General features: G+C 45.0%; 11 protein-coding genes across 27 annotated transcripts; 4 read left to right on the forward strand and 7 right to left on the reverse strand.

Moving 5' to 3' along the window:
- The first annotated feature begins 56787 nt into the window (after nucleotides 1-56787).
- Nucleotides 56788-77638, forward strand: FGF16 (fibroblast growth factor 16). The gene is made up of 3 exons (XM_084814213.1): nucleotides 56788-57160; nucleotides 68933-69036; nucleotides 76426-77638. The coding sequence occupies exons 1-3, from the start codon at nucleotides 56881-56883 to the stop codon at nucleotides 76669-76671; spliced, it is 630 nt and encodes a 209-aa protein (XP_084670339.1). The 5' UTR covers nucleotides 56788-56880; the 3' UTR covers nucleotides 76672-77638.
- Nucleotides 77639-88211: 10573 nt separating this feature from the next.
- Nucleotides 88212-225359, reverse strand: ATRX (ATRX chromatin remodeler). 8 transcript variants are annotated; one of them, XM_084814218.1, is made up of 37 exons: nucleotides 213674-213709; nucleotides 210488-210694; nucleotides 210202-210290; nucleotides 206316-206428; nucleotides 203807-203862; nucleotides 197859-197911; nucleotides 197192-197316; nucleotides 192586-192705; nucleotides 190114-190223; nucleotides 189014-189081; nucleotides 183992-186696; nucleotides 172852-172927; nucleotides 165775-165905; nucleotides 165162-165353; nucleotides 162713-162806; nucleotides 160967-161069; nucleotides 159707-159886; nucleotides 158108-158246; nucleotides 157813-157922; nucleotides 155875-156021; nucleotides 152102-152279; nucleotides 146629-146766; nucleotides 145553-145728; nucleotides 144299-144416; nucleotides 138073-138203; nucleotides 137693-137781; nucleotides 137386-137558; nucleotides 125758-125911; nucleotides 125389-125489; nucleotides 113818-113926; nucleotides 110464-110641; nucleotides 106880-107074; nucleotides 97025-97174; nucleotides 95130-95255; nucleotides 94479-94574; nucleotides 92800-92928; nucleotides 88212-91242 (listed from the first exon to the last, which is right to left on the reverse strand). In XM_084814218.1, the coding sequence occupies exons 4-37, from the start codon at nucleotides 206329-206331 to the stop codon at nucleotides 90940-90942; spliced, it is 6969 nt and encodes a 2322-aa protein (XP_084670344.1). In that variant the 5' UTR covers nucleotides 206332-206428; nucleotides 210202-210290; nucleotides 210488-210694; nucleotides 213674-213709; the 3' UTR covers nucleotides 88212-90939. The 8 variants fall into 8 exon arrangements, 7 of the variants coding, with proteins under 7 accessions (XP_084670344.1, XP_084670343.1, XP_084670345.1 ...); XM_084814217.1 differs by lacking the exons at nucleotides 210202-210290; nucleotides 210488-210694; nucleotides 213674-213709 and adding exons at nucleotides 219665-219749; nucleotides 225175-225359; XM_084814219.1 differs by lacking the exon at nucleotides 210488-210694 and having other exon boundaries at nucleotides 213674-213714.
- A 12174-nt stretch (nucleotides 225360-237533) lies between these two features.
- Nucleotides 237534-258723, reverse strand: MAGT1 (magnesium transporter 1). 2 transcript variants are annotated; one of them, XM_084814227.1, is made up of 11 exons: nucleotides 258568-258723; nucleotides 258099-258265; nucleotides 256293-256462; nucleotides 254839-254956; nucleotides 254192-254332; nucleotides 252610-252750; nucleotides 251913-252002; nucleotides 245751-245814; nucleotides 243084-243158; nucleotides 242611-242701; nucleotides 237534-240020 (listed from the first exon to the last, which is right to left on the reverse strand). In XM_084814227.1, exons 3-11 carry the CDS (start codon nucleotides 256460-256462, stop codon nucleotides 240005-240007), a joined length of 906 nt encoding a protein of 301 aa, XP_084670353.1. In that variant the 5' UTR covers nucleotides 258099-258265; nucleotides 258568-258723; the 3' UTR covers nucleotides 237534-240004. The 2 variants fall into 2 exon arrangements, with proteins under 2 accessions (XP_084670353.1, XP_084670352.1); XM_084814226.1 differs by lacking the exon at nucleotides 258099-258265.
- Nucleotides 258724-274870: 16147 nt separating this feature from the next.
- Nucleotides 274871-279768, forward strand: COX7B (cytochrome c oxidase subunit 7B). Its single transcript, XM_084814229.1, has 3 exons — nucleotides 274871-274945; nucleotides 278161-278285; nucleotides 279564-279768. Exons 1-3 carry the CDS (start codon nucleotides 274909-274911, stop codon nucleotides 279639-279641), a joined length of 240 nt encoding a protein of 79 aa, XP_084670355.1. The 5' UTR covers nucleotides 274871-274908; the 3' UTR covers nucleotides 279642-279768.
- A 1781-nt stretch (nucleotides 279769-281549) lies between these two features.
- On the reverse strand, nucleotides 281550-287518 carry LOC146338655 (uncharacterized). Its single transcript, XM_084814228.1, has 2 exons — nucleotides 287088-287518; nucleotides 281550-286387 (listed from the first exon to the last, which is right to left on the reverse strand). Exons 1-2 carry the CDS (start codon nucleotides 287147-287149, stop codon nucleotides 286000-286002), a joined length of 450 nt encoding a protein of 149 aa, XP_084670354.1. The 5' UTR covers nucleotides 287150-287518; the 3' UTR covers nucleotides 281550-285999.
- On the forward strand, nucleotides 286786-357796 carry ATP7A (ATPase copper transporting alpha). 2 transcript variants are annotated; one of them, XM_084814222.1, is made up of 23 exons: nucleotides 286786-286951; nucleotides 311719-311859; nucleotides 315102-315588; nucleotides 317534-318274; nucleotides 319594-319818; nucleotides 321463-321626; nucleotides 326499-326660; nucleotides 327816-327892; nucleotides 328330-328555; nucleotides 329262-329495; nucleotides 329935-330026; nucleotides 330446-330573; nucleotides 330729-330883; nucleotides 331680-331814; nucleotides 336052-336246; nucleotides 336408-336590; nucleotides 342034-342247; nucleotides 349276-349422; nucleotides 349789-349931; nucleotides 350244-350447; nucleotides 350898-351015; nucleotides 351511-351613; nucleotides 353976-357796. In XM_084814222.1, exons 2-23 carry the CDS (start codon nucleotides 311740-311742, stop codon nucleotides 354250-354252), a joined length of 4530 nt encoding a protein of 1509 aa, XP_084670348.1. In that variant the 5' UTR covers nucleotides 286786-286951; nucleotides 311719-311739; the 3' UTR covers nucleotides 354253-357796. The 2 variants fall into 2 exon arrangements, with proteins under 2 accessions (XP_084670348.1, XP_084670349.1); XM_084814223.1 differs by having other exon boundaries at nucleotides 286868-286951; nucleotides 315102-315210.
- Nucleotides 346573-348810, forward strand: LOC146338657 (uncharacterized). The gene is given in 1 exon segment (XM_084814225.1): nucleotides 346573-348810. A coding segment is annotated over 1 exon segment (2091 nt). The 5' UTR covers nucleotides 346573-346648; the 3' UTR covers nucleotides 348740-348810.
- A 12028-nt stretch (nucleotides 357797-369824) lies between the features above and the next one.
- Nucleotides 369825-443771, reverse strand: AMOT (angiomotin). 8 transcript variants are annotated; one of them, XM_084814234.1, is made up of 14 exons: nucleotides 443661-443771; nucleotides 439830-439993; nucleotides 415999-416137; nucleotides 413998-414891; nucleotides 405595-406051; nucleotides 403934-404078; nucleotides 401107-401199; nucleotides 398016-398161; nucleotides 382270-382419; nucleotides 381517-381707; nucleotides 380978-381100; nucleotides 379412-379644; nucleotides 375368-375592; nucleotides 369825-373503 (listed from the first exon to the last, which is right to left on the reverse strand). In XM_084814234.1, the coding sequence occupies exons 4-14, from the start codon at nucleotides 414831-414833 to the stop codon at nucleotides 373403-373405; spliced, it is 2700 nt and encodes an 899-aa protein (XP_084670360.1). In that variant the 5' UTR covers nucleotides 414834-414891; nucleotides 415999-416137; nucleotides 439830-439993; nucleotides 443661-443771; the 3' UTR covers nucleotides 369825-373402. The 8 variants fall into 8 exon arrangements, 7 of the variants coding, with proteins under 7 accessions (XP_084670360.1, XP_084670357.1, XP_084670358.1 ...); XM_084814231.1 differs by lacking the exon at nucleotides 439830-439993; XM_084814232.1 differs by lacking the exons at nucleotides 439830-439993; nucleotides 443661-443771 and adding an exon at nucleotides 435035-435371.
- Nucleotides 443772-446478: 2707 nt separating this feature from the next.
- Nucleotides 446479-476898, reverse strand: PGK1 (phosphoglycerate kinase 1). The gene is made up of 11 exons (XM_084814238.1): nucleotides 476721-476898; nucleotides 471808-471858; nucleotides 469970-470125; nucleotides 469717-469861; nucleotides 462131-462234; nucleotides 461056-461175; nucleotides 451440-451554; nucleotides 450668-450847; nucleotides 450365-450542; nucleotides 449903-450001; nucleotides 446479-446985 (listed from the first exon to the last, which is right to left on the reverse strand). Exons 1-11 carry the CDS (start codon nucleotides 476783-476785, stop codon nucleotides 446945-446947), a joined length of 1254 nt encoding a protein of 417 aa, XP_084670364.1. The 5' UTR covers nucleotides 476786-476898; the 3' UTR covers nucleotides 446479-446944.
- A 35949-nt stretch (nucleotides 476899-512847) lies between these two features.
- Nucleotides 512848-542796, reverse strand: LOC146338660 (G-protein coupled receptor 83-like). Its single transcript, XM_084813283.1, has 7 exons — nucleotides 542748-542796; nucleotides 541252-541463; nucleotides 538297-538422; nucleotides 536115-536248; nucleotides 532962-533543; nucleotides 529178-529221; nucleotides 512848-513140 (listed from the first exon to the last, which is right to left on the reverse strand). The coding sequence occupies exons 1-7, from the start codon at nucleotides 542794-542796 to the stop codon at nucleotides 512848-512850; spliced, it is 1440 nt and encodes a 479-aa protein (XP_084669409.1).
- A 16051-nt stretch (nucleotides 542797-558847) lies between these two features.
- On the reverse strand, nucleotides 558848-559867 carry LOC146338661 (uncharacterized). Its single transcript, XM_084813284.1, has 2 exons — nucleotides 559460-559867; nucleotides 558848-559042 (listed from the first exon to the last, which is right to left on the reverse strand). Exons 1-2 carry the CDS (start codon nucleotides 559865-559867, stop codon nucleotides 558848-558850), a joined length of 603 nt encoding a protein of 200 aa, XP_084669410.1.
- Nucleotides 559868-576716: the final 16849 nt, after the last annotated feature.

Raw genomic sequence — 576716 nt, forward strand, 5'->3', positions numbered from 1 at the left:
AAACAACATAAAAGTCTTCTGGACTTACAGCTTCTGGATCAGCAAATTCTGCCTGAAACAGGGAGGCTGAGTCATGATACCTCCAGAGCCAATGAGCTGGTTCATACGATCGCTGTAGCCCACCATGGCTTATTTAAGCCACAATGGGTTGCACCATGCACCAGCGACCATTGTGAATATTCAAGCCATGGTGTGCAGATGCCGCAGCTTGTCATGACATCCAAACCCGGCACAGGGTAGGTTGTTGCTGTGGTAAACAAACCACCCACAACCCATGGGCTGTTTTTGGGTTGTGGGTAGCTTGTTAACCACAGCAACAACCCAACCCGTGTAGGGTTCGGGCAACACAGTAAGCCATGGCGGTTGCCCGTCATGGCTTAAACATTCACAATTGCCACTGGCACGCACCGCAACCCACTGTGGCTTAAATAAGCCAGAGTGGGCTGTGGCAATTGTGTGAACCAGGCCACTGTCTGTACTTCACTTGAACTAAGCTGAACTGTGGAACTCTCTGCTACAATGAAATCGCTGTGGCAAAGAATTCAGCCATTCCCAAAGTGGTATTATGTATCAATATGAAGTTATATAAATATTTGCCAGCTGATTAACTCCACCTCCATCTGTCACTATTTTGTGAATTGCTCCGCTCCCACGCTACCATTACTGGTGACTGGTGTGACTGGTGGTGGGTCTCAGTCATTTTCAACTCCCTCAAGAGGGCCCTGGGGGTAGAAAGTTTGAGAACCCCTGCTGTAAACAATTTATAAATCAGTAGTGTGCCTATGTAACCAGGATTGGAGGCAAGTGCTGAAAGCGCCTTAATGTGAGCAACCTCTGGACTAACCCTGTTGGGTTCCAGCAATCACACTGACATGTAGCCTACAAATTACAGGTGAACAAATGGGGCAGTGAATAGGGAAGGTTGGAGCCACCTTGGGGGATAGCACAAAGGAACTGGATTCAAATACAGACTTTTTAACCACAGGCCCGCACACCCTTAGCAGTATTTTGGGCCTTCCTTTTCCTGGGTCCATATGTCACCCGTTCAAATACTGAAAGCGTTCTAAGGTCCTCAATCTATTGCATTATAGGAGGTGAGTGTTTCGCCTTCCAGTGCTGTAATACCAGTCTTCTGGCTGTCAAAAGAGAATCCATTTACACTGACCATTTGTTAATTTCCATAAAGCAGGTAAACAATGTAAAATGTACATCAGTGAATATTAAAGACTATTCCAGTACAAAATTTATTTGTGTAATAACCTTCCCCCAAAAGGAGCAACTACTGGACATTGCCAAAACATATGTTTAAAAGAAACATTAGCTGTATTGCACCGCCAGCAATTAGCCAAATTAGAATAGACACAAAACAGACGTTTTTGCTGAATAAGGTCTAAGATCCATAGACAAGAGAGGTAGATGCCAAAGCAGCGATCCACTTATTAGGCATTTTGTGGTGGTGCCCTCAACAAGTTCTCAAATTCCCAAATGTGTCCACGGGCCCCCAAAAGTTAAGGACCACTGACTTAGGGCTTCTTTTTCATTTGACTTGTAGTTTCACGCTGAGGTTAATGAAACTGTCAAGTTAATTTCTGGAACAATGAGGATAAAGTAGTATTTTCAATGAAAAGGTAACTTGTGAGTGGCAGTTAGACAGCAATGCAGGCCTTCCTGAAGTCACATAGCAAAACAGACAAGATCTTTCACAGAAACCACAATGGAGAGAGAGAGAGAAAAGTAAATTTTTTCATCCAGTAATATTTTCAATCAAGAACCTTCTGGCAGGTTTGATTTTAATTTAAAGCTACAAAATACATCATTTGACACGGTTTCAAATCCTGACCCAACCTTTACTGGAAATTTCAGTAGCAAAACAATGTAGATTCTCCAGAGACACCCCTGCTTGTCTACATTACAGCAAACACTGTTAATCATCTGGCAGCTTATAAGCATTCATTTCACTTAAAAGGAAATGTTCCAAATGATTGTAGTATTTGATGGGAAAGCATTTGTGGAACAGAATAATATTCAGGAATCTGGCAGAAATAGTCATTGTTAAATTTATGAGGCCCAAAACATATTTTCCCCTTAAATTATGGTTTAATGGTTTTGTTCCCTTGGGGTTTCAACCTATGCTATTTCTCCATAGAAATGGTATTTCAGAAAAACTGGGCAGAAATATATTGAAATCCAGTCAACGCAACACAGAAGTCCACAATAAACACAACAGCCATATGTGAGTATAATAAGCCATAGTTTCTTTTAACCATGGTTTGTTGAAAAAGCCAGGATTCCACACACAGATTATCAAACAAACCATACTTTGGTTCACCTAATGCTGGTTTGTTGTCCCCACAACCTTTTTCTGCAAATACCCAGCTGCTATCCTGAAGGCTGGCAAGGTGTCACTCCATTACCAATTTCTCTTTTCATTAGCCAGCTGCCGAAACGGGGTGGGGAAATCTCGCCTCACCAGAGACCACAGATTTTGGCAGAGGCATTGTTGTCATTGTGCATGTGGTGAAGTATTTTAGAAGTTTACCTCTAAACATAGAGGAATTTCATTATTTGAAATGAATATTTATCTAGGACTAGGGGTGGGAAAAAGAAATGGCCACAGCCACATATTTGCATGCAGACATTAGTATTTTAGTAAATGCTAGAAGGAAATCTCCTTCTCCTGTTGCGCCACTTGAAAACTGGTCATTTGGCAACCCAACTACCCAAACAGACAACAACTAGATTGGCTGATCTGTCAATTTAGAACAAAGCATGGAATGAGCTGCCGATCTGTTTTCTTCACTGTGCAAGTTAAATGTACCTGTTATCTGTACCACACTTAGGGCACAATCCTATGCATTTTTAGACTGACAAAAGTCCTACAACTCCCAGCATGCCCCAGCCAGCCATGCTGGGTGGGGAATGCTGGAAGTTAAAGGACTTTTATCTGTCTAAACGTGCATAGGATTGTGTAAAGACAGGACATGAGCAAAGCACAGAGATGGAGGCAAAATAGACTGAAGTAGGCCCAAGTGGGGACATTTTCCTCAACATGGTCTATCCAGTGGATTCATGGCCTGAAATTTCAGGCAATATCTTAGAAATGTGACCTACAACTCCACATTTATTTATTGGGTTCTGCAGCTGGAAGATAGTTCTCAATAGAATTAATAGCAGCAGAGGAGCAAAAGTCCTTAATTAGGCCTCACATATATATTTATTTTTTAGGGGCCGCAGTGGCTTAGTGGTTAAGACGCTGAACTGCAGACTGGAAGGTTGGCAGGTCAGCAGTTCGAGACCCGAGTGCTGCGCGATGGAGTGAGCTCCCGTCTTCAGTCCCAGCTTCTGCCAACCTAGCAGTTCGAAAGCAAGAAATTGCAAGTAGATAAATAGGTACCGCCTCGGTGGGAAAGGTAACAGCATTCTGTGCACCTCAGTGTTCAGTCATGCTGGCCACATGACCACGGAAGCGTCTTCGGATAGCACTGGCTCTTCGGCTTAGAAACGGGGATGAGCACCGCACCCTAGAGTCGGACACGACTGGTTGGGGACACCTTTACCTTTACCTTTTATATATTTATTTATGTCATAGAATCATAGAATCATAGAATAGTAGGGTTGGAAGGGGCCTACAAGGCCATCGAGTCCAACCCCCTGCTCAATGCAGGAATCCAAGTCAGAGCATCCCTGACAAATGGCTGTCCAGCCTCGTCTTGAAGGCCTCCAGCGTGGGAGAGCCCACCACCTCCCCAGGTCATTGGTTCCATTGTTGTATTGCTCTTACAGTCAGGAAGTTTTTCCTGATGTTTTTCCTGATGTTCAGCTGGAAAATGTCTTTATTGTTTTATTTATTACGATTATTTATATCCTGCCTTTCAGAATAAAAATCCTTCCAATGTGGCTTAAAAGTAAGACAACAGGGCATTAATAATGTTAAATATTAAAAAGTAACAACTCATTAGGATTCGTCCCACAGGGCAGTTGATAGTAGGGGGAAGGAGGGACAGTCCAGTTGGATCAGGCGCCTGAGATGATTTTCGCCTGCCTGCTTCTCTCCGCTAGGCCTCGTCTGTGTTTGAGCCAGACTGCAGGACTTACATGCAGTTATCTTCACAGCTTTCCCCGTACCATCTAGAAGAAACCACACGGTCAATTATATCTTTAAATCCCACAAATTTGTTAAAACAGGTTCAGTTGGTGGCCTTGTGTGTCAAGAAGCACAATCACTCCCATTAATGACAGAGTCCTTCATAAAAGAACTCTAGAAATTCATTAATACTGAACAACAGAAACAAGGTATGGATACTTGCCCCTCCAGCCTGCTGATCTCTCATCCCCTCAGGTAGAAAGCAGAAATCATGCAATGTAACATTTTTAATGACCTCAAGAGAAGAGAGGACCCCACATTCTTCTGGTAGAATGACTTATTCTGCTCACACATGGCCGGTACTACCTGGCTCAAATCAGATTTCCTTTGGATTCTCAGTCTTCACACATCATATATCTACAACCTCTCAGGGGACACTGCCTTCCACTCATCCCCTCATTACTCATGCAAATACAGTTAGTTTGCATAATTTGTTTTTGCAAGGCCTTTTGCTGAACTTTCCTGTCTTCCACAAAATTTGCCCTATTATTTTTGTTAGGTTGCAATCTGATACCCACGTACTTGGGGGTCATTCCATTGAACTCGGTGGGACTTACTTCTGAGTACACATTTATAAAATTGCACTGTCACTTAAGCAATCTAACAAGAAACTTTTATTCAGAGCCATCCAGAAACTAAAACTGACATGAAAACATTTCAGTTTTTTGTTTCCAAAATCTAAACGCTTTTGATTGTATTTATCCCACATGATAGGTGGGCACCCAAGGTCACTTAATTGTCAAACTACATGTTACTCTAAAGACTTAGCTAATAGCTTTCTTTCTTTTCTTTTCTTTTCTTTTACAATTGGGGGTCTGATTTGCATTTAATCCATCCCTCTCCAGCCACAGTTTTACAGATAATCAGGGCTTCCGCAACTAATGGGAATTAGAAAATACATTTTATTTATTGATTTTATGGCCTTCTCTACTGAGCCCTCTTCTTTGAGAGGTAAGCTCGACTTAAAGTGTCTGCCAGGATGAGTTCTTTGCCTAGGTGTTACTGGATGTGCCCATCATGGTTCTGTAGTCACATCAACATGCGCTGAAGCTTCCAAGGAATGGTTTCTACATAATGGTTTCCAGTGGCTTATGATCCAACTGGACATACACTGTCTGGCCAAACATGAGTTGATGGAAGCGTTCCATTCCAAACAGTACAGCCGACAGGTCTTTTTCAATCTATGCATATCCACTTTCAGTTTCTGATAGTGTTTCAGTTTCATGTTGTTTCCCACAATATAGGCACCATAGCCTGGGTGCCCCTTCACTGGGCTGCATGTCCTGCTCATAGCAACGCCCTGACTGTTGGACAGCACGCACCTGCACCTCTGGTGTGCCTGCTAATATTCTCATCTTCTCTTTAGAAAGTTCTGCTGCTCTGCCAATTTCCAGGCAGTGGTTCAATGTTAAATCTGCTTCTGTCTCTGAAAAGAGGGATTTTTACCAGCCCAAAATTGCAGGTTGCTGCTGAAGTCCGTAATACAGCAAGATAAGCATCCAGCCCCTCTTCAGCACCCTGCTGCCTCATAAAAAACCAATAGTGTTCCACTGTTTCATTGTATTTGGGTATACAGTATTCATCTAGCTCCTTGAATAACTCCTCCAGGGTATAGCCAGCGCCCTGGACAAGAGACTTGCATACTTCTCGCCCCTTTTCTCCTATGAAGTATTATAATAGCTTTACCTTTCACTTTTCTTCCCCTCCTTCCAAAGGAAGATCTAGATACGGTACAAATCGTTCTCCCCAGTGTTTCTATGTCTGGGTTAGATTAGTTGCAGTGAAATCTAACGGTGCAGGGGGCTTCAGGCCTTGCTCCATGATGTAAAAAGTTCTTGCTGCTATTTTTTATTCTGTTTAGCTGCTTTAGCTAAACAGCTGTCACCACGTTTCAAGTGTGTTTGTAAGCACTTAAGATCAGACAAGAGTTATGCAAAATAAAGTTATGGATCTAACCAACATGCTTCTGAATTCTCACTCTCTGTGTCCCTCCCGCTCTGCTTCTGTACTGTTAATGCTGCATTGCTTCCTGGTAGCCGTCCTCTCAAGCCTTCCTTCTGTGTCACTGAGTGATTCTTCTTGTCTGCTACCCCAACTCTCCTACCTAGTTCCACATACATTGATATAACAGCCACATAGGAGGGGCAGTTATCAGTAAAAATTGTGACTGGGCAGGGAGGGATTAAACCTACTCTCTGACTGGGCTCGAACTATCACAGCAGCCCACCGTGTCTTATTTAAACCACTGTGGGTTGTAGTGTGTGGCAGGCGACTTATGAATAGTCAAGCTGCAACCACAGCTTGTTATGTTGTCTGAACCCATGGGCTGTTTTAGGGTTGTGGATAGTTTGTTAACCATGGCAACAACCCACCCTTGCTGAGTTCGGATGACATGACAAGCTCTGGGCACGGCTTGAATATTCAAAATGGCCACATACAGCCCACAGTGGCTTAGATAAGCCACGGTGGGCTGCTTGATCATGTGGACCGGCCCAGTCTGTTCAGAGTCCCAATAAAACTTGAAACCCCCAACTGTGAAAAGAAAAAAATGACATAGCTGCTAGCTACATCTTTAAAGTTAAAACTAGTTTAACCCTAAGATTATAATTTCCCATCATTTAAACACCTAGTAGGCACAGAGAATACTGAAAGGGTTTGGTTTATCCCATCCTTTCAGTGCTTACTTATGGCTGAAGTGGGGATGCTAATAGTTCGTAGTGATTATGAGTATAAACTGGAATACGATAGTTATTCCAGATTAATGAACATGGAGCATAAGGGTGTGATTTTGAGGGGAGGGATTTTTCCTGTGGGCTTTCCTTCTAAATTAGAGGATCACCAACCTCTCTAAAAGCACATTACCTTTTTATTCTTTTATTTGTTATATTTTTTTAATCCGACCTTGCTTCCAGGGAATCGATTCAGTGGGGTTCCCAGTGGGGTTTCCAGGTAGCCTCTTATCCGGGTACCATTGACTACAGCCAGCACTGCATTGCTTCTGCAAGCTTGTTGCATTATGTCTCTTCAAAACATGCTCTGGGCCCTACACATGTCAGTTTTACTGTGAACACAAGAAACGTTTTCCACACATTTACTATCGTGTGTATCATACAGGTCAGGTACATTATCTAAAGTGTTTGTTTATTTATTTATTTATTTATTTATTTATTTATTGCATTTATATCCTGCCTTTCCTCCAAGGAACCCAAGGCAGCATATGTTATTCTCTTCCTTTCTGTTTCATCCTCACAACAACCCTGCAAAATACGTTAGGATAAGAGTCAGTGAAGTTTCATGGCTGAGTGGAGACTAGGGCCCACTTCTCCTGGATCCCAGTCCAACACTCTAACTTCTAACTGCAATTGGCCATAGAACTGCACCGCAAGGATAAGCACAGAGTAGTAAGCACAGTGTAGTAAACACACTTGCTGCCATACCATGTGTAAAATAGCCTAAAGTCAAGAAAACAACTGGATCTATGCCGTCTACCATGCAAACCTGCTTTGCCTGAAATGTTACCATGTGATTGTGGCTAGAAATTGCATCCATGTGGCAGCTGCTCCACATGGATCATATATAGGCTGTAATTGCCATGTGCATCAACAGCTGCTACACAGTTTGTCTACAGAGTCACAGTATAGTTTTTAATTACATGGGGAAAACTGCATGGCAATAGCTGATCCACTAGGCAAAGGGCTATGTGGGAATGGTCATCCATGTGAAACTGTGGCCACATGGATGCCACTTCAAGCTCCAGGAAGGCTAGGATGCAAATATTATGAATGGATTAACTATATATCCCATATCTGCAACCTTAGAGACATACCAAAGCCCAGTCTTTACAAAAGCATCAGTACTTTTAGAAATCTGTGCTGACACTCTTTGGTGGGGCTTTTTAGCGCATGATTTAAAATACGCAAGTTTACAAAAACAACAAAGAGTCCTATAGCACCTTTCTATCCAAATGCAATCATCTATTTTATACATACATTTTAAAGGATCATTAAATGTCCTGAGCCTTTAGAATGAGATGGAGTTACAAATTTGACTAAGTAAATGAATATACATTGCAAGATGCAAGTTTAAACTTCAAAAGTGCTAATTCTCTGTTTTCATTTTGGAAAGGGATTGGTCTGTAGGGGAGGTGATGTTTAAGAAGCAGGAAAACTAGGGAGATCTTTACATACAGGCTCAGCTATATTCTTGAGGCAGCAAATGCATGTGTGTGCGCGCGCACACACACACACACACACACACACACTATAAGTGTGTACATTCTGTACCACCCAGTGCCTGCCCGCCTCTCAGCTTGATTAGCACAATAAATCAGAAAACCTGTTTGGCTCTGGCGGCTCTTCCATTACTGCACATGCTCTGGTTAACATCTTCAGAATCATCCCATTCATCAGAGTTGCATGCATTCAATTTTTAATCCTTTGATTTTCTCTGTTACTTTGTTGTGAATTTTTCACTTCATTTCTTCGCTGGCAGAGGAACTGGATAAAGATAAATAATTCAAAAAGTCATTGTTACAAAGCTTCCCCTCTCTCACCCCTGCCCCCCAGCTCCCTTCTCTCCTTTTTATTTCTGTGGGGGGAAATGAGTATGAGGAGGAGGCAAGGCAAGTTCTCCATTTCACACAGTTCTTAGTTCAAACGCTGACACGAAAGCCTGAAATTCAAAGAGCTCTGTGGAGGTATATCGAGCTCTGTTGTGCTATCCAGAGCCATTAGAAAGATAAGCATCTTTTAAAATAATATTTGTTAACTAGACAAATAGCCTAGCTGTTATTGCAAGGCCTTCTGTCATTGCTATGCCTGTCAGTGCTAATTTCTCTACAAAAAATCCCACCATGACTGGGAATTGGATTTCATGTAATTGTTACCCAGATGTGGCATGGTTGAGATTACGAGGAGAAAAGGGAACTTTTCGGAATTAGCCAAAGGAGAGAGGTCTTCCTATCTGACGCACAATAATTCCCTGATCTACATGTAACTTTTGAATTTCTGTTTTGTTATTACATTTCTATACCACCCAATAGCCGAAGGTCTCTGGGCAGTTCGCAACAATTAAAACCATAAAATACAGCACGATCAAATACAATATAAAAGTATAAAACTACAGTATAAAATAAAAAATAAAAACCAAAATTAAACCTAGCAGCAGTGCAAAGATTTGAAATACAGTAACAGATTTGAAACAACAGAAACAGAAAGACTAAAATGCCTGGGAAAATAACAAGGGCTTCACCTGGAGCCAAAAAGAGCACAACGTATGTACCAGGCAAGCCTCTCTGGGAAACTCATTCCACAACCAGAGTCCCACAACAGAAAAAGCCTTCTTAGTAGCCACCCACCCCACTTCCTTTGGTGGGGGCTCCTGGAGAAGGACCATATTTCTAAGTTCTCATTGAAATTGTATGAGAACTACTAGCCAATAGAACCAATTTTGGCTTATGCTCTACATCAGAAATGTATTTACCCTTGGGCAAAGTAGGCATGTGCTTACTACCTCTGATTTTTACAGGCCTTAAAATCCTTCAGTTAAAAAATGCCCCTGTGTTAAAACTCAGCTAAGGCAACCCACCTTAGTAAATAAAATAGATGGTGGGTGGGTGGATGGATAATATTGGTGGGTTCTACTGGCATGCTACAGAAAATGTGGATAATGTAGAGGTTCATCACATGAGGCTGAAATCCCCCATCCTTACCAGGGCTTTCTGCTTCCAGTTTCTTTGAGGGATTACGTTGGGCCCCTTCACACAGGGGACACATGGTTTGAATTGAAAACGCCCTTTCTGGGCAATGTTCTATATGTTTCATTATACAGAGCCATCTAGGAGCTGTATTATAGTGCAACATGGTCAGTACACACTGCCAATATCTCGCATTAATGTTTGTTATCAGCCTATCTCTGATCTTTTAAATAGTGGGATAATGCTCAAAAAATGCAGGAGACACTCTGGAGGCTGACAACGTCATGTAAAGGACTCGCAAACTTCCATGGGTGACCAATCACAAGCATGCAATAAAAGCCTTGTGTAGAAATGCTTATAATGTCACTGCATTTGATTTGTGGTGAAATTGGTAATTTACGTTCCCATTACTTTCTAGGCAATAAAACCCCCACAGACATGCTGTGAAGGATTCTGATTGAAAGTTGCATACCTGGAATGGCATTTAGACTTGCCGCTTCGCTCGCTGATGGCAGCAGAAGTCAAGTACCTGCTCTGAACAATGAGCTTCATTTTCTGTGAGAGGAAAGTCCAGATTGAATAAGTATGCTACCAACACTCTGCTTTCTCATTGCTCCCAACTTTACTGGGAGGATGGGTTTTTTTACTGTTTTTAAGTGCCTCTTTTAGCTGACTGGCCAAATGTCACCCGTAAACATTCAAATTTTGAATGTATGCATGATTTTAATCTGGTTCACCAGGCTGCAACCTGGGGTGTAGGCAAGGTGGAGTGACTTGAGGCCTTGTAGAACAAATGGAGCCTCCATAAACCTAAATCCCTGTCTACTCCCCCATTACATTCTACTTGCTTCTTACCCTCTCCTTTTCCAGTTTTGTGTGCATCAAATTCACATATTGCCCGGGGCGGGGGGATTCCCCTAGTTACTCCTTCAGCAGACCTCTCACTAAGCCCACCTTTTAAGTACTCCCAAGTTTTAAAATGTAGCTTTTAGTCGGTTGTTTTATTATTTTTTTTATTTAAATAGTTTGGAAAAAAATAAACTTTCAAAAAAATTAAACAATCCTTGGCTTCTCTGTGTGTGTTTTACAATACAAAATTGAGCAATAAAATCACAATAAAAATAAATATACCAATCAGTAGCATAAAACATCTCCCAAGACAAGAATAAAAACCATAGGTTCTCCAAAGTACAAATTCCACCAGCTTCAAATAAAAGGTCTCTGAAATAAAATTGCCTTGATCTGCTTTTTGAAAGCCTGCAAGGGAGAACCTCCCTAGCCATGAAGTTTCACACCTGGGGTGCCACCACTGAGGTGGCCCTGGGACTTTGAACCAATTACTGTATCACATACTGTGACACCACTCATAGGAAAGCTTCCTTGGATAATCTCAAAGCCCAGCAAGGAATAGTAAGCTAAGGATCTGCATTATTGTTTGCACGAGACATCCCCTAGCTGTAGACTCTTTGGTGTAGTTAGTCTATTGTTACACTTACTTCAATTTCCCCGAGTGGTGAATATTTCCAGGGACAGTGTACTTACCCAGGTTTGGGTTCCTTTGGAAGGAGCTCACTGGAGGATGATGGTATTTTGTAATATTTGAGTTTATTTGCAAATATGCAGACTGAACATAGGCAGAGCTTTAACACTCTGGCACAGACTGCCAGATCCACTGCCACACATCAGATCTCTGGAGAGAGGCATGAATCGGCACCTCTACGTCTCTTGATGCTGTTAGCTTGCACACATATTTGAGGGCCCAAGCTACACAGTTGATTTAGTGTGGAGTGAGAGCGCTTCAGGGTCATTGCAACAGATGACGCCATCGTCAATCTGCAGCTTCCCTCTGGAAAAGGTGCATTTTTGGAAAGTCCTTTTAGTGCGGTTTCTTTTCCTTAAACAAGGCTCCCATGTGGTTCTGCGGAAGTGCGCCCTGTCCCCCCACATTCAGTCCTGGCAGACCTCTGTAACCTGGCAGTGACATGGCCAAGGGGTGGGGGCACCCCTCTTTTCCCCCATTCTCAGTAGGGCGCTTTTGGACAGTCTTTCTTTCCCACTTAGCCCTACTTTGCACTGTTTCATCCTTTCACTATATTGCAGTAGTGCTGTTTTCCCATTCACAATATGTTGCCTAGCACAGTAGCCACTTTACCCATTCACAGTATGCAGCCTGTTTTTCCTTTCATAATAGCGCAGTAGCGCTGTTTCATTCAGAAAAGGGCAGTACCTGCTTTACCCATTCACAGTATGTCGCCTGTTTTTCCCATTCATAACAGCACAGTATCTTTAATCTTTCACAATATCCCAGTGGTGGATGAGATGGGAGAAGTGAGAGGTAAACTACAGGGGCTTAATTTAGTGCTTCCAGTAAACTTCCCTGAGCAGGGAAGTGTGGACAGGGGTGGGGAACAAGCCTCCCCCATTAGCTGAGCAGCACCTACGGGGCTGATGATGTTCAGTTCTACTCGGTCCACCCAGCCCTGAAGTATGGGGGTTTCAAGTGCTATGTGACCCATGAAAGCAAGTTTTTCGGTAGTGTATACTCTGCTTTTCTTGCTTTGTGTGCCCCTGACAAACCAAAGTGATTTCATGAAAATCTGTATTTAACAAAAAAAATCCAGATATAACTAAAATACAGATATATCTCATTCTGCTTCCATGTAAATTGGGCCCTAGACTACATTATCCTTAATAAGGGAAAGCCTGTCTTTGCCTCATTCAGAAGACTTAAATAAGGGAGATCCAGGTAAAGGGAGAAAATTGTACCCAGTAACTTTGCCACTGACTATTAATTGAGGTTCAGCAACCTTATAGCACTTGTTAACCCTCTCCTGTACAAACTCCCAAGCTTACAACAATATTCCTAGTTCCAGGCTTTGCATCCATCTTCTGTCCATTACACTCCAATAAAACAGTGGTTTGCAAACTGTGGTTGTGAGAATCCTGGGATTTCTCAGGGGTGTACCAGAGTTCCTCAGTGAAAAAAAAGGCAAGTAAGGGGGGACATGATAGAGGTGTATAAAAATATGCATGTTGTGGAAAAAGTGAATAGGGTGGGTTTTCTCCGTCTCTCATAATTTTAGGACCTAGGGTCATCAAAGGAAGCTGAATGGTGGAAGATTTAGGGCAGACAAAAGGAACTATGTCTTCCCACTGCACATATTTAAAGTATGGAATTCACTACCGCTACATGGAGTGATGGCCACCAACCTGGATGGCTTTAAAGGGGGATTAGCCAAATTAATGGAGAATAAGGCTTAGACTATCAGTGGTTACTAGTCATAATGGCTATTGATTACCTCCAGTATCAGAGGCAGCATGCTTCTTTTATGCTGGTTGCTGGAGCATATGAGTAAGAGGATGCTACTGCATTTATGTCCTACTTGGAGGCTTCCCATAGGCATCTGGTTGGCCACCTTAAGAACAGGATGCTGGATGAGATAGGCCTTTGGGCTGATCCAGCACAGCTCTTTTAATGCTCTTACAATCTGTAATGGCAGAGAAGCTTCAATGGGAGATAACATGCCCACCAATTCCCTTATAATATACAGCCAAATAATAGTGCTGGGCAGCTTCTAGGGCTTCAGTATTGTCCTGCATAATGGAAAGAGGGCTAGTCAGTGGCCTAGAACATGAACTGACTGTGCCCCCTAGAATGTACCCCAAATCCAAATGTTTGAAAACCACTGAAATAAAATAAAGCATTTGCTATCAAAAAAGCAGCTTTGAAGTAGAGTTGTGCTTCAGAGATAGATTCTTAAACTGACGCAACAAATTGTGTACATGTTGCTCACTGACCTCATTCTTTCCTTGGAAGTAGTGCAACTGAAATCAGTAGAGTTATTTCTAAGTAAGTGATTTTGAGCAAGTCCAGCCTTAGGTCTTCATAATTTGTCACCATTGTAAATAAGAATTCCTTTGCCACTCAACCAGCCACCTGCTCTGGGCACTTTAAAAATATTTTGTTCCCCTTGATAATGGTAAGACCTTCTGGCTTTCTAATAAATGGTTTATTGACCTGTGTAATGAATTCTAGAGCTGAATATGAGGTTACTAAATGAAAAAGTGCCTGTCTAGCCATATTATGTCAGAGGGAGTAACAGAAAAAGTTTGAATTATTTTGTTTCTATAAATACAACTTAGCATTTTCTTTCAGGTTAACTTCCCAATGACTAGCAAGGTTAGACAAATCCAACAAGACAACTCTATGGTAACAACAAAAATACCATGCCTTTTAAAAGATGACTCTTAAAAAAATACTGTTTGGTATTTGCCACAGAGACATTTAACAGGTTGTTTTTGATTGGCAGTATCTGACATACTGCTAAGACATATAAAATACTTGGTACTGAGAGCGTTGAGATTTGCCCCATTTTGGCATTTTTACACAGTATACTAACTGTGCTTTTAATGAAAAATGTAAAAATAACTCGAACACACAGAAAGGACATCGCAGAATCAAATAATTAAATTTATTTCAGATAAGGAGAAGAGAGATACAAACTTTTTAGAACTGTGCAGGTGGTCTGGAAATATGCTTGCCACGTTCAATACAAATATACTCTTCTCTCTCCCAGGACAGACTCTAAAAAACAGACTCGGCAGTATGGGCAGTTTGAACAAACCAGGAAAAAGCCCTCTGTAGAGGGCACCTATTGAATAGTGTCCATAACATCACCAAAACACCTCATCCCCCAATCTCCGAGGACATTTGCTGCAGTTTTTAAATGTCTGTGGTTGAGGGTGAAGGTTTGATGAAATAAATGAATAGCAGCACTATCCTATACATCAGAAGTAAGCCCCACTGAGTTAAATGGGGCCTGGTCCCAGGTAAATAGGCATAGGATTGGAGTCTAAGGGTTCAGACATATGGGTTGCACCCTTGTTAGACGGAAGTCTCCAATCTCAGAGGCTTCCGGGTATCCAGTGCTCTGCCAGGCTGCTGCCAGCAGGGCAGGAGGAGAGAGAGAGGTGATTTTCACCTCTCTGACCTCCTTTTTTTGATTGTCCTCTAGACATGTCTCTGAACCCATCCAGAGTAGTTGTGGGCAGGGCTGGGGCTGGAGAGGCTATAGATAACATTGTATCCTGGTTTCTCCTCTCCCCTCCCCTCCTGCCAGAACACCCCCTTTCAGACTTCTCTGAGGCCTCTTTTGCGACCTTGGAAAGCAGCCGGCATGGTTCTTTCCACAATGGCTGCAGGAGAGTGGAGGAGGAATCAGATTCCAGAGTCCCCCTTCCGAGGCCATAACAGTGTCTACGGCCCTGGAGGGGGGACTCCAAAGAATCCTATGGTCCCTGGGACCAATAGGATTGCTCTTCCCGGGTGCTTGTTCTATTTAAAGAAAATGAATGTAGACTGTAATGCAAGTTGAGAAGGATTGCTCACACCATGGGAGAAGGGAGGTAGAAGCCATGCTTTACATACAGAAGGTTCTAGTTTTACTCTGCAGCATCTTCAGTTAAACAGATCAAGTAGCTAGTGATGAAAAAGTGATGAAGCTGCTGCCAGTCAGGGTAAACAAGACAACACGGGGTTAGACAGGCAAATAGCCTGATCTTATATAGAGCAGCTTCCAGTGTTCCTTATAGAGGAACCCACTGTTTACTGCTCTAAAATGTTCCATCTGTCTTTACCCATTATTCCATAATGGATAATGACATCTTCAATCCAGTAGCTGGGCCAGTCAAGAGAAATACAGGACCATTTTGTTTACCTGAATGGGCCTGGTTATATCCCAAATCTTCAAATTATCAACTCGGATAGACACAAATGCAGCAGGACTAGGGCTGGCATGTAGGAACAAAGTTGTGATTCAAGCAACAAGCCAAAGCTATAACACAGCAAGCAATTGAAAATGGAGTAAATAATGGAAATTGGATCTGGCATGTCAGCAGCTTCAGACCTGATTGGATATAACATATGGTCAAGTGCTGAGGAACTGGACATTATGGAACCAGAAATCAGGACTGTGAAACGGAGGGTGCAAAGGGTGCAAAGACCTGGAAGCATGGAAGGGCAGAAAATGGGTACCTTCAGAAAGGTGGCAGCAAAACAGTAATCAGGGAGGATGCCGGAACAGCGACAATGGCTAGTGGCTTAAAGCATGACAGGTAAAGGACCATGGACCCGGTAGGAAAGCATTTATAGAAACAGAACCTATTTTCTCATAAGAATTAACAGTTGTTGGTCTCTCTTCAATCTAATTTGGGACCATTTGATTCAAATCTATATATTTTGATAGTAGAATACCATCCTTCTTGGTTTGTTAACAGTACTAACAAATTTGATTTCATACTCTGAATTTTGAAATTCTGAAAAGAATTAGTGTTTGTTGGGATGTAGCATTGAGCAGTACACAAGGCCAACAAACAAGCTGAACAGCTAGCTGAGTTTTGAACCCAGTTTTTCCATGTCTAAACTCAAAATTCTACCCATTATACCCACACTGACCTTTAGGGGTGCTGAAAGTTAGAACTGTGAAAGGTTAAAATAATGAAGGTCTGGCAAATTAAAATGACATTGCTTTGAGGACAGTTGCCAAAAGGTGATGCTGAATGAAATCCAAATAAATTAAAATTGCTAGAACATCTACTGCATTTGATGGCAGTTTGGATATACTCTGCCAGCTGTTATAATTGCCAATAAAACAACAATAACATTCACACATATCTATGAACTTTCTATTATTATTTTTTAAAGTTCAGTGGGATAAACGTCACTGTTATTCCCAGCTAAATAGGAAAGATTTTTACTTTCAAGTCTAAATATAGACTCCAGTGGAAAGCTACATTGTAACGTGAAGAAAATGGCCAAAAATTCAATATAATGCGAATAGCAAAATCCTTATCCAGGTCTGGTCTGGAAACATGTTATATTTTAACAAGTATTTTGCAGTGGAAAAGTTCTCAGTCACCACAGATTTTTAGTACCTTTGGAACAGATGTTTCGAAAGGACATCAAAACGTTTTACCTTGGCGCTCTCCAAAGCATCCAAGAATAGCAGGAACAAAGTGCATTACATCCCCACTGCCTGTCATTCTGCCTCAGTGCTTCCAAACCAACAGGACCCCTTTTAATTCTTAGTCCTCCAGGAATGTTGTAAACTTATTTGTATCCTCAAGAGGCTCAGGGTCCTCAGTACGTTATTTTGTATACTTGGCAGCATCTTTTCTACCAAGAAACCACAGGACCAAGCCAGCTCAAAGATTAAATTTCCTTTCTCTTCTCCAGAGAACGGTCTTTCCAACACAGGGTCATCTTTGCTGGCAATGCCTGGGGAAATGGAGGGCTGCAGTTGGAATAGTTTCAACTGCATGTGGCTTATGAAGAAAGGACTTTCATTTGTGGGGCTTTTAACTTTTTCTAAACAGTCTCACTCCAAGCTGTAACTGCCTTCCTTCAGGCTCTTCCTTCCAAAATACCGTCAAATGCAATAGTTGCATTTTAAGCCTTAAAACAGCTTGGGTCTTGATTACCTGAAGGACAGTCTTCTCCCATATTACGTTATTATTTTATTTTATTTATTTATTTATTTATTTATTTATTTAAAATGCTTATATATGAGCCTTTCATAGGAGTCTCTCAAACATTTAAGGTCTTCTGAGGGGGTCCATGTTTCATGTTACGTGGTGACTAGGGGGTGTCACCACCAGTACTCCGAGCTGGCTGCGTTTGGAGGTCGTTAGGGACAGATGACATTGTGGCCATCCAGCAGCCACCCCAGAGCTTGCCACAGAAAAAAAGGATGAACAGAGACTGCTAAAAGTCCAATTCTTTTCCTCAAATTGGGTTCTCCCTGGTATAGTTGCTGTGTGCCCCAACCCCTGCATTGGCCTCGGGGATGCTGGCCCTGCCCAGGGGTGTGCCTTTCACCTGTACCCCGGTCAAGAGGTATTTCCCATCCCTGTGTTTCTCAGCACAAACCAATTAGTGTCTACTCAGAAGTAACTCCCACTGTGGTCAATGAGGTTTTTTCCCTGAATGCGCACACCAGCATTTACAGAGATCCTCCCCAATTGAAATAGCAGATTTTAAAGCACTAATTCCCTAAAGGCTATAAAGCGCTTTCCCAAAGGTGTGATTCTCTGTTGTTTGGTTTATTGCCATTCCAAAGTAACTACTTCAACCTTCAATCACCCGATCCTGCGCAGCATCGGGTTAGAAAGGGGGCTGGTTTCCCATCCCTTCATTTCCCCTCCCTGTCTTTCCCAGCACAAACATATGTGTGCCTACTCAGAAGTGACTCCCATTGTGGTCAGTGAGGCTTGTCCCTGAAATTCGCACTCCTGAAATTACTAGATTCCCATGAATTGAAATAACGCATTTAGGAATCTTAATGTCGAAACTCTGAAGCTTCAATTGATCGCAGCACCAGCAGATCAGGTCAGAAAGAACATTGTGTTTTTTAGTGATTGTTCTTTAAGGGAGTAAATAATGCTGGGGGTTGGGGGAGAAGGAGACTGTTCTCAGCATTGTCAGTTTCAGGGGAAGGAGAACACTGTGTTCCTTTAGTGACTGTTCTTTAACGGAGTACATAATGCGGTGGTGGGGAGACAGAGAGAGAGAGATTTTTGTAGAGGCAAAGGCAGAAACCTCCTTGGATTTTATCAAAGGTGAAAGTGGGGGGGCAGCCTGGATGGGGGGGAACCTTCTCTTATTGATTGAGCATCCCCTGCCAGTCAGATGACATTCACTCAAATCCACCCCCCCCTCCACCTACCCTGAAGTATGTTCTATGAAGTGGCTTATACTGCTCTGGTGCACCCGTTCGTGGAGCCCTGCCTGGACCAAAGCTGATTCCAAGAAAAATCTTGGTAAGCCACCATGCCCTTCCCCTTCTGTGGTCGTAGAGACAGGGTCTAGGTTAGCCTCTATAAGGAGCAAGGCCTTCTCTGTGGGAGACCCAATCTCCCAAGAAAGGTTAATTTAGCCTTCTCTCTGCTTTCCTTTCAGAGACAGCTGAGGTTCATCCTTTTTAAGAGGCCCTTGATTTGTAATGTTTGCACCTTTTGCTGTGCTGATTTTACTCCTGTTTTACTAGGACCATTGTTTTTATTATTGATTTATTTAAAACATTTATATCCCACCTTTCCTTTAAAAAAGGCTCAATGTGGCTATGAAAAATAAGTCAAAACAGATGTATAATTAAACTAAGGTACTAAAAGCAGCAGAACTAAAAACAAACGAAGAGGAAGCAGCATCTTTCTAATACTAATATACTTTGTTTTATTGTATGTTGTTTTATTGTTTGGTGCCATAAACTTTGAAATTACATGAAGACTGGTTTAGAAATTGTTTAAATAAATATATATGTAAAATAAAGGAATCACACAGATGCAGTGGGCAGCCTTCTCTGTGATGGGGTACATACTTTGGGCTCAGATGAGGCTTTCATTAATCTATGAATCCGTGCACGTGTGAAATACTGTGCCCTAGCATCAGTAATGATGTAGATAACAAAAATTAACATCTACTGACCACTTCAAAAATATATTTTGAAAAAGCTTACATGGACACCTATGAAACTGAAATCTTCTGGATCAGAGACAGGATTCCATTGCTGAAAAGCAAGATGTTAAGACCTAGTGATTGATTATGTCCTGAATTAGCTTGTCAACAGCTCTGAGATCAAATCTCATTTTTATGGAACAGTTCCCAGGCCAGATAGACAGTTCAGAACATTCGAAGTCTCATGCTTATACAGAAAGATCTGACACACCAAAGAGCCTGTTCACTAAATAGTATACTCACATGGATTAGTCAAGACTGTGAAAAATGTTTTCGTGGTCTTCTTCATCATCATCATCATCATCATCTGATTTGAATGGTAGAAATATAGTGCTACAAAGTTCTGTATTTAATCACCATTTGGATGGCTTCACGACTGGATATGAATTCTACATTGTTGTTGTTCAGTCGTGTCCGACTCTTCATGACCCCATGGACCACAGCACGCCAGGCCCTCCTGTCCTGCGCTCTCTCCCGGAGCGTGCTCAAGTTCATATTCATTGCATCCGTGATGCTATCCAGCCATCTCATCCTCTGCCGTCCCCTTCTCCTTTTGCCTTCAGTCTTTCCCAGCATCAGGGTCTTTTCCAGAGAGTTTTCTCTTCGCATTAGGTGGCCAAAATATTGGAGCTCCAGCTTCAGTCTCTGTCCTTCCAATGAGCAGTCAGGGTTGATTTCCTTTAGGATGGACTGATTTGACCTCCTTGCAGTCCAAGGGACTCGTAAGAGTCTTCTCCAGCACCACAGTTCGAAAGCATCCATTCTTCGGTGCTCAGCCTTCCTTATAGTCCAGCTCTCACAGCCATACGTTGCTACTGGGAAAACCATAGCTTTGATTAGACGGACCTTTGTCGGCAAGGTGATGTCTCAGCTTCTTACTATGCTGTCTAGGTTGGCCATAGCTTTCCTCCCAAGGAGCAAGCGTCTTTTAATTTCATGGCTACAGTCACCGTCTGCAGTGATCTTGGAGCCCAAGAAAATAAAATCTGTCACTGCTTCCATTTCTTCCCCTTCTATATGCCAGGAAGTGATAGGGCCAGATGCCATGATCTTAGTTTTTTTAATGTTGAGTTTCAAACCAGCTTTTGCACTCTCCTCTCTCACCCTCAACAAGAGGCTCTTTAGATCCTCTTCGCTTTCTGCCATTAGGGTGGTATCATCCGCGTATCTGAGGTTGTTGATAATTCTCCCGGCAATCTTAATTCCAACCTGTGATTCATCCAACCCGGTGTTTCTCATGATGTACTCTGCATATAAGTTAAATAAGCAGGAAGACGATATGCAGCCTTGTCGTACTCCTTTCCCAAATTTGAACCACTCGGTTGTTCCATGTCTGGTTCTTACTGTTGCTTCTTGACCCTCGTACAGGTTTCTCAGGAGACAGGTAAGGTGGTCTGGTACTCCCATCACTTTAAGAATTTGACACAGTTTGTTGTGATCCACACAATCAAAGGCTTCAGCATAGTCAATGAAGCAGAAATAGACGTTTTTCTGGAATTCTCTTGCTTTCTCCATGATCCAGCGAAAGTTGGCGATTTGATCTCTAGTTCCTCTGCCTCTTCGAAACCCAGCTTGTACTTCCAGTAGTTCTCGATTCGCATACTGCTGAAGCCTAGCTTGTAGGATTTTGAGCATAACCTTGCTGGCATGTAAAATGAGCGCAATTGTGCGGTAGTTTGAACACTCTTTGGCGTTGCCCTTCTTTGGAATTGGAATGTAAACTGACCTTTTCCAGTCTTGCGGCCACTGTTGAGTGTTCCAAATTTGTTGGCATATTGAATGCGGCACTTTAACAGCATCATCTTTTAGGATTTTAAATAGCTCAGCTGGAATACTGTCATCTCTGCTAGCTTTGTTGTTAGGAATGCTTCCTAAGGCCCACTTGACTTCACTCTCGAGGATGTCCGGCTCATGTTCAGTGACCGCACTATCATGGCTATCAGGGACATTCAGATCTTTCCTGTATAGTTCTTCTGTGTATTCTTGCCACCTCTTCTTAATCTCATCTGCTTCTGTTAGGTCCCTGCCTTCTTTGTCCTTTATCATGCCCATCTTTGCATAAAACATTCCCTTGAGATCTCCGATTTTCTTGAAGAGATCTCTAGTCTTTCCCATTCTGTTGTTTTCCTCGATTTCTTTGCATTGTTCATTTAAGAAGGCCTTCTTGTCTCTCCTTGCTATTCTCTGGAACTCTGCATTCAATTGGATATATCTTCCCCTTTCTCCCTTGCTTTTCGCTTCCCTTCTTTCCTCAGCTACTTGTAAAGCCTCATCAGACAGCCACTTTGCTTTCTTGCATTTCTTTTTCTTTGGGATGGATTTCGTTGCTGCCTCCTGAACAATGTTACGGACCTCCGTCCATAGTTCCTCAGGCACTCTGTCTATCAGGTCTAATCCCTTAAATCTGTTCCTCACCTCCACTCTATATTCATAAGGGATATGATTTAGGTCATACCTGAACGGTTTAGTGGTTTTCCCTACGTTCTTCAATTTCAGCCGAAATTTTGCAACAAGAAGCTCATAATCTGAGCCACAGTCAGCTCCAGGTCTTGTTTTTACTGACTGTATAGAGCTTCTCCATCTTTGGCTGCAAAGGACATAATCAATCTGATTTCGATATTGACCATCTGGTGATGTCCATGTGTAGAGTCGCCTCTTGTGCTGTTGGAAAAGAGTGTTTGCTATGATCAGCGTGTTCTCTTGGCAAAACTCTATTAGCTTTTGTCCTGCTTCATTTTGTACACCAAGGCCATGCCTGCCTGTTATCCCGGTGATTTCTTGACTTCCTACTTTAGCATTCCAATCCCCTATGATGAAGAGGACATATTTTTTTGGTGTTAGTTCTAGAAGGTGTTGTAGGTCTTCATAGAACCGATCAACCTCAGCTTCTTCGGCCTCAGTGGTTGGGGCATAGACTTGAATTACTGTGATGTTGAATGGTTTGCCTTGGATTCGTACTGAGATCATTCTATCGTTTTTAAGATTGTACCCCAGTACTGCTTTTCCCACCCTTTTGTTGACTATGAGTGCTACTCCATTTCTTCTAAGGGATTCTTGCCCACAGTAGTAGATATGATGGTCACCTGAATTAAATTCGCCCATGCCTGTCCATTTTAGTTCGCTGATTCCCAAGATGTCGATGTTCAATCTTGCCATCTCATGTTTGACCACCTCCAGCTTACCTTGATTCATTGATCTTACATTCCAGGTTCCTAAACAATATTGTTCTTTACAGCATCGGATTTTCTTTTCACCACCAGACACATCCACAGCTGAGTGTCCTTTCGGCTTTGGCCCAGCCGCTTCACTCTTTCTGGCGCTACTTGGAAATACCCTCTGCTCTTCCCCAGTAGTATATTGGACACCTTCTGACCTGAGGGTCTCATCTTCCGGTGTCATATCTTTTAGCCTTGTGATACGTTCCATGGGGTTTTCTTGGCAAGAATACTGGAGTGGGTTGCCATTTCCTTCTCCAGTGGACCACATTTTGTCAGAACTCTCTGCCATGACCTGTCCGTCTTGGGTGGCCCTGCACGGCATAGCTTATGGCTTCACTGAGTTACGCAAGCCCCTTCGCCACAACAAGGCAGTGATCCATGAAGGGGTAAAAATCACAAGAAGCAAATCACAAATCACAAGAAACAGCAGAATCTAAGCTCACTTTGTTACTTTTCTTTATGTAAGTTCTTCATTCATTTGAGTGCAAACTCTTGCATAGCATACACTGCTGATCTTAATTTGCAAGGGAGCTGAGCTCTTGCATGAAATCTCTAGTATGACCTAGATGCTCAACTGTTTCAAAGTTTATCTCCCACCTAGACAAAAGAAATGTTTGAGGAAACCTTAGTAAGGAAAAAGAAAACATGAAAGTGATTGCTAGAAAAAACAAAGGAACAGGAGGCATCAACGTGCTTGGGAGGAGATTAGCCCTAATAATGTCTGGTAAGAATGTTGTTCAGTCTTTAACATTCATATATTATTTTCCTGTTAGCAGCCCTCAAAAGACAGAATGCTTAATGTTAAAAGTTGCCAAACATATTTATATAAAATGATGACCGCATTTAGAAAGAATGTTCGGTCCAAAGGCAGAGTATGACATTGTCCGCTAACTGTGACTGTTGGATTGTGAAAACATTAGCTTTCATAAATTAACAATGTCTTTAACCCCACCCCCCACTAAGAAGGAATCTATATGTTATAAGAAACACAAGACTGCTGCTGAAAACATCAGCTCTGTGTCTCGTTCCCCCTACATACTCTAATGTGTCTCATTATGAGAGTCATTTCAACCTTTCTGAATGGGAGAAAACTATGCAAAAGCCAAGAAAACACCAAAATGTCGGTTGTTGGGGAAAGGGGCTGGGGCTGGGGCCAGGGGAAGGGGAGTGGCCTTCTGGGGACCCCCAGAGGGCCGGATTGGGACCTTGGGGCTGAGGTTCTGCACCCATGCTCTATGTTATGGAGAGGAAGAACTTGACATGGGCCTGCCATTTTCAGTGGCAGTTCCATGTAACATGTAAGCCCTATTCAGGTGTTCCATTTCTGGTCTTACTCAACACATGAGAAGGAGCGCTCCAGTGCTATCCCTCTCCTTCATTGCATTTGTTGCCCTCAATTTGTGGAGGGGGGCTATCTGAAGAAGAGAGCCCCTTATGTCCACAGAGGCTCTCCACATGAGCCAGAATGCTGATTTTCCAGCATTCCAGCTCGTGTGGAGATACAGGCAGCTGTCCTCTCAGATAGTAGCCCTCTATGAGTTGAGGATGATGGCAACGTTGGGGGTGGAGGTGGGGGGCAGGGTTAGAGTGCTCCTTCTCCTCGCACGTTGCGCAAAACCAGAAACAGAACGCCTGAATAGTTTTGCCCTAGTATGTGGATTTGAGGAGCGCTTTTCTCCATTTATTTCAAAACAAAATTATTGTTACTGCAACTCTTTTGTAAAAAAAAAAATAAAATGACTGATGCCAAAAAGAGAATTTCAGCAGCTATCAGGACAAAAAAAACAGAACAGATCAGGTCACAGCTGGGGCCAAAGTGTTGTTCTTATTCTTTTTTTATTCATAATAATGATTAATATTATGGCAACACCCTGCATTGAGGGTAAAAAAACACAATCCTTTCCCAAAAACATGACTCAGTCTCTTCACTCCCAACTATCTGTGAGATTCCTTGGAAAGAATTTCAGGTCCTTCATGCACAGTACCGTATCTTCCCAAAAAACTGTCAAATCTTTCAGTGCTTCATGGGAGGAAGCGATCCAACACAATCCCACACCTGTCGTTGTGTCTCATCATAACTGCTGCAGTTCTGTGGCCGAGTTTGCTCCTCGTAGTTTCCAGCGCAGCTTCCAGTATTCTCAATCACTGTTACCAAGAATGTGATAGACACAATGTTCAGAGCAATCTAAAAAATAAAATAAAAAAGTTAACCAAGGGAACTTGATCCAAAGACTGTTGAAATAAACAGAAAGAGCCCCATGTTCAGAGTTGCTGAGGCTAAACCTAGGTAGAGAGCCATCATAGTTGCAGATTGAAGCATTTTCCATTATTATTATTACTATTCTTATTCTTATTCTGAGTCTTCTACTAAAAGTACCCAGAATGGTGTGCAACATTATCGTAAAACCATAAAATATAATCAGTAAAAATGCAAGTACAATAAACAATTTCTAAAAGCAATAACAAAATAAAAGCAACACTTAAAACAAAGCAAAACACAAAGTAGCAGCAGAAAGAGTAAAAGATGTTATATATGAAAACTAGCAACAATGAAAGTAGGTATTGCACATTAAAAGTCTGTTGAAATAAGAGTATATTCAATTCCTGGCAAAGGGTGAAACTGACAAATTTCAGTTGGTAGGGCATTCCAGAATTGCAGTGTTATCTGAGACCAAGCACTCCCTAAGGTAAACCTGGTCTTACACCATTTGGGGTGTTTAAGGCTTTGAATTGAACCTGGAAGCAAATAGGAAGCCAATGGAATTAATATAAGATTGGAGTTAGATGTCCTGACCTGCAAACACCAGGCAAAAGTCTGGCTGCCACATTTGAGACCAACTGAAGTTTCCAAGCTGTGCACTACAGCTGTCTTCAGTGCACTACAATGGTCTAGTCTGGAGGTAACTGAACCATGGATGATGGAAGCTAAGCCCACCTTTTTCTCCTAATAACCGCCACCTTTGCATCCAGGGAAATTCCTAGATGGAGGGGTACCCCCAAGCTTCTTCAAGCAAAGTACAGCCCTAGCCAGAACAGGTGGAACCACCTCACCTAGATTACCAGTGTTCACGACTAATAGTACCTCCATCTTTTCTGGATTAAGTTTCAGCTTGTTAAGCCTATCTGTTCCTGAACTCACTCTGGACACCAGTTTATCGCTTCCACTGCCTCCCTGGGATTGGACACTAAGAACAAAGGCTAGAGTTGTGTGCCATCTACATACTGGTGACTTCTCAGCCCAAACGTCTGGATGACCTCTCCCCAGTGGAGCAGCTAGGCCTGGACCTCAGGGCTGAAGTCCAGGGCCCTGCAGCACAGAGCCCCTCCAAATGACCACGCAGAGAGTGGCAGATGACAGGGGTAGCGGCAGACATGACCAGTGCCAACACCTGGGCAAACATGGGCATGCCCAGCGGGGCCCACTGCAGCTGCCGCTGGTCATTGCACCATCATTTCTTTCTCATTATTTTAAAAAACATTTCATATCATTATTTATTACATTTCTATACCACCCCATAGCCAAAGCTATCTGGGTGGTTTACAAAGGTTAAAAACATTAAAAATACAAAATTAAAAACATAAAAAACACACAGGCAGCATACACAGAGACAACATATATCTAAAAACAACTCCGAGCAATCAGCCAAACCATAAAACAAATCCAGGATCAATTAAAACTCATCACATACTGCCAAATGTCTGGGAAAAGATAAAGTCTTGACCTGGCACTGAAAGGATAACAATGCTGGTGCCAGGCAAGCCTCATCAGGGAGATTATTCCATAATTGGGGGGCTCCCACCAAGAAGGCCCTCTCGCTTGTTGCTGTCTTCCAAGCCTCCCTCAGAGTAGGCACCAGGAGGAGGACCTTCAATGTTGAGCATAGTCCTGAGCCATGTAAGGCTTTATAAGTTAAAACCAGCACCTTGAATTGGGCTCAAAAACATATAGGCAGCCTATTCGAATGGGCCAGAGTTGGTCTTATATGTTCAGACCTTTTGGTCCCCAGTTATCAGTCTGGCCACCACATTTTGCACAAGGTGCAGCTTCTGAACCATCTTCAGAGGCAACCCAACGTAGAGTGTATTGCAGTATTCTAACTTGGGGGTTATCCGAGCATAGACAACTGAAGCCAGGTTATCCCTGTCCAGATAGGGGCGTAGCTGGGCCACCAACCAAAGTTGGTAGAAGGCACTCCGTGCCACTGAGGCCACCTCAAGTGACAGAGATGGTTCTGGGAGAACCCCCAAGCTACGAGCGTGGCTGACCACACATGTACATGTTTACAGATGCTCATTGTATTATTTTTACTTTAAATATACATATAAGCACCATTTTCTAGAATAAAATGGTGCTTATTTGCAAGTAAATGTATTTAGCATCAGGGCAGGAGAAGCAAACTTTAATTTATTCCCATAGCCATGATAGTGCTGTGACGAAATGAGTTTAAAATGCAAAACTGCACATGCTCAGAGTATTTCGTTTTTTAAGCAGGGTTGGCAAACTTTTTTTGTTTTGTTTTGGTGGGGTGGGTTAACATTGTAAAGAATGGAATGGTGGGGGGGGAGAAGGTAAATGTTAGTTGCGCACTTCACAACCAAGTCAATATACTTGGCTGTGTAAAGCCCCACCCCCCACCCCAATTACCTAGCTGTATCACTGCCTCCCCCAGTGGCTTCATGAATCTATTTTAAAACACTGGAGATTAGCTGGAACCTTGTGGTACCCCACAGGCCAAAGGCCGTGGGGTAGAACAGAAGTCAGCTTCTGGGTCCAGCATTCCAGATAGGAATGGAACCAATTAACAGTGATATGTACCTCTCTCAGGGCCAGACAGCCCAGAAAAGTACCATGATACTGAAAGCCACTAAGAGATCCAGGAGCGTCATCCAGGTAGCACCCTCCCTGTCTGTCTCCAAGCATAGGTCATCCATCAGGACAACCAGGGCAGTTTCTATTCCAAAACCAGGCCTAGAATCAGACTGGAATCAATCCAAAGAATCAGTTTGATTAGAAAACCCTGACGCAGAGATGCAACCATCCACTTGAAGACCTTAAGGACTGGATACAGAGCAATAGTTATTAATATTGCCAAGGTCAAGGGTAGATTTCTTTAATAAGGGTCTCAACACAGCCTCCTTAAGAACTGTAGGAACACTCCCGCTCTAAGGGAGGTATTAACTATCTCTGAGATTCAGTTAGACAAGCCAAGTCATGAGACTTTAAGCAACCAAGAAGGGCAAGGATCAAGCATACATAGGGTGGGGGGGGGGTTCCACTTCTCCAAGGCGTCATGTCCTCAGGGTCAAAAACCTGAAAGGTGTCCATGAAAGCTTGACTAGATGGCACCACAGTATCCTCCATCTCTGATCTTGTTTCAGAAGTGACATCCAAGTTGAAATGGATGTGAGAGGTTTTATGTGAAAAATGCAGTGCAAATGGTCACAGGGAGCCACTGATGGTTCTATCGCTTCCCCATCTTGGCAAGATTGTCAAAGGCCTTTTACCACCCCAAAGAGCTCTGCTCGGGCAGACGCAATGGTGGCAGACAAGATTTCTTCACCATCACCACAGAGTAGGCCCTACTATTGACTCTGTTTTTATGTATGTATGTATTTATTTCTATACCGCCCAACAGCCGAAGCTCTCTGGGCAGTTCACAAAAATTAAAACCACAGAGTGCAGCATTTGTTGTTGTTCAGTTGTTCAGTCGTGTCCAACTCTTTGTGACCCCATGGACCATAGCACGCCAAGTCTTCCTATCCTGCGCTCTCTCCTGGAGTGTCCTCAAGCCCATATTCATTGCATCAGTGGTGCTATCTAGCCATTTCATCCTTAAAACCACAATATAACAGTACAACCAGAATAAAAGCTAGCAGCAATGCAGAGATTTAAAATACAGATTTAAAACAGCAGAGCTAAAAGACTAGGAAGCTAACATGTTAAAGTGCTGGGAAAATAAAAAGGTCTTCACATGGCATCAAAAGGAGTACAACGTAGGTGCCAGGCGAACCTCTCTAGGGAGCTCATTCCACAGCTGGGGTGCTACAGCAGAGAAGGCCCTCTTCCTGGCAGCCACCAGCCTCACTTCCTTTGGTAAGGGCTCATGGAGAAGGACCCCTGAAGATGATCTTAGGGTCTGGACAGGCATATATGGGAAAAGGCGATTCTTCAGATAGCCTGGCCCCAAGCCGTTTAGGGCTTTGAATGTTAATACCAGCACTTTTAATTGGGCCTGGGCCTGGACTGGCAGCCAGTGCAGCTGGAGAAGTACTGGTGTAACGTGATCTCACTGGCCAGTCCCTGTTAACAATCTCACTGCCCTGTTTTAGGCCTGCTGAAGTTTCTGGACCGTTTTCAAAGGCAGCCCCACATATAACGCATTGCAGTAATCCAGATGAGAGGTTATCAGAGCATGGATAGCTGTAGCTAGGCTGTCTCTGTCCAGATAAGGGCATAGTTGGTATATCAGCCTAAGCTGATAAAAAGGTGCTCTGTGCCACCGAGTCCATGTGTGGTTCTAGTGACAGTTCTGGGTCCCTGCCAAACTATGAATGTGATCCTTTTAGGGGGAGTTTGGTCTAGCCTGTGTTTGGTCAGATTTATGCCGAGTCTTCTGCCATTTGCACTCTAGTCATCTTCCCTTTTGTTTCGTTGTTCTCTAGAAACCCCAAGGAGAGAGCTGAACTGTATGAATAGGGCAAAGATGTGTGGCAGCTCAGGCACTGCCACGATTGCTGGAACCCTCTCAACCCTTGATCCTGTGTCAGCAGAAGGGATCATACTTAACTGCAGATCTGCATCCCTCTCACTGGACATATTTCACCATTCCTGTAGCCTTCACTGAACAGCTTCAGAGTGTTCAGCAGAAAAACAATGTCTGGAGGCCTGAGAATTATATGATTGTGCCTATCATCTTTTATCTTCCACAAGTAGCTTATATCATTATATGTTTTCTTGGAGCTCCCTTCCTCTGTTCTTCACAAGGCAAATAAGAATAAATGGAGGACTGAAGAGCAGGCACTTGCAAAGCTTCAGTTACAACAAGTTATCGTAAAACATTTGTTAATTTATTTAAACAGATGTAGAGGTCACTCAGTAGCACTGAGGTGCAAATCTCCTTACCAGAGCACTTTAAGTTGCTTTTAACTCTCATCAGCATGGTGGGTTTGAACTATTGTCAGGCTTACACCATAAGAGCTTGGTTGGGCTCTGCCTTTTGTTGGACCAACATCTGTGAAGCTTCAGAGCTGTCCCAGGTCCTGCAGGCCTTATGGTCTGTTATCCTTTTTCCCTGCTACCTCTAGTTCTATCATTAAGCATTATGAACCACCCATTGCCTGCTACCAGGCAGCTATCAGGTGTCTTTCTGCTTCCTGCCTAGCACAACCTTACCACCCAGCATAGCTGCTGCTATGAGTTACACTGTCCTGGTAAGCTCTAGTATGGTCTACTCATTGGTAGGGAAGCAAATCAATGGGCAATCAGTGCAGCAAATCACCCCAGCATTTTTCGACCATCAGGCAGATTTATTTATTTAAAACATCTGTATCCCGCCCTATATCATTAAGATCTCAGGGCAGCGTACAGATAAAATCAATTTAAACCGCATAAAACAATAAATAATTTAAACAGCTAAAACATATTAAACCATTAAACAAGCTAATACCAATTAAAAACTAAAACAATAAAACAGTTAAAACATTGTGCTACTTTAGGGAATCCATTTAGCCCTCAAAGGCTTTGGTAAAAAGCCATGTTTTTACTTGGCACAGAAATGAAACCAATGTATGCACCAATCGGGCCTCCAAGGGGAAGGTATTCTACAACTGGGGTGCCACAGCAGAGAAGGTCCTCTCCCATGTTCTGCCATAGTTGTCAAGTTTCCCGATCCCCTCATCACACATGCTCAGGCAATCTGACACTGGACACCCAAATCAGTGATATTTCTTTATTGCAGGGAGCCCCACGGCAAAAGCTGAATGGTTACACTCTTCAGAAATCGTATAGCTAATGGTCGGTAACTATAGGCTGTATGTCATTCCAGAACAGTCCAAAGCTAAACACTACTACGTGACTGAGATCCTCAACATGGTTTCTCCATTGCCATCTCCACGGTTCTGGACACAAGGGAAGGGACTCTGGATTCCTGGGTACCCAACCCAGACAATCCTTTCACAGGGCTCCAGCCCCAGACATGGAAAGGGAATGATTCCTGGAATTAATCCATCAGGCAATCAGGAGATAACTTATTAAAAGGCCTAAACAACCCACACACATTAGAGTGCTGGACTGGGAGCCGGGAGATCCGGGTTCTAGTCCCCACTCGGCCATGGAAGCTCACTGGGTGACTTTGGGCCAGGCACAGACTCTCAGCCCAACCCACCTCACAGGGTTGTTGTTGTGAGGATAAAATGGAGGAGGAGGAGGATTGTGTACGCCACCTTGAGTTCCTTGGAGGAAAAAAGGCGGGATATAAATGTAATAAATAAATAAATAAATAAATAAATAAACTCTGAATCTTTTGTTGATAACTCTAGGCTACATGGTCAAGGCCCATCAAGATCAAGAGAAGGGCATACCCACACACGTAAGGAGTTCCAGGTCACCACTTTCACATTGGCAACTCCACGCTGCAGGAGTCCTGGCAGAGGGAAGTCCAAAAGTCGTAGATCAAACCCAGCCTGCCATACACTGAGCTGACTGCAAACACAGACACACAATCCACAGCAACGAGAGTTCAAGTCTATGAAAAGCCTCACAGTACTTGTCATGGCAAGTCCTTAACAATCCAAAGTTCCAGTCCATGTGCAGAGTGCCTCCAAAAACCCAGACGATGATGAGTCCAAACAGAGAAGGCTTCAGGCAATGAAGACGTGATGTTCCTAGCAAAGGCTCTTCGCCTTTGCATCAGCTTAAAAGGGAAGGCGTGACTGTAGGACACCCCTTCCAGATCCCTTGACAGACAAGGGATTTAGCCTTTCAGCAATATTGTTTCATTTAAAACGAAAGCAGAAAGCCCCATTTTAAATGCAGGACTTTAGGCTGGTGTAGAGATGCCCACAGAGTTTCATGTAAGCAACAGTCAGATAAATAAAGAAGGTCTAGTTGCAAGTTCTAGAGGTGGATTTTAAACCTCCCAAACTTACAGTGTTGCTGTTTAAAATATTCCACAGTGGGGCCCTGCCATGAGGCAAGGCGAGGTAGAATCACACGTGCCTCTGAAGATGGCGGCATGGGGAATGACTGTGCAGGTAAAACTCCTGGTCGTTTCAAGGACAGGGCCAGGGTCAAGGGCTGGCATGGCTGGGCCACACTGCAGCAGGGACCCACTGACAGGAGCTCGAATTGCTGCTCCTCTTCACCATTGCAACCTGCTTGCTCACCTGCCTCTTGCTCTGGCCTGGACAACGGTGGTGGGTGAAGGAGGAGCAGCGGATGCCACGACCTAATTGCACACTGGCTCTGTGCCGGCCAAGCAAGCAAGCAAGCAGCAGAAATTATGAAGAACGGGATTAGGAGCAAGAGCAGCTGGTGATGGGGATGGTGAGCAGGTATGTTCGCTGAGGGAGGGGGCCCATTGAGGGTGTCTTGCCCACAGGCCCTCCAAAACCTGGAGCTGACACTGTTCGAGGGGACAAGCAAGAGAATCTCCTTATGGCAGTTAGTGTGAGCAGCGGGATGTTGGCAGCCAGGAGTGCAGCTGGAGATAAAAGCTCAAGGGGAGATGTTGGGCAGATTTAGCAGTGGAGCTAGACTGGAGAAAGCAAAGCGTGAGAGAGAAAGTGTACACCAGTTGCTGGGGAACATGGGTGGGAGGGTGCTGTTGCACTGTTGTTGTCCTGCTTGTGGGTTTGCCGTGGGCGGCTGGTTGGCCACCGTGTGAACAGAATGCTGGACTAGACGGACCCTTGGTCTGATCCAGCAGGGCTCTTCTTATGTTCTTAGAGAGAAACTGAGAAATAGGAAGGGAAGTCTCGAAGTGCAGATGGAAAGCAAGCAGAGATCCATACAGTCAAGGCCAGAATCAACCAAAGGCCCAGGCATTTATAGGGGGGTCAGGCCAGGGGGGCAATAGGCTGCCTAGCTGGGTCAAGCGATGCTGGAACTCGTGAGGATAAGACAAGTGATTCAAACTCTTCCCTACAGAAGGCTGGAGCAAGGAGCACCAGAACTCAAATCAAGAGCCTCCGATTGAGCCCACTTTTACTCTTGAGCGTAAGTGTGTGTAGGGGGGAGGTGCCACTGGGATTTTCCACCTCAGGCACCAAAACATCTTAGACTGACCCTGGTTTTCCTTTTAACTTTTGTATGCTTCAAAGAGAAAACATCAGGGATCGCCCCACCTTTACCCGTATTTTTTGTAGACAGGCAGAAAGGCCTCATTATTCCAAACAACTTTATGGCAATCTTTTCAAATTACTGAGCCCCATGTAAGCTGTGAGATTTCAAAACAGAATTCAGAGAGAAGTTGTTTTAAGGCCAGCCAAGTCATGATACTGTATTTAATCTTTCCCAGTGGTGAGCTCATCTCCCGTTACCAAACAAATACTCTAATGAAGAAAAGTCCTTCTCCTAGGGAGGTCGAGGCTGACGTGCTTTCTTTTTTTCCTCCCTTAAAGGCCTTCTCCTGTGTACAGTAAAATCAGTGCAGAAATCGCATTAACCTCTGAGATACAGAATCTGGCCCCAAATTACCTTAGACAGAAAGAGCACGGGAGATAAAGGCTCAGGCTTTTATAGCTTTATTCAGGGATGGATAAGAGGAAACTGGGGCAGGCTTATTGAATAAATAATTCCACATGCTTCCAAGATTTATCTTCTCTTGAAAACCAAACTGGTATCAAATCTAATTGATCATGGCTACATTTTTTAGGAAAGCAATCAACTTCAGAAAATAATTCCACAGACTTGTATACATAGGTTACTATCCTATGGACTAATTCTGATTCTCTCCTTGCCCACCGCCCTCCCAGGTGGGTTTTGTGCCATTTAAAAGGTTTAGAGATTTGCATGGTTCACAACTGAAGAGACAATTCTAAATATGGCACGTAAGGAACCCGCCATGGGTCCTCACTGCATAGTGATTTTGAAGGTGACAATTCCTGGTGCTACGGAGATGTGCGTGCCTTCCCCAGGGAATGAGGAGCCTTGTTTGGGCAGGCTACTTTCTCCCCTGTCTTGGTAGGCCATTTGGTTAGCTTGTTGGTGCTTAATGTGATTTGGGGTACATCTCTCAATCGGAGATGGGAATACAAAATGAAAGTCAATGGAGCATGAAGTTTCTGCATGCAACTGAGTGCTTAGTTTGGCCTTGGAGGAGAACCGAGGGGTAATTTAAGTAGGCTGATCTTTGCTGTAACCTGAGAGGTATGGTGGACTTTTGACTGGGAATCCAAACCAGCCTCAGCCCCACCTCTGGCCTGTGATAGTAACAGCGGACTACATTGCAGGACTGCCATAAGCTACTGTTACTGCTGGGTAACACTGCAGCATTTCTGTAAGGCACTCAGAGCCTGACCTGCAGTATTCCGTGTGAACTACACTGTGAAAGGCTGTCATAAGCTTCTCTTTCCCAGCCACCACCCCTTCCAACCTGCAACATGGGGGACAATGAACTGCATTTGCTTTGGAATTTGCGTCAGCAAGATTAGGGTGAAACATTAAAAAAGATAAATAAGAATTGAGTTTTTAAAGAGGAGGAACTCTCCTCTGCTGCAGCTGCTGCTGCTGCTACCTTTTGGGGAGTATGGACACACTGTGCTCAATCCCAGCTATATTAAAATCTCCATTGATTTCTGTGGTTGGGTCTCACTTCCATCTCTGGAAACATTTAAAAATAGCTTCTCAGTGAACCAGGAAATTACTTATCCAGAGAATGAGCTGGGTCATTCTATACTTTCTAAAAAGCTGTGTGTCTCCTCCTCCCTCCACCCTTTCCAGACACTATTCCATTCCCCTCCCACCCAGTTGTCAGTTTGTTTGTTTTTCCCTTAGTCATCATTCTGTTCCGTTGAGTCCTTATGAGGCTACTTCCCCACCACATACACACTGTTTTCCCCCCCTATAGTTCTTTGTACTTTCGCAAACCTCAGTGTTCCTCCAGGTCTGCTGATACTTCCCTCTTGTGCATGGGGGCTGCTGTTTTGGCTACATAAGGGAGGACACTCTTCCCACCTGGAATTTTGGGAGTAGAATACAAGATTATTTTCTCTGCCCACTTTTGTGACAGGATTTCAAGTTGCTATATAAGAATTTCAAACTGCCATTTTATGTGATGGCATGAATCTGCTTTTATGACGGAAGCTTCCATCTAGGGTTCCTTCACACTGAGCTTTTATCCTGTGATTGAGAATGTTCCTTCACGGAAGTTTGTGGGCTCTTTACATGATGCCGTGACCTGCCAGGGCATCTCCTGAACTAAATGCCCTTTGTTCCATTTTTTAATAGATCGCGGATAATGAGCTGTCAAATTACCCCGCTGTGTTCCGCTTGAGTTCCCTCCATGAAAAGAGGAAAAGCAGCAAGAAGAGGAGACAGATCCATGAAAGATAATGGACGACTCAGATACGGGGAGAAGGAGGGGGAAGGGGGTGGGGGGGAAGGAAGCACATGAAAAAGGAGTCGTTATGATCCTCCATTTAAAACGGAAGCAGAAAGCCCCATTTTTAATGCAGGATTTTAGGCTGGTGTAGACATGTCTTCAGTAAGCATCAATCCAATAGGATTGTGCCCTAAATCGCACACTGACTGCACTGGAGATCTCCACGAAACAACAACAACAAAACAAAACCAAGATCTAGGACAAAATTTGCCCCCACACAAAGAGAAGGACAAAAATTCTCATTTTGGCTTCAGTTTACTGAAGTCCAGCTGAAGACCAAAAAACTCCCCAACCTGAAATTAAGCAATTATTCCCCAACGGAATAGCTGGAGCAGGAAGAGCAACCTCGAAGTGCCTGGCCCTGTGTGACAGGTGTCTGGACAGTGTGGAAGCTGGATTTTGGCAAGTGGGAGCCAAGAGGGCCACAGTTACTGCATGCCTGACCCGAGCCCTCTCCACCTCAGGACCTTCCGAAGGGGATGAGGCATCCTGTGCTTCCACTGATAGATGGGACCCACCAGACTACCCAAAGCCTGTTCAGCCCATTTGCACAGCGTCGGGGGGTTAAAAACAGAGGCTGTCTTAGGAAACTTTGCAAGCTGCCCAGCTGTATACTTACTGGGTGTTGTACGGGTTCCCATTAGAGCTTCCACTGCATTCACACACAAACATGCACACCAAGAATGATTGTACCATTCAAGGCAGGCTTTGGCAGCTCAAACAGGGGCCACAGTGAGCAGACTTGTCCCCTTCTACTCAATCACACACACACACTTTTGCCATTTTTCTCAGGTTTTAACCTATTTCCCATGTTCCAGGAATGTAGAAACTTAGGCCCAGGAACCAATTCCAGCCCTCCAGGGTTCCCAATCTGGCCCTCCAGGGTTCCCCAGAAGGCCAAAGCCCATCCCCTGGACCTTCCCCCTTTTCCTCAACCACTGCTCGTTTGGAAGTTTCCCAGCTTTGGTGAAGTTTCCCCCCATTCTAAAAGGTTGAAATGCCTCTTCTAAGGCTTTACTCCTGGCAGTCAGAGCTATAAGCTGAAATACGTTGGTATTTGGGGGTGTTTTTCTGAGCTTGCCCCTTCTGCCTTCATCCCCACCCACCATTGGAATGTGGGCCCTGAGAGCTTCTTTGGAATGGAATCCAGCCCTTGGGCTGAAAGCAGTTCTACACCCTGCCCTATTCAGAAGATAAAAGTCTAGCAAGCATCCCATAAGGAATCACCACCACAGGCCTCTCCTTCAGGTCCAGAAAAGGAGCGAAATATTTTGATTTTCCCAACCGCACTAGCTAATCTTTGAGCACGCAAACATATTGGCAATTAGTAGGGATATCACTGGGCTGCTAAAGGAATTATCTGACTCCAATTTAGGTACCCCAAAATTAAACTTCCTTCATAGCAGGCCTCTGTTCAATCTAAGTGGTCACGTTGCTCTGCTATAATTTACGGGAGTCTTTCATTAGCGTCAAGCTTAGTGCAAGGATTAATTTACAGCCCACTTCCCTACTCCATAGATTCCTTTTAACTACAGCGTTTTTAGGGCTAAGTCATTCCTCTTCTCCTACATATGTTTTTGTTAAACATCTGTACTGTATCATTCACCTAAGGGGACACAGACTGGCACGATGGATAGTCAGTTCCAAACTTTATGTCTTGGAAAATGCATAAATATATAGATAATAAGGAAAGTAACAGAACTGTCAGTCTGAACACTGTTGCTTTTTTCAAAAAGGAATAATATAACAGATGTATTTTAGCTTCTTTTTCATCATGATGCTTAGCATTATATAGCACTTCTTAGAGGGCATCATATACATTACTTTAGCAATTCTCCCTTAAATTTCTGCTTTGCTATTTATTTATTAAATTATGCCACCAACGAGCATACATGAATCTTCGCTGCCCACCTATCTCCCATTTTATCTTCACAACATCCCTATGAGGTACCTTAAGCTGAGATATGGTGACTGGCCCAAGGTTACCCAGTAAGCTTCATAGCTAAGTGGGGATTTGAACTCACATATCCCCAAGCCTAGCTCAGGGGTTGGCAAACTTCAGACTTATAGGATTTACTTTGGGGTTTGTTTGTTTTTGCTAGAACCTGGAGATCCACAAACCAGACCCAAATGAAAAATAGTGGCTGTGGGGCCATATATACACTTACAATTAAGGATCAGAGTACCTCTGAACAAATATTCAGCCCAGGAATTTGTTCAGCATCAGAATTGAGCTCACAGTACTTTCACCCACAAATCCACTCCTGGTTTTCCCCCAAGCCTTCTTCGTTTCAGGGAGCTAATTTGGGGTGCAGAAGTCTTTTACACGTGTTGATATTAGGAGTCAGAAACCCTGGCAAATCTACTGCAATTCAACCAGAGATCTACCAGCAGATCCTAACCTACCTTCTGTCCACCTGTTGACTAGCATATAGCAATCACAGTTAATTAAGTGGTGGTAAATGTAAGTAATAATTGCAATAAATGTAAATAGCCTCAGAAGCTCTCTGGAATAAAAATTTGCCTAGCACTGAAAAAGTAACAAGGATGAAGCAAAGCAAGACTCTTTGGGTAGGGAGTTGCATAGTCTCAGTGCCACAGACTACTGAGAAAGTTCTGCTCCTTGTAACCACTGACTATCCTTCAGATGGTGGGGGAGGGGGTATGACGTGGGGCCTCTGAGAAAGACCTTAATATATAGTTAGGTAGGGACATGAGAAAATGATGGATCCTTGATGGAACTAACCTGGCTTTAAAAGTCAAAATCAATTTTTGTGTTGGCCCAGAAACCAACTGGAATCCAGTGAAGATGTTGTAAAAGGATTAAGTAGTTCCCTAGCAGATGCATTCTAGACCAGCTATAGTTTCCCAGCACTTTTCAAAGGCTGCCCCACATAGAACACATCACAGTAGTCTAATCTAGATGAATTACAACGGCCAGGCCATTTTATGCAAGAATTCTTATTTCTTGTGTAAGCTTGAGGAGCCATTTTGGGGCTAAAGGCAGAGTATACAATTTTAAATATATAAAATGATTATCTGAAATATTTTAAGAAATGCATCCAATCTTTATGATGCTCCTAGGCTTAGAGCAATTCATGGCTTGCTTTTTTGACCCACTGGTTTCAAAATTAAGATGATTTACATGCAACTGTTTCCAAAGCATTTTGGAAATCTCCTGATGATAATACAGTACATAGAATACCCAAAGGATTAAGTATTCATGTATTATCTGGAGTTGACCATTGCCTGTATATTCAGCAACTATGAAATGGGGGGGGCAGTTTGGGGTTTCTTTTTGTGTGGGAGGAAAAGAAAAACCTATTGATGAAAATGGTTGTGTGTGTTTTCTACTTTTAAATATAACAACCAGAGAATATATCCATGGGGCAACAGGAAGGACGATGGAGTACATACCTACAGGAGTGTTAAACTTTGCTACTGTAGTAAAACTGTCAGCCCTGATTATTTAGAAGGGGGCTGCCTTGCAGGCTCCCCTTTCATTCTCTCGTGCAATTAGTGTTCCACGGCATTCTACGCGTATTGCACTTGGCTCCTGCTCACAATCTATCAGCCACACAGAGACAAATGTTTGGCTTTCCCTTTCTGAACAACAGTGATTTACTACCTGAAGGCCTCCCACTGCAGTCAAATAAAATACATGGAGACATTCCTCATCAAAGCAGCGATAACTCCGTAAACATCAATCAGAGATGCTCTCAATCCAAAGGGTCTCTGTCGCAATAAAAGATGTACATCCAACAAATCCCATTCAACTGAGCGTGCCACACTGTATGGGTTTCGCATTGCATCCAGATCCTCCCCATTCTTTACCACTTACTACACCCCCCTTCAGCAGTTCCCACATTATGTCAGAGAGAATAGGTGCCCACAACTACACTTCAGTGGTGCTGTCAACCAACAAGCAAGTGTTTTGTTAGCAAATGAACTCTTCAGCCTTTTTTGCCTACAAATGGATTAACTTAATAATTAATTAAAATACAGATTGTAGCACCTCAGTACCAGGGGTTGTTTCATGAGGAACATTTAATGGAAGATACATTTTTGCTCAGATTTTTAAAAAAAGCAAATCAAGACAGAAAAGCATAAGAAGTGCCCTGCTGAATCAGGACAAGATTCTAACGATATTGTTAGACTGTTATCTAACAATAGTATTATCTGCATTGCTGGTGTCACCAGCTTCTTGAGCTCTCTGGTCTTGCTGAATCTCCTCCTTTGTCACCTGACCTCTCTGAGCAAGCAAGTAGTGACAGGAGCAAGGAGAAGTGGCATTCTCCAATTTCCTTGCCCTCTCCCTCTTTTTGGCCACATGGATTGGGTCCAGAGGAAAAGGGCAGTAGCAACAGTGGAGAGGAGAAGGGAAACCTGTTCTTCAAGGGGGTTCTTGCCCAGTGGCCCTCCAAAAACCTGGAGTCAGCACCAGGGCTGGCAGCGTGAGGTAGTTGCCACAGGCGGCAGATGTTGGGAGGCAGCAGCAAGGCGTTCAAAGAGAGAAATGTGAGCCTTGCAGCCTATTCTGCACCCCCTAAGTTAGCCTGCTGCCTTCAAGTTCAGTGGAGAACATCATCCTATCATTAGTGTGGAAGGCACACCTTGTCCTCTGCCTCAGGCAGCAAAATGTCTTGGGCCAGCACTAATTATCAGCACTGAATAACTTCACAACTTGGCTGCTAAACTGAACTGATGAGCTTTTACTGCTTGATCTAATTATCCTTTTCAGGACTACTTTCCACACTTTTCACCATGTTAGGCGAGCTCTGATACATTCCCTGATGAGAAACAATATAGGACTGTTTTCCCCAGGTACAGAACCAGGCGGAGAAAGATTTGGAAGAACCAGGCTGTACACTGCAGCCATTTCTGCTGCGGGTAGATGCTGTCCACAGCAGAAAGATGGCTGTCTTCCCATCATGGGTGTAGTCTTATTCTTATCAAGCTAGTTAGTTTAGAAGATGTGTTTAAAAGATGGGACAAATTCAGGAAGGCAGGATTATCAAGAGTTATTATTCGCCATGATACCTAAATTGAACCCTCATGTTCAGAGGCAGTTTAACTCTGGATATCAAATGCTGGGGAGACATAACAGGGGAAAGGCCATCTCCATCACGTACTGCTGGTGGACACCAGAGGCATTACACTGGCCATTGTTGGAAACAGTATGCTGGACCAGATGGCCCATGCTCTTGCTAGGTGTCATGCCCCGACTGGAGTCTTCCTCAGAGGAGGAGGAGCTAGAGGCCCCAGAAGCCCAGGGTGCCCCAGACCAAGGACTGCCACCAGACCCACAGGAGCCTAAACCTTCGGGGGAAGTGGCTGCAGGGCCATTCCTGGCAGGAGAAGGGGACTCTGCCTCTGAGGCAGAGGATGAGCCACCCCCTGACCCCCAGGATGGTTGTCGCCTCAAGCGACAGGCTAGCAGGGCGCCTGTGCAAAGGAGTGCACCTCCAGAAAAGGTCTCCTTAGGAGAAGGGGACTCCTCAGGAGTAGGGTCAGGAAAGGGAGCTCTGACTGCAGCAGCTGAGCTCTGGCTGGCTTTGGGCTTAAAAGCCTTCACTGGAAACCCAGCCAGCATGGTCCATCCAGCCTCTGCTGTGTACCTTGCCTCCTGAATCGTGCCCTGTCTGATGCTCGGTTTCCGGACCTTCTAAACTGCGCAACGACCCTGCTTCTGGACTGCGTAATGTACTTGACTGATTTGCTGTGTCTGTCTTGTTATCCTGACTACTCCTGCTGCTGCCTGATACTTGTTGCCTGCCTGCGTTCTGCCTGGATTTTGACCACTCCCGCCTTAGCTTAAACCTCCTTGGACTGAAACCTGTGTACCTTTGCTTGCCAACTTGACTACTCTATTGCCTCGCTCCCTGTCGAGCTTGCAAACAGCCAAGACTTGCTGTAGAGCAGGATGCTAGGGTGGCCATGTGGTCCAGTTTAAAGATAAAAAGTATCATAAGAAGTGAGAGCAGGCACCTTGAACTTGCCCATCAACAGGCAGCATTTGGGCAGCAGAATGAGCAGGCTGGCACACGGGTCAGCTGGTCACTGTCTTCCCCCTTACGGGAACATGTAATTAATTTCTACTGAAGTTATAGTAATTGTTCATCTATACATATAAATTAGCACACGCACATTTTTGTACAAATCTGTGCCGCTGCTATCCTCTTTGGAGGGCTGCATTTTCTCTTTTTCAGCAACGTGCTCTTGCCTGCACACAAGCTGAATGCAACTCACCAGCCCAGCCAGATCACCATGAGCTGCCAGCCGGGGATTTAACACCTCCCTTGCTTTCATTATCATAAGGAGGCAACAAAAACAGAAGGCTTTAGTGGGTTGCCATACATGGCCGGCAGGCTGCATTTGTGTTGGTCGCTTACAAGTTGCACAGGCCTGAGCGAAGCAATGGTTATCTTCTTTGGTTCTCTGGGCGGTTGTGTAATCACATGCATGATTGCATGGAAACAAACAGTCATAGACAGAGAGCATTTTTCTGTGGTTCTCAATACCTCTTTAAAAAAAACACACACACCACAGGGCACTAACAGAAAATAAAATCTGCAGTGAGCAATGTGAACCAGCATCATATATGATGGAGCTATAACTCAAAGCTTATTGATTGATTGAACTATATTTAAATGGCCACCGATTAACATATGTTGCCTGGGTAGCTTACAGGACAGGCGCAAGCTCTGTAGTACTCTTATACTCTCTATGTGTATACATGGGCTTTAACAGAATTTCAGTGAGCTTCCTTCAAAGTAAGGATAGAGAAGAATATGCTATTTGTTTTGGTTTTTTCTCTACTGAGTTGCTAAGATCCCAATGAGTTTGATTAAAAATATGAAACAGACTTTGATATAGAGCTTTGGAGTTTTCAAAATGTTTCACATACATTATCTTGTAGTCCTTTTAACAACCTTATTTGAGGAGCAGTGCTAGGCCTTTTCCATATGAGTCTGACATGAAAAGAATAAAATAATAATAATTCACTGTGAGTCTGTTGCAGCAAAGAACTAGAAGTCCTTGTAGCACCTTAAAGACTAGGGGTTGGAGCCAGACAAAATGTCAGTTACATTTAGTACTGACTGAAATCAACAGGATGTAAGTCATTACTAACTTGTCCTGTTGATTTCAGTGGGTTCAACTATCTAAGCCAGGATCCAATGCTAGATTTATTGTGGCTAGAGATGAACAGATCAGTCTATTTCCAGTCCACATCAGTTTCACATGTGTTCATTTATAAGCTGGTTCTGTCCCACTTCTGCATTAATGATTTTTTCCAAAGGAAAAAAAAATACATATGAACATTTGTATTTAAATACACATTTTAATGTATTTTCTCACAAAATACATATTTCTAGATACATTTTCTCCCAAAGTGTGCACATATTGTGGTACACTTTTTGAGGTGAGAACTCCATCCAAACTTCAGAGAAGTGTGAAATCCAAAGGGTAACTGCATTCTAATCCTCACATTAGTCCAGGATGTACAGATCAGGTCAGTTGTTTTCAAAGTGTGTGGAGTGTGCAAAATCCTCAAATGTCCCCAGTTGTGGTACAAGCTTTTGTGGACTATATACACCAGCGGGCTCTTGTCCCCAAAATGTAAGCCACGATAAATACGTTAGTCCGTAAGGTGCCACAGGACTCTTTGTTATATTTTACAAAGGACACTTCAGAAACATTTAATCAGATATGGGCACACTTTTTGGAGTATTTCTCTGATAGTTGATATTGATTTCACTTTCCCCCTCTTCTTTTTAATCCTTTTAACATTTATTTTTATTTCTACCCTATTTTTATTCCTCTTTTTTCCTTCTATTAATGGGTTGATGTATTCTGGGTAAATAAATTCTGGGTATTTATTACCAGCAACAACCAACTGATCTGTAAAATTATCGAGAGGAAGGGAGGGATTGTGAGTATTGATGGGTTGGGGTCTGATTATTGTCTCGGTTTATTAAATTGTAACTGCCAGGCTTTAATCTCAGTACAATGATAAATATTTATAATCCAGTGAGATACATAAACTGGTTTGAGCATCACCTGCATGCCTCCTTCTTTGCCTCTACTCTCCCACTCCAAACCTTTGGGGAGTCTTTGACAGGCCACAGAGAATCAACGGCTGAGATGTTTATTGGCCCATTCAGAAAGTTCAGAGGATCTGCATGACATCATGGGCATGACCCCTTTGCTAATCACATTATATGCTGTTTAACTTAACACTGCTAAGCTTTGTCTGATAACACTGTAAAATACCATTTTATTGTAAATTAGATTATTCAAACCTCCTGGACACTTAGGTCAGTTCTTGTGTGAGGTCTTTGCTCAGATGCCTTTCCTTAACGCCACCCCTTGCCCCCGAATTGAATCAGATTGCTCTTTAAGCGACAGCAAAAAAAAAACAAAAAAAAAAAAAACAGGGGGGGAGCTGTCAAGCTATTATCTGCTTCTTTAACTCAGCAAAGCTGGTTGCAGTTACATGGACAGGAGGTTATGTGTGTCTGCTCTTTTTCTCTTCCCTCTCTTGGACCAAAATCAATGATTTCTGTTTCCTCTTTCTGAGGCACTGGGTTTCATTACAATCTCCCTGTGAGGTAGCATATTCTTTAACCAGGCCAGGATGGATCTATGAACTTATCAGGTTATGCCTGTCATGGGACGCCATAGAAAACAGCACCACCATAGCAAGTCACACACACACACAAGAGCATGCATACTGTTTCATTTAGGACTGCTCACCATGTGAAGTGATGCTGTACTACCATGTGCAAAGTCTCTCAGCCTCATTGACTGTGAGAAATGCATGGAGAAATGCATGGTGTCATGATGTCATGACATGTGACAAGTTTCATGAGACTTTTCAGCAGCATTCCTGTAGCAGCCATAGTGTGTAGCCCAGTTCTAAGTATGCACACAATCTAGCCAAAGTTAAGCCCACAGATTTTGTCAGGATTTTAGCACATCTTTTATTAACTCCACCTTTGAAGTCAGTGGGACTCAGATGTGCCTAATTTTGTTAGCGTCCCAGGGGAGGGGCACGTTGAAACACCCACCCTCCATCATCTCTATTAAAGACACTAGGCACAGGTCAGTCTAAGATGCAGCATATTTGTACCTGCCACTTACATCACTGGACAAGATCCATTCCAAATACATGGCTGCTTTAAGGCAAGGAGTTATGCCTTGCACTCCCTAAGTGTAAGCTGGGGAAGTGTGTGCTCGGGTTTCCCTTGGAGAGAGGAGGCAGGCGACCTTGTCTTCCCACGCTTCTCCATCTTGGGCTTCTCTTGGAGCCACTTTCATTAGCCAGCATCCATCTTCTCCACTCCGGTTCAGGCAGATCCAGGCCCAGGTAATAGCCCTGGGGGCCGAGGGTATAACAGTCTATGGCAGACAGAGCCGAACCCTCTTCTTCTGCTTCCACAGCTACTAGCCAGAATGGTTCTCTTCTACAGGCTCCCACTAACTGCTCTGCTCTTCCTGCTGGGGCTCTCTTCTTCTCCTGCCTTTTGCCTCTGTTTCTTTCCACTTGCCTTCCATCTCTCTCTCTGTCTCATGTCTCTGTACTTCTCCATCTTTCTTCCTGAACTCATCCCTTGTTGTGTTCTCTCTGCTCCTCCTCCTGTCTTATTTCCTTCCTTGTCCTGCTTAACCCCAATGCTTGCAGCTACAGTTGCTTTGCCAAGTCACTGGAGCTCTGAGATGATGTGATTCCTCCATGCCACAGCACAGGGTCATTCTGGCTGGATTCCTTGAGCCACCAGCAGGAGCCCATCAGAGCTGACCCAGTGGTTCCTCAGAGTCAGGAGCATGGCCAGTATCTCTTGTAGTTGGGCACTCCTGTGGCCTTATCTTGCTTGTCCTTCAAGGGTAGCATTTTTATGTGTTTGCAAACAAAAATTTTTGCCAGGAAATTCCTCATCCCCACCCCTTTCATGTCCCCTGCGTCGAAATCCCAGTATTGCCCCAAAGAGGATTCAGGCTCAAGACAAATCACAGACCCCCCCCCCCCGCGTCTTCCCAGCCTGAAGGCATGGCTCTCCCTTCATCCTGAGATGCTGAACATAACTTCCCTGTGGCCTTTCCTGCTCCACAGCTCTGCAGGCACATGAGGCCACAAAATCAGCCATGGCCCCTTTAAGGATTGCAGACAGCTCTTCCAGAAAGGGTGGAGCCACTTATAGCTGCCAGCCTGCTTATGGCGTCAGATGACTCCTATTCTTCACTGAGACAACATCTGTCTGCAGCTCAGCTAGCAGAGGGTGCTGGGAGCTATCCAGGGTGCTGGTGGCTGTTCACTGGGACCCACCATAACTACATCAGGGACTTAACTTCATCTGACTTGACCAGTGACTTACCTTGCCCTAATTTGTTATAAATGGATTTACCTCAGCTTGACTTACTTGACTGAAGCTCACTTACTATAACTTGACCTGCACTGACCTGCCTTATAATCTGGCGGACTTATTGATAAGATTTATATCCCACCTTTCAACTGATTGATCCTCAAGGTAGCTTACAATTGATTATAATAATACATCAATACGACTTGACTGGATCTAACTTACTTCTACTTGACTCAGCTCACCTCTTCCCTTACGGGCCCCAAGCCCTGACAAAACAGGAGACCCTCTCCCCTGACATCTGCCTCACAACCACCGCAATTGCAAGACTGAAGCTATTCCTGTGTCTTGTTATTTGGAATGTTGGCACCTTCAGGAGATGGTTTATTAAAAAGATGCCTACAGAGCATCCACTGTTAGTAAGCTAAAAGTGATAACACGCCTTTGATAGTTGGCGAGATGGGAGCTCCTCACAGTATGGCAGAGAAAATGTGCTGTGAACAAAGAGCTTCCATAGAAGTCAAAGTCCCACTAAAGTGAAATTTCTACTTGAAAGGACGTATATTTCCCTAACACCTAGAAAGAACTTTTACAAACAACATATGCATGTCTGCAGTTGTAGTTGCCAGAAAAGTGCAATTTGCACATGAAGTTTGCACAACTTCCCAAACGACACTTAAAAATCCAGTTATTCTTTGCTTTTTTTAAAAAAAAGAAAAACAAAGCTAGATACCATATTATAACGAGGGGGAAAAAATCTTCCCAGAATTTTGCTATCTTACATCAGTCCAATAACCAGATTTCTTACCGTTAAGGGGCTACAAATTTGGACGCTTTTTTTGAAGTGTGAAACAAATCTAATTCCCCAATACTACAAATTTCAGAATTTCATATATACTTGCAAAATATGATAGATTTAGAACCAAAGTTTGTATTATACCACTAACTGTAGGGAATGCCTGAATGGTATGTCCCATAGGCACTAGATCAGTAATCAGTATGTTTTGAGAAAATATCTGATAGGCACAAGCAGTTTTTATGTCCGCTCAGCCCTGCTCAGCTGCCTACCTTTGGCCTTATTACCAGAGTTGGCTGGTGCTGGGTTTTCAGGGCCCTCTTAGCTCCTGTAGGGCCTAAGACTCAGAGGATGCAAGTCCAAGTTTCCAACAGTACTTTTCCAACAGTACTTTTACCTCCACTCCACCATCAACAGTGCCATGTGACTACCTTGGGCTTGCCAGAATGGTGCTGTTCTAGCTATCCTGACTGCCATTTTGTCACGGGTGGGGATGGGTCAGCTGCCATTCTGGCTCCGGCATCTGCAAGAGGGCACAGATGGGACCCCATGACCTGATCCCAGGAGCTGCTGTGTTTACCCTGCAGTTCATAGAAGAGGTGATCAGAAGGTAGATAGCTCTGCAATTTGAAGAAGATTGGCCAGCGTTTCTGACTCCCAGTTCGTTAACAATAGCAACAACACTATTCCACCTCCCCCCCACACACACACACACACAAACTATCCTACTGAAATGAAGAAAGCTGGAGGTGGGGATAACCAGGAGTGTACTTTTGTGTGGAAGACTTGTGAGCTCAGCTCAGTTCTGGTACTCAAAGCAAATTATTGGTCTCAGAATGCTGTAACTCTTTTGCACCTGGATCTGGCTGGTGGATCTCAAGGTTCAAGTAAAAAACAAGCTAGATTCCACAAGCCTGAAGACTGTATCCCCTGGGTTATAGGCATTAAGTCCTCACCAGTAAAGTGAAAATGCCACCGACTATGACTGGATTCTCACTGTGGCTTGCAAAACATTTTGGGATCTACAAGAAATTGTGAAATCAGGCCTAAGAAATATAAACTTTATGACTTGAAGAAAAGGGCAAAATCAGGCCTCATATCTGTTTATTTGTATTTATTTATATAAGATATTTATAGCCCACTATTATATTTAAAGACATCCGTGGCTTACAACTAACAATCCAGTAAAACCAATACAACAATGTAGCAAGCAAAGCACAAGAGCAAAATCAAAAACAAGCGATGACCACAAAGCAGAAGAGGGTGTGACTATGCAAATAAAGGGGGTGGGGCTGTATAGATAGCAAGCAGGGTTGATGCTGAATGGCAAGAATCAGACTTAGCCCATGCTCAGTGGTGTCTTTGATTTAGCTCTTTTCTTTCTCCCATGTAAATCAATGGCTGCCATTCACTCCTGTGGAAAAAAGGAAAGTACTGCACTTGGGAATATTGTTGCAGTGAAGGCAAAACCTGCCCTCCTACCATTGAGGTTGGATAGTTAGGCCACACTGACAAAGATTCTGCACATGGTGCAACGTGCCTCTCTTCACAGAGATGAGAGACACACTGCGTGTGTGCGCGCGCACACACCAACAGTCTTCATGATGTAAAACCCTACATATACAAACCGTCTTTCATAATAAATATTTGGTAGTAACAAATAATTTTCCACGTACTCCCCAAATGCACTAGCAAAAGGTTAGAACAAGACAAACCCGCATAACGTGGTAACTTAGATAAGACCAGACACATGTACAGTACATGACTAAAGACATGAACACAGGTTTGAATGTATATGCTTTTTTGTGCTTTTTCTAACCCCAGGCAAATCTACTAGCCAATTCATATAATACAAAAAACAAAACAAAACTGGAAAAGAAGGATTCTCTTTGGTGGTTTTCCAAGCCAATTACATAACTGAGATGTCATCACCTGCCTAATGCACAGCTAATGATAGAATAAATGGCTTGTGTTACATTAAAGCCACACAAATGAACACAAGTTGAGCATAGACTAAAAAATGCCACGTCCCAGTGCACAGAAGAGTACTAAGAGTAAGAAATAAATGGATGATTAGAGAAAGGACATTTATGTCCCAAAGTTACTTCTCTATCAAGTCTTTGAGTAGCAAAATTCATCTACCCAAGCAGTGTGCACAGGTCAGATGCACACAGAGGAGCTAGCTCAGATCCCATTAAAATAGGCCAAAGAAGCAGTTCAGACCTTAGTAAGTGCTGGCCCTGTATACCCACAGACACAGTAGCCACTTCCTGGTTGTGATTTGTGTGGATGTTGTAGCAGAAAAATCAGGAAAGAATATACATGGGGTTCTAGTTCATCATCATCTCGTTTATATTCCGCTTTTCCACAAAAAGTGCCCAAAGCAGCCAGCAAAGCAGCAATACAAAAACAAAAAGCATACCAATACATCACTACAATAGTGCATCATTACAGCAACAACCCATTTCATTAACACTAAGATTATAACATTTAAAATTAATTACAAAATAGGCAAAATCAAGCATTACAACATATCAATTAATTTTCAGTAATGTGTAAACCAGAACAAAATAAACTAAATCTTTCTTATGCATTAAGGCTGTAATAAACTGCAAAAAGCTACACCAGGAAAACAAAAGTAAAAAAATGGCAACCAGATTTCTTTCAACCTGCAGCAGCTGATCTCTCCCATGTGCCACTCTCTCATACTGGTGCAGTTTTCAAGGCTCCAACAGAGCCAAGGGTAGTGATGTTTAGTCTCTTCCCCTGTGCTCTGGATGTTTCTGCTGCTTCTGGAGGGCCTGAGCTGGAAACCAGGTGTTTTCAGCCACTCTGAAAACCAGGTGTTTTCAATTTCCCCAATGCAGAACTCACTATACTCCACTCTCTCCTGCTGGTGCAGTTCTCAACAAGGCTCCAACAGAGACAGGGGTGATGGTGTTTAGTCTCTTTCCCTGCGCTCTGGATGTTTCTGCTGCTTCTGAACAAAGTTCTCAACAGAGTCCTGTAGCACCTTAAAGACTAACAAACTTATTGAACTGCAAGCTATCACTGGACAGAGCCCTCTTCATGAGATGCAAGATGGCCTCTGCCTCGTGAAAGCATATACGATGCATTTGTGAGTCTTGAAGGTATCCCAGGAGTCTATGCTTCTTTGCTGTAGCAGACCAACATGGCTATCTTTCTGGAAGCTGAGTGGTGATAGTTGCTACTCCAAGAAAGAACTGTTTAAAAGTGATTTTAAAAAATCACTTTTGCCTTATTTAGCTAATATCTCACTTATGTTTGATCCAGCAGAAGTTGCTGTAGCAGATCATTTGGAATTTGTTCGTGCTCAAATGGCAAAGCCTGTAAAAACAGCCATAATGCTGGTGGATAAAGAGAAGAAACCCCATCTGGCCAAGGTAATTCCCTGCTTTTGTTTTAAATTAGTTAAGTGCAGTGATGTGTGGATTTTATTTTACTCTGTTATAGAAGCCCAATTTGCCTGTCAATTTCAGGAACCTTCATGTATCCTGCAGTGGATTTGCCTTGAGGATACTGGCCGTAATTCAACTCGGTGAAATTAATCGTAATGATCTCACGCCCACTACAAAGTCCTTCCCACCTTCATATCATTGCTTGCTTCCTAACAAAGGTTAAAAAATGATACCCAGAGCACCAAAGTTTTGCTTTCTTTTAAAAATATAATGTACCTGTTATTTCTTTTGATGGGACAGGTCACTGTAGAAATCCCTACATCCTAGGAGATGAAGATAAAAATGTTTCCGATTGCCCAAATGGGGATAGGGTGGAAATAGGCCATGAGCATGTAAAAAAAAAAAATGACAGCCAGACGAAGAGGCGAAAGGGGGAAATGCACACACCAGGGACATTTGAAGAGGAACACTGTACATAGAGGCTGCTGAGTCAAGACAGGTCAGTTGGAGTGCTTGGTTTTAAAGGAGAACATAGCTATAGTAGGCATAAACTGGATACAGTCATCTGTGGATACCAACTCTATAGGAACGAAAGAGAATGGCGTATTGGGGGTGGTGTTGCTCTGTACATCAAGGAGGGCATAGCGTCAAACGAACTGGAAACTTTAGAAGGGTCACACTCCTCCACAGAATCACTGTGGATGACAATAACAGGCCCCCAAAGTAATTTATTATTGAGGGTGTGCTATCATCCCACTGACTGAAATGTTCAGGGTGATCTTGAGATGAAGAACGAAATCAGGAAGGCATCCAAAGGAGAACGTGTTGTAACAATGGGTGACTTCAGCTGATCTCACATAGACTAGATAAGTTCATGTTCTGGGCACAAAAAAGAGGCAAAAGTTCTAGATACCCCGAACAACTCTACCCTGGAACAGTTGGTCATGAAACCGAGCAGAGGGGAGGTGACCCTGGACTTAATCCTACATGGTGCCCAGAGCTAGTGCAAGGTATGAGTGTTGTTGAACTGCTTGGAATCAGTGACCACAGCACTATCAAATTTAATGTATATGCAAGTGGAAAATTGCCAACATTTGACTTCTGAAGAGGAAACTTCTCTAAAATGAGGGAGTTGGTAAAAAGGTGGCTGAAATGGAAAATCAAGGTGGTCAAATCTCTCCAGAATGCTGGGGGCTTATGCCAAATTCTCCATGAATTTGTCTAATCCCCTTTTAAAGCCATCTAATTTGGTGGCCATCACTATATCTTGTGATGAATCCCATAGCTTAACTATGTGCATTAACTATCTGAGAAGGACTTCCGAGCATTCCACAGCCGTCCTGTCAAAGGCTATAGATTACCATCACTGTCGGAGGCAGTGTGCCTCTGCACACCAGTGGCTGGGAAACACAACTGAGAGGGTGCTGTGCGCTTGCGTCCTGTGTGTGTGCTTCTCAGGCGCATCCAGCTGGCCAGCATGTGAACAGAATGCTGGGCTAGATCGGCCAGTGCAGCTCTTCTTATGTTCTTAGGACTCTCCATTTCTAAGTTGCAAGCTGTCCAGAATGACTGGAATTTTGCTGCTGTAAAGTGGGTTGCATTCAGTCACATGTTCATGCCAGGGATGAGCAACTTTGGGGGCTCCAGGGCCAATGCCTACTCCCAGACCCACCAGGGGGCTGCACCCCTGCTGCCACCGCCATGTAACTGAAATTTGGCAGTGTGGCAGCAGAAAGCCGTCAGCAGTTTGCTGTCAAATTTTGGTGGCACAGCACAACTGAGGCAGAAAAGGGCCAAATTTAGCTTACCTTAAAACTAAATTTGGCCCTTTTCAGCCTCTGTTGTGTTGTGCTGCTGAAATTAATTGGCAAACCGCCGATTGCTTTGCTGCTGCCACATCACCAAATTTCAGCAGTGGGGTCTGCGATAAAGGCCAGCGGACCACGTGTTGCCCTCTGCTGTGACATGCCAAAGTGAACAAAGGTACATTCCTCAGTCCTGTCACACTGCTGCAGCAGGTAACGTCGGGCAAGGAGAGGACGTCAATATACCTTGAATAGTAGCCCAGGACGATCAGTGTCAACCTCTGAATTTGCACAGATCGGCTGCAAACCTTTTTCAAGATCTAGTGGGTGAGAGTGTAGAGATTAAGGGCTCAATCCTACGAAGACAGTCGCCAGCTTCCGAACTTGCAGCTGCCCTGCATTTCTGGCTAGATGCACAATTTCATATGCCTAGCTGGAGACATCGGAACTGGAGGGAGGCTGCACGGTGCATAGGGAGCCTCTTAAAGAGACTTCCACAGTCTCCTCCCGGACCCACCCCCAGGACCCCACCCCCCTTTTACCCTCTCCGTGCTCCATTTGTGAGCACGGAGAAGCAGCTGGTGTGGAGAGAACTGTGCCGGCTACAAGGGAGAGGGGGTGGGGAACACGGTTTCTGGGAACCAAAACATCCTATGGCCCTCTGGACAGTGTCTAGTGACCACAGGACTGCTCTCCCCAGGTTCCTTCCATTGTGTTGGTCTATTCCTTCTGCCATAGTTACAGGATAAGATTTTCTTTATGTCATTTCCAGTCCCAGAGCACCATACCGTCTGCTTGGCCCAGTCATGGCATTTGATTAGCCCTTGATGTCCTTGGTAGATATTGACCTAGGATTTCTTTCCTCATGGATCATGGTACACCAATATGGTTCCCTTGTGTGTTATCAGACCTCCCAATTCACTCACTTGTTTACAGTCAACAAAGTACTTTCTTGTCATCTCTGAAACACTGCTAAGGTAGTTATGCCATCCTGATGTGAGGCAGCGTAGGGCTTCTTTGAGTTTTTAAACCTCCATGAGTAGTCATTTGAATTTGATGTTACAGGTGTATGCACAGCACAAACCTAAGCATTAGCATCCTCCTCTATCTTCTGTACTGTGGGGCTTCATGATCAGGTGTCTGCTATGGCTTTCTTTCCTGGATCATGTTTGCCTACTGGACATGCTCATCATTCATTCTTATTAGAATACACTGGTGTTGTAATGGTACTTGATCCAAAAAATTTTCCTTCAGTCAAGGTCTTCAAGGGTTTATGGCCTGTGAAGAACCTAATAAAAGGGTAGACCAAACTTCAGCAAGACACTTCTTTTTTTATTTGTGCAAAGCGATTGTCTTCAAGTAAGAGTTTTGGAGCAGAAGGCAACTATGCAAACATCTATAGACTAGATTGTACTCTACCTAGTCTGTAGATGCTTGCATAGTGCTAACTGTTGTGGGCTTGTTGGCATCACAAGACTGTAAGACGGGGACATTTCAAATCATGCCCTTTATCTTTGTAAGGGCAGCCTCCTGATCTGGCCCCCAAAAGCCGAATGTGGTGGGTTTCAGTAACAGATGTAGTGGCTGTGCCTCTGTTGAGATGTCTTGCCAACATCAGACTAGTTAGTTCACTGTTCCCAGAAAGTGTCTCAGTTCTGTTAGTCGGTGCTCTGAGCAATCTGAAAGAATCAAAGGCCCTGTTGTCCAACACTTTGACAATGCAGGAAATCCACTACTACAGTGTCCCTGATAGGTGGCCATCCAGCCTCTGTTTAAAACCCTGTAACCAAGGAATGTTCCCTGCCTTCTGAAATAGTCTGTTCCAATGTCAGACAGCTTTTACCATCAGAAAGTTTTTCCTAATGGGGGGGCCGTAATTTGGACCTATTGATTCACGTCCTACCCTCTGGAGCAACAGAAAACAAATCTGTTCCATCATCTTGACAGCCTTTAAAATATTTGAAGGTGGCAGCCACTTCGCCTCTGGCATTTACCTTCTCTGGGCATGGCTTTGCCCTGTGTTATGTGCTTACTTGTCCCAACAATTCTATTTCATACTGACAGAAGAAAAGACACTTCTCTTGTGTAGTTGGTGTCCAAATTCAAAGAACTAATTCGAGACAATGGCCAGCACTTTGTCATGGCCTTCCATTGCTGTGTCATGTCATCCATCAAGATAGGACTCTCTTTATGTCTCAAGCAGTTCTGTCATCTTCATTTGAAAAATCTCAGAAGCGTTTGTGATTCCAAATGGCAAGCGTTGAAAACAACCACTCTCAAAAACAACCACTTTTTAATATCTATATAGATATGCATTTTCCCATTTGTCTTGATGTCTAGGACCATTGGTGCACACCATGAGGTAGGTGTAGTGATTTCCTTCTCCAAGTTGTCTTTGTTCCCTGGTCTGGGTTTTGATCAACTGGGATTGCCTTGCTCTCTATGGCTTTGTGAAAAGTCAAGTCCTCTCTTAGCTTTCAAAAGGCCCTTTATCTAGCATCCTAAGCACCAATCTCTCCCCCCCATTTCATCAGCACACCCACCGTGCTCATCCTGTTCATTAAAGGCCCCAGCAAATAACTCAGCTCCCTCTCCATGTTTCCAAGCTCTTTGATAGAAGAAAGCCCTCTTATAGGCCACATTCCTCTTGGGGAGGAAATGGGCATCAAACTTGGCCAGGACACTTTCATGTAGTTGTTCTTGTGTCCCTCCTCAGCAAAGGTAATGGATTTATAAATGTTGCTGACTTCTTTCAACATAAAAGTATAAAGGAGAGAATTTACTTGCATTCTTCCTTCCTCCTTGTGAAGCACAGTGCCTAAGCAAAAGCAAGCAAACTTTCTTTCCATTCCATTCCGGCCATGCTGCAGGAGTATTAAAGCTGGAAGCTTCTAGTGCTGAGAACTGTGCCATTTTCTTTGTTTTGTTGGGAACTGAGAGGTTTAAAACTTGATTGCTGGCACCATGTCACGGAACGCTTAGAGCACACACCAGGTAAGACTCGAGACAAGAACTTTATTATCTGTCTAAAACAAGAACAGAACAGACATGGGAAACGCCTGGTTCCACCCAGATACAACTCGGTCCACCGCCATCTAGTGATTAAATCACAGAATGATGCTATCCACACAGCTGCACAGTCAGCGGCTCGCACCCAAGGGCCATTTGGGATTGTGTTTTGCAGCCTCCCGTGCTGCGTGCCAAGCCGTTTTGAAACGGAGGGGAATTTCAAAAACAGTTTGTGATGCGGCAAGAATAACAGGTTTTGTACGAAATCTACTGGATGCAATTCCAAATGCCCCTTGTATGTAGTCCTTTCCTACCTCTTTGTGGGGACATTTAAGTTTCCCTTCTTCTGTGAGGCTGGTAGAGTGGCAGTGACTCCAGAACAGCCTTGGGCTAACGTGAGAATCCCAGGAGCAGGTCAGAGAAGGCGGGTTTAAAAAGAAAACACTGTGCTGAATTTGTAGCAAAAAATATTTTTCCATGGTTAACACCACATTGTATTGAGTCGTGAGGTCTACAGTGTAAACTGGCCCTGGCTGGAGCTGTGAATCCCCGCTCTATCTCAACAACAACACTGAATTCATCCGTTCGTTCGTTCGATTCCCATTATCCCCACCACCACCATTTTGTCCTCGCAGCAACCCTGTGAAATGGGTTAGGCTGAGAGCGATTAGTCCAAGGTTGCCCAGCGAGCCCCTTGGCCGAGTGGGGCTTTGAACTCGGGTCTCTCCCAGCCTTCCTCTAACACTCTAGGAAGGAGACGGCCTTTGCTGCTGGTGCACTAGTTTACTACATGCAGGGCGCGGTTTTTTTGCTTAGGGGGCGTTCGGGGGGGGGGGGCTGCCTTGCTCACCCGCTGCAGCCAGAAGCAGCACAGCCCCCAATCCAGCACCTCCGTCTGCGTCCCCCGGAGAACGGCTCTGAGGCGGGGAGGCGAGAGCGCTGCCGCCGAGCCCCGAGCAACAGCGTCGCCTGGCGCCCAAGCAGGCCGGGGGCGGCCGTCCGCGGAGGCGCCACAAACCGCAGCCGCCAGTCGGTTGGGAAGAGCCGAGAAAATGTCCGTTTCGTGGCGTCGCATCTGGGCTCAAAGGTTCGCCCCCCCCCGAGTGCGCGCGCGCCCGCCCGCCCGCCGCCCCCCGTCTCCCGGCGCTGGGCTGGTGCCGGCCCGCAGCCCCGGCCCGCAGCTGCCGCCGGAGGTTCCGCGTGGCGGGGCGAGAGGCGGCGAGGAGGGCGCACCTGTTCGCAGCGCCGGAGGGGCGGCTGGACCCCGCCTGGCCGGGGTCGCCGCTGGAGCGCCTGGGATGGCCCAGCCGCGGGGGAAGGCCGCGCGAGGCCCCCCGCCAACACGCAGGCAAGCCGGAGCGCGCATCTCCGGCTCCGCTGGGCGCATCCTGCCGGCGCCTGCGGGGCGCGTTTCTGAAGCAGCCGCCCGCTTCGCGGCGCCCGCCGGAGGGCTTGGACGGCGACTCCCCGCAGCCGCCGCCAGCGCGGGCGGTCGTCGGGGATGATGGGCGCTGTAGTGCAGCGCCCCCGGTCGCCCCGTGCTGCGGCAGGCTGCTCTGAAGGGCGCGCGCGGGCGGGCGAGGGGCTCCAGGGCCGGGGACGCCCAGGGAGCGCGCGCGCCCCGCCTCTGCCCCTCGGGCCGCTCCCGAGGCCAGCCGGGCCCGAGCGGGCGGGGCGGCCGCGCGCACCCCCGGGGCTCCTTCCGCCGGCCAGCCGAGGCGGCGCCGCGCGGCGCGGGAGACGGCGCGCCCAAGCTCCGCGGCCCGCGCGACGGCAGCAGGGCCAGGGCCGGGCGCCGCGCGCCTCCGCCGAGCCAGCGCGAGCCCCGCACCCTCGGCGCTCTCGCCGGGACCTGCCAGGAGCCGCCCGGGCCCGGCAAAAGCGGCGGCCGCCGCGCGCTCCCAAGCTCGCTCGCTCGCCCGCCGGGAGAGGGAGGGGCGCGCCCCCGCCCGCCCCCTCGCGGAGCCGAATGGGCCGCCGCCGCCGCCGCGCCCGAGGGGACCGCGGCACTGGCCAAGGGGCGATGCCAGCGAGGTGTGGCTTGCATTTAAATATCCACCGTGCCGCTGTAAGGGGAGTGGGGATGTATATAAAGTCCAGTCCGCGTCGGAGCGCCGGACAGACCCAGCGGCGGCGATGAGCGGCGGGAGGAGCGCCGCGCCGAGGGCGCCGCTCGCCCGGCCGGGCCAGCCGGCGCGCGCAGCCTGAGGCGGCCGCGGCCAGGGCGAGCGAGGCGCGGGCCACCCGGCCCGCCCGCCCCGCGCGGGCCTGCTCTGCCGCCCGCGCCCCCGGCCCGGCGCGCCCCGCGCTTGCCGCGGCCATGGCCATGGCCGACGTGGGCGGCTTCCTGGGCTCCCTGGATTTGGATTTGCACGGATTTTCCTCGTCACTTGGGAACGCGGCTCTCGCCGACTCGCCGGGCTTTTTGAACGAGCGCCTGGGGCAGATCGAGGGGCGGCTGCAGCGGGGCTCGCCCACCGACTTCGCCCACCTCAAGGGCATCCTCCGGCGGCGGCAGCTGTACTGCCGGACCGGCTTCCACCTGGAGATCTTCCCCAACGGCACCGTCCACGGCACCCGGCAGGATCACAGCCGCTTCGGTAAGCGGGCCGGGGGCGCCCACGGCCGCGCCCTGCTCGGCGAGGGGGGGGGCCGCGTTCCGGGAGCTGCCGTCGCCCGCCGGACGGGGGGGGGCGCAGCTCCGGCGATGGCGCGTCCTGCGCGTTGCTCCAGCCCGCCCCCTCTCCACAGTGCGGGAGTTGCGTGGGGGGGGGAAACCTGGCCGGGGGGAGGGCGTCTGCGGGAAAGGCCTGGGGGGTTGCTGCGGGGGGGACCAGGCCACTGCGAGGGGTCTTTGGGCGCCGCCGCGGGGCCACGTGGTGCTTGGGGGGCCCAGCTCCGCGTCGTTGGCCCCGAGCCGCCGGGTGGGGATGCCTTTGCGCCGCGCAGGAGCAGCGCCCCGGCGAGCGTCCCCTGTTTACAGCCTCTGCGCTTGGTCCCGTTCCAGGCCACGCGGTCTCTCTTCCTTCTCCAGGTTTCTTTCTTCTCCACCCACCCAGCAAATGAACCGAAAGCCCCCTGCTTGGAATCTGCCCCCCCCACCCGCGCCGTATTGTCGAATCCCTCCGTTTCTTCCCTCTGGGGCGCTCCCCCCGCGCCCCAAGCAGGTGTTCTCCTTTGCTCTGCCCGGTCCGGCGTAGCCACAATAGCCGCGGCGCTCCGCCTTTATGAACTTGTTCAAAGTGCCCCGCCGCCTTGTCCAACATACAGAACTAATTACACCATTAATATAAATCATCCCGAGCATGGATATAATTAGAACGCTAAATAAATGCGCTCACTCCCCAGCAATGCCAGCATTTTAATTTTCAATTTCCTACTCTCCTGCTGCTAAAGCCGTTTCGCAGGTGCACAAAAAACATACTTTAAAAATAGATACTTAAAAAACCCCGAAGTGAAGCACCAGGAACATATTTCTCTCACCTCCCCCCAGCCAATATATAATTCGCAGTAGCTGGAGAAGCAAAAGAAGATGCAGGTGTTTTAGGAAGCCCGCAGAAATTCTGTGCTTTTTGTACTTTTGTCTTCGCACGTTTTTGAACTAGATGCGCACCCCCCCCCCCTTAACGAAGTAGTCAGTGAGGCTGCAAGCCATACTCACCTGGGAGTCAGCCCTGTTGAGTTTTACTTTTGAGTAGACGTGCATAGGATTGCACTGTTAAAAGAAAAATGAAATCTGGAGCCAGAGCAACTAAACGTTAAAAAAAAATTAAACCCTTCAAATAAAAGGATGGGAAAAGGAAAGAAATGTAATTAGAGCTTGGCTAATTTTTACATGGCAAAATGCACAATCCTCAGAAATGTATCAGGGTCACATTAGCCTTGAAATGGTTCATAATAGCTTTACTTTTTTATCTTCTTCTATAATGCAATGAAGAAAGTCGGCTGCAGTAAAAGGAGGATGGTCTGAAAATCTCCTGGTAATTTGGCCTCAGCTGCAGGTGCCTGCAGAAACACTCAAGAAGGTCATGGAAACCTCAGCCAGGCAATCAACAGGTGGGGGATAGCTGGATATTCCCCACACCTGTAGCCCCATAAGTTGCCTCCAGTGACACCAGTTTTTTCTGCCTTCATGGCTTGGACACAACTATGTCCTGTGAGAAATCCATTTAAACCCCTTAAGTAAAAAGAAAAAAAGAGTTGGTTTGCAGAAAAGAAACCAACCTTACAGCCCAGTGGTGGGCATGTTTATTCAAAAGTCAGTCTTGCCAAGTTGAATGAAGCTTACTCCCAAGTAAGTGTGCACAGGATGGCTCCCTTACTGTGAATGGTGCCTCAGATACACATGAGGTGCTCGTGATATCTCTTCAGCTAAATGTATGCATTTGTTTTATTTAAAAGCCTTTTATATCCCACTCTTCCTAGGGAGATCTGCGCAGCCACACTCAAGCCAGTGAATTAAAGAACGCGCAATAGCCAACAACAGATCCTCTGCCGCCAAAATATCTCTTTTATTTGTTTAAAACCATTTAAATCAATGAGGAAAGTCCTAAGCCACAGGTCAGCGTAAGGCCCTTATAGGTGTGGGGGCCAAATGTTCTTTAATTAGCTCCCGAAAGACATATATAATTTTCCTTTCAAAAGCTGTTCCTGAGAAAGGGGCTGGGGGGAAGCAACGCTGTTTGCGCCACGCTCGACTTCCAGCTCAGCCCTGCTGCACCTGCACAGTGCCCCCCCTCCCGTTAAACAATCTACTCCAGAGGAGTCTTTCCAGGACTAAGGGGAATTTTAAGGCTGCAACTCTCAGCACACTGAGCTGGAAGAGCAACTTTCAGTGAGATGCATTGGGTTTACTTCCAAGTAAAATCAGTTAGGGTTGGCAGGCAAGTCCCCAGCCAAACTTCAGAAGCCTCCCCCCCAGCCCGCAGACTTTTGTTTAAAAGCAGCAAGCCACGTTTTCATTAGGTTTGCAAGCTGAGGAGTTAGCGGTATGGTGTGTTCAATAAATCGAAACACTAGCATTCCATAAGTGTTTCGGCAGTTGGCATCCAGCTATGTAAATGAGACCAGGTTTCTGATATAAAATATTATAGATTTCTGCTCCAGGCGTCTCCCAAAGGCAGCGTAAAATAAATACTTATTTGTTGTAATTGGGGGGCAGAGCCCCGAGGGATCCGACTGGAATCCTCAGGTGCAGATCAAGTTGGCTTGAGCTCAAGGCATGAGAAACTCGAAGCCACCGTGAGTTGGCATGAGGTATGCATCATCCTCTGCTCCCAGCCGTCATGCGTATTTCAGTTCCAGAGTTAGTAGTCTTGGTTGCAGGAGGGCTTCAGGGAGCATCTATCTCCTATTTTAGCTGAGGAGGAGGAGCTTGAAAAGAAACTTCTGCTTGAGGGCAGAACCTCCCTGTTCAGCAGCAGTATGTCTCTGGATGCCAGATGCTAGGGCTAACTCCGTGGGTCTAGTCTAAGCATCACTGTCTGGATCCAACCTATTAGCTGCATGCATAATGTCCCAAAAGAAACTTGGAGAGCCACTGCCCATCAGAGCTGGCCCATGGTCTGATTTTCCATTATCGCATCTCTTTTAGTACACTGCGGCTTTGCTTGCCCATCAAAGGACGCATGTAGAATTATTTGGGGCTGCATACGGATCTGCTTGCTATGGCCTGGCAGACAGAGCCAGACTCCAGGCCTGGTCCATGAGGCGCTGCAGAGAAGGCGCGTCTGCAGCCACACTTGGGTTGGAAGGCTAGAACAGAACTCTGTCTGATCGTGTTGAAAGAGGGTCAGAGACACTGATATGACAGCCGTGCGTGCCTTCCCATGTCCATCAGTCTCAGAAATCAGGAGGGTCGGATCTGGGCAAGGCTTTCTAGATAGAAAGGTGATGTAGCAAAGTCTGGTTGATGCAAGAGCGGGTGGTGGTGGTGGGAGTGAGTCAGTGTTTTGGTGTGGAGGCTGTGCTATAGACCAGTGGTTAGAGATGTGTCTGTGCGTGGCTTGGATATGTCTGCTGAGGAAGCCCTGCCTGTCACACAGGATTCTGGGAAGAGTTCTGAGTGATGCTGGCGAGACCTGCTGGTCTTTGCCATTGCACTCCATGAACATCCAACGCTTCCTGTGGGAAAGTGGAAGAAAGGTACTAGACAAGCGGTCTTTCAGGGAAGTTTCTCTGCCATTATCAGTCTTCCAATGGAGAAATCGCTGATGAGCTTTCTGAGGAACGCTGAACACCATTTGAATACCACATGGCAGCAAAGGGGGAAAAGGATGGGCTATGTGTTACAAGATGTAAACATTTGTCTTTGTTTTTGACATGGTCAAAATGGTTGAGCGATCAACCAACCTAATCATGATTCCCCAGCACGTGGAAAATCATCAGTGTAGGAGGTGGGTTAAGGACCACAGGGGTGCAAGCTGTATAATTTCACTGTCACAAGTTCTGTAGGTCCAAGTCCACTGATCACTTTTGCCTAGCCACCTACAAAACTATGGCGCTGATCTTGAATTGGTTTGGTGTTTATCGTAGCCTTCCTATAACAAATGGCTACCATGTTAATCATCGAGTCTTGGGCTAACAACATTCAAATCTTATATTTGCTTGAGATAGGGATGGGCAAATTACAGCCCTCCAGATGTTCTGGCCTACAACTCCTATCATCCTCACCATTGGCTATGCTGGCTAGAGCTGATGGGATTTGTAGGCCAAAACATCTGGAGGGACACAAGTTGCCCATCTCTGGCTTAGGATGTTGCTGCACCAGCACAAGATCACAAACTCTGATGTTCACCTGAACCTGTAGGCAGACAGAAGTGGTGCAGATGTTTGGCATCAAAGCACGAGGCTGTTGTCTTTAAAGTGCTCACTCCAGAGCAGCCTCCAAAATATAATTAGGGTGCAGTCCTATGCAGGTTTAGACAGAAAAATGTCCTACAACTCCCAGCATTCCCCAGCCAGCATGGGAACTTTTTTCTGTCTAAACCTGCATAGGATTGCATCCTTAAGGGGTTACTCTAGAGGGAGTGTCTAGGCTGCATCTAGACTGGATGTGCACGTTGTTTGAACCTGAGATGTGCTATACTTGTGGTCTCAAGGCAAGTGTTTGCTTTGACTGGAGCTGTGTTGGAGCTGGCCTGTCTATTCCAAGCCACATTTTCTCTCTTGGAGAGTTACCACTTTTAAACTTGGCAAGTTAGGAATCATAGGAAGCTGCCTTATACCAAGTGAGACCATTGGTCCATCTAACTCAGCATTGTCTCCAGTGGTCTTTCGCAGCCCTACAAGGAGATTCTGGGGATTAAACTTGGGCTCTTTTTCAAAGCATTTTCTCTGCTATGGAGCAATGGTCATTCCCGTAGTTATGAGCAATCCCAGCTGCTTATTGCACCAGTGGAGCAAAATGTGTGCAATGGTGATAAGAGGCCGTATGGAGCTGGAAAAGTGGTCACTAATGTCTAGTGGTCACTGCAGCCTTTTTTATTCTACACAGCAATTTTAGAGTGTGAATGGCCAAAAAAACAACACCAAGAATGTGCATAAAGTTCCTATAAAACAGGAGTGGGCCATTTATGTCCCTCCAGATGTTTTGGACTATAACTCCCATCACCCTTCACCACTGGCTATGCTGGCTAGGGCTGATGGTAGGCCAAAACATCTGGAGGGACACAAGTTGCCCGATCCTTGCTATAAAACAATTCCCTTTCTTCTTTTCTTTTTCTTTCTGAAAAAGGATGTTTGCATTTCTGTTTAATGCCTGCTGTTTTGTGCATCATATTTTTGAAGGTGAAAGTAGGATGGATTGTTGTTCGTGTTCAGACACCAAAAATGTGAACAGTCTCTCTCCAAAGTAAGTGCTCCAAAAATATGAACAGTCCGTAACAATTCTGAACAGCTGGTAACCCTATTAAATTGGTACATGCTGTTGTAGGGTAGTTCATCCTTTGTCAGGGCCATGACAGACACAAGCACCAGATTATGGTTTCAGAGCAGTACCACTGGCATTTTCAAAACATGAATGGTCAGAAGTTACATGTGGTTTGTAAGAAGTGTGGTGCCCAAGTGGCAGCATCTCCATCCCACTAGCGTGCAGCTGGATAGGCACCCATTCATGCCTTCATCTATCTTGCCTCCACTCTCCATGGGTGCTGCCTGAACAGGGCTGGCCCCACCATTAGGCAGAGTGAGGCAGCTGCCCCAGGCAACAGATTTGGGTGTCATGGAAAGGCAGCAAATTGTTAGTTATTAAGTTTATTATTGTTCCATTTTTACTCCCAGTCTTAACACCTGAACTTCACATATGTTATATCAGTATTCCATAAAACCCTGTAGGGTGGTCCAGTATAACGATGCCCATGTTGCTGTTGGGCGCTGAGGCAGAGTGGCTTTCCTAAGGCCATCTAGTGAGTTTGCAGCAGAAGCTAGGTTAGAACACCAGCTCCAAGAAGAAAGTGCTCACCTAAAGCTCACACGTACTACAACTCAGCTTAAAGACAAACGCATAGAGGAGAAGGTGAGCAGTAGCTACTAGTCCTGATGGCTGTATGCTACTTCCAGTACCAGAAGCAGTGAGCCTATGTACACCAGTTGCTGGGGAACGTAGGCAGGAGGGTGCTGTTGCACTCATGCCCTGCTTGTGGGTTCTTGGCTGACTGCTGGCCGGCCACCGTGTGAACAGAATCCTGGACTAGATAAACCCTTGGTCTGATCCAGCAGGGCTGTTCTTACGAAAGTCTATCCCCTCGCAGTCCTTCAATGTAAAACACAAGGAGACTTTTGGCAGGAGCAAATTGTCAGGGTGGACACTGAGCCCATAGAATCCCAGAGTAGTTCTAATTCGGAGGAAGAGCAGTCGCTCCTGGGAGAGGAGCGCGCCCCTTTTTCCCAGGGCCCGCAGCTGACAGAGATTCCTCCCACCCACATTCCTAGATTAGAAAGCAGTCCAAGGAGTGACCCAGCACCAATAGCAGACTGGTTGGATGCACGGCGCAGACGCAGAGAGCGGCGCTAAATGGAGAGCGCGGAAAGGAGGTGTAGTGCCTGGTTGGCGCTCAAAGAACGGTTACGCCCAGAGGATCCAAGGGAAAAGGGGAGGGACTCTCCCTAGTCCTTATATTCAGGGGTCTGCCAGTAATTGCTTTTCAAATGGGGACCAACTGTTCCAACTTAGGGCATAGGGATGCTGCTGCTCAGATCTAGTTGCTACCTGTAGAGTTGTAAGTTATAAAATAAAAATAAAGCTTTGAAAAGAATCCCTTTGTCTGTGTCTGGACTTGGCTACTGGATTAGACTGAGAGAGCCCTCCAAGGAGCCCCTGACAGCTTGGTCCCCGTTTGAAAAGCAATTACTGGCAGACCCCTGGATATAAGGACTAGGGAGAATCCCCCCCCCTTTTCCCTTGGATCCTCTGGGCACAACCGTTCTTTGAGTGCCAACCGGGCACTACGCCTCCTTTCCGCGCTCTCCATTTGGCGCCGCTCTCTGCGCCTGCGCCGCGCATCCAACCAGTCTGCTATTGGTGCTGGGTCACTCCTTGGACTGCTTTCTAATCTAGGAATGTGGGTGGGAGGAATCTCTGTCAGCTGCGGGCCCTGGGAAAAAGGGGCGCGCTCCTCTCCCAGGAGCGGCTGCTCTTCCTCCGAATTAGAACTACTCTGGGATTCTGTGGGCTCAGTGTCCACCCTGACACACGTCTTGTACAGATCAGGGGGCCACCAAAGTGATAACTGGGCAATGGCCTGCAAGTGATCGGTGGGCCCTCAGGCTTCTGCGTGGGGGCGCTTGGAACGAAAGATCACAAGAGGCCTTGAGACGGGTGGGCGTTCAGCACACCGCACCAGTGAGCCCAGCTGCTCTCAGAACGTTTGCGGGTGGCTTTCCATGTCTGTCAGGGCCCTGATCCACAGAAGTGTGCACAGCAGATCTGCCTGCACAGTAAGGCTTTTTTGGAATTCTCTTTGGCGAAGCTCCCCCAAGATTTTGCTGCCTTTGACATGAACACCCAGTGCACCTGTTTCCAAACAGTTGCTGGGTGGGTTTTTTTTAAGTTAAATATGTAGATTTGCAGATATTAGTACAACATCCAGCGTTGTTCTGAAGCCCCCTTGCCCGTGAATATGGTTGTACGAGAAGAGACAGGTGCAGGCAGCTGAAGTAATCTTTCAACAATTGTTTTAGTAATATAACAATGACTGGCAGTCTGCCCTGCTCCAACGGAGGTTCAAAGATAACTCCGCTTTTCAGACCTCAGAAATTCCAGTCAAATCTCACAGAATGTGATCTGGAGAGACTCAAAAGCATAAACGGAACAAATATCTCTGCCACAGAAGAAAAGACAAGAGCTGGAAAAACAAATCATGTTTGGCCACAGAAACAGCCTGTTGCAGTCAGAAAGTGAATTCTTGATCGTGTCCCAACAACCACTCCCAATGCTGGTGAAGTACAGATGTTGGAGGCTTCACTTACGAATTTGAGCAAGATAATGGCAAAATTTGCTTCCTTTCACCTTGCATAGATTTCAGTTATGCTCTCCATGTTGCATTTCGTCACCCTTGTTTCTTTTTTTTATCTGAAGGATGCTCTTAAGAAGTGCCTTTGCTGACATTATATTGTGTAGACTCTGAAAGGTTGCTGCAACTGTGCCTGAAATCATTAAAATATTTTTTATTAGAATTTCAACTTTAATCAGTGAAATTTTTGCCTAGCAAGGCATCCCCAATTTATCATGCAACACAATAAAAAAAACAAAACAACCGATGTTATAAACACTGAAGATGCTGCAGGGCGCACTCTTAGAAGAGGCATTTTGCCTTCACACTCTCGTGCATCCTAAGATTCTGTGTCTTAAGATGTTTCCTGCTGCCACATATTCAAGCACCAAAACAGAAAACGTGCATCTTTGTCTTCAAAGTGATGGTTTTAGTCACATGCAGTTTTTTGCAGTGCAATCCTATGCTCACGTACTCGGAAGTACGAAGTATTTGTTAAATGGGGCTTACTCCCAGTTAAGTGTGTATAGGATTGCAGCCTTACTCATTTGAAAGTAATTTGTCCAACTGAGGAACTGTGCACACTTACCTGAGAGCAAATACCACCAAACACAGTGCAGCTTACTTCTGAATTAACACACATGGGATTGTGCTCTCAGATTTCTTTTAATTGGGTGACAGCTGTTTTGAAGAGGATCGTATTCCATTTCTAACCAATAAAATGAAATGTTTAAATAATATAAACTAAATAGCGTAATAAAATCAACAAATAGCCTTGTAGCACCTTAACGACTGTCAGCTCAGTTAAAAAGCATTCTTTTTAAGAATGCATGTGGAAAGAGGAAAGGTTTCATGTTCCTCCTAAAAATGCTCCACGTATGTTTTAGCCACATCTCTTGAGAGAGGGAGTTCCACGGATGTGGTATGGCCACTGATAGGGTCGTACGCCTTGTTCTTGCGACCCGACTTCAAAAAGAGGTGGCCCGTGCAATAGGTCATCCCTTGCAGATTCGGTAGGGTGGGGAAGATTACACTGTGATCTGCAAACAGCGGTCTGTACTTCTTCCTTGGTTCTTGGGAATAAATCCCACTGATTTCAGTGGGACTTATTTTGTCTCTCATCTCATCCTATACTTCAGAGGCAGGAGAAATCCAACAGACAATGTATGTTTGACATTAACAGCCTTGCCAAGAAAGATTTCTGGGGAAGGGGATGGTGAACACTGGCCAATAGGTAGCCACGGCGGGTAAAGAGCTCAAGCAACGCCGTTCAGACCAAGCGTAGTGTGGAATGCTCATCTGTGGGACAAAACTCAAAGTGCTTATCTCAGTGCAGGGGCAGAAGGATGAATCCATTGCGTTTAGAAGCTTAGCTGAAGGGTGGCATAAAAATCCTTGAAATGAATACACTGGGCAAGCGCTCACCAGCCCAAGCAGCCAGGCTGTGCTGGGATGGACACACTGTGCAGTGAGGCTGGAGGCTGTCTTGACATACCTGTTCTTTGTATAGCCACGACAGACCCTGCTTGTGCAGGAGCGCTCGCCGCTACACCTCATGAGCTAAAGGGCTCCTCATTACTGTGCTGAAGAAGCACGCACTCCCCCCCCCCCGCCCCCGTTAAAGTCAAGAGCAGCTAAGCGGTGTAAAGCTTTTCCAAGTGGTGCTTTGAGAAACGTGGAGCTGGCAAAAGGAACATGTGTGATGTAACCTAACCAGGGTGGGTCAGGTGTGCTCGTGAAGGGTTAGACACGCGAGAAGCTCTATAAATAAATGGGGGAGGATCCTTCAAATTGTTCTTGGGGCACTTCTCTCCCAGGCCTGTTCACTCACCGATTGGCAGGATGACTTTGCATCAGGCTAGCTGCTGTTTGGGGGTCTTGGTTTGGGTAAACCTCCGGGACCCCCTTAGTCTCAGGAGGACAACTCTGGAACAGAGTGGCAGTTTGACCTCCTTTGCCATCATGCCTTCATCATCATTCCTGTTGGAGGAAGACCTTTTTGGGCTGTACCTAAGGAGGTAGAGCAGAACCCAGAAGGACTGTACTGGCCCTGTAGTGGGAAGAAGAAGGCTGGACATGCCACTCTGCCCCAAAGTCATTCCTGCAATGGGGACTTTTAAGACTACATGGAACTCATCTTTGTTGGGATGCAAGACAACATGAAGGGGTGCAAAACTCCATTATCCAAGATGTGCTTTTTGTATGTCGCTGCTGAAGACCTGTATTGCTGGAACCTTGCTTAAGAGAGACACCCATGTTTAACATGATGCTCTGGATATCTCCTGGCCATTCAGATCTTGGAGGTTTATCCAATACTAGGAAAATGTCTGTCATGGGGGCGGGGAGGAAGAGGGAGGCTCATCGAGTTCATGGACCGCTGCAAGGATGCAATTCTGTGTGCATAGATGCACACTGAACATGCAAGTGGTGGGGGGGTCTCTCTCAGTGGAGGCTGGGCTTCCCATTGTCAAAGGGCAGTCGGCCCCCGGGACCGATTCACTTTGTCTCATAGAATAGGAGCCATATAGAATACTGCTGGTCTCTGCCTGCCTAATCCTGCTGTTTCAGCTGCAGAGTCCCATCCTGAGTTCCATTTCGTGGTCATGCTGCTGCATGACAAAGAGGAGGAAATGGATAATATATAATAGAATATGTTTGTATCTGATACAGTACAATATATACAGACTCAGATCTTCATGACAAACACAATGCAAAGGTTGCAGAGTGCTATTTGCGCTTCAGACAACAGTGGCAAGAAAGAATCAGTTGCAGGTCGCACAGCTGACCCTTGCAAAACCATGTAGATGGGTGTTCTTGGTCTGCTAGGGTCATCCGTAATTTATTTCTTTCTACTGTAAGAGAGGCAATAGATACGCGGTCGCGGACCCTCCCTTTTCACATTAGACGAGCCACAGTCAAACGCGATCAAGGCTCGTTCACACAGAATGAGGTTCCACTTGGTGAGGTTCCTCTTGGGGACTGTACCAGCTAATGTTTCCAGCAGCTGTTGTGACCCCCTGTGGACAGCCTCCTTCCAACCCTGTCTCCACGTTGCTTCCCCTCGCTCACCCTCCCTCTGGAAGCACCTGGCTTTTTCTTGGATTTGGAGCAGTAGAGAAGAGTAAAGAAATAACTTGCTGAAATGAAATGGTGCAGTGGAGGCTGGTGGCTCCGATGTCAGTTGGGCAGAGAATCTGCTACAGGTTTCAGTCAGAACCCGAAGGAGCTATCCACAGTGCAGGACTCCTTTAGAGCTCTGACTGAAGCCGGAGCAGATTCAGCACCCCACTGGCATCAGAGCCACCAGCCTCCACTGACTGAGAGGCAGCGTGAGGACATCGAAAGGGGGCAGGTGACGGTAGCTGCATAGGGACCGCAAGCTGCTACAGGTGCTCAGAGACTTCTGAGCACCTTCAGAGGAGCCTCGTTCAGGATCTCTTGCGCTGCACCGGTCTGTAGCCTGCATTTCCGTTTTCTTTTCTGGTGAGACACCAACCCTCTGTTTAACACCCTCTGCTTCTGTGCAGGTGCGTAATTTTTACTCAGTACAGTTAGTTCTGTGCATCACTTTCGCACAGCACGAAAATAGACTATTGTTCTCCTGGTATTCATGGTTTTAGGCACCTCTGTTATATTCCCCTTTTGCTGCCTTCTTTCTAAAGTTTCAGATTTTCATGTGGAAGGGTTTTCCAGATGACATGATCACGTTCATGAATTCAGGAAGAGAAGAGCCAGATCTCTAAGATTTATGATGAGCTTAGTAAAGAGTAAAGCCTGGGCAGGTTTGGAAAGGTGCTGTTTACCATAATGCTATCCACTCAGGATGGTATTGTTTGCATTCTTTAAGTAACTCTCTGTTTCATTTTTTATGTTTTTCAAAAGGGATTTTGGAGTTTATTAGCCTGGCTGTAGGACTGGTTAGTATCCGCGGAGTGGATTCTGGACTTTACCTTGGGATGAACGAACGAGGCGAGCTGTACGGATCGGTAAGTGTGAACCCTGAAGGTCTGTGGCATTCCCAAATATGTAGCAGTGCATAGGGGTGGGTAGCTTGAAGATTTGATTATGGCTCGAAATTATTCAGGATGCTTCAATCACTGGTGGCTAAGGTGGGTTCACAAATACATTTGAGAGTTCCCCACCAACAGAGTGGTAACAATTGCATATTTATGGCACTGAAAAAAAGCCGCATCTGGAAGGTTGAACCTGCAGGTCCTCTGAAAGTGTACAGTAGTATCAAGACTTGGAATGCCTTGGGAAAATCTGTCTTTTAAATGCACAACTGCCTCTTCTAACATTGATCCTAGACAACCTAATGGTACAACTATGCACCTGAAAAAATGAAGCCATTTATGGCGTAAAAGCAAGATTAAAAATCGGAATAAGAAGCCATTTAGGGTGCAATCCTATGCATGTTTAGACAGAAAAAAGTCCTACAATTCCCAGCATTCCCCAGCCAGCACAGAACTTTTTTCTGTCAAAAAAAGGATTGTGCCCTAAGTTCCAAAAACATGCTTTTTTTCACTTAAAGGGAGGACCCTGTCATCCTTTATTGGGGAGTTCAGACCATGACAAAGAAAGACTAGCTCCTACCAGTCCCAGATCTTGCGTCAACTCTTAAGTAGGACCCTCGAGTTAAAATCCAAATTAGGTGTTTGTGCCCCTGTCAGGAGCAGCTGTCTCTGAACTGTGCAGGGCCCAGTCCGTGCGAGGCTTTACAGGGAAGCACCAGCAGCTTGAGTGTTGGGCCCAGAAGTGAACTGGCAACTTGCATAGTAGCTGCACTGCGAGTGGCTTCAGTTCCTGCCTTCCAGTGTTTGTTTGGAGGTCAGAAAGAGAATTTTCTAGTATTTGTAACGTCAAAATCATCTTCAAGGGCAGCCCCATGCAGGCTTCATGGACGCAGCAGATCCTGGAAGTAAAAAGAGAGAGGGTGTGATTGAAACTGGCTATTTTTCAAGGTTCTCATCTTGTTTTGGAAAGCCCTAAAATACAAAGTACTAACACGTCTGTGTGTATCGTGTGCCTCTATTTAAATGGTGTGTCAAGGCTATCCAAGTTATTCACCAAGAAAAGCCTGATTTTGTGAGTTCATTAAATTATGAAAATTGAATATATTAACTGTAAAAGCCCCTGCCAATAGCGAGCAGAAATTTTATTCTGATACACCTCTGGGTTTCTGAGGGTTGGATCCAGACATAGCCATACTTAAAGTAGACCCATTGAAATCAGTGGGACTTCAGTCATGGCTAACTTATGTCCTGTTGATTTCAGTAGGTCTAGTCTAACTAGCAAGAATATACGGAAGATCTGTATAGGAAGGATAGTAATATCGGGGATAGATTTGACGGTGTGGTCAGTGAGCTAGAGCCAGACATCCTGAAGAGTGAGGCTGAATGGGCCTTAAGAAGCATTGCTAATAACAAGGCAGCAGGAGATGACGGTATCCCAGCTGAACTGTTTAAAATCTTGCAAGATGATGCTTTCAAGGTGATGCATGCCATATGCCAGCAAATTTGGAAAACACAAGAATGGCCACCAGATTGGAAATAGTCAACCTATATCCCCATACCAAAAAAGGGAAGCACCAAAGAATGTTCAAACTATCACACAGTGGCACTTATTTCACATGCCAGTAAGGTAATGCTCAAGATCTTGCAAGGTAGACTCCAGCAATTCATGGAACGAGAATTGCCAGATGTACAAGCTAGGAGTGCACGAAAGCCACTTACCTGGTCTCACAGCTTTTCGCGGTGGGGGGGAGGCGCTTCGCTGCTCTCCCCCCGAAATTCAGGCCGGGGAGGAGGCGCCTCGCCTCACCTGGCCGCGAAATAAAAAGTTTAAAAAAAAAAAAAACGCCCCCGTGATAGGCTACGTGATGATTAACGTAGCCTATCACGGCTAGATCTGCAAAGTCAGCCGTGATAGGCTACGTAAATCGTCACGTGGCCTATCACGGGTGACTTTAAAAAAAAAAAGCGCGTACGCAAATGGCGGCCCCCATAGGGAGCCGCCATTCGCGTTCCTTATTTGGTCGCTGTAGAGACTACAGCGTGGGTTTTTTTTTAACTTTTATTGGAATGGCGGCGGCAGCAGCCGGTCAAAAGACCGGCTGCCACCCCCGGCCCTGACGAAGACCCGACGAACCGCCGCCGGGACCCGCCGCCGGGAGGGACATTCGGGAAAGGTAAGTCCCGTCCCGGGGGGGGGGGGGGCGGGGGGGCGCGGAGAATTTCTCCCCGAAACTTCTTTGGGGGGCCGAACACGTTGGCGCTCGGCCCCCCGAAGTTTCGGGGAGAACTTCTCCGCCATCCCTAGTACAAGCTGGGTTTCGAAAAGGCAGAGGAACTAGAGATCAAATTGCCAATATCCGCTGGATAATGGAGAAAGCCAGGGAGTTTCAGAAAAACATCTATTCCTGTTTTATTGACTATTCTAAAGCCTTTGACTGTGTGGATCATCACAAATTGTGGCAAGTTCTTGGTGGTATGGGGATACCAAGTCATCTTGTCTGCCTCCTGAGGAATCTGTATAACGACCAAGTAGCAACGGTAAGAACAGGCCACGGATCAATGGACTGGTTTAAGATTGGGAAAGGAGTACGGCAGGGTTGTATACTCTCACCCTACCTATTCAACCTTTACGCAGAACACATTATGCGACGTGCTGGGCTTGATGAAGCCAAGGCTGGAGTTAAAATCGCTGGAAGAAACATTAACAATCTCCGATATGCAGATGATACCACTTGGATGGCTGAAAGCGAGGAGGAGCTGAGGAACCTCATGACGAAGGTGAAAGAAGAAAGTGCAAAAGCTGGGTTGCAGTTCAACTTCAAAAAACTCCAAGATTATGGCAACCAGCTTGACTGAGAACTGGCAAATAGAGGGAGAAAATGTGGAGGCAGTGACAGACTTTGTCTTTCTAGGCGCAAAGATTACTGCAGACACTGACTGCAGCCAGGAAATCAGAAGACGTTTACTTCTTGGGAGGAGAGCAATGACAAATCTTGATAAAATAGTTAAGAGCAAAGACATCACACTGACAACAAGGGTCTGCATAGTGAAAGCAATGGTATTCTCCGTAGTAACCTATGGCTGCGAGAGCTGGACCACAAGGAAGGCTGAGTGAAGGAAGACAGATGCTTTTGAACTGTGGTGCTGGAGGAAAATTCTGAGAGTGCCTTGGACTGCGAGAAGATCCAACCAGTCCATGCTCCAGGAAATAAAGCCAGACTGCTCACCTGAGGGAATGATATTAAAGGCAAAACTGAAGTACTTTGGCCACATGATGAGAAGACAGGATACCCTGGAGAAGATGCTGATGCTAGGGAGACTGGAAGGCAAAAGGAAGAGGGGCTGACCGAGGGCAAGATGGATGGATGATATTCTGGAGGTGACGGACTCGACCTTGGGGGAGCTGGGGGTGGTGACGGCCGACAGGAAGCTCTGGCGTGGGCTGGTCCATGAAGTCACGAAGAGTCGGAAGCGACTGACCGAATAAACAACAACTGTTATGTGAACACTGGCCTCTTGTGCCCTCTTTTTTGGTGACCCCTACGTGGCCACCCTGCCTTGTGCTGGCTTCCAGTTGGGGCACCCCGTGGTAGGAAAGTCCATAGGCAGCACAGGCAGGACTCTTCCTGGATCCTGCTTATGACACTCCACTGAAATGACCAGCACTTGCAGACGTTTCCAGTGGTGTGCCAGAAGCTGATACTGGTCAAAATCCTGCCCAGGTTGGAACATAGAAAGCTGCCTTATAGCAAGTCAGAGCAGTGGAGGCTGGTGGCTCTGTTATCCATGGGGTGGTGAATCCAGTCCAGGTTTCGGTCAGCACCTTGGAAAGCTCCTTTAGAGTTCTGACTGGATCCCGGAGCGGATACATCGCCCCATGGGCATCGGAGCCACCAGCCTCCACTGGGTCGGAGCCTTCCTCCACCTAGCCCAGGTTGTCTACATTGCCAGGCTGCAGCTCTGCATGGTCTTGGGCGCATGCAGTTGCTACCTGGCCCTTCCTTTAACTGGGGGACGCCAGGGATTAAGCCCAGGGCCATCTACGTGCAACTGAGCTGTGGGCTCACACAGCTGGAAGTCGGCATGAGCTGGCTTTCCTCGTGGCTGCCACGGTGAAGTGGCCCAGCTGGTTTGGCCTGTGCAGCAGGGCATCTTCAAGCAGTCCGTCAGGGGCTCCTCCGTGAGAAGTTCAATAAGGAAGGACAAAGTTTCCCACCACTACCCTCCTTCCCCTGCAGTGTGCAGCCCCAAGAGGGTGTTGTGTGTGTTCTAGTCATGTTCTCAGTTGGTGCAGGACCAATAGAATGGGTCAGCACCTTGCAGGATCTGTGACTGCACCCTCGAACACTCCCCGAGTGCTCTGAAGCATGCAGGAGGATCTTTGCAGAAAAGCGGACGCAGGGAAGTTTTCTTGACCACCCCTCCAGCTCATGGGGCAGGCAGTCGCATGACCAGCAGCCCCTTGTCCGGGGAAAGCAAGTCGAGTGAACTGTCCCCTTAAGCACATTGTTCATAAAAAGCTCCTCCCAAATCATGGTCAGGTAGGAGAAACTGAAGGCTGGCCCAGGTTGCAGCAATGCGCCCGTCTCCATCACTTCATTAGATCTGTGCCGCTTGAAAATTCACCCTCCTGTGAGATGATCCCTTCTGAGAGTTAGACCGGTTCCACACTCAGGCCCAGCCAGTACCACTGACTCAAACGGATGGCTAACGCTACCGAAGCCGGATCGCGGTGTCATTGATGCCCAGCCATCCCTGGACTTAACTATTTTAGGGATATGACCTCAGGATATCTTTACTGCTTTGGGACATGACCTCAGTCTGCGGTTACATTGCTTCTCCGAATCACTGTGCTCAAAAGGAACCTCCAGGGTCACGTTGTTCGGCTCCCTGCGAAGAGATTCCCTGGGATTAAACCGTCGCTGTTGCCTCCGAGAACACATGCTCAAGATCGCTCAGCTTCGGCCTGGTTCCCCCAAGCAGCAGGTGAGCCGGCGAAGCAGTTCGTGGCTCATATGACTGAATGCACCTCCGTCCAAAGCAGTTATCTGTACGTTGGAAGCTAAATGTCAGGGGGAAAGTGCTAGCAGAGTCTTCTCTTTTGCACGCTAGTTTTTTAGGTGCAGGGATTGTTGTGAGCAGACCTGTAATTTGTAGTAGTATAGCCCAAAAATAGACAGTCACCACTTCTGAGGAATGGGTTTAATCTGATTTTTCATCACAGGCAATATGAAGAGCGAAGCTACGTGCCAGCTTAATGATCTGGTTTTGCCCCTGAGTGCAGCCCCCCCCCAACACACACGCATTGTTAGCACTTGGGGGGGTGACCTGGATTGAGGCCACACAATGGGGGGGGCAAAGGGTTACAGCCTCCTACACCCACGCTAAGGTCCCAGTCTGGACTGAGGCCCTTGCACTGGCAGTGTGTGTGTGTGTGTGTGTGTGTGTGTTGGGAAGGCCACACTCCAGGGCAGAACTACACAGTTAAGGTGAAACATAGTTTGGCCCTAAGAAAACAAGCTTCTAATGTTTGCTGTGCATGTCAAGAGTGCATGATCACTGTCTGGCTCCCCATGTTTAAATCATGAGATTACAAACAGGATGTTAAGTCTTCCACTCCTGCTTTCTGGGGTTGCTGTAAGAGCAAGAGAGAAGGACCGAGGGAAGGACCAGTCATGCCTAACAACTGAGGGCAAAAACCAGAAATGGTGTTCATCACCTAAACATTAACATTTTATAGAACTTCACCTACTGATTTTTTTTTAATAAAAAATGAGAAGGATCACAGTGTTTGGGGCATAAGTTATTCTTCAGTGGCACAATGGCTATTTCCACATTGCTGTCAGTGTCTGTGGTGCAATCCAGATCAACTTAAGTGACAACAACAAAATGCTGAGTGTCTGAATTTCTAAGGGGGGAAGCAGCAAAAGGAGGAAGGGGGCATTCTGAAGATGATCTGTGTGTACGTGTGTGTGTATAACTAATAGCCAGAGCACTGTAGTGCCAGATGCAGGAAGCTGCTTTGTATGGAGTCAGAGACTGGCAGCGGTGGCTTTCCAGGGTTTCAGACAAGGGTATTTCCCTATGCTAGCTGGAAATGCCGGGGATTCAATTTGGGTCCTTCTGCATGCAAAGCAGGGGCTCTGTCGCTGAGCTGTGGCCCACCTTGGCATTGACTAGGGAGAACCATGTTGAAATCCCTCCACTGAGCCGCAAAGCTTACTGGGTGAGTTCATTCTTTCTCAGCCTAATCTACCTTGCAGGGTTGTTGTGCGAGGGAGGATTATGTGCCGTTTTCCCACTTCTCAGTTGCCTTCAAAGTGGCTTACAGTCAGTAGTCAATAAAATACAAAACTAAAACAAAAAATATAAAGCTACAATCAATTAATGAGAATAAAATGGGTGGGGGAGGGAGAACCATGTATGCTATTCTGAGCTTCTTGGAGGAAGGGCAGCATAGAAATGTAATAAATGTAAATGCAACACTACAGTTGACATCTGAGGCCTTCCTCCAGGTGCTGCCTCCAATGGAGGTTTGAAGGATGGCAGCCAGGGAGAGGGCTTCCTTGGTGGTAGCTCCCCGATTCTGGAATGCTCTCCCCAGTGAGGTCCTCATGGCGTCAACATTATCATCCAGGTTAAGACTTCCCTCTACTCCCAGTCATTTGGTAGTGTATGATAAGGTTCTAACTGGTCCTGGGACTTTTAGAGATTGTTCTAGAGAGCCATCCAGTGGTCCCTGGGTATTTGGAGGCTGGAGACAGCATTCTGACCTCAGAATGAGAAGTTAGAGATCCAACCCTCTGCCCCCACCCCCTCACATCTGGCTTGGAAAAAACCACGTGGGCTGCCCTCCGAGGTGGGAAAAGCGACCTTGGAGGAGGAAAGGGGCATTCTGGTGAGCAGGGAAGGGCGGAGACCGGAGAGGCCAGGATGCGAGTTATCCTGAGCGTCCTCCAGCCTCCTTCCCTCGCCCTTCAAAGCACCCTGACTAGATGGGCTAAAAAGCCCATCTAGCGAAACCTGCAGGGCAGGAGGATGGGAGGTGAAAATCACCTCCGCCCCTCTTCCTGCCCTTCATTGGATGATCAGACACCTCCAAGTTCAGGGGCTTCCAATCAATAGGATTGCACTCTTAAATTGTTTTTGTATTAAATGGTTTTTATATTACATTTTGTATTGTATATTTAGGATTTAAAGCTTTTGTGAACTGCCCAGAGAGCTGTGGACGATACAGAAAAGTAATAAATAAACGCACATCTTTGGGTTGACAGGGCAAGTCTCTTTTCAGGTTGGATGATTTTTCACATATCCTTTTTCTCTCTCTGTTAACTCCTCTGTTATCGTCCCCTGGCCACACAGAAGAAGCTCACAAGAGAGTGTGTTTTCCGCGAGCAGTTTGAAGAGAACTGGTATAACACCTACGCCTCGACCCTGTACAAGCATTCTGACTCTGAACGACAATATTACATTGCTTTGAACAGAGACGGCTCCCCGCGAGAGGGATACAGGACTAAGAGACATCAGAAGTTCACCCATTTTTTACCAAGGCCTGTGGACCCTGCAAAGATACCTGCGATGTACAGAGACCTCTTCCACTACAGGTGATGTTCTCTACAGCTTGAGCAGCCAAGTGTATATGTACTTGGGTTCCCAACGTTTTTTGCTGGAGCGCTATACACCTTAGTCATTCCATCCTTCTTATCAAATCTAGCTAACAGATAGAGAAGCACTTACCATGAATTCCTCGGCGCTGTTGTTTTTCTTTTTCTTTTAAAGGTGTACATCGAGGTTGAGTTTACTCCTGTGGGGTGGGGTTAGGGGCAGGGCCTGGAACCCTCCGTGCCCTCATTCATTTCTCCAATTGCTTTCTTTATCTGGTGGGCTAGGAAAAGGCAAAAGTTCACATGAGGGAGGAAAGATTATTTTTGAACCAACAACCGCCACCTGCACCAATCACCAGCCACGTGATCAAGGTGACTGCAGGAAAGAAGACCACAGACATGACTTGTATGTTGCTCACAAGCTTGGGATGAAGTGCCTCAGAGGATGCACCTCAGGTGGCACCCTGACGAGTGATGTGGCCGCTGTATTTGCTACTCAGATTCTCTCGAGGGGGCCCTAACAGACTTGCCAGATGTTGCTATGACAAATCCTGACTGTAGTCTCTAGCTCATAGACTTCCACGGTGGGAGAACGGAGGGGAGAACCCAGAATATTGAAACCAAACCTGACATCTGGCAACCCTGGGTCCTGAGGGATGACTGTGCTGCATGCGTGTGTAGGGGCTTGCGTGCATCCGTGTGTGTGTTTCCTGCTGTTAGGAGAATAAGCAGAAAAGGATGGGTCAAGGAATTCACATTTTTAAGATGTATACATGATACTGTTCATAAGGACAAATCTATTTATAAAGTGTATATGATATTTATTTTATATATTTATTTATTTCAAAAATTATTTTATTTTTAAAACGAGAGATATTATGGCCCAACTTTCATCAGAAAGAACAAGGTCCTACTGAAATAAGAAAAAGGGGGAAAATGGGTTTTAAAGAGCTTATCGGCAATAAAATTGTCTTTATATGTTGTGGGTGGCTTGCTAATTTATTCCAATTGCATCCATTGTTAATTTAAGACACACAGAAAACTGTAGACCTACAAGGAAGAAACTGTGGGCGGGAGGGGAGGGAGATGCTGCAGGAGATGATGTATGTCGTGATTTTGATCCGAAGTTTTTAAAAGCCTGCTCAAAGGTAAACATGGTGTCTTCAGGTTTTCGACTAAGATCTCAAGGCTGGAAGGTAATTTATGCTCAGTGAATGTATTGCTCTCAGATATGTCCCTCAAGAATAGAATCACCATCTGAGGGTTCCTGCTGCTTGCCATTGCTCTGTTGGGTGATGGTGTAAATGTGTGCAGCTTCTCCTGTTTTCATTCATCCTCTCTGTGGGCAGCATTATGAGGTTCACATAACAGGATGCATCCCTTCTTGGGGAAATACCTTGTGATCTTTCTTCTCTCCAAGGAATTTTCTAAAATCCAAAATATTACCAGTAAATTTTTAACAAACGCCATGTTTCTGATTTGTGTGTAAAGATGAATTATGCTTTATAAAGATTTAGTTTTCTTTCACAATAAAAGTTCAGATTTCTCATTGATATTATATCCTATTACCTGGGATAAGATGTAGGGAAAATAAAATTTAGCCTAGAATGGAAGCAAATATTTAAAATGAAATTAAAATCATTTAAAAAAATTCATCAAGCTAACTAATATTTGCTGTTAATCACATTCAAAACTGCACAATGTATTGCAGTGCTTTAATTTACCCGTACAATAATCCAGCAAGGCTAGTTACTATTAACCCCATTTTACAGACTGGGGAACTGAGGCTGAAAAATTTACACTAATCCTATGCTTGTCTACTCAGAAGTACATCCCACTGAATTCAGTGGGGCTTCTGCCCAGGAAAGTGAGCATTGGCTTGCAGCCAAACAAACCTTTTGTTCAAATGTATGAAATGGCTGGGATTTGAATTCAGGTCACTCAGATCCATTCCCACGGCTAACCCTAACTAGGGAGCTCTGTTCACATGTGAAGCGCCAGTACACACAGATCTCCACAGATCAGGTTTGGCATGTGCGGAGCTGGCAGCACTGTTCTTATTTACGATCAACGTTCAGAGACGGGGATGAGAGGAGCCAAGGGTAGCGCGGCTGCATATGCACACGTCAAATGAAGTCTGAGGGGTTACACTGAAGACAGAAGAGCTGACTTTTGAGGAAGGATTTGCCGGAAGAGAAAGAGAGGTACGGTTCTGACCGCAACTCTGCTAAGAGGTTGAGGCCCTGTCATTGTCAGCCAGCGCTGGGATAAGAAAGCACTCGGTACTCCTCCACATTCCGAACTGTTATTGGGAAGGTGTCGTACCTCGGTAGCACAGCATCTGCTTCACGGGCCAAAGATTTTAGGTTTAATCGCTGGCTTTTCCGGGTATGGCAGGGAAAGGCTCCTGCCTGAATAAACGGGGCCACTGCCAGTCAGTGGAGGCAAGACAGCTAGATGGACCAATGATCTGATAATGTAGGGTAGTGATCAGTACAAGAAGGTAGCCATTGAGTCACAATAAACTTCCCTTTTCCCATTAGCAGCTACTGACTCCAAGGGATAAGAGGTTTATCGATGACAGTAAGTCATTTACGGTGCAATCCTACGCGTGTTTAGACAGAAAAATGTCCTACAACTCCCAGCGTTCCCACAACTCCCAGCATTCCCCAGTCAGCCATGCTGGGAGTTGTGGGACGTTTTTCTGTCTAAACATGCATAGGATTGTGCCTTTACTTGCCTAAAACAAAAGGTCAGTGTAAAGCCATAACAGGCCTGGCTAGTATTAATGAGCGGGTGAAACAGCATACCGTTGCATAAGGTGCCCACTCCAACACAATACAGCCGTTGGCGGTGTATAACTCCTGTGGGTTTTTAAAATACACATTTTTATCATCATTACACGCTCGTTCATTTAGAAATACATACTTCAGGCGCAGTCCTACTGGATCCACCCTGGGCACTCGGAAGCCCCCAAGCTCAGGCTTTTGAGTATCCAATGTAGAGCGGAGACGCCATGTGCCCCTCGCCTGGCAGTTTAGCTGGACGGGCGTTTTCGCCCATCCAGCAGAGGCTGGGGGGGGAGCTCTACCCGTGTGCCCCCAGTCTCCTCCCTCCCTGCCCAACAGCACGCCTGCACCCCTCTACAAGCTTGTGCTCGTGACCTCGTAGCAGCAGCCTGTGCAGCCCCCTCCATGCCAGCTGTGAGGGGGCGGGGAGCCCAGTTTCCTGGCTCCGAGGCCGGAGTGCTGTCTCTGCCCTCTGATCCAGGAATCCAAACTAGCCTATGTCCCCAGAGGCCGTCCAGGGGCCATAGGAGTGCTCTCTTAACCTAACAAATTTAGGCACAATCCCATGTGGCTCGTCGGCAGCCCTCCGAATGCAGGGCGAGAGCATAGCCAAGGTGATCTTTGCCTCATTCCAGACACCCTGCATTTCTAGTAGATGGGCAATTTGCCCATCGAGCAGTGGCGCCTCGGATGGGGGGGGAGGCCTCCCCTCCCTGCCCCCGGGAACGCCCCCTTTTCCCCATCTCCATGCTCTGTTTTCCAAGCATGGGGATATACCTGGGGCGGTTCTCTCCGTGCCACCTACAAAGGGCAGGGGCAGGGAACACAGTTTCCTGGATCTGAGGTTGAAGCACCGTCTCTGACCTCGAAGCCAGGAAGCCGAAGACCCCCGTGCCCCTCCAGACACTGGGGGGCACAGGACTGCTCCCTTCTGCTTGAAACCTACAACATGAAGACTTATCGCAAGACTTGGCACTTTCTAGCTTGGAGAAGAGTGGAGTGAGGGGAGACATGATGGAGGTGTACGAACTTACGCATGGTGTGGAGAAAGTGGATAGGCCGCCCTGAGATCTTAATGATATAGGGCGGGATAGAAATGTTTTAAATAGATAGATGACAGACAGACATTTCCCCCCCTCTGTCATACTGCTAGAACCCAGGGTCATCCCATGAAGCTGATTGGCGGGAGATTCAGGACAGATAGAAAGGACTTCTTCACACAGCACAGACTATGGAATTCACTACCACAAGAAAACCAGTTTGGATGGCTTTAAAAGGGGTTAGACAATTTCCTGGAGCCAAAGGCTATCAATGGCTATTAATCCTGATGGCTCTATGCTACATCCAGTATCAGAGGCAGTCTGTCTAGATACACCAGTTGCTGGGGAACATGGGTGGGGAGGTGCTGGTGCAGTCATGTTTTCCTTGTGGGTTTCTCATGGGCAGCTGGTTGGCCACTATATGAACAAAAGGCTGGACCCTTTGTCTGATCCAGCAAGGCTCTTCTTATCTTCACAAAAATTAAAATATGGAAACAATTTAAGCACTTTAAACTCCATTAATACATGCTTATAACATGCAAAACTTTACAACAAAAGTGTCCATGCTATGTTTTCCTTCGAAGTTACAGTGGAGTGGAGGAAAAGGCTTACTGCCTGCTGTGCTTTGCTTGGCAATTGCAAATGTCTTTAAAAGCTCCCAGTCTTTTTCAGATCTGCTTACTCTGTATCTTCCTCGCTTCCCAACTCTTAGCGATTTTTTCAGCAGCTACTGCAAACATCACAGTCATATAAGGGATGTATTTGTCTGAGTCAGCCAGCAAAAAAAACCAAACTTATCAGACCAATGACAGCTGACTGCCAACCTCCGTGTACGTTGGGCTGCAACTCCTACAATTCCCAGCCCGCTGCAGTGCCACGCATCTGGAGGGCGCCAGGCCAGGGAAGGCTGCCCTCGTATGTGTGCTAAGGGGTGTAAGAGTAAAGCCCCACTGAAGACAGTGAAACATGCCTGTGCATGTTTCCAAATAAACATGCACAGGCATCCAAAACCCTGGGAGAATTCTGAACGGTTTCTATGTACATGGCTAATTTATTCATGCGTTATGTTGTCACGTTGCTTTTCTGGAATCGCTCATGGGGAGCAGGACCCATGGCCAGCAGCAACAGGCATTCTGCTCTTGGGCTTCTCAGCTCTGGCGCGCGAGCTGCTCTTCCCCGTCCGCACTCCTTTAGGCAATGAGCTACCAGTCTTCAGCACCTGACACCATCTTTTCATCCCCCCAGAGGGTATCACCAAGACTCTGCCCTGCTCAAGGAAAGAAGAAAATACAGCTGATTGGACCTGTTTTATTGACACTAACTTTGCTCTCGTGATTTCGGGTTTCCAGTTAAAATACTAGCTAACAAATCCCACCTACATACTTTTTGAAGGTTCTGACTTGTTCAATTTGAAGACATTGTGAGCCAGCCACTTAGCATTCCCCCCCCCCACAAAAATGCCCTTACTCTAATTATATAGTTTCGTACTCTTGCACACAGTACTGCCAAAATCTTTTAAACTGGCAAATGGGCCCGTCTCTGTGCAGGTGGGAATAGCCCACGGATACAGCAAAGGCTGCACACAGATGCAGCTGTCAGGGAGCTGGACACATTGTGCCCGCCCACCTGAGTGAAGCCACGCCTGCTGGTGCCCCTAGGCCTGGCCCCTGCCATGGTGCATCCCGCAGCCCCTGAGGGGGGTTGCCCCACAGCAGCGGGGAGGGGGCAGGCATCTAGCGCTGGCCCTCGGCCTACTGATCTGCCCTGCCTGCAAACCGCATGGACTGCCAAGCAATGCGCAGGGCGGGGAGTCTGCCCCAAGCGGCTGAAGGTTTTCACTGCAGACCTCAGCCACATGGCCACATGATGAAGACGGATTATCTTGCATGTTCTCAGCCTTCCTTTGGCTAGCCTGGTCAGGCTGTGAGGCACAGAAAGGACAGTCCCATATTCAGGCCAGGTACTCCAGTGTTTGAAGGCAAAAGGAGAAGGGGACAGCAGAGGATGAGATGGCTAGATAGCATCACTGATGCAATGAATATGGACTTGAGCACGCTCCGGGAGAGAGCGCCGGACAGGAAGGCCTGGCGTGCTATGGTCCGTGGGGTCACGAAGAGTCGGACATGACTGAACGACTGAACAACAACAACAACAACTCCAGGGTTCATCACACAAATCCCCTCATGCATTCAATTAACGGGATGGGGCACTGGAGACAGCCCCCCCATTCCATGCCGACCTGCCAGCCTCTGCCCAACACCATTAATGCCCGGCGTTCAGGAGCAAGGGCTCCTCTCCTCAGCTGGGAGCCCGACTTGGCCAGCCATGAGTAGGAGTGGCCCTTTATCACCAGCAGGGACCATACAGCCATTGGGGTGTGTTGCCAGCGCACAAATCGGCCCGGAAAGGGCATGGCCCACGGCACCTTCCTCCTCACTGAACACATATTCGGGGGTGGGGGGGCATCAAATGAACACCCCTAGAAGTCTGCTTTATCCCGTCCCTGTTCCGTTTGATCTTATTCTGTGTCCAGGTCACATAGTGATGTTGCCTGGGCAGTTTTATTCCTGCTACCCCGCAGGGCTCTGCTCCTCTGTTTAGCCCCATTTCTATCTTTCCTTTGATATTTTCAGTCTATCCTTGTGTGAGTCTGCTAAAATTCTGCTTACCATTTCCCACTTTGATTACATCCCTAAGAAGGGGTCTGGGAATTATGGGTCCAGGGTTAATAACATTTTTCCATGGCCTAAAATGTTATCCTGCCCCACAAAGCATTCTCTCTCTCTCTCTCTTCATTTTTTCCTTTAGGTTTCCACTTATTCCTCTCAACGGGAAAATCTCCAGATTAATAAACCAACTCCTATGAATACAGATTTTGCAATTTTTGCAACCAATTCCAGTTTGTTCTTGTGACTTCAGCCATCCCTCTTGAGTTCTGACATTTTGTCCTTTTAGTCTTAGGCCCCATCTACACCGGGCTTTTACTCTGGGGCGGGTGCGAGTCAAAGATGACATAGTCGCGACTTCTCAGCCATCCATGGTTTTTGCCCAGAAAATGCAGAGTTCCAAGGAGTCATTTTACTGCGATTTTGGGGGTTTGCTGCGGGTTTCCCTGCGGTTGCGGCCCATCTGTTCCTTCCCCGAACCAACTTCACATTTTGCTGTGGGCATGTTGTAGGCATGCGTAGCGCCTGCGTCACTCCACAATGCCCCTTTACTCCCCCCATCCCTTTGCAGCTGCGCAGTTAAAGAGGCACAGAGGGGCGGTTTCATCTATTTAATCACACTTTTGCACAGTTTTGCAGCTTCGTATCTTCGCAATGGTTGTGGACTCAGTACCCAAGGGCTGGGGCGGGGGGGTCTTGGGGAAGGACCAACATTGCTCTGGCCACCATTTCAGAGTGATGGCTAGGCATGTAGTGCTCACGCTTGTGAGTGCAAACCATGGGGAACTGACGAACAGATGATATGGAAATGAAGGAGCACAAAATACCCACCTTTTACCTAAAAAGGGTCGGAAAGACACAGCAGAGCCCCTCAAATACAAAACATCCACTGAAGAGTTGCACCCCTACACTCACGGGACTGCACAGCTGTGCATTTCAGTATAATGGCAAAAAAAGGGGCACAGTGGGTCTGTTAGGGAAGTGCGCAGTACATCGGGAGTGTATCGCAGGGCATGGTGACTCGAAGCCACATTGCTGCACAGTTGCAATGGTGGGGGGGTCAAAGAGGTGCCATATAGATGCGGCCTTTGTGTCTAGGGAGTTAATTTCTGGGAGTGGGGAATATTACCTTTTTATCGTTGCTGTTTGATTTCATTGTTATTTCACTCTCTCTCTTTTTGCTATAGTTTGTAGTCTGAGCTGAAAAACTTCCTGTTAGCAGAAGTGGCTGTTTAAAGCAAATTGAATTCAGGAAGTGATGGGCTTGGCAAACTTTACTGAGTCATAAACAGTCCCCTGGTTAAGCAGTTGGAAGTATAAAACAGAAGAGCAAATCAGCCAGGCTTCCAACACAATGGAACCACCACTACTACAGAACATACTGATCATGCTACTCTTTTTATGCACAAGAACCCAGGCTAAAAAGGAAACTTATTTCACTCGACCTGGCTGCTTGGCAACATTCCCACCCCTTGTGAGCCCTGTTTGCACCTTGATGCATCCAGAGCTGTTAGTTGGCTCTGCATTCTGAGTGACCTATGACACCTAATAACTGCTCTAAAAATTCAACAAATTACCCCTTAACTTACACCCTTTTTTGCTGTGATCCCCTGCCATCGTTATTCCAAGAATTCCTTCAGAGAAAATATCTGAAACGGGGTGCAGATTTTCCCATTATTTCCTTGCCCAGAAGAGAGGGCTGTTCATTTGCTATACTTCTTCTGAGTTTTGGTCCAGAGGCAGCAGTCCTGTACTCTTTTGCTGCTGACATCAATATATTCTTGGGACCTTACTATTACTTTGCCCATCTCCTTAAAGGCCTTTGTCAAACAGTTCCATCAATCTGTTTTTTGCCCCTTTATAGGTCAGACAGATCTGATGTTAAGCTCTCTCATTCTTTATTTCCTCTCCATTATTTCTAGCACTGCTCAGACATGGAGCTGGTGGAGGTATCATCAGTATTCCAGTGTCTATCCATGTGCCTATAAGTAGACAAGTTGCAGCAACTACTGAATAAATTTAGCTCCCTCTATGAAAATTCTACAAACATGCCCTTCACTAGATGACTAGTCAAAAGGCGTCCCAGTAATTTCAAAGGTTGGTTTTCACTTAAATTATGTAAACGAGTCTTTTGCAAGTTTGTGTTACCAAGTGCGACATGCAAGATTCCTCTGATAGGTTTGACTGGATCACTTTTGCAGTTTCCACAAAATCAAAACCTTAGGAGGGTCAACTGGCCAATTAACTTCTGAGAAACGTCAGGAGCTGCTTCCTCATTTAATCCTATGATATTGTTGGACTGAGCAAGATGTACCATAGTGGATTGTCCAAAACAAGCAGGGGATATATTTGCTAGGTTTTCAATCAGCACTGGGGGCGGGGGTAGAGAGTTTAGAGCTGAAAAACAGGCAGTAAAACAGGCAGTAGGGAAGAGATTAAGCATCCCTCCATCTCCTAATGCTCTCCTCATAATTCCACCCCTTGGGACCAGGTTGGAAAGGCTGCTTTTTGTTAAAAAAAAATTCTTTGAAAGTTGCTTGCACTCAAGTCTAAGAAGCTGTAAAGATGGCTGAGGAATGCTGGGAGTTTTGGTCCAACACAGCCAGCAGGCACCACACTGAGAAGGCTGCTGGAAATGGTAACTTTTCTCTTAACTCCACTGGTTTGCCATTCTCTTTACATGGAAACCCCAAGACATAAGAGCCCCAAATATAGCAGTATTGGACCGCACCATGAAGAACACCTAGGAAATGAGTCCTGAAAGCTTGAAAACATCTCTTACCCCCATGAACCCCAATATAGGAAGGGCAATTGTACATACAGCTCGTGTTCATCTGGAAGTGGAAGCAAATGTTAATTCTCCCCCACTCCCACTCCCCAGGAATGTTATGGATGCATGTAACTTGTAATGGATTTATCCAGGGAAATTTGCCACGCACCACTAAGTGCAACTAGAGCTATGTTGGCGGGCCTGTCTTCTCCCAGGCTACTGAAATTATTCCTTTTTCCCATTATGAAGGGCTGGGGGCACATTCACACCCATGCCAATAGCACCCTGAGGAAAAGCAGCTTAGGGCGCAATCCTATACAAGTTTAGACAGAAAAAAGCCCTACAACTCCCAGCACTCCCCGGCCAGCATAGGTTGCCTCCTCCTCTCAGAGAGACCATTGGAACCAACTGCCCTGTGAAGAACAGAAACGAGGCCAACTACTCTAGTAGCGGGTATCACCCCTGGGCCTCCCTGAGCCTTTCCTGCTACGGCAGGAGTGATCCATTGCCAGCAGGTTCCAGCAAGGCCCCAGCCTGTAAGGTGGCCTGTCCCAACATGGTGTTCTCTAGATCTGTTGGGTTGGCTGGGGATGATGGTTGCTGTGGTCCATCTGGAGGGCACCAGGCTAGGGAAGGCTGCTGTAAAGCCACTTCCACGAAGATTGGGACACAAAGCTATTTCCTGGAAGGCCTGTTTTTGAACTGTGAGCAGCCTGTGGCAGCAAGTCAGTCTGTTTGGGGGGTATCATCCTGTAACTAAGAACTAGTGACCCCAAGTTTGTTTTTTGTCTCTGGCAGAAATATAAGCAAATAGGCCACCTGAATTTCGCTGAGGACAGGGACTGCCAAGTCTTATTACTGATTATTGGAAGCTGCTCCAGGAGATGGGTTTGGCTGGAGGACATTAAAAGTGCTTTAAACAAACCAACAGCCATGAGCAGGCTCTGAAGGACCCACCACGTGAAATAGCACAGTGTTTCCTTTCTTCTTTTTGCATCAGGTGTCGCTGCTGTTTTGGACTTTGGTGAAACCTGTAGCATACCTTTCCACTTCTCATTTTGCCTCAAACAGAGCCTTTGAAATTCGGTTATTGAAAAGCAGTCACTGAGAACTTTGGGGAATTCAGCAAAATTGTAAGGAGCACTACGGCACCTGTCAGCAGCGATGACCACAAGCAGCAGAAGATGCTGCTCTCTTGAGGGTGGAGAAACCAGCTCTCCCCGATGCCTCAACACTCCTGCTTTTCCGGGCAAGCCGTCTTTACAGCACTTCTGCTGTGCTTGTGTTAGTGAAACTCTCCTAAGTGTGAACTACCAGTATCACCAGAAGACAGATTTGCCTCCACCTGGAACCAAGATGGTGACCCATAAACCCTGAAACATTCAGAACTCTAGGCAATGTCAGGATGAAGGAAAAGATGGTGGGTATGAAAACCCAGTGCTCACTGTGGCCCTCCCCACACTCTCTTTCACACACAAATACAAGCACACTGCATGGGAGTCACCTCCTGTAGTTCTAATACATGGGCAAATACGACTATGCAGCAGAGCTGATAATATGGGCCTTTTACTATTTGATCAGCATCCCTCCAAGAGATGGTATTATTAAGACGAACAGGCCCATGCCCTCTCCATGTGGCCGTAGTCTTCATTCTCCTCAGCCATGTGAATGTGGATGTTTGTGAAAGTGGCCTGTTTTCTCTTTTCCAGTCCTACAATTTTTATAAAGCCTTAGGCCATAATTAATGACTTCATCCACATGAACAGAGAACTCCTAAGAGAGGAAACAGAATGTACAGACACATGCTTCTCTACAGAGGCTGCAGGATCAGAGGAATGATGTACCTGGATCCAGTTCCATTCAAGGTGTACATTTACAGTATTACTCTTTCCTTTCACAGAACAAAAGTCAGGAGGTCCTTAGCTCTCCAAATCCTGCAAACTATCTTTGACAGAATAGAATGAAAATATTCAAGATGTTTCTGTCTTGTTAAGACGAATGTTTCACTGTTTATAAAATAGTGTTTGAATTAGGAAGCTGAGTTCCCTGCACTGTTCTATTAACTCTGCTGGAGGTTTACTATGGTACTTACCCAAGTTATCTGGATAAGGCTGGAAAGAGAACTGCTCAAGTTGAACTTTAGAGCAAGGTGGAATGAATTTTAAAAAATCATAATAGTTTCATGTCACAAGTCATGAAGTTTTTGTTGGAAATGTACGATTTTAGTTCATCCTTATCCAAAAATAAAGGTATTTATTGGCTATAATTCATAATTTATTGGTGCATAATTCACTGAGCAAGAATAGTAACATTCAAAACGATGTTTGAGCCTATGAACATCAAGAACTATCTCAAATCTGATTTCACATTGATTAGTCAATGTCAACCCAGAGCCCTGCCTGCCACATTAGTAAAGCAGTACAACAGACATTTATGTATTTTGGTCACTTTATTAAATGAGATATTAAATATTTTTAAGTTTCAACTACCAAACAGCACTTTGAATGGTGAAAACACAGATAGCATACTGTCATACTTGAATGCTTCTCTTTAAAAACACATTTCCAGTCCTTAATATATATTTTACAAAAAGAGCCTTATAGGAAGAAGTGACATTTTTTCTACAGTACTTTTATGATATTTAATACAGAACTGAAAAAGCCGTCTAAACAAAAACAAAGGCCAAGTTTTCACAGCTGTATGATTTCAGCAGCCAAAGCTGGTCAAGGGACTGAAACGTTACTATACAACTGGGACAAAAACATGTACAGTATCACAATACTAAGCAAAAACGCTTTACATCCAAAGGAATAAACAGGTTACAAAATGTGGAGAATGTAGCAGGCAAAACTGTATTACAAGCAACATTTTTATTCATCATCTTATATAAGCCATTTCAACTAGGTAAAACATCTAAAACAAATATAAAAATGAATTTATTGATGCCATTTTCTGTCTTTAAATATTGATTAAAGCTTGATGTTATACTCAAAAGCACGATATTATGCAGCTATAATGTCAAGTGAGAAATATGTATGCAAAGTGGTCCAAGTTTTACTTCAATGCTTCTCGTCTCCATGACATCGTCATACATGTTACTTGTCTTTCTTGTAGTTGTGGGTGAAAAAAATGTGTCTTCAAAAATGCTGCCTTAAACTTTCACACTTAAGTCTCTTGAGTTGTAAAAATGCCACTGAAATCCCCAGCTCTATTCAGAAAATGTAGGAATGTCCTGGGCAGTTACATTTCTTCAGACATTTGTCTCAGGAAGTCTCTATTTCATTTCTTCTGAAGTGAACACAACATCTTTTGGAGTTTTCCCTTCTCACCAAATTAAAGAACTGTATTAAATTACACCGCTGGATGAACAGGGGCCAAGGATTCTCCCCACATCTGATCACAAAAAATGAAAACCAGCAACTCATGGTTAAATGTGCTGCAAAATATCACATTATGTTCCTATCACCAACCAAACAGCAGTCACTTTAAAATGAAATCTTCCCTAAAATTAGCACTGATGCTGACATTCAGATAGAAGATAAACTAGTTGTTCTTCACAAATGATTCAGAAAGCAAACTTTTGGACTACATACTAGCAACGTTTGCTTTTTCAGCCTTGTTTGGTGTCAATCCATCCATCTAGCTTTTTTGGATCACTAGAATGCCCTTGCTGTTTTCCTATTTCTACTCCTATACCCTCAAATGCACCTGTCATTTAATTTTATGCCCATATTCTGAATTTCTCTCTCTCTGGAAACATCAGCTAGACTAATGCAAGGAAAACCTTTCATGTTGCCAATCTGGATCTTCGTAAGCACAGAAAATGGATAACCATCCCATTTTAGTGTTGTAAAGTAAATGAAGAATAAGTAATCAGAAATGTACTTCTTTTCTAGGACTGAAACCAAAAGAAAAACCAAGCTGTTTTCCCTCCCCGCTTTCATATTCTTAAAAGAATGAAGAATAGGATGGGGAAGGAACACAATGTAACCAGGATACCTATCTATAAAGAAGGAATTATTTCACAATTCAGGCAGTACTGCAAACTGTGAAAGCACATTTCTTTACGTGCTGAGAGAGCAATGGTTTGGCCATTTCAAGGTTGCTTACTGAACATGAGCTCAATCCCAACCACATCTCCCTTAGCCCCCCATCCTACTGCCGGCAACAGGATGAGACACTAGCACCAGTATAAAGGACTCAACATAAATGTGCTTTGCATCAGAATCAGCACAGGGTGAAAATACACTGGTGAGGGACAAAAAGTTATTTGATGTTATTTCATCACAAAGATGAAATAAAAGTGGCAGAAGGCTAGAGAAAACAGCATCTTCTCAGGCCGTAACTTAAGGCTGCAGACACAGTTTCCAGAAAACTGCACAATTCAGAAGTTTCAGAGCAGTAGTATTTAAGAATATTGCACTCAGTTCTGTCTCTAGATCATTTTCAGTTCCTATGCTTTATTTTTCCATCACAAGTGATAAGTGTAGAATAAACCTCCATGTTAGTCCTGTCTTGACTTATTTCACATTTCGTGAAGGAATATAAAAAAGTTCCATAATTTGAGGAATCAACTTTAACCAAGAACTCAGCTGTGTACATTTGTTTGTGACAACCGAAATATACAGATCTGTGTAACTTCCCTAAGCTTCTCCCATTTGACGGCCGTTTTTATGGCTATTAACAGCAAGCATAGGAGTTTAGACAGGAAACCTGTGCAGCCCCTAATGTTATGGAAGGACCTGTTTTCATTGAAAACAACTGGATTATCTCCTGTACTCAACACATGTAAGAAGATTCTAGGCAAAATCACTGACAAATATTGTGGGGAACATCACGTCTTATCAAAAACAAAGTGGAAACGCTAAAATGAAACATGGCGACTAATGGGGGGAAATCACCCAAACTATTTATACAGTTGAGTTCTGTTAAGCCATTGATTCCTAAAAAAATAAAAAAATCTCTCTCTCTCTGATTTTAACGATCCTTTAAACTTTTAGTGCAAAATCACATCGATTTCCCTTGGGACGTTCCTGGATTCTTGCCACTCATCGGGGGAGGTGCACGCTGCAAAGGTGGCGGGTGCATAGCGCCAGCAACGGATTGATACATTCCTCTCATATCTATCTGCTGGAAGTTGGAAGGATTCATAATTAAACCAGGGGGCTTTGGCATCATCAGATGACTCATAGCTGCTTGCTGAGCGACTTGCTGAGCTGCTTGCTGATAGGACAGCTGCTGCTGCTGCTGCTGGTTGTATTGCTGCTGCAGTCTTCTGTTCATCAGAATCCTCTGAACGCAACCGATTAACTGTGGAGGGAAAGTGGGGCTGTTACAAGGGCATGGCCTGTCTCAATAATGTCTTTTCCTTTAGCCATGGTATCCCTGACAAATCGATTTTAACCCTAAACTTGATACTTGCTGCAGTGCTATCACCATCACTAATGTGGTGGCATTTGCAAGCTGGTGACCGGAGAAGCCAGTTAGCAATACCATTTAGGACCACAGTCCCCTAATGACTCGCCCATTGTGCTCCAGGCAGCATTTATCTTGGTTACCATGGGGACAGGCGTTCTTCTGTGAAATTGCTCCCATATATCAGTTACAGCATTTTCTCCTCTGGTACCATTTGCCACCCCTTTGAAAATTCTAATGTGAGTGGCCAAACAAACATTTTGTGGCAAACACCAAAGGAGAAAACACTTCCAACTTGACAGAATGCCTTCTCGGAAAGTTTCAGGTTTCGCAATATAACACGAAACCAGACAGCCCTGCAAGGCTTTAACTAACATGCATATTAAAAGACGTTAATTCCTTGATGCTGAGAAGCAGAGCTTTCCAGCAAAAAGTCTTTGGTTGGCAAGGACATGATCTGGAAAGGAACACCAGGAAAGTCTGAAGCAGAACTTCAATTCTGCTTCATTCCATGTTATTTATAAATATGTATCTATTCTAATGGAATGAGATTCTCTCTCAACTATACTGAAGAACTGCAAATTAGATTGACTTTGTGGCGTATGTGTGTGCGCGTGCCCATCTTTATAGCAATGTCAAAATACAAAATAAAAGGTAATATAGAGAATTATGCTAATTTCCCTGCTGCAATAATATTTATATAGTGCTTTGCCTAAGGACTCGAAGATTCTCTGAGAAATCCTGACAATGGTACTGTAAGGTAAGGCGGTATTATTGTCCCCCTGTTACAAAGGACAGGGTTGAGGATGAAAACAAATCGCTTGCTTAAGGTTCTTCCCCACTAAGTCAGTAGCGGAGGTGAGATTTGATGTGGGCAATGTCTAGCTCACTGCTCATTCTGTAACAACTATGCTACACTTGCTCTCACTCTTGAACCATATGAAGTTGCTCCTCTCTTCTTTAACTTCACGAAGAAATGCTTTAACATTTTCAGCACCTTGTATGGCCGTCCAACCGCTAAAAATCACTCATAAAATTCCAAAGGATGGCATCCTTTTTTATGCAGCAGGCATTCCTGGCAAAGCAAGAGACACAACTCCCACCAGACGGTCCAAGTGTTTACAAAAGAGCTGGTGCAGCAAAGTATTTAGGAGCAGGAGGTGCAAGTCTCCCAATGCAAATCTCAGCTCAACCACTAAATAAATGAGATGGCTGCTCCTGCAGCCCCCCCCCCCCCTCCGCCCCCGGGTAATGGAGAGTCAGTACAGACACACCTTGGGAAGGTGGTGATGTAAGGTTTATACAAACAACGCAAGTGACAGATTTTAAGCTCTTTGGAAAAGCACAATGATTAATAGTTCTCCTCAAATGTACTTCTGCAATATTGTACCATTTGCCACTTCCCCGTGCCTACCTGAACCATTAAAACCAAGAGGCATTTGGGATCCTTACCATCTGTTGTTTTGTCAGGACATCATTATAGATAGCCTCCCGGCGCTTAACGTCCAGCTCCTGGCTTGCTTGTCGGCTCAGAGCCAGAGCCTGGACCTGGGACTCTGTGAGGGTCAGATTCTCCTTCCACTGCAAAAGAAAACACCGCAAAGGGTTTGACTAGTTCTTACAGAACCTACTTTTGTTCCAAAGTGCATCAACAGACTTCACCACGAGAACGTAGCAACTCTCATTTTCAGAAAATAATCTAAAACACAGAGACGCTGCAAGAGATCACTCTGCCCCAATTCAGACACCACAGGGATTTTCCCTCCATGTGCAGGTTTTGTCTATCCATGCATTCCTCTTCACTTATCTGCCCATACTGGTGGGCCCAATTCAAAATGGGAATGCTTTGGATAATGATAATATGTGACAGAAGCATCCTGGAGCTTAGTGGGGAGATAGCGATGTTACCAACAGTGAGTAGTGATGGTTCCAGAGCTGCAGAAAAGGTGCCGGGCGGGTGTCTGCCCACAGACAGCAACACAAGTGAGAACATGCAAAAGTGGTCTCTGCCTGCTGTAGGGTATCAGAAATCAGGGAAGGAGGCAACAGTGTAGGCCAACTGAAACATGAGAGTAGAAGCGATGTTTGTCTAGGCAAACCACCATCTCCCTCAGGGGTTAATACCTGCAGAATGTACCATGTACCATGGCCAGGATTCTAAAGAGCTACTTTGGGTTCCTCTCAAAGGACCTAGGCATGCCCAGTGGGAGTGTTGACTTCCCCCTTTTAACAGTAGATTGTTGTGGACCAGGACATGGGGAGAGAAGGAAAGCCAATTCCAGAGGGATGATAAGTACATGAAAATACTGAGAGAGAAGTACCTGAAGACAGTCTGTAAAAATGTAAATACACTGTTCTCTGTTCTTCTATGAAGCTGTTCATAAAAACATGTATTGACAAAAAATAATCTGATACCAATAATCATTAAATAGTTTTACCTTATCACAATCATGAGTTTCTAAACCTTTTATAAAAGGCCAAATTCACTTCTTGCTTGGACACTGATGAGATACCAGTTTAGTATTCATTTTGGCACAAACCTTATTCATGATGCTCCAAAAAACCAAGCACCCATGAAAATCAGCTCAACAGTTAACAATAACTGAATATAGCCATTTCTCATATGCTCAAATATGCCTATACGATTTGGAACTCCAGACACTTTGAAACATCAATTGACTTCAGTGATGAAGTACTTAACTTTGGCTGGATTCTGTGTTCAGAAATCCTTCACCCCAGTTAACAACTACCTCAGTTCTACATGATACTATAACAGAAATCAGTGTTAAGAGCGTGTTTTTTTAGAAGAGAGGTTAACAAATCAGCAGGTTATTTGGCCAAGGCCACAAACAAAAAAATAAGTTTGCAGTCTTATCCAGGCTTACCTGAAAGTAAGCGCCACTTAATACAGTGCATAATAAATGTGCATAGAATTGGGCTGGAAAAATATCTAAATAAATTAATGTCTCATAACATTCCAGCCAACTAATTAATTTGTGATTTCAACATTGCTGAATGAAGAAATAGAATTAAAAAATAAGTAGTCAGGAGCCTCTACTTGATGGAGTTCTCCGAAATCTATACATCCCCAAAGCAAAATTGTCTCATAATGGGTACATTAGTTTACTTACGATAGTGGAAATGATGTCTTCAAGAGGCTGAATTCTTGCTCCAGTAACACTGTTAGTTGCTTCCACAACTTTTTCTCTGCCTTGATTAATGAGGTCCTGGATGGAATTTTAAAAGTGATTAAGAGTGGCTGACAGAATTTTAAAAGTGATTAAGAGCGGTTGAGTAGCAACAGATGGAATTGTCCACAAATGCAGCAAAATTCCACCTCCATCTTGCATCTATATAAGATGATGCAAGTAGTGTCCAATCTCATACATGTTGCTGGGCCACAAAATGGAAAGTAATTCATACACTATTATGATGGGGAACGTAACTGCTCCTCTGCCGCTTACTGAATGTCTGCAGATGCTATTATATTCCCGTGCATTCCCCCCTCCCCAGCTATTGAGCACTATTAATCTGACGTTTTAACTTTTGCAATCCAGAAATCAATATCTTACAAACAAACATGCAGTACTTTCATTGTGGAACAAAAATGACTAAGACCAAACAAGAAAAATACAAAATAATTTTTAAAAGATTCAACCATTACCTGTATTTCTCTACTGCCCAACTAAAGAACTGCTCTCATTGTTAGGGGGTAATGATTTGATTAGGTACTCAGGGTGCAGCAAATATTACGTCATGGTATTTGGGAATTTTCCACTTACCTCCAGCTGCTGGTTGCTCATAGCAGACAAGGCTGCCAGATTGAAAGGAATATATGGGGTTTGAGAGTTGAAGTTGGTTTGGAACATGTTTGTCCCAACTGGTATGTTGAAACGCATAGTCAGGCCCTGAAAAACAGATGGCAGTTTTGAGTATTAGAACATCAGGAGAGAGCTTGATCAATCCAAAGTGTCAAAGTAATAACCACAGACCAGCCCAACAGAAAGGAATTTACAAGTGATTTTGTAATGTCTACAATAAGCAAATGTGCCAACTACTGATCTGGTAAAGGTGACAAGAGCGTATCAACCAAGCCACCAAGATTTTTTTAAAGTATATGCAAAGATCACTGACAAGACAGGAAACCCAATGAGCTTCATGCTCAAGTAAGTTCTTCATTGGGGTTACAGTTCAAAAGAAGATCCTAATTCATAAAAAATGCACTTGCCCCTGATCTGGGCATGTGGTTACACTGACTTCTGCTATTTTCCAACAGATATCTAGTCATTTCACACAACAATCAAGTGTCTTCACAAGGAGCTGTTCAGTGGCCAATTTGTGGAGAGAGAGAGAGAGAGTGAGAGAGAGAGAGCTTACTGCTTCAAGAAACAACACATTGGATCAGTGACCTAATAGTGGAGGGTGTCTTTTAAAATGTATTCACCTCAGTAGTCCTTAAAATCCTGGCATATAGAAGGGGAAGAAATGGAAGCAGTGACAGATTTTACTTTCTTGGGCTCCAAGATCACCGCAGACGGTGACTGTAGCCATGAAATTAAAAGACGCTTGCTCCTTGGGAGGAAAGCTGTGGCCAACCTAGACAGCATAGTAAGAAGCAGAGACATCACCTTGCCCACAAAGGTCCGTCTAATCAAAGCTATGGTTTTCCCAGTAGCAACATATGGCTGTGAGAACTGGACTATAAGGAAGGCTGAGCGCCGAAGAATGGATGCTTTCGAACTGTGGTGCTGGAGAAGACTCTTACGAGTCCCCTGGACTGCAAGGAGGTCAAATCAGTCAATCCTACAGGAAATCAACCCTGACCGCTCATTGGAAGGTGAAGCTCAAATAGTTTGGCCAACTAATGCGAAGAGAAAACTCCCTGGAAAAGACCCTGATGCTGGGAAAGATTGAAGGCAAAAGGAGAAGGGGACGGCAGAGGATGAGGTGGCTAGATAGCATCACGGATGCAATGAATATGGACTTCAGCACACTCCGGGAGAGAGCGCAGGACAGGAAGGCCTGGCGTGCTCTGGTCTGCGTGGTCACGAAGAGTCGGACACGACTGAACGACTGAACAACAAGTCCTTAAAAAAAAAACCTATGAAAACTTATGTTTCATCTCTCAGCTGGCACTGAGGCAGTGTGATGATGCCTAGCAACATTGCAGGACTGACAGAGAACACAGCAGGAGAGAAGCATGAATTAATATAATATAGGAAAGAGTCTTGAGAGACATTTACGTCTCAAAAAATGAAATTCAATACGTCTGAAAGGTGTACGTTTCAAATACAGCAACTCATACTTACTCACAGTCAAAAACCCTTAAGAAAGCTACTGAACCTGAAAAAGAAATCTGAATCAAAAGCAAGTTTGCTGCTTCCCAGGCTGCACTGTGCCAGCAAGACGTGTCTGCAAACATCCCCGCTGAATGCAAAGGGAGAAGACGTCCTCTGTGGCATTGGGAATAGGGCTGCCTCGGGAATATGGTGGAGAGATCCAAGGGCACCCCACAGTAACAGAGCTGCAGCAGCTTGCCAAGGCTCCTAGAGACTGCCCAGCCTCTTCTGATTGCTTCACCAGGTGCTCCGATGGTAAATGACACACAAAGCAGTCTCTGCTACTCCCAGCAATAAAGCTGCACTACCCAGACCATGAACAGCTTAAGGCATCCTACCTTCTTTTCGGCTTCATATTCGGCCCAAGCTGCCTTCCTCTCCTCTTCAGTCAATTCTTCTTCTTCTTTGTGGTCAAGGAGGGAATCATGTTCGTGATAGCCCACTATATGTTCTTTTTGGATCTGAAGCAGTTCAGCTAGAATTGTATCCTGGTAAATAAAAGTGGCAGAACACTCAATAAGCACATATCAACATTTTTAATGGAAAATAGCAGATCTGGATATGCTCTCAGCAGAGACGCTTCTCATCAGGGGGTATTAAGATCATTGGAAGAGGAAAGTTTGTCTCCTCAACACCCCCATTTCTATGGTATGTAGAGCCTGATCAGGCTTTTGGTGGAATTTAACTTCTTCAGTTAAATTTGCCCAATTTCCCACCTATAAAATGAGCACAGGCGCAACATTTCTTCATAAGTACTCAAACGTAAAAATGATAAGACAGAAAAATGGCCAAGCATGGCACACTGGGGCATGCTGGGAGTTGAAGAGCTTTTTTCCTGTCTAAACATACATAGGATTGCACCTTAATAGTAGCAGTCATTGCTTCTTGTGGTTTTAAACTTCCACCTCAACTATATAAAGCACCTCAAAACCACCCTGTGAAAGTTTGAGGCCTACAGAGGCAAGGGAAAGAAAAAAGTCAGGCCTACAGGCCTCGAGTTTTTGTTGGGAGTATCCTTAAGGGGAGTAGTTTCATTTCCCCCATTAAGTTTCATTTCCCCAGGATTGAAACAGTACTTTTGGTTTTTCAGGGAGATGGGTATATAAAGAGAGCGAGAGAGCCAGGAAGAGCAGCGTCAGGAAGAGCAGAGCCTGAAGAGGGAGCAGGAAGAAGCAGCCTGGAGAAGTCCAAGTACGGCTAGAGTAAAGGAACTTGTGTTTTGCAACTTTTATTTTCTCTTAATGCCTTCTGTCTCATTCAGCTCTATTGTGTAAATACCTATACTTGGGACTGCTTGCTTTAAATTTACCAGTAAACTGCTGTGGTTAAACCCTGGGTCTAGAGTGTCTATCACGCCACATCTACAGCCTAACCCTGGCGTTACTGGAAAGGGGAAGGTAAAAGAAGGAAGGTGGGACTCTTAAGGAGGCAAGAGATATTTAAGGAGTTGCTCAGGGAGTCCAGGTCATACAGGGAACCCTGACATATAGTGGTAGCAGTGAGATTCTGACAAAGGTGAAAACTGACACTCCAAAACCATTAAGGTTTTACGAACAGAGCTGACAAAGGCAGAATATTTTATTTTGGGTCTGCAGATTAGGGAACAGAGAGGCTAGCAAGACGAGCCAGTATCTGTCTATGAACAACACTGCCCTGATTGAGTAATGCAAAAAAGGACAATTTGCAGTGGGCAGAAAAGGCTGTAGAAGAGCGTAAAGTATTGCTGCTCACACATGCAGCAACTGGCATAGGGAGTCCTGCTGAGCTCTGAGCAAAAGAAGGGAGTCAAAGAAAGGGAACTGCAGATGTTGGCCAAGCAGAAGTAGGAAGAAAACAAGCTGGAGTGGGAGCAGATCCAGCTGCAGGCTGAGCAACGCAAAGCCCAAGAGGAACAATGCAGACACAAGGAAAAGATGCAAGAGGAACAATGCAAAGCCCAAGAGGAACAACTCAGACATGAGGAAAAGATGGCACAGCTGAGATAGGAGTTGCCAGCCAAGGTCACCCCCAAGGACTTCACGGCATACAGCCCAGGAGACCCACAGGTGTTCCTGACCACCTTTGAATGGGCGGCACAGAAGTGGGGACTACAGGAGGGTGAATATATGAAGTGCCTAATTTAATAAAAGGGGAGCTGGCAGGGATAGCATGCCAGAGGGTGGGGCTGTTATCTAGGCTCAGCGTGAAGAAACTGTGTTTAAAAGGTTTCGGTTGGGTTCTGAGCACTTTCAGAAAAAGTTTAGAATGTTAGCTCCTCAGCCTGGTGGAATTTGGAACAAAGCTAAAAAAAAACTGCTACTGAAACGAGTAGAGGAAGCTAAGGCTGATACAAGGGAAAAGGTGCTAGAATGAATGGCTCTGGATCAGTTTTATTCTCAGTTACCAGGGAAATAAAACTGAAGGTTAAGGATAAAGATCCTGACAATATAAGCCAAGCTGCCGAAATGGCTGACAAATTGATTGAAAATTGGGAAGGTTTGGGCCCAAGGTGGGAGTCTGAAAAGAAAGTGGGGGAGGGAAAAACCCCAGTCAAAAAGGAGTTTAAAAAACCTCCCAATTATTCTTCTTACCCCAAATATATAGTCTGCTGTTCATGTGGCCAGACCGGCTGTATCAGGAATAATTGCCCCAGGTTATAAACCCCTTTGCCTGCTAAAATGGGTGTTCCCAAGCAAGAACAAAAGAAGCCCCAAGGTGTAGCAAGTGTGAAACAGTCCTATAATTGTGGGTTTGTGATCTCTAACCATGAAGAGGTTAATTATCAGTTTCACAAAACTGTTTGTGTTAAGGATAAAACCATTATCGCTATGCTGGACTCAGGAGCAGATTGTTCTTTAATCCGAGCTGATTTGGTGTCACCTGAAGATCTAGTATCAGGAAGGTACATGGAAATTCAGGGAATAAAGGGCCCATCTCTTGATGTCCCAGTGGCCAGGTTATCCACAGAATGGAGGGGATGGCGAGGGTTCTATGAGGTTGGTGTGATGGAACCTCAAGCCCAATTTGCCCCTATCATTCTAGGAAAAGATATAATAGGCCCAGATGCTCAAATATGCGTGGTGACTTGCAGTCAAAAGAAAAAGCGAGGGGACAGACAGGAAAAAATTATTTTGGAGAAAAGAGCCAGAAATGCAATCTTTATTGGTCCCTGAAGGATTAAACAAAAACCCAGAACCTCCCCGGGAAGAAGCAAGTGCTTCAATGGAAGGAAGCAGAACCATATGCATATCCTTTGGCATATGCCATTCTCCATCATATATGGGAATGAATGCGGAAGCTGGGTATATAAGAGATCCATGGGCAGAGCTAATGTGGAATTCTAGATAAGGGAGAACAGGTACCTCATCTGGCATCTTCATGTGTGAAAGGCACAAGTTTAGAAACAAACACACATCGTACAGCTATACAAAGAGAAAAAAAGCAGTATTTAGGAAGAGGGGAGAACTGGGGTAGTAAAACTATGCAGATGTACACTGGGGGGGAAAAGGCCTGATTAAAAAATTAAATAAGCACAATAAAAGCCCTCTTATACTCTACCTAACAGGGCTCAAAATGACTGGAGAGTTCTTAAGCATGCATGTGCATTAGTTCCCATGGTAACAATACTGTTGAATACAGTGCAATTTAATCCATATACACCATGCCAATACAGTCATCAAAATGTGGTTTAAATTATATTCAACTGGGTAGATCTGCATTTCTTTGTCTGAAATGCAATTTGTATTCAGTAAAGGTCAAGGCTTGAAAGGTAAAATTTACACTTTCATTAAAAAAATTCAATAGTTTCACACAGTTCAAAATATGTATTTGCTGAAAAAAATGATATGAACCTTTATTCCAAAAACATAAATCTATTTGCCATCGAGAAGATACTATTTATATTAATGCCACAAATGTCTATTTTTACATTATCATACACAATCTCTCTAAAATTACCTTCCAGATTTGTAACCTTGAAAGATATTCGTAAGGTTATACCATCCAGTGCCAAAGCACCGACTTATTACTTGAGTGAAAACACTAACAATAAATACAAATTGTGTAGAAAAGCAAGAAGCAATGTATCTAAGTATAGTTTCATGCAAACAAAGTTATGACACAGAATACGTCAATGTTTTTAACACTTTTCTAAGAAACTGCTCGATGTCATTTCTATTTTTTTTTTACCCATTTCCTAATTGCATGCAAATTGTATAGTAATATGCAACTCCAAGAAAGATTGCAAGTTGTATTCTTTCAATGCTCACTTGGTATTTTGGGAGATAAATCAAGATGACAGAGGGAGCTATCCTATGGCCCCTGGACAGCCGCTGGGGGGGCATAGGATTTTTCGGATTCCTGGATCAGAGATCAGAGATAGTGCAATGCTTTGACCTTGGAGCCAGGGATCTGCGCTCCCCGCCCCCTCTCAGCTGGCATGGAGAGAACTGCACTGGCAACCTCAGAGGGGGTAAAGGGTGTGTTGCAGTGGGTGGGGAGGGAAGAGGGACAGGGAGGCCAGCATATGACATATCCCAAGGCCTCCCCAGCCGCCTTCCCTCCCGCCCCAACATGCCCCAGCAAGATGGGTGAAAAGGCCTGTCTAGCTGAAATGCAGAGCAGGAGCAGCATGGAGACACTGATAGCCTCTGTCACTCCTCCCACTCTACATTAGATGTGCATACGCCTTCATTGGCATAGGATTGCACCTTTAGTTATTCAGCTACTGCACTTTATATACTACTTGCCCAGTGAGTTCATGAACCAATCTGAGAATTGACTTCAAGCTCATGGTCTTAAACATCAGCTCTTTCTAGTTAAGGATAGGCAACACAGTCCAGCCTGACAACATTTTTTTAATCTTCAGACATCAGCCTGATGAGTGAGCAAGAAGACCTCTTGGGCAGAGTTCAGGAGACAGTGCAATAGAGTACTCAGCAGTACTAAAAAACAAAACAAAAAACTTGATGGTAAGGAAAGTTTTACTGAGGCAAGGTTTTTTTTTTGTTTTTTTTTAGTACTGATGATTACTATACCACATTCAGCAGTATCTGAATAACTGACAGCAAAATCCTGTGTGTATCTCCACAGAAGTAAACCTCACTTAATGCAATGGGACTTACTCCTAGGTAAGTCTAATTAAAATTGAGATTTCCTAATATATGAAGGAATGAAGCTTAGGGCACAATCCTATGCATGTTTAGACAGAAAAAAGTCCTACAACTCCCAGCATTCCCCAGCCAGCCTTGCTAGGAGTTGTAGGACTTTTTTTCTGTCTAAACATGCATAGGACTGCAGCCTTAACATAGGAAGGACTGACACCTATGTCTTCTTGGCTGCATATGACATCAGTACTTGTGGAATTAGGCACAAAACAAGCTAAGGAGACCTGAAGGGGAAAACTAAATCATAAGCTTTGGTATTATGTACCTCTTTTCAATTCAGATTACTTTTCCAGTGACCAAATAAATGGATTTGCATAGTTGCACTTTTTGCACTGTAGACATAGAGCAAGATGTTTTCAAGTTTTTCTTGACATTAAAGAAAAACTAATAGCAACAAATTTAATCACCACCAGAAATCATTGGAATGGAGAGTTGGAATTATTTAAGCCATTTTATTCAAGGAGCAATCTCCAAGGACAAAAAAATTAGCAGGCAACATAAGCAACAGGAATTGAAGGCTATGCTCAAAAAGGAACCTACAAATGAGGAATGAGGGTGAAATATTTATAAATCACTCTCTTGGTCAGGCAGCTCAGTAGACTGATTTTTAAAAGTAGTAAATCAAGATAAATGAAACAAAGAATTCAAGATTTCCTAACCTAAGATGTATGTAATCAAATTGCTTTCTTCCCAGCTATCAAGGGCCCATGTGTTAAAAAGGAAACTTGGCAGAGAAGAGACAGTCAGCTAAGTAAATCCTCTGGGAAATCTACCCTCATACACATCAGAGAACATTGTGAAGCCTTTAAATATGAAAATAAGAAACTGGAGTCTCTGCAATCCCATGTCCAAGCCAAGAGCACAAACTTTCACACACAGAGATACTTGTCATGGGAGTGACTTGCAAGAGGCACTCCAGTGAATTAAACTGTTATGTGGAAAGCAGCCTGGAGATTAGTAGTGGAATGATGACTCCATTTGGTATTTTCTCAAGTCAGGGGTTTGGGGGGTTTTTAGGTGGGGATTTGTTTTAAAGCAGACCCACCCCATTTCATCTCAAATTTCTCACTGCCAAATTTGAGGATCAAATTCCTTGACTTAAGATGTGGAAAGAAGCCCTTATATTGCCCTACTTTGCAATGAGAAACTCAGGAAGAAAGAAACCCTCACAGCCACTACAGCAACGGAGAAAAATATTTCAGCTGGAACGTCCATATTCTTCTGCATGTTAGCCACCATATTTGCTAAATGGTATTTGGGAGTCTTAAGGACAACGGGGCCAATCTCCTGAAAAATCAGCTTTATAGTAAGCCTGAACACAGCTGCCATTGTCAGTATCCTTGCAGAATCTTACATCTGTTATAAAAGTGCACGGAGAGGTTCTAGCGATGACTGGAGAGGGGAGCTGCCTCTTATGTTTTCTACAGGTAATTAACACCCTTGTAGGTGCAAGAGAGTATGTTAGCCCTGCAACTGGATTGGATGTTCCATATGACACACTGCCCAAAGCAAATGCGCTCAAACAGGAAATTAAATTGGCCTCATAAATCTTCAAAACAAAAATCAACCAATAATCTTTGTGGGACAACCATACTTGTGCCTCAACATTAACTTTAAAACCAAGCCCTGAAGTAAAGGCTTTATCTGTGTAAGGTCTTTTCTTTTTAAAGGAAAAACTCACTGATAATGTGAGAACAGAAGTGTCTATATGATTTGACAGCCTACGAAAATCACTTTGCTGAGGTAGCTGAATTTCCCAACAGCTGCATGCGCAAATCCATCCATCTTGAATAAGATGGCAGAGAAGTAGAGGCAAATATTCAATTTTACTCTCACTATCTGAAATGCTTAAGCTGCTTGCAAGAGTTAAGTGCTGCGCTTCACATCTTATAAGAGTCTCCTGATGACCATACCCTGTTCAAATTCCCATCCTGCCCTGTTTTGGTTTACCACAAGGGTGTTCATCCAACAGTGTAACAAGCAATGGAACTACCAAGCAATTGTTTTTGTTCTATCTTTCTTTAAAATGGAATTTAACTTACAAGTATTAAGGTGCAGTCTGCAAGACTGAAGCAAAACAGAATGAAGGGGAGGGGGGCTAGGAGGGGTTTGAAGATCAACTTGCCCAAATTTTTGGGATGTGTGGGTTGGCTGGATTAAATTAGTACATCCAGTACGGGGGGTGGAGGGGTGGTTGGAGAACCACAGAAACACCTCCCCTATATTTGTTGGGAGAGAAATTCTGCAAAACATGGCCCCTCCAAGAAATTCCTGACTTGTGCTGTTGATAACTTCCTCCTACAGAAAGCGGAGGAAGGAACTAGAAGATCGGCTATCCGTGACTTGATCCTAACCAACAGAGATGACTCAGTGGATAAAGTAGCAATTACGGGAACTCTGGGGGAAAGTGACCATGGTATACTTGAGTTCTTGGTTCTAAAGGAAGCAAAAGCCGAGTGTAGCCAAACGCGTATACTGGATTTTAGGAAAGCCAATTTTAATAAACTCAGAATGATGATAAGTAAGGTCCCATAGCAAGCGACTCTAATGTGAAAAGGAGTCCAAGATGGGTGGGAGCTTTTTAAAAAGGAAGTTCTAAAGGCACAATTACAAACAATTCCAACAAGGAAAAAAGGTGGAAGACAACGGAAGAAGCCAATGTGGCTTCACAAAAAACTTAAGAGATGACCTGAAAACAAAAATGGACAATCATAAGAAGTGGAAGGAAGGTTAAACTACAACGGAAGAGTACAGGCAGATAGCACAGAACTTCCGGGGTGGCATCAGGAAGGCTAAAGCTGAGAACGAGCTGAGGTTAGCGAGGGATGCTAAAAACAACAAAAAGGCCTTCTTCAGATACATGCATCGTAAAAGACCGAGGAAAGAAATGGTGGCTCAGCTATTAAATAAGGATGGCAAAATGATAAGAGATGATGAAGAAAAGGCAGAAGTGCTTAATTCCTACTTCAGCTCAGTCTTCTCGTGAAAGAGGGTCTATGACATCTCCCCCTGCCCTGCCCAAGCAAAGGCGAAGTACAGGCTGAAGCGGCAGGGTTGCAGCTTGAGATTGATTGGCCTATGGTCAAGGAACATCTAATTACTTTGAATGAGTTCAAATCTCCAGAGCCAGATGAACTGCATCCCAGAGTAATAAAGGAACTGGCAGAAGAACTCTCAGAACCGCTGTCTATTCTCTTGGAGAAATCATGGAGGACGGGGGAAGTGCCAGATGACTGGAGGAGGGCTAATGTTGTCCCTATCTTCAAAAAGGGCAAAAAGGAGGAACCTGGGAACTACAGACCAGTCAGTCTGACATCAATCCCTGGGAAAATTCTGGAGCAGATTATAAAGCAATCAGTCTGTAAGCACCTTGAAAACAATGCAGTGATTACTCAAAGCCAAAATGGATTTGTCAAGAACAAATCCTGCCAGACAAATCTGATCTCATTTTTTATCAGGTCACTTCCCTGTGGACTGTGGGACTACTGTGGACATAATATACCTCGACTTCAGCAAAGCTTTCGACAAAGTGCCCCATGATATCCTGATGAGCAAACTGGCTCAAAGTGGGCTAGATGAAACAACGATCCGGTGGATCCACAGTTGGCTACAGAATCGGACTCAAAGAGTGCTTATCAATGGGACCTTCTCAAACTGGGGAGAGGTAATGAGCCGGGTACTGCAGGGCTCAGTCCTGGGCCCAGTGCGCTTCAACATTTTTATTAATGACTTGGAGGAGGAGGTGCAGGGAATGCTGATCAAATTTGCAGATGACACAAAATTGGGCAAGATAGCTAATACCCTGGAAGAGAGAAACAAAATTCAAAGTGATCTTGATAGGCTGGAGTGCTGGGCAGAAAACAACAGAATGACATTTAATAGGGATAAATGCCAAGTTCTACACCTAGAGAAAAAAAAAACCAAATGCACAGTTACAAGATGGGCAATACTTGGCTCAATAATACTACAAGCAAGAAGAATCTTGGAATTGTTGTAGATCACAAGCTAAATATGAGCCAACAATGCGATGTGCCTGCAAAAAAGGCAAATGCCATTTTGGGCTGTATTAATGGAAATATAGCTTCCAAATCCCGGGAAGTAGTTGTTCCCCTCTACTCAGCACTGGTTAGGCCTCATCTGGAGTACTGTGTCCAGTTCTGGGTGCCACACTTTAAGAAGGATGCAGACAAACTGGAGAGGGTTCAGAAAAGGGCAACGAAGATGACCAGGGGGCTGGAAACAAAGCCCTATGAGGAAAGACTGAAAGAGCTGAGCAAGTTTAGCCTTGAGAAGAGAAGACTGAGGGGAGATATGACAGTGCTCTTCAAGTACTTGACAGATTGTCACAAAGAGGAAGGCAGGATCTCTTCTCGATCACCCCACAGCGCAGGAAACGGAATAATGGGCTCAAGTTACAGGAAGCCAGATTCCAGCTGAACATCAGGAGAAACTTCCTGACCGTTAGCGCAATACGACAATGGAACCAATTAACTAGGGAGGTGGTGGGCTCTCCCACACTGGAGGCGTTCAAGACGAGGCTGAACAGCCATCTGTCAGGGATGCTCTGACTTGGATTCCTGCATTGAGCAGGGGGTTGGACCTGATGGTCTTACAGGCCCCTTCCAACCCTACTATTTTATGATTCTATGTCTATGGTATGGATAGTGGTATTACCTGCAACATCTATTTCAAAACAGACCCCACAGTTATTTCATGGAAGAAGGAAATTGAACAGCAGGCTTGAGAGGGAAAAGTAATACATTTCATACAATGTACATGTGGAAGTAGCTTTAAAAAGTCTGCACAGATTAACGGAAGGCAGGCTATTAGTCATAATGGCTGGAAATGGACAGGAACAGGATTCTTCTCCTCATCAGGGGCTGGGCACAAATAGGCTTACAAGTTTTCACCACAGCGTCTGATTGGCTACTGTCAAAGACAGACTGGTAGCCTAAAGAGACCCTTGGTTTCCCCCAGCATGGCAATTCATATTTTGTTTCCTTCTAGAGACTTTGCTCCTGTAGATGCTAACTGTGTATACTGGCTTACTTTGGGCAACATGGGTGTATCCCTTTTCTTCTTCTTTTCTGCATTAGCATCATCCAACAAGTCTGGATCAAAAGTATAGAGCTCAGTGAGTTCATTCATGGTAAAGTGACGCTCAACCTGCTGCTGGTCAACAACCCGGAAAGATAGTGACTGTTTAGTTACTTGACGATCGTAGATCTTGTCTTCCATCGTTCCCTTTAAAACAAAAAAAACACATTACACTTTATGCCCATATAAAGGACTATGATATCTATTTAATCATGTGATGTTAGTGACTAGGACTGCCTTTTACCAACTTTGCCTGGTTTTCCCACTGTGATCCTACCTGGACAAGGAGGACCTAGTCTCACATCACTCATGCACTGGTTATATCCTGGTCAGACTACTCTCTGTGAGGCTGCCTTTAAAGGCAGTTATGAAGCTACTATCAGCTTATCTGAAGGACTATTTGTGCCCATATGAACCTGAGTCCCAGGCCTCATATCACAGGCCATGCTCTCTGTTCCATCATTAGCAAAGACCAGATGGGCTGCTACCAGGAAGTAGGCCTTCTCAGTGGTGGCATCACAACTGCAGAATTGTCTTTCTAGGAAGATCCACTGAGCATTCTCTCTCCTATTTTTGCACACACTCTGAAAACACACTAGTGAGTTGTGAATCCCTTCCCCTTCGGTGGACTGGGGCCTTCAAGAAAGAGGGCAGCTGTGCTGAAACCTGCACTAGTCACAGGGTGACCACTCAGAAGCTGCAGCCCAAGCTGCTTTCTTCCCTCCTTTCCCAGCTTCAGAATGATCAGCCACTCTCACTGAAGTAAAAGGTGACTGGGGCAAAGCATGTTCCCAATGGGCAAAGAACTGACAGATGGGAGAGCTGCTGCATAGGCACACTCCAAAAGGGGCTGTGACCAACTTTTGAGAGAACACAGCAATAAGATCATTAAAATGCAATATTGCTATACCACTTTAAGAATTTAGTATTTCAGAACGTAAAGACCACCCTGCTGGATCAGGCCTACTCTGTCATATAGTAGGCAGCCAGACACTTTCAGGAAGTCCAACAGCAGAATATGCCCTGTGTAAGAGAGAAATGCCCCTGTCCCCCTCATATATAATACTACAGGCTTCCCCAACCTGGCACCTTCCAGATTTGTTGGACTGTAACTCCCACCATTTCGGCTTAAATTGAAGAACGTCGGGAAAACCACTAAACCGTTCAGGTATGACCTAAATCATATCCCTTATGAATATACAGTGGAGGTGAGGAATAGATTTCAGGGATTAGACCTGATAGACAGAGTGCCTGAGGAACTATGGACGGAGGTCCGTAACATTGTTCAGGAGGCAGCAACGAAATCCATCCCAAAGAAAAAGAAATGCAAGAAAGCAAAGTGGCTGTCTGATGAGGCTTTACAAGTAGCTCACGAAAGAAGGGAAGCGAAAAGCAAGGGAGAAAGGGGAAGATATATCCAACTGAATGCAGAGTTCCAGAGAATAGCAAGGAGAGACAAGAAGGCCTTCTTAAATGAACAATGCAAAGAAATCGAGGAAAACAACAGAATGGGAAAGACTAGAGATCTCTTCAAGAAAATTGGAGATCTCAAGGGAACGTTTTGTGCAAAGACGGGCATGATAAAGGACAAAGAAGGCAGGGACCTAACAGAAGCAGATGAGATTAAGAAGAGGTGGCAAGAATACACAGAAGAACTATACAGGAAAGATCTGAATGTCCCTGATAGCCATGATAGTGCAGTCACTGAACTTGAGCCGGACATCCTCGAGAGTGAAGTCAAGTGGGCCTTAGGAAGCATTAGTAACAACAAAGCTAGCGGAGATGACAGTATTCCAGCCGAGCTATTTAAAATCCTAAAAGATGATGCTGTTAAAGTGCTGCATTCAATATGCCAACAAATCTGGAACACTCTACAGTGGCCACAAGACTGGAAAAGGTCAGTTTACATTCCAATTCCAAAGAAGGGCAACGCCAAAGACTGTTCAAACTACCGCACAATTGCACTCATTTCACATGCCAGCAAGGTGATGCTCAAAATCCTACAAGCTAGGCTTCAGCAGTATGCGAACCGAGAACTACCGGAAGTACAAGCTGGGTTTCGAAGAGGCAGAGGAACTAGAGATCAAATCGCCAACATTCGCTGCATCATGGAGAAAGCAAGAGAATTCCAGAAAAACATCTATTTCTGCTTCATTGACTACGCTAAAGCCTTTGATTGTGTGGATCACAACAAACTGTGGCAAATTCTGAAAGTGATGGGAGTACCAGACCACCTTACCTGTCTCCTGAGAAACCTGTACGAAGGTCAAGAAGCAACAGTAAGAACCAGACATGGAACAACCGATTGGTTCCAAATTGGGAAAGGAGTACGACAAGGCTGCATACTGTCACCCTGCTTATTTAACTTATATGCAGAGTACATCATGAGAAATGCCGGGTTGGATGAATCAGAGGTCGGAATTAAGATTGCTGGGAGAATTATCAACAACCTCCGATATGCAGACGATACCACCCTAATGGCAGAAAGCGAAGAGGATCTCAAGAGCCTCTTGTTGAGGGTGAAAGAGGAGAGTGCAAAAGCTGGTTTGAAACTCAACATTAAAAAAACTAAGATCATGGCATCTGGCCCCATCACTTCCTGGCATATAGAAGGGGAAGAAATGGAAGCAGTGACAGATTTTACTTTCTTGGGCTCCAAGATCACCGCAGACGGTGACTGTAGCCATGAAATTAAAAGACGCTTGCTCCTGGGGAGGAAAGCTATGGCCAACCTAGACAGCATAGTAAGAAGCAGAGACATCACCTTGCCGACAAAGGTCCGTCTAATCAAAGCTATGGTTTTCCCAGTAGTAATGTATGGCTGTGAGAGCTGGACTATAAGGAAGGCTGAGCGCCGAAGAATGGATGCTTTCGAACTGTGGTGCTGGAGAAGACTCTTACGAGTCCCCTGGACTGCAAGGAGGTCAAATCAGTCCATCCTAAAGGAAATCAACCCTGAGTGCTCATTGGAAGGACAGATAATGAAGCTGAAGCTCCAATATTTTGGCCACATAATGCGAAGAGAAAACTCCCTGGAAAAGACCCTGATGCTGGGAAAGACTGAAGGCAAAAGGAGAAGGGGACGGCAGAGGATGAGATGGCTAGATAGCATCACGGATGCAATGAATATGAACTTGGGCATGCTCCGGGAGAGAGCGCAGGACAGGAAGGCCTGGCGTGCTATGGTCCATGGGGTCACGAAGAGTCGGACACGACTGAACGACTGAACAACAACAACAACAACAACTCCCACCATTCCCAGCCATATCCAAGTCAAAGAGTTTGAAAGAATATGCATGGTGGATACTTAAGATTACGAATGATATTATGTACTCTCCCTAGAAAATTACTTCGTTTTAGTTTAAGCTACAGTAAAGTGAATAAATGTGACAACATAACTAGACAAGTGACATCTTTTCACACCCCACTGTTTTCTATATATATATTTTTTTTAAATTATCTGCATAGCAATGAGCTGTTGGCTTCAAGCATACTTGCAAATCAGAGACCAACAGTATGGAAAAATTCTGACATACCTGAGCCAAGAACCGGTATACAAACACTGGTTTATTTTGCCCAAAACGATAAACCCTGAAGATACTTTGGATATCATATGTTGGATTCCAAGAAGCATCAAAAATAATTACTCTATTTGCAGCCACCAGATTTATCCCAAGGGATCCTGCTTTAGTGGAGATAATAAACAAACGGCCTCTGCAAATAACACAACAACATTTAATTCTACTCACACTCATTCCAAGGTAATCTAAACAGCTGCTTAGCCCACCAAATCTTAGAAACCAATAGCATAAGGTGTGTGTTTAAAAACAACAACCCAAAAACGAATATTGTAGTGTATTTCAGAACAATTTTGTTCAACCAAAGGCTCCCTCAGGAAATTTTCACGACCATGCACAATCCTGTACTTTATTTTACATTGACCCAGGATTCAAATATCTAGTTTGAGAGCAAACTTCAGTTAGCAACAAGTATTATAAATGCTGGTTCAGGTGTCATGGCAAATCATATTCCTGCAAATCAGAGAAGGGAAGCAGGAGGAGGACAGAGTGCATGTGCCCATATGGAACTCCCAATCACCAAGCCATGGTCCGGCGACAGGCCCAAAGGCATCTGAGCCACAGCTTTGTGAAACTGAAAAGCACACAACTTTCAACAGGCCATGGAGATGGTTGGTACACTGCCGAAGTGGATCAGCATTCTGAGGAAGCCTGTTACGCTGTACACATACAGTGAATGCCTAGAGTGGGACATTTATCAGCTTGGATACCAGTACTTAGTGAAACGGAGATAGTAACAGCTAAGAACCTAACAAAGGGCGAGACACACCAATTAAATTGCTTGCACAAATTATCCTATCACATTACCAGGATGATGAGGCATCTGGAAACCAAGGGTAGTATCCAACTGTGTCATTCCACTAGCATGAATGACTTTGCGCTAGTGGAAACTAGGTTCTGAACCACAAGAGAAGAATCCAACTAAAGTTACATTTATGCAAACGTGGTTGCGCAAGCAGTTTTGCACTATGCTTGTGCAATGCGTTGTGCAACCCATTGCACATTCCGTTTGAGTTACACAACCATTTGCATCTGTTGTTCAATCTGTTGTGCAACCGGTTGCTCAACAGCTTTCACAACCAGTTGCGCAAGAGTAATAGGCAACCGCATACGCAATGGAAAGGTTCCGCAGAGCTCCGCTAGTTCCAATTGAGTTTGCAGAATTTCACCGTTGGATACTGTCCCAAGTCCTGGTTGAAAGGACTTGGGCATCTTTAGCCTGGACTAGAGAAGATTAAGGGGAAACATGATAGTAGCCTTCAAATGTCTGAAGGGCAGTGATGAAGAAGATGGAGCAGATTTGCTCTCTGTTGCTCCAGAGGGCAGGTCTAGAACCAATGGGTGGAAATTGCAGGGAAGCAAATTCTAGCTAAACATTAGGAGAAGCTTCCTAATGGTAAGAGCTGTTTGACAGCAGGACAGACTGCCTTGGGAGGTGGTGGGCTCTCCTTCACTGGAGGGATTTAAGCAAAGGCCGAATGGCCATCTGTCAGGGATGCTGCAGTAGATGTATCCTGCACTAAGCAGGGGGTTGGACTACATGACCTCCAAGGCCAAATTGTATAATTCCACTATTATTTGCACTGAAGTTACTCACTGAAAAATACTTTCTTAAGTTCAGAATATGTAAAGGGGAATTGCTCGATACCTACCAATATCCTTGCATTATTTTTTCTGAAATGTTAATGTCATAACTGACATATTTAGGACTGTATTATTTATATTAGCCATTCTAGCCATCAAGTGACAAATTCTAACACAAGTCACAAACCTGTTTATTCTTTCAAATAAAAAAACCTGTGTCTCTTTAAAACTATAAGACCTGAATATGTTATAATGTGAACATGAGACACATGAAAGTAAACAGTCTCCTGTCACAAATATATTTTCATTTTTTTACAAAGATGCACTTCACCACTTCTGTGGCACTTTAGTATCTTTGTAAAAATAGAAGAAATATTAGACTACATTTTTATGAAGCTAACAAAAAAGGAAAGCTCCCCATTTACAGTAAGAATTAGCAGAGGGGTTTTCTAGTACAATGCTCAAATGCAAAAGAAAATTAAGTGAAATATATTTATTTATTCAGAAATTGTCTAAATCTACACAACATGTGCTGAGAATAGCATGCATGTCACATCAAAGGGCAAGACATGTGGCAAGGCAAACCTTATAATCAACAAACTCCATAGGAAGCCTTTAACTTAATGACAGAATCCCTTTCTTAAATAAAATCCTAACATCAAATGCATTTTTTCTCATTAAGGTGGAAGTACCTAATTGTTCCCACAGCAGGGACCACAGCAAGGGTGGAGAAAGGAAGGACAAGAACTGAATGGGCTAAAATAGGCCACAACTTTATTTATGGCAGCTTTCAATGCAGCTGAAATAGGAAGGACAGGGAACCCCAGGTCTTCGACAGCGGGGTTTCTCAAGCTTGTCTGCTGAGGTGGTTATCACGGAAGGAAGGCTAGATAAGGACAGGCAACAGCACAGGTGGCAAAGCCAGAAAAACAGTGGCCAATGCCTAGGCTAGGTCCCCAATAAATAACCTAGGAGTGAACAAGAGCAAACAAATTCCCCCTCAGACCCACTCTAAGGCAATCCTACTCCACCGAATTGGCCGATAGTCTGATCAGCCCCCAAAAAGAGTCATGTGGATCGTGGCATGGTCAGACCAAGCCTGATTAGATGCTCTTGCTCTTCACCTGTTGTGTTGGCCAAAAGAAGCACTCCATCCAAACTCACAACAATCATAGGCATGTTAATGCAGAGTGAAGCCTATCTGTGTCCAAAGAGGCTTACCCTGTAGTAAGTGTACTTAGGATTGCAACCACCATTACACTCTTAGAGCTCACACGAAATAGTGTGAAAGTGCTGCTAAAGATGGTATGGGGAGGGGCAATCTTCGAAGTAGTGATGATGGTAGTGATACGAGATTTCAAAGAAATTTGTTGTGTGCTGTACAAGATAGTATGTCAACATAAAATGTCTAGCATGGCGAAGTAAGACTCTGATCTGGCAGGCCTCGAGGATTACGATCATAGAACACATATTTGATTGATTGATTTCATTTTTATACCACCCAATAGCTGTGGCTCTCTGGGCGGTTCACAGCAATTAAAACTGTAAAATACAGCACAATAAAATACAAGGCTTGTCGGGAAAGCTTGTCAAGTGAACGAACAGACGCCCAACTTGGAGCATGAATTATTCACATATGATGCATCCCTCAACAGAGGTACTTTACAAGGTTTGTCAGACCATCGTGGGCAATAGGAATTAATCATTTATGTATAAAAAGGAGCTTACCTGACATTAGTTACATCATTAAATTCTTCAGCCCATTTCTTTCTTGACTGAGCCGTAGTAGAACCATCCAAACGATAATAATCAATGTTTCTGAACCATTTTCCTTCACCTAGGAATTCAAAAGGCAAGTGGTTATATGTTACTGAGAACAGGAACGCAAGTAAACACCCCACCTACTGATAGATTTCATTCCTTGTTAAGAGATATTTATATAATGAATCAGAAATATATTTTAACATATTGATAAAGGGTTGGATCCTAACGGTACCCTACTGTGAATAGGAAGGGGGGGGCAGTTTCTGTTAATTCCCCCTTCCCCTGAAGTCCCTGCACCACTTCGCACAGTTTACCAGTCCTCCAGATCAGAATGTCACGGGTCTGCAACGTCAAAGAGGAAGCCGAGAGTGGAACTCTGAATTCAAGCTAAAGAAAGCAAACTGCTTGAAACAGTGGAGAGTATCAAAGTAGAGGAAAGTGAAAGAACAAAGCTGGGTATTTCTTTATATTTTAAGCATAGATATATGTTTGGATACATGCAGAATAGTATCAAATACTTGTTCACCCCATGCACACGTGTGTGCGCGCACGCGCGTGTGCACATGTCCATGTGGGCGTGTGCGTGGTGGAGTGGCAGTTTGGAATGCTTGGAGATGAAAGTTCCTTAGGAGAGGGAGGGCATCGAACTCGATCTTGTAGCCCCTGTGGACTATAGAAAGGACCCAGGAATTCGATGTGATGTTGCGCCAAGCCAGATGATAGGAGGATAGAAGAGTTCCAGAGATGGGAAGACAAGCAGAGAGATGAAAAAGAGGGGGGTCTGAGTCAAAGGTGCTGCTTGTTTCTGCTGTCATTTTGCGGCGATAACCACGAAATCTCAAACTCGAGAAAGACTTTCCTGATGTCATTGGTTGATGCTGCTGCTGCTGCAAAAACCTGAGTGGTTGAGGTTGGTACCTAATAGTGGAAGATTGGAACCAACACCGTTGTCTGGGTGCCAGTTGGAGCATGAATCCCATTTGGCACGCTGTGGTATGGTCCTTCTGTACCAAGTCCAACACATTGTCAGTTTTTGCACTGAACAGTCCCTGACCATCGAGGGGTAGATCCTTGATACGTGCTCTAGTTTCCTGAGGAAGGCCAGTGAACCTCAACCAGGTATGGCAATATAGAACGACAGACCTGATGAGGGCCTCTGAATTACAATCGACTTGATAGCGAGATGTATTTATTTGTTGCCTTGACAAGTTCAATGCCACGGCTTGGAAAAGGCTGCCTAATTCCCTTTTTATCATCTGGTAGATGCTGAAAGAGGTGACCAGCTTTATCCCACAACAGTGGCTGGCTGATACCCCGACATCGCTGCCTGGTAATTCAAGATTTTTAGGCCCATTGCTATAAAGGAATATAGTCTCCTCCCAAGTAGGTCAAGGTATCTGCCTTCTTTATCAGTTGGAGAAGAATGTGCTCTCTGAGACTTTCCTTGTGCAACCTCTACCATCATTGAGTTTGGAGCAGGGTGCTTAAATAGGTATTCTGTGTTGGTTTCCTGTTAATGATAACATTCCCTCCAAGCGCATTGACATTAGTGGCACAGTGGATGCAGCTTTCCAGGACTGTCTGTTCCAGGGCAGAAAGGAGGGGTACAGCGACAGGTCGAGACAGTGCAGCATTCACCACATCAAAAACTAGATCCTGCACTGTGGGAGTCACTGGTTGGGGTTCCAAACCCAAAGACTGAGCCATTCTCATCATTTGATTAGAAAATTGTCCAAGGTCCTCTGACAGCAAGATGATGTCATGTCATTCTACCCAACAACAGCATCAGGCAACAACAGACTGAAATGTGGTGTCAGAAAGCTTTCCATATACAGAATGGTGAACGGTAGCAAAGCCTGCTTGTTGCCTTCCTTGCAGGGAAGCAAAGACTCAGCACTGGTATTAAGCCATAACTGTGGCTGTAGTCTGGCTGATGGTTGCAGCAATGGCTATAATGTAGCTGGTGGTTGTATTGATGGCTTTAGTGTAGCTGGTGTTTGGCCATGGAGAAAGGGTGTTGGTGCCTGGACTGCTTGCTGCAATTGTGGAATGGGATCAGGGACAGATGGAGGCATTTGAAAGGTATCCTCTTGATCCGGAGGTCTCAACAAGGCAGCTGATGGACACCGACAGTAGTGACTCCTACCCCAATACGGAAAGTCAGGATGGTGAGGGGGGTAGTACAGATGATATGGATCATACTAATCCTCATCTCAATCACGGGGTCTCCTGTATCGAGAACCCCATGTCAGACATCTCTCCCAATCAGAGAAAGGTGATCTGGACCAATCTCTATCCCAGCTCTGCTCATAAAGACTAGAGGGATGATCTCTGTTGAAGGAAGCAACTAAGTATAGTGAATCCGGAGATCCTTGTTGTCGGTCTTGAGATGTCTTGTACCATTGTGACTGGTACGAACAAGGTGGCAAAGTGGAAGGACTAGTTGGGATTGGTCCCTGATCTCACCCTCCAATATAGAAGTTATTGGAATGGGGTCCACCAGAGGTGTCAGGTTCACCATTGGAATCAGTGAGAATAACTTTGGTGGACCGTTGGTACAAGTGACCGCATTTGGTCCCAAGGCATTGGTGGAGCCACGGCCAGTACTGGAGGTCGCTGTCAATCTCAAGATGCTGAGCCAGAATTGGGAGAATCAGTCAGAAGTGAAGAACACACTCGATCCTGAGGTGATTGCTGGGAGACACGGATGGTGCTGGAGATCGCTGTTGATCCCAAGATGCCTAGGCTGGATCAAGGAGAGCAACAGGGCCCGAGGGACACGCTCAATCCTGAGTGAAGTCATCCGACTTTTTAGAGGTTTTCTTCTTCTTAGGTTCTGAAGCAGACAGACTAGCCTGTTTTAAAGCTTTAGCTTTTTGGTTAGTTTCTTAGCCAGTGAGAATGTCAAAAATCAGCCTGGAGTGGGAGGATCTTGTGTACTCAGGGGAGTACAACGTTGAGGGGAAGATACCCTCAACACTGGGGCAGGCTCCTGCTTAGCAGGTGAGCTCCCTGAGGGCAAGGTTAGTTTCTCCACCATACCTTTTGGCTCCTCAGCTGCTTCCAATGCTCATTTCCAAAGAGCAGCTTTCAATCGGTCAGAATGATTCTGCCTTGCCTGCTTCAAAAAGGCTTGGCAATGAGGACAAGCCTCAACAACATGGCCCTCTCCAAGGCAAAAAAGGCGAAGAACTTGCCTGTCGGACGGAGGTAACTTATCCCCACAGTGGACACACTTTCTAAATGGCACCTTAAGAGCCATTTGGCCGTGACGGCGATCATGAGATTGCAAAAAATAAATAGAAATAAAAACACCACAAAGATTAAAGAGAGAATACTTTGATAGGTAAGAAGAAAGGTAGAATAAAACCTCAGCTTTGAAAACACTTCCAGACTGAACTGGACACAAGAGAAGTTCACCCATGAGGCAGTCACAATGGCAGTTGAAAGGGAGCTGAGGAATAAGTGGGAACCTGCTAGGGACACGCGCACTGGGACAGTGGGGGAAGGGTTCCCGCCAAAATTCCTCAACTATAGAAGTTTCCCGAATCAAGACTCCACGCAGGCACAGAGCCCATGTGTGTGATGCACAGACATCATGATGAAGTAGTGGCAGATTTCCTCCAGAGATATCCAATGTTATGTTTTGGACTCAAAACAACATAAAAATAATCTTGTGTATTTAGAACAGGAGAAGGAGGATTTGTTCACCTTGGTGTGTTTCTTTAAAAGAGTATTCCTCTCTTCATTCCCTCCATCTCTTCAAATATTTCATTGCTATAATAAGGTAATCTTCAAAAGGATAGTGTGGGAGGTTCTTCTCCTCCTAAGGCTCTGCACGTATGTTTTACCTATACAGCTATTTTCACTCTCATAACTTGTACCTTCTTCATAAAGTGCACAATTTAAATAAAGGAACCTGTACAACTTCCAGAAACAGCCTCAGGGCAGGTTCGATTCAGCCACCAGTTAAGAATGTGAAAAAGTTTGCATTTCAAGGACTTCAATCTAACAAGTAGGATGTATAGATACAAAAACTGGCAGTAAAGTCAAACTTGTTATAGGGTTAATTTGTAGAATAAAGGTATATAAAGCATATAGTTGTACATATACACACAACCATATATAATGGTGGCATACACATTTTCATATGTGTATATATGCATAAGCATAAGTCATATGCATACTACAGGCCCATAGCACAGCAGTAGTAGAGGGAAGGTTATATATTAAGTCAGTAAATTGAATTGGCTTAAGTGTAGCAGGAGCCTGGAAAGTTATGAAAAGGGAACCTAGGAGAGCACAATAACAGCAAATATGTCAACCTTGTGATCAGAAGGAAAATACAAGAACTTAACAAGTAATGTGGCAATTTAACGGGGGACGTTCTGTAAAAAGGACAGCATTTACTGGAAGATAGAAATAAACAACTGACATAAAGGAAAAGCATGGATAGACAGGAACAGGCCAGAATAAAACAGGTATAGGGACCAATGAATGACTGAAACAGTCATCACAACCCAATTTGGTGTTTGGGTAAAGGTATATTATGGAATGAAATGAGATGAAATGGGAGGATCTCAAACAGTATGCTGTAACGGATAATCTGTGAGCTGTGTTTATTTTAAGCTTGCATGACTTGTCTTCATTTGTTAACAAGTACTACAGTGCCCTTTCTTTATACCCATCATGCAGTAACTTGTTGCAGTGTTTTCTGTCAGTAAATACTATAAAATGCAACCCGCTATGATTGTGTGTTTTTGACTCAGTAACTGTGCTGTTCAATTCATGGAGTGGGTGGCGGACCTGTGTGTGTTAAAACACCTCAGGTCATAAACACTATAATGCAGCTAAAATAATATCCTATAAATTGATTTTATCATCTCAAAAAAATTAAGTTCAGGGTACATCTGCAACAATGCCATTTATTTTCTTTTAAAACGGGTAGAAATTAATATGAGAATTATGTTTTAACCTTAAGCCTTTTATTCTAGGAAACCCAGTTTTCTAATGGTTCTTTGTAGTTTCATGTTTCCAATTTCTCTTGTTTGTTATGCCTCATAGAAACTGCATCCTTTAAGTGAATTCTTTAGAGAAGATCTCTTAAAAGTCAAGGTCTAATCACTGTGGACTTGAAATTTAGAGCAGCTGCTTGAGTTTAGCATCTTGCTTGTTACTGTGGTTGCTACTGGCAAGAAGATTTTAAAAATGTAGTTGATAAGGGAGTAAAAACTGGCTTCTTTTAAAACCATAAACCAGACTGTGACATTAAAAAGGATGTACAAAGATACTTGTACAAATACAACTGATGACATTGGAATTTCATGGAGTACTGAATGCTGAGCCACACTGTAAATTACATGATCACAAAATGAACATACACGAAGATCACACATTCCTCACATAAGCCAAGAAAAAGAAAAGCTAAGGGTCAGATAAACACAGGTGCTTAATTAAACCAGAGAAACAGAGGCTTTGTAAGCCAAACCAATTAACTGCACATCACTAGACAGCCCTGCTCAAGTTCAGGGACTCACCTGGTGGGTTAAGAAGAACCTGGCCAGTTTAGCTGCAGATGGTGCATTGTGCACCAACAATGATCCGAGAAGGAAAAGGGGCTCATGGAGCAGTTGTACAAACAATGAACTATGGAAAGCTCCCCATGCTCTGGACGTCTTAAAGCATAGGGTGTGCTACCTTTTTTCTGCCAAAGGCTGCATTCCCTTGCAGGTAATCTGTTTCAGGGTGGGGGGGCGCACATGCAGACAATAGGCGGGGCCAAAGCCAGCGATTGGCAGGACCAGAGCCAAAAGGGGGTGCGCCAGACTTTCCCCTCTTTCTGCCACCTCTTTTTCTTTCTCTCTCCTTCCCTTTCTTCCTGTCTAGTAAGCTGCCAGGAGCTTTAATTCAATAAATAAATAAGTGACAGATCACTCTTGCCAGACTTCTGAACTGATCATACGCAGAGATCCTTTGAAATTAGGCCGAGGGCCACACCTGTCTACCCCTTGCCTACCCCTGTCTTAGAGAAATGGTGATCAGTTCCAAACCATTGCTTTCTAGATCCACACGTAATAGTGAGCCTGTAGTGTAATGAACCTGCTGAAAGGATGGAAAACAGCTGCAGCAATGAACTGAATACAAGCACTTCCCTTATCCACTTTTGGGCCAGTTTTCAGCAGCCAATATCCAGGAAGGGGAAAAAGGAACACAATGGGAGCCTCAAGAAGGTAGGGCTTACACTTATCTCCCTCATATCTCCTAGAGCAGTCTTCCCCAACCTGGTACCCCTTCAGATGTGTTGGTCTACAACCTGCATCAACCCCAGCCAACAAGGCCATATCTGGAGAGCAAGCACCAAGTTGGGAACGGACTCTCTCTTTTTTTTTAGTTTTTACAATTTGGACACAAGTACATAAAAGTATACGAACAAATAATAAGGCCAAGTATTATCAACAACTTAGACAACAGAGAGTATAAACAAATTTACCAACAAAACCAGCAAATACCTCAAGGTTCCCAAAAACACAAAATGCTGCACATTCTCTTGATTCTTGTTACAGCAATACATTACAAATAAGGACCACTTTTCAATAAATCTATTATTTTGTTGCCTTCCGTCCCTAACCCTTATTATGTTAGTTAACTTAACCATATATATTATTTCCTGTAATTTGATAATCCAATCATCAATTGTGGGGGCTTTCGGTTTTTCCCGGTTTGCTGATATCAGCATTCTGCTGTCTGTTACTAAATGCACTATCATCTCTATGTCATTAGACAGAACAACGTCGCATTTCTCAGGGAATAACTATTGGATCCAGTGGCTGTCTATACCCTGATATGATTTCAATTTCATCTATTATCTTTAGCGAATAGTCCTTAATCATTGGGCAAAACCAAAAAACACGAGTCATATCTGCATTAGGTATTTTACAACTCCAGCACCTGTTATCAACCTTATGATAAATACCATTAAGCCTTGCAGGCATTAAATACCAACAAAAAAAATGGAAAAAATTCTTTCAGATTTGTGCTAATAGTGTGCTGTGATACATTATTCTAGATTCAAGTAAGTCCAGGTGCTTACTGGAATCACACAAGTTAGTTCTCTTTCCCAGCTTTTCTGGTAATTGTAAATTGTAAGATCTAAATCTAAGAGAACTTTATAGAGCTTACTTAATAAATTTTCCTGATTTTGTATCATTAAAATTTCCCAAGTGGTTTTTCCCCCCGAAAAGGTCCAGATTTCTTTAGTAACCTTAAGGCTGTTTCTAAGCTGCAGATACTGAAAAAATGAAGGTTGGGAGTATTACATTTCATTTCGTATTTGTTTATATGATTTAAGTGTTCCCTTGTCTTTAAGTGTGGTTATTTCTCTTAGCCCATGACTGTACCATAAAGATAGATTGTGTAATTGCATTTCATCTGCCATCTCTTCATTATACGTAATAGCTGTTAATGGAGATAAACCCAGACTTAATACTCTTTTAAGTTTCAGCCAGTTGTTAAACAGGGTTTTGGTACAAGGGTTCATTCTTATATTTTTATCAAAGTTGTTACAGAACCATAGAGGTTTTTATGTCTAAACCATAGAGTGGTTTTCAACTCTGTTGAGACATTATGATGTTCTAATTTGGTTGCTCTATGTGGGTTAAACTATGTCTTCAAATGCATAAGCATAACCACAATGTAACAATTGTTTATGGATGGGAAGGCTAATCCACCATTCTTTGTTGGTTTTATTAAAGGTTTTCTTTTTTATGCTACTCTTATTTTTTCCCATTCCAGACAAAATCTAAGAACATTGTTTGCCAATCTCCAAGTATCTTTTGTGGGACCTTTAGTGGTATGTTTGAGAGCAGAAATAAAATTTTCAGGAGTACCACCATGTTTAAGGCAGATATCCTGCCCATCCATGAAATATGGTTCCAGCGAGCCAAGTAATCTTTTATTTCAAGCATAACCTTACGATGATTATATTCCATTTAAAGAGCAATCCTATGGCCCACTAGACACTGTCTAGCGGGTGATAGGATATGCTCTATTCTGGGAACTGACCTCCCCCCTCATCCGCGCTGCCATCCATACCTGGGGCTTTATTGTTTTTTAAATCTGTAATTGTATTACGTAATTCTGTTAAGGTAATAGGCCCCTGTAATTTTTCATCTGGTGTTAAGCTTAGCAGGTTAATCTTATTCACATATGATACAATATTCTCTCTGAAGGGTTGTTCTGAGGTATATAAACTTTCGTAAAACTTCTTAAACTCATTCGCTATGTCTTTAGATTTAGTATAACATGTACTTCCTTTATTTGCATAACCATTGTGCTGTGTTGTTTCTTTAACATATTGGATTTATTGCCTTTTTCGAAAAAACGCTGTTTGAGATATCCTAACATTTTCTCCACTTGGTCACAAATCAGCAGATTTAATTGTTTCCTATCTCCTGTATATAATTTTTGAGCATGTCTATGCTCTTGCTTTAATTTCTGAATTTTGTTTTTTTAAGTCCAGTATGTTTTTTTCCTTTTGCTTCCTTAGGAGGCTTGCTTTCTGCATTATCAACCCTCTCATATAAGCTTTTGAAGCTTCCCAAATAGTTGATTTTGTTAAGTTCAGGAGTGTAATTAAATTGAATGTATTCATGTAGTTTGATATTTAAGTCAGATACATTTTCTTGATTTTGCAAAATAAAATTGACTAACCCCCATTTCCTACTTATTAACTGCTGATCTCCAGACAGTCATTCTACATAGATAGGAGCATGGTCTACCTACCTACCTACCTACCTACCTATCTATGAATGATTTTATTGATACAGATGATACTTGTTTAATTATATGGGGGAGGCAAAAAACATGTTAATCCTTGAGTAAGAATTGTGAGGAGGAGAAAAAAGTATAATCTTTTTCCTGGGGATTCAAATGTCTCCACACATCAATAAGATTTTCTTTTAAAAGATTTTTTTTAATAAAACAATTGGGCAGTTTACCGCTACAGACTCTTAAAAATTAACTGTCCAAATTGGCATGTATTATATCGTTCAATTTTTTATAGAACTCTTTTTGATTGTTGTTGTACACACATCCTACTAAATAAACTTTACTTCCCCAGGATATAGTACCAAAAAATGAATCTGCCCTCTGGTTCAATCATCTCTTCAGAGAACTTAATCTGAGAGGGGGTTTTGACTATAATGACCACTCCCCTCTTTTTATTGTTAGCTGAAGCAAAATAAACTTCTCCTAGATTTAAACTCTTTAGTAATTGTTCATCCCCTTTTTTACATGAGTTTCTTGGAGAAATATCATATTTCCTCCTTTTAATGGGGGAATTTAATCCTTTTACATTCAAAGATAGGATTCTAAATTTGCTTAACATTTTTATTACTTGAAAGAGGGGGAAAAAAGGAAAAAAATCAAGGGAAAAATATCAATTATGTCAACAATGTTGAATAGCGAACAAAACAGTCAAACTATAAGGGGTTTACAGAAGCCATTGGTAAATCCCTAATGATCTCTAAAATTTGTTTTGCCTCTTCTACTGACTGGACCATAACACACTCCTTTCCCATCCAAACATTTAATTTACATGGGGTTCCCCAACAATATTTAATTTTCCTTTCTTGTAAACAGACTGAAAAAAAGGAAAGACCTGAAGCTTTTGACAATGTCTCAGGGTGTACATCAGAGAGAACCTGAATCTCTTTGTCATCAATTTCCAAGGAGTCTCCCACCAGCTCTTTTTTGGATGGCTTCTTTAGTTTTAAGACTGATAAATTTAACAAAAATGTCCCGAGGTAATTTCTATGAGTTAATTCTATAGGCTGATTCTATTCCTATTGCACAGCAAATATCTTGTTCAAGAAATTCTTTTATGCATTCCTCTAAAAAATTAGTAAGATTTTGTCCTTCTAGACCTTCTTTTATTCCTCTAAGTTTCATGTTACATTTCGATCACATAATCTAATTGTTCCGTTCTTACAACAATAGATCTCATTTATTTTAGATAATACTTCTTTATCATGTTCTTTAATCAAATTTGTTAGTTATACTTCTCCCTTTTTCTGTTTCTCTTCTATCCTTTTCAATAGTGTTTCCTCAGTTTCCTTAACTTTTTCTATTGCATGTATTTCAAATTCTTTGGTTATGAGTGCTTTGATTTCCTCTGCTAATGGACTAGATGTTCCTGCTTCATCTTTATCCCTTTGTTGTTGTTTTTTTGTCCTTCCTATCATAAAGTGTATGTGATTTTCCCAGATGTAGGACCTGTTTCCATTCAATTTGTAACAACTACAACAGTTAATTCTGCAACTAATTCATTTAGCAACAGAATTAATCAAATGTGGAAAATATCAAACGTGGAGGATTTGTTAGAGAGTAATGTCTTAAATAATAATAATGTCAATATATTCCTTTCTATCCGTGTTACAAATTTATGAGTCTTCAATAACAACTCCTACAAAATTCGTGAACCTGTTTGTTAGTCTTACCAATTCAATTTGCAGCAAAGGCTAATATAAGGTCAGTCAGTTAAGCTCCCAGCTCCAGTCCAGCTCCAAGTGCAGCACTAAGTGTGCTGCACTCAGCACTGCACGCCGCGCATCACCGAGGCGCACACTGAGGCGCTGGCCTCAGCTGCAGGTATTGCTTTTATGAGGGCAGCGACCTGGAAGCTGGCCTCCCCTCCAGCTGGTCTTGCTGCTGCGCTCTCTCTTCGCCCCTTCCTCTCCAAACAGAGTCATGGGGCAGCCGGTCCCAAGGGTGGGATGGACGAGGCAACTTCAGTGTTGTCAAAAGGCTCCTGGCGCATTCTCTCCCCTCAGCCAGGAAAGGACTTGTGATAGACCAACACTCATGACAGCCAGAGAAACAAAACAGATAAGCCAGCTTATGGAGGATAAGCTTCAGCCCGAATACAAGAGACGCTGATGCCCAATCTCTCCATCCCATAGACCAGGGGTGGGCAGAAGGTAGATCTCTAGATGCTGTGAACTTCAACTCCCAGAAGCCCCTGCCAGTATGGCCAATAGTTAGGAATGCTAGGAGTTGAAGTCCAAAATATCTGGAGATCTAGTTTCTGCCCACCCCTGCCATAGACCATATTGCTCCCTGATTCTATTCAAACATGCCAGATATGCATGCCCCGACAAGGAGGCAAGTTTTTATGTCCTCCCCCACCCTGCTGCCTCCACTTCTATAGGTCTCCTTCTTAAGTTCATGGGGAAGCAGTGCCCACTCTGTTCCCTGAGAGTGTGGGTAAAAGCCCAGTAGGAGGTACGTTCACAGTCCTAGGAATTCATGACTTTTCCCATGTGGTGGATGGAAAAACAACCTGACCCAGTTTGACAGACACTACTTTAGAGAATAGAATACAGCAGAAACCTGATGGGAGACGAGCAGGATTGTGACAGTTAACTATATAACTTCGAAATATTATAAATGTTTCACTGTGAGCTGCCTGTGAAAAGCAGAATATAAATGCTTTAAAAACAACAAAACAAAAGTAACCCATTTGCCAACTACGCTTACCTTTATATATTACAGGTTTGTCTTCTTCTTTGTCTCGGTTTGCTAGTTCCAGAAAATCTTCTATTAAATCCAGCGATATCAGAGACTGGCTGAACACCAAACTGAAAGTGGAAAAAACACACAAAACAGTTGTCCATTTCAACATATTTAACAAGCACATCAATTTTCATTACTTTGTTAAATTCATCACCTGGCTCTAGGGAGATATTATTTTAAATAAGTCAACTCTTAAAAGCCAACTCTGCTAGGCAGGGCTGAATGCAGAGTGCTTTCAGATAGGTAGGGAAAACAAGCACACATGAATTTAAAGAGCATATGTGCTGTGGATGGATGGTTTCAGAGTCTTTCCAGCTGGCAAGAAGAACTTACACTTTATCCCCAAGCTCCTCAGCCATGCGAAGGATTTCAAAGAGAAGCATCATCTTCCCAGAATGCTCCAACACTTCAGCATCAGCTTCAGTGACAAAATCTTTGTACCAATCTGGAGCTGGACTGCCTGGGTTGGAAGAGGAAGTGGTTTTACCTTAGGGAGACAAAATAACATTGCTTTTAATAAACATCTATTCCAAAGCTGAGTCTTAAAATCAAACAAAAACTTATACTTTCCCCTAGCAGCACAGTCCACGTTGAATAAAAGGGGAAATAAAGGATTTTAGTGTTTTTTAGCGTTTCTTAGCTACACCATGACCACCTCCATGGCACCATGTTATTACAGCACAGCATGAGCAGCCTACAGCTGGCCTCTCATCAGTCCGTTAGGGAGAATCCCTTCCCTTCCCAGCAGAATGGAGTTAATACTAGTTGGAAGAGAATACTCATTGCTAAAATGCTAATATTTATGACCGATATGGAACTTGCATGTTCAAAACACCTCCTATAAATTGCACATAAGCCCTGCATGATAGCTTAGTATTATTTCCCTATACTGTGAAAGAGACGGTGTGTTGCTAGGCAGACTTCATTGAAGAGGCAAGATCTGACAACTCAGTAGCTTAGCTATCATAGAAACATAGAATAGTAGGGTTGGAAGGGGCCTACAAGGCCATCGAGTCCAACCCCCTGCTCAATGCAGGAATCCAAGTCAGAGCATCCCTGACAGATGGCTGTCCAGCCTCGTCTTGAATGCCTCCAGTGTGGGAGAGCACACCACCTCCCTAGGTCATTGGTTCCATTGTTGCATTGCTCTAACAGTCAGGAAGCTTTTCCCGATGTTCAGCCGGAATCTGGCTTCCTGTCACTTGAGCCCATTATTCCGTGTCCTGCACTCTGGGATGATCAAGAAGAGATCCTGGCCTTCTTCTCTGTGACAACCTTTCAAGTACTTGAAGAGTGCTATCATATCTCCCCTCAGTCTTCTCTTCTCAAGGCTAAACATGCCCAGTTCTTTCAGTCTCTCTTCATAGGGCTTTGTTTCCAGTCCTCTGATCATCTTTGTTCCCCTCCTCTGAACCCTCTCCAGTTTGTCTGCATCCTTCTTAAAGTGTGGTGCCCAGAACTGGACACAGTACTCCAGATGAGGCCTAAGCAGTGCTGAGTAAAGGGGAACTAGTACTTCCCGGGATTTGGAAGCTATGCTTCTATTAATGCAGCCCAAAAGAGCATTGGCCTTTTTTGCAGCCACATCACATTGTTGGCTCATATTCAGCTTGTGACCAACAACAATTCCAAGATCTTTCTCGCTTGTAGTGTTGTTGAGCCACGTATCCCCCATCTTGTAACTGTGCATTTGGTTTCTTTTTCCTAGGTGCAGAACTTGGCATTTATCCCTATTAAATGTCATTCTGTTGTTTTCTGCCCAGCGCTCCAGTCTATCAAGATCACTTTGAATTTTGTTTCTTTCTTCCAAAGTATTAGCTATCCCGCCCAATTTGGTGTCATCTGCAAATTTTATCAGCATTCCCTGCACCTCCTCCTCCAAGTCATATATCATGCTACACTAGCTCAAATCCCATTGAGGTTTAGACTGGCAGTTTTTTCCTTCCTCCACAGAGACAGTAGACCTCTTAGGATGGTCCAACCCCAGAAGCTGATGGGAATCCGAGAGATTCCCAAGAGCCCATGGAGAATTTCCAGATGGCAAGGCTGACACTTCTGTCAAAGCCTTGGCTGCTCTGGGGAATGCGGAGATGCCTCAGGCAGTTGACACAATCATTCCCAAGCAACCTCTCCTACAGGGCAGAGACTACTTGGCTTCATGGTTTACCAGTGAGATGCAGGCTATGAAGCTGGTTTGGAGAAAGAGCACAACTGGCGAATGCCTTGCTGTGAATCTGAACAAATACAGAAAAGATTTCATTACTGTGCCAACTCTGTGGCAGCAAAAAAGCAACACTATCACATCCGGGCAGTGCCATCCAGCAGAGCTTTTTTGATTGGACTGGGATCTGCTCTGATGGAAGATGTGAAGGAGCCCTGAGACTCAGATTATAAATGCAACGAATAACCCACAGTGAACAAACTGTGGGGTGCTTGGGAGTGTGCTGCTCCTGCCTGCTTGCCCGCTTCCACTTTGCTAAACAACTCAGGGACACCCCATCCCTGTGGTTGCGGGGTAACAATGGACGTAGGCGCATGCACTGCAATGGAGAGAACAGCTCTGATAGCGCCCAATAATAGTCTTCAGACACATGTAGGAAGAAAGCCAGACTATGAAGCACATGGTCTTCGATGTCTATATACTAATGCCCAGAGTATGGGAAACAAACAGAACGAACTTGAACTCTTAATACAAGAGGGAAATTATGACCTGATAGGTATAACTGAGACTTGGTGGGATGACTCTCATGACTGGAACACAGCAATTGAAGGATATAACTTGTTCAAAAAGGAGGAACAGAAAGGGAGGTGGGGTTGCACTGTATGTGAAAAATACATATCTCTGCACAGAAATACAGGAGGAGGAGCTTGGTAGCCCCATCGAGAGCATCTGGGTTGAAATAAACGGAGCAAAGAATAAAAGGAACCTGGTGGTCGGAGTCTACTACCGGCCACCCAATCAAGGAGAAGACAAGGATGAAACTTTTGAAAAGCAAATAGCCAATGTTTTAAGGAAGCATGACGTAGTAGTAATGGGGGACTTCAATTTCCCCGATATTTGTTGGGAGACAAATTCTGCAAAACATGGCCCCTCCAGGAAATTCCTGACTTGGGTGGCGGATAACTTCCTCCTACAGAAAGTAGAGGAAGGAACTAGAGGATCGGCTATCCTTGACTTGATCCTTACCAACAGAGATGACTTAGTGGATAAAGTAGCAGTTACAGGAACTCTGGGGGAAAGTGACCACGTTGTACTTGAGTTCTTGGTTCTAAGGGAAGCAAAAGCTGAGTGTAGTCAAATGCGTACCCTGGATTTTAGGAAAGCTGATTTTAATAAACTCAGAACAATTATCAGTAAGGTCCCATGGCAAGCGATGCTAACAAGAAAAGGAGTCCAAGATGGGTGGAAGCTTTTAAAAAAGGAAATTCTCAAGGCACAATCACAAACAATTCCAACAAGAAGAAAAGGTGGAAGACAACTGAAGAAGCCAATGTGGCTTCACAAAAAGCTTAGGGATGACCTGAAAACAAAAAAGGACACATATAGGAAGTGGAAAGAAGGCCAAGTAACAAAGGAAGAGCACAGGCAGATAGCACAGAATTGCAGGGATGGCGTCAGGAAGGCTAAAGCTGAGAATGAGCTGAGGTTAGCAAGGGATGCTAAAAACAACAAAAAGGCTTTCTTCAGCTACGTGCATAGTAAAAGGCAGAAGAAAGAAATGGTGGTTCAGCTATTAAATAAGGATGGCAAAACGATAACAGATGACAAAGAAAAGACAGAGGTGCTCAATTCCTACTTTGGCTCAGTCTTCTGCCAACAGAGGGTCTATGACCCCCCTGGCAAAGGCAAAGTACAGGCTGAAGGGGCAGGATTGCAGCTTGAGATTGATAGGCATATGGTCAAGGAACACCTCATTACTTTGAATGAGTTCAAATCTCCAGGGCCGGATGAACTGCATCCTAGAGTAATAAAGGAACTGGCAGAAGAACTCTCAGAACCGCTGTCTATTCTCTTTGAGAAATCATGGAGGACGGGGGAAGTGCCAGATGACTGGAGGAGGGCTAACGTTGTCCCTATCTTCAAAAAGGGTAAAAAGGAGGAACCTGGGAACTACAGAACAGTCAGTCTGACAGCAATCCCTGGGAAAATTCTGGAGCAGATTATAAAGGAATCCATCTGGAAGCACCTTGAAAACAATGCAGTGATGACTCGAAGCCAACATGGATTTGTCAAAAACAAGTCCTGCCAAACAAATCTGATCTCATTTTTTGATCAAGTCACCTCCCTTGTAGACCGTGGGAATGCTGTAGACATCATATACCTCGACTTCAGCAAAGCTTTCGACAAAGTGCCCCATGATATCCTGATGAGCAAACTAGCTCAAAGTGGGCTAGATGAAACAACGATCCAGTGGATCCATAGTTGGCTACAGAATCGGACTCAAAGAGTGCTTATCAATGGGATCTTCTCAAACTGGGGAGAGGTAACGAGTGGGGTACCGCAGGGCTCAGTCCTGGGCCCAGTGCTCTTCAACATTTTTATTAATGACTTGGAGGAGGAGGTCAGGGAATGCTGATCAAATTTGCAGATGACACAAGATTGGGCGGGATAGTTGGACTCGATGGCCTTCCAACCCTACTATTCTATGATTTTATGATTCTGTGATCCCTGGGTTGTTCTCCGTGACTTGGGAACCCAGAGTTGAGGGGCAGACTATCCAGGATTTAAGAAAAACCATGGGTTGTTTCTTCCTCAGCAACTGAGAATTCTGTGCTTACACATCATGGACAACAACCCAGGTACGCCCTGGGAAGCGGAAGCGGGCAAGCAGGCAGGAGCCAGCACGCTTGCTCACTCTTGCATGGGCCAAACAACCCACAAGAAACAGACTATGGGTTGTTCATTGCATGCAAGCTGGGTCTGTGCTTGCCAAGCATTTTGAGGATAAAATTGCTGATATCTGCCATAATGTGGATGCCACTATTCTAATAAATCAGTCTACACTGGATGAATTTGTTTCTGAGGCCTGAGGATGCAGATACAGTCCTTGAACAAGTGAAGCTTATTTCTGGTACATGCATCCCTTACCTGGTGCTTTTAACATATGTTATGATACTGTGTGTTCTGCATTTTATAATCTGTATTAGGGCAATACCTTTATTAGGCCAACTCATGGTCACAAAACAGTATGCAAGCTTTTGAGTTCTCGGGGGGGGGGCACTAATGTTCAAGCCGTGGCATCTGTATTCCATTGCAATTTTAAGATGGAATGAGAGAGGATGCTGCGGACATCCAAATCAGGCTCTATCAGGAGCTGAGAGGGTTTCAGGCTGCACCTAGGACTCTTCTAAGAGCTGCTGGGATAAAACAAACAAACAAACAAACAATGGTTGATCCTCCATTTAAAAAAAAATAAAGCTGTTACTTGAAGTTGTCTCCATCCTTAGGTAAAACACAAGGTTCCCACTAGCTGTGAGGGAACAGCCCTAAGAAAATGAAATCCCAGCGTCAGGTGGCATGAAACCTTTCTCCAGTGTAGGATCCTGCGGCTGAACAGCTAAATTTGGTATTCTCCAAATGACACAAAAAATGGCTTGATCAGCCACTTCCCCCACACCCTGCCCCCTTTGCCATCTTCCTGATAAAGTGTACTGGAGAACACAAAAGTTTGTATGTGGTTTTGTGATTTTAAGTTGGTTTAATAAAGGTATTGCCTTAATATGGATTTTAGCATTTTTCTTATGGCTAGCAAGGCTACCTTTGCTTTTCCAGGATTTATATTTATGTTCTATTGATATGTGTTCTGCAAGCTTCCTGTGAAACTTTTATTTGAGGAGTAGAGCACACATTTATTAATAAATCAACAGTGCAATCCTATTCGTGCCTACTCAAAAGTCCCACGGAATTCAACGGGGCGGGCTTACTCCTAGTTAAGTGGATATAGGATTGCAGTGAAATATATTTAGAAAAATTAAACTGGTAACCAAACTCTAAACTGTAATAAGTGCATTTGTAAATAAAAAGGAATTTCTTAGCTACAGTGCTGGTATTAAATTTTAAATTATGGAATAACTCCCAAGCATATAATGTTTGCCAATATAATTCAAGCAGTATTTGGCTAGGTTACCCAGATGCATTTACTTTGAAAGCTTAGTAGTTTAAGAGACTTGAAACTTAAGTTCTAATAAGCGCCTATAACTCTTCAAAAGAAGGGAGTATTCCCAATAACATATAACCTGGATATGCTTGAGCGGTCTAAATACTTATAGAGCAATACTTAGAAAAGAGTTTACCTTTCCTTACATGCAATTACTTCCAATATTCTGAGACAAACAAATCACATACTCCTGCACTAGTCTAAAAAACCCTGGAAGACATGAGCTGTCAAATACAAATCCCTTACAATGAAACACACACAGCTATTTATTTTAATGCAGAGTGGTATATGAAGGTTATAAGAGTCATTTGAAGCCATCTCATTGACTGTACTTGTCTCATAGGCTATCAGGTTTTACATGGTTTGCCACTACTCTGAATCCTTAAATATTGATTTCTAAGATTCTAAAAATGGCTGCCAATTGTATGATGTACAGATGAAGTGGCCTAAGAAAATTATATCAATATATGCATTAATCGTTCAAGAGCTGTCATGGTATTTCTGGAAGCTGGGATTTCATAGTGCTAGAAAACAGCATAATTAACACACCACGATTCTTTAAAAAAAAAAAAAAAAAGGCACCAAGAATGGTCACAATTAAGAGAATTCTTTTCAATGAACCCAAGGACTATGGCCTGCCCAGTGTGATGGATGTTTGTTTTCCCCCTTTCCTCCCTCAACTATCAACTGGTGGTGGGGTCTTTTTCTTTTCTTTTTTAAGGCAAAATATTCAGTGGATGCACACTGAGTTTAGTTGCATGATTCTTTGTACTCTTAAAGTATTCTGATGCAGAACTTTAGATCTGAGCTGAAATTGTTCTGGAGAATCCATAAGGTCCATGAGGTATCTGCCAGTCTGGTCATGGACCGTAATAAACAGATTTACATTAGATATCTGCATTCCTTTCATTGTAGTGACTTCCAACACATACACAAATCCATCCACAGCCTTACAACTTGGTACTGGACTCCAGAGTTGTCTTTATTTATGTTACCTACATTCTTTAGTCAGTGTTCTAAGTCTGTGCCTTTAATCTCCACTTCATTAGTGTGTTATAAACACACTGATTTATTGTAAATATAGAAAAAGCCTTCTTCCTCTTTGATCTTGCTATTCATTGCACCGGCTATTTCCATGGGATTCTTTCCTTGCAATACCTTACAGGTAGTTCAACACACTGACATGCTAAAACCACATGTAAAGCAAACTTGCTGAGGGGATATCCATCAAGGAAGTCATAAATATTTAAACCAATACCCCCATCACAGTGCAATAATACACTTTAAAAAAAGGATTATCTCTTTGCATACTGTTTTTGTGGGAAAAGGACTGGACAGTATGGAATGCAACAGGGGTGAGTTAATATCTTTAGCTTGCAGTAAGGAACTGGATAACACAGAGGAAACAGATCAGAGTGAGAGGTTTAAGCTTCTCAGCCATGTTTAAATCAGAATTCTGTTCCACCATTTTTATCCCCCCAACCCCTAGCACTTGTTCCTGCAAAACCTTTCTCTGACTGGCAGCCCGATCTTAAACATGCACACTCAGAGGTATGTCCCACGTCTGACACGCTCCCAGCTTCAGGGCCAAGCTAGAGATGAAGATGGCAGATCTGCATTTTTTAAACACAGATCTGCCCCAACCACATAGTAAGAGGGGTGGAGTGGAGGGTGGGTGCCCGCCCACCAGGGGCGTTGTTAGGGTCTTAAAAGATCCGGAGCACAGGCCCATAACATAAATTTGCGCGCACGCGCACACACACACACGAGTCTAAGTGCACGTTTAATATGTGCGTGTGCATGCGTGCGTGCGTGCATGCCATGTGCTTGCGTGTGTGTATAGATTACATACATACATACATACATAAGTGTGCACTGACCCCCACCCCACTTCAACTCAGACCCCGATTCAGCATTTTGGAAAACATCCCACTTCTGCTCGGGCCAATTTGTAGTCAGACCACTTCAGCTCAGCACCAAACCTGAGTCAAGGTTTAGAAAAATGAGTCTTTATGCTTCCTGTTGACTACCATGGAAAATTAGAAAACAAACACCCTGTAACTTTTTTCTCTTGGTCAGAACTGGATGATAATTTCAGGCATAGTAGCCCCCTAGAAGAGGATTACACCTGCCCAATATCAGAAAAATAGGTGCAGGGTTTATATTTTGATTTTCTTTTAAAGGGAAGTGCCAATAACATTTTAATTCCGTGGAAGAATTGGATACAAATGTCAGGATTCATTGCCCCATCAGAGGAGATCATGTCTGCCAAATTTCAGAATGATAGCCACAAGTGTTTTTGTGCAAGGGTGGCCTTGACATTTTGAGGTCTCCAAAAGAGGACATACTTATCTCCCTATGTTCCTTGTGGACCGTTGTTCTGAAAGTTATAGACAGCCTACAGTTGTCCCTAAGTAAGAAACCAGCAAAGTTTCAGAAGGATAGGTCCAGCAGCTTATGTGGAAGGGGAGTTCTCCAGTTTGGGGGAGGGAGAGATTTGCTTTCCCTTCCCTTCACCCCCTCCCCAATAGTTTTTGGGTAAATTTGTATGAAAATGCACAGGTCATTAGAGGTGTCCCCCAGGCAAGAAACCTGCAAAGTTTCTGAAGGATATACATGCATTCTAATTTAGAATTACTAGAAGTTATTTACATTTCACCAATGTTAGCAGCAGGGGAACGTGGGTGGAGAAGTGCTACTGCACTCATGTCCTGTTTGTGGGTTTCCAATGGGCATCTGGTTGGCCACTGTGTGAACAGAATGCTGGACTAGATGAACCTTGGTCTGATGCAGCATAGCTCTTTTTATGTTCTTAAATAGAGATTGCCTCTGAGCATGTGCAGAATGTTCTTCTTTCACCACTGAGCACTTGCATTCTCCCCCTACCAATTCTATTCCCCTCCATGCAACCATCCCTCCTCATCCTACCATCCTCCAGCAACTTTTCATAAAAACCGATGTCTTGTTTTGTGCAAGTCCTCTCTATGCACAAGCTCTCATTGTATCTTCCTCCCCATAACTTCATTTGTGCCAAGACTTCACCAGGATTCAGCCAATGAGTCTGGTTTCAAAACTAGGGCTCAGTTATGGAGAAACTCTGAGCATGCACTAAGTGCCTTTCCCTCACCACTGAAGCTAGAATTCATGCAAAAAAAATGAATTTTTCCCACAAATGACAAAACATGCATAGGACTGAGCTGAAAGGGTAGTCAATTCATTAGAAAGAATTGGATAGGCACTGTATTAAGCCTGCAGTACCATGCTCATAACTCAGGACTTATTTCTGAGTAAACATGCAGAATATCAAGGTGCAAACCTCCCTGCAAAAGTAACTTGTGCTGGAATCCTATGCACACTTTCCTGAGGGTAAGCCTCATTAAACATAATGGGACTTCTCAGTAAGCATACATAGGATTGCATAAATTAGCAATATTTATCTCCCCTCCACTTAAAAAACAAACCAAAAGCTCCTGTTTTTTTTAAAGCTTTCTGTTCAGAGGAACACAGGAAGCTGCCTTGTACTGAGTCGGACCCTGGGTCCATCTAGCCCAGTACTGTTGACACTGACTGGCAGCAGCGGCTCTCCAGGTTTCAGGCAGGGTTCTTTCCTCGCCCTACCTGGAGATGCTGGGGATTGAACATGGGGCTTTCAGCATACCAAGCATGTGCTCTCCCACTGAGCTACAGCCCTTCCTATTGCTGGATAATGGCAACTGACAAACAAAACGGCCCCAGATTTGTTTCTCTGCAACCACATGAACCCACTTTTCTCAAAGGCTTGAGTGAGGAGAAAAACCAACCCTCTTGTCTGTTTGTATAAAGTCAAATACAGTTCAGAACTTCTCTTGCCCACTGAAGAGAATTCTCTTTAAGAATTCCCCAAGATATGCTCTGCATGGAATAAAGAAGAGAAAGAAAGAACAGGATAGGGGAGGGAAGAAGAAAAGAAGAATGGTGAATGGAAATGTGTGCGGGGGTGGGGGGAGAGAAAGAATTCCCTAAACCAAGTGGCTCCTTTCAGAGAGGTAGTATTTCAGAGGAATTTAGGAGGCTGTGGAGGGTTTGTAGGGATTGCACGTATTTAAATGAACTTTATGAGGTGAGGTGGCTGAGGGCTTTTTCTAGCTTTTTTAAAACTGTAGAACCTATTTAAAAGCCCCAGCAATTTCTTGATCATGACGCCACATAGTCCTAACCCTCCCTTTGGGATTGAGTCCCACAGCTAGGACTGGGATACATTAAAGTGGAGGGGGAGAAAGAAGTTTGTGGAGGCTGATTGGATCCTTTGCTGTACTGAAGCTACTAAACTTCTGCAGAAGCCAAAGGTTCCAGTTCGGGGCAGCAAAATCTGATGCTGTGTGAAATACTAGTATTTCACATGCAGCTCTTTCTTCCCTTACTTCTCCCTCTTCAAAATTTAATTGCAAGCAAGCTCACAACAGTGGGCATGTAAGAGCAGAAAAGTAGAGGGACAGAGGTTTTTGCACCTCAGAAAACCCCCCACCAGCGATTAGGGATAGTGACCTCCTAATGGTCACCTTAAACACCTTCTGATTAGGATCTCTAATCCCCTGGGTGACTTGACAGTTTTTACTTTTTGTTTTAGACTTTGAGAAAAGGAAACTTTACGCATGGCTAGCGCAAAAGCCACTAGACCTAACTGTCTGAACTTTGGCAGGCTCAGTCAGCTCTATACGGGCTTCCAGGTCCCCAAATTCCATGCCCATATATGGAAGCACACAAAAAATATAGCTCTTTGACACATTTCTTGAAATTTTCTATTCACATTTTCTTGAAAACAGCAAACTTTACCTGTGACTAGAGCAAAAGTCACTGGATATAACTGCCTGAAATTTGGCAGGTTCCATCAGCTCCACGGGGGCTGCCAACTTTCCAAATTCCATACACTTATGAGGAAGAACAAAGGTATTATTGCTCTTTGCTCTGACACATTTTCTTGGAAAAAGCAAATTTTACCTGTGGCTAGCACAAAAACCACTAGGCCCATCTGAAATTTGGCAGGCTCAGTCATCTCTATGGGAGCTTGCAGGTCCCAAAATTCCATGCATGTTTGTGGAAGCACAAAAAAAATATAGCTCTTTGCTTTGACAGATTTTCTTGAAAATAGCAAATTCTACCTGTGACTAGCAAAAAAACTACAGGATCTAACTGTCTGAATTTTGGCAGATTCAATCAGTTCCATGGGGGCTAGGAAGCCTCCAAGTTTCATGTACTTATCGTACAAACTAAAAAAGATATGGCCATTTTTGTTTTCCAATGCAAGTCAATGGGAAAATGTAAAAAAGAAAAAAGGCAATTAGGACAGCTCAAAAGATCCAGGGCACAGCTCAAAAGACCCGGGCCAGGTGGGCCCTCCCCTAACGACGCCCTTGCTGCCCACTACAGAATTATTTGTAAACTTGTCTGTCATCTTTCTTCTCAACAAAGAGGATCCAGTGTGATAGTTTTCCTTTCTCTTTGTTGCTTGTTCTTCAACTTTACCACATTCTTTATGAGACTGGAAGTCCAGAATGGCATGCAGTGTTCCAAAATGTGGTCAAGGTCATTGAATTATTATGCAATTTTGATATTTCCTGCTCTATTTACCAGCACTTTTCCAAATAATTCCTAAGACTGAACTTGTCCATCTGATTGCTGCAGCACACTCAGCTGATGTTTTAAGTGATCTTCCTACTATGATACCCAACATCACCTCTTTCCTGGAACCCCGCAATTGTGTATGGGTAAATTGCCTCCATGGTCTTCTTAAGCATTCAGAATTAGCTAAAGCATTCCTTGTTACCTTCTTCTGTCTTTATAATGACTGGAGGATTGTTTGCTGGTTCTTCTACATTTCCTTCTCCACCTCCACGAGATCTTGAATTCCAGACTTTAATCACTTCAACATCATTATCACTTCCACTTTCACTGGAGCTACTGTCTTTCTTTGATTTTTTACCCTTGGTTTTTTTCTTCCTATAAAGATAACATTTAATGCTAATTATTAAACAGCGGTGCATTATTACTTTTATTGTAATTGCACAACACACTCAAATTCCATCAATTCTGAGTTAATATGTTCACCATTTGTGTGGAACACCTCAACTTACTTAGTACATTCTTCCGAGCTTAAGCTCATTGATGTTTCATCAGAATCTGATGCTATGAACTCATCGAGACTGTCTTCATCAAAATACCCCTGAAAAACAAAGTGGACATTTTTACAAGAGGAATTTTATTAACATTTAGCCATCCTTGCTTAAGCCTTTAGAACATTTGTTCATTCATCTGAACAATGCCAGGGCCAGTAAGAACATTTTAGTAGTGACAAAATACCCAGAAAAAAATGGTAACAACCAGAATTAAATATCCAGAAAAAGCTATCATACAGCAAAAGAAATTTCCATTAATTCAGTGAACTCTCTAGGACTTGGCATGTCTCACTGAAGAGCTTTCACTAGAGAGACAAAGGCAGACAGATGTGATTTACCTTATTTTCTTTGCTAATATAGTCCAGCTGCAAGCACCAAGGATGAGTCCAAATTCTGCTTAACATCTGGAAATCCTGGAAAAGTTTAGCTCCAGCTTTCCCTCTTCCACCTTCACTGCTGTTGCCGACACCTGACAACAGAGTTTAGAAGTTAAGCTAAAATATTCATACTTGAAATAAGTTAGCCAAACAATCTTTGCTGTTGTACACTTCCAACCCACCGCTACACACACAAATACATACACCTTATTCCATAGATGCAACACCTCTTCTAACAGAGGTCAGATTATTCACATGGCTGATTCATGTTTTCTTCCACTTGCATTCCTAAAAATTAATCACCAGCAGAGGGACCCATTTAGAGAACCACCATGTCTTAGTAAAAAATGTAGAGCTGAGGATCATATGACAGAGCCCCCAGCTCTGACACCCTTCTGGCTGAGGTGACAGCCACCAAAATTCCCATCTTAATGGTGAGCATCGTGAAAGATGATGAGGCCAGGCGCTTAAAGGGAAGAACCATCAGGACCCCGAGCACCCAATTCAGGATCCATACTGGAAATCTGTAGACAGCAGGCAGATTAATGAGAGCTGCCCCCACTCTGAGGAACTTCTTAACCTGGAAGTGGCTGGCAAATGATCTTTTCCTCCCACACCAAGCACACTGTTCAAAGCAGTGACTTGGCACCTAAGCGTATTGGAGCTGAGCTCTTTGATAAGACCAGCCTGAAGGAATTCTCTCCTGAAGACTGGCACCATGAGATGTATTTTCTCCAACATACTCTTAATACACTGTATCAGCGAAACTCCTTCTGGATGATGAGAGCATTCAACACCTCCTCTAAGTAGCCCAGACACCAAGCCACTGCCACTCAATCTCCAGGTAGTCAGACAGAACATCTCTGGAAGGGAATGTACTATGGGCCACTGAGCTAATAGATATCTGCAACCAGGGAGCTTCCAACTCCTCTCTACTGACAGATTAAGTAAGTCTGGGAATCATGAATGGCTGGGCCAATGAGGAGCTAGCAGAATCACCTCTGCTGATAATTGCCAAACTGTTTGAAGGACTCAAGAGAATCTACAAAAGTTGGGGGAAGTGTCCATCATACCAGGGCCATGGGCTTCTTAAGGCATTAGTGGCTGTTGCCTCTGGGCAGGAATGCTTTGACATTAAAGGCACCACCATTCCTGGGAGTTGTGAATAGGTCTATTACAGCGAGGCCAAAGCACTTTGAGATCTGCCCCCAGGTGGAGTTTCCATTACAAGTCCTGCAATGTCTCCCTGCTTGCCAATCCATGATCAGTTTGCTTGTTCCCGCCAAATGCACCCTCAAGACCAAGAGAAGGTGCCTCTTGGGCACAATAGAATCTTGCTGGCCTCTCTATTTAGCCTCCTAACCCTGTGCCCTCTTGTTCACATAGACTTTTGTCTGTTTTTATGAGAACATGATGCCCTTTGATCTCATCTGCAAAGTGCCTCAGCGTTATGGCCCTGAGTTCCAAAAGTATGATCTTCAGCGGTGTTTCCTGAGGCAAGGAGAAGCAGAAACATCCAGAGCACAGGGGAAGAGACTAAACACCACCACCCTGGTCTCTGTTGGAGCCTTGAGAACTTCACCAGCATGAAAGTGTGGCGCATGGGAGAGATCAGGTGCTGTAGGCTGCAAGAAATCTGGCTGCTATTTTCTGAACTACGTTTTCCTGGCATAGCTGTTGCAGTTCATAGTGTTTATTAATGCCTTAATGCATAGGAAAGATTTAGTTTATCGGGCTCTGGTTTACACACTACTGGAAGATCATTGATATTGTGTTGCAATGTTTGCTTTTGCCTATTTTGTAATTAATCTGAAATATTATGTTAGTATCAGTGAAATGAGTTGTTTATGACTGTAATGAGGTCTTATTATAATGATGTATTGGCAAGCTTTTTTGTTGTTGTATTGCTGTTTTGCAAGTCACTTTGGGCACTTTTTGTGGAAAAGCAGCATATAAATTAAATGATGATGATGATGACCACAGGGCCTTCATCACCCCAACCCCCAAGTGGGCCCCTCATCCCAGTTTAGTGGCATCAGTTGTGACCACTGTTTTGGCTGGGGCTGCCAGAATGACCCTCAGGGACAGGGGCAAGCCAACAAGACCAGGAAGTGCAGAGGTTCAATGGAATTGTCTACCTGAGGTGATATAGCCTGCTATATCACTGACAACTCCTGGAAGGGGAGGAGCAGCCTCCCTACAATGAAAGCATGCCCAGAACACAAGGTCTTGGCCGGACACCAAGAGACCAATTAGGTGAGCTAGAGCCTGCAGATCAACCCCTGGAGCATCCAGGACTGCCAAATGTCCAGGAAAATGCCTTTCCTTCCTCACGAACATCCTGAAACGTCCAAATGTCCAGGAAGACCCCACCCCCAAGATGTTCCAGAGACTGAGATGAAGTGAGGGAGCTCTTCTCTGCATTCATCACAAAGCCATGAGCTATCAGGCACTCTGCTGTGGTCCAAAGATCTTCCAACTTTTTCTCCCTAGAAAGTGAACGGATGAGGATGTCATCCAGATCTTTGTAAACACCCTTGGGGCCAAGGTCAGGCCAAACTGATCTTGGCCCCAATACTGGCTCAGGACTGGATGTGCCTCCGCTGGCATGCAAACCTCAGGGACTGCTAGTGGTAGGGCCTGATGGGGGACGTGGAGACAAGTTTCTGAAAAGTCAAAAGACACAGCAAGTCCTGTTCTCTCAGCACCTCCGTGATGGATCGGAGTGTCTCAATCTGGAACTGCATGCACAGGAGGAATTTGTAAGGAATTTGTGGACACTGGGGATAAAATGAACTTGTCCCTTGGCCTCCTTGAAAGCTCTAGCCCATATTCAAGGCACATACATCTGATGTAGTCTCAGCCCAAACCCGTGCAAACTCTAGGAGACTGTCCCCTATCCTCTGGCATGGGTGACTGGCATCAGGCTATGGGTAACTTTTTTGCACCGTTGTTGAAATTGGAGCGGGTAGAGAGGTTGGACAAGGATGTTGAGACAAACATCCTGGGACAAACTTCTGGGACAAAACCATTTTAACTTATAGCTTCCTGAAGCTTGGGGATTGTGTTGGCAGGAAGAAATGCAAAAGGTTGGCTGCTATCTGAGCTTCCACTCTGCCTTCTTGTAGGTAAGTAAGGCTTTTTGCTTGTCCTTGGTCTCAAACGTGCAGAGAGACTCGCCAAAGAGCTTAGAACCTGTAAAGGCATAAGCAACCAGCCTGGCCTGTGAACTTGAGTTGACTTCCTATGTCCTGAGCCGCAGTTTCCTCCTGGCAAACAGGTTGGTGGTCACAGCACGTGATCCCAGGTGGATAGCATCCAAAGAAGAATCAAGCTAACAGGGCCACGGAGAGAGCTATCTTCCAAAGCCCATCTCAAAGCCCTTTGAGGCCCCTTGTACCCCATCAGTTCCTCTGACCAGAGATAGACGGCCCTGACAAGTGTGGCATTTGTAATAGTTGCCCTGAAGACAGTGGTCAATTCCTCCAATCCACTGCACAGGGCCACCTCAACCTTTTTATTGCAAGGGATCATGACTTCACCAAAGGAACCATGAGTAGTCTAGGAGGTCCCTGAGGGAGGCCACACTGGCTCTTTCAGGCACTGTATCAATCAGATTGTTGGGTAGGGGCTGCTGTCCCGTAACTTCAAGGCACATAACTTTTTTGGGGGAAAGCTGCCCTTCTCCATGATAAAAAAAAGCAGAAGATTGCCCTAACCCCCAGAGTCCTAATTGAGTCCTGAGACTTTTGGGGTGGGAAAAACATCAGGGGGAACTAAAAAAAAAAGAAAAGCCATGCCCCCCCACACCCCCAAACTAAAAAGTTTCCTTAAAGGAAGGAAATACTGCTGAGCTTGCCTAACCCTGTTAAGCTGACACTAGGGCTTAGTAGCATGGGCGTCTGCAGGAAGGGGCAAGGGGGTGGAGTTGTCCCGCCCAATGAACCATAATTCCCAGATTCCCATCTTTCATTAAAAAAAAATCAAGTCTCTAGCCCTTGTAGAACGATGAGGCAAAATATGCAGCCACTATTCTGACCATTAATTTGTGAGAAACTACCCTGCTCCTGCCTTTCAATGATTTTAGCCAATGAATAAAGCCACAGCAATGGTTAACACACCCACTCTCTGGGTGTGTTAACCCTTCTCAGTGCGTTAAGCCTTTGGGGGGTCTTCCCTTATAAAAAGCAATTCAGAAATCCAGGAAGTTCAGTGTAGCTGAGTTTGAGCAGTAGTATGTCTATTAAAACATACAAGGTAGCAGCAAAGACAGGAGTGCATGATCTTTCTAACTCAGGTCTTGTTAATAATTTTTTTTCCTGTGTTTATGAACGTCAAAAAAATTGCCCTGACAATGTGCTCATCATTATTATGCCCATATTGTAGGAGACAGGGCGTGACTGAGAAAGTGTGAATTACGTCAGTCCAGCAAAGCAGCCCCGTTCTGTTATTCCAATTTTTACACCACAGGCAGGGTGGGGGGGGTGTTACAGTAGTGTTTGAAAACTCCACAGCGTAGAGATGGTGTGTTGGTATTTTAGAGACATGTAGATGGAGCTGTGAAGTTGACTGTAGCAGCAGGGCAATTTATTAAGGGCTGGGGGGGGGTGTTTGTGTGTATATAGCTTTATGAGAACCTGCCATATTTAGCTCTAGCAGGAGGCCCAAGTGGAGCCTCTCCCAATCTCTCTCTTAGTACAGGCCTTGGAGTTGAAACAGTGTGCAACACAGCTCCTCAAAAGTTAGTGCGTTCTCATGTATTTTAGTCATAAATAACCCTGTTGCAAAGTACCTGAATCTATTTTGCTTTGCCTAGGGGTCAGGAGTGAACTCCAAGTGGAGCAGGTCAACATCCCTCACCACCACCCCCTATTAGCCATGCCCTTCACCCCGTAATGGCCATTGGCCCAAGGCCCATTACAAGGATGGAAGAAATCAGAGAAAGAATTGAGAGTTTCAGCTGTGGGTGGAAAGACATTGTTCAGACACCAGGTCTAACTATCTTGGTATGGTGCCCAAGCCTTGTCACTGCTCAGTCACCAGAACTACCAGAAATGGTGGACCTGTTCTCTAATGCTATCAGGTCGATTTTAAATATATGCAACCATACACAAAATGTACAGTTCCAAGAAAAATATGCAATTCCAAAAGAACATTGCTGCAGCTCAAAATTCAAGCCATGCAAAAGTTGTATGGTTAACTGGTGTAAAAAGTGGCTGATAACAATGTCAAAGTAAAGTGAGTCATCCAGGCTCCTCTTGAACCCTAAATCCTGATCAAACATACCCATTTCTTCTACCACTGCTAAAGACACCCCCCACAGACTTAACTGCTACTCTCTTGAGCCGTCTTCCCCAACCTGGTGCCCTCCAGATTGTCTTCAACTCTCATCAAGCCCAGCCAGCATGGCCAATAGTCAGGAATGCTGGGTGTTGTAGTCCAAAACATCTGGAGGGCATCAGGTTGGGGAAGACTGCTCTAGACAGCGTTCACCATTGTTTCCAAGATAAAGGATATCATTTCAGGCAAGTCATGTGAAGTCATAATGTTACAATAAGGGCAGTGATGCCATAAAATATCTGGTATGATATTCTTAAGAGAGCTGTACTGTGTTTGTACATTTGGGGGTTTTCCTCTTGTTCGTAGGTGTGGGCGGGGTTTTATTGCTCACTGCAAATAAAGTTTTCTTGGAGTTCATGATGCTTCTTAAACATAACACTCTTCTCCATTCGTGCTGGTCAGTTCCCAAGAACTTCTGCTAAGTGTCATGGAATGTGACGCTAAGCAACAAAGCGCACATAGAAGGAAAGTGAATGGGTGTGTTGTAGCAATTCGTGTTATGCGTACATATTACAACCAAACTGCTGTGCACTGCAGCTTTGCTCTCCCCTGGAAAACTTCCTGCAGATGCCCATGCTTGGTACCCCCTCCCTCAAGAGAATATCAAACTGATTGGAACCTGCCTATCATCCAGAGGGAGGGGCTAACCTGAAGCTCCAGAATATACAAGAGAAAGAGCCATTTGACATGCAGGGTCTAAAACTTTTAAGGCTAGTGCATAGACTAATAGGATTGTTACAGTGATGAGCCTCCAGGCCAGTTAAAGTCAACACACAGAGCTGAAGAACTCAACAGAGCTAAACGAAAGCAAACATCAAGTGATGATGAATCATGATATGTGCCTTACCTGTTAAATGATCCAAGTAGTACTGATACAGTTTACACTGAAGAGGAGTCATTCTAACAGCTAGAACATATTCATGTTTTGGTGGCAGGAACTTTGTTAATGCTGTATAATCTTTCCTCTGTATTTAAAAGAAGTAGCCAGGGTATTGTTATGGAACAGTAAGATTACAGAATTACCTAAATAACTTTGTCAGCTTCAAACCTAAGCTGCACAAAACAAACTAAGGAATGAAAATATTTATCAGTCATATCGATCCTGCCCTACCTCCAGAGATTTGGGGGTACATGGAAGTATCCATATGTATCCTAATAACAAGCCTGTGACGTAGATTAGGCTGAGACGGAGGCCTCATTCAGATGTAGTGCTAAATTACAGTTTAGCGTCACGTTCATGAGCGTCACGTTCATGACTTGCACACTCCCCGACCTCAGCACTTTTCACTTCCATTTTCAATTAACCACAGTTTACTATTATGTCCAAACCCTAAACTGTGGTTAATTTTAATTATGGTTTATTAAAATAAACCATCTTCATAAACCACAATCTGCGGTTCTACAACCGCAGATTGTAACAAGTTTCTACAAGTAAAGTGTAGGTAAGACCAACCACACTTTGTCCAAGTTTGGACATAAATGTTAAGGTTAGTTGAAACTGAAGGAAAATCTCCAGTCTGCTCGGGGCCGTGCTGAAGAGCCCAAGTTTCACCCACATCGCGCTAAACCATACTTTAGCATTACGTCCAAATGCTGTCATGGTGACATGCCAGGTGCTGCTGATCTTCAGGGACCTGGTGTACAGATGGGTCACCACCATTTTCAGCTTAATGCAGGGGAGGGGGAGAGAAAGAAGAAACACAAAGAAGAAAAATGTTAAAAGGTTAAAAGGATCCCATGTTATAGGCGGGGTGAAGTGTGGGTCATAAGTCTAAAAAGATTAAACCTTCTGCCTTAAATTATCTTCCATAGCTATTATCCAGTAATTGCAGGCCACCCTGAGTGCCCATGGTTGATAGGGTTTACATTTTAAAATAAAGAAAAATAATCAAATGGACATGGGCAAATCAAACCTTTTAAAAGTTTTTCTCTCTCTTCTTGTTAATCAGAAGTAATGGACTGCTTGTTAGGGAAAACACTATAACTTTAGTCAAGAGAAAAAGCCTATCAGAACACAAAAGCTGTTTGGATTTAAGGTTCAGATGTTAAGGATTATTTTCTCTCATACTGCAAGATGACAGAAATAAAAAAATCCACCTACCTGAACACATCCAGCCAACATTTCATACAAGATGTGGGCACGCTTTTTCATCACTCTAACATCTGCCAGGGTAGAGTCAGCACACTGACCATTTTGGATTGGATTTATAAATCGATTTCGGAACTCCTTAATTGATCCAAGCAAATTCTCCTTGATAAAGTTAACCATGCAGTGATCTGAAGAACCACAAATTAAACTTCAGCTCTTTCGTTTTCTATAGCAGAATAATCCCTTGAAAAGCGTTTGGTTAAGATGGACAAGCATGTGTCTACTGTGTTCTTTTCTATTTGGGCAGGCTTGGTCCAGAAAGGCAGCTTGTAAATAAAATAAATATTTGGCAAGCAAGATCAGGGCCAACATTTTAAAAATAAAGTGAGTACTTGTTCAAACAGGCAGTTAGGCCACAATCTTGTACCTTGCATGTGCAGTAATGCTCCAAGAGCCCCTGTAGAGCCCAGGAAAGACGCTCCTCCACACCAGCAGCTCCCTGCCCAATGCGGAACCCTTCCAATCATCCTGCAGTTTAATCACACTAATTTGCAGCCAGGTGAAGCCTTCTGGTGTCTTGCTGTCAAGGAACCTGACAGCCAGCCCTCTGATGGGCAAGCTATTCCTAGCAGAAGCAAAGCTATGCACAGGGGAGCAAGCAGAACAACCTGGCAGAGTTGCAGCATGCTCAGAAAAACAGTGAAGCAGAAGGGAGAGGCACACTGGGGTTCTATAGAAGCTGCTCTGCACCTCACTCCCCAAAGGCGCCAGATTGCAGCCTTAGTCTGTTTTGTAGAGTATGACGAATCTGGGAACAGGTTTTAGTTGAGGTCGTATCAGTTAAAGGCATGAAGGAAATCCAAGCAGAATTCTATCTGAAGTATATTTGTTCAGCGTGGCAACATTGTTTACACAGGCTTATAGCAATTAATGCACATTCTGAATACATTTGAGGTTTACAAGGGGAGAAGAATATATGCATATTCTCTTCTTCCATATTAACAAAACTATTTTACTTAATTCTACTGAATTCACAGACATATATAAACAGAGGTTCGGGGCTTGGCTCCCCATTAAAGTGTACTTACATTCTATGAGGTTGTTTTGCAATGGAGTTCCTGTAAGAATGATCCTCCTCCTGGATCTTATAGAATTCATAGCTTTAGAAACAGCAGAAGCTTCATTTTTTAATATGTGTCCTTCATCACATATAACGAAATCAGGGCCTGGGTTTAAAAAAAGCAAACACCACTTTAAATCTTGTTTCTTGTCTGTACGAAGAAGATATGCTTCACAGACATCCCCCGAATACGTAACAGTGCTTAACTGCGACCCCTGGCTTGACCCAGTGATACATACACACGAAAGGGCAATGCACACACAGCATTTTGATGTGGTTATGCACTCTCTTGTGAGAATTTAGGTCCAAATACGCATCACTGCTGCACGTGGATGCAGACAGCCAGTCTGGAAAGGACAGACCAACTATCTGCCCTGAATTGCTATTATGTCTATTTCTGCATGTACGGTCAGGGCCAGAAATATTGGAACAAGGATAACTGTTTTGGCAGTTGGCCTCTGTACACCACCGCATTGAAGTTGAAAGGAAACACACCCAGATGGGAGCGAAGTCAGGACTTTCAGCCATAATTCAAGGGGTGTAACAAAAGTGGGGCACTAACCATTCAGAAAGGACAGCCAGTGGCATACACACACACACATCCATAAGTAATGGAACAAACCAACATCATTTCAAACTTAAGGATCGCCTTTAATACCTGGAGGAAAATCCTTTGCAGTCAATGGCTGCCTGAAGTCTGGAACCCATGGACATGACCAAATGCTGAGTTCCTCCCTCGAGATGCTTTGCCAGGCCTTTACTGCAGCTGCCTTCAGCTGCTGCTTGTTTGTGGGTCTTTCTGACTTCAGTCTTGTCTTCAGTAAGTGAGAAGCATGCTCTATTGGGTTGAGATCAGGTGACTGACTTGGCCATTGAAGAACATCCCACTTCTTTGCCTTCAGAAACACTTGGGTAGCTTTTGCTGTATGTTTTGGGTCATTATCCATCTGCAGTATGAAGCGGTGTCCTATCAGTTTGTCAGCATTTGGCTGAATCTGAGCAGAAAGTACAGCCCTATACACTTCAGAATTCATCCTGCTGCTTTTATCAGCAGTCAGCTCATCAATAAACACCAGAGACCCAGTTCCATTGGCAGCCATACATGCCCAGGCCATAACACTGCCTCCATGTTTGACAGATGATGTGGTATGCTTTGGATCATGAGCTGTTCCTTTCCTTCTCCATACTTTTCTCTTCCCATCATTCGGGTACAAGTTAATCTTGGTTTCATCAGTCCAAAGAATCTTATTCCAGAACTGGGCAGGCTTTTTTAGGTGTTTACTGGCAAAGGCTAATCTGGCCTTTCGGGTCTTGAGCGTTACCAGTGGTTTGCACCTTGTTGTGAAGCCTCTGTATTTACATTCATAAAGCCGTCTCTTGACTGTAGATGTTAACAATGACATGCCTACCTCCTCAAGAGCGTTCTTGACCTGGCTAGATGTTGTGAAAGGATTCCTCTTCACCATGAGCAGCATTCTGTGGTCATCCAATTTAGTTGTTTTCTGTGGTCTTCCAGGCCTTTTGCTGTTGCTGAGCTTGCCAGTTAGTTTCTTCTTTTTCAGGATGTTCCAAACTGTTGTGTTGGCCACTCCCACTGTTTTTGCTATCTCTCTGATGGGTTTGTTTTTTCCTCAGCCTAATGATGGCCTCCTTCACTCGCATTGGACACCTCCTTGAACCTCATGTTGGGAGTTCCAGTGAACAGCTACCAAATGCAAATGTAACACTCAGAACCACCTCCAGGCCTTTTATCTGCTTGATTGGTCATGGGGCACCCAGGAAACAGGCCACACCTGGCCATGCAGCTTGCTTGTCAGCCATTCATTCCATTACTTATGAGCCACCAACGATGGGTGTATGTGTATGCCACTGGCTGTCCTTCCTGAATAGTTAGTGCCCCACTTTTGTCACACTCCTTGAATTACAGCTGAAAGTCCTGACTTCACTCCCATCTGGGTGTGTTTCCTTTCAACTTCAATGCGGTGGTGTACAGAGGCCAACTGCCAAAACAGTTATCCTTGTTCCAATATTTCTGGCCCTAACTATATAGTAATAGATCTGCTCTGCCAATCTGCATGTAGCTCAATGCCACAGAACTGCCCTTATTTGGTGGGATCTTGCAAGCGGTTGTTCATGTGGAACAGCTATTCCACATGCATAATGTCTCTTGAGAGCACAGTAGAGGATTACTGGATATTTAGTACTTGCTTTGTGCCTTTCTGCCAATAACAATGGTACTCAAGGCAGCTTGAGTCAAGACACAAGACACACAATACAACATTCTGTAGTAATTCTCTAACACACCACCAATAAATTAATCATGCAAGTTCACAGAACTAATGTTTCCCAATACCTATTTATAAACTCAGGCTACGGCACCATCTACTGGTACCTGAAAATAAAGGCAAATTTGAATGTATATAAAAAAAACATATCCCTTATTAATTCACAGTAATGTTTGAAGCACAGTAGCAACACCATCCTACAAACCAAGACAGTGTTGCAGTTAGCCACTTTCCCACCCACTCTGGCTGAAAGGAAATTTCACTTGGGAGAACAGTTTGGCAGATCTACCAAGTACACTACCCAATGGCACATAGGTACAAACGTGTTGACAGATTGCTGGCCACTAGTCCACAAGGCTGCTTTACAAGTATTTTTTTCTGTGGTGAGGACAAGATCACAGGGAAAACTGAAGTATGTGGATTTTTTCCTATCAAATTTTACTATTTTAATAACATAGAATATATAATACTGGCCCAGTTCAGACATTACAAACCTGACCAGCACCACTGAATATGAGTGGTTGAGCACATATCAGTTTGGAAGCAAAACAGGGCCACCAAAAAAATAAAGTAATAGGTCCTACATTCTTAGGGGATTCCCATCATACATAGACGTTTATAAATTAAATGTGCAAAAAAAATGTGCAAAGAATCTAAAACCAAAAGAGTCTGAAAACAACCTGTGAGCTTTCAGACATAAGGACCATCGAAGTATCAGTCGAGAAGGGAAACAAAGAAAAGTGGAGATGGGGCAGGAAGGGAAGGGAATTAGCCTGCTTAAGCCCCTGGAAAGAGATATTAAGGGGGCAAGGAGAAGAAAGCTATACAGTTAAAATCACTCCTTCCTTCACTATATGCTTTAAGAGGATTTGTTGTTCTTCAGTCGTTTCCGACTCTTCGTGACCCCATGGACCATTCTCCAGAACTATATCCCCTACAAACCTGAACACTGCACTGTTATGTAGCACAGCAGGAAAAGGCAGAGGATGAGTTGAGAATGTCATTTTACCCCTTCTGAGATTTCACCCTGCCCCATGCATGGTCTGAAATGGAATTCAAGGCTCCTGTTCCAGCTGGCTGGAATCCTGAACAGAAGCTCCCCTCTTAGGGGACTGAAAAACACTGCAATGTTTTGTTTTGGGTCCCACTTTGTATCCTAATAGTGTAGACTGGGAGTGGGGTGACACTGAATGAATTGCCTATGGCCACCTAGGAAGGCAGGATTCGCAGGGACTTCGCAGCTCAAGCACTACACGCTATAGTAAAACGTCACAAAGCCAATTTAAAAACTCCTACAAATTTTACTATGAAATGAAATGTAGCTATGGAAACAAGAATCTTTTATCCTGTTTGGCAAGATGAAGCACCACCCACTTTGTGGAGTTCTGCAGGTGCAGGCAGATATTCAGAAAACTCAAACCAACTCTTAACACTAATAAACATGGAGATGAGAAACACAGAGCAAGAAAAGAAAAAGGGTAATTCCCAGGACTTGAATTACTTTTAACTAAAGTAAGAATTAATCCAGACTTCGCCTGATCTCTACAACCCTGTAGGGATTGTGGACACGAAATAATCAACATGAATGCCCTTGGATGGTCAGGATGTCCTCTCTCAACAAAGAACCAACATTCATGGGGTATACCAACATTCTCTCTCTGTGGAGGGCATGTTTGGGTGGAATGTGCTATAGGAATGCTGCCTCTGGGCTCTGCCCATATTCTATAGGAACTGTTCTAGGCAGTTTGTTTGTATTTAACAGAGTTCACAGAACATAAAGTGACAATCTGAAAACAGCAGCAGCGAGGTAGGAAGGAAACATCAGCAGAATAGTTTTTTTCCATGGAAAAAATTTCCACTTCCAGGAATGCGCTGTTTCATAAAACTAATTAGTAACATAATGAACACTGTACAAATTGGGCAACTGGAATGGATACAGTAATTAAATCTAAAACCTTATAATTTATTATCTTCAGGTAAGTTTTCCTAGGAAGCACATATAATTATTTGAACAGCTCTTCAGGCTTTCTCAAATTAGACATTTTCAGGCCTTATTTTCCCGCCCATAAAAATGTAAATAATGTAAGGGAAATGTATGCTGTTGTCATGTCTTAAAGTATTTACAAGTATTCCAATAAAAATAACTTCCAAGTTTAAAAAAATGTATACATTCAATCTTTCAGTAACCTGTTTACCTTCTCTAAATCTAATCGCATTCGTTCACTTAATAATGGACACCCTGTTCCAAACTCTCAGTATCCCTCTGATATTATATTGGGGGGTGGGGGGCAATCTTTTCTATTTTTGAGCAATAGTCCATCTGGCTGCTATGAGAAGAGGGGCAACCATCTCCATATAGTCTAGTAATACTATTTCAGATTACAAAACAATGTGACCCATGTGTCTAATGGTAACATACCCCACCATTTCATTTATCTAGACGATGATTGCATGCTATCCAGGCTAGCGGCTCCCATAACCAATTTATGGGGCTTGTTCCTTCCAGAACCTCTAAGAAATCTCAGTAAGGAGGCTGATTTACTTCACTCCCCAGGCCCATGAACTCTTGCCACCTTACTGGCCTAGAGGACTGATGCCTGTTGGAAGTTGTCGCTGCTGCCCTAATGGCAAAGGAAGTGGCTGTGTGTGCTCTGTGGAGTGTCAAGTTTATGGCTCTTGTCTTTTTTGTGCAATGGAGACAGCAAGGGATCAGAGCTGGACTGAGAGAGCTATGAGATCCAAGTTCTTTCCTTTTTCTTCCCTCCCCAATATCTATAATTGCTACTTGCCTTATCCATCTATAAAAATCTGTGTGGAGAGCAGGTCCTTACAGAGAAGGTTGGGGTAGAGACAGATGGTAGATGCTCTCAGCAGAAGGAGAGGCAGTTGGCTGTCGACTCTTTTATTTCCCAGTCCCCTGGACTCTGCCAACTTGCTGTCCTAGAGTTGGGCTCAATCAGTCAAGGGCTGCACAGTAAGCATCTTGGTGTTGGCACGACAGAAGTTGTGTGGAGGTCCCCTGCCAGATGGAGTCAAGGATTCCTATTTTACACAGCCCTGCCTTTGAGTATGGAATGGAAAAAACTATCCATCCAAGAATGTCCCCTCCTCCGCAGAGAGAATACTTAATATGACCTCCACAGTATTCTGGCTTACCTGGATCAACCAGTGCTTTGTTAAATATTTCTTTCAGTTTTCTGCTCTTTACATTTCTCCCTTGTGAAAGGTTACGGTACATCTCATAGCCTATGATCATGACACCCCCTTCATCCTGCCATCTTTGCAGCATATAGCTTCTCTCTTGAGGGCGTTTCACTGTTGCTAGTTCACAGACCTTGTAGGGGGGAAAAACAATGTTTTTTCAACACCAAACATGTTCTCAATGCATCCAGAATATGCAACAGTTAACATGAATATACTTAAATAAACTTTTGATACAGTGGCAAGAAAAAGGTTGGGAACCCCTTAGGACTGTCACTTATTTCCAAACTAAAATGTTATTAGATCTTAATCTAACCTTATAATCCTAGATAGAGAATGGATAACCTGATTAAACAAATGACACACAAACATGATGCTTTTTCACATTTATTTATCCACAACTGATTCAACATTCAATATTCATGTGTGAAAAAGTATGTGAACCTTTAGATTCAGTACTACCAAAGTAATTACTTTGGAGAGCCAGCATGGTGTAGTAGCTAGAGTGTTGAACTGGGAGCTGGGAGATCCAGATTCTAGTCCCCACTCGGCCATGGAAGCTCACTGGGTGACTTTGGGCCAGTCACAGACTCTCAGCCCAACCTACCTCACAGGGTTGTTGCTGTGAGGATAAAATGGAGAGGAGGAGAATGTAAGCCGTCTTGGGTTCCTTACAAGAGGAAAAAAGGCGGGATATAAAAGCAATCAATCAATGATTAGGAACACCTAATTGAGTTCAAATCTCCAGGGCCAGATGAACTGCACCCTAGAGTAATAAAGGAACTGGCAGAAGAACTCTCAGAACTACTGTCTATTATCTTTGAGAAATCATGGAGGACGAGTGAAAAGCCAGATGACTGAAGGAGGGCTAATTTTGTCCCTCTCTTCAAAAAGGAGGGAGCAGGGAACCACAGAACAGTCAGTCTGACATCAATCCCAGGGAAAATTCTGGAGCAGATGATAAAGCAATCAATCTGAAAGCACCCTGAAAACAATGCAGTGATTACTCGAAGCCGATATGGATTTGTCAAGAACAAATCCTGCCAGACAAATCTGATCTCATTTTTTGATCAGGTAACCTCCCTTGTGGACTGTGGGAATGCTGTGGACATCATATACCTCGACTTCAGCAAAGCTTTCGACAAAGTGCCCCATGATATCCTGATGAGCAAACTGGCTCAAAGTGGGCTAGATGAAACAACAACCAGGTGGATCCACAGTGGGCTACAGAATCGGACTCAAAGAGTGCTTATCAATGGGACCTTCTCCACCTGGGGAGAGGTAACGAGCAGGGTACCACAGAGCTCAGTCCTGGGCCCAGTGCTCTTCAACATTTGTATTACTGACTCGGAGGAGGAGGTGCAGGGAATGATGATAAAATTTGCAGATGACACACAATTGGGCGGAATAGCTAATACTCTGGAAGACAGAAACAAAATTCAAAGTGATCTTGATAGGTTGGAGCGCTGGGCAGAAAACAACAGAATGACATTTAATAGGGATAAATGCCAAGTTCTGCACCTAGGAAAAAGAAACCAAATGCAGTTACAAGATGGGTGATACTTGGCTCAACAATAGTACAAGCGAGAAGGATCTTGGAATTGTTGTAGATCACAAGATGAATATGAGCCAACAATGTGATGTGGCTGCAAAAAAGGCAAATGCTATTTTGGGCTGCTTTAATAGAAATATAGCTTCCGAATCCCAGGAAGTACTAGTTCCCCTCTACTCAGCACTGCTTAGGCCTCATCTGGAGTACTGTGTCTAGCTCTGGGCACCACACTTTCAGAAGGATGTAGACAAACTGGAGAGCGTTCAGAGGAGGGCAATGGAAACTGGAAGACCAGGGTACTGGAAACAAAGCCCTATGAGGAAAGACTGAAAAAGCCGAGAATGTTTAGCCTTGAGAAGAGAAGACTGAAGGGAGCTATGACAGGACTCTTCAAGTACTTGAAAGATTGTCACAGAGAGGAAGGCAGGATCTCTTCTCGATCATCCCAGAGTGCAGGACACAGAATAATAGGCTCAAGTTACAGGAAGCCAGATTCCGGCTGAACATCAGGAAAAACATCCTGACTGTTACAGCAATACGATAATGGAACCAATTACTAGGGAGGTAGTGGGCTCTCCCACACTGGAAGGATTCAAGATGAAGCTGAACAGCCATCTGTCAGGGGTGCTTTGACTTAGATTCCTGCATTGAGCAGTGGGTTGGACTTCATCATCTTATAGGCACCTTCCAACTCTACTATTCTATGATTCTACCTGGTGGCACCTCCTTGAGCAGCAATGACTTCAAGTAAGCATTTCCTGCAACTGTTGGTCAGTCTCTCACATAGGTTTGGAGGAACTTTGGCCCATTCCTCCTTACAGAAATGCTTCAAGTGACATTTGAGGACTTCCTTGCATGACCAGCTCACTTCAGGTCCTGCCACAACATTTCAATGTGGTTTAGGTCTGGACTTTGACTGGGCCATTCTAAAACATGGAATTTCTTCTTCCACAGCCATTCTTTTGTAGATCAGCTTATATGTTTAGGTCATGTTGCATGACCCACTTTTGGTTCAGCTTCAGCTCACAGACAGATGGCCTGACATTCTCCTCTAAAACCTTCTGATACACTGCAGAGTTCATGGTTGTGTCAATGACAGCAAGCTGTCCAGGTCCTGAGGCAGCAAAGCAGGCCTAAATCTTCACATTCCCACCACCATGCTTGACAGATGGGGTGATGTTCTTCAGTTCGAACTCAGTATTTATTTTTCACCAAACATAGCATTTCTCGTTGAGGCCAAAAAAATCTACCTTTGATTCGTCTATCCAGAGAACATTGTTCCAGAAGTCTTGGAGATCATCTCTGTGATCTTTAGCGAACTTCAGACAGGCAGCAATGTTCATTTTACAGAGCAGTGGTTTCCTCCTGGCTATCCTCCCATGAACACCATTCTTGTTCAGTCTTTTTCTGATCACTGAGTCATGAACACTCATACTAGCCAAGGCCTGCAGATCCTTGGATGTTACTCTGGGGTTCTTTTTGACTTCCTGGGTGATGCGCCAGTTTGTTTTTGGTTTGTTTTTGATACGACAACCACTCCTGAGTAGAGTGAATGTGGTCTTGAACCTTCTTCGTTTGCAGACTGTCTGGCAGTGGACTAGTGGAGCCCCAAATCCTTAGAAATTGTTTTGTAACCCTCTCTAGACTGTTGAGCAGCAGTAACTGCTTTTCTGAGGTCCTCAGAGATGTCTTTTGATCATGGCATGACATGTTCCCACACAACCGCATGGTGAAGACCAAAGTCACCAAGTTTTTGATCCTTTTATAGGATGGGGCCTCCCAAACTCACCCCTGAAGAATTACCTAATTGCTTAAAGACCGGATTCTAATTATTCCCTGTAATTGAGTTGATGCAACCAGGGGTTCACATACTTTTGCACATACCCTGACTCTTAAGTACTCATTGTTTGCCTAATTTATACATTGTTTTATTTCACAAGACACGGAACTGATTAATATAAACCCTATTGGATATTTAGAAGAGGATTGGTTTTGATTCACGAAGGCTATCATGGTAAAATTATGGAATTTCCGTAATTATCATTAGGGCTCTCAAATGTTTTCTTTCCACTGTATACTCAAAGGAAATTTTTGTTAACACCTCTGAATGATGAAATTTATCACAATTGAAACTGAATGTGTAAGTACTTCACAAGTTCATCTGATCAGTAAATACCTCCAATTTCTCATCATCCTCTAAGCCTTCTTGCCATTTCTCAAATTCATTCATCCAGTTCAGGGCCGTATTCAGCGGACAAACAACAAGAGCGGTACTGAAATCCAATTTGTCACACAGCAGAATAGTATGAAGAAAACTAACTACCTTCAAGACAGGAAAAAGCCAGAGATCAGAATTAATATAAAAGTCTGTAAAAAAAAATTTTTTTTTAAACTAACTACAAACCTCCTTTCCTTTTTGTCTAATGCATGTCATAATTAACTTGGGGCAAGACTGGTTATTCATATTGGCCTAAACCTAACATTACACAATTTTAACTTGTGCAATGGGAGTTTCCCTTCCTCTCCTCCCCCTGCATGCCCCTCAAATCTGCTCCGGAGGGTCCCCCAACTCTCCAGAGCAGATTTGGAGGGTGCATAGCAGGCTGCAGAGTGCAAGGGAATTCAATCTGCCAATAGTATCTGTTCTGCTGGTTTAAGGACGCCATTGGATACAACCCATTAAATGTATTTGATTCTTTTTACCTTACACATCAATAATTTTCTCTTTATATTAATTTGCTGCACGTATTTTGCCCTCTTCCTGTTTTCTTGTTCTTGTATAATAATCCCTCTCTAAGTAGTTAAGCATACTGCCATAACTTTGCTTAATCCTTTCCGAAATGTGCAACTTTAGCATAGGAAGGCACAAGGAAACTCTGGGTCTTAGAAAAAGATCTACTTAAATTGTATTGTGCTAGAGTTATTCAGGGTGGGGTTGCGGACCCAGAAAGGAAAGATACATCCCCCTCAAACACTCAGAATTTTGCACGTCTTTGTTTGTAGAGCAATGCATACAGAACTATTATGCATTTCTTGGGTGCAGTCCTGAAATCTTCCTCCCAGGGTTGTGCTCCTTCTGCAAACTTACAGCATTTTCGCAGCACAGGATGCATTTCAGTTTACATCTGGAAAATGCAATCATTCCCTCAGATAGCACATCCATTGCTATTGCAACTGTCATGTGGAACAAGACTACACAAGCATCATAAGTATCTTTCCTTTCTGGGTCCGCATCATAAGGACCTCATGCTATGAATTTTGATGAGTGAAAACTCTTCCTGTGCATGGCTCCATTTTTCAATCTTATTTATTATTTAGAGGTTCCCCAGTTGTACCACTCTAGCAAAGGAGCATCCATCCATCCTTTAAAATGGTGATCATCATATCTACCCCATCCTTCTGCAGCAGTACTCTGCCTCTGTTATTTAAAAACATGCATTTTTAAAGTTTCTTATGTTCCTTTCGGAAGGCTATACAGACCCTCCCCTACATGTTTTCAAGAGTCAGGTTAGATAAATATTCCAGTGCTGCAGGGGGATTGACCTGCAAGGGAAGCTGCAATAAGTCACCATAATATAGCAGATGGAGGGTTGGATCCAGACTGAGTTATGCTTAGAGTAGACCCACTGAAACCAGTTTGACTTATGTTAACCACAACTAACTTCCACACTGATTTCAATGGGTCTACTCTAAGCATGACTAAGTCTAGATCCAACCAGATGTGTTCGACCTGAACTGGGAGACTCAAGTTCAAATTCTCAGCTCAGCCATAAAACAGACTGGGTGATCTCGGTCAAGTCATTTTCTTAGCCTAACCCGTCTCACAGGGTTAATGTGAGAATAAAATTGGATACCCACCCTCCACGTAAAGCATGAGGTCTTTGGAGAAAGGGTGGTATGGATGTAACAAATATCTCCCCCTGCCTCCATCTATTACATATAAAATGGATATTATGCCCTTGCCTTCAAATGAGAACTATTACAAAAAAAGCTTAAAAAGGCATTGGGACTGATGGCTTGGAGAAGCTCTTCACGATACAGGATCCTGTGGCTTTGAGCGGAAGAAGCTGGAGGGAGCAAGGTCCATCCCTGCCAATAGATCCTTGAAACATACCTGCAAGGTCTTTCCCAGACCCATACAGTGGGCAAGAATGCATCCAGAGCCTGCAGATTTCCTTGTTTTTTTCACAGATTCACAACAGCAATCCCACATAAATTGAACACCTAGAAATAATATTTTTAAAAAATCCTTAAAAATGTAGCAGTCAAGAATCAGGTACCCATTTATGGTTTTGCTTTACAACAGCAGTGACAGAACACTGCAACATCTCTCTAACCCAACCAGTTCAAGACATAAACCCACAGAAATCCAGAGTTTCGAGGGCAAAGTTATTCTCATATTGTCTTACCATCTACTTGATGTGGCTTCAGTTTTGTAACTATGTTTTTGTGAACCTGTACTAAAGGTTCTTTGGTTTCTTCATCTTCGTCTAAAACCAGCTTAGTTGTAATTGGACATTTCAAAGGAGTATCTTCTAGTTCTATCACCTGGAAATAAATTTTTTGTGCAAATAATTCAAGCTATTACAGAAACAACAAAGCTATACAGAGCACCAGAACACAGAAATTCTGTACTAAAGCCAAACTAAATATCTGAGAGACCTTACTCTTTTCAAGTTGTAAGTAAATTTGTCCGGAGGTGTGAAGCACTTACTCTGTATTAATTGACAAGGGCACTTCATGCAAAACCAACATGGATTGTGCCACAGTAATGGATTTTGCGGAAAATTTGCAGTCATTATACATACACTGGATTAGAATATCAAGACTATTTTTCTTGGAGTCGCTAAACTACCAACCAAATGCATTTGTAACATTAAAATACTTCATGCTCATGCTGAGATGGGGCAGCAAAAGTGGGCGATTTTTGTATTTTTCAGAAATTTGATGGGCTAAGATACCATGTGCACATGGGAATACTGTAATGATATGCATTATGGTGAAATGATGACTAGTAGGTGAATTAAGGTGAATATAAGGTGAATATAAGCCATTACTGGATCTACTTGCACATTGGTGATAATGGGTGCAAATATCTCTTTAAATCTGGGGATTTCCTGTTTGGCTGTCAATTACTGCTATATTTCTTCTACAATTTAGTACACAGAACTCTACCAGTTTGAAAGCAATATTGAGCTTCAAAATGAGGTCTTAATGACCACTGTCAGTTGAGTACAACTCATATGACAGAAAAAGGAATGAACACGTTTTATGACCCTGAACAAGCATTTGGAGGGGTATGGCCCTGTCCCCTGTAATAGAAAAAAATATTTTGGTTGTAGATACAATTCAGCGTTGTATACTGTGCAAAATCCATGGTTGTGCCAAATTGTGTTGATGAACTGATGTTATAAAAAGCCTGCAAAAGGCAATAAGCTTTGCATGATTATGTGAACATTTTCAACTAATGGTAAATGTAGCTGAAGTCAGGAAACCCAATAGCTAATTTATTTGTTTATAATTTATTTAGGTAAGTTGTACACCATCTTTTTATTGCAATAGTAATACTCAAAATACATGAAATTAAAATCATAAAAAGTCATAAAAATCAAAATAAATCACTAAACAAGACAAGTGCCACAGCTAAAAAAAAATCAAGTACTCAGTGTTCTGCACTTGAAATGCCTTGCAGATCACTCAGCACTGTTTGCTTTTGAAGAAGAGCAATTTAATTGTCAAATGCTGTTAAGCACTTTTACTCGAAACCTCACAACTACATTATGAAACCCCACTAAAAAAAAATCCCACTACGAATGCTCTCAGCAGCATACCTACATGCACATCAGGTACTGCACATCAAAAATATTTCTATTATAATTCCTTCTTGGGACTTCCAACATATTGTCTGCACCCAGTAAAATTACTTTTTTAAATCCCAGTGCCATGTATTTAAAGCCATCAGCAAATGCAGTAGCCCCAATAGTGCTGTGTAAATAAAGCAAAAGTACTTCTCTCAGCTTCTCCCTCTCGCGCTCCCTTTCTGCGATCCGTTTTCTTCTCTCCTCCTCTTCTTTCAGTGCATTTTGTGTTTCTGTTCTGAGTTTATCATCTTTAAGAATTTTTCTTATTTTTTTCCTGCCTTTCCCTGGAGATTTTGAATCATCATTATCATCATCATCAGAATTACTCTGTAAAAGTCCAAAGAAAATACTGATGAAAAATCTACCACCTTTTTATATTCTTAATGAACATTTCAAATAAAATGTGGTCAAAATGTTACAATAAAACAGAACAATACTATTTAAATTAACAAAAATAATTACCCATTTCCTATTATTTTTAAGTTGTGCCAAATATTGGTAACGCGCAACACATGGCGGCACTAACTGAATGAAGTGCATGATGGGACATCAGAGGTCACAATGTCATGTCTGGTTTGCTACCAATGATCAGTATCCAACAGGGCGCAACTGCTAATGTAAATTATGTTGCGCAAGCATAAACTACTCCAGCGTAGCACCAATAGGATTAGCTGGCATGTTGATTTCCCTGGGAAACTGGTGCGCCAGTTAATGCTATTGGCATTCCCTAGAGTAGTTTACATGAGTGCAGCATAATTTATGTTAGCAGTTGCACCCCGATGGATACTGCCCATTGGGTTTACATGGTGCTATGGGCACCAAGTGAAAAAATGAAGGACAGCATCCAAAGGGCTGACAGACACATTTGAAAACTTCTTTTCTTTCAACAGCACCCCACCTACCCCCAATGTTGTATCATAAACTGCTTTAGAAATGTCCCATGTTACAAAAGTTGCTTGCCATGACACAACAGGAAGAATAAAAAGGGACACAACAAGTACAAAACAGAACTTATTCCAAGAATAGGAATTGTAACACATTAAAGGAAATTGGAAGGTCCACAAAAATGACTATCATATGATAGAATATGTTTTGTTGGACTATCAGAGATTATTAATCAATTTGATTAGTAAATCATTTCATGTAAACAACAGAGGGCAGGATTTAAACAGATGCTTAGCCTAATGCTAGTCTGACTTCCTTCCTGCTTTGAGCAGTTGACCAACCCTGCTGCCATATTAAACTTCTCTTGAAACTCCACTCAATTTCAAAAGCAGCTTGCCTATGCAGGGGTGGGGGGGCAGTCTAAAGAATCCTTGGAAATCAGAGAACTAATGTTAAGGTTCCCTGAAGCCACCAACTAGCACCATGGTTCTTTGAATTCTTTCCAGTATGACTGCACAATACCTTGTTTTCACTAGATGAATCCTCCTGGACCTTTATGCGCCGTCTTTTCTTTTTCTGCTTGTAACTCCGCTGATTTTCTTCTAATTCAGCTCTCTTGGCAGATCTGAAAAATTGAAGAAAGTTTTCTAAGCAGTACTAGTAAACAAACAGAGTTAAAATGGATCTTTCTTGGCCAATTTTACTGCTCAGTAGAAATTTATCTATACCTTGTCCCTAATAAAGACTATAAACAATCCAAGAAGTGTGGCCGCCATTTCTCATCCTTTTTGTTCATGAACTAATTATCTCCTGTGTTTCATCTGCATCAATATTTTGAAATGAAGCAACAAAAAATGATGACCTTCTTCTTCCCTACTTTCTTCTTTCCTCTACTAACAAACTAACAGCCCAGCCAATCAAGAATGGACTACCTTACTATTCACAAATTAATAAACTACTGATTGCAACTAACCTGAAGTCTATTTCTGCTTTGTACTTTGGCAGTATCCAACATTCCACAAACTCAAAGAGCTCTAGCGGAGCTCCACCAAATCTTACCATTGCACAAATGGTTATGTATTATGCTTGTGCAAATGTAACTTTAGTTGGATTCTCCCTTGGCGCATATTTCAGAAGCTAGCTTCTGCTAGTGCAACATCAGTTGTACTAGCAGAATGACATAATTGGATACTGCCCTTTATTTAAAAGTCAAATTAAATTGTTGCTGCCTATAATTTGGAGTGAACTATTCCTACCTTCAAACTAATGAATTGTTGACTGAAACATATTCTTTGATTTAATATTATGTCTTATACTAATTAATATTTCAAAAGAATTACTAAGGATGCAACCCATTTAGATTAATTTTAATTATTAAGTCATTAGTTTACTGGTTAAATTTGCAAACATTCCTTATGTCTATGAGAGAAAGAGCCAGTTCACATGTAACCAGAAGCACCATGGGTGAATTTCCCACAAGTCTTCTTGTTGTGGCGCTGGCCGACATTTCGTAAATTCAAGCCATGGCGGGGACGTACCACAGGTTGTCATTATGTGCGAACCTGGTGAGGGTGGGTTGTTGGGGCGGTTAGCAAGCCACCTGCAACCCTAAAACAGGCCATGGGTTCTGTGTGGCTTGCTAACTACCCCAACCACCCACTCTTGCTGGGTTTACACATAAGGCCAAGCTGCAGCACACCACCACCATGGCTTAAATTTTTTAAATGCAAAAGGACAAGCCCAGCAGAGAAATTCACCCACGGTGGCTTGCTGTTATATGGGAACCAGGTCATTATGTCACACTGATTTCTTCAGAACCTTGTGAGTTTTGCCTCCTTTCTTTTTCTGGTCTGGAATTAGTGCTGTGCTCCATTTTTCTTCCTGGAAAGCACTGACATTCCTCCCACCACCCCATCTATAAGCAGCAAAAGTGCTTTATCTCATTGCAAACCCACGCTTTTGAGTAACAGTAGCAGCAACTTGCATAGTAAGTTTACAATCCAGAGGAGCCTAAAGGACAAGCAAATCCAACCCATGCCCTTTTCCCTGATTCTCTGAAAAGAGGTAGAGGCTGTCCTCCAGATCCTCCTTGCTTGTTCCCAATTTATCTTGCCTTCCTCTACAGCAATGCCCTCCAGATATTTGGACTACAACTCCCAGCATTCCCCAGCTACCTGTATTTACCCTCCTCTCTTTCATAATACCAAGGAAGAAAGAGAGAAAAATTAACTGGGAACCGCCACAATAGAACAACAACAAAAAAGAAACCTTGTTCTAGGACGTTGCTCATCTTCAGATTCACTAACATCTTCGCTGACCCCAGATTCATTTCCTTCTGAATTATCTGAATCCTCACTGCTCACTTTAAGATTAAACAAACAAAAATACTATCAAAACAGCTCTTGCAGTTAAATGTCAAATATTTGCCAACACTTTCACAAAGCTAGTAAAACAAGGTAAATATAGAACCAAGACTCATACTATGACAAGACAAGAACCAAAAGACAATGTGGAAACTGTGCCATCTGCTGGCATGTGTAAGAAGAAACATTTATTTTAAACATTTATTCTCAGGCTGGAGAATTCTGATGATCTAGACTTGAGTACTGAGTCTCTATGGAACTGCAGCAGCAAACAGTAATTAAGCAAAGAATAAATAAAGCTGTTTCAATAGATATATTATTTTCAATGCAATCTGGAACATATATTAAAACAATTTAGCAGAGGAATTAGGCAGAAAAAGTGAAATGTGATCTTTTATTTGTATATCATTCATAACTAACAGACTCTGCTGTTGGTAAACAATGTTTTTAAACTGTAGACAAACTGTACACAAACAAGGTTATTTTGTTGTTGTGTTGTGTGAACCTGGCTAGCAGAGGTTATTTGAGGGTTAAACAACCCTCACATAACCCTACAACAGAACATGGGTTGTATATTCATAATGGCAGCTGGCGTGTGCTGCAGTTCCTTCATGGAAAATTAACCCATGATGGACTGTCGTGTCGTGCGAACCTGGTCTTTGAAAAGCAGCATGTAAAAAAATGAACTATTCTCAATCTGCCTGCATGCAAACAAGTCCTCTAAAGCAGTGGTGAGCAGAAAGTAGATCTCCAGATGTTTTGGACTTGCAGCATTCCTGACTATTGGCCATGCTGGCAGGGGCTTCTGGGAGTTGACTAAACACTTCTGAAGGTCAGAATCCAGACAGCTACTCTTAACAGTACTATCCTGTTTACTGAGAAGTAAGCCCAGCATAGGGAAAACATTTACCTAGGAGTAAGCTCCACTGAAAACAATGAGACTTACATCTGACTAATGATGCTGGAGAAATTCTGCATTTTTAAACGGATCAACCTAATTTACAGTTCACGGACTACTATGCAGATTGGAACCCAGTTATCCTTCAGACTGCACACTTCCCTGAAATTTGCGATAAAATTCTCGGATCAAAAAGTGTGTACAAACATGCTTACTTTAGGGGGAAATACATACAATTTAAATGAAAATGTTAATGTACTTCTTTAAATACACAGCAAACAGGATGGAATGGACTCATGAACTCCGCCATGCCCCCTCTTTAATGAGCTTCCGCCATGCATTAAAAACATGGTTGTTCAGGCAGGCATTTGGGGTGGGCTAGGGTAATTTTAGAAATGTAATGTTTTTAATGTTGAATTTTATTGTGTAAACTGTTTTTATTGTTGTACATCGCCCAGAGTGGCTGGGTGCAGGCCAGACGGGTGATTAATACATTTAATTAATTAATTAATTAATTAATTAAATGATTGAACACAAGCAAAACTGATATGGGCCAGAAACAGACTGATCCATCCAGTTCTACATGGAAAGGATTGTGCTGTGTGTCTGACAGTTTGCATGTATCCAGAAGGATTTCTGACACTCTTTCTCTTCACAGCAAACTCCTATTGCATATTATAAACTGCTTTTGAAACCCCATTCAGTTTCAAAATCATTTTACCATGCAGATGATCAAGGAAGAGAAGTCAAAAGCCCTCCACAAGTAGTTGCACAGTTCTGGTCAATACAGGTAGTTTAAGAAAACTATAATAAAAAGTAGCAAATGAGATAGTTCTTAAACAGGAAGATAATTTAGGAGATACTGAAAAGTTAAAGTTCTAAATTAGGATAAACATTTTTAAGTGAAAAAAATCTTAAAGGTACAATTTTTTATCCTTATTTGGACACCCAAAGATCTTAATTTCTCATTCTGAATACTCTTGTGTTATCAATGTGATTTTGACTATGAAGCAGCAGCAGTGGCATGACCTCAGATTCAGGAGAATTCTACTGTCCCTGTGCTGCTATGGTTCTACATGGCTAGGATCCAAGGAACACAGCAGTTAATTCTACATGCCCAAGGAGACTTTGGGCTTGCGTGCATTCAAGAGCAACTATCCACTCCACACGGCACACCTCTTCTGAGCTAAGTGAAATCATGCGTGGAGCTCTAGTGTTCAAAGGGGGAAAGCAAAAAAGATCTCCCTCGGCCCCACCTGACCTGTGTCTCTGAACTCACATACACGACTAAACAGTCCTAGGATGACTCCTCCCATTGCTGAGTAGCGTGGTTATCTGCATCATCCTATCAAGAGGCAAGGAGGATTTTACCACATATCAACTGCCTGTATGGGCTCTGTTATGCATGCACATCCACGTGTACACACACACACACACACACACACACACAGAGTACCTTTCCTTCTATTTCTGCGTTTAACTTCTTTTGACTCTTTAGATTTTCCCTTTTTCTCTTCCTCAGACTCTCCATCACTCATTGTCAACTTATGTCTTAACAACCGGTGTTTATGTCTAGGTTTCTTAGCCTCTTCAGCATCTGAATCAGAGTCAGACTCAGAGTCAGAGTCATCTTCTTGTTCATTGTCTTCTGTCACAGAAAAACAACAACATAAAGCCTCTCATATGCAGCCGATGCCAGTAGCACGGGGAGATACATCAACTTCACGTAACACCACACTATTTGCATTATGACAGACTTGAGAACGGCAGTTTATCCACTAAACAAAATAAAATTTACTTGTTTTTACTATACTAACGTTACTGTGGAAGCAAGCAAGTTACGCTTAAGGGAATGTCACAGGCATTGATACAAAGGCTTCAGCACAAGTTTAGGTGGCAGTGATGGGCAGATAGTTATCTTCGTAATCTGTTCACTACCAATTCCCATTTGGGTTCAATATTGAGCAAGTTTACATATTTTGTAGCAAGGAATGTACTGTTGAATTGTCTCTTATTAAATACTTTCAAATTACAACCATTCAAGAACTGTGCCTCTATCTGATGCTCACCATTGTCGCCTATATTTTCAATTTGCCTTCCTTTCTTCTTTTTCCCATCATCAGATTCTTCATCGGAAGAAGCATCCTCCTCTGAGGAAAGATTGGCTTTGATTTCTTCTAAAAGCATTTTCTTGGCAATTCTTTGAAGTAAAACAAAAAAGGTGTATTCCATTGGTTCACCAATAAAAATCAGTAAATGACAAATGTAATTGTACAACTGTATTAATTAGATAATGCAAGCTCAAGAGTTTAAGAACTGAGCAAGAATAACGGATGGAAACAAACCATGTTGGCAATGGAAGAGTAATTTGGTGTATCAACTTGCTGGTGGGAGAATGAAGTGATTATTATGAACAATGGCAATAAACATTTTCAAGTTCTATAGTATATCTGTTGCCGATGTAGTTCCACTGCATGGTTAAACTTTCATTTGTCTCCCATCGGTTTGTCTCCCTTAACTGTGTAGCAATATTTAGCTGAATATTGGAATCCCACATCAGTCCTGATGGCCTCCAAAACATAAAGTAAGAAATGCATCTTTAAAGGCAAGAGAAAGCATGGGCATACCCAGTGGTCCAGACCTCCATGCCATATCACAAGCTGCTACTGAAAAGCCCCTCTGTTGCAAAAGTGTTTGGGGCTGCTGTTCAAAGGAAGCCAGCACCATGTCCCTTGGATGCCAACATCAGGTCTAAAGAATTCTGGCTTACTGTGAATGAGCTAATATGCTGGTGCACCCTACCCGATTGCTCCTGCTTAGCTCCTCCTGCAAGCAGGAGCAGCTAAACAAACTGCAGGCCTTCCCATGGGTTTGTTTATCGTGACATGTGAACTGGGACTTCTGGCTTGTATCTCCTCAGAGAAGCCAGAGTCATAAGCCAAGAACAAACCATGGTTCATGACTTTGGCTTCCCTACGGAGAGACAAGCTAGAGTTCCCGGTTCGCACGTCATGATAAACAAATCACAGATGGCCACTGAATTCTAGATAAAGACTCAAATTGTGAGGTGCCTTTAAAAATACCCTGCTCCATTAACCAATTCAAATTGGGTGAGCCATTCATCTAAGAATATTAGGAAAGATACACACCCTGCTCCTTTCTAGTCTGGCCCTCGATTGCCAACCTGTCCTGCCTTAAACAGTACTCGTTTGCTGCCGTGTTTGTTTTAAATAATGGCAGTAGAAACAACTAGGAACACAACATGGACAATTGTCAGTGCAACCTTTTCAAATGAATGACACTTATCTCCTTGTGCCAAGACAAGCCAGGCAGGTCAAAATGACCAGCAGCAGTACAAGGCGGAGACAAACCTTCTCCCTCCCCCTCATAGTGGCATGGCTCTGGTGGGTGTGGGGCTAATCACTTGCAAGTCCAATTCAACTTCAGAAAAATCCACTTGGGGCTTCCCATCACATGGTCATGTGTCATATTGGCACAATGTGCAACACCACTCCATCTCATCGTGGGGCAAGCCAAAATACACCAGAATTAATATTTTCTCTTCACTTTTATCTGTCTACCTTCCTAATTAGAGATTGCCAGGACTCTGAAAGAACTCTGTCCCTGTTATAGCACAACATCTATAGTTACCGCACTTCAATGAACCATGATGTAAGAAATTAGTGCAAACTGTTATGGCTTGTCCATGGTTTTCAAGGAATCCCAGCTGACCGGATATTTCCTATATTTATATAACTGACGACCAAAGATAAGGAATGGGGGGAAGCTAACAGGGTCCCCAATGCCCTAATGAAGTAAGTTATTGACAGATTTGCTGTGTTTTGACCATATCCTAATAACTGGATGTGTACACACGATTTCAAACGTGCAGCCAGTTGATGCGGTATTGGTTTCAGCACAATAGGCCCTCACACTGCAGGCTGCTTTTGGAAACTCCCATTTCATGAGCCCCTGTTGGTCTGGCACAAGAACATTACTGGTCTAAACCAGACCCAAATACTGTGATTGGCATGTGCCACTAGATTGCACCCCATGAGTAATAGTAAACTAAAAGCATAGAAAACGCCAACTTAACAAATCTTTATAGCAAGTCCATCACACTGGGTAATAAGTACACCATAAAAGAAAATTAAACACATTGTCTATTTTATGTCCGATGTTAATCAAAAATCTTCATATTTTTGTCAAATACATAAATTGCATTGGTCATCAAGGAAGAACAGCAGTAAGATGTATTTAGAGTAACTGTGCTAGTAAGACGTCAAATAGGGAATTATGACAAGGATTGTTTTAAGTGGAAGGTTTCTCACATACACTTTGTCACATGTTGTGATTCAAAGTTCCCCAAGAACAACAAAAGGGTAGGTATGTTTCCTGATCCCCTGTTTCTGTTGTCCTAACAAGCAGCAAACACAGAAGGTTTGAGCCCCTGTTGGGCCACCATGCATAGCTAATATAGTACATTCAGCCTGGTGGGTCACAAGTTGTGCAGACATGTGTTAAGGAGTACAAAAAAAGTTGATCATGAACTGGACCATAGTGACCATGAAACTGAATGGAAATATCTACATTTCTCACTTTTTATATCTGTTGTCTCTCAAATTTTAAACCTGATCACTGAAAAAAAGTTTTGTTTTACATGACAGCTTCTTTGTAAATCACTTTTCTTTTATCTGTCCTCCTGATCCGAAGTTACTGGGAGCCTACAACTGGTTTTGACCTGGGTCCTATAGAGAGCTGAAAAGGGAAAGTAACATGGTACTGTAATTGATTCTTAACATTAACTAAATGGGATATGATGCATTCATTTTCTGATTAAATCTGTCTAAATTAAGAAAATGTAGCTTTTGGTATCGGCACAAGCTTTTTTCACCTCCTGCTTTATTGAGTAAAGCAATGAAAAACATTTTTCAAATGTTTCAGGTTTCAAAACACAAGATGTAATGATTTAGTATTTTCAGAAGTTAATCCTCCTAAGTTATAAGTGACACTGAAAAGTTTTGTTTCTTAAATAAAGCCCATTTTGACTCTTGTAAGGACATCAAATTCAAGAGATGCTAGATTCTTAGAACAGGGAAAAGAAATGCAACCAAATGGATGAGGCTCAGAGGCTGAAATCTATCCCAAGAACACCCAAAAACATAACGTTGATAAGCAGTGTATCACTACTCTTACATGACCCAACTTTTTCATATTTTGGTGCAAAGGATGTGTGGAATATGGCTACACCCACAATACGACCCTAACTTGGTTAGGGCTTCCTTAAAACTTTTGAAACCCCCCCACCCCTCCAAAATCACTATGGCTTGTTTGCAGAGGGAGTTAGTCATAATCAACTTGTCCCATTGATTGCAACGGAACTAAAGCATGTCTAACCTCCTCTAAATCTAGCTATATAATTTCATTTTAAAATCAGTGTTTTGGCAGTTAAGAATAAATTTCACAAAAGCACTGATTTGTAAAACATGAGTAAACAATTTCTGCTTTCTCATATAGAACAGCCTTTCCCAACTCGATGCCCTCCAGATGTTTTAGACTACAACTCCCAGCATTCCTGGCAAGTGGTCATGCTAGCTGGGTCTGATGGGTATTGTAGTCCAAAATGTTTGGAGGGCACCAAGTTGGAGAAGACCGATAGAGAATTTACCAGAAGACCAAAATGGCACTTGCTTGCAGTTTTCATTTATCAGCACCTAGGGCTATCTCCATTTTCCCCCCATGTGTATTACCAGTTACAGTATCTGCATTTATTTATTAAATTTAAAATACTGGAGAGGCCAACCTTTGCCCCCTTCCAAATATTTTGAAGTCTCTTGCACTGCAGCTTTAACTGCAAGACTAAGACCACACACAGGCTTGCTGATTTTCCATAGGCACCTTTCGCACCAGTTCCAAACATGGATTCACTCATACAACCAGACAAATCAACACAATATTTTTTATATCAACGGGAGAAGAGCACCAAGCAATTTTTCCAGCACATGTGCATGACTCATGCAGGGTGCCACAGCTGGAAAGACTATGGGAAGTCCTGAATGCATGCACAAGTCTTCTGGGATACAACAACTCCAGCTAGAATCAAGGAGTATGTTTACAAGTATACATTTGACAAACTCTACAAATGCCTGAAAGTACCCAATATATAAAGAAAACTGCAGTGATGTGCTAAAGACACACTAACTGATGTGCCATGTTTAACCATTTTAGCTTTAAATGAGGAGACCACAGGTATGTTAAACTGAGTATTATGTGGGCAAATTCTCAATATGAATGAAAACAACTTAATTGATCCCTATAATATCTTAGTAGAAAAATGTGTTTTATATTTCTTAAATTAAATGCTTGGACGAGAAACATGTTTTACAAAAATTTATTGCATCCATCAAATACTTCAAAGGCATTGTGCATGAATACACTATGAATCTCTTAACGAACAAAAGTAACTCCAAACATATTAAAACAGCACTATTTAAAAGTTCAGACAAACCAATAAGAAACAAATACACACCACAATGAAATACAGCACTGTCTGTTATATTAAGACCCACTAAAATATTGCACTTTGGCAAAAGATTATTTTAACATTTTAATAAGAGGCATGTTAAAAATGATTTCTTCAGGAAAAGAAAGCTGTAGGTAAAACTGTCCAAGCTGTATAACATTACTACAAATCTCTAGCATCCTTCTTTGGCCTGGTAGAAGTGGGTGTTTTGTCTAAAAAAGCAAGCAACAGTTAAACTACAACCCATAAGAGCATTTACTTTAACGTTTGGGACTGGTATATCGTGGTGCAAGTCACTGATCATTCAATCGGGCTCACCATGGCAGGGATCCAAACAGGCCCATGTGCATGCAGAAAGCATTTCAGCTTATAAATGCGGGAGAGGGAATACACCAAGCATCATCCCTCTGTACCATAGGAGCTCCTCTTCAGGGGGAGGGGTACAAGGCACCGCATCAGGAAGGAGTGCTAGGAAAATCCTCCATGTCCTGCAGTATTTCTGCACGCAGCTCTTTGAATCTCTCTAACATACATGATCATCAAACCAGCTACTTAACTGCATTTTCCTAACTCTGACACAAAATGAAGTGTTTCAATACAGTATAATACATATCAGCCAATATTCATCTTGTATATCGGTCAAGACTATTTGCTGATGAACACCAACTCCATCTAAGAGAGGTAGATTGATACTTTCCTGGATTATACAGTATTCAGGGGTTCTTCCCCCTTAAAGCAATTCCAGGAACTTACTTTTATTTACTAAGTAAAATTATTCTTTATGATTAAAATATTTCAGGATTAATTTGCTAAGTATTACGAAATAAAGGATAATACTCCAAGCAAAACACCTAATTTTCTATATAATGTTAGCTACTAGAAATGCTTTTAAAATCTATTAAATAAGGAAATGAATTTGGTTCTTTAAAAGAAACATACATTTTTTAAAAGTTTGCTATCATTCTATACTGTCAACCCCTAAGCAATTATTAAAGTTCACTATTAAACATGGGTTTAAACGTGTGTTAAAAGCAAGTAACAGCTAGATTAGCAGCATTTTTATCTGTACCCAAGTCCATATGGGAGAACAAGTGTTAAAATTCACTTCAGGTACAAACTCCCAAAATATGTTTCATTTTCTATAATGAGGCAGGTAAAAACCAGGTAAATTGTTAACAAACAATTCTTACTCCACAAAGCCAATTGCACATTTATCGTTGTCAAATATATCTTATATTTTATTGAGTTTGCAGAAAGAGTTCCCACAAAAGAAACTGCCTGGTAACCAACATTAAGCATAGATGGCTTGTCAGTATATACTTTGTTAATCCTGTAACAGCACAATCCTATACATGCCTCCTCAAAAGTAAGTTCCACTATGACCCAGTTAGCATGTCATGCTTGAACTCATAATTTGCCATGCACGAGTGGGAAAGAGCGGGCACATCAGCCACTTCCGCTTTAATCAACAACCTACAATTGAATGGGTCAGAGATTATTGAGCATGGCGTGTGAACCCAGAGCACTGCTTGTTTAGGGGCTAAACAACCCAGCAGTTAACTCATGGTTCATTGTTCGGTTAACCACTGGGTTATGTGGTCCCTAAACAACCCAGAGCTCTGGGTTCACACATTACGCTCAGCAACCCACAACTCAGCCATCATAGGTTATTGTATAAAAGTAGAAGTGAGGAGCAGGAGGCAGAGCACTTGCTCACTCCTGCTTGTGCACAGGAAACCGTGGGTTAATTAACCCATGATTCGCCATTACATGCAAACCGGGTCAATAAGTCAGTATAGGATTGCAACCTAAGTCTGCTAAGTATTTCATTATTTTATTCTTTTTCCGGTTTACAGTTACAGAATGTATGTATTTGAAAATTTATAAAGGCCTACAAAACTAAAATCCTTAACTACAGTGATATTTTAACATTAAATTTTAATACCAAATATACATTTATGCACATGTTTAAATTTAACATGCGACTGTAGTCCGAACAATGCCAATAAAAACTCACTCAAATGACTGAAGCGGGCACAAATTCAAGTCATCACATTAATGCCACCAAGTATTCACTTTTAAATTAAGAAGTGAATAGTTTAGGATATTACAAAACGGTTTTCTCCAAAAGCATGGCCCATTTATGGCTCTGCTTTCTTATCAGGCTTTCATAAGAACTAATTTACACAACTAAAAAGGAATTCAAGAGCCACAACAAAGATCTTGAATAACTGAATAGTTGCTAATCTGCATCTCTTATTCCTGTGGGCAGCCATAATTATCAATTTTTAAGAAAAGAAATGTGACTGAATGTACAGTTTACATAAAATCCACATTTTACATGGAAACTTAAAACGGACAGTGCTGCAGTGCATTTATAACACACCCTATGCAAGGTGTGTGAGTTAACACTTAAATGTATTTTCTCATTTTCTTTTCATTTCTGGATTTGGGGGTTTGTTTTCTGGCCTCTCGTTCAAACTTGCGGGAAGCCTGTGAGCGAGTCTTTACAAGGCAGGCACTTCTGGTTTTTACAACCTGCTTGCTGTTCCGTTGCTCTTGTTTGCGCCCACGCCTAGGGTGTGTTATAATCTTTTTAAAGTCCTTACGGATGGAATCATACCTATTCTCAGGATCATCGTCATCATCTTCCTCCTCTTCCATTGGCACAGCTGCCGATTTATTCTCTGCTTCATCTCCTTTGGAAAAAAAAGGACAGACATATTAGCACAAGAGTAAAGCTTGTTGTTTCAGGTGCGGAATTATCACGACCTCAACCTTTCTCAGTGATCATATTTCTTTATAAATAGGTTTCTTATCGGACTGCTATATAAATTTACGAACCAAACCAATAAAAATTAGAAATAAAGCCTAATAACTATTAAGCTTTGTACTATCAGTGCAGTTTATATACAGCAAGAACAGGTTGCAAGTTGTAATGTTAACAAGGTAACTCTATGCAATATTGTACTGATACTCTACGGACATGAGCAGTTCATACGCAGCCAACGGGAGACTGACATCTTGTGGTGAGAAAGCAGGCGTATGTATCTCCTTCTCCAGCAGGCATACAAGGCACCACATGAGCTGGTGCGCCAGAGAGTGACCCAGATGCACATAGTTTTATTTCACAATAACCTTTCCTCTCCCTTTAAAGAAGAGGATGGACCTCATAAATATGGTCCTGTGCAGTCTTGGTACAGTGCCTTGTAGATCTGATGGGAAGAAGGATGTGGGCACATTCCTTTCATCAGATTGATCCTCCGCAGGCGTGTAAAACAACCTCTTATTACCAACTAGCAAACAGACCTGGCTTCGCACGGGTAGGAATAGCCCATATTTTGATACACTGAAGCCTTCAAGCAAAGTTACGCAGCGGCCAGAATTGGACACATTGTGCCTGCCCCCCCTGAGTGAAGCCACAGCACCCCTAGGTATGGCCCCTGCCATGTGCACCCCAATAGCTGCTATAGTTTCACCACTCCATTCCCTTGCCCCCTTCTGAACCACTATAATTCTGTCTCTCAGGCTACTTATGTCCCCTGGCTTCAAACTGTATTGACTGCAAAGCAATGTGCCTGACTGAGTCTAACAGGCACGACACAATGCATGATTGGGAGGAAGAAAAAAGCAAACTCATGGACTAGTTCTTAGCTACAAAGTTCTTATAACTGTAGTCTTCCAGGCTCAACACCATCTTCTACAACATGCAGCACTGCTACAACATGTATTTATGGAACTAAAAATATAATGCCCTCCTTTTTATTGAGTAACTACAGAAGAAAGGGTGGGTGGGTATCATGATTGTAAGCCATGAAGGAGTCAGCTTGACAAAAGATGAGAGTATTATCATTTTTCCATTCTCCAAACGAACATGGATTTCTATTAAAATAGCAGTTGTGTCTTCTGTAATAATGAAGATTTGTTTGTTGGTTTTAAAACTATTATGGAGTATTTTGATGGGTTTTCCAAATTTGAGAGGAACTAAGTATTCAGGTGTCCTTAACACCTTCCAGCTTGGGGCAGCGTCATGCATAGAATGGCAACTGAATTCTACTCATGGGATGTGCAAAACATTGCAGTCTATTCTCACCCCGTAACAGGAGTGCTCCTCTTCACAGGGCCGGCTAGACGTGCCTTCCTCTGGGATACTATATCACTCTCTCCTTTCTCCCCTCCATTTCCAACTGACACTCAACATTCTGTAGTTCCTGGTGATCATTAAGCGTGTCTGGGCCTCCCTACTTCTGTGCTATATTCACATAGGTGAATATTCCTTAGATGGGGTGAGGTTTGAGGGATTGGTACCAGGATCCCACTTCAGTGTTCAACATGCAGCACTGGAGCCTTGGAGATTGCTGGGCAGCCATATCTGCCTAGTAACCTATTTGATGGGTAACGATGCAGCAACTCAAGCAGAGATGGCCAAATAGTTCAACCAATATTAACATGATCCTCCCCACATAGATTCGGACACTTGGAGAAGCTCTGAGCGATCACTGCTATTTGAGAACTTATACAATGAACGTCTAAAAAGCGTCTAAAAAGCATTCATCTAAACTCTGGTCATGGATCCCCAGGTTAGGAGCTGTTGTGGATCCAGCTGGAAGATTCTGTTTACATAAGCTGTGCGAGAATCAAAAGGCCCATGTTAGACCAAATCTCAGGTTCAAGTAAAGCCTCAACCCCAAGGGCATGAAGAGGGAAAAATGCTCTAGCCCACAGAACTATGTAAGTAGGAGGAAATGTACCAGGCATTTTGAGGTAATTGAACAATAAGTAGTAAATCTATTCCTGTCTTCCACTGTTCTGGACGAAGTGTGTAAAGTCATAGGTACGATAAACAATTAAGGAAAGCACTGATGTCCTGCTTTAGTTCCCTCCATTGCATATACTTGCCAATGAAGGAGAAAGAGGCAGAAATTCAGTACCACCTTTTTGTCAATTTCAGCAATCATTTTGTTAGTTAACCATGACTGCGTTATTTCTGGGCTGGCAAAGTGGACTGGAAGTCGTTTTCTTGGCTGGTGGGCTGGCATCTTTGATTTTTCTGTCTAAAACACAAATGGGGGGGCGAATAATTCATTTTTCTGATAACATGGTGAGCATTTGCCATTGATTTTCTTTTATTAAAGTTACTCCAGAAATTAAAATTACTCAAAATGTTTTAGGCTAGTTATATTTAGGTTTTGCTATCTCAATGTTGGCTTAGGAAGATTCTCTCACACACACACACACACACACACACACACCCCATGGCTCCCATCACCTCACAACATTTCTGGCTGTGACCCAAGTGCAATTAAAAGATCAGTCAGTTTGTCCAGGCTATATTCCAGCCCAGACATTATCCCTACTACTGATACCTCTTTCATGGTCTCTATCTCAGTGCTGGTTACATGGACATGAGAGATGCACCACAAGGTTAAGGATTAAAGATGTTTGTCTCAAACTCTTATTTCTTTGTGTGTATGGCTTCCAAATCTTTATGCTCAGCATTTTGTTGGAAACTTTTTCTTTTTCAATGTGGTCTCCTTACTTTGCTTATTAAAGTATGAGTATGAGTCTCCATTTAAGTAACAGCAGCCCACGATATGCTTTGAAACAGATTCAGTTGAAGTTTTGAATGTGCTGATCTTCTGAAGATATCAGGTTAAGCCCCACTTGCCAAAGTGGCTGATGAAGACAGGACAAAGAAAGGTAGTTCCTACTGTGCTCATGACCAACAGAGATTTTCTTACCATAGCATAGGAAGGTAAGTGCCCCTATATTGGGCATAGTATATTCAAATATGAAGTGTTGCTCATTCGCCCTTAAGAACCCTCCATTTTGATTCACAGAGGACCTACATTTCCCTGTTTCAAAGACAACGATACATGCCAGAAACTCGGTCTTCCCAAATAGGTAAAGTCTTTTCATATCCTTACCCAGAACTGGTCATCACCCTTATGAACAAAATGAAAAGCACACGCATACACACAGACGTAGAAGAGCTAGTATGATACACCTAAATACATGTAGCCTTGCTTTTCCAGAGAAGTAAAAATACAGACATTTTCATAGCCAATAGCAGACACCACCACGGATCCTGGAATTGCCAGGGTATTGTTAATAATTTTTAATGGCGTTTTCTGGAAAATAGTAGGACTCAAGGAATTTTCACAGATTCAAGTAGGTCTTCATATAAAAGATTTTGCAATAGCTGGAGCCACAAAGCCATCTACCTTTTTTCTTTCCACATTATCTCTCTAAAGCCATTTTTCTGTTGTGATATAAATGGGGTTGGACTCGATGGTCTTATAGGCCCCTTCCAACTCTACTATTCTATGATAACAGAACTCTCTATCCTTCTACTTTTTTTAAGTAGGATGACTTCCTAAATAAGACCAAAAACTTTAAGACTTCAGTTATGTGAGTAATGTAATTCTACTCAATTTAAGAGATGGGAAGAGATCCAAACACGGTATCACATGCATGCACTGGTGATGTTCAGTCCCTTTCCTAGAACAGCCCTCTGTGCCCAACTCCAGTAGACCTTCTAAGGTGACAATCAATGTGGTGTCTGCAGCTGGAAGGGAAATTCACACTGTAATCCTATACATGCCTGCTCAGAAGTACATTGCTTTAAGTTAAGTAGGCTTACTCTGAGGCAAGTGTTTTGGGTTTTTTTTTTTAGATTTTATGCATGTTTTATATATGTTATTTCTGTGCTCTTTGTTTTGTGTTGTATTTTTTTAGCTTTTGTAATCTGCTCCCCCTTCATGGATCACTGCCTTGTTGTGGCGAAAGGGCTTGCGTAACTCAGTGAAGCCATAAGCTATGCCGTGCAGGGCCACCCAAGATGGACAGGTCATGGCAGAGAGTTCTGACAAAATGTGGTCCACTGGAGAAGGAAATGGCAACCCACTCCAGTATTCTTGCCAAGAAAACCCCATGGAACATATCACAAGGCTAAAAGAGATGACGCCGGAAGATGAGCCCCTCAAGTCGGAAGGTGTCCAATATACTACTGGGGAAGAGCAGAGGGTATTTCCAAGTAGCGCCAGAAAGAGTGAAGCGGCTGGGCCAAAGCCAAAAGGACACTCAGCTGTGGATGTGTCTGGTGGTGAAAAGAAAATCCGATGCTGTAAAGAACAATATTGTTTAGGAACCTGGAATGTAAGATCAATGAATCAAGGTAAGCTGGAGGTGGTCAAACATGAGATGGCAAGACTGAACATCGACATCTTGGGAATCAGTGAACTAAAATGGACAGGCATGGGCGAATTTAATTCAGGTGACCATCATATCTACTACTGTGGGCAAGAATCCCTTAGAAGAAATGGAGTAGCACTCACAGTCAACAAAAGGGTGGGAAAAGCAGTACTGGTGTACAATCTCAAAAACAATAGAATGATCTCAGTACGAATCCAAGGCAAACCATTCAACATCATAGTAATTCAAGTCTATGCCCCAACCACTGAGGCCGAAGAAGCTGAGGTTGATCGATTCTATGAAGACCTACAACACCTTCTAGAACTAACACCAAAAAAAGATGTCCTCTTCATCATAGGGGATTGGAATGCTAAAGTAGGAAGTCAAGAAATCACTGGGATAACAGGCAGGTATGGCCTTGGTGTACAAAATGAAGCAGGACAAAAGCTAATAGAGTTTTGCCAAGAGAACACGCTGATCATAGCAAACACTCTTTTCCAACAGCACAATTTCATTTATTTATTTATTTATTTATTTATTTCATTTCTATACCACCCAATAGCCGAAGCTCTCACAAGAGACGACTCTACACATGGACATCACCAGATGGTCAATATCGAAATCAGACTGATTATGTCCTTTGCAGCCAAAGATGGAGAAGCCCTATACAGTCAGTAAAAACAAGACCTGGAGCTGACTGTGGCTCAGATCATGAGCTTCTTGTTGCAAAATTTCGGCTTCAATTGAAGAACGTAGGGAAAACCACTAAACCATTCAGGTATGACTTCAATCATAGCCCTTATGAATATACCGTGGAGGTGAGGAATAGATTTCAGGGATTAGACCTGATAGACAGAGTGCCTGAGGAACTATGGACGGAGGTCCGTAACATTGTTCAGGAGGCAGCAACGAAATCCATCCCAAAGAAAAAGAAATGCAAGAAAGCCAAGTGGCTGTCTGATGACGCTTTACAAGTAGCTGACAAAAGAAGGGAAGTGAAAAGCAAGGGAGAAAAAGGAAGATATATCCAAATGAATGCAGAGTTCCAGAGAATTGCAAGGAGAGACAAGAAGGCCTTCTTAAATGAACAATGCAAAGAAATCGAGGAAAACAACAGAATGGGAAAGACTAGAGATCTCTTCAAGAAAATCGGAGATCTCAAGGGAACGTTTTGTGCAAAGACGGGCATGATAAAGGACAAAGAAGGCAGGGACCTAACAGAAGCAGATGAGATTAAGAAGAGGTGGAAAGAATACACAGAAGAACTATACAGGAAAGATCTGAATGTCCCTGATAGCCATGAGAGTGCGGTCACTGAACTTGAGCCGGACATCCTCGAGAGTGAAGTCAAGTGGGCCTTAGGAAGCATTAGTAACAACAAAGCTAGCGGAGATGACAGTATTCCAGCTGAGCTATTTAAGAGCCTAAAAGATGATGCTGTTACAGTGCTGCACTCAATATGCCAACACATTTGGAACACTCAACAATGGCCACAAGACTGGAAAAGGTCAGTTTACATTCCAATTCCAAAGAAGGGCAACGCCAAAGACTGTTCAAACTACCGCACAATTGCGCTCATTTCATATGCCAGCAAGGTGATGCTCAAAATCCTACAAGCCAGGCTTCAGCAGTATGAGAACCGAGAACTACTGGGAGTACAAGCTGGGTTTCGAAGAGGCAGAGGAACTAGAGATCAAATCGCCAACTTTCGCTGGATCATGGAGAAAGCAAGAGAATTCCAGAAAAACGTCTATTTCTGCTTCATTGACTACGCTAAAGCCTTTGATTGTGTGGATCACAACAAACTGTGGCAAATTCTGAAAGTGATGGGAGTACCAGACCACCTTACCTGTCTCCTGAGAAACCTGTACGAGGGTCAAGAAGCAACAGTAAGAACCAGACATGGAACAACCGAGTGGTTCCAAATTGGGAAAGGAGTACGACAAGGCTGCATATTGTCACCCTGCTTATTAAACTTATCCTCAGAGTACATCATGAGAAACGCCGGGTTGGATGAATCACAGGTCGGAATTACGATTGCCGAGAGAATTATCAACAACCTCCGATATGCAGACGATACCACCCTAATGGCAGAAAGCGAAGAGGATCTAAAGAGCCTCTTGTTGAGGGTGAAAGAGGAGAGTGCAAAAGCTGGTTTGAAACTCAACATTAAAAAAACTAAGATCATGACATCTGGCCCCATAATTTCCTGGCATATAGAAGGGGAAGAAATGGAAGCAGTGACAGATTTTATTTTCTTGGGCTCCAAGATCACCACAGACGGTGACTGTAGCCATGAAATTAAAAGACGCTTGCTCCTTGGGAGGAAAGCTATGGCACACCTAGGCAGCATAGTAAGAAGCAGAAACATCACCTTGCCGACAAAGGTCTGTCTAATCAAAGCTATGGTTTTCCCAGTAGCAACGTATGGCTGTGAGAGCTGGACTATAAGGAAGGCTGAGTGCCGAAGAATGGATGCTTTCGAACTGTGGTGCTGGAGAAGACTCTTACGAGTCCCCTGGACTGCAAGGAGGTCAAATCAGTCCATCCTAAAGGAAATCAACCCCGACTGCTCATTGGAAGGACAGATACTGAAGCTGAAGCTCAAATATTTTAGCCACCTAATGCAAAGAGAAAACTCTCTGGAAAGGACCATGATGCTGGGAAAGACTGAAGGCAAAGGGAGAAGGGGACGGCAGAGGATGAGATGGCTAGATAGCATCACTGATGCAATGAATTTGAACTTGAGCACGCTCCGGGAGAGAGCGCAGGACAGGAAGGCCTGGCGCGCTATATGGTCCATGGGGTCACGAAGAGTCGGACACGACTGAACAACAACAATCTGCTCAGAGAACATTTGTTGTTGATAGTAATACGTGGTATAGGATTGCAGAGTCAGTGTTTCCCACACACCATGTGCAAGGAGGGCCATTTGAATCCTGGCCCAATATGGCACACACTTAAAGTCCGTAGGCTAATTTTTACAAGCCAAATTATAACAATGTGTGACACCCATTTTTGTTATACTATCACAGGCCTAGATGAAGAAGCCATTTACCAAACTGTAGTAATGACAAGTTCACAAATCCACAGATTACGTACTTCTTCACACATCACATCATTAACCTATGGAATTTGTAGATGTCTTGACAGCCATTAGCTTAGATGGCTCAAAAGGGGGTTAGAGAAAATCTTGGCGGATGTTACTATCTATGTCTACCATTTGCTGGGAAATAGGGGGGTAAAAATTGATTTTTTTAAAAAAATCTGATTTAAATCAGATATTTATTTTTTAAAGCATAGAACTGCTGTTTCTTTTTAAAAAATAACTAAGTTAATATTAAATAATCTGAATAAAAGCAAGTTAGCTCTAACAACCAACTAAGGGTTAATTAATCCCACTCATGCCCACTTGCTGCTTCTGCTTTGCATCCAGTTTAGCAAATAACCCAGGAATGCTGTATTCCTGGATTGTTCAGTGTGGCAAGTGACCCCACACTCTGGGTTGTTAAGGGAGAAACAACTCAGTGTTTTAACCCAACAACAAACCATGGCTTAAAACTCTGGATTGTTTCTCCCTCAACAACCCAGAGTACAGGGTTCAGACAGTGCAGCAAGCAACCCAGGAATGTGGCGTTCCTGGGTTGTTTGCTAAACCAGATGCAAAGGGGAAGCGGAGGGCAGGAGGCAGCAAGCTTCTGCACTACCCCAACAACACATGGTTGTTGTTATGTGGGAATCAGGTCACTGAATTAAAGGAGGTACAATGAGGTTAAATGAACAACCAATTTGATCATTTTGCAAATATGAATACCCTCTAAACTAAACCAACGACCCTACCAAGTACACTGAGTTAAAGGAGGCTTTTCTTTGTAAATGTAGAACCACTTTGGTTATTTCTTAAATATGATTATTGACACTCTACCTACCAAACAAATTGCATTCTCACCTGATGAAAATAATCTGCTCTAGTCTGTCCAGGAACTACAGGCCTTCGACCTATCAGTCATGGACATTTCATTTTTATTTGCTACTTTCGGGGGGGGGGGGGGCAAGGAAGAGTGATGCAGAAAAGTACAACACAGAAAAGAGGAAGAAAATGTAATGTTGTCCAGTGGGCAGGTTCCTCTACACCCATACCTAACCTCTGGAACAGTCACACTGCTGGTCATAAGAAAGACCCAATATGGGAATATTTTAAAGACATTCCCTCTATTGATAAAAACAGGGAAAGCATGAAAAATATATACAGTGGAACAAAGAGATGCAAAGCCTGGTTGTAAAAATGAAAGTGTAATTTACTTGGAAATTAACTTAATTAATTTCAGTTACTGAGTTTCAGTTACTGAGGCCTGAGGATGCGGACAAGGTGCTTGGCCAAGTCCGATTGACCACTTGTGTGCTTGACCCTTGCCCTTCATGGCTTATTAAATCAAACAAGGAGGGGTTGTCCGGCTGGGTCCAGGAGGTTGTAAATTCCTCCTTGAGAGAGGGAGTGGTGCCTGCTGCTTTAAAAGAGGCAGTAATTAGACCACTCCTGAAAAAGCCTAACCTGGACCCAGAGGATGTTAACAATTATAGGCCAGTGGCCAACATCCCCTTCCTGGGCAAGGTGCTTGAGCGGGTGGTTGTAGGACAGCTCCAGGCACTCTTGAATGAAACGGATTATCTAGATCCATTTCAATCGGGCTTCAGGCCTGGTTTTGGAACAGAAACTGCCTTGGTCGCCCTGTGGGATGACCTCTGCCGGGAGAGGGACAGGGGGAGTGCGACCCTGTTGATTCTCCTGGACCTCTCAGCGGCTTTCGATTCCATCGACCATGGTATCCTTCTGGATAGGTTGTCTGGGTTGGGAGTTGGAGGCACTGCACTACAGTGGTTCCGCTCCTACTTGGATGGCCGATTCCAGAAGGTGGTGCTGGGGGATTATTGCTCTGTGCCATGGCAATTGTGCCATGGGGTTCCACAGGGCTCTATTTTATCCCCCATGCTGTTTAACATCTACATGAAACCGCTGGGGGAGGTTATCCGGAGGTGTGGGCTGAGGTGCCATCAATATGCGGATGACACCCAGCTCTACCTCTCTTTCTCATCAAAACCAGGTGAGGCAGTGGCTGTTCTGAACCAGTGCCTGGGCACGGTAATGGACTGGATGAGGGCTAATAAACTGAAACTCAATCCAGACAAGATGGAGGTACTGTTAGTGGGTGGTTCGTCTGCCCGGCTAGGTGATATTCAACCTGTTCTGGAGGGGGTTGCACTCCCCCTAAAGGATCAGGTTCGTAGTTTGGGGGTGCTCTTGGATCCAGAACTGTCACTTGAGGCGCAGGTGAACTCAGTGGCACGGAGCACTTTTTATCAGCTTAGGCTGGTATACCAACTACGCCCTTATCTGGACAGAGATAGCCTAGCTACAGTTATCCATGCTCTGATAACTTCTCGTCTGGATTACTGCAATGCGTTATACGTGGGGCTGCCTTTGAAAATGGTCCGGAAACTTCAGCTGGTCCAAAATAGGGCAGCAAGATTGTTAACAGGGACTGGCCTGCGAGCTCATATTACGCCAGTACTTTTCCAGCTGCACTGGCTGCCAGTCCATTTCCGGGCCCGATTCAAAGTGCTGGTGTTAACATCCAAAGCCCTTAACGGCTTGGGGCCAGGTTACCTGAAGTATCGCCTCCTCCCATATGTGCCTGCCCGGACCTTAAGATCATCAGCAGCAGCCCTTCTCCGTGAGCCCCTGCCAAAGGAAGTGAGGCGGGTGGCTACTAGGAGGAGGGCTTTTTCTGTTGTGGCACCCTGGCTCTGGAATGAGCTCCCTAGTGAGGTTCGCCTGGCGCCTACATTGTACTCCTTTCGGCGCCAGGTGAAGACCTTTTTATTTTCCCAGGCATTTTAGCTTTCTAAATTTTTATCTTTGCTGTTTTAAATCTGTATTTTAAACTCCTGTACTGCTGCTAGGTTTTATTTGGTTGTATTGTTATATTGTGGTTTTAATGTTCTATATATTTTAAATTGTTTTATTGTGTGTTGTTTGGTTTTAGTTTTTGTGAACCGCCCAGAGAGCTTCGGCTATTGGGCGGTATAGAAATGAAATGAAATGAAATAAATAAATAAAGTGGTCAGACTTCTTATTGCTTAGGAAATACATGAAGTAACATCATTAGAAAGCTAGATTTAAAATCAGCCATTTTTCTTGCCAATTTAATTGCTTGGGAGCAACAGCAGGAGAGGGGTACTGCCCTTCTGTCCCGCTAGTGGGTTTTCCAGAGGCATCTGGTTTGCCACTGTGGGAAATAGGGTACTGCATTTCCCATATTTAGGTGCAATATCAAATCAACATTTCATTCATTTCAATTTAGCACCAGTCTAAATGAAAACTAATATCCTTGAAACTACAAAACCCAAACACACACCACACTTGAAAATGTAAATTTTCAAAGTTTACAGGCCTTATATTGCTTTATCAAGGAAGCATTAGAATTTTTAGATTATGCTCACAGGCCTATAAAAACTTTTCTGTATTAATAAATAACAACCAAAATTTAGACTTAAATCTTTTTGCACACCTGAAGACTGACAAAATCCAATTTTTGTAGCTGCCAACAAACTTTCTGTCACCGGCTTAATTTTCTGCTCATCACCGCTTTCCTCGCCTGCTGAATTCAGGTCCTCATTTTCAGCTTCATTTGATGATGATGATGTAGCAGTGGTAGTGACGGTTTCATTCTTTGTTTTTTTCACATCAGTTTTCCCTCTTTCTTTATGATTACCTTTGTTACTTCCCTTAGTGGCTGCCCCTCTTTTTTTGTTCTTTTTCTGCTCATTGAAGTCTTCATCAGAAGAGGACAGTAAGTCACCTCTTGTATTTTTGGAATTTCTTCTTTTGGGACTTGCTTTTTTCTTTTCCTTGGCATTATTTTCTTTTGTATTTATGTTATCTTCTGAAGTATCACAGACCTGTTCATTTTTGGGAGACTGCTCAGTGTCTGAAGCATTATTACTTTGGGGCTTCTTAGAAACTCTCTCTCTCAAGTTCCTTCTGAACTTTCCCTCAAGAGTACTTTGTTGAGTATTATTACTTCCAGAAGCACCGGAACTCTCTTTATCAGAAGGCTTCTCTATTTCAGAAGAAGAATCACTTTGACCCTTTTCAGAGGCTTTTCTCTGATTCATAGTTTCCTTTTGTTTTGTGCCTTTTTTAGCCTTCTTTCTAGCATCATCTGAGGACTCACCACTCTGATGTTGCTTTAGAGACTGCCCTGTATCATCCAAAGATAAATACCGTCCTTCCTTTGCTGAAGGTCTGCTTCTCTTGCCTGAAATGCTACCTTCTTCTTTTTCAGATGACACATTCTGTTTACCTCTGGAGGCCCTCTCTTTGAAATCCCTTGTTCGCTTCTCCTTAACAGGCAACTCTTTACAAGGTACGTCTTCCAAAGAATTGCCTACCTTCTCTTTATCTGGAGCAGAGAGTTCATCATCAACTTCATTGCACAATTCACCCTGCTGCTGCTTTGAATTTCTTTTTCCTTTTTTATTTGGCTCCTCTTCCGAAGAACCATCATTATCTCCCTTGGGGCCTTTATTTGCATGCTCAGCTTTACTCAAATTCTCTCTTTCTAACTCGGAATCATAATTAGAAGAATCTGAACAGCTCTGGCGTTTCTTTTTAGCAGCAGCTAAATCTTTACTTGATTTGCCTTTTTTAGCATCCGTATCTGATCCAGAACTGGAACTTTTTCGTTTTCGTTTTCCATTGTCCTCTTTCACTGGTTGTTTCTCTAAAGCATTTAACATATCCTTGGGCATTTCACTGTTGCTGTCGACATCTGAAGAACTGTGGCTCATCATGGCTACTTCTTGGAGGACTGCAGGTACCTCATCAGAATCAGAACTTTGGTCCATTGTATGTGGTCTGTTAGACTGAGGACTGCGAACAGTGCTATCAGGAGAATTCTGCTTATCTTTTTTTCTTTTGGACTGTGCAGATTTTCTTCTATGTTTTTCACTGTATGCATCATTGCTGTCCTCTTCTGAATTAGATGTTAAAGTGTTTATATCCGCTGGACGCCTCAGAGGTGTGGTTTTAACACGAGGAGACCTTCTGAGGTCATGATCTTCTACCAATGAAAATACTTTATTTTCAGGTGGAGGTTCAGTACCACAATTTTCTTTTCCACTTTCTCTCTTCTCTCCTTTTTCTGGTTTTCCATCTGGATCTTCAGCTTTTACAGAACTAGAAAGGGAAACTGGAGTCAGTTTCACAACCAATTCTTTTTTAACTTTTGTAGAAGCTATCAACTTCATTCCTCCTCTACTATCTTTAGATTTTATATTTCCAGTGCCCTGTTCACCTGCTTTCTGTGCTTCCATACAAGATTCAAAGATATCTTCAGGAACAGATGATGGAACAGATACAATATCCATATCAGTTGCTTCAGTGCTGTTGGGTTCATATTGAAGCTCATCACTTTTCCCGGATTTTTTATCTTTGCCGTTGGATTTTTTGCTTCCTGTTCGTTCCGTTGTTGGTACACTCTGATCTATATGCTCACTGACCTCTGATGAGATTCTATGTTCTTTGAATTCTTTTCCTTCTGTTTTCTTTACTTCTTTGCTATCCAATTTAATTTCCGTTTCTCTCTCTTTGGTATTCTTTAGCTTGATTTTAGCATCCAGAGCTTGAATCTCCAAATTCAGGCCTTCCTCCAAAGCCACATGAGCCTTTTTGATGTCACTCAACACAGATTTAAAAGCCTTCAGCTGACGTAAGTGCACTGTGGGATTTATTTCAGAATTTTCAGTTGCATCCTTCAAAAAATTTACAAAACTAGCATTCATGTTTGTTGTTGTTTCAACCAGTTTTTTTGTTTTTTTAAGCAGGACTTTTGGCACCATCAATGCTTTGTAGGAATAGGTTAGAGCACCAGAATATGGATGATCTAATTTCTTGTCTTCTCCATTACAACTTGAGCTATTTTTCTTTGAAGAATATTTAAGTGTATTGTCATACATTTTACTTTTTTCACTGTCAACTCTGATTCTCTTTTTATTTTGCTGTAATAATTGTTCTAAATTTTCAAATACACTATCACAAGCAGTAACCAAGTCCAGCAAAGGTTCTGGTTGGCAAATATAGCAGTGCCACTGGTTATTTTCATCCATTATGTTTGACAGCTCCTTTCGGCCTAAGTTGCGCAATATACACTTTTTGCAGAAGGCGTTATGGCAAAAGTCACAGCAAATTAAGTTTCCACCTTCAGCACACCATCTGAAATTAAAGTTTGAACATTTTTTTAAAAATGCATTGCTAGAGACAAAAAAGGAAAATTCTACTACATAAATATCCAAAGGCAGTTATCACTTATAACAATATTTTACTAAAATGCAAGAAGCTATTTCCGAAGACAAGACTCTATCCCTGTTATCTACTACAATGAAAATTGGGAAAATTACACTGCAATCTGATACACATTTATCTGGGAGTAAGCCTCACTTGTAGTCAATAGGACTTACTCCTGAATATATATGCAGTGAATTGCATTTTTAGCACTGTTCCCACGGATATGTCCTTAGGCAATGATAGTGATGCACTTGCCTCAAGAAGGTCCTGCACCACTAAATTAGTACTCTCACCCTCCTCCATTTTGTTCCATCATGCATTACAGGTAGACCAAATTCAAGTTAAATAAGTGGGAGCATGAACTTCCAGTTTATTTCTGTTTAGAGATCACTTAACCAATTAGGTTGGCATATACTTTTACTAGCAAGAAAACATACAAGAATACCATACCCACACACGTGTTTTAATCAACTTTTAACATTGATGCATACCAACCGTCCCCAACCTGGTGGCCTCCAGAAGTTTTGGACTGAGCATTCCTGACTATTGGCCATGGTGCCTGGGGCTGATGGGAGTTGAAGTCCAAAACATTTGGAGGGCAATAGGTTGTGGAAGGCTGACAATGCTACTGTAAAGATGGTATTAATAATTTAGGTCAGAACTAGAGATGTAAAATTTCCAGAAATTTTGACACCATAGAAAACCATTTTTTCCCAAGTGGTATTCCGGAAAAAACAGGGTTTTTTTTTTTTTTTTTTTGAAAAAATGAAAAATATGTAATACAGATCTAAAGTCACTTTGTTGCTTTGGGACAGCCTTCCCTAAACTGGTGCCCTCCATATGTTTTTAACTTCAGCTCCCAACAGCCCCAGGCACCATGGCCAATGGTCAGGAATGTGGGGAGCTGCAGTCCAAAACATCTGGAGGACATCAGGTTGGGGAAGGCTGCTTTAGGAACATATAAGATATTATGGTTTGCTCATAAAATTATCATTAAACTTTAAAAAGTAAACTCAGTAAATTTGTAATGATTGTCTGAATGAACTATGCTTTTAAATGTATTATATCAAACATGATAAATCTATGAGTAAACCAAATTATACTTAACATATTTGAGGTTCCTATTTTATGCCTGACCAGAAGGAACTTCAGCAAGTAGTCCCGGAAACATCTGACATCCTAGAAGGCAGAAGAAGCAGGAAGAACTGGAGGCAGAGGTAGATTGGTGTACAGCATCTGTTCCCTTTTTTAAGGAAGCTTAGGGAAATTCCTAAACCTGTTGTTGTTTGTGAGGTGGAGTTTAGGGAAATCTGGTCTGAAAGAAAAGCTACTGATATTTCATTTAGCTGGGAAACACTCTCTCATCTATTAGGAATTGGAAGCAACATATTTAATTGAAGAACCTTTCATTTAAGAACCTCTCAACCTATTACTTGAGGAGTGACATTTTATACCCATTTGTAAATTAATTTGATAAATAAACATTTTATTTTTTCTTTTGAAAGGCTGTAGCTAGTGGTGGTATCAATTCCATGCCTATGCCATAGGAACAAGGCTACTGAGTTTCTTTTAAATAGAGAGGGTTTATTCTAGTGGCAGGACTTGGAGCATCCCTAAATGTCTATTAGTAAAAAACATTAGATCAATAATTTTAATAAGGAATTTGAAGAAATAACTATGCTGCGAATCTTACAGAGGGGATTAAAAAAACATTTGTCCCCATGGCTTCATTATTTCCAGAGATTTACATCTCTAACCTTTCTATAAATGTTTTATTACATGGTTTTTAGAAATCATTTGTCAGTAGTAAAGGCTAAGCAGCAATATATAAACACATTATCTTAAATATTTTATTCATTATTATAAAATAAAATATTTCATAACCCAAACCAATCTTTCCAATTTTCAGGCAACAATGGCTCTTGAAAAATGGGGGGCGGGGGTCGTGACTTTTCGAGTTTTTGAGTTTTTTTCCCAAGCCTTCACATTTCTAGTCAGAATCTAAAGCCATTTTAGGTTTTGAGTTTTTGATATATTTCTTTGAATAGCAAAGCCCCAGACAATAGCACAAAGTGCTTCTGAAATTCAATTCCAGAACAGCTTGCCATGTAGCAAGGGAGCAAATTTCTATTTAAAAAACAGAAGCCCCCTTCGGTGCAGGGAACTAGTTGCAAGGTTCTTTGGATCCTGGCTCTACATTTTAAGAACTAAATTGTACTATATGGAGGGATCCTTTTGTACCTACCTACACTGTTCATCCATTCCATCTGCATCACGGCTGATATCGTCACTCATATAATATTTGAAGCAGGTCTACGAAAAATAAAACTTTATTTTTTCCAGTTACATTAATTAAGTTACACTGTCTAATTATCATATAGATACAGTAAACATTATTGACCTCAAATGTGTATTAAACTGAATAGGTTTGTCTAATATTAACACAATGGAAGGCTGCCTATTTTTTGCTACTAATTTCATTTCTGTGGCCCAATATAAAAAAATACATAAAAAATAAGCTATTGCTCAGAAATATAGAATATTCATGTATATACTATACATCTATTAAAACCCTTGCCAAAAACTAGTCATCCATGTACTCACTTCCATCGGATAAAGAAACAGGATATACTAGCAAAATGCCCAATATTTGTTACATTTATAACCCAACTTTCCATTAACATGCTCAAGGCAGTCAATAATAAAATTCACAATAGTACAATATGGCAGCGTGCTGGGAGTGCAGGTGCAGAGAAAGGGCCTGTATATTGCAGGCATCTGTTGGGGATGGAGAATGAGAAAGAAGGCATGTGTATGTCCTGTGCAGAGATGTATTTCCTCTCTTTCTCTTTCTCTCTCTCTCTCTCACACACACACACACACACACACACACCCTCACGTCTCTCTCAAAGGAGGCTAGGTGGACCCATGGTTTGTACCACCCACCTCATTGCAGTGTCTGCAAGTGCAGTACTTTACATCTTCCCATATGAGTAAAAGACAGCCATTTACTTATATGAGAGCATGTAAAGCACATCTCAGGCCCAGAAGCCACAACCACCCCGCCTGGGATCCCCATATGGCCACACCTCATTTTTTCCCTCATTCTAAAAGGTTGAAATGCCACTCTAAGGCTTAGTTACTGGCAACAGAACCTTTAAGCTACAATACGCTGGTATTTTTTATATTTCGGACCCACCCCTTTTGCCTTCAGCCCCACCCCACCACTGGAATGCGGCCCCTGAAAGTTTCTCCAAAATGGATTTTTTTAAATAATTAAGCTACACCTTCATCTAGAAAAAAAAACATTTTAGGGCAGTATACACACCTCAAACATTTACATACCTTACAAATAAGTACTTTTAATGTGGGATGTCTGTAGATTGAATCCTTCTGAAAATGGTTCACCTGCTGACCACAAGCTGTACAGCTGACAATACCATGTAGCCCTTCCTCTACAAAAAAAAAAAGTTAGAAGCACCACATCAGGTTTGTTTTTGTTTTTTAATGCAAAGGTACTTTTTTCAAACACACTTAATTTGCCACATTATTCTACAAGAGCAAAACTATTTCAGTGGCACCACTTTTTTAATGTTGCCAATCATGGAGGTATCTTTCAAGGGCTAAAGAAAAAGCGTATAACCAGTTACTTTATTCTTGCAGTTACTATTACTTTCTCCTTAGACTCAGATGAATGAGCTGTTTAGCGCAACACAAACTGAATGATCAATAAAACTGAATCAATAAACTGAATGATCATTAAAATTATTCCATCACTACCATGTAAACATGGTAGTGTTTACCATGAGCTTCCCAAAGAAGAAGTTGCTTCACATTCTTAAGTTGGTTAACATTTATGCTCTCAAGTTTCAATTCTGTGTACAATTCTGTAGAAGATTTAACCACTGCATTGGGAGTTGTGCTTGCTTAACAGGGTGCAGAACTGCTGCCTTAATTTGCAAGTGTACAAATAATCGTATAGATGTTTGAGGGTGCAATCCTATTGGGATGACCATATACCTCCGAACCCGGAGGCATACAGCCATGCAATGGAGAGCAGGAAGAGCTGTGGAGGCGATCTTTGCCTCCATGCTCCTCCCACTCTATATTTTAGTTAGATGGGCTCTTTTGCCCATCTAACTAGGGCACGTCGGAAGGGGAGGGAAGGAGGCTGGATACAGCATAACTGGCCTCTCCCCTCCCCTCCCCACCCACTGGAATGCCCCCTTAACCTCCTCTCCAAGGTTGCTTTTGCAACCTTGGAGAGACAGCCAGCACAGTTCTTTCCATGCCAGCTGAGAAGGGGAGGGAGTGGGGAGCGCGGATTCCTGGATACGAGGTTGGTGCACTGCCTCTGACTTTGGATCCAGGAATCAGAAATACCTTACAACACCATAATTAACAAACAAACTGGGCAGCACACTCACTCAGAGAAGGCCTGAATAAAGACTTGGGTCTTTAACTGGCCCCTCAACCATGCTACAGTTGGCATCTCCCAAAAACCAAAGGAGGGGGCATCCATAAGGTTCGCATCACCAGGAAGTAGGCCCGCTTCCGAGTTGCTGCAAGACAGCAATCTGCAGATCGCTGTACAGTCAGGAAGGCCTCCTCGAAATGGTCTTAATTATCACACAGATCTGTACTGGGGAAGGGAATCTGCCAGGTAACCTGGTCCCAAGAAGTTTAGAGCTTTGTGCGCCACCAGCAAGACCTTCTACTTGCCACAGCAGCTAATAGCCAGTGCGGTTGAGTCAACACTAGTGTAATATGTGCATGGCCAGGTGCTCCACTTAGCGTTCTGGCTGCCACATTCTGCACCAGCTGCAGCTTCTGGACAAAGCAGAAGGCTAGCCCCCATAATGTTTATTACAATAATCTAAACATGAGGTTACCAATGCATGGAATACAGTGGCCAGGCTATCTCTGTCCAGGAAAGGGTGTAGTTGTCGTACCAACCAAAGCCGGTAATAGGCGCTCTTTGCCATAGAAGTCACTTGGGCCTCTAATTACAAGGATGAATTCTAGGACATTCTCAAACTATGGAGTTATTTTTTCAAAGGGAGTGCAACCCTGTCTAGAACAGGCAAATTCTACAATTCCCATATCTGGGAACCTCCCACCCATAGTCTCTCCATACAGTCAAGATTCAGTTTCAGCTTGTCGGCCCTCATCCAAGCCATCACTGCATCCAGGCACCAGTTCAGAACATGCAACGCCTGTCTTCTCCCATTCAGAGAAATAGAGCTGTGTGTTATCACTGTACTGATGACACCGTGCCCCAAATCTCCTAATGCCCACCCCCAGCGGCTTCATAAAGATGTTAAATAGAATAATTGCCAGGAAGCCAAGGCACAGTCACTCAATGCCACTTTCTGGAATTATCCATCCAAGTAGAAGCAGAACACTGTACCCCAGTGACCCCAATTCCCAGCTCGTGGAGACAATCCAAAAAAATACCATGTTTAACAGTATCAAAAGACACTGAGAGATCAAGCAGGATCAATAGGGTCACATTCCCTATGTGTCTCTATTCAGACAGTCTTCCCTAAACCCACTGCCAGTCAATTTAATTGGATGACCCGAACTTCTATTGTTAAAAAGGGAGAAAAGCTCTCCACCTACTCTCTCCACACAGTTCAAAAGTATGCATTGCCTCTAGAATGCAGAAACAGCAATAAAGATTACTTTTATTAAGATAATTTCCCTATTGAACAGAGCTCATTAACAGATGATGCACACTGGCAATCAGCAGATAATGCACATTTTAATAACCAAAAATGTAAACATATCATTGAACTTAATTCATGATGCATTTACCTGCACGCTTCTTTTGAGTTTCAGTTTTTATTTTAGCAGTATTTCTGTTCCTAAATTCAGGTCCTTTAAAGTCATCTTTGTCTTCATTAAGTACTGGCTCTGGCTGCACTACTACTGTACCTAATATGAAAGTTTAAAAATTACTTTTAAAAAGTTAACTGCAGAACCCTCGTATAAAAACCAAGCAGTGCATCCACATACTCAGCAGGGCTTTCATATACTCCATCCCAGGGATGGTCAAAATCTTTATCTAACAGTAACAGCATCACAGTTAAACACTAGATGTGCTCAGGTACAGTGCACAGCATACAAATATATACATGTATTTACATACTTTATATAAAATCCATAAGAGAGATTTTACAAATAGTGTTCCATCTATATTGCTTACAACCTGAGCGTACTTTTGGCAAGGTCATCAAGGTAGCCAGAAAAATGTGTTATGGGTTGCATCCAGTCCAAATGGCCACTAACTGTCTATCCCTACTAGTCAGATATCCAAATGGTAACATTGAATTGATGATTAAAAATAACAGATTCATTTAAATTATTTTAAATGTAAATGTAATGTTCTTCGTTTCAATAATACTTAGGTTTATATTAAATAATATGTAAGCACTTTAGCTCTACAGTTACTCCATAAACGAAACCAACGACCCTACCAGGTACACTGAGTTAAAGAAGGCTTTTCTATGTAAATGAAGAACCAATCTGATCATTTCTTAAATATGATTTACACTCTACCAACCATAGACATTTCATTTTCACCTGATGAAAATAATCTGCTCTAGTCTGTCCAGTAACTACCAGGCTTTGCTTCTATCTATCAATCATGGGCATTTCATTTTTGTTTACTACTTTGTTTTGGAGAGGGTGTGGTTAGGCCAAGGAAGAGTGGAGCAGAAAAGAACAATATAGGAAAAAGGAAGAAAATTTAATGTTGTCCAGTGAGCAGGTTCCTCTACTCACTTAATTTCACAAACGGACATGGGTGCTGGCTGTAAGGAAAACACAATTATGGGAATAGGTTGTAAACATTCCCTCTAAGTAAAAAAGGACAGTGTGCAAAGCGTACACTGTGCAACACAGAGATGCAAAGCCTGGCTGTAAGAATGAAACTACAGTGTAAATAATGCCCTATTTTGCTGCAAATTAGACAAGTTTAGTTGTCAGATCTGCACCATTGTTCAGGAAATACATGAAGTATTATCAACAGGAAGTTTGGTTTACATTTTAAATTTTCTGGCTGTTTTTATATATTTTATATTGTTTTTCCTATGCTGTTTGCTGTTCTTGTATTTTATTTTATTATTTTAGCTTTATGTAATCTTCCCAGAGAATGTCTATTACTGGGCAGATAATAAATAAATAAATAAATCAGCCATTTTTCTTGCAGATTTAAATTCCCTTAATTTAAATCAGGAGCGGGCATCAGGTAGATCTGGATCCACTGAGAGATCTTTGGGTGATTCGCAAAATATCACTAGGATTTCTGATTCCCAATTGATGTCCAATTCCACAACAGGAGTAATAAAATGACTCTTCCACCTAAATTATACAGCTAAAGGAAGGAAGGATTATGAGCTCATTCAATTAAGAACGTAAGAGCAGCCATGGTTGGATTAGACCAATGCTTCAGCATTCTGTTCACATGGTGGTCAACCAGCTGCCTGTGCAAAACCCACAAGTAGGACACAGCAGCATCTTCAACTACAGTACCTTTTGGTGTCTATGTGCCATCAGAATTGAGTGCTTTGGCACCTACTACATTGCTGGAGGAATTATTTGGATCTTCACAGAAAGCTAAACCTATAACAGCTGTTTAGAAATATCTTTTGGGATTGGATGTTCCAAATGTTAGGGTTGAATGGGACAGGAAATTAGAATGCTCTCTACAACTTAATTAGGAGAAAGTTGCCTTAGTTTCCATATGTACTATTTCTTTAGATTTAACACTGAGATTGATTCAGGAGACTGATGTTTCCTGTATATTGGACGCTGCAATGCTTTGTTAGGAAGAAGCTGGCTGGCTCTGGAGATATAATGCAGATAAGGCTTTGTTGGGGCATATGATGTGGGCATGCCCTGTGGTGGCTTCTTTTTGGTTGGAAGCTACTGCTCATACCAATTTTATTCTAGAAACATTGTTGATAATTGTGGATGTATATTCCTGTTACACGGGGACTAACAGATGGACAGCCAAAGTGGATTTGGTATCTTTTCTTTCAGTTGAAGACAGACTTATACTGCAAGCCTAGAAGGATAAACACTTACCACCTATCATTCAGTGGTCTGAGGATCACACTGCTCTCTCTGCATTTGAACTTATATCCTATAATAGTCAATCTTGTGTGGATGTTTATTCAGATATATGGACCACTTATATCAGTGTAAATATTTAAGATATGAGTGTGGAATTTTTACCAGTGCTGCTGTGAGCTGACATTTCTCTTTTGTTGGGTTTTTCCTGTTATATGTGCAAATCTTTTTAAAAGTGGGACATGAGTGCAACAAACACCATCCTGCTTGTGTTCCTGAGCAACTGGTATACGAACCATACTGCCTCTGATACTAGAAGTAATACATAGCCATCATGACTCGTAGCCATTGATAATGGTACCAATTCTGGTATTTTGTTTATTTCTTACATTTATATCCCTCCCTTTTCCCTCTTGCAAGGAACCTAAGGTGGCATGCATGATTCTCCCCCTCTCCATTTTATCCTCACATCAATCCTGTGAGGTAGGTGAGGCTGAGAGTCTAGCTTGAAGTTGCCTAGTGAGCTTCATGGCTGAGTGGGGACTAGAACCCGGGTGTCCCAAGTCCCAGTCCAACACTCTAATCACTATACCACACAGGCTCTCAAAAGAAATTCATGGGCTTGGAATGTGTTAATCCTAAGTGTACATCTTTTGTACGTGGCTCCATTTGGTGGGTCTTGGGGTTCTGATAAAAAACAAAATAGCTTTCACGAGCTTGAAGCCTGCCCTTCCCTGATTTAAATCAATCCACCCTGGTAATACTTCTTAGTCCTGCTTTGACTGCAAATCTTATGGTGATATTAAAGGAGATAAACTGGCCATGATCCTCCTACATAAACCCCCATAAAAGGGCCAGCAAAAGATTAGTTAAGTCATTAGAATGACAGACCAGTGCAAGTAAGGCTGCATCTAGGCACTATGGGAGATGCATGGCAGGAACCAAACAAGAGCCACAGGTTTTTTTATTCTTTCTCTCCTAGTAAGTTTTAATCATACAAAACATGGGATATGACATCACCAAGCTACAAGTTTCTCCCTGCTCTGTTGACTGCTGCCACTTGAGGCAATGACGGAAAATTATAACCCAGGGGCATCATGTATTCGGAATTACTAGACATTCATGGAAGAGAGAAGAGAAAGAAACATGGGGCTGATGTTTTCAACAGCAGCCAGCAATTTCCCATAACTTCTAATCCTAACCAAACACTGACTTTATTACCTTCGTAAAACTTTCCTCAAATTATCTATCCCACCTCAAACAAAGACGTATCACAGCAAAAAAATCAAATTTTCATCAACATTCTGAATTTTTATTAGACATTTAAAATACCATACATACATCTAACTATTACACATGCATTCATTTTAACATGCATGTGTTTCAACAGTCCATTTCAAATGTAATGGGATTTTTGCACTTCCAGGGAAACTGGGATAGAGTGGGAATTATTTTTGTTCCTTTTATTGAGGGTTCATCATTGGGGCATTTTTAAAAGCTTCAGAACAAGCAGATCTTGAAACCCTCAATATTAAGAACATTTTTCTTGACTTCTTTAGAATTTATACTTTAGGTATTCTATACTCTTATAGAAATTGTTTTTAATATAGATTTAGCTTGCTGAGCCAGTGGCCTGGTTCACACCTAACGTTGTCTGGCAGATGATCAAACAAACCATGGTTTGTTTTCTCAATCCCTCAGTTGTTTACATAACCTAAGAGCCAGAGTTCACAACCACCAACAAACCATGGGTTCTCTTTCTGGTTAACAAACCATGGCTTGTTAGTGTGGCTGCATTCACACATCATGACAAACCCGAATTCAACAACTATGACTTAGCATTATGTGCGAACCAGGCCTGTATCTTTTGCCTGTCCAAAGTTCATTTCCAGAAGCCACCTCTTGCTGCCTGAATTAGAATCCATTATTTTACTGATACTTTTAGACACATGATGGCAGCAGCCAGCATTCCCATTAGCTTTGAACCAAGCCAAAACACGATTTCCTGCTATATGAATGAGCTATGGTAATCAGAAGCTTTTGCTTCTAAGCAATCCTTCATTCCAAAGTTCTCAGGGAACAATGGGTTAAGCTACTTAGTGAAAACAAACCACGATCAAAACATGGTTTCTGGCCAACTTTGGTCTTTTCCTTGCAGCTGACAAAGAGGAGGGAAAGGAAGAGTGCATGAGCCAGGGGCTTGCCATTGCCTATTCTGATAGCAGGAAAACATGGTTTTAACATTTACTTAAATCAATTAGGTGACATTCCCAGGCAGTTCCCCGCCTAGATTTTAATATAGACTGGTCACATTATGTTAATACTTATTAACTTGCAATTCAATTACCTTTAGGCAAACTTTTCATATCAACTTCATTTTCCGAGTTTTCATTGGAAATATCTTGATTCACAGTTTCATCTAAAGTCTGTTCATCATCTGAGCCAACATATTTTGTTACAACTGTGGGTTTCCTGAATGAGCAGCAAACACAAATATAAGAATGCCAGAACATATAGCTCTTTAACAAACTCCTTGAACTGTAAGCAAAGTGTGTGATTTTGCACAAGTTGTAACTCCTTCACTTACAACATTGTTTTATACAAGAGAATCTAGTGCAGATTATAAAAAGTAAAGAATATCTTAGTATTATGAAAACAGGTAACATAGTGCCCAATAAAACTGAACTTTGAGAAATGCAGATTATGCACACTAGAAATATAACCTCACATAAGAGATTTTTGAGGGACTGGCTACCACCAGTCAGGACAATCATATTTATGTTGTTTCTGTCCTGTTCTTGAAAATTCTCTGAAGCTATCAGCTCAAAGGCTACTTGAACAATAGGAATTATTAGGAAATTAGACAAGAAAATACCACTATCCATAATGCTCCTATATACTTCAATTACTTCACCTCTTAGCATGACTGTCATAGTTTCTAACAACCAAGTTGATCTCCTGACTCAATGAAACAGGTAATTCAAACAGGCAAATAAATAGCACATCAAACTAACCTTTTGGAACGTGATGATCCTAAAGATTTGGATCTTTCAGAAGAGCTATTACCCTAAATATGAAAAAAATACAAAATTGCAAGCCACTTATGCAAAATCAAAACAATATCATTCCATATGTGCGTGCATTAACTTGAATATTACTTTTCATGAAGTTAAAAAATAACTGCACCCTGTTTTTAGGAATAGCAGATAAAGTGCGTCTGCACATGGGTGTCCACAGGAAGGGGCAAAGGGGGTCAGTTGAACCCCTTGGATGAGCTTTAATCCGCAGATTCCTAGCTTTAACTAAAACAAAAAAAAAACCCAAGTCTCCCTTATAGAACCTGCGATCTAAGGGAAAATGCACTGCCACTATACTGCCAATTTATTTTGTAAGCAAAAAATAGCTTTTCAGGGGGTTTAGCCAATGAATGAAGTCATAGCAACATTTGATACACCCACTGTCTGGAATAGGAAATTCCTGGTTCATTTTAGAGGTTCTTCTCTGGTGGGAAGTGATTGCTTCCTTAAAAAATCAATTCAGAAATACAGAATTTTAGTGTAGCTCAGATTGGACAATAGTGTGTCTACCCAAAAAGAAATGGTAGGAGCAAAGACAGACATTCATAATCTTTCTAACTCAGGCCTTATTAATAATTTTTCTGAGTTTGTAAACATGTAAAAAATTACCCTGACAATGCAGGCAAATGATGTTTATCAATATTCTACCTACATCACAGGAGTCAGGGCTGTAGCTAAGACAGTGCAAGTTACACAAACACTGCAATGTAGCTCAGTGTTGTTATTCCCATTACACCCATTTAATTCGGGGCATGGGTGATGGCAACTCTGCAGTGTAGCCTGGTGTTGTTCTCCCATCTCCTGGTGTGTTGATTTTAGGGAAATGCAGAAGAGACTGTGCAGTTGATTGTAGCAGTGCAATTTATTATGGTCTAGAGGGGTTGTTGGGATGGATGGTTGGACGGATGTATTGTTTTAAAAGAACATGCAATTTTTAGTTCTTGCAGGAGGCTTGGGTGGGGTCTCTCCTTCTCTCCCTTAATGCAGGCCTTGGAGCTGAGATAGTGTGCCATGCAGCTCCTCAGAAGTTAGTATTTTCTCATGTATTGTAGTCATAAAGAACCCTGTTGTGAAAGTACCTGAATCTGTTGTGTGTTGTGTGGAGGGCACAGTCTAGGAGTGGAATGCAAACTAAGCAGGTCTTACACACAAACTCACAAAATATTAACCATGCCCTTCAGTTGGAAAGACACTGTCCAGTCACCACTGAGAAACAACCGAGGTATACGAATTTCTCATAAGGCAGGTCTATCTCTTCTGGTACACCTGCTGCCCAGGCCTTGTCACTGATCAGTCATCAGATTGAACAGAAATGATGGATCTGCTCTTTGATGCTGTCAGGCGTTAAAAAAATGCAACCACACACAAAAAGCCAGTATCTGCAGTTGTGCAATACCAATCAACATTCCACAAAACTTTGCAATCTTTCATGTTCTCCAAAACAGGAATGGGCAGAAGGCTGAGCTGGATCTACTGGGAGATCTTTGGGCAATTTGCAGAAGATCAGCAAGGATTCCTGACCACCAGTTGTTTAGCTATAGCAAGGACAAAATGAATTCCCTCCCACTGCACCGAATTATAACCTGAAATGAAGAAAGCTTGGGGTAACCAGGAATGGATTTTTGTGTGGAAGGATTATGAGCTCTTCTCAGTCCTGGTACTCAAAACAAGCTCTTGGGCTCAGAATTCTTTAATTCTAATTGTATCAAAACAATGCAGTGATTGAAAACAATGCAGTGATTTTGAAATCAATGCAGTGATTACTTGAAGCCAACACGGATTTCTCAAGAACAAATCCTGCCAGACAAATCTGATCTCATTTTTTGATCAGGTAACCTCCCTTGTGGACCGTGGGAATGCTGTGGACATAATATACCTCAACTTCAGCAAAGCTTTCGACAAAGTGCCCCATGATATCCTGATGAGCAAACTGGCTCAAAGTGGGCTAGATGAAACAACAATCCGGTGGATCCACAGTTGGCTACAGAATCAGACTCAAAGAGTGCTTGTCAGTGGGATCTTCTCCAACTGGGGAGAGGTAATGAGTGGGGTACTGCAGGGCTCAGTCTTGGGCCCAGTGCTCTTCAACATTTGTATTAATGACTCAGAGGAGGAGGTGCAGGGAATTTGCAAATGACACAAAATTGGGCAGGATAGCTAATACTTTGGAAGACAGAAACAAAATTCAAAGTGATCTCGATAGACTGGAGTGCTGGGCAGAAAACAACAGAATGACATTTAATAGGGATAAATGCCAAGTTCTGCACCTAGGAAAAAGAAACCAAATGCACACTTACAAGATGGGGGATACGTGGCTCAACAACACTACAAGCAAGAAGGATCTTGGCACTGTTGTAGATCACAAGCTGAATATGAGCCAACAATGTGATGTGGCTGCAAAAAAGGCAAATCCTCTTTTGGGCTGCATTAACAGAAGCATAGCTTCCAAACCCCGGAAAGTACTAGTTCCCCTCTACTCAGCACTGGTTAGATCTCATCTGGAGTAGTGTGTCCAGTTCTTGGCATCACATTTTAAGAAGGATGCAGACCAGCTGGAGAGGGTTCAGAGGAGGGCAACAAAGATGATCAGGGGACTGGAAACAAAGCCCTATGAGGAGAGACTGAAAGAACTGGGCAAGTTTAGTCTTGAGAAGAGAAGACTGAGGGGAGCTATGACAGGGCTCTTCAAGTACTTGAAAGGTTGTCACAGAGAGGAAGGCCAGCATCTCTTCTCCATCATCCCAGAGTGCAGGACACGGAATAATAGGCTCAAGTTACAGGAAGCCAAATTCTGGCTGAACATCAGGAAAAACGTCCTAACTGTTAGAGCAATACGACAATGGAACCAATTACATATGGAACCAATTACCTAGGGAGGTAGTGGGCTCTCCCATGCTAGAGGCATTCAAGACGAGGCTGGACAGCCATCTGTCAGGGATGCTCTGACTTAGCTTCCTGCACTGAGCAGGGGGGTTGGACTCGATGGCCTTGTAGGCCCCTTCCAACCCTACTATTTTATGATTCTATGATTCTATGTCTTCTGCATCTGGCTCCAATTGGTGGATGTCAGGGTTCTAGTGAAAAACAAAGTAATCTTGCAAGAAATCCTTCCGGGGTGAAGAAACAAACTCCAACAAACTGACCAGGTGTTATGGCCACAAGGTCTGCATTTTAGATAGACCCAGTATCAAAATGGAAATTTGCAATCTCTTTGGGTGGCAGAAAATCTTCCTCTGGTTCCAATCCTACTACTCATTAATTCATTCAGATAACAGATCCATTCAGACAACAGATCTCCACCAAAATGGCAGACCTCGTGGCCCTAACAAATGGCCAAATTTTGGGACTTTTTGTCCCTGCTTTTTGTACCACCTAGCCTGATGAAGAGTTCTGAAGAATTTGAAAGCTTGCACAGTTTTGTAGCATTTTGGTTGGTCCTAATAAAGATATTGCCCAACTATGGAATTTGGATTAATTTTCATTTTTACATATACAAAATGTGCAACCACACATGAACTGTGTAGTTAAGGAAAAAATCTGCAATTCCAAAACTAAATTACAGCAGTTCAAAACTCATGCCATTACGCTACATTATGCCGATGTAAAAAGTGGCTAATATGAAAAGTGAGTAGCCCAGGATCCTGTAAAAAACTAAACCCTGATCAAGCATACCCATTTCTCCTCCCCCTGCCACAGACACTCTCAAGAGACTCTACTGTTAGTGTTCACTAATGCTTCCAAGATGAAGGAAATCATTCTAGAACAACTTATGTGAAGTTGTCAATTTATGATAAGGGCAGTGATGCCATAAAATATCCAATATGACATTCTTAAGAGTGCTCTTCTGTGTTTGTGCATCTGTTTTTCCCCACTCTTGTCTTTAGGTCTTTTATATCCCTCACTTCAAGTAAACTATAACTGCAGTTCATGATGTCACTTGTGTGAACCTTGAGTAGAATACTCTTCTGCATTAGTGCTGTCACATTCCCAGCCTACTCTGTGTAGGCTTCTAAATGTCATGGAATATAACTCTAAACAACACAGCATGTGCAGACAAACAAGGAAAATGCACAGCTGTGCTGTAGCAGCATGTGCTATACATGAGAATTACAATCACACACTACTGTGCAGCTTTGCCCCACCTCACACAAAAAAGTTCATGTGTCTGCAAATGTATATAATTGGACTGGTATATAAAAGTAAAGACCACTGTCAAATGCAATAGGATTTATTAATTATTAAAAACTTAACACTAAGTTTAAAGTCTCTTAAAAACTTGCCAACTCCTTTCAGAACATGACCCTGCATTGCAGAAGCAGTAGGTCTGTGTAGCAAAGGTAATACTAGAAACTACTCACAAACATACCTATGTTATGCATTCGCTTGTTTGCTTAACCAGTTGTATATTTTTTTGTTTTAAATATTTGGATAAATTTGTTCCATCTATATATATTAATAAAATTTATTAAAATAAAAAACAAATGTACTTCAATGTAAACAATACAGCTTGTGTGAATACTGTGAATCCCAGGCCAGCAAGTACAATCTCACTAGGTGAGGTGACCTAGGTTATGGAGATGGACTATAAGATTTGAAGCAAGAATCATTTCTTGCCTCTGGAACACAAAACAGGAATTGAAACTGATCTCAAAAGGAAGGTGTAGACATAACACTGACGGAACAGAGAATCCTAACCATGGTTAACATTCCACTTAACCTCATTTAAGAAGGTATGCAACTGACTCCAGAGAGGAAGCATGCACTCCCTAGACTGCCTCCCAGTTTAACTGCAATCAACAGGAGGCTAGAGTCACATCTGGATTGGCCCAGTATTGTTCCTGTGGAATGGCAACACAGGAAACTACCAAGTTCATTGTGCATGCATGCTCATTCACCACGAAGTAAAGGTAGTTTTAAAAATCATTAGTAATTATTTTAAGTCAAAGGGTCTACTTGCAAACAAAGCATATTCCAATGTTAATCGAAGTGCCTAATCGAAGTGCTTAATCATGAATAAAGATTTATTTTACACTTTAATACTGCTTTGAATTAAAGGAAAAAACTTGATCCTCATCAAAAGTAAATGAGAACAAAAATCTCTAAAAATACAGAATGTTCGGGCAAACATATTGAATGTTTGGGCGAACATAACCTGAATCTAGAGAACTTGTACACATAAGCCTTAGGGTGCAATCCTATCTAGATAGGCGGCCACCTCTGAACTCGGAGGCGACCGCCTATCGAAAGCAAGGCAGGAGAAGCACGGGGGGATCATTCCCTCTGCGTCTCTCCTGCCCTGCTTTTTCTGCTAGACAGCCATTTTCGGCTGTCTATCTGCGAGGGGGCCGAGCAGGAGAGGAGGCTGTTATATGACACATAGGATGTGTCATACAGGCAGATCCACTCTCCCCACCCTGGAACACCCCCAGCCCCGCCCCTTTTCAGCCGCTCTGCGTTCCTCTTCCAAGCACGGAGAACGGGGCTTCTCTGCACTGCCTCGGAGGCAGCGCAGACGAGGGGGGAGGCCGGTTTTCCAGGAACTAACCTCAGAGTGTGGGTTCCGAGGTCGGTTCCCGGAAAACAGCATATCCTATGGCCATCTAGCGGCCACAGGATTGCTCCCTTATTCTTTTGGCATCAAAAAACCAAAAACTATAATTGAGTTATTGTTTGGTGTGTAGTGATCACTAGATTATTAGTTTACAGTGGACATTTCCAAAGCTTTGTAACATTTAGTAAAATTTGCATCTCAATATACATTCTATAGTTTTCTATTACAACAGAATAGTGAAAGTAAAACAGATATGAGCTCCTATCAAATCAATCACCACTTTCCACAATTGTTTTACATTATTGTAAACCTATGTAAAAGATTCTGTTCTTACCTCTTCCTTGCTGTTTTCCACGGGAGTTGGCATATTTCCAGGCATACTAATTTTATCTACAAGAAGCAAAACAAGATAACAGCATGCAAGAATGGGTCATAATTGTTCAAAATACAAAAAAAGCAGCAAATAATGTTATCATTATTACCACATCACATGCACAGAGCTATCTCCCATTGAGGTCTCAATTAAACTGGAGGACAACCAACTATGCCCTGAATTGTAGTGAATACTGTATCAAAACAGAAACAAAAACATAAAATAAAGTTACATTATGTCCTTTAAGTTTCAGTGAAAAGGTATATTCTCCAGAGCAACTTTACTGACAGATTCTGCTTATCTGCACCTGATAGATGCAAACCCTCATGGAAGTATCAGCAAACAGTGAGACTTATTCCCCAAGTAAGCAACCACAGGATTGCAATGTAAATTCATTTGACAGGATTATGCTTCAAACAAAATTGAATAGGCATCTACAGTTTGTAGAAAAGAGCAACTGTCCTAAGTAGCAATAGATGGCCGACATGTTGTTAGCAACAATATTTTCTTAGAATGGCATTAGAAGAACAGGAAAATCTGTCTTAGATAGTCTTCAGTCATGCAATCCGAACTTTGACTGATAGCCATAAAAGCCAGCCTGTCAAACCCCAGCTGAATTATTACAGAAGCAAGTAATCTAAAGTGATATACAGCATCTTCTTCTTCTTCTTCCCCTAAAAAGTTAAAAAAAATAAGATACGAAAGAAAGGCGAGAGGCTATAACCTTGGATTCAGTACATTTTATCGCACTGAAATGATGGGTAATTGTGATGTGCTTGGTTTTCATACACAAGTACCCTGGTCCATATGCACTCCACTGTTCACAGAGAGCTTGTGCATATGCTTACTTCAAAGGAGGGAACCAGTGCATACACAGCATGCCTCCCTTCACTGAACTGAATATGGAAGCACTGGTTGCCAGGGAAATTTTGCGCTTCAGTCAACAAATGGCTGGACTGGGGATGAAAATGCTTTTAGAAAATGATTAATGAATATCAGTACTAGTTAAAATTATTACACTAAATCCACGACTGTAAATAATTCCCATGCCAGCTGCAGTTTTATTAGGAGCCATCGAAGAGTTAGGCACTATAGGACTGAATAGGCTTTCAAACCCCTAGAACCAGCATTAAGGTCCTTGAACATCCACACTCCTGCCATTTTCCTGATCGTACAGGGGATTTATTTTACAGTAATTAAGGTTATTAGAACTCCCCAAATGTGATAATGCATCAAGGTTGCTTTCTCACATTGTTTGCATCACTTTCTAAACTACCTGTAATTAATTTTTTAAAAAGAAAAACTCCTAACAATTAACATGGTCCACAGGAGTTGAGCTTCGCATATGCAGGAAGACAATACAGCATATTAGATAGTTCTAACAGAAGGAACAACTAAACTACTGAAAAGACAATTGTAAAATTTTAGTCAGTGGGGTACAAAATCCGTAAGCTAAACATCAAGAATGTTGTTTAGCTTCGGCTATTGGGTGGTATAGAAATGAAATGAAATGGAAATGAATGAATGAATAAATAGAATGTATTATCTCTCTGTCAGGGTATTAGTGATGTGGGTTTTCTGAAAAATGTTGCTATGCAAATTAGTGTAACTTGCATTAGAACATTTTCAGTCTAGATAGTGATCAAATTTAGCATGCTTATTTTACTTGCATTTAGTGACTAAAACTAAAAAAAGTGCCCCACGTTATTTTTTTATCCCGGTACACCACAAATATTTGACCTGAAATGTATGAGGAAAAAAATTAAAGCACACTTAATATAATTTAAATATTATTATGTAGACATTTTATTAGAATACTTGTAAGAATTTAAAGCCAATAGCAAGTACTTCCCATACATAGTTTAAGAAAAAAAAACAATGTACCAAAAACTGTTGAAATGTTAATAAACTTATCAAAAGAATTGTGCATGATATGCTGACAGCCACTCGACTGTTTCAACAGAGTTCAATTTTCTTCCCCCAAGGTTGTTGGGGAACCTTCGATTTCACTGCCACTACTTCTTAGTCCTATGCACACAAGACATATATTTCTTGGCCTTGTAGGCCCCTTCCAACCCTACTATATTATGATTCTATGATTGATTCTTCTCTCTTGTACTTGCTACTAGGGATAATCACCTGCAAAATATTAATTATAACTTTGAAACTGCCAACTTTGCCTAATATTGCATTTGCAAATTGGCATACATGCCTTGTTACTAATGAATGTATGAAATGGAAAATTTCCCGTAGAAAAATAAAGCACTGGAAAATGTTCTGGAAGTTTCAATTTGGGACAAATTTTGCACAGAACTTTTTCCACCCCACATCACTGCATGGTATTTATCAGCAAGACAGCTGGAACACTTTTTCATGCTTGCCTATCTTTACAATTCCTCTGAGTGGCATGACAGAAAAAAATATTCAGATCTATGGCTCTTGAACAATTAGAAATAATAAAGCCCTTTACCTATATTTTTGCTCATAGATAATCTTGGAGGAGAATGCGCGTCCTCAGATTCTTCTGACGAGTGAGCCAAGAAGTCGTGAAGCTTCTGCACCAATGTATTCAACTTGCTTTCACTGTTAAAAACAGATGTACCATTTGAATATATCCATTTTTGCAAATGCTATTGTTAGCGTGAAACACACTCTACATCTGTAATAGCTGGCAGTGCCAAGCCCCCTCAACAGCAGCCTAGAGTCTTGTGCTGGAGATTGTTCTCTGGAACCAAGTAATATATGCGAGCCTCAAGCTGACGGGGTGGCGTGGGGAGAGAAGAAAGGAAATAGATGCTTTCTGCTCACCTATCTTTCAAGGTCTACACACTTGATTGGGCTACTAAAGCCCCACACTGCGTTATTTACTTATTTATTTAAAATATTTCTTGGCCGCCTTGCAAGGCAGAAGCCCTCCAAAGGCAGCTTACAACAATAAAATACATAAAAACAGTTAAAATATTAAAAGTCACCAAAAAAACAATAAAACAGCAAAAGCCAACAATAAAACCAGTAACAATGTTAACAACAGTAACAGCAACAACAGCAGTCATATCAAAAGAGGGCCAAGGTAAAATAATACGTTTTCAAGGCCTTCTTAAAAATCTGCAATGATGGAGCATGGCGGACCTTCGATGGCAGTTGTTCCAAAGGTGTGGGGCCGCTGCAGAGAAGGCCCTCTTACATATGATCACCCACCTGACTGCTCTCACAGGTGGACAAATCTACTCTTCCTGTAGCATTATAGCTCTACTGACACTGGCCAAACCACTTTAGGCTCAGGACCAATTTAAACATGAATAACCAAAGAAAAGTTCTATCCATAGGCACTCCAGATGACACACATCGAAATTTAAACACTCTTAGCCCATATGCATTCAGTGTCTGCAAACCTGGCCATATAATATTTCTGATCTACATGCATGCAGAGTTTGCACAACACACGGATCAGGAATCTTAAAATGTAAATACAAAGCCTGCTGCATAGAGTACCTATACGGGCAAACACTTTTCACTGAGGTCCACTTGGCCTTAAGGTGACAGTGAAGTACAAGAAGGGAGCAAACAACTGGTAGGTCGAGCAGACATTCTAGTTCGCTTAATTTGGGGGGTGATCTCAAAGGAGAGCTAACTGACTTCAAAGAAGTGGTTGTGTGTGTTGGGGCTCAGCCCCCCTGCCTTGTACTCACAAATCACTTGTCTTTTAGCCCCACTAATTTGCCTTTCTGTGAAATGTGTGTCTTGTGATTAGCCATGGACAACATGGTAGCTATTTTGAAGAACAGCATCCCACCCATGCCAACAATTATGTCATGGCACCCTTAACACTTCCTAAAAATTCTAAGTGTACCCACCAGCCCCAAAACTTCAGGGAGTCCTGTTCTAGCTCATTGCCCTGTATTTCCCTCCTTTAGAGGACAGTCGCCATATGCAGAAACTGAAGTAGGGAAGCTTATCTAGGGAACTGACATACCTCTGATCCAACTGAAGACTCCAGTCCCAAAACCACTGGTAGAAATCAAATACTGGACTGGCAAGGCAGTTCTTATGTCCCTATATCCTCTGCAAGGGGAAAGAGATGCAACCTACTAGCTGCACCAACACCAAACAGCCAAAACTGTGTCTTTGAAACAATTTTGCCAGCATGCAATTCAGTTGGAGGAAGAGGGGTTACAGCCTGGTAACACCATTAGGAACTGTTCCTTCAACACCTTGAAGACACCTTAAGACTCTTCCGGGGGGGGGGGGGGATTGATGAATTATCACTAGAGTCATCTAAGCCCATCTTCAAAGAAAACTTGACTTGGGATTCTGGAAAGCAATGCCACTTGCCCTGAGCATACTAGAAATGACTGTTACTTAATCCCTTCCTAAATCCCTACAAGAAAATGTGAGATGTCAGGGCTTGCTTGCCTTTATTTCCCTGACTTTGACACACCTGAAGAACACCTGCCTTCATAAATGTGCTCATGGGCTTTCTTAATTATGCTAACATGGCCTCTGCTCAGAGTGGGGAGCCTGGGATCATTAGGTAATACCTTTCAAGCTTTCTTATTGTAAGCAGGGTTCACTAAATATCTGGTTATCAAACCACAGCCTTGATGATCTCTGACGACCATCTCAATGGGTGTCCAAAAATCACACCCATCTGAGGCAATGAAAATGTCAGCCTGCTCCAGATAGATCTTCTCGTTGACTGACTATTCATCTGTTTGACCTCAAGGAACTTCTGGAAGGACTGGAGGGCAAAGCAGATTACAGAGAACACCAACTAACTGGCACACTAAGGTGCCACTTCCACCTGCAGTCAGTCAGATGGAGATAATATCTTTCCAAAAAGGTTAACATTGAAATAACTGCCACACTCACCATCAGAAGAGACTCCTGAGCTAAGAATGTTCAACATGATTCTGTGTTTTATCATCAACACAGCCAACACATACAATCACCCCTTACTACTTACAGAAAAGTATGGTGAAATTAGAAGGACAGGGTGTGTATTAAATTTCTAGGTCAGTTCACAGCAAAAAGTCTAAGTTTGTATGAGCATAGTATAGTCTTAACAAACTTAACAAAAAGAAGCAAAATGTATGAATTCACCTAAAAAGTCCACACACACAGAGAAACCAGAGTTAAAGTCAACGGTTGTCAAAATTAGCTTAGATTAAAAGCTCTCTGAAATAAAAGTATCCTGCCTCCTAAAAAACAGCAAGCGGAAGGACTGGTGAAACTCCTTGGGCAGAGAGTTCCATAACTGAAGTATCACCACCACAGCAGCTTTAGATTTTATAGCCACGTGCCATACTTCAATTAACAAGAACACTTGCAGGATTGCTGGTTCCAACAGGCCACTCTTGCTTGTTGTAGGCCCATCAACAGAGGCCTATGACCTGGTTTGCATGATCACCGCAGCAGCACCCACGGGCGCCAAGTTGGCAATCCAAGCCCCCATGGTTTCTCATTACAGGCAAATCCAGTGAGGGTGGGTTGTTGGGGTGGTTGACAAGCCCTCCACAACCCATGCGTTATTTTAGGGTTGCGGGAGGATGGTTAACCACCCCAACAACCCACCCTTGCCAGGTTTGAGTATAACAAGAAGCTATGGCACACACACCACAGTATATTCACCCACAGGGAAATTTACCCATGGTGGCTTCTCCTTACATATGAACAGGGCCTCTGATATCATGCTAAGTGACCAGGGTGGATTGATCTAAATCAGCAAGAAAAAAGGTTGACTTAAATCAAGCTTCCCATTGAAAGGTTTCCCTATATTTCCTGAATAATGGTGTACTCTGACCACTAAACTATGTTAATTTATGAGTGAACAGGGCACTATTTACACTATTTTATTCTTACAAGCAGCCTTTGCATCTTTTTGTCTCACTGTATATATTTTGCATATTTTGATTTTTAACCTATAGAGGGGCAATCTCAGAAGGAGGGAAGGGAGGGGTTCTGTTCAATGCCATGGCCATTGGCCTGTGGTGTGCCCCTCAAGGTTCCATCTTGTCCCCCATGCTATGAAGCTGCTCAGAGAGGTTGTTCAGAGTTTGCGGGTTCGGTGCCCCCCGTATACTGATGACACCCAACTCTTTCTCCTTTCCATCGAAATCCAAGAAAACTGTTCTAGTGGTAAATCAGTGTCTAATGTCAGTAATGGACTGGACGAAGGTGAACAAACTGAAGCTTAAGGCAGAGGTGCTCCTAGTTAGGTGAAAAGCAGATCAGGAAACATGAATTCAACCTGTGCAGGATGAGGTTACATTCCTACTGAAGACTCAGGTTCATAGTCCAAGTGTCCAGGATTCAACCCTGAAGCTGGATGCCTGAATTTCAGCAGCGGTCAGACTTACCATGAAACATCCTTCTGGTCAGCAAAGGGTGGACCTGACAGGAATGGGTTAACTCCTCACCTCCATGAAAAGACATGGCTAAAAAAATTCTAAAAAAAAAAGAGAGAGGAGGAATCTCGCAGTCACAGGACCTGACTTCAGCTATACTTAAAAATCATACACGTATAAATAATTTACGCAAGAACACTTACAAACAGATAATACTTATAGCACAACCCAACATATTTTGACTAGTCCAGAAAAGACCTGGACCAAACAGATAGAAAATAAATGAAGATTGACTCACAGAAAACCCAATCTCCTAGAGGGGCACTGCACAAATGCGATATGCTGAACCCCACTTATTCAGATTCATAACTCCCAGACGAATCTGAGCCAAAGGAGACACTACTGGGTCCACTTTTCGCTGACCAGAAGGATACTTCACAGTAAGTCCAACTTTCTGTTCTCGGTCAGCAGAGCCAACAGGAATGGGATGTCCAACAGTAGTACCCTAACAACAGGGCAGGAGAGCAAACATTACAATACCCTCTGCAAAGGACACATCTGCTGAAGTATACTTATCAATGTTATAGTGGCGGATAAAAGCGGAAGGCTTCGCCCAGGTAGCTGCTCTACAAATATTCTCTGGAATAGTCTGCATGTCAAACACTGCTGATGTGGCCACCTCTCGAACTGAGTGTACTGTGATGATGCTTGGCAGCGACCTACCCTGGAATTGACATGCTAGGGCTATGCAACACTGAACCAGTGACTGATTGTCCTGCCCTGCACTCCTGATTTAAAGGAGATGAAAAGGCTGTCTTTAGTATGCCTAATGCATACTCTGAGGGACCAACAAACATCCGAGTCGTGCTACTCTTTCTCCTTAGGCTTAGAGATATAACATTTCCAGAAATGCTGAAGCCATGGAAAAAAACCCAGTTTTTTCCTGTTTGTTTCTAGAAGAAAACAGAAATTCGAGGGGAAACGAAAAAATAAGCAATCTTTTTTAAGCGCTCTTTACTGATTTAAAGTCAGTTTGTTGCTTTACAGCAGCCTTCCTCAACTTGGTGCTCTCCAAATATTTTGGACTTCAGCTCCCGTCAAGTCTCGGACAGCATGGCGAATAGTCAGGAATGCTGGGCACTGTAATACAAAACATCTGGAGGGCACCAGGTTGGGGAATGCTGCCTTAGTAACATAAAGCAGACAATATGGTTTGCTCATACAATCATCATCATATTTTAAAACCTTTAAAAGTAAACTCAGTAAACTTGTGATTTTCTGAGTAAACTATTATTTGAAATATAATATATCAAACATGATAATTTTACAAGCAAACACAGTTATGTATAACAAACATATTTTGGGGTCCTAGTTTAAGTCTGACCAGAGAACATCAGCAAGTAGTCCCTGAAACATCTGAATCATCCTAGAAGCCAGAAGAACTGGAGGCAGAAGAAGACTGGCATACAGCATTGGAACCTTTTTGTAAGGAAGGTTAGGGAAATTCCTAAGCCTGTTCCTGTTTGTGTGGTGGAGCTTAGGGAAATCTAGTAAGAAGTACAATCTACTAAGATTTTATTTAGCTGGGAAGGACTCTCCTTAGGAATGGTAAGCAAGCATATTTAAGAACCTTTAAGCAATCTCAACCTATTATTTGAAAAGTGACCTTTTATTCTCTTTTGTAAATAATTTTGTTAATTAACATCATAGTTTTTGTTTGTTTTCAAAGGCTGTCTCTATTGGTAGTGTCAATCCCATGCCATAGGAACCAGGCTACTGAATTTCTTCTAGGTAGAGAGGGTTTATTCTAGTGGCAGCAGTTAAAAGGTTTTATTCCTAGTGGTGAGTTCTAATTAAGAACTTTATTAAAAACTGTGGCAGTGGATTCTATAGACCCAACCCTCAAAGTTAATTTTTAAAAAAAGAAACTAAGTGAGATAACCCACATGCTGTTCTGTTGCATCTGGTGTCAGTGGCAGGATAACCTACAGTTTTTTTTCACATTTGGGTTTTAGATTAGAATTACAATGACTGCTACAGCATCTAACCAGAACAAGCCCAGAAACACAGGGCTCTGCAGAACAAAACCCAAACTGTCAAGAATGCACATTATGATATGGTCACTCTACTTACATGTTGGGAAACTGAGTATGACTTAGACATTTAGGGATGCTCCATCAGTAAAAAAAAAATTAAAACAATAATTTTAGTAAGGAATGGAAGGAATAATTATGCTAGGAATCTTACAGAGACGATTGAAAAAAAAAAAAACACCTTTCCCCATGACTTCAATATGCCCAGTCATTTTACATCTCTAGCCTTTCTATAAAAGTCTTCTTTCAGAAATCATCTGGGGGGGAGTAAAGGCTGGGTAACAATAGATAAATACATTGCCTTAAATTCTAAAAGAAAACATTTCATAAGCCAAAGCTGTTCAATTCTTCCAATTATTCCAAAAAAACCAAAAACAGTCCATGGGGGAAAAAACCCCGGAAACAAATGGGGAGGATTCTGGATTTTTTCCAGGTCTTCCATACCTAGACTGGCTTGGGGCAGAAATCAGATAGCACTACCTCCTGAATAGAGATGTACAATTTCTGGAAATTTTGAGGCCATCGGAAAAAACAGGTTTTTTTCCGAGGGGGGAGTGTTTGGAAAAAACAGAAATTTGGGGGGAAATGGAAAGTCAAGCAATACTTTTTTGTAGCACTCTTTACAGCTCTAAAGTCACTTTGTTGCTTTAAGACAGCCTTCCCCAACCTGGTGCCCTCCAGATATTTTGGACTTCAGCTCCCATCAGCCTCAGGCAGCATAGGCACTGCAGTCCAAAACATCTGGAGAGCAACAGGTTGGGGAGGGATGCTTTAGGAACATAAAGCAGTCTTCCTGCTCCTAAGTTATCTTATGTAGAACTTAGTTTGCTCATAAAATTATCATTTTAAAACTTTTAAAAGCAAACTCAGTTAGTAAATTTGTAATTATTGTCTGAATTGATTAGAATTACATTAAATGACTGCTACAGCACCAGAAAAACAGCCCTCTACAGAACAAAACCCAAACCGTCAAGAACACGCAATGGTGACTCTATTCACATGTTGGGAAACTGAGCATAAATGTCTACCAGTAGAATATACTTTAGATCAATAATTTTAACAAGAAATGAAAGAAATAACCATGTTGGGAATCTTACAGAGAGGATTAAAAAAAACATTTTTCTCCACAGCTTTATTATTTCCAGACATTTCACATCTCTAGTCTTTCTATAAAAGTGTTCTTATTGTATAGTTTTTAAAAATCATTTTGGGGGAAGTAACAATATATAAATACTTTGCCTTAAATTCTGAAAGAAGATATTTCATAATCCAAAGCTGTTCAATTTTTTTTTTAAAAGCAAAAACGGTCCCCGGAGGAAAAAAAGATTTTTTCTGGGTTTTTTCCAGGCCTTCACATATCTATTCCTGACTCTATGGAAACTGGTATTTACCTTTGGAATAAAGGCTGAGTCTGGCTGAAAGATCACCCAGTCTGCATGGAAGATGAACAGTCTGTCTCAGATTAAACAGGCACCAATCTTCCCCACCCTCCTAGCCGATGTTAAAGCCACGAAGAACAGAGTTTTGAAAGTTCCCTTACAGAATTAGTTCTAATCGACCCAAAGGGAGCCTTCATCAGGGCTGTGAGCATGAAGGTGAGGTCCCAGGTGGGAAATCTATGAACCACCAGTGGCAGTAATACAAATGCTCCCCTAGAAAAGCATTTGACTTGAGGGTGGACAGACAAAGACTGGTGAATAACCTGACATAGGACACAACTTAAGGCTGAGAAAACTGAGCAGCTCTGGTACACAAGCAGAGTCAAGGGATACCCAATGTCATCTACACTAACTTTGGAAGGTGAGCCAGGTCATCTGATAAATTGTTTGTTAAAGGTTTCCTTGAGGCCAACATGGTGTTGATACTCCTTCCAATAATCCAGCCCCTTTCAGCTGTTGCCATTCAACCTCTAAGCAGTTAGTTGCAGACATTCTGGGTGTGAATGGAAGACTGGACCCTGACTTAGCAGATCTGGCTGTACTAGAAGTCTCCATGGGCAACCCACACACAGCTCTTGAAGGTCTGAAATCCAGACTCTCCGTGGCCAGTACAGAGCTATTAGAACCACCTGCACCTTCAGCAGTCTCACCTTCCACAGAACTTTGGAGAGTAAGAGAACGGGACGAAAAGTGTACAGCAGACCCCGGGACCAAGACATGGACATCATGTCCGCTGCCTCCACTCGTCCACATACCTAGCAAAGTATCTCTGGGTTTTGGCATTGGCACTGTTGGTGAATAGGTCTAATATCAAAGTCCCCTATCTGTTGGAAATCCACCAGAAGGAGGACTGGATGACTTGTGGTGACAGGGAAAAGGTGATGTGTTCCCTGCGGGCAATCCAGGCCTGGTAGGGAACAAGAGCCAACTGCAGGGGATGGGAGTGGAACCTCACCCAAGGCAGAGTTGATGGAGACTACTTCACACACCTGGAGCTATGCCAGACCGATCATTGTCAGCATCTTCCAGTTCAGGATGTTCCAGATGCAGGACTGGATCTTGACCAGCCTCTCCTCCAAAAGGAACACTCTCTTTGACAACTTGTCAATTGTCGCCCCCAAATTCTATATCCTCTGAGGGGGGGTCAAGGAACTCTTGGTACTGTTGACGAAGCTCTGTTCCTTGAGATATGCAACAGCAGTGGATACATGGGACAGTGCTTGCCCTATAGTCAGTGCTCTGATGAGTAGGTAGTCCAAATAAGGGCATATGTGGACCCTCTCAGTGTGGAGGCGATTCACCATGGCCACTAAGCCCTTAGCGAACACTCGGAAGGGGGACAAGGACAGACTGAAAGGAAATGCCTTGAACTAGAACTGACCCTGGCAGAGAGCATATAATTCCCTTGTCACAACAGCTTCACTGACTACCAGTCTGCTTCCAGGCACATTTCAAAATGTTAGTTATAACCTATAATGGCCTATACAAATTGAACCAGGCTATCTGAAAGACCATTTTCTCCCATACGAGCCTGCCCTTTTAAGATCTTCAGAGGAGCCCCTCTCTCAGGCCTGCCACGACGATGTCTGAATGGACAAACCATAGTTGCAGCCACTGCTCCTTCACAGAAAAAAAATGAAAACACATAAGCAGGTCCTTTGTCATACATTTTAACGCTTTAACTTTGGTTTGAAATTTAAATTATTGTTAATGCAAACCATAGTTTGGCAGGATGTCTGAACTAACCATAAATGTTTAGTCACAGACCTAGACTTATCTAGAGGCTGATTCAGCTCAGCCAAAGAAAACCATCAATTCCTTTTTGTGTTTCGGCATGTCTCAAAGAAGAAACCTCTCTTCACTAATACAAAATATCTAGCTTGTTCTTGAACAATCTAAATTTCCATATTATATAACCAGCTCACAGGCAGAAACAACACTCTTTCAAGGCTTCTTCACCAATCATCAGCCAGCTTTCTCCTCTCCATTACACAAAGAGCCACCCAAATAATAATTAACAAAGGCCTTGTTAAACAAGACCTTCTCATCAAGATACATTTAACTATATAGGAAAGTAAACATGCAAGACATTAAGAGCTGCCATAAATACAACCGAGGACAGGCAGTATCTTCAGTAAAATTAAGAACCAGTATTTTATGTCAGCAAGTGACATAGTGACACCGTGTTGTGCACTGCAGTTAATGCATCAGTTTTACATGACATCAGATTTTAATTAATTTTGAGGAACACGCAAAATCGGACATCACAATGAATTCTCTTATGTAATGCATTTGGTAATTATTTCTATTTTAAAATAAATACAGATTACATCCACCTTTGGTTAAATGAGATCATGTACTTGCTTTTCCAAGCTCCTCCTCTATTCTGGAATAAATTCCCACTTCCTTTAACTCTGATTAAGCCCTGGTTGAGCCTTAATTAATTCTGCTGGCAACTTAACAGCTAACTACAGACATAAAATTTCTGGAAATTTTGAAGCCATGGAAATAAGTTTTTTTCAGGAAAAAACAGAAATTTGGAGGGAAACTGAAAAATAAGCAGTATACTTTTTTTAAGCACTCTTTACAGATTTAAAGTCACTTCATTGCTTTAAGACAGCCTTCCCCAACCTGGTACCTTCTAGATATTCTGAAGTTCAACTCCAAGACAGTTCAGGATCACAGAAGATCCATGAACATCGGAAGCACACAATGACGTTATTTTTCAACGAATGCTGGGTTTGGCTTGGCTGGCTTATATGCAGACCCTAGCCTGGACATGCCCAACTGCTAGCTGCAGCCCATTAGAGAGCTTTCCAGTGAAGCTAGCTATATAAGGACAGTCTTCACAGAGCCAAGGTCCTTGCCTGCAACATCATGCTTCTCCAAAGATGTTGGGCCTACTCTCTGCACTTCATTCGTCATTGTTCCCAAGGGCTGACTGGTCTCAGTATGTATGGCTCAGCATCTGACTCATCCTGGGCAGGGAGTGGGAGAGGGAGGCCCCCATCAGGCATTCCAGAAGGGCCAGCCTCCTCCTCCTCGTCAGATGCATGTCTGCTATCCTCCTGCAGTGCTGTCTCTGCAACATCCTCATACCTCAAGCTCAGGTAATCCAAGTTCCTCCTCAGAGGAAGACTCCTCAAAGCGGGCCATGACAAGCCAGTTCAGATGTACCACCAAACCATGGCTTGCACTAACTAGGGTTTGTAACACAAGTTATGGTTTGTGTACCAAACATATAGGCAAACCATGATTTGCGCAGTTTCACTTGCTGGTGACTTCCTGGTTAGTTTAGCTGCTCCAGCTGGCAGGAGGAGTCATGCTGGAGCCACCAGGCAGCATGCACCAGCATGCTGCTCATAAACGATAAGCTAGAAATCACAGCAATTCTGGTTTATAATTACATATGAACCACCACACTTTGTATACTGACAACTTTAATCAAGGACTGTGTATATGCACGTATATTTAGACAGTGTATCATTCATTCCTGGGTAGATGTAAACCTCCTGGAAGTCCTGAAGCCCTGGAAAAAACGGGGGTCCAGATTGGGGAGTGGGGGGGGGACCAAAATTTTGGGGAAAACGAAAAAATATGCAGTATTTATTATTTAGAGCTCTTCACAGATCTAAAGTCGCTTTATTACTCTAGAAGCATAAAATATATTATGTGTATCTTGATTTGCTCAGAAAATTATCAATAAAATTTAAAACATTTAAAATTTATAATTTTCTGAATAAAATATACTTTTAAATTTAATATATAAAACACAGTAGTAATTTTATGAGCAAGCCAAGTTATACATAACGTATTTTAGGTTCCTATTTTATGTATGACTAGCGGGAACTTCAGCAAGTAGTCCCTGAAACATCTGAATCATCCTAGAAGCCAAAAGAAGCAGGAAGAACTGGGTGCAGAGGAAGACTGGTGTACAGCATTTGTTCCTGTTTGTGAGGAAGTTTAGGGAACTTCCAAAACCTGCTCCTGTTTGTCGGATGGAGTTTAGGGAAATCTAGTCTGAAGAAACAACTATTGAAAAGTGAGTAACTGCTATTATTTAGCTGGGGAAGGCTCACTTATTAGGACTGCTATTTAATTTAAGCAAATGTAATGTAAGATGCTTTAAACAATCTATTATTTGAGGAGCAACATTTTTCCCTTTTATAAATGATTCCCCTTAATAAGCATCTTAATTTCTGATCATTTTGAAAGGTTGCCTCTAGTGGTGGTGTCAATCCTATACCTATTCTATAGGAGTGATTGAGTTTCTTTATAGTTTATAACACTAAAAGTGTTATAACTGGGACAGCATTCTCCGATGTGAAATCTAACTGGAAACTTTATTAAAAACTAGGTTGTGAGTTCCACAGACAGTGCTGGATTTAGGAACAAGCCAAGTAAGCCATGGCTTAGGGCCTCATATTATGAGGGGCCTCTAAATACTTTGGAGTTATCTAAAACTTATTATAATTGAAATTCTTTGGCTTAAATAATTTTTCATATAAAATCCACCACCAAAATTCTGAACACTGACTTCCACATCCCAATCCCATCAACTTCCCTTCCAAGGCTGCTGGACTACTCGCATCATCCACGGTTGTCCAACCTCACCTCAGACCTCAAGAGGAGACTACAAGTGTGTGAATAAAAGAAAGAGTGAAAAACAAGCAAGTCAATGATGGTGGTGCACCTAATAGTGATGAAAGGCTTGCCCCAAGAAACAAATTTCACATAAAATCATTTATTCCACTAATGGATGTCCTTAAAGTCAACTTGAAGAAAGGAGCAATCATATACGATAATGTTGCCAAAGAAAATAATGCTTTTGGTTGATTTTGAAGCCTCAGAAGAATAGTTGTGTGAAGATGTAAACCTTCTGATGAAAGACTATCCTGACAATGTTGCCATCAACCTCGTTGGGGAAATAAGCACTTCCATACCCACATCAAGCAAAATTATTCAGATACAGGACACGTATGTCACCAGAATCTGTATCAGGTCATCTTCCAACATAAGGTTCAGTTGATTTTTCCTAATGTAGAAGTAATATTGTGGCTATTTTTGAGTGTAATGGTAACAAACTGCTCAGGAGGTCATTTCAGCATCTGAAAAGGATTAAGAATGAACTGCGGACCTCAATGCTGCAGGAAAAGCTATCTGCACTAAGCATTATGTGCACAGAAAATGATACGCTTCATAGCTTATAATTTGATGACATCATCCATGACTTCGCTCTTTTAAAATCATGAAAGAAAATGTTTTAAATTTAACATGCAAAGAGCAGTGACTGTGTAGATTACTTTGCTGCTTCTATTTACTAAGTGCTCATCTGTGTAATGTTCTTGTGTTCCTTTACGTTAAAAGTCTTTGATTTCATATATGCAAAACCCAAACTCGCAAGAATGCATATTTTATTTACGTATTATGATATGGTGACTCTTATTGTATAATGGGAAACTGAACATTATTCAGAGCATCCACAAATGTCTATCAGTAAAAGACACATTATATCATTAATATTAATAAGGAATGGAAGAAATAACTACATTGAGAATCTTTGCAGACAGAACTGAAAAAAAATATTCCTCCCATCGATTCAAAATTTCTTTGAATTTTATGTCTCTAATCTGCCTATAAAAGTCTTCCTATGACATAGTTTTTAGAAATCATTTGGGGGAGAGTAAAGGCCAGGTAGCAACATATGAATACCTTGGATAAGATAACAAACCAGATACAAAATGGCTAAGCATTTTAATATTTTTAAATATTTAAATATTTTTTAATATTTAAACATTTAAATATTTTTTTCATAATCCAAAAGTGTCCAATTCTTCAGGAAAAGCAAAAAAATGTCCTCAGAAAAAAATGGGGTAGGAGAACTATTTTTCCCTAATTTTGCTGGGCCTTCATATCTCTATTCAGGAACAATAATTTGCATACCAGTCACCAATCCTTGAAGGGGCTGCAGTACAGTGGTAGAGCACGTATTTTGCATGCAGAAGGTCCAAGGTTCAATCCCCAGCATCTGCGGATAGGGAAAGAAAAACTCCTGCCTGAAAACACGGGAGAGCCATTGCCAGTCACTACTGACCACACTGGGGTAGATGGAGCAATGGTGTGACTCAGTGCAAGGCAGCTCCCTATAACATCTGGTCCCAAAGAACCTTGTTGCATGCTTAGCATGTCAAGTTTATATACTACTCCAAAGGGACAAATAAGACATAACATATTCATACAATTAGCAATGGGGGGGGGTGTTGGTGGGGAGATTTGTTTTAAGATTAAATAGCACAGAACATGAAAATCCTAAACAGGACCACAGCAGAGAGCAAAAGGTGAAGACCCTTGACCACAGTCCCAATCTCTTATCAGTTCTCCACAGCTCTTATTTAACCTAGCAAAACTTATTTGCTAATTGCATAGACAGTGTCACTTCTGTAGTTTGGCCCAATGTGTCTATTTTGCCCAATTATTTGACTGAGAGGTGGGAGAAAAGAGGTTTAACATGCTGGATTTCAAGGGCTTGCAATGGAAACCAATAATTTATATTATAATAAAAGAAATGCTTTTTTGTTCAAAACAAATATGAACATAAACAGGTAAGAAAGTCTGACTAGCAAAGAATCTAGCACATTCACATGATGTACTATCTGACAGTAAGTGAATTATCAGCTTTTAAAGGAAGGTATTCCTAAAGACTATTCTGCCACATATCTAATATCTGCTTATTTTGAAGCACCCTCTTAAGAACTCAGTTTAAGTTATTCCATGGCATAGATCACGAGCCCTACTACTATGAATAATCATGATGGAACTGAAAAACAGAAGCAACTGTGGCAATGCATCACCTACATTTTCTACTTTCATTCTGAGGTGATGACATGAAAGGCTAATAATGCGTTAATATAAAAAGTCAAATATATATAATTAAATAAGCTGTGATTTCTTTCCAACCTGATTCATTTTGCAAAATACTGTATGCATTATGCCACCTATACTCACTTATTCAAAAAGTGCTAAGCAGTGTTCTTTAAAAAATCTTAAAAGTTCTACCATATTTTACTGACATTATATACTATGAATGAAAGGTATTATGCAACAGAGCACACAATATTCAAGCAGATAATGGTACTAGCAGCAAAAAAATCTCAACTACCTTGCCCTATTCCACATACCTACTCTATCCCTTGTTCATCAGCTATCCTCTGTTCCTGCTGTTGGGTATCAGGAAACAACTGTCAAACAAAATTAGCAGAACCAGAACGTAAGAAGAGCCGTGCTGGATCAGACCAAGGTCCATCTAGTCCAGCATTCTGTTCATACAGTGGCTAACCAGCTGCCCATGAGAAACCCACAAGCAGGACGTGAGTGCAACAGCACCCTCCTGCCCACATTCCCCAGCAACTGGTGTACATAGGCATGCTGCCACTGATACTGGATGTAATATATAGCCATCAGGACTAGTCGTCACTGATAGTCTTATCTTCCACAAGTTTGTCCAGTACCCTTTTAAAGCCACCCAACTAGATGCCCATCACTACATGCTGTGGTAGCAAATTTCATAGTTTAATTATGCACTGGGTGAAGAAGCACTTCCATTTATCTAACCTGAATCTCCCTCCAGTCAGCTTCCTGGGGTAACTCAGGTTCTAATATTATGAGGGAGAAAAATGTCTCCCTATCCGTTTCTGCAAACCAAGCATAATTCTGTACATCTCTATCATGTCTCCCCTCACTCTAAGCTAAACAGTGCCAGAGGTTGTAACTTTTCCTCAAAGAAAAGTTGTTCTAGCCCCTTGATCAGTTTAAGGAGCAATCCTATCTGGGTCAACGGTCGCCTCCGAGCCTGGGGGTGACTGCCTATCCAGTGCAGGGTGGGAGGAGTGGTGAGGAGCGGAACTCCTCCTCACTCCCCCTGCCCAGCTTTCATGGCTAGACAGCCGTGGAACCTCAGAGCGCGGGAAGCAGCAGCCAGATGGCACTTAGGATGTGTCGTACCAGCAATTCCGATTTCCCTGCCCTGGAACGCCCCCAAGAACACCCTGTTTTTGCCACTCCACCCTCCTCTTTCAAGCACGGACCGATTCCGCGCCGCCTACAAGGTGGCACAGGAGGGGGTGGCAGCGCGGGCTCCGAGGTCATTTCCTGGAAACTGACCTACCTATGGCTATCTAGCCGCTGACTAGTAGCCACAGGATTGCACACTTAGTTGCTCTTTTCTGCACTTTTTCCAATTGTACAATATCCTCTTTTAGGTACAGTAACCAGAACTGGACACAGTATTCCAAGTGTGGGCATGCTATAGATTTGTATAAGGGGAGTGTGATCTCAGCAGTTTTATTTTTGATTCCTTTCCTAATTTTGCCTAACATGGAATTTGCCTTTTTCAGAGCAGCCACACACTGGGTCGACATTTTCATTGAGCTCTCTACCACAACCCCAAGATCTCTTTCTTGGTCAGTCACCACTAGCTCAGATCCCACAGTAACCAAAGACATCTAAAGAACAAAGAAGGATCTACAAACTCTTCATAACTTGTAAATGTCCCAAATAATTTATATGAGACTCCTTCCTTTCCCCTCTACTTACTGCCTTATGTTTTAATTACCTCAAATCCTACTGATAAGGCAGTAACGTTCAAGAAAAGGAACACTGATGTTGATTATGAAGGACAAGAGGAAACAGAAGAGGACAATTACTAAGTTGTTCTTGCTTTGGGCCAACTTGTTCCATGATATCTGACATTTGGAGGGAGGGGTATGGAAGCACAAATGGAAGAGCAACAAGTACAACAACTTAAGAGACCATTTAAAGCTTCCCCCAAGCTCTCTCAGATGTGGCATTAGCAACCTTATACCCACATCAAACTGTTTCACTGGGGCGGGGAGGGGGGAGGCAAGAAGAGAGAAAAGAATCTTGCTCCTTGAAGTGAGGAGGATTATAATCAAGGTAATGAAATAGGCACAAGCCCCAAGCCTCTAAAAGTCCAGGTGGAAGAGTTTGAAAACTTCTGACCAAACACCAAATTACTTGTTTCCTTTTTTAAAGTTTAGAAATAAATCTGCTTCCTTGTGTCTTCAACTGGTTCCACCTCTAATTAAGTAATATCCACATTTCACCAAGATGGAAGCCAATGCACAAGCGATAGCAACTGCTCAACATCCATGCAGTAAACTCATTTTATGCCATTATATTGTGGGCATTTTTATAGTTTTAGGCTGTAATCTGAACAGCAGCAGTAAGCACAGTGAACTCAGTGGGGCTTACTTGCAAGCAACAGGCTGCATCTAACAAATTGCACCACGGTTACATTTATTGTATTACATTTTATCCACCCTTACCCAGAGCTCAGGGTGGCTTTCACAGGTTTCCCTACCCCCTCCTCAGTTTATCTGCACAACTACCCTGTGTGATAGCTTAAGCTTAGAACTAATGACTGTTCCAAGGCCACTCAGTGGGCTTAATAGAAGAGTGGGGATTAGAATCCAGATCTCCCAGTCTCAGTGCAACACTCTAACCACTACATCCAACTGGTTCTCGCAGATTAACACTGTGGGCAATATCCAACAATGTCATTGCTCTACTGCAAATTACACTGCACTAAAGTAAGGGGCCTCTAGTACAATGCCAATAGCTTTTGTTTCCGCAACAGGTTTCCCAGGAAAACCCACTGCGCAAGCTAACGCTTAGTGGCGTTGTGCTATAGGTCTGTTACACTAGCACAACGTATTGTGTTACCATAACAGCATTGTTGGATACTGAACAGTATAATTAAATATACACGACTAGTGGATTACTAGCCAATTTCATCTTAGGTATCTGCAAATTAGGCAACTTTTGATTCAATTTTAACTTAAGTGTACAACCCCATTACTGACAAATCTAACCAAATGTTAGCACTTATTTTGTTTTCAGAGTACGTTAAAATATTATATAGCATGCAAATGCAGAACAGTATTCTCCACAACACAATAAACTGTATTCATTTACTATACTTTTCCTTGGCTCTGATTCTAGCGCGTTGAGGGTCAACGTTGTGATGTCTGTCCCCTAGAGTTTTCCAGGTTGGAAAGTGCTCCATCAGTTCACCACCCACCCATCATGGGTTAAGAACCACTGACATATGGAAATAATTTAAAGTAGTACTTTCACCTCTTATTTTGGTTAAAAGAACTTCTCTAGGAAACATTCATTAATCTTCCTTGAAAGCTATTCATTTTTTGTCCAAAAACAATTTTCAACATTCACAAAACTAGTGGATTGTGTTTTACTATCAGATTCCCCTAGACAAGGTTTGCCTTTGCAACAGAACAGATAGTGAGAGCAGAAGTTCTGAAAGGCATCTCCTGAAGGGAAGACTGGCTGTTTGGATGGCCATTTATAATCGGGGGGGGGGGGGGAGTCTGCTGCTAGTATAAAATAGAGGATCACCGTCTTCCCTGGCAATTATGTCCTCATTTCAAAATTACAGTAAGATTAAAACAACAGTGTACAACAAGGGGGAGAAGGTCTTTAAAACAAACAAACAAACCCGCATTGTGCGACAAACAAGAACAGACCTAATTCTGACTTTCCATAGTAGCAACTTTTTAACACGTTAGTGCGGCCGCTGTCCAGTGCCAAGGATACGCTCCTGGAAGCTGGACTTGAAACAGCGTGAGGCGCAGAGGTCTAGGAGTCAGTCGCCCGCCCAACAGCCCCATCCCAAACATGATCACTCGGAAGTAAGGCCCCCGTGTCCAATGGAGCTTACTCCCAGGCACGCTAAGCATCTCCCAGCCATCGTTCCCGGCAGCATCCTTAAAAGGGGGCACCCATTCAGAGAACGTGGCCCAGGGCGCCCCATCGGCACCTGGCTGAAGCGCCCCGCCTCTCCCCTCCCCTCCGAGCTGGGGGGAGGGACACGACGGAAGTGACATTCCAGGCTCGGGGTAAACAGGTGACGCGCCGCTCAGGAGCCGTGCGAACAGCACGCCTGCGTGTACAATAAACGCGTGCATTACGCGGGCTCACGCGTCCGGGGAGAGGGGACAAAGATGGGTTTCCCACCCTGCAAACAGAGGGGAAACATAGAGGGGGGAGGAGCAGCGGGGGGGCGGGCGGCGCCCCCACTCCCCTCCCCTCCCCTCCCCTCCCCTCGGGAGGCAGGAGTCCCCTCCCCGCAGGGGGCGCCGCTGAGGCGGCGGGGGAGCCCCCCTTGGCCGCCCTCCCGCCGGGCATGCGCAGAAGCGAGGACAGCGCGGGGGGCGGCCGCGGCCCCTCCCCCTCACTCCCCCTCGGGCACCGCCGAAAAATGAGCGCGCCGGAGGCGGCGGGGGCTCCTTGGCCGCGCAGCCGGCAGCCGGCTCGCGCGGCGCCGTCCGGGCGGCCCTTCACCCCCGTGCCCCCCCGACCGGGCCGCCGCCGCCCCCCGCCGCGGGAACAGCGCGAGGCCGCGCGGCGCCGCCTACCTCACGGGCTCCGCGGTCATGTCTCCGCCGCTGCCACGCGCGGCCGGCCGGCGAGAGCCGGGCTTCAGGCGCCGAAGGGAAACAAAGCCACTGGCGCCGCCGTCCGCAGCGCCGCCGCCATCTTGTCGGCGAGAGGGCGAGGGAGAGACCAGCCTCCCGCCGCCGTCCCTCGCCCGCTCCGCGGCGCCCCATTGGCTCCCGGCAGCCCACATCTTTTTTTCCATTGGCCCGGCCCGGCCCGGGCTGTTGCTAGGGCTGTTGGCGTCATCGCCCGTCCTTCGCCGCTTCCGATTGGCCGGGGGGGAGCCGCCGTCACCCGACATCATGCACGTCCACGCGTGACGTCATCGCGCGGGAGGCTGGGTCGCGGGGCTCTCGCGCTTCTGCGGGGCCGCCGGGCCGGGCCGGGCCGGGCCGGGCGCTGCCGCGTGACGAGCTCACGCCGGCGACGCCGCCGTCGCCCTTGCGCGGCAATGGCCCCGCGAGGCGCCGTGTCTGCGGAGGCCGACCTAGCGCCTCCGGGGAAGCCCGCGTGGCCCGGCCCGGCAAGAACAGCCGCGGGGGGCGGGGCTGTTATGACGCGATACACCCGCCGAGCAGAACTGGCCTGTGACGTAGGTCGCCTGCCGTCGTGCTCGCGAACTGCCGGGGGGAACGAAGAAGCGCCTCAGGCGCGGGCGCGAGCCGGAGTGCTGTGAAGAAGCACTCACCTGCGGACGAGCCCCACGAGCCAAGACGGGGCTTGCCCGAAGGAAGCGGGCACCGCGTTGTGCGGCGTATGCTGGAGAAGGCCAGGCCGCCACGTCCTCGCTAACAACTTGTGTGTCATGTGTGGGCTTCAAGTACTTTGGGCTGCTTTTGAGACACCACAATCCTGTGGGGGAAGTTGTCGTCACTCCCAGTTTATAGATGGTCAACCACACGCAAGAAGGTGGCCTTGACCGGAGCAACCAAGCCTGCGATTAATAGGCTATGTTGGGGGTGGGCACAGAAGGCTCACTGAGATCTACTAATTTGCAGCAGTTCAGCAAGGGTTTCTTACTCCCATTTTTCTAACAGTACCATTTTTTTAAAAAAAAAATTGGCTGTCAGTATCCCCGATCTATAATAATTCAGGTGTAGATTTCTGTGTATCGTCGTCGTCATGGCGATCACTCGTGACCGAGTAAGATTGTCTTCCAAAGATAGAGTCTGTATAGATAACTCTTTAAAAGGATTAGACGGATTCATAGAAGGCAGGTCAATCAACACGTTAATCTCTAGCAGGAGGTCTGCAGGTGGCTGTAAAGGCCGATTCTGGATCCACACAGCCTCCCACAGCGAGGACAGAGGTTTCCAGGTGGGAGGCGGTCACGGCGAGGGTTTGCTTGACGTGCCTTCCGCTGAGCTCGTTTCTCCCTTTCGCCCTGTCCTCGTGCTTCTTCGAAGTCCGTAGCGCCTTTAATATAGGCTGACCTCCAGCTGGAGCGCTCATAGGCTAGAGCTGCCCAGTTCTCAATGCTTATGTTACATTTTTTTAGATTAGCTTTGAGAACATCTTTAAATCTCTTTTGCTGTCCACCAATATTCCATTTCCCATTCATAAGCTGGGAATAGAGTAACTGCTTTGGAAGACGATAGTCAGGCATTCAAACAACATGATTTCTGTGTATGTCATCCAGTACAGTGTATAATTAGCTCCATTCCCTGCCCCATCATTTTGCTTCTGCTCTGCCGTTCCAAGCCACTAATATTTCCCACATGACTCCAGCTGGTGGACCTAAGAGAAGAAGAGGTGAGGTCTCCCCTACCTTAGTTCTGGCCATGCCTAGAATATGCTTTTAACAAATGAGCACCCCATGTGTGGTTAGTGTGACACGCTTTGTAAGCCTTTGGATACACCTGAGCTAATTTTTTGGATCCCAGCCTCAAGTGTTTCTTTTTCCACAGCAAGCAAAAGTATTGGGCAGCTGTGCTGCCTCTCTCAGCACCTCACAACAGGAATGCAATTATGCTCAAAGTGCAACTTGTGGTAATGGAAGCATTTCAGTTAACATTTATTTATTTATTCACGTAAGGAACTTAAAATCCAGAAGGCAAGTCCTCCGATGAAGTGGACCATAGCCTGTAAAAGTCTCTAGCTACTGCAGCGCTTTTCATCTTAATACTGGAGAAGAAATGTCAAGTCCGTCAGTCTCAACCTGGCGCACTCCAGATGTATTGAACTATAACTCCCTGGGGGATGCTGGGAGTTGTAGTCCAACACATCTGGTGGACACCAGGTTGGGAAAGGCTGGCCTAGTCAATAGTAATAATGATTAAAGCTGTCCTAATGATAGTTCATTATATCACTTCCAAGCACTTCAAAATACATTTGGACTCACTCCTACATGCTTGAACCAGTAAACGCTTGTGTCAAATCACTATTTAGTTTTAAGCAAAATGGAGTATACTAGACTTCATGCTAGGCTGACACATTGAGAATAATATTTACATCCAAGGAATTCAGTGAGATTATCCTATTTTGTCCTCACAACAGTCCTATGAGGTAAATTAAGCTGAAACTCTCTTCTATTAAAACCAATGGGACTTCAAAGTGTTTAAGATTAATTGAATTGTGCCCAGTCTCTTCACAGGTCCAAATGTTACACAGTTCATTTGTGGCTGAGAAAGGATTTGAATTCAGGTCAGAGTCTAACACTGTCCACTATACCACAATGGCTGTCTTGTATGAGAGATCACAAGATGGTACAGAGATTGTTATTTCTTTCATTTGAATATATACTAAAAGCCCTTAATTACCGAGTTCAATAATAAAAATAATACGAATAGATTTACAACCAGGGCTTTACTCTATGATAGATCATAGTCTACATTCATTCACATTTTACAATTTTATTATTATTTATCTTATTTACAATATTTCTATGCCACTTTTCTTTGTTTGCCTTGGTTTTTCAGTATTTAATTGAATGCATTTATGTAAACAAACATTTGCCTTTGTTCGGTGTTTTTGTCTTTGTTGTTGCTTTTATCTGTCATAAATGTGTTTTAGGGCACAATCCTATGTATGTGTGGACAGAAAAAAATCCTACAACATGGCTGGCTGTGGAGAGCTGGGAATTCTAGGAGTTTTTTCTGTCTAAACATGCATAGGATTACACCCTTCATTATTCTTCATGTTTCTATTTTGTAAACAGCTTTGGGTGCATCTTTTATTGGAGGGGGAACGTGGGGTATAAATTTCTTAAATAAATAAGTCTATTTCTGACCAATGTGTTTGCAAATTTAATAAAACAGACAAACACCACTTTTCAAACATAATCTTTCTCAAAGCAGCTGATAGCAATTATACAATTAAAAATAATATCTGTTAAAACAAAAATGAATTTAAAAGTAGAATCAGTAATGACAAAAACAAGGAAAACTGCATGTGCTACAATGGCACAGTATCAATGCTCCAAAACAGTGAGCACCAAAGGCATGATCAAGCAAATACGTTTCCCCCCCTTAACCACTCCTTTAATGGGGCGCTCCAGGGGACTGCTGGGTAGGTGTGTTCTAGGACACAGACTCGGTTAAAGATGGACAATAATGAGGCTCAGTAGTCCTGGCTTGTGCTCCACAAGAAGTTGAACCCTAGAGCGCACCCCAGAATCCTCCACAGCACCCACGGGTTCTGTAACAGGCAGATGTTCCTCAACAGACGAGACTTTTCTGAAGACAGGCAGTTTGAAGAAAACGCTGCTCAGATGCATCTGGCTGCCCGACCCCCGCCTCTTTTGCAGGAGGAGGGATTCCTGTGTGCATTCCAGAAATTGTTTGGTAAGGCCACGGATGGGCCATTACGCTAACTTCTGTTCTGCCTTTCAGCTAGCAAGCTGGACCAAAACTGACAAAGGGGGCCATCTTTCCAGTTTGCACAAGACAACAGCACATTGCAAAAAGATCTGAAGCCCATTCCATGCATTTACTCAGATGTACATCTCGTGGAGTCCAGTGGGGGCTTAATGCTAAGTAAGAGCCTCAGAAGTGACAGACAGAAGTGGAAAACCGCTGGAGGGTATCACTTCAGCTGGTGGTGGTAGGGAACCATCTTTTAAGTTTGCTTAAAAAAATGCACACAGCTCCCCACTACCAAAGCAGTCTAAACCTTTATCCACAATATGCTAGTTTGCTATATGCAGGGAGTTTGTTTTCTTCCATGGGAGTTCATTCAAAAATATATCCCTTGCACACAACACACTTGCAGTTTGAAATGTTACAGTATAGAATTCTGCTGCATTATCCCATGAACTGGTCTTAAGGATGAATGAACACATGTCACAGAATGAGGTGGAAGGCCACTTTGGACTGCAGGTGTGAATAGTGCTTTTGGAGGTGCCTCTGGGTTAAAACAAAAACAGAACCTCCTTGCATATAGAAAACTAGAACAGCATGGACTGGGCTAAAACTTTGCACCTTGCTCTGCTTGCTTTCTACTTGCAAGGAGTGTTCCAAATTATATCCTCTAGCAGCAGATTGAAATAGTGTGGTAATTGTACTACTTCAGGGTGTGTGTAGATACAGTGTCACGTGTGTATTGCAGCCATGGAGCCTTACTACAGGTTACATGCAGAGCCATAGAATGAAGCGCTGATGACCAGGTTTTTTTTTTTAATTAAAAGCAATTTTGAGAAGCTTAACCGTTTCACCCCCAGCACTTTTTTCTACCCCAGACTGTAACCCTGCAGCTCATGGGTGTTGTTAGAGCAGCACATACCAAGCCATATGCGTTGATTTGCAAATTTTTTAAGAACCTAGCAATGCCCTGCTTTAGCAGCTTCCCGGCTCCCAGCTGTGTCCCAGACACTGTTTACTACCTGCAAAGAGAATGCATAGATGTGGGGTGGAGAAGCCTGGGGATCAATTCGAAGAGGAGAACCAGCCAATGGGGAGCTCCTCCCCCCCTGCTGGAGTTTTGCTCACATGGCCCCTTCCCAGGGCAGCAATCTGTAGGAACCATGCCCCTGGGGTTTCTTTGCACACCATTTGCATGTAATATGTAAATTGCCCCCTTAATCCCAGAGATTCCTAGCTGGTGGGGGAGGAGAGGGGGGGGGTTCTGTACATAAACTACTGTAGGATTTAAGACAGGATTGTGTCATGAAAAGTGTGAGCTACTCAGTACGTACTTATGAGCATCATCCGTCCTTCAGTCATTCATCAACACCACGAGAAGTTTGAGAACGACATTAAGAGTGCAGTGCTAGTCCCACCATAGCTCAAGCATCCGGCAGGCCTTAGCAAGTCTAAGGAAGCCTGTCTTTCCCGGAGCAAACACCCTCACCTTGATGGGGAATGGCACTTGTACAAATGCCACATTGCCGAGGAGAAGCAGCGGCAGGAGGTCTGCTTTCGTCGTTTTTCTACCTGCCATTTTTTCACTGCAGTTCCACCCTGCCCGATCACTGCTTGTCCAGTCAAGGGTTCCAGTCATGTGTTTTTGCAGGAAATAGATACCTGGAACCTGGCACGGGAAGGTTAAAGCGCCAGAGGAGGGCGTTGTAGCAAAAGCGTGGAAGGAGACCTCCCGGTTGCTCCCTTCTCCACTGAAAATCACCCCCCTACTGAAGCTGCTTTGCCTAGAACGAACAGCGGTGGGGGTATTATAACATATTTGCCTATAATGTGCACTCTACCCTTCACTTTTGCTCTAAGTAGATCCTGCTTTTCCTCTGAGAAACCCTGCAAGGTAGGTTAGGCTAAGGAATCACAACTTGCCTGAGGACATCAAGCTGAACAGGGGCATCATCACCACCACCACCATTATCATCAGGTTTACTTGTGTGCCACTTTTCTAAATTCTGCTCGAAGCGGCTCACAAGAATACACAAATAATTTCCACATCAGTTTGTCACAGACACATCCAGCACATGAGCAACTGGGCCACAATGGCTTCCTCCTTTAAAAAAAAATGCATTATATATTATATGACATAGCACTATGACAATAACAAAACTCTTTACAACAGGAGTTAGATCCTTTGAAAAATTACCAAAGCTCTCTGATAGGCCAGGCTGGAGGCGCACTTTGAGAATCCAGGAATCGCATGGTGCTGTTCAGCTTCTGCCACTTGGCGTCTTCCAGATGTGCTGGGCTGCAACTCCCATGGGAATCCCGATCATCCAGGAAGCCCGGCAGGCTACCTAACTACTCATGGATAGCTCCTCCGCATGTGGTGACTGGGTTTGGACAATCGCCACGGGGAAAGAAGCCATCGTGGCGTCTCCCCCGCCTCTGCGCATGCGACGTGTGCTACTGCCATTTGCATAATCTCCCATGATGCAACAGAGGCTGGCGTGTCACCTGAACCAGGCACGCGGAGCAATGGGGTGACTTCGTACCCACTTTAAAACCCATGACCTGCAGTAGAGGTTGTAGGGCGGGTACAAAGCCACCCCCACTGTGCCGTGCCGCGTGCCTGGCTCAGACGACATGCCAACCCATGCTGCATCTCAGGGGATTACGTAAATGGCAGTCGCACATGCAGTGGGGAGAAGCTTCTTCCCCAGTCGCCATCATCTGAACACAACCAGTGTCAGGCCAACCACCTGGAAGGAATTCCTGAAAGAAACAGGATCCATTCTATGCCAATAATAAAGAGCTCTCATGCCTCCATTGTGCACTTCAAGTCTCCAACATTTTATTTATTGTATTTATAAACTTATGCGTCACCTTTCGGCCCACTGGTGTCAATGGAAGGGTTTTTTTTCAGCTTAATTGCCACACATGGGGCAATTTTCAAGGGGGATCACACTTGGAGAGGGAAGGATCACACTTTTTTCCCCACATGTTGCAACTCCCCCCCAACCCCGCCCCTGTCATGGCAATTAAGGTAGAACAAATATTTTAGTTGCTGCCAATGGGAGAGTTTTTTCCAAGCTTAACTGCTATGCAGGACAGAGCGATTTCCACAGGGATCATAGCTGGGAAGGGAAGGATTAACCCTCTCCTTCTTGCACACTGTACCCCCCCCCAATCCCCCCTCCACATGGCAATTAATCTTAGGGGGGAAAAACTTCCAAAACTTGGTGCCAATGGAAGGCCTGTTACATGCCTAGCGATGCCCCTGTTCAGAGCCAGACTGCCTCTGATACTAGTGATCATACATAACCATCATGAACTAATCTCCATGGATGGCCTCCTTCTCCATTAATTTGCCTATTCCCCTTTTAAGGCTGCTAGAGTTGGTAGCCATTACTCCATTTTGTGGTAGTGCATTCCATTGTTCATTCTGTCTTTCTTCTCTGCCTCCATTGTGTTGCCCAGCTGTGTTGTTTTGGGTGGTTCAGGTTCAGGGTTATATATTATACCCTGCCTCTCAGGGCCTTCCAAAATGCATTTGGCAAGATACACACTTTGTGGATCAAGTCGCTTGCATCTGTTCTGACTTAACCTCTACATTGGAAACAGACTCTGATGAGATGACTGAGGTGTCCAGTTCTGATGGATGAATTTCAGTTTTATGACCTGAGGATGTGGCTAAGTTGCTTGGAGGAATGAGGCCAATTGCGTGTTCCTTGGACTTGTGTCTATCTTGCTTATAAAAGGTGCTAGGCAAGGGCTGGCTGAGTGAGTGTAGTGGAAGTTGTAGATGTCTCCTTGAGAGGGGGACACTCTGATTGGTAGAGCCCCTGCTTTGCATACAGAAGGCCCCTGGTTTGATCCCCAGCATCCCCAGGTAGGTCTGGAAAAACTCCTGCCTGAAGCCCTGGGGAGCCGCTGCTGCCAGCCAGTGTCGACAGTACTGGGCTAGATGGACCCAGGGTCTGACTCAAGGTAAGGGAGCTTCCTATGTTCCTAAAGGAGGCGGTTGTAAGATTTATGTCAAAAAGGAGTCATGACTGGTTTCCACCACCCTAGATTATTAGTGTTGAGTCTCAAATCTGCCTTCGTTGAGCAAGGTCTTGGTGTCACAACTCCAGCTTTTCTTGGATGAAACTGATTATCTGGACCCCTTTCAGTCTGGATTCAGGCCTGGTTCAGGGACAGAAACAGCCTTGGTTGCCTTTGTAGATAACCTACGCTGGGAACTGGAGAGAGGCACTGTGTCCCTGTTGATTCTGCTAGACCTCTCAGCTGCATTCAATACCATTGACATCTGGCCAATGTGGGGCTAGAAGGTGGTAGCAGGGGACAATGGCTCAGCCCCTTGGCCTGCAGTCTGTGGAGTTCCACCGGACTTTCTTTGGTCCCCTATTATTTTTTCACATCTACATGATGCCACTGGAAGAGATCGTCATCAATATGGTGATGATCCCGCTTTACCTCCCCATTTCAACTGATGCCAAGGAGCAGTGAAAGTCCTAAACTCAGAGTGTCTCTACATTAAGCAAAAAACCCGCATCCTTACCAGGGCTTTCTGCTTTCGGTTTCTTTGTGGGATTAGGATGGGCTCCTTTACATGGCAGACGCGTGGTTTGAATGCCCTGGCATGTGTGCAAAGGAGCAGGGTAGGGGGAGTCTTGCTTTCATCGCTTAACTTGTGTTTTACTGTTTCCTCACAGTCTCCAGGAAAGCTATGACTTACTTCTGAGTAGATGTAAGATTGTGCTGTAAATCTGCAACCCTAGGCACACTTACATGGGAGTAAGCCCCATTGGACTCAAAGGGATTTACTTCTGAGTAGACATAAGAGTGCACCAAGTCTGCAACCCTCAGCACACTTACTTAGGAGTAAGCCCCATTGAACTTAATGGGGTGTTCTGAATCAACAGAGGATGTTGTTTCTAAGCTTGGTGGGGAGGGGAATCAGATCTGTCTCCCTTTGTTGCAGGGGGACATTTTACCTTCTTCTCCCTCGCACTATGATCAAAAAATGTGCTCAAGCATTAACATGGCAGACACGTGGTTTAAATCTAGGAAGGTCCTCCTTCAGCACGTTTCACACTGATGATGTCCCGCTTTTTTTATATTCCAGCTTATCTCTGATCTTTTTGAAAGCGGGATATACAGGAAAAGGCACAGGAGGTGTCCTGGAGGCTGATGACATCAGGAAAAGGGCCCGCAACCTTCCCTGTGTGACTAATGGCGAACTTGCAATACATTGCTGCTTGTGTAGAGACATCCTCGGTGTCAGTTCCAGATTTTGGGGGGCCCTTGGACAAGGCACCCTCAGTGGGCCCCCTTCCCTCAGTGAGTCTACCTTCTCATCACCATTGCTACCACCTGCAGTCCTATACATAGCTACTCAGAAGTAAGTCATATTGAGTACCATGGGGCCTTTTCCCAGGTAAATGGGTATAGGATGGCAACCATAGGATGCTTTACCTTTTCAAGTTGACATGCAGGTGAAAGTTAGGTGGCGGGCTGCAAATGGCATTAAATAGGTCTTGATTTTATTCGTATTCTGCATTGTAAGTTTGCATTGGCTGCTTTGGTATTCATTCCCTTATTTATTAGTCCTATTCAGTTTATTCTTCTGCTACCACTACTGGGAATTATTGGAGTAGCATGGCCAAAAAAAAGGCCCTCTGTCCCACAGCTACTAGTTGAGTTTATTCTGCATTGGTTGCTTTGTCAATGATCCTTTTGCTTAATTATTGAGTCATTTTAGTAATTCTTTCTTCACTTACTCACTCTGTCATTATTTCTTCACTTCGTATTATATTATCTTGCATTAATTTTATCTTGGTTCTTGCAGCAATTAATCATTTAATGGCTTTCAGCTATGTTACTGAGTCTGTGGCCCTTCATGTTGGTTAAACTTTGACCGCTGGGGTGTAATATAAAGCCCAGATTAGATCATTCTGCCTGTGGGATGGGGACACCAGTGTAGATGGGGGCTTATTAGAGAGCATTTTGATAGCCCCCTCCCCAAACCTGAAGCTGGCCGTTATTACATCGTGTCACTTTTTTGGTAAGCACTACTGGGGACACATAGAATAAGACTCAGTGCTGCTCTCAGGACCCTGCAAAGTCAGGCCTGCAAGCAGTCGGCTGGAGGGGCCAGGAAGTATCTATAGACAGGCTGGGCCAAATTCAGGAACCACGCCTGAGGCAAGAATTATATAAGGCCAGCCAGGCCCCTATTGGCTCCCCAGATCACCTGTCCCAGCTGGGCCGATGAGCTGCAATACCCCTCCCAGGCTATTAACTGGCTGGTGCTGAAGAGCAGACCAAGAGCTCTCTCTGCTCGAGACCTGCCCCAGCGGCGCAGGGAACAAGACGCCCTTCTCCCAGAGCCTCCATTCTGAGCCTGCGGGTGCTTCAGCGGCAGCCATGCATCCCGCATAGTGTCCTTCAGGGACTTATGGCCCCTTCCTGAAGCTCATTGCCATCAGTGTTGTGTGAAAACATACATTCAGTTTAGCCAGCGCAAACCCACTCGAAGACCGTCGCAGCGACCCTCATTATTGACACCGTGCTTTTGAATGCTCAAAGTGCTTCTCAGGTAGAAGCTCAGTAACCTTCCTAAAATCCCTTTTTCATCATATTACAGGAGGAGGGAGGGAGAGGGAGAGAGTAGCTGGCCTGATGCCACCCAGCTCTTTTATGACATTTTAACATTATCTATTTGTTTCTGGTTTGAATTCTGGTAGGTTCAGCATGAGCTTGTTGTTCATTGCCATGTAAAGAAAGGAATGCCACAACCGAGTCTTTTTGTCTGTTTTATAGAGCTCCTGCCACAAAGGCTTCCATTCTGCCTGGGCTGGACAGTCAAAACAGCCCCTTCTCTCTTCAAGGAGGGCCACTGCTCATCTAGCCCCCACCGGCAGCATCTGGTCTGACCGGCCCCTGATACATCAGCCAATTCTCACTCTTTCTGGATATTCCTCTATTGTAGTGTTTCTGTAAAGGCTGAAGACAAAACACTTTCTGTTAAAAGACTGTGTGTAGTTGGTAGATTAGTCTCTTCTCTGGTGTGACTGTCAATGGATTGTAATTCTGTGTGTGTTGCAATTCCACAGGAGCACAGAAGATGTGCAGAAGCTCTGTGCAAAATATAGTATTGTGCGCAGGATGCAGCTTTTGAGAATTGTTGCGCCTTTTTGTAGGACATGCATCTAGAAGGTTTGGGAAAGACTGCTTTGTAAGTAATCGAGGGGCCCAAAAGTGCGCAATGTTAAGCCCCCCCCCCCCCAAAGGAAAATGGCTGCTCTGGGGCAATCAACAATTTCTCTTCAGTGAGAAATACCAGAATAGCAACAGCAGCAACAACGGTAAGCCTAGCGGTTAGGATCCTAAAATATAGCAAGAAGGGTCTGCATGAGCATATCTGCCTGCAGCATTGCCGTGACAATTCTAGTGTTCAGTGTCATGCTGGTTCAAGGGTCAGCATACTCCGCCCGTTTCCTGGCAATTATTCATCGGTGCAGTAAATCGCAGAAATGGGGAGTCAGGCGGCAGAAGCCTCTCTCTCCGTTGTGAATGCTTTCACAGACTGGCTTGGCTTTTTCTGGCGCTGACCTTCAGAATGTGGCCTCTTCTCCTCCCTTGACGTTTTAGCCACATTCACCAAAAGATCCAACAACTGCTGGTTTGGATCCTTCGTAACTCTTTACCCGCAACCCCAGCATACTTCCTCGACAAGTAGCTTCCATCGCTATCAGTGGATTCAGCCAGATGCAATCAGTATAGGAAGTATATACTGGCTGGGTGGCCACAGCATATGGCAGGAGGTGGGAGAATTTCAACCTTTTAGAATGGGGGAAATGCTGCATAGAAGCCTGGGAACCATCAAATGGGGGGAAGGGGGCATGGCCATCTGTAGAAACCTGGAGGGCCGGAATGGGAATGATGAAACTCCTCAGTCCTACAGCTTTGAGATTCTAGCAGGCACCGCCCACACATTTAAAGCCAAGGGAACCCAAACCTGAGAACTTCAGGATGCTGAGTTTTACACCCCATACCAAAGGTCATCTTTGCACACGGGGCTTGATCAAGGACCTCTGCAGCCCTGACCAGAACAGAGTCCCATACAGGGCCAGTACTAACACTGCTCTCTGTGCAACAGACTCTGCTTGTCGGTGCCTAATGACAGCCATACAACATGCAGATCCTCTCAGTCAAATGCGCCTAAGAATCAGCCTACCAAAATGCAGACTCTTGAGCTATTCCCATTTATTTCAATAGGGTTTGCAGAGGAGGAAATCTCTGGACTGCGTTAATCTGGTACTAAAAGGGTTAAATAATTTTGCTTACAAAAGACTGAAGATTTGTTCATTTGTTCTAATCAAATGAATCAAACAATACTTATTGGGAAAATTGCAAATGCATCTGATTGTTGAACCAGCACCCCAAGAACAGTGGGTTTTACCTACAATAGGAATTCCCAGGATTGGACCCCATAAATTATGTTCCCTAGATGTGGTCAAGATCAAAATACTACAGCAGGATTGTGTTTATAAAGTATTTATTGAAAGTTGATAAAAATCCACAGTAGTTATTTCAATATCCATGCTACAATATAAAATGCATTTTAAAAAATACTTGTTGCATCAGTACCAAAAATAGACTAATGATGTTAAGGCACTTGAAGTTTAATTAAATATAGCAAACTTGCGTAAGCAAAAACTACTAAGGTGAGTACAGCAGTTACCATTCATCAATTTTGTATGAGAAACATTATTTCCATGCCTTCCCCTTCCCTCACTCCCTAGAAAAAAAACATGATTTTCTTGCTCTCTATAGCCAAATCACACCCAGTATTGGGCCTACCTTGAAGAGTTATTAAGCAAGGAGCTAGAGTTCCCCATTAATACAGTTCCCAAATGCATCTAGGCCAGGGCAAGAAAACCAAGCAAAGCATCTTCCTTGGGGGTAGGATAAGGGAGACAACTACAAATCAAAATGGCACATAATTCTTGCCTGAAGTAGCTAAAGCAGAAGACGGCCACTCCTATAAAATGTACAGTCTCAAAGTAGGGGTACAAACTGGGATCTTCTCTCACGTTCTACATATTTCTTCAGTATTTAGAGGTAAGGAACATTACAACTCCACACCACAGAGAGAGCGCGCGCTGGCACGCATGATGCTTGACTGGATTCCGAGTGTGAGATGTTCAGGTTTAAGACAGGTTGCCCCAACCAGCAAGGACAATCTACCCCCCGAGGCGGGTTTCCATGACCTTTGGTTTGGGTCCCAAAGGCACAGAAGGGTCCTGTGAAGGGTAAACCAACCCAACCCAACCCCACACCCTGTCCTCTAGCATCCAGGACAGGAAGTTTGGACTGTATACCAGACCAGGCCCTGAGAGTCACAATCCCCTAATAAGTCGGCAATGCAAATAGCTTTAATGGCACCAGTCGCTTGTTTTGGAGATGTGGTGGAGGACCGACCCCACTAGGCAATCCACACGATCACACCAACCTTGTTTGGCAGCAAATGTGAAAAGCACAAGTAGCCATGGATCAGGGCCATCTATTTTTTAAAGCCAAGCTGTAAGGAGGGTCCTTTATAGGGGGAAGCTCACACAACAGTTTCATAATCAGATACTGCTAGTCATGTAGTAAGAGCATAATACACTATTCTGGAAGAGCTTTCTCAAGTAAGTCACCAAGCTAATGCCAACAGAAATGGCCTCATAAAACACTAGTATTATTCAAACATATTCCCACGCTTAAAAGAAAATAATTGTAGGGAAGCCACCCTCCAACATTGGTTTAAATCAGTCGGCCCCCAGACGCTCAGCACTTGCTGTTCCCAAATAAACAGGGAAAAGAAACGCCCTTGGAATAGACTCTACGGTTCCTGCTTTACTTCCTGGGGTACGCTAGGAGCATGTTTCCTACTCCATGCTTCTACAGCATTTTCCCTCTTTTTTGGTGATCGCACTGGGGTGGCTGGGACAGGGAGGGGGTTTCAGTACCTTGATGCTGTTGCTGCAAGACCAAGATCTTGAGTGTGTTTGTGAAAAGAGTGTATGTGAGAGAGAGAGAGAAGGCTGTGTGAGAGTGAATGAGTGAGAGAACGTTGTACGTGGGAGAGCTGTATGTGACTACGCATCAATGTAGGTGTGGCCCCCGCCACCACAGCAGACACCTGATGTGACTCTCAGGATGGAAAGGCTTGTGCACCCCTGGTTTAAATGTTTTTAAGGGGAGTTCTGCATCAAACCCACTCTTTCTTAAAGCCTCCCAGTGGCTTTGCATTTTAGCATGCTGCACAAAAACCTAGGTAAAAACCTCATCAACTGCAGTTGAATCAAGATGCCTAGAATCTGACCACCTCCCCTTGCAGTGAGGGACATACTGCGTGAATCTGAAAAAAAAGTCCTCTGCAACAGAGCAAAGAGAATCTGCTTGAAAAATAAAGTCCTCCTGGGTGCTGAAAAGATGGCAGTGTCAGGCTGCTCAACAATTGAAGCCACAATCCAAAGGGGTGCACTGAACACCCCCCCACACAAACACTATCAGGTTTCTCAGCATTCCCCCCACCCCTTCTGAAAGCAGCCCTCTGCACCATCGAATGAGACATTCCTGAATTGCAGGGGAACTTTGGAAAGGTCCTCGATGCCTGGGGCTGCAGGTGGCAGTGCGGATATCAGGATCTCTGTGTGCAATACAGAAGCACCAGCATGTGCCTATGGAGGCTCTTTGGATTGTGGCCTGAGAATTAATGTTTAGATTCTTTTAACTAATTAGGAACAAAAACCCCAAATTCCAAATTACCCGAGGCGTAAGTGCAGGATGTGAATGTGTTGTGATACCTCCCAGGAGTTTTAGGGCAAATAGTTTGTCTTGTCAAGGCACTCAACATCTTTGGCTTGGTGTGCAACAATTCTGTTCCTGTCAAATAGAGGTAGCATGATCCACATATTGAATGCCGCTGTTCCACTCCATGCAAACAGCAGAGCTGCAACTTTCTTTAACTCATTAGGAAGCTAAAAACAAAACAAAAAACCAGTATTTTTCATTTTATCACCAAATCTAAATAAGCAATTATTCTTTCCAAATCCTAAATACACTAAGTGAACATCTACTGTATTTCATGGGAATGTAAATGTACTTTGCATCATGGTATTTAAATTTTATTCTGCATCATTTGGAAGCATGACAGAAAATATGCCCACACAACAGAAGCATGGGACAGAAAGCAGGGGGCAGGAACGTGGGTGAAATAGGTCAAGCTATTGGGTTTAAGAGGCACTACGCTCTTGCCCAGTGGTGAAAATGGGGTCTCACAGCCCCGCTTCAAGCCACGCAAGAAGCACGTCCTGGAATGCTGCTGCTTAGGAACATAAGAAGCCCTGCTGGATCAGACCCAGGGTCCGTTTATTCCAGCATTCTGTTCACACAGTGGCCAACCAGCTGCCCACAGGAAAGCCACAAGCAGGAAATGAGTGCAACATGTTCCCTAGAGATTGATTGCTTCACCAATCTTAGCAACTTTCCAGCCTTTGCAAATCTTAGTTGCCTTTCCAGGGTCAACATGTAAAATGTAGTATACAACTGTGCTTATTGGTAACAACCGCTTAATTAGAGAGCTATAAAGGATGTACATGAAATATAATAAAAGGCCATTTCTACATTATTTATTTATTTCATTTCTATACCGCCCATTAGCCCAAGCTCTCTGGGCGAGTCACAAAATTAAAACCACAAAGCACAGCATAAAACAATATAAATATGAAAGCTTAAAACCACAATGTAATAATGCAAACAGAATAAAACCTAGCAGCAATGCAGAGATTTAAAACACCAGAGCTAAAAGACTAGGAAGCTAAAATGCTAAAATACTGGAAGAATAAAAAAGGACTTCACCTCATGCCAGAAGGAGTACAACCACAGCTGGGGTGCCACAGCAGAAAAGGCCCTCTTCCTAGTAGCCACCCACCTCACTTTCTTTGGCAGGGGCTCACGGAGAAGGGCTGCTGAGGATGATCTTAGGGTCCAGACAGGCACATATGGGAGGAAGCAATCCTTCAGATAGCTTGGCCCCAACCCATTAAGGGCTTTAAATGTTAATACCAGGACTTTCAATTGGGCCTGGACCTGGACTGGTAGCCAGTGCAGCTGGAAAAGTACTGGCATAATGTGATCTCGTTGGCCAGTCCTTGTTAACAATCTGGCGGCCCTATTTTGGACTAGCTGTAAGTTTCTGGACTGTTTTCAAAGACAGCCCCATATAACGCATTGTAGTAATCCAGACGAGAGGAGCGTAGATAACTGTAGCCAAGCTATCTTTGTCCAGATAAGGGCATAGTTGGTATACCAGTCTAAGCTGATAAAAAGTGCTCCATGCCACTGGGTTCACCTGTGCCTCAAGTGACAGTTCTGGGTCCAAGAGCACCCCCAAACTATGAACCTGATCCTTTAGGGGCAGTGCAACCCCCTCCAGAACAGGCTGAACATCACATAGCCAGTGATGTAACAACAAAGAACAGAACACATCTTCATCGTTGTAGGGGAAGGCCACAACTCAAGTGAAGAGCAAAGGTTCAGTTTATGTAAGACCGCAATTTCAACCCTTGCGGGATTTGAATGAGCATCTAGGCACTATCTGGAGGCATGTATGCATAGTCACTGTGTGTGCATGCATAGAAGGTGGCCCCACAGAACGTGCAGACTTCTAAAGGCAGTTGGGTTTTTGTTTTTTTACATAAGAGGTGCTTCAGGAAAAACTCCCCGTTGAAGCGATATGACAATGGAACCAATGACCTGGGGAGGTGGCGGGCTCTCCCACACTGGAGGCATTCAAGACGAGGCTGGGCAGCCATTTGTCGGAGATGCTCTGACTTGGATTCCTGCACTGAGCAGGGGGTTGGACTCGATGGCCTTGTAGGCCCCTTCCAGCCCTACTATTCTACAATTCTTATTTTAAGGGAGAAAAGTAGGGACGAAGTACAATGTACCAAAGCTGTCTTCTTGCATACCCAATCACCCAATTTCTGCTTTTTAAACTTGGGGTGTAAAGAGCCATTGGGGGGGAAGTATGGTCTGGGAGAGTCCCTTGAAGGGGAAGCTCTCCAAAATGGATGCACGTGTGCACACGCACACACTGCTCTGTGCTGCAGCTCCCAAATGCTGTGCACGCAGAAAGTCCTTGGCTTCATTTTTCAAAGCACTCTCGTAGTCAAAGTATTTTTTACTCCACTGCGATAGATACAAACACATGCAGCAGCTGCTAGCGCTTAAAAACCACTCCAAGAGCCTTCTCCTTTTAGATTCCTAATCTGCAGGCAGGGACATGTGCACTTTATCAATGTACAGCACTTAGCATATTTGAGGCAGTTTTGCAAATAAGTGCTGCTGCTAACCTTCCTCAGTTAAAACGTATTTTTTCACCTTGATCACCATATAACATAAAGCAGCATGTTCAGAGGTGGGTTTTTTGTTCAGAGTTTGGGACACATCAAACACTACATAGGATTATTTTTGTATATATGCCTTTAAAGTCCAAAGTACAGAATCATATTAAAAGCCTATTTGGGGGCAGGGAATAGAGCAATGTAAATAGCAAGAAATGCATACCTGTATGGATAGCCGTGGTATTTAGATCTAAATATTGAGAGTAGCCAGCTGAAGAACAGAACCACTAGACCAATGCCAGCCATACACATTACTGTAGAAAAACAACCACAGAACAAGATCAGCCTGCTAAGCCAGCTTGAAAACAAACATGGAATTTAAAGAATGCTTATTGATGGTCTAACGCTGTTCCAACTTAATCAAGTCTATGAGAAAAATATGGATAAGCATCCACAGGAGCTAAAGAGGGCAACACAATATTCTTCATTAAAAAAAGCTCCACCAGACAGCAAACCCACCCTACATTGGCAACATAGCTGTCAGAGGAAATGTATGCCCAGGTATCAAAATATTTTCACCCCCCCATCCTCCACCCCCACCCCCACCCTGTCATGGCTTTGCCAATTTAGAACACAACAGAAAACAGTCCAAGTACAGTAAAACACATGAATGTTGATGTCGGCATTAGTACTTACTTTTTCTCTTCCCCACTTCCAGGTCAGAGGTAGCAGCTTCATGCAGGAGCACTATCCCAAGAGTAACGCCTGCATCTGAGAAAGCTGTTAAGGCAAAACCACTTGACCAGACTGAACAACGCTGTTAAGCATTTAGAAACACTACGACCTTTGTTCTAGCTGAAGCCATTACAAGGTTTATAGCCAACAAACAGTAGAAGAGTAGTTCTTCTCTTCAGAACAAAAGCTCCTTCCACCCTCCACCAAAGAGTTGTAGCTGTGATGTTGGTTAGATTAAAAAGAGATCCAATTACAGCATATGTACAAATGGCCCTGCTCAGGACAGAGTATGGGTGTCTGAATTCCACCAGGCAAAGTCAGAACTTAAATGCCACTATTTCTAAGCTTCATAATCCTACACCTCCTCAAAAATGTATTATAGACAGACATGTGTCATGCACGTGTGTATGTGTGCACACCAGTATCGTTATCCCTTGTTACACGGTTGTTTTAAGGGGAAGTGCAATATTTATTTATTTATTAAATTTATTAATCGCCCATCTGGCCAGTCACCCAGCCACTCTGGGCGATATACAAAGTGTACAATAGAACAGTTTAAAACAAAAACATTCTACAGTAAAAACACCATATTTCTAAAAATACCCTAACCCACCCCAAATGCCTGCCTGAACAACCATGTTTTTAATGCGCGGCGGACGCTCATTAAAGAGGGGGCAAAGTGGAGTTCCCTAGGGAGGGTGTTCCACAAAGTGGGGGCCACCACAGAGAAGGCCCTCTCCCTCATCCCCACCAGTCTAGCTGTCCTGGCTGATGGGACAGAGAGAAGGCCATCCAAAGCTGTTCTTGTTAAGTGGCCTGTCTGGTGTTGCTGGAGACGCCTCCTTAATATAATTATAAGTGCTAATTATTCAATGGAGTGTAAGAGTGAGCCAAACTTGAATTGGGCAACTTTGTACTGGCACTGTGGCCTGAACTGTAGAGAGAGGAGGAAAAGGACCTGTCAGGGTTCTCCTTATGGCCTGGACCTCCTGAAGAACTCCTTAAGGATATCTTGCCTCCTTAAGAGTCCACTTTCCTTCTGCTTGGCCAACAACCATAGTTCCCTTTCTTTGAGCTCCCATCCTTTTGCATGGGGCTCAGCAGGACTTATGGCCTACCGTAGGCCAGTTGCTGCATGTGTGATCAGCATTACTTTACGCTCTTCCACAGGTTTTTCTGCCCACTGCAAATTGTCCTTTTTTTATTGCTCAGTCAGGGCAGACAGATACTGGCTCGTCTTGCTAGCCTGTCTGTTGCCTAATCTGCAGACCCGTAAATAAAATACACTGCCTGTGGCAGCTCCATTGGTAGAACCCTAAATATTTTGGAGTGTCAAATGTCACCTTTGTTAGAATCTCGCTGCGGCCACCATATGTCAGGGTTCCCCTTATGACCCGGACCCCCTGAGCAACTCCTTAAGGATCTCTTGCCTCTCATCTTCCTTCTTTTAAACTTCCCCTTCCCAATAATGTGGCGTTTAGGCTGTAGATGTGGGGTGACTGACACACCAGACATTTGGTTTAACCCCAGCAGTTTACTGGTAAATTAAAGCAAGCAAATCACAACTATAGGTATTTACGCAACAGAGCTGAATGATACAAAAGGTTTTAAGAGAAAACAGAAGTTGCAGAATGCAAGTTCCTTTACCCTAGCTGCATTTAGACTTCTCCAGGCTGCTTCTTCCTGCTCTCTCTTTATGTTCTGGTCGCTCTGACTCTGCTCTTACTGCTCTGGTCTGACTCTCTCTTTTTATATCCTGCTCCTTCAAAACTGAAAGTGATGTTTCAAACCTGATGAAACTTAACAGGGGAAATGAAACGACTACTATCATCTCAGATACCCCCTCCCAACAAAAAAACCCCCAGTCCTCTAGGCCTGGCCTTTTTATTTTCCTTGCCTCTGTAGGCCTCAAACCTTTACAGGGCCAATCAAGACTTTGTAGGCCTTGGCATTCTCACAATCTTGCCAGGTTTTATTTCAGTTTCCATTAGTTACGCAAGCAGGGAACTGTGCTCATTTGATTTTATGCACACTGAGAAACAGGCAGCAGTGACAAGGGGAGAGGTAGAGAGGGAAAGCACCTAGTTAGGGAAGCACCAAGCAAAAGATATGCAATGGATTGGTAAACAAAAATGAGACAGTCTTGTGGCACCTTAACAAGATGCATTGTGGCATAATCCTTCATAGATTAGAGCCTAGTTCAAATACATAAAGTGTTATTTCCAGTTGGCATACTACATATACATGAAAAGATGTGAACAGCAAGGCTATGAAATGCAAGAAATGTATGTGACAATTCTGTGTCAACCTTATGTGTATACAAAAGAAGCACAGAGCCCAATCAAAAGAACAGTAACATGGAATAGTAACACTATCACCCTAAGCATATCAATACATTTTCCTTTAAAAATATATACGTATACCCGGCTCTTACCTGGCGCTCCCAGTGGTCTCCCATCCAGACTGCCACACCATCTACTTGCTCAGCTCCCTCAATGCCTTTTCCTAGTTCATTAAGTCTCCAATGCATGCAGCAAAAGGTCAAGAAACATCACCTTTGTAATGGGACCTTGGCACAAACTGCTAGGACATGCCTTCATGCCAGAATATTTTCACTAAGAAGGATACTAAACAACAGAACAATGTGTGTTTCAGCAACAAATTGAGCTTGGCTGCTCCCATGAATATAGTTCTGCAAGATAAAAGTTTTAATAGGTGATGTCATTCTGATTAAATCTGCAGTATAACATTCCTGAACTGAAATTTGCGCACACTCACAATCTACAGGTTCAATCAAGCTCTACGTGTGTGTGTGCGCGAGCGTGAGAGAAAGAGAGAGAGAGACAGACAGCTAAGCACAGAACTGCTCCAATCAAGAGTTCTTCAATCTAGAGCTGGAGTGGGGAACCTACAGCCCTTGAGATGCTGTTGGACTACAACTCCCATCAGGCTACCTGAAAGGCCATGTTCTCCCATACAAGCCTGTCTGGGTTTTAAGTTCTTCAGGGAAGGCCGTTCTCTAGGTCCCACCATCATCAGAGTCTGGTGGAGATGCGAAAGAAGGCCTTCTCAGTGGCTGCTCCCATGCTCCAGAACTCCCTGCCAAGAAAAGCTAGGTTGGCCTTTTCTCCGTTATCCTTCCGCAGGCAAAGACATTTTTATTCAGGCAGGCCTTTGGCATGTAGTTTGTTGCTGAAGGGGTTTTTAACTGATTGGATGTTGTCTATTTCCTTGTATTAGTATTGTGCTTTAATTGTGTTTTTATGGATCTATTTTTATCTAATGTTTCAATTACAGTTTTGTTTGTAACCTGTATTTTATTACTGTTAGCTGCCTTGCCTTGGGGGCTAACAGTAAATAAATCTCCATGACTCTGGCCACGCTGGCTGAGGCTGATAGGAGTTTGAGTTCAACATCATCTGGAGAACCAACAGTACCCCAACCTTGGTCCAGAGCATCTTTTAGAAGCACTGGAAGGCTTATCATTTTAGGCCAGTGGATGCTCAACGTAAGGGCCCACCTGCTGGCAGGAATGGCTTACACCACAACAGCATTAAGGGTGCGCACCGCTGCCCACTGCTTCCCCCATTTAACTGAGCGCCATCTAGAGGGGGCAAACAGACAGGATATACATTAAATAAGAAAATAATGATTAAGGTGCTGGCTTTGCCCTGCAGAGCCAATGGGACTGCCGTCACTATGGTCACCTCAAGCCCAATCTCAAAATCAAGGGAGAGCCCTCTTCTGGCTGTGCCATCTACCCAAGTGCACAACGGCGGGCACGCTCACTGGCTGCTTTGCTACCATGAATTCCCTTCAGTTGGAGGCGCACCAGAGTCTGAGTCCCAGCATTTTCCAGAAGTGCTACAAGAGGTTCTTATTTGGCCTGGCTTTCAGATGTCCAAGGTAAGCTGATGTGGGAGGATTTTAACCTGGGCTGTTGGATTTGTTATAGCCCATGTGTTTTCAACACTTTTTACATTCAGAGATCCTGTGACAGGCCTTCCCCCAAACATATTTGCTAGCGAAATCAGCTCTTCACATGAACCTGCTCACCCTGTGAGAGCTGAAGGTCTTTTCAGGTGCAGACCCTATCCCATGAATCAAGTGCCACAGCTGAATGTTGCAGGTAATTCAGGGTAGACAATGCAACACTTGTATGTAGAAGTATGTTGTCAGCTTATATGTTAGGGCCAAACTAGACAATATGCATGAAATATCTGACCTTTTTTTAACTACTGAAAAACAGTATCAGGGGTGCAATTTGAAGTAGGAGCCCTGCAGGGAGGGGCTGAATAGCCCTTTCCCTTCTTACCATTGTCCTATTCAAAATCATCCATTCTCAGGGGGAAGAGATATTTTCCCTATATGAGGAGAAAAGCAGCTTGAAGAGAGCAATTTTGAATAGGCAAACAGTGGGTGGGGAAAGGATTAAGCAGACCCTGCCCCTCCCTATCATTCCTCTGCTCAAGTTCCCATGGCTGCTTTTCCGTTCAAGACAAAATGAAAAGCTGGGAGGTTCTTCACATCTCTCGCATAGACCGTCTAGCTTGCCCTTGCATAGAGCTAGTAATACACTGTTTTTAGAGCCTATTTATTTTAAATCATCCAGTTGAACATTCATGTTTTACTCTAAGCTGGTTTAAGGAAGACCACCAGACATGTTTAGACAGAAACAAGATCACATGAAAGATTGAACATCCAAGCAACACAGATTCACCTCCCTCTTCACCACCTCAAGTACAAGGTATGCTCAGTGTGACTGCACTGCTGTCGCATGTGCACACACTCACCCCCACCCCCCTTTCAGTGGTTTCAGATATATTTACTGTCAATGCTCTAACTACGCTGACCATACGTACCGTTTTAAATGGGACAGTACCGTTTGTTTCATATTTCCCAACCGTCCCATCGTTTTAATATAAATGTCAATTTTGTCCTGTCTTTAATTTTTTGTAAAAAGCTGAATGCATTTATCATAAGGCTCTATGCTAGTCAATGCATGCAGTAAAACTACTAGTGAGAAGAAAGAGGAAGTCCCATTTGCTTTATCCAGTCTGGGCCAGGCTTCTTGAGTTAGCGACAATCAGACGCCGCCCCCTTGCTTGTCTGCAGCGGCGGGGAATTCAAGAGGCAGTTGCTGAGCCCCATTCAGCATGTGGGAGCCAGGAGGGTGAGTCTTACTGTTATTTCTACCATCATTCCGCATATAGAGATTCTTTCTGCCCTACATTCAGTTTGATTTGGACTTTTCAGACTCATATTTCGGTTCAACAGGCTGTTAGCTATTTTTTTTATTACAGTGGAACTCTCCGGTGGGACATTGGCATATACTGGCTTGCGATAGCAGTCGGGGTGTTCATTCCTTTTTTTTTCTTTTTGGTGTATGTTTATGATTTTTTGCAGTCTGGCCACTGTAGTCCTGCATTAGAGTGTTCAGTGTGGTATGCATACAGATTTGTTTACTGCTCATGTGATATTTTATAAATATTTTATATATGTAGATTTATTAGTGTTTTTTTGGTGTGTATATGCAATAAATTAGTGTTATTCATTTGCGCCCCTTTCCATGTTCTTTTGCAGTGAGTTTAGGTTGTTTTTCATGAATACAGAATATTACATAACCCCGTCCCGTGTTTGTCATCCCAATATCCCGTTTTTGTTTCAAGAAAATATGGTCAGCCTAGCTCTAACCCAATGGCCTTTGCAGTTTTCACAGACAGATGTTTTTCAAAATGTTCTGGTCCATGATGGCTCCGAATAGGGCCTTTAGTATCACAGTACCCACTTTCTAGAACTCCCTAGCAGTACAAATCAGACAGGTGCTGACCCTTCTGGGTTTTGGGCACCTGCTGAAAACATACTCGTTCGAACAAGCTTTCCCAGAATAGTGATCTTGTCTTCCTTGTTGTCATGCTATTGTCTCTTCTAAGTTCTATTCAGTATTTTATAATGGTCTTTATACTGTATTGTTTGCATATTGCTTTAAAACTCTTTTTAATGTAAGAGGTGCCTGAATATCAGTAAATAAACCAAACATCCAGAACAGCAGTGAGAGCCACCATTCCAGCAAATATTTTTGCATATTGCATTGAATGGTATGCAGAGAAAGGAAGTGAGAGGTGAAAGGAAATGAGAGGTGAATGAAGGTATGTATTTTTAAAACTGAAATTGCTAGCTTTAGTAGCATTACTGCGACTACAGGATTGTGGGAACTTGAAAGCAGAAAAGAGTCACTTAAAACAACCACACACTTTTCATTTCTACTACAGCCTACACAGTCTTAGTTTCACATTTAACAGGGAGGAAAAACAGAAGCCATGTCAAGAAATTGAAGGCTAAGTTCCACCTGGGCACCTGTTTAATGGCAAAACAGATTTTAAAAGGGAAGAAAAGTGTACGTGCTACAATAAACTACATCAGTATTTCAGAAAGTAGTGTCTATTTCAGTTAGACTAGCCAATCAAAAATCTTTTGAACAATTAAAAAAGACATGTCCCTAGTTAATCAGGGAGTGGATTTTTAAAAAAAAGTTTGAAAGTTAATATTTCCAAATCCATGGGTAGCAGTCCTCTTCTAAGAGGCAACATTCCTCCTTCTTTCATTCACACAAAGGAATGCCTCTTTTGAGATGGTGCCTGCTGTGACACATGCGCACACAGTCTAAAATTAGGAGAGGATGCTCACCCATACCCATGTGCACATGGAGGCAGATTTAACTTAAGAGCACTTACGATTGATAAAATAAATCTTAGTTGATCAAGCAATAGCCTTAAATAGGATTTAAGCACTTTCTACCAATGAATGATGCAAGTACCCGGAGCAAATTTTGGAGCGCCAACACGCAAAGGGCGCGTCAAGTCCCAGCAGCGGGTTGCCAGGCAGTCAAAAGGCAGCACTGAAAATTCAGCACATGGAGGAATAGGAAGGTTTCACCTCCAGTAAATTGCAGTATAAGAGATTAGCTCCCCACACCCCTTTAAGAAGTGACACCTTTATAGGAAAGAGGTTGGAACGGCTTCAAAAATGACAAAAGTAAGCTAGAAAAACAAAGAAAGAGAACGTTGCCAATGCTGCTCAGGGACTAGGATAGGTCATCTTTATAGAATTAGAAAATGGTATAATGTTCATGTAACACTTCTTGCCCTTAAGCTACCAAACCAAACTATTCTAACCCATTTCAGCCCCCTTTTAATTTTCTCAGAGGAAGCACATATATGGGAAGATTTATCTTTGTTGCTTCAGATACTCTTCATTCGGTTTAATCTGATGATGTGCCAAAATCTATTAAAATTGGGAATTAATTTCTAGACTGCCCAATAGCTGAAGCTCTCGGGGTGGTTCACAACAATTAAAACCATAAAATACAACATGATAAAATGCAATATAAAAGTTTAAAACTACAATATAAAATAAAATAAAAACCAAAATTAAACCTAGCAGCCATGCAAACATTTAAAATACAGGGAGGGAACAATCCTATGGCCGCTAGTCAGCGGCTAGACGGCCATAGGATATGTGGTTTTCTAGGAACCGACCTCGGAGCCCATGCTCCGTGGTTGGCTCCTGGAGAATCGACCTTCTCCCCCTTCTGCGCTGCCTCGCAGGCAGCATGGAACAACCCTGCACCCTGTGCTCGGAAAAGGCATGCAAAGCAGCCAAAAGAGGGCGTTCTGGGGAGCATTCCAGGGCGGGGAAGGTGAAAATGCCAGTACGACACATCCTATGTGTCGCCCGGCAGCCTCCTCCCCCACTCCGACTCCCTGCGGCTAAACGAAATCGGTTGTCCAGCCACAAATGCTGGGCAGGAGAAGCGCAGAGGGAACGATCCCCTCCGTGCTTCTCCTGCCCTGCAATGGATAGGCGGTCACCTCCAAGTTTGGAGGCGGCTGCCTATCCCCATAGGATTGCATCCTAAGAGATTTAAAACAACAGAAACTCAAACACTAAAATGCCTGGTAAAATAAGGTCTTTACCTGGCACCAAAAAGAGCACAACATAGGCACCAGGTGAGCCTCTCTGGGAAGCTCATTCCACATTTGGGGGGCCACAACAAAAAAAGGCCCTCTTCTTAGTAGCCACCCACCTCACTTCCTTTGGCGGGGGCTCCCAGAGAACTGGTGGGAAATTGATTAGTTCCCAAGGAGTTTCCAAAAGGAAGTCAACTATTGATTTGTGACTGGCATGCTAAATAAAGATCAGTATTTTCAAATTCAAAGTATCCATTCAAAGGGTTGGATTCAGAGAGACAAGAAAATAGTTCCGCACACTGAAAAGGGCCTTACAACTGTGTTTCACAAACAGCAGCACCCTGTGCCACATGCCAAACTGACTTTGAACTGGAGGGGGATTTTTGAAAGGCAACGGTGCTATAGCACATTGGGTGGGGAAGGGAGAGTTGCTGTTCAGAGAAAAAAATTAAGAAATCTCACTGGGCACACCCAGGCCTCTTGCATGTGCCTGAAATAGTTATTTGGATACCAGTGTAGACTGAAAAAATCCAGCATGTAAACAGGACATTTCTTTTTCCCAGTTTAGGCAGCTTGAAAAGCCTTTTTGCTGATGTAGGTAGAGCTTTGCTGTTATTATACTGTTTTGATTGTATGTTTGGGTATTTTTTTTTTTTAAACCCACAGTAGGTGCCATTAATTTCAAATGAGGCTCCCAGAGGAGAGCTTCCCAAAAGACTGTGCCCTTAGCCACTAGGAAATCAAATCACAAGCCAAGAGAACGCAAAAGCCAACTGTGGAATATTGATGGGTTTTTAAAGAACAAACAAACAACACTTACCACTTGACCTGTATGAGGATTCTTATGAGCATAAGGGGGTCCTCTAATGTGATTCCACATTTGCCCTGATGTCATTGCTAGAACAAAACACTGGAAACCAACAGATTGTGAATCAGCAGTCATGTGTGCATGGATGTTCGACAAAACAAGACATCCCTGAAGCAAACATTGCCTTAACTTAAATGACCTCAAACAATGCCAGTCACAAGGTGGTTTTGCCATTTTTCTAGAGCATTGCCTTTCCAATGTATTCTGGGCCTGGGCCCCACTTTAGTCTTCAAAACTAGTTTCCATTAAATGAATATCTACATCATTATATTACACAATACTGTGACATAGCCAGGAATGTCCTGGCCCCAGGCGGGTGCCAGTGACAAAGCTGTGAAACCCCATTTTCTGTGTGAAACAGAATAAAAGAAGCATTTCACAATCGTATGTTTTCTGCAAGAAAAGAGCTCCCAAAAGGGGATGCAGCCGTTTAAATCCCTTTAAATGTAAGCTCACAGCAATTAAAAAAAACCCAACAACAGACATTTCGTTATATTGTCAAACAGAAGAATAAGCAATACAGCCAGATCAGGGTAGAGATGTGGGTGAAAGCAACAGCTCAAACAACTGGCAAGGAGGGTAAAGGGAACCTGGGAAGGGACAAGATGGAGGAAGCAAAGTTAAGTGTTTTAAAAGTTGGTTTTCTTACCAGAGCAGCAAAAGCCCAGCCTGTTTTGTTATAAAGAAAATCCAGGTTGCTTCTCCTTAAGTACACAAGGCCACCAATAACAGCCAGCAGCAGCCCCAACATCAAGGGTCCGGCATAGTTTGGAGGCCTTATCACGCGAATCTATGGCAGACGGTTTGCACATTAATTTGCGACCCCGAAATCCCTTGTGCTTCCAAATCCTATTAGCATAAATCATTGAGAAGCATGCAGTTCTGAAATGCAGTCAGTGATTTGGGGTGCCCTTGGGCAAGACATTCTTAGCGGGGGCCCTTATGCTGCTATGTAAACTGGGAATTCTCCCACACTTTATTGTGTATAAAGCACAATAAAGGTTTGTGCTTTATACAAAGTATACACCATAGTATCATTGAGCTGGTGGGCCCTTTGCCAAGTCACAGCCTTGGGACCCCAGGAAATCCCTGGCAATTGCCTACTTTGGGAGCTGATCAGGAGTGCCATGCATGCTTTTTAAATACAAATTATTAGTAAAAATTATTTTTGAAGACAGGGTAGAAATAAAATAAATACAAGTTTGGAAAACAGTGGCTACAGACAGTTTTTACAGTTGTAATAGCTGCCATTTATTCCACTGTTCTCCACACAAATATATCTAGTCTCCAATAACTATGCAACAGCTTTACACACAGACAGTTACATTTTTGAGAATAGAGCAATGCTACTTCAATTTTAAAGAGCATTTGAAGTGTCTTATAAGGAAAAATGCTGGTGAACGGTGATGTGCGAATTTACAAAAATGTAAATTCGCACTTTTACAAAAATGCCCATTGCAAAAGAACATTCTTCAGCATGAGTAAAAATAAATGAATACACGAATGAATGAATAATGTCAGGCTCTACCACACCATTGGGGTGGACATTTCAAAACTCAAGTGTCACTGCCAAGACTGTCTTGCTCCACGTTGTAGCAAATTTTACCTTGAAGGTAAGTGGTAAAGATGGACTAGGACTTTGCCCACAGACTTCTTACAAGACATGAATACAATTTGTAGCTGCACTTGCAAGCCCCACTGAACATGACTGATTTCCTGCTGAGTTAGCATGCATAGGTTCAAGCTGTAAGATGACTACAAGACCAGTAACAAAAGGTTTATGTTTACTTTTTTTTTACAGTGTATTGAAAACCATTTGAAAGGTGATGTACCAGTACATTTATGTACCAAGACATAAGAGGCATTTCAAAAAAAAAGATGTCATAATTATTGTGTTGTCATGACATGATGCTTTGAATGATGCTCATCTGAAACGTAACAAAATCTAAAGTTGCCTCAACTTTAAAACATCTACCAGCTTTTCAATATCTAACAAGCTGGATCAAACAATCAGACTAAACACAGAGGAATTATGTGTTTAGAGGAATTATGTTAGAAAGCATGGCAAAATGCTCATAAACTTGTTCCCTTCGTGTGGTGGCTAAGCAGGATCGCTGTACTCTCAGCTCCAGAGAACCATTTACAAAAGAACAGTAAAAGATTTCTTTTTTGGTGCATCAACAATTATAAGCACAACACCACACAGAATTCAAAGTCTGCCCTTTACTTACATTGACATCGGTCCTATCGGCTACCCAGCGGGCAAGCTGTTCAGCAGCAAAACCGCGTACCTGTAGTTCATAAGTGTCACCTCTTTTGGGTTTCCCTTTTGGTGGGAAATTAATGAAAGTTGGAGCAGAGTTCATGTTGAGCTGTATTTTTTATGAAACATACAAAAAAATCCTGTCATCCAAAACTTAACTGAGCTGCCAGTGTTTAAAGCCCATGCTTTGAAATGGAACTCAGATTCTGAAATTATCTGGAACCAATCAGTAGCATTGAGTTTATATCCTGCAAACCCAAATACTTAGGTTATGCTGCAAACCCCACTGTCTCACAGAAGTAGTAGTTCTCCAATTAGCTACAACAACAAAAACCTGTTTATTCTCTCTCTCCCTCTGTTTCATTTAGGCTGTACCACTCAAAAGACTTGCTCTGAATACTTAAGAAAAGTGATTTGCAGCTATTGGTCCTTATCAATCACAACTGAAACTCCAATCCTAAATAACTGGGGAATTAAGTATATTTAGGTACTTACTTCTCAGAAAACATACTTAGAATTGTTCTGCACATGTGTTAATAATTCTTTTAAATAAACAATGCACTTCTTTTTCTAAGCTGTATTCTAGTAAGCGTATCTTCACAGGAAACACATTACCATTTGAAATACATCAGAACCTTCATCGAAATCAACCATGGCAAAAAAGATCCTGTTGGTGAATGCACTTGAGTATCGCCAGGAATTTGCCAGAATCTGGTACTCTTCATCAGCTTGCCTGCATAAATGTAAGGAGACACTATTCAAAACTCAAATGGATTTAAACCCATTCAGCCCAGCAATGGTTTCAAGAAAGAAAGGCCATGCTTCTGTGTTCGTTCCAAGCCTATAAATGAAGGATAGGAGCGGTAGTGTTCGTGCCATCACAAGTCACCACTACAATAGCGGCATAGCACCTAAACTGACACAACAGGGAAGCGCCCTCTTTGTCAGACACACATACGCACGCACAGACACACACTAACCTGGGGTCCTCACAGTTGCCATTTGGTGTTCCCTGGAGGAAGCTTTGCATCTAACATGATTAAAGGTGCAGTCCTACGGGGATGACCATAAGCCTCCAAATTCGGTGGCTTATGGTCATCCAATGCAGAGTGGGAGGAGTGGCAGAGGCAATCTTTGCATCTGTGCTCCTCCCACCTGTATTTTGGCTAGACAGAGCCCCTTTTTTTCTGGGGCTCTGTGGAGCTGAAGGGAAGGAGCTGGGGAGGCCTGGGGATATGGAGTAAGCCAGCCTCCTCCCTCCCCTCCCACCAGCACGCCCCTTTCCCTCCTCTCCGAGGTCAGGTCGGTCACCTTTGCAACCTCAGAGAGGCAGGTGGCGTAGTTCTTTCCGCGCCACCTGCGAGGAGGAGGGGGAGGGGAGTTTGGCAGGGAGCTTGGATTCCTGGCTCTGAGGTCAGAGCACTGGCTCTGAGGTCAGATCCAGGAATCCAAACTATCCTATAGCCCTGCAGACTCTGCCTAGGGGCCTTAGAAGTGCTCTCTAAAAGAACCATATCATTCAGGTTTGACTAATATAGTACCAACACAGAATGATTGCCACTTTCTTTGGTTGGATCCCTCATGTCACTGCTGCATCTCTGAGAATATTTTTATAGTCTGTACACATGAAAACAGATGGCACTTGAGGTGTGGGCCGGTAGAATTTTAAGTATATGATGCAAACACTAAGCCAATTAAAGATGAATTAAACAGGCTTTGTGTGAGGTGCTTGAATAAAGTTTAGAGACCACAAGCCCAATACAAAGAAACATTCTTGCTGTCAGGTACTCTCGATAATATGAAGCTACAGTAATTTCAACACAAAGGTCAACATTTATATATAACTTTGCATCATTTTTTAAAGAGATATATTTACAAAAAAAACAGGTTATGAATTGCTACTTCATTAACTTTTGGCAGGCCTGATTTTTGATATGCTAGTATAGTTCTTTCCCCCTCAATAAAATAAATCAGCTTGAAGTAAAAACAAACAAACCAGGAATATACTGACATTAACAAGCATGCATGCTTTTTGTAACTCTGAATTTCTGTACAATTGAAGCCCATACTTGCACACAACACATTGTCTGTGAGGCTGAAGAGCAGTAAACATAACAATCACGGAGTAGTTTCTTGGAGGTGCCTTTATAAGACGACGAAACTTGTCACCATTGAGTCGAATGACTGATCTTTTGGTAGTCCATTCCATCAACTGGCTCACTTTTTCTGAAAGCACCATCTAAAATATAAGACCAGAATGCAGCTTCCCTGAGCATTAAACAAGTCTTGTCTTCCAGGAGTCTAAGTTATCACAATTTAATTTTGAGTAATCATATATTACATTTAAATCAAATATTAGCTGGGTGGTCCTGTGATCAGACTTAACTCCAGCTACGCTGGGGGGGGGAGGGTAGAAGCTGTATACCTGGAGTGAAGAGCTTTTTTCATATGTAGGCCATTGCCACACAGGAAAAAGTCAAGGGGAGGGGGCTGCAGCAATGCCAAAGCCAAACATGGGCGAGGTTTGCAGGATTGCATAGCTCTTTCTTTTTCTCTCCCCCTCTGTGCCACCTCTCTCCCTCGCCATGCAACCCCAACATGAAATTAGGCTGAGCACAGCAGCTTCCCCACACCAGCTCTATACACTTCTCTTTTGCCTTTCCTTCCCAAGTCCCTCCCTAAGCATGTGCTTCCTCATTCTGAGGCTCGGAGAGTGGCAACAAGAGAAAGTGCTTTTTTGGTAGTGGCCCCCCACTATGCTCTCCCAAGGGAAGCTTGCCTGGCGCCCACACCACTATCTTTCCGGTACCAGGCTAAGGCTTTCCTGCGCTCCCAGGCTTTAAAAAAAATCAAATTCTCTTAAAGTGTTTTTTAAAATATTTTAGTATTTTATTACCTTAGTCCCTGGAATATGGTATTGTATTTTATGCTGTGTTGGCACATTTATTAGGTTTGCATTTATTTATTTAATTTATTTAAAACATTTGTATCCCTCCCTATATTGTTAAGATCTCATTAAGTTTTGTATTGCTGATTTTATTTTCCTTATTATTGTAAAATGCCTAGACATTTATTTTATGATATATTTAACAAATTCAATTAATAAATAAGCAATTAATATCCTTAGCAAACGAAGGAAGCATAGCTATGCATGAATATTCATATATTCTCTTTTCTCCTCCATCCCACTTCCATTTCTTTACAGCACCACACAAGGCAAGGTGAGGCAATGTTACCTTGCCACTGTGCAGGAAGCTCACAGTATTCAGCCAGAACAATTAGCAACCAGGACCTTGGAGAAGCAACATACTTCCTGAATACAGAAGTGCCAAGATACCAACACGGATACTGCATCGTCATCTCAGTTGCATCTTCCACCTCATGGCACTCAGCCCTTGATGGGCAGCCATATTATCCGATCCTCCTTCCCAGTGCAGATGGAAGAGAACTGCCCATCACTTTATCTCCATGCCAGGAAATGCTTCCAAAAAGGAACTGAGCCAGCAAAGGAGTTTGCTGGCAACCCTACTCGCTCCTGTGCCTTTAACTACAATCTGATAACACATATGTTAGGCAGAGGATGCTTTTCCTGCCATGAAGAAAAAGTGTTGGGGGAAGATTCTCCTGCTGAATTTCTATACATCAGGCCGCAACTGAAGGCTCAGCCTAGGTTGCCAACTTTTTCATTATTGCTATTGTTATTACATTATTATTAATTCACCTCTCTGCCTTAAATCAGTATACATGGCCAACTTCCCTTTTATTCTCACAACATCCTAGCAAGGTAGGCTAAGCTGAGATCACCTGACTTAAGGTCACTCACTGCACTTCCTGACCAAGTCCAACAAGTTACACCCAACCCCATGCAGCTGCACCTTGAGAACAGCAGCCTGGGAGGTAAGGATTCGCAGCCAAAGCTCTCCATGGCGTGAAGATGAGGATGTAGCCCCATTTGTGCTGCTGTGTGAGGAGAATGCTGGGCCAGGCAGGCCTCTGGTCCGATGCAGCAGGGCTCTTCTTATGCCCGCACAGCAAACGGCTACTAAAAAGGCACCGCGACGCAGCCTGAGGGAAGAGCGGGTCAGCAGAGTGCCACACGCTCAGGGGCCCCCTGCACACGCTCAGGGGCCCCCTGCACACGCTCAGGGGCCCCCTGCACACGCTCAGGGGGCCATCTTCTTGTCTCGAGAAGCCCAGGCTGAACCCTGCCATAGAAAACAGGGGCGGGGAAGTCTGGCGCAAACTACGCCAGGGAGGGCGGGGAGAGGGTGGCTGGATGACCTCGGGGTGCCCCTTGGACGATCTCCTCCGGCCCCGGCCCCTCTGCCAGCCGGCCCCTCTCACCTCTTTCCTCTTTTGCCCGCCGACGCCGGAGCCGCCCCAGCCGACCAGCGCGGCCAGGAAGCCCAGCGCCCAAAGCCTCAGAGGCGCCCCCATGGCCGAGCTCGCCTCAGAGAGGGGGAGAGAAAGAGAGAGAGACTCTCTCACTCTCCCTCACACACCGGCAGCCCGGCGTCCATTGGCTAGGGCGCGCGTCGGGCTAGCACGGGATTGGGCGCACGCTACTTCCGCTCCCCCCTTATTGGCCCATTTCACTTCCTGTTTCGCCGGGTCTCCGTCGGCAGCCGAACTTTTACTTTTTGGACTAGAGGAGGAGTAGAGAGGAGGGGGCGGGGCGAGCAAGGCTCCCTTCGGCGAATAAGAGCGCGGCAAGCTGTTGCGGCGTGATTGGCCGCTGGAGCCCGGGAGGGCGGAGCGCGAGTGGATTGGCAGCCCGACGCAGGGAAGGGCCGCGGACTGGGCTTCTGGCTTCTGCCGGGCCGGGCCGGGCCTGCCAGCCGTGTAGTCCTCCCGCGCCGGGCGCCCTCCAGATGCGTCGGACTTCAGCTCCCCTCAGCCGCGGCCAGCATCGCCGATGGGCAGGAATCCTGGGAGTTGTAGTCCAAAACGTCTGGAGGGCACCGGGTTGGGACGGCGGCTGCAGTGCGTGCAGGAGTGTTGTGCTGCCGCTTGCCCTGCATGAGGCGAGTTGCTTTTGGACACAGCCCTTGCATTTGCTCTCCAGCAGCAGCAGCAGTTCCAGACATCTGCCAAGTCGAGGGCGTCTCCACATGGGGGTCGTCCGTGTGGGCGCATGGGGCATGGGCCCACGATCTTTTTGCTCTGCCCCATGACAACATCTGCCTCGACACAAGCCCACTCGTCCCTCTGAGCTCAGTAGCCTTGTGGTGACCGGAAGACCTTCAGACTTGCTCCCTCAGCGACCAATATGGGGCGTGGCATGAAGGCGGCAGCCTTTTAAACTGTTGTTCTGTCGTACAGTCGTGTCCTACTCTTTGTGACCCCAGGACCATAGCACGCCAGGCCTTCCTGTCCTCCGCTCTCTCCCGGAGGGTGCTCAAGCTTTTAAACTGTAGGAAACTATAAACCGCATGGCCACCTTTCCTTCCACTGCCTGCTTACAGTTTTTTTCTCTCCCGGTGGCTTAGTGGTTAAGACGCGGAACTGCAGACTGGAAGGTCGGCAGGACAGCAGTTCGAGACCCGAGTGCCACGTGACGGAGTGAGCTCCCAGCTTCAGTCCCAGCTTCTGCCAACCTAGCAGTTCGAAAGCAAGAAACTGCAAGTAGATAAACAGGTACCGCCTCGGCGGGAAAGGTAACAGCGTTCCGTGCACCTCGGTGTTCAGTCACGCCGGCCACATGACCACGGAAGCGTCTTCGGACAGCGCTGGCTCTTCGGCTTAGAAACGGGGATGAGCACCGCACCCTAGAGTCGGACACGACTGGTTGGGGACACCTTTACCTTTTTTTTTTACCTTTCTTCTCTTACATACCCGCTATGGGATGCTTGCTTTCAATGACGGTTTGAAGAGGGAGAGGGAGGGCAAGGTGAGCTCCCTGTCAAATACTGGCATTTCGCACAGCATCCGATTTGACTACCCCAAACTGGAACTGTTAGCTTCTGCAGAAGCTCAGTGGCTTCAGCAGAGAAAAGGATTTAATTAGGCTCCACAAACGTCTTTCCCCCCTTCACCTTTAACTTCTCCCACTTAGCTATAGGCAGCAGTATGCCAACAGAAGGGTTAGGACATCACATTCGGGGAAGTGCTGCAGAAGCTGCACGCAGAGGGCCACCTGGCTCTCCCAGGAGGTGAGGGGCTTTTCCTTTTACGTTTTACAGGTTAACAAACAGCAAAACAACCACCACCACCACCCCAGCAACCATCTGTTCATTCAGTCAATTTCTATACTGCCTGATAGCCAAAGCTCTCTGGGTGGTACACAAAAATTAAAACCAAAATACAACACAATACAAACATAATAAACTTACCTCACCTCATAAGGGTCATTAAGGTATGTACACAGAAATATAGGAAGCTGCCTTATACTGAGTCGGATCACTGGTCCATCTACTCCAGTATTGTCAACACTGACTGGCAGCAATGGCTCTCCAGGGTTTCAGACAGGCATGTTTCCTGCCCTATCTGGAGACTGAACTTGGAACTTTCTGCATGCCAAGCAGGTGCTCTGCCATTGAGCCAATACCACTGAGCTATGGAAGGTGGTGGGTAAGTGAAGTTCTGAACTGCATTTGACTTTATACATACAGACAAGAGGATTTGTTTTTCTTCTCTTCCTCCTCACCCAGCTCTTTGAGAAAAGTGGGCTTTCATGGCTGGAAAGGAAGGAATCTGGGGCTGTGCTGTTTGTCAGTTGCCATAATCCAGCAATGGAATGAAAAGCTTTAATAAAAACAGGAGTTAAGTTTGGAGTGGAGATAAATACTGCCCACTCATACAATCCTATGTTTGTCTACTCAGGGACTATGAGAAGTCCCATTATATTCAATGGGGCTTACTCCCAGGAACATAAGAGCAGCTGTGCTGGATCAGAAGCTCTGGAGGTGGCAGTTTGAGAACAGGCCTTTTCTATCATATACCTGCATTTATGGAACATTCCCCTGCAAGGAAGCTTGCCTGGTGCCAACAGTGTCATCTCTTCCCGCAGGTGAAGATATAGTTATTTTACCAAGCATTTGGACATTAGTTATGTCCCAATTGTTGTAAGCTGCATGTGGATGAACACTGTTGCATATTGTATTGTTATTTATATTATGCTTTTATGATGTTTATTTTTATTTGTACTGACTGCTGATTATGGTTTATACTGATTTTGTTTTTCTCTTAGATTAGTTATGGATTTCTGTACTGCTTTTTGCAGCGGGAAGCAATACATAAATGTAATAATAGTCTCCAACCTGGTTCATGCTTGGCTAACTCTTCTCCATCCACGTGTTGTTTGTGGTGATGAGCTCATTGGGTATTCCGCAGAGATCCTGACAGGCTCCCTATCAGACTCTGACTCCCCCTATCAGCCTCGCCACAGCTCCTTATATTTGTTCAAGTCAGAACCCACCAGCCAATCAGCTTTGGGCTGTCCAACATTCCATCACCCCAACTTCTGACCAATGAGCATCTTTGGAATGTTCACTTATTCCCAAATCAGATGGTACCAATTTCAATCCCACCCTTCCATATAAATAGAGAGAACTGACTTCATTTCCCCCTCTCAGTGGTAACAGTAACTACCAATTTGCCAGCACACCATATCTACAATATAATTCCCCTTAGGCACAAGCCCTGCATAAAAACCATACATTTTTCTTTTAGTGTTAACCCATTCAGACCCTAAGTGGTTGAAACAAAACTTAATGCTTAAACTTTTACCTCAGTTTCTTCATATTACTCCATAAGTTGTGGCACACTCAGCAAGGCCCCATTGGAAGATCTTCGAGATCTTTGTAAGCGCACACAAGAGAAGATAGTTCTAGTTGTGATTGACATTAGTGTTACAAAAAATGTGTTCTTTTCCCTGGTAGACTTTCCAATTTGTTTACCAAGAAAGAGAGGAGGCAGAGATTTGGTCCAACACAATTTTATTCTGCAGAATAAGGCAACCCTTGGGGCTAACGCTCCAACAAAGGTCACAATCAAGTGATGTGATCCAAAAGTTTATATAGGCAAGACCTTTGGGGGCTGTCTGACGCTTGCGCTGTACTAATCTCTTTGTCTAGCTAAGAAGGAAACAGAAAGCAGACAGCGCCTTTCACATATCTAGGCATGCGCAGAGAGGTAGTCTTGTACTTTAACGTAAATACGTTCTTGGCATTCCTGAGTCTCTGATGAGGCACTGTGTCTTTGTTTGGCATGACAATTTCACACAAAGGTAGAATAGACATAGCCTAGCTTATAAAATTATGGGATAACAGACATACTACAACTGAAATTTCTATAACACTCCCCCCTCAAAAGGCTTTTCTTAAATCTCATACCTCTCTTTGGTCCAGCAGCGGACTACACACTTAAAGGCACAAACCAGCATCAATAGTATCATAACAAACAGAAGTGCGCCAATTACAAGTTGTTTTAACCATGCAAAATCAGGGAGCCAGGAAGTTAACCATAGCCAAGGATCACTTGCTCCTGAATAATTCTGTCCAATCATATCTTGTAGTTTGGCAATTTCATTTTCTATGGTTTTGTTTAAATCATGGAACTTTACTCTACACCCTTGCTTCACTAGGGTGCAGAAGCCACTTTGGCATGCTAAGAGATAATTCAAAACAAACCGATACTGGGCTGCTAGCTGGCTGAGATCTTCAATTTCAGATTGCATGGCCCTTACCATTATGGCTGTGGCATTGATGGTCTTTTCTAAATGGCAAGTGAGGCCTAGGATGCTTTTTCTATTTTCTTGTGCAATAATTCCTGGGTAAGCAATCTTGTAACTAGCCCACCCCCTACCCTGTTTGGTTTTGAATCTGACAATTGTTTTTTTAATAATTACAGTGCCATCACAGTTCTTACTCATTTGTTTTACAAGTTGCCCCATCTCTCTAGCAGTTTACTACTCTAACAGTGGCCTTCAGGTGGGTCAGCTTCTGGTGTGACCCTCTCTGGTGCAGGTAATGCTTTTATGCGGGTGTGATGGATCCACTTCTTTCCTCTAGCGACTTTTATAGCCATGTGAGTGGTGAGTAGAACCTGAAATGGACCCTTCCACTTCTCAGTAAGTGGTTCATCTTTCCAGGACTGGATCAGCACCCAATCACCAGGACTAAAATTATGCACTGGAGCATCCAAAGGCAAGGATTGGTATGGTGCTGCGAACCTGTGAAGACAAGACAAAACAGACTGCAAAGCAGTAACATATATTTGGATCTCTAAAGCCCTTACTTTTAAGTTTATATTTAAGCTATCAGCCATAGGTAACATCTGAGGTGGGTGCCCATATAACATTTTAAAGGGTGTCAATTTAATACTTTCCCTGGGGGTGCACCGTGTTTGAGTCAAGGCAATTGGCAAGGCCTGTGGCCATTTTAACTTAGTCTCTGAACAAATTTTAGTAAGCATTGACTTTAGAGTGCAATTCATTTTTTTAACTTGACTTGAAGATTGAGGCTTCCAAGAGGGTGTAGCTTCCAGTTCATTTGTAATGCCTGGGCCACTGCTTAAGTCACTTGTCCAACAAAATGGGGCTTCTGATTGGATTTAATCTCTTCAGGTAACAGGAATTTAGGGACTACTTCTTTTAACAAGAACTTGGCTACTGTCTGTGCGAGTTGGGTATGCCTCAACCCATCTGGTTAATTGGTTTACTATTACTAGCAGGTACTGATAGCCATGAATCTGGGGCAAGTCTGAAAAGTCAATTTGAAGTCTCTGAAAAGGATAGTAAGCCCATGGGTGACTTTTCATTTGAGCTGGGGGCCTAAACATCTTTGGATTGTTTTTGAGGCACAAAGGGAAATTAGCCACTGCTTTCTGGATTTTATAATTTTGGGGCTACACTGTGTCTCACGAGTAGATCTTCTATCGCAGTTTTTCTTAAATGTGTAGCCTGGTGCAAGTCTCTGACTATAAAGCTCAAAAGAGGCTTGGGTGTGAACACTTTGCCTCCTGGGACTATCCACCATTCATTGTTAGTTTGCTTTGCCTTGTGTTCAAGAGCTCTCTCATTCTCAGCTGGAGAGTAGTTTGGAACCAAGTCTGTACTCAAATATGGGATTAGGGCTCTTTTATAATGCACCTCCTCACCTCCCATTTGTGCGGCTTCTTTTGCAGCCTTATCTGCCAAAGCATTGCCTCTTCTTTCTTTGGGATTGGCACTCTTTCCATGCGCTTTTTCGAGAGTAACTACTGCACAACCTGTGTATTTTTTTTTCTTCTATCACACAGCTGGAGCCATCTACAAACACCTTAAGGTCTGGCTTTGGTAACAAGAAATCAGTGAGGTCAGGCCTGATCAGAGTCACCTGACTCAAAATTTCTAAACAGTCATGACAATTTAGATCTGACTTAGGGAGCAAGGTGGCAGGATTTAAAAGACTGCTTTTCTTATATGTGAGGCCTGGGCTTGAAAGCAGGGAGATCTCATAGCGTGACTGGCGTGACGGATTCAAAAACTTATTTTTATTGCTTCCCAGGATCTGAGGTACGCCATGGGGAGTATGCACCTCTATATCTGCTTTCATTGCAATTTTCTGGGCTTCTTCTACTAAAAGCACAGTTGCTGCCACGGCCTTTAAGCAAGCAGGCCATCCCTTTGCGGTTGGATCTAGAGTCCTGGAGTAGTATCCTACAGGTCTCCAGGAAGGACCTGTCTTTTGGGGTAAAACCGCTGATGCCACTCTTTTATTTTTATGTACATAAAGCCAGTATGGTTTGTTGGGATCTGGTAAGGCCAGAGTGGGTGGTGACACCAAGGCTTGCTTCAGCTCAAGAAAAGCCTTTTCCATTTCATTTGTCCATTTCCAGTGGATGATGTTTTCCTTTGTTAAAGCTTCATACAGGGGCTTCGCCTTCTCTCTATAATCAGGTATCCACATTCTACAAAACTCGGTGAGCCCAAGGAAGGTTCGCAACTCTCAAGGTTCTTTAGGCCTCGGTGTCTTCTGTATGACATCTAACTGAGCAGTGCTCAGGTCTCTGGTTCCCTTCTGAATCTGGTAGCCCAAGAAGGTGACATGGGTCTGGCGAATCTGAGCCTTTTCTCTTGACACTTTATAGCCTTTTAAGTTCGATTCTTGCAGGAGGGAGATAGTAGCTTCAGCACATGAGTAAGGTTGATCTGCACAGGCTTAACAAACTTTGCTCTTGCAGGTGCCTTCCCTGCTCATACATTTTCAGGGGCCCTTTTTGCCACATCGGCTCCCCAGTAGGGATCTGCTGTACGTCGCATGTTTTCATCCACATAAGCTTGTGAACACATCTGATAGTTAGATCCTTGCTGCTTTGGCAACCTAACAACCATCTTGCCATCTTGAAAGAAAATTTCTGCTTGTAACTTTGTCAACAAGTCCCGACTGAGAAGTGCAACTGGGCACCTTTCAGACACAACAAATTTATGCTCCAAATGACAACTTCTAACCTTCGTGAGAAGGGGAAAGGTATAAGGGACCTTAGTGGGTTGGCCTTCGATCTTTTTAATTATTACAGTTTTATTTTTATTAATTTGTGGCTTTGGTGCTTTTGGCAGCATGGAATAAGTTGCTCCTGTGTCAATAAGTCCCATTATTTCTCTTCTCTCTACCCTTATTGTAACCAGAGGGTCTTTCAGAGCCAGACAGCTCTTCAGGGTGGAGTTCTCAGACCCTGGTCTCCATCAATCTGATCCTTTTCCTTCTATGGCCACCATTGCCCCCCTCTTCTTCCCCTTTTGCTTTGGGCAGTCTTTTTGCCGATGTTTCCTCTCTTTATAGTAAGCACATTTATCTCTCTCCAAACGCAGCTTTCTCCGAGTCCCAAAATCTTTCTTTAAACCTTTATCTGCCTAATCAGGGACTTGCCCTGTGACTGCCATTGCAATCAAAGCTGCATTCTGTCTGACCTTCTTATCTGCTTCCTTCTTCTCTACTTTCTCACGATTCACAAACACCTTATAAGCAATCTTCATCAACTGAGGCAGAGGCATCACTGCTGCCCCATCAGTCTTCTGCAACTTTTTCTTAATGTCTGTTGCAGCTTGAGCAATAAACATCATGTTAACCATCCTTAAATTCTCTTGAGCGTCAGGGTTAATATCACTATATTGACGGAATGCATCAAACAACCTCTGAAGATATGCACTAGGGTCTTCAGTCAGTCCCTGCTGGACTTTATATAATTTGCTTCTTTTTTTCCTGCCTTTTCTGTTTCACACCATTGAAATTTAACAGCATGACTGAAAAACATTTTTTTTTCCTTGTAGGGCATGGTGGAGCAGATCTAGCAATCATACTGTTCCTCCGGCTGCATAGTCAGGGCCCATCAAGATCAAGGGAAGGGCATTTTTATATATGCAAAAAGTTTTAAGCCACCATTTTTGCATCGGCAACTCTACACTTCATGAATTTTGACAGAGTGTCAGGCTTGCCTCTAAGCATATAGAGTGTCCAGACAGTTCAGATTTTGAGAAAGAGCTGGAACATGTGGGGCAGGAACTTTCTCAGGCTTTAGAAGCACAGCTGGGCTTAGAGGTGCCACGGGAGAAGGGGGGGATTTTCCTCTCTCACTTCTTAAGAGAATTTACTGCCCCTGTTTTTTTCTAAACGGAAACTAACTTTTGTAGTTTCTCTTTGAACTTTTTTGAAGGCTGTTTCCTTTGTAGTATGTGAATCTCTAGCAATTTGCATCTGTATGCTTCGTTAGGGTAAACGAAATCAAAGCCTTGGAAATAAAGCTTTTTATCTGAGTGTTGAAGTTACAAATCAAACTGTGCACTGAGCTGATCACAAACAAACACACAATCTACAACAACAGGAGTTTAAGGCTATGACAAGCCTCACAGTACTGTTCATGGCAAATCTCTAACAGTCTAAAGTTCCAGTCCATGTGCAGAGTGCTTCTCAAAAGTCTAAACAATAATGGATCCAAACAAAGAAGGCTTTGGGCAATAAAAATAGGACGTTTTTAGCAAAGGCTCTCTGTCTCTTCATTAGTTCAAAAGGGGAAGGTGTAACCTTACACCTCTTTTAGATTCTTCGACAGATAAAAACAGAGCAGGACTGCTCAGCTTTCCAGCTGTGATGCTTTAACTTGGGCAATTATTTTGAAAATCTTACTGTTAGGTCCTCACAGACATCTTCTAGTGGGGCTGGGCAACCCCCTCTTAGCTCTGCTCTCAGTAGACTGGTAGAGATAAGCTCACAGAGACCCAGATATTGCTCTGTCTTTGTTTGTTTGGTTTTTTAAATTTTGCCACAGTCTTTAAGACTTCAAACAAATTTCTTCAGAGTTTACTTTTTTTAAGCTGTTCTTGCTTCCTCTAACAAACTTGGATACAGTGGAGGATTTTTTTAACATAGAAGGAGCGAGATGTGGGGATGTAACAGATGGGTTCTCCCCGAGGGGGGGCTTCCCTCCCTCCCTCCTCCCCCCAGCAACCTCTCCTCCCAACCTAACAGGCCGAATAGGGCAGGAGAAACCCAGGGAGCCTTGCGCAGGATCTCTTAATCTCCAAGCTCTTTCCGTGGGGCTTGAGTCAGGAAGAACAGGGGCTTTGGGCTTCATCTTGGAGCATACCATCATGACTTTACAATACTGACCTTTATATTTTCTTATCCAATTAGGATTTTTTTTCAACATTTAAGCATCAATATAAGGGAGCTGATCCCCATGGTTATCAACAATCACGTTATTATATACCTTGGACACAACATTTTTTTCCCAGCTTCCCCCAGTTGGCCAGCCAACACCAAATGTCACCCACTCTCCATTACAAAACTTTATGAGTTCGTCTTTTGTCATCTTGACACCATAATTCAACTTAAACAACTTAAAATTCTTAAGCATGCATCCCAGTGGGTCTTGGCTATGTTCCCCTACGGAAAGTTTCGATCCCATCCTGTCGGACCTTTATATATATATTTTTTCTTATTCAATTGCTGCTACTTGAACAAGGCCCAACTGGACAAGATTGGGAGATTTATACTCCCCAGACCGCCCAGACAGTGCGATCCGACTTACCTCGTAGCTCAGCCTCCAAACGACCCCAGAGTCAGACAGTGTCCTGTCCTCCAAAAGACCGCCACTCACCTCGTCTCTTTAGGAGTCCTTTGCTAGCCGGGTTGCCAGGCAACAGCCGCCTCAAACCTCACGGTGAACCAAACAAGGTCCAGGGCGCCCTCCGCTTGGGTTGATCCAGCGTTTGCCTAGCTCCTAGGTCACACAGGGAGTCCCACCTGGGTCGCCAGAAATTGTTACAAAAATTGTGTTCTTTTCCCTGGTAGACTTTCCAATTTGTTTACCAAGAACAAGAGGAGGCAGAGATCTGGTCCAACACAATTTTATTCTGCAGAATAAGGCAACCCTTGGGGCTAACGCTCCAACAAAGGTCACAATCAAGTGATGTGATCCAAAAGTTTATATAGGCAAGACCTTTGGGGGCTGTCTGACGCTTGCGCTGTACTAATCTCTTTGTCTAGCTGAGAGGGAAACAGAAGAGAGGCAGCACTTTTTACATATCTAGTCATGCACAGAGAGGTAGCCTAGTACTCTAACGTAAATACGTTCTTGGCATTCCTGAGTCTCTGATAAGGCGCTGTGTCTTTGTTTGGCATGACAATTTCACACAAAGGTAGAATAGACATAGCCTAGCTTATAAAATTATGGGATAACAGACATATTACAATTGAAATTTCTATAACATTAGCACCCCACTGAGTGTACTCTGAATCCCATATGCAGGAGGGGTGCCATACATTTGCAGAGAGAGTTGGGTTTGGTGTGTTGAAGGACCACATTCAACCACAAAGGTGGCTAAGAGGGCTTGGTCGAGTTGCTGCCTCTCAGCCTGGCTGGATGTCTCCGTCACTTCCCCTCCTATCACACTTTAAGGACCTTCAGTTGGTAATATCCATGCTGATGTGCCCCTCTCTGCTGCTTCCTGTTCTGCATTCCCAGTGTTCACACATGCACACAAATAGTATGAACAGTGGCCCCATGGCACTTCTGTTGTCACTACAGGACCCCACTCATGCAAGAAAAGAATGCAGGCCTCTTGAACCCCAGATCTGTTTCATTGTATTTGTCCCACCCTGTAGGAAGCTCTGAACTATCATCCCAGCATTAAACCTAGTTCCTGCTCCAGATCTTCATAACCTGGCATTTGACTTTTAATCTGGCTTCAGGCCTGGTTTTGGGACAAAAACTGCCTTGGGGAGGCAAGTGCTGACCAAAGGAAGGGCCTTTTGGTGGTAGCCCCTCTCTTTGGAATCCTCTCTCCAGGAAAGCTCATCCATCACCCAAACCGTCTGCCCTTTTGGCGCCAAGCACCTTTTCTGGTGCCTTTTTATTTTCCCAGGCCTTTAAAAAATAATATGAATGGTCTTTATCTTATTTATTTATTTATTTAGAATACTTGTGGATCGCCCCTCTACTCAATGAGTACTTGAGATGATGTACAATAAAAATACAAAATAAAATATATTATAATACAACAACCTAAAACATATTTAAAAGCAGAGACCTATAATAAAAACAGTGAGCAGCATTAATTGCTGCTGCTTTGCTTTTACTCCTTCCTTCTCTTAACTTGCTATTTAATATGGATGGGCATTTTTGCATGTTTTCATTTTTTTTAGTTATTTATTATTGTTAATCCACCCTGGGGGTAGAAATACCAATGGGTGGGATATACATTCCTTAAGGGTGGAATCCAATGCGTGTTTAGACAGAGAAAAGGCCTACAACTCCCAGCATGCCCCAGCCAGCATTGCTGTCTAAACACGCATAGGATTGCACCCAAAATAAATAAAATAATAACTTTCAAACTAGGGAAGTGTGAAGCCACAGCATTTAACACCTGTGTGTTTAATGTGAGAGTAACCCTTTTCAGACAATGAATCTGTGCTCAATGAACAGGCAGAAGGGAAGAGTGGGGCCAAAGAAAATAATCCTACCTGAACATGAATTGGTTGACTAAAAAGGGGTAGTGGTATCACTGGCTGGTGATCAGTGGTATCACTGGCTGGGTTCAGACATAACACTAAGTCATGATGGGTAAGCAACCTGAGCTGCTCATGATGGACTAGCGTGTCGTGGGCAGGGTGTGTGCGTGTTCCGCCTATGATGGGTTAATTCCCTCAATTAAGCCACCCTCAGAACCCACGCTCTGCAGTAAGGGTGTGGGGTTTTTTTACCTATGGTGGGTTAGTGTGTTGTCTGTCACACCAGTGTGGGCTACAGAGATTGCCTACAGGGCTGCATGGCGAGAGTGGCCAAAAACGATGCCGCTGCTCTGCTCCTCTCAAGCGATCTCTATTCCTGCCGCAAAGGAAGTAGAAGGATACCTGCCCGGTTGGGCAGGAGGACTACAGGAGGAGGAGGGGCGAGGGGGGATGAAATAAAATACTCCTGTATAGCTTGTTTGCCTGATTGTCTTGTAGCAGCCATGTCGGGGGTCAGACTAAGTGGTCTCATGTTCTTGCTGAGCTAGCATAGTTTGGCAGGAACAGCAATGTAGAGACTTCCCCTGTCAGCAAGCCGAATTGCACAACACAGTCATGATTTTGCCTTTTTGCTTACTGCAAGACTGTATCCTTGTTCTCAAGATAGAATGTCCTATGGCCCATTTCCTGTACTATAAACAACTGTACCAACTGTAAAACCACAGGAGAGGGGGTGGGAGAAAGGGTCGCTTGTGTGTCATCATCTCTATAAAAGTAATGTGTGGCTATGCCTCGGGGCTTTTGGCTCTTTGGAAAAGATTCCAGCCTTAAGCCCGCGCGTTAAATAAAGAATACTCATTTTTCTTTACTCCGTGGTCTCTCTGACTCTGATTTCTGCTACAGTCTGATGGGAGCACAGTAGGTTGTTTGCATAACTGCCTACCCAGCGTAGCTTGCCACCCACCATAGCTTAGTATCACATCTACCAGCCACTGTCAGCCCATCTGACAGCCCATCACAAAAGCACTGGGGACAGACCTTGACCAACCTGTTTTGAGGCCTTTCCTCCCTTCTGGGAACCGTCTTTTCCAGATGCGGGAGGGTGGCAAGATCACTGCTAGCCTGGTGAAGTCAGTTGCCGGAGTGAAGCCAGATGAGGACAGTTAGACCCACAGAGTTCTGGAACTGTAAATAACAGGCTCCATGGCAACATTTCCACACAGCCAAGAGCAATTAGCATGGGGGACAGAATTGGCCTAAAATGGAAAAGAACTTGAGGACTGATGGAGGTAGGATGGAGGCAGGATTTGGAAAGCTTCACACAAAACGCAGCCAGCTCTTGATGTCCAAACACCATACCCCTTTGCTCAAGGGGAAAAAACTACTTTCGTGGGGGACCAAAAAAAAGGTGTTGTTGTTTTTCAATTAACTGGACAGTTATTTTTTTGTTGTTGTCAAAAACTGATTGACTGATTGCACCACAGCAGCCTTTCCCAGCCTGATGCCCTTAAAATGTGTTGGACTGCAACTCCCATCAGGCCATGCTGGCAGGAATGATGGAAGTTGCAGTCCAACACATCTGGAGGACACCAGGTTGGGGAAGGCTGCACCACAGGATTGTATCCTTTGTTTCAATACAAAAACAGTAGTCCAAGGAATGGCAAAATCCCTCTCTCTCCTCCTCCTCCACTCACTCCTCATGGCACACGAGGTTAACCATGCTGTTGTACAGCAACAGCTTTTGCTCCTGTTACATTAGAAGAATCCTGCAGGGCCCCACACAAGCGGAACAGCATGATCTAATCCAGCCTCTCCCAAGCGGATTCCTCCAGGTGTTGGATTTCAACTCCCGTCATCCCCAGCAAGTAGGGCCAATGTCACTGCTGGCTGGAGATTATGAGAGTTATAGTTGAACACATCTGGAATGCACCATCTTGGGGGAAGCTGATCTAAGTGGGGCATCCAGGATCTCTTGCAACACTGTGGAGCAGGGGAAGGGCAACCTTGGGGGACCATTTGGCAATCTGAGAAACAGTTGTGGTACCACCACAAAACTGGTGTTCTCTGATTATGTGGACTTCCGTGTGTGTGTGTGTGGCCCAAAATGCTTGGAGGACTGAAGCCTACTACTTGTTCTTTGTATCCATGTCCATCCTGGGTGGTGAAATCTGCCAGAGTTGGGCTGGGTACCTGGACCTCCAAGGTGCTCAATGCCTCCTTGAGGGATGGTGAGGTTCCCACAGCTTTGAAAGAAGCAGTGGTGAGGCCCTTGTTGAAGAAACCAAATCTAGATCCTATGGTTTTGGATAACTACCACCCTGTGTCAAATGCCCATTCTTGAGGAAGGTGCTGGAGTGCATGGTGGTCTCACAACTCCAAGCAGTGTTGGATGACACTGATTATTTAGATCCATTCCAATTACGGTTCAGACCCGGTTGTGGGATGGAAACAGCCTCAATCACCCTGGCTGATGACTTACTCCAGGGATTGGAGGGGTGTGTGTACACCCGTTGGTTCTTCTGAACCTCTCAGCAGCTTTCGATACCATCGGCCATGTTATCCTTCTGGGTTGGTCTTAGGAGGCACAGTGTTAAAGTGGTTCCAGTGCTTCCTGGAGGAGCGGTCTCAGAAAGTGGTGCTGGGGGACGTCTGTTCCATCCCATGGCTATTAGCCTGTGGGATGTTGCAAGGTTCCATCCTGTCCCTCATGCTTTTTAACGTCTACGTGAAACTGCTGGAGGAAGCCATCAGGGGTTTGGGCTGCAGTGTCATCAGTATGAGGATGATACTCAACTCTACCTCTCCATCTACACATCCCAGGGATGCTGTGGAACTCTTGAAGGCTGTTTTGGAGATGGATGAGGGTCAACAAGCTAAAACTTGATCTAGACAAGATGGAGGTACTGTGGTTGGGAAATCAACTATTCTGGATGGTGGTTTACAACTGGACTTAGATGGGGTTGCACTCCTCCTCAAAGACCAAGTGTGTCGTCTGAGAGCCGTCCTGGACTCTACATTAACTGGGGAAGCCCAGGTGCCTGTGGTGTCCAAGAGTGTGTTTTATGCACTAGTGCTGCCCAGGCTGGGCTATGTAAAGCACTGCATATGGGGCTGCCTTGGAAGGTGGTCTGGAATCTTCAGCCGGTGCAGAATGCGGCCGCCTGAGTGTTAGTGGGGGCAAGGCCATCAGATCACATAATGCCTAGACTGTGCCAGCTGCGCTGGTTACTGTTGTGTTCCTGACCCCAATTTAAATGCTGGTTTTGACCTTTAAAGCCTGAAATGGTTTGGGACCGAATTACCTGAAGGACCGCTTTCACCCATTATCAGCCTGGCCACACTGTAGGATCAGCAAGAGAGACCCTTCTCCTTTGCCCACCTGTGAGAGCAGTTAGGTGGGCGACCAGACGTGAGAGGGCCTTTTCCGCAGTTCGCCTGCTAAAAATATAACTTTACCCCACTTCTTGTCTCATGGCACCCTTGGAAACTGATGGATTGTGGCATATGCAATTGTAGGCAAGAAGCTACTGTCACTGCTCTTGATACAAGTTTCAGATGTACACCTCCACTTAGCAAGTTCATATTAATGTTGAAAAAAGGAAAAAGAAATTCCAAGAAAATATGTTCCTGCATGCTCCATTCTACAGGAATCATCAAAGGAACGGGGAAGTAGAGACCATCGAAGGAAGCTGGAGACGCCGCTCTCTAAGCTTTGGGGGCAGCTCAAGAACACGTCGCCACAGCGGGGCAGGAGGAGCGCAGCCCTGCGCATGCTTAGGGAGAAGGGCGCCCTCTTGGGCGCCGCAGGGCTTTTTTCCGCCTTGAAACGCAGAGATTCGCGCCCTAAAAAGATCAAGGCCACGGCAGACCGAAAGTGTTCCGCCACCTTCCTGGAACTGACAAGGAGCGCGCCCCGCTGAAACCACCGCGCCTGTTGTCGCGGGGCGAGCGCGCAGCGCTGTGCATCGGTGCGACTTCCGTCCAGATGAGCGCGGCTCCCTCGGGGCGCGCGGGCCCTCTCCTTGCGCGCCGCCAACACGCGCGGAAGGAGCGGCGCGGCGGCGCAAGCCGGGGCTGGAGCCCCCCCCCCCCCCGTTAAAAAGCCGTTCCTGACTCCTACCGCGGCGACTTTCCTGCCGCGACGATCCTGGCGAGTTTATCCTCGCACTCGCGCCCACACGCGCCGGTGCGGGAGGCCACACCCGGGCGCCCACGCGCGTCCGGGGGCCGCCGCCGCGCTCCTCCCGCCGCGGCGTGCGCGGCGCGCTCCTCGCCTTCCGGCCGTTTCTGCTGTACGAAGAACAACCCGAGCGGGATCAGGAGCGCAGAAGGCGGCGTGTCAGGAGCGGGGCTCGAACCCACGCCTCCATGCGGAGACCGGGACGCGCGGCGCGGCGGGAAGGCGCCCTGGACCGCTCGGCCATCCTGGCGCGGCGAGGAGGGGGGCGCGGGGAGCCCCTTCACCTCCGCGGCCGCGGCCCCCCCGCCGCCCCCCCCAGCCTGCGCGGCCCCTCCGGCCCCGGCAAGGGGAGCCGGGCCGAGAGCCCACCGGCCGCCGAGGAGCCCGCCGCGCCCCCTGCTTGGCCGGGCTCGCCGCCGTCGCCGCGCCGCCTTCCGGACAAACTACACTTCCCAGGACGCTCTGCGCAGGCACGCGCACGCGCAGCTCCCCGCTCCCTGCCCGGCGGCCATCTTGTTCTTCACCGCCGGCCAAGGGTACCCCGGGCGAGCGGCGGGGCGAGCGGACGGGGCCGCGATGCTTCCCTTGGCGAGGAGGGCGCTGGGCCTCACGGGTGAGTGCGCCGGGGCCGCGGGCGCCGCCACCAGCCGCGCGGGGCCGGGCGGCCTCGGCAGCGCCTCCGGCACGTTGCGGCTCCTCCATAGGGACTAGTCGCGTGCGTGTGCCTCTGCCCGCTCAGCTCGTGACGCGCGCGAGGGGCCCCGCTTGACACGCCAGGGGCGGCCCCCGCGCCCTGGTGTGCTCCAGGACCACAGCTCCCATCAGCCCCAGGCAGCATGGCCCAAGCGCAGGCATGTGGGAGTTCTAGTCCAGCGCATCTGGAGGGCACCAGGTTGGAGAAGGGCATGCCAGAGTGTTCCTCTCCTCCCCCCCCCCCCGGTCCAGGTCCAGAATTCGGTCGCATTTTGGTTTGTAATTGGCAGAACGTGGTCTTGTTCTGCGTGCAGGCGGGGGCAGCGATAATGTAAGTTTTTACTGCTACTGCTGTGTTGCTGTCTCTTTGGTTTTTGTGTTTTTTAGGGCGCGGTCCTATGCAGGTTTAGACAGAAAAAAGCCCTACAGCTCCCAGCATTCCCTGGCCGGGGAATGCTGGGAGTTGTAGGACTTTTTTCTGTCTAAACCTGCATAGGATTGCGCCCTTAGTTGATTATGTAGTTTTTTGTTGAAAATGTTGCCAGTTGCCTTGAGTGCGCCCATGCGCAGGATGGTGGGATATAAGTGGAAGGAAGACATGACCTATATCATTGCTGGTTTATATGGTGCCACCCATGTTTCTCAGCTTTCCCCAGCCTGGTGCCCTTCAGATCCCTTGGGCTGTGGCCCGGTTTGCATGTAACTCAGCAGTTCCTGGGTGCTTTGACCCAGGAATTGCTGGGGACAAGCAGAGGGTACAAACCACTTCTGATTTCAATGGGGCGTTCCTGGGAGGTTGAGTAAAAGCCGAAATGACTTGTGCATGGCTCGCACACTCCCCTCACTCTCACACTTCCTGGGTTAAACAAGCATGTTTGCAGAGCAGGTTGGACAGTTTCACTTAATTTTGCAGCAGCAGAGGAGCCATTGGCATGGAGAAAGTGTTGGGCAGGTGAAGTTATCCATAGAGCAGCAGCTGACAGGAACGTTAATTGCGGGGAGGGTGACCTGAAGATGAGCCAACAATGTGATGTGGCTGCAAAAAAGGCCAGTGCTCTTTTGAGCTGCATTAATAGAAGCACAGCTTCCAAATCCTGGGAAGCACTAGTTCCCCTCTACTCAGCACTGGTTAGGCCTCATCTGGAGTACTGTGCCCAGTTCTGGGCACCGCACTTTAAGAAGGATGCAGACAAGCTGGAGGGGACTGGAAACAAAGCCCTGTGAAGAGAGACTGAAAGAACTGGGCCTGTTTAGTCTTGAGAAGAGAAGACTGAGGGGAGATATGACAGTGCTCTTCAAGAACTTGAAAGGCTGTCCCAGAGAGGAAGGCCAGGATCTCTTCTCGATCATCCCAGAGTGCAGGACACGGAATCATGGGCTCAAGTGACAGGAAGCCAGATTCCGGCTGAACATCAGGAGAAACTTCCTGTTAGAGCAAGACGACAATGGAACCAATGACCCGGGGAGGCGGTGGGCTCTCCCACGCTGGAGGCGTTCAAGACGAGGCTGGGCAGCCACCTGTCAGGGATGCTCTGACTTGGATCCCTGCACTGAGCAGGGGGTCGGACTCGATGGCCTTGTAGGCCCCTTCCAGCCCTGCTGTTCTATGATTCTATGACCTTCCCCTTTCTGTGGGTGCAGCGGTGGTAATTGTGGCAGCTCTGACACCTGGATGCCAGCGTCTGGGCCTTGCCCAGGAAAGAAACTGGGGTCTGTGGGTATGGAAAAAGAAATGGGCCCAGATTTGGGCACACCATGAGGCTCGCTCAAGAACTTGCTCGGCTGACGTACGCCGCGTCAGACCACTGATCTGCCTCGCGTGTATTGTCTACACCAGAAGTGGACAACCTGGTGCCCTCCATATGTTTTGGACTACGACTCCCAGAATGCTGACCATTGGCCGTGCTGGCTCATGCTGATAGAAGTTGTAGTCCGAAACATCTGGAAGGCACCAGGCCACCCACCTGTCATCTACACTGACTGGCAGTGCCTCTCCAGGGTTCCAGATGGGGGTAATAATTCCCAGCCTTAACCGGAGGTGGCGGAGATTGAGCCTGGGACCCTCTTCATGCAGAGCAAGTGCTCTGCCACTGAGCTATGGCGTTTTCTCTTTACTACTGTAAAATAATAATTCTTCTTGGAAAAACATAATTCTTACAAAAGGACCAAGGTCAATTTCTTTCTTATATCTTCATTCCGAAAAGTTTGTTCTCAACGGCTCCTTTGTTTTATTGCTAGTTCTTGTATACATTCTTTGCCTACTTGGAGGCAAGCACTGTTACAGGACAGACTGCAGTCCTGTGCACAATTATATGGGAAAGCAGGACTTCTGAGTAAGCGTGCACAGCATTGGGCTGTTACGATGTTAGATGCATAATGGTGGTTCTTTGAATTTCAGGAGACTGGCACATACAAAGCCAATAATTTTGTTGCGTACAGGCATTTGAAAGCAAGTGTTTATGTGATGGAGGTCTTCGTAGGCTCTTCGTGGAAACTCATTTGCCTGATCTAAGCTATATTCTGATATCTCAATAAATAGGATTTAGGACTTCATCTTAAAGAGTCATAGCAAGTGGTACATTTCTATGTGTGGCGTATCCTAATGGGGAGCAAATTTCCATATAGCTCAGTGCAATGAGCACCTTGAGAATGGGAGGTTGTGCTAACCGAGAAACAAGGTCCTCAGTGCTTTAAGATCATTTGGCATGAGAAGAGGTTCCCTTTCTTTTCTTCCACCTGTGTGGATTGGGATTTTTTGCATTCCAGTTCGAGAGATGGGGGCAGGGTTGGCAGAGTGCATGGGAATGCAAGTGGATTGTATGCTGCATCCAGTTTTCCAATGCTCTCTAGGTGGAGAGTCTGTAAATGAGTGGATCTGAGCATAAACAGTTAGTGTAACTTTGCAGTCCAGGTGTTCTGCGTTCTCCTTGCAGCCTCAGCAGCATACGGTTGACATATCCAAAGTTATATTCTCATGGTTTGAAAAAACTGTGTGCTGTCACTCACATTTTGTCTTCATTGGAAAGCTACACAATTGTTACAAAACTCTTAATAAGTTTATGTGCATCATGTTAATATACATCACAACAGATGGTAAAATAAGTTTTTAACCTAAGAATATGTTTTGTGTTTTAGCCCGTGGCATTCAACACACTGTGAAGAGACAAACTAGCCATAAACATGGACCTGATTTTCATGACAGATACGGCAACATTATTCTACTTGGTGGAACTGTGTTTTGTGTCGCCGTTTGGAGCTATGTAAGTATTTCAGCTTCATAGTTGCCTGTTGTCAGTTGCAAGTAACAATTCCTTGTTCTGTCTTTAAAAATAAAAGGTAACCAGAGATGCTTAACATCACAACCAAGACTGAAGTATTGTACTGTTGGTATGGCACTTAGGTCTTAAAGCATTTGCAGGACAAATTTGCTTCTAAAGAGCAACATTCAGAAATAAGGTATATTTTATTTTTATTCAAATATAGAGGCTACTTTTCTGTCAAAGAAGGGCCTTCAAAGCAGTACATCATACATTCAAACTACAAATAATAAAGTTTGAACCACTTTGAGCAGCATAAGAACAGCATCAAGAAACAAAATCTGAAGCCTCATCAAAACAATACCATACTTTTTAGACTATGGCTGTTTTTGTTATGTTTATTTCTGTGCTGTTTGCTTTATTTTGTTTCATATTTTATTCTTTTAGCTTTTGTAATCCGCCAGGGGAATGTCTGTTATTGGGCGGATTAAAAATATAATAAACAAATACCAAACTGGGGGAGAAAGCTAAGCAATAACAAGCATGTCTAAACCAGACAGTCTTCTCTAACTCCTGAAAGGCAGATAAAGAAGGTGCCAGATGAGCCACCTCTGGAAGAAAGTTCCACAATTTGGATGCTGCAACCAAGAGCGCCCTGTCACATGTGCCTGCCAACTGAACTTCTAAAGATTTAAATTTGCAGCTTGATTTAAAAAATCTAAATCCTTAAATTCAGACCATCAGTGAAGTTAAGAAATAATAAGACTTCAAAATGGACCATGCGTTCTGGCTTTGACATACTGAAGTTGCATACATAAAGTCTTTAGTTCAAATATGACAATTGATTGCAGTAAATTTCATTCCTCTTGTTTGTGCAGCTAGTTGAGTGGTGTTGAGGACATAGAACAAAATAAAAGGGTTCATAACTCCAGAGAAAAATGTTGTATCCTCTAAAGGAAATTGCCTACAGTATAAAAACACACCTATAAAATAAGCTGTTAGAACATTGGTTGTAGTTTAAAAAGAAAAAGTTGAATAACTGAAGTGCAGTACTCTTGAAGAAATCTCAATGGCCATTTGGTCTTTTTGTAGTTTTGCTGACTATGTTCATACATATTGTCCAGTAATGACTGGAAAAAAGAATGTTGCTAATTAAGTCAGTCTTCCACTTTGTATTTGAAAATCTGCGTAATAAGCTCACAAAGAATTTAGTAGTCGTATCTATTGGAAAATATGGCTTTATTGTATTTGACTGCTGATTTCCTGCCATGTTATTTGCAGGTTGCAACACAAACTGGGATTGAGTGGAATTTGTCGCCTGTTGGCCGAATCACCCCAAAAGAATGGAGAGAGGACTAGAGATCTTCACCCTCCTCTAAAATGTTGGGAGCAACCATGTACTGGTCTGAGCTTTCACTGGAATGTACCTGTGCTGTGCCTGGAATGGCACTGTTCTCTGTGATGTAATAAATACATTTAAAATGAATGAGTGTTAAGTTACATTTCTTCCTTATAGCTTTCTATAAAAGTGTAATCTGGTAGCATATAGTACTAAATTTAATTGACAATGTGTTGTACATTCTTCTGAAATCTAAAGAGCGAATGAAAACTGAGTATGAAATATTTTCTGTACGACGTGGTGGTGTTCATGTATTTGATTGATTTCACTCACTCTTAACCATTCTGGGTCACACTTTAAAATCTAATCCGTGTACACTTAAACCTTTGACACTCAAGGGGAACTGTACTTCTCACTTCAACACTGCAGTTAGAAAAATAATGAAATGTAATGAGTCAAAATTTTTGCCAGATGGCAAATCCAGATTGGCGGTCCTGAAGACAGTAGAACTTTTAAAAATTTAGTGGAAGACAATTGCCATTCTTCTGGTGGATCTGTATATAGATCTGTATTTGTATTCTAGTTGAGCAGACTAGATAACCTAAAAGGGCAGACTCTTCCACAGAAGTGCTGTGGGTGACAATACCAGGCCCAAAACTAATTTAGTACTAGGAACATGCTATCGTCCCCCAAACTAGAACACTCAGGGTGATCTTCAGATGAAAAACAAAATCAGGCCTCCAAACAAGGAAGTGTTGTAATAATGGGTGACTTCAATTGCCCCCACAATGCCTGGATAAATGCATGTTTCAGTCAAGACAAAGAGGTTAAATTTCTTGATGCCCTAAACAACTGTGCTAGAATAGTTGGTCATGGAACTGACCAGAGGGGAGGCGACCCTGGATTTAATCGCCCAGGTGGTGTCGCCCAGGACCTAGTATGAGATGTGAATGTTGTTTAACCAGTTGGAAACAGTGACTGCAGTGCTATCAGACTAAATATATATTTCAGTGGAAATTGCCAAGAAAGTCCAACAACTGTGAGCTTTGACTTCAAAAGAGCAAATTTCTCTAAAATGAATGAACTGGTAAAAAGGAAGATGAAAGGGGGAGTCAAGAGGGTTTAATCCCTTCAAAATGCTTGGAGGTGTCCCGAAACCACAATAATAGCTCAGCTAAAAGTATACCACTGGTTAGGAAAGGTAGCACCAAGTCCAAGAGGTCACTGGCATCGTTAATGAGCAATGTCAAGAAAGCTGTTAGAGAAAATAAGGCTTCTTTAGAAGTTTTGCCCAAATGAGGAAAACAAAAGGGAGCACCAGCTTGCACAAAGGCAATGCAAGCAGGCAATAAGAGATGCAAAAAAGCATTTTGAAGAGCACATTGCTAACAACATCAAGGCCAACAAAATTTATTAGAAAAAGGAAAGCAGCTAGGGAGGCAGTTGGGCCATTGGGTGATAATACTTTACTGACAAGTTAATAAATCACCAGGCCCAGATGGTATCCACCCTAGAGTTCTTAAAGAACCCAAATATGAAATTGCTGATCTAACAAATATGTAACACGTCCCTAAGATCAGCCTCTATACCAGAGGACTGGAGAATGGCGAATATGCTGCCCATTTTTAAAAAAGGATCCAGGGGGGATCTGGGAAATTACAGGCTAGTTAGCTTAACGTCTGTTTCAGGTAAATTGGTTGAAAGCATTATTAAAGATAAAATTAGTAAGCATATACGTAGAAGGACAAGCCCTGCTGAAAAAGAATCTGCACGGCTTCCACAAAGGTAAGTCATGTCTCACTAACCTTTTAGAGTTCTTTGAGAGTGTCAATAAACATGTGGACAGGTAATCTAGTAGACATTATTTGGGCTTCCAAAAGGCTTTTGACAAAGTTCCTCACAAAACTCTCCTGAGCAAACTTAGCAGTGATGGAATTTATTTTTAATTAATTAATTAATTAATTAATTAATTGCCCATCTGGCTGGTCACCCAGCCACTCTGGGCGATGTACAAGCATATAATAAAATAGTTTAAAACAATAAAATTCTACAATAAAACCATTTTCTAAAATACCCTAACCCCCCCCCCCAAATGTCTGCCTGAACAACCACGTTTTTAATGCACGGCAGAAGCTCATTAAAGAAGGGGCATGGCGGAGTTCCCTAGGGAGGGAGTTCGACAGAGTGGGGCCACCACAGAAAAGGCCTTCTCCCTTGTCCCCACCAGTCTAGCTGTCCTGGCTGATGGGACAGAGAGAAGGCCATCTGAGGCTGATATTATTAAGCGGCCTGTCTGGTGTTGCTGGAGGCACTCCTTAAGATAGGCTGGGCCAGAACCATATAGGGTTTTAAAGGTCAAAACCAACACCTTGAATTTGGCCTGGAAAACAGCTGGTAACCAGTGCAACTCCTTCAGCACTGGAGTGATGTGATCTCGCCGGCAGCTGCCTTTAATCAGGCGAGCCGCCGCGTTCTGTACCAGCTGCAGCTTCCGAACCATCTTCAAGGGTAACCCCACGTAGAGCGCGTTACAGTAGTCTAAACGAGAGGAGACCAGGGCATGTACTACCGATGGGAGCAGATGGTCGGGAAGGAAGGGGCGCAGCCGCCGTATCAGATGGAGTTGGTACAGCGCTGTCCGTCTCACAGCTGACACCTGAGCCTCCATGGACAGCTGAGAGTCCAAAATGACCCCCGGCTGCGGACCTGGTCTTTCAAGGGTAGCCGTACCCCATTCAACACCAGGTCAACATCCCCCAGCCTCTTGTCTCCCACCAAAAGTACCTCGGTCTTGTCAGGGTTCAGCTTCAGCTTATTTCTCCCCATCCAGCCACTCACTGTCTCCAGACATTTGGACAGGGATTCTACGGCCAGCTTTGGTGAAGATTTGAATGAGAGGTAGAGCTGCGTGTCACCCGCGTACTGATGACACCACAGGAATAAGAGGAGACGTCCTCTTGTGGATCAGAAATGAGTTAAAGAACAAAGCAGAGAGTAGGAATAAATGTTAAATTCTCCCAATGGAAGGATGTAAACAGCGGGGAATTCACTGGAATTAGGAGTGAGCAGTCAAATGACCATGTTTGCTGATGACACCAAATTGTTTAGGGTAGTTAAAACAGAAAGTGCAAAATGATGCATGTTGGGGCAAAAAAACCCAATTTCATGTGTAACCTGATGGGATCTGAGCTAACGGTGATGGCCCAAGAAGGACACGTTGAGGTTGCGGACAGCTCGATGAAAATATCGACCCAGTGCTGTGAAAATGGCAAGTTCCATGTTAGGCATAATTAGTAAAGGCATTGAAAACAAAACTGCCAATATCATACTCCCCTTATACAAATCTATGGTGCAACCACTCTGAGAATATTGTGTGCAGTTCTGGTTACCACACCTAAAAAAGGATATTGTAACATTAGAAAAAGTGCAGAAAAGGGTAACTAAGATGATCAAGGGGCTGGAGAAACTCCCCTATGAGGAAAGGTTACAACAGCTTGGATTGTTTAGCTTAGAAAAACATAAGGGGAGACACGACAGAGGTGTACAAAATTATGCATGGTGTGGAGAAAGTGGATAGGTAGACATTTTTCTCCCTCTCTCATAATGCTAGAACCTGGGGTCATCCCATGAAACTAATTGGTGGGAGATTCAGGGCAGATAAAAGGAAGTCCTTCTTCACACAGCGCAGAGTCAAACTATGGAATTCACTACCACAAGATGTAGTGGTGGCCACCAATTTCGATGGCTTTAAAAGGGGAGTGGACAAATTCATGGAGAAGGCTATCAATGGCTACTAGTCCTGATGGTGATATGCTATCTCCAGTGCCAGCGTGCCTATGCACACCAGTTGCTGGGGAATATGGACGGGAGGGTGCTGTTGCACTCATGTCCTGCTTGTGGGTTTCCTGTGGGCAGCTTGTTGGCTACTGCATGAACAGAATGCTGGATTAGATGGTCTGACCCAGCATAGCTCTTCTTATGTTCTTAAGATGCACTAATTGCCAGTACCAGTAGTCGTACTAGGTGTGTCTCTCTTTCAAAGCACTGTTGCTTGGGCAGTTTACCTCTTTTGTCCAGCGGTTACAGAACAGCCATTGTAGTATTATGACCTATATGCACACTTGTTATGATTAGACTGCCTTTTATGTTGACAACATAGTTCAAACTGATATCATAGCAATTCTATGCAGGTAAACTGTTCAGGTAGAATGTAATAACTCTTAACTGGATTCAGTTCAGATCAGTTCCCTCTGTTGACCAGGCTGCTTGTTGTAAGCTGTTTTCCCCGTTGTGGCACGTGCTGCTTCTTTTGCATCATTCCTTGTTAGGAGCAAACTGGGCATTGACACCTCCCCTCACCTGCCTCCTTGCAGATCTTGTGTGCTGTCAGAGGCAGCATTTCAAAGGGGGAACTTCTCCCTCTTTTGTAACTCTGGAGTTTCTGCCTACTCTGAGCAACAGATTCACTACTCCAATGTGGTAGTAACTTTCCCATCAAGCTTATTCTGTGTCCCCCTGCTGCCCCCTTGCTTGGAAGAGAAGTCCCTAGAACCTGGACTTTCGTGCCAACCACTAGGACCCAGAGGAGTGCCATGAACAGTGGGGTAGTGGTCTGTTTGGAGGTGCAGGCGCTCATCTTGTCAGTCTTCATAGCCACACCCGCAAAATCCAGGCTGTTGTGTTGATCCTTATCAATAAACCAGTTCTAGCCCTTTTCATCCCAGGAGCAGGTCTTTCTTTAAGATAATAGGTCTTAATTGCCTATTCAAGTCATCCGGAAATATTTTGCATTACAACAAGGAAGAATATATTATTGCTGGGACAATTCATTTCCCCTTCCCTGGTCCTAAGGGGATGGTTGTAGCTCAACTAAGGGGATGGTTGTAGCTCAGAGTGCAGGACACGGAAGAATGGACTTAAGTTTACAGGAAGCCAGATTCCGGCTGATCATCAGGAAAAACTTCCTGTTAGAGCAATACGACAATGAAACCCATGACCTAGGGAGGTGGTGGGCTCTCCCATACTGGAGGCACTCAAGACGAGGCTGGACAGCCATCTGTCGGGGATGCTCTGACTTGGATTCCTGCACTGAGCAGGGGGTTGGACTCAATGGCCTTGTAGGCCCCTTCCAACCCTACTATTCTATGATTCTAACTCAGGGAGAACAGGGACGTCTGAGGGGGGTGGCAGTGTAACCCTACTGGCCATGAACAACTCCCCCATCTGGAAGTGGGGAAGGGCGATGGCTTGCTGATAGAGCGCATGCTTTGTGTATTAAAAACACCAAACCCGAATTCAGTCCCCAGCATATCCAGGTAAGGCTAGGCAGGACTCCTTCCTGAAATCATCGAGAACCGCTGCCAGTTGGTCTAGAGCAGGGGTGGGCAGGAGGTCGATCTCCAGACGGTTTGGACTTCAGATCCCAGAAGCTGCCGCCAGTGTGGCCAATGGTCCGGAGTGCTGGGACGTGACGTTCAAAACATCCGGAGCGCTCCTGTCTGCCTTTCTGATGCACAAAATACCAAGCTGGGTGGACCAAGGGTCTGACTCGGTTGACGGTCGCTTTCTCCTCGTGTCGGAGCGTGGCCTTCCCTGACCAGGAGAAACATCAAGGGAACATCAGGGCCTGCTCCAGCTGGAGTCTGACCCACAGAGCTGACTGACATCCATGGCCCTGTGGGGAAGGCGGAGGAGCGAGGGCGACAGGAGCAGGCAAGGGAACGTCAGGGCCCGCTCCAGCTGGGCTGCCCCCCTTGGGGAGATGGGGGGGCCGGGCCCATCCCACCAGCCCTGCCGATAGCCCACCCAGTTCTTTGTTCTCCCTCTTCCCTCCCCATCGCCTTTTCCTTGCGTGCCGTGTCTTTTTTAGACTGCGAGCCTGCGGGCGGGGGCCGTGTTCTCGGCTCATTGGTGGTAAGCCGCTCTGGGAGCCGTTTTCGGCCGAGGAGTGGGATAAAATGGATGATATTCTGGAGGTGACGGGCTCGACCTTGGGGGAGCTGGGGGTGGCGAGGGCCGACAGGAAGCTCTGGTGCGGGCTGGTCCATGAAGTCACGAAGTCGGAAGCGACTGACCAAATAAACAAGAACAACATCCCATGTTATCCCCGAAAGGAAAAAAATGCAGTATTTTTTCAGTCTGCACAACAGGAGTGCCATGGAAACTGGAAGACGTTTACTTCCTGGGAGGAGAGCAATGACAAACCTGGGTTGCAGTTAAACCTCAAAAAAACCAAGATTATGGCAACCAGCTTGATTGATAACTGGCAAATACAGGGAGAAGGGCAATGACCAATCTTGATAAGATAGCTGAGAGCAGAGACATCACGCTGACAACAAAGGTCCGCAGAGTTCAAGCAATGGTATTCCCTGTAGTAACCTATGGCTGCGAGAGCTGGACCATAAGGAAGGCTGAGCGAAGGAAGATAGATGCTTTTGAACTGTGGTGCTGGAGGAAAATTCTGAGAGTGCCTCGGACTGCGAGAAGATCAAACCAGTCCACACTCCAGGAAATAAAGCCAGACTGCTCACTGGAGGGAAGGATCTTAAAGGCAAAACTGGAGTACTTCGGCCACATGATGAGAAGACAGGACACCCTGGAGAAGATGCTGATGCTGGGGGAAGTGGAAGGCCAAAGGGAGAGGGGCCGGCCGAGGGCACGGTGGATGGATGATATTCTGAGGCGCCGGGCTCGAGCTGGGGTGGCGAGGGCCGACAGGACGCTCTGGCGCGGGCCGGGCCATGCAGCCACGAAGAGCCGGAGGCGACTGAGCGAATAAACGAGAACAAGGCGGGACAGAGACGCAAGAGAGGCATCAGCCAACCAGGCGCCCTCCGGAGGCTGCGGGATCCCGGAGTCGCAGGAGGGGTCCGCGCGCGGGGCGGCCGCCTTTAACGCGCCGCGGCCCGGGATTCCAACCGCGAGCCTCGCGGCACCAAGCCTGGCCCGAAACGGGGCTCGCGGCTGAAGCCGGCGCGGCCGCCCCCCCCAGGGGAGCCCCCAGCGGCCGGCGACTTCCGGCCGCTCCCCGCCGCGGTCCCGCCCGCCGCCACAGCGCCCCGGCGAGGCGGCGCCGTCACGCGGCTGCGCAGGCCGCGTCGCGCGACTCGCCCTGCCGGCGCCGTCCCGCTGCGCCGCCCCTCACGTGACCCCCCCCCCGGGCGCGCGCGCGCGCTCTCTCTCCCCGCGCGCGGGGCGCAGCAGCCGTCGCCGGGCGCGGGCGGGGCGCGCTCTCCCTGGCGGCGCCTCCCGCGCGAGAAGGTCGGCCGGAGCAGCCCGCCCGCAGCGCGGCGCCCCGGGGAAGCGGACGCGCTGGCTCCGGCGCCCTGAGGTAAATGTTTCGCCCGCTTCCCCGCCCCCTCGGAAGGCCGGCGCTGCCGGGCTCGAGCCCGCCGTGGGCGGCCGACGGGGCTGCGAGGGGTGCGGGGAGGCGCTCTGTGCGAGCGCCCGGCCCGCTTCTTACTTACGTATCTGTCGCGGTTACGTCCCGCTTCTTTCCTTTGCGAGGAACCCAGGGCGGCGGCGTCATCGCCCTCCTCGCCCTGTCATCCTCGCAACAACCACCCCGTGAGGTGGGTCGGCTGAGAGTCCGCGGCTGGCCCAGAGTCGCCCAGCGAGCTTCCGTGGCCGAGTGGGGACCAGAACCCGGGTCTCCCGGCTCCCAGTCGCGCCCTGCCTGCGTGGGGCTCAGTAGGGGGGGATCCCCCGCCCCGTTCGCCCCTGTTTCCACCCCTTCTCCTCCAGCCCCCGTTCTAGACTGTAAGCCCCTTGGGGCAGGGGCCTGCCCTCCCTGCCTTCGCGGCGCGCTTCCTCCATGGATGGTGCCCTAATCCTGGGCCGGGCGGGCGGGCGGGCTTCTCTGCGTCGGTTCGGACGGGAACCCCGAGATCCGCCAACCAGAGCCTCGTGCATAAGACAAGCAGAAGTAGGGCGCGATCCAAGCTTGTTCAGGCAGGAAGAAGTGCTGCAATTCCCGGCATTCCCCAGCCCTTAAAGAATTATTGAATTCCCAGGAATTCGTTTTGAGTCCCACAACTGAGCTGAGCTCCCAGCCTTTCCTCACAAAAATCCCTTTCTGGCTGCGCCTCACCACCACCACCTGCTTCATTTCAGCAGGGTAATGGGGTGGGGGGTGGGGGGGAGTAATTTTGGTGTTGCCACTGTTACACAATTGGGAGAAGTCCTTGCTGATGTCTGGGTGATTTAAAGTAGATCTGCCTTCTTCCCACCCCTTCTCTAATTGACTGATTAATTTTATGCAGTGGTTGCTTTTAAAGCTGTCAGTTCCTCTGCCCCTTCCTGAAGGGCACATTCATATTCATGGGAATGAGACCCTCCAGCCCTACCTGTTCAATAGGATGTTTTTTCTTTCTCCGGACGAAGTTGTAGCTGAGTTTTAGAGACTTCAATCCAGCTTGGCCCCAGCAAGAAGCTGAAATAATTTTAAAAAGGCAGATCGGATGTTTTGCTAATACTGAGCTTCAAAACTTAACTTTGTAAGACTCGTATGTGTGTGTTAGTACAGGTTTGTTTTGTGCAAACTTTTTTTTTTTTTTAAAGTGCATTGTAGGTATTTGGGAAATGTATTTTTTAAAAGGCAAGCCTTCCAGAATGGTTTGTTAAATAAGGAGTGTCAGTGTATCGAACAATGTTATCTTTCTGCATGGTGTCAAACCTCACTAGGATGGTCTTTAAGTAACATAGGACAACAAATGAAACTCAAGTTCACTGTGACTAGCTATCTTTATTAACTCTGTGGTCCTCTTAAAGAATCTGTGATACAGAGTTAATCATTTGTTTTCTGACTCAAGGTGGTGTGTTTGTTCTTAGGGGACAATGATGTGGGTCATTGTGCGCTTGACGCTTCTTTCGTACAAAACACTGTGAACTTTTGCTCAACATCTATGGGATGATGGTGCTGAAACTGTGCAAACAGAAATTATTGTATTGAATGGAACATAGGCCAAGATCCAAAGAACTGCAAACTAGTTCCGCAAACTAGTTCCACAAACTCCAGCACTGGGGGTGCTTTCGATTTCTGCTTCTCCAACAGCTCTCTCTCATTCCATGACAGGCTATTTTTGTGACTTAAAGGTGTTTTCAAAACAATTTGTGATAAGGACTAAGTGGTAGTGTCTGCTGTCAAAAGGGGAAAAAATCAAAATAACATTGGAGCTCCCTAAATTGCTGTTCATATCCTGGTCTTTGTGATGAAATAAATTGCAGACACCTTACCATTCTAACAGGCCCCCCCCATCCCTGTCCTCTCCCACTCTCTTTTTCTTTTATTTTTCCATTCTTCTGTCTATTAAAATTGTTCCCATCCATTTTGATGCAAATGTATTTCACTTGTTTCAACCATTTTTTCTTTCAAAGCATATTAGATGTGATAGATACATTAACTAAATTTAGCATTAAACAATTTTAAAAGTGTGTTCTAGTTAAGGTAGGGAGTATGCCTGTATTTATATATGGCACGTTCCAAGTTTATAAAAAAAAAGTTCAGGAAGGAAGAACAAAGCTATGATTTTGTTCCCTGCCTTTGTACATACATGTGAGTGATTTTGAAGGCAGTCTCCCAGTAGACTAGACTGTGTGCTTCCTTTTATCTGAAATATTGCATCATATTTGAAACCAAATCCTGCACAGCAAATAAGTCACCACATCTCATTTAAGTTAATTACAGAGATATATATTTATTTTGCAACAGTTGCATTTAAATTAGGAAGTTCATTTGTTTTTGCTCTCTCCAATACATGTGTTGCTCTGCTGGCTTAGAAATGATGGTATTGTATAAATATCAGTGAGATCCAAATCTCATTATGATAATTAAGGCTGCCATCCTATGCCTACTTAACTGGGAATAATCCCCATTGTACTCAGTGGGACTTCGATTTAAATAGACTTTTATAGGATTGTGCTGTAAAGAGTATATTTTGCACCCAAATACCTGAGGAGCACCCATTCCCAAACCAGCCTGCCTGTATTTTGAGATCTGCTGAACCTCTTTTCCAGGTGCCGTTCTTACAGGAAATGCACTATGTAACAACAGCAAAGAGGGCTTTTTTGGTGTTGTCCTGGTTGTGGAATTTCCTCCTTACAAAGGTGTGCCCGGCAACTAACTATATTACAACTTTAGCAGTACCAGGTTGAGGCACTTATATATTCTAAGGCATTTTAATTTGAGAAATACCTTAGCCAACTGTATTAGTGGTCCCTCATTTTATTGTTATGCTTTGCTTTTATGGTATGTGCTGGTGTTTTATTATATACATTTATTATTTGTATTTGCAGTTTAGCACTCTGGAATCATTTGGAAGAAGGGTAGTATAAATATGTGTAATTTGTTTTAATTAATTTAACTTAATTTTAAAACAAGTGGCAAATAGGCCTTTCTGTTTAAACATCTGGGCATGTACTTATTCTTAAAAATTAATTGGGTGAGAATACATACTGATTCAGTTTGCATATGATAAGAACCCTCCTGCCTGCTTGCCACTTCTGCTTTGTATCTGATTTTATTTATTTATTTATTTATTGCATTTATACCCCGCCTCTTTTCCTCTTGCAAGGAACCCAAGGCAGCTTACATTATCCTTCTCCTCTCCATTTTATCCTCACAACAACAACCCTGTGAGGTGGGTTGGGCTGAGAGTCTGTGACTGGCCCAAAGTCACCCAGTGAGCTTCCATGGCTGAGTGGGGACTAGAACCCGGATCTCCCAAGTCCCAGTCCAACACTCTTGCCACTACACCACACTGGCTCTATCACTGATTTTCTAGATTTTCTAAATCTTACTGGATTTAGAAAACAACCCAGGAATGCCCCTTGTTAGGCATGATGTGTGAGCCTGGAAGTCTGGGTTGTTGAGGGGGAAACAATTCAGGGTTTTAACTCATGGTTTGTTGTTGTGTTAAAACTCTGGGTTGTTTATTTCTCAACAACCCAGAGTTCTGGGTTTGCACATCATGCTCAGCAACCCAGGAATGGGGCGTTCCTGGGTTGTTCTCTAAACTGGATGCAAAACAGAAGTAGTGCGCGGGCAGGGGGGAGCACACTGCTCCTGCACAGCCCTAACCAACCATAGGTTAATTAGCAAGGTTACCCATGGTTAGTTCTTGGATGGGATACTGCCTGGGAATCAGGCTTCCAGCACTGAGCAGGAGGTTGGACTCGAAGGTCTTGTAGGCCCCTTCCAACCCTATGATTCTATGAATTAATCCATGCTTGGTGTTATGTGTGAACTCAGTTACTGTGTTGCCTATGGCATAATTTCTTTTAGGGTAAAAGAATGTAAAATATTAATACAATTAGAATTATTGAATGGAAATAGCATCTCTAATAAAAACATCTCATGATGACTATATTTTTTGGTTGCCAATTTACACAAATTGTAAATTTGTGTAAATTTACACAATTATTGATCTAAAGTATATTTTACTGAAAGACATTTATGCTCAGTTTCCCAACATGTGAGTAGAATCACCACTGTGCATTCTTGACAGTAACTGTGCATTCTTGAGAGTTTGGGTTTTGTTCTGTAGAGTCCTATGTTTCTGATGCTGTAGCTGTCATTTAATGTAGATCTAATCTATTCAGACAATTACAAATTTACTGAGTTTACTTTTAAAAGTTTTAAAATATAATGATAATTTTATGAGCAAACTAAGTTATATAAAAGATAATTTTAGGAACAGAAAGGCTGCTTTATGTTCCTGAAGCAGCCCTCCCCAGCCTGGTGCCCTCTGGATGTTTTGGACTACAGTGCCCAGCATTCCTGACCATTGGCCATGCTTCCTGAGGCTGATGAGGGCTGAAGTCCGAAATATCTGGAGGGCACCAGGTTGGGGAGGGCTGTCTTAAAGCAACAAACTGACTTTAGGTCTGTTCTAAAAAAAAATAAATATTACTTCCGTCCCCCGTCCCCCCCGAAAAAAGAGTACCTCTAAGCAAATACCTTTTTATTTTCCCAAGCCTTTTAATTTAAGTCTTATCTTTAGGCTATTTTTATTCTCTGTGATTTGTGTTTTTATGGAAGTGTTGTGCTTTTATTTTTGTGTTTTTAACTGTAAACTATTTTGTGTAGTTAGGCCACGTTAAAACTTTGTTATAGACTTCTGTACAACTTGGCATCTATTTATAACTTATATGATTAGGCACAAGGAAACATTAAAACCAGCACAGACTCATTGTCAATTATGGAAAGATTTGTTAGGATAAAAGGATATGAAGGGAGTAGGATGGATGAATAGAGCATAAGTGAGGCAATCTCTGTACTGTAATATGGGATATTGATGACAGATAGTAGTCAATGTATTCCCAAGTTGTTATTATTTATTAATGTTTTATTTGTTAAAATCAATAAAACTATTGTTTTAAAAGAATTTTGTTATAGGATGACTTATAAGTATGGCAAATAAATGTTTAAGATGGTGCAGTATGAAGAAACGTAGTAACCTCTAACTCCCTTTTAAGTCAGTGGACAAACGCAGTCAAATGCCATTAGTTTCACTGCAAATTAGGTGTTCCTGCACAAACAGGAAACAGGATTTGAAATACGATATCAGATTTTTGTAAAATCTTAGTCCAAACGCACATGCATCTGAGTCTCTTACTTGGAAGTCAAAGTACCGGGGGGGGGGGGGGTGTTGATTCTGTATGCTTTCTGTAATAATGATTTTTTTATGCGCACAATAAGCAAGAAGATAACATATTTATAGTTTGTTTACATACTTCCAAGTAAGCATATTTACGATTGTGGCCTAAATAATATTGGTAATTTGTTGCCTTCATTGTGTGTATGCTTTCCTTTTTAACATCTACACACAACAGAACCAGTTGTGAATCTTACTGAAGTCCTTTACTGAAGTACTTACTGAAGACTTCTCTAGGGTGTGGTACTTTTTACCTTGAAGGATAATTCTTGTATATCTAGTGCTGTCACTAACTAGGTTGCATTCTTAGTATGTAAACAACTTACAGTAAACATCAAAAGGTCAACTAATTAAGTTTGGCTGGTAAAATATGGTGTAACATACTCCGAATAAGTACTTCCAAAATAATAATAAACTAAGAATGCCTGGATCAGCCTTCCCAGATGTTTTGGGCTTCAACTCCCACCAGCCAAACCCAGCATGGCCAAATGTCAGGAATGTTGGGAGTTGTAGTCCAAAACATCTGGAGGGTACCAGGTTGGGGGAGGGTGGCCTGGATCATAAGGAATAAATATGTTTGCTGGCATTGCACTGAAATATGTAGCATGTCAGCAAACCATTTCTTTACATACAGTGCCTGCTTCTGTGTTTGCTCCTTGCACATTTGGTATATAGCTTGTGTACTTTATTCTTTACAGTGTCTAGTAGCATCCTTATAATCAGCAACATTCAAATTATGATACTGGTAGCTGAGTAACTAAAAATACTCGAGAGTTTAAGGAACTTCATTCTTCTGGGTGGAAAAACTGAAAGGCTTTGGTACATACAAGCTGCGATATGAGCAGAGGCTTGCACCCCAACAGAGAAAGTAGCATCCTGAATGAGGCAAATGGGGCAGACTTGTCCTGCTGAATGACCAGGTGGTAGACCTCTGTGTACACTCTGCAGTGTGTTTGTGTGGATGAGGTTGTGTAAATGAATGTGTTTTTGAAATAGAGTGTTACAGCTTCAAGCTTTAATTAGTTTAATTAGTTGATTGATTAGCTAAAGCTGTAGTTGATTGGTGAGGATACAAAGTTAAGGAGGCACTTGCTTTGTTTCCTGGGGTTGTTTTGGTTCCACTGCATTATTGTAATATGGAACAGAAAAAGACAATATTAACAATGACCTATCCTTCTAACAGTGACTAATAGCTGATATGTATTAAATTTTAAAATACCTTACACTTCCTTCTTACCTCAGAAAGATACTAATATTGATAAATTAGGTGGCTGATTAACTAAAATTGCTTTTGGTATGCCAGCCTAGTATGTATATCAGGTATTAATTATTTGAAAATAAGGGCATAAGGTAAGCTGAACAAGAAATATTTCTGTGTAGAAATATTGCTGTAGGTTTTGGAAGTGATAGCAAAGCATTGTAAAAAATGTAGTTCATATGTGATTAAATCATTTTTAAAAGAGTTGAAACCCAGACTAGGGAGCTCACATTTTCAGAAACCACCAGGGAAGATGAATTTTGCTTGGTTTAAAAAAAAAAATTGTTTCAATGCTTATTTAGCCACGGTGGGTTGCAGTGCCTGCAGGCACCATACTGTCGTCTGAACCCAGTGTGGGTGGATTGTTGGGGTGGTTAACAAACTACCCAGCAACCCTACAACAAACCATGGGTTCTACGTGATTTGTTAACTACCCCAACAAGCCACCCTCACCGGGTTTGGATGACACAAGAAGCTGCACCTGGCAGCATTAATTATATAAATTGGGCCAGCTACCCCCCCAGCATGCACAGGGTGGTTAATTAGCCACCCTCGTGTCATGCAAAGTGGGCCCGTGTGTCTTGGTAGGGCAATCTATAAGTGCTGTAAATAATAGCTAAGCTGCTGTAGTGTAATGGCTAAGAGCAGTTTGAGCTATAAACTCTTTGGTTCAAATCTTGCCTCCATCATGAATTTATTAAGTGTCCTCAATGAGTCACTCTGTCTTAGCCTCAGCTCCCCACCTCCAGACGTGTTGGACTACAGCTGCCATCACCCTGAGCCCACATGGCCAATAGTAATGCTGGCTGCGGGTGCATCTTGCTGGTTTGTTGAAAGGATTACTTAGATAATATTTGTGAAGCAGGTTGAACACTGAAACAGTCCTATAGAAGTCTGGTTCCTGCCCTTGGGTAGGGCTGCCTTTGTGCCAGTGGGGCTTAGAGCATGGGGTTCAGAAATGGTACTGTTGGCTTGACTGCCTGGCTTCCAGCTTGCAGCTGCACCTTTACCCTCCTGGTCATGACTCTTGCAACCTTTCAGCCAGGTGCTGGCTGTGCTGTGGGTGGGACTGTTCAGGGCAGTCTGCTCCTGGGCCATAGAAGAGGGGCATGGTTTTATGTTTTTGCTGCCTTTTCTTCCACCCACCCTTGGCAGTGTTTTATTTCATTTGTACATAGCATCCTGCATACTCTGCTGTGGACTGTTTTTTGTCACTGGTTGATGGGGCCAGGAAGGAATTTTAACTGTCTTCATAACCAGCTGTTGGGAGCCAGGGTCTTTGCCTTTCTCTTAGGTAGCTAGCAAATGGGCATCTCCCATTTTACTCCCTTGGACCTTGTTTGCCTTACTGTACTTGATTTATCACAATTGGTATTGCCAGTTGGGTAGTAGGCTTGGTCTGATCCTCACCTGCCACCATTGGGACATTAAGGGGCCTTGGAAGAGTGAATATCATGGGGTAGCTCACGTCTAGGGCTGGTGTTAATATCTTCCCAGCCTGGAAGCCAACCGTAGGGGCCAATGATGATGGACATCATCTGCCACCTTAGGCACCCCACAGTAGTAGGGCTGCATGCTCCCTCTCCTAGCAGGCAGGCTGTCATCCTCCAGGATTCCTGCTGCTGTTTAGTCAAATACTTGGAAACTGTAGCTAATAAAGTTGTGGTTGGTTTAAACCTGTTTGTGAGGCTCTTATCCTTCTTGCTTCTGCCTTCACACATTTCTTGCTGTAGGCACAAATGCTGTGTTGCAGTAGCGGTGGTCGCAATATAGAACTCCTTATTTATCCTGACAGCCCTTCTGGACAGTATTTCATCAGAATGGCTCAGTTCTGATTTAATATGGAGAGACTGCTGCTGTTTAGAGAAGAGAGAGCTCTAAGTTTTACCTCTGTCAGATTTGCCAACCCATGAAGCTGTTAAGCTGTCTATATGTTATAAAGGTAATATATGCCATGCAGCTGAGCTTAAAACCATATGTAACGTTTGTATAAAAAATAGGCATAACTTAATTCCATTTGTAGTACTGTATCAAATGTTTAGCATAATTTTGTACAGACTCGCCAAACCCTATAAATTCATAAACTTATAAAGTGGGAGAGTGCCCTTGAGTCCTATTTCTGGCCTTCCAGAGGCAATTGGCCACTGTGCAGTTTTCTTAGTTCACAAACAATGCTTAGGATCAGAGGGGGAATAATAATATAAACTTATAGATATTTCTAGTGTGCAGTACTTCTGTGCATGTTGATATGCTGTTGAAAACATTATTCTTATACACATTCCTTTTAAAACAGTGTCTCAAAACATAGTTGAGAAGTTAGCGTAAAAGTGCCTGATAGATCGTTTGAAAATTAAAGGTGCAATCCTATGCATGTTTAGACGGAAATAAGTCCTACAATTCTTGTTTAATCAAATACTTGGAAGTTGTAGAGCTTATTTCTGTCTAAATATGCATAGGACTGCACCCTAAACTGCTTAAAAGCAAATTGTACTGAGTGATTTGAAAGAATGCTGACTTCTTTGCAATTTTTTAATTTGCAACATTTCTCTCTGTTTAATGTTTTAATACTTTATTGTTTGATTTTTATGAATTTCTTGTAATTTAATTTCATGTAAGCCACCCAAGTATTTCTGTTGCAATAGAAAGGACAGAATCTAAATTATCTTAATAATTTGCTTTGAGCCTGTGTATTGCTGATATAGAAATGTGAAGTTTTCAGAAATTTGGGTCATGGGAAAAATTGTTTTTTTTAATGCAATACTTGTCTTTTTTAGTGCTCTTTACAGATCTAAAGTCACATTGTTACTTTAGGAACATTCAAACATTAAAAAACCTGCCGGTTTAAAAGACCAGACAATAAGGCTATCTATCTCATGTTGGTCCAAACTCCACAAAGCCAGGAAATAGGAAGCTAAGGCTGATGCCTTATCTGACATGCCCCGTGATCAGTCATGATGTTGTTCAGTGTCAGAAATTGTGCTTGCTTACAATTTACCCTCCATGCACCCACACTTTTCCTGGGTCTTTCAGTCCCAACATGCTCCATGTTGTCCTGGTCCTGTATTGCCTTATAAAGCATCTAAGCCTTACTGTATTGCTAGAGGAATCCTATTGTGAGGTGACCCATGTGTGTTTGTTGCTTACACCTGCAACTTGCAGGATGGGTTGAACAGTGAGAGGGAGTCCTCTTCTTGCACCCCTCATCATCCTTATATTATTTTTGTGTGCTGCTACAAGGTAAGCCTGTATTACATTGTAATTCAAAAAAATTATTCTGGTTTTTCTATTGCACTAACATGAATGAGACAAAAATCGTTCAACACCACACCGAGATTTCCAGCAGCAGGTATGCTGCAAGATGTCCTGGGTTGCTTTTTAAACGAGCTGTTTGGTTGCGACAGAATAGGTTTGGAGTCTGAAAGGAAAATATTCATTCTCTAACATACTGAGATTTCCATTAGCATGCATACTGTAGGACCTACCCATTGTTGCTTTGGATCTTGAGATGCTTGGTGAAGATAAAACAATGTGGTGGTATGGTGTTTAGATTAAAAGAAGTGATTAGTGGAAGGCTTAAACAGCCTCTTCCAGCACACTACTTACTTGTTTCAGACAGCATCTTCCCAATATCACTTCACCCCAGAAAAGATGTATAGGTTCAGGTTTGTGAGTTCAATTGTCTAACTTCATAATCTTTGTCGGTTTCTGTGAGTACCTTTTAGTAGGGAGAAGGCACTGCTCTGCAAACATACTTCAATTTAATAAATGTAGCAATTGATTTCTGCTCAAATCACTATGTTCCTCACCCCCACACAACCAAGTTCCACTTTTTCTTGGTGCCTCCTAATAATCTTTGAAACAATTTCCGCTACCCCCCACCCCAACCTGCTTTGACATTTCTCACCATTACTGACAACATCATCGGTTATACTGTTGCTAGGAAATACAGCTACATGTACCCAACACCATTATTAGCAGTAGTACTACTCTCAGCCCAGCGCTGTTAAAGGAGGTACCCATCTCTCACTTTAAACGCACCCAGTAAGGACATGGGTTGACTCACAGAATAAAGGTGTGAGTCACTGCACAGTACGATTCATCTAGCAATAGAGTAAGGCTCAGATGCTTCATAAGGCAATACAGGACCAGGACAATGTGGAGCATCTTTGCTGGTCCCGGACACTATATCCCAATGTGGATTTGGGACTGAAAGACCCAGGAGAAGTGTGGGTGCATGAAGGGTAAATAGTAAGCAAGCACAATTTGTGACATTGCATAACATCATGACTGATCATAGGGCATGTCAGATAAGACATCAGCCTTAGCTTCCAGTTTCCTGGCTTTGTGGAGTTTGACCAACATGAGGTAGCCTTATCGTCTGGTCTTTTAAAGTGACAGGTGTTTTGATGATTGAATTTCCTTGGTTTCTGAAAAGCAAATGTCTCCTCAAGGTGTATATACACACTGCTCTGTCTGTCTCTCTTTCTCTCTGTCTTTGCAATCAGAGGTACTGTGCTTCTGAACATTGAGGTCATATCTCTAATATGAGTATAAGAAGAGCCATGTTGGGTAAGACCAAGGGTCTAGGAGTCTGTTCACATGGTGGCCAACTGGCTGCCCATGATGAACTCATAAGCAGGACATGAGTGGAACAGTACCCATTTGCCCATGTTCCCCAGCAACTGGTGTAAATAGGCATACTGACGCCTTGGGATACTTTTGACCTAAAAGGCAGAATAAAACGCAATAAATAAATAGACTTGCATACAATTTCAATCTTTCTCTCACTCAAAAGTGTTTTTGAAGAAAGTGACTGGCAGTGTGGAAGCTTCTGTGATAAAAATTAATGAAAATTTCTGAGTGCATGATATGGCATACTTCTGGTTATGTTGAAAAAGAATCCTGTGTAACTTGGAAGTTAGCACTTCTCTTTTTCATTTGAACCCACAGAAATTGTCCTGAGAAGATGTGAAATTACTGTCCTTATACAGTATTTGCCTGTTGAACAGAAAGTCATGGATCAACGGGTGGAGGGGACTTTAAGAGTGTGTTGAAACATCAGTGCCTTGCAGCATTTTCCCAATCCCTCAGCCAAGTTGATTCCTTTCTTAATTATGCCTTGGAATACATGGAATGTACCTTTTTTCATAGCAGCTGCACACTGGGTTGACATTGATATCAAACCGTCACCCATAAACAAACCCAAGATCTCTCTCTTGGTCAGTCACGAGCATACAAGTGAAGTTGGGATTTTCCCCCAATATGCATCACTTTACACTTGCTTGCATAGAATTGCATTTGCCGTTTTGATGTCCATTTTTCCACTACAGAATGATCCTTTGGAACTCTTTGCAATCCCTTTTTGTTTTAACTGCCCTAAATAATTTGTTGTAATTGGCAAACTCGGCCACCTTGCTGCTTAGTCCTAGTTCCAGATCATTTATTATTATTACTATTATTATTACATTTATTATTACATTTATATCCTGCCCTTTTTCCTCTTGCAAGTAACCCAAGGCAGCTTCCATGGGCATCCTACTCCTTGATTTCATCCTCACAACAACCATGTGAGGTAGGTTAGGCTCAGAATCAGTGAATGGCCCAAAACCACCCAGTGAGCTTCATGGCCGAGTGGGGACTAGAACCCAGATCTCCCAGGTTCCAGTCCAGCACTCTAACCACTATACCACACTGTTTTTACAAACAAGTTGAAAAGCTTTGGCCCCATTACAGATCCCTGCTATCTAAAAGTTCAGTATGTTTGAAAAAATATTTTAAAATTTAAGCAGGAAAACAGTGAATAACCTTTTAAGTTGTTAAACCAATGAAATCATGCCACACAAGAAGTCTTAAGATATGAATGGGTTATAAAGAAAATTAAATGTGGAAGAACATCATATACTGAAGTAAAATGTGAAGCATGCATGATTACAAAGAAAATACATGTGTACACTATACAAAACACACTACAGTTTAAATTTTGCTAAGCCCTATTAAAAAATCAAAACTGTTAGTAGGCCCAATGTTATTAGGCCCAAAACAATGTTAGTAGGCCCAATTAAGCCCAGCCGCAGTTTCAGTTGTACTTAGCTGTACTTAAACTTCCACCAATCCAAACTAGTTAAATGCACTTTGAAGCTTTCAGCTATATAGCAGTATGGTCCAAACTTTTAGAGAAAACAGAGAGAGTGATGATGGGGGGCGGGGGGTGGGGAGACCAGGCTTTTGTGGACCCAGAGGAAGGTTGAAAGAGACCTCTCCTAGAATCCAGAGTGTAGAACTCAGCAAAGTCCAGGTACGGAAAATTAATCCAGGTAGGGAGTGAAGCAAAAACTACACCAAGCTGCAGGCAAAAATTACACCAAGCTGCTCAGGCACCAGGTGCTTGGCTCAGAGAAGCTAGCTTGGGGAAAGACAGCCCAAAATAGTCTCAAAGCCAAGAGAAAACATGTTCAGAGATAGAAAAGAGGACTCTTCTCCCAAAAGGGAGGCAAGAACCAAAAAAACTTTCAAAACAAATCAAAATCTGCTGATAAAGTTCAGAGTTAAGCAAAAGGTAAAAATCAACACTCTGGACTCATGGAGCTGCTAGCTGCAGGGAGTAACAAACATAACCTTTTCTTATACTGCTCCATTGTTTCATGGCTTGAACACAGTTTTGTCAGCACAATTGTCTGCGTGTCAAACTCCAGGCAGCAAAACTTTCTGCCCTCAAGGAAAGACAGGCCTGCATATGAAGCAACGTTTCACAGCCATTCCAAGCCATAACTTCCTTCTAAGCCCTCTGTTCCCAGCACTTGAATCCAGAAAGGGACCTTAATAACACAAACAATTAAGGGAAAAGGGGGGAGCAAAGGAAGAAGGGGAACAGCTGGGAGTGCAGACCAGTAAACAGAAGCAGTGGGGTCTGGTCACACTGAGGGGATTGCTTATCTGCATACGCACACACAGAGGACCCAGAAACTCAGTTAGCTGCTACTTTTTCTCTACACGGCAGTTATTCCCCCACCACCACCCTCAACATTCCAAGTGCTGTGTTACGAAATCTCATAGGGATTCATTATACCAATAAACATTATTTTTAAAATAAGTAATTGAATTTAAAAAAATCCATTCCACCAACTACGATAGAAAGGGAATAGGAATATATATATATATATATATATATATATGGTTTTCATATATAGCCTCCAGCTTTTTGGCAAATGATGGGCACAAACGGGTGCCAGCACATGTTTTTAGTGCCAACACTGTGTGACCACATATTTTATTTTTTCTGTTAACTGCCCTTTCTCCCTCAAACTTTAGCCAATCTTCCTTGAATTTTCAGGTTATGTAAAACAGACATTTCTGTCTGGCACTTGCAACTTTCAGGACAATTGGTGAAACCCTTTTGATTTTATTAAGGTTAGAATAACCCCCCCCCCCCGAGTTTCATTTGACATTGTGGAACCCTTTTTTGACTGATTGCCTTATCTATTAGAGGCACAATTGTGTCTCCAGTAATTATGTATAACTTGGTGTACTCATAAAATTATGTTTAAAATAAAAAAGTAAACCCAGCTAGTACATTTGTAATTATTATCTGAATAAACCACACTTCTAAATTTAATATAGCAAACATGATAATTATATAAGTCAACCAAGTTAATACATTTTAGGAACTTCAGCAAGAACGTGAAACATCTGAATTACCTTAAAGCTGGAAGAAGTAGGAAGAGATGGAGGCAGAGGAAGACTGGTCTTGTTCCTGTTTGTGAGGAATGAGTTGGGATGGAATTTAAGGGCATCTGGACTGAAAGGAAAGCTTTGCACATAATGGTGGCAAATCGTGGGTTAATTAATTAACCCATAATTTGCCATGGCATGTCCCAGACACATTCTGCAGCCATTTTGCATATTCAGTCTCTGACCTACAATTAGTAGTTCGGTTGACCTGTAGTGTTTGGGTTGAGACACCATGCAGCAACCCCTTATCAGCCTGATTGGAAGTTAAAAACAGCTGTGGAACATGCTCAGCACGCGCTGTGGCAAATTGTAGCTTAGGTGAGAATTTAAATGAGCTTAGGAGAGACTTTTAAATGAACATTTTATCCCCATTGCTTCAAAATGTCCAGATATTTTATACCTCTAGTCTTCTTGTTACATAATTTTTAGAAATCATTTTGGGGGAGTAACGACCAGGTAGCAATATATAAACACCTTGTCTTAAACATAGAATCATAGAATAGTAGGGCTGGAAGGGGCCTACAAGACCATCGAGTCCAACCCGCTACTCAATGCAGGAATCCACCTCAGAGCATCCCTGACAGATGGCAGAAAAAAACTTTTTCTGGGTTTTTTTCAGGCCTTCACATCTCTATGTCACTTTTTAAAAATCTATTTTTATTTTATTTTTACAAATAAAATAAACACTATCAACAATATAATCAAAATCTTCAGTTTCCAACATTATACTTTTCTAAAAAAAGAAAAGAAAGGGAGGATAGCAAAAGAAGGAAGAGAAAAAAGAAAAAACAGAATTATATTAAACTTCAATAAAGACAAACCAAATATTCAAACAGTCTTCATAGAAATAAACAATCCATTTCCATTAGCCATAAATTACTATTCAGTTACCACATATTAATAAACTTTAAAGGTTTAACCAGCAAAGAACAGCAACAACAATAATCCCATAGTGATATTAATAGTGACAATACTAATAAAAAGGGGAAAAAAGAAGTTTTAAGAGAAAGACAAAAACAGGAACAAATCATTTGTATATTTTAAGTAGTATCATATCTAAAAATAGGTTTATATGTGTACTCACACATACGCACACAAATATGCACTTTATTACAATATAACAAAAAGAGAGAGAAGAAAAAAAATGCAAACATTTATCTTTGGCCTACTGCCTGACTCAGCTAAAACCCAAACACTTGAAAAGAACAGTAAAAATGGCTAACTTCCAACTCCAGAGACTGAGAGAGTTGGTTCCCTGCATTTAATTTTAATACCAATTAAAAGTGTTTCTGCAGAGTCAGGATCCAAGAATCTCTTCATCTGATCTTCAAAAAGAACACAAAATATTGTTGTTCAGTCATTAAGTCGTGTCCGACTCTTGGTGACCCCATGGACCATAGCACGCCAGGCCTTCCTGTCCTCCGCTCTCTCCTGGAGTGTGCTGAAGTTCTTATTCATTGCATCGGTGATGCTATCTAGCCATCTCATCCTCTGCTGTCCCCTTCTCCTTTTGCCTTCAATCCTTCCCAGCATTGAGGTCTTTTCCAGTGACTTTTCCCTTCGCATTAGGTGGCCAAAATATTTGAGCTTCAGCTTCAGTATCTGTCCTTCCAATGTGCAGTCAGGGTTGATTTCCTTTAGGATGGACTGATTTGACCTCCTTGCAGTCCAGGGAACTTGTAGGAGTCTTCTCCAGCACCACAGTTCGAAAGCATCAATTCTTTGGCACTCAGCCTTCCTTATAGTCCAGCTCTCACAGCCATACGTTACTACTGGGAAAACCATAGCTTTGATTATGCGGACCTTTGTGGGCAAGGTGATGTCTCTGCTTCTTACTATGCTGTCTAGGTTTGCCATAGCTTTCCTCCCAAGGAGCAAGCATCTTTTAATTTCATGGCTACAGTCTCCGTCTGCGGTGATCTTGGAGCCCAAGAAAGTAAAATCTGTCACTGCCTCCATTTCTTCCCTTTCCATATGCCAGGAAGTGATAGGGCTGGATGCCGTGACCTTAGTTTTGTTAATGTTGAGTTTCAAACCAGCTTTTGCACTCTCCACTTTCACCCTCAGCAAGAGGCTCTTTATCATCTTCGCTTTCTGCCATTAGGGTGGTATCGTCTGCGTATCTGAGGTTGTTCATCATTTTCCCGGCAATCTTAATTCCGACCTGTGATTCATCCAACCCGGCGTTTCTCATGATGTACTCTGCATATAAGTTAAATAAGCAGGGCGACAATATGCAGCCTTGTCGTACTCCTTTCCCAATTTTGAACTACTTGGTTGTTCCATGTCTGGTTCTTACTGTTGCTTCTTGACCCTCGTACAGGTTTCTCAGGAGACAGGTAAGGTGGTCTGGTACTCCCATCTCTTGAAGAATTTGCCACAGTTTGTTGTGATCCACACAAGCAAAGGCTTTAGCGTAGTCAATGAAGCAGAAATAGACGTTTTTCTGGAATTCTCTTGCTTTCTCTATGATCCAGTGAATGTTGGCGATTTGATCTCTAGTTCCTCTGCCTCTTCGGAACCCAGCTTGTACTTCCGGTAGTTCTCGGTTCGCATACTGCTGAAGCCTAGCTTGTAGGATTTTGAGCATCACCTTGCTGGCATGAGAAATGAGCGCAATTGTACGGTAGTTTGAACACTCTTTGGCATTGCCCTTCTTTGGAACTGGAATGTAAACTGACCTTTTCCAGTCTTGTGGCCATGTCCCAAATTTGTTGGCATATTGAGTGCCGCACTTTAACAGCATCATCTTTTAGGATTTTAAATAGCTCAGCTGGAATACTGTCATCTCCGCTAGCTTTGTTGTTAGTAATGCCTCCTAAGGCCCACTTGACTTCACTCTCGAGGATGTCCGGCTCAAGTTCAGTGACCGCACTATCATGGCTATCAGGGACATTCAGATCTTTCCTGTATAGTTCTTCTGTGTATTCTTTCCACCTCTTCTTAATCTCCACTGCTTCTGTTAGGTCCCTGCCTTCTTTGTCCTTTATCATGCCCATCTTTGCACAAAATGTTCCCTTGATAGCTCCGATTTTCTTGAAAAGATCTCTAGTCTTTCCCATTCTATTGTTTTCCTCGATTTCTTTGCATTGTTCATTTAAGAAGGCCTTCTTGTCTCTCCTTGCTATTCTCTGGAACTCTGCATTCAGTTGGATATATCTTCCCCTTTCTCCTTTGCTTTTCGCTTCCCTTCTTTCCTCAGCTACTTGTAAAGCCTCATCAGACAGCCACTTGGCTTTCTTGCATTTCTTTTTCTTTGGGATGGATTTCGTTGCTGCCTCCTGAACAATGTTACGGACCTCCGTCCATAGTTCCTCACATCTAATCCCTTAAATCTATTCCTCACCTCCACTGTATATTCATAAGGGATATGATTGAGGTCATACCTGAATGGTTCAGTGGTTTTCCCTACGTTCTTCAATTGAAGCCGAAATTTTGCAACAAGAAGCTCATGATCTGACCCACGGTTAGCTCCAGGTCTTGTTTTGACTGACTGTATAGAGCTTCTCCATCTTTGGCTGCAAAGGACATAATCAATCTGATTTCGATATTGACTATCTGGTGATGTCCATGTGTAGAGTCGCCTCTTGTGCTGTTGGAAAAGAGTGTTTGCTATGATCAGCGTGTTCTCTTGACAAAAATCTATTGGCCTTTGTCCTGCTTCATTTTGTACACCAAGGCCATACCTGCCTGTTATCCCGGTGATTTCTTGACTTCCTTCTTTACCATTCCAATCCCCTATGATGAAAGGACATCTTTTTTTGGTGTTAGTTCTAGAAGGTGTAACACAAAATATAGCCGGATATTTAATATGATAATGCAGGTTAATTTGCTTTGCCAAACTTCTTGCCTTTGCAAATTGCCTTCTTCTGTCAGCATTTTCTTTAGTATAATATGCAAGAGCATAATCTTGTCATTTGCTGGTCCCCACAGGAGTTCACCTTGTTCTCTTGCCAAATGTATAAGGTAGTTTTTTGTGGAGACTTGTGAAAATTGAACAATAACAGCCCCAGAAGTCCCTTTAGTGCCACGTATTGAACCAGGCACATGATATGCATGCTCAATATCAAGTAAGAAATCAGATGGCAAAGCAAATAGCTCATGCAAAAGTTTATCCATAAATTCCGCCAAGCAGTAGCCATGCCTTTAATACCAAGGATACGTAGATTCGCTCTGCGTTTGAAGGCCTCCACTTGAGAGATTCAGGCAGACAAAACATTATGGGACACTTTCATGGCTGTTTCATGTGCAACAATCTGATCTTCAAGATCATTAACCTTCACTTCCATCTTTTGAAAAGAGATATTAATTAAATCCATAGCCCCCTGAAGGGTGATTATTGAATCCTGAATTGTTTCAAGTTTCTTTGACTGCTCTTGTAGCTGCAAAGACATAGTTTCTATCAAAGCAAGCAACTCCTCTTCACCTCCAGCATTTCTAGAAACCTTTGCTGGGGAAGCCATTGGGAGGGTAGGTGGCGTTTTCAAGCCTTTTTTCCTTTGGTTCTGCCATCCCGCACTTTCCAAAGCACAACCATCAAGTATAATTGCAGAAACAAGAAAAATAAACTTACACAGATTTAATTACAAGTCCTCAGATATTGCTGGTAGTTTAAATTCAGAGATATTGTTTGGAGCCGTTTGTTCTTGTGTTTCCTAATTGCTTAGAAGTTTCAAACAGTGTGCAGTAGATGATGACACTCAGTGTCTAACCTTAGTTTCCAGCCCCTCTGTTTCTTCACAAAAGCAGCTGTTCTTCCAAGATTTCATCCGGATGGTACTGTAAGCTTCCCCTTTTAATTCCAGGGGAAGATAAAAAGGTTTCTCAACCTTTTCCCTTCTGTTTGAGATAAGCAACCTGCAGAACTCTGCAAGTCACTGCCGGATGCCATGGCTCCAACCGGATGTCCTTCACATCTCTATGTCACTTAAGTGTTCGTGGTGGGATCATTATACATAACCAAGGTGCTGCTGTCTCAAATTCCTCACTTCATAAAAATACTTCGACCTGTTCTTAAGACCTTATCCATGGCCTGCCTTGGCTTTGCTCTCTGCTAGTGCTACTTAATGTTAAAAAATGTAGCCTGACTCTCATTTTGTCTAGTGGTTTCCCCTAGTGGGGAAGAGAACAAAGGGGCAGTGTTTGCTGCTGTGTCATGAGAATATAGCATGACAGTTGGAGGTACTAGTTGGAATTCATCACTGCAGAGGTAGTGAATGAAAAACTGCTATTGAGAATATGAGCTGTAGCATGTCTTTGGTTAAAAAAATAAAAAGGATTTCTATAAATGCAGGGCAGTATCATATACTGCCACCGTGCCTCCACTGCTTCTATTGTGCCAGTGCGACCTGCTACTAGCACAACAGGAACTAGCACTTCCTAAAGCATCCCTGGAAATGAGTGGAAACACTAGTTTAAGGGACAGGTCAGTGGAGTGGTTCTGCTCGTTTCTGGTTGTTTCCGAAATCTCTAGCTTCCCACTGCATTAGCGTTATGTCCTGCTAATGTGCATGCAGCATAGAATATTGCCCATAGGTATGACTAAGGAATTCTTGATTCTCAAGTATAATTTACAGCAGGGCTTGCTTAACCTTATCATGTAGAACAATGTAAAAGCCTCATCTAGATAGATGAGAGTTTCACAGAGAATGGGCAGGATACAGAGTTTTATACTTGTGCAACTAGTTTTATAATATGCCCATGGAGGCTTTAGACCATTATCTCTCAAACAGCAGCCCCCTGTGCCATTTAGCAAGGTATTCTTAGAAACCCAGTGTAATTTAATAACTAAATCAGGCATATGCATGTATGCTGTTCAAAGAAAGAGTTAAAAATCTCTCTGCTCAAATGAAACCATAATTTAGGTGTGCACATAAAGCAGATTTTGGATTACAACCGATGTACGCTAAGCCAAGATCTTACACTCTGCTTGGTCAATCTGAACTCTGTGCATGTCACTACTTACCTGAGACTTAAAATTGACTGGTAAGAAGCGAAGTTCAGAGTTCCAAGTCCAGGGAAGCTGAGCTACAGGCAGAGCCTGACTTGGACAATCTCACATTCATTGGCTAGCTCTCTGCTCCAGTCCAGCAACACAGTTTGGTAAGTTGTTAATGAACCTTATCATTACTGCAGTTGACATTGTTTTTTTATTTCATTTTTAGGACTAGGCTAGTGTTTTTGTTTTACTATTCCAAGTTATGCTTTTCTCTGTTTACAGGTGTTTTTAGGTAGTGATTTTATGTCACCGAAGAAGCAAGGAGAAGCAAGGATTCTTAACATTTTGTAGTACAATCCAGTCATTCTTAGGTGGTACAAAGATGACATTCTCTACTTAATCTTCGTGCCATCATGATTTAATTCAGCATAATGTTATTTGTGAAGTCAAAATGTCAGACTTGATTACTTACCCTCACTGAACTGGTAGTTACTGAAACTAACAGGACCTATTCCAATTATGTTTGTTACAATGATCTTATGGAACAAGGAACATTATATACAAAACCCCATTGATGGATCACAGCCTGACTTTCTAGTACTTAGACTTATTTACATGAAAACCATCTTTTGTTCATTTGCACCTGCTGTTTAATTGCTACTTAACATTCTTATTCTATGTCTGTATTTGCAGTAAGGCAATCGTCCTTACTGAAATTGTTATGTGACAAACAGATTTTGTGTACCATCAGGTGGGATATGCAGGTGAAGATGAAATTCTGTAAATATTTCTATTTTTTTTGTTTTTAAAGAGAAGAGGCCCTGGAGAGGACAGGCCCTTCTTTTGTGACCACCGCCTTCAGAAGTGCATTTAGTGGCGACCCGAGAGAAAGCCTTTTCAGTGGCCACACCCAGACTGTGGAACTCCCTCCCAAGGGAAGCTAGGTTTGCTCCCTCTCTGCTGTCCTTGCACCAGCAGGCAAAGCCTGCTTTATTCAAGAAGGTCTTTGGCCTGTGAGTGAGACTGTTGGGTTGGGTGCTGATTTTAATTCTTAATTCCCCCTCCCAATAGTTGTTTATGTTTTATTGTATTTAATGTATTGTTTTACTGTTTTAATCAGTTTTAATTGTGTAAGCTGCCTTGAGTGCCATTTTTTGATAGAAAGACAGTGTACAGATTAAATAAATAAAAGAGAAGAGGATGCAAACATAAGTAATTATTTGGATATAAAATATCTTATTTCTGTTAACCTTTCCTGAATGGCATAAGACATTTGGATATAGCACTAATCACTGGATATATTTGTTTATATCATATTTTTAAAAATCAGACAGATTTGTGAAAAAAGGATTCATAATGCACTGAAAGAATTATGATATATTCAACCTTCTGTTTATTTTTTCTTGTTGTAACAGTGTGTGCACGCGTGTATTTCTTTCCTCTCTCTTTCTTAAAAAAATGCCCAGTCTATCTCTCCCCCCCCCCCCCCAGTTGTGGAGATACTATGATGATTGTTTGTGACCTGCCTGCTCCTGAAGCTTTTTACAAACTTCTTTGGATGTGGTGAAGTCTCTCTAAACGTTACGAGACTGCTCTGATCATAACCAAACAATCGTTATCCTTGTTACCAAACAGACATTAAAACAGAGGTCCCCAGTTCAGATGTAACAGTGAACTCTGTTTAATACAAGCCAGGAATGAAGCCAGAGCACAAGTTGTGGAGGAGGGACACGCTTGTTCCCAGCTTCGCAAGCCATGTTTATGAAACCAGGAAGGATTTCTGAACCCTGTCAAAGTATTTAAATGTAATTTGACTATCTGGTTGCCTGAGAACTAGTGTTCTGGAAGCTTCCTGTTTTGTGAAAAATGAATAACTAAAATAGGCCACAAATAAATAGTGCTATCCAAGATCCTTTTAACTGGAAATGCCAAGGATTGAGGTTGGGGCCTTGTCAGTCACAAACCACTGAGTTATGGCCCCTCCCAAATTATAGAAATTGGCCTGGGATAATTTATTCATGATATTTCTGGGAACATAGAAATCTCAGTCCAATTCAGTAGTAAACGTCTATGTTTAATCTGATCAGGCATAGTTTTGCAAATTGCCAAGCATCTTGTAAACATTTCAGGAACTTCACTTGATGGTAGCTGTAAATAGGGCCTGTATTTTCCCTTTTTATTTGGGAATTGGCACAGTTTAGTTATTCTGTAATTTAAATTTAATTACAAGATTTATAACCTGCCTTTTAATTAAATTATCCTCAAGGTGGCTTACATTAGATTATCATCATCATAATACATACATGTTACATATGAACCCCAAACCCACACAACCCAGCAGCCTTAGTCTTCTGGCCAGTGGATGGGGCCAGAGTGCACTTACCTTCAAATCTGTGGTTCCAGGGTAGCTCCATGACTGACCTTGTATCAGAAAAAAACACCAGTTCAGATTTCTTCTCTGCCATTAATTTTGTGGATGGCTGTACTCAGTCCCTCCACTCCAGCCGTCACACCCACAACACAAGAAAAATAATACTGATCCACCTCACATGGCTGCCATGATGAAGATAAAGTGAAACATTTTAATAACCTGTTTCCTTTTTTTAAAATATGTTTTTATTTATTTTATCTTTATAAATGAAATAAACAATACCAAAAATACCAACAACTTGATCAATACTACAGTTTCCCAGCAATACAGTATTCTGATGAGGATACCACAATAACAAAAAGAAAAGGGAAAAGAGAAAAAAAAGAAAAGAGAGGAGGAAAGGAAGTAAAGAAAAAGAAGATTCCCCCTCCCTCCCCCTCTCCCTCCCCTTTAAAGAATTAAGTTTAAACTCCAATACCCCCTGGCCTCCGAAGCCATTCTATTTTAAAAACTATATCTGTAACCTTAACAATCTTACAGTTTAATAAACAGCCTTATATTTCAATATCATATCATCAATCTTATATCAAAGAAACAGGTCTACAGTGCATTCCCAGTAGCCTATATTAATAATAATAATTATTATTATTAAAAGAAATATAAAAGGTAAAAGGTAAAGCTGTCCCCAACCAGTCGTGTCCGACTCTAGGGTGCGGTGCTCATCCCCGTTTCTAAGCCGAAGAGCCAGCGCTGTCCGAAGACGCTTCCGTGGTCATGTGGCCGGCATGACTGAACACCGAGGTGCACGGAACGCTGTTACCTTTCCCATTTATTTATTTACTTGCAATTTCTTGCTTTCGAACTGCTAGGTTGGCAGGAGCTGGGACTGAAGACGGGAGCTCACTCCGTCACATGGCACTCGGGTCTCGAACTGCTGTCCTTCCGGTCTGCAGTTCAGCGTCTTAACCACTAAGCCACCGCGGCCCTAAAAGAAATATAGTGTTATATAATAATAAAACTTAAAATAAACCTTCAACAGTCAGTAATATATTTTATATATAAATGCACGTGCACAATTACCCTCAAACAATAAATTTAAATACAGCATACCATATCTATTTTGAAATAAAAAATATAACAAAAAGCAAGAAAAAAAAGAAAGATGAAAGAATAAACAAATAATTGATACCTGTACAGACCATAGGCAAAATAGCAGTTTTAAAAAGCTGTTTGAGAAAGCTCCCATGGAGAGCCCGTGGGATGCTACCAGAGCGACATTGGTTCCAACTGGACAATAACCAGTTTCTTAATGACTTAGTACTATCTGTTTTGGAATTGCTGTAAACAAGCTAGGTCACATGTGGGTTGCAGAGGTAATTGTATATTCCAGAATTGTTATTTGGGTCAGCCTTCCAAGGATTTCAACATACTGGTGATCTTTTTGCTCAGTATATTGCAGGCTGCTATCCATTAGAATTAGTACCGAAATGGCTTGGGGCCAGGTTACCTGAAGGATAGTCTCCTCCTATATAGACTTGCCTGAACACTAAGATCACCTTCAGAGGCCCTCCAGGTGTCCCTGCCAAAGGAAGTGAGGTGGGTGGCTACCAAGGCCTTTTTGGTGGTGGCACCTTAGTTGTGGAATGCCCTCCCCAGAGACACTCACCTGGCACCTACATTGTGGTCTTTTCGGCACCACATGAAGACCTTTTTATTATGCCAGATCTTTAAGTCCTTCCGTTTAAAAAAAATGTGTTGTGTTTTTAGAACTTTGCATTGCTGCTGGTTTTACTCTGTTTTTTACTCTGTATTTATTGTGTTTTAAACTTTTAAAGGTTCTTATTTTTTTCTTATATTGCATTTCATGGTTTTGTGAACCACTTCAGGTATTCGGTGTATAGAAATGTAATAAATAAATAAATACAATTATCCAGCAAATGTAATGAGAATCTAAATGGATATATGGAGGTAAATGCTTCAAGAATTTCTGTAGGCCTCTGTTCATGGTTGGCATACAGTCTTAATGCGGATAGATAGTTTAAGTGTCCAGTGTTCTAAAGACTTTCAACAGGGCATCTGTTGCCTGAGTATAAATGCCACTCCTAGAGATTCTTCATTTCTGCCATTATTTTTCCTTTATAACTTACAGGAATGTGAAGCTGCAAACAAAATGGATCCAACATCAGGGGCCAGATCAATTGTTGTTTCTGTGGAGGGCATGACGTGCAATTCTTGTGTACAGACTATTGAGCAGCATATTGGAAGATTAAATGGGGTTCACTACATTAAAGTAAGTAATTTTACATATTGTTACCAAATTGGGCTGTATAGGATGTGGTAGGGAGGTGCAGGGTGTGTGTGTATGTTTGCTATCAGCTTACTGGTATCATCTAGACATCCTCCTGGGTTCTTAGACTGGTTAGGGGGCTAGTTGCTCACTTTGGACAGGAAGAAAGAGTACACATTTAATGCAGTTTCAGAGAGCCTGCATTTTGGTTATCTTACATGTAATTGCAAGTAAATCAATCAGTGTTACCTTAGCCAAAGGCAGAACAGAGAAACTATAATACTTAAAGAGATTATGTTTCTGTAATTAGATTACAGTGGTGGCTTCCTGGTTGTGTTTTGCCTAAGGAAAATATAAAATTTGAAGCTAATGTAATGGGCTTTTGAATGGCAACAGTTTGCCCTTTCAGAAATTGAAATATTGAGAGAAGAATCCAGCCTGCTGAAAGCAAATCAGATTTCAGATGTTAGTCCCATCTTATGTGAGAAGCTGGTGACGTTAGCAAGATTGTGGTGCTAAAAGTTCAGATAGAAAGTTTCTACTGCTTGTCATTCATGGGACCCTTACTCTGTATCTTGGTTAGTGAAATCCTGAATGTCTGTCCCTGTTGCCAAAGGATCAGACTCATGCTTTGACTAATCTGAACTTCATATTTTCAGGAGAAAAAAAATTAAGGTCTATCTGTGTTTCCTAGAGGAAGCTTATCATGCACACTTCTGCTGCTTTTCCAAGAATAGCAGGTTTTGGTTAACCAGTCAGGCATTAGAGCAGAGAGGGAAAGAGGGGGGTCTTCGTACTGCTTAGCAAGGTGTAACTGCAAAAAATTAGTTGGTTGTATCCTGTGTTGCAATGTTCCTCGCACTGATCAGGCTTGAATTGAAAGGGAGCCGGGTAAAATAAATCTTAGGGTACCGGGTGGCATTCTTCTACTGGTTAAGGCTATGCCTTGCAGCTTCTTTCACTTAACTGATTCTACTTCACAAATAAACTCATTCACAGCCAGCCAAAACATCCCTCATGGTCGTTCACTGATCAGCTGAGGATTATGAACTTGGAACATTTCCATTTATCTGTCCTTAGAGTGACAGTCTCCTCCTCCCTGCCCCCCTTTTCTAGCTAACTGGTCAGTATGATGCTTTCAGCAGGATTTGTAGCATTCTACATTTCCCCCCAGGTCTCATGAACTTTTATGTGAGGAAACCCAGCTTTTCGAGTTCAGACCAAATTGTACTCAATAGGGCTGTTTGCATGACACAACAGCCCACCGTGGGTTGTTTAACCCACAGTGAGGCTGCGATGCATGTGGCTGCCCCTTCTTGGAGGTTGTTGTGTCATATGAACACAGCAATCGTGGCTTATGCGAGGGTTAAACAACTCTTGCATAACCCAGGGTCTGTTTTAACTTTATGTGAGGATAACCCTTGCATACTCTATGCTTGCAGGGCTTGCACAACACAACAACCCCTGAGCAGGTGTTGCAGCCCGTGGGCACTGCAGCTGGTTAAATAATCCACAGTGAGCTGCAGCATGATGTCTGAACCCGGTCATTCTGAAAAGATTTGCTTGTTTTGTATACTTTTGCTCTTAGGATTTAGGCAACCATAGAACTATAGAATAGCATAGTATAAAAGTAGGCTACTTACCAAATGAAAGAGGACAAAGTATATGCCAATAGACAAGAGGATTTACTAGAAAAAAAGGAGTGGCAAGTTGAAACTGTGACTTGGTTTGCATGTCATGGTGGCAATTCTTGGGGTGTTTAACCCAGGAATTGCCGGGATGAGTGAAGTGATGAGTACGCTGCCTCCCATGCACTTGGTCCCATTTTCAGTTAACAATCCAGGAATGCCCTGTTCCTGGGTTGTTTCTTGATCCGTGAACCTGGAACTCTGGGTTGTTTACCGGCTAACCAGCCCTGAGTTAACCCAGCAACAAAGTATGGGCAATTGTTGGGTTATCTCTCAGTTGTTTAACCCATAAATAACCCAGGGCTTCTGGGTTCACTCATTCCAGAAACATTCTGGAATGAGTGAACCCAGAAACAATCCAGAAACATTCCTGGGTTGTTAATTAAAAGCTGAAATGGCTTACACACTACTTGCACACTCCCCTTATCCCAAGAATTCCTGGGTTAAACAGCCCAGGAATTGCTGCCATGATGTGCAAACCATTTCTGTCTAGAGCACTAAATGTCCACCTCTTGATCCCCAGTCAGATTTGCTCAGTCCACCTGTGGTTTCTAAGTCTTGACATGAGACACATTTTGAGCTTTCTTCCACTATCATAATGGTTGCAAACTGTTTTCTTTAATAAGCATGGTCATTCTTAGGGTGCTAAACTATTCCAGATTCACAGCATTCTTAGGGGTGCATGGCTATGTAGAGCCCCAGACAATCCCTTTTGCTGCTCTATTCTCTGTTTCCCCAGATAGATAGTATGTGGACCTTGGGTAACTTTACTAGAAGACTCCCTCTCCTTGAGCTGTCATCATCCCTGTGTAAACCCAGATGTATTTGCTCTTGGCTCCTCTGGTTTCTCCTCTGGCCTTGATCTGGATTTTCCTTTTCTATATCAAAACCTCTGTCTTGTTGTTTCCTCTTGACAATGCCTGGCCTTTCATTTGTTGCTTCTGCTTACACTTTATTACAATATTATAAAGACTATTTATGCGTATAAGTTAATTCTGGAATTCACTGTTTTCCTCCATTATAGAGTTTCCATATCCATATTTATTTCTTCCTCACTCCTGTGTATGGTCTAACAGTTATGTGTCAAAAATGCTAATGAAAAGCAGGGTTTTCTTGATTTTCTTTCAGCTCAAAGCATTAAATGTAACTGAGTGTTCTGTATTAGCTAGCTGTTTAGATTTCTGTGTATAAAAGTTAGAGATTAGTATAATCTTTGCTGTCAGGACTGTATGTGGATTGTAATGTACACTTGAGGCACTCTGGAAAGTGATGTGTGAGAAATTTATACTGTATTATTATTTGTGGGATTCTGAAATCATCTGGCCACTTTCATTGTGGCTCATCTTGTAGCCAGTCATCTGGTTTTACAGATAAATCCAAGTTAATTTGTGGTTTCATAGGTACAATCTTACACTTCCTTCTCAAATGAATGAAATCACCACGCAAACTGTCAGTATAATAAGATCAAGCTGCCTGATACGTTAATGCCACCTGAAGGATATTTTAATCCTTGTTTGGCTAAGAAGTCTGATTTGTGCTTTTTTCTTTCCCTGCAAGGTTTCACTGGAAGATAAGAATGCAGCCATTATTTACAACCCCAAAGAGCAAACGCCAGAGTCACTACGGGAAGCTATAGATGACATGGGGTTTGATGCTGCTCTTGCTGGTACAAACCCACAATTTGTTTTACCAGATACCATTTTTCTTACAATTCCTGCTCAGTCAACTTTAACATATGAACAAATCTATACCAACCTCCTGAATACCAAGGGCATCTTAGATGTGAAAATCTCCTCTGACAAAAAATCTCTAGTCGTATCATTTCTCTCTTCTATTATAAATAGCAAGCAGGTCAACCAAATAGTACCAGGATTAAGTTCAGATAATGCAGCACATGAGAGAAATCCAGGAACTTTTGAAGATTTGAGTTTATCCCAAACAAGTGATGTGGTAAGGATGAAAATAGAGGGGATGACTTGCCATTCCTGCACTAGCACGATTGAAGGAAAGATTGGCAAACTGCAAGGTGTCACACGAATTAAAGGTAATGAAAAATGATTAGAGAGTTTGGGTTTTAACTCTAAGGGTTTTTCCATTTTTAAAAAATTTCCCATCACTTCTCCAGTATTGCATTCCATACTGAAACTAAGCCTAAGACATATTTAACTGTATTGAATCTTTCCTTATTTATTTGCTTCTCCATCTTCCCTGTGTTGAATTCTAGTTCATAAGCTCCTTGTTACTCTAATAAAGCATCATGCATATTGATGGCGCTATATAAATAATCGTTCCCACTAATAGCAAACTATCAGTTTGGAAATTAAACTGGGCCACCCAAAAGAAAGGTGGTGGCTTCTGCATACTCAGGAGCTTCCTTAAGAATGAAGAAATATATGTTTGTAAAATAAAAGAAAAATATTTTTAATATTAAAAAAACCAAAGTGTCATGTGAGCTTCCCAGAGATACAAAATGCTGATGGTAGTTGGGTCTGTTTGGGGGTGGGGGGTGTCCTAAATAAACCAGGTCAAGGAGATTATGTGAGACTATCAATTTAAGAGCCAAACTAGATGTTGCATTATTCACTCAATTAGCCATTTCATGGTTACTTCTTTTAATCACACAGTATGCAGAAACTACAGTTACTAATTGTGAGAATAGCATCATGTCTGGTTTGAACCTGATTAAGAGTAGTTGAGACATAGAATATACAGGGGTCAGTTGAACACACACAAGCCTTGAAAAAAGGAAAATGGGGGGTACCGATAGAGAGGAAATTGATCTGCTCAAGTTCTTGACAGCTTATAGTAAATTCTGGGAATTAGGATGATGTGTGTTGTGAAGTTAAAAGAACCCCCCCTCCCCTGCATTATACAGGTCTGTTTGAGGAGGAAGAAAAGGAGAAAGGATATTTTCTTTCTCCTTTTGCAACTTCCTTCTTTCCCTGGTGCCCCCACTAGAAAGGTATAAAACGCACAGCTTTGGAACTGGCAGACTTCTAGTGCTATATAGCACAGCAGGCAAAGTTTTATCTTTTTTCCTACTTCTGATACCCCCCACCCCACCCCCCAGAGGCCTGAACAGTACTACAAGTCTCCTAGGCTGTCTGGAGCCCTGAACAGAAGCACTCCTCTTAGGCAGTGAGGAGTGACTGCAACATTATGTTGCAGGTCCCACTTCTAGCTGTCTCTTCAGAACACAAAAGTACCTATATTTATAAAAGGCTGTCTCCAACATACCGTCACATTCTAACATGACAAAGAAACAGAACCAAAGATGAGGTCATGCAAATAAAGAAGGCTTGATTCTCAATGGTGATGGTCACTGGGACCACCAAGGGTGGAGTTTCTGCCAAATTGAGCAAAGCTATATTAATAGCGCTCACCCTCCTGCCCACATTCCATGATACAATTGCGTCACATTTTCAGGGGCAGGGCTTCCTGTAATGCTCCTCCTGCTTTGAAAGTGAAGTCCCACAGCTGCTTTGTGACTAATTGCTGTTACACACTATCACGACAGTGCCACAACTGATTTTGCAGCCTTTCTCTACGTGGCCTAAAAGTGGCCTCTGGCCTTTCACAGGTGGGAAAGAGGATATTTTTCCAGCGTTTGCTATTATGGGGCAGTATACAAGCATGCCGCCACACTCCCACTCAGTCTGTTGTGCAAGTGGTTCAAAAAGCAACCCCAGAAACAAGCAGAAACATTTGTTTCTGGATTGGGACAGGTCAGCAAAACTTTATTCCACGGACCTGTCCCATTCCAGAAATGAGTGTTTCCGCTAGTTTTGGGTTGTTTTGGAACCACTAGCTCCTTGTGGTGCTAGCGTTGAGTCCCGCTAGTGCATGAGCAGCATTGGATACTGCCCATAGTTCTTTTGGACCACTAACTTGGAGGTGGAAACTACCTATAGAATACCTTTTTATAAATAAGGATTTTAAGTGGAATATCATGCGAGAAACATACTAACTCTTCCCCATTTACCTTCTAGTCTCCCTGGACAGTCAGGAAGCTGTGGTTGTCTATCAGCCTCATATCATCACGTCAGAGGAAATAAAAAAACAAATAGAAGCTGCAGGTTTCATGGCATCCATAAAGAAGCCGCCTAAACCCCTGAAACTCAGTGCTATTGATGTAGATCGACTGAAGAACACACAAACTGAATGCTCAGAAAGAGCTCCGCAAGAAAATCCAGAACATGCACCCTGTCTAAAGACCATCACATTTCGGGTTGATGGCATGCACTGTAATTCGTGTGTCTTCAATATTCAGAGTAGCATATCAGCACTCCCCTCAGTAACTAGCATAGTTGTTTCTTTAGAGGAAAAATCTGCCACTGTTAAGTACAATTCCAGTCTAATCAGCATCAATGCACTTAGAAGAGCCATAGAAGCAGTTTCCCCAGAGACTTTTAAGGTCAGCCTTTTTGATGGACATAAAAATGTTGAGCTTTTGAACACCTCCAAATCTCCAGTGGCATCTTCTCCAAAAACTGTCAACAGCACTATGCACCATCCCCTGATGCACATTACTGTGATCAATATAGAAGGAATGACTTGCAATTCTTGTGTGCAGTCTATTGAGGGAGTAATTTCCCAAAAACCTGGTGTGACGTCAATACATGTGTCACTTCTGAACCATAATGGGACTGTAGAATATGACCCAATGCTGACCTCTCCAGATGACTTAAAAAACTCCATTGAGGACATGGGTTTTGATGCATCCTTATCAGGTAATACCTCCCTAGACATTATTTGCATTAGCTTTAAAGGACAAATGTGATTGCTTCTTTGAGAGCTTAGCCTTTTCTGGAAGGCATAGTGCAGAGCCACAGGGTAAATTTTCTCCGTAATACTGATTTTGAGATGTAGCCTTGCACATTATAACTTGATGGTGACCAGGAATTCCATGCAGGCAACTGAGCAGGCCTGACCGAGGAGAGAGAGATGGCCAGTCCACTTGGTAGAAGGCTCCCCCTCACCGCTTTGTCTGCAGTCCATGCTGTCCTCAGAGAAGGGGGCCACCCTTCCTCTACAGCCAACATGGAAACATAGGCTACAGCCTCTTAACATGCTTCTAATTTTTTTTTGCACACTGATAACTTTTGTGGGCTTATGTACAAGGCTGATGAGATAACCCAACCATGAGGCACAGTGAGGCAACAACCTCAAGTTGGGGGGAGGGGGAGATTTTAGGTCCCATTAGGGGCAGCAAAGTGGGGGACAGAAAGATCTGGCTGATGGGACACATTTCAGAGAGGTTCTGCACACTATAGGAGATGGTACCAGGAGTGGACGGAGAATAGTCAGCTTTGTTGAGGGATAGGGTATCCAATGGAACATTGCTTATGTCCACCATGATGTGGGGGGTGGGAGAACTGCTCCTCCTTCAGCTCTACATTTTTCTCCCTAAGTTAAAGCATGTGACTTTAGATAGTTCTTTCCTGTTCTGCTAATTCTGTGGTGATGAGAATGACCATTAGCCTTTGTATTGTAGATTCCATATATAAATTCAGCATCATAGGATTGTGTTCTGATGATTACTCTAGTTGTACTATTATGATCAGGGTTTCTAGCAAACTCCTCTCAACTCACCTCAAATACCATTGGTTTGCTTTATTTTTCAAACTTTCCTGGAAAATGTGCATATTCTCATTTTTTCAGTATTTTCTGATAAAACTAGAAGAAGAAACAAATCAATGGCACACATTTCCCAGCTTCTTTTCCCTACCCTGTTCCTAAGCAAAAAGCGCTTGCTGCTCATCCTACTCAGAGGTTAATTGGTGGTATGGAGAGCCTGCTAGAGACAGGAATTAACTAGAAATGATTCTACTGTGTATTTATTTGTTATGGAGCATGGGATTTGCCGCTTTCTCCGCCTCTTAAATTCAAAGGTGTCTGGGTTTGGCTTGAAAGAGACTGACACTTTTTGGATAGGGAGAGTTTAAATTTCAAGATCACCCAATTGTGAAATTGATGCATTTAGTGTCCTCTAAGACTATAGCAGTTGCAAAAGCTGTTAAAAAGTGTGATTATTCTTTTCTGTTCCTAGTACCGCCAAGCACAGAACCTGTGGTGCTAATAACTCAGCCCTCACAGGAAAGGCTTGCACAATCTCAGGATAATAAACTCTCCAAAATGGAAACTCGCTCCAACCTATCTCCAGTCCACAATAAGCAGGATATAACAGCACCATCGAAATGCTACATTCAAGTCAGTGGCATGACCTGTGCTTCCTGTGTAGCAAACATTGAAAGGAATCTGAAGAGAGAAGATGGTGAGAGATACTTCAATAAAACTGATTTAATTTTGCTGACAAACATGGTAGTGATGCTTTGCTGATAGTTAACTGACCTTTTAAAAACAAACTTCAACTAACTACATTGGTAGACCCTTTGGGTATTCTAATTGTAATATATAAAGTCTGGCTGACTTCGGCATTTTTGACTAAAAGGGATGATCAGGTTGTGGGGGGCAACGTACATGTCCTTTGGCAGGAGAAGAGCAAATACCATCCACATTTCTTGATCTGACCTTCAGAAAAAATCTTAACTGAGCACTGGGTTCGTTGTCTTGCTGTCTGGCTTACCTGGTACATATGGCTTCCATTTTTTTCTGAAGACTGAAGTTTATAAATGATGCTTTAAGGAGAGCTCCGATTTCTCAGTGTACTGGAGTTTATTTCAGATCCTATTTTTCACATTCGTACAGCTTACATGACGTGCGCAGAAGGGAGTAGTCATCTCCTTCTTCTTGTACCAATTAATATCTTATTCACAGCACCGTCGCTGTGCGTGGGTACTTGCCTCTCCCTTTCCCTGTCTGTTTCATTGTTCAGCAGACAGAAGAGCTGAACGTGCCCAGCATCGTGCTGTGTTGCTTTTGTCTCAGCCATCTAGTCCTGGTTGTGTGTCAGTGGCAGAAGATAGAAAATGGAATCCATGGAGCTTCACTGGCAGCTGCCAGTATTGCTCTTCCCCGCCCCTCTCTGCTAAAAGGATGGTGTGCAATAGTACGGGGGTTGGCAACTCTGTGCCCTCCAGAGGTCTTAGACTTCAGTTCCCATAAGCCCCAGCCAGCATGGCCCGTGGCGATGGGAGTTATTTTTCAAAACGTCTGGAGGCCGCCGGTTTGCCAGCGCCTGCTGTAGTGGCTGCCTCACAGTAAAGGGCTTGAGGAGGATCCAAGGGCAGTGCTGCTGCAAGAGCAGCAGCACAGCGAGTCTGTGGTGTTCACCGCTTGGCTTCTGCTTTGCGGGCAATTGCTGTTCACCCCCGGTGAGAAGCAAATTGCACAGCTGTGCTGGATGCGGATGCATGTATTTTACGTGGGGCTATGTTTCTTGCAGTTCAGACTTCATTATTGTGCTGTGGTTCTTCTGCAGGCACAATGGTTGATGCTGAAGCAAAAGCAAACTGTTACACAGTCGTGAAACCAGTAGTGTTTAAAAAACTGATACTAAATTGCTGAATAATCACTCCCCAAATTACCGGCTATATTCTTCAAATTATTGTAACCTAAAACTGATGTGGACTACATTTGGATAGGCGAAATAATATGTTGTGTTCGTATTTGTGAAAAGTACAAAAATCTTCTTCACTGGTTTTAAAAACTTTACATTAAAGTTAATTATATATTCAGGGAGGTCTAATTCATTATAATATTTGTATCTTCCCTTCCTATGCAAATATTCAAGGTAGGTAAGAAAGCCTTTACTTTTGTTTTGGTTGGAGTCAAGTCTCTTTATCTGAAACAGTTAGTTCCTTTCCTTGTTGCAAGTAATGCCAAAGATGTTCCAGTATTGCTACTTTTGGCTAAGCTCTAAATAGAGCTATGTGATATATTTGGCTAGATCAATCCACTATACATCACACTCAGCATTTCTTAATTAACATCACCATGTTTGGCTTTGTGTTTCTAGGAATATACACTGTACTTGTTGCCCTGATGGCTGGCAAGGCAGAAGTGAGGTATAACCCTTCTATCATCCAGCCATCAGCGGTAGCGGAATTGATTCGAGAGTTGGGATTTGGAGCTACCATTCTGGAGAACTACGATGAAGGAGATGGCATCCTGGAAGTTGTTGTAAGCATATTATTTGACTAATTAGCCCTGCTTTCAGAGAGAGCTTATTGTACAGATACAGTTATTAAAAAAAGTGACTGAGTAGTAATAATTGCTGCAGTAGGTGTGTAACTCTGATTCTAAAAACATTCAGAGTGACTTTGTCTCCCCACTTTTCCTTCTGTTGTTCAGGAATTAAGGGGTGTCTCCCTATGGAAGTGACAAAAAAGGTGTCAGCACAAGAGTAGGCATACAGCAGTTTGAAAAAAGTGGCTTATTAAAAGCTTGGATGTCATGTCATTCATGCAAGTCTGCATAACAGGATCCACTTCCATAAAGGTGATAACACATGGAAATTGCAAAATGGCTGTGAAGTGGGTAACCAGTCTGCCAGGTCCAACTGTATTCACAATTCACCTTGAAAAGTGTTAGGTTGGAAGCCTGGGAATCTAACCGGAGCCAGATCCTGTGTGTGTTTGCTTGAAAATCTTGTTGAATTCAATGGTGCTTATTCTCAAGTATGTGTAAGATAGTAGCCACAGTGCATTTCTCTTTGCTGTAAAATAGTGTAATCACCTCATTTTGGCTTTCCATAGGGTATAATTAAAAGTGTGTGTGCTTAAAAGGTCAGATTTTTTGTAGGGCCTTCTGTGTTTCTGTTCCAAATTCAGTGGAATCTGTTTTTGCCAGGAGTACCAAAAATGAATACCAGAGTTAATTTTCATTCATTTATTAGCTTTTCCTTCAGTGCCCACTTCTTTTTCTTCCTAGAGAGGAAGCAGGGTGAGAGAGTTGAGTCTGTACTACTGGGTGAGACAGGAAGTGCATAGAATGGAGTAGCTGTTGAAATGCAGGGCATAAGGTCAAGTGCACAAAGCCTACATACCCGAACACATAGTTGAGATATATTTTCTCTCATAAGAGGGATGTTAAGAATGAATTACAATGACTATATATAGCAAGGAGGATGTAACATGTGCACTGGTTCTCCCCAGTGTGTAGATGGTACATGAGACAGAGTAAGCAATTGATTAGTAATCACCAAGAATTTTAGTCCTGTAGACTAGGCAATTCCCCTTCATGGATCACTGCCTTGTTGTGGCGAAGGGGCTTGCGTAACTCAGTGAAGCCATAAGCTATGCCGTGCAGGGCCACCCAAGACGGACAGGTCATGGCAGAGAGTTCTGACAAAATGTGGTCCACTGGAGAAGGAAATGGCAACCCACTCCAGTATTCTTGCCAAGAAAACCCCATGGAACGTATCACAAGGCTAAAAGAGATGACGCCGGAAGATGAGCCCCTCAGGTCGGAAGGTGTCCAATATGCTACTGGGGAAGAGCAGAGGGTATTTCCAAGTAGCGCCAGAAAGAGTGAAGCGGCTGGGCCAAACCCGAAAGGACACTCAGCTGTGGATGTGTCTGGCGGTGAAAAGAAAATCCGATGCTGTAAAGAACAATATTGTTTACGAACCTGGAATGTCAGATCAATGAATCAAGGTAAGCTGGAGGTGGTCAAACATGAGATGGCAAGATTGAACATCGACATCTTGGGAATCAGCGAACTCAAATGGACAGGCATGGGCGAATTTAATTCAGGTGACCATCATATCTACTATTGTGGGCAAGAATCCCTTAGAAGAAATGGAGTAGCACTCATAGTCAACAAAAGGGTGGGAAAAGCAGTACTGGGGTACCATCTTAAAAATGATAGAATGATCTCAGTACGAATCCAAGGCAAACCATTCAACATCACAGTAATTCAAGTCTATGCCCCAACCACCGAGGCTGAAGAAGCTGAGGTTGATCGGTTCTATGAAGACCTACAACACCTTCTAGAACTAACACCAAAAAAAGATGTCCTCTTCATCATAGGGGATTGGAATGCTAAAGTAGGAAGTCAAGAAATCACTGGGATAACAGGCAAGCATGGCCTTGGTGTACAAAATGAAGCAGGACAAAAGCTAATAGAGTTTTGCCAAGAGAACATGCTGATCATCGCAAACACTCTTTTCCAACAGCACAAGAGGCGACTCTACACATGGACGTCACCAGATGGTCAATATCGAAATCAGATTGATTATGTCCTTTGCAGCCAAAGATGGAGAAGCTCCATACAGTCAGTAAAAACAAGACCTGGAGCTGACTGTGGCTCAGATCATGAGCTGCTTCTTGCAAAATTTCGGCTTAAATTGAAGAACGTAGGGAAAACCACTAAACCGTTCAGGTATGACCTAAATCATATCCCTGATGAATATACAGTGGAGGTGAGGAATAGATTTCAGGGATTAGACCTGATAGACAGAGTGCCTGAGGAACTATGGACGGAGGTCCGTAACATTGTTCAGGAGGCAGCAACGAAATCCGTCCCAAAGAAAAAGAAATGCAAGAAAGCCAAGTGGCTGTCTGATGAGGCTTTACAAGTAGCTCACGAAAGAAGGGCAGCGAAAAGCAAGGGAGAAAGGGGAAGATATACCCAACTGAATGCAGAGTTCCAGAGAATAGCAAGGAGAGACAAGAAGGCCTTCTTAAATGAACAATGCAAAGAAATCGAGGAAAACAACAGAATGGGAAAGAGTAGAGATCTCTTCGAGAAAATTGGAGATCTCAAGGGAATGTTTTGTGCAAAGACGGGCATGATAAAGGACAAAGAAGGCAGGGACCTAACAGAAGCAGATGAGATTAAGAAGAGGTGGCAAGAATACACAGAAGAACTATACAGGAAAGATCTCAATGTCCCTGATAGCCATGATAGTGCGGTCACTGAACTTGAGCCGGACATCCTAGAGAGTGAAGTCAAGTGGGCCTTAGGAAGCATTAGTAACAACAAAGCTAGCAGAGATGACAGTATTCCAGCCGAGCTATTTAAAATCCTAAAAGATGATGCTGTTAAAGTGCTGCATTCAATATGCCAACAAATCTGGAACACTCAACAGTGGCCACAAGACTGGAAAAGGTCAGTTTACATTCCAATTCCAAAGAAGGGCAACGCCAAAGAGTGTTCAAACTACCGCACAGTTGCGCTCATTTCACATGCCAGCAAGGTGATGCTCAAAATCCTACAAGCTAGGCTTCAGCAGTATGCGAACCGAGAACTACCAGAAGTACAAGCTGGGTTTCGAAGAGGCAGAGGAACTAGAGATCAAATCGCCAACATTCGCTGGATCATGGAGAAAGCAAGAGAATTCCAGAAAAACGTCTATTTCTGCTTCATGGACTACGCTAAAGCCTTTGATTGTGTGGATCACAACAAACTGTGGCAAATTCTTGAAGTGATGGGAGTACCAGACCACCTTACCTGTCTCCTGAGAAACCTGTACGAGGGTCAAGAAGCAACAGGAAGAACCAGACATGGAACAACCGAGTGGTTCAAAATTGGGAAAGGAGTACGACAAGGCTGCATATTGTCACCCTGCTTATTTAACTTATATGCAGAGTACATCATGAGAAATGCCGGGTTGGATGAATCAGAGGTCGGAATTAAGATTGCCGGGAGAATTATCAACAACTTCCGATATGCAGACGATACCACCCTAATGGCAGAAAGCGAAGAGGATCTCAAGAGCCTCTTGTTGAGGGTGAAAGAGGAGAGTGCAAAAGCTGGTTTGAAACTCAACATTAAAAAAACTAAGATCATGTCATCTGGCCCCATCACTTCCTGGCATATAGAAGGGGAAGAAATGGAAGCAGTGACAGATTTTACTTTCTTGGGCTCCAAGATCACCGCAGACGGTGACTGTAGCCATGAAATTAAAAGACGCTTGCTCCTTGGGAGGAAAGCTATGGCCAACCTAGACAGCATAGTAAGAAGCAGAGACATCACCTTGCCGACAAAGGTCCGTCTAATCAAAGCTATGGTTTTCCCAGTAGTAATGTATGGCTGTGAGAGCTGGACTATAAGGAAGGCTGAGCGCCGAAGAATCGATGCTTTCGAACTGTGGTGCTGGAGAAGACTCTTACGAGTCCGCTGGACTGCAAGGAGGTCAAATCAGTCCATCCTAAAGGAAATCAACCCTGAGTGCTCATTGGAAGGACAGATAATGAAGCTGAAGCTCCAATATTTTGGCCACCTAATGCGAAGAGAAAACTCCCTGGAAAAGACCCTGATGCTGGGAAAGACGGAAGGCAAAAGGAGAAGGGGACGGCAGAGGATGAGATGGCTAGATAGCATCACGGATGCAATGAATATGAACTTGGGCACGCTCCGGGAGAGAGCGCAGGACAGGAAGGCCTGGCGTGCTATGGTCCATGGGGTCACGAAGAGTCGGACACGACTGAACAACAAGACTAGGCAATTATACTTTTCCCCCTGCTCATCTTCAGTTCATGTGTGCTATGTTAGATTTGCAAAATGTTGTACAGGCAGATTTAATAACAGGGACAATTTAGATTTTATGTTAAGTGCATGAACGTACAATTTTTTAAAAAATATAGGTACCCATTGTGATGGTGGGAGCTGAGTAAGATTGGGATTCTTGTGCATGTTGAGAGCTGCAGTCCCCAAGTCCCAAGCAAAGTCATCCTTAGCGTGCTGCAATTAGCCCTGGTGCAATTAGCCCTCCCATTGGTGCTAGTGGCAACTCCCTTCTGATGCTGCAGGGTGGGGTGGGGGTGATTTTTCATCAGGATGGTAGCAGTAGGGGAAGGGTTAAACTCCACTGATTCTGCCCCCACCCCCAGCAATTTACTTTTGTAAAAAACATGCACATACATTGTTTTCACACCTACTAGCAGTACTTGGGGTGGTGTACAAATTAAAGCAGCACAGTAAAACAGTTATAGAATCAATTACAATACACTTAGTAAAAGTCTTTATTGTCTGGGAAAACTGCCATCTTTCTGTCAGTTTACTCTCAACTTCATTATTTATAATGCATGCAAAACTTGTTTTTAACAGGTGAGAGGAATGACATGTGCCTCATGTGTTCATAAAATAGAATCCACACTCATGAAAACAAAGGGGGTTCTGTATAGCTCAGTGGCTCTTGCAACGAACAAAGCACACATTAAATATGATCCCGAAATAATTGGCCCACGAGATATTATACAGACTGTAGAGGTAAGTGCCCTTGTGAATGTAGTTTGCTGGTTTATTTATGTTTATAAAAACTGATGAACTCTCCAAGAGGGAAGGCAGCCTGGGTAGTGGGCCTGGGACATACTTTGAAGCTGGAACTTGTTGGTCCCACTGTGGGTAGTAAAGATGCTGAATTAAGACAAATATGATCTTAGTGTCTCACTCTTCTGATTCTTTCCTTACTCCTCATATTTGTTTACTTAGATTGTACACCCTTAGGCAGCATTTTTGTCATTTTTATTTTGTTTATACATGCATACACGCACGCACGCATACACAGTACAGCACTTTGTTTTTTAGATAATAGTAATAAGGAGAAGAACTTATATGAACAGATAATATATGCAAGTATCCTAGTCAGCTGCAAAGTATCACCAAGGAATTGTAAGTTTACAAAATTCCTGGTATTAACCCAGATTTTTTAACTAGAGGATTCTAAGATCAGGTGTGTCTTTTCATTTTTTACTTTAAAAACTCAGTTAGTTTCTACATGATTCATACTTGATATAGGAACATTGAAAAATACAAAAATGCATCATTGTTACAGCTATAACACATTTTAAAGCATGTTAAGTTTAGTCCTAGGAGCATTGCCTTTAAGGTAATAAAATATCTCACCCACATGGCATTTCTGAGCTGGGAGCAAAAAGCTGAACATGGACAATTGTCTAGTAAGCTGTTACCCTTTCCCCAACTTTCTTATCTGATGCACCTGTTACGCCTTTCCAGTGTTCAGCTGGGAAAATTTCGTCTTTCCTATATCAGGCTCCTTGGTCAGTGAAAGGTTTAGTTAAAAGTTACAGCATGTCAACACAAGTGCTTCTGTTAGAATGCCTTTGTTAGAATAAAACTGATACAGACTTCGTATGATAATAAAGGAATAATATCTTAACATTCTATTGCTCCTTTTTGAAAATTGTAGCTTAGGAGACTTGTAATTTATGAAACAAATGTGGAAGACCAATAACTAATTCGGATAAATATTTGCAAGGTAGCCTATTATACAGGTTGGTGCAGGAGTCTTGCAAGATTGAAAGGCTTCTGAGGCAAATATTTGTCACGGTATGTATCTCACTAATTTCAAAATAGAATGTATATACAACAGTTGTACACTAAAATAACTCTCTTTCTTTGTAGAATTTAGGGTTTAATACTTCGTTAGTGAAGAAGGACAGATCTGCTAGTCACTTAGATCACAAACAGGAAATAAGGCAGTAAGTATTTTGGTTCATGCTCAAACCTCATTCAGGATGCTTTGATTCCTTCCATAAAAATCCAGCATGGATTGATTAATTAATTAATTGATTGATTGATTAATTATTGTTATTTTCATTTCTATACTGCCGAATAGCCGAAGCTCTCTTTTTTAGCTCTCAGTTTTAAAGCATTGATAGTTACAGTTTCATACATGCACTACCACATCCGGGAGCTGATAGCCTTGTGTATGTACAATGTTACATTTTGATCTTCTCTAGCAGTTGGTTTGCCATCTTGGGCTTCTTCTGCATAACCCACTAAATGTTTTCTGGCACACATGGTGCCAGATGCAGGAATTTTGCCCCATGCACCTCATATTGTCCTATCAAACTTTGCAGAATTTCCCATGTTGTGATGACTTTTTCAACATTATTTTGTTTTCTTCTAATTTAAGATGGAGACGGTCCTTTCTTGTAAGCCTATTTTTCTGTGTTCCTGTAATGGGGCTAATGATTTACATGATGGCTATGGATAGCCACATGTCAGCCATGCACAAGGCTGGAAACTTGACAAACGAAGAGATGGAAGCATATCACTCATCTGTGTTTCTGGAGCGCCAGATTTTTCCTGGGTTGTCTGTTATGAATTTGCTCTCCTTTCTATTGTGTGTCCCTGTACAGGCAAGTAGAAATATGTCAAATGGTACTGTAGCATTTTGCTACTGCCAAAATTCCTTTTGATGAAGTATATGGATTAAGGATTGGTTGCCGAACTTCATCCTGTTAGAACTGCTTGTTGCCTCTGTATTTGTGTTTGTGTGAGTGTGTGTGTTTGTGTGTGTGTGTCTGTGTGTGTTTGTGTGTGTGTCTGTGTGTGTGTAAACCTATGAGGCCTAAAACGGAGTACCCAAGCTGTTAGCATGTCATTTCAGTAGAAAGTACTGTAGATTAGTTTGCTTCATAGATTTGCTTTTTGATCTTGTCCCCCATACTAAAACTTTATGGTGAATGCTAATACTGTATCCCACCCTCCACGGCCAAAAAAGCTATAGTAGTGATTCATATTCCTTTTAATTTTTGCGTTATGATGAAAGAGAGTATAGGAATAGGCTCCGTATTCTGACAAATGTGTGTTTCTCTCTTTTAAAACTTTTTTTCTGTTTCCGTATTTTTGCTTTCTTGAGGCTGAGCTACTGTAGGAGTTTTCTAGGTAGTTGACTGAACCTGGGTCAGAACTCCATAGTAAAACATTGCCTGAACCCAAGAGGAGAAAGGACGTTCACAGATGCGTACTAGTTTTTCCTTAAAAATGGTTCTCAATAAGTGTGTTTATCTGATATCTGTGATTAGGTGTAAAACATGACGTTGGCTTTTGCTCTCTTTACAGTTAGTTGGAGGTTGGTATTTCTACATTCACGCATACAAAGCACTGAAGCATAAGACTGCCAATATGGATGTGCTGATTGTTTTGGCAACTACCATTGCTTTTGTCTACTCCTTTGTTATTCTTCTGGTTGCAATGGCTGAGAAGGCAAAGGTCAATCCAGTGACTTTCTTTGACACACCACCTATGCTCTTTGTATTCATTGCATTGGGGCGGTGGCTAGAGCATGTAGCCAAGGTAAACATAAAACAGCTGCTCATATATTTTGGGGTGTGTGCGCCAAGGGGAGGAAATGACTAAAATACTTTCAGTTACCATTAGTATTGTGAAAGTCTCTTTGCAGTTCAGTGCTCAGTTCTTAGTTACCTGAAGCTTGTAGGAATCGAAAGCACAGTCATACCATTCTATATGTGACGGAAGTGTTTTGAAAACACTGCTTGGGGAAAAAAAGCTTGGAGTACTTACCCCACACTTAAACTGTATGTTTGTCTTCACCCCGAATTGAATAAGGGAGGGAAGACTGTGTTGTTTAGAACTTAATTAGAATTTCTCTTTTCTAGGTCGGTTTCAATCAATATGTGTTAAAAACAGGGCTTGTGTAACGTGTGACTTTGTTCCTTGCAATGGTGTTTGATAGCACTTTGAATGTAAAATGTGCAGCTCTGTATCTTTATAGGGTAAAACGTCGGAAGCCCTTGCAAAGCTAATTTCACTACAAGCAACAGAAGCAACTATTGTTACTTTAGGCCCAGACAACATCCTTTTGAGGTATTATGTTTTGTATTGTCTTCTTAACTAAAAAAATTGAAAGGCAACATTAATACATTTCAGTGTTCTGTGGTCTTTATTTCTATACCACAGAGTCAATGTATGTGTCTCTTTACAGAGTAATTTAAACAGAAGACAAAACCTAACCTAAAAAGATTGTAATTTAAATTATACATATTGGGGGAGAGGAGGATGAGGCAAGAGTAACAGCCTGACAAGGTGTGAATATGTACAGGTTCCGTTTCACAGGCTAAGGCTTCATTTCAGCTGAGGACAGAGACTAAGGAATGGGCTAAGCCAAAGGTGGGTTTTAAGAAGAAATTTGAAGGAAGAGAGTAAAACGACATGCAAGAAGCAGCAAATTGAAGCATTGCAAGGCTTACATCACAAACTATTGAATTTTTATGTTCTCTTCGCAGTGAAGAGCAAGTTGATGTTGAACTGGTTCAGCGGGGCGACATTGTCAAAGTGGTCCCAGGAGGCAAGTTTCCAGTGGATGGTCGTGTTATTGAAGGACATTCTATGGTGGATGAATCACTCATCACAGGCAAGCAGATTTGTTTTTTTATTTTTATGGATTCTAGAAATCAGCAAATGGCTGTGTGTGAGAGAAGGGGTGGGTGGGTGAAATTAGGGCTAGAGTGAGAGAAAAATGTATAAGAACTGCCCCTTTAATGTTTTGTTGACCTTCCACTTATGCAGGTGAATCAATGCCTGTGACCAAGAAGCCTGGCACTACAGTCATTGCAGGTTCTATTAATCAAAATGGATCACTGCTGATCTCTGCAACCCATGTTGGATCTGACACTACTCTCTCCCAGATTGTCAAACTTGTGGAAGAAGCACAGACCTCAAAGGTACTGTCAATAAATAATAATAGAGAGGAAGTAAAGGTTTTCATTCTGTTTCTTTGGTCATAATTCAGCACAGCAAATGTGTGGCTTAAATTTTGACAGCAGAGCATGTTTACATACTGTGTCAAGTTGCTCTTTGGGATGGAAATTACTTAAAATTCCCAGCCTTATGTGTCTCCTTCTCTGTGATCCTGGCAATTGGTATGCCAACAGTAAAGCAATTCAATCTGGGTATGTCAAATAGTGTTCTAGCAAAACATCACAAACAAGACCTCATGTCATAACTGCAGAAAGAGACATCAGGGATGGAAAAAATTGGTTATTAAGCATATATTTCAGGGCTCCTCAACCTTTTGGGGTTGGTGGGCACATTTGGAACTTTGAGAGTGTCATGGGTGCTTTCACAGAATGGCTGACGGGGGGGCGGGGTTGCCCAGTCATGAAATGGCTGCCATGGTGGGTATGGCTGGTCACAAAAAAATAATTTCCCTGAATGCAAACTGATGAAACTAAAAGAAAAGTAACTTATTCAAGAATCTAAGTACAAGGCAGAGGTAGGTCTGAGCTCCAAAACACAAAACTACTCTTTTGAACTCAAATAAAGATGGTGCTGGAAGGCAGCGCTTTGCTTTGCAGCATGCCAGATTCCCAGTTAAAAAAAAACAATTTAAAAAAAATACTACTTATTGCAAATGTATGGGAAATATACTGAAGCCCAACCCCCCTAAAACATCAGTGAAGGCTGCTAGAATTAATTTGTTTCTTATTCTTCTTCTCTCCCCCCTCCCCCCCCCTTTAGGCTCCAATTCAGCAGTTTGCTGACAGACTTAGTGGCTACTTCGTTCCTTTCATTGTTGTTGTTTCTGTGGTTACACTTTTTGCTTGGATAGTGATTGGATTTGTCGATTTTGAAATTGTGGAAACTTATTTTCCTGTAAGTCTGTTGCAACCTGTAAGCTCTGTTTAACTGCAGATTTCGTTCCTTGGAATATTGTTGATACTCTCTGCATTGTCTTTATATACATCAGTGTGTCTTCCTTGAATATTAGCCTTCAGTAGCAAAATTATTAAACATGAGAGATTGTGGCCAGATAAAGTAAGTGGAACTCCCCATTGCTCTCTTGGTCCATCTGTATATGGGTTTAAAACTGCTATTTTGCCTATGGTCTGTACAGGTATCAATTTTCTTACTGCATAAACTTTCATTCTGATTTTCATCCAGTTCTTAAATATGTGGCATTTATGATTATCCTCTCTGTGCCTATAAATTGGCCCATCTGTTTTCCTGCAATTTTGAAGTTTACGAGGTCACGGTTGGTAACGATCAGCCTTAAAAAGAGTCATACGCTTAATAAAGAAAAGCATGATTTGTGCATGCATATTTGCAGAACCAGTCTTAACTTCTGACATCCTGTAGCTTTTGAATACTTTATCGCGAAATGTTATTTAATTGCACTCAGGGTGGGTAACAATATCCTCATTATTTTCCCTTCCCCTGGTTATCGATAGATACTTTCAATAAAAACATCTTGCACAGCTTTTGAAAGATACACAGGTTCGTGCTTTGGTGAGTCTCCAGTCAGGGCCAAGGTTGAGGGCCTGCCCCTGCAGACCTGATTTAACTTGATCTTGAAGTGGAGCTGGTCTCTTAGGCATGTAGGGCCCAATCCATATACGACATTATGGGTCATAGCCAACACTTTGGGTTCAGCCCTGAAGGCACTAGGGAGCCAGTGTAGACTTCAAAAATGTTTTCAGGTTTTGACAGTATTTTTGTGACTAAGGGCCTGTTCACACATCACAATAAAACAAAAAACTAGGGCCACAGTTGTAGAGCACCAAATTATAGAACAGCTGAAAACTGGTCTAGGTATAATAATCAAATAATATAACAGTAGAAACACACTTGCAATCGTTTATAATATTTGCCAGTGTGTAAAAAATGTATTCATTTTAAAAAGAAAAGAATATACCAACATTAGTTGTAAATCATTATTGTAATTACACATACATAAAAGCATTGTTTCAAATGAGCACCGAGCTTATTTTTTAAGAATTGTAACAATAGTCAAAGCAGCCTAATTCGTTAAACAAAGTTTTCATTTTGCGTCGTTGCCGTGGCATTTTTGTTGCGCCTGAGGCGCTGAGTTTAAGTACTTCTTTGTTTGTGAATTGTAGCCCCTGGTTTTTTAAAATGTTTCTGAAAATGTCTTTGAAAATGTTACTGCAGCTATTCTTAAAAAATAAGTTCAGTTCAATTTTAATTTTTTTTTCATTGACTTGGCATATGCAATATCTTCACAGTTTTTTCAATCTGAAGAAGCTATACATATGCAAAACAGGATCACACCAGGTTCCTGTAAAAACCTTCAGAAAGGATTCCTGGAAAAAGATTTTCCAAAAGACTTTGTTGAATATACTTTTTGATAGAGCTGCTCAAATTTTCTACTGTTATATGTATAATATTACATTTACATTGTTTTTTTCACATTTATATTATCTCTGTTTAAGCACTATTTTCACTAAGTAAATCACCACACTTCACAATAAGCCACGCTGAAAACAAGCCATTTCAGCTTAAAAACGGGAAGGTGTAGAGCTTAAATCCCCCCCTCCCAAATTGGGGCTGTGTGTGCTTACCCAAAGGTAAGCCAATCATGCATATGCACACAGCTGTTGTTGGAAGAGGAACATCAATATATAATTATAGTTTTATATATATATTATATATTATAATAATCACATTCAGGTTATATAGGAAAAATAGCCACCTTCTTCAAGGTCACTCAGTGAAGATGAGAGGAACTCGGCTCACAAGGGGAAAAAGCCTATGGCTGTCAAATGAAGTGCTGAGCTGGGAAGGGGGGCGGAGGGCGCTGAGGAGGGAAGTGCCACTAGTGCACGCTGTTGGCAGGCAGAGACTGGGTTCGCACGATATGCTAGCGCATCATGGGTGACTGCCCATGATGGGTCAGCATGTCATTTGAACCAGGACCGTTCTTATCAGGGTAGTTTGTTTTTTGTGAGAGCCAGTGTGGTGTAGTGGCTAGAGTGTTAGACCAGGAGCCGGGAGATCCGGGTTGTAGTCCCCACTCGGCCATGGAAGCTCACTGGGTGGCTTTGGGCCAGTCACAGACTCTCAGCCCAAGCCACCTCACAGGATTGTTGTTGTGAGGATAAAATGGAGGAGGAGGAGGATTATGTAAGTTGCCTTGAGTTCCTTACGAAGGGAAAAAGACAGGCTATAGACATGGCAACCCATCATGGATAAAGGGCATCAGGTCCTTGGTGGGGGATTGGATTTTGCCCCCTGCCAGCCTACTTTCCTGAAAGTGGGCTTGACGGGGGCCACATCCAGCCCCCTGCCAAGGACCCTTGGGGCAATAGGGTCCTGGGGGGGCGGGTTGGATGATCAACCCCACCCCACCCCCATAAAGATGGCTGAAGCAGCTTTCATTTCGGCAGCTTTCAAAATGCAAGCCGCTTGAGTGATCTTCCTTCAAAACTGGGGATGTGCGTGTACTGTTATATGAAGGAAGGAGTGGGGTGCCAAGAAGGGTGGTGGGGTGGGGATGTCACAGGATGGGGAATAAAAGGTTTAACGTTACCCCATTACTCGAGGGATTCCTGTGCTTTTATGGGTGGACTAGCCCTTTAAGGGCGTCCCCCATTTGGCATCCCTTCCCCTCCCCGCTCCTTCCCGTAGAAGTACGCACCCATCCACATCCTAAAGATCACTCTTGCTGCTTCGGCTTTGGCAGCTGTCAAACCTGAAGTGGCTTGAGAGATCCCTATGGGGAAGGGGAACGGCATGCCCGTTGCACTAAAAAGGTGGCCGGGGGCTCGATACAGGAGGGGCAAGCCAGTATCCTTTATTTTTCACTGTTGTGCACATGTGCATCAGTGGGACACCGAAGGAAAGAAATGGGGGACACACACACACATTTGCACACACTCCCTGAGCACAGGGAAGTGTGACTTGTTTCCCCAGCCCTGTTGGGGCTAGGAAAGTTCTTTTAAAGGGCTCCGATCACGATCAGAGTCGGGAAAGGGGACTTGTTAGCAGACAAGAGGGGTCTGCCGCCAGGTCCCCTGGGATGTCAGGCGGAGGACTGAGGGCGAGGGAGGCGGTCGCAGGGGCAAACGAACCGCTCACTGTGTGGGTGCAGTCTGAGTTTAAGATTGTGGGGCGTGACCAGGTTTTCCACCATTCTTGCCAGCCATCTCTGTAGCCCTTTCCATCAAGCCACGCACAAGCCATGGGTTCTCAGGGCGGCTTGTGCATGGTTAACAGCCCACACTTAAGCCATCATGCTAGATTTGGACAATATGACAAGCCACTCTGAAACAAACAAGGGTGACAAACCACCATGGACTGTTGTGTTGTGTGAACCAGATCTAAGTCTAAGAGTGGGTTTGCACATAAAGAGAAGCCATCATGGGGAAATTTCCCCGCATGGATTCTAATTGCTGTCACGACCGCCATTTTGAATATTCAAGCCTTGGTGTGGGTGCGCTGTAGCTTGCTGCTACGTGTGAAGCCATCAAGGGTGGGTTGTTGGGGTGTTTGACAAGCCACCTACAACCCTAACACAGTCCATGGGTGGCTTGTCAAGCACCTGAACAACCCACCCTCAACGGGTTTGCACATAACAAGCTATGTTGCGCCCCTGCTGCAGCTTGAATATTCAAAATGATGGCCATGGCAGCGACAAGAAGACAAGGAAATTCTCGTTGCATGTGAACCTGCTCTAACAGTGTTGGCATGTACTGCTTCCACTCTTTTCAACCTCAGGGTCAGTCATATACCAAATTCGTAGCAAACACAATCATGATTTCCTCCAAATAATCATTGACATATTTTGAGGTATTGGCATCACCCGAACTATGACTTGTACTAATATACAACAGACAAACCCAGCTCCAAATCTACTTATCTGTTTTTTGTTTTGTTTTTAGCTTCTTAAGTTCATTTCCATTAAAATTGGGCAGCAGCCTGTGGAAGTGGAGCGCTGGCTGCAACTATGGCTCAGACATTGTACCAAATCATAGTTGAGCTTTCCTAACCGTGGCTTGCTGTGATATCAGAGTTGAGCTGAAGTGTGTGGTCCAACCCTTTCGGTCTTTTGAAAAGCCTCTGATCAGTCCTAAGCTACTTTTTTTGTCGACAGGGATACAATAAGAGCATTTCCAAGGCCGAAGTGGTAATCCGCTTTGCTTTCCAAGCCTCCATTACAGTGCTGTGTATTGCATGCCCGTGTTCATTGGGATTAGCAACCCCAACTGCTGTGATGGTGGGTACTGGTGTAGGAGCACAAAATGGCATCTTGATCAAGGGTGGAGAACCTCTAGAGATGGCACACAAGGTAAGACATCTGATTTTCCTTTTTGGTTGGGCCACAAAGACCAAATGATCACGATTTATTGAGAAGCATGGAAGCCTCATCTTTGTCCAAAACTAGTATGGACATATTCTGCCAAAGGAAAAAAATGCTTGGCCTCTAATGTGGTGTATGTCTTGTTCCAGGTTAAAGTCGTGGTGTTTGATAAGACAGGAACCATCACCCATGGAACTCCAGTGGTTATGCAGGTGAAGATGCTAGCGGAGAGTAACCGGATACCACGCAGTAAGATTTTGGCACTAGTGGGGACTGCGGAGAGCAACAGTGAACACCCTTTGGGAGCAGCTATAACAAAATACTGCAAACAGGTAGAGGAGTGAATATTTTACATAGTTAAGATGGTGGGTAGAGAGAGAGCCTTTTGCCAAGTGCTCACTTACTGGCCTTTGGACGTCACTTTAAGCCATGGTGGCTTATAAGCTAGTCACTGTAGTTTATAAGCCATTGTGCCCATCGCATGATTGGGCAAATGAGCTACTGTGGGTAGCTTATTTCCCCCCCTCACCCCTCCCTCCCCCTCAGTTCTTCAGCCTGCATCCCAGTGGACCTGGCATCAGACCTGACTTGTCTGCTGCTAAGTCCCCCTTTGGGTCTCCTTCTTTTAAATTTCCCCAGCCCCATTTTGCACAAAGCTGGGCTTGGGTAAATAAAGAAAAATCCAAAAATCAGGGTGGGGGGAGGGTGAAATCTAACTCCCCCCCCCCCCCCGCCAAGGACCGTGTTGCCCCTACAGGCCTTGGTGTGTGTGGGTAGTGGCTTTTGCCCTCCACCCCCAATTTCTGGATTTTTCTTTATTTACCCAAGCCCTGATTTGCACAAAACAGGACTGGGGAAATTTAAAAAATGGGGCCCATTGTGATCGAGACCGGGAGGGAAGGGGGCATGAGCAGAGGGTTGGGCGCAATCAGCCAATGGTGATTGCGCCCCACTGGGCAAGAGCAGCAGAGGTTTCTGCTGCTCTTGCCAAGGGACTCACTGACTGATGCCTTTTACCCAGAGTGGAGCACCAGATGACACAATAATGGACCATGGTGAGTTAAATAATCCTTACTGCAGACCCTGGGTTATCACAGTGGCTTATTTCAGCAAAATAAGCCATCGTGGATTTAAGAATGCTCAACAGATGACACAATAATGGCTTATTTAACCCATTGTGGGTTATTGTGTCGTCTGAACCCAGTCACTGTGGTGGGCATACAGCCATGTGATAATCCAGTTTTCTGTATTTTTCAACCATCCAGTGAGGTTACTTTTACTATATATTCCCACCTAATCAGAAATTTAGGAGTGTGGTAACAATCTCTTCGCCACCTTTCTCAGGCAACTTTATGACTGTGAATTTATCTATTTCTGTTTCCCACCTTTCTGCCAAAAATGGTGCTCAAGGCAGCTAAAAATAATAAAGCAGGCTTTCAAATGAACTCCAGACCATGTTCAGTGAGACTGGTTCTGAATTTTCTGCCAAGGTCACTCTAGTTGCTGTCCCACTTATCTCATCATCCACGGCTCCCTGGAAAACCTGGGAGCTTGCTTGGCTAGACTAAACAGGAATGGATGCTCGGGAGTGATCATATCAACCAGGCAGGCCATTTCTCCATTCCAGAAGTCAGCCAGGGCTTCAGCAGAATCATCTGCTGAGGTGACAGGAAAATCCCCAAGAGCCCATCAGGAAACCATCCAAATCCATCAGCCTCCTAGGGCGAACCATCTTAATTGGTCCCTTGCTGAGGCTCAGAGTCCCAGTAAGTCTAAACCCTACCAGGTAGTGATCTTTCATTGACAACGGAAGTATAGAACTTTCCTCCACCCCAGTTCACCATAATTCCACCCAACACAGAAAACCAGATCCAAAGTGTCTCCTGCCAAATGGGTGGGTGTGGTTACACTGGTCTCAGTGAAATGATGTGGAGGCTGAGGTAATCTACCAATCTGAAGGTACGTTATTTTATCAGTATTGGTCAACAGTAACTGGAGTAGCAAGTTGGACTCCTTAATTTGCTTAAATGTATATTTCTCACCTGATAAATCTTCATTGAGGTCAAAGGTTCTGTGGGAAGAATTGGTGGAGGTACTGAACCTTTGTAAAGTACAGTCTCCTGAAGCATGCATAGTGGTCTGCAGTGATTTTAATGCTTATGTTGGCTGGGGACTTAACCAAAACTTGAATGCTTTTGGTCTGGATTGTATAGATGTCTTTCCACATGATCACTTTTCACAGGATAAAATAGTTAATGAACATGGACAGACTAGTCAAGCAAATGTCCTGTTTCCAGCTGATATGCCTTCATGGCAGTTGGCAGGGTAAGTCTAATGGGTATTTTGCATTCCTTAATAGCAGATTGTTTAGTGTCATAGAGTACTTCTTTTGCTTGTGGAATTTATTGCCTAATGAGGTGAGGTATAACATAATAGATGGACCAGAAAATGATCATTTACTTATACTTTGGTCCATCTTTATACAACCTCTTGGACTGTGTCCCTTACTTATGGACACAACAGAGGGAACAGTTGTAAGTGGGAAGTGTTTAAGATGGTCTACCTCTGTTAGCCAGTCAGTCCAAGATAATTTGAACGGTCCTTAACTTTTAGGAGTATGCCAGAACATTGTTGAAGGCCACTTAGATCCTTATTATGGCATCTTGTTTATAGCCAATGCCATAAGGCCCTTCCTAACAAGGACACTCTGTAAACCTGGATCAGTGGTATGATGAAGAATGCAGACAAGCTAAAAAGGACTTGGCTCAATTAACTAGGCGGGCAAGGCGGTTGAAGTTGGAAGTAGATTTGGAAGCAGTGGCATCTTATCGCTTGGGTTATAATAACTCTTGTGGAAGACTCAGCTCCAGAACATTAAAATAACAGCACAGAAGACAACTTGGGCTATCTTGATTTTTTTCTACTCCAGGGGAGGTAGTTTGGTGGACCCAGCATTGGAAGTGTTTCTTGGAAAAGTGGTTGCTCAAATCCAATATGGTATTGAGATTTGGGGATTAAGTCACAACAATTTGAAAGAGCTGGAGGTTTGTCAAAATAAGTTTCTGAGATATATGCTGGCAGCATCCCCCAGGGATTCCAGCTCACTTCCTCAGGGCAGAGACAGGTTTGGTATCAGTAGAAGCTTGGTCTCAGAAGACAGCCCTTTTGTATTATAAGAGGGTCTTGAATATGCCTGAGGACTGCCTCTCCAAATTTTGCTTGAGAGGACAAATGAAGAAGGGTGGCTGGGCTAAGTTATGTCAAAAGTTGCTAGTCCTCAAAAACTTACCATCAGATATTTTCACTATCCCATGATAGCCAAAAGCAAGTTGAGAGATTGGATATGTGGGATGGATAATAACCAGTTTAATTAAGTCTAACCAACTTAGACCTAATTAACCTTTCAAATTTTACTCATTGGTACTGTCTGTTTAAAATGGATCGTGAAAGAGCCCAACACCTACAAACTCTCACTTTTGCTTCTTTGAGAAGTTCCTTTACAGAACTATGCTTTCAAACCATGGCCACAGTTCTCTTGGATGAAAGATGTAGCCCTGGTTCTCACATAAGGATAACCCGTCGCTGTGAAAACTGATAGCTTGTCATGCAGGAGTGGGAATGAGCAGGTGTGCTGTCTGCAGTGCATATCCACCTCTTCGGCTTTTACTCCACAACCCACGATTGGCTCTCGTAGGCTGTGGAGTGGGACGTTCGAACCTGGACTGCTGGGTTGCTTAGGGGCTAAACCAACCAGCTGTTAGCCTATGGCTTATTGGTGGGTTAACTGCTGGGTTGTTCCACCTCTAGACAACCCAGTGGTCTGGGCTTGGACATTACACTTTCTCCTGCTCATGCACGACAACCCATCGTTTTTTAAACTAATGGGTTGTCATTACGTGTGAACAGGGTTGTAGGCAGGTTTCAGGAAATCTTCGGTTCTGTATCTTTGGTCCAGGAGAGATAGGGGATACCTCACATTGGTTACTGCACTGCCCTTTATATCAAAACCCCAGGGAGAGGTTCTTGGGAAAGATTTTGGCATCTTTATAGAGGGAAAGTATCTATGTGGAGATTTGCTGGTTACTGTCGGATCGTAATATTTATGTCACATATAAAACAGCTTTGCTTGCTAAGGCCACAAAACATATTCACGCAGTCACTCTGAATGCTATTGCAATTGCTTGTGCAGGCGACTTGTTAACCTGACTTAAGTTTTGTTATAGAATGATGTATTAAGTTATGTTGTTTGTAATGGGTATTAGTCACATACAATAAAATGTTTTGACTTTGAGTATACATATTGAAGTCCCCCACCACAACATGCCCAGGAGACTCCAGCACCACCCCTAATACCACCCCAGCTAGCTCAGGAAGGGAGACTACTAGGCAGCAGGGTGGACAGTGTACCAACAGAATCCCTGTTCTGTCCCAAACACCTGCCTTCAGATACATACACTTGAAGACTGCAGGATGGGGCACCTGGTCAGGATAGAATCACAAGAGACCATCGCCTCCTTGCCCCTCAGGTCTTGCCTGCTGCAGCATGAAGAATCTGTGTGGGCAAAGCTGGGAGAGATTTACTTCCCCATTCTCATCCAACCAGGTCTTTATGATACAGGCCACAAGTCCTCGATGGTGGTTGTTTTCCCATTCACTGACTTGGTGTTCAGCAGCAGTACCTTCAGCCCAGGGGGACTGTGTCCAGGGCTACTCAGGATCTCTGAAATGGGAGACAACTTGGCAGCAGTCAGCACCTCGGTGCCCTCCCCACCCCCATAATGACCTAATTGCCTCCCCCGCCATCTCTCTCTCTGCCCTCCACTATTGCAATGGCTGCTCCCTGTTCCTCTGTTCCACCCTGTCCCTTTCTGAAACCCATCTCTGACTAGCAGGCAATCCCTGCAGCTCTAAAACAATATACAGAACAAGCAGTCACTTGCATCTTCCCCTCTGTCCAGCAAAGAAGGTGGCCCTTGCCCTATTTCATCCCCCAAAGGTATGACACTCTTTAGTGTCACAACCTTGTCCATGGAGTTTGAAGCTGTTGATATACTTGTAACTGTTGCACTACAGTAAAGGAATAGTCACAATGTCCTGACCAGGAGAGGTGTGTGCATGCTCTCTCTCCCTCTCTCCCCCCCCCCCCGTAGGATGTTCCAGGTTAGTGAGTTGGATTTGGACTGGGCAGAACTGGGTTAAAATCCCCACTCAGCCATGAAGCTCACTTGGCTCTTGAGACTCTAGAGTCAGTCAGGGGTGGTCTTGAGAGTCTGTCTGTCTGTCTGTCTGTCTCTCACACACACACAAATACACATGCACGCCCGCGATTGTTTTGAGGGTGATGTGGGGTGAGGGGAGAACCATGTATGTCACCCTGCCCTCCTTGGAGGAAGGGTGGGATAAAAGTGTAACTAAATAAAGGCCACAAAGATAAGTGTACACTTGCATGGACCAATCTGTGACTGTACACTTTCTCTTTAATAATTAATACAACTCTCTGCGCATAATTCTGAATTGTCTAGAAACATATCGCTTTGCTGAAGTGGCTCTTTATTAGCATGTCCTCCAGAATTTGATAACACATTTTCAGCATCAAACAAACATATTAGAATAAAAAAAAAATTCTAATATTCTGTGCCAAACATCCAAATCTTGGACTTTGCTGTATTGCTTTTTTTTTTTTTTTTACAAAATAACTCTCTCTTTCTCTCTTTTTGGCCCAGTTGGGTTTGCTGTATCCCAGGCACTTATCTGTTTTTTTTTTCTTCTCTTTAGGAATTGGACACAGACACCCTTGGAACTTGTACTGATTTTCAAGCAGTCCCTGGTTGTGGCATTAGTTGTAAAGTCACCAATATTGAAGCCTTGCTGTACAGCAGGAGTGAGGCTATTGAAGATAACAATGTCAGAAATGTAGCCCTTGTGAACATTGATGAAAAGGTTGAGGAGCTGATGCAGCCTGCCTTGATTATTGATGAGCAGTTGCCAAGTAAGTTGAGATGAACTTGTAAAATGTGCATCCTGCAAAGCAGAAGCCTGTCTTGGGCTCTGTGTTGCTGAGGTGCATTGACTCTTCTCTTGGCTCAGGTTGTGCTTCCTGAAATATCATGCCTTTCATGTCCTCTAAGACACAGCAGCATTCCCATGCTCATTGTCCGTTAATTCAAGAGCAAAAAGCCACTCCGTTTCAGCAATAAACCTCCTTTCTAGGCAAACTTTTAAATGCCTAAAGATGGAGCTAGGTATATTCTGTATTTCAGTTTGCACATCATACACCATTACGGCACAGTGTATTCACTGTAGCCTACGATGAGTCGTGGAGTGCAGTAGGATGTAAATAGATTATGGTGTCTTACTTTCCTCCCTTAAAATCAAGCATCTGCTCAAGAGTTTAAAGTTGTATCAGCAATCAGAAATCAAAGGGAGCTAAGCAGGATTTTTTCCTGGCCTCATTTATGCCTCACTGGCCCAGTTTAGATGTAACCGTGGTTTAGTGTTACAAGAATGAGCTGCAGTGAGCCTTTTGCACATGCAGTCCCACTCCTTCATGCATGATCGGTAGCTGCTCCTTTTGGTTTTGTATAAGCTAGAGTTTCCCAAGTTCAGATGTAACTTGGAGTTACAGTCAGAACTGAAACCTTGCAGTCCCTCTTCTGCATGAGGAGAAGGAAGAAGAGGAGCTAACAAGCCCAAGGCTCAGTGGAGCTCATTTTTATCATGCTAAACCACAGTATAGTGTCCGACCCAGGCCTCTGTCTGTGTCTCCACCCCTTTTAGGTCACTTTAATACACTAACCAGCTGTTTGCCTTCTCCACTGCTTTTACCAACTTCCCTTTTTCAAGTAAATGTTTCAATAAAGGATTGCAGTTGAATTGGCTTTGCATAAGAGCCAAGCCTTATGCTCTATCATATCAATCTCTACCATAGATTGGGCAGGACAGGTATCTGGATGCCACCCACACCCCCATAAATGTCCTGTGTATGAAAAACTAACTTGTGAGGATAAGGGCTGGATTGGAACATATCAAACATGTGATTCCCCCACCTCTAACTCAAAGCGCCGCAGTCCAGCTAGTCTTGCTCCACATTGTTCTTCTTCATGGTCTCTGTGCATCACACATATGGGCTCTGCGCCTGCGCGGAGACTCATTCAGGAAACTTCCAAGCTGCATAGTTTTTTGGCGGGAACCCCTCCCCCACCATCTCAGGCATTTATAGTGTGGGTTCCCGCCTTCCCCTCAGTTCCTTTTCGACCGCCTTAGCGTTATTTCATGGGGAACTTCTTTCGACATTCTGTCATGCTGTTCTTCTGTATTATCTAAATCTCTTTTCTTTCTTCATCATCTTCTGCTTCATCTTCAAAGAGGAAAGCAGAGAGAGAGTGAGAGAGAATGGTAGAGAGAGACGGAGATTGCTGGCGGTGCTGGGGAGCGCCATTCGCCTCAGCGGCGACACATTTTTTCCCTTTGGCCTATGGCCCCAAAGCCTCCATTCAGAAGGTGCACAGCCTGTGGCAGTAAGGTGCCCTCTTCGGACGGCCACTCTTTATGTCTTCTTTGCTTGGGGGAATCCCACAAAGTTGAATCTTGCCACCACTGCCAATCGCTATCAAAGGAGGCTCACAAGAACAGGGATGATCGACTAAAAGCGATCATGTGGCAACGGGTTCTTCAGGTGGTGGACATGCCTAAGGCCTAGACACCCAGGGACCAGCCCTCCACGGCCCCCTCTACAAGTGCGGATGCGGTTGCTGCAACCCAATCTTCCCCTCCGCTCACTTGCGAGCCGGTTCGAGTAGACCCACCAACTCCGGGAAGGAGCCTGGCCATCTCGGTGGCAAAAAAGCTCTCAAAACAGGCAAAACGCCCCAAACCAGCAGTGGATGCACTGGAAAAGAAGAGGAAAAAGAAATCCTCCAAACAACAGGAAAAGGAGCCTCAGTTTCCCTATTCATGTCGTGCCTTCCACGCACGCAGTTACTCTGGAATGGTCTCGGTCTCAGAGGGTGAGTTGAGGGACACACCAACCCCACCATCCCGTCCAACCCAGACAGTCCCGGGACAGAGATCCCGGTCTCCAACACTGCGTCGCTACGATATCCAGTCACCTCAGAATCGACCTGTGCTTTCCCCTCGACGGCCTTCTTGATACCGATCTCCACATCGATAGCGTCGGGATCATTGGCCGGGACAATACAACCGTGGTCATTCACGCTCTCCATCCTGAGATTGGGACTTCTTCTCAGCCTCGTTGTCTCTTCCCCACCGACAGCGCTCAGATTCGGATTGGAGACTCCAAAGGGACTGCAATCTCTTCCTTGATCGTTCCCGCCACTTAGGAGCTACTTCTCCATTGCATGCTCTTTTTCAGCCCGCTCAAAGCTCCGTTTTTGACACCCAGGACGTCTTCTGCCCTCTTCTTCCGGTAGTCCACATCCTTAGCGCTACACCAACCCAGTCGGGACCATCAAGCCCTGCCACCTCCAGTTCCACCTCATGTGTCTGATGACCTGCCAATCAATGGGCAGTGGTCAATGACCTGCCCAGTCGCAGGAATCTGGGGAGGATACCAGTCTGACTCCTCATATTCCCCAGTCCCCCCATCTACGTCCTCACCAGACCGTGTTGTCAGGACACAAGATAGAGCCTCACCTTCTGAGGACATGGGCCACTTCTCTGAACAAGTGCTGAGAATGGTGTAATTGTTGGGCGTCGAGGTACAACAACCTCCCCAACAAATCCACGTTCCGGTGTTCGATGCCATTGCGACAGACTTGTCCACCCCAGTGGCCATTCCTTTTCTTCCAGCCCTGCTGAGTACGGTCCAGCGGACATGGAAAACACCTTCATCCTTGACCCCAATGCCCAAGAGGCTGGAATTGATGTACAGGGTTCAAGAGACAGACGCGTCTTTCCTTTTTTCACATCCCAAACCAACCTCCATAATAGTGGGGTCTGCCCAGGGTCGCTCACAGAAAGCACATGCCTCGCCTGTGGATAAGGAGGGTCGTAAACTCGATATCGTCGGACTTTGTCTCTATTCTTCGGCGGCATTGGGACTTAGAATTTCCAACTACCAGGCGATGATGGCCAGGTATCAACTCTTCCTCTGGGAGAAAATGGACTCCCTCATCACGTACCTCCCTGGGGATCAGCGCGACTTAGCCAGGATGTTTCACGCAGAGGCATCCAAACTATTTCGTCAGCAGATCAATACTGCCCGCCATCAAGCGGGCCGCAATGCCAAGAGCATGATGGGTTCCGTTGCATGCCTGGCTCTGCTCTGAACAAGTGCTCATAAGATGGGCTTTGGTCAAGCCCAGCAACAACAACAGCACCATGTTCTGTACCATCTACGTTGCTGGTACCAACACCAGAACTACCTCCCTCAACAATCTAGGGACCGGACACCCAGATTCCCACAACAGCAGCACCAACAAAGAAAAAAATTCTCCTTCCCCAGGTTCCAACAAAAGACGAAGGGTGAAGGATTCTCTAAACATCGTCTTTGACTTCAACTTCTTTCCCCTCCATACCAACCATTACAGTCCACCCTTCGGAGACCTCCTGAGCCAATATTACTCAGCCTGGACAAGGGTGACATCAGACAACTGGGTGCTGGCTATTGTCCATCATGGATACAAAATAGAATTCAACACACTTCCGCCTCTGGGCCCACTCCAGGTCACGTCGCCTTCAGAGGTCCTCCACCAAGAAACTCAATCTCTCTTATGAAAGGGTGCCATTCAGCATGTTCATGCAAACCCCGGTACAGAGGGGTTCTTCTCCGGGCTATGGTCCATGGGGTCATGAAGAGTCAGACACGACTTAACGACTGAACAACAGCAAAAAGACCTTCGCAGCCTGAACAAATTCGTCACCCCCAAGAGGTTCAGGATGACAACCCTAGCCACAATTCTCCCACTCCTACAGAAGAGCTCTTGGTTCGCTACGATCCATCTCAAAGACGCATACTTCCACATAGCCATAGAACACAGACAGAAAATTCCTCCGCTTCGCAATCAGAGCAGAACTTTTCCAGTTCAATGTTCTCCCATTCAGTCTCTCATCAGCCCCACACGTGTTCACCAAGTGCATGGCATGGTCTGCACTCACCTCCACCTCAAGGGAGTGGAGATCTACCCGTATCTAGACGATTGGCTACTAGTGGACTCCTCTCGAGAAGTCCTATTGCACGCTATCATGATCGTCTTGGACCTCCTTCGGGCACTGGGACTACAAATCAACAAGGAGAAGTCCCACTTGACCCCCACACGAACGGTTCAATTCATAGGGGCCATCCTCAATTCCAGAACGGGTCGGGTATACCTTCCCACGAATCGTGTTGCAAATCTCGTCACTCAAGCCGCCTTGCTATTCTTCGATCGCCATGCCAGGGCACATGACATCCAATGCTACTTGGCCACATGGCAGCCACAATGTCAGTTGTGGAATGGGCTCGGCTATGGATGAGGCCACTGCAACATCGGTTCATTTGGACCTTCAGCTTGACCTGCAGCCCCCTCCTTGTCACACTCTTGTTACCAGAGGAGGTTGCTCTCAGCTTGAACTGGCGGATGGACTCCACACATCTGACCCAGAGGATGTCATTCCTTCCCGCTCCTCCATCCAGGGTTCTGACCACAGATGCCTCCCTCCTGGGTTGGGGAGCACATTGTGGCCCCCTGTGAGCACAGGGTCTCTGGTCTCCCGAGGAAACACTGTACCACATAAATCTCTTGGAGCTGTTGGCAGTTTGGAAAGCTCTCTGTGCCTTCAAACTGTGCCTCCGACACTGACACATTCAGATCCTTACAGACAACACCACTGTTCTATGGTACCTAAAAAACAAGGCAGAACACACTCTTCCCGCCTTCTATCTCTCACTCTACACCTTTACAACTGGGTCATTGCGAAGGATATTCACTTGACCACTCGCCATACTGCAAGACAAAACAATCTGTTGACAGACTCTCTCAGCTGCTTCCTCCGGTGCTCCCACGAATGGCAGCTGGACAAGAGAGTCCTACAGCTAATTTTCAACCAGTGGGGCCGACCTCAGATCGACCTCTTCGTGACTCCAGAAAACACGGTCTGCGAACAATTCTGTTCCAGAGCCGGAGTCAGCCATAGATCGCTAGGTGATGCCTTTTTCCTAGAATGGAAGGATCACCTATTCTACCTTTTCCCTCCATTCCCACTCCTCACGAGGGTGAACTCCAAAATCAGACAGGAAGCAACGAGCTGCACCCTAATTGCCCCTTGGTGGCCAAGGCAACCCTGGTTCATGGTACTACAGAACCTAGCACACGGACATTGCTTACCACTCCCGCGGATAGACAACTTGATCTCGTGGGACCAGGTTTGGATTCTCCACCCCGATCTCCACACTCTGAACCTTCACGGTGTGGAGGACCCAACCTCCCAGTGCCTCCCCCCGCCGATCCGGCTGACAGTGCAGGCTGTACTTGATGTGACGAGGAAATCATCCATGTGCCACTTGTACTCAGCTAGATGGGCTTCATTCGTTCAGTTCGCAGCTAACAACAACTGTAACCCTAATGACTGTCATCTGGTGGATATATTGTCTTTCCTCCGACATCTATTCAGTAAAGGCCTGAAGTACTCCTCCGTCAGGGTGTGTGCTCCGGCGATTTCTGCCATGCAGGGCAACATTGATGGGTGCTCCATTTTCAGCCACCCTTTATGCAAGCAATTTCTGAGGGGACTCAGAAACTTGGCTCCCCCGGTGAGAGATTTCGTTCCTCAGTGGGACCTTACCCTGGTACTCAACACCCTCACTTCGGTACTGTTCGAACCGCTTGCTACCATCGACTTGAGGCTGCTCTCTTGGAAAGTCGCCTTCTTGGTAGCCATCAGGACATCGAGGAGAGCGAGCGAACTCTCCGCGTTGCGAATAGACTGACCTTACACCATATTTCACAAGGAAAAGGTGGTCCTGAGGCCAGACTTAGCATTTCTCCCAGAAGTGGTCACAGACTTCCATGTCACTCAACCAGTTGTTCTTCCTGCCTCCTTTCCATCCCCAACTTCTGATATGGAACAACAGCTATACACTCTAGATGTCCGGAGAGCCCTGGCCTTCTATAGGTCACGGACCGAGCCTTTCCGCAACTCCCAACGGCTCTTTGTCTGCTACGGGGGACACAATAAGGATGCCCCAGTTTCCTCTCAGAGACTGGCAGCCTGGATTATACACACCATTCAACTGGCATACGAGGTCTCCGGGACAGCCTTACCAACCCGAATCCGAGCGCACTCGACAAGGGGAGTGTCCACTTCCACTGTTTTCACACAAGGTGTTCCACTCATAGACTTATGTAAAGCAGCCACCTGGACTAAGCCTTCTGCCTTCATAAAGCACTATAGATTGGACGCTCGAGCTCGAGCGGATTGTGCCTTTGGCAGGGCTGTGCCTGCCAAAGTCGGCTACATTGAGACGCCAACCCACCTCCGGTAAGTTAGCTTGTTATTCGCCCATATGTGTGATGCACAGAGACCACGAACAAGAAAGTCAGGTTGCTTACCTATAACTGTAATTCTTCGAGTGGTCATCTGTGCATTCACACAACCTCCCCACTGTCCCCGCTTTGGTGTCAACAGGACGTTGGTACCGAGGTGTTCTCGATACGGGACTGCTTGCGGTCTCAAGGAACTGAGGGGAAGGCGGGAACCCACGCTATATATGCCTGAGATGGTGGGGGAGGGGTTCCCACCAAAAAGCTATGCAGTTTTGAAGTTTCCCAAATGAGTCTCCGCGCAGGCGCAGAGCCCATATGTGTGAATGCAGAGATGACTTGAAGAACTACAGTTACAGGTAAGCAACCTGAGTTTCTTCTGTTTGTGCAGCTTGGCTGAAAGCCCATTTATCTGCCACTCCGTAATCTGGATAATTCTGAACACATAGCTGTAGTTACTTACCATGCATGAGCAGTGGTATTTGTTGCCAAATAAGTCCTCTATTCTTGGATAATGACAGTACTATTTTCCTTTCAGCCACATGGAGTTCTCACAAGTATTCTGTTCTCATTGGAAACCGGGAGTGGATGTCTAGAAATGGGCTTCTTGTCAGAAATGATGTTGATAATGCCATGATTGAGCATGAACGTCGCGGTCGCACTGCTGTTCTTGTGGCTGTGGATGGTAAGTCTGGGGCTGGATCTGGGGATAGAATTTTGAGTTTTTTACATTGCAAAGTTGAGGAATGCAGGTGATGAGTACAACTGAAAAAGCTGTGGATGGAGTAGTGATACATGGCAAAAAAAACCCCACATCACTGACTTGGAGAGCAGGAAGAACACGACATCTTTTATTTTGTGCATGCCACCAGGAGGTATGGAAAGGGAAAGAGGGAAGACAAAAAGAAAAGGGGGGTTGGGGAGAGGAAGGGAGGCAGGCAGGCAGGCGAGGGAAATAAAGTAAGGGGAAATCCTTCAAAAACAAAGACTTTCTGTGCCCTCCAGAAAGGAGAAGAGGATTAATGGAAACATGTTCACGATGTCTGTCTAGGAGAACTTTGTGGCTTGGTAGCCATTGCTGATACTGTGAAACCTGAAGCAGAGCTAGCCGTCCAAACTTTAAAGGCGATGGGTTTAGAAGTTGTTTTAATGACTGGTGACAACAGCAAAACAGCTAGATCTATTGCTTCTCAGGTAAGCTGCTGTACATCCTGGGTTAGCCTATCTAGCTTCAATTAATTTTCCTAATATCTACAAGGACTGAAGTGTTTTTTCAACTTTCAAAATGCAATAGAATTGCTTAATATACTTATTCAGTAACCCCAGCAAGTGTAAAATAATGCTCCAATGTCCAGTACAGATGTCATGGTTGTTGGAGGGATGTCTTTGGATGATGAGAATCACTCAGTTTCACTGAACTTTAATAGCCTTGGCTCACTATTTCTACCTTCTGCAGCTGTATTGTGCCTGCGGAATCTTCTGATGTAGTTTTGATCTTTCCTTCAGGTTGGCATCACTAAAGTGTTTGCTGAAGTGCTTCCCTCCCACAAGGTTGCCAAAGTCAAACGACTGCAGGAGGAAGGGAAACAGGTAGCAATGGTGGGGGATGGGATCAATGATTCCCCTGCTCTTGCCATGGCCAACGTTGGAATTGCCATTGGCACAGGCACAGATGTGGCACTTGAGGCAGCAGATGTCGTTTTAATTAGGGTGAGTGATGGGATTGAGCTAAAGGTCTTGTAGAGGGCATGTGCTAAGGTGGTTTCTCATGCTCATAAATTTCTGCTTTTCCTTTTAAAAATAACAAGGAAAGGGTGACTGGGAACGATGAGCTCCTTTGTATTTTAAAGGGAGAAGTGGTGACTTGACTTATGCATGTAGGCCCCTTTGCTCTGGTATCTGTACCTATATTAAAATTTTGCATGAGAGCAGGGATGGATGGGGCTATTATCTGGAAGCGTGTGCTCATCTCTTTCTCAGAAGATGGCAGTTGGCTAGTGGTAGTTTAGAAGAGATAATGGATGTGGCTATAAACATCCCTGTTCTATGAATGCCACTTGAAATGTTTGATTTGCCATATTTAGACTTAATAAGCAAACCTGCAGTACGAAATGTATCATGTTACCAAAGTAACTCTCCTTATAAATACTTACTTGGCAGAATGATTTGCTGGACGTGGTGGCAAGTATAGATTTATCACGGAAAACCGTTAAAAGGATACGAATCAACTTTGTCTTTGCTCTCATTTACAATCTCATTGGAGTTCCTGTAGCTGCTGGTATGTAATTCTTGTCGGCCGTGACAAACTGCGTAATACCAGCTATTTTTCTTCCATGAAGTATTATTTATTTGTGAATAGATATCGGTAAATTATTCCTTAGGGAAGGGATTTGTGTGAGAAAGTAGAAAGTTGTAATTAATATAAACATGTTGCACAGGAAGAGAAACATTAAGAGCTACAACTAATCCCAGACCTCATTATTTACATTCTACTTCAAGCAATCTTGGGTAGAAGAAAGAGAGGATTTCTCAGTTAGGCAATACAAAATGGAGTAGATTTGGTTTCCTCTGTTGTGCCAGAAAATTACACAATTGACTTTAGCCAAGTTGTTCTCCATTAGCCCTAAATTTTTCCATCTTGTACTTGGGTTTTGCCTTTACTTGCTTTTTTCCTACATACAAAAAAATCATTAAACATTCTTTGTACATACACTGTCATGTTTGTAAGTCTGAAGTTGACTTTCCTTTGGGTTATTGCCAATTTCTTTCCTAGGTGTCTTCCTTCCAGTTGGTTTGGTTCTGCAACCTTGGATGGGCTCTGCAGCAATGGCTGCCTCTTCTGTTTCTGTCGTGTTGTCTTCTCTGCTGCTGAAATTGTAAGTATGGCATACTCAAGCATTTCCTCCACCTTCTTACTGATACAACTTTGGTTTTCCTTGATTGAATTTCAAGAAATGCCCTCTGCTTCCAAAAGGGAGGGCCAGCAACCTAGACTCTTCCCTACCTTTTGAAAATCCAGGCATGGCGTCCCTGCACCCACACTGTTCTCAAAGAATCCTCTGATTCTGGATCACTACCCAAAGCAGCCAGTATCAAAGCTACCAGAACCTGACCCATCCACAGCTTTAGGGAAATGGGCAGAAAATGTACAACTACTTCAATTCCTCCCTTCTCTGCTCAGTTCCCTTTGTTATTAGTATTTTTGTATACTGTACTCTTATTGTGTGTTTTGTGATTTGGATCTCATGATCACAACCCTAATCTTTGTTGTTGTCATTATTACAAATTGAGCTTGTGAGACTAATCACCAAATGGATTATTGATCCATGGCTGAACTGTGGTTTGAACCCAGTTTTCTGTCCAGAGTTCAAACAATGTTAGTTGCTGGACTACAATGGCCCTTACTTTCCCAATTTGTCTTATTTATTGTTGTTGTTCTGCAATGTTTTCTCTCAAGAGGAGGAAACCTTTGGATCCTCTTCCTTCCTCGTTGTTGTTGCCACTGCTGCTATTATTATTGCTGCTATTATTATTATTATTGTTGTTATTATTATTATTATTATTATTATTATTATTATTATTATTTCTATACCACCCCATAGCTGAAGCTCTTTGGGTGGTTTACAGAAGTTAAACATTAAATACAATATAAAAAGTTTAAAAGCCATTAACAGAAAAGCACACAGACAATATACACCAACATATAACTAAAAACAACTTTGAACTGTTAGTCATAACTAAAGAAACATCCAGGACTGATTAAAACTCATCCTGTGCTGTCCAATGCCTGGGAAATGAGATAGGTCTTAACCTGGTGCCAAAAATGTTGGTGCCAGGTAGACCTCATCAGGGAGCTTGTTCCACAGATGGGGGCCCGCCACCGAGAAGGCCCTATCCCTCGTTGCCACCTTCCGAACTCCCCTTGGAGGCACCCAGAGGAGGAACTTAGATGTTGAACATAGAGCATGGGTAGGTTCATTTTGGGAGATGTGTGCTGTCAGTTATTGTGGTCACAAGCCGTGTAGGGTTTTTAGGTTAAAACCAGAACCTTGAATTGAACTCGGAAGCATTTAGGCAGCCAGTGCAAGGGGCCAGAGTTGGTCTTATATGTGCCAACCTTCTAGTCCCAGTTATCAATCTGGCCGCTACATTTTGCACAAGCTGCAGCTTCTGAACCATCTTCCATGTAGAGCACATTGCAGTAATCTAACTTGGAGGTTACCAGAGCATAGACAACTGAAGCCAGGTTATCCCTGTCCAGATGGGGCGTAGCTGGGCCACCAACCGAAGTTGGTAGAGGGCACTCCGTGCCACTGAGGCCGCCTGAGCCTCAAGTGACAAAGATGCTTCCACGAGGACCCCCAAGCTACAGACTTGCTCCTTCAGGGGGAGCGCAACCCCATCCAGAACCGGTTGAGCACCCTCCTTCTGACCAGCAGAACCACCCAGCAACAGCATCTCAGTCTTGTCTGGATGGAGCTTCAGAATGCCTTCCCTCCTTCCCAAAAGAGGTCATAGGCAGGACAGAGAACTCTCCCCTCAGCCTTGTCTGCAAATAGTTTTGGTGAGGAGAGGCACTGTGCCTAGTTTTGGTGAGGAGAGGCACTGGAGACCTCTGAAGCCAGGGCAGAAGCTCAGACACTTGGCAAATCAGAAGAGTATATGAGTGAAGAATGTAGTAGACATTCTACTGGACAGACCTTGGGAGAGCAACACTGAATTAAGGCCCTTGGGGAGCACTTGCTCTGGTTGGGTATCCCTCCATGCAGAAGCTTGTGAGAATTCCACTTGTGACTGTGTGTACACTTCCCTTCCTTGGTCAGTCCTTTTTTTGCATAATTATTTCAAACTGGGACTGTCATCAAATTAAAAAATATACATCTCTGTTGATTCTGTGTCAGTTTTAGTTGATGGTTTTATTAAATTTGCTATTAGTAGAAACAATATTCAAAACAAAGGAAAAGGCACACTGTTTTTAGATTATGTGTAGATCACCTGAGATGTGGCTTTCTCTGAGAGAAAGGGGGAAATGCCTCTTTTAAGATGGTTTCTGCTATCTCCATTTTTTATAAGAATTTGTGGTAGTGTTAATTTTTATTCTTTTAAAAATCTGCTTCCCAGTTAATTGGGGTACCTTTTTAGTTGATTTAAATGCTTTATAAATTCATTGATTAAATGCTGCAGCCCTATTTCAAGCAGATAACACAACAGATTTTCATGTATTTTCCCCTCCTTTAGCTACAAGAAACCTACCTGTGAGAAACATGAACGCCGAGCCCGCAGCCAGTTGAGACAGAAGAGCCCTTCAGAAATCAGTGTCCATGTTGGAATTGATGAAACTGGGCCAGGATCCCCCAAACTGAGCCTCATGGACCGAATTGTCAATTACAGCCGAGCCTCAATGAACTCCCTCTTCTCTGACAAACGGTCTCTCAGTAGCATAGTTCTCAGCGAGCCGGACAAGCACTCACTTCTAGTTGGGGACTCCCGGGAGGAAGATGACACAACTCTCTGAAAGGCTTCTCTTGATGGAGTGGCCTTGGGTCTCTCTTTGTGCACTGATATATTCTGGAGGCTGGCCTGACTGTACTTCGAGTGTTTTTAGAAGATAGTTGGGGTTTAATCGCTCTGTTGAATAGGGAAATTTTTCAACACAGGTAGATGGTTTCTGCACTATTTTGCCAGTATTAGCAAGCCAGAGCTTGCCACAAAAAAGACAGAGTGTGTTCTTGAAGCCAGGCACTGAGCAGTAGTATTGAGCTGCTTTTCCATCATTTTCTGGTAGGACACCCAAAATGGTTTAAGGGCATCCTCTGGGATCATGAAAGGGGAGTCACCAGCATGGTTTCTAAGCCATTCCTTTGCGTATGGCAGGGCGTTCATTGTCAGCTAGACATCGTAACATTTTTTAATTGTTCCTTTTGCAAAATAGATGTGCCTTATTGCTTAACATTCAGGATTTTTCTCCTTCATACATATACAAAGGCATTTCTCAGAAAATGTCAGAACATAGGGTTTCCCTGATTTGAAAAGAGAGAAATAATTGCTGTTTATTTATTTTCCCCTCCATGCAATCCTACAGATCAGTACACTCCTCTGAGGCTGCCCCAAGGGCGTACTGTGTGTTTGGGAAATCTGCTCCTGGTTCAGCCTCTGCCATGCAAAAAAAGTGAGGTGTCAAGACCCACGTCTCACGCTACTTTTCCTCACTTGTGGCTTGTGGGGAAGCAGCTTATAGTGCACATCTTTGAAACTCATGAACAGGCAGCTGTGATTCAAGTTTTGTAGATGCATATCCAAGACTACTAGTGTATTCAGGAATTACAAAGTTGTGCCTCTTCCAGCTCTTTCAGGTTGCTTCTCTTCTTGCATCTTGCGTGTGCTTATAACAAGCAGTCCTGAGCATTCTTTACTCGTTTCTTTCTAAGATAATCAGATACCTTCACTGATACCTTCATTGAACTTTAGATTTTTTTCATTTTGATGAACTCAGATTGTTCCTGTTGTCTTGGGGCTGCTCCTGCAGTTAGGTGGGATGGCCACAGTGTGGTTGCTGCTGTTGGTATTGTACCTTTTGAAGAATAATTAGTAGCATCAGGACTGCCAAGATTACTCTAAGCCAAAGCACTTCTCTCTACTAGTGTATGTTTAAGCTAAGATCCACACTTTCTGCCCTGCGGATTTTATTTGTTTTCCTTGAATCACTGTCTTTGAAACACATGGTTTGTTAGTATATGAACATTTAAAATGAAACTGTGTTCCAGGGAGAGAAATTGGTCCTTGGCATCTCCACATTTCTTACCATGTTTGCAGATTAGCAGATGCTAGATCTTCTTTGCTGTAAAAATGGCCTAATCAATGTTTTAATAGTGGTTGAAGTAGTATATTATAGAGTCCTTCTACCTGAGGATGGAAGCATTTCTCTTGTCTTTGTAGTATTTAAAGTAGTGAGAGAGACCTTGCAGGACCAAAATTCAGGAAGTAGCTGGCCTCTTAGGCATCTTTGACCCCCCTCAGAAAGCCATACTTAGGGATAGGGAAATGGGCCAAACCACCACTGTTTTGAAGTCCGTTTTCCACAAATCATGTTGGGGTCATAGAACAATAAGGGTGCAGACACTCACGAAGCCCAACGTGCAGCAGTGAGCGCCCACTGCCACCGGGGTCTGCTGCAGAAGTACTCAGGATCCTGTCCCTCCCTTTCACTTCCCAGACGCATGTGCACACGCACGGGGGGTGGGGGGCACACACAGTTCCCGAATTGCTGGGCTTGACCTGTCCCCTTTCCTTGGCTGCCCGTCTTCTCCTAGCCTCTATCTCTCCCACTGCCAGTTTGGCTCAGAGACTGAGTTTCCGAGAAGCGGGGGTGGGACTCTTTGTAGAGGAAAATTAGCAGGCAGGGGGAGGAAAAAAAAACCCTCCTGTTGGATTGCTCCCACCCCCTGGCCCACTGGAGGCAAACATTGAGTCCTGCATGAACCATCAAACGCCTGGTTCTGGTCTTAGCTGGAATTTGCCCCGTGCCTTTTAGTGAACAGCTGTTGCATTTTCTCATGTTTTTTAAAAAAAACTGTGGCATCTCCTAAAGAAAACTGTATATATCTAGATAACTTGTGCATCTGTAGCCTAGAATGTTTCTAAGAGTGCAGCTTAAAAAACCATAGAGCCACGTTGGCTGCACAATAGCAGCTAGAAGGCTTCTTGAAATATCTTTCCTATCATGTCACACACAGTGTTTTCCAATCAATCACAATAATAAGAATTATTATAATCAAGATAGAAAGTAGTTTCTGTAGAAAATGCTCTTGTCATCTCTACAAAATAAAAAAAAAAATTAGAAGCAAATTAATTTTTCTCCATCTCATAGTTGTGCCATTGAAGTACCTCCCCTGCCCCCACCCCCCGCATTTATGCAAATCATGCTTAAAATATTCCTTAGAAAAGGAATGCAATTTCTCACACTTGTTTTAGGGACCTTTTCCTGATGGAATCGGCCAGTTAAAGCTGGGGGCAGTGGTGATTTTCCTCTGAGAGCCAATATTTTAAGGCAGCCTTCCCCAGCCTGCTGCTGTCCCGGCAGCCCCAAGCCAGCATAGTCACTGGCCATTTTAAGCTCTGTGCGCGTCCATGTGCATGCCGACACATCTCACGTGTACATACCTGCTTGATTTGTCTGCCAGCATACTTACAGTTAGCCTTGCAGTGAAGGCCTTCTAGCCCCCTCCCCTGGCAGCTCAAGGAAACATGGCTTAAATGTAGGTAGATTTAGTTCGCACTTACCTGCTAAATGGAATTACTCTAAAAGCCGCATTATAGCTTTTTCCTCTTGAAAGCAGGAATTATTGGGCAAAGGTTTTCCAGTGAAATGGCAGACTTCTGAGTAGAATCCTGCCTGCACTGAAATTGGTGATCCACAACTTGGAGAACCATGCAGTTCTCCAAGTCGAGGTTGAATGTTTATGTTTTTGAGGTTGAACAAATTCTGTTAAAAAATACTCTTCTTTGCACTTTCCTTTTCCTAAAAGTATATTTGTGTTTTATTTTTAAATAAAAACAGAAATCTGATCCAGTTTACAGGATATATATAGCCTGTCACATTACAATGTTCATTCAGAATGTAATTAATGAAGGACTGGGGCCTGCTGGGAGTTGTGGGACTTTTTTCTGTCTAAACACACACAGGATTGCAACCAAAGGCGGCTTCATTTCAGTCAGCTGAAATGTAGCATGAAACCTGAAAGTTACATGGTAAATTTAAATTCATAATTGTATACCTATTGCAGAAAGCCTTTTTTCCCCAAAATGTATCACCACTTCCAAATCTGTGTCACCTAGACATGATTTGCTAACCTTTTCATAATCCTGATATCTTATGAATATTTTATACTCAGCTTTAATTCAAAGAACCAAAATCGCTCTTCTGTCTTGAATGTACAGTGCTTATATATAATGTAAATGTACTCTTCCTGTAAATAGGTTTGTTTCTTGGACACATTTTGTTATCAAGAGTTTTAAGTTATCATGTTTGTTAAAACGGTTATAAATCTGCAGAAAAAGCTATATATTACATTTGATGTTATTTATTTTGCTATTCCCTATAATTAGATTCATATAAGACTTCTTCCTGACTCATTTAAATTACTAGACAAAATATAGGCATACATACAAATCAGGATAACCTGACATTTTTTCTTTAGTCTCTCAGTTTACGCCTGGCTTCTCCCCACCCTTGTAATGCATCTGACAGACTACTGGCTGGTGAATTAAATGCTGATTCAGTGGTCTGGCTTGCCCCTCCCTCTGTATGCTTGGATGTCCACCTTTTTTATTCTTTCAACTGCTGCTTGTACATTCAATTAAATGTACATCCATCCATGTGTCTGTGCATGCATTTAAAGCTGAATATTTTTTGAATATTGAAAAAACTGCTTCAAGGGGGAGGTGACTATTTATGTTGCTGGTTTCCAGCCATCGGCACTGTGTACAGCTGGATTCTGCTGCGAATGCACAGCAGTGTTTTTCCCTGAGCTTGATCTAGGAGAAAAGATAATCTAACCAGACCTGGGGAACCTGTGGTCCTCCAGATGTTGGACTCCAACTCCCATGATCTCTGACCATTGGCCAGGCAGGCTGGGGCTGATAGAAGCTGGAGTCACTAGTTCCGAATTCCAGATCTAAGTTGGACGTTCCCCAACCCATATCTAAACAGAGCACAATGAGTGCACTTCCACAGCAGACTCACTGCTCACATTATGTATGTCTGTGGGGCTGTTCACAGGACACAACAGCCCACTGTTTAACCCACAGTGAGGATGCAGTGCGTGTGGGGTGCATGTGGCTGCCATTTTGCACCCCACTTGGGAGTTGGTGTGTTGTGAGAACCTGGCAAGCATGGGTTTTGTTGTTGTTCAGTCGTTAAGTCGTGTCGGACTCTTCGTGACCCCATGGACCGTAGCACGCCAAGCCTTCCTGTCCTGTGCTCTCTCCCGGAGTGTGCTCAAGTTCATATTCATTGCATCGGTGATGCTATCTAGCCATCTCATCCTCTGCCGCCCCCTTCTCCTTTTGCCTTCAATCTTTCCCAGCATCAGGGTCTTTTCCAGTGACTTTTCGCATTAGGTGGCCAAAATATTTGAGTTTCAGCTTCAGTATCTGTCCTTCCAGTGAGCACTCAGGGTTGATTTCCTTTAGGATTGACTGATTTGACCTCCTTGCAGTCCAGGGGACTCGTAAGAGTCTTCTCCAGCACCACAGTTCAAAAGCATCAATTCTTTGGCGCTCAGCCTTCTTCTAGTCCAGCTCTCGCAGCCATATGTTACTACTGGGAAAACCATAGCTTTGATTATATGGACCTTTGTCGGCAAGGTGATGACTCTGCTTCTTACTATGCTGTCTAGGTTTGCCATAGCTTTCCTCCCAAGGAGCAAGCGTCTTTTAATTTCATGGCTACAGTCACCGTCTGCAGTGATCTTGGAGCCCAAGAAAGTAAAATCTGTCACTGCTTCCATTTCTTCCCCTTCTATATGCCAGGAAGTGATGGGGCCAGATGCCATAATCTTCGTTTTGTTAATGTTGAGTTTCAAACCAGCTTTTGCACTCTCCACTTTCACCCTCAACAAGAGGCTCTTCAGATCTTTGCTTTCTGCCATTATGGTGGTATCGTCTGCGTATCTGAGGTTGTTGATAATTCTCCCGGCAATCTTAATTCCGACCTGTGATTCATCCAACCCGGCGTTTCTCATGATGTACTCTGAGGATAAGTTAAATAAGCAGGGTGACAATATGCAGCCTTGTCGTACTCCTTTCCCAATTTTGAACCACTCGGTTGTTCCATGTCTGGTTCTTACTGTTGCTTCTTGGCCCTCGTACAGGTTTCTCAGGAGACAGGTAAGGTGGTCTGGTACTCCCATCTCTTGAAGAATTTGCCACAGTTTGTTGTGATCCACACAATCACAGGCTTTAGCGTAGTCAATGAAGCAGAAATAGACGTTTTTCTGGAATTCTCTTGCTTTCTCCATGATCCAGCGAATGTTGGCGATTTGATCTCTAGTTCCTCTGCCTCTTCGAAACCCAGCTTGTACTTCTGGTAGTTCTCGGTTCACATACTGCTGAAGCCTAGCTTGTAGGATTTTGAGCATCACCTTGCTGGCATGAGAAATGAGCGCAATTGTGCGGTAGTTTGAACACTCTTTGGCATTGCCCTTCTTTGGAATTGGAATGTAAACTGACCTTTTCCAGTCTTGTGGCCACTGTTGAGTGTTCCAAATGTGTTGGCATATTGAGTGCAGCACTTTAACAGCATCATCTTTTAGGATTTTAAATAGCTCAGCTGGAATACTGTCATCTCCGCTAACTTTGTTGTTACTAATGCTTCCTAAGGCCCACTTGACTTCACTTTCGAGGATGTCCGGCTCAAGTTCAGTGACCGCACTGTCATGGCTATCAGGGACATGAAGATCTTTCCTGTATAGTTCTTCTGTGTATTCTTTCCACCTCTTCTTAATATCATCTGCTTCTGTTAGGTCCCTGCCTTCTTTGTCCTTTATCATGCCCGTCTTCGCAGAAAACGTTCCCTTGAGATCTCCGATTTTCTTGAAGAGATCTCTAGTCTTTCCCATTCTGTTGTTTTCCTCGATTTCTTTGCATTGTTCATTTAAGAAGGCCTTCTTGTCTCTCCTTGCTATTCTCTGGAACTCTGCATTCAGTTGGGTATATCTTCCCCTTTCTCCCTTGCTTTTCGCTTCCCTTCTTTCCTCAGCTGCTTGTAAAGCCTCATCAGACAGCCACTTGGCTTTCTTGCATTTCTTTTTCTTTGGGATGGATTGAGTTGCTGCCTCCTGAACAATGTTACGGACCTCCATCCATAGTTCCTCAGGCACTCTGTCTATCAGGTCTAATCCCTTAAATCTATTCATCATCTCCACTGGTTATGCGAGGGTTAAACAACCCTTACATAACAAATGGTCTGTTTTAGGGTTTTGCAAGGGTTGTTTAACCCTCACGTTACCCACACTTGCCAGGTTCGCATGACATGACAACCCCTGAATGGAGGTTGCATATGCAACTTGGTGCCTGTGGGTGCCCCAGCTCATCATGGGTTAAATAATCCACAACAAGCCATGGCATGTTGTCCAAATCTAGTCTATGTCCACATCCACAACTGGAGAGTTAATTCAACCTTGCATAAGATTTTCCTGTTGCCTTTTAATAATAGGTATTTTTAATACATTTGGAGTCAGGGATACACAGGTTTGGATTCCTGAAGCCATTGCCTGAAGGCTACCTTACAATTACATTGCCAGTCCCAACATTTTGGCAAGTGAACTTGTAAGATGTTTGGCACATGCACCCATTGCAGTTTTTGCATTCCAAATATTTTGTCTGAGCCCATAAAATAGATTTGCCAGGTCACCTCTGGCAATAAAAATTGCCTTTCTCAATCCCGTAAAACTAGCTATTCCATTTTTAAGGGAGCTAGAAATGTTTTCATCTCCATGAGCCTCTGACAGTGTTTGCTTTTCTGTAGTCCAGAAAGCAGAAGTTCCAGTCATATGCTCTTTTTTAATTTTCAGGAAGCACTCTTGAGGTGGTTGTAAAAAAAAAAAAAAAGTAAGCAACACTGTGCAATATTACTTTATAATACAAAATATTTTACATTTGCTGGATATACTGTAGCTATAAACCTGTAAAGAATGTGCCTTCAGCTCTATAAATGTTATAATGCACCATTAAATTACTGGTTGTGTATGGATTATTACCTTAATGGCACAAATTCAATTTCAATCAGTTTTGCAATTTCTATTCAGAAGGATATCTCCTAGCTAAGCATAGCATTCTTTTCTTTCACCATTCAAAATTAATTATTGCATTATTTATTACGCTCTCCCCGCTCCCCAGTGCCACCTGTAACAATTGTATACCAAGTAAATACACATTTTATAGCAAGGATGAGCAAAAGGTAAATTGCTGATGACTGCACAACTTTTGATGGACCACCCTAACGCATGTTCTCACTAGGTGTGTCTTCATCTGACCCAGAAAGATGCTTCTTAAGCAAGACTTGGGATCGTTTAGCACAGGTCACTTATGTCTTAACTCTTATGAGCGCTCTGTAAATTGAGGCCACATGTGAAGCACGTTTACTTAAAAAAGAAAAAGCAGACCATACGAGACCTGAAGTCTGTACCTAGCATCACCACCACTATTTATTACATAACATGCAGAATTGGACTGCTATAGTTGCTGAAACAGCACACTGTTTATTGGAGTGGTTTTGCAAGGGCGTTGGAGAAATAATAGCATCAAAGTTAAGAAACGTCATTAGTCACTTTCTGAATAATCACCTTTCTCCTTCCTTACAAAAAATTATGAGTTGTAAGATAGTAGAAATGGTGGAAGAAAAAGGAAGAAATGCTATACGGATGCAAACCTACTCCAAACACTATCTCATTCAACCATTGTCTCTATAAATGGTTACCAATTGATTCAAACTGACCAGGGTTACCCCTCATGTTTTATGAAATTTGTTCTTTAGCAGATATATTTAAAATATCTGTGATGGTAAGTACTTCCAAAGCTGCTAGTAAAGATCATCTAGCAACTCTCCAGTGCAGCCACATTATGTACTAGAATGGCTTGGCTAACAAATGTTCATAAAACCGTAGACAATGCAATTACAAGATGCTGTATTTAGCGCCCTAAAGGAAAGCTGTTTAGAGGCAGCTGGTATGCTTAGGCAATATGAAAAAGGGCAGGAGAGGATGATGGTGATATGCAAACCGACAGATCCCAGCATACAGGCTCTTGTAAACCAGAAAGAAATGTGTCAATCTTCCCATGATTAGTTCTGCCATTGTACCTTGAAGCACTTTCCCTACCTTGGTTGTTGTAATCTAATCATTGTTGGTGGATGGGAAAGAAAGGAAGGAAGAAGCTGTCATTTGACCCTATCTCTATAGCACTATAGAGGGAGGAAACCCATGGGCACCATCATCCCAGGGCATGCTTTTTGGTGCCAAACTCAGCCAGGTGTCACAATTTGGAGCAGGTGAGTTACCAGCCCAGGGTTCAAGGGCTTCACCCTTCCTTGCCTGACCTTGCAGGGCAAGGGGCCCTCTATCAATTTACAGCTAAAAACCTTTTGGTGCAGGAAATGATGGGGGGGCTATACCATCTGCCAAAGAGAGGACTTTTTCCTGGAGAGAGATTGCCAGCTGGGTCTGGCTGTTCAGATTATCCACTGTCTGCTTGCTAAAGCTGCTCTGCTCCCTTAAGTGCATCCCCTTCTAGACTCTTCGGGCTCTGTGTCTTCCTCTCAAGCTCAGCCTTATTCTCTTCAGGCCAGAGAAGAACAGAATGGGGGCTGCACCTGGGAAGTCTTAAGTCCAGAAACCAATTCTGTTCTGTTGAGTTCTGACTGGAGTGGATATTGAGAGAAATTAGGCCCTTGATTTAAAAAGGGAGTTAACTAAACAAAGGTGATCCCATTTTCCTTAGCACTGTTACCAAGCATAAATACAGCGCAACATCTGATGTTATAACATTGTAGCTTACAGCAATAATCCTGTGATCGATGAATAAATCCCATTTGTACCTATATTAATCCATATAATGTATCCTTTTGACTCTTGTTATATGCTTTGTCTCAGGTGAATCTCATGCCCACATCATATTAACCAGGCTACTATAAAACATGAAATCAAGGGAGTATTTATTTTAATATATTTGGTAGCAATTTATTAGGCCTAAGTTAAAGATATATATAATTTTCCTATAAGCACATGAGCAGTTCTGTCACGACACACAGCTTCGGAATTATGCTTTAAGGCATGAGGCCAGCAGTAGTTAATGAAGTTGCTTTTAAAACTTCATCGAAACTCACTTTTTTAACAGGCAAATGAAAAATTATGACTGCTTTTCTGTCTTTCCACCTTGAGGAGTTGGGCCAAAAAGCTGTTGAATGCATCCTGGATCTGAGGTGTGGACTGTGTGGGCATCTGGCTTTGCCATCAATGGAGTGCTTCAAATGTGCTGAACATAAAAATAAGGAAGACTTAGGTTATTGCTTTCCTTCAAGAAAAGTACATGCAGGATCCTTGGAACCAGTTGCAAGACCTAGGGGCGATCTTCATGACAACAGAATGAGAAGCATGTTGGCATATTACCCAGATTTTCATGGAATGAGCTTTGGTCTGTCGGGGACCCACACAGCGAGATAAGCCGAGTGTAGTTTACCTTTAAAATCTGGTTTTCAGGGGTCACACAGCACTTGAGAGGAACATACTTCCGGGTGTGGGGGGAGTAGAACTGAACGTCATCGAATGGGTAAGGGCTGCTCAACCCATGAGAGAGGCTTGTTCCCCCCCCCCCCGTCCAGGCTTCCCCCTGCTATCACATTATTATGAATGGAGAGCAACTAATTTTCCCCATGTGTGCAGATTTCCCTGAAGAAGTCAAAATCCCCCCACCCCAATTTCATCCCATTCCAGCAATCTGTGGCAGAGTTATTGCTCCCCCCCCCATTTTCTCTACGTGCACACTTTTGCTTTGAGAAGCCAAACTCCTCGATTCTCCAGTGCAGCGTAGCATCTGAAGACTCGCCCTGACAGCAGCTCAGCCCCTGAATTTTGCCCCATTCCAGCACTCTGCCCTGGAGTTAATTGCTTCCAACCCCACACCCTTTATTCTCCCTGTTCACAGTGAGAAGCTCCCATAAACCCAAAAGATTGCAAAGTGGAGAAGGGCCTTTACATAGCAATAGAGAAATGACTTTACACTAGAGAAGCTACAGAACATCATAGAAGCGCAGCATCACAATAGCAATTTCAGAGAGCATCAGAGAAGCAAAAAAGTGCTTTAGGACAAGTTACTAAAGTTAGCCTTTAACCCTTTCATTGCAAGGGAGTGCAATTTCTTTCTTCTGAGTAAACTTGCACAGAAGGGGGGATATGTTAAAGATTAAAAGCAGGCTACTCAAGTAGCTCCCACTACTGCGGTAATGTGAGGGGTTGTTGCTGTGCTCCTGGGGATTTTCTCAGTGGGGAAAACTACTTCCATTGGGGAAACAAGAGGGAATGGGGCAGCCCACCCCCTTGACCACGTCACTGCCAGGTCACAGAGGCACACCTGGGGTTTACTGTGGGGGGGAAGGGGGAATGGCACACTGGTAAAACTGCCAGGGAGATGCTTTCAGTAAAACAAAAAATTGTCAGAAAATGTGGCTTTTCAAGAGGAAAGTGGCTGGCTGGCAGTGGATTGGCGGCAGCATTTGTCGAGAAAGACTTCAGACTGCTCTAACTTCGCACTAAATTGCTCATGAAGACAGCCCCCTATTGTAGCTTTGTTGACTGGAACATTAATTCTTGTTCCTGAGGAGAGCTCAGGAAGGATGTGAGAACTGGGGGATTGCTGCTAACTACACATTTGGTGCAAGGACAATACTGGGCTACCAACACTGTTTAGCAAGAGTGGTGCCTGTGTGTTTGCGTGAGTACACGTGCAAAGCTGTGTAGAGAGAGAAGCCACCAAGTGATAGAGAGTAGTAATGTTCTGTCGTTGTAAGAAAACCCAGGATTCCTCTCTGTGAATTACCCTGATGTGCAGGGCCATTTTGCTGCCTGAGGCAAAGAACAAGATGGTGCCTTGCCCCCTGCCGTTCCATGCACGGAAGGCAACTCCACTGGCAGTTGACTCTTCCAACAATGGCAATGGGGCAGTATCCGCTACTTCGCTCGAAGGCAGCAGGGTAGCGTGGGAGGTGCAGGGCACGCTGCGTGGCGCACAGCTCTCTCCTCCCAACACCTGACCGCCTCCGCCCAGCATCTGCCACCTGACACACCCTCCTCTCTTTGCCCAATGGTGGGGCCAGCCCTGTTGATTTGCAGGTCGGGGGGAGCAGCAAAACATGCATAGCCACATGTTAAGGAACAAATTGGTGCTTGGGATATTTCCTGCTCCTCTCCAATCACCCTCCGTAAGAGTCAAGGTGCTGGGTCACCCTGTGCACCGGTGGTGCTGGGCGCACAGAGGTGCAGATCTTGCCAACAGAAGAGGCTGGGATCAGGAACCACACTTCTTGATGGAGTGAAGATGGAACAGCCAGCTGGTTGTTGATAGAACTTGTTGCTGCCAGGTCTTTAAGAGATACACTATTGGGCTGAATGCGTGACATGTGGATTTTCTGAGCTTTGCAGTAGCGATCCTAGTCCGCTGTTCCTGTTGGCTGCAGACAGATCTACGGGAGCCCTTTGCCACCTCCTTGTGGCCCAGTGTCTTGCAACGCTCTGTGTTTTGCACCTTGGCAGAGCCAGCAAGAAACACCACCTTCCAACTCATTGATCACATCCTTGGGTTAACTGTGAGTAAAGCCAAAGGACATGGGTTTTTATTGGCCCACTTAGGCCTTGGAGGAGGTGGGAGGTTTTGAACTCGGGGCTATCTTTGTAGTGGTGCCTATGCTACTATTTTGCGTGGCTGCTGCTGCTTTAATAAACACCATTGTGTGGCGGTATCTCAGTTGTGTGGTGTGGTAGGAGGAGACAGCTATCCAGACATCCACATTATCATCCCAGGCTTTCCTGGGTGGGAGCTCAAGCCAAAAGCAAGTATAAAAGAAGGAAAATAAGCCCTAGCCCTGAACCCAGTTGTGGGTTCTGACCCAAAGGCTATGTTTGTTAATCATACAGTCAAGCTGTCCCTTGCCCTGTTAAATCGCTCTCTGCTTTACTTCTGGGGAAGATTTGGGAGGCTCCTTTTAAAGTTGTCCAGAACTACTCCAGCTGCCATTCTTCTGTTTTCAGCCCCTCCTCCAAGCCACCAAAAATTAAGCCTCTGTATTGTTTCCTGCCAGCTGCTTAACAACCCTTCCCCACTAGCAGGGCTTTTGTGGTCCTGGGCAGGAAGCAAATCCGGGAGGTTTATTGAGCCCCTGCTTGGAGGCATTCCATGGGACAGCTCTCAAGTTGTGCAGAGCAGCTAAAGTTCAGCTACGAATAAAGTAGGAACTTCAAGTGAATTAAAAAACCGGGTTACTTCGCAGGGTTTTTGCTGCTTAGTTATAGAACCTGATGAAGCCTAGAACATGGGGAACAATAATCAAGAACTGTCAGAGCATGCAGAGAGTGTCTTTCACTATTCCCAGCCACAGCCTGTCCTCACTCACTAGGGTTAGGCCCTAGTCTCCCAGGGCAAAAAGTTGGGGTTTCCAGGCAAGGCCAAGCTCTGGTTACCCCCCGCCCTTTTAGACACGCACACACAAATATTTGGGCTCCAGCAATTTTCAAAACATTAATGAAACAGTTTAAGTCATGTTTGCTTTTCCAGCAAGCAAAGGACGGCATCCAGGCCTGTCAAAGTTGCTGGAGAGATTAATATGCTGCCAGCACAACCAGCAACCACAGAACACATACTGGGGATGTCACATCTGCTTCCTGCTGATTGTTCTTCCTCCACCTGGAGTAACACGCCTGAAATATTCAGCCAAAATAACTGCAGCAGCAAACAACAGGAAAGTCAATAGCACAGAGCACCTCTGAAGTCTGTTATGGGGTGGCCCAAAGACATTCTTTTCTGGACTCAACCTTAATTCAGATCCACAAACTAGGTAAACCTCAAGTACTTGGTCTCATTGCAGCAAGTGAGACTACAATTGGTTTGGCTACTTTGGATATTTGCAGTGCCATATGGCAGTGGAGGGCAGAAGGTAGATCTGGATCTACTGGTAGATCTCTGGGTGATGTGCAGATGGGCAAGGATTTCTGACTCTCAATAGTTTAACAATATTCAGTGGCGACTGGTGGCTCTGAAGTCAGTGGGGCTGTGAGTTCTCTCTGGGTTTCAGTCAGAACCAGCTTTGCACCTTGATTAGCTCCTTTAGAGTTCTGACTGAAACCTGGAGCGGATACACAGCCCCACTGACTTTGGAGCCACCAGCCTCCGCTGACAATATCAACAACAAAATGTTTCCCCTCCACCCCAAATTGTACTGCTGAAATTAAGAAAGCTGGGGGTAGAATAATGAGGACCTACTCTGGTGTTGAAATCCCCAGCTAGAAGAACCTCTGCAGATCTGAACATTGCACCAGTATGAATTAAATATTCTTCCAGTGCTTCCTAATGACTTTCCTTCTCAGATTGGCATTGACATGGAAAAAGGCAGGTGTTGAACGCCACAACTCGGAAATGCCTGTTCTTAATCGCAATTGCTATAGTGATCGTTCCACAGCTAGGAAGCATGACTACGACCCCATTAAGAGCTACAGAAACTATATGCAGTAACTCTGCTTTATGCCTCCCACAAGCTGTCGGAGGGAAGTGACGATATATCCATTGAACATTAACTGTTCATAAGCTCAGGTCTCCTGTGGTAGGAGAATGTCAAAAGATTTGATAGAATGATTATAGACTCTCCCTAGTTTTCCCCTTCCAACCAGCTATAATCGAAGACAAGGATTTAATCAAGAGAGGAAGAATTACAGATTTTGAGTAGTCAATCAATAGAATTGTTTTTTCTAATGCACCTTCCTTGTCAAGGAAGACACCCCACTTTTAGCTGGTAGAAGTTGTTTGAAGGCCTGAAAGGATTGGGAGAACCTAATGCACTGTGTTCTAAGAAAACTTGACCAGTCCTTAGAGTGAAAGGAATCAGCAACTGCTTTGACAAGGTTCACTTCCAATGAAGAACCTTTCAGCGCTGGAGGAGTCAGTGGCGTAATGCCCCAGTATGTTTGGATTTCTTAACAACAGAGGCAAAGGAGAGGACTTGCCTAGAACGCCTTAAACAACTTGAAGGGTCGCTTTCTCCCAAATGGCTGTGCCTGCACGCTGCCCTAGCCATCTGAGGCCTTGCTCTGTGCTTCACCGCCTTCAGAGGTTCAGTTGGAAGGGTGTGTGTGACAGGGCCTTAACAAGCACAGGACCTGCCCCCAACCTGGATGTGGAACTACCTCCCAGGAAGCCCAAGTGGCCAGGCCTGATTGGACTCCTGGCAAATGGTGAACACATCTTTATTTCACCAGGCTTTCAGGTTGTGCTCTTATTGCTTCCCCTCGTGCTATGAGTGTACCAGTTTCTGGCTCTTTTAGTTCTCTACCTTTAATTGTTGGGTATTTCGTAATGTGTGTGTTATTATTATTGTAAACCACTTTGGGGGTCCATTTGGTCTAAAAGGTGGGCTAGAAATGCTTTGATAAATGAATCATGCACATTTTTGGCTAGCTACAAACATGGGACCATACAAATATCTTAGTCCCTGACTGCATATATTTAATAGGGGTTTAAGAATTAAAGATGCCAAATTCTTCAAACGGGTTAGGAATCTTACTCTTCTCATTTGATAACCTGGGTAGCTTTTTTACAAAAGTGAGGGGTAACCAATGAAACACAAATTTCATTTTAACATATATTTAGAGAGAAATGACAGTACACTATAAAGTGTCTTGCTTTTAAAGGTAGGTTTTAAATATCTTAGACCCTCAAAAGGTGAGAAGTGTAATACTGGTTCCTTTCTTCCACAGCTCTACTTTACTGGACACTATTTCAAGGAGAGAGGAGATGTTAAGCCACTCCAGAGTTGTTTTATGTACAAAGAAACTGATCATACCAACGTCTTTCTTTTAGCAGAGGCTCAGTGGTGTCCACCATTTCACTGGAAAGACTTGCATTGCACTCCTGTTTCTGGTTGCTGCTGCTACCTGCAACTTCCCTGGTGAATTGACACAAGCAGGGAAGACACCAAGCTGGTTAGGGTTATAGTTGCCACAATTTTCCTCCAGCTGGGCTCATCTGCTTTTCACCAAATAGCCAGAAACTCAACAGGTGAAAAGTTTCCCTGATACTGAGATGAAGTGATGAGGGTGGGGGAGCAGGGGAATCACCTGATACAATTTCTGTTGTGCTGCTGCTTAAGGCAAAGGAGCCCTGTCGGAAGAGAAGAGGTGGCAATGTCAGTTGGGAAAACCAAGGTGCCCTTGGCCATTGAAAATGATGTGAGGCTTAGCCCAGGTTACAGGGAGAAGTGAGTTACAGATATTTCCATCTGAACATTTAAGTGGCTGCTGAAAAAGAAGAGCATTAACACCAGGCAAAAACAAAGTTTTTCAGAAAGAAATGTATTTTCTTCATAAATACAGTACAGTTACAATTAACATGAGGTTTACATTCTAGACATAAAAACACACAAGTTCCTATACAGGTACAAAAGAAGGAATATATGAGGCACCAAGCAAAGGAGTTCTACAACATCCCTAATCCCAACAGGTTGCAAACACAAGAAGTTGGCATCTCCCCTACAAACCATCTCCTGACCTGGCCAGGCCCAGGGGAGGAAGGCCAGATTCGTTCCTGGAAAAGTACTACATAGTTTTCCTTTATACGATCTATAGCATTGCTTCTATTACCCGAGTTTGTGTTAAACTCTTAGTCTAAAGTTTGGTTTGAGCACAACCTCAAAGATTATCACAATTTTATACTGCCTTGTCTCCTGTCCAGTACAATGCAGGTTTATGGGAGGAGGAGGAGTGCAGTTCGACTTCTTTAAAGTAGCTTCAACTTCAACTTAATTCTGTACCAAGAGGCCAAAAGTTATGTGTAAGGAGATTGGGTTCCTATCCCAATTCACTTAAAGGGTAAGTCTGTTTTCCTAACGGGCCCTAACAAGCAGGCATGGCTACAAGATCTCCAGGCTCCAAAGAAATCCCCTAATCAGTATAATAAAAAGGGTAGGTGACTTGTAACAGAAGATTTCATGTTCTTACGCAAAACCTTGGCTACTAAGAGACTAATTTAAGGCGCTTCTCAACAGAGGGTTGCTCAAATATCAGGCTGTTGATCCCTGCTAATCCAAAAGCACAGATCCTGTAAGGTCAGCACCAGGAGAGAGGAGGTCCCCATGAATAAATGCACAGTTCAGAAGCAAGATTTGCACTGATTTATGGGGGTCTCCTCTCCCCCACCCCAGTCTAACACAGAATTTTAGAGAGGAATGTGCAGCCCACAAGGACCCCTTTGGTTTGCTTTGGAGGTAAATATACCCTCACATTAATATGTTGGGATTACTTCCTTTGTTTCTATTAAAGAAAGTTATCCAGAAACGTAGAAGGCACTGCAGGACACAACTGATTCTTCATTTCACAACTGAAATGATTCTTCATTTCTCTTCGCACTGGTTCAGATCTTGGTTTTGTATGATGCTGACAGCAGCTTTTGATGCAATATGCCCTGCACTGAGATGCTCCCCTCACCACATGGTTGCCTTTCGTAAGACTGTTAGACTCAACATCCACTCCAGGGTAGGAGCATGGGTAAAGAACATCACCTCTGCTCAAAAGACAACTCCCCGCATGGCAGAACTTCATCCAGAAGTGAGAAGATAAATTCACAAAAAGCTTGTTCCAAAGTTCCCCCTCTGGCCCTTGAACAAAATCTGGCAGCTTCTTCACTTGTCCACACATTCTAGCCCAGCCTTCCCCAACCTGGTGCCCTCCAGATGGTTTCGACCAACCCATCAGCCTAAGCCAGCATGGCCAATGCCAGGACCTGTCATTTGAAAACATCTGGAGGACCCCAATGGGGGAAAGGCTGCTCAAGACCTATTCAGGCATTCTGCGGAGTGCATGATGGTTACATATGGGGACAGGGAAGCCCCCAACATCCCTGTGTATGCAGCAGCCCTCACTGCCTGGTCTTCGCTGCTCTATGTGGTGAAGTCTGAATGGTGATTCTACTTGCTTTCAGTTGAACAGGGGTAGAAGACTCTACACAATCGGGAATCCTGCTCTGTCAGGACCCCTGATGGCGTGGAACATTCTGCTCACATTCAGTTGAGGTTTCACATTCAGACTTCATAGGAAAATAGGAAGCTGCCATGTACTAAGCCAGACCCCGGGTCCGTCTGTCCCAGTATTGTCGACACTGACTGGCAGCAGCTCTCCAGGGTTTCAGGGAGGGTTCTTTCCTTACCCTACTTGGAGAAGCTGGGGATTGAACCTGGGACCTTATGCATGCAAAGCATGAGCACTACCACTGAGCTACAGCCCTTCCACCGCTCAATGGGGTGAGGTCAGGGAATGAGGGGCAGGGCCCATCCTGCATGGGGACTCTGGGGGCACTCCAGTCCTGACATTTAGCCCTCACGCAGTCTACAGAATACCTGAGTAGGGCTACTCTCTTTCATACATATACATATATATATGTAAAATTTGTGATCTGTTTAAGTAGGTGTTAAAGATATTAAATAGAAACATCACATTTATTCTTAAATTATTAAATGCATGTGCAGAGAAATGCTGTGCATATAACTGTTTATGTTTTGTTATGTTTAAAAACCTTGTGTGACCTCTGTGTTCTTTACACAGCATTTCCCCACAAGACTGAAATTAATTCCGGCTGTGCTGGTTACCTCAGTGCTGCAAGATTTATGCCAACTTCCAAGAAACAGAAAAATGAATGTTACAGGAGAAATGGAGAGGAGGTGGGGAGACAAAACTTTGCAATATTCCCTAAGTATGAATCTAGTATTTTTTCTAAATTTGTGCAGAAAGGAGCATTTCAGGAAAATGCAAGGTTTTCAACTGACAGCACTTGTTCATTTCACAAAAACACTGGCCCCAGTGTAACTATTATCTCGAGTAAGGCACTAAATTCTTATATCATAATATACAGTTGTTAAGAGAAAAGTCGCTGTCTTCTGGAATGAGATTACAGTCAAACAAGGCATTTGGAAAGAGAGGATAATACGGCATAGAAAAAACTCCAGCACATGAGAAGGCTCAAGCTTCACTTATTCGAACATTTCAAGGCCTCCTTTCTTCCTGAGGCCAACATGCTGCCACTAACACAGCTCAGGAGTAACTCCAGTCCAGCCAGCTGAATGACATGGTGTAAACGGAATGGAACGGAACAACACGCAGAACAGCTTGTTTGCTGAAACCCTGAATGGACGACATTATTCATTATCCGGCTGAGAGGCTAAAGAGCCCTTTGACATCTGAACGTGGCAAAGCCCCCTTTCATCTCAGGATATCAAACAGGAGGACAGAATGATATGAACGAGACAAAAAATACATATTTCTGAGTGCAGGCACATTGTGGAAATCAATATTTTCCTCCCAGTCCTGGAATGTTTTGTGAAAATGGACACTCTCATGAGGAAGGTAAAGAATGTGAGTTTCCTTCCATCAGTTGGAGGTTCATATAGTGTTTCTAAGGAATACCTGATTATTCAGGACACTAAATGACACTAAAATGTGACAGCACCATGATATTGTCTGGCAACTGAGAAACCTGGAGGTATCAGGCTTTGTAAAGGCATTATGGACATCAAACACCTAAACAAGGTTATGTCTTTTCTTAAATACAAGTTTTTAAAAATACTGACATTTTAAAAATTTAGTGCATTTAAGACCTTGGTGTAATTTTATCCAGATGCTACCAGATCCAGTATTTTAAAAAAAGGTAAGGGGAAAGAATATTCTTAGACAACAAAACTACTTTAATGATTTTGGAACAAATTATAAGTTAACCTGTCCATACCTTTGAGAGAAAAGTATATACAAACAGCACAAAGCTGTAGATTCCTTTATGACTCAGTTACTATAAATTGCTATTTAAAAAAAAAAAAGTCTGGGGGCAGGGGCATTCTTGCTACTCCTCTCCAGCTTTCCATTTCTTCAGATGAGATACTCCACCATTTCTCCGTCATTGAGGTCCTGCCCCAAATTTTGAGCTGGGTTTTTTCTTTCTAGAGTGCTGGAATGGAAAACTGGGCCATCTATAAGCAAGAGAAGGAAAAAGCCAAAAAAAGGGACAATGATAGCATATAAAGTGGGTAACCAAGCTACAGCAATAAGCTTTTCTATTTGTGTTCAGCTGGCAAAATGCCTGCAGTTTAGGACTACAACTTTAACTGATTTAGGGAGCAATCCTATCGGGATAGGTGGCCGCCTCCAAACTTGGAGGAGACTGCCCATACACAGCAGGACAGGCAGAGCACGGAGTGGATCTTCTCCTCTGCGCTCTGGCTGCTCTGCATTTGCGGCTAGATGGCCAATTTCGGCTGTTTAGCTGCAGGACTTTGGAAGGAAGGGGGGAGGTCAGATGATGCATAGGAAGCATCATACTGTCACTTCTGCACTCCCCGCCCCCAGGAACACCCCCTTTTGTCCTGCTCCATGCTGTTCTTCTGAGCGCGGAGTCCAGGGATGATCTGCACTGCCTACAAGGCAATGGGGAGGCAGTTTTCTGGGAACCGACCTCAGAGCGCGGGCTCTGAGGTCAGTTCCCGAAAACTGAACAATCCTATGGCTGTCTAGCTGCTGTCTAGTGGCCATGGGATTGCGCCCTTAATTGCTTAGATTAATAAATTAACAACCCTTTAATTCCATTTTTTAAAGGCACCTCCAATTAATCAGGTGATCCCTTAAAAACATATATTTATAAATATGCAGTCAGGAGGCACCATCTTAGAAAACACCTTAAAGTGACCATTTTTGAACAAAGGCACTTCAAAGACAGATAAAATTGCTGAAGAAGAATCATCATCAAGGGATTCAATTTGGGATTGAGCAAGGACGTTCCTAGCCACTTAAAAGATTCAGGCCCCAGGCCCATTTGATACAAAGCTGTATCAAATCTGCATATGCAAATTTATATCTTTATTTGCACATTTAGATATAATAGCTAGGATTTATTTAAATTTTGCAGGAGACAAATAATCTCAAATAAAATACATTCTTCAATTAATTTGCACCCTGATGCAGATCATCCCAAACCAGTGGAAAAGGCTTTTTCCAAGCTTAATTGCCAGTAGGGGAAGACAGGGAGGGCGGGGGCAAGGAGGGTGCTGTGTGTGGGAGTTAACCCTCCCCCCCTGCAATTCTCCTTGAAAACTCCCCGCTGCATGGCAATTAGGTTCAGGGAAACAACCTCGATTGGCATCAATAGATATTCAAGGCTCTGTAGAATAGTTCTGGGGTCCTGGGAAATAGATCCGGGGTCCTGAAACTGAGTGTTTTTTCTCTTCCAGTTGGGTACCTGTGCCCCAAGTTTAGACAAACAGCTCTCTATATGGTAAAGCTGTCCCTTCAGACTAGTGGGGACAGGGAGTGGGGAGAATCACTGAATGCTCCCCCACAAAGTCATTCCTACACACAGAAAACCAGCATCTCAGGGAGAAAGGGAAGCTAAAACCTTTCTCCCTCACATCCAGTCCCCTATTTTGTTCTGTGCACTGATGTGTTTTACTTTTTTAATGTGGGGAATCATTCATTCAATCACACAATCGCCAGTTTACAAGGGAAGAGGTGTTTGTCTAGACTCGGCTTCTTTCATGCTAGTTTGCCATGGCCTGTTTGAAAATAAAATACAACTGTGCAAATTAAACCACTTCTAACCATCACCATTTCCTTAGAAGCAGGACAAGAACTGCAGACCTGGTCCAGGCTTTGTAAGAGTGGCATTCTCCACCTCTCTGCCAAAATCAACTGTGCTGACATCAGGACCCCAGCAGTAGCATGAAGAGGGTGCAAGCAGCCCAGGGCCCCCCCACCCTCGCCGCTCTGCCTGCCCAGCGAGCGGCCGGGCACGTGTTTTTGGACAGCGGTGGCAGCCGGCGGCGGGAGAAAAGGCCTTGTTACCTGCTTTGTCTGAACCGTAGCTCAGGTTCATTGCGGGGAGTCTCCTCTGGACAGGAGGCGAGGCGGCGACGGTGGCCTTGCTCGCTTCGCTGCCCCGGTCCGTCTGAGTGCTACAGTCTCGGCTGCCCGTCTTGGCGTGTGCAGACAGCAGCGGAGTAGAGGGAAGAACTGGCGAGGGAGTTGAAGGGATGGATTCAGAGCGGCATTCCGTTCCCAGCAGAACGCCTGCGGGCAGAAGAGCGCGAGGCCGTGACACACCATCTGCAGGGCGCCCGCTCCGCCAGGGTACGGTCGGGCTCTCCAGGCGGCCAGTCCACGGTCGCACCTCTAGATTCGTTTCCTATTGACCACCTCGCTTCACTCAAGCATGCAGAAGTGTGCAAGGCCAGGACTACATCAACATGGCCACCCCGCAAAAGTCCTGAGAGCAACCAGCAAATCACAGCTTTCATGGGAACTTGGATTTCTGGTGAGGGGCCCGTGACATGTGTGGCAGCCACCAAGCCTGACAGCTGTATCAGTAGTAGCAGTGTTACCTAAGTGTGCATGCCGCCTTTCATCCCAAAAGGGCCCCAAGGTGGCTTGCAGAAAAATAAATGAAGAACATTAATGCATGCGCACGCGCACACGCACGCCTTCCGAAAACAGCACTGGCAAAGACGCAGGACGCTTCACCTGCTCGTTCTCCAGTGCTGCGGATGCACCTGTGGTCCTGCTTCTGGACAACGCTTAAAAAGCTGCCCACGGGCTTAGAAACCAGAACGAATCTTTGTAGGGCTTCCTATCCTATGCCTATCCTGCCACTTCAACACATGGTAGCCAAGTTCTGGATTTGGGGAGCCCAGCGGTTCCTGCCCTAGAATAAAAGGATGCCTTTTAAGCACTGCCTCCCCTCTCAACTGTTACTTTCCAATGGGTCGCGGATGGGCAACTTGTGGCCCTGCAGGTGAAGTGAGGGATGATGGGAGTCGCAGTCCCACCACTGGCTGCGATGGCAAGGGCTGACTGGAGCTGCAGTTCAGCAATGCCTAGAGGCCCACAAGCTGCTCACCCCAGCAACGGACGGAGCAAATGCGTCCGCCGGAAGGCCCTGCCAGGCAGAAGAGTCCTGCTTCAGCTCATGTTCTCACCGTCCTCTGCGCCTGCGTGGCCTGGCCTGCAGGTTGCTGAGCTCCACCCTTCCTCTCTGAGGCCGCCCCAACGGAGGCATCTTTTGCTGAACTGCATGACTTCAGACTGCCTGTAGGCCGGGGTGTGCATATGGGGATCTGAATGTTCTTGGATGAGAATAAGAAAATTCCATGCTCATAGAAACCTAGCATGCTGGGACTAGCCACACACCTGACATGCTAGCTTTCTATGTGCAGGGAGGTTTGAACAGTCCAGCTGTTTGTATTTTGTTTCCTAGAAATACCCAAGCAGACTGGAGGAAGAAAAACATGGAGGATAACGCTATCAGTGGTTACTGGTCGCAGCGGCTATATCTCCAGTACTGGAGGCCATATGTCTCTTTATACCAGTTGCTGGGAAGACAGGCAGGACGGCGCCACGGGATTCATGTCCTGCTTGCGAGCTTCCCATCTGGTTGGCCACTGTGGGAACTGACTGCTGGACTAAATGGGCCTTTGGTCTGATCCAGCAGGACCCTTCTTCCTCTAAGATTCTTTTTGTGCTTCCTGCTTCTCCCAGTCCCAGGATTAATGAGACAAGGATTCTAAAGCACTGTGTGCTTTGATGTGGAGCAGAAAATTTTGAAAAACAATTTTTTCCCCAGTACTTAATTTTTCTGAGACAAATGTTCTGTTCCATAAGTTCATTAATAAAGTCGAATGTCTGCCAACTGCAAATGCAACTTTAGACAAGCTTAGCAGTTTGAAAGTTGTAATTAATCTTTTTCAGGTGATTATCCTTTGCAAGTATGCGAGAGGATACACAGATGTCACTGAAATACAGACGTATCTCAGCATGAAATGGAACTGATAAGCAGCGACAGCGAAACTGAAGGTGCCCCAATGGCCTCGGGGAAAAGAGTCAAACGCGGTCAAAGCAGGCGTGTGGCTGTCCGCATGTCACGCGCAGCTCTTTGGGTTGCTGAAATTAATCCGCGCGTCAACGGATTTCAGTACCCTTGTGTTTTCCTCCTTAAATTTAAACAATGTATGGGAAGTTCATGCTAATGACTTTAAATTTGTACAGGTATCCCAATAAAGATGTCTACGTAATATAATGTTTAAATCACATTAAGGGTGCAATCCTACTGGAATGCGCATCAGCCTCTGAACTCAGAGGCTGATGGGCGTCCCATGTCGAGTGGGAGGAGCGTGGGGGTGATCTTTGCCCCCGCAGTCCTCCTGCTCTGCCTTTTGGCTAGAGGGGCTTTCTCACCCATCGAGCAGGGGTGTGTTGCAGGTGGGGGGAAGGAGGCTGGAGAGGCCGGAGGGTTCCTTGTAAGCCGGCCTCCGCAGTCCCTCCCCTGCCTGCCCACAGAGCGGCCTCCTTTCCCTCCTCCCTGAGGTCGCTTTTGTGACCTCGGAGAGGCAGCCGGCGCAGTTACCTCTGCACCAGCTGTGAGGGGGAGGGGCGGGGAGCTCGGACTCCTGGGCCGAGGGCGGAGCACTGTCTCCAGCCTCGGATCCAGCAATCTGACCTATCTTATGCCCCCGACAGATGCTGTCTAGGGGCCACAGGATTGCTCTCTAAGTGTGCTTTGATTTCTCCCCCTCCAATATTTCAAGTCAAATACCTGTGTTTCGGGACAAAAAACAACAATATGGGGTACTTTTTAAAACTTTGTTTACTGAATACAAATAAAATAAACATGCAAACTTAGATCTCTCAGGGGCAGGGGTGGGCAACTTGTGGCCCTCCAGATGTTTTGGCCTACAACTCCCATTAGCCCTAGGTAGGAGAGCCAAAGGTGAGGGATCACAGGAACTGTAGGCCAAAACTTCTGGAGGACCACTAGTTGCCCATCCCTGCTCTAGGGCATCAGAATATTTTCTGATGCAAACTGAAACATTCCTATGCAAATAACCTGATGAACATTAATCTAATTTTCATTGGAACATTTTCTGAGAAATGTTGCTATTCAAAATCTTCCTCCCCCACCGGCTAAGGTATGAGACAATCATTTGGAGAAGTGTACTGGTCTCCAGCAGGCTTTGCTTAAACCACCCCTGCCACCCTCACATGCCATTCACCTCTCTCCCCACAGCCCTGCCATGGCCAGAAGTGCTGCTCAAAATGTTCCTTAAAACACAAATTTTACAAGTGGAATAAATTAAGAAGAATTAAGTAAGCATGTGCAAGTTTGTTTGAGTTTGCATGATTGAAGTAGAGCTTCATGGTTAAATAAGTTGTGTAGAAATCTTAAAGATAAAACCCTGAATTGCCTTCCTTGTACATCTTCTATCATTTATAAATTATTTGCAGAGATTACTGGCTCAGACACTGGTGTACTTGTGATTTCTGCTTTTTTAGGTCAGGGTTGTATATACTCTACACTTTAAAAGAAATCCCACAATTCTGGACCCAATTCTGTAGCTTGAAAAGCTAAGAATTCTGCAAGCTATATACATTACCTTATTTTGCAGAATTCATCCTGCTTCTGGTAGTCATTGGGAAGGGGAAGGGGTCTGATCACTGGCATCTCGCTACTCAAAAACAATGCTGATGGTTAGGATTCTCCCTGGCATTGTCTACATGCTTTCAAGCATAAGGGCTAGAAACTTAGTTTAAATCAAAAACAACAACAAAGAACCAAACGCCTTAGGAAGTTGCATTCTGCATTCCCTGAGGAACACAGCCTACTCATATCCCTATTCATTAAACTGGTTCCACTCCAATCTTAGACAAGCAACTACATGGCAGAGTCATCAGTAAAAAGGAAGGGAAGTGTTTTTTTATATTGCTTTGTATTTACTTCACTAATGGCTATCATGCTGTCACTTGCCCAAGGCAGGAAGTTCATAGACACGTTGGATCTGAACTCTGGTCTAAACTCACCACGCTATCCCCAGGCTTTATGATCATAAAAAGACTCACCTAAGCTGCCCTTCCAGCTCTTGTCATCTCTCTTCTCTTCCAGAATGGGGGTGCTGCTCAGTGTGGACGAGTGGGAGAGCAAGCCTGAACCTGCGTTGGAGATCGACATCAGGGACTTGGCTGGCCTCATGGAAGAGAGCTGGTCGGTCTTGCTGGCCTCCTTCCGGGACCGCTGCTGGAGGACTTTAATCATGGCATCCTTCTCAATGATCTGAGCATGAAGAGTCTTGATCCTAGGATGGGGCAAAAGGGCAGCTCTCCTCATTTCAATGGCCCTGTGTTTTCCCTGACTGCATCACTCTTCCCAAATATTCAGAGAACTGAGGACAATGGAGTTTGCGTGCCTGAGAGTAGGATGTTTGCCAGCCTAGTGCTCTAGCAAGGGAGATCAAAGCAAAGACCGCTACGCTCAAGAGCGACCCAGAAGATTTCTGCAGGGCCAGATTCGGAAGCAAGGCATTTCTGACCCTCAGCGGGCTCTCTCTCCATCAGGGGCGGAGAAAATACCAAAGGCCTTGAAAAGAAATGCTTGGTACGAAAAGCAAAAGCATCCTCCAAAAAAGCTCTGACAAGCAATGTTCAGGCCTGGCCCAAATGATCTGAACTTGGTGCTGGAGGGACGTGACGTTTGCAAGGCAAAAGGGGCAACATCAAGACAGAGGAATCTGACCCGGAGCAAGGGCGGCATCTCCAGAAGTGGGAAGACCTGGACCTGTCCCCCCCCAGCATCAAGCTTTGCCTGCTGTCCCTTTCCCTCACCCCGCTGCTGCCTGGCAGAGGGAAGTAAACGGCACGGTGGCCCCGCCAGGAAAAGGGTGCTGGCAACACTAGTTCTGGTTTGCGAGCAGAAAGTCCAACACATCCCAGCCCCTCCTGCTTGACAGAAAACCTGAGATGGAAAGAGGCGGTAATGCCCTGCTTTGTGTTGCTGTCATCATTAATGGAGGAGGGGCACTGAAATTCATGCTGCCAGTTTCTTGTTCCTGGCAGGGCTACTGTGCATTTACACATCTGCAGAGGCGGCAGATGGAGACACGGGAGATCCAACAGGCAGCACAATCCAGGGCCGAGGGGGGGCCACATAACCACGGACAGGTACCGCCGTGGGAGGGTTCCTGTGTCCTCCCAAGTGCAAACGTGCAGCTCATGTGACTGGCCGTCTCCCTGGGGCAGGGCACCATCACGGAATGGGTGCCACGGAGCCACCTTTCTCATCAGAGAAGGGGGGGGAGAGAGAGTGCACTGCTGTAGAGCGCCTGGGAGCAGGTTTCTGAACGTATGTGGACCGGCTCGACAGCAGACTAGGGAAGATGCTGGCAAGAGGCCAAGTAGCCCCTCTGCCTTGCAGGGCTTGCTGTTTCAAGCCGAAGTGTGACAGCTGGTTCCCTACAGGACAAAGAAGGGGTCCCACTGCTTGGGAGCAAGAAGCCCTGCAGTCCAACGCGCAGGGTGCGGATGTGGCACCAGCCAAGAGGGAGAGCACGTCCTCTTTTGATCTACACACAGTGCTGGGTTTTGAAAGTGCGCTGGAGAAGGAGCAGAAGGAAAAGATCAACGGCGGCGTACCTGCCCTCCATGTCGAGGCACCTCCTGTTAGCCATCAGGATCTCCTCCTCTTCCTTCTGGATGCGTGCTTCCAGGGAGGTGTCGTAGCTGGCGCTGGGAGAGTGGCTGATGACAGTGGTGTCTCTGAGGACACACAGAGGACAGGCTGAGAGCCATCGGGTGGGACCCCCGCCACGGCACCCCTCGCAGTGCCTCCAGGGACAGAGAACACCCGCTAGCCGACCTACGAGCGGAGCTCAACCTTCTCCGGCGACAAGCCGAGCAGGAAGGACGGACATGAGACTCAACTCCCTTGGAGAGCGCCGGCTAATGTCCCACGCCCCTACATTTTTTCAGCCACGTTCCTGCCCTTTCCTACCACTGCCTCACAATATAAACGGAAAGAGAAAGAAAATCCCTGACAAAAGAGCACAACAAAATCGACATAAAGTATGGAAGTCATGCTAACACACGACTGGAAGGTTTCTTGCAGGGAGGGGCATAAAGAAACGATCCCTCCCCAGCACTCTGCCTTTTGGCATGGCCAGCCCTGCTGTTACCTCTGGGCGGCCACAGTCGCTGCCGCATCCAACGCAAACTGCCGCATCACACTTTCTTCCAGGTACTTCTGCTCCCACTTCGTCATGTCTGCTTCCAGAGCAAGGATCCTCTCCTCCTTTTCCCGCAACAGCTCCATCAGTGCAGTGGCGTTGTACTCAGAGACGTTGGCTGGCTGAGACGTCCCCTGGCGCTGACGAGAAGAAGCCACAAGACACGCCAATGAACTGACCGGAACCAGATTCTGACCACTGCTGTGCAGTGAACGCCCAGGGAGAAATGCATGCCGCGACACCCGCTAGTTCTCCGGCTCGCTGGAAAATACAGGCCGATCCACACAGCCAGAAGTTGGCTGTCTGGCATGTCCAAAGCGGTTGCGGGAACACGTGGCTGCTGCCTGGCTATGCCATGACTTGGCCAGAAAGGTTTTATCTCCTGAGAAGAATCCTCACACGCATCTCACACTGTGGACTGAAAGCCGTTCTGGCCAAGCAGTGGACCAACCACAAAGCTGGTTAGCTGTAATGCTCCCTTAGTCATTGTACGACGAAGGCATCTTAAGAATAGTGCACATTACAGCACAAGAAAATGCTCCAGTGGCTCATCTCCAACAAGAAAACTAACTATCACTCTTGCTTTTCAGCTCTGTTCAAAATAATAATAAAAAGCAGCAGTCCACAAGGTTTTCCAGGGGCTTTTTAAAAACCTGGAATCTGCCTTAATCGGAATGCGGAGGTTTACTCAGTTGTCTTTACCTGCTGCATCCGGAGGGATTCCAGCTCTCTCTCCAGCCGGGTTCGGAGCCGGTGCTCCAGCTGTTCGCGCTTCTCACAGGCCGCCTGAAGCTGGACCAGTGCCTGCTGCATTTTTTCCACTTTCTCAACATAAACCTGCTTCTTCTTCAGCTAATACAAAGGAAGAAAGGGGATTGGAGAGCTGCTTCCGAATCAAGAAGCCACGTTGCAAGGCCAGGCCAGGGCACCCGCTGGCTCCGAGGGGGGGAAACCCAGTTCCCCTGGTCATCCGATCAGCTGGACATGATGGCAACAGACATCCTAGCGGTGTCCCCAGCACTGCGGGAAGGGCTGTTGCTCAGGGGCAGCACACCCGCTCTGCATGTGGGAGGCCCCAGATTCATTCTCTGGGATCTCCAGGCAGGGCTGGGGAAGATTCCCCTGCAGCCACCGCAGACAAGGCTGAGCGAGACGGACCGTTGGCCGGACTCAGGATCAAGGCAGCTTCCTATCTATTACCAGGGGTAGGCAGTGTGGGACTCTCCTGATGTTTTGGATGACAACTCTCAGAATCCTGACCATTGGCCTTGCTGGCTGGGGCTGATGGGAGTTGTAGTCTAAAATATCTGGAGGGCAACAGGATGCCTAACCCTTGAACAGATAGGGAGATTCCGTTTTGCTATGACGGTTCATAGCATTTCACTGACCCTCTCCGCCATAGAACTGCCTAAACCAGGAGGCACTGAACCTCAGGGCTGGGGGCCGAATCTACAGAGGCCCAAATCACCAGATGGCCACAACCCTCCCCCTGGCCCCACCCCTTTTCCTGACTGCTGATAGTTTGATGGTGTCCTGGCTTTTGTGCCATTTTCTCCCATTCTAAAAGGTTGAAATGCTGAGTGACTGGCAGGAAGAGCTTCCAGGTGAAATATGTTGGCATTTGGGTATTTCGGCCCTGTTCCCTTTTGCCCGTGACCACGCCCACCACTGGGGTGTGGCCCCTGAGAGCTCCTCCACAATGGAATCTGGCCCCCAGGCTGAAAGAGGCTCGACACCTCTGGCCTCAACCTTATTTTGTTTAAATCTTCTAAGTTGCTGCCCATCACCACAGTTTGAACTCTAAATGACAAAATCATGCATTTTGTAAAGATGTATTTAAATTCATCTCATTTATTTAAATGTTACACCATTCTGCATGCCAAGGCCTCTCAGAGCAGTTTATACACATTTTAAAACAGTCAGATCAATAAAGGAGTACCACAAAAGACCAGGCAAGTGAATAGAAAGCAGGTTAAGACGGCATAAAAAAAGGCCCGAGGGAATAAAAGGAGGTCTCCCCTGACAGCAAGCTCCAGGCCAGGCAAGCCTCCTGAGCAGACCACTGCAGAATTCGAGTGCCCTGGCCTGGGCCACCTCGGATGGCGACAGGGCCCAGAAGGCCCCTCAGGAAGGAAATCCAGGTTGTCCTTGAAATACTCAAGTCCCGAACCGCTTAGGGCCTTTCAAAACATTAAACCTTTGGAAATGTACTGCAAATCAATTTGCACATCCACTTGAGTTTTGGCATGCTGCTGCTGGACACCTGAATCCTGATATATACATACACTAGATCACTGGTCTTCAACTGGTAAAGTGGGACCTGCTACTGCAGAGATGGGGAACTTCCGGCCCATGGGCCAGATGAGGCCCACGGGGGTTCCCCATCCAGCCCAGCAGTTTCTTCCCCTGGTCTTGGCCCCTCTGCCACAGAGGAGAAAGTTCATCTCTCTGATCAGCAGCTGATCTGAGAAAAGTGCTTCCCCTTGCTTAGCACTGAAAAAGGCTCCCTTTCTGAGTGCTTAGCAGGGAATGGCACTTAGCTCTGACCAGCAGCTGATCAGACATAAGAGCTTTTCTCTGCATGGTGGGTGGGGTGGTGCAGAGCGAGGTCGGGGGAGGAAGCTGCTAAGTGATGCAGTCCTGATGCCTTCTGTGCCTTGTCCTACAGAGGCTTGTCCTGCTTACTTCTGAGTAGACATGCAGAGGCTTGGTGTTTGGGATGCTATTGGGTGTTTGGGATACTATTTGAAAGTGCTGCTGAGTGAGTCAGACCTGCTTCCTTCTCAGTAAATATGCAGAAGCCCTGTCCTGCTTACTTCTGAGTAGGTTTAAAATTCATAATGACCATAACGGTCCCTTTAGCCCAGCCCACAGACGGAATGCAGCCCCAGAGACCTCTCCTAGATTGGAATTCGGTCCTTGGGCTGAAAAAGGTCCCCCACCCTGCACTACTTACCGAGTTGCAGCCTGATTTAACATCGGTTGCAGCACCACCCCCACCACCCCCATTGCAAACAACCCATAAAAATTAGAAGTGGGTCCCACGTTTAAGGTGGTTCACGTTTAAGGTGGTTCAGCGCGTGACAAGATTTAATATCAGAGATGTAGATCACAAAACGTTAGCGTTAGCATAGTAGAACAGATGGAGCGTCACTTTGGACTTCATGTTAAAATCCCCACTCAGTGACAAAGTTCACTTAGGGCGCAAACCTATGCCTGTTTAGACAGAAAAAAGTCCTACAATTCCCAGCATCCCTTAGCCAGCCATGCGTAGGATTGTGCCCCGAGTGAGTTTGGGCATGTACCGCTCTTCCACCTAACTGACCTCACGGGTATTGTTGCAAGGATAAAAAAAATGGGATAGTCCCCATAGGACAGGGGTGGGTAAATCTTTTTTCATCAAGGGCTGCGTTTCCTTGGGTGTAATCTGTCAGAGGCCGCAGCCTCCTCTTCCTCTCTGCCAACTCATTCTTCCTCTCCCTCCTCTTCTTCCCTGCCCAGCAGGCTGCCAGAGAAGCAACAGATCGCTTTTGCCAGAGGCCTGATCACTTGCAGAGAGCTTCTGAAATTAGATGAGGGCCTTATTTGGCTATAAGGCTGGCAGTGGCCCACCCCGCCACATGATAATCTGCTTGAACTTCTTGGAGGAAGGATGGGATGCCAACGTGATAAAGGGGCCCACCCACAACTGTCCATGCAGTGCAGCTCAATGGATTTTGGATCTCTTAGAAGAGGCTGCTAGCTGGGAATGCTGTGTGTTGTAGTCGAATGCTTTAGAAGGGCAGCAGGTGGGGAGGCTGCCTTAGAATGAGTACACCACCACTCATATTGTTCTATATATGAAGTTGCATTATTACATTTTTCTACCCTCTCTTGGTATAAACACAAGCAAATTACCAGCAAAATGCAGAAATTTTTAGCCTAATTCTCATTCAGCTTTAGCAGACATATCTACATGTAACTTTAGAATACTGCAGCCAAATGCAGGAGGATTTTATTAACGTTGTCAAAATTCTAGCATGTTTTGCCGTAGAAATGGAATTGGAAACAGCATTTCTTGGATGCTGCCAACAGCTAGCTGGGGAAGGGAAGCTGCATTGATGAAGCTCACTCTTTATTAACCATCAGAATTTCCACCCCTTCCTTAATTTTTGTGAATGCCCCACAGAGATGAGGACAGGGACCTGTTTTTCGTCAGCAGCAACAGTAATGAATATTGTACAGGGAGATGTCAGTAGCGGCTGCGACCATTTTTCCTTCCCCGATTCTGTCCTCCCCTCTCTCCATTCCATATGTGCTGGATGAAGGGGACCAGAAGGACAGATGGGCTGCAGAGAGCAGGATCTGCCTTATGGCAGCCACAGAAATGGAAGATCTGGAAGCTCCTTTTGGTGGGAACTAGAATTTTGCTTGCAAAAATGGGAAAAACTCAAAAAATCCACAATGGCAGATTGGCACAAGAAAATTTAGTATGTGATAACATCTAAAAGAACAGCAGAAGTGAAAATATGAAGAGGTTGGATGAAACCTAGTGTCTTTTTTCAAAGCACGCAAGGCCATATTTGTTAGGTATTAGAATGGGGCATGTGCCCTGAGACAATGTTCCGATGGAGATTTTGAAGCTAGCAGGCGATTTATTTCTTCTTTTCTTCAGATGCTTCCCGCCCCCCCCCCCCCGAGATTATTGATAGAAATATGTGCATTTTTTATGCCTAATGTTAGGACATCTTGTGCATATTATAACTCTTCTTTTCTATGGCATCCGTGTTTGTTGAAATCCAATTTTTAATCACTTTTTCCTATGTTTATAACAAATTAAAAGGAGTGGCAATGCAGCAGCTGTCGGGGCTGGCTCCACGTTTCTGAGGGCCTGGGGAGACTACCCTCCAGGGCTCCTCCTTCGGGGAGTCGGCCTTCCAACTGCCGTTGCCAGCAGCTGCTCTTGCTCTTGTTCATGCTCCTCCTCCTCCTCCAGGGATGGAGCCATTTCTCATCATGGCTGCCCCTTGCGTGCTTGACAGGCAGAGAGCCAACCAGCACGCAGGCAGCAGCCCCCCGCTCCTCCTCCTTTCCCACCACTTGGTCTGTCGTCTGGGCCGGAGCGAGAGGCAGGCGAGCAAGCCGGCTGCAAGGGCAAAAAGGTGGAGCAACTCCATGGGGCTCTGGTCAGTGGGTCCCGGCTGGGATGCGGGCCCTCAACACTGCTATCCCACAGGAACGCTCAGAGCGTGCAAACTGAGGGCGCCGGCGTCCAGCAGCACAAACGCAGAGGCGGAGTTTGCAAAAACGAGCGCCACCTGTGCCGTGAGAGCTGTCACTGTCGCCGCCGTGGCTTATGCGATCACGGCCCAGCGCAGGCTCCTGCAATCACACAAACTGCGGCGGTGGCATGAAGACACGAGTTCTCGCGAACCGCACCTCCTTCTGAGTGCTGCTGGGCTGCGTGCCCCATGGCCCTGCTCACTCCGGAAGGTGCAAGTAGGAAGGCCACCAAGAGTCTGAACCACGCGCACGAGTGGCACTCTCCAGCCAACATGCGCCAGGCATCATGGCAGAATATTGGTATCATTTGTGGTCTGCAGATTAATCTCAGACGTCAGTTGTTAAGCAAAGGGAGGGGAAAGATGAAAGTCTGACAGGACTCTGTGTGTGTTTTTAATATAAGCTTTTTCTTATCACCACACCTCTCTTGTTAGGTTGGGCACACAGATGGAGAACAGCGGCTAAGAGCACTAGGACTTGCACGCTGAAGGCCATCGACGGAGCTCATGGATGGCTGAGGCAAAATTTAAACCCTATTTTTTCAGATCCAAGCCAACACTATCCCCACCGCCATATCATTTTATCTGTACAACAACCCTGTGAGGTAGGTTATGCTGAGGGAGGGTAACTGGCCCAAGGTCACCCAGCGAGCCTTATGGCTGAGTGGGGAGTTGAACCTGGTTCTCCCTGGTCATAGTTTGACACTGCACCACACTGACTCTCCAGCAAGCCATGATTTATTTTGCTTTCACTAGTCATGGAGAGGGACAAAGAGTAGCACAAGGCACAGAAAACCCACTCCTGTCCACTGGCTTCAGAAATTTCACTCACACAGTTCCTACTGCGCACACCTCACTTTGCAACGTTTGCCCAGCTCCTTTGTACAGTCATTTTATCCATACTGAGAAGGCAGTGGCAGTGGGGCTTTGGAGGCACGGATCAGGCCGGCTGAGAACCTTCAAGGTCTCCAAGCCAAGGAACTGCTAGTGGGGGAGAATCCACAGAGAAGCCCCCCCCCCCCCCGAGCAATACTTCTTGTGTGGCTTCATTTGCAATTAACATTGCTGCCCAATTAATCAGGGGCACCTTTTTAATTGATCAAAGAGTTCTTAAACCAGCTAGTCGAATTGATCCATCAACTAAACATCACAGGCCCCTCCAGGAGATTCCTGACTTGTGTGGCAGATAACTTCTTCCTACAGAAAGTAGAGGAAGGAACTAGAGGATCGGCTATCCTTAACTTGCTCCTAACCAACAGAGATGACTTAGTGGATAAAGTAGCAGTTACAGGAACTCTGGGCCAAAGCGACCATGTTGTACTTGAGTTCTTGGTTCTAAGGGAAGCAAAAGCTGAGTGTAGTCAAACGCGTACCCTGGATTTTAGGAAAGGTGATTTTAATAAACTCAGAACAATGATCAGTAAGGTCCCACGGCAAGTGACGCTAACGAGAAAAGGAGTCCAAGATGGGTGGGAGCTTTTAAAACAGGAAATTCTCAAGGCACAATTACAAACAATTTCCACAAGAAGAAAAGGTGGAAGACAACAGAAGAAGCCAATGTGGCTTCACAAAAAGCTTAGAGATGACCTGAAAACAAAAAAGGACATATATAGGAAGTGGAAAGAAGGCCAAGTAACAAAGGAAGAGCACAGGCAGGTAGCACAGAATTGCAGGGATAGCGTCAGGAAGGCTAAAGCTGAGAATGAGCTGAGGTTAGCGAGGGATGCTAAAAGCAACAAAAAGGCTTTCTTCAGCTACGTGCATAGTAAAAGACAGAGGAAAGAAATGGTGGCTCAGCTATTAAATAATGATGGCAAAATGATAACAGATGACAAAGAAAAGACAGAGGTGCTCAATTCCTACTTTGGCTCAGTCTTCTGCCAAAAGAGGGTCTATGAGCCCCCTGGCAAAGGCGAAGTACAGGCTGAAGGGGCAGGATTGCAGCTTGAGATCGATAGGCATATGGTCAAGGAACACCTAATTACTTTGAATGAGTTCATATCTCCAGGGCCACATGAACTGCATCCTAGAGTGATAATGGAACTGGCAGAAGAACTCTCAGAACTTATGTCTATTCTCTTTGAGAAATCATGGAGGACGGGGGAAGTGCTAGATGACCTGGAGGAGGGCTAATGTTGTCGCTATCTTCAAAAAGGGTAAAAAGGAGGAAACTGGGAACTACAGACCAGTCAGTCTGACATCAATCCCTGGGAAAATTCTGGAGCAGATGATAAAGCAATCCATCTGTAAGCACCTTGAAAACAATGCAGTGATTACTCAAAGCTAACATGGATTTGTCAAGAACAAATCCTGCCAGACGAATCTGATCTCATTTTTTGATCAGGTAACCTCCCTTGTGGACTGTGGGAATGCTGTGGACATAATATACCTTGACTTCAGCAAAGTTTTCGACAAAGTGCCCCATGATATCCTGATGAGCAAACTAGCTCAAAGTGGGCTAGATGAAACAATGATCTGGTGGATCCACAGTTGGCTACAGAATCGGACTCAAAGAGTGCTTACCAATGGGATTTTCTCAAACTGGGGAGAGGTAATGAGCTGGGTACTGCAGGGCTCAGTCCTGGGCCCAGTGCGCTTCAACATTTTTATTAATGACTTGGAGGAGGTGGTGCAGGGAATGCTGATCAAATTTGCAGATGACACAAAATTAGGCAGGATAGCTAATACTTTGGAAGACAGAAACAAAATTCAAAGTAATCTTGATAGCCTGGAGTGCTGGGCAGAAAACAACAGAATGAATTTAATAGGGATAAATGCCAAGTTCTGCACCTAGGAAAAAGAAACCAAATGCACAGTTACAAGATGGGGGATATGTAGCTCAACAACACTACAAGTGAGAAGGATCTTGGAATTGTTGTCAATCACAAGCTGAATATGAGCCAACAATGGGATGTGGCTGCAAAAAAGGCAAATGCTCTTTTGGGCTGCATTAATAGAAGCATAGCTTCCAAATCCTTGGAAGTACTAGTTCCCCTCTACTCAGCACCGCTTAGGCCTCATCTGGAGCACTGTGTCCAGTTCTGGGCACCACATTTTAAGAAGGATGCAGACAAACTGCAGAGGGTTCAGAGGAGGGCAACAAAGATGATCAGGGGACTGGAAACAAAGCTCTATGACGAGAGACTGAAAGAACTGGGCATGTTTAGTCTTGAGAAGACTGAGGGGAGGTAGGATAGTGCTCTTCAAGGACTTGAAAGGTTGTCACAGAGAGGAAGGCCAGGATCCCTTCTCCATCATCCCAGAGTGCAGGACACGGAATAATGGGCTGAAGTTCCAGGAAGCCAGATTCTGGCTGAACTTCAGGGAAAACCTCCCAACTGCTAGAGCAATGAGACAATGGAACCAATTACCTGGGGAGGTGGTGGGCTCTCCCACACTGGAGGCATCCAAAATGAGGCTGGACAGCTATCTGTCAGGGACGCTCTGACTTGGATTCCTGCACTGAGCAGGGGGTTGGGCTCGATGGCCTTGTAGGCCCCTTCCAACCCTACTATGCTATGATTCTATGAAAACACATGCTTCAGCCAGCAGTCTCACTGTACAGTGGACCTAATTCTGCTCGAATGAGATGCCGCCTGACCATCCACGCGAATTTGGTTCCAACAAGGCGCCACTGTGCCTGCACAAGAGCTCATGCCAAACCAATCTGGGTAATGCTTTCCTCTTACGAGTGAGCACCTCTCTGCCTGCTTATTTTAAAATAAGTTATAACCCTCAAAAACCACCTCTGGAAAATTACTCCCAGACCAAAATGGAGAGTTAGAGAAAGCAGTTTAAAAACAACCCAGCAATTTCTGGGTCACTACAGATGAACGGCCCCTTAAAACTGACACACCCTCCTTGCACACCAGTCTGTGGGAGGGTTCCCCAGAGAACTATCTAAAATCATACATGCATATCATAGCATCATGTATGTCCTTCAGGTGCAGGGGGAGAAGTTTGAACCCATTAAGTTGCCCCCCCTTCAAGAAACCCTATTACTTCTACTGGAAGGAAGGAAGGAAGGAAGGAAGGAAGGAAGGAAGGAAGGGGAAACTGAAAAAGGAGAACCAGGAGCCTCATTCCTTATGAAGCTCCAAATGCCCAACAACAACGACAACGAATGAAGCCCCAGCCTAGCCCCCACTCGGCACACAGATGTCAGTAGCTGAGTTCCGAAGCAAACCCAGTGGTCTAACTGTACTTTGCCGCATATAGCCTTTGATTGCTAAACAACGCTAGGCCCAATCTTGCTGTTAAAAGAGGTCTGGAAAAGATTAAGCACAGGAGAGCCAAGAGAGAAAGAAAAACCCACACTACAGGACACAAGCAAACATACACAGACCTCAATCTGCCGTCTGTGCCAAAAAACTGCTTAGCTAAATCCACCTCCTTTGCAGAACTTGGAAAGTCTTTACAATTATGTGCTCAGAAATCTAGACTAAGCACACGAAGGATTTGATCAAACTATTTATCACTGCGCAAGTCATAGCCCTGATATTGAAATTCTCTTCTTTTAGTACTCAAACTCTTTTCACATTGAGGTGGTTTGGAAAAATACAGTGAAAGAACAGGCCCAGATTTTCTTCAATGGATTTTGTTTCTCAGTGCTAAGTGACTGTTTAAGGAGAAGTGGCCAGAGAGAGTTGCGCTGGCTGTTTTCTCTTCCATCCTTATGCCGATCCTGAAGGTTTAATTGGTGCTCAGTCACAGAAAGGCTTCCACATTTATCTACAGGGAGAAGGAAAAGCAAAGCCTTCACCTCTTGCAGCGCTTCCAACTCAAGTGAAGCCTGGCTAAAAATAAGACGGTCCTCCATACAGGAGAGATGATGGCATTAGGGATGTTAGAGAATTCCGCCACGGATCCCAGGGGGGCTGAATTCCAGTGAACGCAATGGACACCATTTGCGTCCCCGCTTTAGCCGTGATAGGCTACGCAAATATTTACGTAGCCTATCACGGGCTACCATAGGGATGCAAATGGTGTCCCCTACTCAGGACGCCATTTGTGTCCGCACCAGCCCAGCAGCAGCCGGAGCCGCCGGAGCCACAGCCAGGTAGGCTCCGTTTCATGGGGTGGAGGGGCGGGGGGCTCTGTTCCGGCACGGATTCCGGGGGGCCGAATTCCTGTAGTGTGGGTTTTTCTTTCTCTCTTGGCTCTCCTGTGCTTAATCTTTTCCAGACCTCTTTTAACAGCAAGACTGAACGCCATTTGCGTCCGCACCAGCCCGGCAGCGGCTGGAGACCCCACTGCGGGTTGGCCCAGCCAGCAGCTCTGTGGCCTGGGCGCGGAGCGGAGCCGGCTGGGAAGGATCCCAGGGGTGAGAAACGGATTGCCTCTCCCCCACCGTTGAGGATTCTGGGGGGAGGAATGGATCGCCTCCCCCCACCTGCGGAACCCGGTGGAGCCAGGTAAGCGGGGTTTTGTACACCCCTAGATGTCATCTTGCCTACTTGGGATGCAAGCTGTGGAGGTTTTCCTCTTCAAAATGCTTTGTTTTTAAAAGCAACTGTGAGCAGAATTCCATTCCCATGCAAAATGATCCACTAATTATTAGTCTCCAGCTGCTACATCCACAGATACAAGCACCAGCTGTTTATGAACAGGAGTCCAGTTTTGCAAAGAACCATTTATCCCAGTAAAATGTTAGCATTTTCTCTAGGTAATATGAGACATTTTACTGACTTCATAGGAACGAGGGACACAGCTGGAGAGCAAGATCCTGCAGAAGAAGAAACACTAAAGATCAAATCTGGTGCACTTGGACACATACAAGCGTGCCCAAGCAGCCCGGGGATCATGAGCTGTGCATGGCATTGGTCCCGTTTGCACAGTCGGGGGAGGCAATCAGCCACGGTAGCTCAATTCCCCTGACGCACGTGTTGGTCACGTGCCGGGGGGATCTACAGAACGACCCTGGCCGGTGAGGCTCGTTGTCGGAGGAATACAGCGAGGGCGGCTTGTTGCCATGGTTATCAAGCCACCCCAGAACCCTCAAATAGCCCACGGGTTGTTAACCGTGCTTGTTAACCACAGCAAAAGCCCCCCGCGCCAGGTTCACACAACATGGCAAGCCTTGTTGGCAAGGGTAATTATGCAAATCCCCCTGCATGCGACTGCGGAGGGGAAATAAGCTACTGTAGCTTATTTCCCCCTCCGTGATTGTGCAAACATAGTTACTGTGTCAGGGTGGCCATAATGGCCAAGGTGCCGGATTCATAGCAGAAAGAGCCTTCCTAGAACCGGAGCTGGTGTTCTTTGCAGCGCAGGGTTGAATGTCACTTCTGCCACACCTGTCTGGAGAGGGGCCTTAGCTCAATGGTAGACCACTTGCTTTGAATGTAGAAGGTCCAGGTTCAATACCTGCTTCTTCAAGTCTGGCTGGGAAAGACTCTTTTCTGGGCCCCTAGAGAGCAACTGCTAGTTAGAGTAGATGAAACTAAGCTAAACTGTCCAATGGTCTGTCTTAATAAAAAATGGTTTCCTAAGTGGTTGGAAAGTCCTATGTTCTGTCCAAAGTTTCAATTTGTGCAAGGGACTGAGCGAGCAACACATGGGGAGGTTAGAAAGGAAGCCTCCAGTAGGGGTGGATGGATCCGTCAATTTCCAGCCTGGGTCAGATTTGCATGTCTTCAATTATGTCTGTTCCATTTTCTCCATTTTCAGAAAATGCATGAGAATTCACATTTAAACTGTATGCATTTCCCCCTAAAATATGCATTTTTGTATGCATTTTTGAACTGAGAACTGCACCACAAAATCTGAAGAAGTGTGCATTCCCAATGGTTAACTACATTCTGATCCAAGTATTATTCCAGGAAGTTTGGGGTTTGGTGCCACCAGCATGCTGAAGACAACCAACTCTATCTCTCCTTTCATCTAAATCCAAGGAAGCTGTTCTGGTTCTAAACTGGTGCCTGATGCTGGTAAGGGACTGGATGAGGGCAAGCAAACTGAAGCTTAATCCAGACAAGACAGAAGTGCTTTTGATCAGTTGAAAGGCAGATCAGGGAACAGGGATTCAGCCTGCAATGGATGGGGTTACACTCCCCCTGAATACTCAAGCTCACAGTTTGGGTGTACTCTGGGATTTGGCCCTGAACCAGGATGCCCAGGTCTTGGCGGGGGCCAGGTGTGCATTTGCACAGCTGAGGCTAGTGCGCTGACTGCAGTTGTTCCTAGAGATGTCTCGTCTGGCCACTGTCACTCATGCCTTAGTTACAACCCGTTTAGACTACTGCAACATGCTCTATCTGGGGCTGCCTTTGAAAACTGGTCAGAAACTTCAGCTGGTCCAGAATGCTGTGGCCAGACTGTTGACCACAGCCAGTTCCAGGGAGCATGGGACTCCCTTGTTACAGCAGCTTCACTGGCTACCAGTCTGTTTCTGGGCAGAATTCAAAGTGCTGGTTATGACCTATAAAGTCCCATATGGCTTGGGACCAGGCTGCCTGAGATACTGCCTGTTCCCATATGAGCCACTACAAGCGAGAAGGATCTTGGAATTGTTGTAGATCACAAGCTGAATATGAGCCAACAATGGGATGTGGCTGCAAAAAAGGCAAATGCTATTCTGGGCTGCATTAATAGAAGCATAGCTTCCAAATCCCGGGATTTTTTTATTATTTATTTATTTATTTCATTTCTATACCGCCCAATAGCCGAAGCTCTCTGGGCGGTTCACAAAAATTAAAACCAAACAACACACAATAAAACAATTTAAAATATATAGAACATTAAAACCACAATATGGGATTTACTAGTTCCCCTCTACTCAGCACTGCTTAGGCCCCATCTGGAGTACTGTGTCCAGTTCTGGGCACCACATTTTAAGGAGGATGCAGACAAACTGCAGAGGGTTCAGAGGAGGGCAACAAAGATGATCAGGGGACTGGAAACAAAGCCCTGTGAAGAGAGACTGAAAGAACTGGGCATGATTAGTCTTGAGAAGAGAAGCCTGAGGGGAGATATGATAGCGCTCTTCAAGGACTTGAAAGGTTGTCACAGAGAGGAAGGCCAGGATCTCTTCTCGACCATCTCAGAGTGCAGGACACTGAATAATGGGCTCAAGTTACAGGAAGCCAGATTCCGGCTGAACTTCAGGAAAAACTTCCTGACTGGAACCAATTGCCTAGGGAGGTGGTGGGCTCTCCCACACTGGAGGCGTTCAAGATGAGGCTGGACAGCCATCTGTCAGGGATGCTCTGACTTGGATTCCTGCATTGAGCAGAGGGTTGGACTCGATGGCCTTGTAGGCCCCTTCCAACCCTACTATTCTATGATTCTATGATTCTGGAGAGGCTCTTCTTTCAAGACCGCCACCTTCAGAGGCACGTTCGGTGGGGATGTGAGAGGGTCCTTTCGGTGGCCGCTTCCAGGCTGTGGAACTCCCTCCCAAGGGAGGCTAGGGTCGCTTCCTCTCTGCTGTCCTTCCGCCAGCAGGCAAAGCCTGCTTTATTCAAGATGATCTTTTGCCTGCAAGTGGGTCTGTTGAGTTGGGTGCTGATTTTAATTCTTAATCCCCCCCCATAATTGTTATGCATTTGTTGTATTTTAATATATTGTTTCAATCCCTTTTAGTTGTGTAAGTCGCCTTTTTTCATAGAAACATGGGGTACCAATCAAAACAAATCAAACAATAAGTTTGGTTGGTTCTCATAAAGATGTGGGCTGAACAAAGTTCGCCAGTATCCCTAGATGATCCTCTTTGCAAAATAGACTTTTGGGGGCTGGGGGGGAAGCAACCAGCACCCGTTACACTATTTAAAGACAAAACAGCTGGAGGCGTGGGAGCAGTTGCCCACTCTCACTGGGGCCCTGAAGAAGCTGCTCTTTTCCATGTTCAAGAGCAGAGCCAAATCCAAAACAGGGTTTACTGTTACTGTGCTGGCCATCAGGGCTTGCTGTTTCCACCAGCTTTGTCCCACCCTGCAGCCCTGGGAGCTTTCCCAATGCAGCTGCGCGCGCATGCATGTGTGAAGGAGTTTGTGCTGTCTCCAGGACCAGTGAGGGACTTCTGCCCAAGTAGAGGCTTGCCCCATCTTTCTTCTCATGGTCCTCCACTGCCAGTCTCTCTTAACATGAATTGCTTGGTGAACAGCTTAATCCCAGTACATGTTGTTACTGGTACTGGATAATGTTAACTGACCTATTATAAGTCTTGTGCTTATTTAAACGTTGGTATTTTTAAAAGAACTGTAATTGAGTTAGCATGTAATGTATAATTACTGTGTTTGTTTGTTTGTGAGCTGCTTTGAACACAATGTATTGTGGAAAATGCAGCAAACAAATAAATTGACTACGGCTATGACTTATGGGAGAAGGGGGTCCTGGCAAGTCTCTGCCCGCATCCTACTTTCAAATCCAAGAGGTAGCCATATTAGAGATATTAGATAATCAGTGCTTCTGCATGATCTGTGGGTAATGGAACATCCAATCAGACACCGATCCCCAGCTGCAGTAAATGGGTCTCTTTGTGGACAAAACCTGCCACTAGGAAACCTGCAACTGAACACTCATCATGGTCTGAAGATCTGATTTTCATGGGCCCAGCAGTGGCCGCACACTTTCTGTTCTGAAAAAAGACAACTGGGGGCTGCCCGTACTCTGACATGTGGATGCTACGCTACAGAACTCTATTCTTTAGCACAGGGCTTTCCAAACTTTTCATGTTGGTGACACACTTTTTAGACATGCATCATTTCGTGACACGGTAATTCAGTTTTACTAGCAAACCGGAGGTTAAACTAACCCGTTATAAGAGATACGGACACATACATAAATTGTAATAATGAAATATACGGGGATAGAACATATCTCATGAAAACCTTTCATTTATATTTTTAAAAATATATGATTTGTAAGATAATAATATACATTGTTGTCATTTATGAGTAACAGTATGTAAATATGTGCAAGAAAATGTGAAAAATAAACAAAATTAACTAAAGTATTTACAATACATATTAGGACACATAAGCCCAGGTAGGAGCTCAGCTGCAAAAACACATGAAGCAGAGAAGCAAAAGTCCAACAAAAATGGTGTAAATATATATGTCTCACCACCAGGCTATATTGCTGTAAATATTTGCAATGCCTGTGTCCAGAGTCCAGTTCCAGCACTCTCCGGTGGTACACTGCCGGTGGGTGGTTAATCCACAATTACAGCAGAGTAAAAATAAAAATAAGTGGCAGAAATCAAATCATAAGTGCCACGTGGTGGGTGGCTTGCTGTTTGCCACATTGGGTTTGGGGGGGTGGCCTCCCTTCAGCCAGCAGCAGGTGGGTTGACTGGGGGACAGCCTGCAGCTGCGCTCGCCCGGGTGATTGGGAGCACGCTGATTCTGAGGCTTCTGGCCTCCACTGAGCTCTGTTCCGACTGGCCAAGACGGCGGACGTCCCGCTTGGTGCAGTCCCAGTCCCAGGTGGCGTTTCCACCCGCACGCTACTCTGGCCTGGACATGCAGGAGCGCGGTGCAGAAGTCCGCAAAGGGTGCGCTCGAAATCTCGCAGGGCTGGTGGCTGCTGCCACTTCTCCTCGCCAGCGTCGGCCAAGCTCTGCTCCCAGGGTGGCGCCTCCCCTCCCCTCCCTTCGTCCCATGCCTCTACCTCGCCGTACTGCTCCAACACAGCCAATCATGTGCATCCTGCATCAAGACGCCACATGATCCTAAAGCACCTAATGTTAAAGCAGCTAAGCCTTAGCTGCTTTAACATTAGCTGCTTTAGGAAGTTCCGGGGGAGGGGCCAAGGGAAGCCAACGCGAGTCAGGGAGCTCCGCGGTGCCCTTCCGCACAATTTTCTGCATTTCGTGCGACACACCTACATACTGCCGCCGACACACTAATGTGTCGCGGCACACAGTTTGGAAAGCTCTGCTTTAGCGGTTTGGAAAGGATTTATACTGTTACTATTTATACAACATACCCAGAGATTACTGCAACTTTCAAGTGTGTTTTAGGTATTCACTGCTATAATTTGCTTTTGTGAATCTGGAAGTAGAAGTATTCTCTAAATGAACGTCAGTGTACTACAATGCAACATATGGACTGGCCCTCCAAATTCAACCGGGCCACTTTTGTAGAATACATAAAATGAATATAACGTTTGATGTGTAAACACACAAAAAAGTGTAAATGAAAAGGAAAAGCGGATCAATGTTCCTCCAAGCCAGAGAGGACTCACCTCTTCCTCCAGTTTCACCACCTTGGCCTGCGCATTGTTCAAAGCCTGGTCACGGATCTCGATGTGCCTCCGCTGTTCCTCATTAGTGGAGCGAAGACTTGCCAGTTCTATCTCCAGTTTCTCCTTCTCCCTCTGGGTTTCTTTGTCTGCCCGAATTAAATGGAAGGGAGAAAGACATCTTTAAAAGTTATCTTGAAAACGGGCAGAACGGTGAGGGAAAAGAGAGCGCTGTTGTCTTCGAGAAATCTATTTAACATTTCAGGTTTCGTTTTATTTATTACATTTATATCCCCCGTTTCCTCCATGGAATTCAAGGCAGCATACATGGCTCCTCTCCCCCACTTTGTCCTCAGAACGGCCCTGTGAGGTAAGGTTAAGCTGAGAGAAAATGGCCACCCAGTGAGCTCCTTGGATAAGCAGGGGTTTGAATGCAGGTGTCCCCCAGTCTTAGTCCGATGTTCCACTACACCAGGCTGGCTCTCAAAGCAGTGTGAGGCCAGAGGAATAAGCAGGGTGGGGTGGTTCAGTGGGATAGTCCCATTCAGGATCCAGCACTAACCTAACTGCATCAACAAAAAACACCAAACCTGACAAAAGGAAGCCTTCAACACCTCCTGTTCAACAGCATCAGGAAGAAGTTGTAGTACACAACAACTTCGCTGTTGAACACATCCTTATTTTTATTTAAACACCTATACCCTGCTGGCCTCCCAGAAAGACTCAAAGCAGCTTACAGCACTGAACCATAACACTCCATCAGTGCAGTCCAATTAAAATTCACAAGATTACCTTAAATCACATATCTCAGCCTCATCTTCCCACCGGCAATATGGGAAGAGTAACAGGGTTATTTACTGGGTTACTGTGGCTGGGATTACAAAATAGTGTCCGTGAAGCACTTTGAATCTTATAAAGCAGTATATAAATACAAAACAAATTCCAGCACAACTGTTTCTTCTGCCAACTGCTGAGCCAATCCTGAATCCACTCATAAGTATTTTATAAAAATAATACTCAAGGTATCGCTGGTAATAAGAACGGTGTCAGAGTGACTGTGATTGACGCAACAGGAACTATATGTTAGGGAAATACGATATATATTATATTCTACTAACACAGCCTTCCGTAACCTCGCCGCATCCACATGGGGCGGGCTGCGCCTTCTATAATTCCACCCGGAAAGTGCTCGGTCTGGGAAAGCTTACACACAGTGCATGTATAGTGCCTACTGCCTCAGCGCTGTCCCACCAAGGCAAGGGTCCCCACTCTTTTCGGGCTGGTGGGCACACTGGGAATTTTGAGAGTGTGTAATGGGCGCTCTTACAATATGGCTGCTGTGGGGGCACTGTGCCCGTTCATAAAATGGCTGCCATAGTGGGCATGGCTGGTTACAAACATTTATCAGACGCTAAACTGGTGAGATTACCAGAAAAGTATCTTGCCCAAGGACCTAAGTACAAGGCAGAGGTGGTTTTGTGTTTTGGAGCTCAGACCCACCTCTACGTGGTACATAGTTCTTTGGACAGGTTACTTTTCTTATAATCTCACCAGTCTGGCTTCTGGGAAATGACAATGGCAGACATTTTATGAAGGTGCCCCCAAGGCAGCCTCAAAATTCCATATGTGCCCACCAACTCAAAATGTGTGGGGACACCTACTCTACATCATGGCAAATGCTCTCGGTTTTGCAACTGTAGTGCATTTTTAATGTAATAGCAACACATTAAGTTCTGTCTGCTGGGTGGATCTCCTAGGGCAGTGAGTCAACTTTACCATGCTAAATCCCCAGACAATTCAGCCCAGGGGAAAGACAGCATTTACATACCCGCAATTTTGGTTTCCATGGTCATCCATCTGTTTCTCTGGACAAGGGTCGTAACCTAAGATTATTTCTACACACACCAGTAAAGCAGAAGCAGAGTATAATCCTTCCTTACAGTTTTGGAAAGAGAAAAGTTCTTCCTCTCAGCACCTTTGTAACTCAAGATGAAGCAAAAGGCTGGAGGTAACAGGGGTGTGGGGAAGTCAAAAAGGAATGGATGAAGCTCACATAGGCACAAGACCATCCAGCGCTCCCCCCCTGCGCTCTCTCTCTCTCTCTCCCCCCCTCTGTTTGTGCTAGTTTCACCCAAGACTCTACACACACAATCCAAACTCAACCTCAAGGTCCCCACGCCTAAGAAGCACACCATGGGAGACACACTGGAGTGCTCTGGCCATTTACCCTGTAAACAAACCTTGGCGCTTTTGCTCATGTAGATAGATGGCTTGTCGCCTGATTTTAATGCTTATTTAGAACTGGAAACACTCCCAGTGCCTGAGAGTTTGCACTGATCCAGAGGCGTTTATGTAAATTACTCCCCTTGATGTTGAGCCCATTTCATAAGTTCAATGAGTCAGAAAAGAAATCTGTAACTACGGTGGCCATTGTCTCCCTCTCTCTTTGATCTCTGCTCTCCCTGGCTTTCCTAAATGTCGCTGGAGAGCTGTGCAATGTTCAGTGCCATTTCAGAGAAAGTGTGCACACAAAGGCAGATTAGGGTTATCAGAGAAATCCACAACGGATCCAAATGGGTTTGGATTTCTATGAATCCGACCTTCAGATTCCAGAGCGGACTGGCTTTCTCTGAGTCCACAGATTCCATGAACTTGCAGACCAGTCCTTTACCTTTGGAGGGAAGGATTTGTGCAAATGCACGTTTGCAAACAGGAATGAAATTCTTGTACATCCCTATAAATATCCGATTCTGTCAATGAGAGGACAACAGAATGAAAGTCGCCTGGCAATCCATGAAACACAGACAGAACAGATTTAACATTTGTATGCCTAGGGCAGACTGGGCCACTTCTGCATAGAAGAGGAGCTGGTTCAGTCTTCAGTGCTGGCCAGCCTTACATTCAAAAGATACAAGAAGACATCACCAGCATCTCACCACCTTATGCTATGCTGAGAAACGCCCAAGCCTACCCTCTTCTTGTATTAGTGATTTCTGCATACTGATCATTTCACTTGAAACCCACATTTGCAACAGGTCTCAACTGTAGCCTTCGCACAGGAGGAGCTATAAATCCAACAGAAATCTGGACTCACTTTGTGCAAAGAGCTGGGAGATTGTTTTCCTGTTATCCTCAGAGCCTTCAAATTCTTTCTCTGCAAGCTGCTTATTAGCTGTATCCATACGCTCTGCAAAAAGAGAACAGACACATTTACAAAATTGAGTTGCTTCTCCTTATCACTGATATGCAGGAATAAAGATCCTTAATCCTCCAGCAGACAAAAAACAAAGACAAGATTTTCTACACTCTCCCAATGGAAGAGTGATTTGAGGTATAACAACGTGCTATGAAGTTATTCTAAGGAACTCAACAGGGCAATCGCCTTACGGAACAGAGATTTCAAAGTGCAGCCTTTTGTACAGGGAAAAGAGTTCTCCATTTAATTCTATGAGGTAGTTCCAAAATCCTACAGCAAGGTAATAGTTTTGCCAACATTTGCCTGAAGCAAATGGGACTCTTCGTATTAACATTCTATCTATGCGGGGGGGGGGGGGGGAAGCACATGGCTAGGTTCTCTAATTCCCCTCTTTAAAAAAGTAAATAGCTTCTGATATATCCAGTTATTTGCTTAATGACACAAGATTTTAATCAAAAGTACACATCTTAATTAGGTATGTTTCTAAGGGGCCTTTCATTGCTATTGCAGTGCCTTGGGAGCCTGTTTTCTACAGCTTCATCACATGTTGCTACACACTTGAGGCACAGAAAGTGACATGAGACCTGATGCATTTTTGTGACTGCTAAATACTTTTTAGAAAACCTAGACTGATAGTTTCAGCTTTGATTTTAAAAGCCCTATAAAGTTTCTAGTTCTCATGGCTGAAGAGATAAAGTCTGACATATACTGGCGCTTCTAGAAGCTTCAGCTAAGAGGAGTCATAAAGGGATTTATGTTTTTTTAGTTTCAAATCTACTGGTTCACCAGCAGCTGGTATTCAGAAGCACACCGCTCCTGATACTGAACTTGATACGTACTGTAGCCATTATGACTAGTAGCCACGGCTAGCCTTCTCCTCCATGAATCTCACTGATCTCCTTTTAAAGCCATCCAATCTACTGGCCACCACCACCTCTTGTGTACTGAATCCCTCAGTTAACAGCTACGTGCTGCATGTAGAAATCCTTCCTTTTCGCAATCCTAAATTTCTCAACCTTCACCTTCATTGGATGATCACAGGTAGGGCGGTCGGAGAACTCCGTAGCAGAACCAAAGGAGTTTGGATTTTGATGAATCCAGCTGGCGGACTCTGCAGCAGGCTGGCTTTTCCCATCGGGAGGATTACGCTGACTTGCGGACCGTTTTTCTAACTTCCCCGACATTGTGCAAATTTAGTTGCAGAAACATACGCAAAAAAATTAAAAACTGGCCAAAAATGTGCATTTCCCCATGGGCTAAAGTGTGAAAACGCACATTTGGGAGGATTTTGCACATTTTTGGGAAATTTGTGGATTTTCGCACATGCGAATTTGCACAAATCCGGGAAACAAAAAAAAAATCCAATTCTGTTGATGGGCAGACTGCCGATCAAAAGGCGCCCGACCATCTGCAAAATACCGACAGAAGGGATTCTACACAATCCATGCACCCCTAATCACAGCTTATAGCATTAAGATATAGCAGGGGTGGGGAACCTCAGTCCTGAGGGCCAAATCCAGCCCTCTTGGAGTAGCAATCTGGTCCTCTGTAGTTCCCCAGATAGCCGCAGCCTACCTGGCCCCTCCTCACTCCTCCGATTACTGATCATGTGGTGGTGTCCTGGCTTTTGTGCAGCTTTTGCCCCATTCTAATGCCTCCCCTACGGCTTGGTTACTGACAGTGAGAGCTTCAAGCTACAACAGGCTGGCATTTCTGGCCCCACCCCTTTTGCATGTGGTCCCACCCACCCCAGGAATGTAGCCCCCAAGAACTTCTCCAAAATGGAATTTGGCCCTCAGGCTGAAAGAGGTTCTCCAGCCTCTCCAAACCCCCCTCTCTACCCACTTTCTCCACACCAGGCAGACTTCCACGCACCTCTGTTGCTAAGAGCAGAAGTACAGTGGCAGCTGTATCAGCGACAACAACAGAAGAGGAAACCAGAGGCCTTCCTGGCCCCCACTCCCGCTCCTGTTTTGCCTGGCTTATCTGACTAGTGTAATGATTACAGTGTTGGACCACAACCAGGGATGGGTCAAAGTTCCGACTCGGCCACGAAACTCATTGAATGACCTGGACCAGTCATCCTCTCTCAATCTAACCTACCTCACAGGGTTGTTGTGAGGAAAATTGGATGAGGGAGAGAACCATGTATGCCACCCTGAGCTCCAGTGTGATGTAGTGGTTAGAGTGGGACTGGGGAGGTCCAGGTTGTCGTCCCCACTCGGCCATGAAGCTCACTGGGTGACTTTGAGCTAGTCACTGAGTCTCAGCCTAACCCACCTCACAGGGTTGCTGTGAGGATAAAATGGAGAGGAGGAGGAGGAAGATGTACACTGCTTTGGGATCCTTGCAAGAGGAAAAAAGGTGTGATATAAATGTAACAATAAATAAATAAAATAAAAATAAAAATGTAAATGTAAATAAATTAAAAGAAGATGTTTGGGCCAAGGTATTGCCATACTGCGAGCTTTGAAGCTGAGCAGGAAATCAACGTTTCTCACCCCAAGTTACCAATCCTTGCAGCTGTTGCAAGGATAAAAATAAGACGTGTTGTGAGTTCATAAAATGCCATACAAGGGAAGCAGATGTGATAAGGGTGATTTTTTTTTTTAACCTTTAAGAGGAGAGCTGACGAATCATATGCCACATCACTCATTTTAATTACATACATTCCTCAGTCACCAGTTTTCCACACTAAGTGTAAAATTCTAGAAGTCCCTTTTACCTCTGAGATCCCGATTGAAGTCATGAAGCCTGCGGATTTCACCTTCCAGCTTGTTTCTCATAGCCTTTTCCAGGGCTTCCCGCTTTGAGGAAGACTTCTCCAAGTTTTTATAGGCCTCTGAAACCTGCTGAATTTCCGTTTCCAGCTATAGCACAGAAAAGAAAAGAAACATATATTCTACAGCTCGACTGTTTACAACATTTGATGCTGAATCCATACAGGCATTGTGAAACGATGTTGGAAAAATGACGGATCGGTCGATCCTCATGCAAGACAAAAGCAGAGGCCACATTGCAAAGGGAACGCTTTTCACCCGACAGCCTGAAGGCCCACGATACAATTCTAGCACTGATACTAAGCAAGCCCAGCCTTGAGATGCCTGGATGAGAGATGGCCTGGGTACCAGATGCGAGGGGCTTTAAGCTTCACTGGAGAAAGAGCAGGCGTTAAGGGGGTAAGAAATGAATACCTACATGCAGTGGGTCTGACGCCAGTGGACTAATGAATCCGCTCTGCGTTTCAGTTGGAACCAGTCAGAACTCTAAAGGAGTTATCCAAGGTGCGCCTTGGATAGCTCCTTTAGAGTACTGGCTGAAACCAGTGGGGCAGATTCACCGCCCCACTGACATCGGAGCCACCAGCCTCCACTGCCTACATGCACGAACGGATTTAAACGTCATGGCTGCTCCCCAGCCTTCCAGAGGCACTTAAGAATTGTGGGTCTATAACAGAGGTGTTTCAATATCTTCACAAGCTGCGATTCCCAGGGTCTGAACATAGGAAGCTGCCTTATAGCAAGTCAAACCATTGCCCACCTCCCTCAGTATCATCTACACCACAGGTAGGCCATGTGGTGCCCACGGGCACCGGTGTGCTCCAAACATCTTTTTTCTTGGTACCCACCAAGGTTCACGACCCCGCCCACTTAAAAAAAAAAAATAACATTTTCTATCCGGCAGCTGGGATCACTTCAAAGCAAAGTTTATATGTGTGTGTGGGGGGCATGTGGGGTGTGTGAGGGGAGAAAGACAGAAAGCACACGCCTCTATGGGTGGAGAGCAGGGTGAGAGAGAAAAAGAGATAGGGGGAATGAGTTGTCAGGTAGATGGACGGTGGCAGGGAGATAAGAGAAAAAGAGTGTGCCTTCTGTGAAATGGGTTTCTTTTGGTGCTGAAAAGTATGGGTTCAAAGGAATTATTTAGCATGCTGCGGCTCAGACCCCACCTCTGCCTTGTACTGGGTCTTTTGAGCAGGTGACTTCGTCCTTTGTGCCTAGCCATGCCCACCCATGACAGCCATTTTGTGGCAGTGCCCAGGACAGTTTCTTAAATTACCAAATATGCCCAAAGGCCCTAAAAAGTTGCCTATTCCTGGTCTACACTGACTGGCAGTCACTCCCCAGGGTGTCAGACTTTTCCAGCCCTACCTGGAGATGCTGGGGCCTTCTGCATGCAAAACCGATGCTCTGCCACTGAAACCCTGGGCACTGAAGTAGCATGTGTCTGTAGAACAGACATGGCCCAATGAAGACGTGGGGTGCTACCAGAGGCTGCTTACACATACAGCCTTGGTGTTCCCCAAGATAGACAGACAAGTGTTTCTCTCATGCTATCCAGAGGAACAGAGAGACAGGCAGGCAGGCAGGCTGTGTCACTTCCTACCTTTTGCAGCCTTGCTACTTTCTCATAGCACCCATCTAGCTCCTGCCGTAAGGATCTGTTTTCGTCGGACAGGATCTCCACCATCTGCTGCGCCCGGGAGACGATGACAAAAGGATCTACCGGCATCTGCTGGTAAGGAGAAGGCGGCGGCTGAGGCCTGGGCAACGCAGAGTAGGAATCCCCTTGCTGGTGTTGCTGCTGCCCGATTACAGGCTGACAGAGTCGGTAGAGATCTCCCTGGTGGATCTGGTTAGATAAAAAGAGCTGCTGGGTCCGGGGCAGAGAAAAGGGATCCCCTTGGCTGAGAGGGAGGGGAGGCTGGTGCTGAGAAGGAGACAATCTGGACGGCGGCAGTGACTGCAACAGGGTCAGAGATCCCAGGGATGTGAGCGAAGATGTCGGGCTGTGGTGGTGGGGAGGCCTCTGTGGCAGCTGCAGCTGGAGGTCTGGGTTCTGCCTGCAAAGACAACCAACACCACCAGCTCAGTTGGACGGACTGAGCCAGGTAAGCACAGAGCTCTGGGCCTGGCTTAAGCCGCTGCAGCCCACAAGTCCAGCACGCGCAAGGCTTCTGAGTGAGCACGTTATACATGAAGGCATCGGACAAAGTGGCGTTTTGTTATTTCTTGCATTTATATCCTGGCTTTCCTCCAAAGAGCTCAGGGAGATTACATGATCCACCTCCTCTCCATTGTATCCTCACAACAACAACCTTGTGAGGAAGCTTAGGGTGAGAGTCCGTGACTGGCCAAAGTCACCCAGTGAGCTTCATGGCCAAGTGGGGACCAGAACCCAGATCTCCCAAGTCCCAGTCTAACACTCTAACCACTACACCATACTGGCTGAAGTTCTAAACACATGCCTAGAATCAGTACCGGGATGACCAAGACCTAATCAACTGAAGCTAAATCCAGACAAGATGGACGTGCAGTGGGTAGGTGGGAGCTGACCTTGGAGGTGGTGTTCAATGGCCTGCTCTTCCCTTTAAAGATCAGATTTGTGTGTGTGTGCGCGCGTGCGTGCGCTCTCCAAGAGAGCCCGTATGATGCATGGTTAGAGTGCTGGATTGGGACTTGGGAGATCCAGGTTCTAGTCTCCACCCGGCCATGAAGCTCACTTGGGCCCGTGGTCAACTCTCAGCCTAACCCACCTCACAGGGCTGTTGTGAGGATAATATGGAGAGGAGGAGGATCATGTAAGCCAGCTTGGGTTCCTTGCAAGAGGGAAAAAGGTGGGATAGAAATGTACGAATAAACTTTGTTCTCAAATGCCCTCAGGGCAGCTTACAATTTAACCCCCCCAAAACAACAAGGAAACAACCAAAACAACCATACAGCTGATGAAAATATCAAGCTATTAAGATATCGAAAACGCTAAAGAGCCAAAAGTAAAACGGATAATAAAAACAACTGATTAAAGATGAAATGCCTGTCGGAAGAGGAAGGTCTTAGCCTGGTGCCTAAATGTATATAATGAAGGTGTCAAGTGGATCTCCCCAGAAGGGAGACCCGGGCTGGGGCGGCGGGGGGAGCACACGACACGACAGAGAAGGCTCTTTCCCTGGTAGCCACCATTGCACCGTCGTAGGCGGTTGGCATCTGAGAAGAGCCTCCAAACACAATCTTCACAGTCAGGTGGGAACAGACAGGAGAAGGCCCTCCTTCAGGTAAACTGGGGCTCAGCTATTTAGGGCTTTCAAGGTCAGTACCAATGCTTTGAATTGGGCCCAGAAACTGACTGGCAGCCAGTACAGTTGAGGTACCACTGGAGTCACAGAGCTGAGTATCATCAGCACACAGATGACAGGCAGCTCTATCACTGATTTTCACCAGAGGCAGGTGAGGCTATTCTGAACTGGTGCTTGGACTTGGCGACAGACTGGAGAGGGTTCAGAGGAGGGCAACAAAGATGATCAGGGGACTGGAAACAAAGCCCTATGAAGAGAGACTGAAAGAACTGGGCCTGTTTAGCCTTGAGAAGAGAAGCCTGAGGGGAGATATGATAGCGCTCTTCAAGGACTTGAAAGGTTGTCACAGGAAGGCAGGATCTGTTCTCGATCATGCCAGAGTGCAGGACATGGAATAATGGCTCAAGTTACAGGAAGCCAGATGCCAGCTGAACATCAGGAAAAATCTCTCAACGGTTAGAGCAATACGACAATGGAACCCATTACCTAGGGAGGTGGTGGGCTCCCCCACACTGGAGGCTTTCAAGACGAGGCTGGACAGCCATCTGTCGGGGATGCTCTGACTTGGATTCCTGCATTGAGCAGGGGGTCGGACTCGATGGTCTTGTAGGCCCCTTCCAACCCTACTATTCTATGATTCTATGAAGGCCAGACTAATCCAGACAGGATGAAGGTGCTGTCGGTAGGCGGTGCATCTGCCTGGTTAAGTGGTGCTCAACCTGCTCTAAAGGGGGCTGCGCTCCCCCAGGAGGATCAGGTCCACTGTCTGGGGGTGCTCACAGATCCAGCTCTGGCCCAAGCGGTCTCAGAGGCACACGGTACCATTCATCAGCTTTGGCTGATATACCAGCTACGGCCCTGCATGGGCAGAGATAGCCTGGCTGCAGTTACCCACGCACTAGTAACCTTCCGTCTGGGTTACTGCAATGTGTTATACATGGGGCTACCTCTGAGGACAGTTCAGAAACTTCCGTTAGCACAGAATAGGGCAGCATGGCTCGGAATGGCCATCCCAGTAAGCAGCCTTCCTGCTTTTTCTGCACTAACTCTTGAACTATGAATGAGCAGCATGCTGCCATTCAGACCAGGCTTTTCCATCACTGCACTGGAATAAGGACAGCCTGCCATGAGCAGCTCATCATCCCCCAAACATGGAGTTTATCTCCTGCTTTGCCAAGATAAAGACTGCCTAGTTTCTCTCTGTGGTCCACCAGTAAAGGGAGCCTGTGTATTACGTCCCAGATGGAAAACACATCTGAGAACAGGTGGACTTTAAAAAATGGAGGATTCACCATTTCCCGCTTCCTTACTTCCAGCAGCCCTAGGGGCAACTGCAGGTCCTACCTGTAAACATTACATGACCTGTAGAGCCTAATTTGAATGTCTGCTGACCCACCCACCCCCATTTCATCTTGGGACTCTGCACATTCACAGTGTGCAATCATCAAGGCAGCTCCCCTCCAACTATATAACATCTTGGCTGATGAAAAGATCTGGAGGTCTTGAGAACTTGCATATTTCTGGTGATCTTTTTGAAGGCCTAATAAAGGTATTGCACACTAATATGGATTTGGAATCCATCTTCCTAGAGTAAGTTTTGGTGTATTCACACTCATCCAGTCTACTACCAACCTCAGACAGTCATTTGGGAATCTGGTTCAGACAGAAAAGGGAAAAGAGTTGGGTGTCATCACCAGACTGACAGCAATCCATGAAACACTCTGGAAAAACTCCTCTAGAAGTTTTATGCAGATGTTAAACAGCACTGGAAGCAAAACCCCCCACAAAGAGAGTTAATATTTTAATAAGCAACAGCCTGTTCCACCCTGGCTGAGGAAGCAGTGTTGGTAAATGGCCCTTAACAGTTTTCTTTAAACTGCCCCCACAAAAAAAAAAAACCTTACTGCAATTCTGTACATGCCTACTCAGAAGTTAATCCTACTGAGATCAATGAAACTTCCTCTCAGGTAAGTATGTGTACGAGATTGCATCCCAGGGGTGTTTAATCTCATAATGAATCTACTTTTTCGAAGAGCTGCTACTCATGCACCTTCAGTAACTTTTACCGTCTGGAAAGAAGGGAAACTGCCCACTCACGTTTTGTGTTCGTGCGTGTCCATTTATGTGCATGCATGCGCACCAGGGACATAGAGGCATTTGCCTTCTGCCCTCTCTCTGAGATGCAACTTCTAAAGATCTGAGGGAAGGGTCTGAAACCTGGCACATTAACATTTCGAAAAGGGATCCCTGAATCTCCCCCAAAGGTGTGTGTGTGAGAGACCTAGAATCAGCCTCTGGTATAAAAGAGCCAACTGGAGTGCAAGGGAAAAGGCTGCATGGGAAAGGGGCACCTCAATTTCACTAAAGTTTGTCTTTCAACTCACAGGGTGTTTTTTTTCTTTTTTTTTTAAAGGAGAGAGACAGCTCATTTTCTCCTCAGATTCCCCTGAACAATGAATGAGGAAGAGGGGGTGTGGTTTCAACAACAGAAAAAGGTCTTTGTTCCCTTTAAGTATATTAGAAACTACATTATATATTATACGTAAACCCAAGTCTGTGGAATACACAGCTTCTCCATGGACAACAGACAAGCAGGCCAAACCGTTGGGCTCAGTCCGCAAGCCCTGTCAGAACTCCAAGGCCCTGCTTGGCATTCCAGAAAGACGCTTCATATATTCCAAGGGTTCAGCTCATCACCCTGTTGGCATCAGAACGTTAAGCATGTTAATTAATTGCAATCTGGGTATAATAGAGACCCATCCCAACTCCTTCGCTGCTGCTGCCTTGCACCAGGATTTATGGATCAGGAACTAAGGGTTTAAGTCTTCCTGTTGTTCCACCATCTCAACAGTGGTCTTCACAGCAGGGAGGAGGGTGGGGTTATCAAGGTATTAAAAAGGGAGCCTAGTTAGTTTTCAAAAGATTAAATTTTAGTGGCTTCCAGAACACTGGAAAGCTTTCTAATTTTCTGCTCCCTCGAAAAGGCAAAATGAAGCCATGTGAACATTTACATCCAAATATGCAGAAAAAAATACAAAAACACAAAAATACTTTACACTCGTCTTCCCCAACTTGGCACCTGCTGGATGTATCGGACTGCATCACTGCCAGCCATTGGCCACGCCAGGTTGGGGAGGCTGCTTTACACAGAGGCTGCATGTTGTGCAAAGCTCTCATAAAGATCCGTCTCCAGGAGATGGCCTCTGATGGACACCAAGGGTGGCACAACGGATATTAAGCAGACTGCCTTGGGGGGGGTGGAGGGGGGGGGTTAAGGTAGGAAAATTGGAATACAACCTTGGGACAAGAAGTCATATTAAATAATACACAAGAGTTCTGGCATCTTGAGTTACATGCTTGTGAACATTTAAAGAGTACCCGAGCTCTGAAGAAAAGGCTGTTTCTCCTCAAAAGGGACCTCAAGGCAAAATGTCCCTGAGAATGCACAGGGTGACTTTTCTGCAGAAAAGAAACCAAATTCTGTTTTTAAAGATGGACCTGAGGGCAAAGGGCTCACTGCTTGTCATGCAAATCCTCAGGGCTAGACATGAACACTGGCCCCATCTTCTACAAAAAACGCTCACCCACATGCCTGGAAAGAGGATGTTTCCAACGCAGGGGCCAGATGATGGCTTACAACCTGATCTCAGGCAGAGTTAAGACACACCATCTTAGGTGCCCCTAATGGTTTGTCTGACTGGCTGTGACCATATGAGCAAAAGCAGGAGCTGCCTCATTTGCTCAGTGAAAAGGGAAAGGCACTCTGCATGTGCTTAGGGCAGCCATGCTGGCTGGGAATTATAAGAACATAAGAAGAGCCCTGCTGGATCAGACCAAGGGTCCATCTAGTCCAGCATTTTCTTCACACAGTGGCCAACCATCTGTCTATGGGAAACCCCCAAGCAGGACACGAGTGCAACAGCACCCTCTCGCCCATGTGGGTTGCAGTCCAACACATCTGGAGGGCACCAGGTTAGGGATGTCTGGCGCAGGGGCAATTTTTCTATATTTCTGCTGGCTTGCAGAAATACTTGAGGTGAGGCAGGTGGCTACAAGAGAGAGGATCTTTTCAGTGGTGGCTTCCCATCTGCAGAATGTCCTCCCCAGAGAGGCTCAAATGGCAACTACATCATGTCTGTTCAGCACCAGGTGAACACCTTTATAATGTCCCAGGCATTTTAGTGCTTTTAAATCTTGTATTGTTATCTTGTATTTTACCTTTTCAATTTGTAAACCACCCTGAGAATTGTGATTATTGGATGCTTTAAACATGTAAATAAATTGCTGTTCGTGACCAAGCCTGGATACTATTTGTTGACCCCCTGTTGCATCCCAGAATTAAATTCTGGTCACGCTGGTAAAATCCTACCCTGGGTAGCAACCCTATTTCTCGTTTGTACAGACGTTCAGCCAAAGTTGTCTGAAAAGACTTTCTGCAAAGTGCTTACAACAAAGCTAAAAAAAGATCAGCCCCAAATTAGCAAAATAAATTTTAGAAAATAGAACTCGCTTTTCTTGGCAACCTTCAATATTTATTTAGCGAGATCAAAGGGCCTTTTCATGACACAAGTCATTTCAGATCATGCATGCAAACCAACTCTGAAAACAGAGTGGCAAAAGGTTCAGACAAGCAAAGGATCATTCCCAGAAACATATTGGATGAGTCCTTTTGCCTACTGCTGAAAACCCCTTTAATGACCTAACCGTAATTGCTAATTGACACAACTTCCTTGCCAAGTTTTTTTTTTTTTTAACTCAGGCATTTGGGATTATTTGCATGACGTTTCGTGCAGTGTGGAAAGGTTGGCAAGCCACTCCTAGCTGGGTCATCAAATGGGCCAGGGCAAAGCAAAGCAAAGGTTAGTGCTAGGCTGACATTCCCAGCCTCTGGGACAGGAACGGAAACTGGAACCAACAGATCCATCATCTAAGGCAGAGCCAACCAGAGCAAAGTCTTAACTCTGAGAACACAGCACCTTGCCCCAGTGTGTGGGGAAAATACCTGCCTGACTATATGATGCGTTTCTCTTTCATATTCTTTGCCAGATCTTGTCAATGCCCGTCCCAACATTTACCAATGGTAGGTACACTCTCAAACATCATTTCTCCTCCTACTTTGTCTTTGCAATGATATGGAGAAAGGGATCAATGCCGCCAGAATCCCCCCTGCCCCCACCCCAAAAAAGGGTAAAAGCTGAGATTTTCAGAACTCCAAGAACACCACCAGATTCTAGTCGGGTTCCAATTCTGCTCACACACACGCTCACATCGTACTAGTAGATTCAGCCAAATCCTTCCTTGCTCAGCCATATTGTGCCCCACTTTTTAAAAACAAAGCATCAACCCATTTTCTCTATCTTGGCCACTTTCACCTCGCCATGATGCCAACACTTTAAGTGAGAGTGGCACCTCTGGAGCTAGGGCAGAAAATGCCTATTCGACAAGATATTCCAGGCAGTTTGAAACACACCACTCACTTTGCATTGACCCATGTCATTCCCATGCCAAGAGGAGTCCTTGCAGAGTGCTTCAGAAACCACAGTGGTCTTGGACCCTGGAATGTAATCGGAGGCCACACTCTGTTTGAAGGTGCCAGGGAGCTGCTGGGATGGGCCAGAACTGTATTACAGTTCAGACCATTCGCAGGGAACCCACATGTACCCAGAAACACCTTAGGACTCAGCCTACCCCAATGGCTTTCAAGCTGTGCTCCAAGGAATTAAGATCATCAGAGATTCCTCAGCTAAAATCTCAGTAGAAGAGGAGAACCTTTTTTGAAACACAACTCGCCCAACATTATTGATCTCTTCTGCAACACGCAGCTACAGAGGACTGATAGGATCCCACTGTAGGGTGCAGCGTCAGTTCATGCAAAGCAGCAGGGAGGCCGGAAGCAACACAGCCTTAGAACATATCCTGGAATCTTCCACAACATGCATGCATGGGAGGGGCTGTGGCTCAGTGGTAGAGCACCTGCTTTGCATGCAGAAGGTCCCAGGTTCAATTCCCAGCATCTCCAGGTAGGGCGGGAAAAGCTCCTGCCTGAAACCCTGGAAAGCTGCTGCCAGTCAGTGTCAACAATACTGGGCTAGATGGACCAACGGTCTGACTCAGTAGAAGTTAGCTTCCTAGGTTCCTATGTTCCATTCTACAGCAGAAGAAATGATGCAGCAGAGGAAAGTGTGCCCCGAGGGTAAAAAGTCTGAAAGCTGCAGACACCCTCAACCCACACCAGGGCTGTGCTGATGGCTGCTAGCCTGAGTGAGCTGGCAGGGCTGGAGCAGGCAGCCGAGGGACCGTTGTGCAAAATCAGCAGCAGGAGCACCAACACCTTGAACCCTTGCACTAGTTCCTGCCTATTCTGGGAGGTGCAGTCCTCCCACATAGGTGTGTGCATATCATACACCCACCCCCAGATATATATCCAGATCTATCCATCCATCCATAGATATATAGAGATATACACGCACACCCTTCAGCCAAGAGTCCCGTTCGCTAACAGAAACAAGCTGTTCAGAAGCGCCCTCATCCTCCATCTGTTTTTAAGATGACCGACTGCTGGATCCCTTTAGGGAAAGACAAATTTGAACCCACATCTCCAATCACCTGCAACACTAAGGCCTAAGTGGCATCTTAACAACAGCTTCCCAAAGAAAACCGGACACGGCCCTTTGAAAGTACAGGGAGGATGGTTGGGCTGACAGAAGGTCGCTTACCGGAATGACCCATATTCAGGAGGATGCTGGTATCTCATCATGGGCCCATCAGATCGACCTTGCTGGGCCATGCGATGGTCGCTGTAGAAATGCCCAGGGTCTTGTGGCTTACAGCCTATGGGTGGGCTGGACATGTTTTTGTAAGGATATTCTGGAGGAGGGCCCCTGTGCTCCATCCCTTTCATGTTTGGCTGAGGAGGGGCTGGTACAGAGTTCTTGTAGAAGTCATTGTTCTGCTGGGAGGAAAGTGGAGAAAGAGGCGCGCTTGTGACTGGTGCGTGGGCCTTAACGCCGCTCGTGGCCAGCGACAACTGCATCAGTCTCTCGCTCAGGGAGCGAACATGTCCTTGCTTAAGGTCCTTCAGACCTTCGTCCTGGTGGACCTTTCCAGGACTCACGCGCTGAACCGTTGGCCGCCCTTCTGTCCTCATCTTCTGATTGGAAACTCCCGTCACGTAAAACGCAGCCCCAACGCTGGCGTGCTGCTGGCCCCTGAAGTACTGGGACTGGACTTTGGCTTCCTCGTAGGTTGGGAGATCTTCGCTATTCTGTAGCCTCGGGGAGAGCTGCTTCTCCATGATGCTGTTGTCCATTTGTATCTCCTGGCCCTGGGGCTCTTGGCGGGCAACATGAGTCCCAATCTGATGGTCTTGGGGGCTCAGCCCTTCATTTGGAGCCCCGGGGCTCCCGTTGCTGGCAAAAGGGGGCGCGTTGCCCGTGGCTTGTTGGTGCAAAGCAAGAAGGTTGCGGCTGTCGTTTGGGTTCCCATATCGGAGCTGCTCCTGCAGCAAACGCTGTAAAACTGTCGTGGCCGTTTGCTCTTCTGAATTCCTCATCTCAGCTCTGATGCCTTGCAGGTGGGAACGCAAAAGGGGGCGCCTGGCTGCCTGTGACCTGGAGAGGAGGGAAAAGGGGGTTATTAGCCTCCTGATTGAACTGGCAAGGGCAGAGAGTGAGAAGGCGGCAAACACCATGTCCCTTCCTCATTTAGGTTAGAGCGGAAGAAACGTAACCTTTGGCCTGTGAAAAGAGACTTGTTTGGGAAGATGGTCTGAAGTGTAAACCACCTCCCCCAAGGAACAGGGATACAAGTCCAGCTATAGGTTTGCATGCTAAAAATGCAGACAGCATTAATACCACCAAAATCATAATGTATTTATCTATCTAACATATCTTAAACCGCCCCTCCGCCCACTGGGTCCTAAAGGTGATATACAAAATTCAGATGAAATCAGCAATAAACACAGTATAAAATACATGAATTGTAATAATAAAATAAAAAGAGAAGCCGAAGCACTCATCACAATAAAATCAGAAAACAATATTAAAAACCATTAAAAGCTCGATGGAACAACATCATTCCCACTGTCCATGTAAGGCAAGCTAAAAGGTGGGGGGTAGTTTGACTGCCTTTGGGGGGGGGGGTTCTATCATCAGGGTGCAGACACCAGAAGGGCCATCTGAATGGGGTGAAGGAAAAGAAGGATGAGGGGTGCGGCAGTTAAAATGATGAGGAGAAAAGAGAAGTGTAAAGCTGAAGGGAATGAGTGAGTGTTGCCAGCTTCCGTGGGGGTGGATTTATTGAGGAAGGTGCTGTGATCTGACTTTGGGAACTGGCAGTCGAGTTTGGCCTCAAGAGTGAGCAGGACAGCCAGAGCTGCATGGGACGGAATGGCTGGGAGGAGGGCAGGAAGTGGCAGCCTGCAGCACAGTGCACCACGACATCACTGCAACACCTGGGCAACTAGGCTGTGTCCAGCAGGACTTAATTGCGATAGAGAACCAGAGTGCTTGCGCACGGCATGGGCAGGGATATGGGAGAAGGGAAGTTATTTATTTTTATAAAGTTGATTAAACCTTAAGTGTTTGTTTTGGTTTAAAAATCTCACCCCAGATCACTGCACAGCCAGACTGTAGCTGGGAAAATTTGCACACACCTGGGAAAAGATTGTGCAGTCTTTGAGGTACTTCCAAAGACAAATATAAAATGGTGATTCTCACTTTGGCTCTTGGCGTCAGAAGAAGCCACTCCAATACATGAGGAGACACTGGTCCTTTCTGCCACGTTGAGAACAGTGGTGGATTTCCAGATCTCTTGTGATGTGGGTTACTTGATAATTCCTTCACAGTCTAGGAAACTCTGAAAAATAGGAAATGGTGAAAACCACTTAGAAGTGCAGCAAATAGCAGCCATTTCATTTCATTCTGCCCCATAGCTGAAGCTCTCTTGCTATTTTCATTTGCAATGTATTTTCTTCTTAAGCTCTATCAGTAAAAGAAATCAAGGCGTCCAGATTAGAAGCCACTGATTGCAAATCTAAGAATTACCAAAACTCCATGTTGGGGCTGACAAACATAAGGCACCAGGTAGAGGGGTTTTTCAGGCGCCTTGGGGGCTCAGTCTGCTGCATCCCCACAGCACTCCACAGATGTCAGACAGCTGCCTTTCAGAGCTAGAAAATCATGCTTTCTCAGGCAAAGGGGCTGGATGGACCATCAATAGTGGCTGCTGCCTTCCATAGCATCAGCCAGTGAGCCAGTGTGGTATAGTGGCAAGAGTGTTGGACTAGGAGCTGGGAGATCCGGGTTCTAGTCCCCACTCGGCCATGGAAACTCACTGGGTGATTTTGGGCCAGTCACAGACTCTCAGCCCAACCCACCTCACAGGGTTGTTGTTGTGAGGATAAAATGGAGAGGAGGAGGATAATGTAAGCCGCCTTGGGTTCCTTGCAAGAGGAAAAAAAGGCGGGGTATAAATGCAATAAATAAAATAAATAAATAAAATCCGCTTCTCTCTGATTAGTGTCCAGGAGTGCGGAGTGCAAGAGAATGGAGTGCAGAACTTGCTATTTGCAAACAGTTGCAAACAAGGAGGAGAAATGCAGAATGGGCAGCCTACACAAGGATAACAGGGATGCTGAGGCTTGTAGGAGTGGGAGGGGGACAGTGGTTCTAGCATGTGAAAGGGCATTGGAGAGCAAGACAGGGCATATGGGGAAGGAGCAGGAGCTGGCCGCTGGGACTGGGGGAAGGTGGATGGTTTTAGAAGTTACCCACTGATCCCGCCCACACAGCCCCTCCTCTTCTATCAAAACTGGACAGGGGACTGGTACAAAGTTGTGTGTGTAAGAGAGAAAATTGGGTCCCCCAACCCATTTGGGCTCGATACCTCTGTTCTACACACAAGCGAACCATATGGAATGAAATCGGCAGCTCACTAATCGGAGCTGAAGGGTGAATGTTCGCGATATTCTCCAGTATGCAGAGTCCCAGTCTAGGGTTGTGGTTAATGTCTGATTAGGACCACAAAGACCTGGGTGCAAATCCCTGCTCATCCATGAAGCTCACTGGGTGACCTTGGGCCAATTTCCCCGCGCCCTCCCCCTCCAACCTTATCTACCTCACAGGGTTGATGAGCGAATACAATCGGAGGAGGGGAGGGAGAAGGACCAATTTCTCCCTGAGGTCTTTGGAGGAAGAGTGGAATAAAAATGTAATAAACAAAGAACTTAAAATGTGGGCGAATATTACAAATTAGGCACACATGTGCAGATTGTCCAGATAGAACATTTACCATCCAGGGCCCCACTGGGCTCCATTGTTTCCTTGCAAAGGAAGTAGACTTGAGTGGAAAGTGGGGCCCAGGAATTCTGAAGTGTGGGCAGGTTTTTAAGCAAAATGGAAGACCGGGGAGTTAGGCAGAGAGCTGAGTCAAATCTTGGAATGGTTTTTAAAAGCAGCAAAGAGATGTAGTGATAACAACTGGTATTTTGTCCAAGCTTGCATCTTATTGTGATTAAAAACACACACCAACCATCTCTACTGAGTCACTGATTATATGGATCCCATGTGGGTCACCAGGAAGATCACTAGCACTAGCTCAAATCTCCTCCTGCCAGATTCTGAAGGATGTACTAAACACAACTGCCAACAAACTAGAGCAAAGCGTTCTAAACCTAAGTATTAGAACCGATTAAGCAGAACCCATTCCAATGCTTTTAAAAAATATTGTTTAATTTATATGACACTGCTACCTCACCTTTCCATTTAAAGAATGATCAAGGCAGCTTAGCAACGTAACACAGCTGAAACAGTAAAATCCAATGCAGAGGTTAGGAGTTGCCATAAACCTAAACCCTACAAGGTCCATGAGAAAGAAATTATCTTAAATTCACCCACTCCCAGATTATCCCATCCAGCATAAGAGACCAGACTGAGAGTGTGTCCAGATGAACGAGAGGGGCAGAAATTACTTGAGACACACACAAGGTCACTATGGAGACCACGAAATACTGAGCCACTCTCAAAAGGGTGATCACAACCAGTTCAGGGGACTTCAACACCACCCTAGAGATCCTCCTGACTAGCTCATGCAGGTAGAGTGTTGGGTAGCGGGGTGGACAGTACACCAAGAGTACACCTATTCTGTCCCAAGCACCCAGCTTCCAAACACACTCCCTCAAAGGTGGAAGTCAGCTGGGTGAGGGACCTGGTTAGGGGGATGGCATCATGATAGACAAATGTGACTTCGCCTTTCCACCGTCATGTCTAGCCGGCTGCTGAATTAATTTTATTTATTTATTTATTCATTTCATTTCTATACCGCCCAATAGCCGAAGCTCTCTGGGCTGTTCACAAATGGAGAACCTGGGCAGTTACCGCTGGGAAACCGCAAAAGATCCCAAAACTGTCTAATCGCTTCTTCTGCACTTTAAGCAGCCCAAAGCTATCTTCATAGAATAACAAGGGATTTATTTTATTATGCAATTAGATAATCCCATTTGCCTGTATTACAAGCTGCTGCTACAATGCACAAATATGTCTGTAGTCCCTCCCCAGTTGAGACTGGTGGCTCCGATGTCAGTGGGGAGGTGAATCCGCTCCGGGTTTCAGTCAGAACTCTAAAGGAGCTCTCCAAGGTGACATTGGAGCCACCAGCCTCTAGTGTCTCTCCCATCCAGCTTGCCCAATGTGCATGTCAATTGCCAGAAGCGTTCCACGGATAATTTTCAACTTTAAAAATGTATTTGAGTGAGGGGTGTGTGTGTGTGAGAGAGATTACTTCAGTGGATAGAAATCATAGAATAGTAGGGTTGGAAGGGGCCACATCCCATTGTTGGCTCATATTCAGCTTGTGATCTACAACAATTCCAAGATCCTTCTCGCTTGTAGTGTTGCTGAGCCACATATCCCCCAGTCTCCCATCTGCAAAAGAGGTAGGATTGATGTCAACGTTGTCATCCAAAATTTCTTGGGAGAAATGAACACACTGACATCTCAGAGGTCTAAAACTGGGCGCAGTCCACCATCTCTTTTCGGGACTGTGAAGTACTAGGAGTAAACACTTCCATGCATTTCATGAAAAGGCGCCTTTCTCCAGTAGCATGATTCCTTCTGAGTGTAGTACTTCGGACGAAGTTGTGCCCTGAATGCCCGAAAAGGAGGGAAGATGTTGAACTCGATTTTGTACCCTCGATACATGATGGTCGGAGCCCAGGTATGTCATGGATTCCCAGTTCGGGAGAAAGGCGGACAGCCAACACCTGAATCGGGGAGAGCAGCCAGGGGAGGAAAGTAGCAGATGCGGTGAGTCAAAGGTGTTGCTTCTTTGTCGACTCCGATCTCCAACGAGACCGTTGGGACCTGTAAGTTGCACCGAGAGAATGCTCTGACTGCGATGGATACTGCTGTTGAGGCTGGCGATGGCTCTGGAACCAAGTCTGCTGGAAGGAAGGTTGTTGATGCCATTGGCATTGTTTACAGGATCGCTGGGGCCAAGACAACTCCATTTTGCGAGTCGTAGTCTTCGCTTTTTGGATGGTATCCAAAGCCTCGTCAATTCTGGAACGGAATAGTCCCTCACGACCCAACAGGAGGTCCCCTTGTGGGAGCGGGCTCCTTGTGCGAGTCCTGCCAATCCCAGCCAGGCATGCCTCTGGCATGCTATGGCCCCCACTCTGGCCCTGGCATTGCAATCTGCCTGGTGACGGGCCATGTTGATTTGCTGCCTGGCAAGTCGAATTACTTCTGACTGAAGGACTCCGAGTTATCATTGATCATCAGGAAGGTGATCACAGAGGGATCCTGTTTTCTCCCACAAAAAGAGTTGGTAGCGAGCCATCATGGCTTGGTAGTTCGGGACTCTTAGGCCTAGAGAGGCGGAAGAGGAGACCGGACAGCCCGTAAGGTCTAATCTTCTGCCCTCCTTGTCCACAAGGGGAAAATGGATCCCCTGTGATTTGCACTGCACCGACTTGGCTATAATGGAATCAGTAGACGAATATCTAACACTTATTTTAAAAAAGCAACGCTGTCCTGGATATCCATTATCTGTCAGCAGGGGTGGTTATCTCACACTAACAATGTGCGACTCTTGATTGTGTGACCAGCTCAGAAGCAGTCACCCCTAAAACCATCTCCATTTCCCCTGAATTACACTGAACCATGAACCTAACTTCTTGCAATATTGACATTCAGAATTACTGCAAGTTATTTACGTCACCTATGGGTTGTATCCAATGGTGTCTATCCACCAGTAGAACAGAGTCCACTGGAACCCACTGCCCCTCGGCCAAGTTCACCCAGATCTGCTCCAGAAGGTTAGGGGGTCTCTCAAGAGCAGAAAGTCCACTCATGCAACATTCGATATAGCCCTGTATCAAAAGCAGAAAGTTTACCTGCCTGCATTCGCCCAACACACTGAACTGAAACACACTCAAACCTTATACTCAACTAGCATGCAGTCTGCTCCCATTTTATTTTCTTCCTTCACTTGACCTTCCTTCCCCTTTTCTCCTTTATTTATTTTGTTCACTTTAAAAACACAACTGATGCTGTCTTTTCTTCTCACTTCCCCTTCCTTATGTTTATTTTCTCCTTGCTTCCTCCATTTTGTATGGTTATTTCCTGGTTGGGACCTGCACAAACTTCCAAGTAGCAACAAAGCTTTCTTTCGCCTTACATGAGAGGCTCCTCCACCCTGTCCCTGCATCTGATCCTGCTCAGACCGGCAGTAATGCCTCATCGTCAGGACCAGAGCTGTCTGTGGTCAGGTCACATCACCAGGGCCATTTTCATATGACATGGGGCCAGAAGCACATCAAGGCCATGTAAGGATGGGGCCACATGCTTAAAGCAGGGGAAATAGTGTGGCACAGTGGAAGACCCAGGCTCCCCTTAGACAAGTCAGGTACTCTCAGACAAATCTAATCTCTCTCACAGAGTAGTTGCAAGGCCAAGTGAGAAAAGGGTTCAAAGCATGTTGCACGTTGAAAATCTTAACTACTATTTGCTATTACAATACAGCCACGACACTTAAATTCCCCCACCGCATACTGGATGTGTGCATACCTCTCTGGAGAGTGACAGGGGTTACATCAGGCTAATCTTGCAACTGCTTCTACTGTCCTCATTTCATGCATACAATTAAAAAGGCGACTTGCACAATATGGAACATATTGCAATATATTAACAACCGTTCATGGGTGTGGTATTCATAGTTATGTCACATACAACTATGCAAAATGCTCCAAATTATTTGTGAGATTTGGAGCTGAAATTGCAGCACATGCAAACATCTCTCCTCTGCTTGTGAAACTAAGAGGAGTTGAACACTAAATTCACTGCAACGCGCAAAACCCTGCCCTGAAAAGAAAACCAGCCTAGCCAAGAATCTAATTAGGAAATGCTCTAATCTATGTGGAGATGAGAACAGGTTCACCTCCTTTTTGGGGAGGCCAATAATACAAGCAAGCACATTTGCTCCTGTGACTAATCCAATGTTATCCATATAAATAAGACTCGAGGGCTTGAAGACTTGGCCATTAGCCTATTGCTTCACAGTGGACGGGGAGGCAGTGAATACTCTTCTCAGAAGGCTCACATTCTTTTAGAAATGTAGGTGCCATGCAAACATCCATTTGGGTTGTGAAAGGAACTCTATCTGCATGAACATTCTAGCCCACTATTCATTAATAGACTTCCGACAAGTTAGCCACTCTTTGTCCTCAACTGACAATAACATTCCTTATATACACTACATAAAACATTATCCCTGAAAGAACCCCACTAATAAAACTGGGAAGCTTTGCAAGAGTGAATTGATTAGAAAAGGCTAGGCAACGGCCACTCAACGCATTCAGATGCGATGATAACCTAGGGTTCCAGAGAAGTGGAAGTGGCTAAAACAAACCTCTACCTATGGTTTGTTTATTGTGACCATGATCTCTGGCTTGTCTCTCTCCAAACAAACCACCTTGTTTGAGGAAAGACAGTTTTGGTTTCCCAGTTCGGACATCACGATAAACAAGCTATGGACAGAGGATCCATGACTTGTTCAGACGCTCCTGCTTGCTGGAGGAGCCAAGTGGGAGCAATTAGGCAAGCAGCGACCTGGTTCACACGACACGACAACCCACAGTGGGTTGTCAGCCTTGTTTGTTTCAGGGTGGCTTGTCGTGACATCTAAACCTGGCACAGTTTCTTCAGCATGGCACAAGCCACCCTGAGTTGTTCAGAGTGGCTAGTGCAGCTTGTTGTGACATGCAAACTCAGCACAATTGCTTGTGTGAGCTTTACTGGAAAGGGCTACAGAGCTGCCTGGCAGGAGTGGTGAAAAACCCAGTCACTTCTTGCCATCTTGCTATCGATATCCCCTCTGTGTTACATCTCGAAATGACACTAGTCAATGTATTCCTCCACTTTGTTGCCTCCCTAGAAAACGACACCTTTTTGTTTTTCACCTTCAGGGAGATCTACGCAAATTTAACTTAAAAAATATTTTGGGGAGATTTGCGCAGATCCACTAAAGCATAGTAACCACTGCAGCTTTAGCAAATTTCTGAAATCCCTCCAAAATTTTAAAAAATAAAATAAATTTGTGCAAATTTGCTGCAGTAGTTACTTTAGCGGATTTCTGCAAATCTCCCCAAAATATTTCTTTAAAAAATAACATTACATTTGTGCAAATCTCATCAAAGGTGAAAAGAAGTTCTATAAAATAAACTCTACTATGCTAATGAGTGCATTTACACTCATTAGTGGAGGAGGCAGCTGAGGCTGTGCTGCAAAGGCTCATGGGATATGTGCTTGGAGGAGGTGGGAGGATTAATGGAGAAACAAGCCACAGAGCGCCTGTTCATCCATCACGGGTAACATGGATTAGCGAGCAAAGAACCAACCCACCGTAGCTTATTTTCAGGGTGGCTTATCGTAATGTGTGAACTGGCCCCGTGTCTAGCTCAATCTTAAGCGAGTTCATCAGCCCACTGAACACAAACATCAAAAGTTGGCTTGAATCGAGACTAGAAATTCCCAGATGCCAACTGTGGAGTTCAAAGAGTAGGACAAGAGACAGTATCTCTAGTGAAACAATATGGGACCAAAAGTCCTTGAGGAGGTCCTGTAGGACCATGCTCGGATCCCACTGAACTTTACAAGCATGCTTAAGTCACAGAACCTTTTAGGATGGAAGAGAGAATTATATGGAGTGAAATGACCACTGTGGGGTAGATATAGAGCTTGTTGATTGACAAAGTGCCCCATGATACCCTGATGAGCAAACTAGCTCAAAGTGGGCTAGATGAAACGACGATCCGGTGGATCCACAGTTGGCTACAGAATCGGACTCAAAGAGTGCTAATCAATGGGACCTTCTCAAACTGGGGAGAGGTAATGAGCAGGGTACCGCAGGGCTCAGTCCTGGGCCCAGTGCTCTTCCACATTTGTATTAATGACTTGGAGGAGGAGGTGCAGGGAATGCTGATCAAATTTGCAGATGACACAAGATTGGGCGGGATAGTTAATACTCTGGAAGACAGAAACAAAATTCAAAGTGATCTTGATAGGCTGGCACGCTGGGCAGAAAACAACAGAATGACATTTAATAGGGATAAATGCCAAGTTCTGCACCTAGGAAAAAGAAACCAAATGCACAGTTACAAGATGGGGGATACGTGGCTCAACAACTCTACCAGCGAGAAGGATCTTGGAACTGTTGTCAATCACAAGCTGAATATGAGCCAACAATGGGATGTGGCGACAAAAAAGGCAAATGCTATTTTGGGCTGCATTAATAGAAGCATGGCTTCCAAACCCTGGGAAGTACTGCTTCCCCTCTACTCAGCACTGGTTAGGCCTCATTTGGAGTAGTGTGTCCAGTTCTGGGCACCACATTTTAAGAAGGATGCAGACAAACTGGGGAGGGTTCAGAGGAGGGCAACAAAGATGATCAGAGGACTGGAAACAAAGCCCTGTGAAGGGAGACTGAAAGAACTGGGCATGTTTAGCCTTGAGAAGAGAACAGTGAGGGGAGATAGGATAGCGCCCTTCAAGGACTTGACAGGTTGTCACAGAGAGGAAGGCCAGGATCCTTTCTCCATCATCCCAGAGTGCAGGACACAGAATAATGGGCTCAAGTTACAGGAAGCCAGATTCCGGCTGAACATCAGGAAAAACGTCCTGACTGCTAGTGATACGACAATGGAACCAATTACCTAGGGAGGTAGTGGGCTCTCCCACACTGGAGGCATTGAAGATGAGGCTGGACAGCCATCTGCCAGGGATGCCCTGACTTGGATTCCTGCACTGAGCAGGGGGTTGGACTCGATGGCTTTGAAGGCCCCTTCCAACCCTACTATTCTATTATTCTAATTTAATAGGATTTAAGTACTATACAATAACATATTTTCAACTTTTCCCAAAACTGGAGTTAGACGAATTCATGTTAACTGCATTCCTGAAAATAAGGGAGAGCCATTTAAGAACTCCCAGTTCCAACTTGGTGAGGCAAAGAGAATCCCGATACAGTTACTGCTTTTTGAAAACATAAATAGTATAGCACACAATTTGTTCCAATTAAATAAACACTGCAGTTAAATAAACACTGCTTGGAGAAATGGGCCACTGGTTGCCTAAGCAATTTATTCTTCCTGAGCTTAAATCGAGCTATCCCTTTCCTAGTTGTTTGTGCTTGCCAACTGTGTCTCAGGTGATCATACAGGTGTGGCAACAAGCAGGTGCATGGATGAGGGCCAATATTACACATCCTCATTCCAGAGGAAGAGAGTCACCCCCACCCCCACCCCCATCTCCTGTTAATTAGAACAATAAGTAATGCTGCCTGGAGTCAGACGCATATTCTTCGCATGAGATCAGACTGCCAGCTACTGAGGCAACGGAGCTTACAGGAAGACATACTGAAAATTGTTCCCATGACTAAGTGATCTGGCAAGAGTTAAATTGCAATACTCACTTGCATTTTTAAGACAGAAGTCTAATCCATAACCAGAGTTCAGGTGATATGAAGATTTAAGTCCAGAACTGAGCACCAGAACTTGTGAAGGTCAGAATGTTATTGGGGAGCTTTCTGGGCTACAAAGACGGATAAGTCAGCCTGAAACCTGCCCATGCAGTTTCATGTTCTTGTTCTACATTATGTTATAGTGTAGTTGGATACTGTTAAATGTGTTGAATTCTAGACCAAGTTCTCCAAAGTGAACCATGGCCAGTATAATAGTTCCTGTACACAGAGAGCCCAGCCCTATGCATAATTACGTAGAAGTTAAGTCCCATTTAATTCAATGGGACTTAAGTAAGCACACAATTGCAGCCTTAAGGGAAAGCCACTAGAAACAAAATGGTCAGCAAACTATAACATTTACCCATCCATTCAGGACGCTTCTGGCTGGACAAAAGGCCTTACACAGGTACTGTAAGCCAGAGTCCCAACACAAGGAGCAATCCAGAATTATGTTCAAGTCCTTTGTCTCCATTCATTTGCTTTGCTCCTTAGCATTCCTGTTCCTGCTTCTTTTCCCCTGGTTGTTAGCAGCCCCATCCCACAAATATCCCAAGAATGCATCAACGTCATTCTCATTTCTTCGTGTGGTTTTACCATTCCTTTGCTGATTTAGTCCAGGCCTCCGCTCTGGGTTCCCAGTTAATGAAAACCACATGAGATCACAATGTAATCTTCAAGTGCTCAAATCAGTATCATCTGAATTAATCAAGAGTGAACAAAAACATTTTATGGCAAATCGCTGGTCTTTTTCAATGGGATCAAAAACATTTAGCTACATTACACATTGAGAGATCGGATAAGTAGACATACTTTTCCAGGCATTTATTTATGGAATTCCCTCACCCACCCCACCCTGATATGTCAGTTGAGATGATAATTGTGCTTAGCAATTATTAAATACTGCTTTATAGAGGTCAAAACACTTTATCTCATGGATCCTAACAACAACTCTATAAAAGAGGCTAATACTATCCTTGCTGCAGATGACTGTAGCTGGAGTTGGAGACAGAAATACCCTAAAAATTCAGAGTAGCCATTTTAGTCCTTCTGAACAGAAATGGGAGGGGGATTCTTTTAAGGTGCAGAACACCCCTTAACGTGCTGCAAGGACACATGGCAGATTTGGAAATAACCACTTGCCTGGCTGCCAATGGCAAGTAAGGATCATCTCCAGGTAAGGAAGCTTTGCACAGAGACTGGAAGGGGAGGGACAGGGCCTGCCTGGAAGGGGAGGGAGAGACTGGAGGTGCTCCACAGGGCACTGCCAATGGCCTGTCCACAGCCTGCCCACCAGCTGCACTGCATCTACACCAGGCCTATCAGAGTCATTAGTTGCCATTAGCTATATAGCTCACAGTGCATGGAGGAAGGGTCCTCCTGGAGCACTGAAGAAACCTTCTCGGGACTCCGAAGATCACAGCAACTACTGACCGACTCCAAGCCTTCCCATTTTGGCCAAGGTGCTTGAGCGAGCAGCTACCACGCAACTCAAGGCACTCATGGATGAAGCAGATGATCTGGATCACCCTAATGCTGGAGTGGGGAACCCCTTTCAGCCTGGGGGCCACATTCAATTTCGGAGCAGGGGGGGGGGGCAAAATACAAAAACATGCCAGCACTTTGTCGATGAAAGTTCTTACTTCCAGTAACTGTGCTTTAGGAGAGGCAATTCAACCTTTTGGAATGTGGGCGGGGGACCACGCTAGCACTGGCAGCCACCAAACTATTGGTGGCTGGGGGAAAGGCTGTCCGGGGAACCCTGGAGGGCTGTATCGGAATGCCTGGATTTGGCCTGTAGGCCTGAGGTTCCCCACCTGCACTGCTACAGGCATGGGATGTGCACTTTCTGCTAATTCTCCTGGACCCCTCCGTTGATTTGGATACTTTTGGACTGGCCGTCAAGAACTGGGAATGGGGACACTGTGCTACAACAGCTCTATTCCTACCCAGATCGCCAATTCCTATCCAGTAACCTATTCAGGGGAACTACTTCTTGACTCTGCAGCATTTATGCTACAGGATCCCACAAGTTCTCTCTTGTTTCCCCTGGTGTTTAACATCTATATACAGAGTGAGGTCATTGGAGATTTGGAACGAGGTATCATTAGCAAACTGGATTACACCCAATTCTACTTCTCCTTGTTATCCCAGCCAAGAAAGGCAGTGGAAACTGGGGTCATTAACCGACTGGATGAGGGCCAATAAATCAAAGCACAATCCTGACAAAATGGAGGTAGTCTTGGTGGGTGGTTAGCCTGTCCAAGGGGGTGGCATCCAGGCTGTTCTAGTCAGGGTTCCACTTCCCCTAAAGCAGAGGTTGGCAGAAAGTAATTTCCAGATGTTTTGGACTTCAGCTCTCGGCATTCCTGACCATTTGGCTTCTGGGAGTTGAAGTCCCAGAATCTGGAGATGGACCTACTGCCCTAAAGAATCAGGTTTAAAGCTGCCAGTTTGCTGACTGGGACCAACAAAAGAAAACACATCACAGGAGTCCTTGAAAATGGCACCGCTCCACAGTACATTTCTGGGCACAATTCAAAGTGCTCGTGCTTACTTTCAAAGCAGTAAATAGCTTGGGACCCAGGTATCTGAAGGACACATGAGCCTACCTGAATGTTCAGACCATCATCTTGGAAAACTGGCTCCTTCTAAAGTCAGTCAATCACACAAGTTACTTAAAAGCCATGTTTCTTAAAGGCCTACTTCCCATCCTATTCTCTCAACATTTGGTCACAGTCCAGAATGACCAAGAGGCCCTTCTCTTTGGATGAGAACTTGGTGGAGACTGGTAACAGGGCCTCTTTAGTTGTGGCATCCTGCATGTAGAATGTTTTCCCTAGGGTGGCTCACCTGGCACCATATCTGAGGTCTTTCTGGTACCAGGGGAATTCTAGCATGCGATCTAGCTTGGCTTTAATGTAGTGAAACAATTATTTGTTGATGCTGCTCGTTTTACTGCTCTGTCTTACTACTTTTAATTTTTCTCTCTCTCTCTCTCTGAGAGAGAGCGGGGGGGGGAGAGAGTGAGAGAAAGAAAGTGTGTGTGTGTGTGTATGTGTGTAAATTTTAGAGCTTCATATTTTAAACTTGTGTTTGTTATCTAGCTTTTACTGGATATTGTTTGTATGTAATTTTGTGAACCCAACAGACTCACTTATAGGCCAAAGACCTTCTTGAATAAAGCAGTCTTTGCCTGCTGGCGGAAGGACAGCAGAGAGGGAGTGAACCTCGCCTCCCTTGAGAGGGAGTTCCACAGCTTGGGAGCAGCCACGGAAAAGGCCCTCTCTTGGGTTACCTCCGACAGTTGCCATCTCGAAAGAAGGGCCTCTCCAGAAGATCTTAATGACCGGGCAGGCTCGTGTGGGAGAAGCCGGTCTTTCAGGTAGCCTGGTCCCAAGCTGCATGGGACTTTATGTGTCATAAGCAGCACTCTGAATTCTGCCTGGAAACAGAAACAGATTGGCAGCTAGTGAAGCTGCTGTAAGAAGGGATTCACATGCTCCCCGACGTCAAAAGTCTGGCTGCAGCATTCTGAACCAGCTGAAGTTTATGAACAGTTTTCAAAGGCAGCCCCACATAGAGCACATTACAGTGGTCTAAACGCGATGCAACCAAGGCCTGCATGACTGTGGCCTGACCAGACATCTCCAGGAATGGCTGCAGTAGGCACACTAGCCTCAGCTGTGCAAGCACACTCCTGGCCACCGCTGAGACCTGGCTCAGGGCCGAATCCCAGAGTACACCCAAAGTGTGAGCCTGAGTATTCAGGGGGAGTGTAACCCCATCCAGTGCAGGCTGAATCCCTGTTCCCTGAGCTGCCTTTTGACTGACCAAAAGCATACATCTTGTCTGGATTAAGTTTCATTTTGCTTGCCCTCATCCAGTCCATTACCAGCATTAGGCACCGATTCAGAATTTAGATGAAAGGAGAGACAGAGTTGGTTGTCTTCAGCTAGGGATGTACGAAAGTCACTTACCTTTTTGAAGGGTGACATTTGCTGTGGGGGGGAGGCGCTCCGTCCCTCCCCCCAAAATTCTCTCCTGCCGGGGTCGCCCGCAGCCGGACATCTGACTGCTGGGCAGCCTGCAGGGACGCAAATGGCAGCGGCCGTAGCCGCTGCCATTTGCGTTCCCTTTTTTGCCATGATAGGTTACGTAAATATTTATGTAGGCTATCACGGCAAAAAAAAAAAGGAACGCAAATGGCGGCCCCTATTTTGTATGCTGTAGGCCCCTTCTGACATCCCTATTTTCAGCATACTGGTGGCACTGAACCCCAAAACCCCCGACAGTCCCTCTCAGTGGTTTTATGTATATGTTAAATAGCATAGAGGTTAAGATGGAACTCCGAGGGATACCCCAGGCCATTGGCCACAGCATTGAACAGGAATCCCCCAGCACCATCTTCTGCAATTGCTCCTTCAAGAAGGACTGAAGCCACTATATAACAGTGCCTGCCAGCTACCTCGGACAGATGCCTCGGAAGGATACCATGGTCGATGATACTGAAAGCCGCCGAAAGATCCAGCAGAACTAACAGGGGCACACTCCCCCTGTCCAGTTCCCAGCACAGATCATCCACCAAGATGACCAAAGCGGTCTCTTTCCCATAACTAGGCCTGAATCCCGATTGAAATGGATCTAGATAATCCATCGCATCCAGAAATCCCTGGAGCTGAGAAGCAACCAAATGCTCCAGCACCTTGCCCAAGAATGGAATACTGGAGACCGGCCGGAAATGATCTAATACAGTGGGGTTCAAGGAGCCCCCCTTTTTTTAAACAAAGGCCTCACCACCACCTCCTTTAGGCAAGACGGAATCACGCCTTGCCATAAAGAGGCGTTCACCACTGCCTGTACCCACTCATCCAGTCCTTCCCTACCAGCTGCTCTTATAAGCCAGAAAGGGCAGGAGTCCAGCATACAAGTGGTGGGTCCCACTTCTCCTAGGACCCTGTCCACATCCTCAGGCTGGACAAATGGAAAAATATCCATTATACCTGGACAAGCAGGAGCTAAAGTTACATCCACCAAAGTTAGTCCAAACCCCTGCTGCTGGATCTGGTAATGGGTGGAGAATTCGGTACCTTGAGAACATCGTATTAGCTTAACAAAGAAAGGAAAAAATATGGCTGTGGCTTGCTGATGTGCAGGCCACCCAATGGCTGGCGAAGTTTTGGAAGAGGGGAGGCAGAGCTGAGGCAGCCAGCCAGCAGCAGGAGACAGAACTTGTGCAAGGGACACAATTTGAATGCTGCTGCTTAATATGCGTAATTTTTATATATGGCAGAATTTCAGAACAGTCATCAGGCCAGAGCTCTGTGGGTACTTCTTTTCCCTTGAGGAAAGACTGTGAGATGCCACAGGAAAACTGGCTCCTTGTGAAGCCAGTCAGTCATTAGATGTGCCCAAACCAATAATTCCATTCTCATTATCACATCTGTCTCTTCCTCATTTGATGAGCAACTTGCATGCTTAACTGCTTCATGCTGATAAGATCTGGGAAAAGTCATATTATATAACACACACAGTCGCTTAAGAACCAGTTCCCTAATTCCCATCGCACCCTCTCAGCATTCTGTCAGCATCTTCAATGACCAAGAAGCAGAACCCACCTAGGGTGGGACTACGCAGATGGGAGCACAACTGGCTCCCTATGGTGGGGGTCCCCAAGGCACAGGAACAGGTGTAAAGCCCACCCTAATGAGCCTTCTGAGTAGAAAGCCCACCATCCTAATGGGGCTGCCTTTCCTTTCTCCTAGATAACTGGCTAATGCTGCTCTATGGGGAAGAGACAACTGCTCTGGCCTCCATCAACAGATAGCCGATGGGGAAATGTTCAGGTCTTTGATGATAGGTCTTTGGCTAACAGTGATTAACAGCTTTACAAAACACTGCTGTAGGGACAGCAGACAGAAGGCAAATTGAGGTCTACCGGTACCGACTAGGTTTCCAAATACTAACTGTTTTAGCAATAAGAACAAACAGCAAGACAACAACAGCCCAAAGAGAGCCTAATCTGGAGGGAGGGCTAGGGTATGAGATCCCCGATTAGTAGTAACTCAGATGGAGATTTGTACTTGCATATATTCAGGTCATCCCAGCATAGCTCATGAAGGACTGGACGCAACTGATGCCACCATTTTCATGCCACCATTTTGCCCCTGGCTCCTCCCTCCAGCCAGTTTTGCCCCTGGCTGGCTCTGGTTGGAGGACTTCAAGTAACAGTAAAAGACAGCACAAGCCTTGCTGTGTGGGATGGGTAGTTACTCTGTTTGGATGGGGGAGGGGGAAATCTGTGACTCTCCCAGGTGTTGTTGGACTCCACCTCTCACCAGCCTCAGCCAACCTGGCCAATATTCAGGGATGACGGGACCTGGAGTCCAAAAACATCTGGAGGACCACAAGTTCCCCATCCCTGGCTTAGGATGTGGGAGGAAGGCTGGCAAAACAGGCTTATAGAAGGCTCTAGCACTCCATTCTTCACCAGTCCAATTGAATGGGGCCATTATCAGTCTTTGCCAGTGGCCAAGTTGGCTGGGGACTGTGGGAGCTGTTGTCCAACACATCTGGAGGGCTCCAGGTTGGTGAAGGCTGGATTGGACTGATAACACCACTTCCCAAGGCTCCGTCCGTCACACATCAGCAGGACCAAGAAACAGGAGGAGTTGGAAAAACACAGCCATTTCTTTGGTGGCCCAAAGAGGGTGGCTGCCAAATTCAGGGGGTGCCAAAATGACCCACTGAAGGTGGAGATGGCACTCCAGCTCCTCCCCTATGCATGCTGCCCACCCATCTGTGCCACCCACAGAGCAAGCCCACCTACCCAATCTCTCGCTCCGAGGAGTCTCCCAACGCAAGAGATCAAGCGGGCTCTCTGGAGAGCCTGCCAGGCCCAAATGCTGCGCTTTAAAAGGTCCTTCCTTAAAGTGAGGTACTCTGGGTGAGGTGGCTACGAAGATCGCCTGTGCCATCTTGAAGTGCAGCATGGAGGGGGAGGCAGGTTGTGGGGAGAGTAAAGAAGAGGAGGAGGGCAGCTGGAGAAGAAAAGGAGACTGGAACAGAGCGAGAGGCTGGCGGTGGCTGGGAGAGAAGGGGGTGGCAGCACCTGGGTGCCAAAGTATGATCTCACCTAGGGTGCCAAAATACCTAGAGGCAGGCTATGGAGGAGTTGTTCCCTAGCTTAAACAGCGCTCTTGGCATCTTTGAAATGCATCTGAAATGCAAATGAACTCACTTGCTCAGGTGAGGGGCAGGAAGACAAGAGAGAGCCCACCACTGGTCAGGCCGCTACTCAATCGACCCTGGCCTCGTAGGTACGTGGGTCACACTTCCTGCAAAAATGGAATAAGCTCTGTTCTTTCCCTCAGGCTCAGTTATATTTTCTGCCCTCAAATGCCCCGATCCAACCTCCACTGTGGTCAGTAAGGCCAGCCATTCCTGCTGTGGAACAATACAGGTAGCGCCTTAAACATACTTGATAATGATGCAGCCCAAATTAAAGAAAAAAGAATAATCAATTAAGTCTGCATACATCTGCATATCGGTAAAAATGATGTTGCTGAAGCCTCCTTCAAGATGATACATGGGGTCCACAGGAAGCTGCCTCACACCGAGTCAGACCCTGGGTCCATCTAGTCCGCTACTGTTGACACTGACTGGCAGCAGTGGCTCTCCAGGGTTTCCAGCGGAAGATTTCCCAGCCCTGCCTAGAAAAACCACCATGCATTGAACCCGGGATCTTCTGCACGCAAAGCGGAGGCCCTACCACTGAGCTAAAGGCCTTGCCATCTGCAGTTGTTATAAGTGGTTGTATTTTAAAAATAATTTTAATGAAATCGGAATGAAATCGGGGGCACTTTTTAGTTGAATAAAAGTTTTAAAAAACTGATTAACCTAATGAGAATTGATTCAACGATTGGTCAAACCAGCATTACCGGACTTTCCCTTCTCCCTGTCAATGAGAAAAGGCAACCGACCACACAGGTTTGAACTGGAAGACTTGATCGGGATGGCGAAGCACCAATGGGTTGGATTCTCTGAGAGAGCCGCTTTGCATGCAAGAAGCACACTGAGTGAACGGGAAGCTAAATGGAATGGGTCATGTGTCCAGCCTCTCCTATTCCATCCTATCCAAGAATCTAGGATGACTGCACTGGAAGGAGCCAGCTGGTGTCACACCCCTCCGTGGGAACTCAGAAGCCGCTGAGGGGTGGAGGACCTGCTCCACAGCATTCTTCTCCTACTCTGCAACAGGACCTGGGAGCAATACGTGATGGAGCCACAAGATGCAGACAAACACACTGTGTATCGTGTGCATGCATTTTACATACCGGTAGGTAAGATAATGTCACTACTTTACGATCCATGAGAGATGGTGTAAATGCAGCCAGAACTGATCAGCCTTGTTAGCACAGGAAAGAAGATATCACATCAAGGAATGTTTTTAAAATATGGTAAGCGCTATACAAATCTATTAAATGATACTGATAATAAATAATGCCATTACATTCCTGTATTAGCCTTGCACACACAGGACAATACTACAGAATATACGATGTGGCAACTTCTGTCCACCATTTGCGCACATAAAGAGTGTGCATAATCATGTATAATTAGTATAATCAAGGTATACTAAGCACACCCCCCCCCCCCCCAGATTTGCCTGACCACCCCTACAGCAAAGCACAGAGCACAGAACTTCCCCGGGCATGGACTAAGAGGAGGTGGAACCGATCTGGAACAGAGCAGAATTTAAGCCGGCGGAACTTCAGCTTTCTTTCCACGCAACACCGGCAGAGAAATGGCGAAAGGATGAAGCAATTAAAAACACCCACATTCGCAGTCAGCACGCAAGACCTACTTTCCCGTGACCCGCTTAGGAAACAGCGGGGGCTGCGCTTCATCCCAGCGCTATCGCAAACGGGGGGGGAGGGAGGGAGAGAAGCCGCAGCGATCCCACGGTTCTGTACCGGCCGAGCGGGCGCGCCTCGGCGGCTGCCGGCGTCCCCCGGAGGCAGGGAGGAGAGCGCCCCTCGGAACCCGGCCGGGGCGGCCGCTGCGCCGGAGACACCCGCCCGGCGGCTGCTCGCGAGGCCCAGGCGCCTCGTCCGCGGGGGCGGCTCGGGGGGGAGGGGCCCTCTCCGCCGCGGCCCGCCTCGCCTCACGCGAGGCTCCGCCGCCCGGGAGCCGCCCTCGCCGCCGCGCAGAGCGGCCCCCGCGTCCTCCGGGCGGCCAGGAAGCTCCCCGGGCCGGCGGGCGGGCGCAGCGCGGCGGAACGCGGGCCTCCCTCCGCGCCCCCCCCCGCGCAGCGGAGCCCCTCCCCCCGGCGCGCGAGCCCGGCCGAGCGGCGAGAGGGCCTGCCCGAGCCGCCCGCTCACTGGGCCAGGCCGGCCCGGCGGCGGCTTCCGGTTGGCCGGCCGGCCCGCCAGTCAGGCGGGGAGCGGCGGCGAGAGGGACAAGGGCCCTTCGTCGCCCTCCCGCCCCCCGGCTCGGCGGGCGCGCGGCCCGCGGGAGGAGAGGGGCGCCGCGCCAGGCACGGCCGCGCGGGGAGGCGCCCGGAGGCTGCCCGCCTGCGGCCGCCGGTCCCGAGGCGATAGGCCGCCCGCGGCCGCAGCGCGCCGGGGACGCGGGCGGGGCGCCGCCGCCGCCGGCGAAGAGGGCCGGGCGCGGAGGCCGGGCCCCGTGTCCCTAACGACCCGGCCGCTCCGCGGGGCTCCTTCGAAGCGCCCCGCGTACCTTTCAGCCCCGCGGCCCTTGCAGCCGCCCCGCGATGCGGGCGGGACAGCGGCTTGCCGCGCGGCCCGGCGAAGCCATGGCCGGGCGGGGGTCGATCCGGGAACGTCCCGGCTCCTCCCGCTTCGCCGCTGCGCTACATCGGCTCTCCTCGGGACGGCTTTCTGGTCCCCGGCGCGGCCGAAGCGGGCCCGGATCTCGCGCTGGTCTTTGCGCGAGGACGCCGGCTCGCGGGCAAAGCCGCAGGGCGGGCGCTCCGCCGGCACGCTTTCTCACGACCCGGTTCGCGCACAGAGACGCGTGCAGCCTGTCGCGCGGGGGCAGCTGAAGTTCTCTGTCCGTCTGGCCCCTCCCGCTCCCCCTCTAACAAAACAAGGAAATGCTGGTGCGACTCCCCTGTTCGCCAGCTGAGAGCAACACCCTAGAACGCGTGTGACTTTCCCCCGAAGACAGACTAGATTCCTTATTACAGACGCCACCCCTTCCACGTTCCTTATATTTTGATTTGAGAATCCTAAGGCTCAAGCACGGGACTACATGAAGTGACAATAATGGCAAGTGCCTCTGAGCATATGCAGAATACCTTTACCTAATACTAAGTAGGCAAAGCCACCTTCTCTATACGGGATTTGAAGCATAACTTCCAGGTATGCATTTGCAACCAATAGTTTACCACTGTGCTAATATAGTGGCCCCTTTGAAAGCACAGGGTTGCTCTGACCCCTTACTTAAATCTGGATTATTCAAAACCCATAGCCACTGTGCACAGCTCCTCCCCCAGAAGCTTCAATTTCAGTCTATATTAATTAGCACTCCCCTTTATTGTAAACTCCAAGCATTATCTGGATGAAGCTGTATTGTACAGCTTTTGTTGTCTCTGTATGTGATGGATTCAGGCCACTTTTGTGGTATACAGATATAAGCATCAGAAAATACAGGATAAGTCTGAGTTTTATCAGACTTATCCTGGGGAACTGGGAGGGGTCACTCTCTCCCAGCTGTGCCCTCCTAGGTACTCGGCGCAACACCCACTCGAGGGTCGGGGAGGGGGGGTTGCCATGGTCTATAGGAATTCAATCCCTCTCTCCAGGCTTCCTGCTAATTCAAGTGCAGATCTTGAGTGTCTGTACCTTGTGTTGGGTACCCGGGACAGATTAGGGATTCTGTTGGTGTACCTCCCACCCCGCTGCCCATCAGACTCCCTGCCTGAGCTGACAGAGGTGGTCCCCGACTTGGTGCTGAGAAGCCCTAGGATGATGGGCCGGGGGGATCTCAACTTCCATGCCAAGGCTGCTGTATCGGAGGCGGCTCAGGACTTCATGGCCGCCATGACAACCATGGGGCTGTCCCAACATGTCATCGGCCCAATGCATGTAAAAAGACACACACTTGATCTGGTTTTCTCGACTGGGCAGGAGGAGGAGGATCTGAAAGTGGAGGAATTAACATCTGTCCCTTTGTCGTGGTCAGATCACTTCCTGTTGAGGTTTAGACCCTTGGCAGCCTTCCCCCTCTGCAAGGGTGGGGGACCTATTAAAATAGTCTGCCCTCGGAGGCTAATGGATTCTGATGGAATCCAGAGGGCTCTGGGGGATTTTCCTGCTGGTATGGCTGGTGCTCCTGTCGAAGCCCAGGTTGCTCTGTGGAATGCAGAGATGACTCGGGCAGTTGACACGATCCTGCCCAAGCGCCCTCTCTCTCTGAGCAGAGCCTGGCCAGCTCCTTGGTATACACCTGAGCTGAGGGCAATGAAGCAAGAGACGGCTAGACGCAGGTGGAGGAAAACTCATGCTGAGTCTGACCGAACACAGGTAAGAGCTCACTATCAAGCCTACTCTGTGACAGTGAGGGTGGCAAAGAGACAGTTCTTTTCCACCAGCATTGCATCTTCTCAGTGTCACCCAGTGGAGATTTTCCGAGCGGTTCACAGCCTGTTTTCTGGGCCAGGGAAGGAGATGGTAGAACCCTCGGTGGCACGCTGTGATGAATTTGCAAGGCACTTTGAAGATAAAGTCGCTCAGATTCGTCATGAATTGGACACCACGACCAATGCAGTTCCATTGGTAGAGGCATTCAGAGCACCGTCTGGTCCAGTTCTATTGGATGAGTTTCAGTTATTGAGGCCTGAGGATGTGGACAAGGTGCTTGGCCAAGTCCGATTGACCACTTGTGTGCTTGACCCTTGCCCTTCATGGCTTATTAAATCAAACAAGGAGGGGATGTCTGGCTGGGTCCAGGAGGTTGTAAATTCCTCCTTGAGAGAGGGAGTGGTGCTGGCCTCTTTTAAAAGAGGCAGTACTCAGACCACTCCTGAAAAAGCCTAACCTGGACCTGGAGGATGTTAACAATTATAGGCCAGTGACCAACATCCCTTCCTGGGTAAGGTGCTGGAGCAGGTGGTTGCAGGACAGCACCAGGCACTGTCTAGATCCATTCCAATCGCGCTTCAGGCCTGGTTTTGGAACAGATACTGCCTTGGTCACCCTGTGGGATGACCTCTGCCGGGAGAGGGGCAGGGGGAGTGCGACCCTGTTGATTCTCCTGGACCTCTCAGTGGCTTTCGATACCGTCGACCATGGTATCCTTCTGGATAGGTTGTCTGGGCTGGGAGTTGGAGGCACTGCACTGCAGTGGTTCCGCTCCTACTTGAATGGCCGACTCCAGAAGGTGGTACTTGGGGATTATTGCTCTGTGCCATGGCAATTATGCCATGGGGTTCCACAGGGCTCTGTTTTATCCCCCATGCTGGTTAACATCTACATGAAACCACTGGGGGAGGTTATCCGGAGGTGTAGGCTGAGGTGCCATCAATATGCGGATGACACCCAGCTCTACATCTCTTTCTCATCAAAACCAGGTGAGGCAGTGGCTGTTCTGAATCAGTGCCTGGGCACGGTAACGGACTGGATGAGGGCTAATAAACTGAAACTCAATCCAGAGAAGACGATGGGTGGTTCGTCTGCCAGGCTAGGTGATATTCAACCTGTTCTGGAGGGGGTTGCACTCCCCCTAAAGGAACACGTTCGTAGTTTGGGGGTGCTCTTGGACTTGAGGCACAGTAGAACTCAGTGGCACCGAGCACTTTTTATCAGCTTAGGCTGGTATACCAACTACACCCTTATCTGGACAGATAGCCTAGCTACAGCTATCCATGCTCTGATAACTTCTCATCTGGATTACTGCAACGCGTTATACGTGGGGCTGCCTTTGAAAACGGTCCGGAAACTTCAGCTGGTCCAAAATAGGGCAGCAAGACTATTAACAGGGACTGGCCAATGAGCTCATATTCCACCAGTACTTTTCCAGCTGCACTGGCTGCCGGTGCATTTCCAGGTCCAATTCAAAGTGCTGGTATTAACATTCAAAGCCCTTAACGGCTTGTGCCAGGTTATCTGAAGGATCGCCTCCTCCCATATGTGCTTGCCCAGACCTTAAGATCATCCTCAGCAGCCATCCTCCGTGAGCCCCTGCCAATGGAAGTGAGGCAGGTGGCTACTAGGAGGAGGGCCTTTTCTGCTGTGGCACCCCGGCTCTGGAATGAGCTCCTTAGTGAGGTTCGCCTGGCACCTACATTGTATTTTTTCCGGCGCCAGGTGAAGACCTTTTTATTTTCCCAGGCATTTTAGCTCTTTAGACTTTTAGCTTTGCTGTTTTAAATCTGTATTTTAAATCCCTGCACTGCTCCTAGGTTTTATTCTGGTTGTATTGTTTATTGTGGCTTTAAAGTTTTATATATTTTGTATTGTTTTATTGTGCGCTCTTTGGTTTTAATTTTTGTGAACCGCCCGGAGAGCTTTGGCTATTGGACGGTATAGAAATGAAATGAATAAATAATAAATAAATTTTCAATAAATACTTTTCCCAATGGGGAGCGGCACACAATGCAGGGAGGGGAGAGAGGCAGAGGAATCCATTTTGTCTTGATGGGTGAGAAGAAAGATATTTTCACTGGCAGGTTGCACCTGCTTTGCAGGCAAAAGGTCCCAGGTTCAGTCCTCGGGATCTCCCGGAATGGCTGGCTAGAGACCCTGCAGAGCTGCCGCCAGTCAGCATAGACAAAGCTCAGCCAGAGCCCAACTGGCTAGCCAGTGATGGAGATGTCAGTTTGGAAGGGCAGGCACTCATCACAACCGTCCCCATGGCCACAGCCCCAGGGAGAGTCCAAACATTCAGGCTGCTGTGTTGATCCATATCAACAAATCAGTTCTTGCCCTTTTCATCTCTACCAGGAGTGGGTCTTTTTGCAAAGTTAATGGGTCTTAATTGCACGCTCAAGACTAAGGCGCCCTAGAATATTATGAATTACAACTGGGAATAATATATGGTCTTCGGAAAATTCATTTCCCCCCAGCGCCTGTGAGGATGGCAGCTCAGCAGAGAGGGACCAAGGGAAGCCGGGGGGGGGGGGGGCGGCGGCGGTGAATACAAAAGTGCAGGTGCTGTGTCCCTGGGATGTCCTTCTTTCCTTGTTTTTTGCCTGGCTCCACTACACCACCAGGGCTGATGCAATACAAGGCAGCTTCCCCACTGTTTGTTTCTTCCAAGCTGCATTTTGTTAGTAGCGAGTAAAGAAGAGGCAAGTTGGTTCCTTTGCCCTTTTAAAAACAGCACTCTTGTATTAGCTCTAAATGACCTCTTCCCTTAATTTTAGGAGAACAAACATGTGTTGAGTTTTCAACTAAACAAAGCCAGGCATGAAAACTTGAGCTGAACAGGAAAAGAACAAGGAAAGAAAGCAGGACATCCCAGGTTCCCTTTGCCAAATGTTCATCCCGCTCCCCCCTGAGCCACTACGCACTCCAAGGGCCTCCAGATAAAGGAAGCTTGCGATTTTCCATGAATAGATCACGCTACCATGTCAGAATGCAGGAAACGCCACAGGAAAAGAGCTCCTAAAAGCCACTCAATTCCAGCCAATTTCTCAAGCCAAGTTATACAACTGAGCAAAAGGTTACTTCTGGTCTGTGGAAAGAACAGAGAACATAAGTACTACTTTAGAAACAATTAGAAAGCTCCAGATGCCTTTCCTTCTTCTTGTTGTCCTGTCCCCCCGCCCCCAGCACAGGAATGCAGCTGGAGAACTCCATCTCAGATTATGAAGAGACTGTACAACAGAGATAATGCTGAACAATGGGTACCCCAAAGGTCATACATCAGCCTAAGCAGGGGAGACAGCAGCCACCTGTATTAAATTTCTGTAGCATGTTTATAGCAGCCACAGAATGAGTGCCATCTGCCAAAAGAGGATGAAGAGAGACAGTGCAATATTGCATTCATATTTGTCTCCCTAAATCCCTGGAGCTCCAAAGTGCATAAGAACCCTTGGAAGTTCAACATCAAGCCAGAAGGGATTTATTCAGGGGTCATTTGTCGAGGCGAATGAGAAGCTACACACAGAACTCAGAAATTCTGATTCTCAGCTTTCTATCAAAGACAATTAGGGTGCAATTCTTTGCATGTTTAGACAGAGAAAAGTCCTACAACTCCCAGACTTCAGGGTGGCAGGATCTAGTTTGATTTTTGCCAGAACCTTGAGGTCCACCTCATGGCTGCAAAATGGAGGTGGGGGCAGAAATATACAGCTAAGGAATAGGATCCCCCTGAGGTCATGCTCAGCTGAGGAATTTGTTTTTGTATCAGAAATTAGTTTACAGTCCCTTTTTGCACAAAAATTCACTCCTAGTCTCTTCCTTCCCCCCATGTCTTTAATTTCAACATCCTAATTTAGGACATATGTGTCTTTGTGTGTGTCTGTGGGGGGGGGGGGCTGTTGTTAAACAACTGGGAATCAGAAACCTTTGCCAATCAACTGCAGATCACCCCAAGATCTACCAATAGAACCCACTCTCTGCCTGCCTCCGCTCTAGAGCTGTTCCAACACCCAGCAGTTGAAGAAATATGTCTCTATTTAGGATTGCACCCCAGTTATTGCAACATACATTGCACCCAAGGAAACAGCAGCAGTAGCTTAGATGGCTTTAACAATAGATTGGACACATTAATGGAGGGCAGGATCAAATAACAACTTTTAGGGTGCAATCCTATGGCTGCTAGACAGCAGCTAGATGGTCACAGGATTGTTCACTTTTCAGGAACCCACCTTGGAGTTAACCCTGTTATAGAGCCTCAGTGTATCAGATGCTGGGGACAAACCACAGGAGAAGGCTGTTGTTTTCATGCCAAGCTTGTAACATCTGTCTGGCCACTGCTGTAAACAAAGTGCTAGACTTGACAAACTTTTGATCTAATCCAGCAGGGCAGTTCTTATTGAAAGCAAAGCAAGAAGCAGCACCATAACTGGGGAGGAAGATTTGTGAGATTGAAATAGCCACACTAACCACTCAGCTTTTGAATCTTTTCCTCAGGAACAACGAGGACTAGCCACATAAAGGTCAGTTTAAATGTGATGGTAGCCACAAGGAGACACCACACATTTCAGTAAGGTATTGGCATGAAGATTCTACAGATAAAACCAATATACACGGCAAGTCCCTTAAACGGTTATTCCAGCAGCCTCTAAGTTACTGGCACAATGTATAAACTAAGCGACTTGATGCTTTTTTTTAGTGAGTGACTTTGTCAGACTCAGAGGTTTTAACAAGAATTCACAGGCCATATAAAATTGCTTTCGGCACAGGTTGTCCACTTCGGATCTTCTTGAAGACTCTATGGAAGGTGCTGCTACCACACTGGAGATTTGCAGCTGCTCACTGCAGACAGTAATAAAGTGTACCTCACATATACATTTTAAACATTTTAATTTTTTTAAAAATTAAAGCATTGTTCTGATAGTGGCCGGAGTCCCAATGCTGTTTTGTGCCCACTTCATGTTGAAGGGTCAACTAGAAAAGTAGTACCCTCTACCGGTGGGATGTGGTTCCACAGGTTTGGTTTTGTTTTTAAACCCATCCCACACACCACTTAAAATGAGGAAAAGTGGCTCTTCTCCTTGCCCCCCTAGGACCCCACAGCACAACATTTCTGGGTGCAGCCTCTGCTCCCTTTCATTTCCCCTCCCCTGTGGAATCTGTCTGTCGGTTAGACTACTGTGTAAAGTACCATGTATGCTAATGGCGCTATAAAAATTAAGTGGGGGGAGGGGCACACCTTCCTTCTGAGCTCAGTAAACCATGCTGCTTAAGGAGGCCGTAAAGACTCTTTCCCTGGAGGATGTGAAGAATAAAGAAAGAGTTTCAGGTGATGCTTTATGGCAGGGATGGAGAGAGGGCAGATCTGGATCTGCTGATCACTCTCTGGATGGTTGGTAAGGAATTCTGACTCCCAGTGGTTTATTATTTATTATATTTACATCCTGCCATTTTCCTGCAAGGAACCCAAGTCAGCTTAAATAATCCTCCTCCTCTCCGTTTCATCCTCACAACCACCCTATGGGGTAAGCTAGGCTGAGAGTCAGTGGCTGCCCAAAGTAATCAGCCGAGCTTCATGGCCAGCGGGGGACCAGAACCCGGATCTCCCGAGCCCCAGTCCGACACTCTAACCGCTACGCCACACTGGCCCTGGGTTTAACAGCAGCAACAAAATGACTCCCTCCTGCCTTAAAAATTATGCCGCTGAAATAAAGAAAGCCTGGATAACCAACAATGGATTTCTGTGAGAAATGCCGGTGGGCTCCATTCCGTCGCGGTACTCAACGCAAATTCCCGGGCTCGGCCTTCTTGGATCCCAAGTGAGTGTCTCGCGCCAGGCTCCAGCGGGTGGATCTCAGCGTTCCCGGGAAAAGCCCAGGCGGACCCCACGAGCCGGAAGTCTGCCCTGCGGCGCTTGAGGGGCAGGTCGCGCAGCATCCCCGCGGAGGCTGCGGCACGGGCGGGGGCGGGGGCAGCCCCCCCCCCAGACGAGGCTGCCGGCGCGCCGCGCAGCACTGTCCCTGCTGCGCTCGCTGCCGGGCCGCTTTGGAGGGCTCCGGCAGGCGCCTTCCCCACCGGGCGAAACCAGCCTGGCTGGGGCCGCCTGAGCGCAGCACACGTGCCCCGCGGCCACGGCGCGAAGGCGGCTCGCGGCCCCAGGAGCGGCAGGCTGGGGCTTGCGGGATCGACCTGGCTCTGCACGAGCACCCTGGGCTCCACCCACCGGACCCGGGGTCCGAGGCAGGCGCGCTTCGACGGCCAGAGTTCTCGGCCCAGGCTTCGGTTCCGAGTCCCAGACCCGGCGTGTCACCACGCCGGATCCAGCCAGCGGGACCCCGGGGCCCTTCCGAGCCCCGCCTCTCTGCGCCGCGAAAGCGCCCCGGAGCCTTCGGCGCCCCGAGCAGGTGCTCCGCTACGGCGCCCGCTCCCCTCTCTGCGCCGGCCCGGCCCGGCCCGGCGCGGCCGCCTCCCCGGCCGCCCAGCCGTCGCGCGGGTCCCCCATCCCGCCCGGGGCCGGGCTCCAGAGGCCACGCGCGGGCGGAGGCGGATCCGCGCATCCGCCCTCCGGCGCTCGCCAAGCCCTCCCGAGCTGGGGAGGCGCACCGACGGGCCCCTTCCCGGCCGCGGCCGGCACCTGCCCAGGGCGCGCCTCGCAGCTGCCCCAGGAGGCGGCCGCAAGGCCGGCGGCAGCGCGAGGGCTGGAGAGACCCCCGCCCCCTCAGACGGACGCGGAGCCCCCCAGCAGCTCCTGCGCGCCTTACCGTGCGCTTCGCCGCCTTCTCATCCATCGCGCGGCTTTGCCCCGGAGGCGCCGAAAGCCCGCGCGGCGACGCGGCTGCCTGCTACTTTTGCCGACTTTCACCGTCAACTTCAACTACGGCTCCCAGCATGCCGCTAGAGGCGCGGCTGCACTGCGAGGGCTTTTGGGAAATGTAGTTTCTTGGCCCCAAGCCCCTTTCATCGGTTATCGCACGCCCATTGTTATTAGGCGCGCGAAGGAAAGCAAATCAAAAGCAACGGATTGCGCCCAATTCTTTCTCCCCTGCTTTAGATTTAGCGGACTAAATCTAGGCACACCTCACATACATAGGATTATGCTGTTCCTAGGAAGTCTCGCTGCTTTTTGCAGAGCTCACGTCCGTAAAGGAGTGGAAGCCCACGGCGGCATCACTGCTGCCATTTGGGGGATGTGCTTAGTAAAGAGATAGAATAGTTGGGGTGGAGCGAAGGACACAGTAGTTGTAGGCATTCTTATCTGTAGTCTTCAAGCATGGAGAGGAGCTACATTTGGGATTTGTAGGTTTCCACAACCAATGCTGGCTGTGGAAGCTGTGCTGGTAGGAGGCTATGCTGGTAGGAATGCAGGACAGGGCTTTTTCTGTTGCAGCACGGAAGTTTCTGCACATCCGGGGGAGGGGGGATTAGCCCCAACTTTGTTCATTGTGTGCAGTTTTTTGCACCAGCAACGTCCATGTTTTTCCAGCAGTCACAGGCTGCATCTCACACTTTGCCAGGTGGGTGTCTTGTATTGTATCTACAAGTGCATCAGGAGCACCACTCAGGAGCACCACAAAAGCACCCAGACCCAAAAGATCTATAGCATTTATGTAAGGTCTAGAAAAGAAATTCTAATAGGTGACGTTGTTGTTGTTCAGCCACCTTTTACTCGGTAGTCTGTTTCAAACGTTCCCCCCAGCAAGCTGGGTACTCATTCTACCAACCTCGGCAGGATGGAAGGCTGAGTAATGACCCGGTGCTCGCACAGGAGGAACCTTTCCTGTTTCAAACTGAAGTGATTGTGGAGCTTGGCTGAAAAGCTCTCCTCATCAAGTACCGCATCTTCCTCCCTTTTCTTTTTTCACCTTCCTATCTTCAACCAATTTACCTAAATTGATAAATTATTTCTTTGGGCCCCATCCATTACTCTAAAATGAGAACATACACCTGTAACCAACTTTGTGTTCAAATTCCTGTCTCTGGTATTCCCTGAACTTTATCTTTGGTTACTCAATACTCCCACAATGTTTGCATACTTCTATCCTGTATCCAACTAGCGCCTGCATGGGCAGCCCAATCATTTACTCTTAAGATTAGCTATATGTTGGTAGTTTAGTCCACGGTTCACCCCTCCCCCACTAATTCAAAGTGAAGTATGTCACTCCTGCAAAAAACTCAGTTTCTCTCCCCTTTACCATTTTCTTTTGAAGAGTAGCACTAGCTCTCCTGTATTTGGAAAATACCTTCAGACTTCTCAGCAGCTGTTTTTAACTTAAAAACAAGAACTTAAATCTAGTGGAAAAAAGCAGAATTTACCCCCAATCCTCAACTGCAAGGGATCTCCTCTCTCCTCAACCCACTGTTCCCCCCACCCCCCAAAGTTATTGCCCATAAACACAACTTGTTTTACTGTTTCTTTGCAGCAAAGAAATGTTTCAAAATTGTTTTTATCCTCCAGCTAGGACTTTAAGCAAATTTAGCAATACAGTTATAGTGTTTTAATATACATGAGGCTGACAGGAAGGAAAATTCATGGGAAGATTGAACAGTTGGGAGCAATCTGCATCCTGCATGCCATCATGAAGCAGAAACCGATCATGTTTGTTTCTAAAAAGCTAATTAGATGAGCAAATGAAAATTTCACAAGTACTATTTATCTGCTGTTTAGATGACCAGATCAAATGTGTCCATGCTCATTCAAGTAACAGAGGTAGACAGACCTGACACATACCATACTGAATTTAAAAAGGGGGGGGGGGACGCTCTGGCAGGTATTATGTAAGTCTGCCCTGAAAACCAAGCTCAAAGTGGTAAAATACATACAAGATTTTTTTTAAAGGATTAAAAAGCTCTTTAATTCTGAACAATTCTGATGTGTGCATCATGCCAACTATATATCTGAGAGCTTACCTCCCTCATATGCTTTATTCCAACCTCAAATGACTATACCAGGGGTAGGTACCTTTTTGGGCCCATGGGCACATATGGCAATGTGAGAAACTGTCCTGGCACCACCTCAGATGGGGATGCTGCAAACAAATGCATTGGCCTGCTACCTCCTCCTATCTTCATTTCCTAAGAATGTCTGAGCCCCACATGTGGCCCAGAGGCATTCAGGAGAAAAGAAGATGGGAGCAGCTAGAGGCCCTCACTTTGCTCTGAACTGAAACATGGGAGGGTAGGACACCTCGGTGGGTGCCAAGAAATGTATCCGAGGGAACACTGATGCCCACAGGTTCCATGCTGCCTACCCCTGGACTATAAGCTTTTTCAGATGGCTGCACCACCCTTCCTCTAGAAACTGGCCGAAGGTGAAACCCCAGCATTTTCCAGAAATGCTATTAAGGCCACCTCTTTTGGGTTGGCTTTTAATGGCCAGACTTAAAAACTGCTGAGCAATGTTATACTTGGTATAAAGTTTATCTTAATCTGACTGGCTATATATGTGCTTGGGTATCTACTCCATGCCCTAAGGACGGGTTAGAAATAACAGAAATAAGAAAAACATGATACACATAGCAACTTAGACAATGCACTGAATTGGCAGTAATATCATGAGAGAAAAGAGCAGCATACCCCAACTATGTTCGCATTGTAAACATTTATTTAGAAGCTAATGTTGTAGTCAATGTCAAGAAATTGGTATTTTCTCCTGGCTTGTAAGCTGTATCAAGTGACAAATAACAGCAGCTAAAAACACTACGGAAGCTGAATGGAGAAATCGGTTTCGGGAAACTGACAACTACTAGGAGAACTTAGCCTTTTTAAAAAGGCAAAAATATAAATATATACACTCTAAATCACAATAACCATTTAACACTACAGTAGTTCAGGTGGGGGAACCGTGGACAAATCAGCAGCATGTAAACTGCAGACTCTACCAAACAGACCCATCTTAATCTCTCCATCATTCTGTTTTGGTTCCAGTTTACATTCTGTGATCTGCTGCCTGTAAAGATATAGGAGCACTGCAGTAGCTGCTTTAAGGGTGGTGCGCGCACAGGTACATATTAGGAAAGAGATTCTTATCCATCCCACGTTCCATCCACTACACGTTGCTCAGAGCAGCCACTCCAGGAAGAACTTTACCTATAGAATTGAAAAGACGCAAACTTAAGTACTTGGGTTTAATCAGATATCCTGTAACACCTCAAACTGTAGTTGTTAAATGTCACTACATACAAACCACCTTTCAGCTATACCAGCTCACAAGGCTGTTAACAATGAACTTTGTTTTTAAATTTAAACAATACAAAAATAAATAGATAAACAGCCTAGCCAATAGCAGCAACATCAGAACAAGTGAAACAGCAAGAATTTGCTTAATCTTAACTCTGAAAGAACAGCAAAAAAGGCAAGTTTCTACTCTCCTGCAAAAAGAGGGGATTATGTTTGCTGAATCTTGAAGCAGAGGGAGCTCCAAAGAGCAGGGACTATCACAGAAAAAGGTGAAGTACAGCTGAGTATCCACAACTGATGGCACTTGGGACAGGTTTTCGTTGACCTCCATGTGTATGGTGGTGGTGGTGATCGTATAGGAGAAAGACCCGAGATGCTCAGATCCAGACCATTTAGAGCAGGCTTCCACAACTGGATGCCCTCCAGATGTTTTGGACTATGATTCCCATCAACACTGAGCACGGGCTATGATAGCTGAGACTGATGTGAGTTGTAGTCTAAAACATCTGGAGGATGCCAGGACAGGGAAGGCAAATTGAAGGCTTTAAAATAAGGACCAGACCAGCACCGTGGATCAGAAATAAAGTGGCATCAAACAAGGGTAAAAGGAGATGTTCACAAAGCCTTACGCCCATCAGAATAATTTTGAATTAATATCAAGTAAAAACATTTGTCTGGCTATTAAACAGGCTTATAAATTATATTGGAACATAGCATCACAATTTTTTTCACAGATTAGTAGTGCGATCCTATACGTGTCTACACAGAAGCCTCACTGAGTTTAATAGGAATTACTTCCAGTGTGTATATAGGATTGCCAATATGTATATAGGATTGCATCCTAAAACGTTCAAGATTTTGCATTCTCTGAATACTTTATATTCATCTTGTATTGTGGTTGTCAGTTAATATGATTAAGTTCATTGCTGGGATATTAGTCAGGATTTTGAAAGACTTAAAACACCAATCTGCCAGAAGTAAGCCCACAGCTGCTAAGTTCTGAAGGTGGAAAAATTGTGAAACCTTTCTGCATGCATACAGCCACAACACATCCTAAGATTAGAAGGCACTTTATAAATTAGCCTTAAAAAATAATGTCTTTATTATAATTGACTCTTTATCCAACATGCCCAGCTCCTCCAAATCTCAAACCTCCAGAGATTAACAAAATGGAATGTTGCCTAATACCAGTTCTGCAGAATCTGGGCTGGTCTGCAAGATCAAAATAAGCCACCGTGGCTTATTGAAATCACGGCACATGCCGGGCATGATTTCCATTATCACCACCCAGGCACAGCTTCTTGTGTCATCCGAACCCAGACAGCATGGCTTGCTGGAAGGGGAAACAATCCTCCAATAACCCATGGGTTTATCTAAATCATGCCATAATTCTAAAAAAGCCATGGTGGCTTATTTTGAATCAGTGGCGGTCATGAATTAATACTAGATTTTGGGGTGCAAAACGCATGCTACGGCATCAAACCAATCCAACAGTTAGTTTACAAATTAAGTTAAAGGAGGTCAAATTCAATTCACAATATTCCTCAGGAGATCTGTGTGGTTTTATCCAAAACGTTTAGTGTTACCTAGAACAACCTACATTTTGGATGCAAAATAAGCAAGTGTCTATCAAAGGCCTCCTACTAGTTTGCATTCTTTCCCTTCACCATTACTTCCTAGGCAACAGAGACAAAGGCCCTGCCCTGTGTGCAACTCCTGGCAATAACAGCTGCAGACTAGTTTAGTGCAGCTTCTTTGTCAGAGAGCAGGTGAAGATGAAAGCCATGGGGAAATGTACACACATTCGGAAACAGCAATACCAAAGGAAACCAAGAGTCTTTTCTGCAAAACTACATCCCATAAAGCAGGGGTGGGCAACCTTTTTGCCCCCAAGGGCCACACATAGTGTGGGATTGGGGGGTGCATACATGCACACTTGCTACACATGTTCTTTCCCACCCCCGCCACATATCCTGATCCAGACCACTGGGAAGAGGGAGAGAGTTTAGCCTTCCCTCCTCCCAGCAAGCCCAATCCTGCTGGGAAAGAAGGCACATGGGGGGATCATTCTTCTTGCACGGTCACTTTCTCAGCACAATCAAACTGTCAAAAGCCCCATCACGTTGTGAAAGAGGGTATGCAGGGAGTCATCCCGCATACCTTCTTTCCCAGCAGGACTGGGCTCCAGACAGCTCGATTGTGATGGGAAAGAGGGTGTGCAAGGAGAATGATCCCTGCGCACCCTCTTTCCCAGGGTGATCTATTTCCCAGCAGCATACCAAACAGCTGATTGACATGGTCTTGGGAGTCCGATTGTGCTGAAAAAGCATGCAGAGATGACTCTCCTCATACATCCTCTTTCCCAACACCAGATAACTTGCCAAACAGCTGTTTGGAGGGACTCTCAGGAGCCCGACAGCACCAGGAAAGAGGGCAGTGAGGAAGAGTCCTCCACTCATGCCCTCATCTCTACTGGTGGCAGCGGGGGATTTGAGGAGAGGCAGTGGTGGCACTGGGCACCCCCCCAGTAGGCTGCACAAGAAGTTGGTTGTCCACCCCTGCCATAAAAGGAACACCTATAAATTCTCCTCACTTTAAAATGCAAGTATTTGCTCATGCAAGACTGAGTAAATGTCAGGGAAAGTTTTAGAGCACTATGGTAACAGTAACCCCAAGGTCATTCATAATTTTTTTTATAGATTTGTGTAATTCTTTGAAGAGCTGCAAATATGATATGGTCAAGCCTTAATCCTAGAAGCAAGGTAAAATATGAAAACGCATACAAATCAATGCCATGTATTAGGAAAAGAAAGGAAAAACACGTTACCTTCTAGAAGTTCCAAGCTAGCACCACCTCCAGTGCTAACGTGACTAACTTTATCTTCAGTGTTCCATTTAGCACAGCATGTAGCTGTATCTCCACCACCTGTTCAGCAAAATATAGCGGAGATACTTTAGAGGGTTTTGGATGCATAAATGTTCCACCAGTTTTGGCGATTATGGACCGTGAGCACGCACACATACACACAGGCAGTACTTCATCACCATGAGGAAGGACTTTAGCGTATAGCGGAAGGTCTACTGCTCACTGGTACAGCACATGCTTTGCAGGCAGTAGGTTCCAGATTCAACTCCTAGCAACTCTAGGAAGGTTTCAGAAAGAGTCCTGTTGGAATCCCTGAAAAGCCACTACCAGTCAGTATAGGGTAGACATTGGAAGCCAGCATTCCAACCAACTGTAAAGCTACTCATCTGGTGACTGGAAGAGGAAGTAGGAGCTGATTCTTACCAATGATGGTGATAGTGCCTTTGGCTGTAACTTCCACAACTTTATCCATCAAGGCTTTGGTTCCTTTGGCAAACTTATCCCACTCAAACACACCAACTGGACCATTCCACACAATTAGCTTGGCTCTTCCCACAGCTTCAACAAACTTCTTAACACTTTCAGGACCACAGTCCAAACCCTAAGACCAGGAAAGAGCAAAATATACTGTTCAGGTATTTCAGTCACTAGAAAGTGCAGGAAAAAAAAGGAGCCCTCAAAGTTCCTCCTTTATACAATGCCTCTCTCCTCAGTCTTTAAACCTACCATCCATCCAGCAGGGATCCCGGATGCCACGGTGGCTTCTCCAGTGTTCGCATTCTCATCAAATTTATCTGCAGTGATGAAGTCAACGGGCAAAGTGATCCGCACACCATTCTTCTCTGCCTTGGCCATCAGGTCCTTGACTATTTTTGATCCTTCCTCATCAAACAAAGAATTGCCAATCTGGAAGCAAAACACAAGTTGTGTAAGCAAATATCAATGGCTACAGAGACTGCTATGAAGCAAATTAGAACCTCAAAAGCAAGACTTCTAGAAAGCTCTTTTCTTTTTTTTTAATTAATGAAATGACTCATGGTCAGAACAGCATTCATGAGGCTGCAGAAAAAACTTTTTCAGCATGATTTCTGAAAGTCTGTCAGAGCCAATGAATGACCAGAGGTCTTACTAGTAGCTTAGCCATGAAGGTAAAATTCAACCTCTGAAGTCATGTGATTTCCTTCATTCCTGAACTTGTATCCAGACAAGACACTCAGAAAACTTGTCAAATTCAGTGAATTGTCAGCAACCTAATAGCTTTTTCTTAATTGAACAGTTTTTAATATAAGAAGACAGCAGCCAGTACATGTACAACAGGGTTGGGAAACCTGTGTACCTACAGATATTGCTGGACTCCATCTCCCATCACCACTACTGTCCAGGTCTGCTGGAGCTGATGGGAGTTGGAGTCCATCAGCATTTGAAGGGCCACAGGTTCTCCACCCGTGATGTACAATACCCTTCACCCAAACAAGGGCATACACTGCAGGTTGCATACCTCCATGTTGTTGAGTACTTTCAGGAAGGTGAAAGCCATTCCGCCACCAATAATCATCTCGTTGACTTTATCCAGCAGGTTATTGATCAGCTGAATCTTATCTTGAACTTTAGCTCTAATAACCGGGGGGGGGGGGGGGAGAAGTTTATTACCACTTCAGTAGTTTATTAGCAGAGCTGTAAAATGTTAAGAAGTGTTACAATAACTTGAGTTGCTATACTTCCACGACAACTATTTGCACTGTATCATGCAAACATTTGAGAATGAAAAATGCAGGTTACTTACCTGTAACTGTAGTTCTTCGAGTGGTCATCTATGCATTCACACATATGGACTCTGCGCCTGTGCTGAGACTCATTCGGGAAGCTTCTGTAGCAGAGGAACGTATTTGGCGGGAACCCTCCCCTACCGTCCACTGCGCATCTCCTAAGGGGCTCCCACCCATTCCCTCAGTTCCTTGAGACCGCCTATTGTGGCCTCGGACCCAAGGGAAACTAATCACGCCTCAGTACCAACATTGAATCTGACATGGACATCGAAGCGGGGATGGTGGGAGGGTTGTGTGAATGCACAGATGACCACTCAAAGAACTACAGCTACAGGTAAGCAACCTACATTTCTTCTTTGTGGTCTATGTGCATCACACATATGGGTGATTAACAAACTCACTTACCAGTGGTGGGTAGGTGTCTTACGCCAAAACTGATGACAGCACAGCCCGCCCAAAAGCACAGTCCGAATGTGCTTTAACATTGAGTTTGTAATGCTTCACAAATGTTGACGGTTTCGACTGGCATGTCGCTGCCCTGCATGTCTGACAGGGGCAAGCCTTTGGTAAAAGCTGCAGACGTGACTACTCCTCGAGTGAAATGCGCTCCGATGTGAGAAGGGTGTTCCTACCCAGACAAACCATAGGCCAGGCCAATGGTTTGCATGATCCATGAAGCCAGTCTTTGGAAGGAAACAGGAGAGCCCTTCTTGAGACCCCCATAACAAACAAAAAGGCGCTGTGTGGTATGGAATGGTGCTGTCCTGGATTTGTAAAAAGCTAATGTCCTCTTGACATTGACAGCATGCAACTTTCTCTCCAGGTCAGAAGTAGTGACTGGGAAGAAAGCTGGTAACGATATGGCTTGGTTGACGTGGAAACCAGAGACCACCTTCAGCAAAAAGTCAATGTCCAGTCTCAGATCAACCTTGTCCCTGTGGAAAATCACGTAGGGATGATCCACTCGTAAGGCACAGATTTCACTAACATCTAGAGGATGTGATGGCGACAAAGAAAGCAACTTTCCACAAAAGCAGGTGAAGGTCTGTCGTGGGCAGAGGTTCGAAGGGCTTCGAGTGGAGGACATGCAAGACAACAGAGAGACTGCATTGGGGGATCAGAGTTCGAACTGCAGGCACCAAGTTCTTTAGACCCTACAGAAACTGGCGAGCAGTAGGGTGAGTAAAGAGGGAAAAACCTTGAACTGACCCTCTGTAACAAGAAAGAGCCGCCAAATAAACTCTTACGGACAAAAGTTTTAAACCTTTTTGACACAAACTATGCAAAAAGAAAAGAACATTCCCAACTGATGCCTGGAAAAGATCAAAAGCATGACGATGAGCAAACATCAGAAAAGGCGACCACTTTACAACATAGGACCGACGGGTAGCCGGCTTCCTAGCTGCATCCAGGACTGCCCGAACTTCGAGTGGAATTTGAGGAAAGATATTCATTGCTGAATCCTCCAAGCCGTTAGCTTCAGAGCATCAAGATCCAGGTGTCGGATCCTGCCTTGGTCCCGAGATCAGGTCTGGTGCTTGCGGAAGCCGCAAGAACTGCTTCACTGACAGATGCAGTAGGGTTGGAAACCACGGCTGTCTTGGCCACCAAGGGGCAATTAGAATGCAGTCCGTCTTTTCATGTGCTATGTTCTGCAGCACCTTGGAGAGGAGGGGAAACGGAAGAAACAGATAAAAAAGTTCCCCACACCACTGTATCTGGAACGCATTGCCCAAAGACAACTGACCGATCCCCGCTCTCATGCAGAAGTGACTGTACACCGCATTAGCTGGGGTCGCGAACAAATCCATCGTTGGACAACCCCAGTGCAGGAAGAGACAATCCAAAACACAAGCCAACATCTGCCACTCGTGAGATGTCTGCCAAGGTTAGGGTGTCTGCCAAAACACTGTGTTGTCTAGCAATGTGAAGAGCACTCAAGAGGATGCCCCGTTGAATTGCCCACAGAAAATCATCCAGGGTGAGGTTGACAAGTCTGGAGGAGTGTGTCCCGCCTTGCTCTGGATGTGCCACAAGACCATCGTATTGTCGGTCAGAATTCGGACATGCCGACTCTGAAGGTAAGGCTCGAAAGCTCGCATCGCCTTCCAAGCCGTAGAAAGTATGTGTGGCACTTCTTTTCTTTTGCAGACCAGATGCCCTGAGTCCGCAATGGGCCACAGCAGGCTCCCCATCTGGAGAGAGACGCATCTGTCATCAGAATTCATGTAGGAGACAGTTGGATGAAAAGAGTGCCTCGGTCCAAGTTGCACCAAGTTGCTCGATTACTCAAAGCCAACATGGATCTCTCAAGAACAAATTCTGCCAGACGAATCTGATCTCATTTTTTGATCAGGTAACCTACCTTCTGGATTGTGAGAATGCTGTGGACATAATATACCTTGACTTCAGCAAAGCTTTTGACAAAGTGCCCGACGATATCCTGAATAGCAAATTAGCTAAAAGTGGGCTAGATGAAACAATGATCCAGTGGATCCACAGTTGGCTACAGGACCGGACTCAAAGAGTGCTTATCAATGGGATCTTCTCAAACTGGGGAGAGGTAACAAGCGGGGTACCACAGGGCTTAGTCCTGGGCCCAGTGCTCTTCAACATTTTTATTAATGACTTGGAGGAGGAGGTGCAGGGAATGCTGATCAAATTTGCAGATGACACAAAATTGGGTGGGATAGCTAATACCCTGGAAGACAGAAACAGAATTCAAAATGATCTTGATAGGCTGGAGTGCTGGGCAGAAAACAACAGAAAGACATTTAATGGGAATAAAGGCCAAGCTTTGCACCTAGGAAAAAGAAACCGAATGCACAGTTACAAGATGGGGGAGACGTGGCTCAACAATACCACAAGCGAGAAGGATCTTGGAATTGTTGTAGATCACAAGCTGAATATGAGCCAACAATGGGATGTGGCTGCAAAAAAGGCAAATACTATTTTGGGCTGCATTAATAGAAGTATAGCTTCCAAATCACGTGAAGTACTTGTTCCCCTCTACTCAGCACTGGTTAGGCCTCCTCTTGAGTATTGTGTCCAGTTCTGGGTGCCATACTTTAAGAAGGATGCAGACAAACTGGGGAGGGTTCAGAGGAGGGCAACAAAGATGATCAGGGGACTGGAAACAAAGCCCTATGAAGAGACTGAAAGAACTGGGCATGAGTAGCCTTGAGAAGAGACGACTGAGGGGAGATATGATAGCGCTCTTCAAAGACTTGACAGGTTGTCACAGAGAGGAAGGCCAGCATCTCTTCTCGATCATCCCAGAGTGCAGGACATGGAATCAATGGCTCCAGTGACAGGAAGCCAGATTCCGGCAGAACATCAGGAAAAACTTCCTTTAAGAGCAATACGACAATGGAACCAATTACCTAGGGAGGTGGTGGGCTCTCCCACACTGGAGGCATTCAAGATGAAGCTGGACAGCCATCTGTTTGGGATGCTCTCACTTGGATTCCTGCATTGAGCAGGGGGTTGGACCCGATGGTCTTATAGGCCCCTTCCAACCCTACTATTCTGTGATTCTATGCACAGTGGAATCTGCCAGAGAAGGGACGTCAACACTTTGCTCGGGATTGAGAGTTGACAACGCTGAGCATCTGAGGTGGAATCGACGTTTCCAAGCAACCAGTTCTGCCGTGGCCACATCCGAAGTCTCGCCTATCAAACAACTGTGACCGTAGCCGCCATGTGACCTAGCAAAACTTGAATGGAACAGGCGATGACTAGTTGATGAAGGAGGACAGTCTCCGCGAGAGTAACCAGCTGATGCTGCCAGTTTCGAGGAAGGTAAGCGCACGCAACGGTCGAATTTAGTAGTGCTCCTATAAACGGGAGATGTTGAATAGGCTCCAGATTTGATTTCTCTCTGTTGACAAACAGGCCCAGCGCACCCAGAAAGTTTAGTACAATCCTGATGGCACAGTAAAGATCCCCTATGGAGTCCGAGACAAGGAGCCAGTCGTCCAGGTAAACCTTGATTCCCTGGAGTCTCAGATACACAGACTGCCATACGCCTCATAAAAACCTTCGGGGCGGTTACCAGACCAAAAGGCAGGACCCAAAACTCAAACATGCTGGTACTGATGATGAAGCGCAGGTACTGGTGGTTGGCATCTGCAATTGCTATATGAAAATACATGTCCTTCAGGTCTATGGCGGCAAACCAAAGTTTCTTTTGAAGAGGGAGAATCGTTGCCAACGTGATCATTCTGAACCTTCTGGGGATGATAAACTTGTTCAAGTCCCTTAATCCATGATGGGGTGGAGGCCTCAGTTCCACTTTGGTACAGTGAAATACTAAGAAACCATCTTCCGGCTGGAATGGAAGGACTCTCTGGATAGCTCCTTTTTGAAGCAGGGTAGATGTCTCCAGAAGGAGGCCTTGTGAAGATGGAGTAACGCGAACAGTCCCGGGGGGGGGGGGGTGTTCTGGTGCTGTGCAGGTTGAGGGCCCAGGCCCATCTTACAGACAGTTGTCTTCACTTTCTGGACAGAGTCCATTTGCTCATCCGTTTTGGAGTTAAAAAGCCCTCTGCTGACAAAGGGCAAGTCCTCTATTTGGGACCGGGCTTCAGGAGTCAAGACCACAGACCTTAGCCAAGCATGCCTCCTGAGGATGATGGCGCCAACCATCAACTTGGTGCTACAGTCCGCCTCATGCCAAGAGCTATTAATTTGCTGTCTCGCCAGCTTGACAGCCTCAGCATGGAAGACCCTGGCTAGATCCTTTGGGTCCTCTGGGACGTAGGCACAAAAGGAATCCATCTTCTTCCAAAGGAATAACTGGTATCCAGCCATCATGGCCTGGTAACTGGCCACATGGAGCCCAAGGGCAGCAGAGGAATACATTCTCCGACCTAAAAGATCCAACCTTCTCCCCTCCTTGTCGACAGGTGATGCATGAGGCTTCTGTGACCATCCCTGCGCAGATTCTACGATGATGGAGTTGGGTTGCGGGTGTAACTACAGGAATGCTATGTTCTTCTCCTGCACCCAATAAAGGGACTCAAGGCGCTTAGACGTCGGAGCCATGGAGGATGGCGCCTTCCAGGACTGTTGAACTGTCTGAAGGAAGGTTGGGAGGAAGGGAACCACAACTGATCTCGACTCGGTATGGACTGCGTCGAAGATGGGGTTCTGTATATGCTCCTCCAGCTGCTGAACTTCGATGCCCAAAGAATGGGCCATCTTGCTGATTTGCTCAGAAAACCTGAATATATCCTCAAAAGGGAGGCTCCCTCCTGGGATCCCACTACATCATCCGGAGATGGGATGGAAGGTGGAATAGATGAGTATGAAGAAGAATCCGACTGGTAATCATCAGCTGAGTCATGATGCAAGGCTGTTCATGGGAGCCGCAGGTGGGATCAGCTGTGGGCCAGACACCAGAATCAAGTGAACCAGTTTAGGTGCCTCTGACTCCACAGCAACGAAGAGGAACAAGGTGGCATGGGTGGAGGCACAAGAAACTCGTCTCACAGAAGGATGAGAAACAGCTTCTGATGTCACCGGCTGATACTGAGGTGAGGCCGCCCCTACATACCCAGAGTGGTCAGAGAAGTACCCTTGGTCCCGAAAACTACGCCAGTCCTTAAAACGATAAGGCTGCTGTGGAGGGCAAGACCAATATGAACTCCTCTCCCAGTCACCATGAGATCCTGACCTCTCCCTATAGTGGAACTCGAAGCAGCAATTCCCATAGGGAGAATGACATAGCCCATGATGAAACTGATGCTCTCTGTCCCAAGGAGGAGTGGAAGACGGCAATGTGAGGCTTCCTGCCTCATTGGGGTCTGACAATCTCTGGATGGAGAAATCTCTCAATTCTGTTCTTTTCCTTCTTTTGCTTTCTTTTCCTTCTTTTGCTATCCTCCCTTTTTTCTTTTTCTTAGGATATTGTAAGGTTGGAAACTGAAGATTCTGTTTATATTGTTGGTAGTGTTTATTCCATTTATAAAATAAAATAAAAAGATTTAAAAAAAGAGAGAAATCTCTCAATTCTGGTAGTGGGGGGGGGAATCCAAGATTTCACCCTCAGTCACCGGCTCGATAGCTGGAGTGGTCGGTACCGATGACAGTACACGAACTGGTGAATTCAACAAAGGAGGTGGTGCCAGAATCTTTGGTTTGGAAGCTTTTTCGGCAACCTTCTTTTTCTTCTGTTTCGTAAGGCCATTCAATCCCAACTTTGGAATCTTTGCCTTTTCAACATCTTTCTCATGACTGAGAGCACTAAGGAGCGCCTGTAAGTTGGAGGATCAGCCCGTTTGACGGAAGTTGTTGGGCAAGGGGATATCAGCTTGGATGAAGATGTAATTGCCTCTGCTTTGTCCCTGCAGCATTCTTTGGATCCGTAGCCAGTAACGCTCTTCCCCACAGCTCTGTCTTAAGCCTGTCCGGTCTGTTGTTTTGTGCCTGTTTAGTAAACGATTGGCACAAGGAGCAGGGGTTGGGTAGGTAGCCTTCACCCAAACCAAAAAGGCAGAGGGAGTGAGGTCAGTCGGGGGGCAACTTACTCCCACGCTGGACACACTTAGAAAAAGGTGCCTTTGCAGCCAGAAGTGACACCGCAGCCACAGTCAACAGACGGATGAACAACAAAGGGATTTTTTTTTTGGTGGAACAACGACAAAGACAGGGTAAAACGTACAGGAATAACAGAAAGAAGTCCTCAGTGGTAGCAGAAAAAGCGCTGCAATTCTCTTTCTAAGCAGAGAGGAAGCTCCGAACAAGACTATCCACTATGGCAGTCGAAAGAGAACTGAGGGAAGGGGCAGGAACCCCCTAGGACATGCGCAGCAGACAGTGGGGGAAGGTTCCTGCTAAAAACGTTCCTCAGCTATAGAAGCTTCCTGAATGAGGCTCATTGCAGGCGCAGAGCCCCTATGTGTGATGCAGAGAGACCACGAGGAAGAACTACAAGGCAGCCCTATAAATATGAAAGAATATGAGAGTCACAATGCGTTTCAAGCTTTTACATGAATACTATGAAAAACAAATAGGCCCATTGCCCATTTTCTCTTTATATCTACTACTGAAATACAGGCTAATAATAAATAGAGAAAATAGTGCAGTCACATGCATTGATGTAAATGTATGATAACCTATGACAGAGGTGGGCAGAAAGTACACCTCCAGATGTTCTAGACTTCAACTCCCAGCATTCCTGACCATTGGCAATACTGGCAAGGGCTTCTGGGAGTTGATTTGGAGATGTACCTCCTCCCCAGCCTTGACTGAGGATCTCTCTAAGCAAAACAGGAGAAGGTCATCTGAAACACCCACTCCCCACCTCAAATTGTTCACCATTAGAAGGCTTCAAAACTTGAATTGAGGGAACATGAGGCTTCTGATTAGTATTGAACTGAGGCAACCAATTTATCACAAGTAGGGAAAGAACGCTGCCTATCGTGAAAAAAGCAGGTGTGGGAATTTGTGCTCATGCAATCAGTTGCATCAAATGACGTTTGCCCAATGTGAACAGAATTAGGAAATACAAATATCTACCTGATAGTAGCCATTCTTAATATAATTGTTTCAGCCCAAGAAAGCAGGCTTCTCTATTCATACATTAATTTAGTTCATTTGGTTTTCTCTTAGGTATGTATTTTATTCTCAACATTTTTAAAAGAGTTATTCACCACTTCTAGCACTGACCAATAACTATTTATTATAAAATAATAATTATAAACTGTGTTCCTGCTAATTTTGTTAAGGATTTAAAGAGCAGCACAACTTCTGTTGTAAACATTATGGGATCCAGTTGGAATAAAATCTTTAAAACTGGGAGGAGCATGTGCCACTGAGAAATCCCTCTGAAAGCAGCAAAGCAAACGTGCAAAAGGATGGATTATTTCAGCGAACTCCAAGGCAACCGTTCCCTATGGCTGCATGTTTCTCTTGCAGGGTGGCCTTAAAGCTTCTCCCATCACAGCAGCTCTGGTCATCTGAGTGCTGTAACTGAAGCAATCAGGAGGATGAATATATATTGATAGCTGGTTCTAGAAAAGTAGTGCCACAAAGCAAATGGGCGTTCTACAGCATTACAGTCACTGGGATTTGCATGAGTACGGAATATTCTGGTAACTAGATTTGTGACAAGCTGTTCAGTTATTTCTAAACAAATGAAAAACAGAATTTTAAACGAATTGCACTTGTCTAAAGAATGCCAAAAAGCAGAGCCTGCTACTGGCAGAAGGGGAGTCCTGACAGAACCCGCAAGTTGTGCACAACAGACATACTTTGGCATTAACAAAACACTTTGAGTGTTCAAAGCACTTCTCATGTTATAACCGTAATACATACACCTACCCTGTGAACTAGACCAGTACTAATACTACAGATGGAGGCTGAAATATAATAGCCTAGCTAACGCCACATAGTATGCTTACATCTATGGCAAAATTTGAATTGGGGGACTCCGCTACTCACAGTGGTTATGCTATGACAACTTGTGGCAGAAGAAACACAAGTCTGAGAAATACTTATTACTGCCACTGTGCTAGAGTAAACAAAACAGCATCTGGGTATAACCAAAAAGCTCCAACAGCGGCACTTCAATATATTTCATCCAGAAAAGGGAACTGTTGATATTGGCCATGATCCACCAAACCGCTTTGGAATAGTGGAAGAATTGGTACACAGCGCCCCCACCCTACCCCCACACACAAACAGCCGTTTTTGGCCCAGTTGCCCCAAGGTTAAAATGGGAGCTGGCAACATTTGGGAAGGACAATAAAAAACCTCTTCAGGAAGTCAGAGCTAATCACACTTTCTTAACTTGCAATCAATATTTCATTCTTGATATGTGCAGCAATCTAACAGTGGCCACAAGGCTGTGCAAGGCTGTTTGGAAGACAACTCACACTCCAAGGTTTAAGAATGCCCCCAGGAAAGTCACCATTGTTAAGCAAATCCAGATGGGACAATGCTGCATCTACTTGTAGTTTAACAACCCCCCCTTCCAAAAAAACCCTCATTTGGAATCCCTGGGAGCCAATAGGTATCCAGCTACATGCATAATGGCAGGCAGTTTCAATTTACATGCAGAACTGCTGAGTAGTGACTATGTTTATACTCTGATGCAAAGGTCAGACACACACTATTCTGATCTAGTCCATAACAGTATACACTGACCAAACTTGGAATAGCGTTTAAAAAACATAAAAATCACTGAAACAGATACGGTTTTAGAGCCGTAAAAAATGTTAAAACTATCTGCCCTCATAGACAGGACACACTCATAATTTCTGCCATAAATTCATTAGTTATAAGTTCAAATAAGTTTTAAGAGACAATTATATGCACTGAAGGAGAAAGTAATTTGGTTCTTACCCTCCAAGTATTGCCAGGAAGGGGCGCACCGGATTCTCTAGAGCTTTGGCAAAATAATCCAGTTCTTTCTTCATCAGGAAGCCAGCAGCTTTCTGAGGGAGATTCACACCTACCATGGAGCTGTTGCATTGGGGGAAAAAAACCTCAATAATCTGCAACACTGATGAGAACCCAAACCTGTTCCTTTGATCCTAGAAAGAAACCCCTTCAAGTCCACAACTGTGCAGATATTTAGCTGAAACTGCTAGCACTCAAGATACAACAGCACAACAAAAATAATAACGTTTCTGAAGTTCAGATCAGTCTTTCTGCTTCGACAAGTTCTAGTGACCTGCAAACTAATTCTGCACTGAACATTTCCAAGACACTTTTGATGTGGAAGACCCATTTATATTACTGCATGAATAAATCCCATGAAAGGATAAGAAAAGTGAAAGAAGAGTATGTCTCCAGAGACCTTTATTAAATTAAATCTAAAAAGAATGGTTTTCATCAACGTTGCATGTAAACATCAATTTAAAGGCATTCTCACAACTTGAAAAAGGGCAGATTTAAAATATCTATGGTAGATAACAAGTACACACTATTCATACCCTAGCAAGTCTAGTGGGTTTGTAATGCTCAATAATGAGTATTCAAATGTTTTCCACTCAGCTGGATGTGAATGCTAATGTAATTACTTAGTGGAATATACAGTGAACAATTTGAACAGGAAAATCAAGACTGCATGGAAGTCATTCAGAATTAGTGTAGCATTCTTTGCTATGTAGACTGATTTTTCACTGTATATACCAGAGAATGCTACATTGGCACTGAGATGGATCATGATGCTTATTTTCTTCAAGATGGACACTTCTAAGATATTGGCAGGAGTCTATTATATATATTTTTTAAAATAAATAAGTACACATTTCTAAGGTTCAGAAGTGTTCAAAGATAGAGACCAGTACATTGGTCTCATTTCAAAAGATAGCAAACTAAGCCAAACTACCTTATAGCAAGAGACTGTCTATCCAAATAAGTCAGAAGCTGACAGAAATCCAGCTATGACGACATATGGACAGTGGCTACACACCTGTGAGCTCTATGTGCAGTTCCAAAAGCATCATTGATATAAACATCTCCTAATTTAGAAAGTGATGCTCTGAAAGTATCGACCTGTGCAGAATCAGCCTTGATCTGGGGAAGGCAAGAGAGAATAAAATCCCATTACTTTGTTAGTTATTCTATTTTATTGATAAATACTAGGAGTAATGAAATCATTCTTTCTGAAACTGAACTCTTGAGAGCAAAGAGCATTTATGGGAGGGACCCCTCCAAACCACCACCACAGCAGATATGCCTAATATTAGAAGACCTCTTCTGAATGCCTCTAATCACACTTGCAACCTACTTCTTAGCTCAAACAATGGGATCAAGGAACTGAAATGGTATGCATATGGAAGTGGGAAATCCAAAAAGACAGGAAGGTTTTAGACTATGTTAATATGCACAAAAGCCAACAGTACTAAATGCTTCCGTAGGGATTACTCAGGAGGATGAGGCATTTCTGTACTGCTTGCACACTACAGACAGGAGTATATTCTACACCATTTCACCACAAGATGCCACGTTCAGTAAAATTATGCAGAGATGTAACTTGTTATGCAGAGATGTTAACTTGTTCTCTTTTTTCTACTAGACAAAAGCATTCTGGGAAGGGATGCAGCAAGCCCTACTCTGGCTCCGTTCACTATGAACCATTCAGAAGAAGGGTATGACTGCCAATCCATGCCTTGAAAGGGCAGAATAGTTTGTTAAAAAATTAAAAACATGAGTGAAATAGTGAGATCTTATTCTGCAGCTTAATCTGCTTTTTAAAATCAGGAATTACATTTTGAATTGATCAAAGTCTGAAAGACTAAACGCATTGACTCCCTCTCACAAGCTTAGACCCTTAGGCTCTTTAGGTCTCTGCCCTGCCCCCAAACAGCAAGATGGGTTTGGCTGTCAGAGCCCCTGGTGCTGCTCACATGGTGGTGGGAGGAGAGCGCTCTGGCAAAGGAACAAATGCATAAAATTTTGGGTGGTATGACACAACTTGTTTAAAAACCACCATTCTTCTAATCTGGAGAAGGGTAAGTTGTCTTCTCTATTACTATTGGTTATACTATACTATGCATCTTAGTTTCCTTAGTTGACCAGCTTTATATAATTAATGTGCCTCTGCTACAGTATAAGAAGTGCTAGAAGTAGGGAAACCATCTGTTTTAAGAAAGGTCATTAGGGGATTTGGAGATAAATGCCATCAGTATGGATAAATGCCATCACTCAGATCTTGAGTGTCTGTACCTTGTGTTGGGTACCCGGGACAGATTAGGGATTCTGTTGGTGTACCGCCCACCCCGCTGCCCATCAGACTCCCTGCCTGAGCTGACGGAGGTGGTCTCGGACTTGGTGTTGAGGACCCCCAGGATGATGGTCCTGGGGGATCTCAACTTCCATGCCGAGGCCGCTGTATCCGGGGCGGCTCAGGACTTCATGGCCGCCATGACGACCATGGGGCTGTCCCAACATGTCATCGGCCCAACGCATATAAAAGGACACATGCTTGATCTGGTTTTCTCGACTGGGCAGGAGGATGGTGATCTGAAAGTAGAGGAATTAACATCTGTCCCTTTGTCATGGTCAGATCACTTCCTGCTGAGGTTTAGACTTCTGGCGGCCTTTCCCCTCTGCAAGGGTGGGGGACCTATTAAAATGGTCCGCCCCCGGAGATTAATGGATTCCGATGGATTCCAGAGGGCTCTGGGGGATTTTCCTGCTGGTATGGCTGGTGCTCCTGTTGAAGCCCAGGTCGCTCTGTGGAATGCAGAGATGACTCGGGCGGTTGACACAATCGCACCCAAGCGCCCTCTCCCTCTGAGCAGAGCCCGGCCAGCTCCTTGGTATACACCTGAGCTGAGGGCAATGAAGCAAGAGGGGAGACGGCTAGAACGCAGGTGGAGGAAAACTTGTGCTGAGTCTGACCGAACACAGGTAAGAGCCCACTATCGAGCCTACTCTGTGGCGGTGAGGGTGGCAAAGAGGCAGTTCTTTTCCACCAGCATTGCATCTTCTCAGTGTCGCCCGGCGGAGCTTTTCCGAGTGGTTCGCGGCCTGTTACATTCTGGGCCAGGGAGAGAGACGGTGGAACCCTCGGTAGCACGCTGTAACGAGTTTGCGCGGCACTTTGAGGATAAAGTCACTCAGATTCGTCATGAATTGGACACCACAATTAATGCAGTTCCATTGGTAGAGGCGTTCAGAGCACAGTCTGGTCCAGTTTTATTGGATGAGTTTCAGTTATTGAGGCCTGAGGATGCGGACAAGGTGCTTGGCCAAGTCCGATCGACCACTTGTGTGCTTGACCCTTGCCCTTCATGGCTTATTAAATCAAACAAGGAGGGGTTGTCCGGCTGGGTCCAGGAGGTTGTAAATTCCTCCTTGAGAGAGGGAGTGGTGCCTGCCACTTTAAAAGAGGCAGTAATTAGACCACTCCTGAAAAAGCCTAACCTGGACCCAGAGGATGTTAACAATTATAGGCCAGTGGCCAACATCCCCTTCCTGGGCAAGGTGCTTGAGCGGGTGGTTGTAGGACAGCTCCAGGCACACTTGAATGAAACGGATTATCTAGATCCATTTCAATCGCGCTTCAGGCCTGGTTTTGGAACGGAAACTGCCTTGGTCGCCCTGTGGGATGACCTCTGCCGGGAGAGGGACAGGGGGAGTGCGATCCTGTTGATTCTCCTGGACCTCTCAGCGGCTTTCGATACCATCGACCATGGTATCCTTCTGGATAGGTTGTCTGGGTTGGGAGTTGGAGGCACTGCACTACAGTGGTTCCGCTCCTACTTGGATGGCCGATTCCAGAAGGTGGTGCTGGGGGATTATTGCTCTGTGCCATGGCAATTGTGCCGTGGGGTTCCACAGGGCTCTATTCTATCCCCCATGCTGTTTAACATCTACATGAAACCACTGGGGGAGGTTATCCGGAGGTGTGGGCTGAGGTGCCATCAATATGCAGATGACACCCAGCTCTACCTCTCTTTCTCATCAAAACCAGGTGAGGCAGTGGCTGTTCTGAACCAGTGCCTGGGCACGGTAATGGACTGGATGAGGGCTAATAAACTGAAACTCAATCCAGACAAGACGGAGGTACTGTTAGTGGGTGGTTCGTCTGCCCGGCTAGGTGATATTCAACCTGTTCTGGAGGGGGTTGCACTCCCCCTAAAGGATCAGGTTCGTAGTTTGGGGGTGCTCTTGGATCCAGAACTGTCACTTGAGGCACAGGTGAACTCAGTGGCACAGAGCACTTTTTATCAGCTTAGGCTGGTATACCAACTACGCCCTTATCTGGACAAAGATAGCCTAGCTACAGTTATCCATGCTCTGATAACTTCTCGTCTGGATTACTGCAATGCGTTATACGTGGGGCTGCCTTTGAAAACGGTCCGGAAACTTCAGCTGGTCCAAAATAGGGCAGCAAGATTGTTAACAGGGACTGGCCAGCGAGCTCATATTACGCCAGTATTTTTCCAGCTGCACTGGCTGCCAGTCCATTTCCGGGCCCGATTCAAAGTGCTGGTGTTAACATTCAAAGCCCTTAACGGCTTGGGGCCAGGTTACCTGAAGGATCGCCTCCTCCCATATGTGCCTGCCCGGACCTTAAGATCATCAGCAGCAGCCCTTGTCCGTGAGCCCCTGCCAAAGGAAGTGAGGCGGGTGGCTACTAGGAGGAGGGCTTTTTCTGTTGTGGCACCCCGGCTCTGGAATGAGCTCCCTAGTAAGGTTCGCCTGGCGCCTACATTGTACTCTTTTCGGCGCCAGGTGAAGACCTTTTTATTTTCCCAGGCATTTTAGCTTTCTAAATTTTTATCTTTGCTGTTTTAAATCTGTATTTTAAACTCCTGTACTGCTGCTAGGTTTTATTGTGGTTGTATTGTTATATTGTGGTTTTAATGTTCTATATATTTTAAATTGTTTTATTGTGTGTTGTTTGGTTTTAGTTTTTGTGAACCGCCCAGAGAGCTTCGGCTATTGGGCGGTATAGAAATGAAATAAATAAATAAATAAATAAAGTCAGTATGCTGATGACACGCAGCTCTATCTCCCTGTGGCGTCTGAATCAGGAGAGGCTGCGCAAGTCCTGAATCAGTGCCTAGACTCAGTAATGGGCTGGATGAGGGCCAATAAACTGAAGCTGAATCCTGGCAAGACGGAAGCCCTGTGGGCGAGTGGTTCCCGGGTCCAGGAGACAGGCTCATTGCCTGTTCTGGATGGGGTTGCACTCCCTCTGAAAGATCAGGTCCGTAGTCTGGGGGTGCTCCTAGATCCATCATTGTCGCTGGAAGCCCAAGTGGTCGCAGTGGCTCGGAGTGCCTTTTACCAGCTTCGGCTGGTTCACCAGCTACGGCCTTTCCTGGACAGGGATAGCTTGACCACGGTGGTACAGGCATTAGTAACCTCAAGACTGGATTACTGCAATGCGCTCTATGTGGGGCTGCTTTTAAGGCTGGTCTGGAAGCTGAAGCTAGTGGAGAATGCAGCAGCTCGGCTGTTGTCGGGAGCTGCCCCTTTTCAGCATGTAACTCCTCTGCTGAGGGAACTGCACTGGCTGCCTCTTCGCTACCGGGCCAGGCTTACAGTATTAGTACCTGTGTACAAAGCCCTAAACAACTTGGGACCAGGATACCTGAGCGAGCGCCTCCTTTACCAACCTGCCCGGTCACTGAGGTCATCAGAGGGCATGTTCCTGGTGGTTCCACATGGACCTATGGCCTGATTGGAGTCCACCAGGAAAAGAGCCTTCAGTGTGGTGGCCCCCTTCCTGTGGAATTCCCTGCCTTCAGCGGTCAGGCAGGCGCCAATATTGTGTTCCTTCCAGCGCCTCCTGAAGACGTTATTTCAAGAGGCCTTCCTTGCATGACCAGCTGTGGTTTGTTAAATTCCACTTTACTGGGGTTTGTCTTTTTTAAAAAATGTTTTAACTCTTTTAACCTGCTGTTTTCTTCTTTTACTGTGTTGTTCACTGCTCCGAAATCTGATGAAGAGCGGTATATAAATATTGTAAGTAAGTAAGTAAGTAAGTAAGAAAACAAGTGATTTTCTTTCATTCACAATAGCAAATACTGCAACCAGACACAATACCCCTTAACTTACATTTGTAGTTATTTGCTACTGAATAATCCTTTTCACTTCAGGGCTGTCAAGCCAGTTACCATTTCCGGCTCTAAAACAATATGCTAAACTAAAGCAAGGGCAGGTGCCTTTGAATCCAGCTTGCAACCTCCCCTCCTTGGCCTCATTCCCTGCGCAGCCGTTAGGCTTATGAAAAAGGGTTTTGTCCCCACAAGAGAGAGAGGGTGGAGATCTGGTCCCATCCACTTTGGCTTCAGCCCTGTCCACCCTGTTATGCGACCCCCAAGAGAATGCAGCCCTTGACATACAAAAGGTTCCCCATCCCTGTATTAAGCATGCTAACAACGGTATACATATATAAGACATTCTAAGACATTTAAGGTGCAGGATATAGTTTTTCTGCAATGATGGAAATTCTCTCAAGAGAGAAGAACTGCATCCTGAACAGCCAACTCCAAATATTCTGTGTGTTACACTCTTGAGAACACTGATGATGGGTTCCTCCTCTGATAGGCTGCTCTAGAATTGCAGGGGTACATGGCTACTGACTATGCTGGCTTGGGGGTATTGTGGGAATTGTAGTCCAACATATCGGGAGGGAACCAGGTTGGGGAAGGCTGATTTTCAGTCATCATATATGGTCCTTTAGAGAGTAAATATGGAAAACATACAAGCTCCTGCCCATTAAGAATGAGAGAAAATACAAAAGGAGAGGCCATAATACCAAGGGACAAATGTGAGCAACTGTTACAAAGTGAATGCAAGTTACTCATCCCTTATTTCAAGTGGAAATGAGGACTGAAGGATTATGGCAAGGGGTTCAGGTTGGAACCTATGAATTCAAGTACTCAAGTCTTGAGAAGTTTATTTGTGCATCTTTTCAGAACACAGTGTTCGATATCAACTTGTAAAAGGGCATCATACTGTGTATCAGCATTCCACACCTTGGCTGCTCTAAAAGGGAGCCAAGCTTGAAGCTTAATGGGGTCAGAGATGCTAAGAAAAGAAACCAACTGGGACCAAGTACTCTTGATGACCTTCAAGAAAATGTCAGAGGTACAAGATGGCATGAACACCACATGGCTGCCTGAAAATTAGTGGCATATGCATTCAAACCTTTACAGTCCCAGTCTAGAGACTAAACACTGCCAGCAACAGTCAGAACATTAACCCAATATATTCATCTCATTCTTTTCTTAAGCAAATTTTCTGCCAAACATTTCCTCACACAGCAGTGCATTTTCATTCAGCATTCTTCCTCACTTCTCCACTTTAATCCAAACACCCTTTCATAAAAGGGCATAAGCTGGTTATCTTCATCCAAGCTAGTATATAGCACTGTCTTCTCACTATGTGCTCATTGTCACTCAATGTCTATGACTGCTAGCTCCTAGAAAGTGTTAGGGATAATAGGTCTAAGCAGTGAAGGCTCAGTCTGAACATTGGAAAGAACTTCCTAACAAATCAGGCTTCACCAGTATAGTCCCCATGCAAGTCTGGTGGTGCCTTGAGGCAAGCAGCCAATTCTCCTCCTGCTCATGAGAAGCAGCCAGCTTTCCGCAGAGGTGGGCTGGACTGCTTGAGCAGTTGCAAGGTGATCCCCACTGCTTCCCCAGCTCTGAAGCTGGTAAGGCAGCCAAGGACCGTTTGGCAGCTGTGGCAAAGGCACTGGAAGAGCTTTAGCCACTCAGGGGCAAACTGGTAACCCCTCTCCCCCACCAGCCTTTCCTGCTTTGGAGCAAGAAAGAATGAGGGGCATGAGTGTGTGTGGGCACATGGTGACATCACTGCCTGGAAGCAGCACCTAGCAATGCATGTTCCTTCCTTCCCCTTAGAAAAGGCCAGATGGAAGGCAGCGATGAAAGGCCCTTCCCAAAGGTGCATTGAGTGCTTTTGGGCAGTGGTGCCCAGGAGTGCACACTCACCACTCCACTCCACCCCCGGCCCTTCCATTAGGACAGGTTGGGTGGAAGCAGCAGATGCAGTTGTCTAAAGGCAGTCTGTGTCTTTAGACAAAGCTTTCCTACAGCTTTGGAGCAGGAAAGCCAAAAGGGGGAAGTGCTGGATGCTGCTGCCTATAGGCATCAACAGCACATGCTCCTGCCCTGCCTTCTCCTCAAAAAAGACCAGGAATGCACAAAAGAGCACATTTGGGCAGCAGCACCTAACAGTGCATGTCTCCCCCACCACCCAGCTTTTCCTTCCTTTCCCTGCACTATAAAACCAGTTTAGAGCAACTGTTGCTTGCTAGGCAAATGACTAAAAATGAAGGTGTATTAGTATTGTGCTATACATTGTCAATTTGGGCTATTCTTCCCATCTTACACTAAACTATACATTAACTGTTTTTCTAACAGCACAACAAAGCTTTAATCACTGTCCACATTTTGTCAAACATCACCAACATCATCGCTATTATTTCAAGTGACATGGAGAGGGACACAGTTTGTGTAGGCAGTAGGAAGAAATGAAGATAGTGAAACTTAAGGCACAATGTCTCACCTTGTTCCCTGAAGCATCCTTCCCCTTTCCTTCCTCTTCTACATGGAATCGGAGGTTTTCCAGGAGAATGACTGAGCCAGTTGCTGGGTTAGCACAAGCTTTCTCCACCTCTGGACCCACACAGTCTTTCAGGAACAAGACGTTCCTAGAAACAATCCAAGATATATAGCTCCAGTTCACCAGTTTAAGGGTATTTCACAACGAATTCATTTATGGCATCTGCTGTCCATCCCCAACAGTCATAATGACATACCTGCCTAGCAATGTTTTGAGTTCGACTGATACCGGTTCCAAAGAGTATTTGTCAGGCATAGGAACTCCATCAGGTCGGCCCAGGTGACTCATCAGTACCACAGACTTGGCTTCATGGTCCAAGCAATGCTTTATGGTTGGGACAGCTGCTTTGATTCTGCAACAAAAGCAGAAGATAAAGTGGAAATATTAATTTGGGGTCACGGCTATGAACAGAAGGCTCTTCCAACAATCTCCTGTTGCATCTAGGCTAAACAACAGCATAGTACGGTTTTAAAATGAGATAATGCACATTTATCACAGAAGCAAGCGTCTATATATTACAGAATCAGGAGGTGATCAATCCGACCAAACTCCTTACTCTTACCTCACCAACATAGACAATACCATCCAGACCGGCCCCTCCTCTACATTATTTATTTATTAATTAAATTTATTAATCGCCCATCTGGCTGGTCACCCAGCCACTCTGGGCGATGTACAACATATAATAAAACAGTTTAAAACAATGAAATTCTACAATAAAAACATTTTCTAAAATACCCTAACCCACCCCAAATGCCTGCCTGAACAACCACGTTTTTAATGCATGGCGGAAGCTCATTAAAGAGGGGGCATGATGGAGTTCCTTAGGGAGGGAGTTCCACAGAGTGGGGGCCACCACAGAAAAGGCCCTTGGGGGTCCATTAATGCATACTATCTAAACTGCTTTAGTCGCTGCCATTTTATCAACACTGTTTTATAGTAGCTGTTTCAATAATCCTGCTACAGATTATTTTGATACCTTAAACATCCCTGCAGCAGTTTGCTTGCTTGGTAAACAGAATATTAGTTCAGTTGAAGGGCTGCTCAAGTACAGAAATGCTAAATACATAAGCCTGCAACTATAACTCTTAACAGCTATTTTCAAATGGTTAAGAGAATGCAGTAAACACCTTTGGCATCAATGGGGATAGTTAGCTACAAACTCCAGTAGAACAAAATATGGAAAAATATTCTATCAGAATCAGATTCCCAAGTTGGACCCTAGTACTACTAGCAAAGTTGGCTAAATACTTTATACTCAACACCATCAATAAGATAGTTTCCAATCGCATTTAAAAGAGGTAGCATGCAATGCAGAGGTATTTAGACACCCACAATTGCCACGGAAGTCAGCAGAGCTTCAGCTTGTTTAATATGGCCTAGAACAGAGGGCTTCAGCTTGTCAAGAGAAGGGATCCGCTTTGAATCCCAACCTGCAGCATGGGACCCACTTTAGCCTGGGAAGGTACAGCGCTCCATTTCAGCCAAAAAGCACCTGCTCTCTCATGTTCCTTTCTTTTTGTGAGTGTGTGCTGCGCCGCCTTAACATCATTCCTCTCTCTAAGAGAACACGATGTGGCAAAACAGCACACCAACTGTGAATACACAATAGTCAAGCTGAAGGGGGGGGGGGAGGTGGCCTGTCCTCCTCAGGAAAAAACAAGTGGCAGCAGTGCTGTAACCCATCTGTTGAAGACGAATAATCTAAAATGCGCTTTTAGTGCCAACCCTCCTCACTGCAATAGGAAGCATCAGCAGCAAACACAAACAAGATAAAATGTGTTACCACACAAAGCCAAATCAAAGACCTATCTTGCTATCAACCCTAACTGACTGCAACCTTCACATCCAATTTGGCACAACAGATTGATCACAAAGTGTCTTCCTAGCCTCAGTATCTCTAAGCCTTACCTGGAAAAGTCAGGGATCACTCCTGAAATCTCATACAACCGAACTGTGTTCTTCTGAGTCACAGCACACTGGAAGAAGCCAAGTACAGCTAACCACGGCTTGGAGATTAAAGATGAGTCTTACCTTTGGTTGTTGGTTATTTTGTTGTTCTTCATTGGGACATTGAAATCAACCCTAAAAAATGAGGGGGGAAGTTTTAATGCACAACCATTTTTTTAAAATAAACCCCACGAAGCATAATCTTGGAAACTACTGCTAAAATCCAACATCAAGATCCTAAAAAATAGGATACATCAGAACTATGTTGGTGTGGGGTGGGAACAGAAGGATGGGATGTTATCACTGTACTGCTATTCTTTACTGGTACAGCACCCCAAAGCTCTCAAATCTAAGTGGGAGCACTTGTGCTACAAGGTCTCTTCACTATAAGGGATCCAAGTTTCTAAACCAGTGTCAGGGACTAATGAGGTAGAACAGCCTTCTCCCATCCTGGATGTGTTGGACTGCAACTCCCATAGTTCCCAGTCAGAATGGCTGTGGAATTATGGGAGTTGCAGTCCCAACACATCCAGAGGGAACCTGGTTGGGGGAAGGCTGAGGTAAAGCAATGTGGTAGGGTGAAGGAAGGGCGTATCTGCACTGGATCCCCTGGCCATGCTTATTGGCAAGAGCTTGTGGAAGGATCTGCAACAACGGTCTTGTGCAGGGACTGCTCTGGGTAACTTCAAACATTTATTAGTTTCTGGACTATTCTGGGACAGCTTCAACACTCATGAACAAAACTAAGCCAGCTAGATTTTGTGCCCCAGCACCCCAGCCCTTTATTCACTGGTAGGCAGGTAGGCAAAGGCTTATAAAAAACACTGAGAAGTGCCTAAAAGGAAAGTGTTCTGTTAAGAATCTTAGCAACTAAATTAGCCAAGTCACCACAGGCATTCCATCCAGCCCTTGACTGGAAAGTAAAGGCTGAGTTCAAAGGAAAAGGCAGAGAACAGGTGGGAAACTGTCGTAAATCTAAAAAAGGCAGGATCTGGATGGCACAACAATGGAGTAGGTAGATTTTAGTCAAGCTTAACACAATGTAGAGATTTGTATTTCTGTCTGTTATAAGCCCTTGGTTTTCTCCCACAAGCTGCTTCAACTATTTTGTCCCCCCACACAAAATAAAAGAAATCCAAGGAGGATTCAGCATGTACTATATCAGAGGTGTCTGTAGAACAGAACAAAGACCACCACAATGGTTTTGCAAGGAATAAAGCAATGAACTTGAATAAAAGAGACTGAGATCAGACCACTGCCTGGTCTTTAAGCTCATTTGATTGCGGTGAGCAAGTCACGTTCTCTTCCTGAGGTAGCACACTGGGCTCTTGTGAGAATTGCTGATTTTATTGTGCTTCTGCTCCTCTTCTTTGTGGGCTAATTTTTTAAACAAGTGTTTCATATCTGCAATTCTCCTGTTCAGATGATTGATAGTTCTGACAAACCCATAGAACTTTTCCTAGAAGGCCAAAGAATAAGCACTGCTGCTCAAGCATTTAGCTGCCACATTTAATTCTTAGGTTTTATAGATTACACTATTTCCAAAGCAGAGGTTTACTGACTCTGCCAGTATTGTGTAAAGCACAACATTAAAGCAACAGTGAATGGTGCTTCCTCAAACTCTCATCTCACATAGCTATGAAGGGCAATTACTCAGCAGAAATATTGGCATCCTGTAGCATGCCAGACAAAGCGAAGGGTAGGAGGAGCCTCAGAAGTCATTTCTACAAAACATACTTTGTGCCCCAAAGCTGAAGGACACAGGAAGTTATATTGTGTAATACAGCATGAGGCAGAAGAGGATGGCAGAGCAGAGAATGTTACCGTTAATGAGGCTGCACTTTATTTTGAACTATTAAAAGAGGAAAAGGTGGCACCAAGAAATGTGTTGAGTTCACTCTGAAGATTTTAAAATAACATTCTGTGTATTTCAGAAGCTCAAAAAATTCATGGAGCACATCGAATGTTCTTTCAAGACTCCTCCATAAATAATGCACACAGGCTACTGGACACCTCTGCACAGGGCTTCAAATGGGAGACTCTGACTCCATTAATATCCTTAAGGCACAACCCTATGCATGTTCAGCAAGGCCGGCTGGGAATTGTAGGACTTTTTTTCTGTCTAACATGCATAGGGCTGCATCCTTAGTCTCCCTCTTCAGGCACTGATTGGCAGATGGGAGAGGAAGCACATACTTTCAAAATGATGGCGGGGTCAGACTTTTCAAGGTACAAGGACCCCGTCTAGGTTGCAAATTCGCAACTACTACTACAAAGATGCTTGTGAAAGAAAAGCAGCATAGGAATGTCGACTGCGCTGATACAGCAAGCCTGGTAGCCATAGGCATGCAGAAATTCCATGCAGTTGTGTGAGCAGGTTGGCGGAGGAGGAGCAGCGCATCCCTTCTCCTGACTGTGCCCAGCATAGATACGGAGGAGGAATGGAAGTCTGTCTCTCTTCAGCAAGTTCCCAGGAAGCTAGGAATTTTTGTGGACCTATTTAGAAGCTTGCACTGATAACACTTGGTAATGTAACCCCGTTCTAGAATGAGGCCTGCAGAGTTTCATCTAGGATTATGATAAACCCCTGCTGTCCAATATGCTTTTTAAACAGTACATTAAAATTATAGCATTTCATTCTGTATCTGGACGTCAGAGATGAGGTTAAAAAAACACCAAGGAAAGATAATAATCTCGAGTCAAGCTTCGCTTTTGCAGTGAAAAAGCTAGAAAGCCCATAGTGGTGGAAGGGGGTTCAGAGAGTCCTCTTTCAATGTAAAAAATAATTTAGAAGTATTTCTATAAGCTGAATATTTTTGTAAGAAAAAAAAATCTGATTTATATATGTAAAAAACAGAAAAGTGAAAGCATAGTACTGAAAGTTCCACAAAGGTTTAAAAAGTTAATAAATTTGAAGTCAATTCACTGAATCAAATGAAATGCCCCTGCTAACCTTCAATGACCTTGAGAAAGCCTATATTACTTTAGTTATTAAAGAAGTGTCACAGCACATATATAAGGATTAGAGATAATAAAAAAACCCACCCATATCCCATATAAGCAGCAAAAGTTTTAAAATGAAGGTATTAACAGTAGTTTTTCTCAGACCTAACCTACAACTGAATAAACTCTCTCGCCCCTACATCCCAGTTTGGCCAAGTATGCCTTCTAACATCTGATTTTCATCAGGCACCACTAAATATTGTGTGAATTCAGAGTAGCAGGTTTTCCCCTTCCAATTTTAGTTCTTCTCCTTAGGCCCTACAATCCATTATATTAGTGTGTGTGAGGCTCCAGCAGCAGCAACCTCTCTACCTATAACTTTTTGCCAGCGTTGGAATACTTCCTCATTTACAACCTTGCCTGTAAATCAAACACTAGCCTAAAAGGGAAATCCTTGTCCTCTTTATTCAGTTCAACTACCTGTACTGAAAGGTTAGTCTAATTAACAGCACAATGCATGTTTATACACAGGTAAGTCTCACTGAACTCAATGGCACTTTCTTCTGAACAAACATACTTAGAATTAAACTGTTAATGAGCCCAAACCAACTGAAATGGGCTCTTTTGGACTATTTAAAATGGTAAGTAAATACCTTTTAAATACAAACATGAAATTTCAAGTAGCACTGCATGTACCTACCCAGGCCCTGAAATTAAACAAGGCCCTTCTCCAAATCTGAAATGTTGTGTTGGTGCCAGGCAAAGATCTCTTTTGTCCAGGCCTTTGAATCTTTAAACATTAATAATTTTATTGCTGCTTTAATGATCCCAGCTGTATAGGAATTGTGATTTTTAATCTGTTTCATTTTGTATGCCACCCATAGAACTATTGCAACTGGACGACTAGTAAAAGAATTGAGTAAATATTTTCTTCTATGCAATTTACAACCTCCAGAAGGAAAGTGAAGTGAAAATTAAATTGTTGTTTAGAAATTTTTTCATTGATTTCATGAAGCTGAAGATGGTTTATGGATCACAGAGATCTAACTATTTTCTCTCCCTTTTTGTGCCTAATATATATTCACTGCAAACTCAGAATTTGCTTGTCAGGAGGAGAGGGGGTGTTAAGTCAGTGACCGGCTGGAGAAGCCAGCAGGATATGAATGAACATCATGAAGGATAAGTTAAAGACCATATAGACCTACCACACAGAATCAGTCATACAGTCCAACTTCCATTAATTTTGAGTCTAACAGTGCAACCCCATGCATGCTTGAGAAGGAAATCCCATTGTGTCAATGAGGTTTACTCTTTAATGTCTTTAGGATGACATCCTAAAACGTTTAGGGCTTTAATTAAAACAGACACTAGCAAAAAAAAATAAGCTCGGTTCACCCATCCTAAAATAAGCTTTTGCCAATCATTCTCTAGTACTGTTCCCTCCTTCCTGTGCAGTACTAGTAGGCCCTAAGGCTGTTTTGTCCCCAACCCAAACAAATACAGGCAGTTTCAGATCGGGAATTAAGCCTTGAGTGATATTCCGATCAAACGCTTTCTCCTATACACTGCGGAAAGGCTCAGCAAACCTTCCCCCTCGCCCCCTTTCCTGGTGAACTTCGGCCCCCTTTCGAACCCGCCTCGATCGCGAGCCAGTTATTGGGTTTAATTGGTTATCACACATTGGTTATCACAAGGGGTGGCAGCAAACCCAGGTTTGCGAGGGGCGAGTTAGTCAGCGCACACGTGACAAGGCGCCACACCAAAACCCCGGCCTGGCGGTGGATACTTCTGTGTCCGCGTGTACTATACACGCGCCGGCGAACACGTGTCTGCCTCATTCACACCTTACATGAACGTTTGTGCGTACGTACTTAAAAAAAACCTAACTCGCTCACCAACCCAGCCACCCTCTTTATCTCGTACCCATCCGCCCGAGCTGGTTTGGAAACTGACTCGGGGCCTCATTTCTACACCCGGAGCTGAGCGGCAAGGCAGCCACTGCGACGCGGCCGGAAGGCGGGGAGCGACAGCGGAGGGGCGGCCGCGGAGCTCACCTCATGACCACGCGCTTCCCCTTCACGTCCACTTTGTCCAGCGTGAGCTTGGTGGAGAGAGACATCTTCGCGGGCGCCGGCTCCGTCCTGCTCGAGCTGCCGACCGGGCGGAGAGACGCGGGCCGAGAGCGAGCCTGGCCGCGGCCGCAACGGGTCACCCCAGCCGGCGCCCCGCCCCGCCTCCAGCCGCGCTCGGATTGGCCGGCCGGCCTCACTGGCGTCGAGCGATTGGCTCGGAGGAGACCGTCAATCTCGGGGGCCGGGGGAGTCTGCGCCCGGGGGGCGGGCGGCGGGCCGGTCACGTCTCGCACGGAGCGCGGGCCCAGAAAGGGCGGGCCGCGGGGAGGCCGGCCGCCCTGTCAGAAAAGCGAGCGGCGCGGCTCTTTTCCCGGTGTTACAACGACACAAATAACGACATAAATAATCCTCCTCTGTCATTACTGCCTTTCCTCGGGCAGGGGGGCCCGAATGGGATTCGTTTCTGACGAGGAAATATCCAAAATACGCCGCTGGCCGGCCTTTGTCGGGGTCAGCGAAATTCGCCGCTTCTGACGCGAGTCAGAAACGCGGGAAGGGCGAGCCCGGGCCCGGGCCCGGCGCCCCTCGGGCTGCGGGGCTTTTCCCCTTCGGCGGCCCGGAGAAACGAGGGAGGGGTGCGGAAGTGCGGCCGGGCCTCTGCCCTTCAGGTTTCCAAGCCAGTTTGGGCTGATTCAGGTGTTACACTGAGGCCAGGTTTGTTCGTTTATTTATTTTTAAAGGCGTGTGGGTCATTCCACAGCCTCTTCACCCGCGGTAGCCAGAACGTTTGGAAGGCAAGAGCCTGGTGTGTGTCTTTGCAGTTGTGCAAAATACTATCCTACGCTTTTCTTCTTTCAATTCTACAAATAAATGAAGTGGAAATTTAAAAAAAAAAAAAATGAAAGGAATGTAATTCCTTTAATTTTTAAATTAAAGGAATTTCAGCCCCGCTGAGCAGTGATGTTTTTGCTGTAGAATTTTATTGTTTTGAACTGTTTTATTACACGCTCTCTACATCGCCCAGAGTGGCTGGGTGACCAGCCAGGTGGGCGATTAATAAAATAAATAAATAAATAAATAAATAAAGGTCTGAGGGGCCCAGACTAGACCAGCCCCGCTCTTAACAACCTAAGAATTGCCCTCATCAGCCCCGTCCATCCTGTTTTTCACAGTTGCCTTTGGGTAGCCCACAGGTAAGACATGCGGGCAATAGCCCGCTCCTGCCAATGCTTCCCAGCATGCTGCCCCTGAACTGGGGAGTTCCATATAGCCATCACGACTAGTATAGTAACCACTGATAGACCATATTCTCCTCCAGGCCACCTCACCATGTGCCAGCAAATTCTACAGGTTAAGTATGTACTCTGTGAAGAGCTGCTTTCATTTGTGGTGGTTCTGACTACTCGGAGGGTGCTCAACCTGTTCTGGGTGGGGTTGCGCTCCCCCTGAAGGAGCAGGTTTGTAGCTTGGGGGTCTTCCTGGAGCCACCTTTGTCACTTGAGGCTCAGGCGGCCTCAGTGGCAGGGAGTGCCTTCTACCAACTTCGGTTGGTGGCCGGCTACGCCCCTATCTGGACAGGGATAGCCTGGCTTCAGTTGTCTATGCTCTGGTAACCTCCAAGTTGGAATACTGCAACGCCCTGTACGTCGGGCTGCCTCTGAAGATGGTTCAGAAGCTGCAGCTTGTGCAAAATGCGGTGGCTGGGGTGTAGTGGTGGCAGGTCACGCCGGGGCTTCACTCCTGGACTTTTATGGAAGCCAGCCCCGGCCGGGTCGCAGTCTGCCAGGGGAGGAGGAGGGAGCAGAGGAAGGGAGTGCGGGCGGCGGGCTGCTGGCGGCTGCCTCTCAAGGGAGCCTGAGGGAGCTTCTCCTCAGCTCTCAGCTTCTCTGCCTATCCACTCCGTGCCTGCATGCCCCACGCTGCCCTCATTGTCCTGCAGCACTGGCCACCTGTTCAGGGCTGCTGCTGGCCACAGCAGGAGTGTGTTGGGGTGGGCAACATTGCCGCCATTGTTTACTTGTGGGCCATGGCAGGTGGCTGGAAGAGAACTAGAGCAGTCGCTGCTTCTATTGCTTGCAGCGGCCAGTAGCAACCCCGATGGTCCTTAAGTACATATGTTAAGTAAAAGCAGCTTTTCTCTTGTTCTCCCTCTCCGCCCCCCCCCCCTGCATCACATACTCATTTTCTCCATATATTTGCTTTGTGCTTACTTGAGAGTAAGGCCCCATACTTGAGAGTAAGCCCCCATGGCCATGAGGCTTGATTCTATCCATATGATAGGGTTACTATTTTATCTGAGGTAGAAAAAAAAATACGTCGTCATTGTTGTCCATATCTGATATATTATTTATTTAATTGATTGCTTGATTGGATGTATAGTCTACTTCATCCCAAATGGCTGGTAACAATATGCTAATCAGTCTACTTTGTCTTTCCCTGTTGTTGGTCACCAAAAAGCCGTTTGAACAAAACATGTCTTCAGCTGCTTCCGGAAGATGCACAGACTTTGGTGTTTACAATATATGTGGTACTTTACAGAGAATCATAAGCAAAAAGTCAGATCTCTGCCCCTAGAAGCTTACAATCTAAATTCAAATTTAATTTGTAATCTAAAGTTATATAGCTGTTTGAAACTTAATTTTTGATTATATAAGCTATTATTATCATAAACATGTTCTCCTTTTTCCTCACCACATTTTGATATAACGTGCCTTTAGGAAGTAAGGGTGTGGAGATGTGAATGGCCTAGACCCTTGTCCTCCTCTTGAAATATGCTCCCATTGTTTTGTACCTTTTATTTAAAAGCACACATAAAGCTGATTTGCATACCCTTAACTGAGGTGCTGGTGTGGGGAGGGAGCTCATTACTGCATCACCCTTAAAACTCCTGATGCTTAAACTTGTTCTTGGCAGTTCTCCAAACTATACCCCAGTACCAGCAGCCAGAGCCAACTAGAGCACCATCCTATCGCGCTCCCACAATCCCAGGGCAGGAAAGGAGAACAGGGCCACAGCAATACACCAGCACCCTCAGTAAGTGTGTTTAGGATTGGTGCCTTTTTGTGCTTTACAGAGGGGGGGTGGGGAAACTTTATAGAAAAGTTTCTTTCACATCATGATGAACATGAAAAAGATGGAAGCAGATGGGTGGTGCAAATGAGAAGCAAGATGATGTCTTGTTTAGCCATTGAATTATTAATATTCATTGTAAGACTTAGTTTGCACCAGTTTTTAGGATTTATCACACAATCCTATGCGTGTTTACTCAGAGGTCAGTCCCACTATGTTCAATTGCCAACTGGGCTTTCTCCCAGGTAAGTGTGCCTAGGACTGCAGCCTTAGCTGCATTCCCAAGATCTCTGTAAATTTAATTAGAAATAAAGACCCATTGGATTGCACTGTTAATTCTTGAACATTAATTTCTACAGTAAGTGGAATTGCCAGATGCAACCTGCTCTGTCAGCTCCAATTTTTGGTACAAGGTTGGCATGTACCTGGGCAAACAAACCCCAGTTGAGGGGAGGGAAACAGGGAAAAATCAGTTGGGGGGAGGGGAGAAAGAAGGGATGTGTGTGTGTGTGTGTGTGTGTGTGTGTGCGCGCACGCAGTTCAATCCAGCTGGGTGTGTGGATGTTTCTGTTGGTGGAGGGGAGAGATACAATGAAGGAATTTAGGGAAGGCTAACTGGTAACGTTGGGGCGCTAAGGGAGTGTGCAAGGGGCTGTTTAAATGAGAAGGGATCTGTCCATGAGGGCTGAGTTGAGAGGGTGAAGCTTCCATAGAGTATCATATTTTGAAAACCCAGAATGTTTGTGTTTGAGTGAGTGAGTGGGTGGGTGGGTGGGTGGGTGGGTGAAAAGGATTTTAACACCTCTGCATTTTTTCTCAGATGTCCAATTCAAATACCACTGCCTTACTCTCAGCTTCACTGTTTTTGGATCCCAGCTGAAGGTTGTATATCTTACAAGGTTGTACAATCTTAGAAGGAGGTGTAGCTGTGAGGGGGCAAGGCTGTGACTGTCACGAAGGGACCCTGCACTTCAGAATTTGCCACTACATTACCTGTGGTGGCCAGACTGATAATAGGAGCAAGACGGTCCAACTATATAACACTGATTCTGGCCTCTTGCCCTTGCTGCCAGTCTGTTTCCGAGCCTAATTCAAGGTGCTGCCTTAGACAGCTCGGGACCCCAGCACTTGACCACCTCTCCAGGCATGAACCGACCTGTACACTACACTCTGCATCCAAGGCCCTCCTCTGGGTGCCTCCTCCAAGGGAGACTTGGAGGCTGGCAACAAGGGAGGGGGCCTTCTTACTGGTGGCCCCCCATTTATGGAATGATCTCTTGACAAGTCCCACCTGGCGCCAACAATGTCATCTTTTCAGCACCAGGTTAAAACTGTCCTCTCAGGCATTTGGCAGCCTATAATGAGTCTTTTTGATCAGGTCCTGGATTGTCTTTGGCTGATTATTTTAAATTGTTTTAGATATAAGTTGTTGTTGTGTATGCTGTTTTATGTCCTTATGCGAATGGTCTTCATATAATGTATTTTAATAGTTTTTAATTTTTGTGAACTGCCCAGAGAGCTTCAGCTATGGGATGTATAGAAATATAATGAATGAATTTGTCCTGAATCCTTGCCAGTCATCTTCATTGGATGACCCTGGGTTCTATTGTCACATGAAGGAGAAAAACAGTTCTGGTTCAAACTAAAATCCTACAGCCTACTTACCGTAAGGCAAAGAAAAAAGACAATTCCAACATTTTGGATGTTCTTCAGTTTTGTCTAACCTCCACTACATTTATATCCTGCCTTCCTTCCATTGTTGTTCAGTCGTTAAGTCGTGTCGGACTCTTCGTGACCCCATGGACCATAGCACGCCAGGCCTTCCTGTCCTCCGCTCTCTCCCGGAGTGTGCTCAAGTTCATATTCATCGCATCGGTGATGCTATCTAGCCATCTCATCCTCTGCCGTCCCCTTCTCCTTTTGCCTTCAGTCTTTCCCAGCATCAGGGTCTTTTCCAGAGAGTTTTCGCATTAGGTGGCCAAAATATTTGAGCTTCAGCTTCAGTATCTGTCCTTCCAAAGAGCACTCAGGGTTGATTTCCTTTAGGATGGACTGATTTGACCTCCTTGCAGTCCAGGGGACTCGTAAGAGTCTTCTCCAGCACCACAGTTCGAAAGCATCCGTTCTTCGGTGCTCAGCCTTCCTTATAGTCCAGCTCTCACAGCCATACATCACTACTGGGAAAACCATAGCTTTGATTAGACGGACCTTTGTCAGTAAGGTGATGTCTCTGCTTCTTACTATGCTGTCTAGGTTTGCCATAGCTTTCCTCCCAAGGAGCAAGCGTCTTTTAATTTCATGGCTACAGTCACCGTCTGCGGTGATCTTGGAGCCCAAGAAAGTAAAATCTGTCACTGCTTCCATTTCTTCCCCTTCTATATGCCAGGAAGTAATGGGGCCAGATGCCATGATCTTAGTTTTTTTAATGTTGAGTTTCAAACCAGCTTTTGCACTCTCCACTTTCACCCTCCACAAGAGGCTCTTTAGATCCTCTCCTTCCATTAGGTACTCTCTTTGAGGCACTGACTCATGGGCATCCCCAGGAATTTTTCCAGGGGTGGGTGGGGCAAAGTATCAACACAACTAACAACAAAGAATATGACTACTATTTCTGGTAGGTCTGTCTCCAAGACAACAGAAGGAGAAGCAAATGGAGGAGTACTGGATTTTCTTAAAGGAGCAAACTTTGCTGTGATTTGGTTCACGTAGGGCTCCACAAGGGAGTGCTCCGCACCAGTAAAAATCTGTAAATTGTGATACTTCCTGGTGGAGGTGGGGGTTGGAGTGAACATCATCTGACTGGCAGGGTCTGCCCAACCAATAAGAGAGGCTTTCATCCCTCTCCTCCCCCCCCCCTTTCTCCTTTCCCCTGGAGGTCCAGATGCACCTGCATTTTAGGAGCAAGCCACATTGACCACAATGAGAGTTACTTCCAAGTACACACACATATGCTTGTATTGGGAACAAGGGGGGACGAAGACACAGGGATGGGAAACCAGCCCCCTTTCTAATTGCAAGATCTCTATAAGGAAGGTGTGAAGTAGTTACTTCTTAAGGCAATAAACCAAGACATGGCAAATCGCAGGTTCTGTGAAGCGCTCTCTTTACAGGCTTTAAACTTCAATTCACAGGGATCTCTGTAAATTTTGATGTGGGCATTCAGAGAGCAAGCCTCACTGAGCACAGTGGGAGTTACTTCTGAGTAGACACACATATGCTTTTGCTGGGAAAGAGCAGGAGGGGGGAGAACACAGGCATTGGAAACTAGCCCCCTTTCTAACCAAACTGATACTGCGCAGGATCTCTATAATGAAGCTGTGAAGTAGTTACTTCCTAGGGATGGACGAAAGTCCCTTACCTGGTCCTGCAACTTTTTTTGGGGGGGGAGGTGCTCCATTTCTCCCCCCGAAATTCTTGGCGGGTGGGGAGGCGCCCCGCCCCTCCCCACTGAAATTCTGGCCAGGGGGGAGGCGCCCCATCCCTCCCCGCCAAAATTCTGGCCGGGGGGGGGAGCGCCCTGCCTCTCCGGCCGCGAAAGAAAAAAGTAAAGTAAAAAAACAAAAACGTGATAGGCTACGTAAAGATTTACGTAGCCTATCACGGCTAGATTTTCAAAGTCAGCTGTGATAGGCTACGTAAATCTTTACGTAGCTATTTGCGTTCCCTTATTTTCGCCGTAGTCTACGTAAATCTTTACGTAGACTACCCGTGCCCAAATAAGGAACGCAAATGGCGGCGCCCATGGGCGCTGCCATTTGCGTACGCGCTTTTTTTTCCCAAAGTCAGCCGTGATAGGCTACGTAAAGATACGTGATAGTACGTAGCCTATCACGTTTCTTTCTTTTTTTTTTTTTACTTTACTTGGAAATGGCGGCGGTGGCAGCCAGTCGGAATACCAGCCGCCGCCACCACCGAACTGCCACCGGGACCCACCGCCGCGAGGGATGTTCGCACGAGGTAAGTCCCATCCTGGGGGGGGGGGGGGGTTGGAGAATTTCCCCACCAATTTCGGGGTGCCGAATGCGTTGGCATTCGGCCTCCCGGAGATTCGTGGAGAAATTCTCCGACATCCCTATTTCCTGAGGCAATGAACCAAACAACGGAGAATTGGAGCCTCAAGATCACGCTTTAGAGCATTTAGGGAATGTGCTTCAAACTGTGCCACTTCAATTGAGGGGGATTTCTGTAAATTCTGATGTGGGCATTCAGGGAACAAGCCTCATTGAGCACAGTGGGAGGTACTTCTGAGTAGACACTAATTGGCTTGTGCAGGGACGGGAAACACACAGGACACACCCTTTGACCAGGGTCAGGGTGAAAGGCGCACCCCTGGGCAGGGCCAGCATACCCGAGGTCAAGGCAGGGGTTGGGACTCACAACAACTATACCGCAGAGAACCCGACTCGAGGAAAAGAATCAGACTTTAAGCAGTCTCAGGCAATCTGGTTTTTCCCTGATAAGCTCTGGGGTGGATGCTGGATGGCCATGACATCATGTATCCCTAACAACCTCAGAGTAAATTGCTGGTGGAGACATCTGGCCTCTGAAAACTTGTATACCAAATCTTCCTCTTCATTGTTTCCGAGTAGGTGGATCTGCTTTCCTATGTATTATGTGACTGAAACCCTCAGTTCTTTCCCTGGCTTCCTTCACCCCCTCCAGCTCTAATCAACTGCACTGCTGCTACAATCAATGTCGCAGCCCACCCCGCATTTCCATAGCCCCACCCTCTACAGTATAATATAATCAGGGACTTGGTTTGTTTTTTTGAAAAAATATCTGAGTTAGTAAGATCATGATATTCTGTCCTTGCTGTTACCCTTTTTGGGGGGCTAAACACAATATGCATAATTGCTTAGAACTAGAGCACAAGGCAACTGCGGGATGCAGCTCTTCCTTATTCCCATCACTGCTCACTTGCTAGGTGAGGGCAGGTGAACAGGCAGTGACAGACAGGTGGAAGATTAGCAAGGCCAGGAGGCTACAGGGGTCCCCTGCAGGTTGTGGGCCTCAGCAAGTGCCTACATTTAACTCCATCCTTAATGGATCACTAAAGCTGGTATTAATACCACTTCTTTGGGTTCATATCTTTGGATTGTACCCCTCACTTCATTCACAGCTACTCGTTTTCCTGACACAGACCCTATGCCTTTAATTGGTAGAAATCTGCAGGCACAAAACATTACCCATCAGATCTCCATGAAAAAGAAAGATGCACTGTTGAAAGTCTGTCTGTCCTGCAACTCTTAACAGCACAGGTTCTTGGGGCAGTGGGATAACAACCCTACCATAAATATAAAAAGGATAATTTGTAACCACTGTGATATAAAATAGTCCTGCTTGATCAGCCTAAAGAGACAGCTAACCCAGCCTTCTGCTTCCAACAATGGGCACTCATTAAAACAAGCGGCAACATACATATGTGCTTAGTCCTTAGAGACAGGACAAAGACCAGTGGGGAGGCCAGGTTATGAAGAAAGTTGCACTACTGGGAATGTGTTAGATCCCACCTCCACCCATTGTACAGCAATCCCAGTTTGCATCCACAGCCTGGTTAGGATATTAGGATAATTATAATCATATTTGAAATATATAATTTCAACAATGATGATTCATTATTTAATTGTATAATAAATTTGAGAAGTGGTACAACCCCAACACTGGTTGAACCAAGTACAATGTATCAGTGGGCCTATTGTTGATTCACAATAATTGCCATTGCCAATGTCTTCTCCATCAACCTTGAAGCTGAACCTGACTAAAGTCTTTCTTCTCTGTAGCAAGAACATACTCTTGATATTATTATTGTAAACAACATGTTGAGAGTATTTCCTTGTTGAATTTGTTAATTCTTAGTTGTGACTAACACCTCAAACTGATGCATCTTTACTCAGAAATACATCCCCCTATGTTCAGTGGGGCTTGCTCCTGAGTAAATGTGTCTAGGATGGCACTGTCATTAAACTTAGCCAACTTTTTACTCATAAATGAAGTTTTGAGAAAATAAAATATTTTTATCTCAATGACAGCTATAACATAGGCTGCAGTCCTTAAACATGTTTACTTGGAGTAAATCCCCTTGCATTGTGTGTGTGTGTGTGTGCGTGTGTGTATATATATATATATATATATATATATATCTTAAAAATCTACATAAACCTTTTAAATCAATAAACTAAATTAAGCAGGATGTCCTCCTAAATAACCATGTATAATGTTCACATTGAAAGTTATATTAATTTCGGTGGGATATGTATACCCACTCCATGCATGTTTACTTACAAGAAAGTCCCACTCCACTCAACTGAACTTACTTCCAAGTAAGCATTATTGGGATTGCAGCCTAAAATCACAAATGAGTTTCACTGATTTCAGTGGATCTTTGTCCCAACTAGGGCTAGAATCCTAAGCAAGGTCTACAAAAGAAACTTGTCTCCAGACCCAGGAAGACACACAACAAACCTAGGAAGAAAGACAAGACAATGTTCGATACGTTTAAATTATCATAACTTTGTTAAACATTCTTAAACTAGGGTGACTAGGTCTATTCCTCAAACACTTGATTGACCTTGGGCTGGACCCTTCTGAAGAGTAGCCCCTAAAACACCCACATTTGAATTCATCTTGAGTTACAAGCCAAGGTGCAGCAGCCCAAGAGGAAGGCAGTGCAGAGAAGGCAAAAACCTGTTTTTCCCCTGGGCCAGTGTGGGGTCAATGGGAAAAGTTCCTCTAGGCTCCAATTCATGCAACCAACTAAGCAGGGCTGGCCTTAGGGGTGGGTGAGCTGGGCAGTTACCTGGGGTGCCAAGCTGAGCTGAGGGGAGCACCAAACTGAGCTCAGTGGCTGTGTCTTTTGAAGGTACTGTCTGCAGTGAGCTCGGGTGGCAAAAAGCAAGTGTCTGAAACCTTTCTTTTAAGGTTCAACAGGTTGGTTGTTGTTGTTCAGTCATTAAGTCGTGTCCGACTCTTCGTGACCCCATGGACCATAGCACGCCAGGCCTTCCTGTCCTGCGCTCTCTCCTGGAGTGTGCTCAAGTTCATATTCATTGCATCGGTGATGCTATCTAGCCATCTCATCCTCTGCCGTCCCCTTCTCCTTTTGCCTTCAGTCTTTCCCAGCATCAGGGTCTTTTCCAGGGAGTTTTCTCTTCGCCAAAATATTTGAGCTTCATCTTCAGTATCCATCCTTCTAATTAGCAGTCAGGGTTGATTTCCTTTAGGATGGACTGATTTGACCTCCTTGCAGTCCAGGGGACTCGTAAGAGTCTTCTCCAGCACCACAGTTCGAAAGCATCAATTCTTCGGCGCTCAGCCTTCCTTATAGTCCAGCTCTCATAGCCATATGTTGCTACTGGGAAAGCCATAGCTTTGATTATACGAATCTTTGTCGGCAAGGTGATGTCTCTGCTTCTTACTATGCTGTCTAGGTTAGCTTTCCTCCCAAGGCGCAAGCGGGTTTTAATTTCATGGCTACAGTCACTGTCTGCGGTGATCTTGGAGCCCAAGAAAATAAAATCTGTCACTGCTTCCATTTCTTCCCCTTCTATATGCCAGGAAGTGATGGGGCCAGATGCCATGATCTTAGTTTTGTTAATGTTGAGTTTCAAACCAGCTTTTCCACTCTCCTCTTTCACCCTCAACAAGAGGCTCTTTAGATCCTCTTCGCTTTCTGCCATTAGGGTGGTATCGTCTGCATATCGGAGGTTGTTGATAATTCTCCTGGCAATCTTAATTCCGACCTGTGATTCATCCAACCCAGCGTTTCTCATGATGTACTCTGCATATAAGTTAAATAAGCAGGGCGACAATATACAGCCTTGTCGTACTCCTTTCCCAATTTTGAACCAATCGGTTGTTCCATGTCTGGTTCTTACTGTTGCTTCTTGACCCTCCTACAGGTTTCTCAGGAGACAGGTAAGGTGGTCTGGTACTCCCATGTCTTTCAGAATTTGCCAGAATTTGTTGTGATCCACACAATCAAGGCTTTAGCGTAGTCAATGAAGCAGAAATAGACGTTTTTCTGGAATTCTCTTGCTTTCTCCATGATCCAGCGAATGTTGGCGATTTGATCTCTAGTTCCTCAGCCTCTTCGGAACCCAGCTTGTACTTCCGGTAGTTCTCAGTTCACATACTGCTGAAGCCTAGCTTGTAGGATTTTGAGCATAACCTTGCTGGTACTAGCTACAAAAATGATCTTTCAATTAGTTTTAAAGTATATTTCTTTTTCAATTTTCACTTTGATGTCATTTGCACTGGGTACAAATCAGTGGAACACAGCTTTACTTTGAGGCAAGGTTCTGAGCACTTAGCACTTATAGTTCTTGAGGCAAGTACTATAAATACTATAAGCGTTATATAAATAATAAAGCTCTAAGCTCTAAGAGGTCAGCTTAGATACCTTTTTATTTAGAACGGTTACTTATTCATTTTAAAGATAAAAATAATGGATTTTCTAAAATAAATAAAAAATGCTTACCAAAAGATAAGAACTGCTACAAAACAAAAAATATTGTAAGTAAAACCTGTGATAGTTCTGCTGTTTTGCAGAACTGCCATGGGTCAGAATGTGGCATTTTGAACTTTGGCTTGTGCAAACTGTAGCGCAGTGCCTGAGAGATCACGGTTTTGAGCAATGTCATTCTCGATGGAGATCACACCTGCACCATGCCCCATAAACCCTCTGGGTGGCCCTGCAAAACTGACTACCGGGATGGGTGCACCAAAGGCACTCCTCGCCCAGGGCACTATTTATCCTAGGGCTGGCACTGGACACAGCACCAACACATGTTCATCAACCCTGGCTTAGGGGATGCACTGCAACATTTTAATGCAGGTCCCCACTTGTCTCTGCTAACGTCTCAACAGTGTTCATGGTGTTACAGCATTTTGTTGCAGCATTCTGAGTTGTTGCATTGGTACAAAATCCCACTGGTACTACATCCCAATTCACAAAGTTGAACTGATGAGACTGTAATACAAATTCCTATCTTTCATGGTGGACCATGTGAACTGCCCAGAGGGCTTCGGCTATTGGGCGGTATAGAAATGAAAATAAATAAACAAATAAATGGTGGTGGAGATTACAAGCAGATAGTACATACAAATGTTTGTAAATGAATGTTCCTTGCTCTCTATAGGTATATATTCTTAGCCTCTAGGTACATTCCTGTAGCCCAGAGATGGGGAACCTGCCTCGCAGCTTCTGGCCCAGCAGCTTTTCCCCTAGTCCCACCCTGTAAAGGTAGACAGGGTGTCGTGCCTCTGCCAGCTGTGCCTTCCCACTGCTACCACCTCCGCAGGTCTCCTTACACCTGAGACTTGGTGGAAACCTCCCAAGTGCTCCAGCACCCACAACCAGATATTCTTGAGCAGTAGCCCCTGGATTTAGCACTTGATCCAACAGAAAGAATTAGCAGCACAAACTAAGGAGGTGGACAGTTTATTTACAACTTAGGGGTAAGGGAATGAGAAGAGTGATAAGGATAAATACAGAAAGAAAACACCCAAGAACTAATCCCTTGCTTGGAAAACCTGATATAGATAAGAACAATAAAACTAGCTAGCCTGACTACTTACTCCAAGTAGGATCCCTTGACTCATAGCCAGCAACAAAACACCCCCCCAGCACCACAAACCCAAAGGACAAAGGGTTGGAAATTCCCCCCAAGCCCCATCACTTGTTAGTCAACACCTCCAAGATCCTCTCTTGCCTTTCTGGTTGTCTTGCCAAGATCCTTCTCTGTAATCTCCCCTTGCCCATCATCGCTCTTGCAACCTCTGTTTGCTTTCCACATCAGGACAGGTTCACACAACCTTGGCTGCCTCTCAGCCCAAGACAGCCAAGGTTTTCAGCCAGCCGTTCCTGACTTCCTGCCTCATCAGCCTAAGTACACTGCTGCTTGAACTACAGACTAGGTCTGCCTACCTCTTCAATTGCTACCACCAAGGCTATTGACCACCTAATGCACCTGTTGCTGGCAGTGCATGCCCTGGCTTCCATTTTTCCTAATGACACAATGTGGGCACATGGCTTTGCAGACATGCGGCATCATAAGAAAACATGGAGGCCAGGGTTTGTGTGCTGGTGACTACCTCAGGCAGTAGAGAAACAGGCATGGGGGCCATGGGAGACGGGCAAAGGAGGAGAGGGTCGAGGCAGAGGCAATCTCTTGGGCAGCGCTGTGGATTGATGTGGCCTGAAAGCCCCCTGATCAGGACAGAAGGAAAAAGGGCCAGATTATGTGGCTCCGAATCTGTATGCGAGTCTGTATGTCAGGAGTTCCCTCTCACCACAATTGGCTTGGGAAGACTTCCATGAAGACAATAGGATGTCAGGGGCAGGCCAAAAAGTTTCCGTGGCGTGGTTGGGGACTGCAGTGCTGGGCTGCCAGTTGGGGTGCTGGTAGTTTGGCGGAGAGCCCAATCAGTCACAGATTTCTTCCTCTTGGTGTGTTTCTGTAAAGTTTCTGAAAGCAAAAATGCCCCGTGGATTTCAGGACCAACCTTTGCAAGGATGCTCAATAACAAGACAGACATGGCACACGAACCACCATCAGATCCCCAACATTTTTAAAAACTGAAAACCAGCCACGGGGGGGGGGGGGCTCTCAGTTTGATTGAAACAATGGTGTTGAGGGAGGGAGTGTCCAGTCTTCCCTCCACGCCTTTCCCTGATGGAGACCTTCCTGTTCCTGAAGCTGTCATTTACCCGCACTGAGGAAAGAAAACAGGCCCCTGTATCATGCCTTTCTTTTTTCCCTAGAAGCTGGGGTGGGGTGATTTCGATCAAGAAAAAGGTGTAGGGGGGAAGAAAGAGTTCAACACACACACACAGCATCACTGACCCAATGTTTAAATGTGGTCAGGATGAGTCTCCTGCATGACATCTGTAAGTAAAAGGGCGCCTGATCTTTCTGTTTCTCTTATACATAAATTATTTGTGGCCAAAACTACACATTAAACAGCCAAGTTGTCTTTCCAAATTCTGGCTGCTAATTTTCTGCTGCAATGAAGATGCAGGGGAAGGTTATTTGCAGCTGATTTTGCCCCCCCCCCCATTTCCACTGCAGCCGGGGGAAAGGTTAAACAGTCCTTCTGGTGTCATTTTTCAGAGTGGAAGTACCAGAGAGAAGGATCATGGTTCAGTGGTCCAGTAGTACATACCTTGTGAGGTCCCAGGTTCCATCCTCGGCATCTCCAGTAAGGGATGGAAAAACTCTGGTCTGTAACCCTGGAGAGCCATTACTGCCAGTCAGTGTAGACAAGGATGAGCTAGATGGACCAAGGGTCTGACTGATATAAGGCAGCTTCCGATGTTCCTGGCTGTGGTTTCATTGCATGAAGCAACCGGGTAATGGGCATGAACGTGGCTTTAGAAGGGGTAGTCAGAAGTACTCCAGGATTTGCATGAAAAAAGTCATATTTATTTTCTAATCTGATTCACATACTCCACCCCAGCTATCTCAGTTCTCACTAGAGGTCGCAAAGGTTTTTGGCTATATGCAGTACAGCCTTGTTATGTTCGTTTATCTCCAGCAGCAATGATGCTATTGGAATTTGGTGAGTTAGTAAAAAAAGAAAAAGAAAAAGTGCGTAAATAGAATTTGAAAAGATGATAATCTTATGGCTTTAATTCACCAGAAATTAAAAAAAAAATCCAGTGAAGTATAATTTCAAAAGCAACATTTGTCCAAATTTCAAAAAACTGAATCTGAATTCTGAAACTTTGCTGGAATTTGAACAATTGAGAAATTATTTCAGTACTAAAAATGTGCCTCTAATAGAACCTGGGGAGGTATTATAGCAGCCTTCCCCACCCTGGTATCCTCCCATGCTGGCTGGGGATGACCAGAGTTGTGGTTTAATACATCTGGAGGGCACCAGGTTGGTGGAGGCTGTGTTATAGCAAAAGGTCACAAGCTGAGTTCCCTATGGGACCTCCCAGCAACTTCAGATTATTTGTTTCCCTCCTCGCGGTTGCACTGGAGCATGGGGTCTGGGTTTCAGGTTGAAATGACGTTATCTATACTTGGGGCGCTGATCCAAGAGGGAAGTTTCATATTCATCAACCAGCAGCATATTATTGTTGGATACTTGAAGCTGGTCCACAGAGTCTCGGAGGCAGCCAGGAATAATGCTGAATATTGCATGGTGTCAGGGTGGAAACTGAGCCCAGAGAGCCCCAGAGCAATTCTGATTCTGAGGAGGAACAGCCATCCGTGGGAGTAGAGCCAGCTCATCCCTCACAGGCTCAGCACCTGGCAGAGATTCCTCCGGCCGGCATTCCAGAGATAGATAGTGACCCGGGTAGTGAGGGAATGCGGGAGGGGGGCTTCTTAGATGCTTGACGCAGACACAAAGAGCGACGAGTGATGGAGGGCACGGAAAGGAGGCGTAGCGCCCGTCTGGCGTGCAAGCAACGGCTGCCTCCCATGGACCCAAGGGAAAGAGGGAGGATCTCCCCCTAGCCCATAAGTTCTGGGTCTTCAAGTGACTCTCTTTCAAACGGGGATCAACTGCCTGCCTGAAGCGTAGTCCACGCTGCTGTTTCTTTGCTTTAGCCGCTGGTGATTAGCATCTGAAAGAGTCATTAAGCTGTAATGAGATTAAAGCTTTGAAAAAGAATCCCCTATTGTCTATGTCTTGAGTTGGCTATTGGATTCTACTGAGAAAAGCCGCCAAGGCGTTCCTGACACATGGCCTATTGCAATGACAGATAAAAGGAATCTATTTGCATCATCTGCTGGAAAAGCTAGCCTAGTCAAGGCATGCTTACTGTCAGGTTGCACCTCTCTAACCTGGGGATAACTAAGTTTGTGAGATGAAATGCAGTGAAAGTACTTACCGGTCAGGACCTGAATCCACAGTGGGTGAAATGAGTGACCTGGGAGATGTCACACAGGAATGTGTCCTATGCCTACCCCACTGGGATTGCAGGGATGACCACCACACCAGCCAAAGTAGCCTCTGTACACGAATAGGCCAGAGAACATCAGCTGATAGTCCTCTGTCCCAATCAATGTTTCCAAGTCAGGTTTGCTCACTGGTCTGAGCAACTAAAAGGCCTGTTCTTGTGAACTTCAAACTGCCCTTGGCTGAGGGAAGGGCAGGTGCCCCCTGGCTGGGTTCTCCTGCCCACCCAGCCCCTGCCCCTGCTTGTGCACACCTGGACCCACGCTTGAGCTCCCCGCCACTTGCTGAGCCACCCACACTCACCCAGGCAGCCTCGTCAAGCTCCGTGATTGTCATTTTTCAAAAAACAAAATGGCGACCGTGTAAATGCGCGTATTTGCACATGCATGAATATGCGCATTTTTGCAAATGCACATATTCATGCATACACAATGCGCACATATGCAAATATTTTCACAATACACCCCCCCCCCAATGGTGATTGCGGAGCTCGACGAGGCCGCCCAGGTGAGTGCGGGAGGCTTGGCGAGTGCAGGTAGGGGGCGAGCAGGGGCTTGGCGAGCGTGGCTTGGGGGTATGGGCAGTGGGGGTGTTCCACAGGATTCCCGGATGGAATCGGGTGCCCACACCATCCCTACTTTAGTTTGCTGTGGCTTGCCCCATCCTGAATGTCACAGCATCAGACTTCCTAATGTGTACAGTGTCGAATGGCAACAGGGGCCAATTGTCACTGCAGCTTTTGACTAGGAGTCCAAAATCAGTCTGATGTTCAAGAGGGAGAAAATCTCTGGTTGATGCCCATATCTGCCTGATCCTTGTAAAGCAGATAAGAAAGCACTGAGTGCCCACAGTGTAAATACTAGTTTGCATCCCCATCTTAACCTTTGCAGAAATATAACGGAGATATCCTGCTCTGGAACCATTCCTGTAAAAGGGGGGCTTCCTGCAGTGTTATCCTGCAGCTCTAAGGACGGCCCCAAGGTCCCGCTTATGGGCCCAGTGATGGTCCCTCCCTCTTCCATCCGCACCAATGGCTGCACCAAGAAGGGGAAACGTTCAGGTGCATCATTGCTAGTGGCTGCTGTTGTGCCAGTGCTTGGGCCCAGCACCCTTCCACCAGGGCATAAGCAGCCTTGGTCGCACTAGTAGCTGACTTATGCCAGGGAACTGGCCTGTGGGGTTCTGCAAGGTTCTGTCCTGTCCCTCTGCTCTTCAACATCCACATGAAACGACTGCGGGAAGTGATTCAGCAGTTTGGGCTGGAGCGCCCTCACTATGCAGACGACACTCATCTCTGCCTTGTTTCCATCTAATGAGCCTAGGGAGGCTGTTGCATGTCTGACCCAGTGTCTGGAGGCGGTCTTGAGATGGACGAGGGCAAACAAGCCGAGATGGAGGTACTGTGGGTAGGGAAACGGACCAATCTGGACAGAGGAATACATCTGATCTTAGATGGGTTGCGCTCCCCCGGACGGCCAAGTGTGCGGGTGTGCTCCTGGGCTTGGAGCTAACTGGGAAGCTCGGGTGGCAGTGCTGGCCAAGAGTACTTTTGATCAGCTTAGGCTAGTATGCCAACGTGGCCCTATCTGGTGAAGGAGGATCTCGCTTCGGTCATTCACGCTCTGGTGACATCCGGGCATGACTACTGTGATGTGCTCCACATGGGGTAGCCTTTGAAGATGGTTTGGAACCTTCGGTTGGTGCAGAATGCAGCCAGCCAGATACTGGTGGGGGCTGGGCAGACTGATCATATGACACCACTGTTGTGCTAGCTGCATTGGTTGCTAGAGTGTTTCTGAGCCCAGTGTAAAGTGCTGCTTTCAACCTTTACAGACTTAAATGGCTCAGGCCCAAGTTACTTGAAGGGCCGCCTTCTCCCATACCAGGCTGCCCACGCTTGGAGGTCATCAAGGGAAAGCCTTCTCCCTTGCCCGCTGTATTGGCCCCAGGAGCGTAGCCAAGTCATTTGTACTGTTAGCGGGGCCTAGAGATTCATAATGCTTGCTTAAGTTCACTACTGGTGCAATTCCCATGCTAGTAAGCCTCTGAGCATGTGCAGATGAGTCAAAAGGCCGATAACAGCCTTCTCAGAACTTTCTCGCTAATGAGGAGAATGTCTTATCACTGATGTGCCTGAGAAGCAGAGCTTGTTTACCTTAAAGCTGCTGGCTGTGCCAAGAACCCAACACTGCTGGCCTGTGCCGGGAATGGACGCCAGGGGTGCGTGCTGCTGCTGTGCTGCCTCATTGCGACATGTAGAGTATACGACCCATTGTGCCCAATGGCTCGTGGTTCAGAGAAGCTGTCTGATCCAACCATTGGGTACGCCTGTGTGCTGTAAATTACCCAATAAAGTCTCCTTGTAAGTGAACCTTTGAGTCTGATTTATCACCATCTTGGCACCTCTACCCTAAGAGTTCAACGCCCACTGCAGGGGCGACACACCTGCCAGCAAGGACCGTTGCTGACGTTAGTCTGGTGAGTACAAGGGAGGGGGCTTTTCCAGTGGTGGCCTTGGGCTTCTGCAATCAGCTTGCATCAGGGTTTCACCAGGCCCCTTCTTTGCAGGTCTTCAGGGAGGCTCCGAAGACCCACTTGTTTTCGCTGGCCTTCCCAGAAGCTATGGGCTGCAGGTCTTATGGTGAAATCTGTTTTTATAATGTTTAATTGCATTTAATTGTATACTGATTTATTGCTTCTTTGTATACTTCGGTATGGTTTTCTTATCCTGTATGCTGCCTTGAGAGGGTTCTACCCTTAAAGGCGGCCTAAAAATAATTTTAAATAAATAAAGAAAAGAAAATTACAGTGGGAAGAACTGCCCTCCTATTCCACCTGGTCCTATGAAGAACTCATGTTCCAGGAAATTCTGTTCTGTCATCTAGCTACAGGTAGCCCTTGTGATTTGCACTGAAATAGTGGCCTACCCACTACACAGATCTCTGTTATTTGGATGAGTCTGGAAAGTTTCCACAGTTCAATTTTGTCTAAACGCTGCCACCCAGCCAGCAAGGGAGCAGAATTTGGAGAACAGAATCTGGCAAGTTATTGGCTGTGTCTTATGGGTATGGGTGGTAGAAAAGAAAAACGTTATAGAGCCCACTCAGAAGTTGACTGGCTTTTCACACCAGACATTTTCTTGTTTTTCAGTAGTTGGCAAGCCTAGAAGATTGTGACCACCCAGGTTCACCCGGGGACTCCCTGGCAAGATGAAACCCTGGACCCAGATATCTCTGATCCAAGGCCAGTTTTCCTTATACCAGACCCACCATGGCTTCTCATGCATTGCTTCTTTTGCACCACTGGCTGCTCACAGGCTCAGGCCATTCACCTTTGCCAAGGAAAGTAATTTTGTCATACCCTAAATGAAATACCTCACTCAGTGTACTTCTGCAGTATCAGTGAGAGAACCAGTGTGGTGCAGTGGTTAGAGTACTGGACTAGAACTGGGGAGACCCGGGTTCTAGTCTCCACCCTGCCATGAAGCTCGCTGGGTGACTTTGGGCCAGTCACTAACTCTCAGCCTAACCTACCTCACAGGGTTGTTGTGAGGATACAGTGGAGAGAAGGAGGATCATGTATGCTGCCTTCGGCTCCTTGGAGGAAAAGGTGGGATATTATAATCAGTTGTAGGCCTTGCAAGAAATATACTCTCCAACAGGCTGGAAAAGTTGTCATGTGGCATAAATAACGGCCCAGCCCTCCTTAGATGGTGACTACAGTGGAAGATCTCTACCAGGTATTGGTACTGACTGGCCAGCTTTCTGCAGAAGTTAACAACAGGCATATGAGGAAGCCCCAGGGGACATGTAACATCCCTGGTATCTTAACCACAATTAAGTGACCAAGTGCTTTTCTCCACACTCAGATACTCCCTTCCCTTTTTAGCACTAACTAGAGTTAATTGTTACATCTGCACTGAGGCTAACACTAACTATGGCTAGTTTGAAATCCACTTGGTTAACAGTAACTACAGTTAACATTAAAGTCAGTGTAGATATAACATGGTTAAGCGATGCAAAGGTATTGGAATAGGAGGAAGGAACACAAAGTGGGAGCAGTGTGAGGAGAATGAAAATTATGTCTCATATGGCTAAAGAGAGGGACAGGGAGAAGTTTCTCATCCCTCAGAAGAACTGGAAAGTTCTGAGAAAAAAAGCAGTTTGTGTCAAAATCCTCAAACAACCAAGGTTACCTAAACCTCATCAAAGGTCTCATTTTGATTCCTGTTTTGTTCAAAAGGCCCATCCCTAAATATGATACTGTCATTATGTGACATATAATAATAGAAATCGTTATGAAGTATTATGGGAAAAGTTGAAAAGTCATGCCATATACCCTTAGCCAAAGCAAACACTCTGACTAATTTTAATTCAACTTCTCAACTTGCTTCATTTCTCTTTGTGAGCCAATGATACAAAAATGGGAAAAAATCAATTTACTTTTTGTCATCATAGGGGACTATTCTGTGATAAAGGCCTTGAATTCATAGGGAATGTTGTGCTGGTTTTGTTTTCTTTTAGTTGTTTCTGAAATCATCCTCTATTTCCAGTAATTTAGCCTCGGCTCTCAATCCCAAACCCACACTTTTATTATGTTCCTTAGCGGGAACCACCCACAGCTGTTGTGAGTTAAACATTTTTTTTTAACCAAGGAAAAAAGCAGTATTTGAAGAAATAGGACAGAGTATAGAATGCCCCATTTTGTCTAGATCAGTTAAATTGGGGTGAGATGTCCAAAATAAGCCAGCAAAACGTTCAGGACCAGCTGTTTAACTGGGTGTACTCTAAACTCCCCCTTCTACACAACTATCGAAGGTGCAGGAGCCCTGGCTTGCTTGCTTGCATGCTTGCTTATTTACTTATTGCATTGATATCCCACCTTTTTTCCTCTTGCAAGGAACCCAAGGCGGCTTACATTCTCCTTCTCCTTTTCTCCATTTTATCCTCACAACAACAACCCTGTGAGGCAGGTTGGGCTGAGAGTCTGTGAATGGCCCAAAGTCACCTAGTGAGCTTCCATGGCCAAGTGAGGACTAGAACCCGGATCTCCCAGCTCCCAGTCCAACTCTCTAGCCACTGCACCATGCTGGCTCTCTGGTTGGCATGATATTTATTCCTCCAAATCAACCTTCTTTAACTGCCCCAAAGACTCCTGCTCCCTTAAATTAATCTGCCCTCCCTGCCCCCTTGCTGCCCCATAAGCCCGGAGCCCCCTTCCACAATCCTAAACCCGCCTTTTCCATGGAAGTTTTGGCCTTAACCCATCATTCTTCATCCTCCCTGTAATCTAAACCCTTTTGTTCACATTCCTCCCCGCTGCCCCCCCCCCTTCCTTTGAAGTGTCCTGACTGGAAATTTAGACTGTAAGCTCCTCAGGGCAAAGACCATTCTCATTTGTTAAGCACTATGCACACAATAATTACTTTGTACATAAAATGATAATGATAGTAAATGCTGGGAGAATAGTTCAACACCAGTATTATGGCTCTTTATTCCCATATTTATACAGGATTGTGGATTAGAGGCCAAATTTGTCTAATGCTGTAGTCACTGTTTTGTTCTTGTCCTTAAAAGCAAACCAAAAATCAAATACCAAAAAACAGAACAAAAACCCCAGCACAAGAGAAAGCAAAAAAACAAACTATAAAACATGAATGATGTTGTGACAAATCCCAAGGGCCCATCATGGGAAATATAAAGTCCCCCGCAAGCCTGCACTGTCAGGTCAAGTGGTGGGTGGGCCATTCCTTTGTCTGGGCCTGACAAGGATCCAGTGGAAAGAGAGGTCACCCTGTCAGGGTCCACCTGCTGAGGCCCAGATCTCATTGAATCAGCCCACCTGTTTCTGGGTTGCACCACTTATTATAAGTTGTAGCCTAGGCTTCCTAAGAGGGGTTTGTGTTTGTTTTTTTGCAAGCCTGCACCTGGAGTCCAAAGTAGTACAGCTCAAGCACAGGTTGAACTGAGTACTACTTCTCAGTGGGCCTATTGTTGAGTCATGATGGCTGTCGCTGCTATTGTCCTCCCTGTCGGCCTTGAAGCTGAACCTGCAAGGAAAGAAGAGAGTAAAGTTAGATCCGGAATTCTAAGGGAGAGTGGAGGGAACATAAATAGCAGAACAATAAACTCTGTGAAGTGAAGGCTGCCTGCTTCTGGCACTTAGAAAACTAGATGTCAGGGAGACAATTTTCCAATAGTAAGGAAAGGCCACCCCTGTAGTAAGAAGCTACCTAGAGACAAAGTTTCACCACTTCAGGGCAGTTTGAATTGAGAGCGACTTACCAATGGGCATTTTACTCCTGGAGTGAATTTAGATTGAGACAAGGATAATGTAATGCCAACATGGCAGCGCCTCTTTCTCTTACAGTTACACACACACACACACACACACACACAGCAGCATGTCATATGCAAGTATACATACTAGCACAAGGTTCCCCAGCTATTTTGGACCCATGGACACACTTTGCATTTTTAAAAAGCACAGTGGGTGCAACCACAAAATGGCTGCTGGGGAGGTATGGCTAGTCACAAAATGTTGTGAGCATCCCATGAGTGTATGTTGTCTCCCCCCCCCCCACACACACACACACAATGAAAACACAGAGAAAGCGAGGGAAACACACGGAAGGAAAGTAGAGAAAGAGACAGAGAGGGAAAACAGAGAGAGAAGGAGAAGAGAAAGCATTGGCGGTGGGGACAGAGGGAGAGAAAACGGACACACAGAGAAAAAGTAGAGAGAGAGACAAAACGAAAGGGGAAACACACAGAGAACATTTTCCCCTGAAGGGGAAGGATCTTGTTGTTCCAAGGGTTCTTGGAGGAGGAATGCGCTCCTTCCCCTTCAGCCATTTTTTTGGCAGGGTAGTTCCCCCAGCCCCAAGTGAATGGAGAAATCAGTCACCCAAGTTCTTGTTGGTGTGGAAAATGCCTGTTCTGACCACACGGGGGCACTTCCATACAATATATTATTTTGCAATCTCAAATTCACCCTTCTGTCTGTCTTATTTTGCCATACAATGTACAATCTCTCTATCAGCAGTTTAATCAGCTCTGTCTGTTAGGTAGGAAAAGGACTTCAGGACTTGTTTAATGTCAGAACCTATACCAGCTGGATTCTAGACACCGCAGTGGGTAACCAAGTCAAATACAAAGAGGCAAACATCACCACAGGCTCAAAAGTAAATTGAAACGCATTAAATGCTTTATTTAAGTAAATTACAAATATTAAGGAAATTAGTGTGGAGGTTACATGAGAATAATTTGGAAACTTCTTCGTGATTACATTATTAGCAGTGAAAGAGAATGTAACATAAATGTAAGATTAACGAAAAGGATTGCAGTTGACAAAGCTGGCACCGCAAATGTAGTGAGCAAGGTAGCAAACTGCACTTCTGGCACTGTTGTTTGGATAATGTGGTTCCCCCTGAGCTCCCTCCTGCACTCTACTTGTGTTGTAAAGCTAAACTAAAACATGCCAACTTTTCTAACTTCCCCTTGACTTCCTTCTGCACACTACTTGAATGAAAAAAGCTAAGCGGAAGCATTCCTAATAGGCATGTGAAGAATTAAACTTGACAATTATGTAGTTAAATGTAGAAGCAAGAGTGGGAAAACCAAAGTCTAAAAGTGAAAATAAAGTGGTCTAAATAAAAATGTTTCTGGGACTTAAGGGGTTAATTCTGGTAGTATCAGTTATAAAAATGTTGCTTCAAGTCAAAAATCTTAAACCTAAATTTTGCTCCCACTTCTAGAACTTAAAATGTAATGGCACTTAGGGCACGATCCTATGCACGTTTAGACAGAAAAAAGTCCTACAACTCCCAGCATTCCCCAGCCAGGATGGCTGGCTGGGGAATGCTGGGAGTTGTAGGACTTTTTTCCATCTAAAAATGCATAGGATCACACCCTTAAGGAGTTAACCAAATTTGGGATTAAAGGGGTTAACCATGTTTTGGTTGTAAGATAGCTTCAAGGCTGGGAATGATTCCAAGTCCCATTTTCCAGAAATAAGACAAAGACCCAAGTTTAGAAGAAGTTCTTACTTCAGAAAGTAAAGGTTTATAATTGTTTGCTAGTTCTGAAGTCTAAGAGTCTAAAGAGGTCCATAGTTACCCAAATCCTTGGGTCCAGTGGTCCAGCGAAGACCAGAGGCAAAGCAGTGAGACAGTGAAGTGAAGCAGAAGAAGTAACAAAGAGCACTTGTTACCTGTGCTTTTATACGTTTGTTCTGGGCAGAGGTGGGGGCCTCAATGAGGCAACCATCTTCTAATCAAAAATGGGGTGTGTGGGTGGCTAGACCACCCGTTCACTACTTAGAAGTGAGGTGTCTATCCCCCAACAATCTCACATTTTACATCCATATGTTTTGGGAATATCTCCGGCATTACCACCAACAGGTTAATCTGGGACTTCCTAAAATGTTGCTAAAGGTCTACCACCTGGGCATCTTATTTTGATTGATGTGTTTTCCCAGGCATCTTCGGTCACATATGCCTTAACGCCTCTTCCAAATCGTCATTTGCACTTGTTACGGCTGCCCAAACCAGCAGGTGTCTGGTAAAGACATTCTCCGGCTTTTCTTATCTATGCAGGTGTACAACACAAGACGCTTAACAAGATTCTTCCTTCCTAGTTGGTATCTGAGCATGAGTCAGCTCCCCGTGTTGCTCTGCTCATCTCAGCAGCTTGCCATGATCTTGCTATTGCTCTGCAAAAGTGTTTGCAAAAGGCAACTGCATTTTTTCCTGGTTCCCCCCCCCCCCAGTCCTTTAAAGCCTTAGTTGGAAGTATTATAATGCCATAACATTAATTAGCATAACATCACAATTTCAGGGTCTTCTTGCCCATGGGTCAGTGGTCTGGAATATAAGTCTGGGTTCTTCTTTAATATGAGTTTGGGGTCTTTTAGGTCTCCCCAAAACCCTCATTCAGACCATTCAAAATCAAATTAGCCATTTACAGTTTGAAATAGCCTCTTCAGTCTTTTGTCAACAAAATAATTTCACTCTTTTCAGTGCCAGTTTAACAGATATGTTTAGCCTGGAGAAAGAAAGATTAAGGCAAAACATGACAAGGGTCTTGAAATGTCCTAAGGGCTATCATGTAGACACGGTGCAAGCTCCGTCCAAGTTCCTTTCTCCATGCAGAGAGTGGCGCTGAGTGCTGTACATCTCTCTGTGTAGTGATTTTTTTTTAAGTGGAGGATGTCATGGAGGGGAGGGTCTTCAGGGGCGGGGGCCCATCCCCTTGACATCATTTGGCCCTCCGGCCCAGTCCAGGGGTCTAATCCAGCCCCCAGACCAAAAGTGGTTGCCCTGCCCTGATGTAGAAGATGGAGCAGACTTGTTCTCTGTTGCTCCAGAGGGGAGAACTGGAACCAATGGATGGAACCAGATTTTGGCTAAACGTTAGGAGAACTTTCCTTAATGGTAAGAGCCGTTTGACAGTAAAACAGACTGTTCTTAATCTAGTGATCTAATCTGAGTTCAAATGTGCACTTTTGCTGCCCAGTGGGGTTAGGGTGTAAAGCATAACTAGTGTCAAGGACCACAAGATTTTAACTGAAACAAATCAGTTGGTTTATTGAGACACAATGGTTCATTCAGAAAATAATAGGATAAATGTAAAGGCCCTTTTCGCACATAGCAGTGGTGAACTGCTTCTGCTTCACATAATCAATCTCCGATTGGCCTGATCGTAGGTTGCTGCATGACATCCGCACCCAGACGCTTTGGGTTATTCGTGGGTTAAACATCCCAAACTTAACAACTAAGTTTAACCCACAAATAACCCAAAGTGTCTGGGTGCGGATGTTATGCAGCAACCTATGATTGGGTTGATTGGAGGTTGATTGCGCAAAGTGGAAGTAGCTCCTGCATGGCATGCAACCTGGCAAATTGTAGGTTAAATAACCTACAATTTGCTGCTGTTACATGCGAACCGGGTCAAAGAGACCAACAGCAACTGACAAAATCGAAGAAATAATTTAGGAACAGCATAAGAACGGCATTAGAATTTAATTTACAAAGCAATCTATATAGCCTCGGGGTACTGAACAGCATAATCTATTACCACCAGGATATGAGTGTGCTCCTTAGCGGATTTCTCCAAGGGTCCAACTATGTCTATTCCTATCTTCTTGAAAAGGACTCCTACTTCTGGGAATGGAATTAAGAGTCTGGCTGTGCTTCAGTTTTTTTGGCATTCAGGGCACAGGATACAATATCGCTTAACTTGTTCTGTAATACTGGGCCAATAGAATACTCATATTATTCAGTGTCGTAGTATCCAAGGCTAGGTATTCTTCTGTGGGTATGTCATGGGCTAAATGTCTTACTTCTCTTCTGAAGGCTCTGCAATACTAATTGATGTCATCTCTCCAGTTTCTGTTGTCAGGGCTACCCTATACAATATAGCTTGCTTAAACAAAAACAAGGTCTTGCAGAAACAATGAAATCTTCTTTTGCCTCTACCTGTAAGCAAGCTGGTCCTAGTGTCTCATCATTCTGTTGGAGCAATACTCGTTTTTCTTGAGGTATTTCTAGTAAGAGAGGGAATCCTCACAATCTTCTGCTAGACCTTCTATAGAGGATGTTTCTCTAGTAAGTTGGTGAAACCAGGGCCAACTCCAGCCCAAGACTAACTTTTGAGCTCACCCAGGGACCACCTCCCTTGTATTGTTATTTTCACTCACTGGGTGGAACGCGGTTTTAAGGAAATATCCAAGGCAGGTTAGGTTAAACAGTCAGAAATTTATTAGAGCACCACACAGCTGTGGGAGTCAGCCAAGAGCTGAGTCTGCTAAAAAAGAAAAACCGAACATCTTTATACATACTGAAACTTGGAGAACAAAGAAAACACACTACGCATGCTCAGAAACCAGTTAGTACTCAGAAACAGTCTTCTCAGTACAGCTGCATTATTATCTCTTACTTCTAAGGTCCTAAGCTACTCCTTAAAGAGAATTTCCTGCCTAGAATGAGCAACTTACAATTACCTTCCCATTGTCAAACACACATACGGTTTTCCAATCCCATCAGGCACCTGTGTTGATTGCTTGAACCAAACTACTCAAGAGGCCTAGTCAGGCCTACTTTCACAACAGTTTAACGTCTCCATGAATATATTTTACCAGTAATATTTCCCTAAGAGGCACTCTCCATGGTTTCTTTACTAAAGTCTGTCCACAGCCATTATCTACCAGAGCTTGCACTGCCATCTCATCCACGACCCCCTGGGGCCCTTTACCTGGGCAGCCACCCAGGGTTCCATGAAGGCGGATTCCATGACAGTACAGGGGAAAGGTCACCAGTGCATCTTTTGATGTCTTTCCATTGCTTTGCAAGCATATTCCATATCCACATCTTCTTCCAAAACAGCCCAAGCATTTGAGCATTTGTACACAAGGCTTTTATTGCATGCTTATGATTGGTCATTCACAGAAGTTTGCGGATCCTTTTCTTGACATCGTCAGCCTCCAGGGCACATCCAGTAGTTTTTGAACTTTATCCCACTTTTTAAAAGACAGGAGGTAATGCATTATCTAAATGTAAATCTGCTTTAATGGCCGTGTGTAGTTGTGCAGTTGTGCTATAACCGCAGCCTGAGAAGAAGTGAAGCGTACCGACTGGGGCAGAGCAGGAAAATCACAACTGCCCTTTCCCCCCTTTCCCCACCCCTCCTCCAGCATGTCTGCCTGTTGACCTGGGTTGGGAGGAGAGTTTTCTTGGCTGGGCTAGGAGAGGCTCAAAGTGAGCGCGGAGCCAGTGGAGGGAGGAAGAAGACAGCAACCCCCCAAGCAAATGGCTGACAACAACTTTCAGAAGTTCTGTGTTGCTTTGCAGAGAGAGAGAGAGAGAGAGAGAGACATGTACATGTTGGGAGATCCACCGATTCATGGCTCGCTTTCTCGCTGTCCTCCCCAGGGCCTGCAGAGAACTTGCAGCCTGTGTAAGAAGCCTATCATTAATCCCACATAGACTCCGGATGCGTAAGCCCCAGTAAACTGCAGAATAAAACGCCTGGTGTGGTGGAGCCCTTCATCTGCAGTGATGCCCGCTGCTGCTCCTTTGCCGTCTTAGGTGGTATGATGCCTACATGTCTAACTGATTCGCCTGAAGAGTATCCTCTGATTATCCCAACGCTTCTCCCATGACTGACAACCTGCCCGGGTGTCTCCTTGGCTGTTCAAGTTTGCCATCCTTCCCAGCAAGCTGTGTGCATGCACAGGCATGGAATGTGAAGTGGTGGTGAGTCGCTCACACTTCGTGGGCTCGCCACTGGCTCCACTATTGCGGGAGGGTGTCCCTCTGCCCAATATGCCGGTCAGCCCCCCCAGGACACCCTCCCACTCCCACCCATTGCAGCAAGAGAACAGCAACAGACCAGCAGCTGCCCACTAAGTAAGTGTGTTTAGCATTTCATCCCAAATTTCTTTATCCCTTGAATTCTTTCTGAATAAAGGAAGGAAAGTAAGGAGAGAGATTTAGGCTGCAATTCTAAGCACACTTACCAGAGAGTAAGTCTTACTGAACACAATGGGACTTTTTTCTAAGTAGACAAGCATAGGATTGTGCTGTAAAGCCCCTGTGAAGGATTGTTGCTCTCACCCCAACAACCCTGCAAAGTAGGCCAGGCCCAACCTGGCCACAAGTCTTCCCAAGATTAGTCAGTAGCTTCCCTCCCAGGCTAATAAGCACTGTGTTTAGCACTGAAGTTATGCAGGACACACCACACCAACTGGAAGTTGGATAAAAGTTTATTAGGGGAAAGGAACAAAGAGGAAGGAAAAGGGGAGAGGTAGTGGGTTGTACAGGAAATTACAAGCAAGTTACAATCCTCAAAGCGAAACCAGAAACGCCAATCACCAAGGCACACACTCCCAGGAGCAAAACATTAAAGCCAGCTAGTCTATCCTATACATACCAAAGTATGGGTCTCCCAGGATAGCCATCAACCAACGGCCCACCCTAGTACCGTCAGAGCCAAAGAAGAGACACCTGACCCTTCTTTGGCCCGCTTTTTATTGCCCAGCCCTAGCAACTCAGGGCAGATTTGAAACACCCAGTCGTAGCCCAGTCCCAGGACACCCCACTCCACCCTCCAAGGAGGCTGAATCTTCCCCCCAGACACAGTTGTTATCATTTTCCCAGTTAGCCGGAGCAGAGTGTGGCCTTGACCTGCCGGGCTGAGAAACGGCCAAAAAACAATCAACCTCCAGGTGCTACTTCGTGCGTGACAACCCAAGTGGCCCTCATGGCTTCAGCTCCTACTACCCCATTCTTGACAGCCCCCTGCTCTGCTCTGCTCTAACACTGAATTCACCCAAAAATTTGAGCATGCGTGCGCGCACACAAACACACAGAGTCAAAGAAACCTATTTTATGCACAACAATGCAAAAACATTTTTACTTAGTAGAAATCATCTGTTGTGCTTTCTTAAAAGCAAAACACTTTGCATCCTGACTTGGACACTTATCTTTTTTTTATGTCTATTTTTTCTTTCTTTTTTAAAGAAAAACAAAACACAACAACAACAGAAACACAACAATACTCATACACTAAAATATCTTTTAAGATTATAAGATATCTACCTTTGGCTCCCCTTACAAAACAAATGCTTATTATTATTATTATTATTATTCTCTAGTTCTTGTCTTAGTCGTATATCATACATTGAGTTCACAGACATTATCTCCTTTCTCTTAATTTTAACAACAGAAAAAAGAGAATCAACCATCTCAAAGTTCAAAATCCACGTACATAGATATAATTTTTCTCTATTTCTTGTACAAATTCTATAAAAGGTTTCCAATCTAACATAAATTTAGTTGTTGACCCTTCTTTAATTATAATAGTAAGTTTTGCCATCTCTGCCAGCTCCATCGTTTTCATGATCCACTCGCTCACAGTTGGTATTGTTTCATTCTTCCACTTTTGTGCATACAATAAATAACCTTGCAGCCGTTGTCATGTAGAGAAAGAGGGCTCCCCCCTTCTCTTTTACTTGTTTATCTGTTAGTCCCAATAAAAAAAGTTTCTGACTTTAGTTCTATAGTACTCTTTAATATTCTTTGAGCTAAAGACTATATTCATTTCCAAAATGTTTTAGCTTTTTTACAAGTCCACCATAAATGATAAAACGTTCCCTCTTGGTCTTCACGTTTCCAACATTTTCCAGAAACACCTTTATACATTTTAGAAAATTTAGACGGTGACATATACCACCTATACATCATCTTATAAAAATTATCTTTAAGACTTGTACATAAAGTAAATTTTAAATCTTTTCCCCACATACTTTCCCACTCTTCCATTGATATATTATGACCAATATTTTGTGCCCATTTTATCATACAATCTTTTACTTGTTCATCCTCTGTCTCATACCTTAACAGTAATTTATACAGTTTAGCCATAACATGTTCATCATTTGTACACAGTGCTGTTTCAAGATTCTGTTTGTTCAAATCCACCATTTTTCTCATCTATTTTAAACCTCTCTTTAAGTTGCAAATATGAAAATCACTGACATACATGACCTTCTTCCAATAAGCTTTCCCTTGATTTTAACTTATATTCCCCAGTTCCAGTAAATCATTATATCGTATCCATTTATGCGTACTATCAAATTATCTTCTATGCATTGCTTCTTGTGAAGATATCCAAAGTGGTATTTTTTGATAGAACCTTAATTTATATTTATTCCAAATTCTTAATACAGCTCTTCTTATATAGTGATTATTAAAATCTACATTCACTTTTGTTTTATCATACCACAAATAACCATGCCACCCGTATCTCAATTCATGTCCTTCTAGTTCTAAAAGTCTTCTATTTTTCAACGTCGCCCATTCCTTCATCCACATCAAGCAGCAGGCAGAAAAATAGGTTTTAAAATCTGGTAATCCCAAGCCACCTCTTGTCTTGAACACTTATCTTATAGGGACCCTGGGGAGGGAGCTAAATACTGAAATCTGAAACCAACTCTTATATTTTAACAACAACTCCAGAATATGGCATCATAAAATTTACTACTGTTTACCATTCTTGGTTTGTAAGAGACATCTTGAATTGTATTCATTTTGTGTTATTTATGTATTTATTCATTTATTTATTTCTATACGGCCCGGCAGCAGAGGCTCTCTGGGTTCACAAAAACTCACAAAAAATATAACCACAACATTATAAACAACACACAACATCACATAGTACAACATTATAGTAAAACACTGGCTAAAAATCTTAGCATACAAAATTTAAAACAATTTAAACAACTAAAACCAATCTCAAGACACAATTTCAATATCAGACCTGTTCAAGACAGCTGATGTAAGTGCCCCATCATATGCCATTAAACGCCTGGGAGTAGAGGGCAGTCTTAACCTGGTGCCAAAAAGATGACAGTGTCAGCACCAGGTGGGCCTTAGGGGAGCCTATTCAGTTGGGGGGCCACCACTGAGAAGGCCCTCTCCCTTGTTGCCACGTTCCAAACTTCCCTCAGACGAGGCACTTGGAGGGAGGCCCCAGACATTGATCAGAGTGTCTGGGTAGGTTCATGTTGATGCTATATGCTTTTGCATTCTTGAGAAACGAATTGTATATTGTTAACAGAGACTCAGTGTCCACAGTATTGCTATGTCTGTATCAAGTGCAGTTTAAATACAACCTACAAATGTTTATTATTGTTATATAGAGATTTTTGAACTTATCATTTTTTAACTACCATTTGTATATGGTATCATTGCACCTTATTGCATTCTTAAGAAGCCAGTGATCCAATGTTAGTTATAGACCCTGTGTATTTACTTGTATAAGCAAGTTCTATTAGGTGTACATATACCACACATTTACTGTAAAAGATTTATATTTTTAATTCTGAGTGTATAATTTTGCTTTTTGTAATATACATCACTTGTGGGTCCAGTGATTTGTTGGGTTGGTGTTTTATGTTGAGGGTCCTCCTCCTCCTTGCTTCATAATTAAAACCCAGTTCACTCATGGGAAGCTTGGTTTCTCCTCTGATGCCAAGTCGGGGGGGGGGGGGGCTGGTTTGGGCCTGCTCAGGCTGTAGAATGACAGAACAATAAGAGCCTGGCTCAGTCTGGTCTCCCATCTAATTATAGACTGAAAGACAGCGAAACTCCCTTTTGGCCACAGCTGCAAGACAAGGCTTATTTTATTTGATTGTTTGTTTATTTCTATAACGTCCAATAGCCAAAGCTCTCTGGGCAGTTCAGAAAAATGAAAACCACAGAGCACAACATAAAACAATATAAAAGCTTAAAACCACAATATAACAATACAACCAGAATAAAACCTAGCAGCAATGCAGAGATTTAAAATAGGCTTTAAGTCAAACTCCGGATTTTTCCAACCTAAGAAATCTGTGAGAACCAAGCAGAGGGACGGGCTTGAAAAGCGTCACCCAGGTTAAGACATCAACTCAAGAAGGCAGAACAAAGATGCCCTGCTCTCCTTAAAGCTCGTTTCTGGGCTTGAATCCCCTGTCAGTTAGATCATCAGAAAGAGGGCTGTAAATAATAGCCTCTCCCTTGCATTTAAACCAGTGCCAGGGTCATGAGGGCTTTGCTAAGAACATCCATCTTTATTGCCCGAAACCCTATCTGCCCAGACTTCTCATTGTCTGAGCTGTCTGATACACCTCTCAACTGAACTATCCATCAAATCTCGACCCTTGTCTGTTTGAGCCTTGTATCGTTGAGAACTCGCCTAGAACAATCATGAATCCTGGACTTTGTCAGCCTAGGAGCATGGACTGTAGACACCCTATAAAGGAACCTCTCTACTGCCCAATGCTCTCTTTCTTGCCTAAACTTATCATTTTAATTGCCCAAGATACTCACTTGCCTGGACTTATCATGAATTATGAACTTGAGATTCTTGTCTAGAACTGATCAGGAGCTGGAGTAAGTGCTGGCAAGCCTGTGTTAGAAATGTCACCGTAGAAGCCCATAATGTTCCTTTGCCTGGACCCTTGACCTTTGATCTGTCTTGACACATGTACCATAGAGATTCTGACACAGAATCTATTGTTAGACTGATCTCTGCCCACGTGTATAAATTCTACTTCTATCACTTGCTCTTAGACCATGTTTTGAATTGCCAGGAATGTTTTCTTGAATAGATTCATCATGGCACTTGACCTTGCCTTGTATTCTGAACCATAAAGATCCTGACTAAAGAAACTATTGAGGGACTGATTTCCAACACAGTTGTAAATATTAGCCTTAAACTGTTTCTTAACCTAAGGAATGTGCCTATATAGCTTGTGCTAGTTATATGACTTATAGGATGTGTTAACCATTAAGCTTTTGCCATGAGATCTGCTACAACAAACAGTCTCATTGATTTTAGTGTTTTGTGCCAGAGTGTGTGACCCAGATAGATGGGTCACAACACTTTGCAAGTTCAATCCCACCAACCAGTAGGCACTAGGTGAGGGGAGAGCAACATATGGCCCACAAGCTGCATGCCATCGCTTCTGCACCCTGAAGAAAAAGGTGTTGGTTTTAGCGTTATAGAACACTGAAATGGTCAAATTTATTTTGAGAACAAGTGAAATTTGACCCTAATAATGCACCGTAGCAGTTTGCCGCCAATTTCCTCCAATGTCTTTGTAGCACTGTCCGTGGAGTGTCGCCCACTGTGGGGACACTTTGTGTGTGTGTGAGTGAAATGGTCCTTGGCCCTCCCAGAATTGCCTATGCCTGACTAGGTGGTCCATCAGAAATTGGTCAGTGGTCCATGGTAATTGTGATCTACTTATCTGCCCACACCTGATGTATAAGATATATGAACACATTCATTCATTCATTCATTCATTCAAAGTATTTTAATCCCACTTCTTAGCCAAAAAGGTTCTCAGAGCAACTTACAATCAGTTAAACAAGATGGTCCCTGCCCACAGGCTTACAATCTAAAAAGACATGTCACACAAGGAAAAAGGGTTGGATAGGGAAGAGATAAAAACACAGCAGTCTTTTAAGAATGCTATGCTTTGTCTTCACCTTCAGTTTCAGCACATGTACATGAGTTTCAGATGACAAATTGTGCATTGAAATTTACATCCATAGATCCTTATAAGCTCAGATCTGTTTGCTCTGATTGTAGACGACTCAGCTTTTCAGTCTCGGCATGGCTCCACTTTTGTTTCTCCATAGCAGCCATATTCTGATAGCCAGTGTGGCTTGCTGGATGTCATCTGAGAAGCTGTTGAAGAGATGTAGCATGGAGAGATTACTGCATTTAAGGGCGCAATCCTATGCAAGTTTAGACAGAGAAAAGGCCTACACCTCCCAGCATTCCCCGGCCAGCAGGCCTTTTCTCTGTCTAAACATGCATAGGATTGCACCCTAAAAAAGACTGAGAAATACATTTTAAAGGTAAAAGTAAAAATATTGCAATCTTGATAGTAAGGATTCTCATTAAAAAATAAAAATTCTTCTCTGGAGAAAGACACAAGTAGAAGCAAATGCTTTCATCCATCAAGTCGATATCACTGTTGTTATTATCCCACTGAAATTCTTATGTTCCTTCCAAGGTCCAAAGGGAAGAAGAAAAAACCTTTTAGGAATTGGTTTGCTGCACTGTGATGTACAGCTGCTTCTAAACTGGCAGTGGCAAGTTGGCTTCTCCATCCTTCATCACAGGGCGCTACTCTGCCAATAGTATTCTGAAGGCCCTTTGCTGCCAAGAAACTAATTTATCAATAAAATAAAATAGTGCTTTGAAAAACTAATGGAATGAAATGAGGAACTCTCTCCCCAATTTGATGGAGGTAGTGTTGATGATGCTATTGCTAATTACTGCTGGAATTCTGAAATGCCAGAACCACTTGTAACATACAGCAAGGTATTGTATTTATTTCCTTCCTGTCTATAAAATAAGCAAGGGGGCTCACAGCATCAATAAAACAGTACAACAATAAACCACCATACACTAAAAACCTCAACAGAAGCCAATGATTATAACCTTATAGCTGCCATTTCAATGGAAAGGTCTTTTTGTTCACTGCCCTGAATAATATGGCTGCAAATGTGGCCACCTCACTGCTCACCCCTAATTCTAAATAATTTATGAAGTGAAAAAAAATACCGGGCCACACTTCTTACTTCGGTTCTGTCAGTTTATTCCTACTTACTTCTCTTCGTTGTGAGAACTGTTTTGTTTATTTTTCAAGAGAACCAGTGTGGTGTAGTGGCTGGAGTGCTGGACTGGGAATTGGGAGCTCCAGGTTCTCGTCCCCACTCGGCCATGGAAGCTCACTAGGTGAGTTTGGGCCAGCCACAGACTCTCAGCCCAACTTACCTCACAGGGTTGTTGTTGTGAGGATAAAATGGAGAAGAGGAGGATTATGTACACTGCCTTGGGTTCCTTAAGGAGGAAAAAAGGCAGGGTATAAAAGTAACAAATAAATAAGAAGAAATGAGTTCAAAGCTGGGAAAGGTCTCTACTCCTGGACAGCTCTTGCCAGTCAGAGCAGATGAACTAGATCAGGGATGGGGAATGTGTGGCTACATCTCCCATCATCCATTGTCATCGGTTATGCTGGCTAGGGCTCATGGGAATTGCAGTCCAACAACAACTGGAGAGCCACACATTCCCCACCCATGAACCAGATGGACCAATGGTCTCACACAGTATAAGGCATCATCTTGAAACTGGCAGTTGAATTTCGAATGGATGTGTACGTGATGAAATTCCATGGAGCAAATGCAAAATTCTTGTAAAATTGACGAGATAGAATTAATGTATTCACTTGGCAGCAGTACATCTCTCTTCATAATTTTGCCACAGCAGGCTGTAATTGTGCTATTTAAGCCCATTTATCAATGTTGACAAGTGGCCCAGAGCTAATATAGCCCTCCGACATGTGACAGATGAGAACAGATACGTTCCATTAGACGAGCTCAGAGTCTGTGTCAGAGCCGGCAGGTTTGCTAAAAAGCCTTTGGTGAGGGGCTCTGTCAGAAGCTTTTTGGAAGTGCAAGTACACAGCGTCTGCTGCATCACCGCAGTCACATGTTTCCTGACACCCTTAACGAACTCCGAAAGGTTAGTGAGGGAGGACTTGCCTTTGCAAGATCCACGCTGATTCTTTTTCAGAAAGACTTGTCCTCTATCGCAGGCATGAGCAGCCTCTTTGCTCCCAAAGAGCATTTGATGGTTGGTGGGTTGGGAGCTGCACCCACGTACGCATGCATACGTGCATGGGCAAAGAGGCGCACACATGCACCCAACGAGATCACGTTGCACCTCCTCCTGCTGGTCCACTGGGTGGTGCCACTGAAATGGCTCCCGCCGTGCTGTGTGCCGGCAAAACAACTGCTGGTGAACTGCTGGGGTTTTCGCATGGGGCAGTAGCGATAGAGTACAGCCAACTTGGGGGCTGGGGCTGGGGGGTGGAAAGCAGTCTCCAGACTCCCCGAAGTGGCCCACCCCTGTTTTAAACAGAGCACACTACTTAAGGGGATGACTCTTGTCTGGGGCCTGCCTTCCCTATTGAAATTGCGCTCTCAACAGCCTGCCGAGGAGCTGTTTGGCGAGCTGCCGGCGGTCCAACTGTGCTGGGGAAGGGGGTGGGCAGGGATCAGGGTGCATTGGGGGAAACTTGGGGGACCATGATGGCAGCGTGGGCACCCATGGGAGTCCACACAAGAGGCCTCCAAGGCTGCAGGTTGCCCATAACTGCTCTGTATGCATGATAATGTTATCTTTTAGTAATGCTTCCCACCAATTTACCTGACACAGGTGTTAAGCCAACTAGCTTGTAATCTTCTGGACCCCTCCCCCCATTCTTGTTTTTGAAATTGGTGTACCGCGGCCATTTTTCAGTCCTCAGGTACGGAGGCCAAATTTACATATTTTTGTTAGAAGATAAGCAATTTCATATTTGAGTTCTTTAAGAACTCTTACATAGATATTGCCTGGACCTGATGATTTAAATTTTTAAAATTTACTCATAAGGCCTACATTTCATTTCTTGTCACCACTACTTGTCTCAGCTCTTCAAACTCCTTTTCTGGAAATGTAAGTCCAGCCATTCACCTAGCAGATTTCCTCCTGATGTATTTAAAAAATTGTTCATTGTTCATCTTAATTGGGTGTGGGTTTTTTTGCATCCTTTAATTATCAGTTTGCATTTCTTCTGTCAGAGTTTGATTTCTTCTTGTTCTCCTTATTTGGGCAAGACTTCACTTTTCTGAAGGAAGCCCTCCAATAGCTTCCTTGACGCTGCTCCTTGACCATGCTATTGCCCTCTTGGATTGGTGATATCTTTCCTGATCTGTGGTATATAGTCTTGCTGAGCTTCTACTATTGCAGTTTTGAAGACACCCCCCCCCCCCCGCTTTCTGGAGAGTCCATTTCGACTTCCTTATTACCAATCCAGTCAATTTTTGGAAGTTTTCTCTTTTGAAGTAAAATCTGACTATGTTTACTGTGAGGTAAAATGTGACTATTTTGGCAATTGCCCACTTATTTATACATTGACTTTGATAGCATCACTTTGGATTAAATCCAGGGTGACCTCTCCTCTGGTTGGCTTCATGCCCTATGGCACAGTCATTTGGGGTATCTAGAAATGTTCACACTTTGTTGTGACTTGAACATGAACATATCCATTCTATGTGAGGCTAACGGTAGTCACCCATTAGTACAACATTCTCTCCTTTGGAATCTTTCCTGATTCCATTCTCCATCTCAAGATCACCCAGAACATTTTGGGCAGGTGGCCATGTGCTAGCCACTGCTACTGCTTCTCCTGGACAGAGATAGCCTGGCCATAGTTATTCGTGTTCTGGTAAGATCCTGCTTGGATTACTGCAATGCATTGCATGTTGGGCTGTCCTTGAGGACAGCTTAGAAACTGCAGGTAGTACAAAATATGGCAGCTAAATTACTAACTGGAACACAACTGCACTGGTTCCTGGTCCATTTCTCAGCTCAGTCCAAGGTTCTGGTTTTAGCCTTTAAAATAATAAATGACTTAGGATGAGGTACTTCAAGGACCATCTTCTCCCATAAGACGGTGCCGAGTTACTAAAATGTTCCTAGAGGCCTGTTCACGGTTCACTGACTGCAAAATTGAGGTGGATGGTGACCCGTGATAGGGTCTTTTCAGTTGTGGTGCCCTTACTCTAGAACACTCTCCGCAGGAAGGCTCAGGGGCTGCTGAGTGAGATGTCTTCTTGCACAAGGTGAAGACCTTGTCGTTTGCCCAGGCATTTTACCTGCTCTATTTCCTGCATTGTTTTAATCTCCCTTATATAATTCTCTGCTGTTCTTGTTTCCTTTTTTTTTTTGGCGATTGCTTACCATTAGTGTTACTTTATTATAAATGTATTGTTACACGTGCACCAGCTCTCCAAGAGGTGAAACATTTCAGGAGAGCAGTGCACAACCAGGTTTGGTTTTCTTTGGAAGGACGTCACTGAGGGCGATTGGCTTTTCGTACTATTTGAGTTTATTTACAAATAGGTAGAAGTAGAGCATAAAGCACCCTGACAGATGCCCCGAAGTCCACTGCATCCACCTCAGGTCTTCCAGGGGCACAGCCAGCGCCTAGAGAGCGTCACATTCCCTAGTTGCCCTTTTCTGCTCAAACTGCCGGCCTGTTCCGTTTCCTGCTCAGTAGTGCAGTGGCAAATTCAGAAGTGCAGGGTCCTTTCACAGCCATGCCCCCTTCTAAGGTTTCACAACCTTGTACAATTAGACAATAAAAATAACCTTTGGGTCACTTACTTTATCTCTAAGCCATTATTTCTCCCAATTATGTTTGCTCAATGCAAATCAGTGCTATGCCTGTTTACTCAGAAGTCCCATTGAGTTAAATGGGTTTACTCCCATGTAAGTGTGTGTAGGATTGCAGTCTTCATCGTACTTCTCATCCGTGGTATGTGTAAAGTAATAATGCAGAACCATGTCTCCAGCTGTGCCAACCACATGCCTCTGGGAATCTCCCAAACAGGGCAAGATGGAGAAAGCCCTCCCCTTCTGCTGGACCCCAGGATCTGGTAGCAATCAGAGGTCCCCTGCCTCTGATGATCAGGGGTACTATCCTGCCTCCCAGTTGCACTGCTTGCACCAAGGAGAGTTAACTGTAAAAACAAAATCTCACCCTCTCCTCCATATGACATAGTCTTATCATACAACGAGTGCAAGTGATTTGCAAAAGAAAGCAACAAACAGCCGTGCACAATTAACATACAGAATTCCCTGACACAAAGATGTGGCGATGGCCACTCTCATTGGCAGCTTTTATTCATGTAGGATGGTTCCATCAGCAGCTATTGGCCATGATGGCAATGTTGAACCTCCATGTGCAGAGGCAGTATACCTTTGGGGGCCAGACACTGTGGTCAAACCACAGGGAAGGTTGGACTTTTTTCTGTCTAAGCATGCATTGGACTGTACCTTAAATAGAAAGCCTGGAGGCTTGGTCAGAGATTCAGGCAGAAAAATTCTCTTTCAATTCACCCCTTTCAGTAGAGTTGTTCACAGATTGCGAAAGTGGAAAACACCTGGATATTTCCTCCCCAGTGTTTATTCATTGTTTATTCATTGTTTAATTTATATTCCACCTTTCTGCCAAAAAATGGCATTCAATACAGCTGATAATAAAATACAGATTAAAACAAAATATTCATTACAACAGAACATAAAAACAAATACATTAAAAACAATTTAAAAGATTGCAAAAAATAAACAGCATAAAATTCTGCATTTTAAAGGAACTAGCAAACAATGGCATTTAAGCTTCAGTCTTATACACACTTCCCTGGGGGGAGGTCCCATTGACTCATTGGGGCTTACTTCTGAACAGATACGTAAAGCACAGCTCAGAAGCCAAGCCAAAAAATATGAGCACCTCCTCTCAGTCTACCGCTTCATTTTGCCCAATAGCTCCACACAGTAGGGAGTTTTTATTATTATTATTTGAGGCGGTGCTGCGCTGCCCATACAAAAAGGGCTATACCACACGCTCCACACACAGACGCACACTGTCCTCCTCCCAAAAGTGACCTCTCCCACCGAGCTGAGAAATTCAGCCCCCTTTCCACTTCCTAGCCCACTTTTACCTTGCCTCCTCCTCCTCCCGCAGCCACTATGCCTAAAATAAAATGACCTCCCTCAGAAGCTGGCTCTGGAGGCCACGATCTTCGCTCGGGCAGGGAAGCCACGCTCAGGCTCAGCGCGCTCCCGCAGCCATGGCCACCACTGCCCAGCGTGTTGCAGGATGAGCTCCGCTGAATGAACTGCCTCCCTCTCTCGGGGGGCCCCAGTGAAGGGGGAAGAACAAAAGCAGGGGCAACGGTTAGCAGGGCCGGTCGCTCCCACCCTCCCTGGCTCACGCTGGGAAAGCGGAGGGAGCCGGCAGGGACCCGTCTACAAAAGACCCATCCGGACTACAAGCCTGCCCTCCTTACCTATGGACCTGGAAGCCTTAGCCAGAAGGGAGGAAGAGGCCTCCCTCTTTCCAGAACAGTCTCTCCGCCCAGCCCCTGGCAAGCCATCAGCTATGGAAAGCCACCAGTTAATCTCCCTCACAAAGCCAGGACAACGAACAATCCACGGCTCTGACTAGGTTTGCCTTAGACAATCTGCATTGTGGGAACCCAGAGAACCCAAGAGTCACTGGTAGGGATGGAGGAGAATTTCGCCACGGATTTCAGTGAGGCCGAATGCATTCGGCCCCCCGAAATCCGTGGTGGAACGGCCTGCCCCCCCTGCCCCCCCTCGGATTCCCCCCGGGACGAGGCTTACCTGGGGCGGATGTTCCGGATGGTGGTGGCGGCGGCGGCGGCTGGTCTTTCAACTGGCTGCCGTGGCCATTTGCATCTTGGTCTTTGCCATGATAGGCTATGTAAGTATTTATGTAGCCTATCACGGCAAGCCAATAAACAAACAAACAAACACGGCATACGCAAATGGCAGCGGCTACAGCAGCCGCCATTTGCGTTCCCTATTTTTCACTGTTTTAGTCTACATAAATATTTACGTAGGCTATTACGGCGAAAAAAAAGGAACGCAAGTTGCGCCCACTACGCTATTTGCGTTCCCCTTTTTTTCCTTGTAATAGCCTACGTAAATATTTACGTAGGCTAAAACGGTGAAAAATAGGGAACGCAAATGGCGGCTGCCGTAGCCACTGCCATTTGCGTAAGCTGTTTTTTTTGGGGGGGGGTTGCCATGATAGGCTACGTAAATACTTACGTAGCCTATCACGGCAGCCTGGCTGGACGCAAATGGCGGCCGCTACGGTGGCTGCCATTTGCGTCCGCAGCAGCTTGTCCGCGGCCAGAAATCCGGCTGCGGACAGCCTTGGCCAGCTGCTCTGCGGAGCTGCCGTGGAGCAAAGCTGGCCGGGCAGGATTCCGGGGGGGAGGACCAGATCGCCTCCCCCCGTTGAGGATTCTGGGGGGAGGGACGGAGCGCCTCCCCCCCTGCGAAAAATTCCGCGAAAAGGTAAGTGAGTTTCGTACATCCGTAGTCACTGGGCTGGCTCGCAGGATCACATTTGTTCACATACAAATTCTCAGAATGTTTAATAAATACGAACAATGTGTGCATTCCTCTACAATTGGTGACAATATCATCATCATTATTGTTCATTTGTATCCCTCTTTTCCCTCCAAAAGAAAGCCCAAAGCAGCTAACAACATCATACAGACTGCAATAGCAACAAATACAGTATCAAAAAGCAATATAAAAAAATTATTGAACAATAAAAATACTACAGTAAGCCTAGAAACCAACTTTTAATTCAGAATTTAAACATCAAATCAGTTAAATAAAACATTCATACACACACACACACACACACACACACGTGTGTGTGTGTGTATGTGTGTGTGTGTGTGAGACAAACAAGAGTATAATGAAATGCAACCCAAATTTTAACCAAAAATGCTTATTTATACTCTAGTAGCCATTATAGTAAACTGTATTAACAGTTAATGTAACATTAAAAGATGCAGTCCCCCCTGGAACTAACAGGAAAAAACTAGGCACAACAAATTAATACAATAATTGTACAAAATACAAAGAAGTACCATACCTTGAAACACATGTCAAAACTGCCCTCTCTATCCAGGGGCCTGTCTTCATGGATGATTTGCGGCGGACTGAGACTGTTTGGAGGTCCTTTGCGGCACATGATGTCATGGCCACTCTGTCTGCAGCCACCCCGAAGTTTGCCTGTGGGGAAGCCTCATTTTTGCAGAGTATTTTGACTCTGTTGTTTTTCTTTAATTTGGCTCCCCTGAAGATTGAATTTGAAGCCGATTGCTGGGATGTGGAGAAAATGGGGCAGGGAGGAGCTCTGGAGGACTGGATTCACAAAGAAGTCTTCAAATTCAGATTTCAGCTTGCCCATTTTGGAAGGGATTCTCCTTCTATTATTTGTTTGTTTATTAGATTTATTAGCTGCCCATCTGGCCAGCTGCCTGGCCACTCCAGGCAGCGTAATATATGAATAACAACAGAAAATACATAATCAACTGAACAAAACACCATTGCTCTAAAAAAACCCTGACCCACCCCAAACTCCTGCCTGAACAGCCAGGTTTTCAAAGCCTGGCAGAAGCTCATCAAAGAGGGGGCATGGTGGAGGTCACTAGGGAGGGAATTCCACAGAGTGGGGCCACCACAGAAAAGGCCCTCTCCCGAGTCCTCACTAGCCAAGCTGCTGCTTCTTCATGATGATGATGATGGTCCTCTTTTTGTTTCTCAGAACTCCTCTGGAAGATGTTGGCTGCAATTCTAAACCCACTTACAGGGGAGGAAGCCCCATTGAACCCAATGGGGCTTACTTCTGAGTAGAGATGCATAGGATTGCAATGTTTCTTATTTCTAGCTCCCCACCCCAATTGTGCCACATCCCAGCAATCTGCTGTGGATTTACTGCTCCCCACCCCATTTTCCCCCATGTGTGCACTTTTGCCTACTGCTTCCACCCCCCCCCCCCATTCTCCTGTTCTCCTTCCCCCTGCAGCAGGAAGGCAAGATCAGGCAAGATCGTTACTTCAGTCAAGGGAGAAGTGATTTTACAGAACAGAGAAACTACAGAACATCAAAGAAGCACAACTATAGAGAAGCAAAAGAGCACTTTAGTGCGAGTTACTACAGTTAGCCCTTTACCCTTTCACTGTAGGGGAGTGAGATTTATTTCTTACTTCTGAGTAAATATGCACAGAAGGGGGGATGTTAAAGATTGAAACTAGGCTCCATTAGCCATACGGCTATGGTTGGTGAAACTGGGGTGCTTACTTCAGGTTCACCATGAGCGGCAATGTGCTATTTCGATATTGCACTTTTAAGGGGATTTTTAAAAAAAGGTAGAGGCTGCCAAGCAGAGCACACCTCTACCTTCGGGGGGATGGCTGCCAGAGTTTAGTGATAGGCAAGGCAAAGTAAATACCATGAAGTAGCTCAGAACTACTGAAGGGCCAGCTGCAACATGGCAGAAACATCCGGGAAACACAGGGAGGGGAAACACTGGGGGAACACCCCTTGACCAAAGTCAGTGAGGTCAGAGCCTGGTGAAAGACACTCCCCTGGGCAGGGCTATCAGGCCGATGTAAATGCAGAGGGTTGGTACACACTGCAACAGAAGCACAGACAAGACGCAGTAAGGAAAACAATCGGACTAGAAGTAGTCTCAGAAAAAGTGTTTTCCCCGCGAAAATCTCCGGGATGGCTGCAAGATGGCCACCATGTCACGTGCCCTGAATGATCTCCAAATGCAGCCATCTTGCAGTCACTCACTCGTGGAGACACCCACTAGGTAATACTGCGCTGATGGCTGCTATATGACAATATTTTGCCTGGTTTCCCTTGAAGAATTATGTCACAGAAAGAAAAACAACTCTGCAGTTTTTATACATAACTTTTGTTTGCCACGTTCAAATATATTTTATTTCTGGTGGCATCAATGTAACTGAAAAACATGACAGTCGTCTGGTAATTGGAAGCTTGAAGATATTTGTTGAAGTAAGATATTTTTTCTCTCACCCTGCATTATATCTGTAGGCTCTAATTAATTTCTCTGTAACTGATATACACATGAAAGAACACACACAGAATACAAACTGAAGAGAATCTTAGGGCGCAATCCTAAGCAAGTTTAGACAGAAACAAGTCCTACAGCTCCCAGCATTCCTGAGCCAGCAGTGCTGGCTAGGGAATGCTGGGAGTTTAGGACTTTTTCCTGTCTAAACATGCATAGGATTGCACCTTCAATTAATTTTGCATTTTCAGTTCCTATAATTCCTCCCAACCCCTGGCTATAATTTTAGGAGACTGGTCCTTTCTCCTCCTTGTCACTGTGAATCAAACTTGTACTTCAGTTATTTGTTCTTGCTGGTATCTTCAACTCAGGACGGCCATTTAATGCTTCACCCCTATGTTGCAATAATAAACAGAACAGAAACATTGCTTTTATTGCAATTTGTGCAATATTTTATTGCAATTTTATTGTGGGCATGTCCCCCACCCCAAGCACACCTTTTCTCCATAGGAGCACTGCGAAGACAAACATATGATTGGAATATCAGAATTCTAGACTAGTCTGACCACAGTGCGGTGATTGATTTTTACCAGCAAAATGAAAGAAGCGGATGTCCGAAGACAACTCTGCAGTGGAGCTTCCTGCATTCCTGGTTCCACGCTTTAGTACTATACCTGCCCGCCCCATGGCACCCTGCACCTGGCACCAGCAGCTGGTATCTCCCCTGCTCATGGCAGTCACCTTTTCCTTATTCTTGTGAAAAGTGCGTCATTTGATGACTCGGAGCCAATCGGCATGAAGTGGTAATGGGATGTTCCACTTCAGCTGATCTGTGGTGTTTTATGTTTAAGAATGACCCCCTACACAAAAGCTCACCACATCATCAGGAAAGGAGCTACATTAACCTTTCTCTCGTTTGCCAGTGTTGTATATAAAAGGTGCCTTTCTAAAAGAATGTGGGGGAGCATTAAGAAATACGACTCCTCCCAACTTGCAGTTTGAAGTGGTACAATGCACAATTCTACCACCTCAGTCAGCTACTCATTCTGCAAAATGACCAAAACTTGCCAATTTTCATACCATCACCTACTTCTTTTGATGAGCATCGTTTGCAAAATTGCAGATTCTCATGGTTGCTCATGGACATGGTTACAACTAGTTTGCCACAAGCAGGGAGTCAGCTGGGAGTTACTCAAACGTTGCATGGAGGGCTAATGACTGCACATGAGAATGAGAAGAATAAATTTGGTAGTATCTGAAATTTAGTGGAAATACTATCCAACTAAGAAAGTAGTTCACGGTAGTAAGCTCAGCAAAGCTTAGACATTCTGCAACCTTTAGAAAATACACGGTACAAATATTCCTCACTCAGTTTTGTGAAATATTTTGGCATGGGTTTTTTTTTTGCTTCATAATAATAGCAAAAGGAGTGATTGTAACTAGGAGTTAATTTTGATTAGCCACATATTCTTCCATTCCAGGCTTTGTAACAACTCCACTGGTAAATCATTGGAGAATTTGCACAAATCAACCTGTTATGTTGCTCTCTCGCTCTCTCTCTCTTTCTCTCAGTTCACATATGCCACAAGCTATTTCAGTATAGGAAATTAGAGAAAAAGATGTGTGTTCTGAGAGCGGAATCATGTAAATAAACTGCTGCTTTCTTGGCAAATACACTTGCCATTTCTTGGCAATGAGAGCTAAAACCAGAAAGAGAGCTAAAGGTATATGAGGGATAGGCCTGCCAGATGGGTGAGGAGTGGAGGGCTCCCTTTGCTCCCCCGCCCCCCAGACACACATATATGGGCCAAACTCGGGACAGGTATCATCCAATCCAGCCCCATGTCTCAATGTAGCTACTATGTTCACTATGTGTCACTAGCAGGGTTATATACTGGATGGCAGCCTAGGCTTCATAAAGGCAACCTAGACATAATTTTAGATAGGCAGATAGTTCCAGAAATTTAAATGTCCTTTGTACTAGCTGAATTCTTCTAGCTGCTACATCAGGAATTAGTGCCCTTTTGATACATTTGGCAGGATAGCCTCAGTTTAATAAATCAATTTTGTTTAAATTGGTCTTCAGATGCTCCTCTCTATATTGAGCCAACCTCTTCATAACGCATTTGCAATTTAATTGCCCACTACTCTGTAAACACCAGCATTTTTATTACTGAAATTGGAATAACAGAAGCTGTGGCTTTTGCCAGCTAATGGACCAATTCACTGAGTTTTATGTGGAAGAAAAGCCAGATGGTAATGTACTCGCAGCAAGGTGTAAGATCAACTTGTATTGACACGTATCCTGTACTTCTTCCCCCTATAGCTATGACACTCATTAAAAGCTGATGTTTACAGAATTCCTTAACCACAGGAAGCATAGGAGAGGGCTGCTTTTATTTTTTGGTAACATGGGTGCAATTCCAAGAGTTCATACTCTAATTCATACTCTATACCAGCATATTTGTGATGACATAAACAATATACACATCTGTCTCAGTATTCTAGTAGCGATGCTGGCAACAGTTACCCTGATCCACATGTAGTCACTAGTCATGTGTGACAACTGCTGGCCACCTAAGAAGAAGCACAGCCAGCTAATGATACTTCCAGAGAGAGAGAGAGAGAGAGAGAGCTTAGCGCACACAATCAGAAAGCATTGTGCGCTTATTCCATCTTTTTCCTTAACAGACTTTTCCTGGTAAGAAAAGAGATGGAGGAAGCAATGGGAAAACCCAGGAGTGCTATAAATGGAAGACATCACTGTCTGGAGCACCTGTCCCCCTGAAATTCCATGTATGAGGCAGTGTGTTTGCACAACCAAAGCCCCATCTGCATGCACCCTAATTCAACAGGATTCAGATTAGTAACCCAGTGCCAATATAGATCTGGATGGATATCTATCGCCCCACTGTATGTTGTTTTGGGGTGTCTGCCAAAAAGTGAACTATGTTTTTTAAAAATAAAAAAAATCCATGTTGAAAATTGCTGCCAGATTCCTCTTGCTGGACTGCGACAAAAGCACCTTCCCTGTGAGACAGGTGTATACATTATATCTTTTATCTTCTTATAGATTATTAGATGTGCTCCCAAGAATTTACCAGTCTTTCATTGGCTCCCATTCTGTCCATCCGTCCGTCCGTCCATCTATCTCAGCATGGTTTCATGCTTCCCCCTTCCCTGACCAGTAGTACGTTCAGTGCAGGGTTTTGCACAACTGATTTCCTTGTAGAGGGGAGAGCACTCCTCTAAATTGTTCCATTTATTTTCTACTTTACTAGCTGGGCAGGTATTACAGAACCAAGTGCACAGGTGGGCAGTGCTACATTCACAGCAACAGCAGCATCTCTGAAATCCAATTTCTTATCATCTCTGACAGCCAGCTCCAAACTGTTTACACTGTTCTTTCCCACCCTGTTAGACCTAGCAACTCACTCTCAGTCTGGGCCCATTAGCCTTCTGCCAGCCTGCAGATAAAATGACTGACAAGACCTCCTTCTTTTTTGTGTGCTCTAACTGTGAGTAAGACTCCCTTTGGCTAGGCTGAAGTGGCACGTAGGAACGGCGGAGAATTCCACCATGGACTCAAATGAGGCCAGATTCCAAAGAATCCGACCTCCGGAGTCCGCGGCTGCAGCTACCTCCAGGTCTGGCAGAGTTCCCGTGGGGCGGATCTGTCTCCCCATAAGACATGATACGCTAATGGCAGCTACCATTAGCGTATTGCAGGAAAGTTACAGCCGTAAGTGGCGTATTGTATGCCATTTGTGGCTGTAAAGCACTTACTTTGATCTAAAGTCAGCTGTAAACAGCTGCAATTTAGGTCAAAGTCAGTGCTTTACTGTGGCAAGTGGCATACAATACAGCTGTATTTTTCCTGCGACAGGCTAATGGCAGCTGCCATTAGCGTATTGGGTCTTATAGGCAGCTGGAGAGCCGCTCTGCCAACACAAGTGGATGCAGCTGGGCTCCGGAGGATTCCGTGGGCCCTGAGCAGCCTGCATTGCCCCTCCATGGACCTCCCCCCCGACCAGACAATGGGGGGTTTGTACATCCCCAGGGGCATGTAGTGATGCAACTATCTGTGCTTCTGTTTTATCGACAGGTCTCTAGCCTTCAAGGCCAGTGGAAGACTCAATTAATGATCTTAGCTGCAGTCCTGTGGGACGTCTTGCCCTCCCTTGTGGGGTTTGGGAACACTGTTCCAGCCAGCCTGTGACTGGCTAACAAAGATCTCCCTTGAGTTGTTAGGGATTTCAGCATTAAAGGGGAGGCTTGGGGCCGCCCATTTGTCTTTGCCTTCATGCTTCAACCTGCTTTCGGGCTTGTGCTTCTCTGGAAGCTGGGGCCCTCTCCTACTGGAAGGCCTGCACTTAGGCAACTTCTAGAGCATTTATTTTTGCCTGAGGTATTGTTCCCAAAGGTTACGCTGGTTATTTATGCCTTGTATTCCTTTTTGCCCTTCCCCCACTGCAAATAAACTTAAGACCTACCTCAAGAGTTGTGCGTGCTTCCTTCCAGTAAGCCTTAGTACAAAATGCAGCGTCTTCTGCTTGGTTAACTGCTACTGTTCAGTTTCGGGCCTAGGGCTTGAAATAGAGGGTGCCAGTTTGGACCCTTATTTTTAAGCCTTAGGGGTGTCCTGCAAGGTCTGAGAGTCCCCTGACTCAGGTGGACCTATGGGGTGGTGGCAGCCGACCTTAGTCCTTGTTTGCCCGTGCCCACAGTGCTGGGAACCAGGGTAAAGCCCCTTCCTTCCCCATGACTATTCAACTGGCCAAAATGACCGGCTTTACTAACGCAAGGGGAAATTATATGCACACATTCTTCATATGTGATGGGCAGAGTGTTTCATTTGTCCCTGGATATATAATAAACTGGGAGATGTGGGCTTTAGTGTCACATTCACTTATTGCCAATGAATGTCAGTTGTAATACAGTTGTCCTGGTTTTCTTGGCTTTACTGTTCTTGAGTTTCAGTGTTTGGCTGGTATGAATTTTACAAAGAATCATAATGCTGCAGTCATTAAAGACCAGAGTCTTGAAGAACTGCAAGCAGCTGTTAATGAGTGAAAAAGCATACATCTCCTCACTTGGCATTACACAAATTGCTGAAGGAACAGGGGATGTAATTTTAACCTTGCAAAATGTCAATACCGCTCTTTTGCTAGGTAAATTAGTGTGGGTTAAGTATGTACTGTATGGTAGGGCTTTCATGACAAAATTCATAATCAACCTCTAGTTTTTTTTACTCCTGCTGGTCTTTCAGAGATGTGCGATACGCTCCTACGTTGGCTTGCTGTGCCAGACATCCACTGCATAACTGCAAAATTCGTATCTGGGGCGGATTTTGGCATCCTGAAAGGTGCACCTCTTTGTAGCGTATTTCTATAAATCATGGCTTCAGAGGGTCTCTTGCAACTTGGTGAGCATTGCCTGGTCAACAGCCAGCAGGGTGACAGATTTCCAGTCTTGTAAGGCACCAGGATGTGTGTGAAAGTGTCTTGAAAGGTGGCTCCCTGCAGTCAGGCTCTGGCACTTTGCCTCCTGGGCTACCAGCACGGCCAGCCTGAGTTCTACGTTTCAAGGGCACCAAGATCACCCCAATGGCTCATCAAAGCCCACCAGGCCCCATAACGTCCTGGCCTCAGACCTGGCTCCTCAATCTGAGCAACTAGTCCTCAGCGTGGGGCTCTGCCTCATGCCCAGCATCACGGGTTGGCACCACTAGGCATTTGCCGACAGCCTGAGCCCTCCAGAGGGATCTTCGCCCTATTTCCCTGCTCCTTACCTGGATACAGCTGTGTGTTTCCAGCAGCGCTGCTAATGGTACCTGCCTTTTTACTTCCCCAACCCTACAATGTATCTGGGGCCACAAGATAGGGCCTGCCTCATATTAAGGCAGGGGGCCCCCATCCCAGCAAAAAAATAGTTGTAATCCAGGTTTCTCTGTGTGAAAAGAACAATAGAATCAGAGACTTGGAGCATCTCTACACCAGCCTAATTTCCTGCATTTCAAACGGGGCTTTCTGCTTCCATTTTAAATTCAGGATTACAACAGCCTCCCTTTACATGTGCTTCCTCCCCCCACCCTGCTTTCCCCCCTTATCTGAGTCTTCCAGGCTGTTTCATTATACAGCAACTAGATGGCACTGTGGTCTAGCTCCTCTTATTGCAGCTTTTCCTTTTCCACGAGGGAGCTGAAGTGAAACTTGAGCTGGGTAATTTGATAGCTCATTATCTCCAATCTTTTAAAAAACGGAATAAAGGTCATTTCGTGCGGGAGATGCCCTGGAAGTTGATGACATCATCTAATGGACCCACAATCGTCTGTGAGTAACCAGTCCCAAGAGCAGGATAGAAGCTCTGTGTGAAGAAGCCCTAAGAGACACAGACCGGGTTTGGATATCACTTTCCTACTCACCCTGCAGCCCACAGCTTGCAGCAGGGGTCGTGGGGTGGGTGAGAAGCCACCCCTGCCGTGCTGCACGTCAGGTTCAGACAAAGCAACCCGTGACGCAGCACAGGCAATTACGGAAATGCCAGTCACGTGACCGGCATGCGCAGGGGCGGGGGACACTATCCATACTGTGTTGTTTCCCCCACTGATTGTCTGAACGTGGCCTTAGAGCCAGGGCCTGCAGGAGAAGCCACCACCACCACCAGGGAAGAGGCGTGCCTGCTGCTGCTGCTGCTGCCACTGCCGCCACTGCCGCCGCCACCACCGCCACCACCACCACCACCTGGCCTTCCCTGTGGACTCCGGCCTGGCATTATTTTTAAGGGGATTTTTAATTGTTTTGTGTGTGTGTGGGGGGGGGTGTTTTCTTTTTCTTGTGGGATTTTGTTGTGGTTTTAGGGGTGGGTAGCCTGCCTGATAGGCGGGAGCGAGGGGGCATGTGTCCACCTGATGGAGGCAGTGGGGGGAGTGTTGGGGGCCAGAAGATACCGAGGCTGGGTGGCAGGCGCTGGCGGAGCGCTAGGGGCAGGCCATGCCAGGTAAGGGGAACAAGGGAGAGACGTGTAGTATCTGTCCCCTGCTCCGGGCCTGTCCAGAGCCAAAGGATGGTTGGGGGAGGCGTGACCCCATCTTCTGGCCTTCGTTTGCTGCTCTGCAATGCCAGGTCTGTTACCCAGAAAACCTCCCTCATCCATGACATGATCCTGGATGAGGGCGCAGACCTGGCATGTATTACGGAGACCTGGCTGGCTGAGGCTGCTGCTCCAACCCTTGCAGCCATGTGTCCAGCCGGATTTTCGTATGCACAGCAGCCGAGGGCTGGGGATCGGGGAGGGGGAGTGGCTGTTATCTACCGAGAGTCCTTGGTCTTCACCAGACCCCCTCTCCGGGAGACCAAGGTTGCTGAGTGCATGTACTGGAGGTTGGGCCCGAAGGGCAGTCTGGGGATTCTGCTCGTGTACCGTCCACCCCGCTGCACGACTGACTCCCTGGCCAAGGTGCTTGAGGTGGTCTCTGATGTGCGTGTGCAGTCCCCTAACTTACTGGTGTTGGGGGACTTCAACGTACATTCGGAGGCCATCCTCACAGGAGCACCTTGGGACTTCATGGAGACCATGGCCTCCTGGGAGCTGCACCATATTCTAAACTGGGCCCACCCATGTAGCCGGTCATGCACTAGACCTTGTGTTTGTTTCTGGAGAAGCAGGGAGTGATCTGGAAGTCGGGGGTATATCCATCACCCCCTTGTCATGGTCAGATCACTATCTGGTGACATTGGACTTCTTGGTTCCACAACCCCTCCGCAGGGGTGGAGGACCCATTAAAATGGTCCACCCCAGGCGTCTTATGGATCCAAATGGATTCCTGAACGCACTTGGGGATTCTCTGGGGCACGCCAACGGCCACTCGGTCGAGACCCTGGTGGGTGGCTGGAATGCCGCAATCACTGGGGCATTAGATCAGGTGGCTCTGAAACGCCTTCTCCCCCTGAACAGGGCTCGGACTGCACCATGGTTCAATCCGTGGTTATGAGCTCTGAAACAGGAGGTGAGACGGCTAGAGTGCCAGTGGCGGAAGTCTCGCTCCAAAGACGATCAGACACGGGCTAGAGCTGTATCTTCAGCCTATCATGTGGCGGTGAAGGCAGCAAAAAAGGAATATTATGCTGCCTCTATCGCATCTGCAGAGTGCAGTCCCAGGAGGCTGTTCCAAGTGGTCCAGAGCCTGGTCGGTTCTGTGGCTCCGGAACCACTGGAGCATTCTAAGGCCTCCTGTGAGGCCTTGGCAAGGCACTTTGCAGATAAAATTGATCAGATTAGGTGTGTTACTCAGCACGCTGTGGATACATTTAGTGAGCAAGTGGCGGCCTGTGGCAAACCGATTTTGTGGGATCGGTTCCAGCTTCTTCCTCTTGATGAAGTGGACAAGGTGCTTTCATGTGTACGGCCGACCACCTGCTTACTTGATCCTTGCCCATCTTGGCTCATTATGGGCTGCAGAGAGAGACTGGGTGAGGGGATCAAGGCAGTGGTGAATGCCTCCCTTGAGGAGGGAGTGATTCCATCAGCCCTCAAGGAGGCAGTGATAAGACCGCTCTTAAAGAAGCCCTCCTTGGATCCTCAAGTTCTGAACAACGTTCGCCCAGTCTCAAATCTGCCATTTTTGGGCAAGGTGATTGAGCGGGTGGTGGCGGTGCAGCTGAAGGCACACTTGGAAGAAACTGATTATCTAGACCCATTTCAGTCGGGCTTCAGGCTTGGGCATGGGACAGAAACGGCCTTGGTCGCCTTGGTAGATGATATGAGGAGGGCTCTGGATAGGGGCGAATGCTCCTTCCTTGTTCTCCTCGACCTCTCAGCGGCTTTTGATACCGTTGACCACGGTATCCTCCTGGACCGCCTGGAGGGGTTGGGCATTGGAGACACCGTATTGCGGTGGTTCCGGTCCTTCCTCTCCGGCAGGTACCAGAGGGTAGCAATGGGAGAGGAGGTTTCGGACCCATGGCCACTTACTTGTGGGGTGCCACAGGGTTCCATCCTCTCCCCGATGGTATTTAACATCTATGTGAAGCCGCTGGGGGCTATCATCAGGAGGTTTGGGGTGCAGTGTCATCAATATGCGGATGACACGCAGCTCTACCTCTCTTCACCAAGGCTGGCTGTAGAATCCCTGTCCAAATGTCTGGAGACGGTGAGTGGCTGGATGGGGAGGAATAAGCTGAACCCTGACAAGACCGAGGTACTTTTGGTGGGAGACAAGAGGAGGCTAGGGGATGTTGACCTGGGGTTGAATGGGGTACGGCTACCCTTGAAAGACCAGGTCCGCAGCCTGGGGGTTATTTTGGACTCCCATCTGTCCATGGAGGCTCAGGTGTCAGCTGTGAGCCGGACAGCGCTGTATCAACTCCATCTGATAAGGCGGCTGCGCCCCTTCCTTCCCGACCATCTGCTCCCATCGGTAGTACATGCCCTGGTCTCCTCTCGTTTAGACTACTGTAATGCGCCCTACGTGGGGTTACCCTTGAAGACGGTTCGGAAACTGCAGCTGGTACAGAACGCGGCGGCTCGCCTGATTAAAGGCAGCCGCCGGCGAGATCACATCACTCCAGTGCTGAAGGAGTTGCACTGGTTACCAGTTGTTTTCCGGGCCAAATTCAAGGTGTTGGTTTTGACCTTTAAAACCCTATATGGTTCCGGCCCAGCCTATCTTAAGGAGCGCCTCCAGCAGCACCAGACAGGCCGCTTAACAAGATCAGCCTCGGATGGCCTTCTCTCTGTCCCATCAGCCAGGACAGCTAGACTGGTGGGGACGAGGGAGAAGGCCTTTTCTGTGGTGGCCCCCACTCTGTGGAACTCCCTCCCTAGGGAACTCCATCATGCCCCCTCTTTAATGACCTTCCGTCGTGCATTAAAAACGTGGTTGTTCAGGCAGGCATTTGGGGTGGGTTAGGGTATTTTAGAAAATGTTTTTACTGTAGAATTTTATTGTTTTAACTATTTTATTGTATGTTGTACATCGCCCAGAGTGGTTGGGTGACCAGCCAGATGGGCGATTAATAAATTTAATAATAAATAAATAAATAAATAAATAAAGAGCTGAGTTTGGCCTCTGTCAGCTAACAGGATTTGGATGCACTGGCTGCCTCTCCCTAGAGATCTGATGCGGCAGTGGTGAAAATTAGCCTTCTGTGTCGGAGCATTTAAGCTGTCCTTCCTCCACCTATGCTCAACCAGTGTGTTCTTGCGACTGGTGCAGGGTTGTCCTACGAGGAAGGCGACTTGCTGTGCCCCACATTTGTTTGGACAGATGCAAGTTGCCTTGAAGCATTTGGTCTCCAGACTCTCTGTCGTGAGAGAACTGTTTCCACAATGTCTGTCGAAAAAACCAGCGTGCTCTGGAGGAATCCGCGTCCATGTTCCTTTCATGGTGGCATTGGCCAGGCCTGCTGGGCTTTACTGTTGCTCTGAGTGAACTTAATTTGCACCCCAGGACATACCCAACATTCTTATAGGGTTGCTCATTTCAGAAAAAGATCATTATTTGTATCTATTACATTTATATCCCACCTTTCTGCCATTGTGGAACTCAAAGGGGGCTACATGTGGTTCCCATGTGGTCTCCCCTCCAAGCACTGACCAGACCCAGACCCACTTAGCTTCAGCAAGGTGGCTGCCTCATGTGCCTTCAGGGTAGACCCTTCGACCAATGGACAAGCTGTCTTGTAATGAGAGTTGTCTGCTATTACTGATCTTCAAATTGAAGAACGCAATAGGCTTATTTAAGTTTAAAACGTAAAAACAGTTTTAAAAACACAACCTTAAAGGTTTCTGGCCCTCCAACAGTGGGCATCTTTACACCTGCAATTTATTGCACATTTGTGATTGGCCACTCACAGATGTTCGTGGGCCCATTACATGACATCCTCCTCCTCCAATGATCTTCCTGCCATTTCCCCCTGCCTATCCTGTGTTATCCCCAAATACAAAAAAAATGGTATTCTTCCAGCCCGTGGAACAGGAGTGCCATGATCTCCTTGGGAAATTCTACCATAGCATGAAGAAACCGCTGTGTGTGGGCGGTTATTTTCAGTTGTTGGGGGCATGGCTTATTCGGGGGGCAGCGTGAGTCCTGCTGCCTGTGGTATCTGGGTAGCAGGAGCAGCGGTGGCTCATAAAAATACATCGTAATTAGTGAAGATATGTGGCGTAAAGGGTGCAGCTCCTTGGTGAAAAATGTGGGAAGTTGTGATGGGGAAAAGGGGTGTTTAAAAGAGATTTTTTCCTGTCTTTCTTAAAGTGTGATGTTGTTTTGGGAAAGCCCCAGGAGAAGACGCTGAGCACTGCAGCAGGTGAGCTGAGGACTCCCCCTCCCCTCCCAGTGGCTCTCCGAACAGGAATTAGGGGACAAATACTGCCCCAAACATGGTCCAAAGAGTTGTACTTAACTGTTCTTTCTCTCCCTCTCCCTCTCCCCCTGCTCCCAGTTTATCACATGCATCAATTTCTCTTTCCCCCTCTACCATGCCATGAGTGCCTGAGCGCCAAGTAAACGGCAGAGATCAAGAGTGCAACACTGAACCGCAGGCGTGACAGGAATCTAGCAACTCACTGGAAACCTGGTGCCTGCAAGGTGGGGCGGGGTGGGCGTGGGGCTGTCCATGTTTCAGTCATGAGCCGACCACCAATAATGTCTGAGGGGAGGGAAAGGGGAAGGAACCAGGGAGGAATTTTTGCTATGCCCCAAGTGGAAAAGCAGAGGTGTTTCCAAGTGGCTTCCCACCCCGTGAAAAGGTAACAAACAGAACATGACGAGATGGGGACTGCCGTACAAAGGAGCACAACCCAATCCTGAGTGAAACCAGATGGGGGAAGCACCAGGACTGATGCAGATTTCTGCTGCTGTGTGGTGAACCTCAGTGCGTGCACTTTGAATGATCCAATGGAGTATTCCAGCCACTGGCATTGTAACATATCGCATAAACACTGAACCTCAAATCTTTTGGAGGGTGGAACGTAGGAGTTCTTCAAAGCAACAGTTTTGGACATAATTATTTTCCTTTCTGAAATAAATCATAAGTGTTACATATGATGCTGACAACTAAAAAGACTAGGAAAGTGTTATGAAACTCAAGGTGGGACCGTTTTGGCAAAGGAACATTTGTGCATTAAGCCTGCCATCAGTTGAATGAGAACTGTTAGAGCGGTTGCCAAATATTTTGTCAACTCACCTTGCTCTGTCCTTCTCACACATCTGTGTTGAATGTCTGCACAATTGTGGTTGACCGAATGCTCTGTAAAGATCTTTGTTTGTACCTGACCTGCTCTATCCACGCCTCCCGATACGGCAAGATTACCCCTGGAATCAAGTTGTCTTGCCTCCGTGGTGCCTTCCGACACATGGCAAGCAAGGACTTGCACTCGCAATGGAAGACTTCATTCAGCCAGCAGTAAATGAAGGGATTGTAACAAGTACTGCTCATGGCAAGCCAATGCAGAGCAAAATAAAGGGAGTTCCTGGTTTGTATACCCATGCTGGAGATAAGCAGCACATAGCAACTGAGTGGGAGCCAACAGATGGCAAAAACCGCCACCACCATGGCCAGCATCTTGTTGCTCCTCTTCTTGCTTGTGTGATGGGCGAGGCGCTGCTGAGCCGTGACGTCCCCAACGGCATGGCGCAGCCACAGCCTCTTGGCCAGCCGTGCGTAAGCGATGGTGATGAGGGGCAAGAAGTAAAGCAGAAGGAAAGTGGAAAGGTCCAAGCATTTCCACACCAGTTCAGCAGGCTCATGAAAATCGGGGAGACACAGGCTGCGGACGGTAGCTTCCCTTAGGAAACAAAGAGATTTTTTTCTCCTGATACAGGGTCAAGAAAATGCTTATGTAGCTTTGTACAGCGGAATACCTCCAAATCCACTTTTAGGGTCTTTTTAATGCCATCAAGGAATACTAGTCCTTACACCTATTGTCAATTCATCTATTATTAGGTTGTTAAAAACACAGATCTGGTTATGCTATATTAATAACTACTCCTTGCCTGTGCCACCACAAACCTGAGAGTCGGTTGCACCAGGCCCTCGTTTTTTAATATCGAGAGTGCAGCTCTTGAATCCAGATTGTGCTCTTCTCCCTGTCTAGGCCCCTCTTTGCCCCCTTTTCTTCTTGGGCTTGCGTCACGCAATCATGCTGCCTGCTCTCTTTCCATCTCTCACACTCCCTGCAGGGTCCCACGGACTTGGGCTCTGGCGCCCGCATAGTTGCCTGCAGCTGCATGGTGGCCCGCTCCCTCCCCTTCCTCAGATGACTCGTGCACTGCTGGAAGAAGGGCAACAGAAGAACAACCCTGGAGGGAGGAGATTTGGGGAGGGGATGTATGTGCACGCAAGGGTTAACTGGACTTTGCACTCTAAGCCTTCTGGGATAACTCTGGGCGTCAGGAACAAGGGACTATTGATTGCGATAAGTAATGTTCTTTAAGTAAACTTCCAGTTAAAAGTACTTCTTCTCCAGACTCAGTCTTGTGTTCATCAATCTGACTCTCCAAGCATGTTCCAGCAAATGCCGGATTCCTTCTCAGTTTTGTCCCTCCCGTCTGTCCTTTTGTTGTTGTTGGCATAGACTAGAGCACTAGCTGCCAGGGGTGTCAAAGGCAAGTCAGGAGCGTGGGGAGGGGATGAACTGAGTGAGGAGTGGGCAGGGGAAGAATGTGAAGATGGGGGTCTGCCACTGCGGCCACATGGAGTTCCACCCTCTGATGCTCGTTTCAAATGTACAATTATTTTATGACATAAATGTCTATTCCACCTTTCTACAAATAGTGTACTTGAGGTGTGCACACAAAAATGAGTGCTATGCACACTGAAGGGTCTCAATGTGCGGATGGGCCAGCGGTGTAGGGAGGAAGGATTTAGAAATGTCAGGCACTGGGGAACATTTTGGGACAAGCCAGGCCTGTACAAGAAGGATGGATTCCACTTGACCCAGAATGGAACCAGACTGCTGGCACTTAACATCAAAGAGGTGGCAGAGCAGCTCTTAAAATGAACCGCGAGGGAAAGCTGACAGGAGCTGGGAAGCATCCGGTTTGGGCTGAATCAGCTCTAGGGGATGAAGGTGAAAATGTTTCTGATAGCTCAAAGGGAGACAAGGTGAAATAGGCCATGAGCATATAGTAAAAGATGACAGCTGGGCAAAGAGGCCAAAGGGCCACAGGGGGAAATGTATACACCAGGGACATTTGGAGAGGGACACTGTATAAGTATTCCTGTTCTAATGCTAGAAGCTTCTGAGCCAAGATGGGAGAGTTGGAGAACCTGGTTTTAATTGAGAACATACGTATAATGAGTATAACAGAAACCTTGTGGAATGGAGAGGACCATAGATATGTACTGGAGGCAGGATACGTACTGGAGAAACCCTAAAAGGGGCAGACTCCTCGACAGAAACCACAGGCCCCCGAAATAATCCAGTACTGGGGACATGACATCGTCCTCCTGACCAAAATTCTCAGGGTTATCTTGAAATGGAGAATGCAATCGGGGAGAAATCCAAAGGAGAAAGTGTTGTAGTAATGGGTGACTCTAATTACCCTCATACAGACTGGATAATATATGCATGTTCTGGCCATGAAAAAGAGGTAAAATTTCTCGGCCACCTCAGGTCAAGGTGTTGCTGACATTTCGGACTGTTTCTGCAACCTACTTAGGCTTGTTGTATCACTGTCTGATTCCAGTAGCATCCTACCCATTCCCCCTTCTCCGACTTCTTATTTCACCTGGATGCCGCCCCACCTCGCCTGGTCTTCTCTGCCTCCTGTCTTCTCCAGAGTTTTACCCAAACCATTGCCAGTACAGCCCACTATGTCCTGCGTACTTTGTCTACCTCTGTAAAAAGCTATGTCCTGGTGTACCTTAGACCCTGGCTTGTCGTCTCTGCCCTCCTTTCCCCACCTGGGTGTCCTGATCCCTGCTGTGCCCTACAGTGCCTTCAGGGCACGGGTGCAGAACTTCAGGCCCAGGGTCCACATCTGCCCCTTCAGGGTCCCCAGAAGCCACATCCCCTGCTCCTGCCTCCCACTTCCCCATCCACAGATCGACAGATTTCCTGGCTTTTGCACAGTTTTTCCTCATTGTAAGAGGTGGAAATGCCTCTCCTAAGGCTTAGCTGCTGGCAGTGAGAGCTTGAAGCGAAATGGCACAGGTATTCTTTGCCTTCAGCCCCAGCAGCCACCGGAATGCGACCCCCAAGAAGTTCTCAGAAACGGAATTCGGCCCTTGGGCAGAAAGAGCTTCTGCACCCCTGCTTTAGGGTAACACAGGCCGTCCAGGTGTACCTTTGTATTGCCCCTGGGGTACCACATGGTAAAAATGGGTGAGGAAAGGAGGCGACTTGAAAACTCACCTGTAATTATACTTGAAAAGCTTCTGGAAGACGGCATGGGGCGGGGAGAAGCAGGCTGCCATCACCCAAATGCTGGAAACACGCAGCGCGCCTTTGGCCAGGGACATCCTTGGCTTGAGTGGGTTCAGGATGACCTGAAAGACATTGCGCCCCGCAGCAGTTCTCCTCTCTGTGAAGAATCTGTGAACGTCCTCAGAGTCCCTGTGGGGCCACCGCTGCCCCGCTTTGTTGTCTTCTGGCAGTGCCACCGCCGCCACCCGCCTTCCCACTTGGTCTGCTTGGCAGCCAGCCCACCCTGCTGGCCCCACCCGCCCTGCTCGCCGCTCCTGCCCGCCAGCTGCCTCCACCTCATGCGGCAGCCGCGGGCGCCTGCGAAGGGCCGCCTGAAAGAGTGTGAGCGTCCTGGACCTCTCACGATGCTTCAGCTGACCTCCGGCAGGCGCCCTGCGGCTGCTCCGCAAGCTGGAAGCAGCTGGCGGGCAGGAGTGGCGGTGAGGTGGCCGCACGTACCAAGGGAAGGGAGCCGGCGGGCAGGCAGGTGCGGCCAGGTGGTTTGGCTGGCCGTCCAGCCGGCTGCCCAAGTAGGGTGGGTGGGAGGCGCATGAGCGAGCAGCGAGCGGCCGCTCCTTGGTCCTGCCTGCATGGCCGGCCAGACCGAGAAGCGGTGGGCCTTTGGAGGGGGGGAGCGGCACAATTCACCGCTCTTCCCATATTCTGCTGCCTGATGCGCCTGCATCAGGCTGCTTCATGGCAGGGCTGGCTCTAGTGGCCACTTACACATTGCCCCCCAAAGGGGAAAGGCATCCCCCCAAAACAGAACACAGACTGCAGAACATATCGCTGCAGATTTAGGAATGACAACTACTATTCAAATAGAAATACAAGGCATCACACCATAGTGGAGGAGACTGAGACTGGGTGACCTGGGTGCCTGTTCAGTCTGCTGTCCGGTGCTGACTTCAAGGCCTCCGGCCTGCTCTCCCTCCTTATGGATCTCTGACTTTAAACCAGACCTGGACTGGACAGCACATCAAATAGAGGAGACCTTCAAACAGAGGACAGCCCTCTGCAAAGTAGGACACCTGGCCACCTGTATTGCCCCTGCAGTGGGTGTTGAACTCTTAGCTTAGAAGTGTGAAGATGGTGATAAATCAGACTCAAAGGTTCACTTACATGGAGACTTTATTGGGTAACTTACAGCACACAGGCTCACCCAGTGACAGTGATCAGACAGCTTCTCTGAACCACAAGCCATGGGATCCAATGGGTCTTATACCATGCATGTCGCCAATGAGGCCGCACAGGCCAGCAGTGTTTGGTTCTCGGCACGGCCGCCTGCAGCTCAGCATAAACACACAGCTTCGCTTCTCAGGCATGGCCTGGTAAGGCTTTCTGCTCATTAGCAGGGAACAGCTGAGAAGGCTGCTATCGGCCCTTTGACTCATCTGCACATGCTCAGGGGCTTACTAGCAAGGGAACTGCACCAATAATGAACTTAAGCAAGCATTATGGATCTCTAGGCCCTGCTAACACTACAAATGACTTGGCTACGCTCCTGGGGCCAATACACCACCCTAACCCTCCCCCATCACATGAAGATCTGGTGCTTTTAAGAAAACTATCTGTAAGTACTTGACATATTAGAGACGCCTCAAGAATAACAGAGCATTTCCTGAACAAATCTTCCCTGAACACTCTCAGGAATGTTTCCACATTAACCTCCTAACTCTGCACCTTCTGCCTAACTCCTTGCTGTCACAACACGATTCTCTTAGCCATTGTCACTACTGAGTTGACGCTAGAATGCAGTTAGTAAATTCACTCTGCTAAGGAACTCTCCAAAGCCTCCATTAAAAATTGCTGCCCATTTTGACTGCAGGGCTGCAGGACAAGGCCCACCATCATGAAACCCATCAGCCATACAATTGGCCCCCAGGAGACTGACAAACTGCCTGGTTTTGACCACAAAACTGTTGTGCAAGCCCATGTATGTAGAGCACCTCTCAGGCAAAGGAGACATGGCCTGATGGGCTGCTTGCAGCTTAGGACGGAGGTTATGAATTGCGCAGACCTGCTGTTCATTATGAAGGGAAATCAGCCACATACCAATTTAAGAAGGCCACGACAACGGGACAAAACACCGTGGGCTTCCAAGCACCTGCTCCCAAAGTGGATTCCATACCTGATGTCGGTCCAGAGCTACAGCTGTCAGGGTCAGCATGGAGACGTGGAGGGAGCAGTACTGCACAAAGCGGCTGATGTGGCACATGGTTTCCCTAAAGGTCCATGTGCTGCTCACAAACCGAACCTGCGGAAGATGTGAAGAACATCAGGAGGGCCCTGCTGGGTCAGACCAAAGGCCTGTCTAGTCCAGCGCTCTGTTCCCACAGCGGCCAACCCGATGCCACTCGGAAAGCCCACGAACAGGGCCTGAGGACAACAGCACCCTCCCGCTCATGGTCTCCAGCAACTGGCATTGTGACACTGAAGGCAGCACATAGACATCACGACTCGTAGCCGCAGGTAGCCTTCTCCGCCCTGGGCTGACAGCTACTGGGGGCCGTCAGTGGGCCAAGAGCTTTCACAGCTGCACAGCCAGACCTAGCCAGAATTCACTTGGTGTAGTCAAGAGAGATCCTGCATGAAGCCAGGAAGAGTCTGACCATTTGTGCAAGCGCATAAAGATTAAAATGAGGACTCCATTCTGACATATAGCAATATTTTTCTTGTTACTGCCTGGTCCGGGCAGAGAGGGCACTGGCTAACACCCCATGTCCTTTCTGGAAGGTCCCGCTTCATCTATGGAAGTAACTGCATCAGTTAAAAGCTGTAAGGAGGGAACTGTTTGGGAAGACTGATTCAAGCAGACTGGATAGTAGTAGAAAGACGTTCTCATCAAAACTGCCATTGAAGATGAACCAGAAATTACAGTTGGTGCTAAATCCACTGCCAGGATACTGACGGGGACAGCTGTCAGGGATCATGTAGCACTGATCTGTTTCTGGGCCAAATTCAAGGTGCTGGTGTTGACCTACAAAGCCCTAAATCATTTCAGGTATCTGAAGGAACTCTTCCCCTGAGGGAGGAGGGATCCATCTCATTGTCCCACCACTAGGGGAAGTACATAGAGTGGTGACACAAGACAGGGCCTTCTTTGTGGTGGCATCCCGACCTTGGAATGGCCTCCTGAAGAGGCACACCTCATGCCTGGCTAAGCCCATTTATTCACCCAGGTGTTTATGAGTGGCTAGCTCTGCTGCTGAGTAAGTGGTTTTATTTGATTTTATTTTTTTTATCAGATGTTTTCATGTTGTTACCCAACCTGGGATATTTTTTTTAAATGAAGGGCAGGATAGAAATGGGAACATATAAATAAACAAATCACCACACTCCATGCCAGCACTGGACATCAATAACTCTCTTTAGAGAAAAGCAAATATAACGCTACCTTACACAGTGGCCTTTTACTTTCCTGGGCAGAGTCATGGGGAAGTAATTATCCCCCGTCCCGTCCCCAAATTCCTTTACATTAGGGGTGCAAGCTTTACAGCACAATCCTAAGCACATTTATTCAGAAGCAAGCCCCTCTGAGCTCAATGTGACTTCCCCTTTAGTAAGAGTGTTTACGACTGCCAGCATAGGCGGCAACCCTAGGCACACTTACCGCAGAAGGCAGTGGGTTGCTCCAAACATTCAGAGGTTGTGCAGATCCCCATCCACAAACCAGTTCTAGCCCTTTTCATCTCCACCAGGAGCAGGTCTTTTGTAAAGCTACTGGGTCTTAGTTTCCAATTCAAGAACAAGGCCCCCCAGAGTACTCGGCATTACAGCATGGAACAGTATATTGTTGCTGAGAAAATCCCCCCCCATCCCGCTACTGTGAGGATTGCAGCTACACTCAGAGGATCTCTGCACCTCAAGTTTATTGCGCGTTCACGGTTGCTCACTCACTGAATTGTGCGGGTCCTTTGCACGATGTCATGGTTGTCCAGGCATTATTCCACTATTTCCCCCCTGCCATCCCGTGTTTTCCTCAAATGGAAAAAAATGGGTTTTTTTCCCAGCCCACAGAATAGGAGTGGCAGGACCTCCCCATGAAATTCTCCCATAGCGGAAGAAACCGCCGTGTCTGCCTGCTGCGGGCGTTTGTTTTCGGTTATTGGGGGATGAGGATGAGGAAGCCACTGAGGATGGGAGCGGGGTTGCACGGCAGGAGACCCGAGCAGATTTGACAGGCGCGAGGGCAAGAATCGCCTGCCAATTGCGTCTCCTGCCTCTGCATTTCTCAGGCAGAGGGAGAAGAGGGTAAAATGCCTCCCTGCAACGAAGGGAGACACATCTGATCCCCCATGCCACCAAGCTCGGAACCAATGTCCTCTGTTGTTTCAGACCACCCTATTAAGTTCAATGGGGCTTACTCAGGGGTTGCAGAATTACAGGTGATCTTATGTCTACTCAAAAGTAAGTCCCATTAAGTTCAACGTGGCTTACTCTCAAGTAAGTGCCCAGGATCAGGGCTGCGAGAACACAGTACAGCAGAAGTTACGCTACTGGGAGAAGAAGGGGGGAAGGGGGGGAAGGGAGCGCGTGTAAAGGCAGTCAGTGGTGATCCTGCATTTAAAACGGAAGCAGAAAGCCCCCTTTTAAATGCAGGATCTTAGGCTGGTGTAGAGGTGCCCTCAGAGGGAACAGGCAAGCCCGAGGGGGTGGGGTGGGGTGGGGCTGGAGATGAGGCCAGCTTCCCCGCTAATCAGAGCTCCGGTGCAGCATCTCTGCGAGCCCCTCCGTGCCCCAATTCTCCTGTGGATATTTTCAAATCAGCTGCCCCTTTCCCCACCCACTCCTGCTCCCCCCTCTCCATCTGCAGAAGCCCCCTTTCCACGCCCAGAATACACATCCCCCACCCAGCCTCTCCTCCCCCGCCTTCTCCTCGTCACCCTGCTCAGGCTCCCAAGCCCGCTCTGTTTGCCCCACTGCAGAAACCCTGACACGAGGTCTCCATTCTTGGTTGTCTGTCCAGCCCCAGGAAGCCAGGGCAGGGCAGGGCAGGGCAGGGCAGGGCAGGGCAGGGCCTTCATCGAGTTGACAGCCGCCTCCCGTCCCGTCCTCGCAGCATGTGGCCGGGCTCAGCACTTACCAAGGCGAAGGGGGTGTTGAGCAGGGTGATCAGGATGTCTGACACTGCCGAGTTGGCAATGAAGAGGCGGGTGGCCGAGGGCGTCCTCTTGTCCTTGAGCACCACGTGGCAGACCAGCAAGTCACCGAAGAGAGACACAAGCATGACGGCTGTGTTGGCCACAACGAGGACCGCCTTCACGGCGGCCTTCTGGGACTCCGGCTCATATTTAGCCAGCTTGGCAAACTTCTCCCACTCAACAAACCAGCTGTCTGTCCAGTTGAAGGAGGTCCCATTCCCAGCCTGGAAGCGGAACATGAGTCTGGCCAACGAACCATTACATTCGGACCCCTCTGGAGTGCCCGGGAAGGGAGGGAAGCAGGGCAGCGATGACAGGCGCGTGGGAGGCGGGCTGGCTCCCAGCCAGGTTAAGCTTTGCATGGGTACAGGCAAGGCTCGAGCAGAGGGCGCTTGTTCCAGCAGGTGAGATTCATGAGGGCTGGCCAAATCTGGCCTTTCAGTCCCCCCAAATACCCAGTAGCCATCCTCGTAAGCCAAGAGGCACTGAAATTAGCACTGGGGTTATGCAGAGAGATCACACCAACTAAAGGTTGGATAAAGGTTTATTAAGGTCAACATAAAGGGGTAGAGGGAAAGGGAAGAATGGAAGTAGCCAGTTACACAGAGGGTACAAAGCTAAATCACTTAACTATAAACAGAGAGCTTCATGAGCGCACACCCAAACCAAAATAATAAATCTACCTGGCCTGTCCTTACATACTGAATCATGGATCTCCCCGGATAGCAACCAGCTGTCTGCAGGTCCAGGACCACCAGGATGGAGACCCCATGCCTCGCCCTCAGCCCACTTTTAAACCCCAGCCCTGGCAACCCAGGGCAGATTTTCCTTCAGCCAATCACTGGCTCAGCCCTGGGTGGACCGCCCTGGCCTCCAAGAGGCTGGGACTCCCCACCACCTCCCACGGTTGGCACTTCCTAGGTAGCAGGGGCTGCGCCTGGCCTGGGGCAAAGGGCCGAGGAGCCTCTAGATTACAAACAATTCCAGGTGGTTACCTCCGACGTAGCAGCCTGATCCAATCTTATGGTGGAAAGCAGGCTGTTATCCTTGACATGAGAGTCATCCCACCAAGTCTCAGTTACACCTATCAAGTCATAATTTCCCTCCTGTATTAAGAGTTGAAGTTTGTTCTGTTTGTTTCCCATACTCTGGGCATTAGTATATAGACATCGAAGACCATGTGCTTCATAGTCTGGCTTTCTTCCTACATGTTTGTGAAGACTATTATTGGGCACTATTAGAGCTGATCTCTCTGTTGTGGTGCATGAGCCTTCGTCCATTGTTACCCCCAAATTTATATCTCCCTTCCCCATAGGATTCAGTTTAAAGCCCTCCTGATGAAGTTCTTCATGCTGTGGCCAAACACATTCTTCCCAGCCTTTGTGAGGTGAACCCATCCCTTGCCAACAGCCCATCTTTCAGGAAGATGAGCCCATGGTCCCAGAATCAAAATCTCTCACGCCGGCACCACCTTCGTAGCCAGTCATTCACCCGGAGTATTTTTCTTCCTTTTCTATCCCTGTTCTAACTACTGGAAGGATGGATGAGAAAACTATCTGGGCCCCAAAGTTCTTGAGTTTCCTTCCCAAAGCTTCAAAGTCTGACATGATTTCTTCGTAGTTCTGCTTGGCAGTATCATTTGTTCCCACATGGATGAGAAGAAAGGGATACCTGTCAGTGGGCTTTATGAGTGCAAGCAACCTTTCAGTCACATCTCTAATCCATCCTCCAGGGAGGCAACATACCTGGCGAGTCCACGGGTCTTTGCAACATACTTGGGTCTCGATCCCACATAGGAAAGAGTCTCCCACTACTACTACTCTTCTCTTCTTGTTGTTGTAGGCCTTGGTTTCATCGCCTCTGCTTGAATGACCTTCAGCCTCTTGCTCACTCTCATGCAGGTTCCCCTGTAATTCTTCCTCTGCAGGCTGTCCTCCAGTCTCAAGTACCTGGAAATGGTTCCACAGCTCCACTGCTTCCACTGGTGCAGAGTGGCGTCTAGTTCTTCTTCTCCTAACCATCACCCTTTTCCAAGGAGTATCCTCTACTGCATTTTTCCTCACCTCAGCATTTCCCACTTCTGCCTCATCTTGCTGTTTCTCTTCAAGCTTCTGGTCTTCACTTTGCTACTGTAGTTCCCCCATTCTGTCCAAGAACTCTTCGTGTTCTCTTATTCCCCGGAGGGTTGACAGTCGCTGCTCTAGTCCTCTTACTTTTTCTTCCAGCAGTGTGATCAACTTCCACTTGTTGCAGGTGTAGGCCATGTTGTTCTCAGGCAAGTAAACAAACATTGCACACCACCTTGCAGGTCACCACCACTGGAGAGTCTTGTCCTTCCATAGCCTCTTTTCCCTTTTTGTGTCTAGGCTTTCTGATTGTTCTAGACTAGCCTGTGCCTGCTCCTCTACTCACTAGAGGTTAAAAGCAGAGTCCCACTGGTGAGGAAGTGTGTGTTACAAGACAAATAATTTTAAAAAAATGTTAGGGGCCTCCCCCTTGACCTCCCCTGCCCAACTCCTGCTTGCTCCCGTTGTTTGCTCGCTTTCTGGGAGCTTGCTTGCTTGCTTCTGTAGTCCCTGGACTAGCTAGAGCAGCTTCCTCTGCTCTGCTCAGCTGGGAGGCGGGAAACAGACTGAAGCTTCCTGGCCACAGCTGCTGGGAGTACTCAGGCCACACACCTCAATTCAGTTGGAGCTCTCAGGAGCACCTGGTGAGCTCACAGCCACTCAGAAGGATAAAGGGCAGCCCCCTGGGCTTCCTGCAGCCCACTTACCTCTTTGCCTCTGTCTCCTTTGTCTCTTCTACCACTGCAACTCCCCTGGCCAACTCCTGTTTGCTCCCCCTGTTCGCTCGCTCTGGTCTCTTGCTCTCTGGGAGATTGTTTGCTTCTGTAGTCCCTGAACCAGCTGGAGCAGCTTCCTCTGCTCTGCTCTGCTCTGCTCAGCTAGGAGGCGGGAAACAGACTGTTTCGAATTTGGGATTTACAAAACAAACTATAAAGTTTTACTTTGAAGCCCTGCAAATCACCCTGCCGCCTCCCAACGAAGACTGATGGCTGCACAAAGAATGCAAGTATGAAGCGATCCCCGCCTCCCTGTTCGGCACTTTGTTGCTGTGTGCCAGGCTAAGGGAGAAGAAAAGTGTGTGTATGTCATGTTGTGAATCCCCGGCTAGCCTGTCTAGTGACTGATAGCCCCAAAGGCTTACTCCTTGTTTAAGAAGTGTTTAAAAGCACAATTGTTGTTCTGTTGTTGTTAAGTGCTATGAGAGCAAAAAAAATGTCAAAGCCCAACTTCAGTAGTGCAGGCCTTGTAAGTTATAGTCAAGATTTGATTAAAAGTAGCCTAAAAGAGCTTAGGCCTATTCAGTTTTTAGAATGTTAGAGTCTGTGTGAGCTTATCTCTGTGTGTTCTCAGAGCAGAGCCAGGGGGAGTCACCCAGCTTCCCAGCCGCCGCTGGTCTATCCTTGGCAGAGAGGGAGGCTAAAAGATGTCTGGTGAGAACCTGACAGAAGTGGAGTAAGATCTGCAGAAAGGTTGCCCAGGTTAAAGTGTCATGGCTAGAGAGCTGAGCCGTGCCATTCTGTTTAGTCAGAAGCTTTGCTAAAAGGCTAAAAGCCCTTGTCTGTCAAGGGATCTGGAAGGGGTGTAGGGTCACACCTTCCCCTTTTGAGCTGATGCAGAGGCGAGGAGCCTTTGCTGGAAACATCTCATCTTTATTGCCCAAAGCCTTCTCTGTTTGGATCCATCACCATCTGGGCTTTTTAGAGACACTCTGCACATGGACTAGAACTTTGGATTGTTAAGGACTTGCCATGACAAGTACTGTGAGGCTTTCATAGCCTTGAACTCTCGTTGCTGTGGATTGTGTGTCTGTGTTTGTAGTCAGCTCAGTGTATGGCAGGCTGAGTTTGATCTGTGACTTTTGGACTTCCCTCTGCCAGGACTCATGCAGCGTGGAGTTGCCGATGCAAAAGTGGTGGCCTGGAACTCTTTGCGTGTGTGAGCATGCCCTTCCCTTGATCTTGATGCGCCCTGACCATGCAGCCGAAGGAGCAGTATGATTGCTAGATCTGCTCCATCATGCCTCACCACGCAAGAAATGTTTTCCAGTCATGATGTTAGATTTCAATGAAAGTTTGTTGTGTGTATTTTATGATTTCTTAACTGCTATGTGATATTTGCAAACGTCTTTCCTGTCAGTTGCGACTCCAAATGATACTGAGTGTGGTTCCCAATGGTTTACAAAGACAAGGAGAAAAAGACAGAGAGAAGGAGAAAGTGGCAGAAAAGGCAAAATGAGGAAGAGGGAGGAGGAAGGAGGCAAAGAGAAAGAACATTTGTAGAGAAAAAGCACGGCTGTGGTTGCCCCCAGGATGAATTGGAAGCAGCTGATTATGCCTGGAGCTTATTACTTGGGGGTGGAGTAGCCACAATAATATAAGAGTTCTTTAAAAGACAATGTGAGTAGAAGGTGAAAAAGAGCCTATCCCAAATGTGCGTCATTGGGACTAGTGTAAGGCAGAAAAGTTTAAGTAAGTGAGTTTCTGTTGAGATGAAGGCAAACAGCCTAACTTGCAAAGAAGACAAGTGAAGACTTAAAGCTGGCGCATGGCACAGAAAGTTTTATGTAGAAAGTTTGAAACATGATCTGCAAGACTGGCAGGTCAGAAAGATGAGATAGAGAGAGAGAGAGAGAGAGAAATTTCTCTTCCCAAAGTGTGTGTGGGGGAGGTAATAGCCCACCTCTGGGCTGTTACATACAAGCAAAGTGAGAAAATACATCACCCAGAAGAGGAGTCCCTCTTTGAACCGATTTCAGACTGGTTTCAAGGAATCGGGGTGGTGGAAGTGAGTGGTTGCAATAACCCTGACTGTAATTGGCTGCTTTTTAGCTTTGTGTGCTTGCTTATATGGCTATCACATTTAAAGTATGCATTGAAGTAGATGTCAACCCCCTGGTGATCACGTGGCAAGGCAGACTGTTATTGGCCTTTGATCATCTGAGGCTGGAATGTATTGGCCCCAGGAGCGTAGCCAAGTGTGTGTGTGTGTGTGTGTGAAGCTGGCACAGCTTTCTTTGTTGTGTCTTTCTTACCTGCTATTAAGCCAATTTAAGAGCAAATTTAAAGCCAATGACCGGTAACAGACAAGAGGAATGAAAAGGAGGGAGAAAAAAAACTGCTTCCAATTATTGTAGAACTAAAGCAGTTATCAAGATATCATAGGGTAGAGAGGTGGGAGTAAGCCAAGACATGTCTGACTATGCTGTCATCTCAAAAGAAAGTCGCCGGCCTTGCCCATTGTTGACATATGGCCCCCAACAGATTATGTGGCCCGTGACAAAAAAAGTTGCCCACCCCTGTATATGAGGATTGCTGGGGAAGGGGGAGGAGAGCTTTCTCTCCACCCCCTCTCATAGCAATCCAAGTACAAATCTCTCTTTCCTCACTGGTAGCAATGGCAGGAAAAGAACAATCTGTATCAGTATCTCAGAGAGTGGTACAGCTGGTGAGAAATTGGTGAGCAGAGGGAATTTGGTGGCAGCCAGGGCCCCTTTGAGGAGCCTTGGATAAGGCCTTCAGGAGCCTCAAGTGGTATATCCCTGATGAATGAAGGAGGAAAGCACCAATTGCATGAATGGAATGACTGCATTTCTACTTAGCCATGGTGGTTTGAAGACACAATGGAAAGAGGAAAATGTCAGGCTTTACTCAGAATTAGATGGGCAATCTAAAGCCACAATAAAAGCCATAGTAAAACAGCAGCATAGCCGCAAGAGTAAAAAACAAAACATAAAACCCTCCACACCAGAACATTCAGAAGAATCCGGCAAACACCTTTCAAAAATAAGTGTTCTTGCTGGAGAAGCTTATATATAAAGGGGCCAGTGTAATCTCCCAGGACAGGGAGTTCCGTAGGTAGGTGCCAAAACCAAGAAGGTCCTGCTCTGCAGAGCTTGTTGAATTACTCTTCAGTTGCATCTTGTTAAAACCTGTTATAGCAAGATGGTGTTTCCACTGAAAGGCACCGGAGGGCAGCAAAGACTGAAAATAACAAGTTGGATTCAGGAATAGAACAAGGACCAGAAGCATGTCTTTCTCTTTCCCAGGATCTGTTATGGTGTCCAAAATGGGAATCATGGATCTTATCTGGCTAAGATCCCTCAAGAATGGCATTACAGAGCCTCCAACATCTTTCAGGTAACAGGTACATCTCTGTTACCTCAGGTGGTGCTAGCTCTTTTTTAAAGACATCAAAGTTAAAGCCAAGGAACATAGTTCTTCTAATAGTGGTGAACTTAAGCAGAAAATAGAGGTGGTTGAGAGATGAAGACTGCACACGTTGTCTCCCAGCAAACCCAGTACAAAAGAGGCTTCCCTGCAGTACACTGAGATGCTCCACACAGCCCTTTTTGTCTCTTTCTGAACTTGTTTCTGTCTCATCTTGTCGTGGTCAGCGGCTTAGCAGGACTTTCAAGGACCACACTAACACGGTCTGCACTTGCAAAAGCTTTATTCAGGACGGAGTATGGAGGCACGGGATAGTTCACCTCAAACATTGGAGTGACCAAGAACGGAACTTTCAACCCTCTGTTATAGTTGATATGCTAAACCACGTTCCTCCGTGCCCTCCCCCCTTGTATTTGCTATTCATCATTGCAGTTTCTCATATAAAGCAATACTGTGTTCAAGGTTAGACATAAGTTCATAAAGGTGACAGGAAAATGCTAGCTTGACCACGAGCTCTATAGGAAACAAGAGAAACCCACAAACTACATCCTGTTATTTTTCACCTTTTCTCCAAGCAAAAGCCTTTCAATAAGTATTCTGCCTTGCATTCTTGCCCTAATCTTATTATGGCCACTAACTTAAAATGGAGTCTCTTTGGCCAAAGCCATGACAATCTTCATTTTCCAGGCAGAGCCTTCCGGAGAAGCTGCAGAAGGGGACTAGCTATGCCTCTGAAAGCTCTGTGGGCACAGTTCTTCTTCCAAGAGTAGTGAGCTCAAGCAGACGATACGGTGGCTGTAAAGAGAGATGGAGGCCACATTCTGTTTCTCCCAGCATCGAGCAGAGTACGACAGCACCCAGATCTTTTGAATCAAGGTCAGACATTATTCATCAGTTTAAGCGTACTTAAGTGCTTAAAACTGCAACCCAACACACACTTATCTGGGAGTAAGTCCTATTGAAACACTGGTTGGCTCAACTATGTATCCTACAGCCAACTCCTGGGCCCATGATCCCAGATGAGTTGAAAAGAGCCTTTTATTCCATCCTCTTCCAGATGAGGGTTTTACTATGCAACTGCACTGCCTCATTCACAGAATGTTGTGGGAAGTCCAGACATCAGTGCCTTCCATTTCTAGCCCCCCTGTGTTTTCCCGTCACTTCTTCCATCTTTTTTCTTATCAAGAAACCCCCCCATTAAGACATGACTCTAAAAGGTCAGAATAGCTGCACAGTGACTTCTGCTTGTGAGCGCTAGGAGCCCTTCATCCGGAAGCAAGCTCAGCACTGGGCATGGTTGACCACTGCCCCATGTGGCGAGCCAAGCAAATGCTGTCTCTTGGGAAAGACCCTTCCGGATCTGGCCTGGCTCCACCCAGTCAAGCTGGTCTCTTGATCTCTTCCCAAGAGACTGGCTCCTTCTGGTTAGGAAGGAGTATAAATGACTTCACTTCCAACTGAGATGTGCTTGAGCAACAAGGTTTACTGGAGCTCTAGCACGTTTAGCATTTCTTGGCTTGCTCTTGGTTCAGACTCCTGACTTGTTCTCTGGCTTGCCTTCTGCTTTGTTCCTGGATGCTGATTGCTGTTCAGTCCTGGCTCCCAGTTCCTGGGTCTCTCCAGGTTGCTTCCCGTGGCCTTGGCCTGAAACTCAGAGCCAAGCCACATGTTACATGCCGATATATTGAATGATAAAAAGTAGAATCAGGAAATTATATCTACCCAATTAAGAAATTAGTTAATTAATTAATTACATTTCTACACCACCCAATAGCCAAAGCTCTTTGAACATGCATCGCTATTTAAAAGTAGAAGAGGATAGGTCCATGACCCCAAGGAGCTTACAATCTGAAATTCAACATGGGAGAGACAAGAGAGGAAGGGAGGACTGGATCTAGGTTTCAGGGGGCCGTGGACAAAGTGCCCCCTTCTCTGTCAGTGGGTTGTGATGGTCTCTCTCACCTGGCAATGGTTGTGGGCAGCAGTGCTCCAAGATGGCTGGGTCTAGCTGACATTTTAATTTCCCACAATGCCCCGGATTGGTGCAACATTGGAGGTAGTGTGGGAAATTAAGATGGGGCCAAGACTGAGCCTTATGGTGCTACTCAGAAGGCATGGCCAGAAACATAAATAAATGGGGCCCAAGGATAGGACTTGGTGGTGGGGCCCTGGCGTTGCTCAAGGGTGCTGGATGCTTCCCCTGGAGGAAAGGGAGGGAAAGGAAGGCAAGGAGAAATGGGAAGGATGTGCACTCATGTCATTTTGCATTTATTCAGGCCTAGTGACAGTAGGGCCGCGGTGGCTTAGTGGTTAAGATGCTGAACTGCATCTTAGTGGTTAAGATGCAGACTGGAAGGTCAGCAGGACAGCAGTTCGAGACCCGAGTGCTGCGTGACGGAGTGAGCTCCCAGCTTCAGTCCCAGCTCCTGCCAACCTAGCAGTTCGAAAGCAAGAAATTGCAAGTAGATAAAAAGGTACCGCCTCGGCGGGAAAGGTAGCAGCGTTCCGTGCACCTCCGTGTTCAGTCATGCCGGCCACATGACCACGGAAGCGTCTTCGGACAGCGCTGGCTCTTCGGCTTAGAAACGGGGATGAGCACCGCACCCTAGAGTCAGACATGACTGGTTGGGGACACCTTTACCTTTACCTTTTTTAGTGACAGTAGAGTCCATGGACTAAGGGGTTGTGCCAAAGGTTTGTGTGTGTGTGTGTGTGTATGCTTGCTGCTGTATAGTAGGGATGGGGAGAATTTCATTTCAGTTCGGTTTTGATAAGAATTTACCTAAATTCACAAAGTTCTCCACGTTTGGGACAAAAAGAATTTGAGATTAAAAATGTTGAATGTGGGAGAAAGCGAAACTGGCAGATTCGTTTACCCAGGCCCGGAGCTTTGAGTGCTTTGCTCAAAAGTCTGGCTTTGAACCTCTGTGTATTCAGCCAAGTTTATGGTATTGAACGAGGGCGGCCACCTCTTTTTTTCCGGCAGGCTCCTCATCTTTAACAGCTACCTGGCTGGCAGGTACAACATGGTCCTCTGTGCTGGGAATGGCTGTATCGATTAAACTTGGCCCGTGCAGAGGGGTGAGAATTTTGTTTCATTATTTTATTATTTTTAAATAATAATTTTTTTTATAAGAATTTACCAACCAAGTTCATATTCAGGAGAGAAAGAACTTGAGATATTAAAAATTCAAATGTGGGAAGAAGCAAAACTGACAAATTCAGCCATCCCTACTGTATACACACAGAAATGCACAAATGCAGCTACATGTACTTAGGTTTTGGTTCAGATTAGGACTAAACTTTGTTATTATGGCTTTACTTCAAAATATTGTTGTTCGTCCATCAGCAAAGGGACTCTCAGAGCACTGATTTTGTAGCCTCAAGTGGTGCTTTGACAAAGTACCACATTTATGTAGTAGGTTGAATAGCACACTGAAAGTCCTCACTGGAAGACAAGTAAGCTCCTTTCCGTTGCTAAAGTGCTTCATGCATATTAGAGTTATATGACGCCGGAAGATGAGCCCCTCAGGTCGGAAGGTGTCCAATATGCTACTGGGGAAGAGCAGAGGGTATTTCCAAGTAGCGCCAGAAAGAGTGAAGCGGCTGGGCCAAACCCGAAAGGACACTCAGCTGTGGATGTGTCTGGCGGTGAAAAGAAAATCCGATGCTGTAAAGAACAATATTGTTTAGGAACCTGGAATGTCAGATCAATGAATCAAGGTAAGCTGGAGGTGGTCAAACATGAGATGGCAAGATTGAACATCGACATCTTGGGAATCAGCGAACTAAAATGGACAGGCATGGGCGAATTTAATTCAGGTGACCATCATATCTACTATTGTGGGCAAGAATCCCTTAGAAGAAATGGAGTAGCACTCATAGTCAACAAAAGGGTGGGAAAAGCAGTACTGGGGTACAATCTTAAAAATGATAGAATGATCTCAGTACGAATCCAAGGCAAACCATTCAACATCACAGTAATTCAAGTCTATGCCCCAACCACTGAGGCCGAAGAAGCTGAGGTTGATCGGTTCTATGAAGACCTACAACACCTTCTAGAACTAACACCAAAAAAAGATGTCCTCTTCATCATAGGGGATTGGAATGCTAAAGTAGGAAGTCAAGAAATCACCGGGATAACAGGCAGGCATGGCCTTGGTGTACAAAATGAAGCAGGACAAAAGCTAATAGAGTTTTGCCAAGAGAACATGCTGATCATAGCAAACACTCTTTTCCAACAGCACAAGAGGCGACTCTACACATGGACGTCACCAGATGGTCAATATCGAAATCAGATTGATTATGTCCTTTGCAGCCAAAGATGGAGAAGCTCCATACAGTCAGTAAAAACAAGACCTGGAGCTGACTGTGGCTCAGATCATGAGCTGCTTCTTGCAAAATTTCGGCTTAAATTGAAGAACGTCGGGAAAACCACTAAACCGTTCAGGTATGACCTAAATCATATCCCTGATGAATATACAGTGGAGGTGAGGAATAGATTTCAGGGATTAGACCTGATAGACAGAGTGCCTGAGGAACTATGGACGGAGGTCCGTAACATTGTTCAGGAGGCAGCAACGAAATCCATCCCAAAGAAAAAGAAATGCAAGAAAGCCAAGTGGCTGTCTGATGAGGCTTTACAAGTAGCTCACGAAAGAAGGGAAGCGAAAAGCAAAGGAGAAAGGGGAAGATATACCCAACTGAATGCAGAGTTCCAGAGAATAGCAAGGAGAGACAAGAAGGCCTTCTTAAATGAACAATGCAAAGAAATCGAGGAAAACAACAGAATGGGAAAGACTAGAGATCTCTTCAAGAAAATTGGAGATCTCAAGGGAACGTTTTGTGCAAAGACGGGCATGATAAAGGACAAAGAAGGCAGGGACCTAACAGAAGCAGATGAGATTAAGAAGAGGTGGCAAGAATACACAGAAGAACTATACAGGAAATATCTGAATGTCCCTGATAGCCATGATAGTGCGGTCACTGAACTTGAGCCGGACATCCTAGAGAGTGAAGTCAAGTGGGCCTTAGGAAGCATTAGTAACAACATTAACATTAACATTAGTAATTAGCTAGCGGAGATGACAGTATTCCAGCCGAGCTATTTAAAATCCTAAAAGATGATGCTGTTAAAGTGCTGCATTCAATATGCCAACAAATCTGGAACACTCAACAGTGGCCACAAGACTGGAAAAGGTCAGTTTACATTCCAATTCCAAAGAAGGGCAACGCCAAAGAGTGTTCAAACTACCGCACAATTGCGCTCATTTCACATGCCAGCAAGGTGATGCTCAAAATCCTACAAGCTAGGCTTCAGCAGTATGCGAACCGAGAACTACCGGAAGTACAAGCTGGGTTTAGAAGAGGCAGAGGAACTAGAGATCAAATCGCCAACATTCGCTGGATCATGGAGAAAGTAAGAGAATTCCAGAAAAACGTCTATTTCTGCTTCATTGACTACGCTAAAGCCTTTGATTGTGTGGATCACAACAAACTGTGGCAAATTCTTAAAGTGATGGGAGTACCAGACCACCTTACCTGTCTCCTGAGAAACCTGTACGAGGGTCAAGAAGCAACAGTAAGAACCAGACATGGAACAACCGAGTGGTTCAAAATTGGGAAAGGAGTACGACAAGGCTGCATATTGTCACCCTGCTTATTTAACTTATATGCAGAGTACATCATGAGAAATGCCGGGTTGGATGAATCAGAGGTCGGAATTAAGATTGCCGGGAGAATTATCAACAACCTCCGATATGCAGACGACACCACCCTAATGGCAGAAAGCGAAGAGGATCTCAAGAGCCTCTTGTTGAGGGTGAAAGAGGAGAGTGCAAAAGCTGGTTTGAAACTCAACATTAAAAAAACTAAGATCATGGCATCTGGCCCCATCACTTCCTGGCATATAGAAGGGGAAGAAATGGAAGCAGTGACAGATTTTACTTTCTTGGGCTCCAAGATCACCGCAGACGGTGACTGTAGCCATGAAATTAAAAGACGCTTGCTCCTTGGGAGGAAAGCTATGGCAAACCTAGACAGCATAGTAAGAAGCAGAGACATCACCTTGCCGACAAAGGTCCGTCTAATCAAAGCTATGGTTTTCCCAGTAGTAATGTATGGCTGTGAGAGCTGGACTATAAGGAAGGCTGAGCGCCGAAGAATTGATGCTTTCGAACTGTGGTGCTGGAGAAGACTCTTACGAGTCCCCTGGACTGCAAGGAGGTCAAATCAGTCCATCCTAAAGGAAATCAACCCTGAGTGCTCATTGGAAGGACAGATAATGAAGCTGAAGCTCCAATATTTTGGCCACCTAATGCGAAGAGAAAACTCCCTGGAAAAGACCCTGATGCTGGGAAAGACTGAAGGCAAAAGGAGAAGGGGACGGCAGAGGATGAGATGGCTAGATAGCATCACGGATGCAATGAATATGAACTTGAGCACGCTCCGGGAGAGAGTGCAGGACAGGAAGGCCTGGCGTGCTATGGTCCATGGGGTCACGAAGAGTCGGACACGACTGAACGACTGAACAACAACAACAACTGAACAAGGGAAAAACCAGAGGCCCTTTAATTTCAGCTTTTTGATGGAGAGATAATTTTCTATGTGATTTTCCCTCTTCACTCATTATCAAGTGACATGAAAGCTTTAATCAATATCTGAAGATGACTTTGACACATTAAGTATCCATCAGTCTGTGCCCAAAATGATGGGTGGCTGAAGTTCGTTCAAACTGTGCAATTCCAGCTGTGTTTCTTGTGAAAATGGAGCACAGCTACTAAACTCATTATGCAGGGGAAGCTTGATTCAGTTCTCCATCTCAAGGCTGTGAAATTGCCCATGCGCTATCTCAACAACTTTTCAAATCATTCATATAAAGATTCAGACATGCTTTTTTCAGTGTTCAGTTCCAAAGTAACCTGGATATAACAAGCAGAGTATGGGTCACTCTTTCCAAATAGCTGAGATTAGAAGTCAAACCCACAAAGGGCTACATCGGTGGCAGAGCACTGCAAACGATACCAGGTTTGATCCTTGGCATCTTCAGATGCAACTGGAAAAGGCTCCTGTCTGAGATCCCTATGAGCTGTTCCCACTCAGTGTAACATCTGGGTAGGGGAACCTGTCCTTGGCCTAAGGGCATGTAGTTCTCTGGATGCTTCAGCCTCACTATTGCTTTCCAGACTGCCCCTCTGGGAATTGCTTCCTTTTCTGTTTCCCATTGTGTGTGCATGCACACAAGAAGTAGAGATGAAAAGGGATGGGGTGCCATGGAGAGAGAATGAACTCTGCAATCCTGTAAGATGCCCACTTTGGGCTCTGGCTTCTCCAACCATCTGCTCTGACTTTGCTGACCATCTGCTGCAGTTCCTGATTGGCTTTTCCATGGGTCAATGGGCCTTCATAGGAAAAAGGCTTCCTTGTGTCCTAAAGGTGATTTACATGGTTGTATTTATCAATGGCTTTTACAGACACTCCCTTTTTTCTTTCAGTGATGAGTGTGCAGATGTTTCTCAGCGCTTGTGGGGGATCCAGATGTCATAATAAGAACACTGCTGGACCTGACCAAGGTCCATCTAGTCTAGCATTCCAACGGTGGCCAGCCAGATGCTTCCAAGAAACCCATAAGCAGAACATACCCCGCATTACTTGTCCTAAGGATCTGGTATTCGGAAACATAGTACCAGGGCAAGCCAACTCATCTCCTTTTTTGATAGAGTTACTAGTCTGGTAGATAACGGGAATGTGGACATAGTATATCTTGATTTCAGCAAACCACTTCACAAAGTCTCTCATGATATCCTTCTTGACAAGATAGTAAAATGTGGATGGGACAATACTACTGGTAGGTGGATCCACAGCTGGTTGTACACAACATGGGCTCATTAATGGCTCTGTATCAACCTGGAGGGAGATGCTGATGGGAGTGCCACAGGGCTCTGCCCTTGGCTTAGTGGTCTGGAACCAGAGGTGTATGAATTGTAAGGTCAGTGCAGAACTGGTCCCATCTGAGGTGCTTCCTCACCATAGGCTGACACTGACATGGATGTATTTCTCTCCCCAATGCCTGGTAGCCTCTCGGGCATTGGGCTTGGAGAGGACTTGTGGAATCCCCCAAGCCTCCTGAGCTGGATTAGGCCTATAGGCTAGAAGTTCTCCATCCCTGTCTTAGTCTATCTTCCCCACAGAATGAGCCAGTTAAAGGAGATGCTTCTTTGGAATTCATGACAGGATTTTAAGAATTCATGGTTCTAAACTGCACTTTTGTGTTTGTAAAAAAATGGTCAGTTGTAGTCACTCCTCTAAAAAAAAAAGTTGTGATAATGAGGTCTTCTCCTGAACTGAATAGAGCTTTGATAAGCTATTGCATTGACATAATGATTACCTGTTTTAGCCTATGGCGGATTACTAAAACATTGATCAAAGTTGCCAAATTAAAATCATGCCTGTATCAATGTATGTGGAACTAGGTGGGAGAGTTGGGGTAGGCTGTTCACACTTCACCCTAACCCAAGCTACGCAGAGTAGGTTGTTGGCAAACAACGTAATTTGCTCCCATCAGACGACCTGACAAACAAGCTACACAGTGTAGTTTATTTTCCTCCATCTCGCCCCTCCTCCCCGTGTAGTCTTCCCACCCGGCTGGGGCAGTATCTCTGCTTCCTTGGCAGTGGAACCCATATCCCACCATCCCTTGTGCTACCACTACATCAGCAGCCTTTCTCTGATTGGTCCGCTTTGTGCTAGGGGTGCCTTGTTCCGCTTCTGCCAGCTCCCCCATTCCCAACCTGTTGTCGATCCTTACCCTCTGCCCCACACCCTCGCTGCCCCACTCCGAGGCCTTCCTTCCCACTCCTACCCCCTTCTTCTGCCCATCTGCAACAAAAGGGGGGGGGCTTCTAACTCCTTGAAAGTTTGCAGAAATGGGATGAAAATTAATATATAGGTTCCCCTTATGGTGAGCCACCACACGCACTACTAGATAACTGTGTGACTTTGGTTTTTCATAGAAAGTGAGGATTGATCCACACATGAAACAAACGGTTTGCTTCCCTTCCCTTCTCACTCCACACCCTTCCTCCCCAGTCTCTGTTCCTTATCAGCCACCCTGAATTGCAACCCTTTGCCAGCAAACCCCGTCATCTGCAACAAACCAACAAGACAATAAAAAGAAACTTCTTACTGGTGCACAAAGCGGCTTACTTGGCTTGCTTAATCTTGGGCATTGCCCCAAAAGGGCGTGTGTGCGCGCTCCCACTCCTTGGAATTTTGCAGATCTCACAAACAGAGATCACTCGAGAGGAGCAGAGCGGCGGCAGCATTTTTGGCCACTCTCGCTGAGCGGCTCTGTAGGCAATCGTCGTAACCCACGCTGGTGTGCCAGACGACGTGCTAACCCACTATAGGTAAAGCAACCCTTACTGCAGACCATGGGTTCTCAGGGTGGGTTGTTTGTGGGAAACAACCCACCATGGGGGCAGAGGGGAAACAGCTCACAGACAACACGCCAACCCATCATGTGTTGCTCCGGAAAACAAATAGTTGGCTGGCGTGTTGTGTGAACCGAGTCAGAGAGTGAGGAGTTAGAAGCATGCTTGTTAAATAAAGAACTTTATTTTACATAACTCCTGCCTGATTCTAAAGTGGTTGCAAACCCCACTTGAAACAATGCCTGCACTAATTTCAAATTAATAGTCTTCTTAGAATGTGTATCCAAACTAATTACAACTACATAAGCTTTTTCTGGAATGTATTTAATTACAAGTACGCACATTCAGCTCTTGAGTGTTGTACTTAAGAGATTTCAAGGCAATTCAACTCGAAAAGAACCATTAGTTCTTTCATTAGTTCAAAGGTGCCCCCCCTTTAAAATACTGAGATTATCTTCGAAGAATCGAAGAACCGAAGCTTGGAGGGTGCCGCTATAGCTTCCCAGTCTGCCGGGATTGTACCGTAAGTGGTTTCACCCAACTTCCCACTTTCTGAGTGTGTGGTACAATTTGTCCTGTGTATTCCTGCCCCCCCACTCTGCTGGCCCCCCCAAGATACCACCGCTGGCAGCCCACTGTGTCCTCCCCCCCTTATCTGGACACTCCCTTCCTCACGTGGCTTTCTTCCCCGCCGCCGGGGAGTACTGAGCACTGTGGCAGCAGACAGAAAATGTTTTTGGGGAGACTTCCGCATTGCTCTCATTGCTGTGAATACCGCCCCTTCTTTGATAGCACCCCGGTGTAGTGTACACTGTGGCTGTGGCTCCCACACTAACTTCACGGGATATTTTTCAGCGTTATTTCCCACTCCACGCAGGGTGTATTTTTCCCTTTCCCCTCGCTACCACCTTGTAGATGGCCTCATTTGTGTGCATGGAGCTGCGCATAACATGCTCTGTGTGCCTGCCCAGCAGGAGCAGCTCCAGCATCACCTCCACCTCCCTGTCCTGCCAAAATGCAAGCCTTCGCAACGTCATCTTTTTTTGGCAGAAGAATGACACCAGGGGAGTTTTGGCAACACCATAGAGAATTCTGCTGCTGCGGTTTCGGCGCAGCGCCACCTGTTGATGAAGCTTTGAATCAACGATTCTTCAAAGATCCTTCGAGGAAAGGGGTGGGGGTGGCCATGTCTTACGGGCGCAACAGAGAGAAGGGTGGAGACACCGTTATTGGTGTTCAAACATTTTTAATCAGAGGAACAATAATGTCAGGGAAAACATACAAGCAATCTTTAGCTAGCAGAAAACACAACAGAGATAGAAACCACAACACATCCCACAACCTAGGACCTACGGGCTTTCTGAGGCATGTCCCCTCAGCGCAATCGTTCCCTGTTCTCCCACATGAATTTGCAAAGGGCCCTCTGAACTTAATTCCCCTGCTCATTATGCAGATTGTCATCATTGACGTAGGGAAGGCCCAAGGTGTCCAACACAATATGGTTATTGTCCCCAGATGCCTCTGTCAAAGCCACCCCGTTCATCTCGCAGATGCCAAGATCACTGATGGAACGTTTTCCTCTGCCACCTCCAGTCGTCCAGCGAGACATCTCCACCTGCTTTTCAGCCTGCCAAAAGCACGCTCCACCACATTTCTGGCGCTGCTGAGGCGGTGGTTGAAGTGAGCCTTCTCTGGAGAGAGGTGTTCCGCAAAGGGCTTCATCAGCCAACAATGCACAGGGTAAGCTCCGTTGGCCAGTATCAGCAGTGGAATAAGCACACCGCCCACTCTCCACGTCGGGTTCACCAGGACAAATGCTCCAGCATCCATGGCCTCGCACAGCACGGAGTTCCAAAACATGTAGGCATCGTGATTTCACTCGCTCCATCCGATCTCGACATTGATAAAACATCCAGCATGGTCTGTTGTGCCTTGTAGAAGCAGTGAATAGTAGTGCTTCCTATTGATAAATGCCCTGCCCTGTCTAATCGGGGAAACAGTGGACAAATGCATCCCGTGACAAGCGGCAAACACTCCAGGGAACCCAAGGGCGGAGAAGCCAAGCATCGCCTTGAGAGAGAGGAGAGAGCATAATTGGTGAGAGGCAGCAAAAAGATGCCTGACCATTGCCAAACAACAGATGCATCCTGCTCATACCCCCATCTCCGCACACACTTGCCCAGACAAGCCCCCTCAAGAACAAAGCACACCGTGCCAGCTTCCAGGGTCGCATCCCGCAGTCCAAGATGCACGCACACTCACACACACGCATACACACGTGTCCAGGAGGTCAGTAGTCACCATTAACAGAGGAATCTGTATAAAAATCTCTGCAGATCATATCGTTCTCGCCCCATGGACATGAACCCGAGCTCTGGTCCATTTTAGTAAACGGAGCTTCGCTTCTTCGAAGATGCGAAGATTCGAAGATGCTCCCTCGCCCCCCCCAAACCCGTGCAACCCCCCACACCTACAACCCGCACTCACTGCATCCACGTCGCCGCGGGTCACCGTTCTCCTCAGTAGAGCATGCTCCAGAGCAAGGCAGACCTCCACAAAGATTTCCTTGACTGTGGATTTCCCAACGCTGAACTGCTCCACTGCGCTCTTGTGCAAGGACTGATTGGCGAGTTTCCAAATGGTGATGGCCACCCTCTTTTCCACCGGGATCGCTCTACGTATTTGTGTCAAGCGTCTGGCCAATAACAGGGCCACCTTGCCAACGACTTGAAAGGAGGTGTGACGAGGCATCCCAAAGTGCTCGATCCATCGTTCGTCGTTCCAGACCATCAGAACAAGCCTCTCCCACCAGTCCTGGCTGCTCGGCCACACCCAGTACCTCCGGAAAACCCTCAGGATGGGGAGAAAACACATGTTCTGCACCACGGTGACCATGTTTCGCAGCATCCGTGAACACAGGTTCAGACAGCGATGGCGGTATAATCTCAGTATCTGTAGCTGAGAGCTCCTCTGCTGGGATGACAGCCGGTCAATAACGATCACTGCCCTAAGAGCGCATATCAGGGCATTGGCTGAGACAAAAAGCAGCCTGTAAAACATGGGCAGTTCTAGGGATGTCAGAGAAATCTGCTCAAAAGTCAAATGGGCCCGAATTCAAACACATTCGGCCCCCCGAACCCTCCCCTGAGACGGGGCGCCCCTGTCTACCCGAACTGGAGCTCACGCGGTACTTTTTTTTTCTTTGCTGAAAATTTTACGAAATTATTTACAAAGGAAACCTCGCAAGTTTGGACGAAAGATGGCAAAAGGGATTTTACGAAACTATTTAATAAACATGCAGTTTCCTGCTACGACGCGGCTTTCTTTCGCTAGGAGGGACGGGGTCACGAAGTGCACGTAGCCTGCCTGAGGCTGAGTCACGACCTGCACGTAGCCTCATCTTTTGTTTTATTGTCTGTGTGAGGTCAGGTTCAGGTCAGGTGAGGTCAGGTGAGCGAGATCCCTCCAGGCCACCCCCCCAACCAGGAAGATAACATCATTGAGGGGAGGGAACTCATCATCGACCATTTATCCCACGGATTCCCGCCTTCAGTTCACATAGGACGGCGATCGTGTATGTCCAGCAGACTCAGTTGCTCCAGGCCAGACTCCAGAGTCCAGACTAGAACAGAGGCGCCGCTGCTGCAGAGTGTCCGTCCCAGCTGCTGCAAGGAGTGTGTTTCTCTGCATCCCCCCGTTCTACGGCACTGCAGTTCAACCTTTATTACAGTGAAGGTATGTTTACTTTACCTGAATGTGCCCCTATGCTTAGTGATTTTGGGGTGAGATGGAGGAGCAGGGGGAACTGGGTGGGAAGGCATCCTGCAAGGACTCCATCCCCCATCCTCCTGGGCTTTCCAGGATTAACCCATGTGCCTGCCTATGTATTTCTTTCTGGGGTGGGGGGAGGGGGGAACTGGACTGGCCTGGGTGGGGGGGAAGCCATGCTCCAGGCAGCAGCCATTGCTAGTCTGCAAGGCAAGGATTCCATCCCCCATCCTCCTGGGCTTTCCAGGATTAACCAGGATTGCCTGCCTATGTATTTCTGAGTGGGGTGGGGTGGGGGGAGGGGGGGAACTGGGTGGGGGGGAATGCATGAGCGGCCATTGTTAGTCTCCCAGGCCCAGGAAGGACTCCATCCTCCAGCATCCTGTGTGTACTGTAGGCTTGTGTTTTTCAGGCCACATGGATGGACCACATCCTCCATCCTGGGCATTTCAGCCTAATCTGCTGTACAATATGCCCCTATTTAGTTAGCATTGAATGGCTGGATTGGTGGGGAACTACTTCTACACTGCACTATATCTGCGATTGTAGGCTCTTCACGTGATTTCAGCTTTGCCACATGCATTTATGTCTCCTTCTGCCCAGAGACATGAACATGGAGAAAAGAGGAACCCGTGGTCAATCCAGCACTCAAAAGAGGCATGGACGCCCAGCGAGAACATACACCGCTGAGGTTGCATTTCAGCGGTATTTTAAGAATGAGATGGAAGCGGAGGAAGCCCAAGGTGTGACCAGTAGCGACCGCGGCCCCAGCCCCAGTCCACCCTGCACCCGTGAGCAGTGCACACCACCAATTTCCGCCACAGAAAGTGGCACAGGCACAGCCGGCCACAACTCCAGAGGAAGAGGAAGAAAGTTCTTGGATGGTGAGCGGAAGGGCAGTGTCTCCAAACCCAAAGCGGATGAAAATGTTCCCAAGGAGACTCTACAGCGGCGGAATGAAAGTCAAGATATCTACCTCATTCCAAAGGATGAATCTGGTAAGACTCTGTCATCACAGGTGCTTGTAAATATCTGGATACAAATAAATATCTTCGAATATTTGAATAGTCCCTACATTAGCCTTCTGCAACCTGCAGCCTTCCAGATGTTTTGGGCTACAACTCCCAGCATTATTGACCATTGGTCATGCCGGCTGGGCCTGATGGTAGCTGAAGTCCAAAACCTTTGGAGGGGACCATTTGGGGAAGGGATCTTCTTCTTCAACACAACAAAACATACACAACTGTTTTACATTCATTCATATTCATTGCTGTGAACATATTTCATATTATTTAAATGTTACATGGTACTCCAGTACTAAAGAAAACCCCAACTCTTTAAAAGAACTGCAATACTTTCTCAAACAATACACCGTTTCGGTGGGAAAACACTTCAGTGTTTTGTGCTTGCTTTGTTTCCAAAGCCATTCATCATAGTTTGCTGTCTTGTTTGGCCTTGATCTCTTTTAACTAGAGCTGCAATGTGAATTGATTAAGCAATTACATTTCTGAGGATGGTTTTTAAAAGAAGGCCTGACTAATCAGGCACTGCTCCCGGGGGACCACAAATGCACCCCGGAAAAAGGCAGTGGGATTTGCCAAGTATGTGCTCAGGTCAGGACCAGCCCTATCGTTAGGTAGCAGCGAGGTGTTGTGGCACAGAACTGTGGGTGCTCCTCAGACTGCCTTGTAGCTCCTCAGCCAGCTTGTTGTCCTCTGGTGTGGTGGAAGAAGCTCTCCCATTGTCACTGTTCAAGTAAGATTCAGCTATCGCTCTATGTAAGATGGAGGGGTGCCATTTTACCCTTTGCCTCAGGAAGCAAAACGCTTTGGGCCAGCCCTGTAGGTGATGAGTCCCACACAATGGTATAATAGAGCTGATGCAAAGGAGTGGACCTTGCAAGGGAGCCAGATATCTCCTCCCCCATGCTTTTCCGACTCTCACCAGTGAGGACACATTTAGATAACTCTCGTTGAGTTTCCAAGTCTGTACAGTACATTTTTTTTGCACCTAATGTGTTTTCGCAGTGCTAGCTAGTGCAGGAGTAGCTTACATCTGCACCTTGTGTCATGTTGATTGATCGCAATTCCAAGCTATGTTTCATAGATTTCTACAACTACACAGTTTTATTCTCTTGGCTATTAAAAAGGTAAAGGTGTCCCCAACCAGTCGTGTCCGACTCTAGGGTGCGGTGCTCATCCCCGTTTCTAAGCCGAAGAGCCAGCGCTGTCTGAAGACGCTTCCGTGGTCATGTGGCCGGCATGACTGAACACCGAGGTGCACGGAACGCTGTTACCTTTCCCGCTGAAGTGGTACCTATTTATCTACTTGCAGTTTCTTGCTTTTGAACTGCTAGGTTGGCAGAAGCTGGGACTGAAGACGGGAGCTCACTCCGTCACGCAGCACTCGGGTCTCGAACTGCTGTCCTGCCAACCTTCCAGTCTGCAGTTCCGCGTCTTAACCACTAAGCCACCGCGGCCCCTTTCTTGGCTATTACTCAAGTGTAAAAGTCGCATTTCTCATGAAACTCTGCTTCTATCTATTTTGAATCTTTACAGAGACGCCCACAACCGTCCTCCCTGCATCAGAGAGCGGAAGTGGGACAGGTGAACCAGGTCCACAGCTGCCTGCTGATAATCACCTCGTGGGCGGCTCAATCACAAAATCATGTGATTTTGAAAAAAAGGCCGGAGGACTTAGTGTCATCAGTGATCCGGACAGCGAAGATGATGAGGAGCTCTTCTAGATCAATGATGCCCCTGCTGAGACTGGGTCTGACTCTGTTCTCCACTTCCAGCCTGCTGGGTTCTGTGGGAGCAATCCCAAACCTCAGGAACAAACGTCCCCTGCTAAGCACTGGTCAGCGCCATCAACAACACCAACAACAACACCATCCACAGATGAGCGGAAACGTGCAGCTCCCGATGCCCCCTCATCTGGAACCGATACCCCCATTCCCCAAAGAAGAAATGGTGGTGGCAGGGTGAGCTCCTATGTGTGGCACTTCTTCAAATATGCAGAGAACGACCGCTATGTCGTGATTTGCGATATTTGTAGAAGCCGTGTGCGGCTAGGAAAAGGAGGGGGCTGTCCACGAGTGGGCATGTCTGCCATGAGGCGACACATGGAGGTGCATCATCCGCTTCTTGTGCCCAAAGATAGCAGCGGGAAGCCACAACCATCCAAAAAGAACAGTACCGCCTTCTTTGCCTCATCTTCCAAAGACCTCACGCAAAGTGGTCTGGGTGAGAAGGGCACAGAAGGCAGCTTCGCTAAGAGGCAGGCGTCACTGGAGACATGCCTCACGCTGACACAGAAATTCCCCTCTGACAGCGTCCAGGCACGAAGGTTGATCCAGGACCTGACAGTGGTCATTGCAACACGTATGCTTCCCTTCTCCCTGGTGGAAGATGAAGACTTTTTGCACTTCATTAAGAGAATGTGCCCTCGGTGGGATGTCCCCTCTCGTCACTACATTAGTGGCGTAGCCATTCCAGCCCTGGCTTCTGCAATCAGACGGGTGCTCCAACAGGATTTGAAATGTGCAGTTGGAGGAAGTGTACATTTAACGAGTGACACATGGACAAGTAACCAAAGTCTTATCTGTGTGTCACCGTGCACTGGGTATCCATCAGTGCGAGCAGCCGACTGACTCGTAGAACAGCAACATTGTCCCTCACAATGCTCTCAGGGACACACACAGTGTAAAACATCAGCAGTAGCATCAGTGCTATTGTTCAGTCCTGGTTGGCCCCCTTAAATCTAACAGTGGGCTGTGTAGCAACAGACAATGCCTCCAACTACCTAAAAGCAGCCCGCATCGCACAGCTAAACCACGTTCAGTGCATTGCGCACTGTTTGAACCTTGTGGTGCGTTCCAGATTGAGCAACGCATCCCCTAAAATAGGCAAGCTACTTAAGGTGGCCCGATCCATTTGCACCCTCTTCAGGCAGTCCTGCTCAGCAATGGAGGCAATCGGCACCATCCAACGTAGCCGTGGCCTTCCAGAACACAAATTCATTTTGGACGTGTGCACACGCTGGAACAGCACATTGCATATGCTTCAGAGACTCTGTGAGCAGAGATCAGCTATAAACGACTACATCACTGAGAAACAACACCACTCCAAATTTTTTGTCACACCACATCAGTGGCTCTGGATGCAAGACCTGGTGGACATTTTAAACATTTTCGATGAATGCACAACGGTACTGAGTGCAGACTATGCCACACTGGGCCAAGTACTACCTGTGCTGAAGATCATAGAGGGGATGCTGAGAAAACGCCATGCTGAGCTTTGTGAGCGCACCAGTGCTGTAGGCAGTCAAGTCCCCAATCCTGCAGTTAGGCTTGCTGAATTCCTTCTGCATGAGCTGGGCACCAACAAACACATCACTTCAATGAGGGGGGACATGAAATACGTTGCTGCTGCATTCCTTGAACCACGGTTCCGGGATAGCACAACAAGGGCGGTGCTGCCAAACCAGAACCCTGACTTCCAAAGTGTAAAAACATATTTGACTGAGAAAGTCATGGAGTGCTGCCGCAGCCAGAGAAATGTGCTGGATGAGAAGGAGCTGGGGAAGAGTGAGGCTAGTAGGACTACTACCTCCCCTGAAGATAATATCTGCAGCAGTAGCACCATCACCAGCAGGAGGGGCGACGATGATGACGCCACAGCAGCTGCACCACCAACACAACAAACAGAGTCAGACACAGGGGCATCTTGTCGAAAATTCAACTTGTACTCCTCAATGGCAGTGGAGCTCGGTGTAAGTGGGAGCAGACAGGGGGAATGTGCCAAAGCAGCCAGGAAAGGATCAGCCTATGATGTGGCTATCCATGAACTGGAAGCTTATTCCAGAGAGTTTCTCGGGAACACAGAGCAGCCCAGAGAGTGATCCTCTCCTATACTGGGATACAAAACGTGGCGTTTGGCCAAATCTGACCAAAGTCGCCATTTGGCATCTATCTTGCCCTCCCTCGAGTGTGGCCTCTGAAAGGCTTTTCTCCACCACTGGCAACATTGTCACTACCCGCCGAAGCAGACTCACACCACAACATGCCTCCACCCTCGCCTTCATACGCTCCAGCAGGGGATGGATTCCTGAGGATCACCTCCCCCCCCCCCACCAGCTGTCAGCAGAGTGGAGCAGTCAACAAGTGACGAGGAAGGCCCCTGGGATGATGATAGTGCTGCTAATGTGAGCCAGAGTTCTGAGGGACAATGAGGCAGAATGATAGAATTTGTGAGTGTGGTCACACTGAGGTGTCCCTCAGAACTTTGTCCAAACAAGCAGTCCCTGTCTGGCCTGGGCAGAGCCCAAAGCACTGGCGATATGTGGCGGAGCTTTATAATACCTCACATGCAGAGTCCAGTTGCGCTGCCCAACTGTGTGTGGCGGACTATGCAACAGCGTACATCCCTACTACACACACACACACAGAGTTCTCTATGCATCCCAGTGTACTTCGCTATCAACTGTATATGTGTATCATTACCCCTCTGAATGTTAGTATGATTCTGATTCCCCAAATGTATGTATAGTTCTAATTCTCTTGATGTGTGCTTTTAATTCATTTAAAATTCTTTCATAAATCAAGTTTCAAAAACCTTGTTGTGGTCTCTTCCTGGACTCCCTCAGCTTTTGGGTTTTCCTAAGCACCGAGAGTTCTATGTGAAAAGATCCCTCTGGTATGCGTCCAGTTTACATGTATGTGATATGCACCTCCACGTAAAACAAAGCATACTTCATAGAATCATAGAGTCACAGAATCATAGGGTTGGAAGGGGCCTACAAAGCCATCGAGTCCAACCCCCTGCTCAGTGCAGGAATCCAAGTCAGAGCATCCCTGGCAGATGGCTGTCCAGCCTCGTCTTGAATGCATTCATTTCATTCATAACATCAGGGATGCTGACTGACCATCTCCCTATGAGGGAAGCTTACAGCAGCTGTGCTTGTTTGGCTGGGATTCTGGGAAGGCATTCTTGTTGCGGTTAACAGTAAGCAAACACAGAGATCATTGTGTACAATGATCTAGATTTAAAAAATTATATCTGTGGACTTGAACGAAGGAATTGTTACCTTTTTTTTTAGAAAGAACTTTATATACAAACAGAACAGAACAGATCAAAACAAAACACAGAAACAATTGCAACGTTGGGCTGGGCACTGGCTGGCTGCAGGCCTCAGCTCGTAGTAGGAGGATGCCGTTCCCGCTCGATGGCCTCCACCCTTCTTTGAAGGTCGTCACCTGTGTGTAGAAAGAGAAGAATAAAGCACAATGGTAATATGCATCTTGCAGGCAGAGTTGTTAGCTCAGGTCAGGTGCCATTCTGTAGTACTACTTACAGGTCCTGCTGAGCCTCTGGACATCTCTTATCAGATGCATCAGGAGCACAAGAGGAGGGGCTTCATCTGTGGAAGAAGGGTGGCCTTCCTCCACAGATGCTGCCCCTTTTGCTGCTGGCTCTTCCTCCTCCTCCTCTTCCTCTTCCTCCTCTTCCTCTTCCTCCTCCTCCTCTGTCCTCTCCCTCTCCGCGGCCCTCAGTGCCTCCTCCACCAGCAAGGCACGATGCGCAGCTGTGGGATGTCACAGTAACAGAATAAATGCATTTATATGTGTGGTGAGTGAACAAAACCACAGTCAGTGATTGATCTATCTATCACCATCCTCACTACCATAAGAACCACTGATTCTGTCCTCCCACCACAAGGTCTAATGATGAGGGGATAATTAGGGAGGCAGATTATACAGTACTGACAGTTTTGGTGTGATGGGGACTGTTGGACTTCTGTAAACATGCACAGGATTGCACTTCTAGTCACCCCATTTCTACATTTGCAATGCCATGGTATCTGTTTATTCTATTGATGCATTGCATAAATGCCACCTTTTTCCTAGCGCAAGGAACCCAAGGCGGCTCACATTAGCCTCTTCCTCTCCATTTAACACTCACAACAACAACAACACTGAAGTAGGCTGGGGCTTTCTGACTGGGCCAAAGTCACCCAGCGAGCTTCCATGGCTGAGTGGACTATACCCAGATCTCCAAGCTCTCAGATGAACACTTGCTCATGAGTTGACTTGAGTGCCAATGTCTTGGTAGAAAGGTGGGGTGGGTGGGGTGCAAAAATTCAGCAATCACTACATGAAGAAGGAAGACGACACCGAGAGGCTGGTCCTGTTGCTGGCTGCTGGGCTGGTGCCAGTTCCCCTGTGTGCACTACAGAGACCGGCAGCAGCAGCATTTCCCTGGAAATGGACAGCGTGTCAGTGTGTAATATGAGTTGTAGCCAGGCCCGCATAATCCTATGCATGTGGTTGTACAGGAAAAAGCAATGCAGTTCCCAGGATCCCTTCTTCAACCAGTCAAAGTGGCCGGAAGATGATGGGATCTTTTTCTGTCCAAGTTCAGCAAGCATAGGATTGCAGGCTAAATGTCAGGATTTGTTTGTTTCCGCATGAGACTACAAAGAGATAGCTTCATTTTCGGTACACATCCTTGTCTTCATATTTAGTTGAGCTTGATGATGGGATGGGATAACTAATAACTTACCAGGCATATACCTCTGCAAAAATGGGGGCCGGCCTGCTTTGACCCACACTCTGTGGATGCGCCAGTAGTAGGCGGGGGGGTTGGACAGCGGTGCCCTCCTCTCTGCAGCAGCAGTCCCCTCTCTGACGAAGGACTGCTTGAGTGCCTTCCATTTTGACCTCAATTGCCCAACTGTGCGATGGTGGCCCGCTCGCTCCATCCTCCTCTTTATCTGGGCCCAATAAAGTTCATTGTGGCAGGAGGAGCTGCCAAACAGCACTGCCACCGCCTCGCTGCTCTTAATGTTGATGAGGAGGGCCTTGGTCTACTCATGGTCCCACCTCCTGCCACGCACTGGTGCAGCCATTTTAGAGCAGCCACACTACTACTGCACAAAAACACACACACACCAAGAAAGCCACGCACAACCACCACTTAACTACACACACACAAACCAAACCGGACAAAAACATCACAATGCACAACTACACACAAACACACACACACACACACACACCAGACAAAACCACAACAATGAACAAACAACAGGAAATCCACTAAGCACCACCACTAGCACACCACCACCACCACACAACAGAACTCCACCCACAAATCCCCACGCAGACGCTAGTGCAAATGCAGACAACATTCAGGAAGTTAGCAGGAAGTTGATGACAGATTTTGCAAAAGCGGAGCTGCAGCCCCGTTTTTTTTTATTGTGAGGCGGTTAGGTTAACAAGAGCAGTAAACGCGAGGATCATCAAGCACAAATACACAGAAATTAATAAAATCACAGTCCCTGTCTCTGTCCGAGAAAACAAGACAGTGGGGGAGCGCACAGAAGGCGGGAAACATTTCGGGCAGCAACGAAAAAAAATACGTAAATAATTACGAAAATAGTGGGAAAGTTCTGGCCAAGGCAATCCACAATGGCAAGCGTACAGCGGAAGCTACGGGGGGATTCCCCCCTACGGAGGAAATACGTAAGTAATCACAACGTAATATTTGCAATTACGTTGTGATTGTAAATATTTACGTAGACTACGGCGAAAATAAGGGCAACGCAAATAGCGTTGCCCTTATTTTCGCTGTAGTCTATGTAAATATTTACGTAGACTACCCGTGCCTAAATAAGGAACGCAAATGGCGGCACCCATGGGTGCCGCCATTTGCGTACGCGCTTTTTTTTTCTTCTCAAAGTCAGCAGTGATAGGCTATGCAACAATTCACGTAGCCTATCATGGCTGACTGAAAATCTAGCCGTGATAGGCTACGTAAATCGTTACGTAGCCTATCACGTGTGTGTGTGTGTGTGTGTTTTAGTTTACTTTTGTATTTCGTGGCCGGGGAGACGGGGCGCTTCTCCCCAGCCTGAATTTCGGCCGGGCGAGGTGGGGCGCCTCCCCCCCCCGGCCTGAATTTCGGCCGGGCGAGGCGGGGCGCCTCCCCCCCCAGCCTGAACTTCGGGGGGAGAACCGAAGCGCCTCCCCCCCACCGCGAAGCAAGCTGCGGGACCAGGTAAGGGACTTTCGTCCATCCCTAGGCAGTTCTCGAACCATGGCTTCCACTGGAATTCTGAGCCAAAAAAATGTACAACGTGTCCAAAAAGAGCGACCAAGTGATCAAGGGGGAGAGGTGACACAGTGCGGTGGGGTTTCCGTTGACCGACCGCAGAAAGACACAGAGGGAGGGGGAGGAGAGGGGAGGTGGCAGGTTATCGGCAGAGGGAGGAGGAGCTGCCGCTCCTCCAATCAGAGCCACCTTGCTTGGGAGCTGGTGAACAGCATGGTGCTGGAGTGTGAACTGTGCTCCCGTGTTCGAGGAGGAGTGGACCGGGGAAAATGGGTGAGTGAGGATAATCACATTTTACTGTGAGTGCGTGTAGCCCGACATGGCCCCAACTTCATTGCAATAGTGGGTGAAATGTAGATTGGCCCATAGTCTGCATTTGCTTTAGGGATGTCAGAGAATTCCGCCACGTATCTCGGTGAGCCAGTGCATTCGGCCCCCCGAAATCCATTGCGGAATGAAGCCCCCACCCCCCCAACCCACGAAAGGCGCGTGAAACGGAGCACTTACCTGCTGTCATCTACGCTGACTTGAAAATAGCGGCCGCCCTGCGGCCGCCATTCGCTTCCTCATCATAGCCGTGATAGACTACGTAAATACTTACGTAGCCTATGACGGCTAATGCAGGGACGCCTTTTGCGTCCCTGCGGATGCCGTGATAGGCTACGTAAGTATTTACGTAGCCTATCACGGCAAGCCAAAAAAACACACAAAACAGCATACGCAAATGGCGGTGGCTACGGCGGCTGCCATTTGTGTTCCCTATTTTTAGCCGTTTTAGCTTACGTAAAATATTTACGTAGGCTATTATGGCGAAAAAAAGGGGAACGCAAATAGCGTAGTGGGCGCCATTTGCATTCCTTTTTTTCCCACCGTAATAGCCTATGTAAATATTTACGTAGGCTAAAACGGGGGGGGACACAAATGGCGTCCACTATGCTATTTGCGTTCCCCTTATTTTTCCTGTAATAGCCTACGTAAATATTTACATAGGCTAAAACGGCTAAAAATAGGGAACGCAAATGGCGGCCGCCGTAGCCGCCGCCATTTGTGTACGCTGTTGGGTTTTTTTTGGCTTGCCGTGATATCACGGCAGCTTCGCAGGACGCAAATGGCAGCCGCCATTTGTGTCCGCAGCAGCCCATCCATGGCTGGAACTCCGGCTGCGGACAGCCCTGGCTGGCGGCTCTATGGAGCTGCCGCAGAGAGGAGCCGGCCAGGGAGGATTCCGGGGGGAGGGATGGAGCGCCTCACCCCCCCATGAATCACATCTGCAAAAAGGTAAGTGACTTTCGTACATCCCTAATTTGCTCATGTCTGGAGTGTATTTGTAACATGAGGGTTGGTCCCTGGCCTGGCCTTTGTGTCTTTGCTCATATCCATTAGCTTTTAAAAGACCGTTGGTATGCCTGATTTTGGAGGGCTTAGGCAGATGGAACTATAAGAGGGTCACCTGACTTAGCTTTTATCTGCTTGCATTTATTTCCCAAGTCCAGAGGCTGAGCCAGCGTTTGATTGATTGCTTTATACGGGGTTATCCAAAATGATTACAAAATGAGCTTGTAATGCGGAATGCTTCTCCCTAGAACCAGAGAACCGTAAACAATTAAGCTGGGCTTATTTGTGCTCTCTTCTAAGAAACAGGCTCACTGACAGAAGCTGTACGGTTCAGATACCGATTAGAACTCACTGTCTTCGCTATAATGTACCTGCTAAGAGTAATCAAAACCGTTATCAGCACACTTGCTGAAAACGGTCGTTTAAGACAGCCTGCCCCAACCTGGTGCCCTCCAGAAGTTTTGGACTTCAATAAGCCCCGGCCAGCGTGACCCATGTCAGGAATTCTGGGAGTTGTAGTCCAAAACATCTGGAGGACACCAGGTTGGGGCAGACTAGTTTTGGTGCCAACAGAATTTTTTTTTCTTTCTGTAGAGAAATTCAATATTTTAATGTAGCTGGATTTGTACATCATGTTCAACCCTCCCACCTACCAACCCCCCCTCCCAAAAGGGTAGCAGCAAAGAGAAGCGGTCCTGCTTTTTCTAACTCAGTTCCTATTTCCTGTTGAATTGGTCGTATTCTGTTGCACTTACAACAACTAAGGTGAATGAGTGTCCCCCCTACTGCGGTAATGTGAGGGGTTGTTGCTGTGCTCCTGGGGGTTTTCTCAGTGGGAAAAACTACTTCCATTGGGGAAACAAGAGGGAATGGGGCAGCCCACCCCCTTGACCACGTCACTGCCAGGTCACAGAGGCACGCCTGGGGTTTACTGTGGGGGGGAAGGGGGAATGGCACACTGTGGTAAAACTGCCAGGGAGACGCTTTCAGTTAAAAAAAAAAGTTGTCAGAAAATGTGGCTTTTCAAGAGGAAAGTGGCTGGTTGGCAGTGGACTGGTGACAACGTTTGTCGTGAAAGAATTCAGACTGCTCTAACTTCGCAGTAAATTGCTTGTGAAGATGGCCCCCAGATGTGTTAAAGTACAAGTGCTAAACAAACAAACAAACAAGCCAATTCCCTCACATCAGTGAGTTGATTTTCTTGGTACCTTAAAAAATACCCAGGAACAGGTTGTCCCTGAGAGGCCTTTCCCCATTTACTGATAATTGTTGCTTAGGAAAGTGCAGTTGCCATGACTACGGTGCAGAAGATGGCTGACAGAAAGGGTCAAGTTCTTCTTATTACAAGCCAAAGGTACTGTAATTTTACACGGAGAACTGAGCTGAAAAAGTGTATACTGTTTAAGCTGCCTTCACATAGCAGCTAAGGTTGCTGGACCCTCACCTCGAAACAGTGCCTACTCCTTTACATGCTTCAAGGCACTGTTATGGATCCCATGAGGGTCCTCTGCTTTTCCTACCTGCTATAGCTATTAGGCGTCTAATTCTGCCTCATGGCCGGTGTGGGAGGAGGCTAGGCAAGAGGCAGGAGAGCTGCAGGCTTGCATAGTAATGCAGGACCTACATCTTTAGGTGATCTGTCTCCCAGGCATGGCTTCATCCTTCACCTGTACCTCGGGAAGGGATGTATGAATCCCTTACCTTGCTCTGCTGCTGGGCATCCGCGGGGGGGGGGGGGAGGCGATCCGTCCCTCCCCCTGGAATCCTGCCTGGCCAGCTCCGCTCCGCGGCGACTCCGCGGAGCCACCGGCCAGGGCCGCCTGCAGCCGGACTTCCGTCCGCTGCTGGCTGCGCTGGCCGCAAATGGCGGCTGCCATAGCAGCCACCATTTGCGTCCCTGCAGAGGCCATGATAGGCTACATATATATTTACGTAGCCTATCATGGCAAAAGGCAAGAACGCAAATGGTGGCCGCTACGCCATTTGCGTCCCTGCCAAGTTGTGATAGGCTATGTAAGTATCCACATAGCTTATCACGGCAAAAGGCAGGGGTGCAAATGGCGTAGCGGTCACCATTTGTGTCCCTGCCTTTTGCCGTGATAGGCTACCTAGATACTTACATAGCCTATCATGGCTTGGCAGGGACGCAAATGGCAGCCGGCGTAGCGGCCGCCATTTGCGGCCGCAGCCCGGCAGCAGCTAGAAGACCACCTGGAGCTGCCGGAGCCGCCACTGGAGCTGCTACCACTGGAGCTGCCACCGGAGCCGCCACCGCCGCCAGGTAGGCTTCGTCCTGGGGGGATTCCGCAGGGGGGGCGGGTGGTTGCCCCATTCCACCACGGACTCACCTGGATTCCACCCGTTCCGCCACGGACTCACTGGAGTCCGTGGTGGAATTCTCCAACATCCATAACCTCAGGTGCCCTAAAGCCACTGCTCTTTTAAAAATTCTCACCTTCAAGATAGAACATCTTCCCAGAGCTGCCACATGAGGCCATCTTTTCATATTGTACTTCATACCAAGAAAGGAGAGGGCCTTCTTGGTAGTGACCCCTTATTGTGTAACTCTATTTCAATGGATGTCTGCCAGGCTCTGTGGTTACAGGCCTTCAAGTGGGCTCTAAAGACTTACCTTCTCATCTTGTCCTACAATTTATTTATTACATTTCTTTACCGCCCAATAGCCAAAGCTCTCTGGGTGGTTCAAAACATTTGACCTAGTTGATTGGGTATTGATGTGTGTAGATGGTGCTAGCTAGTTTTAATTGTTACATTTTGATATTTTATTCTTAATGTTTTATCTTTGTTTTATGGTTTTAATTTTGTGCATTGCCTTGGGAGGGCTTTCCCTAAGAGGCAGCCTATAAATCTTTAAAATAAACAAAAATCTCTTCAAAGCCTTTGATTTAAGAACATAACAAGAGCCAAGGGATCAGACCAAGGGTCCATCTAGTTCAGCATCCTGTTCACACAGTGGCCAACCAGCTCCCATGGGAAACCCACGAGCAGGACAGGAGTGCAACAGCACCCTCCCGCCCATAAGAACGAGCGAGGCCAAATTGGTTGGGCCTTAGCCCAATCTTTTATACCCTTTGCCAATATTTTAGAACATGCAGAAAACATCACAGGAAGGTAGTGAGTTATCTTAGCTATGACTAAGAAGTTCCAACATTCCGACACCAGGGGTGGGGGAAGAAACCCTCCTCATCTCCCCAGTGAGGCAGAAGAGTAAAGCAAACAAAGGAAATCAGGCATCTAGGTAACTTGACATGAGGATTACACCCTTATCAGCATCAGACAGCTACCAATTGTTAACATGTGGATTGTTGCCTGCTTGATACCAGTCTCCCCCTGTGAGAAATGAACTCAGAGCTGCCGGATATATGGTGGGCCTACTGTAAGAAACAATAAAACTGCCCGTTATCCAATACTTGATGGGCCTTTATACATTTCATAAACAGTGTATAGGACACTGTGCCAGTTCAACACCTGACCTGACTCCTTGCCATTTGTCAAACTCACTACAACAACACTTTCTTGTTTGGAGGCCTCCCTGATGTCATTTTCCAGCTCAAGGTCACTCCGAGCATTCTAGTCTGGGGGACGATAGCATGTTCCTGGCACAGAATTAGTTTTGGAGCCTGGTATTGTCACCCACAGAGGTTCTGTGGAAGTACCTACCCCTTTTAGATGTTCCACTCCGTTCACACTGTGCCCTCTTCGACGTACAGAGCAACACCTCCCCCAGTATGCCCTTCCCTGTCCTTCCGGTAGCGTTTATATCCAGAGATGACCGTATCCCACTGATTCTCTCTGTTCTAGGAGGATTCTGTAATGCCCACTGCATCCAGTTTCTCCTCTAAAACCAAGCACTCCAACTCTTCCATTTGGGCTTGGAGGCTTCTAGCATTTGCACAGAAGCACCTATACACGGTGTCCCTCCCAGATGCCTCTGGCGTGTGCATCTTTGCTATGGGGCTTTGGCCTCTTTGACTGGCTATCATGTTCTACCATTACTCCTGGCCTATTTCCTCCCATCCTATATTTGGGCACTTGAAAACATTTTCATCCTCATCCCCTTGGGATGATTTAACCCGAACCAGATGCTTCCCAGCTCCTGCTGGCTTTCCCCCAGGGTTTAGATTAAAAGCTGCTCTACCACCCTTTTTATGTTTAGCGCCAGCAGTCTGGTTCCATTTTAGTTCAAGTGGAGTCCATCCATCCCTCTTGTACAGGCCCAGTTTGTCCCAAAATGTTCCCCAGTACCTAACAAATCTGAACCCCTCCTCCCTGCACCACCATCTCATCAACACATTGAGACTCCTCAGCTTCACCTGTCTAGCTGGCCCTGCGTGTGGAACAGGTAGCATTTCAGAGAAAGCCACCTTGGTGGTCCTGGATTTCAACCTCCTACGTAGCAAACTAGATTTGGTTTCCAGGACCTCACAATTATATTTCATCACATCATTGGCACCAACGTGGACCACGACCACTGACTCCACCCTGGCACTATCTACTAGGCTATCTAGATGGTGCATGATATCCACAAACTTTGCACCAGGCAGGCAGTTCACTGTGCGGGCCCATCACAAACCCAGCTGTCTATGTGTCTAATGAGTGAATCTCCCACTACCACAAGCCATCCTCTTCCCAGAGGCACATCCTTGGTGTGAGAAGATATTTGTTCATCCTCTGAGGAATAGGTCCCTTCTAAGGGATCATTTCCCTCTTCCTCAGAATGATGCCCCCCTTTCCTGAGACCTGCATTCTCCATGACAGCAGAGGAGCTGTCACCCTGAGAGTGGGACACAGCTAATAGGTCCCTGAAGGTCTCATCCACCAGCCTCTTCTGCCTCTCTTAGTTTCTGCAGGTCAACAACCTTGGCCTCAAGGAAATGCACTTGTTCCCTGAGAGCCAGGAGCTCATTACACTGAGCACACACCCAAGACTTCTGTCCAGCAGGCAGACAGTCATACATGTGGCACGCAGGACAATACACTGGATATCCCCAACACCCCTGCTGGCTTCCTAACTTCCTAACTGTTTTTTTTTATTTGGGTTTGTTTTACCTGGAAAACTTAGTTGTTACTATAAAAAAGTGGGGAATATATTTGTAGCTATTTATTTACAGTTACTTATTGTGAGTAGGGAGGGGGGAGTTGGACTGCCTTGGCTTCCTTGCCCTGTTGCTAAACTTGCACAAGTGCTTAACTCACTTGTGTGCTGATGCTTTGTCACTGGGGCTCCTCATGCTCAGGGAGCTGGCTCCCTCGTGTGCCTGTCCCTTTATATAGATAGGCCCAACTGCTGCTGCAGTTAATCTGCAGCAGTTAATCTGATTAGAGGACCTTGTTTGAAAAGCAAGGGCAGCTGTGCATGAAATCCTGGTCAGCACTAGCTTCCAGTGGCTGGGAATGTGGGTCAATTAGCCCCCCCCCCCGCAACTGGAGATTCCTATTTAGGAAGGAGGACTACAGAGAATAGTGAATGGGAGACCTATTTGAGGGAAATCCTCTATTCAGTGGGT

This window comes from Heloderma suspectum, chromosome 9 (assembly GCF_057233095.1).
Source record: "Heloderma suspectum isolate Gila_16-S chromosome 9, 16-S_ref, whole genome shotgun sequence".
NCBI classification, from domain to species: Eukaryota; Metazoa; Chordata; class Lepidosauria; order Squamata; family Helodermatidae; genus Heloderma; species Heloderma suspectum.

Bases quoted from the DNA above. Each gene is read 5' to 3' on its own strand.
- MAGT1 (XM_084814226.1), bottom strand. From the start codon at position 258,660: ATGGGGGCGCCTCTGAGGCTTTGGGCGCTGGGCTTCCTGGCCGCGCTG. The intron at 256,463-258,567 runs GTGAGAGGGGCC...CTTATATTTTAG, and splicing joins GCGGGCAAAAGAGGAAAGAG to ATGGTGCTTTCAGAAAAAGT. The intron at 242,702-243,083 runs GTAAGTACTAAT...GTTTTTCTACAG, and splicing joins GGAAGTGGGGAAGAGAAAAA to TAATGTGTATGGCTGGCATT.
- COX7B (XM_084814229.1), top strand. From the start codon at position 274,909: ATGCTTCCCTTGGCGAGGAGGGCGCTGGGCCTCACGG. The intron at 274,946-278,160 runs GTGAGTGCGCCG...TTTGTGTTTTAG, and splicing joins GAGGGCGCTGGGCCTCACGG to CCCGTGGCATTCAACACACT. The intron at 278,286-279,563 runs GTAAGTATTTCA...TGTTATTTGCAG, and splicing joins GTGTCGCCGTTTGGAGCTAT to GTTGCAACACAAACTGGGAT.
- PGK1 (XM_084814238.1), bottom strand. From the start codon at position 476,785: ATGTCTCTCTCCACCAAGCTCACGCTGGACAAAGTGGACGTGAAGGGG. The intron at 450,848-451,439 runs GTATGCAACCTG...TTTTGCTTCCAG, and splicing joins AAGTACTCAACAACATGGAG to ATTGGCAATTCTTTGTTTGA. The intron at 446,986-449,902 runs GTAACGTGTTTT...TCAATTCTATAG, and splicing joins TAGCTTGGAACTTCTAGAAG to GTAAAGTTCTTCCTGGAGTG.
- AMOT (XM_084814231.1), bottom strand. From the start codon at position 414,833: ATGAGGAATTCAGAAGAGCAAACGGCCACGACAGTTTTACAGCGTTTG. The intron at 406,052-413,997 runs GTAAGCGACCTT...TTGTCTTTGCAG, and splicing joins CCTGAATATGGGTCATTCCG to GCAGAACCCAGACCTCCAGC. The intron at 382,420-398,015 runs GTGAGTCCTCTC...CCTTTGTATTAG, and splicing joins TGGTGAAACTGGAGGAAGAG to CTGAAGAAGAAGCAGGTTTA.
- ATP7A (XM_084814222.1), top strand. From the start codon at position 311,740: ATGGATCCAACATCAGGGGCCAGATCAATTGTTGTTTCTGTGGAGGGC. The intron at 319,819-321,462 runs GTGAGAGATACT...TTGTGTTTCTAG, and splicing joins GAATCTGAAGAGAGAAGATG to GAATATACACTGTACTTGTT. The intron at 351,016-351,510 runs GTATGTAATTCT...TTTCTTTCCTAG, and splicing joins TGGAGTTCCTGTAGCTGCTG to GTGTCTTCCTTCCAGTTGGT.
- LOC146338655 (XM_084814228.1), bottom strand. From the start codon at position 287,149: ATGACGCCGCCGCCCTGGGTTCCTCGCAAAGGAAAGAAGCGGGACGTA. The intron at 286,388-287,087 runs GTAAGTAAGAAG...TTATTCGCTCAG, and splicing joins GACGTAACCGCGACAGATAC to TCGCCTCCGGCTCTTCGTGG.
- FGF16 (XM_084814213.1), top strand. From the start codon at position 56,881: ATGGCCATGGCCGACGTGGGCGGCTTCCTGGGCTCCCTGGATTTGGAT. The intron at 57,161-68,932 runs GTAAGCGGGCCG...GTTTTTCAAAAG, and splicing joins GCAGGATCACAGCCGCTTCG to GGATTTTGGAGTTTATTAGC. The intron at 69,037-76,425 runs GTAAGTGTGAAC...CTGGCCACACAG, and splicing joins GAGGCGAGCTGTACGGATCG to AAGAAGCTCACAAGAGAGTG.
- LOC146338661 (XM_084813284.1), bottom strand. From the start codon at position 559,867: ATGGTCACCGTGGTGCAGAACATGTGTTTTCTCCCCATCCTGAGGGTT. The intron at 559,043-559,459 runs GTGAGTGCGGGT...CTCTCTCTCAAG, and splicing joins CCCGCGGCGACGTGGATGCA to GCGATGCTTGGCTTCTCCGC.
- ATRX (XM_084814214.1), bottom strand. From the start codon at position 225,194: ATGACCGCGGAGCCCGTGAG. The intron at 190,224-192,585 runs GTAAATGCATCA...TTTTTTTTGTAG, and splicing joins AACTCAAAAGAAGCGTGCAG to AGGAAGGGCTACATGGTATT. The intron at 97,175-106,879 runs GTAAGCCAGTAT...TTTATTTACCAG, and splicing joins ATACACCCATGTTGCCCAAA to GATACAATTCTAGCTGAACT.
- LOC146338660 (XM_084813283.1), bottom strand. From the start codon at position 542,796: ATGACTGGCTACGAAGGTGGTGCCGGCGTGAGAGATTTTGATTCTGGG. The intron at 541,464-542,747 runs CCATGGGCTCAT...TTGCCAAGCTGG, and splicing joins GAGAGATTTTGATTCTGGGA to CTAAATATGAGCCGGAGTCC. The intron at 533,544-536,114 runs GTGAGTTTTCAA...TTGTTTCCTAAG, and splicing joins CTTTTCAAGTATAATTACAG to GGAAGCTACCGTCCGCAGCC.